Raw genomic sequence first — 529913 nt, 5'->3', positions numbered from 1 at the left:
GGTGACAGACTGAGACTCCATCTCAAAAATAAAATAATAAATTTAATTTTCAAAATTGAGTTGATTTAAAGAAAAGTGTTAAGAAAATGTTATATATGTAAAGATGGTAAAAATTGTTGAGTGAAGGAAGTTTGAGAAACATTGCTAGAAAGCAAATCATTAGTCTGTCTCGGGTGGGTCTTTGATATAGTAATTAGGGGTCTGAGAAAAATGGCGCAGACATGAGGTAACTCCAGACCCCCACGCTAAGGGAGATAAGAAGCAAAGTGGAAGGGCAACTCTGCCTGAGAGTGAAAGGTTGAAACTCTGCACCCTGGCATTCTCTAGTCTCTACTTGTTCCTTCCCCAGTAAATCTGCTTACTGGTATGTTTCACTCACACAAAGCTTGTGTTCACCCCATGTGTCTTCTACTGCTACTCAGTCTTCATTGGAGACCTAATTTTCTCTTAAAACTCTTTATGATTGGCCAGGCGCGGTGGCTCACGCCTGTAATCCCAGCACTTTGGGACACCGAGGTGGGTGGATCACGAGGTCAGGGGTTCGAGACCAGCCTAACCAACATGGTGAAACCCCTTCTCTACTAAAAATACAAAAATTAGCTGAGCATGGTGGCGGGCGCCTTAATCCCAGCTACTCAGGATGCTGAGGCATGAGAATTGCTTGAACCTGGGAGGCGGAGGTTGCAGTGAGCCGAGATCGCGCCACTGCACTCCAGCCTGGGCAACAGAGTGAAACTCCGTCTCAAACAAAACAAAACAAAACAACACTTTATGATCGGCCAGGCGCGGTGGCTCATGCCTGTAATCCCAGCACTTTGGGAGGCTGAGGCAGGCTGATCACGAGGTCATGAGATCAAGACCATCCTGGCTAACGCGTTGAAACCCCATCTCTACTAAAAATACAAAAAAATTAGCCAGGTGGGGTGGTGGGCACCTGTAGTCCCAGCTACTTGGGAGGCTGATGCAGGAGAATGGCATTAACCCAGGAGGAGGAGCTTGCAGTGAGCCGAGATTGCGCCACTGCACTCCAGCCTGGGCGACAGAGTGAGACTCTGTCTCAAAAAAGAAAAAAAAAAAAGAAAAACACTTTATGATCATCTATCTGATAAGGAATTGCTACCCAGAATATATAAAGAACTCTCTACAACTCAACCACACACACACACACGCAAAAAACCCAATTAAAAAATGAGCAAAGGACTTGAATAGACATTTTCCCAAAGAAGATATACAAATGGCCAATAAGCTCATAAAAAGATGCTCAGTGTCACAAGTGAAATGCAAGTCAAAACCACAGTGAGATACCACCTCACACTCATTAGGATGGCTATTATAAAACAAAAACAAAACAGAAAATAACAAGTGTTGGTGAGGATATGGAGAAACTGAAACACTTATGCACTGCTGGTCGGAATATAAAATGGTGCAGCTCCTATGAAAAACGGTTTGGCAGTTCCTCAAAAATTTAAAAATATATTTACCATATGATCCAGCATTTCCACTTCTGGGTATAAACCCAAAAGAAAGCAGTAACCCTAACAGATGTTTGTACACCAATGTTCATAGCAAAGTTATTCACAAAAGCCAAAAGATGGAAGCAACCCAAGTGTCTGTTGATGGATAAATGGATAAACAAATGTGGTATATACATATAATGGAATATTATTCAGCCTTAAAAGAGAAGTAAATTTTTAAATTTTAAAAGAGAATTGCTTGAACACATGCTACAACATGGATGAAACTTGAAGTTATTATTCTAAGTGAAATAATGTCATCATGAAAGGACAAATATTGTATGATTCCACTTATGTGAGGTGCCCACAGTAGTCAAATTCGTAGAGACAGAAAGTAGCATGGTGGTTACCAGGAGTGCAGGGAGAGGGGAGCAGGAAGTTCTTATTTAATGTGTACCGAGTTTCTGTTTGATATGATTTTGAAAGTTTTGGAGGTGGACGATGGTGATAGTTGCACAACAGCATGGATGTACTTAGTGCCACAGAACTGTTCATTTAAAAACTGGTTTTACTGGTAAATTTTATGTTATATATATTCAACCACAATTTAAAAAAAACACTGTTAGGAACTATTATCCATATAACTTAAAATATGATCTGAATTGTAATATAATATGTCTCATGTGAAACAGATAACGAGACATACAGCACAGATGACCTCAAGGTACTAACCAATCCCTGCTCACAAACCACAATATTTAATGTAATTTGCATGGCATGGTTATCTGTTCTTTTATTCACAGATTAAAAATTTAGACAGATAGAACATTGCATTTAGGTCTCCATTTTAGGCTTTTCTTTTGCAACCCTGGTAATATTACAATACAGCAGGCTGGAGCCAAAAAGGAAGCAGTTGGGCTCTGTTGTGCCAGGAAGTTACCCCAAAACAGAAGCACCTGTTATCCAACTAATGTGTGATGCAACCGTGCTTGGCCAGGGAGTTACAGTGCTACAACAACAGTTGTCCAGGACCTACATATTCATATCCTTGGTTTATCCAGATCATTTTGCTGTGCAGACTTTCTTTTACAAAACAGTGCATGTGCTATACAAAACCTTAAGACAATGGTAAGCACTTTTTTAATAGGAAAGGTGATCCATATTTCAAAACATTTTCATAATTTTATCTGTTTTTTACCAAGATACTATAGTCACAGTTTTCTTGTGAGTAAATGGTTGGTTGTTATTTATATATTTATTTTTACTTATTTATTTATTTATTTAATATTTTTTTGAGAGAGAGTCTCACTCTGTTGCCCAGGCTGGAGTGCAGTGGCACGATCTCGGCTCACTTCAACCTCTACCCCCCGGGTTCAAGCGATTCTCCTGCCTCAGCCTCCCGGGTAGCTGGGATTACAGGTGCACACCATCACACCCAGCTAATTTTTGTATTTTTAGTAGAGATGAGGTTTCACCATGTTGGCCAGGCTGTGGTTGTTATTTAATATATAATATTAGAAACTGTATAAACTAGCAACATTTCTCCAAGAAAGAGATAGTTTAGAAATGGAAGCACAGCGGGGCGCGGTGGCTCACGCCTATAATCTCAGCACTTTGGGAGGCCGAGGTGGGTGGATCACCTGAGGTCAGGAGTTCAAGACCAGCCTGCTCAACATGGTGAAACCCCGTCTCTACTAAAAATACAGAAGTTATCCGGGTGTGGTGGCAGATTCCTGTAATCCCAGCTACTTGGGAGGCCGAGGCAGGAGAATCGCTTGAACCTGGGAAGCAGAGGTTGCAGTGAGCCAAGATTGTGCCACTGCACTCCAGCCTGGGTAACAGAGTAAGACTCAAAAAAAAAAAAAAAAAGAAAGAAAGAAAAAGAAATAGGAGCAGCTCTTTAATCTTTTCCTTCTGCGTGTGGGTTCTCTTGCTCCTTACTCATTGCTGTCCTGTATGCTGTTTTTCAGTCCCAAATGCCACCTGTATCTAGGAAGCTTTCATCCTTGACCAAATCCTGGAGCACTATGCAACTTCCCCAGCCCCAGTATAGAAGCAGGAGTATTAATTCTCAGGTCAAACACAAATTAATCCGTGAATACAATGATCTTCTACTTTGGTTTCTTATTCTTGCAATTGTTTTGCCAGTGAATAGTGTCACTAGGTAAGCTACATGTACCTCTTTGTCTTCCAATGGCTTATCATTGCCTCAGAGGCTTCTGTATTATCTTTCAGCGATTTGTCTTTGAAATGAAGCAGAAGGAAAGCCTGCTAGTGGTTTCTTGGGGCCCTTTATTCTCCTAAATTTTAGAGAAATGGTACCTATCTAGAGGTCTTTGGTAAAGCAAAATTTGCTTAATAATAGAGTGTGTTGTAGAATCCTAGAGGTTTCTAATATTTTCTGTAATTGTCTCTTGTTAATGTAGGGTTTCTCTGGACCCTGCAGCTGGCAATCATTACCCCTGTCAACACTCTGTCTTTACAGACTCTAATGCTCCATCAGCTCAACATAGCATCCACGTCCTCAAAACCTCCCATCATAGTAAACATAAGACTCGGTAAGTGTCTTAAGGCTTGAAAGAATACTCTCATAGAAGTCTCACATAAGTGTTTGAGGCTTGAAAGAATACTCTCACAGAAGTCACATCATCCCAAAGTAATAACAATATTTGATTAATTAGGAAATATTGGACATTTATATAAGTGGAATTATCATATTTCCTCAAACACTGCATAAAATTGGGTGCCTAGTAATTCTATGCTACGTTGGATTAAACTGTAGCCTGCATGACTCCATTGATCTATCTTGCAGGAATTCAAATTATGAAGATAGTATCTGAATATGCTTGTTTGAAAGATGTTTGTTTGTTTGTGTTTACCGAGTCTTATGTTTACTATGATGGAAGGTTTTGAGGACGTGGATGCTATGTTGAGCTGATGAAGCATTAGCGTCTGTAAAGAGAGAGTGTTGACGAAATATAATTCCACTCATATAAATGTCCAATATTTCCTAATTAATCAAACTTTGTTATCACTTTGGAATAATGTGACTTCTGTGAGAGTATTCTTTCAAGCCCACCTTTGGCCTGCATTATGAGCCTTTAGGCCACTGCATTAAAAGCATGTAGCAGGGAGCACGCTTGGCACATATAGGCAGGTGCTTGCCCTAGCAGCCCAGCCCCGCAGGGGCATATGACTCCATCGGCAGGGTTCCAAATTCATATTAGTGTTGTCTGCTTGCCAGGTGGTATACAACTGTGCGGTAGTACTGAATTCTTTCCTTTTACAATGCTGTTTTCCATCTGGCTTTGATTCTTTTTTTTTTTTTTTTTTTATCACAAAGTATACTTCCAGAAAAAGGAATATACATTAGCTATATCAAAAAAGACAGGCCATCTTAAATAAACATTTAAAAAACTAGATTTCATTTGCAAAATTCTAAAATAAATTTTGGATGTTTTTCTATATGCAAGTTACTTTCATATTCGAAAGAAGATTGACCCGTTTATATAAGTGAATAAATTTACCTGTGGAACACTACAAATATAAAAGCTCTGTCAAAAGCAGGCTTTCTCCCAATATTTTTTCTCCATTCTTTCTTTGTAGAATCCCTAGTTTTTAGTGGGCCTTTCTCTGTCCAGAAGAAGATTGTATTTCTCCACTTCCTTTGTAACTTGGCGTGGCCATATCTGTCCAACTGGACATAAGCAGGAGTGGTGCATGGAATTTTCAGGAACTATCCTTAAAGGGAAAAAGGTTTTTCTACTTTTCTCCTTTTTTTTTTTTTTTTTTCTTTTTTGGAGACGGAGACTTGCTCTGTCGCCCAGGCTGGAGTGCAGTAGCACTATCTCGGCTCACTGCAAGCTCTGCCTCCCAGGTTCACGCCATTCTCCTGCCTCAGGCTCCCGACTAGCTGGGACTACAGGCGTCAGCCACCACGCCAGGCTAATTTTTTGTATTTTTAGTAGAGACGGGGTTTCACCGTGTTAGCCAGGATGGTCTCAATCTCCTGACCTCATGATCCACCCGCCTTGGCCTCCTAAAGTGCTGGGATGACAGGCGTGAGCCACCGCGCCCGGCCTACTTTTCTCCTTTCTGGCTACAGTGTGAATGTGAGAGCTGGAGCGTGAATACGCACCTTGGACTATGAATGGAAACCATGTGCTAAGGATGATAGAGCCAAAGATAAGAGCCCGGTTTCCTGGCATCGTGGGACGGCGCATCACCTCTAGAGAGACTACTACCTCCCTAGAGAGATTTTTCATGTGAGCTCCATTTGTAGCTAAACTAATTTAAATGGGTAAACCCTCAAATATGGGAAGAAATTATCTCCTTTTGAAAATACACCATACTGGCTGGGCGTGGTGGCTCACATCTGTAATCTCAGCACTTTGGGAAACCAATATGGGTGGATCACCTGAGGTCAGGAGTTCGAGACCAGCCTGGCCAACATGGTGAAACCCCGTCTGTACTAAAAATACAAAAAATTAGCTGGGCGTGGTGGTGGGTGCCTATAATTCCAGCTACTTGGGAGGCTGAGCAGGAGAATCGCTTGAACCTGGGAGGCAGAGGTTGCAGTGAGCTGAGATGGTGCCACTGCATGCCAGCCTGGGCAACAAGAGCAAAATGCCATCTCAAAAAAAAAAAAAAGAAAAGAAAGAAAATACACCATACTGACCATACTGTACTCCAAGTTATTTAGTTTGGCCTAATGGTGGCATCTCCATGAAGTAATTCAAATCTGAATGATGTTTCTATAAAAAAAATAAAATACAACTCACTCCAATTTCTCTTTCTGATGGCGTCAGTACCTTGAATATGATGTTCACTTCCTTTGAATAAATAGCATCTTGAAATGTGGAAATAGAGTATCTAAAGCAAACTCAAACCTGCTTTGAAAAAAAAAGACAAATTCAGTAACATTTTCAATGCTTGTGTCTGACGCAATTGTGAAAAAAAATTAGTGTCATGGGTAATTTATGTCCTGATGAATTCAAAAGATTGGGTGTTGAATTAATGGTGAGTTTTGCACTGAAGAGGATTGCTGCTGAAGTGTTGGCCATGTATTCTTTCTTGACCCGTATGGTAATTGCATATATTTGCTTTTAATTATCAATTAAACTGTGTTTATGTGCTTTTCTGCATTATATCTCATAAAGGATTAAAGAAGTGAATTTTGTGATTTCTTTTTAAAATACACCTTTTACTTTTAAAAGCCGATATTTTGTTTTTGACAAGATTGAAGGTAAATTACAAACTCATATTACCGTGAGTTTCTCAACCAAAAATTTATTGCTTTGCTTAACAAATTGTTTAATCAAATATATGTGATATTTTAGTGGAAGTCATCCAGTAGTTTTAACTAAGGATAATCTCAGAAAGTTATCAGGCTTTCTATGTATAGCATCTCCTTAGCTAAACCCATTAATATATTGGATCTAGTTGAAATATAACCACCTCAAATCTTTTATAGGTGGTTTCTAACCTTTTGAACAAGGTTAGAAAAAAATGGATGGATAAATCAAAGTTTAAAAGTTGCAGGCCAGGCGTGGTGGCTCACGCCTGTAATCTCAGCACTTTGGGAGGCCGAGGCAGGCAGATCACAAGGTCAGGAGATTGAGACCACCCTGGCTAACACGGCAAAACCCCGTCTCTACTAAAAATAGAAAAAAAAATTAGCTGGGCGTGGTGGCGGGCGCCTGTAGTCCCAGCTACTCGGGAGGCTGAGGCAGGAGAATGGGGTGAACCCGGGAGGCTGAGCTTGCAGTGAGCCGAGATCGTGCCACTGCATTCCAGCCTGGGCGACAGAGCGAGACTTCGTCTCAGAAAAAAAAAAAAAAAAAGTGCAGTACCAACTTTTTTGTACTGTTTACCTATATAACAAGTTTACCTATATAATAAAACCTGCACATGTACCCCTGAACCTAAAAAAAAAAGTTAAAAGAAAAAAAAAAGTTGCGGTAAGGTTCTAAGAAACCTTCCATAAGAAATATAACTAATCTAAACTCCTACTCATAGCTTGATTAAATAAATAATGAAAAAAGGCTGGGCGCGGTGGCTCACGCCTACAATCCCAGCACTTTAGGAGGCCAAGGCGGGCGGATCACGAGGGCAGGAGATAGAGACCATCCTGGCTAACACGGTGAAACCCTGTCTCTACTAAAAAAAATACAAAAATATTAGCCAGGCTTGGTGGCGGGCGCCTGTAGTCCCAGCTACTCGGGAGGCTGAGGCAGGAGAATGGCGTGAACCCGGGAGGCGGAAGTTGCAGTGAGCTGATATCGCGCCACTACACTCCAGCCTGGGCGACAGAGCGAGACTCCGTCTCAAAAAAAAAAAAAAAGAAAGAAAGAAAGTTATTAGCTATCACAAAACAATGATCTGAAGAGGTTAGCTGATTTTGGATACTCATTTCATAAATGGCTCATATAAATAACAAAAGTAACTAATGGAAGTGTAAAATTAAAATATATTAACTCTGAATTGAGCCTAAATGAATCCACGATGATTAAGAATTCTTACCCACCCACTTCAAAATGGAAGCATCAGTTTCCAGCAAATACATTTTACTTCTCTTTACATGAGTAGCAGTTGCTAAATCTTTTTTTTGTTTTTTTAATTGAGATGGAGTCTTGCTGTGTCGCCCAGGCTGGAGTGCAGTGGCATGATCTCAGCTCACTGCAACCTCCACCTCCTGGGTTCAAGCTATTCTCCTGCCTCAGCCTCCCGAATAGTTGGGACTACAGGTGTGCGCCACCACACCCAGCTAATTTTTGTATTTTTAGTAGAGACAGGATTTCATCATGTTGGCCAGGATGGTCTCGATCTTTTGACCTCGTGATCTCCCTGCCTCGGCCTCCCAAAGTGCTGGGATTACAGACTTAAGCCACTGAACCCGGCCGTGCTCTTTTAATGTACTCACAGTTCTGCACCATTCTCATCAGCCTAGCTCTCAGTGGAAATATTGAGCAGAGATGCTAGCTGGGCTTCCTGGGTCGTAGGGGCTGAGAAAGCTGTGAAACTCACTCATTTCCTGCATCAGGACTTACTTTGGTCCTGGATGAATGATATTGAAGATATATGCTTAAAATATTCCTAACATCAGAATTTGTGCATGTGTTTTCTTCCCCAAGAAAGCTATAAACAGTGAAAATTTTGCTGTAAGTTTCCCTGTGTCCTCTCTCCCTCTCTCCCTTCCCCCTCCCCTGAAACTAAAAGGAATGTTAAAAAACCCGTTTTTCTGTGACCAGCAGAACTTATCTATGCTCCCAATTCCAATTCCCTGTAAACACAATTTGTAAAGTCTTGTGAGATCCTGTCTCCTTTGCCATGCCGCTGCAAGGTTATAAAGTAGATAAAACTTAAGTTACAATTACGGTTCTCAAGATCTGAGACATGTTAATGGTCTTTGTTTCTCGCCCTGGTAACATCTTCCCACCCCACATATTTCCGGCCTTAAAGAGTTTAAAAGGTGATGAAATATCTAACACTGGCTACCCACTCGGGACCCCTTCCACGCTGTGGAAGCTTTGTACTGTCACTCTGCTCAATAAAGTCTACAGCTCTTTTTCTCTCGGTCCGATCCCTGTCTCTCTCTCTCATCACAGGCTACCACCACACCAATCCTTTGGCATGGCTAAGGCAAGAACCTTTGGCGTTACAATATCAACCTCTAACAAATACCTGCCTTACTCATAAAGGACACCTATTACATCTAGAGACAAAAATTTAAAACTGAATGATACTTAGTCCAATCTCTTCATTTTAGTAAAGAGGAAACTGAAGCACAAGGAATAAATGATTTGTCACAGATAACTCAGCTAGAAACAGGGTTTCTTGATCCCTACCTCATTAAAATACAATTCATTGTCTTAACCATCAGCGAGATTTGTGATTGGAGGCAGTAAGAGGGGACCCTAGAACAGGCCAGACTTAGCAGAAAAGAAAATGCTTGTGCACAGAGCTGCTTCTCAGTAAATCACACCAAAATGATCACCTGCAAGACTACAGAGGCCAAACTATTATAGACTCCAAGAGTTGGACTCACGAAGGCAGTAAGTAGGGAAAGGGATGTGGTGTAGTAAAATGTTACTAAGAAAGGACTTCAGGCAACGATAGACACGTATAAATAAAATCCACCTGGAGGGTGGGCACAGTGGCTCACACCTGTAATCCCAGCACTTGGGGAGGCTGAGGCAAGAGGATCACTTGAAGTCAGGAGTTCGAGACCCGCCTGGCCAACATGGTGAAACCCCGTCTCTACTAAAAATACAAAAATTAGCCGGGCATGGTGGTGGGTGCCTGTAATCCCAGCTACTCGGGAGGCTGAGGCAGGAGAATCGCTTGAACCTGGGAGGCAGAGGCTACAGTGAGCCAAGACTGCGCCACTGGACTCCAGCCTGGGTGACAGAGTGAGACTCCGTCTAAAAAAAAAAAAGAAAATCCACCTGGAATGTGGCCTCAGAATCCCTCCGTCAAAGCCATGCCTTCTTTACTCACTTGTCTCTCAAAACTTCTTTCTCTTCTCCATCTTGTTTCCCCATCAATGCTTCCTTCAGTTCCTTATTTTAGCCAGATTATTCTGCACATAATTTTTTTTTTATATGGCAGGGAGAAAGGTATCAAGTACAGAACACATAGGTAGTGTAATTCTCCTAAGTCCTGAATTCCCTTGACTTAGTCTTAGCTACAATTGTTTAACAATTTCCCCTATATATTTAAGGGTAGTTTAAAAATAAAAGGTTATGTTTCCCTTTAGAAGAACCATGGGATTGCTGCATGATGCACCTAATGGTCCACACTTTTGGAAAACAAACTTGAAGAAAAATAAAGACAGCATTAAACTTATATATTTATGTGACTAGAATACCTCCTGCCTATGAAACTTGTTAGAGGATTAAATACATTTAAAGAAATAATCCAGAAATGCTTCTATGAAATTTACCAAATAGAGTGTTAAGTACCTGAAAAGAAATAAGATTGGGAGGCTGAGGCAGGTGGATCACTTGAGCCTAGGACTTTGAGACCAGCCTGGGCAACACGGCGAAACCCCATCTCTACAAAACAAAAACAAAGTAAAAACTAGCCAGGCGTGGGGGTGCACCCATATTCCCAGCTACTGGAGGGGCTGAGGTGGGAGGATTGTTTGAGCCTGGGAGGCTGAGGCCACAGTGAACTGTAATCACACCACTGTACACCAGACTGGGTGATAGAGTGAGATCCTGTCTCAAAACAAAACGAAACAAAACAAAACATGATGGGTGCAGTGGCTCACGCCTGTAATCCCAGCACTTGGGGAGGCTGAGGTGGGTGGATCACCTGAGGTCGGGAGTTCGAGACCAGCCTGACAAACATGGAGAAATCCTGTCTCTACTAAAAATACAAAATTAGCCAGGTGTGGTGGCACATGCCTGTCACCCCAGCTACTCGGGAGGCTGAGGCAGGAGAATCACTTGAACCTAGGAGGCAGAGGTTGCAGTGAGCTGAGATCACGCCATTGCACTTCAGCCTGGGCAACAAGAGTGAAACTCCCTCTATTAAAAAAAAGAAAAAGAAAGAAAAAGAAATAAGATAGCAGAATCTTACTTTCCAAATCTGCTTTCTTTTTCTAATATGTACTTTAAAAAAATACGCAGTATTTCTCTTGGTGAAGCATCAACTTAGTGATTGGATTGTGCATGGCAGTGGCAGCCAATACATCATTAATCTTAGAGGACTGTTCACTCTCATCAGTTGTCAAAAGGTAATGAAGACTGAGAATTTCTCAGCCCTATTGATAACACATGAGTACAGGCCGATTTGTATTTATTCCATGATCCTATTTTAGTCCCTTGTGGATAATGGAATCCCACTGTGTTATCTGTCTTTTTCCTTCCTTCCTTCCCTCCTTCCCTCCCTCCTTCCTTCCCTCCTTCCTTCTTTCCTTCCCTTCCTCCCTCTCTTTCTCTCTCTCTCCTTCTTCCTTCCTTCCTTTTCTTTCTCTTTCTTCTTTCTTTCTTTTCTTTCTTTTTATTTCTTTCTCTTTCTTTCTTTCTCTCTCTCTCTCTCTCTGTCTCTCTTTCTCTCTCTTTCTCTTTCTTTCTTTCATCAGGATCTCACTCTATTGCCCAGGCTGGAGTGCAGTGATGCAATCATAGCTTACTGCAGCCTCAAACTCCAGGGCTCAAGCGAGCCTCCTATCTCAGCCTCCTGAGTAGCTGGGACTACAGGTGTGCACCACTATACCTAACTATTTTTTAAAAAATGTTTGTAGAGATGGGGGTTTTACTATGTTGCCCAGGATGATCTTGAACTTCTGTCCTCAAGCAATCCACTTGCTTCAGCCTCTCAAAGTGCTGGGATTATAGGCGTAAGCCACCACACCCAGCCCTGATTGGGTTATTTCTTTTTAAAATATCTCTTATACTTTCAAGTAAATTGACGTTTGTGAACTTTCTATTTCTATCATTTATTGTTATAGAAATTATCATCTTAAAGTGTGAACATGTAAACATCCAGCTTCTGGAGATTGTGGTCTACCTAATTCTGAACTCTGGGAGTTTGCATCTAGGGTTGCTTAACCCTATCTGTAAAGCAGGAAAGTTCCAGCTCAGACTGTGGAATAATTCACATCCTCCATATGTGGTGGATAATAAACAAGATCTTCAGCCCAACACTGGGTCATCTGATCCTGTTTCCCCAGTATTTCCAGGAAGTTGATTCCTTATTTAGACTTCTGTGCCTGAGTCCTTGCCTTCCACCTTTGTACATCAGAAACCTGACTGCGGCTTTTCTCCCTATGCCTCACTGACCCCGTTCTCTGCAAATTGGACTCTCCTCTATCTCCCCAATTCCATCTAGCCTAGTGAATGAGTTGCTCCTCTGCACGTCACTTTCTGTGACCAAATTCCAACAGCTACTTTTAAACCTTTCTGGCATTATCTCCCCTTTCTTCTGGAGCTTTTCCAAAGGTCTGACATTTGGACATCTACCAATCACCTGCCTTTGTTGACAAAAATGTGGTAGAGCTAGAATGCAAGACCAGATTTCATCACCTCCAAAGACTGCTTGTCTGCACCAGATCCAACCACTGTTTATATGGACATTTTGAAAAGGTTCCCCAGATGAAGGGCCAAGATAGTGGCTCATGCCTATAATCCCAGCACTTTGGGAGGCTGAGGCAAAAGGATTGCTCGAGGCCAGAAGTTCAAGATCACCCTGGACAACAAAGTGAGACCCTGCCTCTAAAAATAAAAGTAAATAATAAATGTTTACAAATGTTCCCCAAATGAGAGATTTAGCAGAGCAAGTTCTGCAAAGAAGGCCTCTTGCAAACTCTGGCTTCCTAAACAGTCAACTCACTGGGGCAAGAGCCAACTCTCTTAATCTAGTTGATGTCAGCGTAACTGAATGCCTGTTAGTTGAGGTGAGACACTGTCCCCTAGCAGGCCTAGGGCATGGAGGTAAAGATGACCCGTGATAAGGTGGCCTCATTTGGTAGCAAAGGCAAACTGAAGATTTCTTGATCCATAAATCAGTCTATAAAAAATAAGTAAGACTTTGGACTAACAGTCACTAGATTTTGGATACCTGGGGGTTTTTTTGTTTTGTTTTTTGTTTTATTTTGTTTTTGCCTGTTTGCAGGCATCCAACACTCCTCTCGAATCAGTGTCTTGCAGAAGCAGAAGAAAAGTAATACATCTATTGTATTTTGAAATGAAAGCAGGAATTATTTTGCTGCAGAGCTATAGCTTAACATTTTTAGCAAAATGTGGATCCTTCTCAATCTTCATTTAGGATGCTGTGACTACAACCCTCTGTTTAGTTAGTGGAATTGAGAACAAGGCCCAGGTGGATGATTGAGGACTAAACCCCAAACTTGCCTTGGATCACTCCACTGTTTCAGGTAAGATCAGAGGGTAGTTAACTCTAAGTTATACAAATTGTTGTCTGCAGTAGCATGAGAATACACCTTTCAGATCTCCTACTGCAGGAAGCATAATTTATTTCCAGCCCTAGCTGCTGGTGTGCCCGGCATTGAGGCCACACTTCCTGTGGGCTGCTCCCAGTCAATGACTGAGTATAGCAGGGATACCAAGGAGGCCCCTTCCTGGGAGGCAGGGGCTCCTCTAATGGGCAACTTAGGTTCACTGACTCCATTTAGACCTTGCTGAAACTTTTGTAGAACTACAAGGCAGTCTATGGCCTATCTTTCCTCTTTCCTCCCTCCCTCCCTCCCTTCCTTCCTTCCTTCCTTTCTTTCTCCCTCCCTCTTTTTCTCTTTTCCTCTTTCCGTCTCCAGTTTCTTCCTTTCTTCCTTCCTTCCCTTCTCCTCCCTCCTCTCCATTCTCTCTTCCTTCCTCCCTCCCTCACTCCCTTCCTTCCTTCCTTCTTTCCCTCCTTCCCTCTGTCTTTCCAGGGGGCAGACCTGTGTCATGATCTGATGGCTCTCCTATCACCAGTGTCCCAGTGCCTCCCTCCCCAGTGCCCCAATGTTTTTGCCAATTAATCTCTTATCCAGCTAATCCTTTTTTGGCATTTGCTTGTCAGAGAACCTGGACTAAATCATTATTTAACTAATTTGTTTTGCATGTGTAATTTAGGATCAAACATCACTTCTGAGTTCGGGGGCACGTATCATTCTTTAGAAGGGGGAAGACCTAATGCTGAAAAAAAAAAAAAAAAAAAAAACCCAATATGTGCATTCTATGGATCAACTGACTCTGTTGACCTAAACATGTAGAACAGCATTCCAGTTCTTAATACTTTAAAATCTCTAGAGCAAGGCCTTATAGCTTGGAAGAAAACCATTGGAAAGGCAAAAGGAAAGAAGGGGCACCAGCCAGTTCTCCTCATTCTAGGTCCAGGGCAATGAACTTAGGGAGGAGGTTGTACAAACTGGAAACCATAGCCTTGTTTCATGGCTTAACTGGGGGTGGTTAAGGCTCTGAGAGGCAGGTTGTCACCTCATTATCTATCCACCCATGCACACAATGAAGTCCATGGAGAGCTCACTGTATGACCAGCACTGGTGGGCCCTGAAGATAACAGAGTTTATCCTCAAGAAACTCAAGTCTGTGGAGAAGATAGGCTTGGAAACAGACAGACTAATGACATAATACAAGCCCTAAAACTGAGATGTGAACTGACTTGGGAAGTATGATAAGGACACCTCCGACTGCTTGGCAGATGGAAAGGCATTTAAAGTGGAAATTGAAGGACGGAAGAGATGGTCAGACAGTGAAGAGAAGTGACACTAAGGAGCTCCATTCACAGAAAGCAAAATAGATACATCTACAGTCTTTTTCTTCTTTTTCTTTTTTTTCAGCCAGGGTCTCACTCTGTCACCCAGGCTGGAGTGCAGTGGCGTGATCTCAGCTCACTGCTGTCTCAACCTTCTGGGCTCAAGTGATCCTCCCACCTCAGCCTCCCAAGTAGCTGGGACCACAGGTGGATGCCACCATGCCCAGCTAATTTTTATTTTATTTTTGGTAGAGATGAGGTCTCCCTATGTTACCCAGGCTGGTCTCTGACTCCTGGCTCGAAGTGATCCTCATGCCTCAGCCTCCCAAAGTGCTGAGATTACGGGTATGAGTCACTGTGCCTGGATTTTTTTTTTCACACAAAGAGAGAGGAATTAAGTTTCTTCTCTTAAGGGAGGCAGTATCAGAGGATTTGTGGATATATCTTTAAAACCATCACATCGTTTTAAAAGACTACCATTCCGAAACAGACATAATTAGCATAAATGTAGAAAAATGCACAAACTACTTGCTTCAAGTACTTGTCACAAACTACTTCAGTGGATAGACTTCATGCCAAGACTTATCTAGAAGGCAAGGACAGGTTTTTTTGTGTTGTTTTGTTTTGTTTATTTTTTTGAGACGGAGTCTCTGTCGCTCAGGCTGGAGTGCAGTGGCATGATCTCAGCTCACTGCAACCTGTGCCTCCTGGGTTCAAGCCATTCTCCTGCCTCAACCTCCCAAATACCTGGGATTACAGGTGCCCACTACCTCATCTGGCTAATTTTTGTGTTTTTAGTAGATACGGGGTTTCACCATGCTGGCCAGGCTGGTCTCGAACTCCCGAGCTCAAGTGATCCATCCACCTCGGCCTCCCAGAGTGCTAGGATTACAGGTGTGAGCCACCACGCCCAGCTGACAATGGCAGTATTTATCCTTCCATTGTCATTAGTGCTTAGCATTGATCTACTCACACATGGGGTCTTGAAATCTGAATTGCTTTACTACAGAGAATAAAATATTGAATAAAGAGATTGGTATCCATGCAACATATTCTTTAAAAACAAGATTCTATCTTTAATAATTTAAAATAAAAAATAAGTCCCTAAAGGGCTATATTTGAAATTGTAGCCCCACAACATACAGAGCTGGTGACACAATTTGCAACCTACATATTTGCTGAATTGCTTGAGCGTGTATAGAGAGCATTAGAATGTTTATATAGAGCGTGTATAGAGAGATTACAGAGGCTTTTTATTTATTTATGTATTTATTTTAGAGATAGATTCTTGCTCTGTCACCCAGGCTGGAGTGCAGTGACACAATCCTAGCTCACTGCAGCCTCAAACTCCTGGGCTCAAGCGATCCTCCCACCTGAACCTCCCAAGTAGCTGGGACTGCAGGTTCAGGCCACCACATGCCTAGCTAATTTTTAAAATTGTTTGTAGAGATAGAGTCTCGCTGTGTTGCCCAGGCTGGTCTCGAACTCCTGGCCTCAAGTGATTCTCCTGCCTCAGCCTTCCAATGTGTTGAGATTACAGGTTTGAGCCACTGGGCCCTGCCTCCAGAGGCTTCTGTATGGATCCTGCAGTGATCTCTATGCACTAACACCCTGGGCCTCTCAGTCACGGAATGGAATGGGACGGGTTACAGAGCTGGTCAGAGCAGGTGTGGCAGATAATAAGCATCTACCTGTTGTTTTACAATGCCCTCAAAATTCTATGCAAGATCATAATCAAGTAGAGAATGCTCAAAAGAGCATTTTCCACTTCCTCCCAAAGCAATTTGCTAACATATGCACTGTTAATAATTCTCTTAAGTAGCTTAATTTTTCCTGTGTATAATGATAATTTAATTTTTTCCTCTCAGATGTATTCATCTGTTTCTTCCTGCGTTTCTTTTTCCTTTCTGATGAGAGAACGAACCCTCAAACCGTTTCTAATTTAAGCTAACACTGCACAGGCTTTTTTGTAATATTGTATTTGCTTTCCTTCCTCTTCTCTTTCCCCAGAGTGTATTACAGAAGAGTTGTAGCTATTTCTCAATTTTAAACAGCTGCTTTCTGGGGAAACAAACCAGCCGGAGAATAAACTTAAAAAAAAAAAAAAAAAGATCAGCACCTTCTCTCTTGCTTTTTATTTGTTTTATTTGTTATTCGTCATGTCTGTGGTTATGGCTCCTCCAGGAGACCACAGAATTTTATCAAAAGAATTGCACATAAATCACAGCCTATTTTTACCAAAACTGGGATTTCTCTTTTTTTTTGAGATGTAGTCTTGCTCTGTCACCCAGGCTGGAGAGCAGTGGCACGATCTCGGCTCACTGCACCTCCACCTCCCAGGTTCACGCCATTCTCCCACCTCAGCCTCCTGAGTAGCTGGGACTGCAGGTGCCTGCCGCCACACCCGGCTAAATTTTGTATTTTTTTTTTTTTAGTAGAGACGGGGTTTCACCATGTTAGCCAGGATGGTCTCGATTTCCTGACCTCGTGATCCACCCCCCTCAGCCTCCCAGAGTGCTGGGATTACAGGCGTGAGCCACCGTGCCCGGCCTCAAAACTGGGATTTCTGTGTATCAGGGGCTTCCTAGTATTACATACTTTTCTCAGGTCATTTTTCTTTCTTTCTTTTCTTTTTTTTTTTGGGGGGGGGAACTGAGTCTGGCTCTGTCACCCAAGCTGGAGTACAGTGGCATGATCTCGGCTCACTGCAACCTCCACCTCCCAGGTTCAAGCGATTCTCCTGCCTCAGCCTCCTCAGTAGCTGGGATTACAGGCGCCCACCACCATGCCTAGCTAATTTTTGTATTTTTAGTAGAGATGGGGTTTCACTATGTTGGCCAGGCTGGTCTTCAATTCCTAACCTCAAGTGATCCACCTGCCTTGGCCTCCTAAAGTGCTGTGGTTACAGGTGTGAGCCACTGCGCCCAGCCAATTCATTTTTCTTTCAGAATCTCTTCCTTCTCCCTCCCCTTTCCTCTCCCTCCCTCCCTGCGTCCCTCCCTCTCTCTATGGGGCTGAAGGAGTTGACATTCTTCTTTCCATTTCTGGTGGTCACTAGCAGTTCTACCATCAATATTACCTTTACTGCTGAGTAACTGCACAATTTCTCCTCCTCCCTTCCAGTCCTACACAAACATAAGTGCCTATGAGTTCGGAGGTTTTTCCTTTTGTCTTTGTGGGAGGGGTGGGGTAGTTGTAGTTTCATTTCAGTTTGCTCGTGTATTTTCCCACTCCCCTGCTAGTATAGGAGCAAATAGGAGCTAAACTAAGTACCAACAGAATATTTAACATTTACCAGCAATGAGCTGGCACTGAAAGGACCAGGGTTGTTCCCTGACATCGCCTTTTGCTTGGCCGGTGAGAGACTTGTGCTGTGTAACTGACATAGCCCCTTGGACTCCAAGTTCACTTTCCTGTGTATCTAAGTCTTCCATTTTTTAAAGATTGTCATTTTCAAAATGAAAGTCAACAATAATTACCAGTTTAATTACTTATTTTATCACACTAGCTCCTTATTAACAGTCAACAATCAGAAGTCTCTCAAGAAATTATACGATATTGAAGACAGTTTTCTATACATATAAAATTCTGAAAGTGGATGCAATTGTCAGTATAGTAAAGCAAATATGAATATTAAGGTTGGGTCGTCCCAGGAAGCAGACTCTGAGACGGAAACTAGTGGGCAGGATCTTTATTAAGGAGTGTTCCTGACCACTATGGAGAACAGTTTGGAGGTTCCTCAAAAAATTAAAAATAGAGCTACCATATGACTCAGCAATCCCACTGCTGTTATATACCCCAAAGAAAGGAAATTAGTATATTGAAGAGGTATCTGCACTCTCTTGTTTGTTGCAGCACTGCTCACAAAAGCCAGGATTTGAAAGCAACCTAAGTGTCCATAAACATATGAATGGATAAAGAAAACATGGCACATATACACAATGGAGTACTATTCAGCTATAAAAAAGCATGAGATCCTGTCATTTGCAACAACATGGATGGAACTGAAGATCATTATGTTAAGTGAAATAAGCCAGGCACAGAAAGACAAACATGACGTGTTCTCATTCATTTGTGGGATCTAAAAATCAAAACAATTAAACTCATGGACATAGAGAGTAGAAGGATAGTTACTAGAGGCTGGGAAGGTTAGTGAGGGGGCCAGGGGAAGGTGAAGATGTTTAATGAGTTCAAAAAACAGTTAGCAACAATGAATAAGACTTATAATTTGATGGCACAACAGGGTGACTACAGTCAATAACAACTTAACTGTACATTTTAAAATAACTAAAAGAGGCCGGGTGCGGTGGCTCACGCCTGTAATCCCAGCACTTTGGGAGGCCGAGGCGGGCAGATCACAAGGTCAGGAGATCGAGACCATCCTGGCTAACACAGTGAAACCCCGTCTCTACTAAAAAAATACAAAAAAAAAAAAAATTAGCCGGGCACGGTAGCGGGCGCCTATAGTCCCAGCCACTCGGGAGGCTGAGGCAGGAGAATGGCATGAACCTGGAAGGCGGAGCTTGCAGTGAGCCGAGATTGCACCCTGCACTCCAGCCTGGGCTACAGAGCAAGACTCTGTCTCCAAAAAAAAAAAAAAAAAAAAAAAACTAAATGAGTATAACTGTATTGTTTGTAACACAAAGGATAAATACTTGAGGGGATGGATTCCCCATTCTCCATGATATGATTACTATGCATTTCACGCCTGTATCAATACAGCTCATGTACCCCCATAAATATATACACCTGTACACCTGCTATGTACTCATAAAATTTTTTTTTTAATATTTTTTTAAAGGAGTGTTCCTGGGAGCTTACCTTGAGAAGGAAGGAGAGGGGACAGCGAGGATTAGGCAAAGGGAGAAGTTGGGCTCGGATGGAGTTTTGACAAATGCTGTAATCACAGAGAGCTCTGAACCCAGGAAGGCCTTCCAGAGCTGTCGCAGTTGAGTGAGAGGCTGTGTCAATTAGTCACTGGACATGGGGCACCCTGGGAAGGGCAAATGAACTTGGGTAAGGTTTTTCAGCTGAGGCAATTCCGAAAATGACAGCTGTCACCTGGCAGAACCTCCCACAGCTCTGGGACTGAGGCCTTCATTCCTGAAGGTGAACCTGGGTGGTACCGTACAGTGTTCACTACACCCGGCATGCCCTTTTGCAAGAAGAGCAAAATTCCGTGTCTGAAAGTGGAGAACACACATGAACCTGTGGCAAGGTCATCTCTGTGGTGCAGGCAAAGCCTCTCCACCCTGAGACTGGTCCATGGTCACCAGGCAAGCTCTGATCATAGCAGTCAGAGAAAGAAGAGTAGGGAAAGAAGTTTATAATCCCCTGCACCCCCTTTGAGTCTCTTCCATTATTCTAACTTTCCAGTGACAACTCAGCTGGCACTCGACCTCTCACGCTTGAGCAGGGGAAGAGTTGGCTTTCCAGCTGGAACGAAGACCCAGCCGCATGCCTGCATTCACACCTCTTCCAGTCTCTCCCTTTCTTTCTCTCTTTCTTTCTTTCTTCTTTCTTTTTCTTTCTTTCTTTCTCTTTCTTTTTTCTTTCTTTCTTTCTTTCTTCCTTCCTTCCTCTCTTCCTCTCTTCCTCTCTCTTTCTTTCTTTTTTTCTTTCTCTCTCTTTCTTTCTCTCTCTCTCTTTCTTTCTTTCTTTCTGACAGAGTCTTGCTCTGTCACCCAGGCTGCAGTGCAGTGGCATGATCTCAGCTCACTGCAACCTCCACCTCCTGGTTCAAGCAATTCTCTGCCTCAGCCTCCTGAGTAGCTGGGATTACAGGCGTCCGCAACCACGCCCAGCTAATTTTTGTATTTTTAGTAGAGACAGGGTTTCACCATCTTGGCCAGGCTGGTCTTGAACTCCTGACCTCATGATCCACCTGCCTCGGCCTCCCAAAGTGCTGGGATTACAGGCGTGAGCCACCACACCCGGCCCCAGTCTTTTTCTTTTTTAATATATATTTTAAAATATGGGGTCTCACTACATTGCCCAGGCTGGTCCAAAACTCCTGGGCCAAAGCAATCCTCTGGCCTCAGCCTCCCAAGTACCCAGGACTACAGGCGCAGCCACCGCACCCAGTTCTCCCAGTCTTACACCTTTCCTCAGATGTCACCCAAACAAATCTTTCCCCTTTCTCATACTTAAGTCCTACTTACTTTCCTTTTGTGATAACCCAAAAATATGGGCCAATGTGAGGAAGGGGTGACTTTTCTGGAGCTATAATTCCCCCTGGCCTTTCTTTTTTTTTCTCTCCCCCTGTAGCCAATTGACCCTGATAATGGAATACCCTTATCAACACCCTTTTAATGGAATATGGCTGTCAAGAATCCCCACCTACACCATGTTTTTCTAATGTCATTTTGGAGAAGCAATATCAAAAATAGATACCACCTTCTGACATTCTGGAATGATTTGCATTAAACTCACAAAGGTAAATAGAAGAATAAGGCAGAACTACCTAAAAACCGTGATCAATCCTTTATGTCAGGACAAGAGAATGTATTCATATTTCCCTTCGAAGTTTTCTTTCAGAGCTGGGCTTTGTAAACACGCGTACTGGAATATGTTACAGGTTCTGCTACGGAAGCACCAGGGATTCTGTCCAGGTCCTGCTGGTCACACAGAAAGCCAATCACTGACACAGTGAATATTGCCAAGGGAGAAAGGCTTTTTAAAAAATTTTTTATTTATTTATTTATTTATTTATTTTTTGAGATGGAGTCTCGCTCTCTCTCCCAGTCTGGGGTGCAGTGGTGCAATCTCAGCTCACTGCAAGCTCCGCCTCCCGGGTTCACGCCATTCTCCTGCCTCAGCCTCCCCAGTAGCTGGGACCACAGGCGCCCGCCACCACGCCCGGCTAATTTTTTGTATTTTTAGTAGAGACGGGGTTTTAACATGTTAGCCAGATGGTCTCGATCTCCTGACCTCGTGATCTGCTTGCCTCAGCCTCCCAAAGTGCTGGGATTACAGGTGTGAGCCACCGCGCTGGGCTGAGAAAGGCTTTAATCGGGTGCTGCAGTCAAGGTGATGGGAGCTCATTCTCAAATCCATCTCCCTGATGACTAAAAGTAGGGGTTTATATAGCAGAGAGGAAATGTAACAATGTGTAAGAAAACAAGAAGTAGGGAGGGGCTAGGAAACAATCACGACAAATGAGGGGTCCACATGTCATTGGATGTTGTTGTCTGGTGAGTTTAATTTCTTTTTTTTTTTTTTTTTTTTGAGAGGCCTGAAGTTGATTTCTTAAGGAAAGAACTCACATAAAACAAATGTAAGTTTCAACATTTAAGACCAGAAGGGTCAATTTTTGTTTATCCAAAAAAAAAAAAAAAAAAGAAAACAAAAAACCCAAAACTCTCTATGGGATTATTGGGTCAGTTTAGTTCTGTGACTTGTTTGTATTTACAGAAGAATCTTCTAACTTTATATTTTATTTGAAATCTTTGGCTTTGAGCACTGAATAATGACAGATCACTACCAGTCATTTTAGTCTGACTAGAATCAAGTAGGGCTTTCTGTGTATACAGTGGGAAAGTAGTTGGACTGAGTCAGTGAAGAGGAGCCGAATGGGAGTTGAGATTCTTTTCTATTTTCTTAGACAGATAAGAAATTAAGAGGACCTGAAAGACCTTTGATGAGACAAATGATATAATGTTGAAGTCAGAAGGTTTTCTTCTATTTATTTATTTAAGATAGGGCCTCGGCTGGGTGCGGTGGCTCACGCCTGTAATCCCGGCACTTTAGGAGGCCAAGGCAGATAGATCTCGAGGTCAAGAGATCAAGACCACCGTGGCCAACATGGTGAAACTCCGTCTCTACTAAAAATACAAAAATTAGCTGGACATGGTGGCGTACATCTGTAGCCCCAGCTACTCGGGAGGCTGAGGCAGGAGAATCGCTTGAACCCAGGAGGCGGAGGTTGCAGTGAGCCGAGATCACACCACTGCACTCCAGCTTGGTGACAGAGCGAGATTCTGTCTCAAAACAAACAAACAAACAAACAAAAAACTACACAGAGTCTCCCTGCATCACCCAGACTGGAGTGCAGTGGTGCAATCATAGCTCACTGCAGTCTCCACCTCCCAGGCTCAAGTGTTCCTTCCACCTGAGCCTCCTGAGTAGCTGGGTGGACAGGTGTGTGCCACCAGATCTGGGTAATTTAAAACAATTTTTTTTTGTAGAGGCAGGGTCCCTATGTTGCCTAGGCTGGTCTTGAACCCCCAGCCTCAAGTGATGCTTCCGTCTCGCCCTCCCAAAGGGCTGGGATTACAGGCTTGAGCCATCATGTCTGGCCAGTTTTCTTCTATTTTAAAAGGAATTTTAAAGTAATGAGAGAGAAAGGAAAGCATAGAGAGCAAGTACTGCAATGATAGGAAGAAATAAAAATATGCACAAAAAAAATCAGTAAGCCATGTAAAGGGATCTCTCAAAAGAAAAAGATGGAAAAGAAGAAATAATCCTTTGGAGGCATCAGTTCAATCTCTTAACGCTAATTCATAATATTTATGATTTGAATTTCTGTTTTGCTTATGAGATAATACTAATTTTTAAATTTTTGGTTGTCTTGGAGTTCCATCAAGTTTTATACTGGTGACATCGAGTGCTAAAAGCTTATCCATTCTAAAAAGACTGCTGGATACAGCCACAGGCCAAAACTGCTAGTCTTAACATCCTTCCTCTATTTCTTACTTGTCCGTAGAAGAGAAGCAATTAATTGAGGGGGCAATAGACGCTTAATAGATTTTATCTGTCTTTGTCATGTAGCTAATAAGCATTAAAGCCAGTACGTCTTTAATCCAAGTATGGGTTATCCCAAAGTCCATGCTCTTTCCACCACCTTAGCCTCATATCTAATAAAGATTTCTGAGTCAACATCAAGAACCTGTTATTGAAAAGACCTAAAAAAATGCCAGAGTCAGATTTTTATGGGGCGACTGAATTTCAGAGGAATACATCAGGGAAAGTGAACTGAAGACTTTTAGTTGAGGAAAGAATATCTGATTCTTAAAGAAATTACTTAATTTGAAATTCTAAGTATAGTGTAGCTGTGATTTTCCAAGGAAAGTGTTCTTAAATTGAATCAGATTCTGAAATATATCGACAACACAGAAAAATGTGTAATTTATATGCTAAATGATTAGACAAACAAGGCAGAGACAAACGCAAAATAGAAACCAGAGGTTATGCTACCATAAATGAAGTAAAGGAGACAAATTGAAATAAAAATAAGATTAAAAAAAGGAACAGAATAGACAAAAGCAGTTCTTGCTACCTCTTTTTAAAATCTTTTCCCTACTTTTCTTGGCCCAACACTTGTGTTCGCTGCAGAGAAACAAATGCTGGCCTTGAGACTCAAATAACTACAGTTGACCCTTGAAAAACATGGGTTTGAACTGCAAGGTCCACTTATACATGGACTTTTTTCCACCTCTGCCACCCCTGAGACAGCAAGACCAACCCCTCCTCTTCCCTGTCCTCCCTAGCCTACTCAACATGAAGATGACGAGGATGAAGACTTTTATGATGATCCACTTCCATTTAATGAATAGTAACTATGTTTTCTCTTCCTTATGACTTTCTTAATAACATTTATTTTATCTAGCTTACTTTATTGAAAGAATACTGTTTATAATATGCAGAACCAACATACAAAATATATATTAATAATTGCCTGTTTATGTTATTGATAAGACTCCTGGTTAACAGCAGGCTATTAGTAGCTAAGTTTTGGAGGAGTCAAAAGTTATATATGGATTTTCAACTGCATGGGGTTCGGCACCCCTGATATGGTTTAGCTGTGTCCCACCCAAATCTCAATTTGAATTGTAGTTCCCATAATCCCCAGTGTCATGGGAGGGACCTGGTGGGAGGTAATTGAATCATGGGGGCAGGTGCTGTTCTTATGATAGTGAATACGTCTCAGGAGATCTGATGGTTTTATAAGGGCAGTTTCCCTGCACATGCTCTCTTGCCTGTGGCCATGTAAGACAGGCCTTTGCTCTTCCTTTGCCTTCTTCCATGATTGTGAGGCCTCCCTAGCCACGTGGAACTGAATCCATTAAACCTCTTTTTCTTTATAGATTACCTAGTCTCAGGTATCTCTTCACAGCAGTGTGAAAATGAACTAATACAGCCCCTGACAATGGTCAGCTCTAATACCAAGAGGTGCAGAGGGAGCTTGGTCCTTCTTTCTTCTGCTCTTGGTCCTTCTTTCTTTCTTCTGTTAAAGACCTGACGGTGAACCCAAGACATCCTGGTTGATACAACCAGAAAGATCAGGAGAGGATTGTAAAGGGAATAACTTTCTTTTGGTGTGAATCTATGTTATTTGATCCTCATCCAAAAGGTAATTGTGTCTCAACCGTTGGGTAACGCTGCCCCACAGCAACCAGTAGCAAGTAGTTACTGACTCAGTTAATACCCTCAAATTATGTCTTTGATATTAATCTCAAGGATCATAGAAGATACTAGATAATTCTAGAAGACACTAGAAGATGATTCTTGCATAAGGAAACATAATATCTACTCATGTACTAGCATGAAACAATTAGCCCTTAACAACAACAACAACAACACTAACAACAACAAAGTCACTTTGGAAGGCTGAGGAAGGATGATCACTTGAGTTCAGGAGTTTGAGACCAGCCTGGAAAACATAGTGAGACCTCCAAAATTAAAAAGTTTGACTGGGTGCAATAGCTCACACCTGTAATCCCAGCACTTTGGGAGGCCAAGGCAGGAGGATTGCTTGAGCCCAGGAGTTTGAGACCAGCCTTGGTGACATAGTGAGACCTTGTTGCTAAAAAAACAACACACACACACACACACACACACACATAGTTTTTGTTTTTTAAACAGAGCCTCACTGTGTGGCCCAGGCTGGAGTGAAGTGGCATGATCTCGGCTCACTGCAACCTCTGCCTCTCCGGTTCAAGCAATTCTCATGCCTCAGCCTCCCGAGTAGCTGGGATTGCAGGCACCCACCACCACACCTGGTTAATTTTTGTATTTTTTAGTGGAGATGGGGTTTCACCATGTTGGTCAAGCTGGTCCCAATCTCCTGACCTCATGTGATCCGCCCATCTCAGCCTCCAAAGTCCTGGGATTACAGGCGTAAGCCATCGCACCCAGCCAAAAATACATATACCTTTTACATCCAAGAGAAGTTGGTCTTTGCTAATACTCTTCACAAGGCAAACTGGAATTGTCCTTGGAATTGGAGATTGGGTTGGGAGAGGAGGAAAGGCACTTCTACTGTCAGAAGGCGGAAGTGCTGGCACCATGTTTAAGATGAGCCCTGTGTTCAATATCAGCATATATGGCAGAACTGAGCCACAACCAGAGGTGTGTATGATCCTTAGGAATTAAAAATTAGATTCTGACTCAACATAAATAATGTAGAAACCTACATTATTTAAAGCACGTATGTATTTTGGATTTAAGAGAAATTTGGGGTTTCCTGTCATGGTTAATTGTAGGGATATGAATTTTTTAAAAGTGAATTCTTGTCAAAAGAGGTAGCAGAGCAAGTTCTGGATTTTTTCTCTGGTCAACCACTAAATGATTTACTTTTTATCTTGGTTACTTTTTTCCAAGTGTTTTCCCAAGGGTTTTGTAGTACTCTTCTTTCACCTACAGAAAGTTTTGTCTCTCTTTTTTCTTTTCTTTTTCTTCCGTCTCAATCTGTCACCCAGGCCGGAATGCAGTGGCATGATCTCGGCTCATTGCAACCTCTGCCTCCCGGGTTCAAGCAATTCTCCTGCCTCAGCCTCCCAAGTAGCTGAGATTACAGGCAACCACCACCATGCCCAGCTAATTTTTGTATTTTTAGTAGAGACCAAGTTTCACCATGTTGGCCAGGCTGGTCTTGAACTCCTGGGCTCAAGTGATCCATCTGCCTCGCTTCCCAAAGTACTGGGATTATAGATGTGAGCCACCTCACCTGGCTTCTTTTTTGCACAATTTCAAACGTGGCAAAATTAGTTGCAAAGATAGGAGTTAATTTTAGGAGCCGATATTCTAATAAAGCTCAGATTATAGAACTGTACACTTACAATTACTTAATGTTAAATTAATCTAAGACACTCAGGTACACTGATGCATGAACAAGAAATAGGGGTTTCAATTGGTTAGTTAGAATGAGACTAGGTTATGCTGCAATGACAAATAAAATTTCCATGACATATTTACTGGCTCATGCTATACATCCACTGAAGGTTGACAGGGGCTTTGATCCTCAGACCATAAGAGACTCAAGCTGACATTGGCTCACTATCTTGTTACACTACCATCTCAGCACATATCTCAAAGGACACTACAAAGGGCATGGTGTGGAGGACTCACAAACCAAATCCTCCTCACAGCCTGGTGGCCAGACCTAGTCACATGGCTCCAACTTAACGGCAAGAGCTACAAAAAAAGAGGAGTACCAGAGATGGTGATTCTTCTCATCACTACCACACCATGTTATTTGAAAAATAATCTGTGTTATGTGTAGACTGTATGAGTATTGCTATCATTTTAGAAACATGCTTAATGGACTTTTTATTAAAAAGTCATGATGGAGCTGGGCGTGGTTGCTCATGCTTGTAATATCAGCACTTGGGAGGCCAAGGTGGATGGGTCACTTGAGGTCAGGAGTTCGAGACCAACCTGGCCAACATGGTGAAACCCCACCTCTACTAAGAATACAAAAAATTAGCCGGGCATGGTGGCACGTGCCTGTAATCCCAGCTACTTGGGAGGTTAAGTCACAAGAATCGCTAGAACCTGGGATGCAGAAGTCCCAGTGAGCTGAGATTGCACCACGGCACTCCAGCCTGGGTGACACAGCAAGATTTCGTCTTAAAAAAAAAAAAAGTCGTCATGGGAAGAGAGTCGCAGTTTCAACTTACACAGAGTTGAGCTTTGATATAAGAATTCTTGCCTGGTGCAGTGGCTCACACATGTAATCCCAGCACTTTGGGAGGCTGAAGTAGGAGGATTGCTTGAGCTCAGGGATTCGAGGCTGCAGTGAGCTATGAGTGGCACTGTACCCCAGCCCGGGTGACAGAACAAGACCGTGTCTCTAAAAGAAAGCAAATAACTCTTGTAATTACAGAAGTTTGTACATTTTCATAAGTAGTGGAATCATTGGAGAGCTGGTCCCTATCCCTCAAGATTTTAGCATAGTGAGTCTGAGGTGCAGTCCGGGAATTTAAATTTTAACATGCACTTCTGGGGCTTTTCATGCAAGTGGTCTTCAGGGTTTGATAGACACATGAGCACTGGTTTCTGCTTTCTGACAGTGAAGTGTCAAGGCTTCAGCATGTGTGTGCGCATGATATTTTATTTTGACGAGCGGGGTGCTAAGGAGCAGATGGCTGTTTCTTCTAGCACATTGATCTTCACAAGTTGAAAGCCTCAGTGGACATGGATCCCAAGGCTTCAAAAGTGTGTGGACAAAAGCAGCTGAAAGTGAGAGAAAGTAGAAGGCACAGTGCAAGAAGCTGCGGAGGATGCAAAAGCCATGAGCAGGTGCGGAGGAAGAATGGAAATGAGGGTGAAAAACATCCCAGTGGACAAACCATGTTGCTGGAGAGAGGGATTAACTTATCTGGGTCAACATATGGTCTGGTGGAAAGAGAACATGCTGAAAGCATTCCACAATATGGCAAAGGATTTTGTGACGGTTTTATTTAGAACCACTTGACTGAGAAGCAAAGATGGGTCTGAGAAGGGGCAAAGTCCTGCTGAACTCCCTGTCATTGGAAATGTGATCATTTGCTAAAGAACTAATCAGAGATGTACATGAGTATTTACGTTCAAAGTTTTTGCAGCATCTTTGTAATGATGAAAAATTGGAAATCACCTAAGTGTATGCCACTTGGAAATTGGTTAAGAACATTAGGCTTCATCCATGTGATGGGATGTTATGTAATCATTAAAAGGGATGTTGGCTCACGCCTATAGACTCTGTATTTTGGGAGGCTGAGGCGGGAGGATTACTTGAGGTCAGGAGTTCAAGACCAGCCTGGACAACATAGGCAGACCCTGTTTCTCCAAAAAAAAAAAAAAAAAAAAGAAGAAAAAGCCAGGTGTGGTGGTACATTCCTGTAGTCTCAACTATTTGGGAGGATGAGATGGGAGGATCACTTGGGCCCGGGAGGTTGAGGCTTCAGTGAGCTATGATCATGCCACTGCACTCCAGCCTGTGTGACAGAGCAAGAACATGTCTCAAAAAAAATAAATAAATAAAAATAAACAAAACAAAAAAACAACAAATGGTATTGGAACATCCAGTAAAGGCAGTAAAATTAACAGATTTACAAAATTTCCTTCTAACACTGACTGGAATGAAGAAAACAAGATATACCAAAAGAAACATCCTCCAACACTGAATCTAGGAAATTTTCCCAACCTCATACCACAGACTTCAAGACATCTAAATCCAAATACAGGACACCCAATGCATCCAAATAAAAAACAATTAGGTCTGAATTGAAATAAAATTCTGGGAACCAACCCACAACTCCCTTTTTGGAGTGAGCTGCAGCACGTGGTGAGAGAAGGCTGCATTTCTAAAAAATCCCACTAATACTTCTCACTTCGGAGGAACAGGAAATAGGGGCCTGAGCTGGCAAGAGAAAAGATCTGGAATGTTCTGCTTGGGGGCCCTTTTCCCCTGCTGTACAGCTAAACATCAATCCAAGGCCACAGTGGTGGGAAAGAGTACAGAAATAGGCTTCTAGCAGCAATAGTCCCTGAGGGCCAGGCAGCTGCGACATAGCAAGCTGGCGGGAGAAAAGTACTTGTGGCCACAACAGACAAGGCGTTCACACGCTACTGGGCTGGGATCCAGCTTCATATCTGATCCGCCAGAGTGGGGAGACAAACCCAACCCTCCAGACCCACTGCCCAGCTACGGGACAGGGTCTGTCCCTTAGGGACTGGGGACCCTAGTCAAGGGTTTCATCAAAATCAGAAATAAAATGAATGGAAAAATAGGCCAGGCATGGCGGCTCACGCCTGTAATCCCAGCAATTTGGGAGGCCGAGGTGGGCAGATCACTAGATGTCAGGAGTTTGAGACCAGCCTGGCCAACATGATGAAACCTCATCTCTACCAAAAAATACAAAAATTAGCTGGATGTGGTGGAAAACGCCTGTAATCCCAGCTACTCAGGAGGCTGAGGCATGAGAATTGCTTGAACCCGGGAGGCAGATATTGCAGTGAGTTGAGGTTGCACCCTAGCCTGGGCAATAGAGAGAGACTCTGTCAAAAAAAAAAAAAAAAAAAAAGAAATGGAAAAAGAGTTCCCAGCTTTGACTGCACATAGACCCACTTTCCTCCCCACCCTTCTCAGACGGCTTTGGGACCAACAAATAAAAGTGATTTTGATCCAAGCCCCAGTTCATATTCCATAGAGAAGATGCAAATTGCATGCAGGTAAACAGAGAGATAAGCAAAAGAGACCACATCAGTATTATTTAGGGGGAATAGTGGGCCCATGGAGAACTGCCACTATTTCAAAATGACTAAGCAACAAGAAACACAGTGTGGTGTCTGTGCAAGAATTCTGCCTCTCATCTAAAAAAGAAGGAAGACGAAGAAAGGAGCTTAAAACGTGCAAGACAAAGAATTCTCTCTGGAATAAAATTTCAGAAAATTGTTTCTACTCCTAAGCAAATGAAGAAGACACATAAAATCAAAATAACAGAATGTAGAGGACTGCAGATCTCTGAAATACCTGGGACTTAAATATACACAGTAGTTTGAAGAGATGGAAGAGACTCCTCATTGTCTCCCATTAGGAAGGGCTACATACATTTTATGAAGCTGTGACTTTTTTTTTTTTTCCGCTTTAGAGGTAGGGTCTTGCTCTGTCACCCAGGCTGGAGTGCAGTGGTGCAGTCATAGCTCTCTGCAGCCTCCAACTCCTGGGCAGTCCTGTGCTTTATAGGATATTTAGCTCCACCCTGGCCTCTACCCCTAGACATCAGCAGCATTCTTCTCTTCCCACACACAGTTGCGAGAAATAAAAATGTCTCCAGATATTGCCAAATATCCCTGGTTGTTGGGGGGTGGGGGGATCAGGTAAAATCACCCTTAGTTGAGAACCACTGTTTTAGAGATTAAGTAGCTTGCCCAGGTCTCATAAGAGAGAAGGGGTTGGATTGTTCGTTTGTTTGTTTTAGTACTTTATTGTTGCTGTATTTTTTTTCTTTTTTCTCTTTAGAGATGAAGTCTCACTTTGTTACCTGGGATGGAGTGCAGTGACATGATCTTGGGTCATTGCAGCCTCGACCTCCCAGGCTCAAGCAATCCTTCCACGTCAGCCTCCTGAGTAGCTGGGACTACAAGCACGTGCCACCACACCTGGATATTTTTGTATTTTTTGTAGAGATAGGGTTTTGTCTTGTTGCACAGGCTGGTCTCGAACTCCTGATCTCAGGCAATCCTCCCATCTTGTTCTCCCAAAGTGCTGGGATTACAAGCGCAAGCCATCACGCCAGGACTGTATTTTGTATTTCTTTGATAACAAGGTCATTATTTTATTGTAGGCTCATTAATCATTTGAGTTCCTTTTTTTCAGATAATTTTCTTTTTTAATTTTAATTTTAATTTTTATTTTTTTGAGACAGAGTCTCCCTCTGTCCCCAAGGCTGGAGTGCAGTGGCATGATATCAGCTCACTGCAAGCTCCACCTCCTGGGTTCATGCCATTCTCCTGCCTCAGCCTCCCAAGTAGCTGGAACTACAGGCGCCCACCACCATGCCTGGCTAATTTTTTGTATATTTAGTAGAGCTGAGGTTTCACCATGTTAGCCGGGATGGTCTTGATCTCCTGACCTCATGATCTGCCCACCTTGGCCTCCCAAAGTGCTGGGATTACAGGCGTCAGCCACCGCACCTGGCCTCTTTTTGTTTTTTGAGACAGGGTCTCACTCTGTCACCAGACTGGAGTGCAGTGGTTCAATCATAGCTTGGTGTAATCTTGACCCCCTGGGCTCAAGGAATCCTCTTGCCTTGGACTCCTGAGTATCTGGGATTACAGGCATGAGACACCATGCTATGCAAATTTAAAAAATTTTTTTGTGGAGATGGGGGTCTCGCTTTATATGGCCCAGACCATAAAATTATTTTTTTTTTCTTTTAGATTCAGGGGGTGCATACATAGGTTTGTTACATGGATATGTTGTGTGATGCTGGGGTTTGGGCTTCTGTTGAACCCATCACCTGAATAGTGAGCATAGTATCCCATAGGTAGTTATTCAACCCTTGCCTTGCTCTCTTGCCCATTTTGGAGATGCCAGTGTCTATTGTTCCCCATCTTTATGTCCATGTGTACCCAATGTTTATCTCTCTCACTTACAAGAACGTGTGGTATTTGGTTTTCTGTTTCTGTGTTGCTGCAAAGGACATGATTTCATTCTTTTTGATGGTTGCAGGAGTCAGATTTTGAATCCAGGTCTGAATCAAAGCTTATGCCTTTTGACCGGGCACAGTGGCTCATGCCTGTAATCCCAACACTTTGGGAGGCTGAGGCAGGCTGATCACTTGAGACCAGAAGTTCGAGACCAACCTAGGCAACATGGTGAAACCCTGTCTCTACTAAAAATACAAAAATTAGCCAGGCATGGTGGCACATACCTGTAATTCCAGCTGCTTGAGAGGCTGAGGCACGAGGATTGCTTGAACCTGGGAGGCAGAGGTTGCAGTGAGCCCAGATTGTGCCACTGCACTCCAGGCTGGGTGACAGAGCAAGACTCTGTCTCAAAAAAAAAAATTTAAAAAGCTTATGCCTTTTGCCGTCATGCACTGCCCTGTCTTTTCCAACTTCACCTCCTGCACGCCTTCCCCCTGCCTTCAGGTATGCTATACTCTTCCTCCTGCCATGGTTTCTGCCCTAACCTCAGCCTGGAACTTTCTTCCTTTCCCGACCTGACTTGGACAATTCTGATCATTTATCAACAGATAGCCAGAGTTGTCACCTAGGGCAGCCCCAACTCCAAATCCTAAATTCAATGACATCAGCCTCTGACAACAGCCTCTGTGCCCTCCACTGCCTGCCTCTCACTCAGGCTCTGCAGGGTTAAGACTGAATGTGCTTGTGTGCCATGATTTGCCTTGAGCCTAGGGTATAGAAGACCGGCTCTTGTTTGCTGAGTCGAATTAAGTTGAAGCCCGCTACACTTCCTTTTCTATCTCATTGAGATATGTAGGACCTCAACCCTTCTTTTTTTCCCTCAGTTATTCATTGGAAAGTTATTTGCCAAATACTTACCCTTGCCACATAGTCCCCGTCGCAGTCAGTGTTCTCCAGAGAGACAGAACCAACAGGCTTCATATATGAGAGAGGATTTATGAGGAAAATTGGTTCATGTGATTATGGAGACTGAGAAGTCCCCACAACCAACAATCTATAAGCTGGAAACCCTGAGATGCTGGTAGCATGGCTTAGTCCAAGTCTGAAGGCCTCCAAGCCAGGGAAGCCGATGGGTTGTACCTCTCAGTCCAAGGCCAAAGGCTGGAGACCCTGAGGGACTGCTGGTGTTAAGTATTCAGGCCAGGGAGCCTGAAGTTGTCGTCCAAGGACAGGAGAGGAAGAATGTGTCCCAGCTCCAGCAGATAGATGGACATATTGGTCTTTTCTCTGTTTCTATTCTCTCTGGGCCCCTAGCAGATTGGATGGTGACCGTGCTGAGGGCAGATCTTCCCTACCTCGTTTACAAAGACTCAGATGCTATCACCTCTGGAAACACCCTCACAGACACACCAAAAATAATGCTTTACCAGGTTTCTAGGCATTCTTTAATCCAGTCAAGTTGACATCTAAAATTAACTATCACATGAGGCAGGCAGATCACTTGAGGCCAGGAGTTTGAGACCAGCTTGGCCAACATGGTGAAATCTCATCTCTACTAAAAATAAAGAAAATTAGTCGGGTGTGGTGGCATGTGCTCCGCTTGTAATCCCAGCTACTCGGGAGGCTGAGGCACGAGAATCACTTGAACCCCAGAGGTGGATGTTGCAGTGAGCTAAGATCGTGCCGCGGCACTCCAGCCCTGGCGACAGAGGGAGACTCTGTCTCCAAATACAAATAAACAAACAGACCGGGTGTGGTGGCTCATGCCTATAATCCCAGCACTTTGGAGGGCCAAGGCAGGCCAACCACCTGAAGTCAGGAATTCAAGATCAGCCTGGCCAATATGGTGAAACCCTGTCCAAAAAAAAAAGAAAGAAACAAAACAAAAAATAGATAAATAAATACCATAATACCATAAAATAGATTTAACCGTCACAGTCCCCACTCTCAGGAAGCGAGTCAGAGATAGAAAATGCAGATGATTCTTTATATTTTAATGGGAGTGAGTGGCAGAAAATAAATAGGCAGTTATTGCAATTTTATGGGATGCACTATATGGGAGGTGTTTTTTTTTGTTTTTTTTTTTCTATCCAGACTAGACTCCAATTGAATCACTTTCCTCCAAAGGTTCTTGAGTCCCACAACTTCTCTCCTCATCTTACAGTTGCCTTGCAAACCACCAGACTGAGACGAACGTGCGCTAACCTTATTGCTGGATGCTACCAGATTGGTAAACTTCACGTAGCTTCTCAGAAACTCCTCCAAAACTTGACCTCTTTCTTCAAATTTCCCCCACCTCTTGATGGGGAGGGAACTTTGCTTCCAAAAGGCCTGCCCAGAAACCGTCTTTCTTTCTCACCCATGCACTTCCCACCCGTTTCAGAGGCCAAGCTTTCCCTGCACCTGTCTCTCCTGAAACCTTGCTCTCGAATTACCTTCTCTCTCCCTCTGTGTTGTCATCTTCTCATGTCTCTCCATTCATGAAAATCTGTTCAGAACCCTTGGCTTCCGTCAAGCTACTATCTCATCTTTTCTTTCCTTTTCTATAGCCCATTTATTTGAAAACGCCATGTTCACTCATCATCTGCATTTCCTCACCTCAAAAAAGCTAGACTGTCTTTGTTGGTGTCTGTAAGAACCTCCTCAGGCTGGGTACAGTGGCTCACACCTGTAATCCCAGCACTTTGGGAGGCCAAGGCGGGTGGATCACCTGAGGTCAGAAGTTCGAGACCAGCCTGGCCAATATGGCGAAACCCCGTCTCTACTAAAAATACAAAAAATTAGCCAGGCATGGTGGTGGGCGCCTCTAGTCCCAGCTACCTGTAAGGCTGAGGCAGGAGAATGGTGTGAACCTGGGAGGCGGAGCTTGCAGTGAGCAGAGATCAAGCCACTGCACTCCAGCCTGGGTGACAGAGCGAGACTCTGTTTCAAAAAAAAAAAAAATAGAAATTCCTTCTCCTGGCTCAGAAGCTCCCCCACTGAGCACCTTGTGACCCCCCACCCCTGCCAGCAAGAGAAAAACCCGCTTTGACTGTAACTTTCCACTACCCACCCAAATCCTATAAAACTGCCCCACCCCATCTTCCTTGCTGACTCTCTTTTTGGACTCAGCCTGCCTGCACCCAGATGACTAAAAAGCTTTATTGCTCACACAAAGCCTGTTTGGTGGCCTCTTCACACGGATGCACATGATATGAATATATTCTTGCTAGAAAAAAATTGAACAATATGTGTGATGTGAAAAAAAGCTGCCCTATCCTTCAATCTCCCAACTGTAATCCCCGTCTCAGAGGTAGCTATTGTTTTCAATTTGGTGAATATCTTCCCAGATCTTTACCTCTTATATTTACTTACAAAGATGAGTGTATACACAAATACAGCTTTTTATGTATATGTGTGTGGGGTATGTGTATATATGTGTTTATATAAGTAAGTGTCACATTATATGAGTTGTTCCATACCTTGCTTTTAAAAATTTATGTCTTGAGGAATATTTCACTTCAGAACAACATAGATTTAACACATTTTTTAAAACGGGCTGGTTAGTATTCTTCACGGTGGAGACACAATCTTTGATTTAACCCCTCCCCTATTGGCTGAAATTTAGGGTCTTTCCAATTATTTGTATCATAAACAACATAACTCTGAAAATTCTTGTACTTCCCTTTTAATCCACATGGGCAATTATTTCTCTAAGGCAGATGGTGAGAAATAAAAGACGGGGGCTGAATTTTAAGTGCATTTTTGTTTCTTGTGTTTGTACATACTGTCCAAATGCCTCCCCTGAAGTCCTGACCTTTTTTTTTCTTTGAGACCGAGTTTTGCTCCTGTTGCCCAGGTGGGAGTGCAATGTTGCGATCTCGGCTCACTGCAACCTCCGCCTCCCGGGTTCAAGCGATTCTCCTGCCTCAGCCTCCCGAGTAGCTGGGATTACAGGCATGCGCCACCACGCCCGGCTTATTTTGTGTTTTTAGTAGAGACGGGGTTTCTCCATGTTGGTCAGTCTGGTCTCGAACTATCGACCTCAGGTGATCTGCCCTCCTCAGCCTCCCAAAGTGCTGGGATTACAGGCGTGAGCCACTGCGCCTGGCCAGTCCTGACCTTTTCTTGTGTATGTTATCGGCTGCCCTAGAAGACAAGACCATTTTTTTTTTTTTTGAGATGGAGTCTCACTCTGTCTCCCAGGCTGGGGTGCAGTGGTGCCATCTCAGCTTATTGCAGCCTCTGCCTCCCAGGTTCAAGTGATTCTCCTGGCTCAGCCTCCTGAGTAGCTGGATTTAAAGGTGTTTGCCACCACGCCTGGCTAATTTTTTTTTGTATTTTTAGTAGTGATGGGGTTTCACCACATTGGCCAGCTTGGTCTCAAACTCGTGACCTCAGGTGATCCACCATCCTTGGCCTCCCAAAGTGCTAGGATTACAGGTGTGAGCCAAGACAAGGCAATATTTTTAAAGGGGTGACTTTTATTTAAAAATGACAAGCAGAATTTTGCCTCTGGAAGTTGAAACTCTAACTTTGGGGTCCTCTATTTCATTGTAAAGTGGGTGTGAATCTCACCTCACCAGCTCAGATGTGCCAGACATATCACCGTACTCCTAACCATTTCATTTGCACCTGAAATGAAGCCTCAGTCAAATTAGAGGCTATCAGTGAATTCCTGTGCCACTTAGTGTGGGGTTCGTTTGCATCCCCTAGGCCTGGTTGCTTGGTTGTGGCAGAAGACAGAGAGGCACTGGTGAGGAGTGGAGTGAGGATGGGTTTGGTGTCTTTTTTCTCGCTGTTAGCTACTCTCAGAGGCCGCTGCAGGGGTGCATGCTCTCCCATATGGTCCTTGTTGGACTGTGCGTGTCTCAGCTGCATGGACTCACCAGACCTGGCTCTTTCTCTGCTATTTCTCACCTCTTGGAGGCAGAGAAAATGCTTGGCTGTACTTCCTTGACAGGTTGGTATGCAGGGAATTGTATCCGACTCTCTCCATCCCCACTGTGCGGCCGTGCTTTATAGCCACACCGCTGACCCTGAACTGGTGGGGTGGACACTGGGAGCTTTGACACACCCTGGGCTTTACATAAACACAGAGGGACAGGACCTCTTCTCTTAGATTCCCCAAGCAGATCTATGATTTCTAGAAATCCTTGCCTCCACTTGGCCCCAGGCCAGTTGTAGGGAGCATGGAGGGGGACCCATAGGTAGGGTGAAGATACATTAGTGCCGGTCAGCCTGGACCAGTCCTGGCTCATATCTGTGTCCAAGGCAGAGTCATTAACAACACTCTCTTTCACTTTCAGAAGGGTCCTGCTATAGACAGTAAACTGTGTGATCACCCTACTCACACAGAATCTAGTTTATCTGGTTCTTTTTTCATTCTCCCCTCTTCCAACCTTGAGAATCGATATCCCTTTTTGATTTAGAAAACCGAGTTTTTAACAAGCTCCTCATATTCTTTCTAATTGAGTGTTTATGGTATAAGATTCATGCTTTGACTCTTTCAAGGCCAGGCATTTGACACTGAAAACCCAGATGTTTGCAACTCCAAAAGCCATTTCCCCTGATTTCCTGATGTAATAACCCTTTCCTGGGATGTACAATGGACGCCGCACAGTCTACTCTGTCTGGCAAAAGGGCCACGGAGTAGAAATTATCACTAATGAAAAACACATTGCTTAGGATTCTAAAAACGTATCTTACCACATCTCCCTCCTGTAATCCCTCCTGCTTTTACAAAGAAAGTTTACTTCTCATAGAGGTGTCCTCTGCTACCCGACTCCCCAGGAAATGGGATCAGAATCTCGGCTCTAAGCTGGGGGATCTGGAGAGTTTCCATGCAAGATCCGTGTGGTTTGCTGACCTAGGACCATCTGGGGTGACTTTGGCCAATGACAGGCCAGATGCCCATCCTGAACACAAGTACCCCTGAAGGTCAAGGAGTTAGACACAACCTTGGAGAGTCTGAATTGAGTGAAATTACCCTGAATTCACTAAAGTGAAGTTTCTGCCACCCATAGGAATGGGCACACAAAATAGAAACTAAATAAAGTCATGGAAAAATAAAGCAAGTTCCACTTTTTGCTTATCTGAGTTGTGGCCTCAGACTCACCCCAGCTACATGCAGGGACTACTGTGTGACTTATATTAATAATAACAATGATGACAGCAATGATGATGGCTAATATTTATTGACTGCTTGCTCTGTGCCAGGCTGTGTTCTAAGGGCTTTCCGTGTCATTCTATTGTAGCTACTATTATGTGTCCCATTTTACAGAAGAAAACTGAGTCACAGAGAGATGAAATGATTGTCCAAGGTCAGAGTACACATTGGCCCCACAGACTGAAGACAAATCCCAGAATGGTATTGGCAGCAGGTCACTCCAAGACATGAGAACACTGGTGTGCGGAGATGAGGCAAATGTCTTAGAAATTCTTGTTGATTTAGAAATATTAATGGGCTGTGATGAGACTGCACTGGGGAGAAAAAAACCAAAACTATAGTTTCTGAGTATATGCAGGATAGCCAGCAAAACGAAGACATTTAGGGGCAAGGAAATGATAATTTTTTTTTAAGGCGGAGTTTTGCACTGTCGCCCAGGCTGGAGTGCAATGGTGTGATCTCGGCTCACTGCAACCTCCGCCTCCCTACCTCAGCCTCCCGAGTAGCTGGGATACAGGCAAGTGCCACCATGCCCAGCTAGTTTTTTGTATTTTTAGTAGAGACGGGGTTTCACTACGTTGGCCAGGCTGGTCTCGAACTCCTGACCTTGTGATCCGTCCATCTCGGCCTCCCAAAGTGCTGGGATTACAGACATGAGCCACCGTGCCCGGCCGGAAAGGATAATTTAAAGCTCTTCTGTGCCTGGGTGCGGTGGCTCATGCCCATAATCCCAACACTTTGGGAAGTTAAGACGGGTGGAGAGCTTGAGCCCAGGAGTTCAAGACCAGCCTGGACAACACAGTGAGACCTCCGTCTCTCTCTGCAAAAAATACAAAAATTAGCCAGGTCTGGTGGCACATGCCTGTAGTCCCAGCTACTCAGAAGGCTGAGGCGGGAGGATCACTGGAGCCAGGGAGGTCGAGGCTGCAGTGAGCCATGATCACACCACTGTACTCTAGCCTGGGGAACGGAGAGAGACCCTGTCTCAAAAATAAATAAATAAATAAATAAAAATAAAAGCCCTTCTGGGAATTTCAAAGTGAACTAAGATTTGTCCCAGAAGGAGAGAAGCCTTGTAGCTTGTTGCTCCACATCAGCGACCCCAGCCCTGACCACCCAGGTAGAGGGATCCCAGGCTTTAACCTGCCACGAATTCCTTGAGCCACCGCAGAGCTGCTGTGCTTTGGAGGTGCCTCCCAGATTCATGTACAGAGGGAAAATGCACTTATCCTACAGGGGATGAGGTTTTTATTTTGTTTTGTTTCGGAGACAACCTCTAAGAGTTTCCGGAAGAGCAGCTTCCCCTGATTTTGTCAGTGGGAAGTGGAACATTTGACAGTAGACTGGTAGACCGTCATACACATGCTAAAGTGGGTGCGTGGGGCACTGCTGCAAACTGCAAGAGCCTAGGCTAAGCCTGCCCCCTGTTCTCCATCTTGCTAGACAGCCAAGGCCTAGAAGAAACCAGGAGATGAAGAGGCAGGGCTGGGCATGCAGGCTGAGGAATTAACTCGCATCACTTGATCCCCTGAAGGAGAGGCACTTGTAGTTCCACACTCCAAACTGGCTAATAATAACCCCCAGGAAGGTGAGGAGATCGGAGAGAGAGGGGTATGGCTGGGGAGGCGGCAGGTCTTCAGAACCTCCCATGCAGCAGGGCTTGGGAGCAGGAGAGGAGAGACGACCTCAAAGGATGTCTGGGCCTAAGGGCCTGGGGCCACCTTGAGGTCCCTGTGCACCCCATGAGGCACAGGCTGTAGCTGAGCATTTCCTGGTGTGGTTGAGTACAGTGTGGATGCAGCACAGAAAGCCAGAGCTTGGCTAAAGGGAGCTGTAACCAAGCCAGAGGCTGTCTCAGAGGATGTGGGGCCTCAGAGGAGGCCAGTGGGGACAGAAGAGGCCCGAGGGACCAGGCATCTCTTCCCACAGATGTTGCAAGTCCCACACTCTCCATTCCCAGAGTTTAGATGCAGCTCTAGGAAACGAAGAGGGAAAAACAGGAACTGCTGAAAGAAGTTATAAAACTGGCCGAGAATGGCCTGCATTGGCTAAAATTTAATTTTCACTCCAACTTAAGGTTTGGTGGTGAGTGGTGATGACATTTCTTAATATAAATAATTAATTTATTACAAAAAATTAAAGTTCCAATTCTTGTATATCAGACTTTAAGTTCTAAGTAATTCATACCCATGCTGTTTATTTTGGGAAGTTTGCTAGAATAGGCCCTATTGTACTCAAAAAGTAGCATCTGAAATTCTTTTTTTTTTTTTTTTTGGTAGAGGTCTCGCTTTGTTGCTTAGGCTGGTCTTGAACTCCTGGGCTCAAGCAATCCTCCTGCCTCGGCCTCTCAAAGTGCTGGGATTACAGGTGTGAGCCACTATGCTGGCCTTAACACCTGAGATTCTTAAAGAAACCAGGAAATCACCACTAACTCGAAGGCAGATGAAAAGAATTCTGGTTTGTGCATTCCAATGAGAGGTGATTCTCTTGATTTGTGATGTGGGAGGTGGGAGCTGTGGCTCTGTCTGAATGAAGACAATGCCAGTTCCTGTGGAAAGGGGTTTTTGTTCACGTTTTGATTGTTGCTTACAGGCAAGAAACAAAGGAAAGAAATAGAAGTGTCTGTTTTTGAGAGAGACTTTGAGAGACCTGCAGGAACCCATAGATTTGCAGTGGGCTCAGATGATAGTGGGAGGGTGGATCCCCGCACTCTCTGGCGCCGAGGGCATTGTATTAAAGGGCTGTTGGCAGAGACACTGGTGACTTTGTGCCAGGGCAGCAGATACCCTTCTTCGAGCAGCCTCATGGGCAGTAGAGGTCAAACAGGAGGGAGGAGCTGGGCAGGAAGAGGCTGGCAGCAGGATGGCTGGGCCCTGGGAGTCACAGAAGGTAATGCCTGGAAGACTTGGATATAACACAAAGACGCTGAGACTCGGGCATGTGGGTTACATATGATGGGTGTGAAGAGCTCCATAATGATTAGGTGCAAGAATATCACATTTCTTTACTTTTCTGAGCAAAAGCAAATCTGGCACAATGTTCACTGGCCTGGCTAACAGGATATTCCAGTCATTAAAAAAAATTGATAATTTACACCTAATAATTATATATATGTATTGAAGCAATGTGATATTTCAATGCATGTAGACATAGTATAATGATCAAATCAGGGTAATTACTGTATCCATCACTTTAAACATTTATCATTTCTTTGTGGTGACAACATTCCAAACTTTCTAGCTATCGTCAAAGGTACAATACATGGTTATTTGTGATATGTGTAACTGATATGGTTTGGCTGTGTCCCCACCCAAATCTCATCTTGAATTGTAGTTCCCATAATCCCCATGTGTTGTGGGAGGGACCCTATGGGAGGTCATTGAATCATGGGGACTGTTACTTCCATGGTGTTCTCGTGATAGTGAGTTCTCATGAGATCTGATGGTTTTATAAAGGGCGGTTCCCTTGCATACACTCTCTCTTGCCTATCGTCATGTACGACATGCTTTTGTTCCTACTTCACCTTCCGCCATGATTGTGAGGCCTCCCCAGCCATGTGAAACTGTGAGTCCATTAAACTTCTTTTTCTTTATAAATTACCCAGTCTTGGGTATGTCCTTATAGCAGAGTGAGAATGGACTAAAATAGTAATATAACAAAAAAAGTTATTTTTCTTATCTAATTGTAACTTTGTACCCATTGACCAACGTCTCCTGGTCTCTCCCTCTCTCCTTCCCTGTCGTCTCTCCAGCCTCTAGTAGTTACTAATCTACTCTCTACTTCTACAAAATCAATTTTTTTTTTGAGACGGAGTCTCACTCTGTCTCCTGGGCTGGAGTGCTGGGCTGGAGTGCAGTGGTGTGATCTCGGCTCACTGCAAGCTCCGCCTCCCTGGTTTTACGCCATTCTCCTGCGTCAGCCTCCCGAGTAGCTGGGACTACAGGCGTGCACCACCTACGCCTGGCTAATTTTATTTTATTTTATTTTTGTATGTTTAGTAGAGACGGGGTTTCACCGTGTTAGCCAGGATGGCCTCCATCTTCCTGACCTCGTGATCCAACCGCCTCGGCCTCCCAAAGTGCTGGGATTACAGGCGTGAGCCACCATGCCCGGCCTACAAAATCAATTTTTAAAGATTCTACATATGAGTGAGATCATGTGGTCTTCGTCTTCCTGTGCCTGGTTTATTTCGTGCAACATAATGCCTGCCAGGTTCATCCATGTTATTGCAAATGGCAGGATTTTATTGTGTTTTATGGCTGAATAATATTCCATTGTGTGTGTGTGTGTGTGTGTGTGTGTGTGTGTGTGTGTGTGTGTATTTATATCACATTTTCTTTCTTTCTTTTTTGAGACAGAATCTTGCTCTGTTGCCCAGGCTGGAGTGCAGTGGCATGATCTCAGCTCACTGCAATCTCCACCTTTGGGTTCAAGTGATTCTTCTGAGTCAGCCTCCCAAGTAGCTGGGACTACAGGCATGCGCCACCACACCCGGAACTTTTTTATTTTTAGTAGAGAAAGAGTTTCACCATCTTGGCCAGGCTGGTCTTGAACTCCTGACCTCAGGTGATCCACCCGCCTTGACCTCCCAAAGTGCTGGGATTACAGGCATGAGCGGTGGTGTCCAGCCTATATCACATTTTCTTTACTCATTCATCGTTAGATGGGCTACTATCAAAAAGACAAAAAATGACCAGGTGCAGTGACTCATGCCTGTAACCCCAGCACTATGGGAGATTAAGGCAGGAGGATCACTCGAGCCCAGGAGTTCAAGACCAGCCTAGGCAACATAGCAAGACCTTGTCTGTATGAAAACTTTAAAAATTAGCCAGGTGTGATGGCACATGCCTGTAGTTCCAGCTACTTGAGGGGTTGAGGTAGGAGGATCGCTTCAGCCTAGGCTGCTGAAGCTGCAGTGAGCTGTGATTGTGCCACTGCACTCCAGCCTGGGTGACAGAATGAGACCCTGTCTCAAAAAAAAAAAAAAAAAAAAAATGCTAGCATGTATGTGGAGAAAGGGGAATAATTTTTTTTTTTTTTTTTTTTGAGACAGAGTCTCGCTCTGTTGCCCAGGTTGGAGTGCAATGGCGTGATCTTGGCTCACTGCAACCTCCGCCTCCCAGGTTCAAGCGATTCTCCTGCCTCAGCCTCCCAAGTAGCTGAGTTTACAGGCGCCCACCACTACACCTGGCTACGTTTTTTTGTATTTTTAGTAGAGATGGGGTTTCACCATGTTAGTCAGACTGGTCTCGAACTCCTAACCTCAGGTGATCCACCCACCTCGGCCTCCCAAAGTGCTGGGATTACAGGCGTGGGCCACCATGCCCAGCAAGAAAGGGGAACAGTTATACACTATTGGTGGGAATGTCGATTAGCACAGCCATATGGAAAACAGTATAGAGGTTCCTCAAAAAATTAAAAATAGAACTACCATGGGGGCCAGGCACGGTGGTTCATGCCTGTAATCCCAGCACTTTAGGAGGCCAAGGCAGGTGGATCACAAGGTCAGGAGTTCGAGACCAGCCTGACCAACATGGTGAGACCCCTTCTCTACTAAAAATACAAAAATTACCCAGGCTTGGTGGCACGTGCCTGTAATCACAGCTATTGAGGAGGCTGAGGCAGGAGAATGGCTTGAACCCAGGAGGCAGAGCTTGCAGTGAGCAGAGATCGTGCCACTGCACTCCAGCCCAGGTGACAGAGCAAGACTCCGTCTTAAAAAAAAAAAAAAAAGGACTGCCATGGTATTCAGCAATCCCAATACTGGTTATCTATCCAAAGGAAATGAAATCAGTGTGTTGTAGAAACATTTGCATTCCCATGTTTATTACAGCACCATTCACAATAGTTATGATATGGAGTCAATCAGGAAGTCATTTTTGGAAGGCTTTGTCTCCAGATGAAGGTATTTATCCTCTGGGTACCAAAATCTCCCAAACAGAATCTTGGGTAAAGGAGGCCAATGGTTTGGGGTAGGTCAGTGATGGTATATACCATTGCTTCCGTTGCTTGGATTCCCCAGCCAAGTGGACCCTGGCTCCAGGAGAAACAGCAGCACTGGCCAGAAAATATGTTGTGTCCCTATAAGGTATCTCTCCAGCTGGCACAGGAACTGGCTGCCAATAGACCATTCCTCTGTTCTCCTGAGCCACCTGCTTTTGGAGATGGGACACCGTGACAAGATCAGTGAGTCCCATGGGCATTAGCCTCTTGGCTTACTTTGTCTCTGCAAAATGTTTCTTCATCAGAAGTAATATTGTGTGGGAGACTATGACAGGCTACAAGCCATCTAGCACGACCATAGAGAGAGTGCTGGCAGCAGCATGACAACGGCCAAGGAAACCAAATCCAAATCCGGAAAAGTGCCTGTTCCAAAGGGAACAAATCTCTGCCCCCTCCCTGATGGAAGAGGTCCAATGTAATCAACCTGCCACCTGGTAGCTGCCTTCTCCCCCAGCTTCCTCATTCCACTCAATGGCACAGTCAGTCATGCAGCTGAGTGGGCCAAAATCCCAGGAGTTTGCTGTCATTTGTCCTTTTCCCTCACACTCAATATCCAATCTGTCAGCGGGTCCTATTATCTCTACTTTTAAAACAGACCCCAGATCTGATCTCTTCTCAACCACCTCCACCTCTATCACCCTAATCCAAGCCACTGTCATCTCACCCGGAGCACTGCAATAGCCTTCCAGCTGGTCAGCCTGCTTCTACACTACACACCAGCCAGAGTGATGTTTTAAAATTTTAAAAATTGTGATAAAATATATATAGCATAAAATTTACCATCTAAACCATTTTTAAGTAGGCAGTTCAGTAGTGTTAAGAACATTCAGATTATTGTGCAACCAATCTTCAAAACCCTTTTGTGTTGCAAAACTGAGACTCTATACTCATTAAACACTAACTCCCCATTCCTCCTCCCCTAGTTCCTGGCAACCATTATTCTACCTTCTGTGTCTATGAATTTGACTACTCCAGGTATCTCACGTGAATAAGAGGAATCATACAATATTTGTCTTTTGTGACTTGTCTATTTCACTTAGCATAATGCCCTCAAGACTCATCTCTGTTGTAGCATATGTCAGAATTTCCTTCCTTTTGAAAGTGGGATAATTTTCCATTGTATGTAGGTACCATGTTCTGTTTATCCAGAGTGAATTTTAAAGACATGTATTAGGCTCAGTTTACTCCACAAAAAAATGACATAGGAAAGAAGCAAATGGATAAACTGTAATGTGATTATACAGTGATTTGAACAAACCAACTGGAAAAAGATGTATTTGAGACAATGGGGCAATTTGAACCAGAATTTGTTCAAATTTGTTAAGGAGATTTGTTAAGGAAATATTTTAAGAAATAGTCATTTTTTGCTTTTCTGATAAGACTATTGTGGCTAGGTTTTTAAAAAACTTTTTATCTTCTAGGGATACCTACTGAAGTATTAATGAATAAGTCACTACCTGGAATTTAATTACTCTAGAAAAACTACGTGTGTGTAGGGAGAAATCAGGTGAAATAAGATGGGCAAAATGGCAATCATTGTTGAAGCTGGTGATGCATAAATGAGGGTTTATTATATTTTCCTCTCTACTTTTATATATATTTAAAGATGTCTGTTAAAAATTCTTTTTTTTTTTTTTAGATGGAGTTTCGCTCTTGTTGCCCAGGCTGGAGTGCCATGGCATGATCTCGGCTCACTGCAAACTCTGCCTCCCAGGTTCAAGCAATTCTCCTGCCTCAGCCTCCCAAGTAGCTGGGATTACAGGCATGCATCACCACCACGCCCGGATAATTTTGTATTTTTAGTAGAGACGGGGTTTCTCCATGTTGAGGCTGGTCTCGAACTCCTGACCTCAGGTGATCTGCCCGCCTTGGCCTCCCAAAGTGCTGGGATTACAGGCGTGAGCCACTGTGCCCGGCCTAAAAATTCTTAAAGATACTTAGTAGAACTATTCCATTACTCTTCTAAAAATTTTCCAATAACTTTTACCACTCAGAATAAAACACACCAGTATAATATTATAGTATTATTGTAGTGTGATAGCATGATATTCCTGCATAGAATTGTGAGGGTTACATGAATTTACAGATGTAAAGCATTGGGAGGAGTGCCTTGTGCATCTTAAGTGCTATACAACTGTTTGATAGTAGTACTAGTTTAACTTATCAACAATCAAAAGGGGAATTCACTATGCTTAAAATTTAAAAACCCCACTTTTTGAAGACTTTAAAATAGGACTTTTATAAGTCATGTTCCTAGAAAGATAAAAATTATGAATAGTAAATAAAATTAGAAAAATCAGTGGAGGAAGATAGCCTTTTAAAATGGTGCTAGAGTAATTGGACACCCCGAAGCAAAAAATATGACCTGTGACCTAGTTTTATACCACATACAAAATTTAACTCAAAATAGATCATGCACGTAAATGGAAACGTAAAAGTGTAAACGTTTTAGAGAAAAATGTAAGAAAAAATCTTCATGATCTAGGGATAAGCAAATCGTTCTTAAGTCTTGCCACCAGAAGCAAGATTCAAAAAGAGAAATGTTGATAAATTAGACTTCACCAAAATATTTACGTTTTTACTTTGTAAAATACTGTCATGCACCACACAAAGACATTTCAGTCAATGATAGACTACATATACTATGGTGGTGCCATAAGATTATAATACCATGTTTTGTCTGTACCTTTTCTATGTTTAGACATGTTTAGATACACAAATTCTACTGTGTTACAACTGCCTACACTATTTAGTACAGTAACATGCTATACAGCATTGTAGCCTAGGAACAGTAGGCTATATCATGTAGCCCAGGAGTGTCATAGACTATATCATCTAGATTTGTGTAAGTATACTCTATGATGTTTGCACAATGAGTAAATCACCCAACAATGCATTTCTCAGAACAAATTCCCATCATTAAGTGATGCATGAGTGTGCCCAGTTAAAAGGAAGAAAAGAAAGCCACATACTGGAGAAAATATTTGCAAATCACATATCCAGCAAAGGACTAGTATGTAGAATATATAAAGAACTCTCAAAACTCAACAGTAAAATAGCAAACAATCCAATTAAAACATGGGTAAAGGACATGAAGGATATTTCGCACATATATACGTACATGTATACACACACATATACATACATATTGATGGCAAACAAGCACATGAAAAGCTGTTCAACATCATTAGACATTGGAGAAATGCAAATTAAAATCACAATGAGATTTTGGCAGGGTGTAATGGCTCACACCTGTAATCCCAGCACTTTGTGAGACCGAGGTGGGGCAGATCATTTGAGGTCAGGAGTTCCAGATCAGCCTGACCAACATGGTGAAACCTCCTCTCTACCAAAAAATACAAAAATTAGCTGGGCATGGTGGTGCATGCCTGTAATTCCAGCTACTCAGGAGGCTGAGGTGGGAGGATTGCTTGAGCCTGGTGGGCAGAGGTTGCAGTGAGCTGAAATTGCACCACTGCAATCCACCCTAGGTGACAGAGTGAAACCCTGTCTAAAAAAAACCAAAAAACAAACAACAAAACACACACACACACACACACACACACACACACACACACACACACACACACACACACAGAGATTTATATGTCAGCAGATTACAGACTAGGAAACCCCAGACCCTCTACCCCCATGGAGACACCAATTCAACAGCATTACAGGGACCAATTCCTTTGTGAGAAATCTAGAAACTAATTAAGAAGCTTCTGAACCCCAGGTGAGCACAATAACAGCCTCATGGAAGCCAACTGGAAAATATGTGGCAGTTGCTCTCCATAATCCCATCCCTGGCTTAGCATGGCATGATCAGAAGAAAAGTTGGAGCTCCTGGCTTCTGCCTGGGAAGCAACAGAGAAGACTGAAATATATGTCAGTGTTTAGACTTTTCAGGGGTCTGTCCAAACAAATTGTTTCTGTTGTGTCTGAATTTAAGAAGTGATAGGAGCCGGGCGTGGTGGCTCACGCCTTTAATCCCAGCACTTTGCGAGGCCAAGGCGGGGCGGATCACGAGGTCAGGAGATCGAGACCATCCTGGCTAACATGGTGAAACCCCGTCTCTACTAAAAATACAAAAAATTAGCCGGGCGTGATGGCAGGCACCTGTAGTCCCAGCTACTCGGGAGGCTGAGGCAGGAGAATGGCGTGAACCCGGGAGGCGGAGTTTGCAGTGAGCCAGGATCGCGCCACTGCACTCCAGCCTGGGTGACAGCGCAAGACTCTATCTCAAAAAAAAAAAAAAAAAAAAAAAAAAAAGGAAGTGATAGGAAAAGGTACCAGGTTGGGAGCCACTGAGAACAAAGCTAAGGTTTGAACTAGTATGCACTCACTCACTATAGCCCCTCCCCTGGCTCAGTGTAGTGTGATCAGAAGAAAATCTCCAACTCTCAGCTTCTACGTTGGTAGAGAGAGAGAAGAATGGAGTTTGAATTCAACATCCTGGCTTTTCAGGGGGCTGCCCAAGGGACTGGTTTTTGTTTCACGTGTCTTGGAATGCTGATATGACTTTAGGCATACTTTAGGTACCCAGGGGTTACTGAGAACAAAAGAGAGCTAAGTGGTTTGCTGCTGCCCCAGAAGACCTGCAGTGCAGCAGACAGAGACTGATACAGCTCAGTGGCCTCTCTCGGTGAAGGGGGAAGGAATAGGGAGAAGAGTAGAGTATACATCCAACATTCTGGTTTTTGAGGGGGCTGCTTGAGGAACTAGTTTCTGTCTCATTGACTTGACATGCTGATGAGATTCAGCATACTCTAGAAGCCTAGGGCTGCTGAGAACAAAAGAGAGCTGGGCAGCTTAAGGGAGCTCAAGAAAACCTGCAGTGCTACAGAAACACCAGAGAAAGCAAGAGATTACTAGCTTCTGAAAAAAGAAACAGTGAAATCACTCTAACTGGGATTTTACATGCACAAGTCCAGAGAATAGACATCCAGAAAACGTTTGAAAGGCCCACAGGATCTCTAGTTGGGTTGATTTTGTTTTCTCCGTACAAAGTCAGTCTGCAAATACAGAGAGGGGGCTATATTTATTTATTTTTTTCAAATGTGTAGATCTCACCACAGATTACAAGGCACATAAGGAAACAAGGAAATTTGGCAAGTGCAAAGGAGTAAAATAAGTATCCAGAAACCAAACTTAAAGAAACATAGATATATGAACTACCTGAGAAAGAATTCAAAATAACCATCATAAAGAAGTTCAATGAGCTCAGGAAAAGGACGAGAATGTTAACAAAGAGAAAATATAAAAAGAACCAAATAGAAATTTAGAAGCCTAAGAATACAGTAACTGAATTGAAAAATTCACTAGAAGGGTCTAACATTTGCTAAACGGGCTGGGTGCAGTGGCTCACACCTGTAATCCCAGCATTTTGAGAGGCTGAGGCAGGAGGATCACTTGAGCCCAGGACTTCAAAATCAGCCTGGGAAACATAGTGAGATGCCATCTCTACAAAAAAATAAATAAAAAATTAGCCAGACATGGTGGCACATGCCTATAGTCCCGGCTACTTGGGAGGCTGAGGCAGGAGGATCACTTGAGCCCAGAAGCTTGAGGTTGCACTTAGCTAAGATCACACCACTGCACTCCAGCCTGAGCAACAGAGTGTGACTCTGTCCCCCCGCCAAAAAAAAAATCGCTAAAGGGGTTAAGCTTCAGACTTGATCAGTCAGTAAACTCAAAGACAGGACATTTGAAATTATCCAGTCAGAGGGGGGAAAAAAAGATGAATGAAAAAGAATGGGCTGGGCACAGTGGCTCACACCTGTAATCCCAGCACTTTGGGAGACCAAGGTGGGTGGATAACTTGAGGTCAAGAGTTCGAGACCAGCCTGGCCAACATGATTGAAACTCTGTTACCAAATACAAAAATTAGCTGGGTGTGGTGGCACACACCTGTAGTCCCAGCTACTCAGGAGGCTGAGGTGGAAGAATTGCTTGAACCTGGGAGGTAGAGGTAGCAGTGAGCTGAGATCATGTCACTGCACTCCAGCCTGGGTGACAGAGTCAGACCCTGTCTCAAAAAAAAAAAAAAAAGAAAAGAAAAAGAGTGAAGAACGTTTAAGGGATTTACAGGACACTATCAAGCAAGCCTATATATACATTATGGAAGTTGCAGAAGGAGTACAGATAAGGGAGGAGACCACCCCTCATATTGTCTTATGCCCAATTTCTGCCTCCAAAGAAAGAAGTAAAAACTAAAAGGCAGAATTGAAATCCGTAGGCAGACAGCCCGACACCACACCCTGGGCCCAGTAGTTAAAGATAGACCCCTGACCTAATCGATTATGTTATCTGTAGATTACAGACATTGTATAGAAAAGCACTGTGAAAATCCCTGTCCTATTCTGTTCCATTCTAATTACCAGAGCATACAGTCCCCAGTCACGTACCCCCTGCTTGCTCAATTGATCACGACCCTCTCACGTGGACCCCCTTAGAGTTGTGAGCCCTTAAAAGGGACAGGAATTGCTCACGGGGAGCTCGGTTGTTGGAGACGTGAGTCTTGCTGAAGCTCCAGGCCAAATAAAGCTCTTTCTTCTTTAACTTGGTGTCTGAGGGGTTTTGTCTGTGGCTTGTCCTGCTACACAGAGAGAAATGAACAGAAAGCTTATCTGAAAAAAAAAAATGGCTTAAAATTTCTCATATCTGGGGAATGATATGGATAACATTTAAGAACCCCAGGAGACTCCAGCTATGATAAATCCAAAGAAGTCTACACCAAGACACATTACAATTAAATTGTTGAATGTCTAAGACAAAGAGAAAATTGTAAAAGCAGCAAGAAAAAAATGACTTGTATGGACAAGATAGCCCTCATAAGACTGTCGGGGGATTTCTTGGTAGAAACCTTGCAGGCCGGAAGAGAGTGGGATGTTATATTCAAAGTGCTGAAATAAAATGAAATTAAAAAGCCCTGCCACCTAAGTGTTCTGTCTCTGGTAAAACTGCCTTTCATAGATAAAGGAGAAAGACTTTCCCAAATAAACAGCTCAGGAAATTCATTCCCACTAAACCTGCCTTACAAGAAATGCTAAAGAGAGTCCCTTAAGTTAGAACAACAGGATGCTAGACAGCAGCACAAAAGGATATGAAAGTATAAAGTTTACTTGTAGAGGTTAATATATAGAAAAATACAGAATACTGCAATACTGTAACTGTGGTATGTAAGCCACTTACAATTCTGGTGTAGAAGTTGAAAATCAAGTACAAAAAAGAAATATAACTACAAAAATATGTTAATGAAGACACTATATAAAAAGATGTAATTTGTGACAGCAATAACAAAGTGTGGGGAGGAAAGAAGTAAAAAAGTTATTTTGGTATGCGACTGAAGTTGTCAGCTTAAAATAAAGTGTTTCAACTATGAGATGTTTTATTTTATTTTATTTTATTATTATTATTTTTTAGACAGTCTCGCTCTGTCACCCAGGCTGGAGTGCAGTGGTGCAATCTCGGCTCACTGCAACCTCTGTCTCCCAGGTTCAAGCAATTCTCCTGTCTCAGCCTCCTGGGTAGCTGGGATTACAGGCACACACCACCATGCCCAGATAATTTTTGTATTTCTAGTAGAGGCAGGGTTTCACCATGTTAGCCAGGCTTGTCTTGAACTCCTGACCTCAAGTGATCTACCCGCCTCAGCCTCCAAAAGTGCTGGGATTACAGGGATGAGCCACCATGCCCAGCCTACAAGATGTTTTATGTAAGCCTCATTATAACCAAAAAGAAAATACTTATAAGATGACACACAAAAGGAAATGAAAAAGGAATCAAACATGCCACTGCAATAAAAAATAAATAAATAATCAATACAACAAAAAGGCTGATAGCAAGAGAGGAAAAGAGGGATGAAATTCTATAAGAAAGAAAACAATTAACAAAATGGCAATAGTAAATCCTTCCCTTCAGTAATTACTTTAAATGTAAATGGATTAAACTCCTCAATTAAGACAAAGAGTGGATGAACAGATAAAAGAACTAAGATTCAACCATGTGCTGTTGATAAGAGACTCACTTTATTTATTTATTTATTATTTTTGAGATGGAGTCTTGCTCTGTCACCCAGGCTGGAGTGCAGTGCTGCGATCTTGGCTCACTGAAACCTCTGCCTCCCAGGTTCAAGTGATTCTTGTGCCTCAGCCTCCTGAGTAGCTGGGATTACATGCATAAGCCACCACACCCAGCTAATTTTTGTATTTTTTAGTAGAGATGGGGTTTTACCAAGTTGGCCAGGCTGGTTTCGAACTCCTGACCTCTGGTGATCTGCCCACCTCAGCCTCCCAGAGTGCTAGGATTACAGGCGTGAACCACCGTGCATGGCCAAGAGACTCACTTTAGATTAAGGACACACATAGGCTGAATATAAAAGAATGGAAGAAAAAATCCATGCAAATGTTAAAAGGGAGCAAGGGTGGCCATATTTATGTCAGACAAAAGAGACTTTAAGTCAAAAGTTGTCACAAAAGGTAAAGAAGGACATTATATAATGACAAATGGGTCAGTTCACTAGAAACATATAAACTTTAAAAATATATGTGCACTCAGTTTCAGAGCACCCAAATATAAGAAGCAAATATTGACCAAACTGAAGGGGGAAATAGATAGCAACACATTAATAGTAGGAGATTTCAAATGCCACTATCAACAACTGATAGACTATCAAGGCAGAAAATTAATATATAAACAAAAGACTTGAACAACACTGTAGGCAAATAGTTCTAAGAGACATATATGCAATGTTCCATCCAATAGCAGCAAAGTACACATTCTTCTTGAGAATATACAGATCATTCTCCAGGATAGATCACGTGTTAGATGATAAAATAAGTCGTAACAAATTTAAGAAGGTCGAAATAATACCAAGTATCTTGTCTGATGACAATGGGATGAAACTAGAAATAGTAGCAGAAGGAAAACTGAAAAATTCACAAATATGAAGAAATTAAACAACACACTCTCAATCAATGGGTCAAAGAAGAAATCGAAAGGATAATTAGAAAATATCTTTAGACAAATGAAAACAAATATACCCAAACTTATTTGATACTGCAAGAATAGTACTAGGAGGGAAATTTATAGCAGTGAAGGGCTACATTGAAGAAGAGGAAAGATATCAGTAAACAACCTAACTTTAAACCTCAAGGAACTAGAAAAAGCAGAGCAAAGTGAGCACAAACAGCAGAATGAAGAAAATAATAAAAATTATGGAAGAAATATGTGAACTAGAGAAGAGAAAAATAATTGCTGACATTATCTGATAGATAGAAAACCCTAAAGCTTCCACCAAAAAATCTGTTAGAACTAATAAATGAATTCAGCAAAGTTACAGAATACGAAATCAACATACAAAAATTAGTTGTGTTTCTATATGCTAAAAACAAACAATCCAAAATGGAAATGAAGAAAACAGTTCCAGGGCTGGGCACGGTGGCTCATGCTTGTAATCCCAGCACTTTGGGAGGCTGAGGTGGGTAGATCACAAGGTCAGGAGTTCGAGACCAGACTAACCAACATGGTGAAACACCATATCTACTAAAGATACAAAAATTAGCTGGGTGTGGTGACACACACCTGTAATCCCAGCTACTCGGGAGGCTGAGGCAGGAGAATCGCTTGAACCCGGGAGGTGGAGGTTGCAGTGAGCCAAGATTGTGCCACTGCACTCCAGCCTGGGTGACAGAGTGAGACTCTGTCTCAAAAAAAAAAAAAAGAAAGAAAGAAAACAGTTTCATTTACAATAGCATCAAAAATAATAAATATCATATTAAAGAAAACAGTTCCATTTACAATAGCATCAAAAATAATAAATATAATATTGAGGAATAAATATAAGGAGGTGAAAGACTTGTACAGTGGAAACTACAAAACATTGTTGAAAGAAACTTAAGATGATACAAATAAATTGAAATGTTTCATTTTCGTGGATTGAAAGACTTAATATTGCTAAAATGTTCATACTACTCAACATGATCTACAGACTAAATGCAATCCCTGACAAAATCTCAATGGCATTTTTTTTTTTCAGAAATAGAAATGGGATATTGCTATTCAATGGGTTTAGAGTTTCAGTCATGCAAGATGAAAAAATCCTAGAAATCTGTTGTGCAACAATGTGCTTATAGTTAACTATGCTATGCTATGCTATTGTTAACTATAATACTATACTAACTATAATACTATACTAACTATACTAACTATAATCTGTAATAACTATGGTTATTAGAGTTATAACTATATTGGTGCAAAAGTAATTGCGATTTTTGCCATTGATGCTGCAATTACTTTTGCACCAACCTATTAGTTAACTATAATATTATACTATAGTATCTATATACTTAGAAAGTTAAGAGGGTCGATCTCATGTCATGTATTTATTAACACATTAAGAAACACTCATTTGGCCAATCTGTTGGAAAAAAAAGAGAAAACCACAAAGATATATCAACACCTGTGAAAAGAATAAAGTATAGATAAAAAATAAAGATCATCAACACCTGTGAAAAGAAGGAAGAAGAGAAAAAAAGAAAAGAAAAAAGCAGAGACAACACCAAATGCTCTTGAGGATGCAGAACTGGTGGGCCATTCACACATGGTCATAGGATATAAGATTAATAGACAAAAAAATCATTTACTCCCTTATACTAGCAACAAGTATGTATAAACTGAAATTAAAAATAGAATGCTATTTACAATTGCTCAAAAAATGAGGTGATTAGGTATAAATTTAATAAAACATGTATATGCTGAAAACTGTAAAATGATGATGAAATTAACTGAAGATATAAATTAAGTGAAGAGATATATATTGAGTTCATAGAGGAAGGTCTCAGTTCTTTTCCAAATTGATCTATGGGTTTAACCAAATGCCTGTCAAAATTGTAGTAAGAATTTTTGTAAATATAGACGAGTATTCTAAAACTTACATGCAAGGTCAAAGGAACTAGAACAACTAAAATAATTTTGGAAAAGAAGAATAAAGTAGGAGTAATAACTCTAAAACAAAAATAAGCAAAGCCAAAAAAGTTTGTACTGTCCATCAGAGAGCCCAGAGTTTTTGCTTACCCCTCCCTAGCCTACCTTCATTGCAAACTATTGGCCGGTTTATTATTTTTTTTTTTACTGTATTCAGCTTAGTGATATTTTGCGATAGTTATATTTTAAACACAATGAGTGAAATTGTGAACGGAAGTTTTTATTTAACATTTGGAGTGTGGCTAACGCAAATTGAGTCACATCTTTTGAGATCAAGTTCCATTTTCTTGCTATTGCTGCATAAATATTACCTATTTGAACTGACTGAAGAAAGTGTGTACCATCATGCATCTCTTAAGGACAGAGATATGTTCTGAGAAACGCGTCCTTAGGCGATTTCATCATTGTGTGAACATCATAGAGTGTACTTATGCGAACCTAGATGGTAGAGCCTACTACAAACGCAGGCTATGTGGTACAGCCCATTGCTCCTAGGCTGCAAATCTGTACAGCCTGTTGCTTTACTGAATACTGTAGGCAATTGTAACGCAATGGTAAGTATTTTTGTATCTAAATATATCCAAACATAGAAAAGGTACACAAAAATAAGGTATTATAATCCCGAGGGACAATCATCATGTGGTCCATCATTGACTGAAACATTATATGGTGCACGACTGTCTACTTTTTTTTTTTTTTTTTGAGACCAAGTCTTGCCCTGTCAGACAGGCTGGAGTACAGTGGTGTGATCTCCCCTCACTGCAACCTCCGCCTCCCAGGTTCAAGTGATTCTCGTGCCTCAGCCTCCCGAGTAGCTGGGATTACAGATGTGTACCACCATACCCAGCTAATTTTTTTGTATTTTTAGTAGAGACGGGGTTTCACCATGTTGGCCAAGCTGGTCTCGAACTTCCAACCTCAGGTGATCTGCCCGTCTCGGCCTTCCAAAATGCTGGGATTATAGGCATGAGCCACCGTACCTGGCCCCACTTTCAACCTAGAGCACTTTGTGCTTTTGAATTCAAAAAGCTAATTTTCTTACACTGACAGGGCGAGCTATCTAGTATCAAACCACAGTCTTCAAAACAGGTATAAATTTTATTTCTCTATGATATTTCAGTATAGACTAAATATACATCTTCCTGCCCATTTCTGAATTATTCTTTGTGTAAAATGTGAATGTTTTTTAAAAAGCAGATTGTTTTGTTGAATAACTACATGTATACATAATTCTGCCAGAATGGAACTAATTCATTCCATGTTGTAAAATGGGTTGAATACAAATATTTTTTAAATGTTCATTTCCAGATCCTAAATTCTTTGTTTTCATGAATGAGCCTTCCACATTTCTTTGATTTTAAAAAATGGCATATATTCCTCGGTTTTCCAAAGCTGGTAAATACAGCACTCCATACAGTCTGGAAGTCTCTTCCCTGGCTGCACTTGCAGAGAGAACTGATCAAAAGCTCAAAATGAGCCTTCTGGCCATTCTCATCACACTCTGTTCCCTGGAGAGTGAAATCTTTTTTCAGATTAGATTGTTTAAACAGATATTTTTGTGATTCCTTCTGTCTTCTAATCCAATGTGTGATTATTTTATGTTTTAAGCATAATTGCCTCCCAATATAAAACAGATTTTTCTTACTTATTTGCATGTCAAAATTTTCATTATGCAAAACAATTTTAAATATTTAACTGACCACCTTGTTTTGCTAAGTAGAATATAAAGAGAATTATGTAGAATTAGTCTCTGCTTTAGAGATGTCTGTAGTTTAAAACAGACACCCAGACAATGGTACATTGATATCAGAATAAAAATACGATAGGAAGGTGAAATACTACCATTATCCCTTCCCCACTATGATTGGCTTCCAAATTGAGATTGTTTTTCAGAGATAAAATGACTCCATATGTTAAATCGGTCTGTGTCTATTACATCTATCTGGTCCTATTGGGAGGAGAGAGGAAAGATGCTCTCTGATAAAAAGATCTGAAAGGGAAAGGAGGTGAGAATGTTGAAATTGGACAATAAGACAATGAGTGTCCACTATAAAGCATGGACCAAGGGCAGCTTGGGGTAATTGAAAAAGGACCCATTGTTAAAGCAGACAATAAAATTATCCATACTCCAGCTCTGCCATTTCCCTGCTGTGTGGTGTTTGGGAACATGATTTAACCTCTTTGAGTATGTCTTCACATTTAGAGAAGCAGAAAAATCGTGCCCACAGTTTCGGATTGTTGGAAACATTAAATGTTGGGAAGATTAAACACTCATGCAGTTGGGGTGATGAGGGTTCTTTGGGAGCTGGGACCGTGTGCTAGGACAGAAAGGTTGGCCTGTGGTTTGGGGGTATGGATCAAGGGAAATGCCTGCATCATGGGTCAGAGCAGACTGGGAGGCAAAGGAAAGCTAAAGCATCCAGGCCACTGCATGGAATTGGCCTTCTTGCCTCTTTGTACCTTCCTCTTATTTCTTCTTCCTCTTAATCGACATTTATTTATTTATACTTAATTTTTTTGAACCGGAGTCTCCCTCTGTCACCCAGGCTGAGGTATGGTGGTGCAATCTGGGCTTACTGCAACCTCTGCCTCCCGGGTTCAAGTGATTCTCCTGTCTCAGCCTCTCTAGTAGCTGGGATTACTGGTGGGCACCACCACGCCTGGCTAATTTTTGTATTTTTAGTAGAGTCGGGATTTCACCATGTTGGCCAGGCTGGTCTTGAACTCCTGACCTCAAAAGATCCACCTGCCTCAGCCTCCCAAAGTGCTGGGATTACAGGCGTGAGCTACCGTGCCTGGGCAATTGGCTTCTTTTTAAATAGTTAATTTTTTTTCTTGTAAGCATTCTTGCTATAAAATGCATGCTTATTGTGTAAGAAATTTGAAAAATATACAGAATAGTATGCAAAAAAGAAAGATAGAGAATTACTAAATGCTGAGGACACATGACTCTTTCCAGAACATTAAGTATTGGGAGTAGTATCATTGGGTCAAAAGGTCGTAACAATTTTTTTCTTTTTTTTTAGAGACAGGGTCTCGCTTTGTTGCTCAGGCTGCAGTGCAGTGACAGAATCATGGCTCACTGCAGCCTCCAACTCCCGGGTTCAAGTGATCCTCCTGCCTCAGCCTCCCGAGTAGCTGGGACTATGGGCACACACCACCACATTAGGCTAATTTTTAAATTTTTTGTAGAGATAGTGTAGAGATATGCTGCCTATGCTGGTCTTGAGCCCTGGGCTCAACTGATTCTCCTGCCTCAGCCTCCTAAAGTAGTAGGATCACAGGGGGTTTTAACATTTTAATGCCCATGTGCCCACTTACAAATTGCTTCTAGGGTGTTTGCAGCAATTTATGCTCCCATCGGCATGGGCTGGGTGCACTTATGTACAGGGACATTTCTAGGTCTTCATAAGCTGAGACAATCTTTTGGAAGCCTTAGCCCATCTCATATATTAGAGTGAGGTGGTGCTTGCCATTATCTGCACTTGTGTTTTTTTTTTTTCTTACTATGCAGATTTCTGGAGAATCATTGTGCATGCTTGAGAATACTTGCAAAGCAAAAAGATCTATAAAAATTGCATTCAAGATAATGTGATTACTCTGAATCCTAAATTTAACAATTAAGAAATTCGGGGCCAGATGCAGTGGCTCATGCCTGTAATCCCAGCACTTTGGGAGGACGTGGCGGGCGGATCACTTGAGCTCAGGAGTTCGAGACCGGCCTGGCCAACATGGTGAAAGCCCGTCTCTACTAACAACAAAAACAACAAAATACAAAAATTAGATGGGCATGGTGGCACGCACCCGTAGTCCCAGTTATTTGGAGGCTGCGGCAGGAGAAACATTTGAACCCAGGAAGCACAGGTTGCAAGTAGCCGAGATTGCACCACTGCATTCCAGCCTGTGTGACAGACAGACTCCGTTTCAAAAAAGAAAGAAAGAAATTCGGGATGTTATGGTTTTCAACATTTATTAATTTTTAATTTTATTATCATATCTCTAATTTTTTGTCCTATCTCTAACAATAAAGAAATGGGATGTTATGGTTTTCAATATTTATTAATTTTAATTTTATTGTCATATCTTGTAGCCAATATATTTTTTTCAGATTTCAACATATTTGCAGTCTCTGAAAAAAATCTCATCAGCCTTGAACCCTGAATTAGAGTGGCTGATTGACAAAATGTCACCTCCTATGTCATCTTTTCTAATTGACCAGCAAAATGATATCTTTTTCTTTCTTTTTTGTTTTTTCTTGCTTTTGTTTTGTGTTGTTTTGTTTTTTTGAGACAGAGTCTTACTGTCACCCAGGCTGGAGTTCAGTGGCATTATTTCAGCTCACTGCAGCCTCCACCTCCTGGGTTTAAGCGATTCTCTTGCCTCAGTCTCCTGAGTAGCTGGGATTACAGGTGTGCACCGCTGTGCCCAGCTAACTTATGTATTTTTAGTAGAGATGGGGTTTTGCCATGTTGGTTAGGCTGGTCTCGAACTCCTGGCCTCAAGCAATTCTCCTGCCTTGGCCTCCCAAAGTGCTGGGATTACAGGCGTGAGCCATGGTGCCCAGACTTTCTTTTGTATTTTGAACCCTATGATCTATTTCTGGATATTTATTGGGTATTTTTTATGGAAAGTCCTGTACTCAAGGAAACCGAGTCTAGTAAGAGAGAACATATGTCTGATGATGATTACCAGAAACAGGTGTAAAGAATTCAGCTGTGGGAAATCCAGAGAATTCAGAAAGCAGCTATGGGAATTCAGAGAACAAAGAGATTATTTCTGTCTCTAGTTGTCAAAGGCATCTGGATGAGGCATTATTGTTTGAGCTACGTCTCGAGGCAAGGGTAGAATTTTAACAGGGAGAGGGATGGAATGGGTTAACTCGTGATACGCAAGATACATAAATTAAAATATATTTTATCTAGGCTGGGTGCGGTGGCTTGCACCTATAATCCCAGCACTTTGGGAGGCCGAAGCAGGAGAACTGCTTGAAGCCAGGAGTTCAAGACCAGCCTTGGCAACATAGTGAGACCTCATCCCTTAAAAAAAATTGTTTATATTGTAAAATATAAGAAAAATACATGTATATGGCTGGGCACAGTGACTCATGCCTGTAATCTCAGTACTTTGGGAGGCTGAGGCTGATGGATCACTTGAGATCAGGAGTTCAAGACCAGCCTGGCCAACATGGTGAAATCCTGTCTCTACTAAAGAAAAAAAAAATTACCAGGGCATGGTGCTGCGCACCAGTATACCTGTAGTCCCAGCTACTTGGGAGGCTGAGCCAGGAGAATCGCTTGAACCCAGAAGGTAGAGGTTGCAGTGAGCCAAGTTTGCACCACTGCACTCCAGCCTGGGCGACAGAGTGAGACTCTGTCTCAAAAAAAATTAGTCAAGCGTCGGGGTGCATGCCTGTAATCTCAGCTACTCAGGAGGCTGAGGCAGGAGAATTGCATGAACCCAAGTGGCAGAGGTTGCAGCAAGCCAAGATCATGCCACTGCATTCCAGCCTGGGAGACAGAGCAAGACTTCACCTTAGAAAAAAAAAAAAAAAGGAAAGAAAAATACATGTATATGAACCATCCAAGGATCTTGTTAAAATGCAGGTTCTGATGCAGTAGGTTTTGGCCGTGCCGTTTCTAGCAAGCTCTCATGTGATGCTGATATGACTGGTCAGGCATTTCAGGTTGGTGGAACAACAGGAACAAAGGCAGAGGTGGGAAAGCATCAGAGGAGCTGCCATGCGGGGAGAAACAAGAACAGTGCAGTCAACCAGAGTGTGGTTGCTAGATGGGGACGCCGTGGGAATGAACTGCCATGGCAGATCAGATCCAAACTGCAGAATGTTTTGAATGTCAAGTTTCAAAATGTGAACTTTATACCACAAACAATAGGGAAGTATGGAAAACCATTGAGCAGGGGAATGACGTGATCAGAATGTGTGTTAGTGACATTAATCTGGCCATGGTATGCAGAAGCCTGGGAGATCAGTGCGGAAGCTAACTCTAACAGTCCAAGTGGGAGGTGTTAAGGGCTTAAGTTAGAGAGATGCCTGCAAAGTCGGAAAGGAAAAAAAAATATTCTTTTATGTAGCAAATGGATGCTCAAAACTGTAAATCGGATAAATAAATGAATCAGTGAATAAAGTAAAAGGCTTAGCAAAGAAAGAATGAACAGGACATAATGGTCAACAGGTGGCTTTACTTTTTTTTTTTGAGACAGAGTTTCGCTCTTGTTGCCCAGCCTGGAGTGCAATGGTGCGATCTTGGCTCACTACAACCTCCGCCTCCTGGGTTCAAGCGATTCTCCTGCCTCAGCCTCCTGAGTAGCTGGGATTACAGGCATGCGCCACAACGCCTGGCTAATTTTTGTATTTTTAGTAGAGACGGGGTTTCTCCATATTGGTCAGGCTGGTCTTGAACTCCTGACTTCAGGTGATCCGCCCGCCTTGACCTCCCAAAGTCCTGAGATCACAGGCGTGAGACACTGCGCCTGGCTGACTTTACTTTTTATATATGGGAGAATGATGACACCATTAACAGAAAACTGAGGAAGAGCTGCTTGTTTTTTGGCAAAACGTAATAGCAATACTTACTGAATACTCACTGTGTGCTATTTATAGTTTTGAGTGCTTTTAATACCTTGTCTCATTTATTTATTTCATTATTATTATTTTTTGAGACAGAGTTTTGCTCTTGTTGCCCAGGCTGGAGTGCAATGGCGCGATCTCTCCTCACTGCAGCCTTTGCCTCCTGGGTTCAAGCGATTCTCCTGCCTCAGCCTCCCAAGTAGCTGGGACTACTTGGCGTACACCACCATACCCGGCTAAATTTTTTGTATTTTTAGTAGAGACGGGGTTTTGCCATGTTGGCCAGGCTGGTCTTGAACTCCTGGCCCCAGGTGATCTGCCCACTTTGGCCTCCCAAAGTGCTGGGATTACAGGCATGAGCCACCGGCCCCTTGTCTCATTTAATCTTTATCACAATCCTGTGAGAAGTTACCATTTATTTGCCCCATCTTAAGAAAAGAAACTGAAAAACAGAGAGGTTAGGTAACCTGGGCAAGATCACACAGCTAGTAAAGCCTGGAGCCAACACTGGAAGCAGCGAGTGCAGGTCCAGAATGCAACTCTTAATTGCTGACCTAAGTCTCATAATGTATTAGATACATTTTGGGGTAGTTCCCTCACCCATTCTCCTTCTGGGGCAGAGGCCATCTGGATCCCATGCCCCTGGCCACAGCTAAGTAACTAGGGGAGGAGACTTCTCAGGATAGGCCACCCACTGGCTGGCCTGACACCTAAAATCTGGTGCCCTGGTGGGAAAAGTGAATTGGGCCAATCCATTTCCTCTTCTGAAAACCTGGAATGCGAAAACACTGATTTTGGAAGATAAGGGAAGTGAAAAGAAGCCCTTGTCCCTGCCTTGCCTGGGAACTTTTTTTTTTTCTTTTGTGCTCCTGTGATCAGTGGCCTTTCATTAAATCCTACTTTTCCCAAAATACCTTAGTCTCTGTTCTTTGTACCCAAATGATCCTGATTTCAGCTCATTTATTTCCTTATAAGAATTTATCCAGCTTCTAGGCTGGACACAGTGGCTCACACCTGTAATCTTAGCACCTTGGGGGGCCAAGGAAGGAGAATCACTTGAGGCCAGAAGTTCAAGACCAGCCTGAACAACATAGCAAGACCTTGTCTCTTAAAAATAAATAAATAAATAACTAGCCAGGTATGGTGGCGTGCCTGTGGTTTCAGCTACTCAGAAGGCTGAGGCGGAGGGATCACTTGAGCCCTCCAGGAATTCAAGGCTGCAGTAAGCCATGATTGTGCCACTGCACTCCAGCCTGGGTGATAGAGTGAGGCCCTGTCTCTTAAAAATATTTTATGCAGATTCATTGAAAGATGAATAAAATACTTAGGTATTGCTAGGTAAACACTAACCCTCCAGTTTCTCCTCTGTCTGCTAAAAAATATGTAGACATTTGTGAAGTAATGTGCGTTTACAGCATTCACAAGTGAAAGCTTGGAAGTCAAACTTCAGCCTACACTAGCAAGAAAGAATGTTTGGGTGAAAAATGTATTTCTGGCAAGGACTGCCCACCATCCTCCATCTGCAGGTTCTTCTTTCTTTCAAAAAAGCCATTCTCCCTGCTGTAACAGGATTAAGGGCAGAGATATGGGTGAAAGTCTTGCATTGAGAGCTGTAGGCAACTCAATGTGAGACACACACATGCCTTACCACACAACAGGCTTTTTTTTTTTTTTTTTTTTTGAGACAAGGTCTCACTTTGTCACCCAGGTTAGTTGGAGTACAGTGGCAAGATCATGGCTCCCTGTCCCCTCAAACTTCTGGGCTCAAGTGATCTTCCTGCCTTAGCCTCCCAAGTTGCTGGGACTACAAGCATGCACCATCATACCTAGATTTAAAAAAAAAAATTTTTTTGTAGAGGTGGGGTCTTGCTATGTTGCCCAGGCTAGTCTGGAACTCCTGAGCTCAAGTGATCCTCCCTCCTTGGCCTGGCAAAGTATTGGGATTATAGGTGTGAGCGACCACACCGGGGCAAACAACAGGCAGTTTTCACTCTATTCTGGAAGAGACACCTCCTCAACTTTTGTGCTGTTAAGAGTGAAGACAGCTAAAGCCAAAGAAGAATGCTGGATGGAAGGTTGATGTGGCTGCAACACTGATCACCCCATGGATGGCCAGGGTCGATTCTGCCCATCTGGGGAGCATCCTATCTGAGTCACTGCTGCACACGCCTCCTTCCTTGAACGGCCCACTGGCGGAGCAGGCTGCCTTCCCAGAGGAGCACATTTCTTCAGTCCACAGTGCGTAAGTGTCTGTGCCCCTTGCTAGAACGTTCTAGTAAACTCTAGAGGCAACTGTGTGGAAGAGTGTAGTAAGGAAAGCTTCCAAGATTCCAGACAGAACCAAAGCAGATGCAGGAGCAGCCTGCCTGTCAAAAAGATAATTTATGTTCACTCACTACTTAAAACTTGAGCTCTGGAAATTGGCAAGAGAGAGATTAAAGTTGTCTGTAATTAGCTGTTACTACTTTCTACAGAGTATTTATTGAGAGTGGAAAATCCTATGGCCTTGTGGCCTCCTGGAAAACCCCAATTCAGTTTTCAAGCTTAACTCCAATGAGAATCTTCTCTGACCTTCTCAGGCACTTGTTTTTCCTCCCTGGAGCTCCCGCTCAGCCTGGCACATGGTTTAGTAGAACAATTTTCATTCTTCCATGATAATTGAACATTGAGATGTGTTTTTGGATCCCTCAAGGTCTGGCACTGTGTTTTACTTTTGTGCCCATTGCTTGGGAAAGGAGGGAGGAGCGATGACTTAAATTGTAGTTCATAGCTCACTGGACTGCGAAGGTCTCTGTCCAAACCTGAGGATGAGAACTGTGAATCAGAGCAAGGCTCTGGAGTATGAGCTGCAGGCAGTAGAGGAATGGGTGTGTTCTCTGCTGTAGGAAGAAAGCTGCAAACAAGAACAGATGCTCCTCCACTTACAATGGGGCTACATCCCTATAAACCCATTGTGAGTAGAAAACATCGCAAGTTGAAAATGCATTGAATAGAACTAACCTACTGAAATCATAGCTTAGCCTAGCCTACCTTAAACATGCTCAGAGCACTTATGTTTGTCCGCAGTTGGACAAAATCATCTAACGCAAAGCTGATTTTATATGAAAGTGTTAAATATCTTATGTAATTTATTGAGTACTGTACGGAAAATGAACAACAGAATGGCTGTGTGAATACCTGAAGTACTGTTTCTACTGAATTAATGTTGCTTTTGCACCATCATAAAGTCAAAAAATAATTAGTTGAAAAATTATAAGTAAGGACTGTCTGCATTTGGTGCCGAAAGTGTAGAAGGTGGCAGAAATAGAAACAGAAATAGTAATTACCAAAATTCACATTCTCTTCTTCCTGGGCACAGAGTCATATCACATTTCCCAGCCTACCTGGCAATGAGGTATGGCCCGTGGGACTGACTCCTGCCAACAGGATATGGTGGAAGTCCCACGAGGATCTCACGTGGGGATCCTCCAGGCATTTCCCTCTTCTGCTGGCTGGATGCCAGTGTCTAGAGAGACCAAAATCAGAGCTGCTCCCCATCACTTTCCCCACCCAACAGGGAGCACAGGTTTGAACTCTTAAGCAAGTAAGAAATAACCTTGTGCTGTGTGGGGGGTTAATTGTTACAGCCGCTGGCAATCCCTAGCTCATGCAGAGCGTTTGGCTGTTTTTCACCTGAGGCAGTGGTAGCCCAGACTCATCTCTTACCTGAAGCATTCTTGGGGTTCTTCAAGTTATAACGAGAGAGAAGACCCTTGAAGAGGAGAAAAAAATTACTCAACTGGCGAGATGAGGTTTCAGAAAACCTTGATTTGACTATTAAGAGATATTTGATGGCCAGGCACAATGGCTCATGCCTGTAATCCTAGCACTTTGGGAGGCCGAGGTGGATAGATTACTTGAGGTCAGGAGTTCGAGACCAGCCTGGCCAACATAGTGAAACCCTGTCTCTACTAAAAATACAAAAATTAGCTGGGCATAGTGGTGCGCACCTGTTATCCCAACTACTCGGGAGACTGAGGCAGGAGAATCGCTTGAACCCGGGAGGTGGAGGTTGCAGTGAGCCAAGATTGTGCCACTGCCCTCCAGCCTGGGTGACAGAGTGAGAGACTCTGTCTCAACAACAACAAAAAAAAACCAAAAAACCAAAAAACGAGAGATATTTGACTTCATCTTGTACTTGAAGCTGGTGAAATGGGATGTAGCTCAGTTAACATGAGCCTTATGGTTAATATTAAACATTTTATTTCTTCATTTCCTCCACTGATTATTTTAATATTAGAGAAGGTTACTTAATAACATAAGAAAATATTCAAAACAAGCTGTTAAGCTAAAAAGGCTACTAGAAAATAGTAGATTCAGCATAATCCCACTTTTAAAAAGCAAGCCAAGAACCTAAAAATATATTCACATACACATTGACCTAGGAAGGTGACATCAAACTATTAAGTGGTCATTTGTAAGTAGTAATAATAAGTGTGATTTTTTATTTGTCTTTATTCTATTCAATGTTTTTCAGCCTCTTCCCAGTAGACATGCATCACTTAGAGATTAACAACAGCAAAAGCAATAGAAGTTATTTTTAAGGAAAATATAGAGAAAAAGGTTGTCTTGCAATTAAAAAAAAAGATCCAGTCTCTTCACTCATTATTACTGGGGGTTCTCGGTCAAACTCATATCCCAAGCAGAGACTTGGGGATCCACTAGTACTTCAATAATCCTGAAGTGGCAAGCAACAATCCTTGTTTCTGTTGAATGAGCAATCTTGTTTCTTTTTTTTTTTTTGAGACGGAGTCTCGCTGCGTCGCCCAGGCTGGAGTGCAGTGGCACTATCTCGGCTCACTGCAAGTTCTGCCTCCCGGATTCATGCCATTCTCCTGCCTCAGCCTCCCGAGTAGCTGGGACTACAGGCGCCCGCCACCATGCCCGGCTAATTTTTGTATTTTTAGTGGAGACGGAGTTTCACCGTGGTCTCGATCTCCTGAGCTCGTGATCCGCCCGCCTCGGCCTCCCAAAGTGCTGGGATTACAGGCACGAGCCACCGCGCCTGGCCACAATCCTGTTTCTTTTGCTTCTGTTGAATTATGCTGGGTGTTTAATCTAGAACTTGAAAAATAGGAAGATCAGGCTAGGCATAGTGGCTTACACCTGTAATCCCAGCACTTCAGGAGGCTGAGGTGGGGTGGGAGGATCATTTGAACCCAGGAGTTGGAGACCAGCCTGGGCAACATAGTGAGATGGAGATCTCATCTCTACAAAAAGTAAAAATAAGTAAAAATTGGCTGCATGTGGTAGCACGTGCCTGTGGTTCCAGCTACTTGGTAGGCTGAGGTGGGAGGATCACTTGAGCCCGGGAGGTCGAGGCTGCAGTGAGCCGAGATCGTGCCACTGCACTCCAGCCTAGATGACAGAGTGAGACTCTGTCTCAAAAAAAAGCAAGCAAGCAAGCAAGCAAGCAAGCAAGCAAGCAAGAAAGAAAAGTAGGGTAGGGGCCTGGCATACTGGCTCACACCTATAATTCCAAGACTTTGGGAGGCCTAGGAGTTCACTTGAGCTCAGGAGTTCAAGGCCAGCCTGGGCGACGTGGTGAAACCCCTTCTGTACCAAAAATAAAAAAAATATCTGGGCGTGGTGGTACACACCAGTAGTCCCAACTACTTGGGAGGCCGAATTGGGAGAATTGCTTGAGCCTGGGAGTTGGAGGTTGCAGTGAGCTGAGATCGTGCCACTGCGCTCCAGCCTGGATGACAGAGTGAGATCCCATCTCAAGGGAAAAAAAAAAGAAAAAAAAGAGGTAAGAGAAAGTAGGAAGATCTCACAGAGAGTTTTGCATTGTTAAAGTCTCTTAAAGACTTTATTGCTTTCCAGCAAGCATGTCTCTATACTCTTATTAAATTTGGGAAATATATCAGTTTTCTTGGCTAAACTCAGGCAAATCTAGCCGTGGGAGTATTCCAGTGCTGTCAGCATCAGAAGAGTTCTTTTCTTCTGCTTTGATTTACTTGTTTATTTATTTAAGAGACAGAGTCTTGCTCTGTCACCCAGGCTGGACTGCAGTGACACGATCATAGCTAGCAGCCTCCAACTCCTGGGCTCAAGTGATCCTCCCACTTCAGCCTCCAGAGTAGATGGGACTACAGACATGTGCTACCATGCCCAGCTAATTTTTTTTTTAAGAAACAGAGTCTCACTATGTTGTCCAGTCTCGTCTCTCCTGAGCTCAAGTGATCCTCCTGCCTCAGCCTCCCAAAGTGCTGAGATTACCTGCATGAACCAACACATTCGGTCTTTCTTCTGCTTTTATTATCACATCCTAGCTAAGAGTGTGATGAATCTTCATTTCGTGAGATGAACAGAATTCCACCAGCAGGTTAAAAATAACTTCACATTCTAAGGAAATGGAAGGCTGACCAAAGCAAGGGTTTCAGGAACATTAGGCACCACTCAGGCAACTGAGATTTCAGCACCCCTCCCACCTTTTCTTTTGGCTATCTCTGGTCATCCTGTAACATAAATGTTCTTTTTACTGGAACAGAATAAATGTAGTCTTTATATTAGGGAAATCCTCATGTTTGGAAAACTTCACAGCTTGTTGTTTGAACGCTAAACACAAATCAAGGAAAAGGCAATGGAATTAGAGTAACATTTGTATACCAGACTTAATTGCTCTCTAAATTCTAAGCATTTACTATGAAAAGATCCGGATGGAGATGATACAGACATGAGACATATAAATACATGTTTGAAGGAACTGTGGATTATTGGAAAGGATGTAGACTTTGGAGCTTGACAGACACAGGGTCAAGCTCCAGCTCTGTCACTTACAAGTGGCATGGCCTGAAGCTAGTTTTTAACTTCTCCAAATCTGTTCTTTCAGTGGGAATATGAGGATTATAGCACCTATTTGGGGTGTTGTTGGGGGAATTAAGGATAAAAGGTACGAAAAGCACTGCACACAGTACCTGGTACACAGTGGATGCCCATTCATCATGTTGACTTGGGTGCTAAGGCAAAAGAAAACCAGATTGGAGTGAAAATGGGAAAATGTTGAGTGAAAATAAACTTTTTTTTTTTGAGATTGAGTCTCACTCTGTTGCCCAGGCCGGAGTGCAGTGGTGCAATCTCTGCTCACTGCAACCTCTGCCTCTTGGGGTTCAAGCGATTCTCCTGCCTCAGCCTCCCGAGTAGCTGGGATTACAGGCATGTGCCACCACGCCCAGCTAATTTCTGTATTTTTAGTAGAGATGGGGTTTTGTCATGTTACCCAGGCTGGCCTTGAACTCCTGAGCTCAAGCAATCTGCCCACCTCAGCTTCCCAAGGTGCTGGTATTACAGGTGTGAGCCACTGCACCCGGCTGAAAAAATTTTTTTTAAAAAAATTAGCTGTGCGTAGTGGCACATGCCTACAGTCCCAGCTATTTGGGAAGCTGAGGCAGGAGAATCACTTGAGCCGAGGAGTTTGAGGCTGCAATGAGCTATGATCATGCCGCTGCACCCCAGCGTGGGCAATGGAATGAGACCCTCTCTGTACAAAAAATTTAAAAAGTCTTTATATAAGGTATTTATGCTTGTAATGAGTTAAAAATACATATTCTTGCATGTGGTAAAAAGTGAACATGCTTCTCTTTACTTCTTCTCTATCAATCTCTCTCCCCAGGGAAAACCACTTCTTCTGTTTTTTTATTATTATTATTTTTTAAGGAACTGATGTTTATTTTCCATCAACCTTGTTTCCATGTTGCTTAAGAGCCGGTACAAGAACAGCTTAAGACCATTCAGTGGTTGCTCCTACCCATTCAGTAGCCTGAGCAGTGAGAGCTGCAGACCAGTCTTCCATGGCAGGCTGAGCGCTCCAGTCTTCAGTAGGGAACAGCTGAATAGGCACAGAGGGCACCCGCACGCCGTCAGACCAGTCTGCAACCTCAGGCTGAGTAGCAGTCAACTCAGGAGCTGGAGCAGTCTGTTCATCCTGAAATTCCTCCTTGGTCACAGGCTTTTCAGCAGCAGCCTGCTCTTCTTTTTCAATCTCTTCAGGATCCCTGTAGAAGTAGAGATCAGGCATGACCTCCCACGGGTGTTCATGGGAAATGGTACCACACATGTGCAGAACTTCCCAGGGCAGCATCTGCATCAAACCCACTGAGCGAGCTTCCATGTTGTTGCGTGGGATGGCAATATTCACACAGCGCAGAGGAGAATCTGTGTGACACAGAGCAATGGTGGGAAAGTTAACATAAGATGCTTCTGTGAGCGGCTGTTGGTCAACCCTGGGGACAGTAACCACAAGAAGCCGTGGCTCCCGGAAGGCTCCCTGGATCTGGTTAATAAAGGTTCCAGGAGTGAAGTGGCCAGCAATTGCTGTGGCTCCAGTGGCAGCAGCACACTTCAGCACGGTCCTCTGGCCAGTATTCCTGGAGGTTATGACACTGACATCCGCAGGGTTTTCAATGGCAACAATGGTGTGAGCTGCAGCAGAAGCTTCTCCCAGGTCCTTTCAAATTTAGGATGTAGATGCCAATCACTTTTCCTTTTGTAGATGTACAGTTCCATCTGGAAGTCAAGGTTGGTGCCACCTAAGTGGGTTTCTGGTGCAGAACTTAAGCATATCCTTCTCCTTCATTTGCAGGACATCAAGGGCTCTGGACATTGAGAAAATTTCTCTTTAAGTTACGATGGGAATCCAGAACAACGCCATATGGACCCCTCTGTGAGTAGCATGGAAAGCGGAAACCACTTATTTATTTATTTATTTATTTTTAAAGAGTCTCACCTTGTTGCCCAGTCTGGAGTGGAGTGATGGATCTGCAACTTCCATCTCCTGGGTTCAAGTGATTCTCCTGCCTTGGCCTCCCGAGTAGCTGGGATTACAGGCACCCGCCATCATGCCCGGCTAATTTTTGTATTTTTAGTAGAGACAGAGTCTCACCATGTTGGGCAGGCTGGTCTCGAACTCCTGACGTCAAATGATCCACCCGCCTTGGCCTCCCAAAGTGTTGGGATTACAGATGTGAGCCATCATGCCCAGCTGGAAACCACTTCTAATAATGTAACAGGTTATATATTGACACATAGACAGTTTTTATGAGATTATACTATCTCTCTACATTTTTCTCTTTTTATTGAGACGGAGTCTCACTTTGTCACCCTAGCTGGAGTGCAGTGACGTGATTTCGGCTCACTGTAACCTCTGCCTCCCGGGTTCAAGCGATTCTTGTGCCTTAGCCTCCAGAGTAGCTGGGATTACAGGTGCGTGCCACCATGCCCAGCTAATTTTTCTATTTTTAGTAGAGATGGGGTTTCGCTATGTTGGCTAGGCTGGTCTCCAACTCCTGACCTGAAGTGATCTGCCCATCTCAGCCTCCCAAAGTGCTGGGATTACAGGCATGAGCAACTATGCCCGGCCTATCTACACATATTTTTTAAACTGCTTTTTAAATCTTGACATTATACTATGGACATCTTTTCACATAATAAATACAAATTTTCCTCATGTTTCCAACAGTACAGTAAGAGGTGCAGTAGAATCTAGGAATTAAGAGCGTGGACTACTTCAAAAACAAAAAAAGTTATAGACCGGGCACAGTGGCTCACGCTTGTAATCCCAGCACTTTGGGAGGCGGAGGCGGGTGGATCGCCTGAGGTCAGGAGTTCAAGGCCAGCCTGGCCAACATGGTGAAACCCCGTCTCCACTAAAAATACAAAAAAAAAACATTAGCCGGGCATGGTGGCAGGCGCCTGTAATCCCAGTTACTCTGGAGGCTGAGCCAGGAGAATCGGTTGAACCTGGGAGGCGGAGGTTGCAGTTAGCTGAGATCGCGCCATTGCACTCCAGCCTGGGGGACAAAACCAAGACTTTGTCTCAAAAAAAAAAAAAAGAAGCATGGACTACTTGGGTTGGATACTGACTTGTGCCCCTTAGGTTGTGTGTGAACTTGGACAAATGACTTCCCCTCTCTGTGTCTTAATTTCTCTATGTGTAAAATGTGTTCTGATAAAATGCTTGTAGTAGCATCTGAAAAATGCTCAACATCAGTAATCCTCAAATAAATGCAGATTAAAATCACAGTGAGATATCTTATACCAGTCAGATTGGCTAGTATTAAAAAGTAAGAAGATAACAGATGTTGTTGAGGATATAAAGAAAAAGGAATGCTTATACACTGTTGGTGGGAATGTGAATTAGTACAACTTTTATGGAAAACAGTATGGAGATTTCTCAAAGAACTAAAAATAGAACTATCATTTAATCCAGCAACCCCATTACTGGGTATCTACCCAAAGGAAAGAAATCATTATATCAAAAAGATACCTGCATTCGTATGTTTATCACAGCACTATTCAAAATAGCAAAGATATGGAATCAACCTAAGTATCCACCAACGGCTGATTGGATAAAGAAAATGTGGTACATATATACAATAGAATACTATTCAGTCATAAAAAAGAATAAAATGTTTTTTGCAGCAACATGGATGGAAATGGAGGCCATTATCTTAAGGGAAACAACTCAGAAAGTCAAATACCGCATGTTCTCACTTATAAGTGGGAGCTGAGTCATGTGTACACATAGAGATAGAGTGTACAATGGTAAACATGGGGGACTGGGAAAAGTGGGAGGGTGGAGGAGGGTGGGCGATGAGAAGTTACTTGAGTGCAATCCACACTCTTTAGGTGATGGATGCACTAAAAACCCAGACCTCACCACTATGTAATATATCCATGTAATAAAACTACACTCGTACCCCTGAAATTTGTGCAAACAGGCTGGGCGTAGTGGCTCATGCCTGTAATCCCAGCATTTTGGGAGGCCGAGGTGGGCAGATCACCTGAGGTCAGGAGTTCGAGACCAGTCTGGCCAACATGGTGAAACCCTGTCTCTGCTAAAAAATACAAAAAATTTTTATGCACCAGGCGTAGTGGTGCATGCCTGTGGTCCCAGCTACTGGGGAGGCTGAGGCAGGAGAATCGCTTAGAACCTGGGAGGCAAAGGTTGCAGGTGAGCCGAGATCGCCCCACTGCACTCCAGTCTGGGCGACAGAGCAAGACTCTGTCTCAAAAAAAAAAAAAAAAAAAAAAAAAGTATACAAAAAAAGAAAAGGAAAAAAAATGCTTGTTGTGGGGATGAAATAAATTAATGCAGATAAAGCCTCTAGAATAGTACTAGGGCATATAACAAGCCATAGCGACTCTGTCTATCCTTAGTGAAGTTTTAAGTTCTTCTTAAACTTTATTACAAGCAATGCTACAATGAAGGTTTTATCACATCTTTTTGAACACTTTACTAGTGTTTTTACATAACAAAAGTCAGAATGAGGGATCATGTAGGATGTTCACACAAAATTAGAATGGACATTGCCTAATTGCCTTCCAAAGTTGTACCATTTACCCTCCAGCCAAGAGTGTACAAAATGGTTCATATTCTCAGACTTTTGCCCAAACTGGATTTTATCATTTTGAAAAAATTGTGCCCATCAAATAACAACTGATCTTTGACACATTGAATTACAATTTAAAGAGGGCTTTACCCAAATGGCCCACAAGACTACCTAACTGGGCAGAGGCCATACATTACATATTTTAAAATTTCAATAGAAAATTCTTCATTCAACATCGAGGCTTATAAAATTCTTATCTTTTCCTCCATAAAGCTTCCATGTGTCTTTATTCTGAACCGAGGGTATATGAAAATAAATTTTCATTTCCTTGATTTCCTTCCTTTTAAATTCTACAGACGCTCTGAAATACTTAAGTGCTCAGGAGAAGTCATCTTCTGGTTGCTGCAAGCGTGTGATGCCCTGTCATTAAAATAAGAAATAGATTGTTATCCTCCGCCCTCCTCTGTGCATATATATGTATATATATGTATATATATATGTGTGTGTGTATAGATATATATATATATTTTTTCTTTTTTTTGAGACAGAGTCTCACTCTGTCATCCAGGCCGGAGTGCAGTGGTGCGATCATGGCTCACTGCAGCCTCAATCTCCTGGACTCAGGTGATCCTCCCACCTCAGCCCCCCGGTAGCTGGGATTACAGGCACATGCCACCACACCTGGGGTAATAATTTAGAGACTGGGTCTTGCTATGTTGCCCAGGCTGGTCTCGAACTCCTCTGTGCAAGGGATCCTCCCACCTCAGCCTCCCAAAATGCTAAGATTGCAGGCGTGAGCCACCAGGCCCGGCCGGCCCTTTGTGCATTTTCTGAGGCCTATCTTTCCAAAACTGGTGTCTAGGAGATGAGCAGCCAGGTTGTAAAGGATTTAGTCTCTATCATAGACCCAAATCGGAGAGAAACAACTTGGAAACGCCAGGGTTAAATCAAATCAGTGTTCAAGGCCATATTTCCGCTTTTTCATGTTCCTGAGTTGGGAATCCACATTTGGCCGCTGGGCAGTGGGAATTGTTAGGGAAGTTCTCTGGGATGCCCTGTCGGCTCCAGGGGTTTTATTTGCCATCTTGTTCGCCCTCTGCTGGTTTTTCAAGAGAAGAACATGAATGGGAAGAATGGCTTTCTCTGACCCTGGGAGATTTTTTTCTTGCTTATTTTTGTTCTGGGAAATCAAAATTCCAGTTGAATTCCGTAACTATAAAAATGTTACGAGAAGACATGTGGGTTTCAATGGAATAGACTAATTTGAATTACCATAGGTTTTCAGAGATGGGGTATGGGGATAGGAAAAAACTCTGGCTTTACTTCTTTTTATACATGTCTGTTTAGTTCTTCAACTATGCATTTTCTGGTATGTATAACGGTATTACATCATAAATTTAAAGAATAGAATGCATGTGAATCTATATCAATATCTATCTCTATCTACATGAACTATCTACATCTATTCATATAGCTGTGTATATTCTGGAACCTTGCCAATCTGGGGAACTCAGAGCTGAAAGCATCTTAAGAGACTGAAAAAGAACACAGGGGTTGACACCTTCCACTTATAACCAGACCCCTCAATCCAACAAAATATAATCAAATGTTTTCAGAGCCCTAAAAGGCTTTTTTTTTTTTTTTTTTTTTTTTTAAATTTGAGATGGAATCTTGCTCTGTCGTCCAGGCTAGAGTGCAGGGGTGTGCTCTTGGCTCATTGCAACCCTCTGTCTCCCAGGTTCAAGTGATCAAGCAATTCTCATGCCTCAGCCTCCCAAGTAGCTGGGATTACAGGCGCACAACACCATGCCTGGCTAATTTTTGTATTTTTAGCAGAGATAGAGTTTTGCCATGTTGGCCAGGCTGGTCTCGAACTCCTGACCTCAGGGGATCTGCTCTCTTCGGCCTCCCAAGGGATTACAGGCATGAGCCACTGCGCCCAGCCAAAAGGCTTCCTTTAATTTACAAGTTCTGTGTAAGATCTATTCTAGGAAATTCTCAAAGCTTCTAGGCATTATAATGATAACGATTCATTGAAGAGCCCATTATTTCAAGAGTTCTGGTTTACATGCCAAGTGCATGCAAGACAGCAAAGCCCACACAGGGAGGTGACGTCACACAGTGAGGTGAGGGCCCCAGTCAGCAGCCTCCATTCTGAGCAGGTGGTGGTGTTTTTCTTAGTCTGGCATTCTTTACATCCCTCTGGTCAAAATAATTGGCAGATGAGCCAAACCTGGCCACTTCTTTGCTGGGATTTTACGTTAATGCTGGAAGAGAGAAGCTGTCTCTTTTCTCTAGGGTAACACCTCTGGGTTATAAAGGTCTGAACCTGTCTGTGATACTCATCTATTCCCACCGACTTTATGGTGGATACCCAGGAGAACGGACATGCAGAGAAGTAGATACCATTGAAATGTGTTTTGAGGTAGAATCTGCTGGAGGATTGAATTAGAGGCAAGAGACATGCAAAAGGGAAGAGTCAAGAATAACTTCTAGATTTCTAAATGAGGTCCTGGATGAATGTGTTGCCATTTCTTAATATGGGGGAGAACCAGGAGTGGGATTGGAGATGAAGCCAAAGCTTGGCGGTGACAATTGGGAGTTCTGTTTTGGACATATGGACTTTGAGATGCTGTGAGATAGCCGAGTGGAAATGTCAAGTACGTAGTTATATATGTGACTTTTGAGAAAGGGAAAAAGATTTGAGCTGGACGTATTAATTTAGAAGCTGTGACATAAACTGTATGTAAAGATATTGGAGTGGATGAGAATATTTAGGTATAGAAGATATTAAAAAGAGGGCCCAGGACCAAGTTTTGAGGAGAATCAAATTTTGCTGATTGAGTGGAGAAGGAGAACTTAACACAGGAGAGGCTGGTAAGGTGGGGAAAAGTAGAATGGGAATAGGTTGCCACAGAATTGGAGAGAAGAGGGTGTCAAAAAGGGGAGAGTGGTCAACTCAGTCAAAAGCTGATGAGAATTAGAGAAAGTTGAGTTCAGAGACACATTCATTGGGCGTGGCAATATACACAGCATTGGTGAAGTTGACAACAGCATTTTCGGTAGAGTAATGGGCATGAAAAGTAGTTTTGAGGCAGGGAGAATAGGGTCTGGAGGCAGGGAACCCAAGGCGGATTCACGCTGACTTCCTAGAACTAAATCAAAAGGAAAACCCCACCTTTCCACACCCAAGTAACAAAAGGACAGGAGGCTACTTTGTTTGCAACTGCCTGCCCCTTTTTCTGCCTGGCAGATGGATAATTGAAAGTACCTCTGATTGGTTGCTTTCCTCAACCAATAAGACGTTTGCATAGGAGTGTAACTTTGTAACTTCACTTCAGCCTCTAAGCCTCTGATTGGTTGCTTTCTACAACCAATCAGACTGATTGTGGGCCAACTCTTCCTTTGCAGAGAAGTGTAACTTTGTAACTTCACTTTAGCCTCTGATTGGTTGCTTTTCACAGCCAATCAGATGTTTGCATAGGGAGTAACCTTTGTAACTTCACTGCAGCCTCTGTTGGTTGCAGCAGCCAATCAGACTGATTGCAGGCCACTACTTCATTTGCATGGGGGTGTACACCAAGTTGCCAATGGGAAACCTCTAGAGGGTATTTAAACCCCCAGAAAAAATTCTGTAACAGGGCTCTTCAGCCCGTATGCTTGGCCTGATCCCACCCTGTGGAGTGTACTTTCATTTTCAATAGATCTCTGCTTTCGTTGCTTCATTCTTCCCTTGCTTTGTTTGTGTGTTTTGCCCAATTCTTTGTTCAAAATGCCAAGAACCTGGACCCCCTCCACTGGTAACAGCTTGAAGAAGGTTAAAAAGGAATGGTGGTGACCAGCGGTGCAGATGGCATTGTGGGTTCAAGGGAAACTGAGGACCACCCCTGCACACACACACACGCACGCACACACAGAGTACAAACAAGTAGCGCAATCAACAGAGTATTTAAAAAATATTTTAGAGACTGTCATTGTGTCCTCTGGTGTAAAAATTCATTCCATAGGTCTTTGACTCCTAAACCATCAGAGCCCAAAATCATGAAGACTACAACATAAATATTGAGGGGTCCTTAGGTATAAAAGTGGAGGAGCTACTCTCACTTCCACTCCTTGCTTCCCCATTCATATACAGTTTATTCAAATTATTCATGGTAGTTACATTCTATAAAGTTTCTTCTAATGCTGAATTGGCAAATAATGAACTATTGCTCCAAGAGGAAGACTAGGTTGTGTTCCTGTGAGCCTCTGGTCATAAAATTTTTGCCAAACAAAATGCCACCCTTGGCATTATATAGGTTTGTTTGCCAATGTCCTTGTAAAACAAGCCAGTCTCATCAGCATTGAAAGCCTACTCTTGTACATAACCCTTTCCTGTATAACAGTTGGCAGATATTTTAAAAAATTGGTCTGCAGCCTCCTGATCTGCAGAACCTGCCTCACCTGCAAGTTTAATATTTCTCAAGCTCTATTGCCTTTTGAAATGTGTAAGCCAGCCAGCACTAGCTCAGAAGAGTTTCACATTTTCCTACCCCTGAGTGTGATGGTTAATTTTATGTGTCAACTTGACTGGGCCTTGGGGTGCCCAGATATTTGGTTAAGCATTATTTCTGGGAGTGTATGCGAGGGTCTCTCGGGATGAGATTAACATTTGAAACAGTAGACTGAGTAAAGCAGATTGTCCTATCTATCAGTCAAAAGCCTGAATAGAATAAAAAGCTGAGTAAGAAGGAACTGTCTATCTCTGCCTCACTGTCTTCAAGCTTGAACATTGGTAGTCTCTTGCCCTTGGGCTTGGACTAGAATTTAAGCCATTAAATTTTTAAAAAAGAGCTTAGGTCATTGCTAATTCCTTATAATAAATTTCTCTCTCTCCATATATATATTTATATATGTATATATACACTATATATGCTATATATATGCTACATATACTATGTATATGCTACATTATATATATATATATATATAGCAAGGATACATATATATATCTTATTGGTTCTGTTTTTCTAGAGAACCCTAATCCACTGGGTAATGTGTCTATAAATTTATTACTGGAGCAGTCTGACTTATAGGTCAGTGCATTTCTTTCTCCTTTTCCTGGATGTATTGTGTTGTTGGTTCATTCACATTGAACTCACAGCCAACAGCACTATAACTTATGCCTGAATGAAGCTTATCTAACACATACATTTTCTCCATAAGGCACATCAAAGTCTTCCTGTTTTTAGGAATACTAGACAGCACTTCAGCATTATGCTTAGGGGCCATTTCAAACAGCAGAATCACCAACAAAAAGCATAGAAAGTGGGAAATATGGCACAAAATAGACATCGAAAATAATGCTTATTTATAGTATGGGATCTGAAACAAAAAACATTGCCTCGTTCAGCCTGAGCTGGGAACATGCAGAGGGTAACTGACATTTCTTGCCACCTCTGCACATGTCCTCAAATGACCATGAAAGTGCCATTGGTATTGATTTTAGGGTTATAAATAAATTTTAGCAAGTAGGCAAATTTGCAAGCACAGAAGCTATGAATGATGAGGATTGACTATATGTTGGTTTTGGAAAAACCAATACCATATATTGATGATCAGTTCAGAGTCTATACCAAAATTCTATAGCAAGGCTGCAACATGACATGTCTTTCCAGCTGGTGCTAGCATGTTATTTAGACCCATCTTTAATCCAGGTTCAAATTTTTCTCATCAGCTAACAGGATATAATAAACTCCCTGTGAGGCCCTACATGTTTTGAGATTGATTGAAGTAGCAGTGGACAGGAATATCCCTATTGGGAAGATAAGTCACCTGTTTATGCAATTCATTTGTGTCTTCAGGACCTCCTCAGTCCGGATTAGGTGTCTGATGCTTCCACTTGATAATGGACTGCTTCCGGGCATCTCAACTGTATAGAGAAGTGAATCAGAAAACAACCATTTCGTCATGGCCAGCTGAATCACATTGTCCCCTCATGTCCCATAGCCAGGCACTCAGTTTCTACCAGGGTTCAGTAGCAAGCCAAGAGCTGTTTCCCAAAATGGAAATTGTTACTAATGCAATACAGCATAGCCTTGCTTTAAAATCCTATTCTCCAATCAAGGTTAGCTTCAGCCTCCATACAGACTTATCCTGCTCTGGGCCCTACTCAAAGGTGGCAACAGAAAATATTTTAGTTTACTTAGTATATGTGCTGCAGAAAGAGACCTAAAATGTTATCTAGATAGCTTCCAAAATCCACAACGTTCCATCAAGTATTGTGCTTCTTTCTTTTTTAAATTTAAATTTAAATTATTTTGAGACAGGGTCTCACTCTGTTGCCCAGGATGGAGTGCAACAGTGTGATTATAGCTCACTGCAGCCTCAAACTACTGGGCTCAAGTAATCCTCCCCCTTCAGCCTCCCCAGTAGCTAGGACTACAGGCATATTACCACACCCAGCTAATTTTTTAATTTTTTTTGTAGAGATGGGGTCTTGCTATGTTGCCCAGGCTCTCTCAAACTTCTGGCCTCAAGCAATCCTCCTGCCTTGGCCTCCCAAAGCACTGGGACTTCAGCTATGAGCCACCACACCTGGCCTTGTGCTTCTTTTGTAAGGGTAGGAGGTCCATATTTTCATGAGATTTTCTTCCCATACTTTAGCAGGCATATGTCTTGGTTGGGCATCCAAGGAACTTCCTAATTCCAGTCCACCCATAAAAATGTCATCAAAATAGTGAATAACCAGGATGTATAGTTGGTAGGAATATCAAGTTTTCAAAAAATTCCCTTGGATAAAGCAAGGGAGGAAAGGAGACTAATCATGAAGGTGTCCTGCTGTCCTTTCCAGGCAAAAGCACACTGTTTCTGGTTTTCTCTGTTTGTTGATTGGAGAAGGGGAAGCATTTTCTAAATTCATAGCAGCACACACCACATACCTGTGCCTGTGCTGCCTTGCTACCATAAAGAAATCATATCCAGAAAAGCAGCTGTAATTAAAGTCAGTTATTAATTAGGCTTGGATTAATCCACTGTCTTTTTCCAAGACAAGTTTCTCTTCTGCAAAGACTCTACAACTGAGTGTAATGGGGGATATCATAGGTATAACCATGTCTTTATTGTTCAAAACTTTGAAGAAGACACCAATTACTACAATTCTTCAGGAATATGTAATTGCTTTTTGTTTACTCTCTCAGTAAGGAGGAAGAACTCAAAGGGCTTCCACTTGGCCCTTTCCACCATAACTATCCTTTTTCTACAGGTCAGAAGACAATGTGAAGATTTAGCCAGTTGATGAAGGCAAGAAGAAAGGAGATTAGTTATTAGCTGTGTCTGTCTCTTTTATTCAGAAAGCAAAAACTCACCCAGACACTTCACATGAAGTTGTCACTTCATGTCTAATTGACAAAATCTTGCCACTAACTCTAGTGGCGGAGGAAATTAGAAAATTAAGTATGAATTTAACATTTCCAGTCTTGATAGTAGAGAACAAAGGAGAAAGCTTTGGGGAATGATATGTGGGTTTACCACAACTCCTTTTAAGCCAGGGCCTTATCATAGCTTTGATACCCTGACCTTTGCTGTCTCTTATCCCAGAGATCTGTTATTTTCTGGCTGCCACGTGCATTCCAGCTCTATGTGGCACTGCCATCAGAGAGCTTAGGGTTTTGTGGAGAATACAAGCAGTGCTGTAGGGAAAGTTTTTGCTGTTAAATTACATTTTCTGTTCTTTTGCTTTACCATCCCCCAGCCACCAATAAAAAAGCAGCAATGTCTTCCTATGATGCATTGTCCCCAAGGGAAGGGTGGATACAGCCTAGCAAAAAGCAATCATTATTTAGCTTTGAGCTTCAAAATATGATTTCGTTTTTAGAGACAGGGTCTCACTCTGTCAACCAGGCTGGAATACAGTGATGCAATCATAGCTTGCTTCAGCTTCGAACTCCTGGGTTCAAGCAATCCTCCCACTTCAGCCTCCTGAGTAGCTAGGACTATGGGCGTGCACCATCACACATGGTTACAATTTTTTTTTTTTTTTGTAAAGATGAGATCTCACTATGTTGTCCAGACTGATCTTGAATTCCTGGCTTCAAGCGATCCCCTCAAAGTGCTGAGATTACAAGCGTGACCCACTTAGCCCAGCCTCAAAATATGATTTTTAAACTCCTTAGCTACCGTATCAGTCTGAAAGCTGAACACTTTTGATTTTTGATTGAGAGATAATACGCATGCCTTAGAAAAATCAAAGATTCAGAGCCTAGAAGATGGCAACACGGATTTTATTAACAATTAACTCTGTAATGTGGGTAAAAAATAGCAGTTCTTCCTGAGCTGAATGGAATAAACTTGTTGGATTAAACAAGTTGAGAGTAAGTTAGGTGCCCACGAAGCACCCTCCCACCCTCCAGAGAAACGCACCTGGGCTTTGCATTCCAGGAGGTTGGCAAGCCTGTAGGAGAGACCCAGGTGAACCATGGTTCGAGGCATTGTCCAGGTAGATGGACCTGACTGCAGCGCCGTAGAGTCCTGCACCCTGTGCAATGATGTGAAAAAACAGGTCAGAGTTCCCGAGCCTGGGGAGAAACTAGAGGCATAAATGCTCAGAGGAAGGGTATAAGGGTGGGAAGGGAGCAGCTCGGATGAAGGTGAAGAACGAGTGGACCCAGTGATTTCACCAGAGGCCATGTCACGGGCCTTGGATAACAGCAAGTGATGGCAGCCCTCAATACCTAAAACCAGGTGGCATGTCCCTTCCTCTTCAGAGGCCAGAAAGAATTGGAGAAAGACTCATGGTCCAGACACTCCATTCTTTAATGTCAAGATGTTACCAAAGTCACCCAGAAACTTAGATTATGTGCAGAAAGAAGTCAGCTGAAAGGAAAACTGATAGGATCTTAAAATTGCCTGCATATTTACTCAAAAGGGACTATTTCACTCCAGAAGGGATTCCTAGGTGGCCAGAATATGTGTTTTCTGTCATGTATGGCTACGTGGCTCAACAGTTAGTTGAGTTTTACTACAGAAAATAAAGAAAGCTACCTTTCCTACACATCCAATTTGTGGCTATCAATTTCATACCACCTTCACCAGGGAAATTGATAATTATAATGCAATGTGATATGTGGTAAATAAAGGAATCATTTGAAAGCAGTAGGAACTGAGAAAGGAAGCATCTCTCTCTCTCCTCGGGAAAAAAGAAAATAATTCAAATAGGAAATTATATTTGAGATGAGTTTTGAAGGATGAGAAAGTACTTGCTAAACAGACAAGTGAGGGAAAATTGTTCAAGCAAAGAAAACAGCCTGAAGACACAGGGCCACAAAAGGGTAAGTTGTGTTTTGGGAAACGGCAAGAAGTCAGGGTGAGTAGAACTTGAGTTTTGCAGGGCAGAGTAGAGGAGGCCAGGGCCAGGCGTGGGGGCATACACCTGTAGTCCTACCCCCTCGGGAGGCTGAGACAGGAAGATCTCTTGAGCCCAGGAGTTCAGGGCTGCAGTGAGCTATGATCATGCCACTGCACTCCAGACTGGGTGACAGAGCAAGACCCTATACCTACAAAAACTAGACAGGCATGGTGGTGCACGCCTGTAGTCCCAGCTACTTGGGAGGTGGGGGCGAGAGGATCACTTGAGCCCCAAAGTTGGAGGCTGTGGTGAGCTAATGGCACCATTGCACTCCAGCCTGAGCAACAGAGTGAGACCTTGTCTCTACGTAAAAAAAAGAAGCAATAAGAAAAATAATCAAAGTGTACATTGGATTTGGTTACAAGAAGATCATTAGTAACTCTACCAAAAGCATATTTTTAGGAGTGGTGGGGGCAGATGCCAGATTGGAGTGGGCTGAAGAATGAATAGGAGGTGAGAACTGAAGTCAGTAGAAGTAGGCAATTCAAGGAGATTGGCTGTTAAAGGGTAAGATTTCCATTTTGGACATATTGTGCTAGAGATGCCCTTGTGATGTTAAAGTGTAGCCGTCCAGAAAGTCACATATAAAAAACTATAGCTAGGGAGCATGTCTTGTATGCAAAAATAGATTTGGTTTGCAACAATGTATAAGTGGTTGCTAAAACCTGGGATTAGATGAACTCCCCAAGCAACAGTGTGAACAGCAGAAGACAGAATCAAAGGCAGAGCCTGGAAGATAAAAACATTTAAGGGGCGGCCAAAGGTATCAGAGCCCTAAGAAGAGACTGATGACTAATTGTCAGAGATGTGGGAAGAAAACCAGGAGAGCATGTGCTGGAAGCTGAGAAAGAGGAGAGTTTCAAGAAGCGCAAAATGCTACTGATAAATCAGATGAAGATTTAAACCGAATCATTGGTTGGCTTTAACTTTTTTTTTTTTTCTTTGAGACAGGGTCTCACTCTGTTGCCCAGGCTGGAGTACAGTGGTACGATCTCAGCTCACTGCAGACTCTGCCTACCAGGTTTAAGTGATTCTTGTGCCTCAGCCTCCCAAGTAGCTGGGACTACAGGCGCACACCACCACACCTGGCTAATTTTTGTATTTTCAGGAGAGACAGGATTTCCCCATGTTGGCCAGGCTGGTCTAGAACTCCTGACCTCAGGTGATCCACCCACCTCGGCCTCCCAAAGTGCTGGGATTACAGGCATGAGCCACAGTCCCTGGCCTAGCTTTAACTTTTGAAGATCATTTAGGACTTTCATTAGAGAAATTTCAGGAGGGTAGTGGATCAAAAGCCAGATGATAAAGGGTTTATTCAGACATTGAGAAGTTAGGTAAACAAAGTTGATGAATATTGACTCCTATTGAAAGGAGTTTAGCAACATATATAATAAGAATCAATTAATATTCTTTATATTATTATATTAATAATAGATCAATATGATCATATTAGTTAACATAAATTATTATATTAATGTGATATTACTTATGTTAATCCAGATATCATAATTTATAAATTATCAATTTCTATTTATATCAATATATTGTAATTAATATAATCATAATATTGTACATAATTGTTACATAACCCATGCATTATAGATTAGTGATATATACATAACATGCATTATTTTATATACACTGTAATGAATTATATATCAATATAAAAGGCACAATTGATATATTGGTTAATATAAATATATTTACATTATTCTAATTATTCTAATAATTATATTGATTAATATACTTAACACTAACATTACCAAATTAATAAGAAAAAGGAATATAACCCATTAAAAATGGCAAAGGATAAGTGTATGTAGTTCACAGAAAAGGAAGTATAAAAGGCCAATAATTTTGTCAAAACAACATCAAACCTACAGTCAGGAAATGTAAACAAAAGAGATCCCATTTTTCCTCCAGAGATTGACAAAATTTGAGTTTACTAATATAAAGTGTGGTGACATCTAGGAAAAAAATTTAGCTCCATTATTTTCTATAATGCTGTTTTTATCCTAGGAGAACTTCGCTTTTATCTGATAACTGCAGGGGGCTGGTATGGAATAAACTAAAATTAGTCCCATTTGGTAAACTAAATCCTAGCTGATATTTTAAATACTCTCATTAGATAACTCATGATATAATCAGAAGAGATCTGGATTAGGCCAGGCATGGTGGCTCATGCCTGTGATCCCAGCACTTTGGGAGGCCAAGGTTGGCAGATCACCTGAGGTCAGGAGTTTGAGACCAGCCTGGCCAACATGGTGAAACCCCATCTCTACTAAAATACAAAAATTAGCTGGAAGTGGTGGTGTGCGCCTGTAATCCTAGCTACCTGGGAAGCTGAGGCAGGAGAATTGCTTGAACCCAAGAGGCAGAGGTTGCAGTGAGCTGAGATCGCACCACTGCACTTCAGCATGAGCAACAGAGCAAGATTCCATCTCAAAAAAAAAAGAAGAAGAAGAAGAAGAGATCTGGATTACCTAGTTATCCTGTAGAACACAAAATGGATCTGTTACACTGAGGACATATGCTGATTGGACAGGACGAGCAAGAGGTGCTAACAGCAGGAGGCCTTGGCAGGACACATGTGCTCCATAGGGCAGGAGATCATCTTTATGAATATTCATGGAACTGCCACTTAGGTAAAGATTTTGGGTGTCCAGATTAAAAGACAAATTGCTGCATCTTGCATCTCACAAGAAGAAAGTACTAGCCCTGAAGGCCTCTTCCCATTCCATACCTGGGCACACAGCTCCAGTTTACATACTGAGTTATCTGAAAGGCTGGCAGCTTTGAGTGAATCCTGCAGCAAAAAGGGCTCTGCAGTGAGTCCAGGCGGCACTACAGGCAGTCCTGCCACTTGGCCCATTCAATATGGAAGACCTTGAAAAGGTCAGTTCTGGAAAGTTATGTCATGGGAGCTTATGGCAAGCTCCAGAGGAAGAGTGCTTTTGTCTTTCTAGAATAATTCCTGGTGTGCTATGGGCCCCAGTCAAGGCAGCACTTTACCATGGAGCCTTACATGAACCTGAATCTGCTTATTATGAGCTGGGTTCTCCTTTTTTTCTTTGAGATCAAGTCTTGCTCTGTCATCCAGCCTGCGATCTTGGCTCACTGCAATCTCTGCCTCCCAGGTTCAGGTGGTTCTCATGCCTCAACCTCCTGAGTAGCTGGGATTACAGACGCCCGCCACCACGCCCAGCTAAGTTTTATGTTTTTAGTAGAGAAGGGGTTTCACCATGTTGGCGAGGCTGGTCTCAAACTCCTGACCTCAAGTGATCCGCCCTGCTCGGCCTCCCAAAGTGCTGAGATTACAGCCGTGAGCCATCATGCCCAGCCTGAGCTGGGTTCTCTTGAACCCACCAATCATAGAGTCAGGGAGTCCCAGCAGCCGTCTATATGAAGACGGAAATGCAATGTCAGTGACTGAGCCTGAGCAGCACAGTAAGATGCGTGAGAAGCTAGCCCAGACTCCCCTTTTCTTTAGAGCTGTACCAGCATCTCCCCCTCCAACTCACACATTTGGCCATAGAGGGCAAAGGAAGAGATGCTGAAAAAGGAGAAAAAGCCTGAACTCGGTTTATGGATAGATTAGCTTAGATTGTTTTGTGGGTGCAAGTTTAAAATGAATAGCAGATGCATTACAGTCACACTCAGGGGGAACTTTAAAAGACAGTGCTGAGTAATCCCAGCATTTTGGGAGGCTGAGGCTGGAGGATCACTTGACCCTGAGAGTTCAAGGCTGCAGTGAGCTATGACTGCACCGTTGCACTCCAGTGTGGGCAACAGAGTGAGACCGTCTCAAGAAAAACAAACAAAAAATGAAAAAAGTGTTGAGAGAAAAATCTTTCCAATGGGTAGAACTTTGAGTATCACCTGATCATCCACTTTATGCAGAAAGAAAAGTAGCCCAAGGTGAGAATTTACAAGAGCTCACGGGAATGGTGAATAGCCTGGTTGGTTTGCCAGCAGACTGAAACAGAAGGACTGAAAGATTGGAGACATGGAGGTCTAGGTTAGAGGCATGTGAAATGACATTCCCGGTGGGTGTGACAATTTTTGTATGCATCTTTGCTGCTCCTCCTGTCATAGATGAGGGTCTGTCTGCCCAACCCTTAAATCGAGGCTGAGCCATGTGACTTTGGCCAGTGGGGCTACAGACAAAGGATACAAGCATAGGCTTCAAAAGCGGCTGAGCCTTGAGACTTGCCCTTCTTTGCTTCTAAGAATGCTTTGTCAGTATGTGAAGAGCATAGCCTAGCCTCTTGGAGGATGTCAGCAGGTGGAGAGGGCCTCTGCCATCCCGCCTTTCCCAGTGGAAATCTCAGTGCATGAATGAGCCCCACTGGTACAACACGGAACAGAAGCAAGTCTTCCTAGCTATGGCCCATCCCAATCACCGGTCCATAGAATCAAGATCAAATCAGTGGTTGTTCAAAGCCATTATGTTTTGGGGTAGTTTATCACGCAGAAAAAGCAAACTGATAATGTAACTCTCTAGGCTTGGCTCTTAATATATCAATAGGATGTGAAAAAACTCTCTTGACAAAGACAGGCTTCAGAAATTTGCTTCTGATTCAGAAACGTCAGGTGTGAGCTTCTGAATTGATGAGCCTTTCTTCCATCAGACCTGCTCTCCCTTTCCTAGGATATTAAGCCCCATGTATCAGCCTTAGGGATGGAAGTCTGCAAGGAAATACGGTTTAAGGAAGAAATTTGGGGAAAAACACATTTGCTTAACGTTTTTCAAAATATTATTATTCTCATTATTGAAATTGGCAGAAGACCAGGGAAACAGGTACTCTTATACACAGCTGATGGTAGAATAAATCATACAGACATTTTGGAAGACAAATTGGCAGTATCAGCAACAATTGAGCGTGAACCTACTGTTTGTTCAAGTGATTCCATTTCTTTGTATCTGCTTTAGATGTGAAGAAACAACTATATAAAGAGGTCTAGACAGAGGTGTTATTTGCAGCATTTTAATAGCGAAAAGTTGGAAACAGGAAAATAGTAATGTAAATGATGGTATGTCTATATTGTGGAACATTGTGTTGCAATTAAGAGGAATGAGGTACTGGATAGAAAAAATATCCAAGATAAATTCTGAAATGAATATACCGGCTGGGCATGGTGGCTCAAGCCTGTAATCACAGCACTTTGGGCAGGCGGATCACTTGAGATTCAGGAGCTCGAGACCATCCTGGCCAACATGGCAAAACGTTGTCTCTATTAAAAATACAATAATTAGCTGGGCATGGTGGCACACGCCTGTAATCCTAGCTACCTGGGAGACTGAGGCAGGAGAATCGCTTGAACCTGGGAGGCAGAGGTTGCAGTGAGCCGAGATCGCGCCATTGCACTCCAGCCTGGGTGACAGAGGGAGACTCTGTCTCAAAAAAATAAATTAATTAATTAAATGAATACAGTTCCCAGTTAAGGAAATACTAACTTCTATTATAGGTAAACATCAAAATCTCAAGGGCTTAACAATAGAAGTTTATTTTTAACTCATAAGATACAGTCTGCAGTAAAGGAGAGGGTAGGTCCATTCCTTGCAGTCACCCAGGGCCTTAGCCTGTCATCTTCCAGTCACATTTTCTAAGGTCTCCCTGAGCATCTGCCTCTGGCCAGCAGATGGAGAAGAATGGAAGAATTCCTTGAGGGAGATTGTTAAGGGCCAATCCTAGAAGTGGCACTCATCATTTCTGCCTGTATTTCATTGGCCCAAATCAGTCACATGAACATGTCTAATTTCAGGATAGCTGGTAAATGTAGTCGAATTGTAAAGAAGCTGAAAGAGAAATGAATTTGATGAACAGCCACAAACACTGTTAGAACTCATTCCCACACGTATACTGCAGGTTTCCACTGATACATACATGAACACCTCAGAGATATTGCAGATGAGTTTCCCGACCACTCTAATAAAGCAAATATCACAATAAAGTGAATCACATGAATTTTTTGGTTTCTCAGTGCATATAAAAGTTATGTTTACACTATACTGTAGTCAGTAAATGTGCAATAGCATTATGTCTAAAAAAGTACACACTTTAATTAAAAATACTTTATTGCTAAAAAAATGCCAATGATCATCTGAGCCTTCAGTGAGCTGTAATCTTTTTGCTGGTGGAAGGTCTTGCCAGGATGCTGATGGCTTCTGACTGATCAGGGTGGTGGTTGTTGAAAGTTTGGGTGACTGTTTCTTAAAATAAAACAACAATAAAGTTTGTCACATTGATGGACTCTTCCTTTCATGAAAGATTTCTCTGTAGCATGTGATGCTGTTTGATAGCATTTTACCCAGAGTAGAACTTCTTTTAAAATCAGAGTCAAGGCATCACATTACCTGACTTCAAATTAACAAAAACAGCCTGGTACTGGACTAAAAATAGATATATAGAACAATGGAACAGAATAGAGAACCCAGAAATAAAGGCATCTGTCTGTAACCAACTGATCTTCAACAAAGTCAACAAAAATATACGCTAGGGAAATGACACCCTATTGAATAAACAGTGCCAGGAAATTGGATATAGCCACATGCAGAAGAATGAAACTGGACCTCTTCCTCTCACCATATACAAAAATTAACTCAAGATAGGCTAAAGACCTAAATCAAGTTTGTCTAACCCCCAGCCTGTGGGCTTCATGTGGCCCAGGACAGCCTTGAGTGTGGCCCAACACAAATTTGTAAACTTTCTTAAAACATTATAAGACTTTTTTTTTAGATTTTTTTTTTAAACTCATCAACTATCGTTAGTGTTAGTGTATTTTATGTGTAGCCCAAGACAATTCTTCTTCTAACATGACCCAGGGAAACCAAAAGATTGGATACCCCTGACCTACGTGTAAAACCTGAAACTATGAAAATCCTAGAAGAAAACCTAGGAAAGTCTCTCCTGAACACTGACCTGGGCAAAGAGTTTATGACCAAGTCTTCCAAAGGAAATGCAACAAAAACAAAAATAGACAAATGAAACTTAATTAAACTAAAGAGCTTCTGCAAAAGAAACAATCAACAGAGTAAACAGACAACCTATAGAATGGGAGAGAATATCTGCAAACTGTGCATCTGAGAAAGAATCTACAAGAAATTCAGCTCAACAAGAAACAAGTAAATAACTCCATTAAAAAGTGGGCAAAGGACTTGAACAGCCATTTTTCAAAAGACATACAAGAGGCCAATAAATATATGAAAAAATGCTCAGGATAACTAATCATCAGAGAAATGCAAATTAAAAACACAGTGAGATATCATCTTACACTAGTCATAATGGCTATTATTAAAAAAATCTAAGGCCGGGCACTGTGGCTCATGCCTGTAATCCCAGCACTTTGGGAGGCTGAGGCGGGTGGATCACAAGGTCAGAAGATCGAGACCATCCTGGCAAACATGGTGAAACCCCGGCTCTACTAAAAACACACACACACACACACACAAAATTAGCTGGGCATGGTGGCGGGCACCTGTAGTCCCAGCTACTCGGGAGGCTGAGGCAGGAGAATGGCGTGAACCTGGGAGGCGGAGCTTGCAGTGAGCCGAGATTGTGCCACTGCACTCTAGTCTGGGCGACACAGTGAGACTCCGTCTGAAAAAAAAAAAAGTCTAAAAACAAGCCAGGAACAGTGACTCCTGCCTGTAATCCCAGCATTTTGGGAGGCTGAAGCAGCAGGCTTGCTCTTGAGGCCAGGAGTTTGAGACCAGCCTGACCAACATAGCAAGATCCTGTCTCTACAAAAATAAAAAAATTAGCTGGGAGTGATGGTGTACTGGAGAGGCCAAGGCAGGATTGCTTGAGCCCAGGAGTTCAAGGCTGCAGTGAGTTATAATGGCACCATTGCACTCCAGCCTGGGTGATAGAGGAAGACCTTATTTCTTAAAAAAAGATTTAAAAAAAAGGCTAAAAACAACAGATGTTAGTGAGGATATGGAGAAGGGGGAACACTTATACACTGTTGGTGGGAATGTAAATTAGAACGACCACTAAGGAAGACAGCATGGAGATTTCTCAATGTAAAAATGGAACTACTATTTGATCCAGCAATCCCACTTCTGGGTATCTACTCAAAGGAAAAGAAGTTATTGTATAAAAAGACAGCTACACTCATATGTTTATTGCAGTACTGTTCACAATAGCAAAGATATGGAATCAAGGTAAGTGTCCATCAATGGAGGATTGGATAAAGAGAATGTGGTATGCAGACACCATGGAATACTACTCAGTCATAAAAAGGAATAAAATCGTGTCTTTTGCGGAACATGGATGGAATTGAAGGCCATTATCCTAAGTAAAATCACTCAGAAACAGAAAGTCAAATACTGTCTGTCACTTATAAGTGGGGGCTGAACAACGGGTATCCATGGACGTAGAGTGGAAAAATGTACACTGGATACTACAAAGGTGGAAGGATGGGTAGGGAGAGGGCTGGAAAGTACCTATTGGGTACAGTGTTCGCTATTCATGTGATGGGTTCAGTAAGAGCCAGATATGCCTTCCTCACTAAGCTTAATCATTTCTAGTTTTTGGTTTCAAGTGAAGGACATACAACTCTTCCTTTTACTTGCACAAACAGAAGCCATTGCAGGGTTATTAATTGGCATAATTTCAATATTGTTGTGTCTCAGGGAATAGGGAGGCCAAGAGAGGGAGAGAGGATGGGGAGGTACTGGTCAGTGGAGCAGTCAGAACACACACATTTATTGGTTAAGTTTGCCGTCTTATATGGTATTGATTCATGGCCTCTCAAAATAATGAGAATAGTAACATCAAAAATTGCTGATCCTAGACCACCATAACAGATGTAATTATAATTTTAAAAATGTGCAAGATTGTGAGAATTACCAAAATGGGACACAGAGACGCAAAATGAGCACTTGCTGTTTGGAAAAATGGCTCGATAGACTTGCTCAACGCAGGGTTACCACAAATCTGCAGTTTATTGGAAAAGAAAATATCTGTGAAGCACAGTAAAATGCAATAAAATGCAGTATGCCTGTATCGTCAAAAATCTTGTGCATTCTTTCCTTGTTCTTTCTGTCTTCTCCACAGTTAGTGTCTGTATTTGATCTCCAAAGTTGGCTGGGATCTGACTCTAGTTATGGGTCTGGCGGTCTTGAGATGGGGAATGGTGGGTCTCAAGGATAGTGGCATCTCCTTGTATAAAAACTATGTCAGGTCCGGGCGCGGGGGCTCACGCCTGTAATCCTAGCACTTTGGGAGGCCAAGGTGGGCTGATCACTTGAGGTCAGGAGTTTGAGACCAGCCTGGCCAACATGACCAAACCCCATCTCTACTAAAAATACAAAATTAGCTGGCATGGTGGTGGGCACCTGTAATCCCAGCTACTCGGGAAGCTGAGGCAGGAGAATCACTTGAACCCAGGAGGCAGAGGTTGCAGCGAGCTGAGATCGTACTACTGCACTCCAGCCTGGGCGACAAAGCGGGACTCCATCTCAAAAAATAAAAATAAAAACTATGTCAGATGAGGACACTACAAGGGTCTTCAAGCAAGAGGGAGCTTCTCTTCAGACAGAGGAAAGTGAGGTTCCTCCTATCTAATTCACTGTAATCACAAGGATGCCGTACTTTCCGAATCAGTCCCTAACTGTAACATAAAAAGACCTAGAGAAGCAGTGAATTCACCTTAGGTTGTAATTTTGCAACCCCTAGGATCAAACCTTGGATCTGGTTTTTACATGTGCTAGCCTGACAGTCACTAGAGACCAGCTCCTTTAGGGCAGTCATAGATGCTCTCTGGTCCTCTGTCCAGGAAGTCAGCTGACAGTGTCAAGTGCTGAGCTCGCTGTTGCTGTTCTTTTTCTTTTTTCCTTTTTTGAGACAGAGTCTTGCTCTGTCACCCAGGCTAGAGTGCAGTGGCATGATATCAGCTCATTGCAACCTCCGCCTCCCAGGTTCAAGCAATTCTCCTGCCTCAGCGTCACAGGTAGCTGGGATTACAGGCGCGTGCCACTGCACCTGGCTAATTTTTGTATTTTTAGTAGAGATGGGGTTTCACTATCTTGGCCAGGCTGGTCTGGAACTCCTGACCTTGTGATCCACCTGCCTCAGCCTCCCAAAGTGCTGGGATTACAGGTATGAGCCACTGAGCCCAGCCTCCTTTCTTTTATTCTGCAGGGCAATCAAAGCAACCAACCCATGCACCGTGTTTTTAGTCTATCATAACATTATATTGCAGCAGCCACTTGGTCTCTCAAAGCCCTTTAATTTTTTTTTTTGAGACAGAGCCGTGTTCTGTTGCCCAGGCTGGAATGCAGTGGTACGATCTTAGCTCACTCTAACCTCTGCCTCCCAGGTTCAAGCGATTCTCCTGTCTCAGCCTCCCGAGTAGCTGAGACTATGGGTGCCTGCCACCACACCTGGCTAATTTTTGTATGTTAGTAGAGATGGAGTTTCACCATGATGGCCAGGCTGGTCTCGGACTCCTGACCTCAAGTGATCCACCCTCCTCAGCCTCCCAAATTGCTGGGATTATAGGCATGAGCCACCTGGCCCAGCCTTAATTTGTTCTTAATTCCAAGCAACTTCAGGTAATAATGTAAAAAGTGCTTCTACTCCAAGCCATGGACTTGGACATTCTGTTTTCAGCAATAGGAAGGCCATTGCAGCCTGCAAATCTACCCAGATCAAATACCTGATCCTAGATCCCCGTTCTCTGGGGGTCTCCTTTCTGGAACCATTTCTGGAAAAAAATACTCTGGCATTCAGGGTTCAGTCAGGAAAACAGAAATCATTCTGGTTATTCAAACTGGAAAAGTTTTAATTCAGGGGATAAGGGAGCTCACAAAACTGTTGAAAAGACCGGAGAAGCAAAAGTCAGGAAAGGCAGTATTAGCACTTGGCACATCAGAATGTTCAGGAATCACAGGGAATTGCCAGAGATGATCCTAGCCACCTGCAGCACCCAAGTGGTGATTCACAGGAGGGTGCCCCCAAGCCACAGCTGCCATCTACAGAAGGCTGCTAACCTGCCCCTGTTCCTACAGCAGTAATGGCCCCTGCTTCTCTTCTACCTTCCAAATCTCAAGCAAGGTTCTTGCATTAAAGGAAGTAAAATCAGAAGCATGCTGGCGAGGGAGCCTGGTCAGCACTCTTTCCAGACTTCCAGCCCTTGCAATTCAGCGAAGAGCAAAAAAAGGGCTGGGATAGTCCTGAGATAACAACAGTGAACTTGTGAAAAAAATTTTTCGAACAATACACACAGAATGCCATTTATGGGTGAACAACCACCCCTCCCCCCCAACACATCTCCATTATATAGCTGAATAAATATATAGAAAAAGGTCTAGAAGGAAATCCAGACTGATTGATAGCAATTACTGTGTTGCTGGTTGGTGTAAGGGGTAATTAAGGGCAGACCTGAGCTTTCTTCAAAGTTTTTGAAATTTTTAACAATGAGATTTTGTTAAGATAAATGAAATAAATTAGGTGTCAAAAGGATGGAAGAATGTAGGGTTATAATTTGAGAGAGATTGTATTAAGAAAACTTTCCTTAGTCTTTTAAAAAATATTTTATACTTCAGCAGTTGAACATGGATAAGCTTTTTGAAAAATAGACTTTATTGGCCAGGGGCGGTGGCTCACGCTTGTAATCCCAGCATTTTGGGAGGCCGACGCAGGCGGATCACGAGGTCAGGAGATCGAGACCACGGTGAAACCCCATCTCTACTAAAAATACAAAAAATTAGCCAGGTGTGGTGGCGGGCACCTGTAGTCCCAGCTACTTGGGAGGCTGAGGCAGGAGAATGGCGTGAACCTGGGAGGCGGAGCTTGCAGTGAGCTGAGATTGCGCCAACGCACTCCAGCCTGGGCGACAGAGCGAGACTCCGTCTCAAAAAAAAAAAAAAAAAAGGAATTTATTTTTCAGAGCAGTTTTAGGTTCACAGCAAAATTGAGGGGAAGGTCCAGAGATTTTCCATATGCCCACTACCTGCCCCATGGCTATGTGCATAGCCTCCCCCATCATCAATATCCTCTCTCAGAGTGGTACATTTGCTACAATCGACAAACCTACATTGACATGTCATTGTCATGCAGAGTCCATAGTTTATATTAGGGTCTGCTCTTGGTGTTGTACATTCAATGGGATTGCATACATGCATAATGAAATATATCCACCAGTGTAGTATCATACAGAGTAATTTCACTGCCCTAAAAATCCTCCGTGCTCCACCCATTCCTCCTTCCCCTCCAACATAATCCTAGCAACCAACTGGTCTTTTTATTGTCTCCACAGTTTTGCCTTTTCCCGAATGTCATAGAGTTGGAATCACACAGTATATAGTCTTTCAGATTGGCTTCTTTCACTCAGTAATATGCTTCTAGGGTTCCTCCATGTCTTTTCATGGCTTGAGAGCTCTTTTTTTTTTTCTGGAACCAAATAAGATTCCATTTTCTGGATATACCACAGTTCATCCATTCACCCACCAAAGGACATCTTGGTTGCTTCCAAGTTCTGAGAGTTATGAATAAAGCTGCTGTAAACATTTGTGTACAGGTTTTTGTGTGGATATAAGTTTTCAACTCCTTCAGGTAAATACCAAGAAGCACGGTTGCTGGATGTATAGTAACAGCATGTTTAGTTTTGTGAGAAACTGCCAACCTGTCTTCTGAACTGTCTGTCATTTTGCATTCCCAGCAATGCATGAGAGTTCCCGTTGTTCCACATCCTCGCCAGCATTTGATGTTGTCAGCGTTCTAGATTTTGGCCATTCTAATAGGTGTGTTGTAGTAGCTCATTATTGTTTTAATTTGCATTTCCCTGATCATATATGATGTGGAGCATCTTTTCATATGTTTATTTGCAATTTACATATCTTCTTTGGTGAAGTTTCTGTTCAGGTCTTCAGCCCATTTAAAAAATATTTTTTAAACATTTATTTATATTTTACTTATTTTTATTTTTAGAGATAGGTTCTTGCTATGCTGTCCAGGCTGGTCTCAAACTCTTAGCTTCAAGTGATCCTCCTGCTCAGCTTCCTGATTAGCTGAGACTATAGGAGCATGCCACCATGCCTGGCTCTTTGGCCCATTTAAAAAACCTGTTTGTGTTTCTTATTGCTGAGGTTAACAGCTCTTTGTATTTGCATATATTTTCTTCCTATCTATGGCTAGTCTTTTTATCCTCTTGACAGCAGACATTTTCTCTCTCTCTCTCTCTTTTTTTTTTTTTTTTGAGACAGAGTTTTGCTCTTGTTGCCCAGGCTGGAGTGCAATGGCACGATCTCGGCTCACTGCAACCTCTGCCTCCCGAGTTCGAGCAATTCTTCTGCCTCAGCCTTCCAAGTAGCTGGGATTACAGGGATTACAGGCATCCGCCACCATGCTCAGCTAAGTTTTTGTAGTTTTAGTAGAGATGGGGTTTCTCCATGTTGGTCAGGCTGGTTTTGAACTCCCGATCTTAGGTGACCCACCCACCTTGGCCTCCCAAAGTGCTGGGATTATGGGCGTGAGCCACTGTGCCTGGCCCTAGACATTCTCTTTGACAAAAGAGCAAAGGCAATACAATGGAGAAAGATAGTCTTTTAAACAAAGAATGTTGAAACATTCTTTGTCATGCAGAAAATGAATCCAGACACAGACCTTACACCCTTCACAAAAATAACTCAAAAAGAGTCACAGACCTAAATGTAAAACACAAAACTGTAAAGCTCTTAGAAGATAACACAGGATAAAATCTAGATGATTCTAGACATTTTAGATGCAACACCAAAAGGTACAGTCCATGTAAAAAATAATTGATAAGCTAGACCCCATTAACATTAAAATGTTCTACTCTTTATTACTATTTTTTTAGAGATGGGGTGTCACTATGCTGCCCAGGCTGGTCTCAATCTCCTGGGCTCAAGTGATCTTCCCCCCTTGGCCTCTTGAGTAGTTGGGATTACAGGTGAGAAACACTATGCCCAGCCATTTCCTTTTAAAGGCTGCAGTCTAATGCATATTTATAGACTAAGGGAAGGAGCCAAAGATTCTAAAGAAGTTGGACATAAAAAGACTTGAAAATGGTAGAGCAAGATCTTGGAGGAGTCCAGAGAGGATGGGTTCTAGTTCAAGTGGAGATCTCAGCCATGGAGACAGAAGATACAGAGGTGAGAGCAGGTGCCAGTGCAGGTGAACAGGAAAAAAGAGTAAGAAAGAGAAGAGACATGCCAATAATTTCTCAGTAGAGCATAAGGCAAGGCCTCCACATGAGAGTAAGTGAATGGGGAAAGTGGGAGGTGATGACCACTGTGACTATTTGGAGTGGTTGCATCACCTGACCCAGAATCTGCTGAGGTTGCTTAAGGATGCTTCAGGGTGTGCCGATCCCAACTCACTGGGTGGAGTGTTTTAGAGCTGAGAGTTTCTGTCATGGTGTTTCTGAGAATGAGTAACATCTCCCATGACATCATTTAGAGCAGGGTTTCTCAGTCTCGATATTATTAACATTTGGGGCCAGATCATTATTTGGGAAAGGGAGAGGGGGCTGTCCCATGCACCTTAGGATGTTTAGCAGCATCCTTGGCCTCCACCTGCTAGATCCTAGTAGCAACTCCCCTCACACTAGTTATAACACCCCCAAATATCTTCAGACATCTCCAAATATCCCTTGGGGGAAGAAGCAAAATCTTCTCTGGGTGAGAACAACCAATGTATTTATTTATTGATTGAGATGGAGTTTCACTCTGTCACCCAGGCTGGAGTGCAGTAGCGTGATCTCGGCTCACTGCAGCCACCACCTCCCAGGTTCAAGTGATTTTCTTGTCTCAGCCTCCCATGTAGCTGGGATTACAGGCACCTGCGACCACGTCTGGCTAATTTTTCATATTTTCAGTAGAGATGGGGTTTCGCCATGTTGGCCAGACTGGTCTTTAACTCCTGACCTCAGATGATCCGCCTGCCTCAGCCTCCCAGTGTGCTGGGATTACAGGCGTGAGCCACCGCACCCATCCAAGAGCCACCAATTTCAAGCTAGAGTTAGTGACGGCATGCCACAGCTACTTCTCAGGAATGCGCAAGCTGCTCTGATTCCTGGGAATGGTCTGCCCTGCCTGTCTTTGGGAAGGGTGGGAAAGCCTTTGGCATGTGAGCAAGGTATTCACAGAGATGCTTCACCCAGACTCTTAGTGCTGTTTGTATTAAAAGTGCCAACAATGGAGGTGTCTTCATGACTGATCAGCCAATTCTTCTCTTATGTAACTTCTCACTATCACCACCTTGTGGAAGAGGGCACAGTTTCTCCCCCTGGATATGGGACCACTGCAATTCAAAGCCAAATGCCCCCTCTTCTTCTTCAGATTTCTTTCCCAGCATTTTGACTTTTACTATATCAAAATACAAGAATATACCCAGGACTCTCTGAGCATCAACTCCACAGAATTAAATGAAAGGTATGTATCATAATTTTCATCAGATCAAGTCAACGAAACATCCCCCTTTCTCCTCTGGGATCTTCCTGTTCTTTTCTTCTCCTTATTTATGGAGAATTTATTGACATTCACTGCTTTCTAGGCATTATGCCAGGGGCTGGATACTCCAAGATAAAATATGTGTGCTCCCTGCTGTCAAGGAGCTTACATCAAATAAACAAAGTAAACAATGTAATAAAGAGTGCTAAATATTAATAGACCTACACACCCAGTATTTTGAAAGCACAGCAGAAATAGAATGCCTGGAGGAGAGGAGTCGTCACAGGTCAGGGAGGCGTCTCAGGGGCAGGGAGGGATATTTTGGTTAACTCTTAAAGGATGCTCAGGAGTTCAGAGAGCCAGCCCAAGGACAGCATTTCAGGGAGGAGAATGGATTACACAAAGACCACGAGTTGTGCTTGGAAGCCCTTGAAAAAGTAGCTGTGGGCCAGATGCAGTGGCTCATGCCTGTAATCCCAGCAACTTAGGAGCCTGAGGAGGGAGGATCGTTTGAAGCCAGGTGTTCAAGACCAGCCTGGGTGACATAGTGAGACTCTGTTTCAACAAAATAATTTAAAAAATAGCCAGGCATGGTGGCATGTACCTGTAGTCCCAGCTACTCAGGAGGCTGAGGTGGAGGATGGCTTGAGCTTGAGAGTTCCAGGCTGCAGTGAGCTATGACTAAGCCGCTGCTCTCCAGCCTGGGCTACATTAAGACCCTGCCTCTGAAAAGGAAAAGAAAAGAAAACGTAGGTGTGGCTGAAGTGCAGCGAGTGGAGAAAGAAAATAAACTGGGAGCAAATGATGAAGGCCCTCACAAGCTGTTTTTAGGCGTGGAAGTTTTCCAATTACTGGGTCCTGTGCTGACTCTGATCTCTTGGGTGGTGGTTCACCCCCCTTCCTCCTCTCTCTCTCTCTTTTTTTTTTTTTTTTTGAGACGGAGTCTCCCTCTGATGCCCAGGCTGGAGTGCAGTTGTGTGGTATTGACTCACTGCAACTTCCACTTCCCACGTTCAAGCAATTCTCATGCCTCAGCCTCCAGAGTAGCTGGGATTACAGGTATGTGTCAAAAAGCTCAGCTAATTTTATTTTATTTTTTTTTTGGTAGAGATGGAGTTTCGCCATGTTGGCCAGGCTGGTCTTGAACTTGTGACCTCAAGTGATCTGCCTGCCTTGGCCTCCCAAAGTGCCAAGATTACAGGCTAAAGCCACCGCGCCCAGCTCCTCCTCTCTTTTAGTCCAAGATCTAACATTTTGGATTCAGGCAAATATAATCTAGCCATCATCTGAAGTCTTCCCAGAGAAATCACTTCATAATCTTATTTATTCATTCATTCATTAGTTCATTCATTCATTCATTCTTCTGTTTTCTCCTCTGCAAAGCAGACCCCATAATTTCTATCACTTTGTGTCCTAGGCTCTTCCCAACTCTGTTATCTACTACTTTCTGCTTTGCAGAATCCACCGGCTCCCACAACTGCTAGTTTTTACCCAAATTCATTTCCCTTTCCCCATCAAAATAACCAGGAAGACACTCTTGCTCCTACTGGGACATCATATTCAGATGGCATTAAATAGCCGAGCCCAACTTCTGGGCATGAGTCTTTAAGAAGAATTTGCATATCTGACATTTAATAAGATGAATTCTCCTTGCACCAACCACACCGGACATAAAAACATACACAGTAATTTTTTGAGGTGTTTTTCTCGTTGGAGAAGGTAGCTGTCAAGGTGGGTGATGCTCTGGGCAGGAAGCAGTGTCTCTCACTAACGGGTTCTGACGGGTATATGGAAAATCCTGAAAGTACCTCTGAAGAGAGAACAGATTCTTAAGGCTTTACCACGGAGAGTCTTAAGAATTGTTTTATAGCAGTAAGCTGAGAGCAAGATACTGCAGGAGGTGGGCAGGTTTGGAGATGCCAGAGTGCAGAGAGATGGAGACAGAGAGAGAGACAGAGAGAGAGGAGAGAGGGAGGCAGAGACACAGAGAGAAAGAAACAGAGGGAGAGAAAGAAGGAGAGAGACAGAGACAGCGAGAGAAACAGACAGAGGGAGAGAAAAAGGAGAGGGACAGACAGAGACAGAAAGAGACAGACAGAGAGAAAGAGAAACAGAGAGAGGGAGAGAAATAGAAGTAGAGAGAAAGAGAGACAAAGAAAAAGGGAGAGACAGAGAGAGAGAGACAGACAGAGTAAGAGATGAGAGTAAGAGACAGAGAGAGACATCGACAGAAAGAGAGAAAGAAAAAGAGAAGAGAGAAAGAGAAAGAGGAGAGACACACACATCAACAGAGACAGAGACAGTGAGAGAGAAACAGAGAGATAAAGAGAAGGAGAGAAAAAGGAGAGAGAGACAGAGAGAAACAGAGAGAGGGAGAGAAAGAGAGAGAGACAGAGAAAGGGAGAGAGAGACAAACAGAGAAAGAGACAGGGAGAGAGAGACAGAGAGAGAGAGAGAGAGAGAGAGAAAGGAGGCCACGAAGGCCAAATTTCTGCACATCATAATCAGCCCAGACATGGCTGTTTCCCTGAGAGCATGCACGTGTGAGGACTGTGCTTTCAGAGTTCATGTCCACAGCTCATTGCGGGGGCAGTTTCTCTGATCGTGTGGAGCTGGATGCCAGGAGCAGGACACACCGTGTTCTTTCCTGAGCATGAAGCCAGCTCTTGGAGTTGTTTTGTTGCACCTGCCATTAGGCGTTGATGATGTTCTTTCTTTCCTCCAGTAGACTAAGAAGGAGAGGACACAGTCCAAGTTGTTTCCCTTCTTAAAAAACAAACAACAAACAACAAAACAAGAACACTAACGTGGGACCAGGCACAGATCCAAATTCTCATTTTGAACTTTGAACCCTGCCCAGGAAGCCCTTCTCATGCATCTTCAGTATCATATAGATATACCTGGGCCAGGCGCGGTGGCTCACACCTGTAATCCCAACACTTTGGGAGGCCGAGGCAGGTGGATCACTTGAGGTCAGGCGTTCCAGACCAGCCTGGCCAAACAGGGTGAAAATATAGGCCGGGCTCAGTGGCTCATGCCTGTAATCCCAGCACTTTGGAAGGCCAAGGTGGGCAGATCACTTGAGGTCATGAGTTTGAGACCAGCCTGGCCAACATAGCAAAAACCTGTCTCTACTAAAAGTACAAAAAAAAAAAAAAAAAAAAATTAGCTGGGCCTGGTGGTGCACACTTGCAATCCCAGCTACTCAGGAGACTGAGGCACGAGAATCACTTGAACCTGGGAGGCAGAAGTTGTAGTGAGCTGAAATTGAGCCACTGCACTCTAGCTGGGGTGACAAAGCCAAAAAAAAAGAAAGAAAGAAAACATAGAGTTGAGGTTGAAAGCATCACATAATATCCAGAAGTCCAAGAAAAATGATGGCTGTGTTTGTCTGCATAACATCTTTAATATGGAAAAAAACACAGATAAAATTTTAAAATAGGAAAATGAGAAAAAAATCTGCAACAGATATGAGAGACAATGGGTGATTATCTTTTCTATACAAAGAGCATTTACAAAATAATAAGACAGACAAGAGAAACATGGGCAAAAGACATGAATAGGAAATTTACCAGTAAGATATGAGACTACGTTCAATCTCCCTGAAAAGCAAAGAAATGCAAATAAATCAGAAGACCATTTCCCATATCAGATTTGCCATGATAAATACTTTGGATAAAACCCATTGTTGGCAAATATATGGTAAAATGAACAGTACCATAAAATATTGGTGATACTACACATTGTTATGCTTTTATAGGGTAGTTTGGCAATATCTATCAAAATATAATATATGCATATCATTCTCACTTTTAGGAATTTATCCGTAGAAGATAATTCCGCCATTATGCAAAGATGATTGTATAAGAATGTTCAGAGCAGTGTTGCTTGTAGTAACTTTAAAAAGAAAAGCAGTTTTTGCTGGTGCGTGGTTCATGCCTGTAATCCCAGCAATTTGGGAGCCTGAGGCAGGCGGATCACTTGAGGTCAGCAGTTCGAGACCAGCGTAACTAACATGGCAAAACTCCGTCTCTATTAAAAATACAGAAATTAGCCAGGCATCACCGCAGGTGTCTGTAGTCACAGCTACTCGGGAGGCTGAGGCAGGAGAATTGCTTGAACCTGGGAGGTGGAGGTGGCAGTGAGCAGAGCACTCAGCATCGGCGACAGAGCAAGACTCCATCTCAAAAAAAAAAAAAAAAAAAAGGCCGGGCGCGGTGGCTCATGCCTGTAATCTCAGCACTTTGGGAGGCCGAGACGGGTGGATCACGGGGTCAGGAGATCGAGACCATCCTGGCTAACACGGTGAAACCCCGTCTCTACTAAAAATACAAAAAAATTAGCCAGGCGTGGTGGGGGGCGTCTGTAGTCCCAGCTACTCAGGAGGCTGAGGCAGGAGAATGGCGTGAACCCAGGAGGCGGAGCTTGCAGTGAGCCGCGATCACGCCACTGCACTCCAGCCTGGGCTACAGAGTAAGACTCCATCTCAAAAAAAAAAAAAAAAAAAAAAAAAAGCGTATTGTACTTACATTTTAAAAAGAAGCTATTTCAAAGAAAACTTTTTTAATTTTGAAAAATAAAAACAAAACATGTACTGGTTGAGATCAGTTTTCTGGAGAACCGGCCCACTCTCCAGAGGCCAGAGAGCTGCGATGCTTCCATAGCAGAAATGCCCAGTGAGTGACGAGGGCTAGTCTCAGGAAGCACACAGCCTCATCAGAATAAGCTGTATTCACAGGAAATAAAAGGTAAATTGACTGAAGTGTAAAACTATGCAACTGGATTTTACTTTGTTTTTAAGAAGAGCATATTCATTGAGCCCAGCCTGGGTGACAGAGCAGGACCCTGTGTCCAAAAAAAAAAAAAAAAAAAAGCCAGGTATAGTGGCACATGCCTGTTGTCCCAGCTATTCAGGAGGCTGAGATGGGAAGACTGCTTGAGCCCAGGAGTTCAAGGCTGCAGTGAACGATGATTGCACTGTTGCACTCCAGCCTACGTGACACAGTAAGACTCTGTCTAAAAAAAAAAAAAAAAGCATATTCATAGAATGGTAATTGTTTGCACAGTCTTCATAGCGGATCCCCAAAAGTAAATAGCTGGTAGAGTTTAATCTGATATTTTCTGTATTATTTGGGGGTAAGTTAACTGCTATAACAAACGATCTTGAAATATCATGACTAAACACAACAGAATTACTTCCCTCTCACATTGCTGTCCACCGGGAGTGAGGGGTGGGTCCCCACAAACTCATTCAAGGAGCCAGGTTTTCCAAAACTTGTTCCACTATGGGATCTCTGTGTCTCATCAATGGACAGGGAAGAGAGAGAGAGTGAGCCAGTGCAGAGGGCGGGAGTGGGAAGTCCAGGGGCCAGGCCTAGATATGATAGGCATCGCTTTTGCTTCCATCCTATTTGCCAGCACTGGTCACGTGGCTCCACCTAGATGCAAGAACACCAGGAAATGTAGCCTTCCTGTGTGTCCAAGAGGAAGACGAACTGGTTTAGGAAACTGGTTCTGCTGATTGTTCACGGAAGAAAGTTCTTGAATATGGCAGATGCCCATATTTTAGTTACTCTCATATGGCTTAAAAGTAAATCTTTAGTGTCACCATGCCTTGATAAAATATCCCTTCAGAAAATACTATCTCCTGTTGCTCTAAGCAACTTTCTCTTTTCTCTTTTTCTTTCTTTTCTTTCTTTCTTTCTTTTTCTTTCTTTCTTTCTTTTCTTTCTTTCTTTCTTTTCTTTCTCTCTTTCTTCTTTCCTTCTTTCCTTTTTCTTTCTTTCTTGTTCTTTCTTTCTTTCTGTCTCTCTTTCTCTTTCTCTCTCTTTCTTTCTCTTTCTTTCCTTCCTTCCTTCCTTTCTTCCTTCTTTCTTTCTTTTCTTTCTCTCTCTCTCCCTCCCTCCCTGCCTTCCTTCTTTCCTTCCTTCCTTCCTTCCTTCTTTTTTTTTCTTCAAGATCTCACTCTGTCACCCAGGCTGGAGTGCAGTGGCATGATCTTGGCTCACTGCAACCTCTGCCTCTTGGGCTAAGGTGATCCTCCCACCTCACCCTCCACAGTAGCTGGGATCACAGGTGTAAGCCACCACACCTGGCTACTTTTTAAAAAATAATTATTTGTAGAGACAAAGTCTCACTATATTGCCCAGGCTGGTCTCAAGCTCCTGGATTCAAGCAATCCTCCTGCCCTACCTCCCAAAGTGCTGGGATTACAGGTATGAGCCATCACGTCCAGATTTCTAAGCAACTGTTTTTTGTTGTTGTTGTTGTTTGTTTTTTGTTTTAGACAGAGTCTCGCTCTGCAGCCCAGGCTGGAGTGCAGTGACATGATCTCGGCTCACTGCCACCTCTGCCTCCCAGGTTCAAGAGATTTTCCTACTTCAACCTCCAGAGTAGCTGGGATTACAGGCACACACCACTATGCCTGGTTAATGTTTGTATTTTTAGTTGAGATGGAGTTTCACCATGTGGGCCAGGCTGGTCTCAAACTTCTGGCCTCAAGTGACTGCCCACGTTGGCCTCCCAAGGGATTATAGGTGTGAACCACCCTGTCCGGCCCTAAGCAACTTTCTAAAAAATAGTTTAGTGTCCTACGTATCCTGATATCCAGAAGAAGTCGGATGATGCCAGAATCCCAGTGTTTAGAAAATAATTTGTTTCTTCTCTCTCTCTACTGTTTCGGTAAATTCTCTTTCTGTTTTAAATATCTGTGAATTTTGAGTTTGAGTTCACTCTGTAGCGTTTCTGGACCTGGAAGGCTATAGTGGGACCTGAAGCTTGGTGGCCACAAGAACATTCTGTGGTCTCATGAATCCCTTATGTTTCCATCCCTTGGCCTCATCTCACTCAAATTGCAAACTGGAGCATCCAGTGGGGCTGGCTGGAGCACGTGCAGAAGGCAGAAGATCAAGTCCAGAAAATTAATTAAGGCTGGATCAGAACCAAAACCATGAGCCCATAATTTCAAAGCTGGAAAAGAGTCTGAAATGTATTTAATTAAATTAATTAATTATTTATTTATTTTGAGACAGAGTCTTGCTCTGTTTCCCAGGCTAGAGTGCAGTGGCTTGATCTCAGCTCACTGCAACCTCTGCCTCCCGGGTTCAAACGATTCTCCGGCCTCAGCCTCCTGAATAGCTGGGATTACAGGCATGCACCACCATGCCCAGCTAATTTTTGTATTTTTAGTATAGACAGGGTTTTGCCCTATTGGCCAGGCTGGTCTCGAACTCCTGACCTCAGGTGATCCCCCCCACCTCGGCCTCCCAAACTACTGGGATTACAGGCATGAACCACTGCCCCTGGCCCTGAAATGTATTTTAATATCAAAGTAAAGCAGAAATGGGGCTGGATACTTAGGCATCAACCTTTTTCTTTTTCTTTCTTTTTTTTTTTTTCTCCTGGAGACAGGTTCTCATTCTGTTGCCAGGCTGGAGTGCAGCTAAGAGCCCTGGTCTTCAAAGAAAGTTTTTCCTTAAGCAGAAACATGGACTCAGCATCTCCTGGTTAGACTATTAGCAGTCTCTTGGGCAGCAGCCCAATCACAGCTCACTGCACTCACACTCACTCCTGGGATGAAGTGATCCTCCCACTTCAGCCTTTCAAAGCACTGGGATTCCAGGCATGGGCCACTGTGTCAGGCCCATCATTGTCCTTTTAAAGCAGGTGTGCTCATCTGCTAGGACTTACTCTGAGAATGCCGGAAAGCCTGACTTTGCAAAAGAAAGGCAAACTTAGTTCCACCAACTGCTCTAAGAGTGAGGGCTGAGGAGCCAGCAACCTAGGGTGGAGTAGCTGATTTGGTTTGGCTGTGTCTCCACCTGAATCTCATCTTGAATTGTAGTTCCCATAATCCCCACGTGTGGTGGGAGGTACCCGGTGGGAGGTAATTGAATCATGCGGGCGGTTACCCCCGTGCTGTTCTCGTGATAGTGAGTTCTCACCAGATCTGATGATTTGACAAGGGGCTTTCCTCCCCTTTGCTCTACACTTCTCCTTGCTGCAACCATATGAAGAAAGACGTGTTTGCTTCCCCTTTTGCCACGATTGTAAATTTCCTGAGGCCTCCCCAGCCATGCTGAACTGTGAGTCAATTAAACCTCTTTCCTTTATAAATTACCCAGTCTTGGGTATGTCTTTATTAGCAGCGTGAGAATGAACTAATACAGTAGGGAACAGAAAAAGCACCTCTTCCCCTTGTTCTAGGAACTTTCCAGTTCACACCAAGATAAATCTAGCGCTCTTCACCTCTGAATGTGAATTTCTGCCCTCCTGTCATCTTGGGAGGTGTTAGTATTCAGTCTAGGGAAATTAACAAGTTCCGTAAGAATTAGCTCCTCTGCTCACCAAAGTTACTCACATAAAAAGCCCTTAGACTCAGATATTTAACTTCTGTTCACATCAGAACTGAGGCTGCTGGGAAAAAAGCCCAAATCAAGGCCTTTTTTGTTTATTAAATTTTGATCAAGAGCCCTTTAATTCAGGATATGCGGCTTTCTCTTATGGCACATACTGTTGCACTTGAAGTGGTTAATTGAGAAAGCTCTGAGCTGCTGCAGCCCAAGAGAGAGTTAATAGTCTATCCAGGAGGTGCTGAGTCCTCATGACTGCTTAAGGGAACCTCTGCTGAAAACTTCCTCTGAAGACCGAGGCTCTTGCCTGGATTCTTAGATCACTCACAGGCAGAACCTACTTGATAATTTGTGGGACCAAGTGTACTATAAAAATATGGTGCCCTTTGTTCAAAAACTACTAAGACTTTCAAGATGGTGATAGCGGAGCATTAGCTAAGTTGGGGGCCTCTCCTAAGTGTGGGGCCCTGAGTGCCTGCACAAGTCACACACCCACGAAGCCAATCCTGCCCACAAGTTATCTTCAAATTCTACAGACTCAAACTAAATGCCAGTTTTTCCTTCCTTGAGCATATTTTTTTTTCTCCTGTAATTATTACATTTAATGGGCCACTGTCTACCCAGGGAAAAAGCTTGGGATCATCCCAGATTTCTCTCTCCCCTTCACCCCACCATCCAATTAGTGATGATTCCTGTTAATTTCACCTGGAGAACTTTTTTTGTTATTTAACACATTTCTCATCTTAATCCCCATCCTGGTTCTGACTCTCATGATCTGTCAGTGGTATCTGCCTGCCTGAATCCCCCACAATGATCTGTCTAAACCACTCAGCTGACCACATCACTGCCCTGCTTACAAACCTTCCAAGACTCCTTGGAACCTGTGAAATAAAACCCAGATGATTTAGCATGGCGCATGACACCCTCTGCAGCCTGGTTCCTCCCCACTGCCTCATACCTGATGCTCCCACAACTCTAAGCTACACAGGTTCTGGATGCTCTGTACTTATGACACTGTGCCCTCTTATGCTGTTCCTCCTGTCAGAAATGCTGTGCCTGTCTCCCTCACATTACCTCCTGGAAAGGCTGACTCATGGCCCCCCAAAAATCCAGGTTTCAATCTCTGGAATCTGTGAATGTTACCATATATAGCAAAAGAGACTTTGCAACTGTGAAGTGCTTGAAATGGGGAGATGATCCTGGATTACCTGGGTGGACACTAAATACAAGCAGAAGCATACTTATGAGAGGGAGACAGAACTCAGACTCCACAGAAGAGGAGAAGATGATGTGGAGCTGGAACAGAGGGAGATTTGCAGATGCTGGCCTTGGGGATGGAGGAAGGGGCCATGAGCCAAGGAGTGCAGCTCTAGAAGCTGGAAAAGGCAAGAAGTGCATTCTCCCCTAAAGCCTCCAGGGATGCACAGCCTTGCCAACACTTTGGTTTTAGCCAATGGAACCCATTTAGGCTCCTGACTTGCAGAACAGTAAGAAAATAAATGTGTGTTGCTTTAAGCTACCAAGTTTGTGATTCTTTGTATGACACATAGGGAACTAATATACCTCCCTTCCTTTCCTAGCACAACCAGCTACGACCCTTCCTCTGTGCATACATAGCATCAACAGCTTACTTTCGCCATATTGTGCTAATTGCACATTTCTTATTTCCTCATTAGGTCATATGCGCTTGAAGGCAGGGACCATGTCTTGTTCCTTTTTTTTTTTTTTTTTTTTTTTGTGACAGAGTTTTGCTCTTGTTGCCCAGGCTGGAGTGCAATGGTGTGATCTTGGTTCACCGCAACCTCTGCCTCCCAGGTTCAAGCGATTCTCCTGTCTCAGCCTCCCAAGTAGCTGGGATTACAGACATGCGCCACCACACCCGGCTAATTTTGTATTTTTTTTTAGTAGAGACGGGGTTTCTCCATGTTGATCAGGCTGGTCTCGAACCCCTGACCTCAGGTGATCCACCCGTCTTGACCTCCCAAAGTGCTGAGATTACAGGCATGAGCCACTGCGCGCGGCCCTGTTCCTCTTTATCTCCCTGGCACCTAGCCAGATGTAACAAGCACCTCATAAATATTTTTCAAATGAAACTGCCCCACAGTGTGAAAAGCAGGGCAAGAGGCGTGTTGATGGGGAACAATCTACTTTCAGTTCAAGAAGTTACTCTTTCTATGATCATAAAGTTCATTGCTCCAGGATGAGCAAAACCCATGAGAGCAGAACAAGTTGTACAGAGCACAGAGCCGTCAGATTGCAACCGGCCAGTGTGTAGCCCTCTCTGATGGAAAGAACAAACTGTCCCAGAGTAAGAGGACTATTGAAATGCATTTCAGAAAGTCATTTTATAGGGAGCAATATGCTTGGGATAGCACTGGGATATCACTGATACAGTCTATGTCAACTGTGATTTTTGGGAAATTGATAGACACAGGTTGAAATTTTTGTGCAAATAGTAGTTAGGACTTTGATGCAAGGCAGTGACACCTCCATACAGATGCAATAAGGAGCAGGCAGACAAGTATCAGCAGAGCTTGGAAAGAGCAGGGAAAGGATTTTGGATGAGAAGAAAACTGTTCTCTTAGCCATACTCACTAAGGGTTTCCAGCTGCTTTCTAGGCCCCACTGCCTGCTAGCTGTACTTAGATATGTGAGCTTCTGCTTGCTTCCTCTATAGTAAAAACTCTATTAATTGTAATTATGTAATGTGATGTAGTGATCGGTTGTGATCTACTCATCTTTTGTTGCCTTTGCAAACTTCAGCGTTAATGAACACCCTGAGATGTTATTCTAGAAGCATCTGACTTGGAGGATCCTGATTAATGGTTGCCATCAGGAATCTGGTGATCACAGTGAGTAAAATGAAGTAAGGAACTCCACTTCCAGAAAGCTGCTTTGACAAGGCTCCCCTCTACCTGGGTGGGCCACACATCACCGATGTATAACCCAGAAGAGCTGGATAATTCTCATCTGTGACCTGACCCACCTCATCGTTTACTCTGTTCAAAGACAAACATGGAAATGATGGAAAAATTTGGAACCTCCTAAAATTGCCCAGACTGTGAAAACTCTGGTCTTAAAAAAAATGAAAGAAAAAAGCAACATGAATCAGCAAAGCTGATTGCCTTGTCGTGGCAATAAACAGCCCCACAAATCGGTGTCTGTAAAACTGGTGTTGGTTCCTCCTCTCGTCACGTGGCCCAGCCTTGCCTGCCATCCACCACTTCTCTGGTTAACACCAAATCCAAGCGTACCCTCTCCAGGAAGTTTACTCCCATCATGTCAGTTAAGGCCGTAAAAATCAATTGCAGAAGCAAGGCTGAGAGCAATGCCTATTGCTGCACAGATTTTTTTAAAGTAATTATTCAAATAGATGTGGAAAACCAGTGATAAAAACTTTAGCTGAATTAAATTTAAAGGAGTTTAATTGAGCAATGAATGATTTGTGAATCGGGCAGCCCCCAGAATCACAGTAGATTCACAGAGACTCCAGCGCAGCCACATAGTGGAAGAAGATTTATGGATGAAAAAAGGGAAAGGACATATAGAAATCGGCAGTGAGGTACAGAAACAGCTGGATTGGTTACAGGTTGGCATTTGCCTTATTTGAACGCAGTTTGAACACTTAGCAGTGTATGAGTAGTTGAAGTGCGGCCGCTGGGATTGGCCATGACTCAGTTATTGTTAAGGTGCATACGCCTAAGTTAGGTTTTCATTCTTGTCTGATTATTAAGCTAGGTTACAGTTCATCCACAAGGACTCAAATATAGAAGTACAGAGTCCCGGCCAGGTGTGGTGGCTCACACCTGTAATCCCAGCACTTTGGGAGGGCGAGGCGGGTGGATCACCTAAGGTCAGGAGTTCAAGACCAGCCTGACCAACATGGTGAAACCCAGTCTCTACTAAATACAAAAAATTAGCCAGTCATGGTGGCTCATGCTTGTAATCCCATCGGGAGGCTGAGGCAGGAGAATCACTTGAACCCGGGAGACGGAGGTTGCAGTGAGCCAAGATCACGAAATTGCACTCCAGCCTAGGCAACAAGAGCGAAACTGTCTCAAAAAAAAAAAATAAAAATAAAAAAATAGGGAAGTACAGAGTCCTCAGGCCATATTTGGCTTGCTTTAACACCAGGAAGAGAATGATGCTAATCATTTCATTAAGAGTTCGTGTTTCCTCAGACAACCTACAGAATGGGAGAAAATATTCACAAACTACAGGTTCAACCAAGGTCTAGTATCCAGAATCTATAAGGCCCTTCAATAGTTTAACAAGCAAAAAACAACCCCATTAAAAAGTGGGCAGGCCAGGCACAGTAGCTCATGCCTGTAACCCAGCACTTTGGGAGGCTGAGGCAGGATGATTGCTTGACCCAGAAGTTTGAGATCAACCTGGGAAATATAGGGAGACTCCACTCTTACAAAAAAACATTAAAAATTAGCCAGATGTATAGCCACCTATAGTTCCAGCTGCTTAGGAGGCGGAGATGGGAAAATCGCTTGAGCCTGGGAGGTTTAGGCTATGGTGAGCCATGATCGTGCCACTGCACTCCAGCCTGGGCAACAGGGTGAGACCTTGTCTCAAAAAAAAAAAAAAAAAAAAAAAAGTGGGTGAAAGACATGAAAAGACACTCTCAAAATAAGACAAAAAAGCAGCCAACAAACATGAAAAAATATTCAACATCACTAATCAGAGAAATGCAAGTCAAAACCACTATGAAATACCATCTCATACCAGTCAGAATGGCTATCAGAATGGCTATAATAAAAAGTCAAAAAATAACAGATGTTTGTGAGGATACAGAGAAAATGGAACGCATATACACTGTTGGTGGGAATGTAAATTAGTTCAGCTCCTGTGAAAAGCATTTTGGAGATTTCTCAAAGAACTAAGAATAGAACTACCATTCTATCCAGCAATCCCATTACTGGGTATATACTCCTCCCCAAAATAAATTGTCCTACCATAAAGACACATGCATTTGTGCATTCATTGCAGCACTATTCACAACAGCAAAGACAGAATCAACCTAGGTGCCCATTAACGGTGGACTGGATAAAGAAAATGTGGCACATATACACCATGGAATACTATGCAGCCATAAAAAAGAGCGAGACCATGTCCTTTGCAGAAACATGGATACAGCTGGAGGCCATTATCCAAAGTGAATTAATGCAGGAACAGAAAACCAGATACTACACGTTCTCACTTATAAGTGTGAGCTAAACATTGGGTACACATGGACGTAAAGATGGCAATGATAGATACTGAGATCCAATAGAGCAGGAATGGGGAGAAAGGGTACAAAGGCTGAAAAACTACCTATTGTGTATTATGCTTACTACCTGGGTGACTGGATCAATCATACCCCAACTCTCAGCATCACACAATATACCCAGGTAACACATCTGCACATGTACCTCCTGAATCTAAAATAAAAGTTGAAAAAACATTTTTTTTTTTTTTTTTTTTTTTTTGAGACAGCATCTCACTCTGTCGGCCAGGCTGGAGTGCAGTGGTGTGATCTCAGCTCTCTGCAACCTCCGCCTCCCGGATTCAAGCAATTCTCCCAAGTAGCTGGGATTACAGGTGCCCACCACCACGCCTGGCTAATTTTTTGTACTTTTAGTAGAGATGGTGTTTCACTGTGTTAGCCAGAATGGTCTTGATCTCCTGATCTCATGATCTGCCCACCTCGGCCTCCCAAAGTGCTGGGATTACAGGTGTGAGCCACCACGCCCGGCCGAAAGTTCAAATTTTTTAAAAAAGTTCACATTCCCAAATAGGAAACATGACCTGATGAGCCCTCTAAGGTGCCTAACATGACATAGGCACTCAACAAAAATCTAATTAAAATATCAAGACATTGAAGGGAAAATGCAATTTTTTTAGACATAAGAGAACACAGCTGTGTTTGTGGTCTGTTGACTGTCTCAAGTTATTTTGAAAGCATTTTGTTTTGGTAACAAACTTGGCAGGTTCTCTTTCCCCTCGTCTTTATATCCATGTGTATTTAAGGGAGAATTTAATCCATATGTTCCTGATTCAATTATACTTGACTCATCCCAGTATTGCTTTGTGCGAGCGATTTGGATGCCAAGAATCTTGCAAATTTCCTAACAAACTCTGAAGTTTTGTTTTGTTTTCCAAGACTAAGAAATTTGGTTTTGTTCACTGAACATTCTGAGAATTGTTTTAAGGAAGCACGTAGACTTTCACTTATCACTGTGTTAGTATTTAGTTACAACTTGGGATGATGAGTTGTGAAAATGATGACATGAATATAGCTGCATTAAATGTTGATTATTGGCTGGGTGTGGTGGCTCATGCCTGTAATCCCAGCACTTTGGGAGGCCGAGGCAGGTGGATCACCTGAGGCCGGGAGTTTGAGACTAGCCTGGCAAAGAAGATGAAACCCTGTCTCCACGAAAAATTCAAAAAATTAGCCAGGCGTGGTGGCACATGCCTGTAGTCCCAGCTACTCGAGAAGCTGAGGAAGGAGAATCGCTGGAACCTGGGAGGTGGAGGTTGCAGTGAGCCAAGATCGTGCCACTGTACCCCAGAATGTGACAATGTCTCAGAAAAAAAAATGTTGATTATTTAGTATTCCTATTACATAACTGTTCAAAATGAAATTGACCCCGAAATTAGATCATTGTGGGAATTATTAAACTCTTACAAGCTCTCAACTTGGTTCAAATCAATTGAAAATATTGAGCATCAGTCAAGTGCAAGTCACACTGCTCTCATAGCAGACAAATTCTGGAATGTCTGCCTCATTCCCAAATTAAATGCCCTCTGCAACTCCACCTACCCCCCACAATACACAAGGGGGCTTCCGGCATCCTGGTTGATTTTTTTTGACTAAGTGGGCACTTAACTCAAATGAGGCTTGCCAGAATCACCTGTTGATAATTTAAATTGGGAAAATAGAGAAAGAGAGAGGCAGGGAAGGAGAAGTAGTGGAGGAGAAGAAGGAAAAGAAGGAAGAGGAGGAGGAGGAGAAAGTGGAAGATAAAAAGAAAAAGAGATTAGTTTGTTTATGTGACTTGTATCTGTACCATACAAATGTGAGAGCAAAGAGTGGGCATTTTCTGCCATAAAGTGTTTGGCCAGAGTAAGTCATAAGCCAGTACACAAAGACAGAATGAACCAGAAAAATCAATGCATATATTTAATGCATTATTTTTCTCCAAAATCTGTTATAATCAATGCACTTTAGAATATGAGAAATTCAACTGGACGTGGTGGCTCGCGCCTGTAATCCCAGCACTTTGGGAGGTGGAGGTGGGTGGATCACTTGAGGTCAGGAGTTCGAGACCAGCCTGGCCAACATGGTGAAACCCTGTCTCTACTAAAAATACAAAAGTTAGCCAGGCGTGTTGGTGCACACCTATAATCCCAGGTACTTAGGAGGCTGAAACAGAAGAATCACTTGAACCCAGGAGGCAGAGGTTGCAGTGAGCCGAGATCGGGCCACTGCACTCCAGCCTGGGTGACAGAACAAGACTCAAAAACAAAACAAGAAACAAAAAACAACAACAAAAAATCCAACAACCCCCCAAAACAAAAGAAAATGTTGCAAGGTGTTACCAGTATTTAACACTGAGAGTTAAAGTTATAAGTTATTTTTACTTCTATTATTATTATTATTTTGTTAGTAGGCTCCGGGTCTTGCTATGTTGCCCAGGCTGATCTTGGACTCCTGGCCTTAAGCAATCCTCCCACCCCAACCTCCCAAAGTGCTGGGATTACAGGCATGAGCCACTACACCCGGCCTTTTTACTTTCTTATTTAGACTTTTTCTATTCTTGGTGAATTTTTTTACAATTAGAAAATCACTTGAGTTGTTTCCTTCTGAGCAAAGGAAAAGGATCTATAAATGTGAGCATAAAAAATGTGAACAGATGACTTCTGTATGGGTCACAGGGTGAATTAAATAGGGTTTACATTTTCCCAGAAATTAAAAAAAGATTCGTCAGACTATGATTTTTTAATGAAAAATTTTAATATTATATAACTTTCCCTTTACACCAAGTTAAAAAAAAAAGTTATGTTGAACAAGCAAGACTCCTGGGGTGTGATCTGAAAACACTTTTATTCTCCCATCCCCACACCATCTGCTCACGCCCATTCTGTGGGGGTAATTTGTGGGTTCTTCAGAGCCCTCTCTCACCAGCTGTTCTCTAGATTCAAGCAGAATTGCACCTTATGTCTCTGATTCTGGGAGGACAGATTTAGCCTCCCTCTGACAAGATCTCCTGGCCCCAAAGGATTTAAGAAAACCCCAGGTGGGCTCTGCGAGGCCACATCTGGCCCATAGAATACGCTCCCCTTAGATCTGCCACTAGAGGGCGCACAGGCACTTCCCAAACTTACCTCTTCCCCTGCCAAGGATTTTCAGCCACGCTGTTGCCTGTAGATTACTTTTGAAGCACACATCAAGCGCCGTCTGTATGAGACAGTTGTCAAGCTTCCCATGTGGTGGAGAGATGTTCACAGCACATCAGTCATACACTCCAGAGACACCTTGTTTAATCTCTACCTGCAAGTATTTCATCACTTCCAGGTGGGATCTCGGTTAAGGGTAACAAAACTGTTTTTAAATATCTGCTTTACAAGTTCTGACTGCGTGTCCTGGCACCTCACTTTGCAAAGTGGAAGTAGCTAACATCATCATCTTGGGGGCTCTGTAGAAACAGATTGGTAATGTCTGATCTTAACATCCTGGCCAGGTGCCGTGGCTCACGTCTGTAATCCCAGCACTTTGGGAAGTGAAGGCGGGTGGATCACTTGAGGTAAGGAGTTCGAGACCAGCCTAGCCAACATGGTGAAACCCCATCTCTACTAAAAATACACAAAAAATTAGCCGGGCGTGGTAGCTCACACCTGCAATTTTAGGACTTGGGAGGCTGAGGCAGGAGAATCACTTGAACCTGGGAGGCTGAGGTTGAAGTGAGCTGAGATCACTCCACTGCACTCCAGCCTGGGTAACAGAATAAGACTCTATCTCAGGAAACAAACGACGACAAAAATAAATAATAAAACCATCCTGTTATACGAAGGCTCACATACATAGAATCCTATTAGTGTTTTGTCATTTTATTTCTGGAAAGAAGAAGGGGAAGGAAAGATGGAGAACGGATGGAACTTTAAATTTTCCTGAGCATCTATTACTAGAAATTTTCCATCAATTTCTAATTTAACTTTTTTTTTAAACGGAATGTTCTGTTTTCTCAGATGCCTTTTCTGTGTCAATGGAGATTATGACTTTGTTCCTAATCTATTAATAAGGTGGGTTATATTAAGCAATGACAGCTGCTATGCCAGGCTCTTTGAAATATACATATTTGGGATGATATCCTAGAGTTTACAAATGGGAAAACTGAAGCTCATGAAAGTGAAGTGAAGCAGCCATCACAGGGTTAATGAGAATTACTAGCCAGCTCTAGGCAGAATTATAGTGAGGCCTTGGCCAGGGTGTTCTGGTAGACTTCAAACCACCTCCCTGCAGCTGCTGACTATCCGAGAGGCATGTAACATGCTGACCACCTGCTCCCCATTGTCCCCATAGATAGAATCTTTGGCACTGGACCTTTTATTTATTTATTTATATGATTTTAGAGACAAGGTCTCACTCAGTCATCTAGGGTAGAATGCAATCATAGCTCACTGCTGCCTCTAACTCCTGGATTCAAGTGATCCTCCTGCCTCAGTCTCCTGAGTAGCCACTAATACAGGTGTGTGCTACCACGCCCAGCTAATTAATTTTTTTTTTTTTTTTTGTAGAGGTGGCTTCTCCCTACATTGCCCAGGCTGGTCTTGAACTTCTGGCCTTAAGAAGTCCTCCTGCCTTGGCCTCCCTAAGTGCTGGGATTACAGGTGTGATCCACCACTCCTGGCTGCTACTGGACCTTTTTACCTAAGAATTGCTTAAGATATTTTTTCTGATCCTGAATTCCAGCAAAATAGCTGACGCCATCCAGTTTGAAGACCCCCATCAAGAAGCCACCTCAGCACGGGGATGCAGTTTCTTCATCTCCCTGCCCCGTGACTCCATCCGTCACTTCTCAACCAATGAGCAACCACCATGCTTTAGCCCATCACCTGTCTAGACTCCTTACAAACCCCATACCCAAACCTCGTGGGGAGGTGGAATTGAGGTTTGCTCCCATCCTGTCATCCAGCGGGGCTATGATTATTATTATTAAACTCTTTCTCTGCTGTGACCCCTGGAGTCTTGGTATATTGGTTCACTTTGCATTGGGCAACAAACCTATGACAGTCGTACGAGCTTACACAGCTCAGGAGTTATGGGTGGTCCCACTGACTGGAAATGCCATGATTTTTCTACTTTAACTATACTTCCTTTCATGACTATTTCATGATCAATTACTAATCTATGTGGTAAACCATGGCTTTTAAAACAAAATAAATAAAACAATTAACCAGAATATTATTTTTAAAAGATTTCTAAAAGCACACATTTTAAAGAGGAAATGCTAGATGAGCATCAATCCCTTTTTTAGTTCTGTTGTCAGAGGCCTGTATCTAGGCTATTCCTATAAGGCAAAGTTCTTCAAAGACCAACTGTTGCAGAATCACCTATGGCTGGAGGTCCCCAACCTTTTTGGTACTAGGGACCAGTTTTGTGGAAGACAATTTTTCCATGGACTGGAGACTGGGGATGGTTTGGGGGTGATTCAAGCACGTTACATTTATTATGTACTTTATTTCTATTATGATTATATTGTAATATGTAAGAAATAATTATATGACTCACTATAATGTAGAATCAGTGAGAGCGCTGAGCTTACTTTTCAGCAACTAGACGGTCCCATCTCGGGGTGATGAAGGATAGTGACAGATCATCAGGCATTAGATCCTCATAAGGAGTGCACAACCTGGATCGCTAGCACGCGCAGCTCACAATAAGTTTTGTGCTCCTATGAGGATCTAATGCTGCTACCAATGATCTGATAGGAGGTGGAGCTAAGGCGGTAATATGAGCAATGAGGAGCAGCTGTAAATACAGATGAAGCTTCACTTGCTCACTCACCACTCAGCTCCTCCTCTGTGGCCCAGTTCCTGATAGGCCACGGACTGGTACCCATCCATGGCTCAGGGATTGGGGACCCCTGACCTAGGGGGTTTGTTACAAATGCAGATTCTGAACTGACCCCTTTATTAGTTTCCCATTGCTGCTGTAATGAAGAAGGCTTAGTGGCTTAAAACAACAGCAGTTCATTACCTTCCAATTCCAGAAGTCAGAAGTCTAAAATGGGTCAGGGTGTCTGCTTTCCTGATGGTTTGGAGGAGAATCTGTTTCCTTGCCATTCCAGCTCATAGAGGCTGCCAGCATTCCTTTGCTGGAGGTTGCATCTCTCTGTCCTCTGCTTCCATACTCATGCTCACATCTCTTTCTCTGCTCTGATTTTCCTGCCTCCCTCGTTCACCTATAAAGACCCTTGTGATAACATTGGTCCCACCCAGTTAATGCATGTGAATATTTTCATCTCAACATCCCTTTTTTTTTGCCCAGGCTGGAGTGCAATGGCATGATTTCGGCTCACTGCAACCTCCACCTCACGGGTTCAAGTGATTCTCCTGCCTCGGCCTCCCAAGTAGCTGGGACTATAAGCCCCTGCCACTATGCCCGGCTAATTTTTGTATTTTTAGTAGACACAGGGCTTCACCATGTTGGCCAGGCTGGTCTCAAGCTCCTGACCTCAGGTGATCCACCCACCTTGGCCTCCCAAAGTGCTGAGATCACAGGCGTGAGCCACAGTGCCCAGCCTCATCTCAACATCCTTAATGTAATCACATCTGCAAAGTCCCATTTACCATATAAGAAAATATATTCATGCATTTTGAGGATGAACATCTGTGAGGAGCCATTATTGCACCTGATATGATGCCCTAGGGATTTCTTTTCAGAAATTTTGTGTGGGGCCCAGGAATCTTCATATCTGATGAAGCCCCTGCTGGTTGTTGCACTAAAAATTTGGGGATCATTACTATAAATAATTATATGCTTGAAAAAAAAGATGAGCATCCTAGGAGATTTAATAAGTACATCAACAACTTATTATAAATCTAAATTTGTTTTATCAAAATCAATGATTACAAGAATTTAAAGTATGCCTTTTGCTCAAATCCAGTGTTCTAATGTCACAGTATTTAATTGTATTTATTTATTTATTTTTATTTTTATTTTGATACAGAGTCTTGCTCTGTCGCCCAGGCTGGAGTACAGTGGCACAATCTTGGCTCACTGCAACCTCTGCCTCAGGGGTTCAAACAATTCTCCTGCCTCAGCCTCCCAAGTAGCTGGGATCACAGGTGTGCACCACGATGCTTGGCTAATTTTTGTATTTTTCATAGCGATGAGGTTTCACCATGTTGGTCAGGCTGGTCTCGAACTCCTGACCTCAAGTGATCAACCCACCTCTGCCTCCCAAAGTGTTGAGATTACAGACATTAGCCACAGCACCTGGCCATTGATTGTATTTTGAAATGTCTTATTGTGCTTTTGATGTCTTAAGCAGTCTAGGTTTCCAGTATTTATTTTATTTGTTCCTTACCAATATTTTCATAATAAGGGACACCAAAACCCATAATAAGGAATATCAAGCCAGTTCTGAGCATTGAAGGCAGGACCCGTTACTAAGATTTCACAGAATTTAATTATTTATAGTATTGTACTTAAGAGCATCAACTTTATAGCCAAATTGCCTCGGTTCAAATTCCATATCTGCCATTACTAGCTGTATAGCATTGGATAAGTTACACAACCTCTCTGTGTCTAGGGTTCTTCACCTATTAAATGAGGGTGATAACAGTCCCTGTCTCGTAAGATTGTTGTGAGGATTGAAGAAGTTAATACATGGCAAATGCTTAGACTAAGCACCTACTACATGGTATACATGTAATAAACACTGTTGTTAATATTATTATTCTTTTATTTATTTATTTATTTATTTTTAAAACGGAGCTTCTCTCTTGTTGCCCAGGCTGGGGTGCAATGGCACGATCTCAGCTCACTGCAACCTCTGCCTCCCGGGTTGAAGCAATTCTCCTGCCTCAGCCTCCTGAGTAGCTGGGATTACAGGCATGTGCCGCCACACCCCGCTAATTTTGTATTTTTAGTAGCGATGGGGTTTCTCCATGTTGGTCAGGCTGGTCTCAAACTCCTGACCTCAGGTGATCTGCCGACCTTGGCCTCCCAAAGTTCTGGGATTACAGGCGTGAGCCACTGAGCCTGGCATTATTATTCTTTAGTAATGTGGTTCACCATCTTTTCATCTCTTTGTGTAGTAATACACCTCCAAGTGTTTGTCTTCATTCATTGTCATGTAATTGTCAAGGAAAGATCATAAATAGCACATGTAGCCTGTGGGTGTTGAGGGGACTTCTTTAGGTGCTCTGTGGGGCTTTATTTGTGTGACACGGTGCGGTCCTCTGTGGAATGAATTAAGCAGTCCTAAAGACTGGGGAGACAAAGTGTGGTCCTGTCGGGAAGGACTCTCCTGCTGAAAGGAGGAATGGGATGGGGTGAGATGTGAGTTGCTCTCAATTGAAGGTCAGATGTCATTATGTCCCATCAGTGGGAGGGCCAGAAGGATTCTCAAGGAGAGAGTTGTATCTGTCAAGGTCCTAGCAGGAAAGAGATGGCACATTCAAACTGGGACAATTTTTGGAGCATTTTATAAAGGGACAAAGACGGTGAGGAATAGGGAATCCCGGGACCTGTAACAACAGAGGTACATTACTGTCCTTAAGCCTGGAGGGGGGAGGGAGGGTGCAGAACTAGAGACGGCCCCAGAGCAACCTTCAGGGAGGAAGTGGAGGGAATAAAATTACTTTTTAAAAATAATCCTCCCTGGGCTGGGCGCAGTGGCTCACGCCTGTAATCCCAGCACGTTGGGAGGCTGAGACGGGCGGATCACAAGGTCAGGAGATCGAGACCATCCTGGCTAACACGGTGAAACCCCATCTCTACTAAAAATACAAAAAATTAGCCAGGCGTGGTGGCGGGTGCCTGTAGTCCCAGCTACTCGGGAGGCTGAGGCAGGAGAATGGCGTGAACCTGGGAGGCGGAGCTTGCAGTGAGCCGAGATAGCACCACTACACTCCAGCCTGGGAGACAGAGCAAGACTGTGTCTCAAAAAAAAAAAAAAAAAATCCTGTCTTCCCCTCCCCTTTTCTTCCCTTCCTCTCCCTTCCCTTCCCCCTTCCCCTCCCTTCCCTTCCCTTCCCCCTTTCCCTTCCTTCCCCTCTCTTCCCCTTCCCTCCCCTCCCCACCCTTTCTCTCTCTTTCTTCCTTTCTTTCGTTTGTTCTTCTAACAGGGTCTTTCTCTGTCACCCAGGCTGGAGTGCAGTGGTGTAATCATGGGTCACTGCAGCCTCAACTGCAGGATCAAGCCATCCTCCCACCTCAGGCTCCCAAGTAGCTAGGACTACAGGTGCGTGCCATCATGCCCAGTTAATTTATTTTTAATTATTTGTACAGATAGAGTCTCCGTATGTTGCCCAGACTGGTCTTGAACTCCTGGGCTCAAGTGGTCATCCCACCTCAGCCTCCCAAAGTGCTGGGATTACAGGCATGAGCCACTGTGCTCTGATGGGGAATAAGAACTCTGACCTCAGTCTGCTCCCACTGATCTGTTGGGGTCTTCATTGGCCTAACCCAGCCAGATGCTAAAGGACAACTGTGTAGTGCCCAGAGAGAGCCTCCTGCGGACTCAGAGGAGGGCTCATAAGGGTGGCAAATGGGTCTGGAGGGGCAAATGGAAGATCTCCAGGGTGAGAGGCATTTTCACTCATTGAGAAAGGTGTCTCTGCCCTGCACCAAGTGAACTTATGTGTCCTAAATTGGTGGTACAGGAATGTTAATCCTGGAATGTCCAGCCAGGAGCACAAGGCAGCTGAGACATCCCAGCAGCCTAGTAGACCAGGTCAGCACATTGCTTGAGAAGCGCAGAAAAAGAGCCAAGTAAGCCCCGTGGAGATCACTGACAGGGCTTGTGTGAGCTTGCTGAGCTTAAGGGAGAGTCTGTGCCCATCCCTAAGGCAGGGCAGGGTGTGTCCTGAGACTTTTGTCAGGGAGCCACACGCAGTATTTCATCATTGTTGTGGAAAGACCTTTGCTGACAAACTAGAGTGCTTGGAAGTAAAGAAGCATTGAAATGCTCCCTGGAGAGTGTTTTATGGGTCTCCAAGCAGATGTAGGGGCTAGGACAGAATCCTCAGTGCTATGAGCACACCTGGGCCAGGGCTACACTTGGTTATTCCATCCTATCCAGATGTTTAGGATGCCCTGAAGAAAGAAACATTATTCTCAGGAGCTTTAAGATTCTGGAAATGCAGTCAGAGAACAACAACAACAACAAAAAAGCAAGAAAGAAAATTAAAAAAAAATGTAACCTGTAGAAAGGATGGAGCATTTTGGGAATTGAAGTGGAACATGAAATTGTCAATAGCATGATTCTGGAGAACAGAAATGTCAGGAGATAAAAGAATACTCAGTGACAGGAAACACTTTTAACTTTGCCTCCTACCTCTTCAATCTGCTTTCTACCCAGCAGTGAGAGTAGCTTTTCAAAAGGATATAAATCGGAACGTGTTACTCCTCTCCTTAGAATCGCTCAGTAGCTCTCCAGTGAGCTTTGAACAAAACCCGAACTCCTCACTCTGCTGAGAATCCTTGGATGATCTCTCCATGCTAGCTGCTTCTGCCTATGTATCTCCCACATGCTCACCTTAGCTCGCTGCATTCTGTCACTGTTCACTGTCCTTTTCCTAAAGCTGCGTGCTCTTGATAACTTCAGAATTGCTGCACTTGTGTTACCGGAAAGGGGCCATGATCCAGACTCCATGAGGAGGGTTCTTGGATCTCACACAATGAAGAATTGGAGGGGAATCCATGGAGTAAACTGAAAGTAAGTTTATTAAGAAAGTAAAGAAATAAAGAATGGCTACTCCAAAGGCAGAGCAGCGGCTTGGGCTTGATTATATGCTAAACAAGGGGTGGATTATTCATGAGTTTTCTGGGAAAGGGGTGGGCAATTCCCAGAATTGAGGGCTCCTCCCCTTTTTAGACCATATAGAGTAACTTCCTGACATTGTCACGGCATCTATAAACTGTCTTGGCACTGGTGGGAGTGTCTTTTAGCATGTTAATGCATATAATGAGCATGAGGATGACCAGATGTCACTTTCGTTACTGTCTTGGTTTTGGTGGGTTTTGGTCGGCTTCTTTACTACAACCTGTTTTATCAACAAGGTCTTTGTGACCTGTATCTTGTGCCAACCTCCTATCTCTTCCAGTGACTTAGAATGCCTAACTTCTTGGGAATGCAGCCCAGTAGGTCTCAGGATTATTTCACCCAGCCCCTATTCAAAATGGAGTCGCTCTGGTTCAAGCACTTTTGACACTTGTGTTTCTTTCTGCCTAGGCTGCTGAATCATTTCCTTCACCAGTTCCCAATGAGCTGAAGGCCTTCCCGACTACTTTCTCTAAAGCAGACTGTCCTCTATCTCTGCACCCTGTTTGTTTCCTTCATAAGACTCATTTCAATATATAATTTTTATTTGCTTCTGTAAACTAATAATAAAATCCTAAGCCCCCCAACCAACTAAACAGACCCCCCTCTTGGCCAAACGGACCCCAGAGAAACTTGAAAAACTGTTTTCTAGGCCATGATGGGAAGGGAGGTTGGACATGCTTTGTGATACCCACTCCCTTTTGGAGTTTAGGTGAAACTGACCAGCGTTAATGTTAAAATAGGGATTATAAGACTGACAGAGTGGACTCTTTGTGGCAATATGATACCAAGTTATAAACAAGACCTAAGCCCATGCAAGGCAAGGGTTAAGTCATGCCCTACAAACCATAAAATCTCATTAAATGTGTGTTTTTGTTTTCGTTTTTCACATTAGCCTGGTATAATGTGGCTTACTTTCCAGTCTGACTCTGGCATAGCATCACATGACAGGTAGCAGACCTCCTTATCTTGAAATGAATAGAAGGGAATGCTAGGCATTCGTCTAAAGACTTCAAGTCTTTAGACAAAGCTTAACTCTTTCAACCAATTGCCAACTAAAGAATCCCTAAAACTCATCTATAACTTGTAATCCCCTCGCTTTGGGATGTCCTGCCTTTTTAGGCTGAACCAATGTATACCTTCCGTGTACTGATTTATGATTTTACCTGCAATTTCTGTCTCCCTGAAATGTGTAAAATCAAATTGTAATCTGACTGCCTCAGGTGTACTTTCTCAGGACCTCTGGGAGTGTTGTGTTCTCTGGGCTATGGTCACTCATATTAGCTCAGAATAACCCTCTTTAAAATATTTTACAGAGTTTGGTTTTGCAATTAAAGGTTTTTAACTTGTTTATTGCCTGCCTTTTCCACAAGAGTACAAGCTCCATATGGTCACGGTTGAGTTCTGTTTGTTTACTGTTGAATCTGTATTCCCCATACCTGGCATGGGTAGGTGAATGGACGGATAGATGGATAGATGAATGGATGAATGGATGGATGGATGGATGGATGAATAGATGGATAGATGATTGGATGGATGGATGGAAAGATAGGTGGGTAGATGAATATATGGATGGATGGATGGATGGATGGATGGATGGATAGGTAGATGGATGGATGGACAGGTGGATGGATACGTGGATGGATGGATGGATGGATGGATGGGTGGATGGATGGATGGATTGGTGGATGGATGCATAGGTGGATGGATGGAGGGATGGACAGGTGGATGGATGGATGGATGGATGGGTGGATGGATGGATGGATAGATGGATGGATGGCTAAGTTTTCCAAAACCTAGCCTTTGCTTTTTCTGCTAACACTAAAAAACTGTTATTTAACATATAATTTATTTGGATTTTGTTCTGCTAGCCACCACTAAAAATTTCTTGACCCTTTACAACTGGAGAGAATCAAAGCAATATGAGACAAAGCAGGAAGTAATTACACATGGAGGAGAGGTCACATTTATTCATTCCTGAATAATTACTCCAGAAATAACAACTCTTGTTTGCTTTAGAATTGGTAACTTGCCTCACGAAAACTAAAAAGATCAAAAGCCTAACTTCCTTGTAAGAGAGATTATAAGTGGCTTTCTGTGTTTGTGTGAGCACATGAGTGTGTATGTATATGTGTTTGTGTGCATGTATAGCTGCCATGTACCTAAATAAGAGAAGGATTTTAGACTCAGAAATTTTGCCAGTGCTTTTGTATAAACAGAACTGTTCTTCTTTGCAAAAAGCTAAAAAAAATTCCAGGCAAATCTGGAAAATCTGTTTTTGTCTAAAACCTCTTAGAGCACTTTCTCAAGGATTTATGATGTCTGAGAAAGTTTATACTTTGAGACACTGAAAGCCAAGATGGACAAAAATTAAAAGAAGTCGTTGGAAAGAATTCGATCCTTATATACCATTCCATCTCTAAGTTTGTTATTTAATATGGGCCTAGGAAAATATGTAAAGGAGAGAAACTTCTTTTTACCTGACTATAGAATTTACAGCAAGACGGTCTTACGGAGGAGGAAAATACTCTATGACAAAGCCACAGAACAGGAGCATGAAAAGGAACTCAATAGATGTAGGACCAAAGAGAGCCCTGCTGGAAGACTGCATACATTGTGGATAAGATCCTCGGTTTTGGATTTCTAAGCATCTGGGTTCAAGTCCAGGTATTGTCACTCACCAACTATGGTAACTTATTCCTTATTCTCTCTGAATTTCAGTCTTCTGACTTGTAAAATTGAAATGATAATAATACATTTTTTAATACTGCTATTATGATGATTAAACGAAAAACCAATGTGCACAAAACCCTTGGCATAGTATACCCGCTAGGTAACCCTTAGTACACAATTAACCTTAGTCATAATTGTTAAGCACTCAATTAACCTTAGTCATAATTGTTTGTCAAACTCTGTCCTGTGCAATAGAATAATAATGTCAGCCACATATGTAATTTACAAATCTTCTAGCAGCCACATTAAAAAAAAAATTTTAAACAGCCTAGAGTAGTGGCTCAAGTCTGTAATCCTAGCACTTTGGGAGGCTGAGGCGGGTGGATAGCTTGAGCTCAGGAGTTCGACACCAGCCTAGACAACATGGCAAAAACCCCATCTTCACAAAAACAAAAACAAAAACTAGCTGAGCATGGTGGTGTGCACAAGTAGTGCCAGCTACTCGGGAGGCTGAGAAGGGAGGATCACATGAGCCCAGAAGGTTAGGGCTACAGTGAGCTGTGATCGTGCCACTGCACACCAGCCTGGGCAACAGAGCAAGACCCTGTCTTAAAAAAAAATTTAAACAGATGAAATTATTTTTAAATAATATATTTTATTTAATTCAACATATTCCAAATATTACACTTCAATATATAATCAATATAAATAATCAACAAGATATTTTATATATTTTTTAATGCTAAGACTTTGAAATCCACTGAGTGTTTTGTACTTACAGCACATCTCAATTGAGACTGGCCACTTTCCAAATGCATAGTAGCCACCTGTGGCTAGTGGCTACTGTACTGGATAGCACAGGTCTAACATCTGTCTCTGATTCCCACAGAATGACCCCCTAACTGCACAAAGCTCCTTTCTGGCAGTCGCACAGATGGACTCAAGATGGAAAAGCTCTTCATGTCTTACAGCTAATCCTGTTTTACTGAAGAGCTGCAGATGAAACAATGTTGACTATAAGGGTGAAGTAATTTTCTATAGTTTGACTCATATTCCCGTGTCCCACACCCCTTCTCTGGAAACTCTAATGTCAATGCTGTGAGACTAGAACTGGATTTGTTTGTTTTTCGAATTCTCTAAGTCTTAGAGGAATATGGTACCACTCAATAGTGTTAGAGTGTATTGTTGTTTACTTAAGAATCTTTCTAGACAGGGGTGGCAGCTCATGCCTGTAATCCCAGCACTTTGGGAAGCTGAGGCAGGTGGATCACGTGAGGTCAGGAGTTCGAGACCAGCCTGGCCAACATAGTGAAACCCCGTCTCTACTAAAAATACAAAAAAGTAGCTGGGCGTGGTGGTGCGCACCTGTAATCCCAGCTGCTCGGGAAGCTGAGGCAGGAGAATTGCTTGAACCCGGGAAGCGGAGGTTGCAGTGAGTGGAGATAGCGCCACTGCACTCCAGCCTGGGTAACAGAGCGAGACTCCGTATGAAAAAAAAAAGAATCTAGATCTCGGAGGCTGAATTATACTGCCAGGACCAAGAAAAATGGCCTCCACGTTCCCCTTCTTCTTGTTTACCATTGTCTCCTCTGGGAGATTACCTCTAAGAGAGAAAGGAGGAGAAAAAGTCCTGTGTTGGATCCTTTCTTTCCCATGCATATTGATGGCGTACCAGCAGGTGGCAGTGTAACACCTTGCATGATACATTTCAGGCCCATGTATTTGCTGAGAAAAGCAGTGGTCAACGTTTGGTCTTTGCTTGGAGTTTATGAGATAATTATAGGATTGTGGTGAAGACAGCGCAGTTAAGGCTGAGGTGGGTATTCCAGTATAAATCTCTGTCTTCACTTTTAACATATTTCAAACTGTTTTTTGGATTGCTTTTTCACATTTAGTTTTTCAGCTCAAAAGAATCATAGAATTAAAAAAGACGTGAAATAATGTACATTTCCAGTTATTATTAAATGTTCCTTACTTTGCTCCTCTTTCTTCCATGCCATGAGCTTTCTGACAAGCATAAACAAATGTTTAACTTATGTAGTTGAGTGTTACTGAGGAACACTTGGTTTGCAAAATATGAAACTTTTGTTGAGCAACATGTATGTCAGGCAAGGTTTAGAATTTCATGCTATAAGCCTATGGCTTCTTCATTTTCCATAATTAAATAACTTCTGAGAATGTGACTTCTCAGAAGGATGCAAGAGAATTAAAACCAGCAGCTCTCAAAGATCAGATATCCGCAGTTAAGAAAAACCTTTGAAATAAACACTTACATGGGTCAGTTTTTCCTCCTGACAAACATTGGCTTATTTCAACCTAATAGAATAATTAGATAATATCTAGCTTATTATAGGATTGTAATAGATTATTATTTTTGGCAAAATGACATCAGATAATATACACATGCTTCTTTAAGAGTTTTTAAAATAAAAAATTACAGAAATTAGTAAGTAAAAACTAGGCACTTTCAATACGAATGTCAAAAAATGAAGGATTCTGATTTGTGTTTGTTAGAGTCACTCATTAACTTCTCATTTATGTATTCAATACATTAAATATTTGCTGAGTGTCTATTCTGGGATGAGCATCAGGGGACGTTGGTCTTTCTCCTGTCTCTGGACTGCACTTTACACCATCGATTCCCCTTGTTCTCAGGCATTCAGATTCGGTTTGGAAATACACATCGGCTTTCTTGGGTCTTCAGTTTACAAACGGCTGACTTCTTAGCCTCTATAAGATCATGAGCCAATTCCTCATAATAAATCTCCTTCTTTCTGTCTCTGTCTATATCTATATATCTATCTACTATTGGTTCTATTTCTCTGGAGAACCCTAATACAACCAGACACAAAAGGACAAATATTGTATGATTTCTACTTATATGAGGTACTGATAGTAGGCAAATTCATAGAAACAGAAAGTAGACTAAAGGCTAGGCATGGTGGCTCATGCCTGTAATCCCAGCCTTTGGGAGGCTGAGTCCGGCAGATTGCTTGGGCTAATGAGTCCAAGACCAGCCTGGACAACATAGTGAAACCCCATCTCTATGAAAAATACAAAAATGAGCTGGACATGTTGGTGTGCGCCTGTAGTCCCAGCTACTTGGGAGGTTGAGGTGGGAGGATCACTAGAGCCCGGGAGGCAGAGGTTGCAGTGAGCTGAGATCACACCACTGCACTTCAACCTGGGGGACAGAGGAGACCCTGTCTTAAAAAAAAAAAAAAAAAAAAGCCCAGCAGATTAAAGGTTATAGCGGCTGTGGGGAGAGGAAATGGAGAGCTATTGTTTGATGTGTACAGAGTTTCTGTTTGGGATGATGAACGAGTTCTGGAAATGAATATTGTGAAGGTTGGTTGTGTAACGCTGTGAAGGTACTTAATGCCACTGAGTTATATAATTCAAAATGATTAATTTTTCTTTTTTCTTTTTTTCTTTTTGAGAAAGGATCTCACTCTGCCCAGGCTGGAGTGCAGTGGCGTGATCATAGCTCACTGCAGCCTCGGGCTCCTGGGCTCAAGCCATCCTCCCATGTCAGCCTCCTGAGTAGCTAGGACTACAGGTACCACCACCATGCCAGCTAATTTTGTTTTTACTTTAATTTTTATGTATAATAGACACAGGGTCTCGCTATGTTGCCCAGGCTAGTCTCAAACTCCTGGCCTCAAGTAATCCTCCCTCCTTAGCCTCCCAAAGCCCTGGGATTATAGGTGCGAACCACTGAGCTCTGCCTTAAAAATTATTTAAATAGTAAATTATATATTATGTATATTTTACCACAATAAAAAAAAAAGTTTTTTAGGCTAGGCACACTGACTCCTGCCCAGCACTTTGGGAGGCCAAGGCAGGAGGATCACTTGAGCCTAGGAGTTCAAGACCAGCCTGGGCAACATGGTGAGACCCCATCTCTACAAAAAAAAAAAATTAGCTGGGTCTGGTGGCATATGCCACTGTGCTCCCAGCTACTTGGGAGGCTGAGGTGGGAGGATGGCTTGAGCCTGGGAATTTGGAGCTACTTGGGAGGCTGAGGTGGGAGGATGGCTTGAGCCTGGGAATTTGGAGCTACTTGGGAGGCTGAGGTGGGAGGATGGCTTGAGCCTGGGAATTTGGAGCTGCAGTGAACCATGATCACAGCACCACACTCCAGCCTGGGAGACAGAGTGAGACCCTGTCTCCAAAAAAGAGGGTTTTAAAAAAAGGCAGAAATGTTATAAGTGTTCATAGGAGAGTTCTGAGCAAAAGGAACAACATAATCCAAAGCTCAAGGGGCAGGAAAGATTGAGGAGGATATATTTTGGGAGAAACCTTAATCTCTGAAAAGCTCCCAGTTACCTGACGTGCAATTTTGGCAACGCAGGCTGGCAGGGTGATGGGGCAGATCTGGAAGAGAGGTTCTGAGACAGTAGAGCCGGGGCTCAGCACGGGCACTTAAGTAGCTCAAGTCCTGTGATCTCTAGGACCCAGTGTCCTTGGGCATGGGTCAGGTCATTCAGTGAGGTCCAATTCAATGAGCAGAGTCCTGTGCTTCGGAAATTGAGTTGTTAGTCTAATACAGAAGTCAAGAGGGCTGGGAAGGATCCAGCTTGAACCTGGCTAGACTTGTGCAGAACACCAAGCCATCATTTCTGCCAGAAAAACATGAAGAAGAATAGAACACAAAGAGCAGAACGAACCCACAAACTAGGCAGATCGCTCATGTGGAAGAGGGTTGGCGATGCTCTGGAAGGAAGGCTCCCTCCTGACTTCCTCCAGGCTCCCTGGCTCCCTGGCTCCCAGCACTGACTGACAGGGAAGGCTATTGGGCAGGGCTGTGCTCAGGAGCACAGGAGATCTGACCAGCCCAGTGGACTTGGGTCTCTGAGAAGCACAAGCCAATCCAAAACACTCCAGAAGTTGGGCGCAGGCTGCTGATGCACCTCTGTCAGGGCTACCTCGCCACCTGAGGAGCTGCATGGAGCTAGAAGAGACCAAGGCAAAAGAAACGAAATGAAACTGATAGGATCATGGGAAACATACAGGGAAAAAATGGGAGAAAAGGTTGCAGGGAAGGTTAGGGCCAGCTTGCGGACAAATTTAATGCCAGGCTAAAGATCCTGAGTGGAATTCCATGACTAACAGGAAGACAGAAATCTCTTGAATAGAGAAGTGATATAAAGAAAACATTGCCTTTAAAAGATTCATCCAGACTGTGTGCGGTGGCTCACGCCTATAATTCCAGCACTTTGGGAGGCTGAGGCAGGCAGATCACCTGAGGTCAGGAGTTCAAGACCAGTCTGGCCAACATGGCAAAACTCCGCCTCTACTAAAAATACAAAAATTAGCTGGGTGCCGTGGTGCTGCCTGTAGTCCCAGCTACTTGGGAGGCTGAGGCAGGAGAATCGCTTGAAACCGGGAGGCGGAGGTTGCGGTGAGCCGAGATCATGCTACTGCACTCCAGCCTGGGTGACAGAGTGAGACTCTGTTTCAGAAAAAAAAAAAAAAAAAAAAAAAAAAAAAAGATTAATCCAGCGTGTAGGATGGTTATAAATATAAGAGTCTATAAGTAGGTGGGAGAAAATAATAGCCAGAACTAGAATGGCGAAGTTGAATGGAAGATTCAGATGTATAAGTTATTTTTTTGTTGGAGAGAGGGAAGTATGCCACAATTGTATTTCCATATTTCAATTGATTGCAGTCACTTAAAAATAAAATGTAAAATGTATTAATTTATTTTTCATTATACCCATAAAAGGAAATTTGGAAAATCAAAAAAAGTAGAGGGTAAAAAATAAAATTGTTCTCAGTCCTTTTTGCATCAGTATAGCCACTATTGATATCTTGGTATATTTCGTTCTTGTCTTTTTTCTTTACATAATTATTTACATTGGTTTTTGCTTGTGTGTTTTACTAGTTGTGATTATGTTATGTATACAATTTTATATCAGTTTTTTTATTTAACATGGCCTTATGTTATAATAAGAATACAGACGTCGGCTGGGCATGGTGGCTCATGCCTGTAATCTCAGCACTTTGGGAGGCTGAGGCGGGCAGATCACGAGGTCAGGAGATCGAGACCATCCTGACCAAGACGGTGAAACCCCATCTCTACTGAAAATATAAAAAATTAGCCAGGCGTGGTGGCAGGCACCTGTAGTCCCAGCTACTCGGAAGGCTGAGGCAGGAGAATGGCGTGAACCCAGGAGGTGGAGGTTGCAGTGAGCTGAGATTGTGCCACTGCACTCCAGCCTGGGCGACAGAGCAAGGGTCCGTCTCAAAAAGAATACAGACATCTATTAAGAATACAGATGGCAGAACCAGACTGCCTGGGTTCAAATGCCAACACCTGCCGTTACCAGCTGGGTGACAACCTCTCTGTGCCTCAGTTTCCTTACCCATAAAACGGTAGTAATAATAGTAGCAGTCTCATGGAGTTGTGGTGAGAATTAAATGTGTTACTATATGGAAAGCCTTTGGCATCTGGCATATAGTAATTATATGTGTTGGGCATTTTACTAAGTTATTGTAAACGTGTGTTGGAATAGTTTGAAGATTTTCACTCAACATAGAAAGTAGGGAAATTTACAAAGAGTGGTGGTGCCCTTAATATTTACAGAAAAGAAGGAAGGATGGTTTGGAAGGTGGCAGGAATAGATGTAGGTTTAATTGTATCAAATTGAAGTTACAGGCAAAGAGAACAGGTGGAAGTATCTAAGAGGGCTTGAGATACAATACAGAGATTCAAAAGAGAGAAGTTATAACCAGACATCTGGATTTAGGGAACATCTGTCTACAGGTGACAGTTCACATCATAAGAAAAAAATGAGATCACAAAAGTGTTGAGTTCAAAACTTTGGAGAACACCCACATTCAAAGACTTAAAAGACAGAAGTGGAACTAGGAGAGATGGAAGAAGAGGTAAAAAATCAGAAGCGGAAATGAGAAGGATAGGGAGGGTGTGATGAAGTTTGTTCATGGAAGCCAATTGATGTGGCTGAATCTCACAATGTAACACCTTTGAACCCCTGGAGTCCTAAATGAGCAGTGGGCAGGTGCCCCTCCTCTGACCTCTTTGCCTTTTCCAGGGCAGAGCCTGGAAAGGGAGCATTAGAACACAGAACCACCCAGCGCTACGCCTTTCTCTCCTCTTCTCACAGTTCCCCACGCACTGCCCCCTTCTCCTGCTTCCTGGCTTGGTCCCCTGGAGCTCTGCTAAACCTTACACTGCTTAGGGCTTTCTCGCACAATAGAACTTTGTGAGCTGATTCCATAGAGCCTAGCTGATTAAATGCAGGGATGGAGGTGGGCAAGAATAAGGGCTACAGGGGATGACCCACGACTCTCTTTAGAAATTGTTGCCATTCCTTTGATGACAACCATCTTTTCTTCTTTTTGAGACAGGATCTCACTCTGTTGCTCAGGCTGTAGTGCAGTGGCACAATCACGGCTCACTGTAGCCTCTACCTCCTGGCCTTAAGCAATCCTCCCATCTCAGCCTCCCAAGTAGCTGGGACTACAGGCACACATGACCACGACCACGCCCAGCTAATTTTTGTAGTTTTTGTAGAGACAGGGTTTTACCATGTTGCCCCAGGCTGGTCTTGAACTCTTGGGTTCAAGTGATCTGCCCGCTTGGCTTCCCAAAGTGCTGGGATTACAGGCATGAGCCACCACGCCCGGCCTGCTTTGGTGACAATAATTTTAATCTCCTTCCAGGTTTACAGATCCCTCAGGATAACTAAAGCAAGGGTCCATGTACTAAGCAGGGCAAAAATGTGGCATATTAATTTTTACAACAGTGCCTCGTAAAAGAAGCGTATATAATTGGAGGTACAAAGTAGGGTAAAGGCACAGGAAAACAGGCTTGAAAAGAGGAATGACAACTTCTAAATATAGGGAAGACTGAACATACCTCAACATTTTGAAGCAGAGGAGGTCAGTTGAAGGAGCTGCTGTGAGATGACTCGGCGGGAGTGTGGACAGACTTGAAGTGGTAAAGTGCAGGAACCCTGGAGACAGACACCTGGGCTTGAAATTCCAGTTCAGCCAGTTTCTATCTGTGATGCCTTAAGAAATGTCCTTAATTTCTGTATCTCAGTTTCTGTGTATGTTAAAAAAAAAAAAAGTGACATTGACATAACAATATCTACCTCATGGGCTTGTTATAGGGATTAAATGCATTACTATATCTACATGTGAACTATATTTGCTCTAGATAATTAGGTAAAGGTGTGATAGGTTACCTTGGGAAAATGCAAGGGGTGGAGGCAGAAGAAACTCCATCTAGCAATCGTTGACAGCAATTTGGGCAGCCAGAAATTTAGCGCTAGGGAGACTCAGTGCCTGCTTTATTTTTCTCCGGTTGCCTTATCACCAACTGATTATGATTTTTTTTTAACTTTTTTTTTTTTTTGGTGGGGGAGAGAGAAATACATGTATTTTAAAAGTCTTCATTGTTCTGAGAATCTTTTTGAATAAGAATGAGATAGTTCCTTTCATCTTCTAGAATCCAAATAAATTCTCGGAAAATTCTTTCTGATATTATTGCACATCTAGATGGGTTACTTCCCACCACTTTACCCTCTCTCTCTCTCTTCACTGGAAACTATAATTTCAGTAGTTGATTGAAAAGTTGATCAGCAAAGCCACATAAATGAAGAAGGACCTTTGAAATAGCCTCCAAATATTTTTCTGGCTAGGCACTAATGAACACAGTTGACAGCTATGTAGTATTTTCTGCTACAGGAATAACATTCCAACATCAAGTTAAAACTAATGCAACAAAAATATTCAATACTAAGAGAAAGTCACATGGCGGATTGTACCTTTAAAAAAAAATGTGTTTTTAGGCTGGGCGCGTTGGCTCATGCCTGTAATCCCAGCATTTTAGGAGGTCAAGGCAGGCGGATTACTGGAGGTCAGGAGTTCAAGACCAGCCTGGCCAATATGGTGAAACCCTGTCTCTACCAAACAAACAAAAAAAACTAGCCAGGCCCAGCTACTTGGGAGGCTGAGGCAGGAGAATTGCCTGAACCTGGGAGGGGAAGGTTGCAGTAGCTGAGATAGTGCCACTGCACTCCAGCCTGGGTGACAGGGACTCCATTAAAAAAAAAAAAAATTTAAAGTAGCATTTAGCTGAGTTCCAGAATAAAATTTCTCCTGTGTGCAGACAGAACTTGTGTAGTTGTAAGGTCTCAGAAGGGTAAGTGCACCTGAATGGTGAAATGCTAACCATTTGGAAATATATTGATTATGAATTTATGTATTATGCATTATATTATATATTTATGTATTTTATGTATAATGTTTTTACCTATATATTTATATCATAATTATAATTATCAGCCTTCCACAACTAAAATGTAAGTTATCAGACAGCAAGGATTTTGCTCTGTTTTATTCACGATTAACACAATAGTTTAAAAAGTAAATGACTAATAGAATACATTAACTTGTAAGGAAACTTGTTTATAACTGAGCCTGAGTTCCACAAGATGCCAGGGTAGCTTGGGAGGGGTGGATGGGATGGGGTGGCGGTGCAGGAAGGGCTGTGGGGTGAGGTGGGGTCTGTGCTGGGGGAAGAGAGGGTGGATGGAGAAAGGGAGGAAGCCAAGGGTAGGAGTTCAAGCTGCAGAGATGGAAACTGTGTTCTCATTGGAATGTTCATGGGAGGATTTAGTGGGACCCAGGTCAGGGAAATACATTCCTGTTGGTTTTTTTTTTTTTTCCCCAGTTTTGTATCTCTTCTGCTGTTAATTTTTTGAAAATGTGCATTTGTCTATTTTAAAATATAAATTGTCCATAATGGTCTCTTATTTGTCTAATCCAATGATTTTGATTTTTTTCTTACAATTTTTCTTCTTTCATTTATGTTTTTCTCAATGACAATTTCAGAAATTAGACTATGTTGATGGGGGAGTTTTCTTGTTCAAAGAACTCCATTCGAATGTATTTGTTTATTTAAATGATGGCCTGGTTTGTAATTTTTTCATTCATGAATTTCTTCTGATATCTTCAAGATTTTATTCTTTTCTTTTCTTCTTTTCTAGAGTCCTGATTTGAGTGTTTGATAATTTAACAGACAAAATAACTGTGTGGCTCCTGAAATTGGCCTTTTTTGGGGATCTCTTCAGAGGCTTCAGGGGGAGGCAGGGGACCCAGGGAAGAAGAGCAGGTGCTGCTGATTTCCATCTCTTTTGCCTGGATTTTAAAATGGCTTACAATGCCAAATCCTAAACTATAGTCTTTCAAACCTCAACCACCTTGGAATTGCCCCCTTTTGGAATTTTAAAATACGAACTTGCTTTGTTTTCTCTGCCACCTTTCCATGACCTCACCCAAATGCTGTCTCCAGATTTCCCACCTAGGTTTTACAGGCAGAATATATATATATATATATATTTCTTTCTTTTTTTTGAGACAGAGTCTCCCTCTGTGGTCCAGGCTGGAGTGCAGTGGTGCAATCTCGGCTCACTGCAACCTCTGCTTCCCGGGTTCAAGCAATCCTCCTGCCTCAGCCTCCCAAGTAGTTGGGACTACAGGTGTACGCCACCATGCCCGGCTAACTTTTGTAATTTTAGTAGAGATGGAGTCTCGCTATGTTGCCCAGGCTGGTCTCAAACTCCTGGACTCAAGCCATCTGCTGGCTTTGGCTTCCCAAAGTGCTGAGATTATAGGCGTGAGCCACTGCGCCTAGCCTGCAGGCAGAATACTTTATAGTGATAGAAAGTAGCGACCCTGAAGTTACATAATTCCAGGTTCACATCCCAGTTCTGCTACATCCTAGCTGAATGACCTTTCTATGGTTATTTAGCCCAAGCCTCAGTCTCCCCACCTGTCAAATGAGGGTAATGATAGCACCTGCTTCAAATAGCACTTCCGAGCGTGAAAAGAGATGATGTATGTCAAAGACCTATCACAAAAGGAATATTTGCTAGTTTATTAAGCTTTTCTAGGGGCTTTTACATACAGGGTTGTTTCTTGTTTTGTTTTTTGTTTACGACAGGGTCTTGCTCTATTGCTCAGGCTGGAGTATGGTGGCACGATCACAGCTCACTGCAGCCTCAAACTTCTGAGCTCCGGTGATCCTCCTGCCTCAGCCTTACAAGTGGCTAGGGCTACAGGTGTGTACCAGCGCACATGGTGAATTTTAAAAAAAATTTAAGAGACAGAGTCTCACATTGTTGCCCAGTCTGGTCTCAAATTCCTGGCCTCAAGGGATCTTCCCGATTCAGCCCCTCAAGTAGTTGAGATTTCAGGCGTGTGCCACTGTGCCCAGCTCTACTTCAGGTTTTTAAGTGTCGTCTCACTACCCAAGGGATTAGCTATTATTCTCAGTTCATCGTGAGGAAAGATACAAAGATACTAAATGCAATTTCTGCGATTAACGACTAATTAGTGACTAGAATTTGAGATTCCTTATTCCCAGACGTGTGCTCTTTCTAAGGCGGCAAGTTAGCTCTTGGCCAAAACTGAAAATTAGTGATTTTTTTTGCCTGTAGTGCCCAAACACCCCTCTTACATTCTCTAATTCTTTCCCTGGGTCTTTTTCCTCTCTCTCAAATCTTAACAGATAACACTTAGCATGTTCTCCCTCCCAGCAGCATTTGGGCTATTTCTTTAATTTTTTAAAATTTCAACTGTTGTTTTAGATTCGGGGGTACATGTACAGGTTTGTTATCTGGGTATATTGTGTGATGCTGAGGTTTGAGGTACAGTTGATCCCATCACCCATGTAGTGAGCATAGCACACAATAGTTTTTCAACCCTTGCCCCCCTCATTTCTCCTCTCTCTAGTAGTCCCCAGTATCTATTGTTGCCATCTTTATGTCCCCATATACCCAATGTTTAGCTCCCACTTATAGGTGAGAACATGTGGTATTTGGTTTTCTGTTCCTGTATTAATTCACTTAGGATAATGGCCTCCAGCTGTATGCATGTTGTGCAAAGGACATGATCTCATTCTTTTTTATGGCTGCATAGTATTTCATGGTGTATATGCACCACATTTTCTTTATCCAGTCCACCACTGATGGGCATCGTTTGATTCCATATCTTTGCTACCATGAATGGTGCTCCCAACAGCATTTGTGTTTTATCAGTGAATTCTTTAAAAATCAGAAAGCCTTCAAGAGGTGAGGAATGAACATCTAAAACAATTCTTAAGGCCAGGAACAGTATCAAACAAGGGGCCTTCTCAGGGAGTGTACTTTTTTATTATATCTTGTGGTCAGAAGAACAATGCCCCCCAAAGATGTCCACATCCTAATTCTCAGATGCTGCCTTGTCACCGAATGTGACAAAGGGACTTTGTAGATGTAGGATCTTCAAATGGCGAGATTATCCTGGATTTTCCTGGATTATTCAGGCAGACTCGGTGTCATCTCAAGGGTTCTTATAAGAGGGAGGCAGAGGGTCTGAGTCAGAGGAGGCAACCTGATGATGAAAGCAGGTGTGTGTGTGTGTGTGTGTGTGTGTGTGAGACAGAGAGGGAGAGAGAACCCTTTGACGGTGCTACATTGCTGACTTTGAAACTGGAGGAAGGGTCAAGGAGTCCAGGAATCCAGGCAGCTCCTAGAAGTCAGAAAAGGCAGGTACATGAATTGTCCCATTGAGCTTCCAGAAGCAATGCAACTCCTGACACCTTGAATTTGGGACTTCTGACATCCAAAAGTATAAGATAATAAATTTGTGGGTTTTTTTAATGTCTTTTTTTAAAAAATTATTATTATTATACTTTAAGTTTTAGGGTACATGTGCACAATGTGCAGGTTAGTTACATATGTATACATGTGCCATGCTGGTGTGCTGCACCCATTAACTCGCCATTTAGCATTAGGTATATCTCCTAATGCTATCCCTCCCCACTCCCCCCACCCCACAACAGTCCCCAGAGTATGATGTTCCCCTTCTTGTGTCCATGTGTTCTCATTGTTCAATTCCCATCTATGAGTGAGAACATGTGGTGTTTGGTTTTTTGTCCTTGCAGTAGTTTACTGAGAATGATGATTTCCAATTTCATCCATGTCCCTACAAAGGACATGAACTCATCATTTTTGATGGCTGCATAGTATTCCATGGTGTATATGTGCCACATTTTCTTAATCCAATCTATCATTGTTGGACATTTGGGTTGATTCCAAGTCTTTGCTATTGTGAATAGTGCCGCAATAAACATACGTGTGCTTGTGTCTTTATGGCAGCATGATTTATAGTCCTTTGGGTATATACCCAGTAATGGGATGGCTGGGTCAAATGGTATTTCTAGTTCTAGATTGCTGAGGAATCGCCACACTGACTTCCATAATGGTTGAACTAGTTGACAGTCCCACCAACAGTGTAAAAGTGTTCCTGTTTCTCCACATCCTCTCCAGCACCTGTTGTTTCCTGACTTTTTAATGATCGCCATTCTAACTGGTGTGAGATGGTGTCTCATTGTGGTTTTGATTTGCATTTCTCTGATGGCCAGTGATGATGAGCATTTTTTCATGTGTCTTTTGGCTGCATAAATATCTTCTTTTGAGAAGTGTCTGTTCATATCCTTTGCCCACTTTTTGATGGGGTTGTTTGTTTTTTTCTTGTAAATTTGTTTGAGTTCATTGTAGATTCTGGATATTAGCCCTTTGTCAGATGAGTAGGTTGCGAAAATTTTCTCCCATTTTGTAGGTTGCCTGTTCACTCTGATGGTAGTTTCTTTTGCTGTGCAGAAGCTCTTTAGTTTAATTAGATTCCATTTGTCAGTTTTGGCTTTTGTTGCCATTGCTTTTGGTGTTTTAGACATGAAGTCCTTGCCCATGCCTATGTGCTGAATGGTAATGCCTAGGTTTTTTTCTAGGGTTTTTATGGTTTTAGGTCTAACGTTTAAGTCTTTAATTTGTGTTGTTTTAAGTCACTAAGTTTGCATTAATTTTTAACAGCAGCAAAGGGAATCCAATACACATCTTACAGTCCATCTGTGGCCAAACAGATTCAACTTTTCCACCATTCAACTATTTGCGACACCTACCAAATTGTTCAAAGTAGCATGGTGCTGCACACCTGTTGCAAAATGAACTATATGATGAGAATTAACTAAGAGTTCAAACTTGAAACCATTGGCTTGGGGAACGATACGATCAATAGTAGGGGAGATATAACAGTATAGAAAAGATGCTGTTGATTCTAGCCAATGCATGTTGCTGTGCAGTTTGGGCCCAGCTGAGAGTGCCTGACTGTGGGGGCAAATGACAGGTGAAGTCCAGGCCAAGCACCATCTGCCAAGTAGTGCACCCGGTCATGGAGTGGCCTTTGCCTGGAGGTACGAACACCATTTTCTAATTTGCCCAAAGGCACCAGATGGACTAGCAACAGTCCCAGAAGACGTAGCATGGTTCTGCCAAGGACTGAGGGTGTGAATTCAGGATTGTTACCACTTATCACTTTGGATAGAAGCTACAATTAATTAGGTAATTCACTTCTTTGGCATTCAATTTCATTGCTTAAAAGGGAGACTTCAGGTGAAATGAACTCATTGTTACTAACTCTGCTCCAGCCCTGCATGCCTTCTTGCTGTTCCTCAAGCACATACCTCCTACCCCAGGGCCTTTGCACTCACTGTTTCCACTACCCACCACCTGGCTTGCTTGCTTGCTTGCTTCCTTCTTTCTTTCCTTCCTTCCCTCTTTCCTTTCTCTTTCTCTCTTTCTCCCTTCCTTCCATCCTCTCTTTCTCCCTCCCTCTCTCTTTCTCTTTTTTTCTTTGGGCCTTGGTTTGTTGCCCAGAATGGAGTGCAGTGCTGTGATCATAGTTCACTCCAGCCTCAAACTCCTTGGCTCAAGTGATCCTCCCACCTCAGCCTCCTGAGTAGCTGGGACTACAGGTGTGCACCACCATGTCTGGCTAATTTTTTTTTTTTTTTTTTTGAGATGGAGTCTCGCTCTGTCACCCAGGCTGGAGTTTAGTGGCACAATCTCGGCTCACTACAACCTCCACCTCCCAGGTTCAAGCAATGTTCCTGCCTCAGCCTCCCGAGTAGCTGGGACTACAGATGTGCACCACCACATCTGGCTAAATTTTGTATTTTTAGTAGAGACCTCCTGACCTCATGATCCACCTGCCTCGGCCTCCCAAAGTGCTGGGATTACAGGTGTGAGCCACCGCGCCCAGCCCCTGTCTGGCTAATTTTTATTTTTTTTTTTTTATAGAGATGGGGTCTTGCTATGTCACCCAGGCTGGTCTCAAACTCCTGGCCTTACGTGATCCTCCCATCTTGGCCTCCCAAAGTGTTGGGATTACAGGCATGAGGGACTGGGCCCAGCTCTAATAAATATTTCTTGAAGGCATAGACTTTTCTTCTTATGTTAAAACTGACTTCCGCAATAGGATGCTTAGGCGTTTCATGTTTTGTGTATGTGTGTGTAATTTTGCTCCCTGGTGGGGTCTAAATTTACTTTCTGAGGCATAGGGGTGAAGGTAGCAGTGACTAGTATATTGCTTCAGGATGTGTTCTGGCCCCTTCTTATAGTGTCACCATCTTCTAGGATGTGGCCAGAGCATGGTGAGGTATATAACAAAATGAAACATTTTGCTTAAAATCAAATTGGTCAGCAGGGCGCGGTGGCTCACGCCTGTAATCCCAGCACTCTGGGAGGCCAAGGCAGGTGGATCATGAGGTCAGGAGATCAAGACCATCCTGGCCAACATGGTGAAACCCAGTCTCTACTAAAAATACAAAAAAATTAGCTGGGCACGGTGGTGCACACCTGTAGTCCCAGTTACTTACGAGGCTGAGGCAGGAGAATGGCTTGAACCCAGGAGGTGGAGGTTGCAGTGAGCTGAGATTGTGCCACTGCACTCCAGCCTGGTGACAGAGTGAGACTCTGTCTCAAAAAAATAAATAAATAAAATAAATAAATAAATTCAAATTGGTCAAAGTACAATATTTTCTTCCTACTCTGCTCATCTTCACCTGAAAAATCTACAGATTCTTCAGATTGCAAACCCATGCTTACCAAAGATAAATGCTTGCACTTTGCATGAATTTGAAAATTATCTCTTATTTTTCATTCAAGACTCCAACTTGGCCAGACAGGATGACTCATGCCTATAATCCCAGCACTTTGGGAGGCCAAGGCAGGTGGATCACATGAGGTCAGGAGTTCAAGACCAGTCTGGCTAACATGGTGAAACCTCATCTCTACCAAAAATACAAAAATTAGCTGGGTGTGGTGGTGCGTACCTGTAATCCCAGCTACTCAGGAGGCTGAGGCAGGAGAATTGCTTGAATCCAGGAGGCAGAGGTTGCAGGGAGCTGAGATTGTGCCACTGCACTCCAGCCTGGGCTAACGAGCGAGACTCCATCTCAAAAAATAAAAATAAAAAATAAATAAAAATAAAAATAAAAAAAGACTCCAATGCAATATTTGGAAAAAAAAAGCCACTTTTATCCCTGTCTTTGACCCCTTAATCATTTTTCCTTTGCTGGCCCTAGTCCTGTCTCTCTCAACTCTCTGCTGTAATTTCCTGACACTGTGGCCCAGTTCTGGGGAGCTCTTTGGGTGGGGCTGAATGCAGAAGCTCACTCACCACCTCCCTTCTTTTCAAAAGAAGCGAAAGTCTTTCTAGTTCCTTCGGTTTGGGTACTTTCATTAAGTATGTGCCTGAGTAGACAAGTCATCGTATTTCCTGATTCTGCTCACTGAAAGTAGTTTCTACTTGTGTGCAGGAATAGCTTCTTGCTCTGATGCTTAATTCTTTTGACTTAAATATCCCCATATGGTGGGAGGTCTAGAGAGGAATTTATACCACTGAGACTCTCACTATATATATTTTTTCTGTCAGTTACTCTTGTAAGCTGTGAGTCTTTAATGATTACCATATGCCCAGGCCATATGGTCTAAGCCTCCACTCAGCACGTGTTCCTTGATCATAACGTCACAGAGCAGTGTGGCTTTTTCTGTGAGCATTCTGTGCAACATAGCGTGGTGACAGATACCTTATCCGGAGTCACCATTTTATTTTTTCAACGTTGTCAGTGTGTCTTTGGAAACACTAGCCAGCCACTTGTAGACATGTCAAGTACAAATTCATATTTGAAATATCCTGGGTAAATATTTAAACTTTTTCTGTGCCGAGCAAAGTGGCTCATGCCAGTACTTTAGGAGGCTGAGGCGGGAGGATCATTTGAGGCCACGAGTGTGAGACCAGTCTGGGCAATATAGTGAGACCCTGTCTCTACAAAAGTAAAAAAATTAGCCAGGCATGGTGCTGCACCTGTAGTCCCAGCTATTCGGGAAGCTGAGAAGATCACTTGAGCCTGGGAATTGAAGGCTGCAGAGAGCCACGATTGCGTCACTGCACCCCAGCCTTGGCGACAGAGAAAGAGCTGTCTCAAGAAACAAAAAACAAACAAAGTCTCCCTGTAAGTTTGTCTGTCCATGATACGCAGGGAAATTCAGAGAGGAATTTGAGTGTAGCTTTTATCTCTGTGAAACAGTAGCATTCCTTCTTTCTAGCCATACTAAGGACCTGGTCCTTAAATGGCTGGAGCCCACGTTAGTTTGAATTGCTGTATGTGAAGCAAAAGTACAATTTCATTATCTGAACAAAACAACTTGGCCTCATCGTGGGAAGCGCGTTAATTTCAAACGGAAAATAATCAACCCAGAAAAGGATGGGTGGGCTTTTTCTTCCTCTTTTTCCTGTAAACTAGAGGAAAATGGTTTTTGGCTGAAAGATAGCTTGGCAAGAAGCTTGACTCTTCAAAAGGAAGCCCCTGTAGAGAGCAGATAGGCTCTGACGGTGGGGCGCACAGGTCTGTGTCCATTTGTCACAAGATTTTGAAACTGGCAGGGGTGCCCCTGCTGCTTATATCACAAGAGGGTTTCCACAAGGCACATGTTCTCCAGTGAGGGTTCTCAGTAACTCATGAGCCATTTGCGACTCGGTACAAATTCCCAGGGGCCCAATCTCTCCTCTTTTGCCTGCTCCACCTAATTCTAGATTAATGTCATGGGTGGGTGAGAAGAAAAAATTATAAGACTTTCTATCTATTTTTATTTTTATTTTTTATGACACAGGGTCTTGCTCTGTCACCCAGGCTGGAGTGCATTGGTGCAATTACGGCTTACTGCAGCCTCAACCTCCCAGGCTCCAGCTATCCTCCCACCTCAGCCTCCTGAGTAGCTGGAACCACAGGTGTGCACCACTATACCTGGCTAAGTTTTGTATTTTTTGTAGGGATGGGGTCTTACTATGTTGCCCAGGCTGGTTTTGAACTCCTGAGCTCAAGCAATCCACCTGCCCAAGCCTCCCAAAGTGCTGGGATTACAGGTATGAACAGTCACGCCTAGCTTCTAGCTATTTTATTTTAGATTCAGGGGGTGCATGTGCATGTTTGTTACATGGGTGTGTTGCATCCTGGTGGGACTGGACTTCTAGTTTACCCATCATCCAAATAGTGAACGTTGTACCCTTTAGCTTTTTAAATAGCAACAATGAAAGCAAATCTGAAAACCACTGGATTATACACCCCAGTCTATAAAGAGAAGCAAATTATATGTAAACACTGCATACATGTTGGGGATCAGAAAACGATACCCCAAAATATGGTACTTTGACATACTGAAATAAAGCAGCAGCCTCAAGTTCACTCTGACCTTCTCCCCACCTCCAACTCCTGTCTCTTCACCTTCTGTCTCTCCCAAATGCACAAGAAAAGAATGTTCTCTGAAGTTCCCTAATCTACGTAGAAACTGGATCTGCCAAAAAGGAACACAATTGCCTTCAATCTCCTTCCTGAAATTTCATCAATCTGAGAAGATTAAAGCTTGTTTCACAGAGGAGACTGAAAGTTAAACACCACACCTGGAGCCCAGATGAACTTTGTCCCAAACTATCACCTGTTCTCTGACCCCATTCAACTTCCAAAGAGAATCATTTACTTACCATTGTCTAAGCATGGGGCTCATTCATCTCCCCTATAAATCATTCACTACCTCTAAAAATAGCCATATTTCCCTTTTCTCCCATTCCTCTACAAAGAAGGATATAAAAGTATCTGAGCCTCATTGGGTTACTGGGTAATCGTCCTTCTGTGACTCCCCCGTGCTAATGCACATTACATACATTTGTTTGCTGTTTTCTCCTATTAACATGTCCATTCATGTTCAGCACATCCTTCGGAGGGCGGAGGTGAAGCTTTTCCTTGGCCCCTAAATCTGCATAAGCAGCTCACTTTTCAGTTTCCTTCATATGCTGTTTTCATCATTCTTTCTCCTTCTTCCTCCTTTTTTCACTTCTCCTATTTTTCTCAACCTGTTTTATTTTTGTTTTTCTCCTCCAACTCTTTCCTTTTCTGTCTTTCCTCTTCCTTATTATTTTTCCTTCTTTTCTCTGTGAGCCTCTCCTTCCTCTGTAATTTCTGTCTTCCACAGCAGGCAATAGGAGAGCTCTAGATTTCATGTGCCACAACCTGGACTGGAAAAAGATATGAAGCCAGTTCACCTGGTAGCAACAATTAAGTCTTTTAAAACATTTCCAGGGTCCCAAAGAAGTACTTAGGATAAAACCCCTTTATTGTCTCCATATTGTCTTCTTGCATTAGGATTTTTTAAAATTGCACTTTTATAATGTTTGTTTAAAACATAACTTAAGGCTGGGCGCAGTGGCTCACGTCTGTAATCCCAGCACTTTGGGAGGCCGAGGCAGGCAGATCGCCTGAGATCAGGAGTTTGAGACCAGCCTGGCCAACATAGTGAAACCCCATCTCTACTAAAAATAAAAAAATTAGCAGGGCATGGTGGTGTGCACCTGTAGTCCCAGCTACTCAGCGGGCTGAGGCTTGAGAATTGCTTGAGCCTGGGAGGCAGAGGTTACAGTGAGATGAGATTGCACTACTGCACTGCAGCCTGGGCAACAGAGCAAAACTCTGTCTGTAAAAATATATGTATTTTACTATAGATATTATTTGATATATATATATATGTGTAAACTTAAGAATGACTTGTAAATATTTCAGTATTATTTTAAAATCAAGGCTAGGATGTGTGGGAGTTTCATACTTGTAAATGAGTTTAGGTTGTATTATACCTGTTGTGATTTTTTTCATTAGTATCATTTTTTAAAAAATGTTTTTCAAAATAATTTGTGTAATATATCATCATAGCACTTTCTGTTAGAAAAGATTTCTTAATCATAATCATTAAGTTGGCTAATTTTTCTGAGGCAACAATAATAGCTTTTAGGTGATAGGGTTGTGGTAGACTTTTTTTTTTATTTTTATTTTTTTGAGATAGGGTCTTGCTCTGTTGCCCAGGCTGGAGTACAGCGGTGTGATGCTCATAGCTCACTACAGCCTCGAACTCCTGGGCTCAAGAAATCCTCCTGCTTCAGCATCCCCAGTAGCTTCATCCTCCCCAGTAGACTTTTATCTAAAGGCATACACCACTATGCTCAGCCTGTTTTGTTTTAAATTTTTTGTAGAGATAGGGTCTCATTATATTGCCCAGGCTGGTCTTGAACTCCTGACCTCAAGTGATCCTCCTATCTCAGCCTCCCAAAGCACTGGGTTACAGGCATGAGCCACCATGCCTAGCCTGATTGTTCTGTTTTTTAAAACAATTATCCAATGATGTGAAGTCATGAGAAAGAAGTTGACATCACATTGTAGTTTCTCCTCCTCCTCCTCCTCCTTTTTTTTTTTTTTTTTTTTAATGGAGTCTTGTTCTATCACCAGGCTGGAGTGCAGTGGCATGATCTCAGCTCACTGCATCCTCCGTCTCCCAGGTTCAAGCGATTCTCCTGCCTCAGCCTCCCAAGTAGCTGGGACTACAGGCGTGTGCCACCAAGCCCGGCTAATTTTTTGTATTTTAGTAGAGACAGGGTTTCACCATGGGTTTATTCTTCTTCAGAGTATTTATTAATTGTGTTGCAGTGCGCTCTTACATAAATGCTGGGAGAGTCTCCTTTTTGCCCTCTGGAAAGGCTGGTCCTGGTTGCAAGTTTCTCATCTTTCTGCAGTGTTCTCTGAGGGGTCCTTTGCATGTGTGTTATTATAACTCTCCCTATCACAGCCTGGCTGAGGTCACACTCTTCCCCGTTGGTTCAGGGGGCCTAGGCTCGGATCTCACTCATGTAAGACCCACTGTGACTACTGAGCCTGCTTGTGAATTCTGGAATCAAGATTCAGAATCAGATCCAGGGGAGGACTTCTCATTCTATCTTGCAGAATTGTCCTTTGGCTTGAAGTCCATGTTCTGATACATTCCTCTTCTTCATAGAAATGTCTCTAGATGGAGAAAAGTATAAAAATAAAATAACATATGGTGTCATCTTCCAAAGAAAAGGCCTAAATAAGGTGTGGTTTGAAGTTAGCAGATGTTTCCTCAACATAATGCTGACAATAGGCCCTTACCATAATGACTGGATTCCCTTATCTTTATCTTCTCAGGGCATAGCAAGTATCTGGCCATAACAGGCTCTACATTCATTTTGAATGAATACATAACATAAAATACATTAAATAGGTTGTAATAGCATTCTAGAAATTCAATAATATGAAAGAGAAAGAGAGAAGGAGAATAGGCCAAAATATAATAAGATTTCAGTGTCGAAATCAATTATATTAACTAAAGACATTACTACTATATATGAAAAGTGCTCTGAGCTGGTCATGGTGGCTCATGCTTGTAATCTCACCACATTGGAAGGTCAAGGTGAGACAGCTTGAGGCCAAGAATTTGAGACCAGCCTAGGCAATATAGTGAGACACCCCCAGCATGTTTACACAAAAACTAAAAAAATTAGCTGGGTATTGTGGCACACCTGTAGTCCCAGGTACTTAGGAGGCTGAAGCAAGTGGATCATTTGAGCCTAGAGGTTCAAGGCTGCAGTGAGCTATGATTGCACCACAGTACTTCAGCGTGGGCCACAGAGTACATATGTATATACCTTTAAAACCAGAACTGTAACTAAGATAATAAATGTATTCATCACCCTCACAAGATTCTTCTCATCCTCATGTAATCCTTCTCTCCTGTCCCTGTCCATTCATTTCCTGTCCCTAGGCAACCATGATCTGCTTTTTGTCACTGTAGATTTATTTGTATTTCCTAGAATTTTATGGAAGTGGAACTAGATCCACATATAAAATTCTGTATATATAGTGTATGTACTCTTTTTTGACTGGCTTTTTTTCACTCCGCATAATATAATTATGTTGCTGTGTGTATCAATAACCCATTTCTTTTAAATGCCTGACCACTCTTCCATTGTATGGATACACCACAGTTTGTTTATCCACTCACCTGTGTGGTCATTTGTGTGTTCCCAGTTTGGGGCTATGATGAATAAAACACCTGTAAACTTTCACGTATGATGCTTTCCAAAGTAGTTGTCCGTTTTACATTCTTGCCAGCGGTGTATGAGAGTTCCGCTTGCTCCACATCGTCCCCAACACTTGGCATGGTCGGTGTCTTTCATTTTAGCCACTCTACTGGGTATGTAGTGGTATTGCACTGTTTTTTTGTTTTTGTTTTTGTTTTTTTGAGATGGAGTCCCACTTTGTCGACCAGGCTGGAGTGCAGTGGCACAATCTCAGCTCACTGCAACATCCACTTCCTGGGTTCAAGCAATTCTCCTGCCTCAGCCTCCTGAGTAGCTGGGACTACAGGCGCCCGCCACCAGGCCCGGCTAATTTTTTTTGTATTTTTATTAGAGACGGGGTTTCACCATATTAGTCAGGATGGCCTCGATCTCCTGACCTCGTGATTCACCTGCCTTGGCCTCCCAAAGTGCTGGGATTATAGGTGGGAGCCACCACACCTGGCCTGTTTTTTGTTTGTTTGTTTTTTGTTTGTTTTTTGTTTGTTTTTTTTGAGATGGAGTGTTGCTCTGATGCCCAGGCTGGAGTGCAGTGGCTTGATCTCAGCTCACTGCAACCTCCACCTCCTGGATTCAAGCGATTCTCCTGCCTCAGACTCCTAAGTAGCCAAGATTACAGGCGGGTGCCACCATGCCCAGCTAATTTTTGTATTTTTAGTAGAGACAGGGTTTCACCATGTTGGTCATGCTGGTCTCACCATGTTGGTCATGTTGGTCACCTCGTGATCCGCTCACCTTGGCCTCCCAAAGTGCTGGGATTACAGGCATGAGCCAACGCACCTGGCTTCACACTGTGGTTTTAATTTGCATCTTACCAGTGATGAACGATCTTGCGTGTCTTTTCATGTGTTCATTTGCCATCCGTATATCTTCTTTGGTGAAGTGTCTGTTCAACTCTTTTGCCCATTTAAAAAACTGTCTTGCTTATTTTCTTCTTGAGTTTTGAGAGTTCCCTATATATTTTGGATATAAGACTTTTATCAGATATGTGATTTGCAAATATTTTATCCCAGTTTGAGGTTTGTGTTTTCGTTTTGTAAAAATATATTTCAAAGAGCATAAGTTCTTAATTTTGATGAAGACCAATTGATCAGTTTATTGTTTTATGGATCATATGTAAGAAATCTTTGCCCAATCTGAAGTCACAAAGATTTTCTTGTAGAAGTTTTCTTTTAGAAAGATTATAGTTCTATATTTTACATTTAGTTATATGATACATTTTGGAGGGATTTTTGCATATGGCATGAAGTAATAATCAAAGTTCATTTTTGCGGCATACAGTTATTTATTCTGGCACCTTTATTGAAAAAAACTATTTTTTGCACTAAACTAGCCTTGCATTATATTGAAAATCAATTAACCCTGTATATGTGGGTTTATTTTTGGAATCTGCTTGGTTTTCCTAATCTATTTGTCAGATTGTACTCTGCTTTTATTCTTGAGTTTATGAGGTTTTGTTGTTTTTTTTTTTACTTCAGTAAGAAGATAGAATACTTTTTAAAGATATCATCAATCAAACTATCATGATAATTATTATTGCAGAAATGTTTGTTAATACAGATTGATGTTTGGTTTTATTGGGACTTGTTTTTAAACAATCTTAAAGGTGTCTTAAAAAGATTAATGGGGCTTTTTAAAGGAAAAGGCAGAGCAAACTTTGCAATTCTGAAAAGAAAAATACTATACAATACAAAGTAGTATGAACACTGACTCTGTTCTTTCTAACTTGAAGAAGTTATTTTCTTTTATTGCTTCATTAAGGCATAGGTGATTGAATTTACCAACAAAGCAATTTTAGTGTGGGCTGCAAAGATTTAAAATTTTCTTCATTTTGTTTTCATTTTAAATTTGTGTGTTCAGACACATATCACTCCACACATTACCTAATAAATGCTTGAATGCATAATATTAATACATATTCATGTTAATATTTTAATTAATTACTTTCTGCTTTGTTGAAATGGTTGTCCTATTGTGGGATCTCCTTGGCTATTCAGAATAAAGAGGAGAGTGAGTACATTTGGGTCCAAGAGTTAAAAGATATACAACAAAATCTTCCTTGTGTTTGGTTAGTGCTTTATGCTATTTAATTTCTACATATACAATTATTTTATCTAGTTGCTGATCGTTTAAAAAGTACCATTGTGATGCTTATGTGGCACTAAAAGACATTGATTTGAGAAAAAGCAGACCTCATGTGTTTTCCAAATAACGTTTTTACTACAGCACCATATGTTTAAATATAGGAAGTTTATAAAACAGGAATGACTGAATAGAGTCCAAAAATAAGTCCACATATACAGGGTTAATTGACTGTCAAAATAAATTACAAGTTTCATAATTAGTCTGCCTTATGATTGTGGGCAATCCCTGCCTATGTTCTCATCTATAAAATGGGAATAACTCCACTGGTAACACAGAGATATTGCAAGAATACAAGGTCTGTCATGTTACAGGAGAGAGAAGTTATGTGGCAATGCATCGCATTTCCGTAGAGTTTGGCTGTATTTAGAGGGCTTTCACCATTTTCTCACTTGAAATCTCCCAATCACCAACAAGACAGGCAGATGAGCCTCAATATCTCCCTTTCCTGACTTTCAAGGGCAAGAGAAAGATTAGAATAATAAAAATAAAGGTTGAAAAAGAAGTGTCCAGGTGACATACTCAGATTTATTATAATAATATGACATATCTGCCTCTGCTATTTCCTATGTTAGAGTCTATAGGCTCATAAATAATAGCAAAAAATTATTTAAATTATTCATTTAGACCAGATGTGGTGGCTCATGCCTGTACTCCCAGCACTTTGGGAGGCCAAGGCAGGTGGATCACCTGAGGTCAGGAGTTTGAGACCAGCCTGGCCAACATGGTGAAACCCTATCTCTACCAAAAATACAAAAAACAGCTGGGCATTGTGGTGGGTGCCTATAATCCCTCCTCAGGAGGCTGAGGCAGGAGAATTTCTTGAACCTAGGAGGTGGAGCTTGCAGTGAGCCGAGATCTTGCCACTGCACTCCAGCCTGGGCGACAGAGTGAGACTCAGTCTCAAAAAAAAAAAAAAAAAAAAAATTAAAAAAAAATTAAAAAATAAAAAAAAAAATTTATTTAAAAGGTAATGTGAGATAATGTTATAATCATAGTGAGTACATCCTTTCCTTTCCCTTTCTTCTTTTCTTTTGAGACAGAGTGTCACACTGTCCCCTCAGGCTAGAGTGTAGTGGTGCAATCATGACTCAGCGCAGCCTCCAACACCTGGGCTCAAGTGATCCTCCTCCCCCAGACTCCTGAGTAGCTGGGACAACAGATACACACCACCATGCCCAGCTAATTTTTCAATTTATTTTTGTAGAGACAGGGTCTGATTATGTTGTACGGGCTGGTCTTAAACTCCTGGCCTCAAGCGATCCACCTGCCTTGGCTTTATATCCTATTTTTATAAAAGAAAAATAAGCTGCCTATCTGGGGAAGGGATTATTGAAAGAGAGCTCCCATGTATTTAAAGAGGACTGGGGAAGATGACGGGGTGCACCTGTGAGGAATTGAAGATGATATTGGAGCGGGGAAAGGTCTGGAGGCGGGGAGAGGGTGGCAGTGTGTGGAGTGTAGGGACTGGGCACAGGCCTGCCACAGGAAGATGCGAGAAAGAGACACGTCATGGAGGAAATGATGTGGGGAGGACTGCAGAAAGAAAGTGCATTAACAGGCAGTAGACAGGGCTGGAGGGAACAGTACCCATTTGACATCTGCTCCTTTCATTAAGGTTCCGAATGAGTAAAAGGAATTCAACAGATGTTTAAAAAAAAGCTGGAAAATGGGACAAACTGTGGGACCAAAGGACAGTTTGTTGTTTCTAATAAGCTCCCAGGAGATTGGTTGTAGAAATCTTTTCTTCTTCTCTTTTTTTTTTTTTTTTTTTTTTTTGAGGAGGAGTCTAGCTCTGACGTCCAGGCTGGAGTGCAGTGGCACAATCTCAGCTCACTGCAACCTCTGCCTCCTGGATTCAAGCGGTTCTCCTGCCTCAGCCTCCCGAGTAGTTGGGATTACCGGTGCTTGCCACCACGCCCAGCTGATTTTTGTATTTTTAGTAGAGACGGGGCTTCCTGATGTTGGCCAAGCTGGTCTTGAACTCCTGACCTCGAGTGATCTGCCCGCCTGGCCTCCCAAAGTGCTGGGATTATAAGCGTGAGCCACTGTGCCTGGCCTGGTTATAGAAATCTTAATCATAATATCTATGAGATGATTCCAAGAGGCAGTTGAACGAGGCCCACAATGCAGGCACTAAAAGGGAGGAACTGGAGTTGGTCAATTGACAGTCTATTACCTAAAGATCTCTCGGCGAAAAGAGGAATGCTGTTGGGATTTCTGTCCCATCACCGGTGGGCAAGCCAAGGTCAAAGACAGTCCTCTTATTATTACTGAGATGTGAAATGGTGGGAACAATTATGTAGTTGTGTAGTTGAAGTGATACTGCAGAGTTCTCTCAGCTGAGTAAGAGAATGAACAGATACAGGGACAGGGAAGGGAAGGGAAGAGAAGGTGTACTTGAAGAACTGTGCTAGACAGAAATGGGAGTATGTCATTCTTCTGGTCTGCTTTATCTGGAATTTAGAGAGCCCGTAGATATTTTTAAAAATAATATGTTTCCCTGGAGCCAGGCGCGGTGGCTCAAGCCTGTAATCCCAGCACTTTGGGAGACCAAGGCGGGCGGATCACGAGGTCAGGAGATTGAGACCATCCTGGCTAACACAGTGAAACCCCGTCTCTACTAAAAATACAAAAAATTAGCCCGGCGTGGTGGTGGGCGCCTGTAGTCCCAGCTACTCGGGAGGCTGAGGCAGGAGAATGGCGTGAACCCAGGAGGCAGAGCTTGCAGTGAGCCGAGATAGCACCACTGCACTCCAGCCTGGGCAACAGAGCGAGACTCTGTCTCAAAATAAATAAATAAATAATAATAGTAATAATAATACGTCTCCCTAAATACCCATCCTAAGAGCACCAAGTATTAACTCGCTTCATACTAGATCGCTTCCAGGATGGAGAATTGGGCAATTAAAAAAACATTGCTGGGTCCAGTGGCTCACACCTGTAATCCCAGCATTTTGGGAGGCCAAGGCGAGAGGATCACTTGAGCCCAGGAAGTCTAGGCCAATGCCGGCAACATGGCAAAACCCCAACTCTACTAAAAACACAAAAATTAGCCAGGCATAATGTCGCAAGTGTATAGTCCCAGCTACTTGGGAGGCTAAGGGAGATCGCTTGAGCCCGGGAGGCAGAGGTTGCAGTGAGCTGAGATCAAGCCACTGCACTCCAACCTGGGTGACAGAGCAAGACCCTGTCTCAAAATAAAAACAAAAACAACCCCCCCATCCCCCGCAAACCCTTAACCAAAGGAGATAGGTAGCGAGGTCACAAGTATAAGTAGGGAAATAGCTTTGCAGCTGATGAGAGAGAGAGGGGATTACTAAGGGACATTTCATTCAAAAACTGTAAAAAAGGAGTTCACACAATCTAGGGAATAGCATCTCCTTGTTATGTAGTCATGCCAATGATCAGAAACTATCCACTGTCTTCCTCTTCGGCCGAGTCTTCGGAGAGCCCTTCCCTACACTCACTTTGGAAACCAATAAAAACTCTAATCTCAGCCGGGCGCGGTGGCTCACGCCTGTAATCCCAGCACTTTGGGAGGCCAAGGCGGGCGGATCACAAGGTCAGGAGATTGAGACCATCCTGGCTAACAGGGTGAAACCCCGTCTCTACTAAAAAAAAAAAAAAAAAAAAAAATTAGCCGGGCGTGGTGGCCGGCGCCTGTAGTTCCAGCTACTCCAGAGGCTGAGGCAGGAGAATGGCATGAACCCGGGAGGCAGAGCTTGCAGTGAGCCGAGATCACGCCACTGCACTCCAGCCTGGGCGACAGAGCGAGACTCCATCTCAAAACAAACAAACAAACAAACAAACCGTCTAATCTCTCTGAAAGAACAGGTAGACGATACAAGCATAATAACCAGAACATGCCTGGCACATAGGCAGAAGTCAACATGTGTTCTTTTTGTTTCTTTCAGTCTCATTTTTTTTTTTTTTTTTTTTAAGAGATAGGGTCTCACTCTGTCGCTCAGGCTGGAATGCAGTGGTTCAGCCTAAAACTCCTGGGTTCAAGCAATCCTCCTGCCTCAGTCTCCTGATTAGCTGGGACTACAGGTACACACCACCGCACCTGGCTAATTTATTTTTTGTAGAGATGGAGTCTCACTCTGTTTCCCAGGCTGGTCTTGAACTCCTGGATTCAAGTGATCCTGGCACCCCAGCCTCCCCAAATCTTGGGATTACAAGCATAAGCCACCATATCTGGCCCATGGACACAGGTTTAAGATATATTTATGAGACAGATGCAATAGATAGATATCAGTAAGAGTGTTTATTTGGACACAAATGAAACCATTTCTGACTATATTAAACAGAAAAGCGCTTGATTGGAACGTTGTGAGTAGCCCACAGAATTGATGAGGAGGCTCACAATGACGCTTGAAAAATGAGCAGAAACCCAGCTGACTCTTCATTCCTGGGTCACTCTCTCATGGTCATGGGTGTGACTATGAAGAATCACAGGTAACACACCCGTACCCTACTTGTGAGGTAGAACAGATGTCTCCCCACCCTCTCTGATTCTTTTGTTTCTAAAGTGGGAGGTAGAAGTCTATCTCCTCCAAAGACCCATGAAAAGAAAGATTTCCCCAAAGTGAGACCAACATTCAGATACTGAGTAGACAAAAAATCCCAAAAGAGAAATGCTCATGATACAGATAAAATAGATACAGAGATTCACAAGAGGCTGTTGGAAATACAGCTTAATTTAAAAAAGAGGTCCAGCTTGGGCTATAGATCAATTATTGGTATTTAAGTAATATAGATGGTAGCTACCTGGATACATATATAATATATACATATATAATATGTAATATATACATATATAATAAACATAGTCATCCTGCGAAGGATTTCAGTATTTACTATTCAATTACTCCATCCTATAATGTGAAAGCAGAACTGGGTTGAGTCCCTCATCCATCTGACACTATGAAGTCCAGTGTTCCCCAATCCCTGTTCTTGCCTCACATCTCTGGGGAATTCTCAGGAGTCTCACATTTCTACTTTCTGTTTCTACCTCTGATTTCCTGATTCTTTGAAATTCTTGGTCTCTGTTTTGCTTCCATTCTGTTATGTGCTGTCCCTTTTCTGTGTGATGATTTCAAAATTTATTATCCCTGTAGAGATAAAGAATTTAAGGCTGGGCTGGTTGCCATGGCTCACTCCTGTAATCCCAGCCCTTAGGGAGGTCAAAGTGGGTGGATCACCTGAGGTTAGGAGTTTGAGACCAGCTTGGCCAACACGGCCAAACCTTGTCTCTACTAAAAATACAAAAAAAATTAGCCAGGTGTGGTGGCTCATGCCTGCAGTCCCAGCTACTCGGGAGACTGAGGCAGGAGAATCTCTTGAACCCAGGAGGTGGAGGCTACAGTGAACCAAGACTGTGCCACTGCACTCCAGCCTGCATGACAAAGTGAGACTCCATCTTAAAACAACAACAAACAAAAATAATTTAAGGCTGCAAAAGTCTAGACTGCTCACTCATGGCAAGAAGATCTCATTATACTAAGCTCAAGCTTTGGAACTGCTTTGGTGAAAAAGATGTAAGTGAGGACAAAAGCTGGAGCGAGTATGCCCCAGGGCGGGGTTTGAACTGAAGCTCCTCAGTGCTTGCTGAATGCCTGGCAGGGAAAGTGCTGTAGGAATCACTAGTTGGAAAAGTCCTTTTGATGGAGGTGCATACACAGTAAAGCTTTCTAGCCTAGGTCGGCTGCCCTGCCATTCATTCAACACACATTTGCTACGTGACTGCACATGCAGCTTATCTTCTACTGGAGGTAATGAACAAACAAATAAGCGAGGAAATATCCAATGGTTATATGTGCTGTGATGAAAAAAAAATGCAGACGTGGCAGAAGGCTGTGATAGAAAGAGATTTGGGATCATTCTGGATTGAGTCGTCAGGAAAGGCCTCTCCAAAGAGTTAATATTTAAGACCCAAGCTGAATACCAAGAAGGAGCTCAGCAGGTGCCAATAGGGAGGAAGAGAGAGTCAGGCAGAGGGCAGCAGCAAGGCTGAAGACCCTAGGATGGGAAGGACTGGGGAGGGTTCAGGGAACAGAAGGTAGGCAGGTGTGCCTGATGCATAATAAGCCTCACCAGGTAAGTCATGTGTGAGAGGCAAAAAGCTAAGTACATTTCATTCCCTTTTGTACTTGATATGGCTTAGCTGTGTCCCCATCCAAATCTCTTCTTAACTTGTAGCTCCCATAATTCCCATGTGTCATGGGAGGGACCCAGTGGGAGATCATTGAATCGTGGAGGTGGATCTTTCCCATGCTGTTTTCGTGATAGTGAATAAGTCTCTTGAGATCTGATGGTTTTTTAAAGGGGAGTTGCCCTGCACATGCTCTCTCTCTTGCCTGCCACCATGCAAGATGTGACTTTGCTCCTCCTTTGCCTTCCACCATGATTGTGAGGCCTCCCCAGCCATGTGGAACTGTGAGTCCATTAAACCTCTTTCCTTTATAAATTACCCGTCTTAGGTATGTCTTTATTAGCAGTGTGAGAACAGACTAATACAGTACTCTATATTAGATATTTTCCTATGCTTATACATGAATATCAGAAGGTGGGCCTTCTGGATATGGAAGGGATCATAGAAGGAGCTTTGCTAGGACAAGGTCTAATGGCAGAATGGAGACCATGAATGGAGTAGGCTAAGAAAGAAACAGAGAATTGGGTAATCAGAAGAGGGAATAGATGCCCTGCTGGGGAATGTGGTTCAATAATTCAGGAGAAATGGGCCAGCTGCAGTGGCTCATGCCTGTAACCCTAGCACTTTGGGAGGCTGAGGTGAGAGGATCCAGTGGCTCATGCCTGTAACCCTAGCACTTTGGGAGGTTGAGGTGAGAGGATCACTTGAACCCAGGAGTTCAAGACTAGTCTGGGCAACATAGGGAGACCCCATCTCTACAAATATATATTTTTAAAAAATTAGCCAGGCATGGTGGGACATACCTGTGGTCCAGCTACTGGGGAGGCTGAGGCAGGAGGACCACCTGAAGCCAGGAGGTTAAGGCTTCAGTGAGCTGTGATGGCACCACTGTGCTCCAGCCTGGGTGAGAGAGGGAGACCCTGTCAAAAAAAAAAGAAAGAAAAAGAAAAAGAAAGAAAGATGTTTCCCAGAGGAGGCTAACAGATTAACAATACGACATAAAGCATCACATGGAAAGACGGAGAATAAAAAGCCTGCATGATCACAGAGCAACATGCTGTTAGAAGAAATAAAATTGGTCAGCCTCCTTAATACCTCTCTAATTCATATACTTCTCTAATGTCCTCAGATTTTTCTATTTCTTTCTTTTCTTTTCTTTTTTTCAAGAGACAGGGTCTCACTGTGGTGCCCAGGCTGGATTCAAACTCCTGGGCTCACGCAGTCCTCCTGCCTCAGCCGCCTGTGTAGCTGGGACCACAGGTGCAAACCACTGTGTTCAGCTTTTCCACCGTACCCCGCTTCAAGTTTTTCATCTGTAAAGAGAAATGATAATAGTACCCCGCTACACACACACATACACAGTTAGAAGATAATTGACATAATGAACATAAAGCCTTTGGTGTACAGTAGGAACTCAACATGTGTTCCACTGTAAACCTGCAGGGGCTGTTTGGGCTGTTTACTATTGAATCTCCAGTGCTGAGCACAGTGCCTAGCAAGTAATAGGCATTTAAGAAATCTTTACGGAAAGGAGGAATGAACGAATGACTCCTTAGAGCGATCCTCATGGTTCAGATTCTTAGCATTAATTTTAGGTTGTTGCAGCATCCTTCTTCAGGGTCTTCTTGATGCTAATTTTGCCTTTCTCTAATCTATTTTCCAAAATGCCCATAGGGTTTTGGAAAATGCAAATCTGATCATGTAATTTTTTTGGCTAATTCTTAAGAGGTTTTCCATTGCACCCCAGAGAAAACCTAATCATCTTAGCATGGTTTAGGATGTCTTTCAGCTTTGGCCAATGTTCACTTCTCTTTCTCCAGAAAAATCCTTTAAGAGCCTGGGGCTCCTTAACATATGATATTTCTTCCTTCTCAAGGTCTATTGATTGAATTGAATTTTGCTGCCTGTAACACAAACCTAGTTACATAGGCTTAATCAATTTTTTCCCCCTCACTTAACAAGAAATCTGGAGGTGAGCAGTTCCGAGCTTGTTGAGCTGGGTCTTTAAAATTTTTTTATTTATTTTTGTTATTTTTATTTATTTATTTTGAGACCAAGTCTTTCTCTGTCGGCCAGGCTAGAGTGCAGTGGCATGATGTCGGCTCACTGCAACCTCTGCCTGCCAGGTTCAAGCGATTCTCCTGCCTCAGCCTCCAGTGTAGCTGGGACTACAGGTATGCACCACCACCCCCAGCTAATTTTTGTATTTTTTTAAGTAGAGGTGGGGTTTCACCACATTGGCCAGTTCAGGTCTTGAACTCCTGACCTCAAGTGATCCACCTGCCTCAGCCTCCCAAACTGTTGGGATTACAGGCGTGAGCCACCATGCCCACCCTGTTGAGCTGTTAAAGAAGTTTTAATGGACTCAGAGTCTGTCTAGTCTCTTGCTTACTCTTAAAAACTGCAACCAGCTACATCAACAGTATAACTATTAGGATTAAGAGCTGAGAACACCTGTGTCAACTTCTGGAATTAAAAAAAAAGGGGAGAGAGAAAGAGACAGAATTTAAGGCTAAAGACTGAGTATGTAAATACCCAATTCAGCATGGCTTAGTTGTTGGTTCTGGGAAATGCCCAATTCAGCATGGCTTAGTTGTTGGTTCTGGGAAATGCCCAATTCAGCACGGCTTAGTTGTTGCCCCAGGAAAAGACTGTAACCAGTAGGTAACTTCACTGTTTGCTGCAGGAAATTTCTGCACATTGCTATATTTGAAGCAGCAGTCTATTCACCTGGGCAAACAACTCACTTAAAACAACGGTTTGCTTACCAAGACTTACTTCAAGACCCTCACCTTGCTATGTGCACCTCTTCTAAGCTATTATGTCCTGAACTTGGCCTGATCCCAACTGGTTCCCTGTCTCTAAAGATCCACCTTAAACCACTTGAGTCTAAACTCAAAACCCTATGTTCTTCTCTGACCTTCCCCTTTGGAGATACTATGGAGACTGTTGAGGTGGTGTTTTCTCTCTTTTCCTGCAATGAGTTCTGATACATGTAGCTTTGTTTTGTTATAGGTTGTCTGGTGATATTTTGGGGGTTTCAGTACTATCTTTAGATGTGGCTTCTGTCCTGTCTTTGGAGATACGTCTTTATTCCAGGATCAAAGAAATGGTGAAGAGTGAAGGACAAAAGCACATGCCAACTCAATCTTACCTTTTCTTAACAATTGGGATTGTTGAAAAATGTATACTTCAGTACCACTCTGCTGATAAGAAAACCAAAGTAGTTCACTTTTCTGTTCCGTAAAACAATACACAAGGTAGGATGAGTACTTCTATTTTTTAAATCTTAATATTCTATCAGTGCCTATATATACGGTTCAGAAAAAGGTAGCTGAATAACATAGAAAATTTAGTTTGCATGAAATACCTTCAATGCTGAGCTGCTTAATTGGAATTATCATTAATAATTATTGGCCCTCATTTGCAAGAATTGTCAAAAATAGGAATTCTAGGCCAGGCGCAGTGGCTCACACCTGTAATCCCGGCACTTTGGGAGGCCGAGGTGGGCGGATCATGAGGTCAGGAGATCAAGACCATCCTGGCTAACATGGTGAAATGCTGTCTCTACTAAAAATACAAAAAATTAGCCGGGCATGGTGGCGGGCGTCTGTAGTCCCAGCTACTCGGGAGGCTGAGGCAGGAGAAGGCAGGAGAATGGCGTGAACCCAGGAGCCGGAGCTTGCAGTGAGCTGAGGTAGCACCATTGCACTCCAGCCTGGGTGACAGAGCAAGACTCTGTCTCAAAAAAAAAAAAAAAAAAAAGGGATTCTAAGTGATCCTTTCCTAGGATGGCCTCAGCATATTTCTCAGAAATGGAACAACTGAGGGGGCTGGTTCCATAAAACATGGATGCCAGAGAACTCTGAATTCTCAACTGTGGCTTATTGAGCCTCCCATATTTAAAACTTCTTCCAGCTGCAAATGTGACATGTGCTAATGCAAAAATTTATACACTGTAAAATGAAAGCTCCCACTCCCACTGTCAACAGGCCCATCCACCATACCCCCTGCCACCCTAGAGGACTATTAATACTTTGGTTTACAGCCTTTCAGATCACCTTTCCATGCATTTAGGAATCTATGTATATATGAACATAAAAATGTTGTATGTTATATTAATCATATTACATAAAATGTCCCGCAAGTTGGTTTTTCTACTGTTTTTTTTAAGAGAGATTTTTATGTCAGTATCCATAGTTCAAATAATGTATTAAAATCACCAAGTAGTTTCCATTGCAGGAGTGCACTCTAACCTGCCTAACTCAATCCGCTACTTGAGCTATTTCTTCCCCTTCCTCCCCTTTTTCTTCATTTTCTTCTTTCCTTTTTGCTGTTTATTTTATTTTATATTTTTTGAGACAAGGTGTCACTCTATCACCTAGGCTGGAGTGAAGTGACACAATCACGACTCACTGCAACCTTGATCTCCTGGGCTCAGGCGATCCTCCTCCCTCAGCCTCCCAAGTAGCTTGGGACTACAGTTGTATGCCGCCACATCTGCCTAGTTTCTAAATTTTTTTGTAGAGGTGAGATCTTACCATGTTGCCTAGGCTTCTTTTTGCTATTACAAGCAATCCTATAACAAACTTCTTTGTAGCTAAGACAAGTTTCAAATAATTTTCAGTTTTTCAGTGTTGGTCAATGTGGTGGGTGAAATGTGGCATCTTGTTTCTTTCATTTGCGTTTCCTTAATGAGGAAATAGTTTAGTCTATTGGCCACTCATATTTATTTTGTGAATTGCTTAGACCTGTGCTGTCTAATTTGATAATCACCAGCCAAATGTGGACACTGAGCACTTGAAAGGTGGACAGCCTAAATTGGGTTGTGCTGTCAGTGTAAGATACACAGAAATTTCAAAGACTTGGTCTAAACAAAAGATCTCACTAATATTTTTATATTGGTTATCTTAATATGTCATTAATATTCTTATATTGATTACATATCAATATAATAAGAGATACTGCTTTAAATAATTTTAATGTGACTAATAAAAAATTTAAAATTACATATGTAGCTCACATGATATTTCTACTGGACAGAGATGACTTAGATTTTTCTTTTAATTGGGTTGATTATCTTTTTCTTATTGATTTATAAGAGCTCTTGATATTTTGTTAATCCATATTTTTTGACTGCTATATTTATAGCAAATATTTCTTCCCCATCTGTAACTTATTTTTTACCTTGAATTATGGAGCCTCTTGCCATACAAAGGTTGTAATCTGTGCATTGGCCGGGTGTGGTGGCTCACGCCTGTAATCTCAGCACTTTGGGAGGCCAAGGCGGGCCGATCACGAGGTCAAGAAATTGAGACCATCCTGGCCAACTTGGTGAAACCCCGTCTCTACTAAAAATACAAAAATTAGCAGGGCATGGTGACATGCACCTGTACTCCCAGCTACTTGGGAAGCTGAGGCACGAGAATTGCTTGAACTCAGGAGGTGGAGGTTGCAGTGAGCCGAGATTGTGCCACTGCACTCCAGCCTGGCAACAGAGTGAGACTCCATCTCAAAAAAAAAAAAAAAAAAAAAAAAAAGAAAGAATCTGCCCATTATTTTTCTTAACTGCTTCCAGATTTTCATCGTGGTGAAATCTTACACCATGCCAAAATTACAAAAATAACTTCCTGTGTTTTCTTAAAGTCATTTCTTTCTTTAATGTTTACTTCTTTTAGGTACCTGAGTTTTGTTTGTTTGTTTGTTTGTTTGTTTGGTATGAAATAGCAAAAGTTTTAAAATTTCTATTAAATTATAGGGTGGGTAGAGAAAAGAACACACATCAGATATGTACATAGTTGGATTTTCAGTGAGTGATGGTCATTGGATTGCTTATTCCATATGAAAACCAATTCTCCTAACATCATTTTTTGAGCACTCCCTGCTTTTCCAAATGATGTGAATTGGCTCTTTTCACATGCAGTATAACATTTCTGTAACAAATGAAGCATTTTGAACTCTTCCTCTGTCTCATCAGTATACTTGATTATTCCTGCACCAGAATCTCACTATTTTAATTACCAGTGTTTTATAGAATGTTCCTATATCTAGGAGATCAAACCTTTTCACAGATTTATTCATAGGAATGGTCTCTTCCAACAAACTTCAGAATCAGTTTACCAATGTCCAAATTAAATTCTGTTAGAATTTTGATTGAGATTGCACTGACCATATAGATTACTTTGAGGGAGAATTTACATGTTTGCAATATTACTCCTATGCAGGAACATGCTATATCTCTTCATTTATTTATGTCTTTAAAATGTGAATCAATAAAATTTTATATTTATTTTAATATCTGCCTTATGCTTTATGTATTAGGATTTTTCCTAATGATTTTCTTGTTCTCGTTATAAGAAAGAAACATTGATGATGTTGAATTGATTTTTTTAACTCTATGTTTTATAATTATGTTGTATCCAATCAACTTAGTTGAATGTTCTTTTGGTTCTTTAGTTTTTCACTTGATTCTTTTTGATTTTCTGGATACACAATTATGTGATGCCATAGAGCTGGCTTATGCCAGTTTATGAGACTTGATTATTAAGTTTTCAGAAATTTTGTGAGGTGGTTGTTAAACATAGCCATTATTAAGAATTAAATTATGTAAATAAACTAAAAAATACATTAGAGTGCCAATAATAATTTAAAATAAACAAAAAATGTAAAAAAAGAGTTAAATTATGTAAACTTACAATTAAATAGATTATATAAAAGACTAAGGTAATAAATGCTCAAAACTCATCATGTCCTAATTGTTTTCTTACATTTTACTATTATCTATGCTCTTGAGGTTATTTATTTCTTCTGTTTCTATATAATGGAAATTCTTTATGACAGTATGCTATTGTGTCTCTTCCAACTCCACATTCAGTGATGTCCCTCTGGTAGGTTGAAAGCAACCATCACAGGAGTACTGTATTTACACTATAGAAACCAGCAAATGTTACCATTTAGGTCTTGATTTATTGTTTTGTTAACTGTCTAGACTTAATAATGTAATGGAGAAAATGTTAATAATGGAAATTTCTATGGTTTGGGCATGGTTTGTGTTTGTTCCCATCAAAACTCATGGTGAAATTTAATCCGCAATGTGGTGGTGCTGGGGGTCAGGGGATGGGTCCCTCTTAATGTTTTGGTGCCATTCTCACAGTATTGAATGAGTCCTCACTTCAATGAGACTGGATTAGTTCTCGAGGGAACAGAGTAGTTCCCAAGAGAGTGGGTTGTTATAAAGCCAGGATGTCTTTCAGATTTTTGTCTGTCTTCACACATGTCCACTTCCCCTTTGACGTTCTCTACCACGTTATGATGCAGTACAAAAGCCCTTGCCAGAAACCAGGGCCATGCCCTTGAACTTCCCAGCCTGCAGAACTGTGTGAGCTAAATAAACCTCTTTTCTCCTTTCTCTCTCTTTCTCTTCCTTCCTTCCTTTGTTTCTTTCTTTCTTTTTCTTTCTTTCTTTCCTTTCTTTATCTCTCTTTCTTTCTTCTTTTCTCTTTCTTTCTCCTTCCTTCCTTTCTTCATTCCTTCCTCTTTCTTTCTCCCTTTCCTTTCCTTTCCTTTCCTTTCCTTTCCTTTCCTTTCCTTTCCTTTCCTTTCCTTTCCTTTCCTTTCCTTTCCTTTCCTTTTCCTTTTCCTTTTCCTTTTCCTTTTCCTTTCCTTTCTTCTGTTCCCCAGGCTGGAGTGCAGTGGCATGATCTTGGCTCACTGCAACCTCCACCTCCTGGGCTCAAGTGATCCTCCCACCTCAGCCTCCCAAGTAGCTGGAATTGCAGGTGTGTGCCACCACATCCAGCTAATTTTTTGTAGTTTTCTTTTGTAGAGACAGGGTTTCAATATGTTGCCCAGGCTGGTCTTGAACTCTGAGGCTCAGACAATCCACCTGCCTTGGCCTCTCAAAGTGCTGAGACTATAGGTGTGGGTCACCACACCTGGCCAAACCTCTTTTCTTTATAAATTACCCAGTCTCAGATATTTTGTTAGGATGACACAAAACAGACAACACAGAGATTAAACTTGTGAATGTGTCATACCTGTAGTCGTTACATTGTGAAAAACACAAAAAATTGAGGAAATAAATACTCTTGAAGTATTTGAAAACTATTTTTCAATTTAACCAAGAAGTTGCTCATATCATTGACCAACAAGTCAAGTTCAGGCAAGTTGTTTCACTTTAATTTTAAGTTGTTCCATTTTAATTTTAAGTTGTTCATATATAAATAAAACCAGCAACCAACATTCATACTGGGAACTACACTCAGAACCAGTTGTTTATCATATATCATCATACCACTGATTTTACAGCATATAAATAATGAAAGTCTCTCTTTCAAATATTATGTCTTATCTTATTTTTTGCATCTACTGCATCGGCTAGGGCTCTAATACAATGTGGAATAACAGCAGTGTTTCTCGACATTCTTGATGTGATCTTAATTTTAATGTTTCTATTTTGTTATTAAAAATGATGTTGTTCTGGATTTCTGGTAGATATTAGTGAGAGTTCTGGAATTTCATTTGAATACTTTCCTTCCTACATACTAATAGGAAACTTCTGCTGCTGGTTCTAGGAAAATTATTAAAAATAATTCTTCCATTTTCTACAATTCTTTATTTTCCTTCCAAATTGTATGACCATATGGATTCCTGAGTCCTAGCAACACTTGACACAACATCACACTTAAACAAAACACCTCTTGTGGCTCCCTGAAAAAACATGCCTATACTCCTTGTTTCTACTCCCTAGCCCATCATTACTCTTATGTCAATTTATGCCACTCTTATGCCACACGTGCTTTTGTTCCCTGTACCCACCCCACACCACTAGAACTCCTCAAGCTGAAGTTATTAGAGACCTCGATTGTGCCAAGTCCACTTGGTAATTCACTGTCCTCATCTCAGAGCATTAACTATTATTATCCACTTGACCATCTTTCCTTCAATCCCTTTCTCTGCTTGGCATCTGGGGCATCATGCTATTTTGACCTTATTCCTTCTTCATTGGCCACTCCTTTTTAGTTTTCTTTACTTGCTGTGTTCGTCTGTTCTTGTGCTGCTATGAAGAAATACCAGATCCTGGGTGATTTATAAAGAAAAGAGGTTTAATATGCTCATGGTTCTACAGGCTGTGCAGGCATGGTGCCGGCATCTGCTCTGCTTCTGGGGAGGCCTCAGGAAGCATTTACTCATGGTGAAAGGCAAAGCGGGAATAGGCGCATCACATGGCAAGAGTAGGAGCAAGAGAGGGAGTAAGAGAGAGAGAAGAATGAGGTCCTAGACTCTTTTAAACAACCAGATCTTGTGCGAACTGAGTGAGAACCCACTCATCACCAAGGGGATGGTGCTAAGCCACTCATGAAGGATCCACCCTATGACCCAATCACCCCCCACCAGACCCCACCCCCAACATTGGGGATTACATTTCAGCATGAGATTTGGAGGGGACAGACATGCAAACTATATCACTTACTTCTCTTCCTCATTTTTGTCTCTGTATGTGGAAACTCCTGGTGAGCTTGAGCTTAGTCCTCAGCCCTCTTTTCTACCCAGTTCGATGGCTTCAAGTACAATTTATTTGCTGACAACTTCTACATTTATGTTTGCCAAACTTCTTTCTAGAGTATTCAAATACATACTCCTATATCCATTTGGATATCTCAGAGACATCTCAACTTTAATGAAGCCAAAATCATACTCTTAATTCTGAGCCCTTCCTCCAAGTCTACTCCATTTTCATCATTACTTTCCTAGCTAATGACACTATTATTGGCTTATACCACAATCTATAACTCACACAGGATTCTGTTCTTCCTCTCACTTCCACAGTGGGTTTGTATAAACCAAACCCTACAGCCAAGTAATGTGATACACTTAATGAAGGGTTGGTAGCTATAGCCCCTTGGTCAAATCCAGTTTGCTGCCTGTTTTTGTAAATAAAGTTTTATTGAAAAGCACCGTAGAATTCAATTGTATTTTGTCTATAGCTTCTTTTGTGCTATAATGGCAGAGCTGAGTAGTTGAACAGAGATCATATGGAACAGAGATCAAAAAGCTTAAACTATTTACTATCTTGTGTTCGCTATAGAAAATGTTTGCCAACTCTTCTTTTAATTGGCTGGAATACCACTGACCCAACCTGAACTATGGGACTGACAATGTTTACGTTGAAAGTGTTTCAGTTCTCTGCCATGTTATAACAAACTACCACCACATTTTGTGGCTTAAAACAATCATTTGTTGTTGTTCATGATTTGTAGATTGACAGGGGGTGGGAAGATCTTCTGTGTCACATGGTATTGGCTGGAGAGCTAGACTTGGTGGTTGGAAGGTCCAGAATTGCTTCACTCCCATGGCTGACAGTTGGTCTCTACCTGGGTCTTAAATGGGGCTGTCAGCTGAAACTGTCATTTTTCTTTGATGTGGATCTCTCCCATGTGACTGCTTGGACTTCCTCAGAATATGTCAGCTAGGTTCCAAGAATGGACATTCTTAAAGAACAATCACCAATATGCAAATGCTTATGAAGCCTCTGCTTTGCAACATTTAATAATATCAATTTGTGAGGAGGAGGGACTCCTCCTCAACTCATTCTATGAACCAGCATCATCCTGATACCAAAACCTGGCACAACAAAAAACATAACAAAAAACATAAACCTCAGGCCAATATCCTTGATGAACATTGATACAAAAATTCTCAACAAAATGCTAACAAATAGAATCCAGCAGCACACCAGAAAGCTAATCTACCATGATCAAGTAGGATTTATCCCTGGTATGCAAGGCTGGTTCAACATATGCAAATCAATAAACATGATTCATCACATAAACAGAACTAAAGATGAAAACCACATGATTATATTAATAGATGCAGGAAAGGCTTTGGACAAAATTCAACATCCCTTCATGTTAAAAACTCTCAACAAACTAGGTATTGAAGGAACATACCTCAAAATAATAAGAGCCATCTATGACAAACCTACAGCCAAAATCATATTTAGTGGGCAAAAACTGGAAGCATTCCCCTTGAAAACTGGCACAAGGCAAGGATGCCCTCTTTTATCACTCCTATTCAACATAGTGTTAGAAGTCCTGGCTAGAGCAAACAGACGGGAGAAAGAAATAAAGGACATCCAAAAAGAAAGAGAGGGAAGTGAAACTATCCCTCTTTGCAGGCTACATGATTCTATATCTAGAAAACCCCATAGTCTTACCAAAAGCTCCTTGAGCTTTTAAGCAACTTCAACAAAATTTCAGAATACAAAATTAATGTACAAAAATCACTGGCATTCCCATACACCAACAACAGCCAAGCCAAGAGCCTAATCAGGAACCCAATCCCATTCGCAGTTACCACAAAAAGAAGAAAATACCAGGAATGTAGCTAACCAGGAAGGTGAAAGATCTCTACAATGAGAAGTACGAAACACTACTCCAAGAAATCAGAGATGATACAAATGGAAAAACATTTCATGCTTATGGTTAGGAAGAATCAATATTGTTGAAATGATCATACTGCCTGCTGTTCCTATCAAATTACTAATGACATTTTTCACAGAACTGGAAAAAATGATTTTAAAATTCATATGGAACCAAAAAAGAGCCCAAATAGCCAAGTCAATCCTAAGCAAAAGAACAAAGCAGCAGGCATCATGCTACCTGACTTCAAACTATACTACAGGGCTACATTAACCAGAACAGCATGGTTCTGGTACAAAAACAGACACATAGACCAATGGAACAGAATAGAGAGCCCAGGAATAAGACCAAACACATACAACCATCTGATCTTCAACAAAGCTGACAAAATAAGCGATAGGGAAAGAACTCCCTATTCAATAAATGGTGCTGGGATAACTGGCTATCCATATGCAGAAGATTGAAACCAGCCCCCTTCTTTACACCACATACAAACATCAACTCAAGATGGATAAAAGACTTAAATGTAAAACCCCAAACTATAAAAACCCTGGAAGACAACCTAGGCAATACCATTCTGGACATAGGAAAGGGCAAATATTTCATGATGAAGACACCAAAAGCAATGCAAGAAAAGCAAAAATTGACAAATGGGATCTAATTAAACTAAAGATCTTCTGCACTGCAAAACAAACTATCAACAGAGTGAACAGACAACCTACAGAATGGGAGAAAATTTTTGCAGACTATATCTGACAAAGCCCTAATATCCAGCATCCACATGGAACTTAAACAAATTTACAGGAAAAAAACAAATCATCTCATTAAAAAGTGAGCAAAGGCATGAACACTTTTCAAAAGAAGACATACGTGCAGCCAACAAGCATATGAAAGAAAGTCACTGATTATTAGAGAAATACAAATCAAAACCACAACGAGGTACCATCTCACACCAGTCAGAATGGCTGTTATTAAAAGTCAAAAAATGACAGATGCTGGCAAGGTTGTGAGAAAAGGGAACACTTACATACTGTTTTGGGAGCATAAATTCGTTCAATCATTGTGGAAAGCAGTGTGGCAATCCCTAAAAGGGCTGAAGACGGAACTACTATTTGACCCAGCAATCCCATTACTGGGTCTATACCCAAAGGAATATAAATCATTGTATCATAAAGACACATGCAAGCGCATGTTCATTGCAGCAGTATTCACAATAGCAAAGAAATGGAATCAACACAAATGCTCCTCAATGATAGACTGGATAAGAAAATGTGGCACATGTACATCATGGAATACTATGCAGCCATAAAAAACAACAAGATCATATCCTTTGCAGGAATATGGATGGAGCTGCAGGCCATTATCCTTAGCAAACTAACACAGAAACAGAAACAGATAACCACATGTTCTCATTTTTAAGTAGGAGCTAAATGATGAGAACACATGGATACAGCGAGGGAAACAACAGATGTGGGCGCCTACTTGAGGGTGAAGGGTGCGAGGGGGAGCGGATCAGAAAAAATACTTATTGAGTACTAGTCTTAGTACCTGGGTCATGAAATAATTTGTACAACAATCTTTTGTGACATGAGTTTATCTATAAAACAAACCTGTACAATTAACCCTGAACCTAAAATAAAAGTTTTTAAAAAATTAATTTGGCCCAAACTGGTCACGTGGCCAAGTTCAGAGTAAATGTGAGAGAGAAATACACAAAGGTGTGAGTATGGGAGGTATAGTTCATTGGGACCCCCAAAATACAGTGTACCTCATGGTGATTCCCTAAAAACCCAACAGAAGAGTGAATGAGTGCTGGGCAGAGTTTTAAAAAATGTCTACTATGAGCTACTAAAGTTTTAACTTACTTAATTTGAATAAAATGTTGAATTTTATTAAATCCTTCTTTAGCATTTTTGAGTTGGTTATATAATTTTTCTTTTAGTTTATTAATGTTGTTTCACAGTTACATAAATTCATTTAAAAATTAATTCATTTAAAATTTGGACTATTATTTGATTCCTGGATGAACTTTTTAATCATAATATATTATGTACTGTAGGATTCAATTTTCTAATAACTTATTTATGACTTTTGCATTTAAGATTATAAATAAGATTAGGGGATTTCAATTCCTCTGGGAGGCCACTGGTAGTCCTGATACTGCAGCTTCTGTTGCATGGGACCTGCTGTGGCTGCCTGAATCGTAGAAAGGATGCCAGGGCACCAGAAAGCTGGAAATGGACTCAGTAGGCTTTCAGAATGTGGCTGTGAACTTCACCCAGGAGGAGTGGGCTTTGCTGGGACCTTCCTGGAAGAATCTCTACAGAAATGCAATGCTGGAAGCCTTCAGGAATCTGGTGTCTGTAGGAATCAAATGGAAAGACCAGGACATTGAAAATCTGTCCCAAAATCCTGGGAGAAAGCTAAGAAATAATATGGTGGAGAGACTCTGCAGATGTAAAGAAGGAGTCAATGTGGAGAAACCCGCAGCCAGAAAGCAGATTGTCATCTGAACAAGAAAATTCGTACTGGAGTAAAACCGTGCAAAGGCAGTGTGTGTGGAAAAGTCTTTGTACATCATTCATTCCTTCATAGGCACATGAGCTCACTCTGGACACAAACAATTTGAGTGTGGTGGGGAATATGGAGAAAAGCCCCATAAACATAAACAATGTGGGAGAGCCTCTATTTCTCCCAGAAGTGGTCCAAGACTCATGGTAATATGCACTAGAAAGGGATGTTATAAATGCAAGCTATGAGGCAAAGCCCTTAATTTCCCTATTTATTTCACAATGAACTCACACTGGAAAGAGGTTCTATAAATGTAGAGAAATTGCGAAAGCCTTCACTGTTTTCATTTACTTTCAAATACATGAAAACATTCACACTGGAGAAAAATGCTGTGAATGTAAACTGTGGAAAAACATTTGATGATTGTCCCAGTTCCTTTCATTTTAATTTTTAATTAAATTAAATTTATTTTTTGAGGTGGAGCCTCACTCTGTCACCCAAGTTGGAGTGCAGTGGCGCGATCTCAGCTCACTGTAACCTCTGCCTCCTGGGTTCAAGCAATTATCCTGTCTCAGCCTCCCAAGTAGCTGGGATTACAGGCATGCACCACCACATCTGGCTAATTTTTGCATTTTTAATAGAGATGGGGTTTCACCAGGTGAAACCAGGCCAGGCTGGTCTTGAACTCCTGACCTCAGGTGATCCACCTACCTTAGCCTCCCAAAATGCTGGGATTAAAAGGTGTGAGCCAATGCGCCCGGCCCTAGTTCCTTTCAAATACATGTTAGAACTTACACTGGAGAAAACCCTTACCAGTGCAAACACTGTGGTAAAGCATTCATTTCTTCAACTTACCTTTGGACATATGAAATCAGAGCTCATGTTCTCGAGAAATCTCATGAATGTAAGGAATGTCGGAAAAGATGCAATTGTTCCAGTTTCCTTTGAAGACACAAAAAAACACATAGTGCAGGAAACCTTCATGAACGTAAAAAATGTGGTGAAGTCTTTAGATGTCCCACGTCCCTTCGAGCACATGAAAGAACTCATATTGGAGAGAAACCCTATGAATGTAATACATGGGGCAGAACCTTTAATTATCTCAGTTCCTTTTGAAGACATGAAAAAACTCATACTGGAGAAAAATCCTATGAATGTGAAAGATGTGGTAGGACCTTTGGGTGGTGCAGTTCCCTTGGAAGACATGAAAGGACTCACACTAAAGAAAAACCCTATGACTGTAAACAATGTGGGCAAGTCTTCAGTTTTTAAAATTACCTTTGACTACAGGAAAGAACTCATTTTGCCCAGTGCAGCCAGTACTTTGAGAGACTGAGGCAGGAGGATCATCTGAGTCCAGCAGTTTGAGACCAGCCTGGGCAACATAAAAAGACCTTGTATCAAAAAAGAAAAAAGAAAAAAAATATTAACTGGGTGGGGTGGTATGTGCCGGTAGTTTCAAGTACTCAGAAAACTGAGGCAGGAGGATCGCTTGAAGCTGAGAGATGGAGGTGACAGTGAGCAGTGAGCCATGATCACATCACTGCACTCCAGCCTGGCCAACATAGCAAGACTCTGTCTCAAAAAAAAAAAAAAAAAAAAAGAAAGAAAGAACCTCACTTACACAGTAGAGAAATCCTGTGGATGTACAGAATGTAGGAATATATTCAATTTTCCCAGTTTTCTTTAAAGACATGAAAAGACCCACCCTGGAAAACAATTCGAAGAATATAAAAAGTGTAGTAAAGGCTTCAGATGTCCCGGTTCCATTCAAAATCATAAAAGGTCTCACACTGGAGAAAACCCCCCTGAATGTAAAACATATGGTAAAGCATTTAATGCTCTCAGTTGCTTTCTAACATGGGAAAGGGCTCTGGAGAAAAATCCTATGAATATACAAAATGTGGGGATGCTTTCCTTGCTGTCATCTGCATTCAAAGACACACCGCAATGCACGTTGGAGATGGACATTATAAAATAGAAGAATGAATGCTGGGTGGAAACCTTAGTAATATGGAAAATACAGGAAAGTTTTCCATTTTAATAATTACTTTAAAAATCATGAGAAAACTCCCACTGGAAAGAAATCCTACAAATGTAAGTAATTTGGAAAACCTGATGTAAATTAATTATTGTAAAAGGCTCAAAACTCCAACACGAATGAATTATGATACAAAGTTATCAATATATAGTGTTTATCAGTGCCTCATTCTTAAAGAGGATTTCTGGACGATGGATTTCTACTTTTCTTTTTTTTTTTTTGAGAGGGAGTCTTGCTCTATTGCCCAGGCTGGAGTGCAGTAGAGCAATCTTCGCTCATTGCAACCTCCACCTCCCGGGTTCAAGCTATTCTCCTGCCTCGGCCTCCCAAGTAGCTGAGACTACAGGTGCCTGCCACCATGCCTGGCTGATTTTTGTATTGTTAGTAGAGACGGGATTTCGCCAAGTTGGCCAGGCTGATCTCGAACTCCCGACCTCAGGTGATTAGCCTGCCTCGGCCTCTCAAAGGGCTGGGATTACAGGCGTGAGCCACCCTGCTAAGCTGGATTTCTACTTCTCTTGCAAGGAAGCATTGTGTTGAGAATTCTGTATGTACTCTTTAAGTCATGGTACCTGAGGCTTAATAGGAAGTGTTTTTATCCTAATACAGTTAATAAAATTTTCTCTATCCATTTTAAAGTGTGTTGGATCTATAGGTGAATTGAAATTTATTTTTTATGCAGTGTTTAATTGTTCTGTGATTAATGGGCCATTGAAAAATGAGACTTTGTGAATTGAGATTTTCTTATTGGTGTTATGTGGCAAGTTCCAGATATTTCTAACCCAGTGTGTGTATTCTGTTTTCCTTTATTATGGGGAAAACTACTGCTTTGACATGACTCTTTATTCCATTTTCTTTGCTAATGAAGAGCTGGTGTCAATTTGTAAGTACGTCAAGTTTATCATACACCATTGTCTCATGGGAGTCATTTACATTTGTTGTCCTTTATTTTTTGTCACTATTTCTGAGTATTATTTGGATAGTTCATTTTGAATTAAAGACAGACCTGTGATATCACAATATTTTGTATCTAATCTGATGGAGAAAGCATTTAGTCTCATGGTCAAGTATGATGTTAGCTGTGGTTTAAAAATAAATTCCTTAATTGAATTTGAAAAAAAATAAGATTAGTCTGTAATTCCATTATATTTTTCTTTCCTCTTCCCTTCCCTTTCCTTCTCCTCTCTTACCTCTCTCTTCCTTCCTTCCTACCTTCTTCCTTCATGATTTATATAAGATTGTGCTTGTCTTGTTTTGGCTTCAGGGTTAGGTTGATTTGAATCCCAGCACTTTGGGAGGCCGAGGCTGGAGGATCATGAGGTCAGGAGATTGAAACCATCCTGGCCAACATGGTGAAACTCCATCTCTACTAAAATACAAAAAATTAATTAGGCTTTGTGGTGCTGTAGTCCCAGCTACTCAGGAAGCTGAGGCATGGGAATCACTTGAACCCAGGAGGTGGAGGTTGCAGTGAGCCGAGATCATGCCACTGCACTCCAGCCTGGCGACAGAGAGAGCAAGACCTTGTCTTAAAAAAAAAAAAAAAAAAGAAAAATGAATCAGAAAGTTTTGTTACTCTGCTCACTGCAGTAAAACAAAGAATCTCTGCAGGCAGGAACTTCTTTTTGCTTACTGCTGTATCTCCAGCTCCTAAAACATAAAAGGAGTTCAATAAATAGTTACTTAGTAAAATGAATGAATCTTCCTCAAAACATTGGTAGGTTATACCAGATGTGAATGTGGTGCTCTTTCCTGTGAGTTTTTGGTGTGTGTGCATGTGTGTGTGTGTGTGTGTGTGTGTGTGTGGTGTTTTGCTGCTGCTTCAAATACTTCTAGGGTTATGAATTTTTCTTTTTCTTTTTTTTTTCAGACGGAGTCTTGCTCTGTTACCCAGGCTGGAGTACAGTGATGCCATCTCGGCTCACGGCAGCCTCCACCTCCCAGGTTCAAGCAATTCTGCTGCCTCAGCCTCCCGAGTAGCTGGGATTACGGACGTGCACCCCCACAACTTGGTTACTCATATTTTTCTGAAAAGTAATTGATTTCTCCTAGACTTTCAAACGTATTAACATAATGATATACACAGTCTTTCTTTTCATGTTTCTTATTTATTTACTTATTTTAGGGACAGGGTCTTGCTCTGTCACCTAGGTTGGAGTGCAGTGGCACTATCATAGCTCACTGCAGCCTAGAACTCCTGGGCTCAGGAGTTTTTTTTTATTATTTTTATTTTTTTTATTTTTAGTAGAGATGGGGTTTCACTATGTTAGCCAGGATGGTCTCGATCTCCCGACCTCATGATCCTCCCATCTCGGCCTCCTGAGTACCCAGGACTACAGCTGCATGCTGCCACATCCAGCACTTTCTTATAGTTTTAAAATATTATTCCCCTGTCTGGTTTTAGTTTTTATTTGTATCTTTTCTCTTTTGTTCTTGACTAGACTTTTAAAGGTTTGCTAATTTTATTGGCTTTTTAAAAGAAACAGATGTTTCAAAAACTCTGATTTCACATAGAAGCAGAAGTTAATAAGAACTTTCTGGCCAGGCGCGGTAGCTCACGCCTGTAATCCCAGCACTTTGGGAGGCCGAGGCAGGCGGATCACGAGGTCAGGAGATTGAGACCATCCTGGCTAACATAGTGAAACCCCATCTGTACTAAAAATACAAAAAAAAAAAAAAAAAAAAAAAAAGCCGGATGTGGTGGCCTGCGCCTGTAGTCTCAGCTATTTGGGAGGCTGAGGCAGGAGAATGGCATGAACCTGGGAGGCGGAGCTTGCAGTGAGCCGAGATCGCACCACTGCACTCCAGCCTGGGCGAATTTTTTTTTTTTTTTTTTTAATAGACAGGGTCTTGCTCCGTCACCCCAGCTAGAGTGCAGTGGTGTGATCACAGCTCACTGCCTCTTTGAACTCTTGGGCTCAAGAGATCCTCCCACCAGGCCTCCCAAAGCACTGGGAATACAAGTATGAGCCACTGCACCTGGCCAGTAAGTTTTTATAATTACTTCAGTTGAATATTTAGATAATATATTTTTCTATCTTTTAGGTTTTCTAATAATAAATTGAGGCTATTAATTTTCCACCGATAATTATTTTGATTACATCCATAAGTTTTTAGATCCAGGACTCTAATTTTTATTTCTAATATCCTATGATTCCACTTGCTTTCCATCATTCAAAGGATCTTCTGATGGCTACCATTTCCCTTTTACTATGCTGTTTTGGATTTAGCTTTTTGGTAGCCAGACTTCAAGATAGCCCACATCCCTTATGTAGTCATCTCCCACACTGGATCCAAGTTAGTCTGCATGATTAATACAAGATGGCACAAATTATGGCATGTAGCTTCTGAGGCTATGTCATAAAAGACCTGTGGCTTCGCGTGAACCCGGGGGTCGGAGCTTGCAGTGAGCCAAGATCGCGCCACTGCACTCTAGTCTGGGCAACAGAGAGAGACTCTGTCTCAAAAACAAAAACAAAAAAACCTGTGGCTTCTGCCATGTTACCTGTCCATGGGATTACTCCCTCTGGGAGAAACCAGGTGTCACGTCAAGGGGACACCCAAACAGCTCTGTGGAGAGTTTAGTGCCCTGAGGGACTAAGGTCTCCTCCCACAGCAATGCAGCCGTATCGGGAACTTGAGGGTGAATCTCCAAGCACAGTGAAATCTTCAGATGACAGCAGCCCTAGCAGCATCTTGATTGCAGCCTCGTGAGTGATCCTAAAACAGAAACTTTCAGCTAATCTGCCTCCTCACTTCTGACCCACACAAACTGTGAGATTCAAAAACGTGTTGGTTGTGTTAAGCCCCCATGTTTTGGGGTAATTTGTTACACAACAATAGGTAAGTAATATAATTTTAAAATATATTTTATCTCATAATTTTGGAAGGGAGAGAAAGAAAATGTATGGGATGAGTCTGTCTTCCTAAACCAGAATCCCACTCTTTCTTTAGCTTAAAATATTTCCCATCACCAGGGTCTTATCTGTGGAAATAAAACATTGATATTCACAAACAGAAAAAGACTGGGAGAAATAGACGTTCCTAAAGGGAAAGTGTTAATATTTAAATTCCACACAGCATTTTAACCCTTGTAAATTTGTATCTCTACTAAGGCACACAATTATTTATATCAGAACAAATAAACGTCAAGCACATTGACTTGAGTATAAACACAAGAACATTGAGGTCAACAGGTTGCTTGGCAACTGAAGAAAGAAGCAAAACAGTAGCTTCACTCAGACTCTGTAACCATCATCTCATCCTGGATGCAATTGTTGTGGTTAACAGTTGAGTATTTAGTGGTGATAGGGAGTCAACTATCATGTTCTCTCTTGTTTTGTCTAGATCATGTTATTCTTATGTATAATACCTTGAATTAAAATGATTACTCTTATTCTGCTCCTTTAGTTGTTCTAAAACTTTGTTTTAGGAATTTTTCCTCTTTCATTTTCTCCTTCATGTCACCTCCTTGATGACTCGGCCACTATTTTTTTTTTCTTTTTTTAGACAGGGTCTCACTCTGTCACCCAGACTGGAGTGCAGTGGCATGATCTCGGCTCACTGTAACCTCCGCCTCCTGGTTTCAAGCGATTCTCCTGCCTCAGCTTCCCTAGTAGCTGGGACTACAGGTGTGTGACACAATGCCTGGCTAATTTTTTCGTATTTTTTGTTTTAGTAGAGACAAGGTTTCACTATGTTGGCCAGACTGATCTCGAACTCCTGACCTCAAGTGATCCGCCCGCCTTGGCCTCCCAAAGTGCTGGGATTACAGGCATGAGCCACTGCACCCGGCTCCCTTGGCTACTATTATGTCTCCACTGTGCAGCCCATACAAAAATTTCTCCGCCCAAATTTTTCATCTACATCTGGGTTTGGATGTTTGGGAGGAAACCTCTGCTTTTCCTTTGTTTCTAGATAGACTTAAAAACAATTAATTCCACCTACTTTACATGTGTCTCACTGGGAAATGTGGCTACATGTATCTCTTTTCAAATGGAAACTGTTTCCTGCAAAATACTTGAAAAAGTTACATTGTAGAAAATTAGACTGTAATTATCTGTGCTGCCAAATTCACACTAGACTTTAGTTGCAGTATTTCCTGCTTGTCGTAGTTTCACAAATGTACAACGTTGCATAACGGAACATCTGAGACCTACATGTAACCTTTTCCTGTTACTTCTGAGTGATTTACTTCAGCTGAAAATTTATGATGTGTGCCAAACAGGATAGTATAATTGCAGAACTCAAGAATTAGAATAGCGGCCAGGCACAGTGGCTCACGCCTGTAATCCCAACACTTTGGGAGGCTGAGATGGGTGGATCACCTTAGGTCAGGAGTTCGAGTCCAGCCTGGCCAAATGGCAAAACCCTGTCTCTACTAAAAATACAAAAATCAGCTGGGTGTGGTGGCGGGTGCCTGTAATCTCAGCTACTCCAGAGGCCGAGGCAGGGAGAATTACTTGAACCCGGGAGGCGGAGGTTGCAGTAAGCCGAGATCGTGCCATTGCACTCCAGCCTGGGCAACAGAGTGACACTCTCTGTCTTAAAAAAAAAAAAAAAAAAAAAGAATTAGAATAGTGTATTCCAGAATATTGAAATTTTAACACATTGGGTTAAAGTTAAGTAGAATTCTCACAATGCCATAAGCATAGCCTGTGTACCCAGACATGAATGGATTTAAATCTTAGATGTGTGTATCAGCTGTTGGACACTTGACATGGTTTCTTCTGTACAAAGGAAATAGGGCCAGGCACAGTGGCTCATGCCTGTAATCCCAGCACTTTGGGGAGCGGGGGTGGGAGGATTGCTTGAGGTTGGGAGTTTGTGACCAGCTTGGACAACATAGTGAGACTCTGTCTCTATATAAAAATAAAAGAATTAGCCAGGTGTGGTGGCACGTGCCTGTGGTCCAAGCTACTTAGAAGGCTGAGGTGGGAGGATTGCTTGAGCCCAGGAATTCAAGGCTGTAGTGAACTATGACTGTGCCACTGCACTCTAGCCTGGGTAATAGAGTGAGACCCTAACTCAAAAACTGGGGGGCAAATAATAACTTACCTTACAGAGTTGTTTCAGAGTTAAATGTAGTAACATATCGAAGAGTAAGTGCTGCAACTTAAGTGCTCAAAACCTGTTGATTTTATACACATGCACAATACTATGATAAAGTTTTCTAGCTATACTTATTTCTAACAGGTTTATACTATTCATATTCTAATTCATGCCATTGCACTATTTAGATCACAAAATGTGTGTAAACTGCCAACTGTAAAATAATAACTTTAAAACTCTCATGCTTTGAAATTTTTAAATGATATCCTTTCAACTTTAAGTTACATCATAAGTAAGAGGGAAATATAGTTAGGACAGCACTTAGAGAAATAGATGGGAAATGGAAATACTGTACCCAAGATTAGCCACAATTTATTAAACACACACACACAAACACACATACATTTGACAAACTGGCAATTTACGTGTCTCAAACATTATCTAAGTTGCTTAAAACGTGGTGTTAATGAAATGAAGACTTGCAGCTTTTTGTAAGAAAAAAAAACAACTCCAATTTCTTCTGGTGGCTGGGAAAGGAGCTCAAGAACTGTGACTGAAGGAATAACCCACACCAGTACCGCAGCTGAGTAAACAAAGCAAATGCTTGTTCAATTACCAGTGAGTCAGTAGCTTTATATTCTCTTATAGAGGGCAGAAATACAATTTCTAAACGTCTACAACCTGGAATTAGTGCCTGTGACTTCAGCAATACCAAGGAGATGAAATGTAGGAATACAAATTGTTCTCATTTCTATGTAAAGATAATATTTTTTAAGGCCAGGCAAGATGGTTCGTGCTTGTAATCCCCGCACTTTGGGAGGCTGAGGCGGCTGAAACACTTGAGGCCAGGAATTCAAGACCAGCCTGGCCAATATGGTGAAATCCCATCTTTACTAAAAATACAAAAATTAGCTGGGCATGGTGGTGTGCACCTGTAATCCCAGCTACTCGGGAAACTGAAGCACAAGAATCGCTTGAACCCTGGAGGTGGAGCTTGCAGTGAGCCGAGATTATGCCACTGCACTCCAGCCTGGGTGACAGTGAAACTCTGTCTCAAAAATAATAATAATAATTTTTAAAAACCCTACGAACTGAAAATTGCTTTTTAAAAATATCCTCTTTAGCTTGTACTATAACTTTCATCACAGGCTGACTGGGTAAATTATGAGTGAGACCAACAATTAGGGTTAAATATTGTACTATCATATTGCATATGTGGTTTCTTGCCTTATAATTCATATCATAATTCATACTTATAATTACTTAAAATAGTTTCTAAGACCTCCTGCATTTGACATTAGGAACTTACCCTTCTAACTTTCTTGAGGCTCCTCCCCTCAGTGAGGTTAGTGTAGAAAGGAAGAGAAGAAGGAAGTTAATTGAAGGCAGGACTCAGTCAATGAGTAGCCACTGAGATGGGAAGCTGAAGAAAGTCTAAATGGACTCTGAAGACATTTCCCTTTTTTCATTAATTCATCAAATATTTGTTGAGCACCTGCTAGATGCTAGATCCCAAGCTAGGTAAACAGTGAACAAAGTAGATATGACTCTGCCCTCATTTAATTTATATTCTAGTGGGGTAGATGGTAAATAAACAAGTATGACACACATAATTTCAAATTGTCCTCAATGCAACAAAATGAATAGGGTACTGTGTTAAAGAATAACAAGATGGATCAGGACAGGTGCTGTGGCTAACACCTGTAATACCGGCATTTTGGGAGGCTGAGGCAGGAGGATTAATTGAGCCTAGGAGTTTGAGACTAGTCTGGGCAACATAGTGAGACCCTCATCTCTACAAAAAACAATTCTAAAAAATTAACCAGGCATAGTGGTGTGCACCTGTAGTCCCAGCTACTTGGGAGGCTGAGGTGAGAGAATCATTTGAGCCCAGAAGTTCAATTTTACAGTGAGTTATAATTGCACCACTGCACTCCAGCCTGGATGACAGAGCAAGATCCCATCTTAAAAAACAAAAAACAAAAAACAAAAAAAAAGCAACCCCATATTTTATCCTCTGATCCCCCAATAATTCAATAAGACTGTGGCTTTCTTCCTGAGTTCTAGCCACCCCATATTGCATGGGCCAGAGAGTGCTCTTAGAGGAAAAGCCACATAAGTGAAGCTTTTACCCAGTTTCTTCCTGCTTTTTTAAAAAAGTCTAAAAATTAAAAAAAGAAATCTTTTCTGTTTAAAGATGCGATCTTGCTAAGTCGCACAGGTCAGAGGACAGTAGCTATTCACAGGTGTGATCACAGTGCACTATTTGAGCCTATTGTAGACATTTTGGAACTTCTTATCTTCCCAACTCCTGGGCTCAAGCCATCCTTCTCCTTCAGCTTCCCAAGCAGCTGGGATTACAGGTGTGTGCCATTGCACAGTTCAGTTTTGACCTGATTTTAGTCACCCTCCAGTGCCTTCAAATCATTTTCAAAAACTATTTCAGCATTTATAGTTGTTGTTGAAAGGAAGCTCAGCATGATACAAGGTACTCCACTATTACCAACATGAAAACTCTGCAAGTAGTATTCTTGTTAGTGAGTATTGGCAGGTGTGTTTGGTAGATGCTATGTGGTACCTGTTGGGAAGCTATTAACAGCACCTCACCAAATTGTCTCATTTATCCTTATTTCACCTCAAAGTAGGAAGAAAAGGAGAAGTATCACTCTTCGCTGCACAAATGTGAAAACTCACAATAAAGAGAAGGGAGAAAGGTATTTAAGATTAGAGAATTTTAATCAGTGAGCTGGGATTAGACCCCAAGCCTTTATATTTATATTGTTCTTGTTGAACAAGGTTAAAATCTATAAAGCTGTTAAAGCTAATCAGATTTATATAAATGTGCATATCCTCAGTTACTGGAAATCCTCATTTCAGATTCTACATTTTGATCATTTAATTTAAACTACAAATGCGACTCAATTTTGCATTATTCATTAAGGAAAGTTTCTCAGCTGAAAAACTGTTAGAAAAGTATTAGTAAAGTAGTGGTTTTTTTTTTTGAGATGGAGTCTCGCTCTGTCGCCCAGGCTGGAGTGCAGTGGCGCGATCTCTCGGCTCTCTGCAAGCTCTGCCTCCCGGGTTCACACCATTCTCCTGCCTCAGCCTCCTGAGTAGCTGGGACTACAGGAACCCACCACCACGCCCGGCTAATTTTTTTGTATTTTTAGTAGAGACAGGGTTTCACTGTGTTAGCCAGGATGGTATCCATCTCCTGACCTCGTGATCCGCCCACCTCGGCTTCCCAAAGTGCTGGGATTACAGGCATGTAAAGTAGTGGTTTTTAAGGTAACATGTAAAAATCGATACTTTTCCAAGCTCAGAATAGAAAATGAAAATATCAAGTAAGAGAGACAGCATTCCCTCAGTTACAACAACAAACCAGAAACATAAAATCCTTGGGAATTAATAAGGTAATATTCTAGAAATGTTGAATATTTTAATGCTTTAGAGCAAGCAATGTTTTGAAATATTGATACTATCTAAATTAACCAATAAATCAAAAGATATACCAATCAATTGAAGGCAAGGAAGTGGGCAAGGAGACTTGATAGATTAATTTACAGGTCATTAAGAGGTTTGAGAAATAGCCAGGGCAATTTTAGAAATGAATAGAAAATATCAGTACCTTTATAATACATTTTACTATGTAGCACAATAAAAATAAAATGTGTTACAATATACAACAATGGTAAAACTGTGGCAACATAAAAGCTATAATGGTGAAAACAGTGGGGCAATAAAAAGAAAGAGGCATCGTAATGGTATAGTGAGGACAGTATGGAGAAAAGTTTTATATGTAATAAAAGTATTTCAAATCAGTGTCACATGGTATTTCGACAAATAGAAAGACATTAAACAAAGCTGAATTTATACTTTTTATACCAAAATCTGTGCCAGTTATACAGAAAATGTAAATGGTGAAAATATAACTAAAAGGTATTAGAAGAAAACATGAATCAATATAGTTATAATTTTGGTATAATATCTTTCCAGTGTAACAGAAAAGCACATAAGCCTTTCTACTCTATTTGGAATGTAAATAAACTTTTAATAAAAAAAAAAAAGTGCTTGCTAGTTAAGGAAAAGTCTCAAGACAGAAGCACTTTTTTCCTCCCTCAGAACTATGAGTAAGCTCTTGACACCCAGAGAGAAAAAGCTAAGAATTCTACCAGAGCTCATAACTTAAACTTATAAACTTAACTGGGGCTTATAAACTTAAACTCTACTAGGGCTTATTTTACTACAGCTTATTAATCTCATCCTTGCCATATTTAAAATTCTGCCCTACTGAAAAAGAGGGAATACTAGAGTTAATGTTCAATTTCAAGAGATTCGAAATTTAAAAACTATGAAATAGACCTCAAAAAACAGTTATTCTATACTTTTTAAGGCGTGAATTTGAACATTGAACCTTTGCATGTAGGTAAAAGTCAGTTGTAATTAGATTTTATTTTATTTTTTTCTTAAAAAAATCAGAATTAAATCTGACTGAGCTGAGATTTTTTTTATTAGCCAAGCATCAAGACTGTATTATATTAATGAAGCACTAGAAGTGTGAGTCAAATAAGAAAAGCATTCATGGTTGTCAGCACAGAACAACACTGTACATGAGGACAAAAACGTCTTTGCTGATTGGATGGAGACAGAAGCCTGCATCAATTTCAACAACTGAAAGATACAAAAGCATTTTCTTGTTCAACAGGTCAGGGGACTGAGGGAACCCCAAGTCAAATGCCATTTATTTCCTCTTATCTTGTAAGGAGTTATTATCCGAGCTGTTTCTGGTCCACGGAATTCTTCCAATCACCTCTGTTCTGAATGACACAATCAGTGCACATTCACGAATATAGTGTCAGGGCACAATAGCTGCTAGTGTGCTGAGCAGCCAGGCCCTGATTTGGGAATAAAATTTTCACTTGGTTCTTGACTTGAAAATTCATGTTCTAAACATGTCCCTAGATGGTCTCAGCATGATTCACACCCATTGGTTAAAAATAGAAACCTCACTGGAACAATAGGAGCTAGATTAAACAACTTCTGTAAAATAAATAAATAAATAAACTAGAACTCAGATAAATCCATATATTTGGGTCTTTAAAAACTGTTAAATTAAAAAAAAAATCAAAGTTTGTTATTTCTCTCTTTATCCAGCTCTTCCTATTAGTCCACGAATTGAAGAAGTTCTTTATCAAGTTTCTAAGCTGGTTTGCCGGTTTTTCTTTTTATGGTCAGATAAGAAGAAATATAAATTTTTTTTTCCAGCTGCAAATCTTTTTCAATTCTTTTGCTAATGACAGTCCAGTGAATTTGAAAAGAGCTAGGTAGAAGGGGTAATATTTGCATTTTGAATATCTCTTTCCAAAACAGCTTGTCACAGTTAAGACTTTTTTTTTTCTTTTTTCTTTCTTTTTTTTTTTTTTTTACCTCTTTGACAAGTTGAAATCAAAACCTGAGAGGCTCTAAGACTTCCCAGTTCCTAGTTTGGGCTTTGCTGGATGCTGAGCTATTTTTACCCCTGGCTTGGAGCCATCTGGTTTCCCTTTGAAGGTTCACATTGGTGTTTTTCAGTGCAGCTGGTCACATGTGCTTTACTTTCCCAAGTAAATGCTGGTGACCTGGGGAGGAATGTATCCAGACTCTCCTGGCATCTCTGTCCTCACCATATCCTTCCCTGGTCATTGATACCATTCATTGTCATGGCTGAGTCCTGGGCTTAGTGGCCACTAACGCTTCAACTCTTTCTTGCATCTAAGCATTGAAGCTTTTTCTGGTCTATGGGATTTAATAGAATATCAGTGCAGCAGACAGAGCCCGGGAGCTGGGGTTCGCAAACTCTCTGGTGAACCGACTGTCATGTACCCTGGCAATGTGGCCCAGCACTTTCTGCCACTTGGCTTTGCTGTTGAGAGCATTGTGCCAGGTGAATGTTAAGGAACTGAGTGCTTTGTCACAGTAAAACTACGCTGTGGACAGGCAATTTGAAAAATGTATTTTCAAGGCTGACTTAGGGGAAAGAATAAATCATCTTACCATGTGACATTAGCCTTAGCCAGGGCTTGTTCTGCTGATGGCTGTAACTTAGCACTGCCAAGAAAGCCCTTCTAATGATCTGGACTCCCTTGTTTGTCTTTTTCTTTTTAAAATTGAGCCCGGAGCATTGACTGTCACCATTTATAGAAGTGTAAGTTTCTTTGCCTTATCAACACCTTCCTTCAATTAATATTTATAGAGTGCCTGAAGGATAGATGTCGTACCCACACCTCTGACTTCTCACGTTTACAACTGGTAGCAAGGAGGAACAGCAGCTGCCTTCATTTGTAGCAGCCCTTCTCTGCAAGATGAACAGTGGTCTTTTTATTCTGCCACACTGATTGATTTCCTAAAGGTCTTTTGGTGACAGTGCCTCCTGGAAGTACAGAAAAACCCCAATAATTGATATGGGATTATATAAATAAAAATAAGAGTTTTTCACACCTGAAAAACATTTCTCTGCATTATCACGTCTACCCCAAATCTTTGGTGTGCAGCTCCAGAATAGGGTAACCACATACAGAAAGCAGTGAGCTTGTACATGCCTGGAGGTGGAGAAGAATGGGCTATGCCGTGTCCTATAAAGTTAACTTAATTACTGCAGGCCAGATTTTTCTCTTTAAGGATTTTTTTTTTTTTTTTTTTTTTTTTTGAGATGAGGTCTCACTCTGTCACCCTGGCTGGAGTGAAGTGGCACCACCATAGCTCACTGCAGCCTTGAACTCCTGAGCTAAAGCAATCTTCCCACTTCAGGCTGCAGAGTAGCTGGGACTACAGGTGTTCACCACCATGCCTGGGCCAATTTTTAATTTTTTTGTAGAAATGTGGTCTTGCGGCCAGGCGCGGTGGCTCATGCCTGTAATCCCAGCACTTGGGAGGCCAAATCAGGTGGATCATTTGAGGCCAGGAGTTTGAGACCAGTGTGGCCAACATGGGAAAACCCCCTCTCTACTAAAAATACAAAAATTAGCCGGGTATGGTGGTGCATGCCTGTAATCCCAGCTATTCGGGAAGTTGAGGCAGGAGAATCCCTTGGACCGGGGAGACAGAGGTTGCAACGAGCTGAGATCACGCCACTGCACTCCAGCCTGGGCGACAAAGCAGGACTCGGTCTCAAAAAAAGAAAAAAAAGAAAAAGAAATGAAATGGGATATTACTATGTTGCCCTGGTTGGTCTCAAACTCCTGTCCTCAGGTGGTCCTCCTGCCTCTGCCTTCCAAAGTGCTGAGATTATAGGCATGAGCCACCGCACCTGGCCAAAAATGTTCTTAATAACAGTACAAGTTATTCCTTATTCCCTAGATATCTGCTATTACAAATGCTTCTGCTACTTATTACAATACTACTTTCAAATACTAGCTAATGTTATTGACTCTGACCATGAGGCAAGCTCTGTGCTAAGCCACATACTGCATAGTGGTTAAGAACACAGGCAGCTGGCACGGTAGCTCACACCTGTAATCCCAGAAATTTAGGAGGCCAAGGCAGGAGGATCACTTGAGCTCAGGAGTTCAAGACCAGCCTGGGCAATATAGTGGGACCTCCATCCCTACAAACTATATTAAAATTAGCCAGGTAAAGTGGCATGTGTCTGTAGTCCCAGCCACTTGAGAGGCTGAGATGGGAGGATCAGTTCAATCTGGGAGGTCAAGGCTGCAGCGAGCTGTGAACACAGGGTTTGGAACTGTACTATTGGTTCACATCTCAGCTCTATCACTTATAGACTTAGGCAAGTCAACTAACCTCTCCATGTCTCAGTTTTTTCATCTGTTAAAAAGGGGCTAATAACCGATCTCCTAGGATTTATAGTGAGGATTAGATTCACTCTGGGATGTATAAACCAGTGGGTAGAGTTCTGGATACTTGTGAACTTGAATGGGAAAAATTAATTACATCTATGCTCATCAGTTTTTCAAAGTCATGGCATTGTTAAACCTGTCTCCAGTTCTCATTATTAAATGTATTTAAAAAGAAGAATCTTTATTACCATATTACTTTTTATTCTTTTGGCAGCTGTCTCAGTATATTTGGTTATCCTATATGTTCTATTTTATGCATATAGAATTCTTATTCTGAGAAGGGGTGGAGATGCTCCACTAAATTGCCAAAAGGGCGTGTAGTGCAGAAAAATTAAAGACCCCTTGAGTGACAACATGTGCCAAGTACTTAGAACCATTCCTGGTACATAATAATCTTACTATCTGTGTTTGCTATTGTCTTAGTCTGTTTGAGCTTCTATAACAAAACACCATAGCCTGGGTAGCTTCCAGATTACAGAAATTTCTTTCTTGCAGTTATAGAGACTGGGAAGTCCAAGATCAAGGCACTGGCAGATTTGGTGTCTGGGGAGGGCCTGTTGCCTGGTTCATAGACAATGTCTTCTCTCTGTGCCCTCATGTGGCAGAGGGGCCAGGGAGCTTTCTGGGGCCTCTTTCACTACAGTACTAATCCCATTCAGAACCTTCATGACCTAGTCACAGCCCCAAAGACCCTGCCTCCTAATATCATCAACTTGGGGGTTAAGATTTCAACCTATGAATTTTGGCAGTAGACATTCAGACCATCACAGCTATTGTTATTATCTCATTTTAGTCCTCATAATAACTTAAGAGGTGAATATGGCTATTATCATCCCACTAGGATATATGATTATGAAGGCAGATATTTTTTCTGTTTTGTTCATTGTGTATCCCTAGAACCCAAAGTGTGCATGGCGTATAGTAGATATTTAATAATATCTAATGAATGTCCACATCCCAGTTTTGCAAAGAGGACACCACGGCTTGAAGAGGTGGCATATTATACCGTATTCAGTCACCCTGCATCCAAACCATCAAGCTCCATCAATGTGGCTCCAGGACTGGAGACTGAACTTCATTCATTGTCTCCTGGTCATTTCATGACTCTCTCTCTCTCTCTCTCTATTTATTTATTATTTTTTGTGTGTAGCAACAGGGCCTTGTTATGTTGCCCAAGCTGGTCTAGAACTCCTGGCCTCACGCGATCCCTTCACCTAAGCCTCCCCAAGTACTGGGATTACAGGCTTGAGCCACTGTGCCTAGCCCATTTCACAATTCTTAGAGCAGCAATTTTTCCTAAGCTTAGAACTTGCATACTGGGGAAAACAAAGCCCAGTTTTGGCTGGGATTTCTTTCTTTGTTTCTTTCTTTTTTCTGAGATAGAGTCTCACTCTGTTGCCTAGGCTAGAGTACAGTGGTGCGATCTCAGCTCACGTCAGCCTCCAACTCCTAGGCTCAATTGATCCTCCTACCTTAGCCGCCCAAGTAGCTGGGACCACAGGTGTACACCACCATGCCCAGCTGATTTCTTTTTCTTTTTTTCTGAGATGGAGTCTCGCTCTGTCACCCAGGCTGGAGTGCAGTGGCGTGATCTCGGCTCACTGCAAGCTCAGCTTTCCAGGTTCATGCCATTCTCCTGCTTCAGCCTCCTGAGTAGCTGGGACTACAGGCGCCTGCCACCATACCCGGCTAATTTTTTGTATTTTTAGTAGAGACGGGGTTTCACCGTGTTAGCCAGGATGGTCTCGATCTCCTGACCTTGTGATCCACCCGCCTTGGCCTCCCAAAGCGCTGGGATTACAGGCGTGAGCCACTGCGCGCAGCCCCTATTTTTCTCTTTTGTAGAGATGGGTCTTATTATGTTGCCCAGGCTGGTCTTGAACTCCTGGCTCAAGCAATCTGCCTGTCTCGACCTCCCAGAGTGTTAGAACTACAGGGGACTGCTTAATGAAACAATGGAGGCAGAAGGTGACTTTGAGATGATGTACAGAACTGAGCAACCCCAATCTCACCAGGTCTTATCAATAATTTAACACAAATAAAATCATATTAACATGTGGGTGCTCCTAGCTTTCCCCTCGCACAGCTGCTAAAGGAAATTTTGTCTTCTTCAGCTTGGTTCTTGGGCTTCTATGGTGCAGGATCTGGGCTTGGAGAAACTGGAGAAGTGACAGAGTGTGGCTGTGCTCCAGAAAGGACTGAGTTTTACCCCTGGGAAAGGCCAAAGAGTAGAAATCAAAGGAAAGAGACAGTGTCAAAGAGAGACAAAACCCACAAGAGCGGGGTGTCAATGAGAGCCAAAAGTAACAGAGAGAGGTTGGGGCCTGGCTGCCATTTTATGGAGAGTGGGTTTTTCAGATGGGGAGAGAGGGTTTTTCAAAATTTTTTGTGAAAATCTTCTGATCCTTCCAGAGTCATGAGCTTTTTTCTTTTTTTTTTTAGAAAAACAGGAAAAATGTTAATAACTTGAACTTGACAACCTCTGATCTAATGTTTCTTTTAATACTACTTCTTCAGAGCAGGAACCGCAAGACATCCAGCTTTTATATGGATAATAATATCCCATCTGTTTCAGCACCACACCATCTCCACCTGTATTTGAGCTCTTACTTCCACTTCTCCTTACCATGGTCAATTGCCTGCTAAGTTGATTGCAAGTCCTGGAGTGCAGAGCTTCTTATATAAATGGAACGTTTGTCATCTCCCTGGATCTGTGACTCATTTTGTCACATGGCCCTGAAGTGGCACAAAATGCATCTAAGGTCTTTCCAAGTTTCCTCAGAAAAGCAGGTTTTTATCTTCTGTGAGTATCTGTACAGCTAAACACACACACACACACACACACACACACACGTCTACAAAAACAAGTCGTAGCTTACACGTATAATGCAGTCTAAATAAATTCTCTAAAAATTTTCTGGCTAGGCATGGCTCACACCTGTAATCCCAGCCCTTTGGGAAGCCAAGGTGGGTGGATCACCTGAGGCCAGGAGTTAGAGACCAGCCTGGCCAACATGGTGAAACCCCATCTCTACTAAAAAATATAAAAATCAGCCGGGTGTGGTGGCACATGCTTGTAGTCCCAGCTACTCAGGAGGCTGAGGCAGGAGAATTGATTGAACATGGGAGGTGGAGGTTGCAGTGAGCTGAGATCACACCACTGCACTCCAGCCTGGGTGATAAGCAAGACCCTGTCTCAAAAACAAAAACAAAAACAAAAAAATTTCTATTAAAAAATACCCTAATCTGAAGGATTCAGAATGACAGTGAAGGGTTTTGACTTTGACATGAGGCAGACCAGTTTGACTCCCAGCTCTGCCAATTATTCATCATCTAAATTTGGGCAATTAAAATAATTGCTCTAGCCTCAGTTTTTTCACCTATAAAATAGGAATAATAACATCTATCCCATGATGTCGGCTGTGAGGACTGCATAAAATAATCCAGGAAGATGTGTATTGGGTGTTCTCTGTTACTGTTACTTAACATGGAACAATTTAGATGTTTGGAGCAATAACATGAAAAGAGCTTTTCTCATTTGGTGTCTATTTTCATATCTAAAATTAACCTTTTTTGTTTGTTTTCCAGAACAATATGCCCCGAATATATATCCTAGTCTCTATTTTTTTGCAGGAGAGGAAACTACATATATATTTGAGATGTCAGCTTTTCTTTCTGGTTTCTACCAGCCCCATTAAGGTTTCAAACCTTTCAGATCCAAGTGTTGGCCTGAGCTAGGGCTCTGGGAGTGAGGAGCTGCCTATCTCCCCGGTGGGGAGGAAGCTTCTCCAAGCACCGCGCATTGTCAGAGTGGGCATGGAGCCTGAGCATTTCCTGTGCCATGCATAGCTCTGGGGGACACTCTGTCTGCCCCTGAATTGCCTCACTGTTACAGTTAAGAAGATGAACCTCGTCAGGGGCTATTACCAGTGCTATCTTTTGTTCCAAACCACTGCAAAGGAACAAAAAAAAACAAACAAACAAAAAACTGCACTAGTTTTAAAAATTGGAAGTGGCGAAATAGGAGATGTAGGCTTGATGTAGATATTAAGTAATTATTCTAAATTAGTGAAAACTGACAACTGAACATCACTGATTATGAAACAAAGATTTGGGACCGCCCACCCCAAATAATGAAGAGTTATGTCAAGCAAAATTGATATGAAACGATGTGTAGTGATTTCAAGTTGACCCCCCTTCCACTGTTGATAAGTACTCGGTCACTTCAATAGTTTTATTTCTATTTTTTTCTTAAGAAGGCTTATTCTAAAGGTCCTCTTTTCACTATCATTGTAAAAAATAAAATAATAATTTTAATTATTTGACTTGGAAATAGTCTCTCTTTTTTCCCCTATCAGATTAATTGTCCTAAAATACCATTTTCCTGGCAAGCTAAAAAAAAATCTTCAGTAACTTCTATTGATTTTAGGATCTGGTCCAAATTTCCCAGCCCGACAATCTAGGTCATTCCATGGCTGTCCAACCCTTCCCTACAGAAATGTTTTGTTCCAGCTGGCATCCTCACTTTCCTTCAGACATATACAGCTCATTGCTGCCTCAAACCTTTTATTCATGATGCATCCCAAAAGGAATGCTCTCCTCCAGGGTACCTTCTCGGCCCATTTCTCTCCTTAAACTAGTTTCCTTTTCTTCCTGTTGATCTCTCACACGTATCTTCTCCAGAGACACTAACTGACTCCTTTACATAGAGACATTCAGTGTGTGACTGGGGAATATAAGTAATGGGCTTCCCTTGGGAACTTCAATAGAGCAGTTTCCCTCACTGAGTTATAGAGGGCACCGAAAGAATAATTTGGGTGAATAAAATATGTATTTTTTTTTTTTTGAGAGAGAGTCTCTCTCTGTTGCCCTATCTTAGCCCACTGCAACTTCTGCCTCCTGGGCTCAAGCTATCCTCCTGCCTCAGCCTCCTGAGTAGCTGGGACCACAGGCGTGCATCACCACACCTGGCTAATTTTGTGTATTTTAGTAGAGACGGGGTTTCTCCATGTTGCCCAGGCTGGTCTCGAACTCCTGGCCTCAAGTGATCCACCTGCGTTGGCCTCCCAAAGTGCTGGGATTGCAGACATGAGCTACCATGCCTGGCCACAATATGTGTTTTTATAAATGGCAGTGTCAACATTTAAATACCCCCTCAGAATTTATGTCCTGAATTTACTGAACTGTAGCCAAATGTAAGTCATAATACAGTTAGCTGAAAATATATCATCTCCCTCTCTCTCTCTTTTTTTCCCAGACCACCATGCTGGGCTAATTTTTGTATTTTTTTGTAGAGACGGGGTTTTGCCATGTTGCCCAGGCTGATCTTGAACTCCTAGGCTCAAGCAATCCACCTGCTTCAGCCTCCCAAAGTGCTGGGATTACAGATGTGAGTCACCACGCCAGCCTAAAATTCCCATCTAAGATGATAAAACATTGATATGGTTTGGCTCTGTGTGCCTGATCAAATCTCATATTGAAATGTAATCCCCAGTGTTGGTGGAGGAACCTGGTGGGAGATGATTGGATCATGGGGGGGATTTTCCCCTTGCTGTTCTCATGACAGTGAGTGAGTTCTCATGAGAGCTGATTGTTTAAAAGTGTGTAGCACCTACCCCTTCACCCTCTTCCTCCTGCTCTGGCCATGTAAGACATGCCTGCTTCCCCTTCACCCTCTGCCATGATTGTAAGTTTCCTGAGCCATGTAAGTCTCCTCAGCCATGCCTCCTGTATAGCCTGTAGAACTGTGAGCCAATTAAAACTCTTCTTTATATATTACTCAGTCTCAGGTTTTTTTTTATAGCAGTGTAAGAACAGACTAATACAAACATGCAAATATGTTTCACGGAAAAATATGTCTTTGACACAGATTTCTAAAGCATCATATTACATTTACAAATTGGTTCTTTCACAAATAGAAGTTATAAACTGCTTCTTGCAATATAACTTGTGAAGAGAAAACACACACTGCTTGTCTACAGAGGGTGTATGAGATTTGAATTTGGCTTCACTTAAGCAAGGCAAGTAAAAAAACCTTCCATCATCCGACAACTAGAAAGGCAGGGCTATGTATCTAAGAGTACTTTCACAAGAATAATCCTATTGCGTTTCTTTTATTTTTTGATATGGAGTGTCACTCTTGTCACCCAGGCTGGAGTGCAGTGGCATGATCTCAGCTCACTGCAACCTCCACCTCCCAGGTTGAAGCGATTCTCCTGCCTTAGCCTCCTGGGTAGCTGGGATTACAGGCACACGCAACCATGTCCAGCTAATTTTTGTATTTTTAGTAGAGATGGGTTTCACCACGTTGGCCAGGCTGGTCTCAAACTCCTGACTTCAAGTAATTCACCTACCTCGGCCTCCCAAAGTGTTGGGATTACAGGAGTCAGCCACCATGCCTGACCCCTATTGCTTTTCAACAGAGAAGCTTGACTTCTCTGTGCCGTGTTATGTTACACAGAGAAGGAAGAAGAACCAAGCATCAATAGAGACCTCATTATCTGTCAGCCACTGTGCTCAGTGCTTTGAAGTGTCGTCTCATTTAATGATCATAACATCCCTGTTCCATGGGTGTTATTATTTCCTCTGTTATGGTTGAGGAAATTGCAATTATAGATCAGTCCAAGAGTGGGATTCTTTATTTCAGTTCAAGGTAAACAAAATCATAATTTCCCATGGTAGTTGGAATGCCTGCTCTGTTGGGAGAAGTATATACAGTGAGGCATGAAAGTAAGTTTGAGGTTGCCAAGGCTCTAAATAGATGACACATGCTCATAATAGGCGATGGCACCCGGAACAACAGCATATGGTTGTGCAGCTTGTGTACTGCAGTCATGGCGTAAGCACCACACATTTGTATTTTTATTATGACACATTCCTGGCAGATGTCAGTGAAGTGTCTTGCTCTAATCGAAGCAGCATAGCATAAGAATTTTCCAACAAATGGAAGGAAAACATCTTGAGGAAGAGTGCCTTTTCCTAATTAGTGCCAAGGCAGCAACTGCTTGGACCAGGCATGGTGGCCACCCTGAAATCGTGACCTACCCCATGCCTCTCTTAGCTGGTCTGCATTTAACTCACTTTCCTGCCACTGTATCAATGTGGTGAAATTTGCAAGGTTGCTATTACATGTGACTACTTTAGACTTTTCCTTTAATATGGTTTTATTTAAAAATAAAAGGAATTGTGGTTAGAAGTCAGGAGAGTTGACATGACTACTTGGGAGCTAAATCAATCTTTACCGAAAACAATTTTTTACCCTTTATTTTTTGATACAGGGTCTTGTTATGTCATCCAGCCTGGGATGCAATGGTGTGGTCACAGCTCACTGCAGCCTCGAACTCTTGAGCTCAGGCAATCCTCCTGCCTCAGCCTTGCAAGTAGCTGAGGCTACAGGCATGCACCACCACACCCGGCTATTTATTTATTTATTTTTTTGGTAGAGATGGGCTCTTCCTATGTTGCCCAGGTTGGTCTTGGACTCCTGGTCTCTAGGGAACCTCCCATCTTGGCCTCCCAAAGTGCTGGGATTACAGGTGTGAGCCACTGTGTCCAGCCATATAAACAATTTTTATATATTTTGATTTCTTAAAATTTTGTAAATTCTGGGATTAGCATAGAAGCTGTTCTAGCGTGTATAAATGGCAGATGCTAATGACAAGGATGCTCTTTGTTTTGGAATATCTGGCCTTAATTTTTAGGATATTGACTTCATCAGTGAAGCCTTTCCCTTGCATCACCTTCTTGGCATTTCAGAACTTTCTGACTCACAGTTCTTCCCCCTTTTATGAAAATGATCACTTATATACATGCGTGGGTACAGCAGCAGGATTCTCCCACAGAACCCTGACCAGGACTCACAGATCCAGGCTCAGACTCCTCCCCAGGCTGAAGTAATGAGCTTTTCTCTTTGACAAATTTGAAATATGGAACAGAGACACTCAAAGCCTGACAGAGGACAGAGCTGAGTCACGTTAAAGGCGGCGAGCGCCGTACAGGAAAGAGCTGCTGAAAACTTAACTTTTCCTACTCAAGTCTTGAGTGTTCAAATCTTCCACTGATTCCTTGAGACACACCAGTATCCTTCATATGCATGTCTACATACAGCTCCATACATATATATCATCTGTTTAAAATAGACTTTATTTTTTGGAGCAGTTTTAGATTTACAGAAAAATTGAGAAGATAGTACAGAGAGGTCCCATGTGCTCTGCTCCTAGTTCCCCTTACTATAAACATATTGCTGTGGTGCATTTGTTATAATTAATGAATCAGTACTGGTGCATTGTTAGCAACTAAAGTCCATACATTATTCACATTTTCTCAGATAGTTTTTTTTTGTTTTTTTTGTTTTTTTTTAGACAGAGTCTCACTCTGTTGCCCAGGCTGGAGTGCAGTGCAGTGGCATGATCTCAGCTTACTGCAGGTTCTGCCTCCTGGGTTCAAGCGATTCTTCTGCCTCAACCTCCTGAGTAGCTGGGATTACAGGCGTGCCACCACGCCCGGCTAATTTTTGGTAGATATGGGGTTTCACTATGTTGGCCAGGCTGGTCTCGAATGTCTGACCTCAAGTGATCTGCCTGCCTCGTCCTCCCAAAGTGCTGGGATTACAGGCGTGAGCCACCACGTCCGGCCACATTTTCTCAGTTTTTATGTGATATCCTTTTACTGTTTCAGGATCCCATCCAGGGTACCACGTTACATTTACTTGTTATGTCTCTTTAAACTAAGGCAGTCTCTCAACTATGTCCATCTCAGACTTTCTTTGTTTCTGATTACCTTGGCAATTTTGAGGAGTACTGGTCAAGTATATTGTAAAATGCCCTTTGATTGGCATTTGTCTGACGTTTTTCTTGTGACTGGGGATAGGGGTTTAGGGGAGGAAGGCCATGCACACAGGCAACATGACTTCTCATCACTATTGATGTTGACCTTGATCAGCTGGTTGAGATAGTGCTGGTTAGGTTTTTCCACTGTAAATTTACTCTCCCCACCCCACCTTTCTGTGTTATACTCTTGGAAGGAGGTCACTATGGGCAGCCACACTTAAGGGATGGGGAGGTATTCTTCACCTCTCTGAGGATGGAGTATTTACATAAACAATTTAAAATTCTTCTGCATGGGTGATTTGTCTCTTCTCCCAGCAACATACATATTTTTAATTTATATTACCTTGAAACAGTTCCTGTAGCTTTCAACAACTAAAAGAAGCCCTTAAAAACCATCCAGTTCAGGAGATGCAAACTCAAATGTCTGCAGTGGCCAGGAGGCAAGTGAGAGGATGAGTGAAGCCAGTGGGCCGGGTGCGCCAAAGACTGCAAAGCACATGCCAGCTGGAAAAGGGGGCGCAACACTCTGCTTCAGGTAAACACTGCCACATGGAGGTGTGGGTCAACCTTCCCTCCCTCCCTTCCTTCCTTCCTTCTTTCCTCCCTCCTTCCCTTCCTTCCCTCCCTCCCTCCCTCCTTCTTTCCCTCTCTTTCCTTTCTTTTTTCCTTTCTCCCTCTCTCCCTCTCCCCCTCCTCTCTTTTCCCTCCCTCCCTCCCTTCCTCCCTTCTTTCCTTCCTTTCTTCCTTCCCTCCTTCTCTTTGTTTTTCTCTCTCTCTTTCTGTCTTTCTCTCACAGGGTATCCAGGCTGTCACCCAGGCTGGAGTGCAGTTGTGCAATCACAGCTTGCTGCAGCCTTAAACTCCTGGGCTCAAGCAATCTTTCTGTCCCAGCCTCCCGGGTAGCTGGTTCTACAGGTATGTACCACCACACCTGGCTAATTTTTATATTTTTTGTAGATATCGGGTTTTGCTATGTTGCTCAGGGTGGCCTTAAACTCTCAGCCTCAAGTGATTCTCCTGCCTTGGCTTCCCAAAGTGCTGGGATTACAGGTGTGAGCCACTGTGTCCGGCGTTTTTTCTTAAAAATAGAAACTTGTGAGTTGAACTTTTCCAAGAAATCTCCTGATTTTGAAATGTTGGCAACAAATCAAAATTTCTACAAACTTTGTGCTCACCCTGAATAACTTCAGTTTGTAACTTCTTGGGTAGATTAATCACTGCACATAAATTATTAATAAGGAAATGGCCTCAGAACACTAAATGAGATGTCCGAGCTCACACCACTAGCTTTAGTGTCTAAGGTAGAATTGTCGTTTAGCGTTCCAATCTTACTGAACATGCTTCTCCTTTGGAGATTCTTCAACAGTTTGTGATCGTTCTCAAAATCATTTGGACTTCATTCTAGATTCTCTGGCTTTAGTGAACATACGTGGAAGCTAGAACTCCTGCAACACCAGCTCTTTCATCAAGCACACTCCAGGAGGCGGTGCCATTAATCCTATTCAGAAACTATCTGCCTTGTTTTCCTTTGTTTCCTGCTGCATTCTACAGTTCGTTTGCTTGTATAATCCTTACGTTACACTGGAGATGAACAGGGCAAATGCCTGTTTTGACAATGATTGCAAATGCACAAATCAGAATTCTGTGAACTCTGAGAGGCTATGAATTTTGGCCTAAACATGTTTGTATTCTTTCCCACCAATCCAAAACCCAACACAGTACCTGGCACATAGTAGGTGCTCAGTAAATGTTTGTTGAATGAATGACAGTCATTAATGACTTAAGATGAAGTATCATAATGCATAATAATATTGATAGAACCTAAGACAAATCAAATAGTGTGGAAATTAGAAGATTTAGCATTTGCTAACAGGAGCCAGCCATTCTAAACAGCACGGGAGCTCTTAGTTTACAAGGTTATTCAGTGCTAGGCACAGTGGCTCATGCCTGTAATCCCAGCATTTTGGGAGGCCAAGGCAGGAGGACTACTTGAGCCCAGGAGTTCAAGACCAGCCTGGGCAACATGGCAAAACCCTGTCTCTACAAAAAAAAAAAAAAAAAAAAAAAAAAAAATTAGCCAGGTATGGTGGCACACACTTGCAGTCCTAGCTACTTTGGAGGCTGAAGTGGGAAGATCACCAGAATCCAGGAAGTTCAGGCTGCAATGAGCTGAGATTGTGCCACCGTACTCCAACCTGGGGGACAGAGCAGACCCTGTCTCAAAAAAAAGTTATTATTTGGTTGTTTACAGAGCATAATTAGAACCTTAAATTATAAATATCATAAATCGTTCTTCTCTGCGGGGATATTAACCTCTTTAGTCAATTCTTCAGCTATGTTATGTATATCTTACATTCTTAAATTTGTCACTATTTAGGATGTCTCTATCTTTTTGGTTACATTTTTTTTTAATTTTATCTTTCTGAGACAGAGTCTTGCTCTGTCGCCCAGTCTGGAGTGCAGTGGCGTAATCTAGGCTCACTGCAACATCTGCTTCCCAGGTTCAAGAGATTCTCCTGCCTCAGCTTCCTGAGTAGCTGGGATTACAGGTGTGCGTCACCACGCCCAGCTAATTTTTGTATTATTTGTAGAAACAGGGTTTCACCATGTTGATCAGGCTGGTCTCCAACTCCTGACCTCAAGTGATCTTCCTGCCTCGGCCTCCCAAAGTGCTGGGATTACAGGCCTGAGCCATCAGACCCAGCCTGGCTTTATTTTTTTAATGGTAGAATTTGCACTCATATGTATCAGAGAGTTAACTATTAAGTTCCTTTGTTTTCTGCTCATATACCGGGGACAGGGAATTTTTGGATAAAGGTGCTAGTCAGGAGAAAGCTGTGAGTTAAGAAAATAGACACAATTAAGCAAAAGAGTCCCATCTTTTAAAGTAACATCTTTGCTGGAAGTGAAGCCTGGGTCCTGGAAACATCCTCTTTGTGTGCACATCCTCAAACTGCCCCTCCTGCTGTGGGGGTGCTGTTTTCTATGTCGCTATAGCTCATCCTTGCAAGTTTCCTAATCTTCAACGTGGAACAAGGCATTACTTAGTTTTCATGTGGTGAGATAAGGAAGCTTCTGCTTTCCAGGTCAGCACAAATTAATTAATGCTGGCATAGTTTCTAGGATAACATAAGTGTTGCAAGAGTCACTTTGCTTGCGACGCTCCCTTGGGAGATCAACATGGTAAGTACAAAGATGACTGAGCTTAATTAAATCTAAATTCTGAATGACTCATCTCACTATGTATTTTTTTCTCAACGTTTCCATCACTGGCCTTCTTTCTGAATATAAAATGCTTATTCCAATTATACGTGTTACAAAGTGTTCACGTATTTTGTTCTTACTTAATGAGTATGGCTAAAAAGTGACGAGACTGGCTTTTTTGGTACAAGGTAAAAGTGTTCTTAATTTATAATCATGCTGAGAGGTGAAGCCAGCTGGACTTCCTGGGTCAACTTCCTGGGTCAACTTGGAGACCTTTTGTCTTACAGGAGGATTGTAAAACGCACCAATCAGCACCCTGTAGCTAGGATTGTAAAATGCACCAATTAGCGCTCTGTAACTAGCAAGAGGATTGTAAAATGCACGAATCAGTGCTCTGTAAAGCATACCAATCAGCACTCTGTAAAATGCACCAATCAGTGCTCTGTAAAACACAACCAATCAGCAGGAGTCTAAAAGTAGCCAATCGTGGGGAGGACTGAAAAAAGGGCACTCTGATAGGACAGAAACAGAACATGGGAGGGGACAAAAAAGGGAATAAAGGCTGGCCACCCCAGCCAGCAGCAACAACCCGCTCAGGTCCCCTTTCATGCTGGGGAAGCTTTGTTCTTTTGCTCTTCACAATAAATCTTGCTGCTGCTCACTCTTTGTGTCCGTGCCATCTTTAAGAGCTGTTAACACGGACCATCTCCATTCTTGAAGTCAGCGAGACCATAAACCCGCTGGAAGGAATCAATTCTGGACACAATGCCAGAAAAAAATTTGATCTTTTTTAAAAAAAAGCTAAATGCAAGTTAAAAAATTATTTTATAATCCCAACTTCAAACGCTATAGACACCAAGAGTATTTTAAAAGTATCCAAACTGGTTCAACTTAAAGCTTTCTAGACATGGGCAAGAGGGAGGACGGAGCATTATTTGACATGAGAATCTCAGTGTTTGTGTGTGTGTGTGTGTGTATTAACACATCTATGCATTCTATTTAATTTTTTAATTTTTGTAGATATGGGATCTTGCTATGTTGCCCATGTTGGTCTTGAATTCTTGGGTTCAAGCAATCCTCCTACCTCAGCCTTCCAAATTGCTGGGATCACATGTATGAGCCACCATGCTCAGCTATATGTATATTTCAATCAAATGGACATATATATTACAGGACACAACTTGTTTGAATAATCAAAGACTAAATCACAAACAGGCAGAGGCTCCTCAGGTTAGCATACCAGCATTTAAGTAATTATCAGTCTCTCTAATGTGTTTTATTTAAGAAGTTCTTGACTATGTTACTGTAACACATATGGTCACATACTATGCTGGGGACCATATATAAATTGGTTTAGAGGTATTCATGAGGTCGCTAGCAATCCAACTTCACACACCCACACATCATGCTGTCATTCACACCCGTATGCCTCAGAGTTATTAGATCACTCTCAGTTTACATACAGAAGTCCTTGAGTACACAGCCAATTGCAAACCGCATGGAAAATCAATCTTGAAGGGTTGCCAAATAGAAAAAAATAAATATAATGGATCACAGTCACTACTAATACTTTAGATAAATGTTTCTTGCTCAGGTACAACTGGTTGATGAAAACTCTTTCATTTTAAAATGAGTTCCAAATGAGTTAGTTCAGTAAATCTTCACTAGATTCTTGCCATGTCTCCAACCTGTAAGCCACTGGGGATCCCATAGTGAATAAGTCAAACAAAGCCCCTGACATTGTGGGGACAGTTTTATTTATAAGCAAGATCAAACCTGTAATTTTAGCTAAGAGAAAAATATTTTAGGTTGGTGCAAAATTAATTGCGATTTTTGCCATTACTTTTAAATGGCAAAACCCGCAATTGCTTTTGCACCAACCAAATATATTCCCCACACTTATAGACGTAGAATTCTAATGAGTCTATCAGATCAGTGAGGGGTAAAGTGGTTTATAGCTTTTTCCCAAAAATACCTGAGGGTCCTCTACCCTCACTAACAGGATCACTGCTGTAATGACGTAGATCCAGGTGTGTGCATTTGGGGAGAGACTGTTAAGAAGCATTGAGTTAGCATCTCAGTGCTTGTATAATTTGAAAAGGCTCTTCAGGTAATTTTAATACTGTTGCAAATTAATGGTATAAGGAAATTAGTTTTTTCTTATGTTTGAAACTATTAATATGATTGTTCCTGCATATGCACATGTTTATGGTATTTTGAATGGTACATAATTGAAAGTTGCTGGATTGTGGGTGACTCATGATGGTTCCATGGTGGCAACGAGTTCGTGTGACAACGCAACTGGGTGACTCATGATGGTTCCATGGTGGCAACGAGTTTGTGTGACAACGCAACAGAAGGAGATGCAGGCATGAAGACAGAATGTGGGGAAGTGGAGCAGGAACCTGAGCTGGGAAGAACTGGCTGTGTGTTAGGCCATTTTTGCACTACTATAAAGGAATACCTGAGACTGGATCATTTATAAAGAAAAGAGGCCAGGCACAGTGGCTCACACCTGTAATCCCAGCACTTTGGGAGGCCGATGTGGGCTGCTCACCTGAGGTCAGAAGTTCGAGACCAGCCTGGCCAACATGGTGAAACCCCGTCTCTACCAAAAATACAACAATTAGCCGGGTGTGGTGGCAGGCGCCTGTAATCCTAGCTACTTGGGAGGCTGAGGTAGGAGAATTGCTTGAACCCAGGAGGCAGAGGTTGCAGTGAGCCGAGATTGCGCTACTGCACTCCAGCCTGGGTGACAGAGCAAGACTCCGTCAAAAAAAAAAAAAAAAAAAGGTTTAATTGGCATTGGCTCCCAGTTCTGCAGGCTGGATGAGCATGGCGCCAGCATCTGCTCAGTTTCTGGGGCGGCCTCCAGGAGCTTTTATTCATGGCAGAAGGGGAAAGGGGATCAGGCATATCACGTGATGAGAGCTGGAGCCAGGGTGCAGGGAGGGGACATGCCACACACTTTACTCGACCAGATCTCCAAAGAATGCACTCACTGTCAGAAGGATGGCACCAAGCCACGAGGGATCCGCCCCCACGACCCAAACACCTCCCACCAGGCCCCACCTCCAACACTGGGGACCACAATTCAATGTGAGATCTTCAGGGGAAAACATCCAAATGATATCAGGTTGTTAATGATAAAGTTCAACAGCCAAACACCATCAGAGGCAAACCTGCAGTCTAACTTGGTTGGGTTTATGAGCTCATAACAAGGGGGAGTGCTCCAAGGGACCCACAGAGGGTCTCACCAAGGGAAAAAGCAGGGTTCTTGTAGGAATTGGGAGAAGGAATTGGAAGGAAACAGTGTTGTGATAGACTGAAAGCAGAGCAAGGCTGTGAGTAGCATTTTTTTTTTTTTTTTTGAGATGGAGTCTCACTCTGTTGCCCAGGCTGGAGTACAGTGGTGGGATCTTGGCTCACTGCAACCTCCACCTCTCGGGTTCAAGCAATTCTCCTGCCTCAGCCTCCTGAGTAGCTGGGACTACAGGCACCTGCCACCACGTTCAGCTAATTTTTGTATTTTTGGTAAAGATGGGGTTTCATGATGTTGGCTGGGCTGGTCTTGAACTCCTGACCTCAGGTGATGTGAGTAGTATTTTCTTAACATTTAGTAATATTTTTATTAACATGAGTTCTGGTGTGACAGATTCAGAGTTCTGTTTCCTTGGAGACCATAAAGTTAAATGTGGAATGCTGGGTCCCCACATCTCTGAACTGAAGGCTGGAAATAAAGACTGCTTCCTTGGGTCAAGTGATCCTCAGGCTTGAATCATCCAGGCAAGAGTGGGTGTTCCATTCTCATTGATCATCAAATAGTAGTTTCTGACTAGTTTTAGAGTTTTCCAATTTTCTTAGTCCTGTGTCCTTGGTGTTAATTAACAAGAGCAGTTTTTACAGATTCACATCAATATAGAAAAATGTAAAAAGAAACAGGAAGAGACAATAGATGTGAAATTCTTTTTTGTTGTTGTTGTCTTTTTTTTTTTTTTTTTTTTTGAGACAGGGTCTCACTCTGTTGCCCAGGCTGGAGTGCAATGGCGTGATCATAGCTCACTGCAGCCTCAACCTCCTGGGCTTAAACAATCTTCCTGCCTCAGCCGCCTGAATAGATGAGACTACAGGTGTGCACTACCACACCAAGATAATTAATAGGTGTGACATTCTAAAATAAGTTGTCAGAGCTAGAAGCAAATCTTAAAAGGAAATATCCTAGCCCCTTGGTGACTCTTAAAAGTGCCTCACGCAAAATAGGATCATAAAAGGGCAGAGGCAGTGGAGTTCAGGAAAGAATCTATGAAGATGTTTTCTCTGAAGAAAGCAATTCTATAACTCTTACTTCTTTGAGACCTTTCTCCTTAAACTCACTAGAGAGGCAGTGTCAGTAAGACCATGAGGGCAACTTGATTTGTGTCCCCTGGTATTTGGAGACAAATCTCAAGTGGAGAGGCTGAAGATACTGGCTTGAGGCAGCAGTGGGGCAGGGGTGGAGAAAGAGAGGGAACACTGAAGACCAGTCTGCACAGAGCCAGCTGCACTTTTACCACCCATGGGCGTAAAGTATGGATGAATATCTGAAGGACCAGATAACAGCTGTTTGTTAGAGACAGCTGGGCTGAAGGAGTTTAAATCCTGCCTACAAGGATCACCTGGAGAAGACTAGCAACCATTTCCCTCCTTCCCCTGCAACAGGAGACTATAAAGTGACTTGCAGGGAAAGAGAAAGCAAGGGGAAGTGTTAGAGAAAATTGCATTGCTCAGGTCAAGAGAAGTGGAGCTGGATGTTTCAAGTGCAGGTCTCTAAGAACCCAAGAAAGGACCCAAGAAGGAAGCGCACGTCTTAGTCATTGTCCAGGTTTGGAGAGCAACCCCTGCTAGCAATGCATCAGTTAAGCATGAACTTGCTAGTCCTGGACTCTTCCCCCTTCTTTTTGCAATCTGAATTTGAAGGGGATTCTAGGGGGATAGAGAGAAGGATCCTTTCCCCCTTTTTGGAGTTCCATAGCTTGGCTGTATGGGACCCTTTCTGGGGAAGCAGAGGGAAAGTTTAACTGTGAATGAAGCTTGAAGTGCTGATCAATGGCATTTACATTAAAATTAAAGCTGTATATTGTGATTTAAACTGACCAAATGATTTTTATTACCTGTGGGCCATCAGAAAAATTTCGAGATTACCCAAGTTTTCATCCAGGGATGGGGACAGATCTCCTCATACTGAATCCCTGTGGAAGGGATGGTGGCAGATCGAGGTTTGCCATCTGCTTCCCTTCACGCCTCTGTCCTGCTTGTTCTGCAAGCTGGTCTCATCTGAGCCCAGAGCAGCAGGCTAGTTCACTGACACTCACAGGCTTGGGAGGAGCATTTGCTCTTTGAATACATTGAGGTCAGGAGGTACACTTCAGATAGGGAAACAGGAAATTACTAGAAGACCTGAACAAGAATGGCAACTTGAAACTGGAAGACACAAGGGTATTGGGTGTCTGGAAGCCAACTGAAGTAGAAAGATTTTCAGAGAATGTGGGAAATTACCATCCAAGCCTTCGGCCTTGGCCTCTATGTCTCCAGTTTACTATAAACAGCAGGTGAAGACTTTCAGTAACTAGAAATGAAGCCTCATTGACTGGCGATTGAAAATGTCAGGGGTGCAATGAATGCCTGTCTGGTAATCGGCCCAGTGTGTCTTCTCTGGGAAACCTCTGCTCATAAACAGGCGGGGGGCTCTGGCAGCCATACTGGTCCCCTGTAGCCCCCATCATCTATGATTAGGGTTAGGGTTAGGCAGGTGATTTAGTCCTTGTGGGTGCAGCTCTGGAACATCATTTCTCCGACACTGGGACATACGAGCCAGGGGCTGGTTGTCAGAATAGGAGAATAGAGCACAGGTGTAGAGAGAGCACCTGCTATGGAGAAAAAATTTCATTGAGTTCCTCCTGGCTTTTCAGGTCTGGGATCTGAGTCTTCCTGAGGACTAACTTATTTTTGCCTTTGGGTTCTATTATACATCTATCTAATCTATCAATCAACGATCTATTATCTATCTATCAACTATCTATTATCTATCATCTATCTATCTATCTATCTATCTATCTATCTATCTATCTATCTATCATCTATTTTAGAGACAGGGTCTTACTCTGTTGCCCAGGCTGGAACGCAGTGGCAAAATCTCTGTTCACTGCAGCCTAGAACTCCTGGCCTCAAGCAATCCTCCCACCTCAGCCTCCCGAGTAGCTAGGACTACAGCTGCACACCACCATACCTGGCTAATTTTTACATTTTTTGTAAAGATGTCTTGCTATGTTGCTCAGGCTGGTGTTGATTTCCTAGCCTCAAGTAATCCTTCCACCTTGGCCTCCAAAGTTGTTGAGATTATGGGCATGGGCTACTGTATGCAGCCTCTTCTATCTATCTAATGAATTTCTGTCCTCTATTAGGGTGAAGAGATAGATAGCTTTTCAGTGGCTTTGAAGCATTGTGCCAAATATTTCAAAGATCACATTTTTAAATCTACATTTTGATTTATTTAGTTGCTGCAAATTTTGACTTATCTGTCACTAATCAGCTGGATGTACTGAGATACTTTGATATTTCCTAATGTCTGGCACTTTCTCTTTCTGGCCTTCCATAGTGAGGGCTGGCTCTCTTCCCTTATAGGTATCTGCTAATGCTGGAGGCTCAACTGATAAAGACAGCCATCCCAAGAAGCAGGCGGAAAGGCTGGGGCTAATAGAACAGATCTCTACTCCAGGGGCTTCAACTCTGCCCTAGTTCTGGTCAAATAGGATTAATACTGCTCGCCATTACTATCCTAAAAGGACTGTCATGGTTAAAAGTGGGCATTTACTCTTTTCAGTGTCTTTTGTTGCTGGAATAAAGGAGATGATAATATGAAACAAAAATCAGGTTGCTTCTCCTCATATTTTGCTCAGCTCCCAAGCATTCAGAATGTCATTACTAATTAGACAGTTTTTTTCAACATTCTGGGACCATCCAGGCTAGGCAAGCTTGTGATGTGGGGAAAGTTGACTGGTTATACAATGGCTTTGCATTAGATCCCCTGCTCCCTCGCAGGCGCTGAATGCTCTTCTGTTGTTCTCTGGGTCTAGAACCCTGTCCCTTTTCTCTGGGATGGCTCCTACTGATTTTTTAGCTTACTCCTCATTTGCTGCAGGACAGTCTCCTTGGCCCTATAGTACTCTTGATTTCCCCATCACCTGTGCAGTAATAGTTTCTCTATAGATCCACCAGTCTTGTCTTATTCATTGTTATATCCACAGATCTAACCTATTTCTAGTAAACAGTAGGTTCTTCCTAGATCTATTCCTGATGATTGGCTTAATGAATGAATGCTCATTTTACTGGTGACTCTGAAAAAGGAAAAAAAAAAAAAAAAGATTTTACTCCACTATCAGCAACTCGATGTTGCCCGTCAGGAATCCTTGTAACAAAATACAAACTTATCATTGCCTACAAGGTCCTCACCTCCTTCTCCAACCTGTCTAGTAGCACTCTCCTTACGCACCATGATACCCATGCTGGCTTTCTCTCTGTTCCTGCAATACATCACTTTTCTTCCTACTTCAAGGCCTTTGTTCTTGCTATTTTATCTGCCCTGGAGTTTTGCTAAGTTGGTGTTTTCTTATTTAGGTGGTGCCTCAAATCTTAGAGCATTTCTCTTAGATCATTTCTCCTTAAAGCATTTTTCTCCTTTCACAAAATTAAGTGTGTCTCCCATCCCTCTGGTCACTGTTTTCTTCTTTGCCCTGATCCCGGTCTGCAAGTTTATCTTTTTATTGGATCGTTGTCCATCTTCTACTGATAAAAATAGCTGCAAGTCTGTCTTGTTCAAGGCTATACTCTGAGTGCTTAGTAGAAAGCCTCGTTCATTGCAGTATCTAGTATTTGATGATTAATATTGATTACATGTTTGATGAGTAAATGAATAAAAGAATAATCTTAGACATACATTATTTAATCCCAGTGAAAGAATGTTAGTGATGGAATTTCAGGTGTTATTGTAGAAGAAACTTTTGAAGGGTATTCCCTACAGTTTGTTCATACTAGGCTAAGTTCCTCTTCTTTTCCTTACACAATGTAAAAATATTAGATCTCAAAACTATTTGCTCAAAGTACTTACTTTAGGACACGTATTTTTAGACTACAGTTTAGAATTACAGTTATTATTAGAAAGGTTTGGTAAAAACTCTTTTTGTTAGGCAATAAGGTTACTCTGTCCTCCAAAGAGCTTTACTTTATTCTCAGGAAATAAGAGAGAAAAAAAGAATTTCTTGTCTTCTTTGTATCAGGTGTTTTGCCCTTACTTCTCTTTAAGTTTATGTTTACCTTAACATTCCTTTCCTTCCTTAGGTTTGCTTTTTGTCTATCTCCATTTTTCACTATTACGTAATTCACAGAGTTGCTGGGGGGAAGTGCTTAATTTCAAATAGCCTGTTTTAGAACTTTGCGAGAATGACAAGAACAAACAGAATGTTAAGGCAGCTAGAGAGAGTTAAGTGAGAGTGGTCCCTAGGTGAGAAATGCTTCCTGCCTTCTAGGCTGACACCAGTTCTGGGGGATGTGTTCTGAGAGCTCATATTAACTGCAGGTCATTGATCCTTATCTCAATCCCCTTCCTCTCCCTTCAGCTTTCCATTCAAAGTCTTTATCACATCTTGAAGTGTTGTCACATTATTTTTTTTTCTGATAATTCCCTCTATTAGCTGAGCTTTCCAATTTATATTACCTGATTTTTTTTTTTGTCTTCTGCTTTTTACAACCCCTTTTTCTAAAGCTTTATTGATTGTGTACTTTGGATTCTAATTCTTCCTATCAGAGTCTCCCTTTAATTCTGTTTGCAGTGTAGTGCTGTCCACATTATGTGTTGGTTACATGATAGTTAGGAAGGAGTATGGGGGCACCTCGGCCACATCTGTAAAGTTCTTTAAGAGAGCTGAAGGGCGCTGATACCAGTTCATGTTTTTTTGGGTAGCCCTCAGATATTGAGCATGTTTACTGTGTTTTCTTCTATTGTGAAAGAATCAGTTCTCTGGATTTCCTTAGTTTGTCTTTACCATTCTCTGCACCCTACTCATTTTTCTATTTAAGATTTTTTTTTCTAATTATGTAGTACATGTTCAATATGGAACACAAAAAGGTAATAAGAAAAAAAGTCACCTACTGTGTCGCCAAAGGTGAAAACACCTTATGTCTTTTTTCGTGCATAACAATATCCCTCTCAATCTTATGCAGCATTTTTAAACCTAGGAGACTTCTCTGAATCCAAAGGAAGTTAAAGATTACGTTATTCACCAAGTTCATACTGAAATTAGAGAACCGCAGGGGCTTAAGAAAACTCGCATCTGGCGAATGAACCTGCGTATCCGGGGTTCTCTTCAGGGAGGTTGCTCGTCCATGAAACACACCCCAGTCTGCAGCCACCTGGGAGTGGGGAACCAAGGGCGAGCGGACCCGGCGGGCAGGGGCGGAACTTGCGGGGACTGCGGGTAGGAGGAGGAGCTACAGAGCCGTCACCAATTAGAGCCCAGCTTTGTTTTCTCTTGCCGACCAATGAGGGAGTTCTGCTGGAGGGGCTGTCTTCAAGTCTGAGACGCCTACCGCCTTTGCAGCCTATCAGCAGTCCTCTCTTACCCGCGGGCGGTGCAGCCCCGCCCCGCCCCTCCAGCCGCGGTCCCGCCCCTCCGAGGGTGGGGGCCGTGTTGGTTACTAGCCGGGCTGGAGGCGGGGGCCGGGCTCCCACTGGGCTCGTGCATTCTGCGCCCGCCGCGGCGGTGCCGAGCCCGCTGGCTCCCGATTGTCCTCTGCGACGGTGGCGGTCGCTGCCTCCTTGCCTCCGGGCCCGGGGCTGCAGGGGCCAGAGCGAGTGCGCCTCCTGCCCGCGGACCGCGGCTGCCCACAGCAGGTAATGGGGCGCCTCTGGGGAGCGCCTGTCGGAGCCCCGGGCTAGGCGCGGGCGGTGGGGTCGGCCCCCGAAGCTGCTCCCTGCGCCGGTGACCGGGCAGAGCGGGGCCGCGGTCCTCCGGAGCCTCCTGCCGGCCTCTAGGCGCCTCAGCCCGGGAGCCCGCGGCTGGCACCTTGCGGGGAGGTGGGGGAGGGGGCGGGGCCGGGGCAGGGGCGGGGCCGCCTCGGGCGGGACCCTGAGGACCCCTGGAGACCCCTGGTGATACGCGGGACTCCGGGCGGGGGCGGTTGCGGGGCCGACCAAGGGCGGGGAGGACCGGCAGGTGGAGGAAAAACTGCGGAGTTGAGTCAGAGTCCGGCTCCCCGGGGAAAAGAACCGACTGAAAGGGAGCGATAAGCTGACTAGCTTCTTTTTTTTTCTTTCCTTAAGCCAGAAAGGCGTCTTCACTTGGTCGTGTTAATTACATGTTTTCTGAGAACAGGCGTTTGGCCGTGTAATCTACACGATCGCATTATTTATTTACTTATTTGCTATTTAAAAAATTAAAAGCAGCCTTTAGCGTGAATCTATTTGGGGGCTTTTGCTTAAGTGACAGGTAGACTCACCCGAGTAACTCAGCTTTGTCTGGGCTGAAGTGGGGAGCGGTGAGGTAGGAATGAGGGGGAGGAGTGTTCGTGAGGAATGCCTGTGCAGGTTTGAAAGGATTGTGGGGGTGGGACCTTGTTTCTGTCACTGTGCCATGGGTGGGAGTAGAATTGTGATTTTTTTTCTGTTTCTAATTTTTAAAAACAATATTCACATTAAAAAAAGAGGGGGCTCTCTAAAAACAGTCTCTGTACTCGAGGCTTTGGGGATGCACCTGCTAGTCAGGCAGTAATAGTTTGCAGGTAAATCCTGGGCTATTAATTACGTAATTTGATTTACTTATAAAGAAGTATCTTGGATTGTTGCTGCCTTTCCTTTGACTTGCTCAATATATTGCTTGTTTACAAGTGAATTGATGAAGGTCATTGAGTTTTAGCGGTAATGTCACAGCGATGGCCCTTGGAGAGTTTTCTATGCGCAGGTTCACTCTGGTTCTACAAAAACAGTATTTCCATTTAATTGTGAAGCTTATAGCACTCTATCAATGATATAGTATGCCATCTTCCTACTCTTCTGAGGCAGGCTGTGCATAGCATGTCCATTTTACAGGTATGTCAACTGAAAGCCCTAGAAATGAAAGGAATCCTGCCCCACTTTACTCCTACTTTGTTTTATACCTATAATGGATTTAATCCAAAATCTGGGTAAGATTCCCGCCATCAAGCCAACTTCTGCATACCAATTCGATCCCGTATACACAGGTCAGAGGTGGAGATGGTTATTTTCAAGTAAGGAAATATTATCTCTGAGGTTTTCTTTCCATCCAGGTTGCTTAGCTAGTTTGAATTTCAGGTGAAAGGTAATTTTCCACACAGGCAAAACAAACAAAAGTTAGGAATGCTGTGTGAAAATCTCTATTTTAAATTTTGGGAAGCTTTCCAAATTAGAGAACCTTGTTTGTGTTTGCATCTCTAGCTCAGCATTGAATTTCGGTACCGTTTTTTGAATTGAATAGAAATAATTGATATGCAGAAGGAAAATACTGATGAAGTGTAATGCATTTTGATCATGACTTATGACTTTGTTTCGGGAAGTGTTTACTGTAAATTTATAGACGGATCGAAGAATAATTTCTTAATTAGAATAACTTGACCAAACGAGTTTGGGCATTAGTGTGGGACAGGCTGAAATGGGTAGTTGGGAGTAGCCGCTTGTATGATGTTAAGGCTTAGGGAATTCTAGAGAATTGTTAGGTTTTGTTAAATTTACTACTTATCAGGAACATGAAAATGTCTTATGGATTACTGAATGGAACTCTTTTTTTTTTCTTTGTGGTGGAGTCTCACTCTGTTGTCCAGGCTGGAGTGCAGTGGCTCACTGTGATCTCTGCCTGCCAGGTTCAAGCGATTCTCCTTCCTCAGCCTCCTGAGTAGCTGGGACTACAGGCGCATGCCACCACGCCCAGCTATTTTTTTTTTTTTTAATATTTTTGTAGAGATGGGGTTTCACTATGTTGGCCAGGCTGGTCTCAAACTCCTGACCTCAAGTGATCTGCCTGCCTTGGCCTCCCAAAGTGCTGGGATTACAGGCGTGAGCCACTGCACCCAGCCTGAATGTAACTGTTCCAATCATGAAGTTATCTCTTGTTTTGTGGCTAATACCTCTGTTTCACATGTACATTTTAACATATTCATGTAACATATAAGGCAACTCTTACACAAGGCTGTCACTCTAGCCCAGAATTTATTTACTTATTTATGTTTTAGTGGCTTTATTTAACTTTTACTCTCCTGTCAAAATTTCTAGCACCCAAGCAAAAATTTCCATAAAGGAACTTTTATCATCTGTTGATTATACAGAAAAAGAATCATTTATTCTCATAAGCCTGGCCCTCTTGCAGTGTGGGACAGTGGAAAGATATTTTGGCTGTTTGTAAAGTATTTGCCTGTATTCTTACCTGAAGCTTTGACTCCTCCCCCTCCCCCAATGGTTTTCAGAGTTTCTGTGACTTTTTTCTTTAAATTAATTATGACACTACCTGACTTCCACTAGATGGTGCACTGGGGGCTGCTTATTGGAGATTTCAAACAGATTTTTGTTTTTCCTTGTTATAAACATTTCACTGACAAAGATACAAAGGTACTGCAGCTGTTTCTCTCCTAATTGCAATTCAGACAAAATTGTAATGAATGACTTAAGTCTTGAGTTTTGGCCAGGCACGGTGGCTCACGCCTGTAATCCCAGCACTTTGGGAGGTCAAGGCGGGCGGATCACCAGGTCAGGAGATTGAGACCATCCTGGCTAACACGGTGAAACCCTGTCTCTACTAAAAAATAGAAAAAATTAGCCGGGCATGGTGGCGGGCGCCTGTAATCCCAGCTACTCGGGAGGCTGAGGCAGGAGAATGGCCTGAACCCGAGAGGCGGAGCTTGCAGTAAGCCGAGATCGTGCCGTTGCACTCCAGACTGGGCCACAAAGCAAGACTCTGTCTCAAAAAAAAAAAAAAAAAAAAAAAGTCTTGAGTTTTGTTAAATGAGATACATTCGGAAGGAAAGGGTATTCCTTCATTTTGAATTTAAAGTGAAAGAAATTGTTAGTCAGGCTTGCTCTCTGAAGATACTGTGATTTTTACAAACTGAAGGTTCGTTGGCAACCCTGCAAGTCTATTGGTGCTATTTTTCCAATAGTGTATGTTCATTTTGTGTGTCTCTGTCATATTTTGTTAATTCTCACAATATTGCAAACTTTTCATTGTTATTCTGTCTGTTATGGTGATCTCTGGTCAGTGATCTTTGATGTTACGATTCTAATTGTTTTGGGGCTCCATGAACCGCACCTATATAATATGGTGAACTTAATTGATAAACGTTGCATATGTTCTGATATCTCCACCAACTGGCCATTCCCCATCTCTCTTCCTCTTCCCAGGCCTCCCTATTCCCTGAGACCCAACAATATTGAAATTAGGCCAATTAATAGCTCTACATTGGCATCTAAGTATTCAAGTGAATGGAGAGTTGTGTGTCTCCCACTTTAAATCAAAAAGCTACAAATGAGTGAGCTTAGTGAGGAGGTCGTGACAAAAGCTGAAACAGGCCAAAAGCTAGGCCTCTTGCACCAAACAAGTGAGCTCTGAATGCAAAGGAAAGGTTCTTGAAAGAAACTAAATGTGCTACTCCGCTGAACATCCAAATGATAAGAAAGTGAAACAGCCTTATTGCTAATATAGAGAAGGTTTTAGTGGTCTGGATAGAAGATCAAACTAGCCACAACATTCCCTTAAGCCAGCAGAGCAAAACCCTAACTCTCTTCAATTCGATGAAGGCTGAGAGAGGTAAGGAAGCTGCAGAAGAAAAGTTGGAATCTAGAAGAGGTTGGTTCATGAGGTTTAAGGAAAGAAGCTCCTTCCCTAACATAAAAGTGCAAGGTGAAGCAGCAAATGCTGATATAGAAGCTGTAGCAAGTTATCCAGAATATCTAGCTAAGATCATTGATGAAGGTGGCTACACTGAACAACAGATTTTCAGTGTAGATGAAACAGCCTAATATTGGAAGAAGATGCCGTCTTGGACTTTCTTAGCTAGAAAGAAGTCAATGCTTTGCCTCAAAGGCCAGGCTGACTCTTTTGTTTGGAGCTAGTGCAGCTGGTGACTTTAAGTTGAAGCCAGTGCTCATCTACCATTCCAAAAATTGTTAAGCATTATGCAAAATCTACTCTGCCTGTGCTCTATAAATGGAGCGACAAAGCCTGGATGATAGTACATCTGTTTACGGCGTGGTTTACTGAATCTGTTAAGCTCACTGTCGAGACCCACTGCTCAGAAGAAAAGGTACCATTGAACAGTGCTGTTCATTGACAATGCACCTGGTCACCCAAGAGCTCTGATGGAGATGTACAAGGAAATTAATGTTTTCATACCTGCTAACACAACATCCGCTCTGTACCATGGATCTAGGAGTCATTTCAACTTTCAAGAGTTATTATTTAAGAAGCACATCTTGTAAAGTTATAGCTGCCATAGATAGTGATTGTTCTGATGGATCTTGGCTAAGTAAATTGAAAACCTGGAAAGGATTCACAATTCTAGATGCCATTAAGGGCATTTGTGATTCAAAGGAGGAGGTCAAAATATCAACATTAACAGGAGTTTAGAAGAAGTTGATTCCAGCTCTCATGATGACTTTGAGGGGTTTAAGACTTCAGTGGAAGAAGTACCTGCAGATGTGGTGGAAATAGTAAGAGAACTAGAATTAGAAGTAGACCCTGAAAATGTGACTGAATTGCTGCAATCTTATTATCAAACTTGAATGGATGAAGAGTTGCTTCTTCTGAATGAGCAAAGAAAGTGGCTTCTTGAGAGGGAGTCTATTCTTGGTGAAGATGCTGTGAGCATTGTTGAAATGACAATGAAGGATTTAGAATATTCTGTAAACTTAGTTAATTAAGCAGTGGCAGGGTGTGATAGGATTGACTTCAATTGTGAGTGAGGTTCTACTGTGGGTGAAATGCTACCAAAAGAGAGACCTTTTTTGAAAGGCAGAGTCAGTTGATGTGGCAAACTTCTTTTTTTTTTTTTTTTTTTTGAGACGGAGTCTTGCTCTGTTGCCCAGGCTGGAGTGCGATGGCGCGATCTTGGCTCACTGCAACCTCCGCCTCCCAGGTTTAAGAGATTCTCCTGTCTCAGCCTCCTGAGTAGCTGGGATTACAGGTGCACACCGCCACGGCTGGCTAATTTTTTATATTTTAGTAGAGATGGGGTTTCAATGTGTTGACCAGGCTGGTCTTGAACTCCTGAGCTCACGCGATCCACCCGCCTCGGCCTCCCAAAGTGTTAGGATTACAGGCGTGAGCCACAGCGCCCGGCCTCATTGTTTTCTTATTTTAAGAAATTGCCACAGCCATCCATCTTTCAGCAGCCAGCACCTTGTTCAGTCAGCAGCCATCAACATCAAGGCAAAACCCTCCACCAGCAAAAAGATTATGACTCCCTGAAGGCTCGGATGATCACTAGCATTTAAAAAAAAAAATAAAGCATTTTAAAATTAAGACCTAATGCTATTGCCAGCATAATAGACTATAGTATACTGTAAATATAACTTCTACATGCACTTGGAAAGCAGAAAAATTTCTGTTACCTTATTGCAGTGTTAGTTTTACTAAGGTGGTCTGGAATGGAACATGTGATATCTTCAAGGTATGCCTACAATTTCAGAAATAACCTCTCCTATTGAACCCTCTGATTCTCCCTGTGTTCAGAAACCCAGACCAAAGTGTAGATTTATTGGTCTTTATTTATGAGTAGTTGAATTTTTTTTAATGTCTTGTGTTTTGTTTAAATTTTATGTAAACTGCGACTTAGCTCTTTGAGCATAGTCTTATGCTTTGCTTTCTTAGATTACTGAGTCTTTAAAAGAACAGGTAAAGTGCATATGTGTGGAAAGATTATTTGCTACCTACTATGAACAGATACTTAAGTAAAAAAAAACAAAAACAAAAAAACCCAAGATGTTTTTTCCAGGCATATAAACGTTTTTTTCTTGAAGAAGCATTTAGTCTTTCTATTTACTAGAACATTATCAGCTTGCTTTACTTATGAAAGAGAGGAGACCATTCTTTTCTCTGTGAAGTTAGGAGCTATTTGTCAGGCTTGTTTATTACTGATTGGGTTGCTTGTTACTGATTGTTAGAGAAGGGAGATGAAAATACATAGCAGTTGCAATATCCATTTTGGGTATAGAACTGGCAGTGTTAGTGGAGATTGAAGACTAGCTGGTACGACTGCATTTTGCAAGATGTTTTGAAGACAACTTTGGACTTTGAAAATGCAGGATAGGAATCTAAGTGAGAAAGTCTTTTAGTGGTTGGGGTGTGTGTGTGTGTTCATTTCAGTTGCACTGAATTGTGGGTGGCGAGGAGAGCAATGGTAATTTGTTTCTTACCAGAACACTGCTAGTTCTTAGGGGATTTGGTGGAGATTTGGGAGAGAGAAAATAAATAGGATTCAGCCCTTCTAGGAAGGTCGTTCTTGGCAGTGCCTTCAGCCCTTAGGAGAGTGTGGGCATGGAAAAGGTGGGTGGTTGTAAGTAGCCAGGCAGATTAAAAGGCTGCTTCCTAGAGTTCTCTTTACCTTTGATGACCTTAATAAGGTCATTAAGCATTTTAAGACAGGTTTATAGCTCTCCTGTGGTCCAAGCTTGGACTAAGTACTCCTTAATCTTCAATTTCATGTTTTAAATTTTTGGAATAAGTAGAAACCTGAAATTTATAAAATTAATGACTTAAGTATGCAAGTGAATAACTTCATAGAGTTATTTGGCTTATGGTAGATTTCAGATTATGGTAGGTGCTTGAATATACTTATTTCTCATACTCTTTCTTCCATCCCTTTAACAACAAAAAAAGGCCTTATTAGAAATAGGCAAACTTGAATACACATAGAGCTGTACTGCTCAAATTGAGTACTTGAGTTAGGGAGAAAAGACTCCCGGTCTAGATATAGCTTTGAAAAGACAGGGATCAGGTAGGATGCCGTACACGGCAGGTGTATGCAGGGACAGGGATAACGTTAACCCCTTTTGCTGTGAATATTGTCAGAGGGTCTGATGTGTAATTAGACATCCCTTAGCTTCACTCCTGATAAAAACACAGTCTTGGACAGTTTCTCTGTATGTGCACTTAACGCAGTTTGAATCTTGTTAATCAAATATTTCTCGGGGTTGTAACTTCTATTTTGGCATTGGGAAGACTGTTGAAGTCATGTTGTAAAAATTTGGAGTTGAGCCTGGGATCAAAATTTGGAGTTATGACCCAAGATTTATCAAGCTTCTGCTGATATTCAAAATATTGTTTTTTTCTCTTCCTATTATGGCTTCTGATTACTTCTGAAGAGTGAGTTCAGACCTCTGTGCTCTAACGCTCATCAGAGTATCCTTTTTGTACATAGTATAATCAGGATAGAGATTAGGCATTTTGTCAAGTTTGGGAGAAAGAAGTTGAGCAGTGAGGAAATGAACTAACACTATTTTGATTTCTTCGTAGTCATTTTAAATAGGATACAAATTTTGTATTTTAGAAGTTTCAAAATGGTAGTAATTTCACCTTTCACATTATGCTTAGTATGAAAAATTTCTACCAGTGGTTCTCAAACTTTAGCATACCTTGGGATCACATGAGGGCTTGTCAAACCTTAGGCAGCTGCCTTTTAGCCCCAGAATTTCTGATCAGTGGGTCTGGGAGGGGGGATCCTGGCGATTTGCATTTCTAATAAGTTCTAAGGCCATGTGCTACAGCCACTGCAGGGGCCAGCCACTCTAGGGGGAGATGTAAGTAGTAATTAACACTTTGAAAGAGCTGGGTTTGAATCCCTGCTCTGCTGCTTTCTAGTACTTTGACTTTAGGCAAGTTTCTTAACCTCTGTTGTTCCATCTCTAAAGTGGAAATAGTATAGTATTTTGTTGTGAATGTAAGTGAGCTCCAATGTGTAGAAGCTCAGGGAACAGGGCCTTGCAGATTGCAAGCATACAATAAATGTTTTCTTTTATCCACAAAAAACAGTACATATATAAAATAAATAGGATCCTGCATCTTATGCAATTGAAGCAAAGACAGAAAATTTAATACTTAACCTCATTTCCTGGCACTGTGCTGGGGAAAAAATATGAGTGCTCAATTACTTTTTAAGGAGTGAAGGAAAAGTTTGTGGATCCTAGTAATTTTCCAGAAACAATTTTTAGAGACATAGCACATTCATATTGATGCTGCCTCCTCCCTCTTCCCCTTCAAAAAGTTTTCATTCTTTAATCACCGTATGTTGGACTCTCACAATAATCCTTATAGTTTACATTTTATACAACAGGTATTTTAAAGGTTGCTTCTGGGAGCTGAATGACAGGAAGTACCTGAAAGTCATCTTTAGAACACACTGTCACCTGTACTATGACAACTTTGTATTTGATGACCTTGAACGCAGTTCTTTTTGAGACAGAGTCTTGCTCTGTCCCCCAGGCTGGAGTGCAGTGGAGAGATCTCAGCTCATGGCAAACTCCACCTCGCGGCTTCATGCCATTCTCCTGCCTCAGCCTCCAGAGTAGCTGGGACTACAGGCGCCCGGCTAATTTTTTTGTATTTTTAGTAGAGACAGGGTTTCACTGTGTTAGCCAGGATTGTCTCGATCTCCTGATCTCATGATCCGCCCGCCTCAGCCTCCCAAAATGCTGGGATTACAGGTGTGGGCCACCGTGCCTAGCCCTTGAATGCAGTTCTTGGGGATCTCTTCTCTCGGCTTGCTGAGTGCCTGGTTCATTTTCTTTCTGCAGACCTGCGGGATCTCACCTCTGGCGATCCTTTCATTAGTGAAACCCTCTTTCCATTACTCTCTGTCACTATCACTGTCTTACTTGTTAGCTGTTAACACTCTCTTATCATTATCTTATTTGTTTACTTTTTATTGTTTCCTTCACTAGGACATAAACCCTATGAGGGTAAGGGCTTGATCTTTTGCTACTGGGTCGCTAGGATGGGATGCAGTTCCTGGTATGTAGAGACTGAATACCTGCTGGTTGGGTGAAGGGACTTATGATGCGGAGCTGCCCGCTCTGCTCCCTCCCCAGCTCAGGGGCTCAGACTGGAGTTAGCGCTCACTTCATGGCACACTGTCATGATTGGTCCGTGTAGAGTCTCCCACCTTATTTTATTGTATCTTTCTCCTTCATCACCTATCCCCATTCATGTTCTTCCTTGCCCCCAGGGGACCCTCTCTCTGGCATATGCATAATTCCCTTAAGTACCACCAGATTGTTATCTCGTTGACACTTTCACCAGCTGTTGCTCTCTGCATTCTTGCTGGCATGTGGCATTTTCTGACCTTGTAATTCTTTCCAATCTGATGCAACAGATGGAGCAATCCAGCACAAAGTGATATGTTATTGTTCTTGTTTGCAGCTATCTGATTACTAATGCAGTGGAGTATCCTATCGTATACTGTGTGCGTTTTTCCTTGGTTGAGTTCGCCATTTATATATCCTTTGCCTCTTTTTCTGTTAGCTTTTCATATCTTGTTTCCATTTTTCTGCCCTAATTTATAGCAGTTTTCTTCTTTTTTCAGTGTCTCGTTGGATTTTAAATGGTATATGCATCTTTTCTGTTTTTCACCTGTCAGATTTTTTCTTTGAAATCTTTCATTAAACGGAATCTTTAATTTTGTTATGATCCAACCATTTTTTTTTTTTTTCTTAACCTTCTGGGTCTTGTGTAGGAAATATTTCTCCATTCCTAGTTAACAAAGTTATGTTTCTATATTTTCTTCTATGGCAAACCAATTTTCCCAAATCTCATTTACTAAATAACCTAGTGGTTTGTGATGCTACCTGTATCATATGTCAAGATCCACACCCTCGTATATATGCACACAGAGACACAGACACACACATACTCTCTCTCTCACCTTTTTAGGCTCCCTGCTCTGTTCTGATCAATTTGTCTGTTTCTGTTCTAATTTCACAGAGGATTTTGCTTTTATTTTTATTGCTACAACTTGTTTGTATATTTTGATATCTAGAAGAATGAGTCCCTCCTGTGTTATTTTAAAAACATATTTAAACTGGTAGTTTTCAGCCATGGCTTTATATTAGAATTTGCTAGGTAGCTTTAAAAAAAATATATCCCATTGACCATAGATGAACTGAATTATAATCTCTAGAGAGTGGAGTCCAGCAATTGTATTTTTTAAAATCCCGTCCGGTGACACTGATCTATATCCCGAGTGGAAACCACTTATCAGTGGTATTAATGTTTTATTCATTGGAGGTCAAATTTTTTTTTTTCGTAATGATCTCGTCTTCTTTGTTACAGTAATTCCTAGTTCAGCTTTTGTTTCTACTGTGAATGCCATTTTTTCTTCTGTTGTATTTTCTATTGTTTATTTCCCCTGGTTTAGGGGAATCCTACATATATCGACAACTGTGCATCACTTAACAGGGATATGTTCTGAGAAATGTGTCATTAGGTGATTTCGTCATTGTGTGAACATCGCAGACTGCACTTACACAAATGTAGATAACATAGCCTACTACACACCTAGGTTATATGGTATAGCCCGTTGCTCCTAGGCTACAAACCTGTGCAGCAGGTTACTGTCCTGAATACCGTAGGCAACTGGAACATAATGGTATTTGTATATCTAAACATCTGTAAACATAGAAAAAGTACAGTAAAAATATGGTAAAAAAGATTAAACATGGTCCACCTGCATAGGACACGTTACATGTGTCTGAACTGGAAGTTGCTCTGGGTGAGTCAGTGAGTGGGTGGTAAGTGAATGAGAAGGCCTAGGGCATGACTGTACACTCACTACTGTAGACGTTATAAGCACTGTGTCTAGGCTACACCATGTTCATTTAAAAAGTATTTTTTCTTCAATAATAAACAAAGCTTAGCTTAACTTTTTTGCCTGATAAACTTATAAATGGTTTTTAACTTTTGACTGTTTCGTAATAACACAGCTTCAAACACAAGCATATTCTATAGTGGTACAACTATATTTTCTTTTATTAAAAAAATTTTTTTAAAATATAAAACTAAGACACAAACACACACTTTAGCCTAAGCCTACGCAGGGTCAGGATCATCAGTATTACTGTCTTTATTTATTTAATTTTTTTTTGAGACAGTGTCTCTGTCTCTGTCGCCCAGGCTGGAGTGCAGTGGTGCGATCTTTGGCTCACTGCAACTTCTGCCCCACTGGGTTCAAGGGATTCTCGTGCCTCAGACTCCCAGGCAGCTGGGATTACAGGCATGTGCTACCACACCTGGCTAATTTTTGTATTTTTAGTGTAGATGGCGTTTGCCATGTTGTCGAGGCAGGTCTTGATCTCCTGGCCTCAAGTGGTCCACCCGCCTCAGCCTCCCAAAGTGCTGGGATTGCAGGCGTGAGCCACCGTGCCCTGCCAGTATCAGTCTTAATCCCTAGTTAATGTTTCTAGCTGTCATCCTATCCAAAGGAGCTACTTTTCCTGGTCTTGCCAGAGTCAGTGGTTATAGCAGTTGCTGTATTTTGCATTACCTGGGAGTCCATTTTTCTTTACATTATTGCATGTTTGGCATTTGCTAGTACATGTTAGTAGATGTTCACTAAATTTATGTATGTAGCTGTTCATGAGAATATTCTAATATCCTGAAAAATTAGGAACAGCCTAAACTGTGCAGCAGTAGGCATCTATTCTTCTTCTCCATGGAAATTGTTAATATATGGTGGCAAAAGTTTACAAAATCATGTCATCAGGATAATCCTAATTTTGTAACAAGAGAATAAGTTACTTTTCATGTACAACTCTAAATTGTCCATGTACTATTAATTCATATCTGTATGAGTGTGAATGTTCAAATAAAAACAGTTCAATTAATATCAGTAATGGGCATTAAGATTCTAGGTGAGTTACTTCTTTCATGTGTTAGTCTGTTTTCCTAAAATCCTTTTTTTTAATAAGAAAACTGATTGGGGCCGAGTGTGGTGGCTCATGCCTGTAATCCCAGCACTTTGGGAGGCTGAGGTGGGTGGATCACCTGAGGTCAGGCGTTCGAGACCAGCCTGACCAATGTGATGAAACCCCATCTGTACTAAAAATACAAAAGTTAGCCGGTTGTGGTGGCATGCGCCTGTAATCCCAGCTACTCGGGAGGCCAAGACAGGAGAATCGCTTGAACCTGGGAGGCAGAGGTTTCAGTGAGTCGAGATTGTGCCATTGCACTCCAGCCTGCACAACAAAAGCGAAACTCTGTCTCAACAAAACAAAACAAAACAAAACAAAACAAAATAAAAACTGATTAAAAATGACTTTATAATAAGCTGGGATGGGGAGGTGGGGCAGTTGCAGATGAAGTAAGACTGGCCATAAATTGAAGGTAGGTAAGAAGTTCAAGAAGGTTCCTTGTAGTATTATACTCTTTCCTCCAGTTTAGTATATGCTAGAAATACTCCCTATGTTAAAAAAAAAAAAAAAAAAAAAAAAAAGGAAAGTAAAAAGACTAATTCGTGAGTGGGGCCACTTAGTAAAGGATATAGGGCATCAATACAAGGCAGACTTTTATTTTGTTATTGCTCCAAGAGAAACTAATAGAAGATCTTTATGTACCGTGTGTATCAATAGTAGTATAATAGCATTAGAAATCAATGGTTTGGCTGGGCTCAGTGGCGCATGCCTATAATCCCAACACCTTGGGAGGTCGAGGCAGATGGATGGCCTGAGCTCAGAAGTTTGAGACCAACCTGGGCAACATAGTGAAACCCCATCTCTACAAAAAATACAAAAATTAGCTGGGCATGGTGACACACGCCTGTGGTCCCAGCTACTTGAGTGGCTAAGATGGGAGCATTGCTTGAGCCAGGGAGGCGGAGGCTGCAGTGAGCCGAGATTGTGCCACTGTACTCCAGCCTGGGTGACAGCATGAGACTCTGTCTCAAAGAGGAAAAAAAAAATCAACGTTTTGGCCTTTGTGGGAAGAAGTAAATCATTATGTCATGTGGTTTACTGTAGTGACTTCTCTGCTCTTGCCCCTGCCCCTAAAACCTTTTCTCCATTTCACCACCCAAAGCCCAGAGTAGGTTCGGGTGGATCCTGTCACTCATTTGCTCAGAACCTTGCCGTTTCACTCAGATTCAAGGGCAAAGTCTCCATAGTGGCTCACTCACCTTAGACACTGTATTCGTGAGCTCTTGGCCACACATCTCTTAAACACGCAAAAAAATATTGGAGAGCTGAGACTGCACTTCTGGCCCCAGTTCTTAAGATTTAAGTGACTTTTGTGGTAAGTCTGGTCCTGAAGAGTTTACCAGTCTGTTAAAAAGGCAGAGATTTCTGTTGGTTGGGATGGCTGTGTTGATATTTCTTGAGTTAACCAGAGGAGGAAGCGCACGGGAAACAGTTCGTCTCAGCTTCCTTAATCCACTAGTCTGCTAGTCTGGACTGATATGGTTAGCTTTTTTTTTTTTTTTTTTTTTGAGATGGAGTCTGGCTCTGTTGCTCAGGCTACAGTGGCATGGTCTTGGCTCACTGCAACCTCTGCCTCCTGGGTTCAAGCGAGTCTCCTGCCTCAGCCTTCTGAGTAGCTGAGACTACAAGTGTGTGTCACCACACCTGGCTAATTTTTTGTATTTTCGGTAGAGACGAGGTTTCACCATGTTGGCCAGGCTGGTCTCGAACTCCTGACCTCAAATGATCCGCCCACCTCGGCCTCCCAAAGTGCTGGGATTACAGGTGTGAGCCACCATGCCTGGCCTGGTTAGCTATTTTTGAGACCAAAATCTCAAGAAAGAGGTACATGCTGTGCTAAGAAGGAAAAAGTGCTGCTGACTTCCCCCACCCGAGGTCTTCTAACCTCACACCCGAGCCTAATACAAAATATTCTGCTCATAAGGCCCTTTCTCAGGATGGCTGTGGCTGGTGGTTCTTGGTGCTCTAGGCCTGACATTGGGCTCTGCTGAGCTTCCAACTTTTAGCGTTTGTTCAAACAGGAACTCAAAGAATAAGGTAATTCCTGAAGGCTCACTTGAACAAGCACAGCCTTGACCTCAGCTCCATATCCTTGGAGCTGCAGTTTTCAGACTTGTTTCAGTACCGCTTCACGCTTTTAACAATTATTAAGGACCTCAAAGACCTTTTCTTTACATGAGTTATATCTATCAATGTTTACCATATTAGAAATATAAGTGGGAAATTTTAGAGTATTTATGAATTCAATAAAACATAATAACCTGGCTGGGTGTGGTGGCTCATACCTGCAATCCCAGCACTTTGGGAGGCTGAGGCGGGACGATCACTTGAGGCCAGGAGTTTGAGACAAGCCTGGGCAACATAGTGAGACTTTGTCTCTACAAAAAATTTAAAAAATTAACAGGATATGGTAGTGTGCACTTGTGGTCCTAGCTACTTGGGAGGCTGAGGCAGGAGGATTGCTTGAGCCCAAGAGATTAAGGCTGCAGTGTACCATGATCACACCACTGCACTCCAGCCTGAGTGACAGAGCGAAACCCTGTCTCATAAAAACCAAAAATCAAAACATAATAACCCTTTTGTATATGAACACAAATAACACTTCTGTATGAAAAATACCTTTACAAAGAGAGTTTAGGGAAAGAGTGGTGGTGTTTTACATTTTTGTAGTTCTCTATAATGTCTGGTTTTGTAGAAGCAACTAGATTCTCATAACTGCTTCTGCATTCAATCTGTTGTGATTTGTTGTTTGGTTGGAATATGTGAAGAAAATCCAACCCCAGGCACATCTGCAGTTGGAAATGGAGGTGTGTTTTAATAGTCTTTTCAGATAATTGTGGGTATTCCCTTTGATGCTACACCAAACTCTGCAAGTGGCCATTTCTTAAAGCTTATTCGCGGTGTGGAATCTAAAACCATATCAATAAACTTTTCTTACTTTGTTGCATTTAAATCCATTGACCTCTCTTTCATTTTCATTGATCTTTCTTACTCATGTATCATTTGGGAAATATTGATTCATGGAATTAAATGTTAGCACATTTTATAATACCATTAGAAAAAAATTACATTTGTTGAAATCAGCGGTCGTCTCTTGAAAAATCTTCTTCCCCTCCAGCTTTATTGAGATGTAATTGGTATACAAAAACCTGCATATAATCAATGTATAGAATTTGTTGAGTTTGGACAAATGTATACACTCCTGTATTTGGCATTATAAAATGTGCTAACATTTAATTCCATGAGCCAATATTTTCCAAATCATGCATGAATAAGAACGATCCAAAATGAAAGAAAGACCAATGGATTTAAATACAACAAAGTGAGAAACGTTCACTTATATGGCTCCATATTCCACATTGCAAATAAACTTTAATGTATAGTACATTTACCATCTCCACAATCCAGATGATAAACGTGTCCATCACCTCCAAAGTTTCCTTGTGTCCTTGTGTTTTATTTTTATTTTGTGTGTGTTAAAAACACTTGAGATCTACCCTCTACAAATTTTTAAGGACACAATACCATCTTATTAACTGTCTGCATATTGAGAAAGCTGTCACACTCTTGGTGGCAGATACAATTTTTCTAAGTACCTAATTTTTGTTTGAAGGCTTGACTTTTATCATTGGCAACAAATAGGTCAGTTGTTTTTTTTTTTTTTTTTTTTTTTGAAGCAACAGGCTAATTTTGCATTTGAGAAAGTGTGTGCCAAATACCCAACTTTAAATACTAATACTTTCAGTTTTTATTTCATGTAAAAATGATATTCTATAAACAAAAAAAGCTGCTAGTTCAGCTTGCTGATCAAACGGTTGGCATACATTCTTTTCCTTCAGACAACCTCCATACTTCAGTATGCCGCACAGCTCCTTCATGTGAACTCTCCTATTTCAGCACAAAGAATATTAAAAAGGTCAAAAGGGCACATACTCAGGGGTTGAGATTTCATGCAATTGCTAATGTTCACTGTTTCATCAAGGATATTTTTATATGAAACCGTACTTTTTTTTTCCCACTGTGAGTTCACAGTGGTCATGAGGACCTATACTGGTGGTGCCACTGTCTTGATTTGTGCTAAGGGGCCAGCAATTTTATACACCCTTGCTTTGATCATCAGTGCTTCCTGTCAGCCTATGAAAGTTGTGAATGACCTGTTTGCATTATTATAATTATAGTTTTGATGTCATGGACGTCCTGAAAGGTGCCTGAGGACCCCCAGGGTGTCTTGGAGCACTTTGAGAACTGCTGGTGCCAGTTCAGTTGAAAGTGGACTCCTCACAGTGATCTGTCTCCTCTGAGGTTGCTCAACTGCATCCAGCTTCTTCTTTGCTTATTACTCCTAAAGCTGTCGTTTTAGAAGCAGGGACCAGTTACTTCTTGGCTCAGCTGTGCTGTAGTTTTCCAAGTGAAAGGAAGTTTAGAAACGCTAGGAAAGAAATTTTTTTTTGTTTGTTTTTTTGAGATGCAGTCTCGCTCTGTTGCCCAGGCTGGAGTACAGTGGCGTGATCTCGGCTCACTGCAAGCTCTGCCTCCCGGGTTCACGCCATTCTCCTGCCTCAGCCTCCTGAGTAGCTGGGACCACAGGCGACCACCACCACGCCTGGCTAATTTTTTTCTGTATTTTTAGTAGAGATGAGGTTTCACTGTGTTAGCCAAAATGGTCTCGATCTCCTGACCTTGTGATCCGCCCACCTCGGCCTCCCAAAGTGCTGGGATTACAGGCGTCAGCCACCATGCCGGGCGAAAGAAAATATTTTTGAGATAGGCAACTCCTGACCTGTACAAAGTTGTACATTTTGTTGTCTTACACAATAAATAAGCACATCCATAAACATGCTTATACTTGATAGACTTTCCTCATCTTTTAAGATGAAGATAATCACAAAGAGAACATGAAGAAATGTTATGTTCATTTATCAAAAAGTAGTTGTTTGGTTATCATAATTAAATAAAAAACCAGGCTACCACCTGTTGTAACGCTTTTTGTTTAATGAATGGTTTAACGTGTTCTTTTGTTTTTTTAATGCCTGTAAATAGTAATCAGATCTTGATTTGATTCAGTTTCTATTTTTTTGGCAAAACTACTTCGTAGGTGGTGGCCTGTACTTCTCACTCCAGTCAGGTAATATTGGTTGTTTCACTTGTTGTAGTGTTCATGACCATTGATAACCATTGCCTAGATCCATTATCTTATCAGGGGTTTGCAAAATGGTGATATTTTTATTGTTTTCCTGTTTTAGTTATTAGAATATTTTTATGAAGAGAAACTTCCCCTCATCAACTCTTTGAGATCTAGTTAGTACAGAAAAGGTAGGTTGGCTGGGCACAGTGGCTCACACCTGTAATCCTAGCAATTTGGGAGGCTGAGGTGGGCGGATCATCTGAGGTCGGGAGTTCCAGACCAGGCTGACCAACACAGAGAAACCCCGTCTCTACTAAAAATACAAAATTAGCTGGGTGTGGTGGCGTGTTGCCTGTAATCCCAGTTACTCGGGAGGCTGAGGCAGGAGAATCACTTTAACCCAGGAGGTGGAGGTTGCAGTGAGCCAAGATTGCGCTATTGCACTCCAGCCTGGGCAACAAGAGCGAAACTTCATCTCAAAAAAAGAAAAGGTAGGTTAAATGCCTGATTCTTTTTTGTTTTTAACATCAGTTTTCAATATTATGAGCTGGTCTCTTAGATTAGTCACTTAGAACAGGACTGTTCAGGTTGTGTAAATTAAATTGGTCTCTACAGCATTTTTGTTGGAAACATCAAGCTAAATTGCCTGGTTTTTAGAAGCAAATCTAAAGGAAACTATTAACAGAAAAGTCATTTTGTTATATTCTGAAAGTAGCTTAATTCACTTGAAATAAAAAAATAATGGCTGAGACATCTTGGAGCTGTTAAATGGGAATTAAAAAAAATTAAAACACTTGTTCTTGTCTTTAGAATGATGTATTCATTGCATGTCATTATCCTTTTATGTATCTTATATTGTATTCTGAGATCAGATTCAAAAATGTATAAAGCATCCTTCCTTCAAGGTTCATAATAGAGTAAGTGAAAAGTTGACCGCTGTTCTTATTACATTGATTTGTTACAATCATTCCATGGGTGGAATGCAAACAAAAGTTCTATTTACTCCAATGTTCCCCCCTCTTTAAAATTCATAATTTTGAGAAATGTCTGATAGACAATAAGATAAAGTTTTCTTCGGAAAAAATGGAAGCAATCAGTGAAACCTATTATGTAGAGGGGGCAGTCAGATGAGACTGAAGAGGTCCTATTGGAATTAGGGTGAGAGGAGAAAGGAAGGGAAGGCAACTTTCTTCAGTCTTCAGCTGCAGACTTTTCACTGGCTTCTTCCTGCTAATGCTGCCTGTGACTTGAAACAGGTCCTCCTGCTTCAGGCCAGACCTGTTTTTAAGCTGCTCCTCCCTCCCTGAATTCCTTCTCGTGATTTAAGTGATTGCTGAATACACAAGACTTGGTGCCTAGACAGCAAAAGATTATATAAATGTCTGTGTACATTTGTGTACCCCTCATGGGAACTGGTTAACAGCTGTCCTTGATCAGCAGGGATCTTGGTGACACTGGTGTTTCCTGTGTGCTTCCTCTCATGTGCATTTCAGAGCGGTATCCTCAGTAAAGTACTTTACTTAATCATTGGTGTTCATACCGACTATTAATCTCACCACCAAGATCTGTTCAGTTGTTTTCAGTTCAGTGTCTTACACTTAATAAATGATAACTAAAGTGATTTTGACTTGGCTTCTGTTATCCTGGGTGCTTCTAATTTCCAGATGGGTCTGAAACTGGGTATTTAAATTTAGTCTTATTTTTGCACATGGAGCTAAAAGTATCCTTTGGGACAGGCTGTGAATGATATGGCAAGGCTGCTTATCAAAATAGACATTTTGTTGTCTATTAACAATTTTGGACGGAAAAAAAGCTTTGGGGGCTGGGCGTGATGTCTCACGCCTGTAATCCCAGCACTTTGGGAGGCTGAGGTGGGTGAATCACTTGAGGTCAGGAGTTTGAGACCAGCCTCGTCTCTACTAAAAATACAAAAATTAGCCAGGCGTAGTGGCAGGCGCCTGTAATCCCAGCTACTTGGGAGGCTGACGCAGGAGAATTGCTTGAACCCAGGAGGCAGAGGCTGCAGTGAGCTGAGATTGTGCCATTGCACTCCAGCCTGAGTGGAAGAGTGAGACTCTGTCTCAAAAAAAAAAAGAAATAAAAGCTTTGAAACGTTTTAATAGAGTGGTACGAACTTGGTGTTTACAGAGAAGAGCTGTCATTTCTTGGTTCTTTACAGTATGCCAGGTGCTGTGTTATGCAAACCCTCCCTAGATGTCCATGCTTAATTCAGCCCTTTGAGTATTCCATTTACATTTACAAATAGAAAAATGGAGTCAGGGAGAAGTTAGGTAATTTGCCTTTGGGGTCATATACCTAGGAACTGGTAGAGCCAGGATTGAAACCCAGGTTACCCATTCTCCTATACATCAGAGACCAGTGTGTAAGAACTGTAGGATTTGAATTCATATTGGAAATTTCCTCCCCTTTATGGATCTTTAATCTTTCTTTCTTTGGCTCCTTCACATAATTTGGATAAGCACAAGTTTCACCTATTTTGGCCAGTGCCTTAAGTTACTCCACCAACGTGCACCTCTTCCCAGGAGAAGGCTGGGTCACATTGAAAAGTAGCCCACTGCAGGCATGAAATTGTTACGAAATTTTATGTTTCATGTAAAAGATTAAAAGTCACTTTCCACTGTGTGCAATTGATGCACCAGAAAAAGGTATCTTTTTTTAATGCCTACCCCTGTCCACACACCATACCTCAGGTTGAGACACAGGCTATAGAACTTTCCAGTCATGTCATGATCATGTGTGGAGTTCAGTTAATTCACTATGTTGCTGTAGTGGGGGTCAGGTTGAGAGGCGGTCACCGACACACAACAAGCAGGCAATAGCGAGGGGTTGAACTGAGGAGTAACACGGATCTGAACAGTGTACGGGAGAAGATTTGATGACTGGAGATGGGGAGCTTAGTTCCTCCATTTCTGGTTTCTCCTTGGTTTCTGCCACTGTTTTTCTTTACGCTCCTGTCCTTTAATTGTGGGAGTGACTTCGGTCCTTTTCCCACTTACTCACCCCCACCGCCCCAATTGTGCGTTTGCCCATTGTCTTGCTTTCAGCTATCATTTCTGTCTGAGTGGCTTCTAAACTGCCTGTGGCTTTAATGAGCTCCAGTTCAGTAAATCCACCTGAGCCCTAATTTGCTGTAGCAAATTTGCAGTTGCTCAGTGGCTATATCCTGGCTATTTGAATGTCTCAGAGTGAGTACGTTTGATTTTAACCGCTCTTCCTCCAAAGCCAGCTGTAAGCATTTTTAAGTGGTACACAAATTGATAGGAAGAGAACATTCCCAGATTCACTGTAGATGAGGCTCAGGTTCCTATTTTATCAGCCAAGAGTGCTGAACTGCCCTGGAAGTGGGCAGCCACATTTGCTGGAAAAGAGACAGTATACCGAGGTGTACTTTTCTCTGGCCCCTTGGTGCCCTGTGAGGCACACAGCTGTCTGTGATAATGTCAGAGATTACATCACAGTGCCAATGGAACTAACAGGAACCACCTGTGCACTTCCTTTTACAGGAATGTTCCTAAACAGCAGATTCTCCTAGGCTTTGAACGAAATTTAGCTTCAAGGCCAAAAGCCTCATTGTGAAGAGAAAGAAAGGTGGGTGTTCTTCTTAACAATGACTCTGCTTGTAGCCTTCCAGTGTCCTGGAACGTTGGTTTCCACAGCTGTCTTCCTTGCTTAATTGGTGTACACTGCCCTCGGCATGCAACTGAAAACGTTAGGGCCATATGTCCTAATAGTTAAGAATGTGGACCGTAAAACTAAACATGTTGGCTTCTAAATTCCAGCCCTGCTTATTGCTGGTTTTATGAATTTAGACAAGTTATTTATTCTCTCCAAACCTCCGTTTTCTTAACTGAAACAGGCTAATTAAAGTACCTACCCAAAAGTTGGTAGTGAGAATTAAATTCGATAACACATTAGAAGTATTTAGTGCAGTGCCTGGCACATACCAAAGGTCAGTAAATGCTAATTGCTATTATTAACAATATTGTTGGTAAATACCCTAAAAAAGCTGTTTTATTTTATTTTGTCCATCTCTGCTATCTGGTCAATAACCTGATATTGTCATCTCTTCCTACTCATACAATCTCATGTTGTCATTTGTCTCTCTGAGTTACTGCTGCTACCTTCTTTGAGCAGATACTCATTACCTCTTCATTGTGTGTACAGAATGTTGGTACAGAAGTCATCTTCCTTTTTAGAAATGACCTTTAGGCCTTGCGCAGTGGTTCATGCCTGTAATCCCAGGACTTTGGGAGGCCGAGGTGGGTGGATCACTTGAGATCAGGAGTTTGAGACCAGCTTAGCCAATGTGACAAAACTCCATCTCTACTAAAAATACAAAAAATACAAAAATTAGCCAGGTGTAGTGGCATGCGCCTGTAATCCCAGCTACTTGGGGGTCTGAGGCAGGAGAATTGCTTGAACCTGGGAGGCAGAGGTTGCAGTGAGCAGAGATTGTGCCACTGTATTCCAGCCCCGGTGACAGAGTGAGACCCTGTCTCAAAAAAAAAAAAAAAAAAAAAGAAAAAGAAAAAGAAAGAAATGACCATTTATTCTTTGGATCTACTCTACCACACTGAGTCTAAATTACTCAGTTTGCCTTTTAAAGCCTGTCATATTGAGGCCTGTATATGGTATTTTCCATTACTCTTGTTTTTCTTTTACATACCCTCTACTCTAGTCAGACACAGGAATGTGTACAAGGCATGCATTTTTCTTTCTCTTTTTGTCTAAATTGGCACCCTGTATTGCTTTGCCAGGCACATGCCCATTTGTCTCTCATGGGACAGTTTTGACCCTGTTATGTGGAGGTCGCATGTGACCTTTGTCTGGCCTGCGCTTTCCCAGGGTCTGAGATGATCAGGGTCTTGGCTCTTGCACCTCCTCTAGGCTGCGCCCTAGCCTGCCTTTAGGGGTCTAGATTCTGGGAAACTTTATTACTCTGTTGCTATTTATTAATCTGGAGTCAAGAGTACTAGAAATCACACCATTTTTTTTATGCCTACGCCCTGTTAAAAGGAATTCTGTTCCTGAAATTTGGACTGCATATGACATCACTATACCGTCAGGCCCCTGTATGCGTGGGTTCTGCATCAGTGAATTCAACCAACTGCAGATCAAAAATACTAACAAAAAAATGAATGGTTCTTTCTGTACTGAATATGTCCAGACTTTTTTTCTGTCATGATTCCCTAAACAATATAACAACTATTTACATAGCACTTGCATTGTGTTAGGTATTGTAAGTAATCTAGAGATGATTTAAAGTGTGCAGGAGGATATGCACAGGTTATTTGCAAACACTGGGTTATTTTATATCAGGGACTTGAGTCTCAGTAGATTTTGGTATCAGGGGACTATTCTGCCACATATACAGAGGAACGACTGTATACCTTCTTTATATTGTATTGTTCCTAAAACAAATCTAGAGCAGGTACACAGTAATGTTCCCTTTATTTTTGTCCTGTTAGATATAGCAGTCTTGGCAGTTGCTGAACTGAATTGCTGGCTGGTAAGAAATGTAGTCAAATATGAATGAGCATGCATTCCTCCTTGTTCTCTGTAATGGCTCATTGTCCTGGTTTACCAGTGATGGCTTGGGCACATTAGGGAGGCAGAGACCTTCCTAAGTGGTTGCCCCATTCAGATAGCCTCATCTCACACATCAAGTTCTTACCTTGGCTCATGACAGTCATAATAATTCTAAGGGATCATTTAGCCACAGTTTAAACTTGATTTTTCTTGGGTTTGATGGTGGGAACATTTTAAGACTAAGAAATTGAGTGGAAGAAAAATTAATAGACGTGTCTTTGAAGGTAGGAATTTTGTCCTTAAACTACATCCCTGCTGCCTGTGCGTGGAATAAGTGATATTGAAAGAATGCATGGAGTTCTTTTTTTTTTTTTTTTGAGACAGAGTCTCACTGCTCTGTCACCCAGGATGGAGTGCAGTGGCGCAATCTCGGCTCACTGCAACCTCTGCCTCCTGGGTTCAAGTGATTCTACTGCCTCAGCCTCCTGAGTTGCTGGGATTATAGGCATGTGCCACCATGCCCAGCTAATTTTTGTATTTTAGTAGAGATGGGGTTTCGCCGTCCTGACCTCAGGTGATCCACCCGCCTCGGCCTCCCAAAGTGATGGGATTACAGGCGTGAGCCACTGCGCCTGGCCGAAATTCTTAAAGAGCATGCTGTGCATTTCTGTAGTGAGCCAATGACAAAACCAAAAGACCAATCAGAGATTCACCTCTTAGAAGGAAAAAGATCCACTAACCTGCAGAACGTCTCTATCGGTGACTTGAGGAAGGACTTGAAAAGGGAACAGGGAGAATTAAGGGTTGGGAAGGAAGACGTGGATTTATTTGGGAAAACTTTTAGTAGCTTCATCCTTCTGAATCTTCCTCTTTGCTTCCTTAGGAGATACTGAGGCTTGGTGCCCTTGCCTAGTTGCTGCCACTGGAGAACTTGCCCGTAGCTCAGGCCCACCCTGTAGATTCACTCCGGGAGATCAAATCAGCATTTAGATCTGCTAATTATGCCATTTCTATTTCAAGAAATACGTTGAGTCCAAAATAGAAATTGACTGCTTGCTTCACCCTGTTCACCCTGGTGTTATTCAGGCAGAATATGTCAGATATGTTTCGTGTGATATTTTCATTAGTCAAGAGATATGGATCCTTTTCTTTCCTTCTTTTTTTAATTTGGGTAACATTTCAGAAGTAATGAATGGCAAAGAGAACACAATAAATGACCTTTACCTCCATTAACATGTTAACATTTTGGTGGGTTTTTTTTTTTTTCAGATTAAAAAAATGGAATAAATGAAATGTTATGGATAACGTTTGAAATATACTTTGTTCTCCTTTCCAGTTTTATTTCCCTGTCTTCTCAGAAGTAGTTAATATGAATTTATATATATCCTTTTATCTTTTTCTAAATTTACTTTTACTATATATGGATATTTCCTTAAGGACCTATACAGTGTTACATGTTCATTAACATAAATGATACACTGTGTGTTTCATTCTGTTACTTGCTTTTAAAAATCTATCTATTTTGATAATATCTAGCCATGATGATATAGAGACCAGATGACATTTTAGTTTTTTGTGGTGTATGCAGGTGTTTTAAGTACCTGGTTGCTCATGTAAATCTATCAGTACCTCTAACATTTCCTAAAAATCTTTGTTTGTATGCCTTAAATTGATTAGGAATTTAAAAATGGATACCCCCAGTAAGTTGAAAGTCTGATGTTTGGTGGAAACTTCCATATGCAATTTAGCAGGCTGTCTCAATATTTTGTGTTCCAAAAAGATGCTGCGAAGATAATGCAGTGGGTGTGGAATCGTTTGCAAAGGACTTGAGTAGGTGGCAGGGAGTTTTTGACTTGTACTAACATACATAGGAGTGCTGTTGCTAGGGCCACTTTGGGAACTTGTTATTGTGTGGGAAAGTGTTATGCTATTAAAAGTTTTATTTTTCTTTTTTTGGTAACAGTGTTAGTTTTCTATATTAAAACAATATTCTCTTTGGTTTAAGAAATATGCATGGATATAAAATTGTTATTTATAATATTAATCTGGCCCTGTTCTTCTAACCAAGCTTTGGTCTCATTGCCCTGGCAGCCTGTTGGACAATTTCATGTGGATAGCTCTTCATGTCACTCAAAAGATCAAAAATGAAAAAATAGGTCCACTTTTTCATGGACTTCTTTTCTGTTTAGGGTACCATTATTGTTTTTGTATCTAAGATTTGGAACCGTGGACTTACCTTTGAATCCCAATACCTCTTTAATTTTTCACTTTCAGACCTGCTCTTTTCCCCTTTAACATTCTCTTGCACGCTAATCTCTTGTATTCTAATCTCATCACTATCATTCTAGTCTAATTGTGCTCACTTCTGACCTAGATTACTACAGCTGCTGCTTTGCTGAGTGTATGTGCAGCCTTCGGTTTACCCCTTACCCTGTTATTAGGTTTTCAAGCTTTCCTTGCATAACATCATGTTTGCAGAGGACTTCTTTGTGGACTTGTAAAGGCTCTGAGGTTGCTATATTGAAACCCCAGTTCTGCCAACTGTATGACCTTAAATATGTTGTAAATCAAGCCTATCCAACCTGTGGCCCATGGGCTGCATGCAGCCCAGGACGGCTTTGAATGCGGCCCAACACAAATTCCTAAACTTTCTTAAAACATTAGGAGATTGTTTTTGTGATTTTAATTTTTTAAAAAATTTTATTTATTTTTTTCAATTTTTTTTTTTTGCTCATCAGCTATCATTAGTATTAGTGTATTTTATGTGTGGCTAAAGACAATTATTCTTCCAGTGTGGCCCAGGAAAGCCAAAAGATTGGACTCAGTTCCCTCATAAGTAAACTGAGACAGTAGTAATAGTATTTAGATGATAGGGTTGTAGTAGGATTGATTGATTTGTTAATTTGGAGACAGGATCTTGCAGGTAGAAGTACAGTGACACTGTCACGGCTTACTGCAGCCTTGACCTCCCAGGCTCAAGCTATCCTCAGCCTCCTGAGTAGCTGGGAGCACAGATGTGTGTCACCAAACCAGGCTAATGAATTTTTTTTTTTTTTTTTTTTTTTTTGGTAGAGGCAGCATCTCACTATGTTGTCCACACTGGTCTCAAACTCCTGGGCTCAAGTGATCTTCCTGCTTTGGCCTCCCAAACTGCTGGGATTATAGGCAAGAGCCACCACACCTGGCCTGTAGAAGGTTTTAAATCAGAGAATATGTGTCAAGTCCTATAGCTGGCACAGTCAAACGATAGGGCTATTATTCCTAATACTATCAAGTCTTAATCCCTTTACCCAGATCCCATTGTTTTTCACATTGTGCTGTTCTCAAAATATTCAGCTTTAAACTTTTCCAAACATAAACCTGTTCTGTGATCAGATCAGTGACTTTGTCCTTTGATTCCTCTCCCTTCATACCAAACCGATGCGTGCATGACTTGCGCTCCTGAAAACAGACGCACCCATGTGTGATGCCTCCCTAGTTTTTCATCTGTAGTGTCTTCTGTTTTGTTTGCATTCCATTGATCCTTTAGTAATCCAACTCAAAGACTCTTACAGTGATATAGTGTTCTGCTTGTCTTTATGTAATTTCATCTTGTTTGTTTGCTACCTTGTATATGGAAGCTATTTCTCATCTCAGCTGTAAATCCCATCTGGGCTGGACTATTTTAGATTACTTTGGTAGCCTAACCAATGCTAAATATTTATTAATGTCTTCATAACAGCTTGCTACTTGGTAATGTTTATGCTTGTTGTAAAATCATGTGACAAGGCTGGGCATGGTGGCTCACGCCTGTAATCCCAGCACTCTGGGAGGCCGAGGCGGGTGGATCACCTGAGGTCAGGAGTTTGAGACCAGTCTGGCCAATATGGTGAAACCCCGTCTCTACTGAAAATACAAAAATTAGCTGGGTGTGGTGGTGGGCACCTGTAATTCCAGCTACTCGGGAGGCTGAGGCAGGAGAATCGCTTGAACCCGGGAGGTGGAGTTTGCAGTGAGCTGAGATCATGCCACTGCACTCCAGCCTGGGCAACAGAGCAAGACTCCATCTCAAAAAAAAAAAAAAAAAAAAGCATGTGACGGCCTTTTTGGTCAAGAGGATGAGTGAGTATTCGTCTTTATTGCAGACCTACTATGTGCTAGGTTCTCCAAGAGGTATAATGATTATGAGATACCTAAGGTTTCTGCACGGGTATGCATATATCCACAATTTTTTAACTTAAAGATTGCTCTTTAAAATTGCTGTGTAACCAGTAAGTTGGAGACGTATAATAATGGCTCTGTAGTGAGATTGGTTAGGAGGTTGTTCAGGTGTTTGAGAATAAGTGGCTTGGACTGGCATGTTGATGGTAATGCAGATGTAGGGAAGAAGACTGATTCAAGAAATATTAGGAAGGGGTTGGGCATGGTGGCTCAAGCCTGTAATCCCAGCATTTTGGGAGGCCGAGGCAGGTGGATCCCTTGAGGTCAGGAGTTTGAGACCAGCCTGGCCAACACCGTGAAACCCCTTCTTTACTAAAAATATAAAAATTAGCCAGGTGTGGTGGTGCGTGCCTGTAATCCCAGCTACTCGGGAGGCTGAGGCAGGAGAATTGCTTGAGCCCAGGAGGTGGAGGTTGCAGTGAACGGAGAGATTGTGCCATTGCACTCCAGCCTGGGTGACAGAGGGAGACTCTGTATCAAAAAAAAAAAAAAAAAAAAATTAGGAAGGTGACAGGACACAGTGATTATTGGATGTAAGAGGTAAGGGAGAGATAGGATTCAACAGCACGTCTAAGATTTCTGCCTTGGGCATCTAGGTGGAATGCTCATGCCGTTCATGTAGAAGAGGGTATGCCGGCAGAAGAGCAAGTCTTGGGGAGGTAATGGAAAGACATGTTCATTTTCAAACATGTTGTGTTTGAGATGCCTACACATTAAGTGAAGGTGACACTTGGTTATATGGTGGGTCTAGCTTAGGGACAGAGAACTGGAGATGTCAGCTTAAAGGTGATAACTGCAGCCAAATTTCTTGTTCTTTAGTGGTAGCATTTTCAGGTTCAACAGTGCTTTTTACTAAATCTGGACTATGGACATTTAAGCCGATTTCATCAAGATGTATTGAATTCTGATGATAGTATTTGAAGGTACTGTGTTAAGCTCTGGGCAGATACAAAGATGAATACTGTCTAGTTTCCATCTTGAGACCTTAGAATCTAAGGATAAAATTGAACTAAAGCAAATTAAATATGACTAGAAAGTCATATAATGAGAGTAGCTTATTTTTGCTCATTATTTGTGAAATTGATGGCATATAAAAAAAAACTAGGAAGGGATGGTGATGAAGGTAGTTTATTTTCAGAGGTGCTTAGGTTTTTTAACCTTACTGTAGCAGGAAGTAGGGAGGAAGTCATCCAGGCAGTCTCCTATGTAGTCCAGGGTTTGAGCTGTGTTATACTTTAGTCTGTGTAGTGTAGGCACTGTGTAAACACTGGGTGGATGGATATGATTGCCCTATAAATCTTTTTCATTTGTTTTGTTGGTTCTGGGAGCCAAAGAATCTTCTAATTTATTAGAGGGCTATAAGAAAATTGGTAAATTTTATGAAACTATATTATTTATTTTGTTTCGGTGATGTTAATGTTGTGTGAAATTCTTTTGATTGTTGAAGAATATGGGCAGAATTTAGGGAGCTTTGGTAACTATAAATGTAGTATTTAAAAAAATTTTGGCCGGGCGCGGTGGCTCAGGCCTGTAATCCGAGCACTTTGGGAGGCCGAGGCGGGCGGATCACGAGGTCAGGAGCTCGAGACCATCCTGGCTATGGTGAAACCCCGTCTCTACTAAAAATACAAAAAATTAGCCGGGCATGGTGGCTGGCTCCTATAGTCCCAGCTACTCGGGAGGCTGAGGCAGGAGAATGGCATGAACCTGGGAGGCAGAGCTTGCAGTGAGTAGAGATCGCGCCACTGCACTCCAGCCTGGGTGACAGAGCGGGACTCCATCTCAAAAAAAAAAAAAAGGAAAAAATTTTATTTTACAGAGATGGGGTTTCATGATGGTCTCGAAACCCCTGGACTCAAGCAATCTGCCTGCCTTGACCTCCCAAAGTGCTGGGATTATAGGCGTAAGCCACCGTGCCCAGCCTTTGTTTGTTAGTTTGTTTTGTTTTAGAGATGGTATCTATGTTACCCAGGCTGGACTCGAACTCCTGGGCTCAAGCGATCCTTTCAACTCAGTCTCCTGAGTAGCTGGGGCTGCAAGTGTGCACCACCATGCCTGGCTTGTAGTATTTTCTAATCAACATTCTGAGATATATGCAGCTTTGATTATTTATACAGGGATAAGAATAAAAATCTGGGCGGTCTAGTGAATGCAGAACTTGACATTGTTAATGCAGAATAATTGTGTTCTGCAAAGAAGAGGAAATTCTTTCATTGTGTTTGCATTTTGTGATAGCCCTCTTGATGCAATTTGCCTTAAAGTAGCAGAAGACTTAAATTCCTTGCTTTTATAGTCTCTGAATGCTTCTCTTAAGCATGAAGGTAGATATGGGTGAGTGAGCTGGAATGTGAGAGTGGGTAGTATGTTCTCAGTTCATTGAGGTAACTCTTCTGTAGGAGAGGCTACGCCGAGCAATTGCTTATGTCTGTCTCCACTTATCTTGTAACGGCACCAATAAAGAGGACACCTAGGAAATCTTGACAAAATACCTTGATCTGAATGCGTTTAATCTTTTTTAGGCTCTGTTCTTCTTCTAGATAGAATTCTTTCGTAATTGTACCATAAGATATGGAAAAGACTTCCTGGTTAATTTAGGGCAGATTGACTTGTAGTCTCTTTTAGACGATTCCAGATTGCTTTTAAACTGTTAATACTGGCTAATACTGTTTATGGTTTAAAATAACATTTTGGGGCTGGGTGTGGTGGCTCACGCCTGTAATCCCAGAACTTTGGGAGGCCGAGGTGGGTGGATCACTTGAGGTTAGGAGTTCGAGACCAGCCTGGCCAACATGGTGAAACCCCATCTGTACTAAAAATACAAAAAATTAGCCCAGTGTGGTGGTGTGTGCCTGTAATCCCAGCTACTGGGGAGGCTGAGGCAGGAGAATCACTTGAACCCAGGAGTGGAAGTTGCATTGAGCTGAGATAGTGCCACTACACTCCAGCCTGGTTGACAGAGTGAGACTCCATCTCAAAAACAAACAAAAAAAAAAACAAAAAAAAAACACAACTATTTTGGGTTGTTTTACTTGGTCTATAATAAAATCATTATTCTTCATAGGAAGTAGTAACAGGTGAATAAGACTTTTAATAAGTAAGTGTATTAAATTTAAAAAATGACTCCAACATCTCCAGGCATCAGTATACACATATACTTTTCCCCTCCTGTTCCATTTCTTTTTTTTTAAACTAAGAGTTTATATACATTTTTTAAAAAATCAACAGTGTATATAAAATTAAGATCCAAGCAAATCTTTATGAAAACTCAGTTAATGAAAAGGTGACATCTAGTTGACTGAGTCATTAACTATATCTGTTGATTATTCATTAGCAATTGCTACTGGAATGAAATTACTTTCTAGAAGATGTTTCTAGCCTTTAAATGAAAAGCCCCAATGAAAAGCACTTCTTTTCATTATTTGAGGGTCTATCTATACCTTAATGAATTACCTCTATTTATTATTTTATATGCTTATGTCTATAACTATATATGCACACACAATATATGTACAGATATAAGTAAAACTATTAAAAGTAAAATGCATGCCAAAAAGTGCACATTTAAGTGTAGAGCTTGACGAATTTTCACAAATTGGACACACCTGTGTAAATAGCACATTTTGGTATATATTTTACAAATAATTTTCCCTGGTTTTATGTAACAGGAAGAAACTTTGATCTAAGTCACGAATCTAGAAGTGCGTTTTACTTTGGCTGAAGATGGGCGAATAGTCTTACTTCAGGTATTTTTCAGGCTTAGGTGCTCATGGTCAAACTATATGGGCTAGAATGCTGGGTCTTGCTCATTCATTAGTCTGCCTCATTTTCAGAGGAGAATATTGAACCTTGTCTTCTTCAGCTTTTCAGAAGCTGCAGTGAGCTGGCTTTTTATTCAAATATGCATCCTTGTAAGTGCCCCAGAATCTTTTTTTTGTTTGTTTTTTGAGACAGAGTCTCGCTCTGTCACCTGGGCTGGAGTGCCGTGGCATGATCTCGGCTCACTGCAACCTCTGCCCGCCAGGTTCAAGTGATTCTCCTGCCTCAGCCCCCCAAGTAGCTGAGACTCCAGGCACGTGCCACCACGCTTGGTTAATTTTTTGTATTTTTAGTAGAGACAGGGTTTCACTGTGTTAGCCAGGATGGTCTCGATCTCCTGACCTCGTGATCCACCTGCTTCAGCCTCCCAAAGTGCTGGGATTAAGGGCGTGAGCCACTGCCCCAGGCCTCACAGAAGAATCTTAATTGCCCTTAGATTGCATGTTAAGGCAGCTGCATCTGTCTATATATGTATGAATTTCAAATAGGTACTCTCCAGACATTTCCCAGGGAGTACAAACAGGGCTCCCTACCTTTCAAAATTTATGGAAATCTTGCTTGAAAGAAGCAATATTTAGGGAGGAGTGCCTGAAGGATCTGCAGTTCATACATTAGACAAGGTATTTCAAATTATGCTCCTGCATCAAGCCAGATTAGCAAGAGAGCAGTGTCTTTATGTCATATTTGATTGGCATACCAACAAGCTTTTGCTGAATTTTTAGCTGGTGTGATATTAGTGGGTGTTGCGATGGCTAATACTCCAGAAATCCTGTAATGGTGTTATGAATCCTGTGGCCCCACCACTTAATGTTTTTTCTTCTCAAGTAAAACAAATGTTTTTCAGAGCATGTGACTGTTGTCTGACTTTAAATGAAATATTCCTCTGGTTTCTCTGCTCTTTCCAAAAAGATAGGCAGCACATCTGCAAAGATGGAAAGATACATTGCAAATTTTGCCTAACTTCCTTTTGCCTAGAAACCATATTTGGGACCTCTTGTGTTGTTTCGAATTATGCACACAAACCATTTCGATTGATATAATTCTTAAAAAAATTAAAACACACCAGTTGCTGGTCATGACAAGATAAAACAGTTCTGCCTGTAATTATTACGGGTCTAGATCAGTGGACACCACCAGCTACTTATTTAGCTTACTATTGTATTAAAAGTCCAAAAAACAAATGGCTGGGGCAGTCCCACTGAGAGATGCCATCATCATTTAATGTCCCCGGAGGAAAGGCAACATGCGCTATTTCAAAGAACCGTGGTCTTCAGAAAGAGCTCTCAGGCTTCAAGACTCTTCAAAAACAGCAGCCTAAGCATTACAGCCAGAGGCTTCTAATGAACTCTGATTTAATAAGTTCCCCAAAGACATTTTAACATTTTCATGCATTTTTAACAATAAATATTTTGCTTCCATTTCCTACTGCATGTTTAAGAAAACGAGGATAGAGGGCATTGATGTTGAACAGGCGCTGCAGATAGAACTGAAGTAGGCACACATGCCTTTCCCCACCCAGCAGTAGATGTAGATTGTGCCCTCCCCAGCTCCCCTCCTCCCCTGCCCCCCCCCCTTTTTTTTTTTTTTAAAGAGATAGTCTTGTTATGTTGCCCAGGCTGGTCTGGAACTCCTGCGCTCAAGTGATCCTCCTGCCTCTGTCTGCCAAGAAACTGGGAGTACAGGTGGGTGCCACTGCTCTGGCTTCCTCCTACTCCCCTCCAATTAAAACAATAGTTTTAAACATGATTTAAAGCTTCTGAACTGCTGGGCTGCTGTGTATTGTGATTATAACCATGTCAATGTATTAGGCATTAGAGGAGAACCACTGTGATGTTTTGCTGAATGAAGCATAGTCAGCAATTCTCTCTGCTGAGATTTGCCTTGACTTTAGCTTTCGCTTTATGCCTGTGAAAATCTTCCCATTCCGTAAGGACTGTGTCAAACACCTCTTCATCCTTGAAGCTTGTCACTCTTTTGACTCGCCATCTCAGTCTCGTGGCATTTACCAGCCTACAAGTCATTGCATGTGAAGCTGTAATGGGGTCTTGGGAATCATCTGGTTCGGGGACACCCAGAGGCCTAGGGGATTCTGGGACTGGCTGCAGCCATGTTACTGTTTTTAAGAGAACCAGTAAAACCAGATCTAGACTCCACATTCCCTAACTCCAACTCAGATCTCTTTCTGTCCTAATATCCTGTCTTTGCAGAATACCCTGATCTTAAGCACTATCTGTTCATCAAAGTTTGAAGGAAAATGATGTAATCTTATGTACTTTGAAGTACTGCTTATTAATTTTATGTTTAAAATATTGAAACATTGTACTTGGGAGGCTGAGGCAAGAGGATCGCTTGAGGCCAGGAATTAGAGACCAGCCTAGACAACATTGTGAAACCCCATCTCTAAAAAAATTAAAAAAAATTAGCTGGGTGTGGTGGTATGTGCCTCTAGTCCCAGATACTTGGGAGACTGAGTTGGGAGGATCACTTGAGGCCAGGAGTTGGAGGCTGCAGTGAGCTTTGATCATGCCACTGCACTCCAGCCTGGGTGACAGAGCAAGATCTCATCTCTTAAAAAAAAAAAAAAAAGATAAAAACAAATATTCAAACTGTGAAGATGAAGTTCTCCGGCTAATTGAAGATTTAATGTTGGTGGAGATTTACTTTAGAATGACGATGGATTGGCTTCTTTTGTGGTAATAACTGAAGAGTTTGGGGACATAATCACTACCCAATTTATGCTTATGCAAGTTTGGACTAGATTAGAAGAGAATTGAGTTAAAATCGACCTCAGTTTGTTGAGCATTCACTCTTGTCATCACTCTCTGGGCATTGAGGCTATGGCATTGAATGAGCTAATTTGTTCCCCTTTTCTATTCTTTGCTGGAGCAATGGGGTTAGGATAGCAGGGCATGTTCCTCACCTGCCTCTCCCAAAGGTCCTACATCAATCAGATGAGCAGGGTTTTAGAAACGTAAAGTATTTATATCACACTGAATCCATGGCTTTAGTCATAAGTAATCAAAATGTTTAAGGAAGTAGAAATAGATATGGGAAAAGAAAGTCCTTACTTTTGAGTAAAAGGTGTATGTAATTACAGGTGGATTTGCTGTATATATTCATGAATATTCCTGAAGGAAGAGTAGTTTCATGAGTCTATAATATTAGCCCCATTTTCTTTTTCTTTTTTTGTTTTTTTTTGAGACGTAGTCTCGGTCTGTTGCCCAGGCTGGAGTGCAGTGGCGCGATCTCGGCTCACTGCAAGCTCTGCCTCCTGGGTTAATGTCATTCTCCTGCCTCAGCCTCCCGAGTAGCTGGGACTACAGGTGCCTGCCACCACGCTGGATTAGCCCCATTTTCTACAATTGTCTTTTTTTTTTTGAGACAGAGTCTCACTCCGTCATTGAGGCTGGAGTGCAGGTGCCTGCCACCACGCTGGATTAGCCCCATTTTCTACAATTGTCTTTTTTTTTTTTTGAGACAGAGTCTCACTCCGTCATTGAGGCTGGAGTGCAGTGGTGCATTCTTGGCTCACTGCAATCTTCTCTGCCTCTCATGTTCAAATGATTCTTCTGCCTCAGCCTCCTGAGTAGCTGGGATTACAGGTGTGTGCCACCACACCCAGGTAACTTTTGTATTTTTAGTAGAGACGGGGTTTCACCATGTTGACCAGGCTGGTCTCGAACTCCTTACCTCAAGTCATCCGTCTGCCTTGGGCTCCCAAAGTGCTGGGATTACAGGTGTGAGCCACCGCGCCTGGCCCCTAATTGTCTTTATAATAAGAATGGTTTTTAAAAATGTAAAAATTACAGTTCAGATTTAAAGTGGCTTACAACGTACTCTATGATGTAACCCTTGCCTACAGTTCCTTCTTTATCAAAATTTTTTCTGGCTCATTTTGTTCCAGCCACATCTTCTTTAGAACATATTGGGCTCTTTCCTTCTTCCCAGCCTGAATTCTTCTTGTACCTTCTGCTGGATGCCCTTGTCTCTCACATGGCGGTTCCCTGCCCCACAGTGATTCAGGGCTGAGCTTAATTGCACCTGCTTAGAGAAACTTCACCTTCTACCCAATATAGAGTACACCTCCTCTCTACTCACATTTATTATTCTTCATTTATTTAATTTTATTTTAATTTAATTTTTTTTTTGAGACAGGGTCTCTGTCTGTCACCCAGGCTGGAGTACAGTGGTACTTCACTGCTCACTGCAGCCTGAACTTCCCAGGTCCCAGCTATCCTCCCACCTTAGCCTCCCGAATAGCTGGGATTACAGGCATGCACCACCACGCCTGGCTAATTTTTGTATTTTTGGTAGAGATGGAGTTTCACCGTGTTGCCCAGGCTGGTCTCAAACTGCTGACCTCAGGTGATCTACCTGCCACAGCCTCCCAAAGTGCTGGAATTACAGGTGTGAGCCACCGTGCCTGGCTTGTTATTCTTTCAAATAGTATTATCTACTTTTCTTTTACCATGTTTATCACATTTTATACAGGTTGAGTATCCGTTATCTGACATGCTTGGGACCAGAAGTGTTCTGGATTTCATTTTATTTTATTTTTCTTTTGGAATATTTGCATTATACCAGTTGCTCAAGCGTTCCTAATCTGAAAATCCAAAATCTGCAATGCTCTAGTGACCATTTCCTTTGAGCATCATGTTGATAATTTTGGATTCTGGAGCATTTTGGATTTCAGATTTTTGTATTAGAGATGCTCAACCTGTTGGATTTATTGCTTCTTTGTTTATTTATTTGACTACCTGAGTGTGTTGTCTTTTTTGCTTGCTAGATTATAAGCTCTGTGAAGGTCAGGGATGTGCCTGTTTTGTTCACCACACTATACCCAGCATCTAAAGGCAGCAATTGCCTTATAGTAAATATTCTAATATTTGTTAACTTACTGAATGGATCCAACTAATGCAGAGGTTAGCAAATATTTTTTTGTAAAGGCCAGATAGCAATGTACTAAGCTTTGCAGGTCCAGTGGTCTCTGCTTCAAATATTCCACTTTGCCATTGTAACATAAAAGCAGCTGTAGACTATATATAAGTGAATGAACTTGGCTGTGTTTCAATAAAACTTTATTTATAGGAACAGGTGGTGGGCCAACTTGCTGTAGTTTTTAGGCCCCTGAACTAATGCATATGGCAGAACAGATGGCACACGGCATACCTTAGCTCTTTGACATCTGGGACAATGTTGATGGGCCTAGTGACTAAGGTTTTAGAGGCAACCTAAGCAGATAGCACACTTGGATTAAATATTAACCAGAATTAGTTGAAACAAGAAACACGTATTGAGCACTTACTGCGTGCCAGATGCACTGGAAACTAGAGACATAAAGTTAATGATGCTCAAAGGCTTTGGTTCTTGAAGAGTTTACTGACTATTGAGAAACAGACAAGCTAACAATTATAACATGGGGACAGAGTGCTGATTGGGGTATACATATGGTGTTGGAGGGACATAGAAGAGACAGCACCATAGCTTAGGAAGAGCAAGGTTTTAAGAAAGTGACTACAAAAATGAAACAGGAAGGAGATAAGGAAACCAGCATCGATTGAGGACCTTCTCTCTGTTGCGTTATCCATGTATTCACTTTTTTTTTCTTTTTTCTTTTTTTAAAGTCAGGGTCTCACTCTGTCACCCAGGCTGGAGTACAGTGGCACGATCATAGCTCACTGCAGCCTCCAACTCCTGAGTTCAAGAGATCCTTCTGCCTCATGTGTTAACTTTTTCTTTCTAATTCTTCATGGCAAAACTATATGTTATGAGGACCTGAAGTGCAGAAGTTGCGGGAGGTGGCAGAGCTTGATGTTACAATTTGAGGACCGTGAAAGCATTTCTCTTTAGAGTCAGGCTCAAGTTCAGATCCCTGCTCTACTTCTTTACTAACTGGGGTAAATTGTTGAACCTCTAAATTGAAAAGGCCCTTGTGGGCTGGGTGCAGTAGCTCACGTTTGTAATCCCAGCACTTTGGGAAGCTGGGGCGGCGGGGAGGGGTGGATCACTTGAGGTCAGGAGTTCGAGACCAGCCTGACCAACATGGTGAAGACCCATCTCTACTAAAAATACAAAAATTAGCTGGGCGCGGTGGTGGGCGCCTGTAATCCCAGCTACTAGGGAGGCTGAGGCAGGAGAATTGCTTGAACTCGGGAGGCAGAGGTTGCAGTGAGCCTCCTGAGTACTCCAGCCTGGGTGACAGAGTGAGACCCTGTCAACAAAACAAAAAACAAAACAAAACAAAACAAAACAAAACAAAACAGACAGAAGGCCCCTGTGAAGGTCAGATGAGAGAGTCTTGTAAATCCCTTAGCATGTAAGTACTTATGCTTACCTAAGTATTCAAGCGATAATGTAGTTATTTTGCTCTTAAAAATATAATTTAAACCCAGGTCTGGATAATCCTAAAACCCATTCTTTCCCTTTCCTCTGCACTTACTCTGCTTATTGGATTTCATTAAAAGAAAGCACAGTTTGTGCCAAAATTTATTAACTCGATAAAGTTAAAAAAGCTATGATATGTATTTCTTGGTTATTGAACAATGGAACAGACACATTATCAACACTGAATAATTTATAGACATTTTACACTGAGAAACCATTTGTTGGAAAAAGAGATTCAAAGTGGAATTTTTTTAAAGATGTAAAGGCATTTTTTGGGGGTGGGGTGGGGAGACAGGATCTTATGCTGTTGCCCAAGTTGGAATGCAGTGGCACAATCTTGGCTCACTGCGTTCTAGACCCCCTGGACTCAAGCAGTCCTCCCACCTCAGCCTCCCGAGCAGCTGGGACTACAGGCATGTACTACCATGCCTGGCTAATTTTTGCATTTTTTGTAGAGATGGGGTTTCACCAAGTTCCCCAGGCTGGTCTCGAACTCCTGAGCTCAAGCAGTCCCCCCGCCTTGGCCTCCCAAAGTGTTGGGATTACAAGCGTGAGTCACCATGCCCAGCGTAAATGCATTTTGATATGAGCTGAGCTCATAATTCTGTTCTTTTAAACATTCTTTATCAATTACCCCTTCTCATTTTTGTATCTTTAACCTGTTGACTCAGGTCTACCTGTTTTTAAAAATAGCAGCAGCAACAACAGTAAAAGCAATACCTCTGATGGGAACTCAGGGACCTATCTCTTGTCTCTTTTTGTACATAACTTCCTCAGTGGGAGGTGCATCCTGAGTACTGTTCTATCTCTTGAATTGATTCTGCCCTTGTCCTGTCTGTCTACCCTATAATCTCCACTAATGAAACTGGTAGAGAGGATGCCTTCTAATTAGTATTTTTATATTTCTGAATATCAACAGCATTTGGAGATGAGGATTGTGCCTTCTTCCTGAAAGTCTCTCTTCCTTAGCTTCTAAGATGGTACTGGTGAATTAATCTTCCAAGACACCATTCTGAACATGTCCTTTTTACCCACCGCCACCATAAAATCCTGAGGCCAGCATTGGAAATCATTCTTTCATTCCAACACTTACCTTTTATTTTATCCCAACTGTAATAAACAGTTTCCTTCACATGCTCTGTGCTTCCCACTTCCATATGTTTGCTCAAGCTGTTGAGAGATGGTGGAAATTAATGCTTGGGCTCTTCAGTCAGACTTTCTGTCTTTTTCTTTGATCGTTTGAGATTATATTTTATTTAAAAAAAAAAAAAAAAGCTCCCTGAAGCCAGGGCTGGTGTCTGCGTTGCTTATCTCCACTCTAATTTTGTGACCAAGGCAGACACCAGGACAGTTGAATTTAAAGTGCAGCCTCCTCACGTGGTGGGGTTTCTGGTCCACCAGCGCCCCATCCTGAGGGTCTGTGGTCTCAGGGCTGGGCCCTAGATTTCTTGCATTTTTCCTTATTTTTTTGCCAGTCATTCCTGGCTCTGATGCTCCGCTTTGTCCCTGTTGCTGCTCTTTGCCCCTGTTGCTGCTCTTTGCCTCAATTTTTAGCTAAAATGAGACTTAAAAAAAAGAGACAGGGTCTTACTGTGTCACCCAGTCTGTAGTGCAGTGGTGCAATCATAGCTCACTGTAACCTTGAACTCCTGGCCATCCTCCCACCTCAGCCTCCCAAGTAGCTGGGACTGCAGGTGAGTGCCATCCTGCCTGGTTAATTTTCAAAACTTTTTTGTAGAGACAGGGTCTCCCTCTGTTGTCCAGGCTGGTCTCCAACTCTTGGCTTCAAGCGATCATCCTGCCTCAGCCTCCCAAAGTGCTGGGATTGCAGGCATGAGCCGCTGTACCTGGCCTAGAATGGGGCTTTTTATTTGGTTCCTGAAACTGTGCCTATCTCTCAAACTTTCTTTTTTCTGGGGATTGAAGCTCTGCCTCTGGAATTGGGTATGGAGCTAGAACGCTCTCCCTACCTGACTCCCAAGCTGCCAGACTTCCCATTGCTTTCTTCCATCTGTGAGATTTGGATACTATTCCTGTGTCTTGGAAATTCTGGTACCTGCTGTCGTCTGCATCACCACTAAGGTTCCCACATGTGTCGGATGTTTCACCTGGCGCCTTCAGCTGCAGCTCCTCCGTCTGCTTCTGAACTGAGATAGTCCGCTCCTCTCTGCCTCTCCCCTGCCATCCTTTCCTCTCTGCAGATCATGGGCCAGCTCCAAGATCCCTCCCCTTCCTCCTGGCTGGTTGGTCATGCTTCACAGCCAAATCCTGAGAAAGGGAAACACTTCAGTGTTGATTTTAGAAGTCTTCTGTATATGGCTCATGAGCCAATTTAATTTTTCATCACAATCCACATTGATGGGAAAAATGTAGCTCTGTAGTACTTTAAAGAGCCAACTGGCAGTGGTGGATCAAGGCCGGGGGACACTTTTGGGGCTTTATCCCTTCTATAATACCCCACCTCCTTTATTTGACATGAACAGTTTCCGTGTTCTGAATATTTATTTGCAGAACTATGCAAACACAGCTTCAAACCTTGTGACTTTACCCACCCCAGGCCCATCAGGTCACATTCCTCATTTCTTAAATTCAAGATTGGCTGCTACCAGATGGCAGTGGCCCTTTCATTCAGCGTATTTAGATGAAAGCAATTTGAATACACTACCACCAGAGAAATTTGGGTTTTCTTTAAAATATTTTATAATTGCCTCGGATTTATATGTGGTCAGGTACTTAGACAGTAGACTCATTATGTTTCTTTTTAAATGTGAGATTTATTTTTATTTTATTTTATTTTTTTGAAATGGAGTCTTGCCCTGTTGCCCAGGCTGGAGTGCGGTGGTGCGAACTCGGCTCACTGCAGCCTCCGCCTCCTGGGTTCAAGCGATTCTTGTGCTTCAGCCTCCTGAGTAGCTAGGATTATAGGCACGCGCCACCTCTCCTGGCTAATTTTTTTATTTTTAGTAACGATGGGGTTTCACCATATTGGTCAGGCTCATGCCTAACTCCTGACCTCAAATGATCTGCCCACTTCGGCCCCCCAAAGTGCTGGGATTACAGGCGTGAGCCACTGCGTCCGGCTAAATGTGAGATTTAGCATTGTATTAGTCTCCTCAAGCCACTAAAGTAAGAGTTCCTGAGCTGGGTACATGATTGGACTTTAGAGTCTAATGAATGTACAACCTGTTTAGAATAGGTGCAGCTTTTTATGTAACTAGCGAATGTTTCTTAGGAAAGAAAGGATCCATAGTTTTCATCAGATTAAAAAATGTCTGTGGCTCCCAAAGGGCCAAAGGCCATTTATACTAGAGTATTATTTATGACACCTGTGTAGTAACCTAAAATATTTATGACAACTTTTTAAAAGGACTCGCAGTTACTGGCTTAATGCATTGTGCCTCTTTGGGATATACTGTTAGTTTCATTATAAATTACTAGTTCAGTCAAAAATTATATTATTGGCTGGGTGCGGTGGCTCACACCTGTAATCCCAGCACTTTGGGAGGCCGAGGCTGGTGGATCACAAGGTCAGGAGAGTGAGACCATCCTGGCCAACATGGTGAAGAAAAAAAAAATATATATATATATAAAATATTATATATATATATACACACACACACATATTTATTTATTTATTTCCTTTTTCTTTTTTTTTGAGATGGAGTCTTGCTCTGTTGCCCAGGCTGGAGTGCAGTGATGCAATCTCAGCTCACTGCAACCTCCGCCTCCCAAGTTCAAGTGATTCTCCTGCCTCAGCCTCCCGAGTAGCTGGGACTACAGGCGTGCGCCACCACGCCCGGCTAATTTTTTGTATTTTTAGTAGAGATGGGGTTTCACCATGTTGGCCAGGCTGGTCTTGAACTCTTGACCTCAAGCAATCCACCCACCTCGGCCTCCCAAAGTGCTGGGATTACAGGTGTGAGCTACCATGCCCAACCTATTTTTTTCTTTTTTTAAAAACATATGGGGAATGGGGTCTTGTTATGTTACCCAAGCTGGTCTCGAGCTCCTGGGCTCAAGCAATCCTCCTGCCTTGGCCTCTCAAAGTGTTGAGGTTACAGATGTGAGCCATTGGCACCTGGCCAAAAATTATAAATGGAGAGATAGAAAGTGAGATAAACCAGTCTCTCTCTCAGGATAGAGAAGTGTATTTGTGAGTATATTGTATGATCAGACAGTTTCTTGTACTACATTGAAGGGTGTTCTACGTCATTGTCATTGGGGTATGTCTGATACCCACACTCTGTGTACTCTGGAGTCACCTGATGGAGAAGGCTGTGCTGCCTAGGTATGTATTTGGAGGTCAGCAGAAGAGTGGAGGTGTTGCAACCTTGAATAAGTACTGTGGCTTTCTCTGCTGTCCCTCTTATGACCACGTTTAGGCTAGAATGGCAGGGACAGTGGTTTGCCTTGCTTAAATCTTAGTGGAACTACGGTGACTGCGCTGGATCTGGTCTTTGACGCATTTCAATATGAAAAGCACTGGCCCATGGAGTGCAAAGCCACCGTTGTTGGTGGGAAGTATGTTTGTGATAAACACCGTAGAGTTCCACCCCAGTGAATGACTTGGGCAGTCTTTCGTTAAGTCATGGTTCAGTGTTCTGCTCACCTTGCTAGGAAGGAAAGTGTTCACAGTTAATTCTGTGTTTTCTCACCTGTGTGTAGGATCTACTTTTGCTAACAAGCATACATCACTACCAAAGTGGTTAATTCTGGAAAGAGAACTACAGAGGCAAAGTAGATAAAGAGCAGTTTTTCTTAGTTGAAAGATTAAAGATAATTGATTGAATTGGGGACCCATCTGGCTTTGTGATTTGCTGGAGTGACTTAAGAAAACTAATTGCTTTGGTAAAGAACTAGGCTATTAAAGAATAAATTTTATAGTGTAATTTTGTAGGCACCTTACATACTTGGAAAAACCATTTAAATTCTTTCTCTAACAACAATTGGGCAAAAAATAAATCAACTCACACTGAGTTGAAATGCATCATGTAGAAAACAGAGCCTTTTCACTTTCACTTTAAATTGTGCCAGAAGAAACATGCTATTTAAAAAAAAAATTTTTTTTTTGAGATGGAGTCTCACTCTGTTACCCAAGCTGGAGTGCAGCAGCACGATCTTGGCTCACTGCAACCTCCGCCTCCTGGGTTCGAGCGATTCTCCTGTCTCAGCCTCTTGAGTAGGTGGCACTACAGGCATGTGCCACCATGTCTGGCTAATTTTTGTATTTTTAGTAGAGACAGGGTTTTGCCCTGTTGGTCAGGCTGGTCTCACTCCTGACCTCAGGTGATCCACCCACCTTGGCCTCCTAAAGTGCTGGGATTACAGGCATGAGCCACCATGCCTGGCCAGAAACATACTATTTGGTTAGAACGTAGTTAAATAATAGTCTCTGGTATTTTTATATGTTTTAGATTTCTTTATCTTGACAAGTGATTGAAGGAAAGAACGATTTATAGTCTGTAGGTATAAGGAAGATTTGTATAACTGCTTCAGATCATTAACTAATGCATAGATATAGACTAATACATAATATAATACATAGATCATTTCTAGAGAGTCAGGGAGACTGGAATGGATGAATTGCCACTGGAAATGTTTGAATACTTTTTAGATAATTAAGCATGTATTAATTAACAAGTAGAAAGAGGGATGGACTCAAATATGTCGATGATAATAATGCCATAAAATTATTGTAACAGTATTTATAAATAGCTGCTAATATAGTGTTTTCTGTGTTTTTGTTTGTTTTGTTAAATATCAGTGTTTCCTAAGTGTGGACATGCAGGGTTATTTCTGAAGTATTCTAATGAAGAGTTTTTGTTTTAAGCACTATGCTTTTCTTTTTATGGGGGACAGAGTGACAGAGTCTTGCTCTGTCACCCAGGCTGGAGTGCAGTGGCACAATCATGGCTCACTGCAGCCTTGACTTCCTGGACTCAGGTGATCCTCCCACCTCAGCCTCCTGAGTAGTTGGCATTACAGGTGCACACCACCGGGCCTGGCTAATTTTTTGTATTTTTTGTAGAGATGGGATTTTGCCATGTTGCCCACGCTCTGGTCTAGAACTCCTGGGCTCAAGTGATTCTCCCACCTCAGCCTCCCAAAGTACTGGGATTCCAGGCATGAGCCACGGCACCTGCCCATATGCTTTTATTTTCATGCATATTAGAAAACATAACTAACTCATCTCCTGCCTCCCTGCGTCCTTCTCTTCTCTCCCCTCCCCCTCCCCTCATCTTTTTCTTTTTGATGGAGTCTCTGTCTGTCACCCAGGCTGGAGTGCAGTGGTGCAATCTCGGCTCACTGCAGTGGTTCAGTCCCACCTCCTGGGCTCAAGTGATTCTCCCTCCTCAGCCTCCCTAGTAGCTGGGACTACAGGCGTGCACCATGACGCCTGGCTAATTTTTTGTATTTTTATTAGAGACGGGGTTTCACCATATTGCCCAGGCTGGTCTCGAACTCTTGAGCTCAAGCAATCCGCTGGCCTAGACCTCCCAAAGTGGTGAGATTACAGGTGTGAGCGACTGCACCTGGCCTCACTGTAAGTGTTTAAAAAGAGTCTAAAATAGGTATTTAAATAAAATAACTCTAAGAAAATTGTTAAGTAAAAAAGTTTTGTATGTAATGTAAAAATTGTGAGGGTGGCATATGAATGATCAAGTGTGAGAACTACTAATTTAGGTGACTGATAAACAGCTGTTTCTGTTTAACTTCATTAATATATTTTAGAGTTAAAAAAAAAACCTGGTGGAGGATGAATGGTGGTGGGCTGTCTACATTAGAGGTGCAGTTTCACCTGTAAGTTTGAGTCCTGAGCCTTCTCATTCTCTGAGTAAAAGTTCTGTGACATGTTACACAAAGGTTCTTTCTTTTTTCCCGTCAGCAGCTGTTTAGCGCAGTAATAACTTGGTGTTTTCACAGAAATAGGGATTTCTGTTTTTCCACTGTGTGGAGAGCTCTCTCTCCCACTCCACAGGAGTAGAGACAGGAGATACACTGTGATATCTCTGATTCTAGCATAGTGCCTGGTGGTTGCTCAGTAAATGTTCTTTGGATACCTGTAATTGCCATTTAGTAAAACTAATAGGAGTAAAATGTAATATATTTTATTTAAATATATATTTAGGCCAGGCACGGTGGCTCAAGTCTGTAATCCCAGTACTTTGGGAGGCTGAGGTGGGCAGATCATTTGAGGTCAGGAGTTGAAAACCAGCCTGGTGAACATGGTGAAACCCTGTTTCTGCTAAAAATACAAAAATTAGCTGGGCGTGGTGGGGCATGCCTGTAATCCCAGCTACTTGGGAGGCTGAGGCAGGAGAATTGCTTGAATCTGGGAGGCTGAGGTTTCAGAGAGCTGAGATCATGCCACTGCCCTCTAGCCTGGGTGACAGAGTGAGACTCTGTCTCAAAGAAAATGTGTGTGTATATATATATATATAAATAATATTTAATATGTTATTTATATCTTATCAGTCCTAAGTATAATAGGAAATTTACTAGATAGTAGTATATATAGGCAAACTGTAGACTTTTGGTATTAATAGCAGCAATGCCTTTTTTTTTTTTTTTAACGTTTCTTGTCTTTTTGGTGGTCTCACCTTGACTCTACTTGAAAAGGTGACAGGAGTGTGATGAAGTGGAAGGAACATCGGGTTCTAGACTTGTGTCTGTCCCCTTCTTATAGAATCCGGGATGGGAAGGATGGAATGGAGGTGTAATCTACCTTAGAGGGTGTGGGTTAAGTGAAATAATAGCTGCATAAATACTCAGTATTGTCAAGTTCTGCAGACGTATATGTTTTTGTTATTTGTGTACTGTGTCAGCACAGGACTGTAGTAACTTACCTAGAAATGATTATATTTACTCCCCACAGAGTGTCTGCCCTTTTCTCATTGAGAAGCCAAAACAGAGCCCCCATTAAACAAAATTTAATGTTGATGGGGGTTCGTCAGAAATGTGGAGATATCACATTGTATTGATGAGGAATTGCATGTAGCTATTACAGACATAGAACCTGTTATAAAAAAGAGTTACGTTCATGGAAACAAGCTTTATTTTCTATGAAGATATCTGAGAAGGTTTTCTTTGGGAGTTTTATATAAATTCTGTGTGTAATGTCTTCCTTAATATGTTGATTTTCAGTTTCCTTATCATAATTAAAGAATATAAGGAAGACATACTTGATTGGTTTCACCAAGCTCAGGCCTTCCCTCCCAGGCACCAGATAAATGATATTATTTCCAATTCGTGTCATGACATGAGACGCTGAATTGCGCTTGTTGCTTTTTAATACTGTGACATCTCAACTGCTGTCATTGGTTTTAATCTGTGGGTGATCTTGGAAAGGGATAGGTTTGATGTAGGTAGCCTAGAACCTTCTCAGGGATTGTGGAACATGATGAAACTTATGCTGTTTCTGAGAACCATCTTTCTTCTTTCTGTGGGTCAGGCTGACATAACTCAGAGCACTTGTAATCATGACTGTAGCCAACTGTGGTTACCTGCAGAGGCTTAGTTCAAATAGGAATTTGTCTCTTCATTTACTCACTCGGCATACATTGAATGAGCATCTCTGTGCCGGGCATGGGGGAAGATGACTTATTATTTGTCTTGGTTCTTAAGGAATTTATAGTCTAATGGAGGAGAAAGACACACAGATTCTCATATAAATGGATTGCATACAATGATAGATTAAATAGGCTTTGAGACTTACAATGGAACTGTGGGCCATGATTGCCATTTGAATTTTAAAAGATTAATAGAATGTATGATTTTTCTGTTCTTAGTTGTATAAGTAAGACTTGAATAAATACTCGTTGTGAAATAAGAAAAGTAGAAAGATTATAGCCTAAAAACATAGTCCAATTTTATATCCCAACCTCCTCCCTGTGCCACTTTTCATTATTATTATTTTTTAAAACCATTGCCTGATTGATGAACATTTTAGGTCATTACTTTTTTTTCCTAATGATGCGTAGTCAGTTTTTTTGCACACATATATATTTGTATACCTGTGTGAATTATGTCTGCAGTGAAATTCTTAGAAGTAGAATCTTGGCTGGGGTATTTTTCTGGGGGTGCATTTAATCTGTTATTGGAATTCATGTTAATATTAGAATTAATAGGCTTTTTTTTTTTTTCCTGAAAGCAACTAAAAATGTATGGCCATGTGGAGTTGCAGGGCAGTAGTCCTAACGGTTCAGCTGCAGCATCTGCATAGGTCTTTTATATAGAAAGTGTCTGGGTAGTGGTGTTTGACCTTGGTAACTTTTCTCTCTGCCATTTGAGCCGCTGCTGTCTTCATATCCTCCCTATCTAGAAATTCCCTCTCCAAAGTTGTTCCATATTCCAAAACTTCCCTTTTCACACTCCTAGTATGCTGTTGACCTCAGGTAGGCACAGTTGTGATTGTCAGAGCAAAGAAAATTAACCATGTATGTCTTTCCAGATAGTAGAATTTTCAGGGTGTTTCATGAGCTCCAAAGGATGATTTATATGAAGTGTATTTCACTAAGTATAAAGGAAGTAAAACACTCATACTATGGTCTCTTCCCTCTCCTCTTCACCTCCCAGTGCCTCTCTACAAACTTTTTAGGATACCACTAATGACTACTAGAAATATTCAGTTAGTCCATAAATCTGAGAGCGCTCCTGGATCCTGATAGGTATTTCATTGCACTCTGTGATTGGAATTTTGTTTGTTAAAATTGACTAGGAAACTATATTTCAGTAACAAATATGTAGAATTAAGAAAAAGATGGGCTGGGCACAGTGGCTCATGCCTGTAATCCCAGCACTTTGGGAGGCTGAGGCAGGCGGATCAAGAGGTCAGGAGATAGAGACCGTCCTGGCTAACATGTTGAAACCCTGTCTCTACTAAAAATTAGCTAAGCGTGGTGGCACATGCCTGTATTCCCAGCTACTTGCGAGGCTGAGGCAGGAGAATTGCTTGAACCCAGGAGGCGGAGGTTGCAGTGAGCCAAGATCGCGCCATTGCACTCCAACCTGGGTGACAGTGAGACTCAGTTGCAGAAAAAAAAAAAAAAGAAAGAAAAAGGTGGGCCAGGCGGTGGCTCACGCCTGTAATCTCAGCACTTTGGGTAGGCCGAGGAGGGTGGATCATTTGAGGTCAAGAGTTCGAGACCAGCCTAGCCAACATGGTGAAATCCCGTCTCTACTAAAAATACAAAAACTAGTCAGGCGTGGTGGCGGGCACCTGTAATTCCAGCTACTTGGGAGGCTGAGACAGGAGAATCACTTGAACCTGGGAGGCAGAGGTTGCAGTGAGCTGAGATAGCGCCATTACACTCCAGCCTGGGTGACAGAAAAGATGAGTTCCTATCCCTTTTCTATACATTTGTTTTTTCAAAGTATGTTTGCGCTATGTTAGAGTGAGTGCATACATTTAGAGAACAACAGGGGAAAATGCCAGAAATTCAGTAACTTCTAGTTTCCATTTTATAACAAATGTATTTTTATTATTAGCTTCCTACTGGAATCCTCCTCCCCCACCATTATGTCATCATTTTCACATCCACAGTCCATAGTGATTATGTCCATGTGGGGCCTCAATAGTTTTCCCTTTAATTTTGTGCAGATTTCCTTACTGCATAAACTCAACTGCTCTCACTGAGGTCGTCTTTAAGTCCTGTGTGTGTTTGGGCAGGCCGACTTGATTTATAGCCAGCACTCCACTGTGGGTGAGTAAGATGGCAAGTTTCTCCCTGTTTTTCCTCTCAGCCCTTCCTATCTAGAGTACAGATAACATAATTACTCAGTTAAATATCATCTGCCCAGGTTTTCATTTTGAGATAAATCTATATTGTGGTTATCTGCATTATACTTAAAACTTACACTGAAGATAATTCTGTTGGATAGGTTTTAAGTAATTATCTTTAGTATTTCCTTTTCATTTATGATATAAGGTATAGCAAATCTTGGATTCCTTGATATTAAAATAGATAAGATCAAACTATGAACTCAGGATGAGTCAGTACTATTTTAAGAGTTGCATTTGCCATACTTTTGGCAAATTAGTGCTTCATAGCGGGAGCCCAGAGGTTTCAGGTAATCCCAGTCACCAAAATGTTTGTTACAGTATCACATCATTACTTTTCATGTGGGAACCTTCTGTTTTGTTGGGCCCTTTTCTTTCCTCTTTTCTTTTTATAGCCGTTTATAATTCAGGGATTCAGGCAAAGAAATACAGCCCTTCGACCACAAGATAGTTATGTTCAGAAAGATTTTCAGAACTTGTACAGCTATGATTTTTCTCAGTAATCTTGGCTAGTTTGTGAAATTAATGGCTTTAGAAATATTCTCAAATGGTTTAGAGGAGAGTAAAAAGAATCTTTTGAAACATTGTCCCATTTTGTTAATTCAAGGAGATTACAGTGCAATTGAATGTAATTCCCATAAGAATGGATATAGCAAAAGTATGTCTTTTTTTTTTTGTGTGTGTGTGTGTGTGTGTGTGTGTGTGTGTGTGTGTGTGTGTGTGTGTGTGTGTGTGTGTGTGTGTGTGTGTGTGATGGAATCTCTCTCTGTAGCCCAGGCTGGAGTGCAGTGGTGCAATCTCAGCTCACTGCAACCTCTGTCTCCCAGGTTCAAGTGATTCTCCTGCCTCAGCCTCCCTAGTAGCTGGGACTACAGGTGCCCCCCAACCATACCTGGCTAATTTTTGTATTTTTAGTAGAGACAAGGTTTTGCCATGTTGGCCAAGCTGGTCTTGAACTCCTGAGCTCAAGTGATCCGCCCGCCTTGGCCTCCCAAAGTGCTGGGATTACAGGCATGAGCCACCATGCCTGGCCAAAAGTATGTCTTTTTAATAATTGAAAAATGATGTCTTGAGCAGTCAAGTAGGAACAGTTACTTGGTTGTCCTTGTGTAATGTGCAGAAATTAAGGAAGATGATTTTCCACTAATCTACATAGGACCTATCAACTATAAGGAAATATATTAGTAAACACTGTTTCTACATCCTGATGCTTGTAGGTTTCCTTGACGTTGAAATAGTGTTAGCACAGATTTGTTATTTTTCCTCTTTCTGATTAATCCAAACCTGGAGTCTGGCCCTGGTTCTCAGGCTGCAGAGAAGTCAGCCCATCTTTTGTAGGCTCCTTTTCTGTTTTACATTTGTTGGGCTCACCACTTGAGCTTACTCAGCAACCTTTAAAGCTCTAAATCCGGGGTGGGGGGAGAGGGGAAGGGTAGCATTGGGAGATATACCTAATGCTAGATGACGAGTTGGTGGGTGCAGCGCACCAGCATGGCACATGTATACATATGTAACTTACCTACACGTTGCGCACATGTACCGTAGAGCCTAAAGTATAATAATAATAATAGTAATAATAATAAAAAATAAAAAATAAAATAAAAAAAATAAAAAAATTAAAAAAAATAAAAAAAAGAAACTTAAATTATAATTTAAAAAAAAAAAAAAAAAAAAAAAAGCTCTAAATCCTCATTAGTCTTGAACTCCCCAGCTCATATTTGGCCGGCAACTCTACTTGGCATTTCAGTAATTTCCCACTTGCCAGCTCATCTTTTACCAAAAATCAAAAACCATTCTGATCTTTAAAGAAATGCAGATGAGGCCGGGTATCGTGGCTCACGCCTGTAATCCCAGCACTTTGGGAAGCTGAGGAGGGTAGATCACGAGGTCAGGAGTTTGAGACCAGCCTGTCCAACATGGTGAAACCCCATCTCTACTAAAAATACAAAAATTAGTTGGGCATGGTGGTGCGTGCTTATAGTCCCAGCTGCTCAGGAGGCTGAGGCAGGAGAATCGCTTGAACCAGGGAAGCAGAAGTTGCAGTGAGCCGAGATAGCGCCACTGCACGCCAGCCTGGGTGACACAGCGGGACTCCGCCCCCCCCCCCCAAAAAAAAGAAATGCAGATGAGAAAAGACCCTTTCTAGGACACAGAGAATAAACTTGCATCTGTTAAGGAGTGGGAATTTCTGCCACACGCGGATGTCAGAAATGGAAACTTTTATTATCAGGAGAAATATTTGCTGGTTGATGTTACTTAAATAGGTTCAAATTTCAGACAGTTCTAAGAGCAGGTTTCCACTATGAAGAGTTGATTTTGCCAAGATGGAAAAAAAAAATCTTATCTGGTTGCCTTTTAACGCCTCTGTATGATGTTAGATACAGGTGTACTTCTTGCCTTTTCACATATTGAAGAAAACAGTGAGAGGTAGCAGAGTATCTAGAAAACGGGGGACCTAGATGGAGAGACTGAATGCATGAGGGTTAATGCCAGTTTCCTCATATTACAACCCAGGCTTGAGCAATATCTGATTTTTTAATGCCTCACAGAAAGCTAAATAAATGCCTGTGTACTGTGATGGTTCCGTTCTTGTTCAATAGCATCTTGGCTTCCTTTCAGGTAAGGAAGAAATCGAGCAGTGATTGTAGCAGTGATTCCCCTGTGGGGGAATGCCCTACTATGGAATACTTTTGAGTGTGTGACATGTCCCCGTTTACCCAAATCCTTGAAGTTAATGAGTAAAACTGCAGAATACAATGTAGACTCATAGATTCTGAATTTTGGAAGTGAAATTGATCTTAAGATAATGAAATCTACTATATTTATAGTTTGATATTTTCTGTTATACCCCTGACATAGTACTTTGCTAATCACAGGAGTTTGATAAGCATTTGATAACTAAGCAATGTATAAGCTAAGTCACAAAATGAAAAGATTGATTTTGGCAGTAACAGATAATTTGAGGTCTGTTGTCTTGTCTCAAGTGTAGTCACTGCTGATTGTTAGCACCTTTCTGAAACTGCAAAAGAAAAACTAAAAATGGACCAGGGATTAGCGTAGGAAAGTATAGATTAGAAGACCCAAAGTGAAACAAATGGAACAAGTTTTTTTTGTTGTTGTTAAGTATACATATATTAGAGACGGGAGTCATTACTATGTTGCTCAGGCTGGTCTTGAATTCCTGGGCTCAAGTAATCCTCCCACCTCAGCCTCCCAAGTATCTGGGACTACAGATGTGTGCTATCCTGCCTGGCTAAATGGCAAAAGTGAATAAAGAGGTGCCAGGGAATAGAGGCCTCCTGTGTTGGTGTATTGAAGTCAGAATACCTGTGCCTGCATCAGTTCTGTGTTGATACTGTGAGTGAAGTAGTAACTCTGCAATGAAGATACTTTCTTTAAAAACTTCAACACTTTTCTGTTATATTTTACAGTAGATTGATTGGCTCATTGTTGCGTACTTGTATGATTATTTCTTAGGATGTATTCCTACAAGCTATTGTTGGTTCAGAAGGTATAATCACAATTAGAATTTTGATTTTTTTTTTTTTTTTTTTAAGACAGGGTCTTGTTCTGTCACTTAGGCTGGAATGCAATGGTGCGATCTCAGCTCACTGTAACCTCCGCCTCCCGGGTTCAAGCAATTATCCTGCCTCAGCCTCCCGAGTAGCTGGGACTACAGGCATGTACCACACCTGGCTAATTTTTGTATTCTTAGTAGGGATGGGGTTTCACCATGTTGGCCAGGCTGGTCTCGAACTCCTGACCTCAAGTGATCTGCCCACCTCAGCCTCCCAAAGTGCTGGCATTACGGGCTTGAGCCACTGTGCCCGACCAGAATTTTGATGTATTCTTATATGGTTCTTTCTTAAATCAAAAATATGGTATTTATTCAGATTAAGACAATGTTGGGTGTTTATTTTTAGTTTCACATTCCATACTTATTAGAAATATATTTTTTATAGCTTTAACACATCAGCTAAAGCTTGTGAAAGTTGCCTTTGTTAACATGAATTCCATTTTCCTTTTAAAAATTAAATTATGGCACCCTCTACTGAATTTGAAAGGAATTGCTGAATAGTCATATGCAGATTTGAGAAAGAGACCATATGACTTTATAGATTAGACTTTGTTGACACCTATACTTGCTATGATGATCCTTTTTGCTCACAGGCTCCTCATTAGGCAGTGTGGTAACATACATGCAATTAAATCCATATTTTGAAGCAGGCAGAGGAACTAGAGTGATCAAATTCACAGAAGCATGAAATAACGCAGTGTGTTCAGGATTGTAGTTTTATAGAAAACTTGAGAGAGGGTGTTGCTGTGATTTTTGCAAATAAAGCAATAAGAAAGGACCAAGAGCATGTCTCATTTTAAGGAATTTAAACTTTATCATGAAAGTACGGTTGAATCATCAGCTAGTTTATTTAGAGTAGTCAAGTGATCACGTAAGTATCTTTGAAAGATGATGCTGGCAGCATATGTAGGATGGGTTGGAGGTGGGAACAGACCAATTTGAGGATTACTGTGTTTGCCAAGTGGGCTTATTAGGGTTCTCAGAAGGCACATAATTCTGGGATATAAGAGGCTGGGAGATGTGGAAGTTCTTTTTTTCCCCTAAAAAAGTTTTAGCATAAAAATTTCAAGATATATAGAAAAGTAGAAAGAATGGTACAATGAATTACCCATATGTCCACCTTAGATCCAGCAACAGATGACATTTGGCCATATGTTCTCTCTCCCTCTCCTCCGCCTCTCTGCTGAAGTATTTTTGCGTAAATTACAGACACCATTACTTGACACCCCTAAATACTCTATTGAGCATCCCTCCAAAATAAAGGATGTTAGGAGAGAGATATTTAGGGAGATAAAATCAGGAAAGTTAGAATTTGGTGGTATAGATAATGGGTTCTGTTACGTCCAATAGGAGAACCATAAAGGCTTGCTTTTACTGTTATTAATTTGTGGTTATATAATAGTTTCTTTCTACAGTTTTTTTTTTGAGACTTTCAAGAGATGGATGTATAGTAAATGCTATTACATTTTAAATCAAAATGTTGAAAAGGACACCTTTTTCATCAACAAAAATTTCAAATATGCACAAAAGTTGAAGAGGACATCATTCTTGGCTTAAAAAATGGCCCATGCCAGGCTTCTCCATGCGAGAAGAGAAGCGAAGTGGAGCGATTCCAGAGGAGTAGGCTAGGGTCCTCCCAGCAGGGGAAGGTGCAGGCTCTTTTATCATATCAGAAGCCCAGGTCAGCAGAAGTTTGTGTGAGAAAGGCACACAGCCAGCACAAGTGTGACCCAAACCCAGTGAAATGGTGAGAGTGGGCAGCCGGCAAGCTGACTGGCACTAGCAGAGTCTACTTACTCGGGGGAAAGGGAGCAGGAGATGTCAAAGGGGACTGGGCACAGATGACCTTTTTTGGCAGCGTACAAAGTCTCGCTGTGTTGCCCAGGCTGGATTGCAGTGGATCTCAGCTCACTACACCCTCTGCCTCCCAGGTTCAAGTGATTCTCCTGCCTCAGCCTCTCGAATAGCTGGGACTACAAGCCTGTGCCACCATGCCCAGCTAATTTTTGTATTTTTAGTAGAGATGGGGTTTCGCCATGTTGACCAGGCTGGTCTTGAACTCCTGACCTCATGTGATCCTCCCACCTTGGCCGCCCAAAGTGCTGGGATTACAGGCATGAGCCACTGTGCCCGGCCAGATACTGACCTTTTAATATCTAATTTGTTGACAGTTTTCCTACTATACTTTTGGTCTAGTAAATATTTTAGGTTGTGATCAATGAGATTAGCAGTCTTTCTCCTTTGGAGAGGAGAACTAAGAAGAGGACAGGCAGAAACACAAAATACATAATATATATAAAATATATAATATTATCATAGCTAAAATTGGTAGGAATTCCAGTAGTCACTCATTCATTTTTTCATTCATTATTCAATTAATGTTTGGAGCCACCTATTATTATGGCAGGCACTATTCTAAGACACCAGGAATTCAGCAGTGAATAATGCAGACCAAATTCCCTGCCCTCTCATAGTTTCTGTAAGTCATACATTGCTTAACAACAGGGAGACATTCTGAGAAATTTGTTGTTAGGCGACTTGGTCCTTGTGGGAGCATCCTAGAGTGCACTTACACAAACCCAAGTGGCAGAGCCCACTACACACCTAGGCTGCATGGTGCAGCCTGTTGCTTCTAGGCCAGAAACCTGTACAGCAGGTGACTGCACTGAATATTGCAGGCAATTGGAACACAGTGGTAAGTATTTGTGTATCTAAACATATCTAAACATAGAAAGGGAAGAGTAAGAATATGAGACCACTGTCATATATGTGGTGTGTGATTGACAGAAACATCATTATGCCCTGCATCGCACGACTGTATTCTAGTAGGAAAGACAGACACTAGACAGGAAGAGTGAAATACGCATAGCTCATGAAATACGGATAGGCACAGGCAAAGATCATTAAGTGGAATTAGGAAGGTGTGAGGGAGATTTTAGAAAGGGAGGCCAAGGAAGCTGAGAAGATGCCACCTGGGGAAACACCCGGGAAATCTGAACCACTTGAGCCACGTCGGAGTGCACAAAGCCTCCTGCTTGGCGTTTACATCATTTTCCGTTTCTTGTGAGGGCATGTCTCCTCCCGACAGTGTATGAATAGGAAGTGGCTGACAGCTGGCTTCCATATGGTCTTAGCAGGCCCTGTTTTTCCCAGCCAGGTTCCTCTTCTAACCCTCAGATTTCTTGACACTAAATTGATCATGAAGTAAGTTCTCTTAATCAGATTCATTCCAGGGTGTGTTAGTCTAAGACAGTTTGTCTAGCAGTCCACTAACAGGCTGTGCATAGCTCTGCGAAATGCTCTTTTGTGTAACCATTTCCCATGGTTTTTGGACAACGACTGGCATGTTACTTTCCTTAGCAACTTAATTTTTGTTCCGTCTTTACATAACTCTTTGGAAATGTTAACTTTTCCCCTTTTCTGTTCATTTGTTTCACCGTAGAAATGAAAATACTCCTATTCAGAGCTATGACATACAAATTAAAAATTTACAAAGTATACTCAATAGATTCCAGCAGCTAATATTCATGAAGTATAAAAACTGAGGTATTGAAGAAAGTGACATTAAAAGGTATATGAACAATGCAGTGCTCTTAAAGTTTCTCTTGAGTATAGCTGACTTCAAATGTAAGAGTCTTTACTGTTTAATACATAAAGGGCTAATATAGAATAGATTCTCTTCTAGTTCATAAAGGATGCACTGTTCTCTACAATATAACATTAGGATTTTGAATTGTTTGAAGGGCTTATCCTGGTTTGTTCTCAGCACTGGAAATAAAATAGATGAATATGCTAGAAGAATGGAAACATGGGTATAAGCTCATACACAGATAAGTGAGGATTTCCTTTAGGAGTATAAAGATAGACCACCATGGAGAAAAACCTAACTTGATATAAAGTTGTTTGTGTTATATATAATCAATGCTTTTGGATTATATATTTCCTTTTATCACTGTCTATTTAAGATAGCTTCAAAACATACATACATACCTAAATATACATGATTGCAACCATTGTGTGTTACATTTAGTTTAACTTTTTAGTGCTGTCCTTAATTTGAAAATGCATACAATTAACTTTAGTATTATGACATAATTATTTACAAATGAATCAATTTTTAGAAAGTGTATTTTTTGATAGCTCTGATATAGGGCCTAGGAAACTGACAAAACTAGACAATTTACATGAGTCTGTTGTCAGTAAACACATGAAATCATCCTTGTGAATGTCCAGATTTATTACAGATATTTCTAGTAGCCCACATTTTTAGGAACTATTGTGTTGAACCACTTGACATTAATTAGTACTCAGGAAATAACAATGTAAATACTTAGAGTGAATGATTTATGTTATTTTAAAATCATACTGTTGATATTTGTAAATGAGTAGTATATCAGTCATAATGGGCTACGTTGTGTTTCAGTAGCAAATAACCCCAACAACACATTTATTTCTTGCTGTTGCTGTATATCCATCACATGTTGGTGGGGTACTGTGCTCTATGTCAGGGACTTGAGCTGATGGACTTGTCATTATGGGAAACATTAGACAACTTGGGAATGAGAAGATGTATGATATGATTCAATTCTGTGTCCGTACCCAAATCTCATCTTGAATTGTAATCCAAATTGTAATCTCCATATGTCAAGGGAGGGATCTAGTAGGAGGTAATTGGATCATAGTGGTGGTTTCCACCATGCTCTTTTTGTGATAGTGAGTTCTTACCAGATCTGATGCTTTAAAAGTGTTTGGCAGTTTCCCCTATCCTCTGTTTGTCTCGCCTGCCACCACATAAGACGTGCCTTGCTTCCCTTTCACCTTCTGCTATGATTGCCCAGCCTGAAAATCTATAAAAGAATTAAAAGTGATTTGTGCATCATTACAATATTACTGTATCTTATATTTGTTCATATATTCAGCTTTACCAAAGAGCTTTATATTTTCATGTGGTTTCATGTTGCTGTCTAGCGTTCTTTCATTTAGACTTGAAGGACTCCCTTTAGTATGTGTAATACAGGTATAGTGGCAACAAACTCCCTCAGCTTTTGTTTATTTGGGAAGGGATTAATTTATTTTTCATTTTGTGGGACAGTTTTGTCAGATGTAGTCTTCTTGATTGGCAGATTTTTTCTTTCACCACTTTGAATGTATCATCTTACTTCAACCTGCAAAGTTTCTGCTGAGAAATTCACTGATCCTCTGTGGATGCTTCCTTGTACATGATGGGTCACTTTTCTCTTGCTGCTTTCTAGATTCTCTCTGTGACTTTTGACAATTTAATTATAATATGTCTTAGCGTGAGTATCTTTGGATTTATCCAATTCAGAGTTTCTTAAGCTTCTTGAATTTTTATGTCCATTTCTCCCCTCACATTTGGGAAATTTTCAGCCATGTCCCTTTCTCTGTTCTTCTCAGACTCCCATAGTGCGTATATTCATCTGCTTGATGGTGTCCCATTAGGTTCTTCCCTTTTCTTCATTGTTTTTTTGCTTTTGCTCTTCTGAATTGATAGTGTTGTATGATCTATACTCAAGTTCACTGATTTTTTTTTCTGCTTGATCAAGTCTGCTGTTGAGCCCCTCTTGTGAATTTTTCAATTCCATTATGGTATTTGTAAGCTCCAGAGTTTCTAGAAATAGAAACTTTTAATCGTCTCTGTTTTTCTGATTCTGTTGTTATTTTGTTCATGCATCCCTTTCCTGACAGGTTGCTGTGAGCCGAGATCGCACCACTGTACTCCAGCCTGGGCAACAAGAGCGAAACTCTGTCTCGAAAAAAAAAAAAAGTGATGAAAGCGGCCATCTGTTGATTGGCTGCTATATATGGGTTAGATGTTTTACTTTTGTTATTTCATTTAATCTCATTTCATTAAGTAGCTTGGCCAGGATCATGGAGTCAGTAAGGCAGGGCTTGGGTGTGATCTTAGGTCTGTCTGATTTCAAAATCTGTGCTCTCATTGTTAGGCTGTGCTATCTCCCCATAGGTAAAATGATGAGGTGACTCTGACTTGGAAGGGAAAGAGAGCGGATCATTATTCGGTTTTTAGGGACATATGATGATACGGGTTCCATTCTCAAGGAATCTAGTGGGGGACATTGATTGAACAAAAAAATGTAGAATTATATTGATGTACGTTAATTACAAAAAAGGACTGGTTTCTGTGGTAGAGAGGACTTAAGGGAATGCCAGTGGAATGCTGAGATGAATCTGGAATTGAGAATTAGTCAAGGAAAACGTAATCAAGAAGTTGTATCACTCTTCTCTGCCCCCAACAATTAGAGGAAAGAGATACAGAGTAAAAATAGTGGGTCATTGATGGTCAGTGGTGTAATCTTGAAGATTTAGCCAAGACTTTTTAACAGTAAGTGGTAGAATATAAATGCAATGAAAAGGCAGTCATCATCAGAGAAGTACCCTAGAGGAGAAGTGTGGAGGATGTGCCAACACTATAAGTGCTGCCATTTTTGCTTAAGGAGAGTAAAAAGGGAAAATGGGGTCATGGTGCACTCATTGTTGTAGATGGTTCGGGTAGTCTGGAATGAGGTCATTGCTTGCAAGTGCTAGTTCATTCATTACACCTGTGCTTCCAGAGAAGGGGCGGTTGTGTGCCTTCCCAAGAGCCCTCACTAGATGAGTCCCTAAGGGTCTCGTGGTGAATGCTCCTTCCTGGCAGATGGACAAGGGTTCCCGGCAGACTTTCCTAGCAGCCTTAAAGCCTGGGTCTCTTCACCTGGGGACTATAAAGCAGCCATGTTCTCTTGTTTCCTTTCTGAAGTCTTTAAAGGTTTATAGGATTCTTTTAGTGGGATTCTTCTTTTCTATTGCTTCAGCATTTCCCTTTCCATGTGTGGAAAGGACATGTGTTGGTTTTATATTAATATAATCATTGAACCCCACTGGATTTGTAAAATGTGAGACATTTTGATCCTTCATAGTCTTTTTTTCTTGAAAACTAGGAATTTTTGTTTTTGGTTGTTTAAAGCATCTTTTCTTACATACAACATCCTAATACTTGGCCAGTTGTAAGTCTGTTTTTAAATTCTTTATGTATAGCGATGAGTCTGAGATACTTGGGATAACCAAAATTGAAATGCAATTTTGTTTATGATTAAGAACTGAATCTTTAAAAATTTTCAGTTTTGCACAACAAAACAAAATAGATTTTTTAAACTTTCTTTTTTTTTGAATATATAAATAATGACCAGTAAAAATGTTACTAGAAAGCATGCTACTTCTAGATCCTTAAGTCACTAGCAGATAGGATGTAAGGATATAGAATAGTGGTCAGCAAACTTGGCCCTCCTTCATTTCTGGAAATCAAGTTTTATGGGAACACAGTCATACTCATGTACCTATTGTTTAGGTTGAGACCATATGGACCACAAAGCCTGAAATGTTTACTGTCTGGCCCTTTACAGAGAATGTTTGCCAAACCTTGGCATTAGAGAAGCAATTCTCAACATTTTTGGGCCTCAGATCTATACTCTTCAAGATTATTGAAGGCTCTAAAGAGTTTTGATTATGTGGGTTATATTGGTTTAACTAATTTAAAAATAACAATATTAAATTTGCTTCATGTTAACACAAATAACATTTTTATGAAAAATAATTTTACCCTCAAAACAAAAACATGAGTGAATTGCAAATTTCTTTAATTCCTGGCTCAACAGGAGACCGTTATATTTTCATATCTGTGTCTACTTTCATTTTGTTGCTGTATGTTCCTATTGAAGGATATGAAGAAAAACTGAACTTACAGAGATCTGTAGTTGGAAAAGGGAGGAGTATTTTAATAGCCTATTCAGTTAACTGTGGATATTTGCTGTTACACCAAAGATATATGGCAGTTTCTTAAAGATAAGTTTCAGTGTAAAATCTGAAAGTACAGAAATAAAGTTATCATCCCATTACTGGGTATATACCCAAAGGACTATAAATCATGCTGCTATAAAGACACATGCACACGTATGTTTATTGCGGCATTATTCACAATAGCAAAGACTTGGAACCAACCCAAATGTCCAACAATGATAGACTGGATTAAGAAAATGTGGCACATATACACCATGGAATACTATGCAGCCATAAAAAATGATGAGTTCATGTCCTTTGTAGGGACATGGATGAAATTGGAAATCATCATTCTCAGTAAACTATCGCAAGAACAAAAAACCGAACACCACATATTCTCACTCATAGGTGGGAATTGAACAATGAGAACACATGGACACAGGAAGGGGAACATCACACTCTGGGGACTGTTGTGGGGTGGGGGGAGGGGGGAGGGATAGCACTGGGAGATATACCTAATGCTAGATGATGAGTTAGTGGGTGCAGCACACCAGCATGGCACATGTATGCATATGTAACTAACCTGCACATTGCGCACATGTACCCTAAAACCTAAAGTATAATAATAATAAATTAATTAATTAAAAAAAAGAAATAAAGTTATTGTATTGGAACTTTAAATCCATTGATCAATCTTGAGCTTTTAATGGATGTTGTTCATGCATGATTTTCTAATGTGTTAGTAGAAAATGGGAAAATAGTGGTTCACCGAATCATGCAGATCTTCCCAATGTTGATACAAAATGCCAAAAAAATCACATTTGTTAATACCACCATGGGTCTTCTCAGCAAAGCCTTTGGGCATTGGGAAGCTGATAGAACCAGTGCAAAGTGGGGACTTGGTTCCACCATGCGTGTATTTCAGTTAACATAGCACCGTGCAAAATGAGCCTCTAGTGGATGCAAGTTTTATAAAATTCTGATTTTTGCTTGGAAGCTTATTTTTATCATTAGCAACACATATTGTTTTTGGTTTCCCTTGAAAGTATGGACTCTATTTATCTTCAAGAAAATGTTTGCCAAATACTGAAGCTTGAATAACCATAGTTTGTCTTCAGTTGTTCTTTTAAGTTAAAAAAAAAAAAGTTCCATGATCAAAGCAGCCGGTATAGTTCACAACTCAAATCATTGCACAAGTGTTCTTTAGAGACAGTATTTCCTTTGTTTATAGCAGCAGTTACTTTATGTGTGCTTCCCATTATTCACACAGGATGTTAAAAAGAAGAGTACTCAAGAGTCAATTAATATCAATTTTTACTGCTTCATTAAGGGTATTCTATAGTGAACCTTCCCTCTCCCCTCCTCCTCTTCTTGCTTTTCTTCCTTTTCCTCCTCCTCCTCTGAATGAGCATCCTTGGCAGTGAAGAATACAATGTTGAACAGTTTCAATTTGGTGCCATTGTCTTGACTCATGCTCAGGTGCCAGTGGTTTTACCAACCATGACCATTGCTTTTCACCATTGGTGCAAATGCTGGTACAGTGCAAAAGACAAATAACATCTCAGTACTTTCTTCAGTAATTTTATGAAAATAGTTTGACCTCATGGACCCCTCTGAAAGGGTCCTGGAGACCACCAGAGGTCTGTGGACCACGCTTTGAGAATGGCTGGTATAAAAGGTACAAGTGCCATTTTATGTAAGCAGATGTCTGCCACTTAGTATATGTTGCCTCCTTTTATTCTTACAATTATAGTTTATGAGGGTCCAAATAATGTTAACAGATATAAGTCTGCTTCTTGTACTGGCTAATAGAACTAATGAGTCTTTCAGATTGAGCTTTTACAAAAATCTGTGATAGATTTATTTTTAAAAAGTTTACTCTTGTTTGTGTTATTTTATTGCTCTATTAGGTTTTGAAAATGTAACTTTTGAGTATGTGTATCTGGTGAAATAATCTACAGTTGGATTTCTGAGCACACTTATTCTGAAATGATAGATTGCTAACATAATTATTAAAGTAGTTTATGATGACAGTTAATTACAAGTTTTCATATTCTTGAACACTTACCCAAATATAGAGGAAATGTATTTGAAAATTACTTGGTTTCTTGTTCATATATGTTAACTGTGTGTGTGTGTGTATATGTTCTCATTAATAAATGTTGCAGACTATGGAATTTAATTATTTACTGAAAACAAGTTTTAAACACTTGCACTTCTGTAGTTGACCACTAGATGTCATGAGTGCCACGGGAGCATTAAGAGTTACCCGGAAGGGTAGAAATTGAACGTTGTAAGCTCATAGACCTTCACATAGTTCACTGTTTCCACATGATCAGTGCCAGAGGAACCTGATACAGTGTGATATATAGAAGCAAGGTACAACTGGAATAATGAAATTTCAAAAATAAGCCCTTTTAAAGGAGGGTTGTAATCGTTCTATTGGGTATTGTAAATGCTTCAGGTGCACTTGATACTGCTGTTATGTTCCTGGCTTTCGGGTCTTTCTCTTTTTTATGGAAAGATGGATTGAACTTCAATTTAAGAATATTCGGTAATCCCTCTTAGGACATACTGTAACAGCTGGTATTTTTGTGTTGTAGTAAATCGATTCCATACAACAGTCAGTAATAATTATGGCTGCGTTCCGACAAATTCCAAAGCATTTTCAATGAATTTTGCCAAAGAAAATAACATCATTACTACAAAAGTTTAACTCAGTTTGAAAGTTAAACCTAGCAACTTTGCTTCATTCCACAAAATACAAAGTATTACTGGTTAGGATTCTGTCAAACCATTTTTAAAATTCATATACTTGTATATGGTCTGAGAAGGTGATTACTTTGCAGTATATATACTTAAAAGATAATTGGTTTGTAGTAAATGATACAGCTTTGGAAAAATTTAACCTTGAGTGTTCATTATGAAATAAAAAACAAGAAATGTGAGGGCTTTTCCTATATGGCATAGATGAACAGCAGCAATATCAGCTCAAAAGGATATTTTGATTTGGAATGTAAGGTCTTTAGTATTAATGGAATGTGAATGTTTCAAATTGTATGAAATTCTAATTGATGTAAGCATATGTTGTCTTATTATATGGTGTGTATGGTTTATAAATGTGAAACATTGTAAGTTCTTTAAGCTGTGAAGAAAGTGATAGGTTGCATGGTATAGATGGTATAGCATATGTGCAATCTATACCATGTAAATTTAGGCTTTTCTCATGACATAAAGAACTTAAATTACATATATATACACACACGTGTAATAAATACCTACTCACAAACATACGTACATATATATTAGCCTAATGGTACAAATGTGTCTGCAGACATTTTAGAAATTTTAATTGATTTTCATTTTTTTCCATTAGCAAAACAGAAGTCTACTAATTGACTGTATTCTTTAAATTATACAGTCTTTTTTTGACTTTGAATTACTTCATTTCTAGCCTTGCTTTATATAAGGAACATTTTCCTGTAGTTGAATCTTCATACTGATTTTTAGAATAATTTATGAAGGCAAAACAAAGTTGCTTTCAAAATTATTAGAAAAAACAGCTCCATACGTGTGCATTAGTGAAATCTTGCCTCACATTTTTAATTTTTAGCTTAGTCAGCTATATTTTCATTTGGCATTTCAAATAACAATTGTCATATTTTAAATTAGCACTCTTTTCTGTATGGATTTGTATGCATGTTTTAACTATGTCAGCCTTTGCAATAACATAAAGCGAAATTCAAGGTATTGCAGCAGATAGTCTGATCTAAAATAATCCATTTGATGGTGAAGTTTTTAATACTAATTTTCACTATAACAATTAAATAGCAAATTTAGAAGGCTTTAATAGAATCTTACAGTTTGGATTTTTTAAAGTAAAATTTGGCAAGTTCATTTCTCTTTATTCTGTAATTTGAATCAGCAACTTAAAGGCTTTAAGAATTGATGTGAACCAGTTTTCCAGTGTTTCCAATGTTTTCTTGTTGTTGTTAATATATGTTAAAAATATGCTTCTAAATTACTGAATTTGCTTTATAGAGAATTGAGGAAAGTGCATTAAAAATGAACTTAAAACACATTGTGTGGTTCTTCTGATTTCTACAAAAATGTAAATGGAGTACTTTTTCTGTTATTAGCCAGGGGTGATCCAAATTTAAACCAGATGGCCTCCCTCTAGGTGTTAGGCCAATGTAAATTTTAATCTTGCTTTCTTTTTATGTTTTCATTTTATAATCTCATTACCTGAATTAAAAAAAAAAACCCTAACAACCATTGTTTCTTGTTTATTTGCCATGTGTCAGACACTGCATTATATGTCTGAGTATATTTAATTACCAAATAGTTCTAATTTACTGTTGTCTCTATTTGCATATAAGGAAGTTGAGGCTTCAGAAGATGAAATACCTTGTTGAAGATCACAGAACTAGCAGCATTAAAGATTAGGTCAAACTCTAGATCCCTTGTTCTTAGCTACTATGCTATACTGCCTTTACTGCTTATTTGAGGATAAACATTAGTTAAGATAGTTATTGAAAAAAAAGCTAATATTTTTCCAGATAAAACAAAGGTTAGTTTTTACTAAAAGAATTTACTTATGTATGCTAGCTTGGATTGTTAGATTTACTTTGGATTACTAACACTTCTGTAAATCTATAATAACATCTTGCTTCCATTCTAGTAAATATTCCTTCAAGGTTAGTTGCAGACGTCAGTTAGAGAACCATGCATTTGTCATATTAGGATGAGCTATTTAAAAAAATACAATTAGGCTGGGTGCGGTGACTCACACCTGTAATTCCAGCACTTTGAGAGGCCAAGGCGGGCATATGACCTGAGGTCAGGAGTTCAAGACCAGCCTGGCCAACATGGTGAAACCCCCGTCTCTATTTAAAAAAAAAAGAAAATTAGCCAGGCTTGGTGGTGGGCCCCTGTAGTCCCAGCTCCTCAGGAGCCTGGGGCAGGAAGAATTGCTTGAACATAGGAGGCGGAGGTTGCAGTGAGCCCAGATCGCACCACTGCACTCCAGCCTGGGTGACAGAGTGAGACTCCGTATCCAAAAAAAAAAAAAAAAAAAAAAAAAAAAAATTATAAGTTGCTGACAATTTATATAGTCTCTTTTCTACATTGAGAAATATAGCTGAGAATTATTGTAACACAGGGAAGGAAGTTGAGAATGACATTGACTTACAGAAGTTTCTTAAAATTATCCATGTATCCAATCAGTGTTCCGCAACCCAAATGTAAAAATCTTTAAGGAATCCTCTACACATGCATGCAGAACATGCATGTTTTCAATTCAGAGTTGCTCGTCAAGATCAGAAACTCTCACAGTTTGTATTTGCATGTGGTCTGTAGAAAAAATTCTGAAGAGTTGTGATCTCTCCGATTGTGATTGGGATGAGAATTTTGAATTAGTTACAGAATGTTGTGATTTGGTGATGGTCCCTTTTTAAAAAATATACATGTTTCTTTCCTTTCTAGAAACGGCTTACAAAATATACAGATCTTGGTAGACAACGTGGCTGCAGGCTGTTGAATTGGAATTCCCTGTGACTGTCTGAAGGCAGGGTGTCTGGAGAGCAGTGGGCTGACCTGTTCCTACACCTTACATCATGCCAGCTTTGTCAACGGGATCTGGGAGTGACACCGGTATGTGACCCCAAGAGGGGAAGTTCTCATTCCGTCTTTGCTTAAATCTTGTTCACAGTGAAATACAGCATTGCTTTAAGCAAATGCAGGCAGATCATGCTTGTTTTTCTGTCACCAACACTAGGGACATAAGATCAACTCAAGGATGCCCTCCTAGGTAAAAGTTACTGGAGGACATGGACTTATTACCTCTTTCTCCAGGTAGTGATGGTGTGTGCTGATGTTCTCATACTGTCTTGCTTTTAGAATAATTCTGCGCATTTAATTTAAAAAATTAAGTATTTGAAACTTATAGAAAAGTATGGCAAATACTGTGATACCCATATTATCCTTCACTCAGATGTATAACAGGTAGGAACTGTTTGCCACACTTGATTCAGATTTTTCTCTTTTTTTTTCTTTAAGAAATAAAACATTATCCTTACCCCAATTCTCTGTTTTCTGTCTGTCATCAGAGGTAAAACTATCCTGAAATTGATATATACCATTAAGGGATTCAATTAAAACTAACAAACAAACATATTTTATGTTATTATCAGTTATAAGACTTTGAGATACCTAGAATAGATATTTATAAGAAAGGAAAAAAAAAACTCACACACACACACACGTGTACTTAAAATCCTCCCCTTCTGATCTGATTCCGGAAGTAGAGGTGTGGTGGTAGATGCCTCTTTGAGGTCCTATTCTGGACCAGAATCAGCACTTTTTCAAAGTGTAGAATCCTGGATGCCTCTAAGAACTACTAAAACAAAATGTAAATGGGGTTGGGGGCCTATGTCATGCATTTTTAAAGCCCCTTGAAAGAAGTGGTAACATAGTGTGACGAAAAGGAATGTTCTCTGTTTTATATGGGCCATCCTGAATTTGGTTGATATAGCTCTCAAACCAGCTGAGGTGGCTGTCTCAGACTGGACAATTACAATGACTGGTGCTATAGTCTCAAAAACGCCGAAACATAAATTCAGTTTTATCTTGTATTATGTTACACTGGCATTTTCATTTGCACTGTTTGCAAATATAATTCTTTGCTATTTCAAGCATATCCATAGTTATATTTTGGCAAGTTTTGTCTCATCTTTATCCATCAAGAATGATTTTTTTTCCACTGTGATTTACATTGAGGATTCGTTTTTGTCAGGAAGTTTTGATTGTTAAATTACGTAAAGCTTTTCTTTCTCAAGACCTTAACTTGGAAGCCAGACCCTTTGGAAATTTTTTTTCTTCTTTTTAGGTTTTATATAGTCCCACATTGTGTTCTACTTTATAAAAATGAATGATTTAACTTTCCATAGTACTTTGGGAAATTATGGATAAAATTTATGTGAACCGTAAATTTACTACAGTTGTGTAATGAATATGTTTGAAACCTTGCTGTTCACCCAAAATGCCTTAGTTTAATTTAATGCAAAATATTGTTGCTTACATATAACTTGAAGGAGGATTAAAATGGAGTATTTATAGTTTATAAGGCAGTTTAGGTGTCAGTCATGAAAAATAGCATAGGCTATTAAGAATTTAAAAAGGGCTTTTCCACACACAGCCAGCTTGCTTGTGCAAATCTAAAGTGCTGATCTGAATGACACCTTGCTTTATGATGTTTTTTGACCTTATGTCCCCACAAGGTTTGAGCGAAGCACAGAAGACAAGAGTCTCTGCATTTACAGAAGCCGCAAAGTACGGCATATGCATCAGATGTTTGCAACTGGCCAGTCAGGGGTCATTTTTCCCATAAGCAGCGTTGCTTAGCAGTATCGCTGATGTTGTCCCATTATCAGGTTTCCAGGGGAACAGAGTTAAAGTCAGACCCTCGTGCCACAGGAGCAAGGCACCCGACTCACAGCAGCCTAGATGCATGGATTGCTCATTTGGGAAAATACGTTCCGTGTAAAACTTTTACCACTTCTTCTTGCCCTTCTTGCTTATTTCACTAAGAAAAAAAAATGTAATTATACAAGTAATACATAAAAACATGCCGCTTTCCCCCGATCTCATTTTTTTTCTCCGTTTGATAAGTAGCCTGTAAGAGTTTCCTGTGCTTTCAATACTTGCATATATAGGTCATTAATACATTGTTTTTGAGTCTCTTTTCCTTTTCTTTTTAATCACAGATTTTGTTACGCCCTATTTATTATTCTTCAGCTTTTTTTCTACACCAAGCTATACTCTTGGAGAGATATTTCCATGTTAAATATAGAAAAGTGTTTATGTGTTTACGCATGTTTATCTATATCTCTCTATACATCTGTGTATTTATCTCATTCTTTTAAACTAATGTATACTTTTCCATCATATTGCTGTTTAGTGAACCATATTGCTGTTAACGAAAGCCTTGTTTGGCTCCTTTTGTAAATATTTTGGAAGGGAAGATATACACATTTAATGAAGTCAAATTGTCCTCCAGAGTGGCTAAACCACCGAATGATCTACAGTCAGTGTATTAAAGATGCTTTCCCCTATATTCTTGGCTATATTAAATATTGTCAATCTTTATAATTTTTACTGATCTGTTAGGAAAAACATAAAATCTTAAGTGTGAAATGTGCATTACTAGTGATAGCGAGTGTATTTTCATTTGTTTAATGGTCATTCCTCTGTGATTCATCTCTTCATATCTCTTCCCCATTTTTGTACTGGTTTGTCATTTTCTAATTTACTTGCAGAATTTATTTATATTTTGTATATTCATCCTTTGAGCCATTATAGGTTGAACACCATTTCTTCTGGTCAGTCATTTGTCCTTCTTATTCCTTAAATAATAACATTTCTTCTATAATAGTTGAAAACTTTTTTGTAGTCAAATCAATCTTTTCTGTATGGTGCATGCTACTTTTCTTCTGCTTAGGAAGGCCTTTCCTATACCAAGATTATGAAGATATTCTCTAAGATTTTTAATAGTTATTTTAAAGGTTTGTTTTTACACATTTGAAATTGTAATCCAACTATAATCTGTATGTGGAGCGTGGCAGTAGTCTAATCTTACCTGATTTTATTTTTTCATGTGGTGCACCAAGTAGTCCCCGGATCACTTATTTAATAGTCTGTCCTTTCCATGTATATATTTAATATCCCCTCTATCATAATCCAGCATTACATATATGTTCTGAGTTCTCTTTCTTGGCTGTAGTGATCTGTTGATTATATTTAAAATTTTTTAATAGATTATTTTTTAGAGCAATTTTAGAATTATAGGAGAATTACGAAGACAGTACAGAGTTTCAGTATGCCTTGCCTTAGTTTCCCCGTTATTAGCATCTTACATTAGTATGGTAAATTCATTTCAATTGGAGAAATTATATTGATACATGATTATTATTAACTAAAATCTATACTTTATTCAGATTTCCGTCATTTTCCGTTAATGTCATTTTTTTTTTTTGTTCCAGGATCTCATTCGTAATACCATATTACATTTAGTTGTCAGCTCTCATTAAGCTTCTCTTGGCCATAATGGTTTCTAAGACTTTAGAAATCAGGCACAGTGGCTGACACCTTAATCCCAGCACTTTGGGAGGCTGAGGCGGGTGGATCTCTTGAGCCCAGAAGTTTGAGACCAGTCTGGGCAACCTGGTGAAACCACATCTCTACTAAAAATATGAAAAATTAGCTGGGCCATAGTGGCATGTGCCTATAGTTCCAGCTACCTGGAAGGCTGAGGTGGGAGGATCACCTGAGCCTGGGAGGTGCAGGCTGCAGTGAGCAGTGATCACACCACCACACTTCAGCCTGGGCGATGGAGTGAGACCCTGTCTCAAAAAAACAAAACAACAAAACAAAACAAAAAATAACAAAACCCAAAAGACTTTCCTTGATTTTGACAATCTTGAGAGTTTTGAGGAGTTCTGGTTAGGTATATTGTAAGGATTCCCCTCTCCTGGAATTTGTCTGATATTTTTCTTGTGAAAAGATTGGGGTTATGTGTTTGTGGGGTAAGATCAGAGCAGTGAAGGGCCATTGCCATCATATCACACTGAGGGTATATTCTGTCAACTCGATTTATAACTGTTGACATTAATGTTGGTGACCTGCCTAAAGTACTGTGTGTCAGGTTTCTCCACTGTAAGATTACTCTTTTTTTCACCCTTTCCATACTGTAATCTTTAGAAACAGTTTCTCTGTGCAGCCCACACTTAGAGTAGCATGTGTCATTTCTTCTCCTTTAGGGTAAAGGAGCTATCTAAATTATTTGGAATTCTTTGTTTTTTCTCTCCCATTTATTAATTTATTCAATCATTCAGATCAATATGGAGTCATGGATACTTATTTTGTACTTTGGGTTATAAGCCATGACTACTTTATTTTGTTGCTCAGATTGTTCCAGCTTTGGCCCTTGGGAGCTCTTTGAGTTGGCTTCTTTGATAACCCTCATCAACGTGGGCTTATTTGTTTTTAGCAGTTCCTTACTTTTGATACTACAAATATTCTTGGCTTATCTTGTATATTTCCTGCCCCAGTCCTAGAAGTAGACATTTCTCTAAGAAGCTATAGTTCCTTTTGTTGGGGAATGGGCTTAGAAATCAAGATCTGGGCAATAGGTTTGCTCATCGCTACTGGAGTGTTGTTTCTTTTTCGTTTCGTTTCGTTTCATTTCGTTTCTTTTCTCTTTTCTCTCCTCCCTCCTCCTTCCTCTCTCTTCTCTGTTCCCTCTTCTGTCTTCTCTCTTCTTTCCCTCTGCCTCTCCTTTCCTTTCTTTTTCTTTTCAATTCTTTTCTTCTTGGTAGAGATTGGGGTACCCTGTGTTGCCCAGGCTGGTCTCAAACTCCTGAGCTCAAGTGATGCTCCTGCCTCAGCCTCCCAAAGTGCTGGGATTATAGGCATGAGGCACCACACTCAGCCTTGGAGTGTTGTTTCTTTTTTTTTTTGAGACGGAGTCTCGCTCTGTCACCCAGGCTGGAATGCAGTGGCGCTGTCTAGGCTCATTGCAAGCTCCGCCTACCGGGTTCATACCATTCTCCTGCCTCAGCCTCCTGAGTAGCTGGGACTACAGGCGCCCATCACCACGCCCGGCTAATTTTTTGTATTTTTTTTTTTTTTTTAGTAGAGATGGGGTTTCATCATGTTAGCCAGGATGGTCTCGATCTCCTGACCTTGTGATCTGCCCGCCTCGGCCTCCCAAAATGCTGGGATTACAGGCGTGAGCCACCGCGCCCGGCCGGAGTGTTGTTTCTTTAAGGCTCTTTCAGCTGACAAAGCAAAGAAATGTATGTGTGTAAGTTAACCCATGCGTAAACACACATAAACATATATGAACATTTCTATGTGTAATCATCTGTAACTATACTAAACTAAATATGAGTTCTCATTGATGTTTTCAACTCTAATCCTTAGCAAATGGATCATTGTAGCCTCTTCCCCCTCCAACAGTAGAAAACCTGCTACTACCATCCACCATCGATTTACTTAATTGTTCAGTCCCAGTGTACGTGTACCAATATAGCAGTATCAGGATTGTTAAGTTAACCCATGGGAAACAACTTTTATTAGCTAGAGAGTTGATTTTAGTATTATTCCCAGGATAGTGCCATACTAATCTTATGGAATCATTCCTTTCCTGCATAATACCTGTATTAGTTTTAGTTTTATAATTTAATTATGATTTTTACAAGCATCATATAATGTGAAATATAATATAGGTACAAGAATGCACATAACAAACCTTTATAAGTAGAGTTTTAAAAGTGGTTATAAGCCAGCATCCATGTGACCTGGTCATATCCACGTGACCATCATCCACCTAGGTCAAAAATTCGAACACCTTGAAGGCAGCCTGTGTATCTCTTCTCAGTCACAATCTTCCCAACCCCCTTAATGACTCCTACCTCACACTACACATAAGACATAGTTTATGATTTGTATAAGCATTCATAGGCAATATGGTTTAATTTTGCTGGTTGAACTTTATAAATGGAATTACACCATAAGCAGTTTTTAGTTTGAAAGTGAATATTTATTTAGAATAAAAAAAATGAAAACACATTGTAAATTTTCAAAAGTGGCTACATATAACACATATTATAGAATCCAGGGGAAAAGTATTATTTTTAAAAAATTAACTCCCTGACACACCTCCATAAAGCTTTTTCTTCTATATTTTTGGCTGTCTGCTCTTTGCTTGCCTCTTCATGTGTACTATTTTCTTTAGAAGAAGAGAAAAGCAATCCAATCCATCTTACATTACCAATCAATTGTGTGTGTGTGTGTATTTGTGTGTGTGTTTTAAGAGACAGGGTCTCACTCTGTCACCCAGGCTGGAGTGCAGTGGTGCAGTTGTAGCTCACTGCAGTCTCAAACTCCTAGGATCCTCCTGCCTCAGTGTCTCAAGTAGCTAGGACTATAGGCGCATGCCACCGTGACTGGCTAATTTTTTATTTTTTGTAGAGACTTCTGTGAGTCTTCCTGTGTTGACCAGGCTGGTCTCAAACTTCTGGGCTCAAGTGATCGTCCCACCACTGGCCTCCCAAAGTGCTGGGGTTACAGGTGTGAGCTATTGTGCCTGGCCTTACATTGATTTTTGAATGTTAAACCAACTTGCATTCTAGGGATAAACCCAATTTGGTCATAATTTACTATCCTTTTTATATATTTCTGGATTTGGTTTTCTCGTATTTTGTTTAGAATTTTGAGATCTGTGTTGATGAGTGAGTTCAGTTGTAATTTCACTTTTTCATTCTTTACCGAATTTCAAAAAGTCATGCTGGTGTCGTGTAGTGTATTGGGAGGAGCCTTTCCTCTTCTGTGGAAGAGTTTGTGAAAGATTGATATTAACTTTTCCTTGAGTAGAACTTACCTGTTAGGTCACCTGTGCCTGGGAATTTTCTTTTTGATAAGATTTTTGGTAACTAATTCATTTATTTTAAAGGTTAAAAGAATATTCTAGCTTTCTGTTTCTTCTTGAGTCAATTTTGGTGATTTACAGTTTTCCAAGACTGTCCATTTTATCAGAGTTTTCAAGTTTGTTGGGAAAGAATTATTTGTATTATTATTACTTTGTACCTGTAGTTTCTATATTGATGCTTTTTTTTTTTTGGTCCTGATATTGGTAATTTTTGCACTCTCTTTCTCTCTCCTCTTAATTTTGTGAGAGTTTTGTCAATTCTATAAGTCTTTTTAGATATGAAACTTATGGCTTTATTTTCTCTATTGTACATTTGTTTTTATTTCATTAATTTTTACTGTTCTTTTTCTAATTTCTACAACTTTGTTTATAAATATTTAATCTTTCCCTTTTCCTAATGTTCACATTTAGGACTATTTCTCGCTAAGTTTTATTGGCTCTATTTGTGCTATAATTTAAACATATTTTCTAATTTTATTAAGTGTTTGCTTTAGAATTTTTGTAATTGATTATTTAGAATTAAAAAAATATTCACATAAGAGTTTTTTTCATTTTTTTTTTTTTTTACTGATTTTTTACCTTAATTGCTTTGTGATCAGAAAGCTGAATTTGCACCATTTTAGTCCTTTGAAATTTATTTTATGGCTAGACATATGGTTAGTTTCAATAAGTATTCTGAATATGTTTAACAATAGGTATATTCTGTAATTATTGACTGTAGTTTTCTATATGTGTCTATTAGGCCAAACTTATTAAGTCATTCAAATATTCTGTATTCTAATTGATTTTTTGTTGTTGCTGCTTATTCCTTCAGTTACCAAGAGAAGTATTTTTAAAAATCTCCCTCAGCGATTATGGATTTATCTTGTAGTTCTGTCAGTTTTTGTTTAGTTTATTTGTTTATTTATTTGAGATGGATTCTCGCTCTGTCGCCCAGGCTGGAATGCAGTGGCGTGATCTTGGCTCACTGCAACCTCCGCCTCCTGGGTTCAAGCAATTCTCCTGCCTCAGCCTCTGGAGTAGATGGGACTCCAGGCATGCACCATCATGCCAGCTACTTTTTTGTATTTTTTTTGTAGAGACAGGGTTTCACCATGTTGGCCAGGCTGGTCTCGAACTTCTTACCTCAAGTGATCTGCCTGCCTCAGCTTCCCAAAGTGCTGGGATTACAGGTGTGAACCACTGCGCCTGGCCTTCTTTTGTATATTTAAATATGTTATTTTGTTGGTAAATTAAGCCTTTTAAATAAATTTTATATTGAAGTATATACTTTTTTTTTTCCGTTAGCACTGAGTAGTTTATCTTTTTCTATCCTTTTACTTTCAGCTCTTCTGTGTTCCTAATGTATTGATAGAGCTCTTGTGAATTGCTTGTAATTGAAGCTTTTTGGGGTTGTACAAATCTTTGCTTTTAACTAGAGTATTTTCAGTACAGTTAACATAATGACTGACTTTTACAATTTAAAATCTACCATCCCATTTTGTGCTTTCTGTTTGTCCTATTCTTTCTTTTTTTCTATTACTTATATTTTCTTTGGACTGATTAGAATATTTCTATCATTTTCATTTTTCCCCCATGTCTTGATGTTATACATTCTCTTTCTGTTCTTTTGGTAGTTTCCTTCAAAATTACTACTTGAATCCTTTATTGTAAAAATTCAACATTAATCTCTACCTTTATTTTCACCATGGACAAGCTAAGGACCTTACAAGACTTCTACTTCATATGTTCCCAACTTACATGCTACTGTGTCATGTATTTTCATTCTCTTTTTTAAATAAAAAACCCCAGACCTTGAAGATATCATCGTCACGTTCTTTTTTTTTTTTTTTTTTTTTTTGAGACGGAGTCTAGCTCTGTCACCTAGGCTGGAGTGCAGTGGCGCGATCTCAGCTAACTGCAAGCTCCGCCTCCTGGGTTCACGCCATTCTCCTGCCTCAGCCTCTCAAGCAGCTGGGACTACAGGCGCCCGCCACCATGCCCAGCTAATTTTTTGTATTTTTAGTAGAGAAAGGAGTTTCACCGTGTTAGCCAGGATGGTCTCGATCTCCTGACCTCGTGATCTGCCTGCCTTGGCCTCCCAAAGTGCTGGGATTACAGGCATGAGCCACCGCGCCTGGCCCATTGTCACAGTTTTATACTATCAGTATTCATTTAGAGTTCCTCACATATTACCATTTTCTTTGTTTACCTCCAACTCATAACTCAGCATTTTCATCCACCATGGTTTTTCCATCTGCTTACAGTAAAAATCTTTAGAATTTCCTATTTTGAAGGTCTACTGCTATCAAACTGTCTCTGTTATTGCTGAAAATGTTTTTATTTATGCTTATTCTTGGAAGTAGTTTTTACCAAGCACATAACGCTAGGTTAGCAGTTATTATTTTTTCCTCGGAACGCTGAAAGCAAGAGGCAATGAAATTATATATTCAAAGTGGCTATTTAAAAGTCAGTTGTCAGAGTCTCTCTTTGGAAGTAATCTGGCTTCTTTCTCTGGCTGTTTTTATTATTTTCTTTTTTTCTTAGATGTCTGCACTTTCACTATTCTGTGTCTAGGTGGAATTTCATTTTCTATGCCTTATCCAGAATTCATTTGGCTTTTTGAATGCATATAAATCCGTGTATTTCATGAATTCTGGAAAAATTTCAGCTGTTAATCTTTTAAGATGTTACCTGTACTTCATTCTTCCTCTCTCCTATCATTCTAGTGCGCCAGTTAAATATGCCTAAGACATTTCTTCTATCCCTTATCTTTCTTAACCCTCTTATATAGTTCAGTCTTTTTTGGTCTTTCCATCAGCCATCAGCCCTTTGAGTAATTCTCACCTATCTTGTTTGGTTAATTCTTTTTTGAGCTTTATTGCTCTCCTTTACATGCTGGTGTTGAGTTTTTAATTTCAATGATGATGATGATTTTTATAAGAAGCAACTGCTTAGTTCTTTTTCTTTTCTTTTTTTCTGTTTTTTTTTGAGATGGAGTCTCATTCTGTCACCCAGGCTGGAGTGCAGTGGTGTGATCTCAGCTCACTGAAACCTCTGCTTCTTGGGTTCAAGCGATTCTGCCTCAGCCTCCTGAGTAGCTGGGATTACAGGTGTGTGCCACCACACCCGGCTAATTTTTGTATTTTTAGTAGAGACGGGGTTTCACCATGTTGGCCAGGCCAGTCTCAAACTCCTGTCCTCAGGTGATTTGCCCACCTTGGCCTCCCAAAGTGCTGGGATTACAGACGTGAGCCACTGTGCCTGGCCAAGAAGTGCTGCCTAGTTCTTTTAAAAATGTTTGGCCCATGTTCAAGTTGTTTGCACTATAGATCAGTTTGCTTAGGGAAATCTCGTTAACCTCACTTCTGGTACCAAAATCATGATCCTTTATCCTTAAAGTGATAGATTCACATTACTGAAGGTAACGAATATATCACTGAGATTTACCACTCAAGGAATCCAGTTTAAAAAACAAAAGTGGATTTTACTGATATCGTCAGTGTCATGAAATTACTTTGTTCTCATCTTTCGTATTAAAAAAACACCTCATGTTAACATTTTTTTCTTCTTGGTAATTCATATATTTCCTTGTGGAAAAGCAAGGTCTTGAACTTGTTGCTTTTTTCCTCTAACAGTTCCCCCACCCAAAGTATACTTTGCTGATTTGATTTGATCTGATCATATTCATACTTTTCCATTTCCTTGCAGAGCAAATTAAGATTGTTGGGCAAGTAGTTCAGTCAGGATGGCAATTATTAAAAAGTCAAGAAACAACAGATGCTGGTGAGGCTATAGAGAAATAAGGATGCTTTTATCCTGTTGGTGAGAGTGTAAATTAGTTCAACCATTGTGGAAGAAACCAGTGTGGCGATTTTTCAAAGATCTGGAACCAGAAATACCATTTGACCCACTAATCTCATTACTGGGTATATACCCAAAGGAATATAAGTCATTCTGTTATAAAGATAACATGCATGCATGTGTTCATTACAGCATATTCACAGTAGCAAAGACATGGAATCAACTCAAATGTCCATCAATGATAGACTGGATAAAGAAAATGTGGTCCATATACACCATGGAATACTGTGCAGCCATAAAAAGGAACAAAGATCAACCATGTCTTTGCAGGGACATGGTTGGAGCTGGAAACCATTATCGTCAGCAAACTTATGCAGGAACAGAAAGCCGAACACAGCATGTTTTCTCTTGTAAGTGGGAGCTGAACAATGAGAACACATGGACACAAGGAGGGGAACATCACACACTGGAGCCTGTTGGGGGTTGGGGGTGGGGGAAGGGAGAGCATCCGGAAAAATGGCTAATGCATGTAGGGCTTAATACCTAGGTGATGGGTTGATAGGTGCAGCAGACCACCATGGTACACATTTACCTATGTAACAAACCTGCACGTCCTGTACATGTATCCCGGAACTGAAAATAAAAATTAAATTTAAAAAAAGATCGTTATGCATGTAGTTGACCGCAAGCTGTTCTCTGTGAACAAGAAGCAGTGTGTGAGCTGGCATTTGGGAATACCTTCTTTTTGGGAGTAATGTACTTCCTCGTACACAGAGCTTGTATTCTTTAACACTGAATCAGTACACTTACTCTTGTGCTTGTCACTACTCACAAAATATTTAGAACTAAGTGAAAAAGTCCTCTTCAGGTATTATGGGGTTTTCAGTGATAAACTAAAGAAAATCACTGAGTACTCTTTTCTTACAATGTCTCTCCTGCATGCAGAGAGTATGCCTCAATGTTTGTCATATCAGTAGCTTCCTTTAATGGTAAGGTAAAATACCTGCTAGCAAGCATACGTAATAGTGATTAGTTTACTACATTGCATGCCTTTACTGTTAAAAAAGTCCTTTCATATAGGAATTTTACCAGTAATCTTTATCAGTGCATAATATTTGTGTTTCATTTCGTTGCTCATTTTAGAGTCTTTATGGGAATAGTGTGACTTCTGTTTTTGCTATAAGGAGTGCAACCATTAATGATATGTATATAGTTTATTTTTCATTTTTAAGGTTTTCTTATTGAGATAAAATATGTATGATATAAAATTTGCCATTTTTACCATTTTTAAGTGTAAAATTTAGTGTAATTAATTGTATTCAAAATGTTTTATGATCATCACCACTATCTGCTTCCTAAACATTCTTTCCACCCCATACAGAAACTCAGTACTCATTAAGAGTAACTTGACCTGGCTGGGTGTGGTGGGTCACTCCTGTAATCCCAGCACTTTGGGAGGCCAAGGTCGGTGGATCACCTGAGGTCAGAAGTTCAAGACCAGCCTGGGCAACATGGTGAAACCCTGTCTCTACCAAAAATACAAAAATTAGCTGGGCATGGTGGTGCGCCCCCCTAATTCCAGCTGCTCAGGAGGCTGAGGCATGAGAATAGCTTGAACCTGGGAGGCGGAGGTTGCAGTGAGCCGAGATTATACCATTACACTCCAGCCTGGGTGACAGACTGGGGCTCAAAAAAAAAAAAAAAAGAAAAAAAGTAACTTTACCTGTCCCTCTCCCTCCAGCCTATGTCAATCACCATTCTACTTTCTGTCTCTAGAATTTGTCTATTTTAGGTATTTCATATAAGTGGAATCATAGAGTATTTGTCTTTTTTCTTCACTGACTTATTTTACTTAACACAATGTTCTCAAGGTTCATCTGTGGTGTAGCATGTATCAGAAATTAATTTCTTTTTATGGTGGAATAATATTCCATTGTGTGTATATATGGTATTTTGTGTATCCATTTATCAGTTGGTGGACACTTGAGGTGTTTCCGTATTTTGGCTATTGTGTGTAATGCTGCAATGAACATTGCTGTACAGGTATCACTTTGAGTCCTTGATTTAGATGCTTATGTGTATATAATATTGCCTAAAATTAGCCAAGTCACTGGGTTTAAAAAATGTAATATTTATTGTCACAAAAATAAGTATGTCCCTGTGAGTGTAGTTTCCTGGTCATACGATAGTTCTGTGTTTAGCTTTTTAAGGAACCACCAACCTATTTTCCATGGATGCTGCAACATTTTACATTTCTACCAGCAATATGTGAGGGTTCCAATTTCTTTACATCCTCATCAGCATTTGTTATTTCCCATAGTTTTTGATTATAGCCATTGTAGGAAAGTGTGGAGTGATTTCATTGTGATTTTGATTTGCATTTCCCTAATGACTAATGACAGTTTTACGTGTACTTTTTAGCCATTTTTCTTCTTTAGAGAAATGTTTACTGAAGTTTTTTGTCCATTTTTTAATTGGATTGTCTTTGTTGTTGAATTTCCCTGTTCTCTATATATTCTGGATATTAAACACTTACCACATTTATGATCTGCAAATATTTTCTCCTGTTTTGTAGGTTGTCTTTTCACTTTTTTTGATAATGTCCCTTGATGGACAAATGTTTTTAATTTTGATGTTAAATTTATCAATTTTTTCTTATGTTGTTAATGCTTTCGGTGACATATCTAAGAATCTATTATCAAATACAAGGTCATGAAGATTTACTCCTGTGTTTTCTTATAAGAGTTTTATGGTCTTAATTCAAATATTTAGGTTGTTGATCCATTTTGAGCTAATTTTTGTATGTGGTGTGAGGTAAGGGTCGAACTTCATTCTTCTCTATGTGGGAATCCCATTGTCCCAGCACTGTATGTAGTTTTTCATCTCTGCATTTAGTGACTACCAGTTTTTATCCTGGAAAGTGCTAGTTTGTGTTTATTTGCAGAATAAATCACTGTTCTTTATTTAAAAGTTACTAGAGAACTTTGATGGCTTTATACCACTGTTTGACAGAATTTCTCAACTGACAGAGCACTGGGGATAGGGGAGATTGGCTCTCACAATTTTTAAATTTAGAATTAAAAAATTTTTATTTTTATTTTTTAGATAAAATCTGATTCTTATGGTCATGTTTTGGTAGTTTATTTTTTGGTTACCTAAATGCATTTTTAGTTTAACTTCTCCTAACACAGGTAGATTCACGCTGTGTTTTAAGGTTGGAATCCTGTTAACTTTCTCCATTGATGCTTTTGTTATCTAATGGTAATGGATGGAAGAAAAGGGCCATATAAAATTAATCTACGTTAAACGGGGGATGGAAAGAGCATATTAAATAGTAGGAAAAATGATCAGAACTTTATGCAGAAAAGGGAAACAAATTATCATGTTTTTAATTTAATGAAGAACATATTAGGTTATAATTTTAGCTTTGTGCTAATTCATAGAATGTAGAATGGATTCTGCTGAATTTTTCTTTGTTGGCGTAATATTGCTCACAACGTTTTGTGACAGCACTTTGTTTTACTTCCAGAAAGTCAATGAAAAGAGCATTTTAACGAAAAAATTTGAAGTCTTCAGTTTCTCTAGGTTCCTTTTTTTTTTTTTTTAACTTTGATATTCACATTGTTCTCTTTTCAAGTGTAATATGTTGTTAAGCAGGTTAGTTTTTTCTTCCTTAGTTGTTAACTGGGTAAGATTTTCAGAAACTAATTCATCACCAGCATTGCTTACAGTTGAATTTTCTCACTTCTGTGAAATTGTGTATTTATTTATTTATTTATTCTTTTTGAGATGGAGTTTCACTCTATTGCCCAGGCTGGAGTGCAGTGGCATGATCTTGGCTCACTGCAACCTCTGCCTCCTAGGTTCAAGTGATTCTCGTGCCTGAGCCTCCTGAGTAGCTGGGATTACAGGCGTGTACCACCATGCCCAGCTAATTTTTGAATTTTTAGTAGAGATGGGGTTTCACCATGTTGGCCAGGCTGGTCTCGAACTCCTGACCTCAAGTGATCCTCCTGCCTCGGGCCTCCCAAAGTGCTGGGATTGTGTATTTTTGCAATGACGTTTATGGCATCCAAGATAAAGACCAATGACATTAATAGAGTGGGCATGTGTTAGGTGGGAAGAGATGTTGGAATGAAGCCTAATATTATACATTTCAGTTTATAGGTGAATAGCCTTATATTTACTTTCCTTTGTAGCCTTATAACACTTGAGACTCAGATCAGAAATATTCAGAAGATTGGGAGCCTCTATGTTTGCATTACTATTTTTAATTACTACTGTGAACTAATCCTGTCTTTGATCTGTTTTACTCAGTAGAATATATGGCTCAATATAATTGTAATTGTGTAAAGCAGTAATTCTCCAAACACAAATGGCAATAAGCAAATGACAGTGGAAGTTAATTAGAAGAACTCTGACAAACATAATCTCTACAGTACTTGTATAGCCTTATGCAATGATGATGGAACAAGATTTCTGCAAAAATTATAATACGCTGCAAATTTGAGCATAGGTGAACAAAATCTTACTGACTGAAGCAGCTTGTGGACCACTTGAAAGATTATTGGGACCCCCCCATTGTTTGGCAGGCCACACCTTAAGAAACAAGAATTAATCTGGTCTCTTGCACTGTTTGCTCAGAAGATTCGAGCTCAGTGATCAGTGTGGAAAATGCCCATGCTCGCTTCCTAGCAGTTTCTTGCTCAGGAGAAAATGCTATAACAAGTGACTCTTAAATTTAATAGAGCATGTTTCAGTGGTCTTATAAAATATTAATACATTTGAATAGTTATATTGGGAGGCTATTTTTTTTTTTTTTTTGAGACGGAGGCTTGCTCCGTCACCCATGCTGGAGTGCAGTGGTGCGATCCCAGCTCACTGCAACTTCTGCCTACCGGGTTCAAGCGATTCTCCTGCCTCAGCCTCCCGAGTAGCTGGGACTACAGGCACCTGCCACCATGCCTGGCTCATTTTTGTATTTTTTAGCAGAGACAGGGTTTCACCATCTTGACCAAGCTATTTTTATAGCCTAGTTCCCCAGTATGCTTATGTGTATGTAATACTGCCTAAAATTAGCCAAATCACTAGGTTTTTTTTTTTTGAGACAGAGTCTTGCTTGCTGTGTCACCCAGGCTGGAGTGCAGTGGCGCTATCTCGGCTCACTACAAGCTCTGCCTCCTGGGTTCACGCCATTCTCCTGCTTCAGCCTCCCAAGTAGCTGGGACTATAGGCGCCTGCCACCACGCCTGGCTAATTTTTTGTATTTTTAGTGGAGACGGGGTTTCACCATGTTAGCCAGGGTGGTCTCTATCTCCTGACCTCGTGACCGCCCGCCTCGGCCTCCTGAAGTGCTGGGATTACAGGCGTGAACCACTGTGCCCGGCCATCACTAGGTTTTAAAAATTGTAATATTCATTGCCACAAATAAGTTTTGCTTTTTAAATTTTTTATTGTTTTTTAATTTTTAATTGTTTGAGACAGAGTCTCACTCTGTCACCCTGGCTGGAGTGCATTGGCGCAATCAGGGCTCACTGCAGCCTCAACTCCCAGGCTCAAGTGATCCTCCTGCCTCAGCTGGGACTACAGGCACATGCCACAAACCTGGCTGATTTCTTATTTTCGTAGAGATGCAGTCTCACCATATTACCCAGGCTGGTCTCAAACTCCTGAGCTCAAGTGGTCCTCCTGCTTCAGCCTCCCAAAATGCTGAGATTTAGAAGCCTGAGCCACTGTGCCCAGCCACTTTTTTTTTTTTTAAGTCCTAGTACAAATCTTGGGGTTCAGTCCTAAAAAGAGTTCGTGATGGCTTGAGTGACCAAATATATTAAGAATTGTCTTGGTAGATTTCAGATTCCTGTTGATGTAGAATTGTTCAATATTAAAATAGTCTTTTCTGTTTGTGAATATGAACTTTTTTGTCATTCAAACAACATGACTTTTTCCTCTTAGAAGAGAACTTTAGGGATGGATAGTAAGAAGTTCCAATAAAAATGGAGATCAAATCTAGAAGATGATTTCATTCTGTTAAGATGAAATTAAATAGCTAGCGTAGCACTATTGAAAATATTGATAAAAACTTTAAAATATTTTATTTGCCAGCACTCACGTTAAATGTTAAACTTCTCTTTCCGATATAGTGCAGCACTCGAATCACCTAGATTTTAAAAATACTACCCAGGGAGCTCCAGTGAACATGTTTTAAGATAAGGCACAGACTACCTAAAGCATATATATTTTGCTTTATTTCTTCTTGACAAATTTAGGGGTTGTAGAAAAATCACCTCCGTAAGTATCTTGAAGGGATTTTTACTCTAGCAAATGTCTCTTAGACTGAATTTTCATAACATGATTTGGATGTAATGAGATTATTGGGATTTCCTTCATTACGTGGGGATCTAGTTTATTTGATTTCACTTGTTTCTGAAATGGTGAACTAGCAGTTACTGCTCTTGGTAGAATAATTCCTCACCACGTAACTGATTTGAAATGCCACCTTTGTCTTGTATTCAGTTCTTTATGCATCACCAGTCTGTTTCTGGATATTTCATTATGTTGCAGGAAGTTTTGCTGGCTGCTCCTTTGTTCTTTTGGATGGGAAGGATTTAATCCCGATAGTTATGAATTCTGTTGCTAAAAGAAATGTCACCTGTTTAGAGAATACTTGAGTGTGGATTGAAAGGCTGGGAAGCATTTAGCTTGGTAGTTATCAGTAGTGAACCACCAGTTTGTTATTTTTAGCTAAAAAGAAAAAAACATTTACAGCTTAGATTACTTTATTTTTCTAAAATTCATGTGTGGAAGGACCTTAGTTATTATTAGTTGCAAACTCTCTAACCTACAATGTCTTTCCCTATTGAAACAAGGGTTCATCTTTTTGTTAGTGTGAGGTTTCTTAGGAGTTCAGCCACTGCATTATTGTGTAACAGGTTGTTCTTGGAGAATGTTTGCAAAGAAAGCCATTTAAGATAGTTTTATCCCTTGAACCCTGCTAAGAGCATTCCTTTCACTTAAATGCTTTCTAATTCCACTAACAAGCCTCTGAGAGGATATGATAAAGATGACAATAGCAGCTACTGCTTATTAAGGGCCAACCATGTGCTTGATGTTTTTTATGCTTTTGTCCTGTTGCAAAGCTGGGAAGCATTAATTAGATGCTACATACTCATTCTTTATCTCTGTTGATTACGATAACAGCTCTAGGAGAAAAGCCTACCTCTCTTTCTACTACATCATCTCTACAACCAAATAGGCCACTTTCTGCTTCCATGGTTTCTCTTGCCATGACCAGTACTTCCTGATCAAGGTTAGCACCTACTGATGTGTTGATTGCTTACCACTTAATACAATGAATGCTGGCTACAGTAGTGTGATGAGAGGTAAGATGTGGATTGCTACCTTGCAATGTAATGTAAAATCCAGATTTACTGTCCAGTTTGGTCAAACTACATGTTATGCTTGAGATAAGTCCTATCTTACTGTGAATATCATAAAGCCAATACTGCATTTTAGCTTTTATAGCCAATTACTTCAAGTAGGAAAGCCTGTAACTGTTTTAATGTAACGTAAATGTAATCGATTTTTGGAAAGGATGGTTATAGGCCATAATTTATGAGCTTTAGAAGTAATTTTCATTTTTCTATGGCTTTATTTTTTGGGTGAATACTGCTAAAAATCAAACTACCATCATATTTATTTTGGTAGCAGAGAATACTTTGTGCAGAGCTACAGACTATTGACAGTTAATTACAAATTGGAACCTATTTAAAGCTTAGAGATGGCATGTACAAATGAAAGTTAGGTAAAGTTGTATGCATGTTCCCCTGTTAACTCACCCTGAATTTATGGACTTTAAGATAATTGTATAAAGTGTTATCAAGCAAGCTGCAATACTATAATTATTTAGATTGTTTTACATATTTAAAAACTCAGCTGGCCCGATGCTTTAATAAGTTATTTGCAGTTGAGGGAAAGTGTGGAAAACAGATTGCCTCTCTCAGGGTTGTGTTAGTATTTTAGTGTACTATAGGTACTTTTGGAAATAAAACATACTTTAAATGAGAAAAATTGCAGCCTGTTATGAATGGCACCGAATAGTGCTGATTATTTTACCTTTGACAAAGTGGAAAATTTAAAGCTTGGTGTATCCCATTTTATTAATATAATAAAATTTTATAGTGTTGTTCTGGGCGTCGATATATGTTCTTTAGTGTTTATTAGCCCTAGGTTATAGTAAAACGTTTTGGTCCAATGCCTGACCATACTGCACAGAATGCAAATGTGAGAACTAAGACAAAAAACACGTAAATACATATTTGTTTTTCTGTCTCTCAAGTCTTTTTCCATATGACTTCTAGATATTTTGGTTGCTTATATGAGTATGATTGAACCCAGAGAACATCTTTTTTTATCATTTAACATAAGTTTATGGCTTCCCCAGACTTGTACTAATAATGAAGCTATGAGGGATATGACAAGAATGGTGATATTAAATTTCTCTAGACTAACAGTAAATTTTTCCGTTCTGATGTCAGGAATGTTGAGCATCTGGAATCTGCAAGCAGAGTGAATTGTTCGCTGCGGGAACACTTTCATCAAATTCTGAGCCATTTATTCTCTTAGGAACCACTACTGTCTTGTACAGAATATTATATTTTTACAGAAGCAGTTTTCTGGAACTGGAAAAATGTCTTTCCTTCTTGTGCTTCTGTATTTTCTAAATTTTTTCCCATTTTAGATATGTCATTGTTTTGAAATTTAGTGTCACATTTTAACATTGAATTTACTTTTTTAGGTTTAAAAGCAATAAGTTATATTTGTTCAAATGCTGTGAGAAAGCAATAGGAAATAAGTTGTTCTAAACGAAATTCTCTTTATAGTTTGTATAGGTGGATCTATGCTCCGTACTTTGTCATCATTTTCCTTGTATTTTCAGAACATCTATGATATATAGTTAGATCAATAGATCTAGATACTTGTGCCTTGATTGTGGCATAGATGTATTTCTTGAAAAAGTGCTATGGAGGTGGAGGGAAGGAACGTGTGAAATTCTCTAGTTTCTCTAGTTTTGTTTCAAACATTTCTGAAATGAGGAATTGAGATTCTAATCGGCCCTGGGTCGTGCTGGGTATTTAAAATAAGTATCTGTTGGTGTAAGTTACATGTTTGTTTTATTTTTTTTAAAAAATTCTGGTGTTTTTAAATTTTGTTTTGGACAACAGAAACTTCTATTTTATTTAGTAAATTTTTACTTTGAATTAGGCTTTCCTGAATCTTGATTTTCTGTTTTTGGTTCCTTGTGTTTGGAGACTGTGATCACATGGCAGTAGGTATCACTGCCTAGAATATGGGCTGGATGGTTTGATTAGAAAGCCTCCTGTTAGGTCTTACTAGTGTCTTTGTGGCCTGTGACTATCTAACATATGTTTGAAAGTCAGTTATTTACTTTAAGGGAGACATTTCTGCCTCTGTTTAACATTATTTAGCCAGTCTTGTACCTGTCTGTCTCACCTGTTGTTGCTGAGACTAAACATGGAGCTGATAAAGCTGCATTTCTTTCTTCCACACACGATTTTGCTACTCAAGTGTGCAGGATCACAGCTTGCCAAGTGCATACACGGTTTTAGTGTCATATTGATCCTTTAATCTGAAGATTCATTCCTCTACTACTAAATCCCTTTGCTCTGTTTTCTAGTTCTCCCCCAACCACCTCTCTACCACTGCTACCCTACCCCCGACTCCTTTCCAGCGTCTGATTTTATTTATCACACTGCCTCGGTTGAACCATAGCCACTTCTCCATCGGCCTCTTTTGGCCTCCTCCCTACTGATCTGAAGTTAGCTATCATTGCTACTTTCAACTGTTATCTACTCATCACTTTGATCAGGCTCCCCAGTAACTTTCAGTTGCATTACACATCGTTATTTTCATTTAGGCGTAAAGTCTCCATGAGGAGATATGAATCATCAACCCAATATGTGTTAGTAAATCAGAGCTCACATACTTTGCCTAATTCTCTTTAGGCGTTCTGAACCACAAGCATTTGGGTAAGCTGGAGGTTTTATTTTTTGCCTTGCCTTTGATTGCTTTTGATGTAGTCCAGCTGGCGTATGCTTGCTTTATAGTTTTCCTGATGAAAAGACGGTTCTCTATTGTTTGACAAACATGACAACCCTGGTAATTTTCCTCTTTTACAAAGCATGAGGACTTTATTCTCATCTTTTTAGGAAGAAAATATGTTTCCTGGCTTCTTTTTTCTTACTACTTCCTTTTCCCTTCCCCTGCCCCATCTTAATGATTCAGAAGATAATTTCTATAATAAAGGTGGATTTTGTGAAATGGTTCCTGGCAAATGGTAAAGCCTTTTTTTGTGACTTTTTTTGGTAAAAGTTCTTCCCTGATGCAGTTTTTCTTTTCTTTTCTTTTTTCTTTTTCTTTTTCTCTTTTTTTGAGACAGAGTCTCACTCCGTCACCCTGGCTGGAGTGCAGTGGTGCGATCTCGGCTCACTGCAACCTCTACCACCGGGGTTCAAGCAATTCTCGTGCCTCAGCCTCCTGAGTAGCTGGGATTACAGGCACACCAGTACGCCCAGCTAATATTTGTGTTCTTAGTAGAGATAGGGTTTCACCATGTTGCCCAGGCTGGTCTCAAGCTCCTGGGCTCAAGCAATCCACCTGCCTCGGCCTCCCAAAGTTCTGGGATTACAGGCATGAGCCACTGGGCCCAGACTGATGCAGTTTTTCTGACTTCTGAGTATGTTATATCCTTGTCTAAAGGATAGCCTTGTGAGTTGCAAATTCTATCAGCTTTTTCCTATATAATTAATATAGCCTTTGAAATGGAAGATGAAAGTGTATTAAAAACTTTAAAGCACTGAAACTATAAACAGGAACCTGCAAGCAGGCGTTCTCTACATTTTTTTCTGAATATCTGTTACATCTAGAAATTTTAGAAAAATTGCTGGGAGAATTAATGTTAAAAGGCTCCAAATCAAGACTTTGAGTATTAAAAATACTTTTAGATGAATTATATTGCTGACTCTTTTTGCCACCATCTCTGAATGTGATCAGGATTTTCCAAGTTTTCATTCTGCCAAAAAAAAAAATGAGGATAACAATGCTTAATACTGACAACATTGACCCTATATCGAATGAACTGTTTTGTGCTGTCACTTCAAGAGTTAGGGACCCAGAGATCCAGATGGATTGAATAATTTGAATGAACATTCGTTGTCAGCAGGTCTGTTCTGAGTAATAATTGTTTCAGTAAGCCCACATCTGTATACCATAGCTGGTCATCTCCAGTGTGTGTGTTTATTATGTCTAACACTGGTAGTCTGGAGGAAAGTGCAAATTATTTCTAATTACCTCAATAAAGGGATTAATATTATTTTTCCGTATCACTTGAAACATTGTCTAAAATGGGTCTGCAACTGTTTCAGTGTGGTTAGTGTTAATGACAAATGATTGGTTCCCTGGAGTCTCAGTTTGGATTTTGATATAGAATGTGCATTGGCGTACAGTTTACATCAGCTAATATTGTCAGTATATTGTTAATAGATACATACTATTGATATCACCAAAATTATAGTTGTCTCTTGCAAATATATGTTGCATTATCTTTATATTGAAAGTTGTTTTTAAATTTTAATTTTTTGAGACAAGGTCTCACTGTATCACCCAGCCTGGAGTGCAGTGGCACCACCTTGACTCACTGCAGCCTCAAATCCTGGGCTCAGGCAATCCTCCTTTTTTTTTTTTTTTAGAAACGGGGTCTTGCTATGTTGCCCAGGCTGGTCCCATACTCCTGGATTTAAGCAATCCTCCTGCCTCAGCCTCCCAAAGTGTTGGGTTTACTAGGTGTGACCACTGTGCCTGGCCAAAGGTCAGTGGGGGGTAGGGGGGGCGGAAGGTGTGATCACATTTTTAAGTTCTCATCTCTCAGTTCACTCTACCTAATACATGGGGTCTGTTGTTGCCTGTCTTTATTGCCTATTGTGAAAGCTTTCTTTTCCCCTTAATGCATCCAGCAGGATAAACTTGCATTTTGTCATCTGCCTTCTTAATGCTTGGACATACTTAATAAGTTTTAGCATTTAATTTGGAATTATTTTTATTTAAAAGATGCTTACATAAGTTGTTCAGCAAAGCAAGGCATCATTGTAAGCTTTACAAATAACTCATTTAACCCTTATAACAATTCTGTAAGGTTAGCATGACTATACCTGTTTTGCACAATAAAAAATGGATACACAGAGATGTTTACCAATATGCCCAGTTGCAGAGTTGGGATTTGTAATTGTGTCGCATGGCTCTAGAGTCTAAGCATGAGTCTAGAGTCTAAGCATGCTACCCCAGGGCCGTTGTAAGTGTGGTTCTCTTTCTGTTCCTCACTTCAGCACCTCCGAGTTAATGTCTGTGCTCCCCTCAGATCCCAGCATAATTGTCGCTTCCTCGAGAACGCTGTCCCTGAGTTGTTCACATCTCTCTCTCTTATACTTTTCCTGGTGCAACAACTTCCTCTTGTATAGTGCTTTTCAGAGTTGTCACTTTGCATTTATTTTCATGATCACCGATATCTGGCTCCTACCCTACACTAGGGAAAAAACTTGTGTTTGCTTTTATGTTTTTTTTCCTCCCTTCTTTGTAACCACCCAGTGGGTTCCCCTTGCCCACTGCCTAGACAGGACTGATTTATCAAGACAGGGGAATTGCAATGGAGAAAGAGTAATTCACACAGAGCTGGCTGTTCAGGAGACCGTAGTTTTATTATTATTCAAATCAATCTCCTGAGCACTGGGGAGCAGAGTTTTTAGAGATAATTTAAAGAAATTTGGGTAGGGGCTTGGGAAGTGAGAAGTGCTGATTGGTCAGGCTGGAGATGGAATAATAGGGGGTTGAAGTGAGGTTTTCTTGCTGTTTCCTGTTCCTGGGTGAGATGGCAGAACTGGTTGAGCTAGATTACCTGTCTGGGTGGTGTCAGCTGATCCATCGAGTGCAGGGTCCACAAAATATCTCGAGCACTGATCTTAGATTTTTCAATAGTGATGTTATCCCCAGGAGCCATGTGGGGAGGTTCATTCAGACTCTTGGAACCAGAGGCTGCATGACCCCTACACTGTACTTTCTAATCTTGTAGCTAGTTTGTTAGTACTGCAAGGCAGACTGGTCCCAGGCAAGAAGGGGGTCTTTCTGGGAAAGGGCTATTATCAATTTTGCTTCAGAGTCAAACCATGAACTGAATCCCTTCCCAAAGTTAGTTCAGCCTACGCCCAAGAACAAACAAGGACAGCTTAAAGGTTAGAAGCAAGATGGAGTCGGTTAGGTCTGATTTCTTTTGCTGTCATAATTTCCTTGGTTATAATTTTGCAAAGGCGGTTTCATCATCATGGCATCTCCAGCCCTTCATAGTGCCTGGCACATAGATAGTAAGCACTCAGTGTTTGTGGGGTAGGGATGAGAAAGGCTCAAGAGGAGTTTTGAAGTGTGGAGGGGACTTGGGAGCTTGCCAGCTTCTGAAACACGCCTCTTGAAATGTTGGCAAGTGTGTTAAGTTAAACCTGTTAATGAAACTTTGATGTAAGCATGTTACCATGCTTCTTTCATCTTTCAGGTAGTTTCAGGGATCCTGAAGAATGGGAACATGACAGCAGTGGCAGTCATCAGGAAATTAATTATCTGGTGAATTGGTGTAAAGTTTCCTGGATACAGTCGTAATTTTAGGGTACGGCGAATAACAATTCACTGTGGCTGGAATAGAATTTGAGAAGTTGTGAACTATACTGCTGAAAACAAGGTTTACAGCAGATTATTACATACAAATGCAATTTGGAAATTTGTAAAACTGATGTCTATCTTATAAAAGCTCAAGCAGTGTAGAAATATATATGGCAAAAATGAAAGTAATTGTCTCCTGTTCCTTTTGGTTTTTCTTCCAGATTAAACATTGATAACAGTTACATATGGATCCTACTATAGAAGGCTCTCTTGGCCACCTAGAGCTGTAATGAATGAGTGAATAAAGGTGAATTTCAGAATCAAAGAGAATGCAAGCTCTGAAATTTCATATTGCCAACAATGTATACCAATATGACTTCTCTGGATCCTTCATTCCCTCTGGGAAACCCAGAGGGCTCTGACCAACCTTCTCTCTCTCTCTCTCTTTTTTTTTTTGAAACAGAGTCTCACTCTGTCGCCCAGGTTGGAGTGCAATGGCATGATCTGGGCTCACTGCAGCCTCCACCTCCTAGGTTCAAGCAATTCTCCTGCTTCAGCCTCCTGAGTAGCTGGGGTTACAGGCATGTGCCACCATGCCTGGCTAATTTTTTTGTATTTTTAGTAGAGACAGGGTTTCACCATGTTGGCCAGGCTGGTCTTGAACTCCTGACCTCTTGATCTGCCTGCCTTGGCCTCACCAAGTGCTGGGATTGCAGGTGTGAGCCACCGCAGCCGGCCCAACCTTCTCTTTTAAATGCAAACACTTTCTTCCACGTCCTCACTCTAGCATGAAACCCTGTTTCCTAGTTTACTGAAAATAGTGAAACAATCTGCAGGGAATTATCACATGTTCCCTCAACCACATTTGCCCCACATGGGGCATCTGCTGCCTGCCTTCCTCTGTGGGACCATAGAGGAGCTGCCCTCTTGGATTTAATCCACCTGCGTGCTTGACCCTGTTCCTTCACATCTACTGAATGACAGAGCTCTAGCTAAAACTTCTTTACCCCACTTTCCATACAAGGATCAATTCTCTGTTGAACTAAATCTTCAGAAGGCTATGGTGGGAGGATTGCTTGAGTTTAGGAGTTTGAGACCAGCCTGGGGCAACATCGAGACCCTGTCACTACAAAAAAAATTAAAAATTAGTCACATCTATGGGTGCATGCCTGTATTCTCAGCTACTCGGGAGGCTGAGGCAGGAGGATTACGTGAGCCCAGGAGGTCAAGGCTGCACTGAGCTCTGATCATGGCACTGCACTACAGCTTGAGACCCTATCTCTAGGAAAAAACCAAACCCAGCTCCTTCTAAGAGTTGTCTGTATTTGCTGTCTCCTCTGTCTTCCCATTTTTTAGTGCTCCTCATTCAGTCTTCTACATTGTCACTCTGCCAGAGGTAGTCAGTACCCTGCGCATTGCTAAATCCAACACTTAGTTCTCAGTCCTCATTGTACTTGCTTATCAGTGGCGTTTACACAGTGGATGGTTCATTCTTGCTTGACACTCTCTTTCTAGGACGTGAGATTACAGCACTCTGAGTGGCTGCTGGTCCCTCCTCTCTTCTGCATCGCCTAACTTTGGAGATCTTAGGGCGCAGTCCCCTGCCTCCTCTTCTCTTCTGTGTCTACACTCATGCTCCTGAGGATCTCATTTTACCTCATGGCTTTAAGTACAAATCATGTGCCAGTGATTCCCAGGGATTAAGTTTTCAGCCCAGAGCAGTCTGGTGAACTGCTGACCCCATATTCAACTGCCTACCGCATCTCCACTGGTATCCAGTCGACATTCCAAATTTAGGATGTCTAAGGCTGAACTTCCCCATTATAGGTGATGGCAACTTCAAAAACTTTTGGAGTTATGTTTGACTTTTTTCCGCCATGTCCCTCATTCAGTCAGACAGAAATTCATATTTAGTTCTTCCTTGAAAATCCACCTGAACTTGCGTAGTTCTCACAACTTCCCCTGGCTACTGCATGGGTCCAAGCCACCTTCACCTTCTGCCCTGGATTGCTGTGTTTAATCTTCCCATATAGTTGTCTGCCTCGGCCCTTGGCTTCCTGCAATCTGTTTTCAATTCAGCAGCCAGACTGATGCATTCATTCATTCATTTATTTATTTTTTTTTTATGAGACAGGGTCTCATTCTGTTGCCCAGGCCAGAGAGCAGTGGTGCAGTCATGGCTCACTACAGCCTAGATCTCCTGGGCTCACATGATCCTCCTGCCTCAGCCTCCCATAGTGCTGGGATTATAGGTGAGCCACTGCGCCTGGCTGAGTGATGCTTTTGTAATGTAAGTCAGATCTAATCACCCCTTTACACAAAACTCCGCAGTGGCTCTTTCACTCTAAAGTAAAAGTGAAGCTCCTTCCCGTGTTTGCCCTTCCAGGCCCTGTGTGATCTGGGCTCCCATATCCTTCCTTATATCCCCTCATCTTCTTGCTCCCTCTGCTCCTGTCATATGGGACTCCTTGCCCGTCGTCTTCCTCAGTTAAAAGTATTCTGATGTATTCTGGTGGTTTGTATACTCTTAAAAGATAACGCAATCTTATTAATTCAGAATGATGACAGCTTATAATTATCTTCTGATTAATGAATTATAACTTTGGGTGAATTGTTCACTCAACATGAATACATTTCCTTATGGGATAGGTCAGGTTGTCTACCTTCCCCAATCCTTGGTCAACTCACCTGCCTGTTAGTTATGTATATCTTATATAAAGATAATATTCTGATAGAAAACATGACTTTAGTTTTACAGTAATTCTCTCTGTCTCTCTCTCTCTCTCTCTCTCTCTATATATATATGTGGCAAAAAATATACTGCAAGACAACTTGAAGTTGCTCAAAGCATCCAAGTATCTAAAAGTATATGTAAAATACATACCATCTCAGTGTGTTGCCCAGGGCTACTGAAGCCCCGAGAACATACCCTGATTGTAAGTTGTTAGAGGGGAAAAGCACATAGTCCTTTATTTGTAAGGACAAAGATACCAGGTGCAGTGGTGTACTCCTATAGTCCCAGCTACTAGGGAGGCTGAGGTGAGACGGTCCTTTGAGCCCAGGGGTTCAAGGTTACAGTGAGCTGTGACCGTGCCACTGCACTCTAGCCTGGGTGGCAGAGTGAGACCTCATCTAAAAAAAAAGAAAAGACAGTGAGACAGTGACATATGTTTCTCCTGCAGTGTAGCATGGGTTCAGGAAGGTGATCACAGCATATTATTTAGGTCCAATTAAATACCTCAGTGATCTCAAAGCATATAGTGTTTATCTTTAACAAAAAGTAAGTGACACATGTACTTATCGTTTAGTATAGCGTGGATAGGGGGAAGCCAGCTACAGCACATTTAAATCCCATCAAATAAATAAGTCAGTGTAATTAAATTAAGATTATGGTCTTACATATGACCATATGTATTTGGCTCACAGAGTGAGGTATTTATATTGTACTGAAAGCATTCTCATTAGTATATTACTTTTTATAATTTAATACAGCCAAAATTTGCCATATAAAATTCCTCTGGAAAGGGAGAATAGGTTACAACATTTACTTTCCACAGAGCAGGCTTTGGTAACCTGTTTAAAAATCTCAAAACAACTTTATGTGTCTTTGCAATTAGTTCCTTTAATTTTAAGCACCTTTCTTAGCCCCTAAAATTTTTGCCCACTATGTACTTTGTATTGTTTTTCCATGTTTAGGGGTTTTATGTTTTTTTAATGTTGGAAAGCCACAATCTATCTTGACCTTCTCTTATAAGTTTCATACATTTATGAGGAAGTTGAAATTAAGAGAGTGCTCTTTTGATAGAAAAGAGCTGTGTTTGGGTTCTCCAAATAAACAAAACCAATAGGAGATATTATAATATACATCCCCATACACATATGTACACACATGGAAACAGGTATATATTAGGTTGGTGCAAAAGTAATTGCAGTTTTTGACAATGGAAAACCGTGATTACTTTTGTACCAACTGACTATATAGGTGTATGTGTTTATAGGAGATTTATTATGGGAATTCACTCACGTGATTATGGAGGTCAAGAAGTCCGGTGATCTGCCATCTGCAACCTGGAGAACCAGGAAAGCTGGTGGCATAACACAGTCTGAGTCTGAAGGCCTGAGAACCAAGATTATGGGGTGGGAGGGAAAGGGCTGCAGTATAAGTAAGTATCAAAGCACAAAGGCCCAAGAACCAGGAAGCCTGATGTCTGAGGGCAGGAGAAGATGGGTGTCCCAGCTCAGTAAGAGAGAGGGGGAATTTGCCCTTCCTCTGCCTTTTAGATCTATTTGGACTTTCAGTGAGATTGGCTGATGCTGCCCGTGTTGGTGAGAGCAGATCTTCTTTCTTGAGTCTACCATTTCAAAGGATAATCTCTTTCAGAAACATCCGTGCAGACACACCCAGAAATAATGTCTTACCACCTACCTGGATATCTCTTAGCTCAGTCAAATTAACACATAAAATTAACCATCTCAAGACTGTTCATTTGTCATTTGTTGAACTTAGAACTTTGGCCTAGTGCTCCACCTGAGCTGTTGGGGTCAGGCTTAGCATATTGTTAAGACAGGCAAACATTGTCAATACAAGCCTTTGATGTAATAGTATTTCCATTTCAAATGTATATTAGAAAAACCTTTACTTTCACTAATCACTAAATATTTTTCATTGTATCTCCAATGCCAAACAACAGAAAGAACACCGAAAACAAAGCAGAAAGATAATATTCCTCTCCCCCAGAAAGAGACACACACTTAGTTTTTTTTTTTTTTTTTTTTTTTTTTTGAGATAGGATTTCATTCTGTCACTCAGGCTGGAGTGCAGTGGTGCAATCATAGCTCACTGCAGCCTTGAACTCCTGGGCTCAAAGGATCCTCCCTCCTCAGCCTCCCAAGTAGCTGGTACTATAGAGGTGCACACCACCATGCTCAGCTAACATAAAAATTTTTTTTGGTAGTGATGGTTCTTTCTAAGTTGCCCAGGCTTGTCCCAGACTCCTGGCCTCAAGCGATATTCCTGCCTCGGCCTCTGTGTTGGGTCGTTCTTTGCATTGCCCTAGAGGAATACTTGCGACTGGGCAATTTATAAAGAAAAGAAGTGTAATTGGCTCACGGCTCTGCAGGCTGTACAGGAGCATGGAGCTGGCATCGGCTTCTGAGGAGGCCTCAGGAAGCTTACAATAATGGTGGAAGGTGAATGGGGAGCAGGTATATCACATGGTGAAAGTAGGGGCAAAGGAAGTGAGTGGGGGGAGGTGCCACACACTTTTAAACAAACAGATCTCACTACAACTCACTCACAGTCTTGAGGACAGCCCCAAGCCATGAGCGATCCACCCCCATGATCCAGTCACCTTCCACCAGGTCCCAATTTGGGATTACAATTCAACATGAGACTTAGAGAGGACACATACCTAAACTATATCAGCCTCATATGTACATACATAAATCTCTATATAGAAGATTGAGCCAGTTATTTTATTGCCTGTTAGCTCCAAATTCATACTTCATTGTCTGCTCTATGAAGATAGAGCTAGGCCCTTCAAGCATTTCTCTTTTGCTGCTGGCCTGACGTTAAGTTTTGTCAGATGAGGGCACTGGATGGGACAATGCAAGAGGAGGAGGAGGCATCTCTTCCTTGTTCTTGTGTTTTCTTGTTTGCTTTTTCTTCCTCCTTTCATAGGATTTCTAATAGCACTTGTGGGAGTATCCAGTGGTACTTATCCTCTTTGAGTTTTAGTGACACACCCATGGGCAGACTCCCAGTGAGTCTTGTGGGCATCCCAGAGGTCAACTTCCTAGCCTCACCTTGCCTATGTACTGGAGGGGGTGTTTGCTTGACAGTTCCTGTCACTGTTATATACACCCCCAGGATATTTCTGGCTTTTTAGTCCTGCTATGCCAGGACTGAAAATGGTTTCCTGCCTGCCAGCCTCAAACCATCTGTATACTGGAGAAGTGTTTCCTGCTTGCTAGTCCCAGGCACAGTTTCTTGTCCACTTGCATCCTGGGGATGGGTGTTTCTTGCCTGCCCAATGATAATGGAGAAGCTTTGGCCCAAGGAACCCAACCATCTTATGAGCTGCAAACACACTTTCTCCTGTGAGCTCTGAGTCTTAGCCTTGGGGAGAGAGTCCTCTTCCAAGGTTGTTTTCTCCTTGGATAACAGGAAAAAAATCTCCTTCAGTCCTAGGTATTCTTTAGAGTTCTCTCTGACTTTACAGATAAGCCCCTGTTATAGGTAATAATTATTTATATTAAGCTTCACTGTTCAAATTACTGCAGAGCTCCTGTCTCCAGGTTGGACCATGACTGATGCAAACATAAAAGGCAGAAATTAGGGTTTGATTAATCACTAGTGTTTTCTTCAGTTTTATGGAAATTTAGTGCACTTAAAAATCTATAGATTTATGTGATTATAACTGCCTTTCCACCTTGGGTGTTCTCCAACCTAGAATGTACCCTTGCAGGTTCTGTTTTCCTTTTTCAGATCCTAGCTCAAGTCCTGCAAGTTCCAGTATAGCGTTTTCTTTTTCTTTATTTTTTCATATTTTTTTTTCTTTTTGAGATGGGGTCTCACTCTGATGCCCAGGCTGGAGTAAAGTGGTGTGATTATAGTCACCACACCACCGTAGCCTTTATCTCCTGGGCTCAAGTGATTCTCCTGCCTCAGCCTTCTGAGTATCTGGGACTACAGGTGTGCACCACCATGCCCGGCTAATTTCTTACATTTTTTATATAGACAGGGTCTCACTGTGTTGCCCAGGTTGGTCTCTAACTCAAGCAGTCCTTCTGCCTTGGCCTCCCAAAGTGCTGAGAGGAGTGAGCCACTGCGCCCAGCCCCTAATATAACCTTTTCTGACCTTCATTGATTGGTCTCATCTTTAAATTATTACAGTTCTTTTACATATCAATCAACTGACCCTTGACATATTTTGGTTTTGCTGTGGTGCTTTCTTTTTTTTCAGTTATAAAATATGCGAATTAAAAAATATTGCTTTTTATCTACTGGAAAATTTTATGAAATAATTTTATTAAAATGCTTCACCTGCATCTTTGACAGCACATTTGCATGTGCCTAAATGTAAGGTGAGATTTTTTTCCTCCTTAAAATTCTTTCTCAGAGAAGAGAGAGCTGCTTTATATTCAAGTTCTTACAAAATCTCTTATAGGTAACTTTCTGTTATTTCACTTACTCAAAAATATGTTGAATGGAGAAGGCACATTGTTCTCATATAACCTAAATTCAAAATTTTTGGGTATGGTTTTAGAGGCCACCTGACAGAATTGTTTTTTAAAAAAGGACACTATTTGTCAAGACAATGGGAGGAAAAAAAGGTTGCAAAGAAGTTTAAGCCAGATTTAATTATTATTCCTTAGGGAAAGGTTGTGACCTCACATTTGCAAATGTTAAAGATACTTAAAGAGTAGCTTAGTGGTTCTGTTGTAGAGATAAAAACTATACAGTTACAGGACAAATGAAAAACCGATCAGTTTTATGTAGATTTCCCATGACAGCATCTCACGAATAATCAAAAATATGCTGCATCTCAAACAGCTTATAGCTTATTTAGAAATGAAAATGATATATTTTAACTCTGAAATTTAAATTATTTACAAAGTTATTGTAAATAATTTAAATAAAACAATTTCATGAAATATGCAAGTGGGGCCCAAACTTAATATCTAAATTAATATATTTTACCTCGTAGGTAATTTAAGATATATGTTCCTAACTAAACTGCAATGTAAATTTTAGAAGCAGGCACGAGCATTTTATCAACATCTGTAAAAATCAATTAGATGTTTGAATTATTAGACATAAACAGATGTTAATAATTAATTAGGTATGTATTTCATTGTCACACTAAATGTTCATGTATTTATTTGAAATAAAATGTGTTTTGGATCTTTTCTTGGGCAAATAAGAGAGCCTTATATTTAGGATTGCTTTATGTTGGGGCATATTCTGTGTCATCTAAGATGATAAGACCTCTGGGGGCAGAGATAGTCGTATAGTCTATAAATTGTATCTCCAGTGACAAGCATAGTACTCTGAATATAAGAATTCAGTAAATGTTGATTCTTAGGAACTTTGCCTTTAAAGAGGGTCTTAGTCAGTTTTGTACTGCTGTAACAGAATACCACAGACTAGGCAATTTGTAATGAACAGAATTTTATTGGCTCACAGTTCTGGAGGCTGGGAAGTCCAAGATCAAGGAACCAGAATCTGATGAGGGCCTTCTTGCTGTGTCATCCATGGCAGAAAGGCAAAGAGAGGGAAAAGAAGACTGACTCACCTTCATATAATGAACCCATTGCCAAGATAATGAGCCCACTCCTACAATAATGGCATTAATCTATCCATAACCTCTCATTGGCCTCCACCTCCCAACACTCTTGCATTGGGGCTTAAGTTTCTGATACATGCTTTTTAGGGGACACATTCAAACCATAGCAAAGACCTAACTCAAGTGTTTACTTCTTTTCTGAAGACTTTCCTGATGTCTTCTTCCTCCTTTGCAGGAATTGACCACTTCCCTTGCCATTGCCACAGCACTCTAACCTTGTCCTGGACTTACTAATAGACCTGTCTATGCTTGTCTACTGCACTGCAAACTCCTGAGGACAGGAGCCATGACTGATTTTTCTTAGATCTTTAGAGCCTTGAGGAGTGTTTCATTCATAGCTACCATAACTGTTTACTGGAATCAATGAGTTTGAATGACTACAGAGTATAGGGTATCTCATTGTCTCAGTTCTTGCCCAAAGACCAAGTAGATTTAGGTAAATTCTTAAAAAATATCTTCTGCTATCTAAACTCTCATCATTTGCCCTTTGAATCTCCACGACCCAAACCATTTGGATTTCACAAAATTCTTCACCATTAGAACTTTAGGAACTGAATATAGGATTATTTTTAAAAACATGTGAAAACACAGGCCCCATTTTATGCATGGTCAGAGATGGTTTCTAGGGCCCTTATAATTCATTTGAGTGGAAGCAGTTGTCTGTATTATTTACCTTCATGGAGACTGCACACAGCTCTGGCCTGGTAGCTCCTTTAATCATGTCTTTAATTTCTGGTTGGCACTGTGCTGTCTTTTCTTGCTGTGGTCATGGTTACCAGATGTGGTAGTTGAAGGGAAGGTACAGCTCTTGTCACTAGAGTGCCAAACTGCGGTGGGATATTAGTTAGGATTGCATAAAACTAGTAAAAACCAGAGAACTCTGGTTTATGAGCTTCTGCTAACAGAAAAATTATTTTTTATAAAAACTTAAATATAATATGGCTTATTCCCACAAAATGTAAGCAGTACTTGGGTAAAGTTAACACTTTCCATATGTAAAAGACTAGCGTGGTTTTATTTCTGAGTATGGTATTGTATCCAATTGCAATATACAGCTAAGTTATTGTTTGACTTTGAGCCATTGAATTGAAATGACATTTTCATTCTAGAAGAAGACATGTTAAGCAACGGACTGCCTACTCTGTGCCAGCCACAGGGCTAAATGCTGCCATATGCATTGCTCTATAGAATTCTTACAACAACCGTGTTTGCCATAATTTTTTTATATTAGCATTTTATTTTGAGATAATTGTAGATTCATGTTATGATCTCATGTACCCCTCAGTTACTTTCTTCCGATGGTAGCATCTTGCATAATTATAATAGACTCTTGCAACTAGGAAATTGTCATTGGTACAATCCTTTGACCTTTTCAGATTTCACATTTTATATGCACTTATTTGTGTCTGTCTCCGTGTGTTTGCGTATTTAGTGCTATGCAATTTTTTTTTTTTTTTTTTGAGACGGAGTTTCACTCTGTCGCCCAAGCTGGAGTGCAATGGTGTGGTCTCGGCTAACTCCAACCTCCGCCTCCGGGTTTCAAGTGATTCTCCTGCCTCAGCCTCCTGAGTAGCTGAAATTACAGGTGTGTGCCACCACACTGGGCTAATTTTTGTATTTTTAGTAGAGACGGGGTTTCACCATGTTGGCCAGGCTGGTCTTGAACTTCTGACCTTAAGTGATCTGCCCACCTCGGCCTCCCAGAGTGCTGGGATTATAGGCATGAGCCATTATGGCTGGCCATGCTATGCGATTTTACCACACCTGTAGGAAACACATGAGGGAAATAAGGCTCGGTTAAGTTACGTGAAATGCTCTAAGTGTAGACTTTGAGTTTGAATCTAGCTCTGTTTGATCCACACTTTTGCTTTTTCAGTAACGATATGATTAATAACAGTAATAATTATGACAGTGGCTGAAACTTACTGAGTTTCATATGAAATGTATTGAGTACTTTTTATGTGACAGGGACTGTTCTAAGGTATTGAGTCATTTAATCCTCCCGACAACTTTTATCATGTAAATTATGTCACAGTTGAATTAGTCTCCTTAATTAAACTGTAAGTCACGTTACCAAGGAATAGGTAGTTATTTTTACAACTCCCCAAATCAATAATAAAATAATGAAATTTCACCCTTTCTTTACATTTTGTAAATTACATTTTGTATATTTTGTAAATTTACATTTTGTAAATTTTCTTTACATTTTGTAAATTACATTTACAAAATTTCACATTTTGACTTCCGACCTTAACCACTGATCTTGGCCATTGTTGATTACTTTCATATATATAATGAGACCTATATTATTATAGATTGAGTTAGGTTGAGATACCTTACAAATAATTTTACTAAACTGTAAATAAGAGCTGGTGTAGGCAGAATGCCAGGATTTTAAAGGAATAGATGTAAAACACCAAGAATACTTCAGAATGTAATTGAGAGAAGGTTTTTTTTTTTTTTTTTTTTCTTTTTAAGAGTGTTTTAGCTTTTTTTGGCCAAATAAGGCCCCAGAAATGTTTCAATTTGATCAGATCTCCCAAGTTACGTATCTTAACTTTCAATGTGCTACCTAATGCCTTTGGTTGTGAGTTATCACTGATAAGCAGAATTAGCATGCTTCAGGAAGATAATAGATATACGAATCATCAGCCCATAATTTACTATTCTTTGCTAGTTAAATCTCTTGTAAAGCTGTCCCCGTGATGAACAGCAGCACTTATTCAGACCAAAAATAACAACAGTCCCATGTGTTGTAGGTCCCAGGAGGTCTTGGTGTTTTTGTAGACAGCAGACAAGAAATAAAAGGAATTTTGTCCTTTTTACCTCATGTAATCCCACTGGAAAATGAAACATGTGCTATGAGTTGATATTGACTCCTGCCAGGTCACCTCCCTAAAGAGTCTCGGGCAGGCACTGTTGCAACATTTCTTGGACAGGAGTGTGACGGGCTGTGATGGAGATGGATGGTTTATGTAGCACGCTACCGTGGAACACTGCACTACTGTCTGCCCCTAGGAAGTGGCTAGTGAGGACGCCACAAGTAACCCGCATCTGTTACTTTAACTCTTTCAGAGCGTATTACATAAGCTTTACGTCCTCCAATTTTAAACTAAGTTCTACGTAGCTTTTTTTTTTTTAATAGTTGACTATAGTAATGTAGAACCATTTATGATTTCTTTTCCCATACTTTGTAGGACTTTCTTTTGGATGTTAGATAATGCAAGTATTTTTGAAACTATATGTTATTAGAACTATTTGGACACTACAAAACCCTTTTAATGGGCCACCCTATCAATTCTCTGTTCTTCTAAGGAAGTTTTTCCTATTCATGACTCATTTCACTCTTTGGCTCAGATTGAGGGAAATGTAATAATGATTAAGGAAAGGAATGTATGCGTTTTCTTCTTTTTCTGAAAACCTGTACACATTTTCTGTCTCGGATTATGTAAACTTGGAGAGCTGTAGAATGTTGACAACTGTGAGAGGTAAAAACGAGTCTGTTAATACATACCACTGCTTTGGAATTTAAAAGCCAGAAAACTCCCCTTTGGTTCTTCGGAGAAGTGTTTAGCTTGATGGCCCGGAATACAAATCCAGTAAAATTGGCATGTTCCAGCTGTCATTTACACACACCTTAGGTGAAATTAATGAGATCACTCTAAGATTACACTTTGTGTTTTATTTTCATTTTATAGGTCTGTATGAGCTGTTGGCTGCTCTGCCAGCCCAGCTGCAGCCACATGTGGATAGCCAGGAAGACCTGACCTTCCTCTGGGATATGTTTGGTGAAAAAAGCCTGCATTCATTGGTAAAGGTAAACCATGCTGATGTCAGATTCTCTTTGCGAAAAGCATATGGAAAAATATTTGGGGTACCAAGTAAACCAGAGATCAAATTGTTGCTCTCTGAAAACAAAACAGCCTTGTTCCATTCACCGATGGGCGTGGAAGTTGTTAAAGATTCTACCAAAAATACATAGATGATTTCACTTAATGGTGGTGAGCTGGCTCTGTATACTAATGTAGCAACCATGTGGTCACCCCCTTGTTTAGAGAAAGAATATGAAATAGTAGCAGGAAGGTTTAGACTCTTTTACGGTCAACATTCATGAGCTGGAATTTAACTTAAATAAATGTTCACAGCAAAAATTAGAAGGAATCTATTTTCTGAGGTCAAGGATGGCAGCAGTTCAGTAGCCACATTAATTTAAAATAATTTCCTTTAACAAAGTCAACTGAAATTCTAGTAAGCTATTTCTTTTATTGGCAGAACTCCATTGAAGTGGTATTTTGTATATAAATACACTGAAGCCGAATGCGAGTAAAAACAGTTTTTGGAGACAGTTTTAGTAAAGCATCATGCCATGAAAATGATCAGCCAGCAGAAATTGGGTCTGGCCATACGGCAACATTGGGAGTGATCAGAACTCCTAAAATAGTAAAATGAGAACAAGAAGCTTACTGGAAAATATGCCACTTGTGCTTCTGGAAATATGAATTGCATTTTCTGTCATCTTACTCAAGCTGAAAGAAATTTAGAGTCTTTCTGGAGTTTGTGAGGAGGTAGAAACCAGTGCCTCCATGATAACTGGACCTATATTTTTTAATTCAACTAAATTTGTTATGGTTGCCTGTCATGATAAGAGGCTTCTAATCGATATAGAGTATTAGAAAATGAGCAATTTCTGAGTTGCAATTGCTTTTCAGAACAGAATTCGTATATATTTTTTCTTTTCAAATGTACTGAAATTTGTGTACTTCCAGCAGTGACAATTCTTAAGAAATGGAAGTGTTGATATGTGGCATTTCCCTAGCAGTACATTTAAAGACCACGTTTATTTGTTCATTTCTTTGTTTTTTCATAACAATGTAATTTCCAAGACATCCTTGTGCTCTAAATAATAGTTTCCCTCTGGGGATTTATTAGGCATGGTCTTGGGATTATAACTGATGACGTTTATGACTTGGTAATACAATCATAAAAATATTTTTATGTTGACTGTGTGGAAGTTGGATAGCTATGGGTTTATTTAGATTGTGTTGACCTTTTGATAGAAGGAATAAAATATATTTGAGGTGGCATCATCATGCTTTAATCATTAAATAAGCATGCCTCCAAACAATGGATGCATATTCATTTGTATGTATTTACAAATAGCTACTATCTCAGTTTCCTTACCTATAAAATTAAAGTTATAATATCTGTTTACAAGGTTGTTTGTGAGTTTCAAATAAAATAGCGAAGATCTGAGTTTTTTGGTAGTTACATAATGGGGTTAGACAAATTTAAGTAGGCATTATTAAGTATTGAGGAAAAAGTTAATTATCGTAGCACGCTAAGGACCAAAAAGGAACTACAGAGATGGTTGTTATTTCTATTAAAAGAATGAAACTAATGCATAAAACAAATTCTTAGTTACACTGGCTTGAGTTTTAAGCTGAGGCTGTTTTTCAAAGTATATGTCAATACTAAGTGGTTAGAAAGCATAGCGCAGGGTATTGATATCTGATTTCATAAAAACAGTGGAGCGAATAAACTCATGTTGCTAGTATTTAGATAGCACAATAACACATGTACTATTCTAAATGTTTTCCAGTAATTGCTGTAAAATGTATTTTCAAAATTAGTTTTATTACATACCTCTAGTACATTCTCAATGTCTTAATAGTTCCTCCCACCCCCAACTTTTATCAGACACAGACCTCAAATGTGTCCTTTGATTGACCCATTCTATTCGTTTTCAAATATGTAAAGTCTACAGTACTTTCAGGAGGCAGGCTCCTGGGACTGGAGCTTTAAACAGCTGGAACAAACCGCTTAACTGTATTCCAAGCGTGTCTATTTAAGCTTGAAGGATAGAAGCCTTCAGCTTTTGTACGTTAATCTTGGTAGAGCTGAAGGAATTTGTTTGAAAAGATTTGTGGTAAAGTGAATCAAAATTGCTTTGGTTTTATGCTCTTCTGCCTGCAGTCGAAGCTGTTAGAATGTGATTTAGAACTGAGTGAACACAAAACTTGATTTTATTCTAGCACAGAATTTTCATAGTTGTTATCGTGTGATCGTGTTTGTGTGTGTGTGTGTGTGTATGTTTAAATGGGCTGAGTGGCAGTGGTTCACACCTGTAATCCGAGGCCAGGAGTTCAAGACCAGTCTGGGCAGCACAGCAAGACCCTGTCTCAAAAAAATAAAAATAAAAATTGGCCAGGCATAGTGGTGTATGCCTGCAGTCCTAGCCACTCAAGAGGCTGATGTGGGAGGATTGCATGAGCCCGGGAGGTCAAGGCTGCAGTGAGCTGAGATCACACTACTATGCTCCAGTCTGGATGACAGAGACCCTGTCTCTTAAAAAAAAAAAGTTTGGGGGCAGGTTGTAAATCACAACACAATTTTAAATACATAGACCTCTTTGGACTAGGGAAATATAAAGAGGAAGTTTGGGTAATACAGCCTCTGTGACAGGTTCAGCCACCTCGGGGTATCTGGCTACAGTGCAAGTATATGTAGGCTGTGAGCTTGTCACTAAAAAGGAAATATGGTGATCCTCTAGGGTGTTAGCTGAGGATGCTTTTTAAAAGAAAAACTCCTAAATAGAAACGTTGAAGAATAATAAAAACGGTGAGCATGAGACTTTATAGAAGTATCAGAGGGAAGATGATACTGAGAGAATGCCTGAGAAGACTCATATTGATATGGTTTAGCTGTGTCCCCACCAAAATCTCATCTTGAACTGTAGCTCCCTTAATTCATACGTGTTGTGGGAGGGACCCCACAGGAGATAATTGAATCATGGGGGTGGTTTCCCTCATACTCTTCTCATGATAGTGAGTAAGTCTCACAAGAGCTGATGGTTTTATAAAGGGAAACCCCTTATGCTTGGCTCTCATCCTCTCTTGCTTACCACGATGTAAGATGTGCCTTTCACCTCTGCCATGATTGTGATGCTTCCCCAGCCACATGGAACTGTGAGTCCATTAAATCTCTTTTTCTTTATAAATTACCCAGTCTCAGGTATGTGAAAACTGACAAATACCCATATCTGTGGGATGGAAATACATTGTTTATGAGGGTGGAAATAGAAGGATATCAGAATTCACATGAACTAGGGAATGGCATAGACCATCAGCAAGAGTAGAGCTGCATCCAGGACCCATCTCTTGCAAATATCCAGGACCATATATTTTGTATCCCAACCTCATTTCTAGATGTAGTTTCTATTCTTGTGGATTCTTTTTTCCTATTGAGATCTCTTTACTTATTTTACATTTTATTTTTTTTAGTTATGTTTCTGTGTGTTTTTGTAATCTGGTTTAAGTTCATTTTAGAACAAGATATGGCACAAAAACTTGCTTAAATACTATATTTCTTTCTTTCTTTCTTTCTTTTTTTTTAATTCTTTGAGACAGAGTTTTGCTCTGTTGCCCAGGCTGGAGTGTAATGGTGCAATCTCGGCCCACTGCAACCTCTGCCTCCTAGGTTCAAGTGATTCTCATGCCTCAGCCTCCTATGTAGCTGGGACTGCAGCCGCCTGTCACCAGGCCCGGCTAATTTTTGTATTTTTGGTAGAGACAGGGTTTCACCATCTTGGCCAGGCTGGTCTTGAATCCTGACCTAAGGGATCCAACTGCCTCGGCCTCTCAAAGTGTTAGGACTACAGGTGTGAGCCACTGTGCCTGGCCTATATTTCTTTTAAATAAGGCTGTAGTTCTGTTTTCTCCAGAAATCTTTGTTTTTAACTCACAACTATGTTAGATTTCTAGGATAAGAATATGGAATTGTTAGTACCTTTTAAATAGTTGTGTTATGTTTACCCCTACCCTTTAAAGTAATTGTGTGTATATTTGGGAACAGGAGAAAAAAATGTAGCAATCTGAATTTTATTCTTTTTGGTATTTTGAAGTACTTCAACAAACCCAAATTGATATTTTCCAGATAATTTTCCTCATATGATTGAATTATTGTGTGTGTTTCTGTGATTTCAGCCTTATACAAGTAATGATAAATACTCAGACTCCTGTAACATCTGGTTACATTGTTTTAACTTTGCATATTTTTTTAATTTTGGGGGTTACATAGTAGGTATATATTTTTATGGAGTATACAATATTTTGATACCAGCATACAATGTATAATAATCACATCAGGGTAAATGGGGTATCCATTTCCTCAAGCATCTATTTAACTTTGAGTTTTAATGGACTGATTGATACTATTTGTTGAGTATGTACTCTATGCCAGTTACTATATGGACCACTAGGGCTAAGGTGTTCAACTTGGTGGGCACAATCCCTTGCCTGTGGGGTCTCCAGTCTCCCAGAGAGTTTATAAATGAAGGGATGGATGATTACAGTATTCTAAGATAGGCCTCATTTGGAGCTTTTTAGGAGAGACACAAGGTACCTCACTCAACACTGGCCTCAGAGGGGGCGGTTCATGGAGGATTTGGTATCTTAAGTTGGAACCTGCATTCGGTATAGGAGTTGCTCAGGTTAGGCTGGGTGTGGTGGCTCATGCCTGTAATCCCAGCACTTTGGGAGGCCGAGGCAGGTGGATCACTTGAGGTCAGCAGTTCGAGACCAGCCTGGCCAACATGGTAAAACCCTGTCTCTACTAAAAATACAAAAATTAGCCAGGCATGGTGGCAGATGCTTGTAATCCCAGCTACTTGGGAGACTGAGGCACGAGAATTGCTTGAACCTGGGAGGCAGAGGTTGCAGTGAGCTGAGATCGTGCCACTGTACTCCAGCCTGAGTGACAGAGCAAGATTCCATCTCAAAAAAAAAAAAAAAAAAAAAAAAGGAAGTTGCTCAGGTTAGAGTTTATGGGATGGATCAGGGCATGGGAGGTCAGGCAGAAGGAATAATGGATGCGAACACCTGGAGGCAAGAGCGAACAATCCACCTTTAGGATTGAGGTCAACAGATTGTTTTGGCTGATCTGTGACACCAGGAAGGCTGTGGGCAGCCGAGGGTGGCAGGAGAGATGAACAGTGACCTGTTCTTGAATGGCTTTGTAAACGACAGAAGGTGAATTGGCTTTCTTCTAAGACAGTGGGAACCATTGCATGGAAAGGTTTCAAGAAGAGTGAAGATATCAGGTTTTTCTTTTAGAGGTAAACTGTGAAGACTGGATGGGACATGAGATTCCCAGGTCAGAGATGATGGTGGCAAAGTGTTGGAAGAGCCACTGATTTTAGTTTGAGAGAGGGAGGCTGATGTTCAGCCTGCTCTCACCTGCCTGTGGGCTGTTCATTAAAATATGAAACTCTCCTGTTGTAAGCCACCAACTATTGTTTATGCCAGGCCATTGGGGGTTGGAAGAGGGTATCAGGAGACCTGTATAAGCCCTAAGATATCAGGTACCAGTTCTTATATATTTTGACCATCTCCTCAGAGGAGATGAGAGGTAATTTTAGTTTTGGTTATGTTTGATATCTGGGGCATAATCAAATAGAGCTACTTATTGGATATGTGAATCTTTTTTTGTTTTGTTTTGTTTTATTTTATTTTATTTTTGAGATGGAGTCTCGCTGTGTCACCCAGGCTGGAGTGCAGTAGTGTGATCTCGGCTCACTGCAACCTCCGCCTCCCAGGTTCAAGGGAGTCTCCTGCCTCAGCCTCCCGTGTAGCTGGAATTACAGGCACCTGCCCCCACGCCCAGCTAATTTTTGTACTTTTAGTAGAGACGGGTTCCACCATGTTGGCCAGGGTGGTCTTGAACTCCTGACCTTGGGTTATCCACCTGCCTTGGCCTCCCAAAGTGCTGGGATTACAGGCCTGAGCCACTGCGCCTGGCCTGGATATGTGAATATTGAACTGAGGATAATTGTGTTCTGGATTGGACAGAATAGATTTGGGAGTAGGGGTGCCAGATAAAATGCGGGACATCCTCTTACAGTTGAATTTCAGATATGCAATGAATAGTCTTTGTTATAAGTGTGAACCATGCAATATTTGTATTTTCATTACTGAAATCTGGCAACTCTGTTTGGGAGTCATCAACGTTTAGAAGGTAACATTCTTTTGGGAACAGATTTATTGAGATATATAATTCACCTACTGTCAAATCAGCCACTTAAAACATACAATTCAGTGGTTTTTAGTATATTCACAGGATTGTGCAGCCATTGCCAAAATCAATTTTATTTTATTTATTTTGTTCTTTTCCTATCCCCACAATCAATTTTAGAACCTTTTTATCACCTCAAAAAGAAATCCTTCACTCCTAGCCATCATTCTTCCATCCTTGCATTCTCTCTTTCATACCATCCCTAAACAACTGCCAGTCCACTTTCTGTCTCTATGTATTTGCCTATCCTGGAAATTTCATATAACTAGCATCATCTGTGGCTTTTTTGTAACTGGCTTCTGTCACTTAGCTTAATGTTTTCAAGGCTTACCCAAATTATAGCATGTATCAGTACTTAATTACTTTTTATGACTGAATAACATTGTATGGCTATATCACACTTTGTTCATCCTTTCATCCATGGATGGACATTTGGGTTGTTTCTGCCTGTTGGCTGTTATGGTGATGCTACTAAGAACATTTGCGTATAAGTTATTGCATAGATGTATATTTTCACTTCTCCTGGGTATGTATCTAGGAGAGGAATTGCTAGGTTAAATCGTAACTCTAAGTTTTTATGAAGACCTGTTAGACTATTTTCCTAAGTGGCTGAACCATTTTATATTCCCACTAGCAGTGTATAAGGGTTCTGATTTGTCTGTATCTTCACCAACATTTGTTTTTATCTGACTTTTTGATTTTTACTATCCTGGTGGGTGTGAAGTGATACCTCATTGTGATTTTGATTTGCATTTTCTAGATGTCTAAATAATGTTAACCATCTTTTCATGTGCTTATTGGCTATTTGTATGTCTTCTTTGGAGAAATGTCCAATTAGATCCTTTGCCCATTATTTCTCCCATTGGATTCTTTTTAATTAATAAACTTTACTTTGTAGAACTGTTTTGGATTTACAGAAAAATTGAGCAGATGGTACAGATAGCTCCCATATACCCCTTCTCCCCTTCCCAGTTTCTCTTATTATTTACCTCTTGCGTTGGCATGGTACGTTTGTCAATTAACGAACCAATATTGGTTGATACATTATTATTAATTGAACTCCATTATCTACATTAAGGTTTATTCTTTGTGTTGTATACTTCCAGATTTTGACAAATGCATTATGTCTTGCATCTATTATTACATTGTCATGAAGAATAGTTTTACCTTTCCAAATCTCCCATGCTTCACCTGTCCTCCCTCCCCAGCTCAGCAATCACTGATAGTTTTACTGTCTGAATAGTTTTGCCTTTTCCAGAAGGTCATATCGTTGGAATCATACAGTATGTAGCCTTTTCAGATTGGCTTCTTTTACCTAGTAATATGCATTTAGGGCTCCATCAAGTCTTCTCATGGCAACATAGCCCATTTCTTTACTTTTTTTTTTTTTTTTTTAGTGTCTTTTTGTTTTTTTTTGTCTTTTTTTTATTATGATTATTATTATTATTATTATTATACTTTAGGTTTTATGGTACATGTGCGCAATGTGCAGGTAAGTTACATATGTATACATGTGCCATGCTGGTGCGCTGCACCCACCAACTCATCATCTAGCATTAGGTATATCTCCCAATGCTATCCTTCCCCTCTCCCCCCACCCCACAACAGTCCGCGAAGTGTGATGTTCCCCTTTCTGTGTCCATGTGTTCTCATTGTTCAATTCCCACCTATGAGTGAGAATATGCGGTGTTTGGTTTTTTATTCTTGCGATAGTTTACTGAGAATGATGATTTCCAATTTCATCCATGTCCCTACAAAGGACATGAACTCATCATTTTTTATGGCTGCATAGTATTCCATGGTGTATATGTGCCACATTTTCTTAATCCAGTCTATCATTGTTGGACATTTGGGTTGGTTCCAAGTCTTTGCTATTGCGAATAATGCGGCAATAAACATACGTGTGCATGTGTCTTTATAGCAGCATGATTTATAGTCCTTTGGGTATATACCCAGTAATGGGATGGCTGGGTCGAATGGAATTTCTAGTTCTAGATCCCTGAGGAATCGCCACACTGACTTCCACAAGGGCTGAACTAGTTTACAGTCCCACCAACAGTGTAAAAGTGTTCCTATTTCTCCACATCCTCTCCAGCACCTGTTGTTTCCTGACTTTTTAATGATTGCCATTCTAACTGGTGTGAGATGGTATCTCATTGTGGTTTTGATTTGCATTTCTCTGATGGCCAGTGATGGTGAGCATTTTTTCATGTGTTTTTTGGCTGCATAAATGTCTTCTTTTGAGAAGTGTCTGTTCATGTCCTTCGCCCACTTTTTGATGGGGTTGTTTGTTTTTTTCTTGTAAATTTGTTGGAGTTCATTGTAGATTCTGGATATTAGCCCTTTGTCAGATGAGTAGGTTGCGAAAATTTTCTCCCAATTTGTAGGTTGCCTGTTCACTCTGATGGTAGTTTCCTTTGCTGTGCAGAAGCTCTTTAGTTTAATTAGATTCCATTTGTCAATTTTGGCTTTTGTTGCCATTGCTTTTGGTGTTTTAGACATGAAGTCCTTGCCCATGCCTATGTCCTGAATGGTAATGCCTAGGTTTTCTTCTAGGGTTTGTATGGTTTTAGGTCTAACGTTTAAGTCTTTAATCCATCTTGAATTGATTTTTGTATAAGGTGTAAGGAAGGGATCCAGTTTCAGCTTTCTACATATGGCTAGCCAGTTTTCCCAGCACCATTTATTAAATAGGGAATCCTTTCCCCATTTCTTGTTTTTGTCAGGTTTGTCAAAGATCAGATACTTGTAGATATGTGGCATTATTTCTGACGGCTCTGTTCTGTTCCATTGATCTATATCTCTGTTTTGGTACCAGTACCATGCTGTTTTGGTTACTGTAGCCTTGTAGTATAGTTTGAAGTCAGGTAGTGTGATGCCTCCAGCTTTGTTCTTTTGGCTTAGGATTGACTTGGCGATGCGGGCTCTTTTTTGGTTCCATATGAACTTTAAAGTAGTTTTTTCCAATTTTGTGAAGAAAGTCATTGGTAGCTTGATGGGGATGGCATTGAATCTGTAAATTACCTTGGGAAGGATGGCCATTTTCATGATATTGATTCTTCCTACCCATGAGCATGGAATGTTCTTCCATTTGTTTGTATCCTCTTTTATTTCCTTGAGCAGTGGTTTGTAGTTCTCCTTGAAGAGGTCTTTCACATCCCTTGTGAGTTGGATTCCTAGGTATTTTATTCTCTTTGAAGCAATTGTGAATGGGAGTTCACTCATGATTTGGCTCTCTGTTTGTCTGTTATTGATGTATAAGAATGCTTGTGATTTTTGCACATTGATTTTGTATCCTGAGACTTTGCTGAAGGTGCTTATCAGCTTAAGGAGATTTTGGGCTGAGACAATGGGGTTTTCTAGATATACTATCATGTCATCTGCAAACAGGGACAATTTGACTTCCTCTTTTCCTAATTGAATACCCTTGATTTCCTTCTCCTGCCTAATTGCCCTGGCCAGAACTTCCAACACTATGTTGAATAGAAGTGGTGAGAGAGGGCATCCCTGTCTTGTGCCAGTTTTCAAAGGGAATGCTTCCAGTTTTTGCCCATTCAGTATGATATTGGCTGTGGGTTTGTCATAAATAGCTCTTATTATTTTGAGATACGTCCCATCAATTCCTAATTTATTGAGAGTTTTTAGCATGAAGCGTTGTTGAATTTTGTCAAAGGCCTTTTCTGCATCTATTGAGATAATCATGTGGTTTTTGTCTTTGGTTCTGTTTACATGCTGGATTACACTTATTGATTTGCATATATTGAACCAGCCTTGCATCCCAGGGATGAAGCCCACTTGATCATGGTGGATAAGCTTTTTGATGTGCTGCTGGATTCTGTTTGCCAGTATTTTATTGAGGATTTTTGCATCAATGTTCATCAAGGATATTGGTCTAAAATTCTCTTTTTTTGTTGTGTCTCTGCCAGGTTTTGGTATCAGGATGATGCTGGCCTCATAAAATGAGTTAGGGAGGATTCCCTCTTTTTCTATTGATTGGAATAGTTTCAGAAGGAATGGTACCAGCTCCTCCTTGTACCTCTGGTAGAATTCGGCTGTGAACCCATCTGGTCCTGGACTTTTTTTGGTTGGTAAGCTATTGATTATTGCCACAATTTCAGCTCCTGTTATTGGTCTATTCAGAGATTCAACTTCTTCCTGGTTTAGTCTTGGGAGGGTGTATGTGTTGAGGAATTTATCCATTTCTTCTAGATTTTCTAGTTTATTTGCATAGAGGTGTTTATAGTATTCTCTGATGGTAGTTTGTATTTCTGTGGGATCGGTGGTGATATCCCCTTTATCATTGTTTATTGCATCTATTTGATTCTTCTCTCTTTTTTTCTTTATTAATCTTGCTAGCGGTCTATCAATTTTGTTGATCCTTTCAAAAAACCAGCTCCTGGATTCATTTATTTTTTGAAGGGTTTTTTGTGTCTCTATTTCCTTCAGTTCTGCTCTGATTTTAGTTATTTCTTGCCTTCTGCTAGCTTTTGAATGTGTTTGCTCTTGCTTTTCTAGTTCTTTTAATTGTGATGTTAGGGTGTCAATTTTGAATCTTTCCTGCTTTCTCTTGTGGGCATTTAGTGCTATAAATTTCCCTCTACACACTGCTTTGAATGCATCCCAGAGATTCTGGTATGTTGTGTCTTGGTTCTCGTTGGTTTCAAAGAACATCTTTATTTCTGCCTTCATTTCGTTATGTACCCAGTAGTCATTCAGGAGCAGGTTGTTCAGTTTCCACGTAGTTGAGCGGTTTTGAGTGAGATTCTTAATCCTGAGTTCTAGCTTGATTGCACTGTGATCTGAGAGACAGTTTGTTACAATTTCTGTTCTTTTACATTTATTGAGGAGAGCTTTACTTCCAAGTATATGGTCAATTTTGGAATAGGTGTGGTGTGGTGCTGAAAAAAATGTATATTCTGTTGATTTGGGGTGGAGAGTTCTGTAGATGTCTATTAGGTCTGCTTGGTGCAGAGCTGAGTTCAATTCCTGGGTATCCTTGTTGACTTTCTGTCTCGTTGATCTGTCTAATGTTGACAGTGGGGTGTTAAAGTCTCCCATTATTAATGTGTGGGAGTCTAAGTCTCTTTGTAGGTCACTCAGGACTTGCTTTATGAATCTGGGTACTCCTGTATTGGGTGCATATATATTTAGGATAGTTAGCTCTTCTTGTTGAATTAATCCCTTTACCATTATGTAATGGCCTTCTTTGTCTCTTTTGATCTTTGTTGGTTTAAAGTCTGTTTTATCAGAGACTAGGATTGCAACCCCTGCCTTTTTTTGTTTTCCATTTGCTTGGTAGATCTTCCTCCATCCTTTGATTTTGAGCCTATGTGTGTCTCTGCACGTGAGATGGGTTTCCTGAATACAGCACACTGATGGGTCTTGAGTCTTTATCCAATTTGCCAGTCTGTGTCTTTTAATTGGAGCATTTAGTCCATTTACATTTAAAGTTAATATTGTTATGTGTGAATTTGATCCTGTCATTATGATGTTAGCTGGATATTTTGCTCGTTAGTTGATGCAGTCTCTTCCTAGTCTCGATGGTCTTTACATTTTGGTATGATTTTGCAGTGGCTGGTACCAGTTGTGCCTTTCCATGTTTAGCGCTTCCTTCAGGAGCTCTTTTAGGGCAGGCCTGGTGGTGACAAAATCTCTCAGCATTTGCTTGTCTGTAAAGTATTTTATTTCTCCTTCACTTATGAAGCTTAGTTTGGCAGGATATGAAATTCTGGGTTGAAAATTCTTTTCTTTAAGAATGTTGAATATTGGCCCCCACTCTCTTCTGGCTTGTAGGGTTTCTGCCGAGAGATCCGCTGTTAGTCTGATGGGCTTCCCTTTGATGGTAACCCGACCTTTCTCTCTGGCTGCCCTTAACATTTTTTCCTTCATTTCAACTTTGGTGAATCTGACAATTATGTGTCTTGGAGTTGCTCTTCTCGAGGAGTATCTTTGTGGTGTTCTCTGTATTTCCTGAATCTGAATGTTGGCCTGCCTTGCTAGATTGGGGAAGTTCTCCTGGATAATATCCTGCAGAGTGTTTTCCAACTTGTTTCCATTCTCCCCGTCACTTTCAGGTACACCAATCAGACGTAGATTTGGTCTTTTCACATAGTCCCACATTTCTTGGAGGCTTTGCTCGTTTCTTTTTATTCTGTTTTCTCTAAACTTCCCTTCTCGCTTCATTTCATTCATTTCATCTTCCAGGGCTGATACCCTTTCTTCCATTTGATCGCATCGGCTCCTGAGGCTTCTGCATTCTTCACGTAGTTCTCGAGCCTTGGTTTTCAGCTCCATCAGCTCCTTTAAGCACTTCTCTGTATTGGTTATTCTAGTTATACATTCTTCTAAATTTTTTTCAAAGTTTTCAACTTCTTTGCCTTTGGTTTGAATATCCTCCCGTAGCTCGGAGTAATTTGATCGTCTGAAGCCTTCTTCTCTCAGCTCGTCAAAGTCATTCTCCATCCAGCTTTGTTCCGTTGCTGGTGAGGAACTGCGTTCCTTTGGAGGAGGAGAGGTACTCTGGTTTTTAGAGTTTCCAGTTTTTCTGCTCTGTTTTTTCCCCATCTTTGTGGTTTTATCTACTTTTGGTCTTTGATGATGGTGATGTACAGATGGGTTTTTGGTGTGGATGTCCCTTCTGTTAGTTTTCCTTGTAACAGACAGAACCCTCAGCTGCAGGTCTGTTGGAGTACCTGGCCGGCCATGTGAGGTGTCAGTCTGCCCCTGCTGGGGGGTGCCTCCCAGTTAGGCTGCTCGGGGGTCAGGGGTCAGGGACCCACTTGAGGAGGCAGTCAGCCCGTTCTCAGATCTCCAGCTGCGTGCTGGGAGAACCACTGCTCTCCTCACAGCTGTCAGACAGGGACATTTAAGTCTGCAGAGGTTACTGCTGTCTTTTTGTTTGTCTGTGCCCTGCCCCCAGAGGTGGAGCCTACAGAGGCAGGCAGGCCTCCTTGAGCTGTGGTGGGCTCCACCCAGTTCAAGCTTCCTGGCTGCTTTGTTTACCTAAGCGAGCCTGGGCAATGGTGGGCGCCCGTCCCCCAGCCTCGCTGCCGACTTGCTGTTTGATCTCAGACTGCTGTGCTAGCGATCAGCGAGACTCCGTGGGCGTAGGACCCTCTGAGCCAGGTGCGGGCTATACTCTCCTGGGGCACCGTTTCCTAAGCCCGTCGGAAAAGCACAGTATTCGGGTGGGAGTGGCCCGATTTTCCAGGTGCCGGCTGTCACCCCTGGAAGGGGAACTCCCTGACCCCTTGCGCTTCCTGAGTGAGGCAATGCCTCGCCCCTGCTTCGGCTGGCACACGGTGCACTCACCCACTGACCTGCGCCCACTGTCTGGTACTCCCTAGTGAGATGAACATGGTACCTCAGATGGAAATGCAGAAATCACCCGTCTTCTGCGTCGCTCGCGCTGGGAGCTGTAGACCGGAGCTGTTCCTATTCGGCCATCTTGGCTCCTGCCCCCCATTTCTTTACTTTGTATTGCTGAATAGGATTCAGTTGTAGATAAGCACCATAGTTTGTTTCTCCATTAACCTTTTGAAGGGCATGTTCATTGCTTCCAGTTTTGAGCAGTTAAAGGTAAACTTTCTATAAACATTTGTGTGCAGGTTTTTGTGTAGATGTAAGTTTGCAACTCATTTGGATAAATATCACGGAGCACAGTTACTGGATCATGTGGTAAACTATCTTTAGCTTTTTAAGAAACTGCTGGCCGGGTGTGGTGGCTCATGCCTGTAATCCCAGCACTTTGGGAGGCCGAGGCGGGTGGATCACCAGGTCTGGAGTTCGAGACCAGTCTGGCCAACATGGTGAAACCCTGTCTCTACTAGAAACACAAAAAATTAGCCAGGTGTGGTGGCACGCACCTGTAGTCCCAGCTACTTGAGAGGCTGAGGCAGAAGAATCGCTTGAATCCAGGAGGCAGAGGTTGCAGTGAGTTGAGATTGTGTCACTGCACTCCAGCCTGGGCGACAGAGTGAGACTCAGTTTCAAAAACAAACAAACAAAAAGAAACTGCCATATTGTCTTTTAAGGTGACTGTACCATGTTGAATTCCTACCAGCAATGAATGAGAGTCCCTGTAGCTCTATAGCCTTGTCAGCATTTGGTGTGGTCATTTTTTTTTTTTTAATTTTAGCCATTCTAGTTGGTGTATAGTAGTATCTCATTATTGTGTCAATTTGCACATGGTGGGTTAAGCATATCTTCACACATTTATTTTTTATCTATGCATCTTCTTTGCTGAGGTGTCTATTCAGATTTTTTGCTTATTTTTATTTTTATTTTCCTGTTGTTGAGCTTTAGCAATTCTTTGTATTTTCTAGATGCAAGTCTTTTCTCAGGTATCTATTTGCAAATATTTTCTCCCAGTTTGTCTTTTCATTGTCTTAGTGGTGTCTTTCACAAAGCAGAAGTTCCACATTTTACTAAAGTCTAACTTACCGATTTTTTCTTTCATGGATTGTGCTTTTGGAGTTATATCTAAAAACTCATTGTCAGGCCGGTCGCGGTGGCTCATGCCCGTAAACCCAGCACTTTGGGACGCCGAGGTGGGCGGATCAGGAGGTCAGGAGATCGAGACCATCTGGCTAACACGGTGAAACCCCATCTCCACTAAAAATATAAAAAATTAGCCAGGCGTGGTGGCGGGCACCTGTAGTCCCAGCTACTCAGGAGGCTGAGGCAGGAGAATGGTCTGAATCCGAGAGGCGGAGCTTGCAGTGAGCTGGGATCGTGCCATTGCACTCCAGCCTGGGCAACAGAGCGAGACTCCGTCTCAAAAAAAAAAAAAAAAAAAAAAAAACCAACCAAACAAAAAAACCCAAAAAAACTCATTGTCAAACTCAAGGTCACCTAGATATTCTCGTGTTATCTCCTAGAAGTTTTACAGTTTTGTGTTTACATTTAGCTATATTGTCCACCTTGAGTTCTATGTCTAGATGAAAATGTCTGCATATGAATATCCAATTGTTTTAGCATCAATTGTTGAAAAGACCATTCTTTTTCTATTGAATTGCCTTTGCTCCTTTGTCAAAGATTAGCTTTTATTTGTGTGGGTCTATTTTTGGGTTATTGTATTCCATTATCTATTTGTTTATTCTTTCATCAACACATGCTGTCTTGATTACCTTAGCTTTCTAGTTAGTTTTGAAGTAGGGTAGCGTCAGCCCTCAGACTTTGTTCTTCTGTGATATTGTGTCGACTATTCTGAATCTTTTGCCTTGTCATATAAATTTTATAATCAGTTTGTCATATCCACGAAATAATCCGCTGGGATTTTGATTGGGTCTGTGTATTCTGTAGCTCAATTTGTGAAGAGATGACATCTTAGTAATATTATGTATTCCTGACCATGAGCATGGAATATTCCTCAATTTATTGACATCTTTGATTTCTTTTACCAGAGTTTGTGTTTTCCTTATTTAGATCCTCTACACACTATATTTTGTTAGATTTATACCTAAATGTTTTATTATTTTTGGTGCTATGGCTTTGGAGTGGTATTATATTTTTAATTTCAAGTTTCAGCTGTTCAGCACTGGTATACAGGAAAGCAATTGATTTTTGGATATTAAGCTTCTATCCTGCGTCCTTGCTATAATCGTTTGCTTGTGGCCAAAGGTCTTTTGCTGTTGTTGATTCTTTGGGATTTTCTACAGAGATACTTATCTGTAAACAAAGACAGTTTTGTTTGTTTGCTCTCAATCTGTATATATCTTTTTTTGTCTTATAGCATTAGCTAGGAATTCTCATATAGTGTTGAATAGCTGTGGTGAAAACGGACATCTTTTCTTTATACTGATCTTAGGGAAAAGAATTAGTTTCTCATCATTAAGTATGAGTTTAGCTGTAGGTATTTTATACATGTTCTTCATCAAGTTGAGAAAGTTCTTTCTATTTCCAGTTTGCTCAGAGTTTTTATTGTGAATGGGTACTGATTTTTTTTTTTTTTAAGACAGAGTCTTACTTTGTCACCCAGGCTGCCTCTGGGGTTCAAGCGATTCTCGTGCCTCAGCCTCTCAAGTAGCTGAGATTACAGGTGTGTGTCACCATGCCTGGCTAATTTTTGTATTTTTAGTAGAGATGAGGTTTCATCATGTTGATCAGGCTGGTCTTGAACTCCTGATCGCAAGTGATCCACCTGCCTTGGCTTCCCAAAGTGCTGGGATTATAGGCGTGAACCACTGCACCCAGCCTTAAAAATATTTTTGCTTCTATTGATATGATCATACGATTTTCTTGTTTAGCATATTGATGTGATAGATTACATTAATTTACTTATGAATGTTTAACTAGATTTTGCAGACCTGGAATGAGTCTTACTTGGTCGTGGTATTGGTTGAGGATTCCTTATCCAAAAGGCTTGTGATCTGAAAGAAGTGTTTTAGATTTTAGATTGTTTTGAATTTTGGGATATTTGCAGATTCTTAACTAGTTAAGCATCCCTGATTTGAAAGTCCAGAATCTCAAAGTGCTCCAGTGAGCATTTCTTTGAGCATCATGTCTATGTCAGCACTCAAAAAGTAGCAGATTTTGGAGCATTTCAGATTTCAGAGCATTTTGGATTTCAGGTTTTTGGATTTGGGATGCTCAATCTGTATATAATTAATTTGATCTATTGCTGGGTTCAACTTATTAATATTTTGTTGAGTTTTTTTGCATCTCTGTTTATAAGTACGGTTAGTCTGTAATTCTTCTTTCTTGTCATGTCTTTATCTGGTTTTGATAATAAGATAATGCTGGCCTCATAGAGTGAGGTAGGAAGTATACTCTGCTTGCTATTTTCCTTTTCTTTCTGGAAGAGATTGCAGAGAATTGGTATAATTTCTCCCTTAAGTGTTTTGTAGAATTCACCAGTGAAGCCATCTGGACCTGGTGCTTGCTGTTTTGTAAGTTAACTAGTTATTGATTCAATTTATTTCATAAATATTGGCTTATTCAGATTTGTGTTTCTCCTCTTGTGAGTTTTTGTCACTATTGTCTTTCAAGGAATTGTGTATATCATCTAACTTATCAAATTTGAGGGCATAGAATTGTTCATCACAATTCTTTATTGTCCTTGGCATCAGTACTGTTGACTCCTCTTTCATTTCTGATATTCGTAATTTGTATCTTATCTCTTTTTTCCCTGGCTATAGATTTATCAATTTTATTAATCATTTAAAAGAACTTGCTTTTGATTTTGTTGATTTTTCTCTGTTTTCTTGTTCCAGTTTCGTTGATTTTTGCTCTTATTGTCTGATTTCTTTTCTTCTACTTGCTCTTCTTTTTCTGGTTTCCAAAGGTTGGAAAGTTAGATTATCAATTTTAGATTTTTATTTCTTTTGAATGTATTCTTTCAGTGGTATAAATTCTAACCACTGTTTTTGCAGCATCTCACAAGTTTTAGTAAGTTGTATTTTCGTTTCCACTTAATTTAAAATATTCTTGAGAATTCTTCTTTGACCCATGTGTTATTTAAAATGCTGTCTAATTTCCAAATATTTAGAGATTTTCCTGCTGTCTTTCTGTTACTGATTTCTAGTTTAATTCCATGTGGTCTGAAAGCACATGCTGTATGGTTTTTGTTCCTTTAGATTTAAGTTGTGTTTAATGGCCCAGGATGTGGTCTATCTTGCTGAATGGTCTATGTGAGCTTGAGAAGAATGTGTATACTGCCATAATTGGATAAAGTATTCCATAAATGTCGGTTAGATTTAGTTGGTAGATGGTGCTGCTCAGTTCAACTATATCCTTACAGATTTTTTTTTGCCTGCCGGATCTGTTAATTACTGACTGATAGCGGGTGTTGAAGTTCCAAGTATAATAGTGACTTTATGCATTTCTCTGCAGTTTTATCAGTTTTGCTTTATGTCTTTTGATGCTTTCTTGTTAGGTGCATACACATTTAGGATTGTTATGTCTTCTTGGGTAATTGATGCCCTTTTCATTATGTAATACCTTTATCTCTGATAATTTTTCTAGTTCTGCCAATTTGCCATGTTGGAAATTGACATATGTACTCCATCTTTTTTGGGTTAATGTTAGTGTATCTTTCTCTATTTTTTTCTTTTCATTTGTCTGTATCTTTATATTCAATGTGAGTTTTTTATAGACAACATATAGTTGGGAGTTGGGTCTTTCTTTTTCTCCATTCTGACAGTCTCTGTTTTTTAATTGGTGTATTTAGATCATTCATATTTGAAGTGTCTATTGATATAGTTGGTTAATATTTACCATGTTTACAACTGATTTTTGTTCACTGCACTTGTTAGTTTTTAAGATTTTAATTATCCTGTCTTTTCCTTCCTTCTCTGCTTTTAGTTGACCATTTTATATTATTCCATTTACTCTCTTCTTTTATCAAATCAATTATACTTAATTTTTTTCTTTTTGTGCTTGCCCTACAGTTAGCAACACACATTTACAACAAATACAGGTTTTTTTTTGAGACAGGGTCTTGCTCTGTCTCCCTGGCTGGAGTGCAGTGGTGTTATCTCGGCTCATCGCAGCCCTGATTTCCCGGGCTCAAGTGTTTCTCCCACCTCTCAACCTCCCAAGTAGCTGGAAGTACAGGCATGTGCCACCACGCCCAGCTAACTTTTTTTTTGTATTTTTTTGTAGAGACAGGGTTTTGCTGTGTTGCTTAGGCTGGTCTCAAACTCCTGGGCTCAAGTGATCCTCCCACCTTAGCCTCCCAAAGTGCTGGGATTACAGGCATAAGCTACCATGCCTGACCTAGGTCTATTTTCAGATAACACTGTCATTTCACAGGTAGTACAGATACCTTATAACAGAGTATTCTCAATTCCCTTTTTCCTATCTCTTATAACATTGCTGTCATTCATTTTACTTATCTCTATGCTAATGTAATGCCCCAGTACATTGCTAATATTATTACTCTGAACAGTTATCTATTAGATCAATTAAAAATAAAACAAAATATTTTGCTTTATATTTATTTATTTTTTCTCTGATGTCCTTCCTTTTTTGTGTGTAGGTCCGAGGGTCTGACCTACATCATTTTCTTTCTCTCTGACAAACTTCCTTTTTAACACTTCTTGCAAGGCAAGTCTACTGGTGGCAAATTCCTTGAGTTTTTGTTTGTCTGAAAAAGTTTTTATTTCTCCTTCACTTTTGAAGTGTAATTCCATTAGATACAGAAGTCCAGACTGGCATTTTTTTTTCCGTCAACACTTAAAATATTTCAGTCCACTCTCTTTTTGCTTGCGTGGTTTCTGATGAGAAGCCTGAAGTAATTCTTATCCTTCTCCTCTAGAAGTAAAGTATTTTTTCCCTCAAGCTTCTTTCAAGATGTTTGCTCTCTAGCAGTAGTCTTTAATGGGCTTTACTTCTGAACTTGAAAACTTTATAAATTCAACTAAGGTAAACTTTGCTTACTATTTTGGTCCTTTTCACTAAAAGACATGCAAGCCTCATCAGAGGCCTCCATATTCCTCAGTAGATGATCTCATGATAATGTTATGATTAATCTTTTTTCTTTTCTCCTACAAATGGAAAAATCATTTGTCTATTAGCCTATTATAAGCACAGGAGTACATATCATGCGACTTGGAAGTGCCATGATAATCTCTTAATTGTCTACCCCTTTACCTTAATAAAGATGAACACTTTTTTCAGGTAAGACAAATTCCTAGTTTTATTAGTCATAATTTAAAAGGAATGCCCACTATTTAATATCAAGAGTAATTTTTAATTCAAAATATACAATTTATCTTCTTAAAAATGCCCTAAAGTCTTGTTTTTAATGAAACTTTTGAAGTCGTGGGCATATTAGTCACCTAGTAGAAGTGAAGTATGAGAGATGACACTTGATGGGAGTTTATTTTGAATCTCCATATTAATATGAATTTGTAAAGTTAAATTAATGCTCATGAATTTAGGTTGAATTCTCAAAGGGAAAATCTTCTTAATCTTGAGTCTAAATAAATCCTGAACAGAGACTCCTAGAGCAACCTGTGAACAAGAATATACTTTTGAAATTTTATTTCTCCAACCTGGAAATTTCAGAAAGTGAAAAACCAGTTTGAAGGTAATTCTTGATCTTCATCTTTCAGCATCTCAGATTTTCTTACTAAAATTAGCACTATGAGATTTGCATAGAAAGTAGTTATTTCCAGGATAATCGATCCAGTCAAGCTATTTTAAAAAGAGGGATAATTTTATTGAGGAATGGTTTTATAAACTCTTTTCGGTTCAAGCACTTTTAAGTTCCTCTCCTTTTAATGTAGAAGCAACAAAAAGCATCATACTTGCGGGGAAAAGGTGATATTTACATGGTAGTGAATCAGATTCAAGGCTGAAGAACTATTAATATTTTATAAGATACTCATGGTATAGGCCCTTTTAGAAACAAATAGTGCTGTTTGGGGAAGGGAGAGGTAGTATTAAGTTTAGAGAGTAAACCCATTGGGGAGGTTATATTACTTGCCTCTGACGTGTCATTTGCTTTGGGTGAGAGGAAAAACAAAAAGACAGCCAGACATTGCGAATGATCCATGGCCACCTGGTCTGACAGAGTGGAGACTTGGGTAGCAGCAGCTGGTAACGCTCCTTGGTCAATCAAAGGTAATTGTCAGGCCAGCTCTGTTGGAAAAGCCAGATGAAGTTATTTCTTACGTTATAGTTTACATTTTTTCAGGCACAGAAACATGTAAAGTCTGCTGAAGAATTCCTGAGACCCTGAGTAAACTGTTGCCTTTGTAATTCATACTCTAAAAACGGTGGCCATATGTTGCCCTTTTCAGAGATTTACTTGAGAGTAAGGATGAGAAAATAGGAGCCAGATTTGTGAATATTTAGTGTGGCTGTGCCCTCCTGCGTGGTCTGCATTTATGTAATGTAACAGTCAAGTTATTGTGAGATTTACATGGTGATTCAAATATACTTAGCTTCAGAACAACCATCTTATATTTATTCATAATTTCATAATAGGAAGTCTATATGCTCTACCAGAATGAATGTGGGGAATTTCTTACCTAGAAATCTCTGACTTAAGAACAGTTCATTCATTAGAATGTGTGGAATCAGGAAATTTGTAACACTTATTTCCCTTTTCGGGCAATTCCTGCTGTTCTCTAATTCCAGAGGATAGGAATTCCAGTAGGGAAACATCTAGCTTCTTTAGGTATTATACCTAACAGTGGAGTCTCTGGGCTACAGAGATGAGCGTTTCCCACTGCAGTAAGTCTTAACCAAATTGCTCTGCTAAGTGAATTGACTGGCTCAGTGAAATGTATATTTACAATTCTAGGACCTTGGGTCATCGCCCTTTATCACCTCCATTTCTGGATTGTGCTGTTTTTGGATATCTGGCTTTAATGCCATGACTGGTGGCACTTCACATCCTATTGCCACAAAGGTGTTGGGCAGTGCAGTGTGGTCCGGACATTCCCAGTTGGTTCTCAAAGTCCATTTCCCACAGCAAATTGCAGAACCATTGGCAGCAAATAAATCTCCAATGTTTGTTTCCGTCTATAGTAAAATGATTTTAAAATGTCACAGTTCTTGCCATCTACAACTTCCTTGGAGGCCATCCTTGTTTTATTTGATGTAAATTATTTTTAAAATATAGAAGTGAATTATAATAATTTCAACATAGGCTGTTTTCTTTCTCTCTCTCTCTTTCTTTCTCTTTTTTTTTCTGAGATGGCGTCTTGCTCTGTCACCCAGGCTGGAGTGCAGTAGTGCAATTTCGACCCACTGCAACCTCCACCTTCTGGGTTCAAGCGATTCTCCTGCCTCAGCCTCCTGAGTAGCTGGGACTACAGGCGCCTGCCACCATGGCCAGCTAATATTTGTATTTTTAGTAGAGACAGGGCTTCACCATTTTGGCCAGGCTGGTCTCAAACTCCTGGCCTAAGTAATCTGCGTGCCTCAGCCTCCCAAAGTGCTGAGATTATAGGCGTGAGTCACCACTCCCGGCCAATACAGTATGCTTCTGATGGAAGTCAGCACAAAAATGACTATCAGAGCTTTGGAAATGACAGGAAGAATAACTCAAATTGAAGAAGGGAGTGCTATGGCATCTGCTGTGTCAAGGCTGTGTGGAGGCCAGTTCACACTTCTTGTGGTTGTGTAAAAAAGTATACAGGAATACACATTCTGCATAAAGAAAACTTAGTGTCAGCATGGAATTTCACATGATAGATTTAAACATGTTTTTATGGGCTGGCTTGGAGGCTTAGCCACCACCATATTTAATTATATTTCTAGAGCATGTGTTTGAAGATCTAAGAAAAAAAATTAGAATTATGAGCACACTTTTTGTGTAAACTCTGCTTGATTTGGAGTGGAGGGACTGGATAATATTCACTGAAGTGTAGTTTGGAACTGTAGGCCTTTGGTTAATCATCATGAAGTGATTGGAAGTGTGAGTGTAATGTATGGCTGAAGGAGACAGGTAATTTCTAGAGAGAGGACAACGACTTCCATGATTCCTTCACATCAAGTTGGGACCTTTTGCTGCCTCCATCCTGTTTTCTTTTGAGTCTAGTGATCATTTGCTTCTCGTTGAGTCTGTCTATTCACCCTTTTGTGTTGTCTCAGTTATGGACGGTCAGGTATATTGAGTACTTTTCTGTGCTTCCAGAAACTCATGTCCCACCCTTTTGCAAAGAGGCAACTGTAGTCAGAATTCAGAGCTGGCATTATGAGCCACATTGCTTGGACTCAGGTTCTGGCTGTGCCAAGAATAAGATAATAACTTATTTTATTATCATAATAATGTAATAATATATAATTATATTTATCTTAATATATCGTATTATACTATATTATATCATATAACAATATAATAATTTATAACTTATTTTCATCATAATATAATATTACATTATTAAAAAATATATAATATAGGCTGGTCTCGAACTCCTGACCTTAAGTGATCCACCTGCCTCAACCTCCCAAAGTGCTGGGATTACACGCATGAGTCACTGTACCTGGCCAATGACATATTTATGATTATAAATACTATATATAATATAATAATTACATATTAATATATCAATTAGTAAATAATATATTAAGATAAATATAACATTATATTGTTACATTATGATAATATAACCATATAATAACTTATAATTTGAAAGAACTTATTTTTTCATAATATATTACATTATAAAAAATATTATAAAAATCATAATATATTAAGCTAAAATAAATAGGTATGTTTACCTTAATATATTAATATATGATATTAATATAGATTAAGATAATATATATAAATATTAATGATATATATTAATTATATTACTATATATTAGGATAATATCTTTTTATTTTGGAAACAGAGTCTCACTCTGTCACCCAGGCTGGAGTGCAGTGGCGCAATCTCAGCTCACTGCAACCTCTGCCTCCCAGGTTCCAGCGATTCTCACGTGTCAGCCTACCGAGGAGCTGGGATTTCAGATGCCCCCACAACACCCAGATAATTTCTGTATTTTTAGTAGGGACAGAGTTGCACTATGTTGGCCAGCCTGGTCTCAAACTCCTGACCTCAAGTGATCTGCCCACCTTGGCCTCTCAAAGTGCTGGGATTACAGGCATGAGCCACCATGCCTGACCAAGATAATATCTTAATATATTAATATTGTAATATATTAATAATATCTTGTGATATATATCATAATATATTTAAATAGATATATTTAATATATAAAGATATTTTTAATATATAAATATATTTTTATAAAAGACATATCTTAACATATTAATAGACTGTATCTAATATATATTTTATAATATGTTAAGATAAAGGTATATTTAACATATATAAAGATATATATTTTAATATATAAAGACATATATCAATATATGCCAAGATAATATATCTATATGTAAGATATATATCTTAATATATTATCTTTATATATATAAATATCTTATTATTTTACTTCACAGCGCCTCACTTTCCTTATATATTAGTATAAAATGAGGATAATAGTAGTACCTACTTTGTGTGCTTGTTATAAGGATCAAAAGAATTGATAGATGAAATGTGCTTTAAGTATTGTCTGGAACATATTAAGTCACCATCGTTAACATCATCCTCACTCCCAGTTTCTTTCTTTCTGTTAGCTGTGTTCCATGCTATATGCCAGAATTTGCACCATTTTCAGTATCCCTTTGGCTACATTGCTGCTTTTTCAGGATGATAGTTTCCTGTCTTAACAAACTTCTTTTTTTTTTTTGACATAGATTCTTGCTCTGTTATCCAGCCTGGAGTGCTGTGGAGCGATTGAATATAGGCCACTGCAGCCTCAACCTTTTGGGCTCAATGATCCCCCCGCCTCAGCCTTCCAAGTAGCTAGGACTACAAGTGCACACCACTGTGCCTGGCTAATTCTTTATTTTTTGCTGAGATGAGGTCTTGCTATGTTGCCCAAGCTGCTCCTGAACTCCTGGGCTCAAGCAGCCCTCCTGCCTCAGCTTCCCAAAGTGTTGGGATTACAGCCGTGAGCCACCACACCTGGCCTCTTAATAAACTTTTCTTCTGGCTTTTTTATTTCTTTGCTCTCACTCTTTTAAAATTACAGTGAAAATTAATAGTCTGTGATTAGAAATCTTTAAAAAGTTCTTGAGTTGGCTAAGTGTGTTTCCTAACTTTTCTTTCACCTTAAAATATTATGAGCATTAAAAATGAGAACAATATACTGAACACCCATGTGTTCCAACACACAGCTTAAGAGAAAAAATGTTACAGATCCAGTTGAAGTCTGAACATCCCTCCTGTTCCCATTCTTTTCCTTTTCCTGCCAGTGATGACCTTCATCTTGAGTTTGTATTCACAATGTGAGATATTATTTCATCTGTTTTAAAACTCTTAGAATCATATTTACATGACACATTCCTCTTTCCTCAACTTGCTCTTTTTTTGTTTGTTTGTTTGAGATGGGGTTTTGCTCTTGTTGCCCAGGCTGGAGTGCAATGGCGCAATCTTGGCTCACCGTAACCTCCACCTCCCAGGTTCAAGCGATTCTCCTGCCTCAGCCTCTTGAATAGCTGGGATTACAGGCATGCGCCATCACACCCGGCTAATTTTTGTAATTTTAGTAGAGATGGGGTTTCTCCATGTTGGTCAGGATGGTCTCGAACTCCTGACCTCAGGTGATCCTCCCGCCTCGGCCTCCCAAAATGGTGGGATTACAGGTGTGAGCCACCGCGCCCGGCTCAATTTGCTCTTTTGCTTAACATTTTGTTAATGAAATTTATTATATTGTGATACAAATAGGTCTAATTCATTTGTTTACATTACTATCTATGGCATTATGTGACTAGATAACAAATAATCTATTCTCCTGTTGATGAATATTTGTATTGAAAGTTGGCTTGTGAGTACAAGAGTCATATGTCTGGAAATCATCTTTATCTCCATGTCACTATTGGGAACAGTATAGGAGATAACTTTTGTGTGGATTCTCCTTGTACACACATGCAGTCCCTTCTGTAAGTAACATGCCTAAGAATGGAGTTGCTGGGCCATAAATATATGCATTTTACACTTTAGTAGATATTGCCAAATTACTTTTCTAATGGATTGTATCATATTAATGCAAGAGTTCCAATTACTTCACATTTATTTCAGCATTTTGAATTGTTAGACTTTAATTTTTGCCAACTTCCAATCCAGACCATTAATTAAAATACTTACCAACAGGATCAATTTGAAATACCATAATATCTCCTTGTTTTAGTTTATATTTATTTGAATATTAGGGGTTGAACATATGTTTGAGTCATTCCAGTTTCCTTTTTATATCCTTTGCCTGCTATTTTTTTCCTTTGGTTATTTGTCTTTTTCTAGTTGATTCGTAGGAATTATTTTGTACATTCTGATGCTGGATCTTTGTTTATATATATTGTAAATTATCTCCTGGTCTGGTCTCACTCCACTCTTTCCGATAACTTATCATAAGTGTTAAAACATACATCCATGCAGAAAGTCTTCTCTCTGCCTTAAATGCAGAAGCAAAGGCATCTTTACAGACTCACCATTTAACACAAAATCCTTATTAGCTCACTGGGTCTTACTGAAAGCATGTATGCGTCGGAGGTGTATGTTCCTCCTGGCCAAGTCTGAGGTCTGGTTTATTTTTATGGGCTGGCTCTAGCGGGGTCCTCTGGGACTGTTTGAACTGATCTAATATTCTCATTTGGTTGTAAACATCTATAGAATGTATTTTTAGCACCTAGTCTAATTATGGGTATAGTTGTTCATTGAGTAAAGTTCTTTTCAGGCAGAATCTGTGTATAGTGTTTTTTTTTTTTTGTTTATTCTGCGATACCTCAAAGCGTAGTAGGTGTTCAAGGGAGATTGCCTGATTAAAGGAGACTGAATAACTTGCCCTTCCAGGCTCTGTCTTGCCCAGTTTGTTTTCCATTCATTTCACTAATACTTGAGTGCCCATCGTGGGGCACAATAATAGATGCTCACATCTCATTGGATTCGTTTATTGAAGTATTATGGTTATTCACAAATAATTGATGAATGTAGTTTGATTTTTCAGTCAGCTCAAGTTGTGGCATAAGTTGCATCATCTTTATTACAGACAGATGATAGTTAATAAAGAAAGATATTTTTATCCATCTGGTTTAAAATGAAGTTTATTGTTGATATTTCTGCATGTCAATAAAATAGGAATTAGGAATGTTTTATGATGATCATGGTTTAACAATAATAGACTATCAAAGGAAATTACTGAATTAGATTGGTTTTATCATTCTTTCTATTTTCACGTAAAATACTTCAAATCTTTAACATTTTCAAATTGAGTATTTTTAAATGTTTCAAAATGTTATTTAAAATACTTTATTATAATTCTATAAGACATTAATATAAATCTAGTTTATTATAAAGAACCTAAAAGTAAGATTAATAAACTTTTGTATATGTAAAATTAGTTACAGATGATCCATTCTAAATCAAAAAAGTATTTTATATTTATCTACCCACCCATGAATCCGTCCGTCCGTCCATCCATCCATCCATCCATCCATATATCCTGCAGTAGTGCTGTTTACAGGTACATGTAAGATTGCACTTCTCCACCTCTTGATTTAGTTATGGCCACATGACTTGTGTAGTCAATAGAATGTGAGTGGGAGTGAAGTGTGTCACCGCTGGGCAGAAGCCTTTAGCAGCCAGTGCACTCTGTGTCTCTTCTCCCTACCCTCCAGCCCCCATTGCTGACTGCTGATGTTCCAGGTGGTGGGAGTTCTGCCCACCTGGGTCTGAGCACGTGGGCTTGTGGAGCAGAGTTCCCAGAGGAAATGCAGTAGACAGAGAGTGTCTGGGGGAATATAAACTTTCGTTGTTATACGCTGCTAAGGTTTAGGCATTGCTTATATTACCACAATATTATTTGTAACTGAATTTTAACAAGTATTTTCACTATATTACATTTCAAATCTATTTTTAAAATATGGCTTAGTGATGTAGAAATTAAAATAAATAGTTATTAACATTGCATGAGGCTAGTTACTTTTAGGTAGTTGCTATTGATCTAACAGTTGCGCTGTAGAAAGTTCATATTCATTTTCTAGTCAAAACTTGGTAATTTTTACTTTTTCTTCTTTGATAGACATGCATCTCCCCTCTGCAACCACTGTGGCAAGGCTTGAGAAAGGGTGATATGTCTTGTAAGATGTCCCTGTTTTACTTGATTATTCCAGTTTAATATTAATATATTAACCCAGGAGTGTGCTATCCTGGATATTTTGATTTGTGTTTCCTTTCATCACTAATAAAACTAGAAGACAAATGTATCTACATTGTTCTTAGAGTCCCCTGTTTCGTTACTACATTTCACAGTTATTTTTGCTTAGCAAGCGAGGGCTATCAATATCAAAGTATAATACACCCCCTCGCTTCTGATAAGGAACTTTCCTATTTTTTTTGAAAGGCTTGAGTGTATCAAATGGTGTATTTTCATATGCAATTAGTGTTTTAATTGTACCTTTATTTTCTTTCTCACTTTGGAAGCATAGCATCTAGAATTGCTTTTTTCCTCATTGTTTTCATTTCTGTGTTCAGTTAAAAGCTAAATGAAAGGATGTTAACTGCCAACTTTAAAAATACATTTTATTTGTGAATTTCATTTGTTTAAATTGGAATGTTATAAATTATACAGATGGTAAAAATTTGATTTTCATTACTTGACAAAGTTGGCATGCATCTTTGTCTTTTAATTTGAATAAATATTTGGCTAGCCACTATTGTGTGCCTAGTAAATTTAGGTAGTGTTTCAAGCCACTTTTTAATATTATGTGCTTCCACTAGGTGGTGCTCATGCCTTCGGGACATCTGAGACCTAGCTTAAGGAACTTAGTTCTGTCACTGATGGGTTAAAGATAAAAGAAGCAAATTCAGGCCAAAGCAGTACGAAAAACTTGTGAAATTTTTTTATTTCATGTAAAGAGTTGTGAAACTCTGTAGTAGAGGTATTTATTATTAATAATGTATGATATTTCCAAGAAATCAGTAATTTTATTATATGGCTCATTTATATAAAATGTATTTAAATAGTTATTATAGATTGTGTTAGGTGATGGGGATGCAATGGTGAAAAACAGACATGGTGGTCTTAAACCATATGACTCTTGGAATCAACACTCAAGTAATCACTTGAGTAAGTCTGTAATTATTACTGAGATACGGACAGGTTTTTGGTGCTTTGAGTGTATAAGGGGCAGAGAAGGGGGTATTTTCCAAGATTCTGGGAAGTTTTATTGAAGAACTGATCACTGATCTAGTTAAATAAGATCTGAAAGTTGCTGAAGAATTAACCAGGTGTGAGTGTGTTGGAGGAGAAATTTCACAGTGATGAGGTTAGTGTGGGGTTGCAAGGAGTTCTTTATCTGCACCCCAGTTGTTGTAATGGTTGGATCCAATGGACCTTTTCAGTCCTGGAGACATCTGTTCTTCAGCTTTAATTTCTTGATAATTTCCTTCCCTCAGCTCTTCTCCTCTTCCATCTTTTTAGAAGTTCTTTCAGGTGAATATTGGCCTTTCTGGATTTTACCTTTGCTTTTTAAGAGATTTCTTCAACTTTTACTACATTTCTCTTTAAAATCTTAAAAATTCGCTGTCGCTATTTTAATTCCAATACATTTGAGAAGAATGTCTCTGTTTCTTTTTTGTAACATCTTAGTCTCATTCCATGGATACACTATAGAATCTTTCTGAGGATAATTAAACAAAACAGAAGCCCCCTTTTTATTGATTCTGTGTTCCATGAACTTTTCAAAGTTCTAAGTACCTTGTTTCTCTCTTCCAGCAACCCTTTAGATAGATATTAATCTTTACCCCATTGTAAGGATTAGAAGAACAAGGCACCACTTTGATTACACAGCCAGTTAGGTGGTAGAGCTGGTCTTGAACCCAGGTGGTGTGACTCAAATTCTACATTTTTACTATCATGCTACTCTGCTTGATGAGTATTCAGTAGAATGGTTTTGGTTTCATTTTCAATTCTCCTCATTTTGTTCACAGTTTTTGTTTACTCTGGGACTTTTTTTTTTTCCTGTTTTGCCTGCTTGGTGTTTATCCTGTGGGGGCTTTCCTCAAATGTCTGCTTATTCTTGGTCGTCTGCCTGTGTTTAATAGTGAGTTGTTAAAAGAGCTGATTGGAAGATCTATGTGTTGGAGCAGGGCCTGGTGACAGGTGGAATCTCTGTAGAACAGTGGTTTTCAACTGGGTCGGATTCCTTCTCCCCTTTCCTGGTCATTTGGCAACATCTGGAGACATCTTTGATTGTGATGACTTGAGGAGGGGCTACTGCTGGCATCTAGGAGTACAGCTCAGGGATGCTGCTGAACATCCTACGATAGACAGGAAAGCCCCTCACAACAAAGAACTATTCAGCCTAAAATGTCAGTAGTGCCAGAATTTAAAAACTCTGCTTCAGAGGGAAAGGATGAAAAATCAGCTACTGTTGGTTACAGGAGGAGAGATTGCAAATCCCAGAATAAAGAGCCATTTTTTCTCCATGGCTTTTCAGTTTTTTCATCAGAGAGACCTGGAATCTGCTGCCTGGGCCTTAGGTGGCTGGCTGCTTGGCATTCTGGATCAGCCAAGGGAAAGGAGCCCCTCACAGTATTTAGGGGTTCAGCACCTGCAGGCCTGGCATCCCTGATCCGCCAGCATGACAGTGTTCCCTGGGTCAAATTGTCTCTTTTCAACAATTCCCCACTTTGTCTGGTTCTATGCAGTGGCTTCCTTTTTCTAAAAGTTTGTTGAACTCTCTAGTCTTCTGACGGCCTCATTTCTGTTATTTTTAATTTGAAAAATCATCTTAGTGCAACTTAGGATAGAGAAGAGATCCGTATCTTTAATCACTAAACTTATCATAATTTTTAGTAGCATTATTATAATCCATCAACCGCTTATGCTATGGTTTATTTAATCATTTTCTTATCATTGTACAGAACAATTTTTCCTTATCAATTCTTAGGTTACTTTGAAATACAGCTTATATAGGAACAATTAATCTACTAATTTTCACAATGTTGTTTTGGTGCCCTTGCACCCTCCAAAGTGAATCAGTAAGAACTCTTTTTTTTTTTTTTTGAGACAGAGTCTTGCTGTGTTGCCCAGGCTGGAGTGCAGTGGCGCGATCTTGGCTCACCACAACCTCTGCCTCCCCAGTTCAAGTGATTCTCCTGCCTCAGCCGCGCCACCATGCCTGGCTAATTTTTTTTTTTTTTTTTTTTTTGCATTTTTAGTAGAGTCGGGGTTTCACTATGTTGGCCAGGCTGGTCTCGAACTCATGACCTCATGATCTGCCTGCTTGGCTTCCTAAAGTGCTGGGATTACAGGCGTGAGCCACTGCACCCGGCCAGAACTCTTTTTAGTATCGGTATGAATACAAAGATTTTTGTATATTTGATGGGTTTTAGTTCACTGCAATTATTATTCTTCTTTCTTTCTTTCTTTTTTTTTAAAATTATACTTTAAGTTCTAGGGTACATGTGCACAATGTGCAGGTTTGTTACATATGTATACATGTGCCATGTTGGTGTGCTGCACCCATTAACTCATCATTTACATTAGATATATCTCCTAATGTTATCCCTCCCCCACCCCTCCACCCCACGACAGGCCCCAGTGTGTGATGTTCCCCTTCCTGTGTCCATGTGTTCTCATTGTTCAATTCCCATCTATGAGTGAGAACATGTGGTGTTTGGTTTTCTGTCCTGATAGTTTGCTCAGAATGATGGTTTCTTTTTTTTTTTTTTTAGACAGTCTTGCTCTGTTGCCCAGGCTGGAGTGCAGTTGCACAATCTCAGCTCACTGTAACCTTTGCCTCCTGAGTTCCAGCAATTCTCCTGCCTCAGCCTCCCTAGTAGCTGGGATTACAGGCATGTGCCATGACACCTGGCTAATTTTTTATTTTTATTTTTGGTAGAGATGGGTTTCACCATGTGTCAGGCTGGTCTCAAACTCCTGGCCTTGTGATCCACCCACCTCAGCCTCCCAAAGTGCTGGGGATACAGGCGTGAGCCACCATGCCCAGCCAGGGCAATTATTATTCTTTTTGATGCTAAAATGACCCCAGCTTTGGCCAGTGGGAGTGCCTTCAAGTTGACTCCTGTGTTTTGTTTTGTTTTGTTTTGTTTTTGACCCAACTGCACTGGGCTTTGATTGCTTCTTTGCTTTTTGGCCTGACAGGGTCTCTCAGGCTTATTTTACACATTTCCTGCCCCTGTATATTTTAAGGTAGACTTCTAGAATTGAAGTTTGCCTCTTGTTAAATACTGTATTCGTTCCTAACAGTGACCAATAGAAATTCCTTTACCCTCCTCTTCCCAACTTCTAATTTAAACTACTATATACTTTTTTAAAACTCCCAATTAAAGGTAATCAATGAACTTATTTACTTTGCATATATTATTTCCCTTCTCTACCTAATTTTTGGTAGTTGTATTTGACCTGCATTGCTAGTTCCTAAAAAAGCTGCATTCTACTTTTTACTCTGCCCCATTATTTAACTTTAGTAAAATACAGTATATTGATTGGTAACTATCATTTCTTATCCAAAAGCTTCTCTGATTATTTCAGAAATTCATCCTCTAGTTGCTCTCCCATGGAGAGGGCTCAGGGAACAATTTTCCCTGAGCTCTTACAAGTTTTTCTTATGGTCTTTACATTAATAGTTGAAGATCAGTTTGTCTGAAGTTAAAATCCTGGGTTCATAGTTTCTTGTTTTGAATATCTTAAGTGTCATACTTCTTCAGCTTCTGGTATAAAGTGTTCCTAAGTATGATGTCAATATAACTTTCTTTCCTCTATGAGTGTTTTTGTCTTGATGTTTAAAGAATGTTTTTAAAAATTTCAGATCCTTAAAAAATATTTCTCAGTGTTGACTGTTTAGTATCAGTTTTCCCAGATATTCAGCATGTTCTTTTAATCATGTATGTTCACATGCTTTTATTTCATGGCATTTAAAAAAATTCCTGCAGAACCCCAAAATGTACCCTCCTCTCCCCCATCTTCTTGCTCCTTTACTTCAAACTCTCCTTCCTAAGTAAATCACTCGGCTCACTTTAAAGTTTATGGGTGATTTGCCTGTTCTTGGAAGTTTCTTTTTTTCCTTTTTTTTTTTGAGACGACATCTCACTCTGTCACCCAGGCTGGAGTGCAATGATGCAATCTCAGCTCACTGCACCCTCTGCCCGCTGGGTTCAAGTGATTCTCATGCCTCAGACTCTCAGGTAGCTGGGACTATAGGTGCACACCACCATGCCCAGCAAATTTATGTATTTTTAGCAGAGACGGAGTTTTCCACGTAAACCAGGCTGGTCTCAAACTCCTGACCTCAAGTGATCCGCTCACCTCGGCCTCCCAAAGTGCTGGGATGGCATGAGCCACCGCGCTCAGCCATGTTCTTGGAAGTTTCTTTAAATGGAACTATGCAGGATGTATTTTGTTTGTGTCTTTCTTCTCTTATTCAAATTATATGATTCATTTATGTTGTTACTAGATTAATTCATTTTTGTTACCAAACAGTATTCTATTCTGTAAGCATAGAATAATTTATCTATTCAACTGTCGATGGACATTTTTACCATTTCTGATTTTTGACCACTTTGGATAATGCAGCTGCTGTTAGCAGTCCTGTACAGGTCTTTGCCTGAATGTGTATGTGTTTCTGTTGGGTATATAATAAGGAATGGAAATGTTGGGAAATAGGATTTTCATTCAACTCTTTGTATACATATTTTCTTAAGGTATGATATAAGAATGGAGTTGTGGGGTGTCTTTGTTTTGTGTTGCTACAAAGGAATAGTTGAGGATGAGTAATTTATAAAGAAAAAATTATTTGGCTCACAGTTCTGCAGACCGTACAAGAAGCATGGTGCCCAACATCTGCTCTTGATGAGGGTCTCAGGATGCTTCCACTTAGAGTGGAAGGCAAAGCGGAGCTGGCACCTAGAAATGCCTCATGTTATTGTAGTATAGTGCACTTAGAACATTTATTCCTTTATCTGTAGATTCTTTTGTTTGTTAATAATGCCAGTTTTATTTCTTCCATGACAATTCTTTATCCATCTATTTATGTTTGCCTTATTGTTCAGTCTGGGACCTCTAAGTACATTGTTGAGTGGGTAAGATCCATGATAATGGATAATCCATAAAAATGGTAGATCCGTAATAATGGATCTGCTTGTCTCTTTTCCTTTGAATTCTTTTTGTCTCTTTTTTTTCATCACTACTCACCTATTGAGTCTGAGCCTTCTCTCCCCTGTGCTTTAGTATTCCCGCCCTGCTCACCCTGGTTCTCCTTTCAGCAGTTCCCTTCCTGTCTGGGGAACCGCTCCTTTTGGAAAGCATGTTCTGCCACCGTTGTTCCTCCCCTGGCTTATATTTTATTTAAAAGTTGATCAAACATTTTATTTTGTGTCCACTAAACTTGTGATATCTATAGGGTGAAAGTCTTGGTATTCATAGGATGGTTGAATAGATTAAAGGGGTCAGTCCACATGAAGCACCTGGAACAGTCCGGCCATAGTAAGCACTCACTGTTGATGTTGTAATTATTAGTAATAATTAGAAAATGCCATATTCTTTCATTCATTCAGCAAAATAACCATTTAAATAAATAGTATTAAAGTTGGTAGTGACTGAAAGAAAAACGTAAAGAATAAGACTAATTTATTGCTTGTCTGACTCACTTTTTGGCAAACGTGTAATTAGATACACGAGAAGCAATCATTAGTGTAATTGGTGTAATTTCTATAGCTCGGTGTAATTTCTATAGCTCAGAAAGTCTTTTTTTGGATGTCGAGTTCTTTCATGCTTTATTAGATTTATCTTTCTTCTTTGGAACTTGATGAAAAACGTTATTTTGTCCTAGCTGGAAAATCAACTTTCTGCTGCCGCTCATTGTCAAATATTTCTTACACCCACAGTCTGAGTTGGTGTAGTAGAGTCTTGATATTTCCACAGTAACTGCCTTCGGGAGTAGAAATACAATACATGTATGTTTAGGGTAGAGCAAATATCTAGAATGAAATAAGACTTCTGCGTGTGCCACGTGGAGCTGTTTAACCTTCCTACATAAAGCAGCAGTGGGAGAGGATTGAATAGTGTCTGACTGTTTTTGAGATTTGTTCATACCATTCCAACAGTACCTATTTCTAAATCACAAATTTTACTTAACAATGTATTTGTTTGTGCTGAATTTTAAAAATTTGTAGTATGTTGAAGTCCTACCTGGCATTTTAGTAAAATATCCTCTTGAAATTAATAGGACAATTAGATTTGGTATCTTGCAACTTCATGAAAATGTGTTGCCAAAGTTCATGACATCGTCCTTCTCTGTAGGCCAATGAAAGTACATTGCATCATCCTAGACCTGGCAGTTTGTGAGATTTGCAAAGACGTTAGCACAGGCTCCTGTGCTGCTGGGATAGTGATGACTGCTGCTTTGGCAACATTATTCAGTGTATCCAGGGAAAGACTATGAGGACCTGGGGGATAGTGGAGCTGCTTAGATGGAAAGAGGCTTGGCTTTTGAATAACTGCATGAAACCAAGAGCCCATCCATCCTCCCCTCTTCTCTTTGGAACATGGCACGAGCAAAAAGTAAAGACATAACAAAACTACAGAAAGTCTGCTGTGTAGAAAGACTATACAAAGTAATTCTATGTTCAATAAAGAGACTATGGCTGACAATTCACTGATAAAATCAATAAAATATAAAATTTATAGAAAAAAAAAAACAAACAAAGAATGAACAAAACTAGAGAAGTGCAGGCGTTTGATACCATAATCCACATTTACACAGAGGGTGTGCTTGTGTTATCCTTGATTTGTTTATCTGAGGATTCTGCAATATACTAGATCTGCCTGCCAAGTTTCAAATATGGTACACTTAAAAAGTTTGGTCGCAAGCATAAACTTTTACCAACATACCCGTGAAAGAGGTTCAGTAAATGTGTAGAGAAGACTCAGCGAAATTATAGTTTCTCTTTCCAGTGAGTTTAGCATACTTTCACTTTTTAAAATCTCTGGGCTCATTTGAAATGTTGTTGACCCCACGGTATGGCGTCCCTCCCATATTGGCAACCAAGACTAACTGGCAGCTATTAAAATAGAAAACTGTAGGGAAAATAGACTTTTCCCACAGCATAGAATTCTGAGGTTAAAAATAAAAAGGAAGTAAAGGTGGCAGAGAGAAAAATTTTCTTTACTTTCCCGCTTCTGGTTTTCATTAATTTTCATTTTCTTTTGCTCACAGAACATCTGTTTGTTTTCTTTTTTGAGAAAATTGGCTAAAAAGCAAGTTAAAACAATGTAATTAGTTGTTTAATGTCAATGCCTCCACAAAGTATACTATAAACTTTAAGAAGATAGGGACTGAAGGTGTGTCTGTCCTTTCTGTACCCTCGATGCTGACAGGGCACATTACTCGTCACCTAATAGACACTTATTAATTTGTGTTTTTGGATGTAATGTGACATTTTGAGAATTTTTATAATTAAACTTACCTTTTGGAACCATTTGTGGAATGCTGAAGTTGTATAAAGCTATTCCTCAGAGCGTGTAGGATTTTATATAACTATTATATGATATACTGATATGGTTATTCTATCACTGTTATCTTGTGGTGTGAGAGGATACTTTTCTATAATTGTAACCTAAGTCTGAGGCTAAAAGGGAAGAAATGAATGAAGACATATGAGTTGCTGTTGCAGAGATGAGCTATGAATGAACATTGAATGGGCATTGGGAAGAAACCGACAGATTCAGTGGCGAATGGAACTTCTAAAAATCTAATTGTGGAAATAAAAAACTCAGTGGATCAAATGGCTTCAATTGCGAATTAGATACAGCTGAAAAGAATTAGTGACCTCAAAAATGTATCTGAAGAACAAGAAAGTAGACAGATATAATAATGATACATGTGTAATTATATATTATAAATATTATAATTATGTAATAATAAAGAGTGATAGAGAATACAAAAGAAATTCCCAGTGGTATGAAAGTTAGAATGAGAGAGTCTAATGTGTGCTCAACTGGGGAGCCAGGGAGTGATGATAAATAGAGGAAGTTGGATGCAGTGGTTCACCCCTGTAATCTTAGCACTTTGGGAGGCTGAGGTGGGACAATTACTTGAGCCCAGGAGTTCGAGAACAGCCTGGGCAACATAGCAAGACCCCATCTCTATACAAAAAAATTTAAAAAAAGAGAAAATAGAGGAAAGGTGATATTTGTGGGATCATGACTACATGCTTTCCAGAACTGGAGAAGACCCATGACACCACAGATTCAGGAATCACAAAATACCCCAAACAGAACATATATATAAACAGAACATATACATAAATAGAAACATATATATGTATATGTGTATACATAAAGGCAGAACTAGAATATTTTGAGCACCCTCATTTTTTAATTAAAAGAAGAAAAATACTCTTAGATAATAGGATGGGAGGAAAAGGAGGAAACTTATGGATATCTACTGAAATCTATAGTAATTATTATGCTTAATGGGGAAAAATGAAAAGCATTCCTTTAAAAATAAGAAACAAATAAAAAATACTTTCTATCACCACTTAAAAAAAATCTTGGAATAGAGATCCTAGTCACCGTTACAAGATAAGGGAGAGTGAGGATAAGGGTTAGAAAGAAAGAAACAAAACTGTCATACACAGGTGATAGGATTATCTCTGTATGGAAAACCCAACAGGAATCTACATACTAGTTAATAGAGTGGTCAGTGCTGGGTGGCTGACTGCAAGGTCAGTATATGAAAGTCAGCTGTGTTTCTAACGCCAGCAACCAACAGGAAATAAAATAAACAAGCAAAAAAAACCCCCTACTTACAACAGCAGCAGAAACCATGAGTTAGCTAGGTAAAATTTAACAAAAAATGTTCAAGACTTACATGCAGGAAATTATGACACTCTACTGAGGCACAGTGGAGAGTGATACTTGTTCACAAATAGGGAGACTCAGTATTGTAAAGATGGCAATTATCTAACGTGTATTAATTACTTTTTTTTAAAGAGATGGAGTCTTGCTTTGTTGCCCAGGCTGGAATACAATGGTACAATCATAGCTCAGTGCAGCCTTGAACTCCTGTGCTCAAGAGAACCTCCCACATCAGCCTGACTCCTGGGTTCAAGATATCCTCCCATATCAGCCTTTGTTTTAATTAGCTGGGGACCTCACTTGGCTAGTTTAATTTTTTTTTTTTTTTTTTTTTTTAGAGACAGGGTCTCATCAGGCTGGTCCTGAATTCCTGGGCTCAAGCAGTCCCTCCACCTCAGCCTACCAAGTAGTGAGGATTACAGGCTCGGACCACTATGCCTGGCGTCTAATGTATTTTAGAGCTTCAGATTATATATACCAGCAAAGTGCCACTACAAGCCAACCCACACCTGATGGTATAGGTGGTGCTCTTCCCACTAGATATCAAGATTTATCATAGAGTCTCACTAGTGAAGATGGCATGGTATTGGCATGGGAGTAGACAAGTGGAACAAAGGAACAAAAGAACTCCTTGTTACAGACTTGCAAGTCTATGGAACTAGAACAGTACTGTAGAAAAAGAAGGAAGCTAAAAGAAATAGTTTATACATATAAAAAAGGATGAATTTGGATCCCTAACTCACATCATAAACAAAAATCAATTTTAGATGGGTTATAAATATAAATTTGAAAAGCAAAACCTGAAAACTCTTAGAAGGTGAGATAAAAGAGGCTGGGCACGGTGGCTCACACCCGTAATCCCAGCACTTTGGGAGGCCCAGGTGGGTGGCTTACAAAGTCAGGAGATGGAGACCATTCTGACTGACATGGTGAAACCCCGTGTCTACTAAAAATACAAAAAATTAACCAAGCATGGTGGCGGGCGCCTGTAGTCCCAGCTACTCTGGAGGCTGAGGCAGGAGAATTGTGTGAACCCGGGAGGTGGAGCTTGCAGTGAGCTGAGATCACGCCACTGCACTCCAGCCTGGGCGACAGAGTGAGACTCTGTTTCAAAAAAAAAAAAAAAAAAGGTGAGATAAAAGAATATCTTTCTACTCACCATAAAAAATGGTGTGAAAATTTTACCACATTAAAGCTAAGAACTTCAGTTCATCAAGGTGTCCCATAAATAAGTGAAAAAACAAGCCGTAATTTGAGAGAAGATAATTGTAATACATATAATTGACAAAGGTTTAGCTTCCTGAAAATAGAAAGCACATCTACAAAAGAGTGAAAAAAACAATTTAAGAGAAAATGGGTAGAAAACATCAGAAATATGTAGGGGCCAGTAGATATAGAAAATATAATCTTTTTTAAGACAGGGTCTCACTCTGTCACCCAGGCTGGAGTGCAGTGGCGTGATCTAGGCTCACTGCAGCCTCCACCTACTGGGTTCAAGCAATTTGAGCCTCAGCCTCCGGAGTAGCTGGGACTACAGGCATGCGCCACCACGCCCGACTAAATTTTGTATTTTTAGCAGAAACGGGGTTTCACCATGTTGTCCAGGCTAGTCTCAAAGTTTTGACCTCAAATGATCTGCCCACCTTGGCCTCCCAAAGTGCTAGGATTACAGGCGTGAGCTGCCATGCCTGGCCTAGAAAATATAACCTAACCAGTAAGCATGAGTTGCAAATTAGTGCCACAGTGAGCTAGCTATTCATTTAGGTCCTCTAGATTGGCAAAATATAAGAGATCTGTAAATCTCAAGTATTGGTGAGTATGTGGAACAACTTTTATGTTATTCTGGTGGGGTGCAAATAGATAACACCATTTTAGAAAACATTTGATGTTAACGTAAAAATATTTATATCCTGTGACCCAGCAATTCTTCTCATGAGAATTTATCTGAGGAAGCCATTTACATATATATACCAGCAAACTTTTACAAGAATGTTTTTTAGCAGCTAAGTACTTAATTATTTTTTAAATTTTAGATCAGGAGGTACATGTGCAGGTTTGTTACATGGATATGGTGTGTGATGTTGAGGCTTGGACTTCTGTTGAGCCAGTCACCCAAATGGTGAACATAGTATCCAATAGGCCTTTTCAAACACTGTTCCCTTGCTTTCCTTCCCCCTTATGGAGGCCCCAGTATCTATTGCTCCCGTCTTTATGTCCTGTATACCCAGTGGTTAGTTCCCACTTATAAGTGAGAACATGAAGTTTGGCTTTCTGTTTCAGTAGCAGAGTTCTTTTGCGTGTTTTTTTTTTTTTTTTTTTTTTTGAGACAGAGTCTCACTCTGTTGCCCAGGCTGGAGTGCAGTGGTGCCATCTCGGCTCACTGCAACCTCCACCTCCTGGGTTCAAGTGATTATTGTGCCTCAGCCTCCCGAGTAGCTGGGATTACAGGTGCGTGCCACCATGCCTGGCTAATTTTTGTATTTTTGCTAGAGACGGGGTTTTGCCATGTTGGCCAGGCTGGTCTTGAACTCCTGAGCTCAAGTAATCCGCCCTCCTTGGCCTCCTAAAGTGCTGTGATTACAGGCATGAGCTACCATGCCCGGCCCCACTAGCAGAGTTCTTAATAGCAGAAAAGCTATATCAATTGGGATATCTATTGATAGCAAAATAGGTAAATAATTTGTGGTTTTTGTGTAGAACAAAGTATTATGCAGCAGTGAAAAATAAATGATCTATAGGATATGGAACAAAATGAGTGATCTCTAAAACCATAATGTTGAAGGGGGAAAAAAGCAAGTGTTAGAAAAGTTCTTACAGCTTGATACCATTTTTATAAAGCTCAAAAACAAGCAAAACAGAACAATATATTGTTGAAACACTCACACAAGAGTTGTAAGACCAGATTTTTTTTTTAAAAATTAAAAGATAAACCTGGGTGTGGTGGCTCATGCCTGTAATCCCAGCACTTCGGGAGGCCAAGATGGGTGGATCACCTGAGGTCGGGAGTTCGAGACCAGCCTGACCAACATGGAGAAACCCCATCTCTACTAAAAATACAAAATTAGCTGGATGTGATGGCGCATGCCTGTAATCCCAGCTACTCGACAGGCTGAGGCAGGAGAATCACTTGAACTCGGGAGGCGGAGGTTGTGGTGAGCCGAGATCGCACCATTGCACTCCAGCCTGAGCAACAAGACCAGAACTCTGTCTCAAAAAAAAAAAAAAAAAAAAAAAAAAAAAAAAAAAAAAAATTAAAAGATAAAAAATAATCTGGGTAATGGTTACTTCTTGGAGGATGGAGGGGTTTGGAGGGGGAGGGGGCATACAGGGGTTAGATATAAAATATTTGTACTATTCTGGTGGTTGGTTTGTTGGTAGGTTCTTAGATATTCCTAGTAAATTATGACTTATTAATATGCAAAATGCTTACATGTTCTTTTATGTACTGAATGGTATAAAGAATAAAAGAATAGGAAAAAAAGCTCTGACTACATTTATTAAGGATGTTATGTAGTTAAGGTACATTAGGATTTAAATTTCATTTGTTGGTTTGCCTGGAAGGTAAGCACCTTCAGGATGTGGGATACTAAATTCTTTTTTTTTTTTTTTGAGATGGAGTCTTGCTCTATTGCCCAGGCTGGAATGCAGTGGCACGATCTCGGCTCACTGCAACCTCCACCTCCCGGATTCAAGTGATTCTTCTGCCTCAGCCTCCTAAGTAGCTGAGACTACAGGCATACGCCACCATGCCCAGCTAATTTTTGCATTTTTAGTAGAGATGGGGTTTTACCATGTTGGCCAGGCTGGTCTCGAACTCCTGACCTCAGGTGATCTGCCTGCCTCGGCCTCCCAAGGTGCTGGGATTTCAGGCATGAGCCACCACACCCGGCCGGGACACTAAATTCTAAATTTTACTTTTATTCTAATCGTCCTGACAGGAGTCAGTACTTATCAAAATGATTTTTGGAAGATGTCATGCCCATGTTTTTTCATGTTTGATGTGATGAACTTATCGTGGCTGCCTTTAAAATATTTGAGGCTAAAGTCATCTGGTCCATACAGCAGAGAATGAGGCTTCTTTCATTTTTTTTTTTTTTTTCATTTTTTTAGAGACAAGGTCTCACTCTATAGCCCAGGCCGGAGGGCAGTGGTGCAGTCATGGCTCATTGCAGCCTTGAATTCCTGGGCTTAAGCAATCCTCCCACCTGAGATTCCTGAGAATTTGGGATTATAGATGGGCACCACTATGCCTGGCTAACTTTTAAAAATGTCTTTATAGAGATAGGATTCTCACTCTGTTACCCAGGCTGATATCAAACTGGCCTCAACTGATCCTCTTGCCTTGACTTCCCAAGCTCTGGGAGTATAAGAGTGAGCCACAGTGGCCAATCAATATCTTTATTTTAAAGAGACATCTGCAAAGTCCCTTTACCATGTGAGGTAACATAGTCACAGGCTTGCGCAATTTGGATGCAGACATCTTTGGGGGCCATTACCCAGACACCACATGCTCTATAATTGTTGCTGCAGCTGGGAATGGTGGGATCTCTGTGTTCATTTGGAGCCATAGGTATTAGTGAGGAGAAGAGAATCACCAGATTGGCCAGGGGCATTCAAAATGCCATTATTGTGTTGAGCCATTCATTAACTCATGTTCCCCCATGTTTCTGTTTTGGTTTAGATTTAGGGGATACAAATGCAGTTTTATTACATGGATATATGTGTAGTGGTGAAGTCTGGGCTTTTAGTGTAAACATCACCCAAACAGTAATATACATTTTACCCATTAAGTAATTTCTTATTCTTCATCCCTCAGCCCTCCCCCACTTCTGAGTCTCCAGTGTCTCTTACAGAGATGTCCAATCTTTTGGCTTCCCTGGGCCACACTGGAAGAAGAAGAATTTTCTTGGGCCACATTGGAAGAAGAATTGTCTTGGGCCCCACATAAAAAACACTAACACTAGTGATAGCTGATGAGCTGAAACAAAAAAATCTCATCATGTTTGAAAAAGTTTACAAATTTGTGTCAGGCTGCATGTGGCCCATGGGCCACAGGTTGGACACTCTTGGTCCATTATTCCACACTGTCCATGTGTACACATTATTCATAAGTGAGCGCTTACCCACATCTTTTTAATGGAAGCTTCTATCAGGTGGCTACCTGCCTTCTCTACCTACCTGTGTTTGGAGTCCCCTGTTGCAGCCCTCCACTTAGCTACCAAGTAGTTCTCACCAAGAAAAGCCTAAGAGCGGATAGTTAGCTATACAGTGTGAAGAGGTGCTAGTTCAGTTCTGGAACACCTTCGTTTTACCTCATGATGAGCTCACCATTAAAAAGTGCTTTCCCAGAACTCTGAGATGCCGGCATCTGCAGGGTCTCCTACCCCTCTCCCTCCCCTCTTGGGAGGTCTCCTGGGCCTTTCCTCTGCCCTGCTTCCCTTCTCAAACTGCAGACAGTCTCCCTGGGTGATTTCCTTCTCTTCAGTTCATTTCAGTTACCATTTACATCCCCTGACTCTTCCAGTCTTTGTCTTCAGTCTTGATCTTTCTTTTTAAAGCCAGGCCTATGTTGTCACCTGCCTGTCCCACTTCTCTACGTGGGTGTCTCACAAGGCTTTATGCTCAGTGTATCTCCTCTACATTTGATCTTTGCTTCTTCAGACTTCTGTGTTTTGGGAAATGGCAGCATCGTTCCTCTGGTTTTTATAGAAATATAGTACGCATTCTTTTTTTTTTTTTGAGACGGAGCTTTGGAGTTTTGTCACCCAGGCTGGAGTGCAGTGGTGCGGCCTCAGCTCACTGCGATCTCCACTTCCTGAGTTCAAGCCATTCTCCTGTCTCAGCCTCCTGAGTAGCTGGGACTACAGGCGCCCGCCACCATGCCTGGCTAATTTTTGTATTTTTAGTAGAGACGGGGTTTCACCATGTTGGCTAGGCTGGTCTTAAACTCCTGACCTCAGGTGATCCGCCCGCCTCGGTCTCCCAAAGTGCTGGGATTACAGGGGTGAGCCATTGTGCCTGGCCAAAATATAGTACTCATTCTAGATACTTCTTTCTTCCACTACAGGCAGTCAAATTCCAAGTACTTTTTTTTTAACCTGATTTATTTATTTGAAAATATTTGAATATGTACTAAGTCTCTTGCCTATCCTAGTCCCTGGGTGTATAGGTGTGAACATGATAAATGAGGGCGGCCCTCTTTTCTGAGAGAACTTATGTTAAATAAATAAAAAGTGAGCAAGACAACTTCTATGGTACTGTGCTGTGAAAGCAATAGTAAGGGTGAATAGGTAAGATAGTCAGACAGGATCACAGAGACCTCTCTGAAGAGGTGACATTTTAATTGAGATCTAATGTCAAGGAGTCAGCCTTAAAGATCGGGAGACAGAAGGAACAGCAAGTACAAAGTCCCTAAGTTGGGAAAGGCTCTGGATCTAGATTCAAGACACTGCGAAGTGCAAGGTGGCCAGAGTGTCATGAATGGAGGGAGAGGGAGGGATGTGTTCAGACAGGAAAGAGAGGCCAGATCACAGGGAGGATTGGAGGTGCTGTGTGCTGGGTGGATTCATGCCTTCCTCCACCCCTGCACTACCCTCAAGACGGCTTTCTCCCTGGACCCTATGACTGTGTCACCTTACATGGCAAAAGGGACTTTGCAGATGTGATGGCGTTAAGGACCTTGAGATAGGAAGATTATCCTGGACTATTCAGGTGGGTCCAGCCAATGTAATCACAAGCTCTGTGTAATAGGGAAGTAGGAGGGTCATACGAAGGAGATTCAAAAATGGAAGCAGAGATATGAGAGAGAGAGAGAGAGAGAGAGACAGAGAGAGAGAGACAGAGAAAGAATATGGAGGGGTTATAGGCATGTACCTGCAAGACAGAAGTCACGGTGTTCTATAACTTGATCTCAGGAGGGACCTCCCATCACTTTTGTCTGAATATTTCAATTCATTAGAATCAAGTCAGTAGGTTCAACCCCCAACAAGGAGAAAAGATGACACCAGGAAGAACGTCCTGAGAAGGAGAATCTTTGAGAGCCATTTTAGAGGCCACCTGCTGCACACCTAGTAGATGACTATTGAACAACGAATTAATATCCTGCTCCCCACTGTTTTTCTGAACCTCTGCTACTCTGAACTTGGAGTTCTTTGGTCCTTTGGTGGCCATACTTGTCCACTTTCTTTCCTAAGCAGGTCTCTCTTTCCCAGTAAATATAGAAGAATATGATGATTCAGATAGACTTTTCATAGTATTTTTATCTTTGTATTTTTTAGAAATGTTTCAGAGTCTCCTGACCTGTGGGTGGCATTTTTCTCTGCTATTACCATGCATTAAAAAAAAATTTGTACTGTATATTATTTGGTTATTTCAGTGGGATTCTGAGTAGGGTGTGTGATCAATTCATGGGCTCAGTTCACCATCTGAAACTGCAAAGCCTTGTTCTGTGCTTTCAAGGTAATTCTTCTCTCCTTTAGTGGAATTGTTGATATTTCCACAAGTAAAATATTAACTTGATGGAAAACAGTGTTTCCTTTGCTTCTTCAGAGAGTTGCCTTTGCATCCCTGAAGTCCAAAGCTTCATTTAGGTTTTATTATTAAGCAGTGCTTTGTTATAGCTGATCTGAGAGGAAACTTCAGCCGGATTTCAGAGTGGTAGGATTTGACAGATTCGAATTCAATTGCTTTCTGAATTATGACTTGGATTTTCTGGGTGTGTAAACTATATCAATAAGAATGTTTTAACCATCTGCCGTTTGAAAGTAATCAGATTTTACCTATCTGTTGGAATGAACCAAGAGATTGTTTAAAAGCTAGAAGAAAGGCATAACAATTTTTACAATTTCCTTTCTGTAAATAAGTTTTAACATATATCCATATGATTCTAAGGGCTTAGAATCTATTTGAATTAGAATTTTCTATTGAGTGAAAAGTTGGGGAAATAATTTTCTTAGAAAATAAAGGTTTTATTTTTCGTTAAAAATAAATTGCAAATATTTTCACTTAGACTTCAGAAATTGAGGATGTTTAGCTTTGAGGTGGTAGGAAATGTTGTTTAGGAATAGGAATGAAATGTTTAGCTTCGGTCTAAATTTCCTCTCTCCACCTAGGGACCGTATTCTTACATGCAAAATGATTACAAGTTTTTGTTTCTTACTGACCAAGGGGTATATTTGATTATTCATGCCTGCAAAGCTTCTTGTATAATAGCAGCTTTCATGTTCTATTAAAAAAAGAATTCATAGCAAAAAATGTTTTTCATAGGAAGAAAAACATTTTAGGTAACTCTGCCAGGAATAAGAAGGGAATGGAAGCTGTGTATTTTATAAAACCTGCGATGGGTGGGAGGGAGTGGGGAATGCTGTTTTTTGGACATGCTACAATATATATTTGAGTGCATTAAAATATCCCAGCTGTGATGGTAGCAGTGTAAGCAAATTACATTTTATGTTATTATACAAAGCAGAAATATAGAATAGCATTTTAGAACATAAATGTGTATGAAAGTAAATGAAAAATGTATGTAAGTATGTGAAAGGACGATTTTGAAATAGTGCCATAAATAAAAGAAGATGATAATAGCAGCACTGGGCCAATGCCAGAGCTTCTTAGTCTGGGACCATGTTATAAATCGCTGAGGTTTAAATGCGCTAACGGTGGCAGCAATCAGCCAGCATGAAAAGCATGAAAGGCAGAACTTTGGAAAAAATGTGAATAATGAAACATTAAGGGATTGAGCAAACTTCAGTTTCATGAAATGCTAAAACCTGTTCTGTGTCTCTTTTTAAGTGAACTCTTTAAAAATATACTAGTTTTTTCCTTAAAGCTACTTTTCAGACCTCAAAATCATGGTTTTGTAGAAAAGTAACACCTGGTTCTGAGAGTCACACACATCACAAGCCTGGACCAGTGGTTTCAGGTAAATTGCCAGATTCAAAAGAACGTGTTTGTAAGGGAAAAAGTATTAATATTCCTATACCAAAGTCATATAATTCGACATGAGTTCTGCAGCCACAAAGAAATGTTAGATTTCCTTTTATTTGTTACATTCCTGTATTCAGAGGTAGTAGGTAGTCGTGGTTCTCAAGGTGTGGCTTGTGGACCCCTGGGGATCCCTGAGACTATTTTGTGGGGAGGCTCTTCAAGGTCCAAACTATTTTCCTGATAATATTATGATTTTGTTTGCTTTTTTCACTGAGTTGGCATCTGCACTGATGGTTAAAAATACTGATGGGTAAAACTGCTCGTGCTGTCACACAAACCAAGGCCATGGCACCAAGTGGTACTAGTTAGTGAGTTGTCATGTTCTTCACCAATGCACACTCACAATCGAGAATAGTTGGCTGCGTTAAATCTTAACCGTGGTACACATCTCTTTACTGTCAAGTGTTTTTAACCTAGAAGAAAGAGGGGAGTACTCAGAAAGCACTTGGCTGCAAACCAGAGTTCTGGTTAGCAGAGGACGAGTAGCTGTAGGATTGTGAGACTGTGAACTAAACTAGTTTCTTTTTCTCATAGGAAACCATTAAAAACTGTGTCTACGCAGATTGTGGTGTTTGGAAGACTTTTTTTTTTTTTTTTTTTTCTAATGATCAAAGTTTGCCTGTCATTAAAAAACCAACAACAAACTGTATTGTTGCCAATGAATAAAATTCAAGCTTTTGAGCAAGTATTAGAATTTTGAAAAACTTGTCTCTGCCACTCTGAGATTGCCGGCTTTCTAGTACTTAAAAGCTTTTTTTGATGAGATTGGTGGTGATATTAATGTGTGACTTTTTGTTGTTGTATCATGAAATGTGTAAATGTTTGGAAAATATGCATAACTCAGTGAAGCAGTATTTTCCAAATGATCAATGCATAATATCATGAAACTACGCATGAGTAAGCGCCATGTAGAATGCAAGAGAAAACAAGGATTGTAATGTAAAGGCATATGGAAAGCCCAGTGATGCAGCTGCAGGGTCCACATTGCATCTCACCTCTAAGGAAGTATCAGCTGCAGAGTTTCGGTGTAGTATCAGTGAGTATCTACAATTAGCTAAAAAGGCTCTGAACATATTCCTCTCTCTTCCAACTGCAAGTCTGTGGGAGGCATGATTTGCTTCATGAACGTCAACCAAAGCAGCATATCCCAGTAGATAGGATTCAGGAGCTGAAAGGAGAATTCAGCTGTTTCCTTTGTAGCCAGAAATGAAAGATATTTACAAATTTGTCAAACAATGCCACTCTTCAAAAACTTTTATTTTGGAAAATATATTGATTTTTCATAAGATGTCATTTTAACACATTTATTGTTATTTCAAGTGAATACATTTTAAAAAATTCTTAGTTTTATTTTCAGTATTACAAATTATCAGTAGATATAAGCACATAGACCTCTTTAAGATACTCAGTGAATTTTAAGAAACTAAAAGGAGTTCTGAGACCAAAAAAGTTGAGAACTATTGGGCTATACTGTTCTAGACAACAAATCAAACAGTGCTCAAAGAGGGAGTTTTAATTTTCTCCAATCACTGCATCAAAATATGTTACATCGAAGCTAACTTTTCTATCTCTTTTAACAAAATTTCTGGCAGTCTGTAGCTTCCAAGACACTTTCAATTATTAAAAGCTCAATTTAGTATTCCTTTGTGGTCATCTCTGATCTAAGTCTCACTCCTCCAGTCCCTAGTGTCAGCCAGGGGTAGGGGAGTTGGCTTGGGGATGGGGGATAGTGTGTTCTTCCTTTACCCCTACTCCCCCAATACCCTTTGCAAGATGGACCGGTTTGCTTTTGAAAGGAGAGCCAGTTCTTCTATTGTGTTGGGGCAGGGAGACAGAAGTTGGCCACATTATTGCCTCTTCTCAGGCCAGCACTGACCAGCATTCTTACTCTTTGTGGAAGTGCTCGAATGTTGCATTTCTCCTGCAGTGCACGGCTTGTGTAACCCAAAACCTCCTGTAGTGCTGTAGGCTGGATTATCTGCAGGGTGGCTCCAGCCCAACTACCTTCAATGGGGTCCATGTGACCTGTAGGTAACTCATGCATCATTTGTAGGCCAAGCAACTGTCGGCCTCTACTGTTGCCTCTCTCTGTTCTGCCATCCTGCCTCATTTCCCTTGTCACCTTGATTAGAGAAACACAAAAGGGAAATCAGCTAGTCTGCTGCTCGCATAGGAGCTAGAGTGTGTCCTCTGTCGTCTTCTCTGTACCCCCGGTCTCTATGAGGGATTGTCTCGGAGACTTACCTCCATTATTCTACTCTTCACTAGGCTGTGGATCCCCCTGCTGTCCCTTCTTTTCCTATTTCCGTAAGACAATTTCCATTCTGTAGTCATATGTATGTATGTATATATGAAATTTATATTTCGTATATAAATTTCACACACACCTGTTAATAAACATTCTGGGAAGTGGCAGATAGAAGATAGTTGATGGTTACATTTCACCCATCTCTTTGGCTCTAGAGAAGTGTATGTTTCAGCTGTTGGGAATTTTTCTTAGAACACGGGACTTAACACTTCTTTTTCCTCAGCTTTGGGGACTAGTCATCAGTTTTGGGGCAAGAAGAAAATCATTGCATTTATCATCCTCTTCCACTGTGATCCCAGGGTGTTAACAACTGTGCAGGATTAGAGGATTTATATATCCACTTATCACTAACTAATAATAACGTTTTAACATCTATTTTATGTGAGGCGTTGGGCTATGAGCAAGGGATCTGGTGGTGGACTCTAGGGACATTGTCCTTGATCTATGAATTTCATTACCGATGGGGGTGTAAACAGATAAATATAATAAATCTATAAATACAAAGTCTGATAAGGATAGTGAACAAAAAGAATAGGAAGCCATCAGACCTAATAATGAAGGAGAACTGGTTTTGATTGGTTAAGACTGTTGGGAAAAGCTGTGTGTAAGTGACATTTTAGCTAAGACTCAAAGATGAATGTGGGTACCCCCAAGACTCAGGAACATTGCAGGCAGAGAGGTTGCCTTGAGGTAGGAGAGACTCTGGGTGCTTGAGGATCTAACATAAGGTCCCTGTGGGTGGAATCTGATGGAGAATGGCTTGAGATGGAAGTCTGCAGGGTCCAGGGCATGCAGAGCCCCAGAGCAGGCTTGAGTTTCAAGTGCATTGGCAGGCATGCCCTTCATCTCAAGAGCAATGGCAAGCCACCAAAGGGCTTAAATAAGGAAGTGACAACCAATTTATGGTTGCTGGGTATTTCCATTGTGAATAAAGTCTGATTCCTGTCCAATAGTCATTTTCCATATAGTCACATTGGAATACACTCCACATTCCCTAACCAGATCCTAGCTCATCTCAAAATTATGTGAGCTTCCTTATTAATTTCAACAGAATTTGGGCTTGTGGGCGGAGGGTCTTTGGATTCCCAAATGATAGGCACATGAGAGCTGACAACAGTGATAGCTAGCCCTGTATGGTCTTTGAAGTGATTCTGATGGTTAGTCTTTTTCTTTTCCTTTTCATTTTCTTTCCTTTCCTTTCTGAGACCAAGTCTCGCCCTGCCACCCAGGCTGAAGTGCAATGGCGCGATCTCGGCTCACTGCAACCTCTGCCTCTCAGGTTCAGGTGATTCTCCTGTCTCAGCCTCCCGAGTAGCTGGGATTACAGGCACACTGCACCACACCTGGCTAATTTTAGTATTTTTGGTAGAGACGGGGTTTCACCATGTTGACCAGGCTGGTCTCGAACTCCTGACCTCAGGTGAGCCTCCTGCCTTGGCCTCCCAAAGTGCTGGGATTACAGGTGTGAGCCACCATGCCTGGCCGATTACTCTTTTTCTAAGAATCTTTCCACCTCACTGTTACACTTTTTCTTGTGTGAGGGTTTCATTCTGTCTTCTCACCAAAGATAGAACTTTCTTCTTTGGGAACAGGGCAGCTAGAGCTGTGGGTGCTTCCGGACAGATCCTTTTTGAACCTGTTAATACACATGTAGATCTAGATTTTTCATCACACCCCTCATTCCGCCAGGAAATCTCCTTATGATATTCTCAGCTTGGTCTTGCACCCTTTCCATCATTTGCCACTTGCAATGATCACAGTTAGTGTCTGCCTTTCCTGTGTCTGTTTCTGGTGGTCACAGTTACTGTCTGCCTTTCCCGTGTCCATCCGGACTTCCGTTAGCCCTTTGTTCAGGTCCTCTTCTCTTTTAACTTGGGCGGTTTTTCAAGAAATGTCAATAGAGATGGCATTTGGTTGCGTGACCTCGGAAATTCTTTTCTTGAATATAGGTGATACTAATTAATCTTTGATGTTGATCGTTAGGTCTTGATTGTATCATATGTATATGCAACATGGTGTAGTCAAAGGGAGACGAATATCTCCTCTTACTAGGAACACCAGTGGAAGCGAGCAGGGGAATTGGAAATAAATACTATTTATTAGGTGTTTTCTATTTTCCAGGACTTGCATGAAACTCTTTTAATGGTGACTTTCATTCTCACAGTAACCCTAGTTAATAGGTACGATTATTATCCTGTTTTAAATATGAGAAAACTAAGGCATAGAAAGTTAAATAAGTTGCTTAAGGGTAATTAAGGGGCCAAATTGGGATTTAAACTCATGTGTTTGACTTCAAGACTCTCAGTAAATTATGTTGATACTTCATTTTTTAAAACTGTGAAAATACTGTACGTTATTATTTTTTTAGTCCTTTTCCTTTTCTCTATGGAGATAGCAGTTAAATCTCTAAAATACAATGGGCCTATATGTTTATCTTGGGGGCAGCAAGGAAAACAATAGCTGGAAGAGTACATCTGATTTCACAACAGATTTAGGGATAGAGGCAGTGTGGTGGCTGATGAGAGGAGATGGAACTGCTTAAGTCCATTGTGTTTGCAAAGAAAGGGAAGCCTGAGGAACCTCAAAGTCATCTGCACTGAGCAGTGACCAGTTTTTTTTTTTTTTTTTTTTTTTAATTTCTTACCACTAGAACAATATCCTCCTAACAGGTTTTCTGTTCCTCGTCTTACCTGCTACCTCCCTTCCTCCCCAAATCTGTCCGAGGAAAATGGAGTGAAGCACAAATTGTCCCAAGGGTCTCCTATTCTTTAATGGCTTTTTCTTTTTCTTTCTTTTTTTTTTTTTTGGAGACAGGGTCTGGCTCTGTCGCCCAGGCTGGAGTGCGGTGGCACAATCTGAGCTCACTGCAACCTCTGCTTCCTAGGCTCAGTCAGTCAATCAGTCTGCCCACTTCAGCCTCCCGAGTAGCTGGGACTACAGGTGTACACTACCATGCCTGGCCAATTTCTGTATTTTTTGTAGAGTTGGGGTTTCACCATGTTACCCAGGCTGGTGTTGAACTCCTGGGCTCAAGCAATCTGCCTGCCTTGGCCTCCCAAAGTGCTGGGCTTACCGGTGTGAGCCACCGCACTTGGCCTTTAATGGCTATTTATTTATTTACTGAATAAAGTCTTAAGTTCTTTAGCATAAATCACCGATCTGTATTTGGGATTATATTCCTAGAAAATGCATGCAAACAAATTGTATATACTTTTCAGGAGTTCATGAATCAACTGAGAGTCACCCATGAACTCTCCTAGCCATAGATCCCAGACTCGCCACGTTTTAAGACGGTTCATTCCATCTTTTGTTATAAAACTAGTTTTAAGCTGTAATTACAGTTTTAATATTTGTTAAAATGTAAACTGCAAACAAGTATACAAGGTAATTGATTGCTACTTGTATGTTGAAACCTGTCTGAGTTCCATGACATCATCTGCAGTAACATCCATCTGATCAAAAATTTAACAGTTCCCACTTCATCAACAATTACTGAAATACAGATTTTTGAAGAATGGCAGCTCTGATAATTGTAATATGTGGGGAGTGAAAAATAAATGTATGTAGAAATTTGGGGTTGTTTCAAAATGGGACGGATTATATATCTCTGGATTGGAGAATTCAAGTTTTTTTTCTCCCCCCCGCAACTAACTCAGATTTTCCAAAGAAATGTTTAATGCCCTGGCTACTTTCTCTAGAATATTGTTCTGGGAACTAAGGGAATTTGATCTGTAGAAAATGTTTTGAGAAGCGGTTTCAAATAGTATCCCTACATTTTCAACCAAAATGAAAATGTTGATGGTTTGTTGCTTTTGAATAATTTAAGCCTAAAAACTGTTTTTGGTGCTTTGTATTTTGTAGACTTTAAAGACATGTTCCTTATAAGAATTATGCATCTGTGTAGAGATGTTGCAAACACCCTGGCCGGAATTGAAGGCAAAGTACCAGTTGCTTCCAGTGATTCCTATGGGAAGGCTTTATTTGTTTACATTTTTACTTCTGACTGTGTAGCTTGAGCAAAGGTACAGCCTCCAAGATTTTATATATATATATATATTTTAATTATTTTATTTTATTTTTTTATTATTATGCTTTAAGTTTTAGGGTACATGTGCACAATGTGCAGGTTAGTTACATATGTATACATGTGCCATGCTGGTGTGCTGTACCCATTAACTCACCATTTAGCATTAGGTATATCTCCTAATGCTATCCCTCCCCGCTCCCCCCACCCCACAACAGTCCCCGGAGTGTGATTTTCCCCTTCCTGTGTCCATGTGTTCTCATTGTTCAATTCCCATCTATGAGTGAGAACATGCGGTGTTTGGTCTTTTGTCCTTGTGATAGTTTACTGAGAATGATGATTTCCAATTTCATCCATGTCCCTACAAAGGACATGAACTCATTATTTTTGATGGCTGCATAGTATTCCATGGTGTATATGTGCCACATTTTCTTAATCCAATCTATCATTGTTGGACATTTGGGTTGGTTCCAAGTCTTTGCTATTGTGAATAGTGCTGCAATAAACATACGCGTGCATGTGTCTTTATAGCAGCATGATCTATAGTCCTTTGGGTATATACCCAGTAATGGGATGGCTGGGTCAAATGGTATTTCTAGTTCTAGATCCCTGAGGAATCGCCACACTGACTTCCACAATGGTTGAACTAGTTTACAGTCCCACCAACAGTGTAAAAGTGTTCCTATTTCTCCACATCCTCTCCAGCACCTGTTGTTTCCTGACTTTTTAATGATCACCATTCTAACTGGTGTGAGATGGTATCTCATTGTGGTTTTGATTTGCATTTCTCTGATGGCCAGTGATGATGAGCATTTTTTCATGTGTCTTTTGGCTGCATAAATGTCTTCTTTTGAGAAGTGTCTGTTCATATCCTTCGCCCACTTTTTGATGGGGTTGTTTGTTTTTTTCTTGTAAATTTGTTGGAGTTCATTGTAGATTCTGGATATTAGCCCTTTGTCAGATGAGTAGGTTGTGAAAATTTTCTCCCATTTTGTAGGTTGCCTGTTCACTCTGATGGTAGTTTCTTTTGCTGTGCAGAAGCTCTTTAGTTTAATTAGATCCCATTTGTCAATTTTGGCTTTTGTTACCATTGCTTTTGGTGTTTTAGACATGAAGTCCTTGCCCATGCCTATGTCCTGAATGGTAATATACGCACACAGAATAGCTACTTTTCTAGGGCTACTTTGTTAGTGAGTGGGAAGATGAGAAAACTTTCAGCTACTAGGGAGACAACAAAGAAGCTGGTCAGGCCCTTCCTGGGATTAGGTAGGAACAAAAGAAAGTCTGCTTTAAGAGTTCATAACCATCCATGGACTGGTTGGTCCATGGCTTAGGATTTGAGAGTTTTATCCACCAAGTCCTACATTGTAAAGTTAGCAAAGTGGCTGGTGATATTTCAAGGTCACGCATCAGAAATAAATACATATTTCTGAAAGGATTGTGTCCCATGGATTTTCTTTTTTAGTATCCAGAATCTTCTCCCCACCCCCAGTATTTTAAATATGGAGGTAGTTAGGTGTATGCATGCGTGTGCTAATTCTAGATCCAGTACCATTAATTAACATGCTGAAGAGTCAAACTACTGAGCAGTAATTTTCAGTGCTTTTTTGTACTCATAATAGAAGCCAATAAAAGGATTACAGTTTTAGTTTACTTAATGTAATATAATTCAGATAGCCATGCTGGAGTCTGTACATCATTGACAGGTATAAAACACATGACTGCCTGCGAGGGGGGTACTTTATTCGTAGTTTAATTACTGAAGCTTTATTTTTAAAAGTTCTACTGTATGAGTAAGTAAAACAGATTTCCTCACTAAAATTAAACATTTATTTTTAGGAAGTATGTAAATGAAGGTAACTACGGCTTCCTTATGAGAACTGCTTACGTATTAAAATGATTTTTATTTTTACTGACGTTTTCTGATTACAAATGTAATTATAGAAAAAAAAACCCTTATGGACATATACATAGAGCATAATGTATATAGATTTTGAAATGTCCTTTTTTCTTAATAGTGCATTTAATATATTTTAGCATGTCCTGACTTTTAGGATCTTGTTTTTGAATAACTGTTATTTAAAATTAATTTAACCAGATTTCTCCTTTTCTCCAGACTTCTTTACTCCTAACTCCTTTCCTCCCTCATCTCCTTCTCTGCTTTCTCCTCTTCCAGTTGCTCAGGGGAGAAAAATGAAGTATACTTTTTTTTTTTTTTTTTTTTTTTTGAGATGGAGTCTCGCTCTGTAGCCCAGGCTGGAGTGCAGTGGTGAGATCTCGGCTCACTGCAACCTCCACCTTCCGGGTTCAAGCCATTCTTCTGCCTCAGCCTCCCGAGTAGCTGGGACTATAGGTATGCGCCATCATGGCCGGGTAATTTTCGTATTTTTAGTAGAGATGAGGTTTCATCATGTTGGCCAGGCTGGTCTCGTGCTCCTGACCTCAAGTGATCTGCCCACCTTGGCCTCCCAAAGTGCTGGGATTATAGGCATGAGCCACCACACTTGGTCTGAAGTATACTTTTATTATGTCATTGAATCTGCAAAGGGAAATGTTTAGTTGAAATAAATGAGGTTTTGCAGGTTTGGCTACACCTGATACTTAATAATTGATGCTAGATTGCTCATTGATGATGAAGCCACATCTTTGGTTATATATTTGTCTACTAGATCCCAAAATGTTCCCACTTAGGGAAATTTGTCACCCTGTATCGGAGTAAATTTTTCTGGGATGTAAAGAGAAATTATAGACTGCATAAAGTTGTGTCATGTTCTCCAAGAAGAAAGCTACTGGCGCCATGGTGGGTATTTAAATGTAAAGTAAATAAAATTAAATAAAATTAAAAATTCAATTCCTCAAGTCAAGCCACAGTTCAAGTGCTCAAAAGCCACATGTGGCCAGTGGCTAACCATATTGGACAAACGGCTATAAAACATTTTCACCATCACAGGCAGTTCTGTTGGATAGCCTTGGGGTGAAGTCTATATGTGTTGCCTGTTTATTAGAATTTAAAAATCATTTTTTTCTTTTGGTTATCATAAATAGTAATAAAAAGCAGAATTTCTGTCAATATTTTTGGAAACAGTGAACAGCTCAAAATTATTTAGAGTAAATTTTTACTCCCCTACCAACTTAATTTTTAAAATGATGCAGGAAAGTAAAACACATATGCAACACAGGGTTACCAGCACTTTGAAATTCTAGAACATTTAAGAAATGTTTGATATGGTACAAAATCCAGGAGTGGACAGGCTAGGGGTGGGATACTCTATCAACTGGGTCAGGATCTGGAGAAGATGATGGAAGAGAAACTGACTATTTGTAAAAGACGCTCAGAAGAAGCAAATGAAGTGGAGAAATAATGTGTTTATTTGAGGCACATAATTTTATGTTATAATTAGAGTATTCATAGAAATTAACCTGGGAAAATTGGAAGCCATCAGAAAGAAAACACAAGGGATAAAGAGGAACCACCAATGAGAAAGAAAATACAAGGGATGGAGAGGAACCACCGATGATCCTCTAGTCAGTGGAAGCAATCACTGTGATTTGTTATATATCTTTTCCAGCCTTCGTTTCTATGCTCTACAAACAGGCCATACTCATAGGCAGCCAAGGATGGCAGTGAAGAACACAGATGAGATGTCAGTCTGAGAGGAAAAGTGGGTGATTAGGAGCTCCAACACTGAGCCAGATGGCTTGAGCTTGAAATCTCAGCTCTGCCTCTTACTGTCTGCAAGAACATAGCAACTTGTTTAACTCCTATTTATCTGTAAAATGAAATGGTCCTGCTGTCTACCTCTTTATTTTCTTGTGAAAATTGAGGAATTAAAATTTTAAACTCATTAAAGACTATGTCACTAGTATTACTGACCTATTAGGTGGGTAGTACAGGCACGTGGTAAGTTCTTAATAAGTCTCTATGTTTATTATAGTGGGGAAGCAGACATTTAAACAAATAACTGCAGTCAGGTTAGATGAGTTTTGTGATAGGGTAAGTTAAGTATTCTGTGATAGTATATGTTGAGATGTCTTAATTCTCGATAATTATTTAAACAAAGTGAATTTAGCTCAGTATGATTGGTTTTTGTTTTAAATTATACGTTCATAGTTTCTCAAATCAAATCTAACTCTTTTTATAGCTTGCAGTCTTTAAAGTTTGTTTATTACCTTGTTATGATACATCCTTAAAATTTCCAAGATATTAAGTAAAAATGTGGCTCTGATCACTCTGGTAATATTGTTAAGTGTCAAAATTCTTTCCCTGAAGCTTTACATTGTGTACTGGGTTGCCAAAAAGGTAATAGAATCCTCTCTTAGCAATAGCATCTGGCTAATCAGAATAAAATTTATCTTCCAGACTTTTACAATGGAGTTTGGTTAGCTTTGAGTATAATTAGTGTATTACTTGATACCTATTAAAGACAGGAAATTGTGAGGTGCAACTGTTTTTTGTATATGGTGGGGGACATTTTTCTTCAACTATAAATAAAAAGAGACTAAAGTGAGTTTTCAAGTATAAAATATGAAAGGACACCTACACAAGAGCTGAAATAGCTGAAACTTAAATGCTGACAGTTATGTGTTTGTCAACACGTCTTTTGTTTCTCAACTTTCTGCTAGATTTTTTAAGGAACTCAGTTTGTCTTACATGGGATTTATGTAGATTCTTTCCTTTGTGTTTCTTGGGTTACAATAATGGGAAATGAAGGGCTAAATGTTTTAAAATTTATTATTATAATTATTTTACAATATGAAAAATGATCTCATTTATGCTAAATTATAAGAAATGCCACTAGTTATGAAAAATCCCTTCATTCCTTAGAAACTTGAAGTTGAGGGGGAAAGTTGGCAATTTCAAAAAAAAAGAATGAATAAGTATAATAAAAGGAACAGTGTGCTTGGGCAGATATTCCTGGATGTGGCACCCAGGCACAAATAGTGCCAGCTTCTTCCCTCTTGACAGTGATTCCATACCAACCTGCCAAAATGTGGCTGGCAGTTTATTGCTTTGCTTTAATCATAATTTACATTTTTAGCAGGAATATAAACTGCAACTGATACTTGAAATATTGCAGCAATAGATTTTAGATATAATAGACATCACAAAACTTACATGTTTATTGAGGGAAAGACAAAGGCTTAGTTTTCAAGTGGGTTCTGTTAGATTAAGACTGTTTTTTCCATCTGACTCCATGTTGCAAACACTGGGCCATAGTAATAGGTGAATTAGGCACACATACATGTCACCTATGGGTTTATATTAGCATGTACAAACATGTTACATGTGTGTAATATGTCATAAACATGTAACTTTAGGATATTCAAGGATTCAGATTCTCTTTTCAAGTAAAAAAATGTGCAGCTATCTGAGATTGTTTGCTAGCAGGTGAACTTATACGCATTTGATTTTCTTCCAGATTCATGAAAAACTACACTACTATGAGAAGCAGAGTCCGGTGCCCATTCTCCATGGTGCGGCGGCCTTGGCCGATGATGTAAGTGTGACTCTCCGAGCTCACCGGGACGTGTCTGCTGCAGACCTGGCCCAGGCAGAACCTGTCCTAGTGCAGACAGATGCGTGTGATCCTATGAGTGAAAAGCAGAAGAGAGGTTACAAATGTTTCCAAAAGTCCTGTCATCACTGAGCTTATGTTAATATTATGTTGATTTTCATTCACTTTTCTGTTCTAAAAATTTTGCATGTAGCTACTCTCTTGTTCTGCTTTCGTAACTACGTAATAGACATTTTCGGCTTTAAACTCATGGAGAGAGAGAAGCTGTCGGCTGTTGGTGTTCTGAGAAAGTCACAGACAAGAGGAATGCTTTGGAGAAATAAAGACAAATGAGATAGCTCTATTGCTGACAGTACTAAAAAATGACAGATACTAGGATACGAACGAGGCATATGAAATACATAAAAAGACAGGATTGTTTTTATAATGGATTATAAAACATAGTAATGATTTATAGATATTAGACTTTTCCAAATTACCTTCATAACCAAAAAATAAATTTTAGAAGCAGTTGGCATTGATGGAGTAGTTAATTTCCTGTAGCTATAATTTTATTTTAAACTTGGGGGAAGGGAACTAACTTGCTGATTCTTACTGTTAACTTTCGGACTCGGATGAATTGAGAACACACCTGGATAAACTATAAAGGATGTGAAGCTGGAAGAGAAATATGTTTAGTGCGAAGGCTGGTTTTAGTGATAACCCGTAGCTTATTTGTTGCTTTTAATATTTTTTTCCTTTATTTTTGATAAGACAAGCTATAATTCAGTGCGGTAAAATATCCAGGCCATAATATAATTAAAAAATTGGCCATCTTGAGAAGTTGATTTTATTTGAACTACTTTGCGTTCTAATTTAGAAAATACACATGTGTAATAAATATGCAAGTTGCGTGCTATTTGTTTAGTTCCCATTTTTCTTTCTGTTTTTATCTGCAAAGATTACAAGTATGCTTCAGTATGTATTTAATGAGGAAGCTTACTTCTGCATTATTGAAGCAAAACTTTTTAAATGAAGGCGAATAAAGATGTAGATACAGTTGCTCAAGTAAGGCACAGTTGCCACCCCAGAAAGCCTTAAAAAAATCAGTTTTAAAACATTTACTATTCAGAGTTTTGGGAAACATTTGTTTATAAACCAGTGTTGCTGTGGCCCAATCATATTGCAACAATATTCCTTTATAAAAAGTTAGAGACTGCTATATGAATATGATAAACCATAGTATCTTACAATTTGTCAGAGCAGTATATTTAAATGTTAAAACATATGTTTTAAGTGACTAAAGTGTGCAAATGAACTTTATGTCTTTTTGTAAGTTAAAAATGCTGTAGAAATATTACCTCAAAAAAGTAAAAGCAATGTTTGAAAGGTAATTAATGACTGTATAATTTTCTATGATTTTATTTTTTGTGTACAATTTATATTATGCCCTTCTTTTAGAGAAAAGTCCTTTTCCAGAGATAAGAGCAATTATTTTTAGCTTGTTAGAAAAAGTAGGGGCAAATGGAAATTTCATGCAAGGTTTTAAGATGGGTTTTTAAATAAAAATGCATCTATGCATATACCACATATTTCATAATTCTAATCTTTTTTCCTGTTTGAATCTTGCTTTTTTAAAGAAAATTATGAGATCTTTCCTATAGCGTAAAATTGAATTGGAATTTTGATAGGAATATCTTTTAATGGAAGATATGGGGCAGGTTTGAAGTTGTAACACTTTCTTTATGTAGAACCCAAATGGGAATTCTTGGTTATTATAGTAGAGTACAGTCAGCATTTTTGGTACCAGGGTAGCTGTCAACCCATTATAGCTCATTTTACGATTGGTACTGTGGTTGGTATTTAACAGATTTCTTCATCTGTATAGGTAAACATAATAAAAGTTTCAGGTCATTTGCTCTATTAGGGGCATTCTAATTATTTTTACCCTAGCTCTAAACAGCACAGCTACTGTGGGTTTTTGGAATCCCCATGGGTTTTTGGAAACCCTGTGGATTTCACCACCTCATTCAGAAGCTCTGTTTTTGTGGGGGTTGGGGGAGGTTACAGTGTCAAAGCTTTATCCAGTTCTTCTTACAAGTGGTCCTTTGTCTAGGTGCAAAAGACCATTCACATGGACGAAGTGCTGGGGTTTGCCCTCCTTGCAATAAATCAGAAGGTGATCTGGCTGATATGATTACTTGATTTGTACTCAGCTGAGAGCCTGGGCTCAGATCTGGACTACCGAAGGTCTAAAAAGAAGAGCAATGATTGATGATCTGTTTTCTTTTATGCTGACCTCTCCTTAAACATTGGAAAGTAATAACCTTGAGCAAGTCAGATTCTCAGTTGTCACACACCCAATCCCACAGTGCTCTTACTAAATGTTCTTTACGTCAATGTAATCTCCCTTGCAGCTGGCCGAAGAGCTTCAGAACAAGCCATTAAACAGTGAGATCAGAGAGCTGTTGAAACTACTGTCAAAACCCAACGTGAAGGTGAGGACATGTTATGCCAGTAATAAATACCTTCAAACAGGGCCACTTTCTGAGCCTTCAGATGAATTTTGTTTCAAGCATCAATTCTCAAGTAAATGTATTTCGAACAGGGCACAGTATTTTAATAGCCTAAATCCTATTAATGAGAAAGAGGCCAGCTTTTGATTATAATGTGATGAGAAACTGCAAAATACTCTTATTGGGAAGCTCAGAATTTAAGTTCTGACAATTGTAGCTTCAAGGTCATTTTTGTTTTAAATAAAGTTAAGAGTACACTATACAGAACCTACTAGTAATTTTGTTTAGGTACATTTTACTTGGGTAGTTAATGGGATTCCAATATGTTTGACAAACATACCTATTTTTCTGTAGGGTCATTTCAGCATTCTTCTTTCTTTCCCCTTTCACCTCCCCATTTCCTGTCCCTTTACTAATTTACGTTTCAAAATGTCATTCCATTTTACAGAGAAGAGCACTTTTCCAGTGTAAAATACCCGTAAAATATTGGCAGACAGATTTCAATTCTCCCTTTCCATTGCCTCCTAAGTTTATCACTTATTTTTCCTCCAAATGTGATCAGTTTACAGCAGGCATTTCAGAATTTTCCTGCATTATTCTGAGGTCATTACTGCACTAAATCCTGCACTGTATACATTTTGGACTTGACACTGGGGCAATTATGTGTCAGATATTGTTCTGTGAGTCAGAATTACATATGGGTTACATAATTACATAATTAAAATGATGATTTAGCTTGTGATGATTACTGGTGAGCATATGTAGAGTGTTGAATGAAAATTTCTTCGTAGATATAAAAACGAGTTTCTACTTTTTTTGAGAAATAGCTTTCGGAATTTAAAACTTGGCTTTAAATTTATTTTTATAAAAAGAGAGGTGGTATTAAATAAAAGATGAGGTTAAAAACATGTGGCGGGCGCCTGTAGTCCCAGCTACTCAGGAGGCTGAGGCGGGAGAATGGCATGAACCCTGGAGGCAGAGCTTGCAGTGAGCTGAGATCGTGCCACTGCATTCCAGACTGGGCGACAGAGCGAGACTCCATCTCAAAAAGAAAACAAAAAACAAAAAACAAAAAAACATGTGTGGACTATAAACCCTAATCCCTATAAGTAAATGTAAGTACATGAATGTATTGCTGTAAAAGCTAAACAGGCTATGATTAATGATGTGAGGGTAATTGATTTGTAGTGGTTTAGGAAGTTTATTAAATTTTTGTTCTAAAAGAACAAGGATCAGATTAGAGCAGAAAAGTTCCTTGATGTTAAATACAAAGCGTGTAAAAACGTTAAGGAGATTTTTAGCCACAGAACGTTCTGAAGATTTCTTCATTTGGTCTTAGACTGCACCTGAGAAGTTAGTATCACCCAGGGGAGGGTGAGGTTAGCTATGAGTATCTTGTTAAACTCCTTTTTGAGATTATTGTTTTGGTTCAAGGGTATTAGAAATGAAAGCAACATGTTTCAGACAAAAAAAATTCCCTATTATGGTATTTCGTTCAAGAGTGTTTCAAATGGAATAGCTAATTATGCAGTATTATACTGGATGAGAACTGGTATTTGGCTCAAGAGGGAGGTATGACTTTAGACATTATTAAGAAGGGCCATTTGATAAAATTTTATAATAATTAGTTAAATTTTATTATGTAGAAAATATTTTAGGTGGATAATTTGGTTATTTTTCATTTTATCTAGCAGTGTGACTACAGAATTATGTAAAGTTAGCATGAAAGACATATATTCATATGTGTAGAAAATAGGTAATATTCCAGGATACATGATGTTTTGTTTGGCAATGTCAGTTTGTAGTTAGCTAGTCTTGGGAAGAAAGTATCTTTTTTCCTTTTTTGATCTAACATTTAACATTGCTTTTCTTGAAGTCATTCTTATTATCTACCATCACTTTGACCTCATTTCCATATTACTTTAACAAGTTAAGCCCCCAAATAAATTTTAGACTATTTCAGGATATAATCAGTTAATCTATTTTTGTCCTGGGAGTAAACTAAAATCTTTTTTTGTTTGTTTTCCTTTTAAACAGAAGCAAAGTATGTAGGTTGTTAGTTGAATTGACAGTTAAAATATGAAAAATGTAACTCTAGTGTGTTAATTTGAATATTTAATTTCTAGTGTATTAGGGAAGTTACTTACTTTTTAAAGATTTGCTATTTCATTTTAAATACTTAATTCATTGGACTGAAAAGGAAGTTGAAGTATATCTTCAAAGTAATAGAACTTTAAAAAGACACAGATACGGCCAGGCATGGTGGCTTAAGCCTGTAATCCCAGCACTTTGGGAGGCCGAGGTGGGCAGATCACGAGGTCAGAAGTTTGAGACCAGCCTGGCCAACATAGTGAAACCCCATCTCTGCTTAAAATACAAAAAATTAGCCAGGTGTGGTGGTGTGCGCCTGTAATCCCAGCTACTCGGGAGGGTGAGGCAGGAGAATTGTGTGAACCCAGGAGGCGTGCCAATTCTTTCTGAAAATTGTTATAACTTTCTTTGGCAGTTTATAAATGTCACCAGCAACGGATCTTCATTCATTCATTTATTCTTAGATTTTTTTTCTTCTAATGCCTAGTGTGTGCCAGGCCTTATGGATGCAGATTATGGAGGATATATGTACACTAGTGAAGGTGATAGGAGAAATACTGGATTTAAAAGAGGGAGTGTATGGAAATGATATGGAATACATAGGAATGGCGCTAAACCCAAACTTGGGCAGGGGGAGAATATTGAAGAAAACTTTACAGAGGAAGTGGCATATAAGTTGAGACCTTACGGTGCAGTTTGAGGGAATCAGCAAGGGGACAAAGGAGTGGGAGATGGGTTGGGGGTGGGATGTGAAAAAGAAATGATTTAGGTACAGGGAAGAGCATGTAAAGTCCCATAAAGGAAAACTTTAAGTTTGAAGATGTAAAAATGCAAAAGCAGCCTTAGAACGGGCGAACAGTGGCTTGTGAAGGAAGAAGGGGTGAGAGTTTGGAGCTGGGGAGTCGACCTTTTGAGTAGGGTTTGCCCAGGATAGTTGGCTTCATGCCTGCAGTTCCAGCATTATTAGTAATAGCCTTTCTCCCACTTTCAATTGTTTCCCTGTTTGGGGGATAAATTATATGGCCACACCTGAAATCGTGAGCTTATAAAAAAGTGGAAAGCCATTGAAAGGATTTGAAGCAGGAAGTGGCATGTCACTCCCTATGTAGTCTACAGACCAAGCTTTTGAGGCACTGGGTGGTGTAGAATGGGAGAAATGCGATACTGAATGGAGGAAGGCCAGTGGGAGCCTATAGGAATAATTCACATAGAACACTAGCACTTTGGGAGGCCGAGGTGGGCTGATCACCGGAGGTCAGGAGTTCGAGACCAGCCCGGCCAACATGGTGAAACCCCATCTCTACTAAAGATACAAAAATCTCGGGTATGGTGGCGGTGGCAGGTGCCTGTAATCCCAGCTACTTGGGAGGCTGAGGCAGGAGAATCACTTGAACCTGGGAGATGGAGGTTGCAGTGAGCCAAGGTCACGCCGCTTCACTCTAGCCTGGGTGAAAGAGTGAAACTCAGTCTCACACACACACACACACACACACACACACACACACACAGCACACGATTGAGGTCCTAATGAAAGAGTGTGGGATGGGTAGAAGGAAGCACGGGGGATGGGCAGCTTGAGGGACAATTTTAATACGTGGTCTTGGAATAACAAATAGTTTGGGGAAAAAATAAGAAAAGTAGCTACTAGAGTAAACTCCAAATAGATTACAAATTTAAGTGTAAAAAGTTGAACCATAAGAATATTTTTAATTGAAAAAATATGTATTAGAAGAAAATTTGCAAGTTATGTTATCATGGAATAGGAAAGCATTTGATACACAAAGACAGGAATACACACATACAGACACAAATATGCACCCATAAAGGAAAGAATATTTTAAAATCCATAAGTGAGATTAGAAGGAATCATTTATTAATATACATGATTTATGATATCTGTCCTTAATAAGATGTGATAATTTATTATGTTCACTTTTACTTTTTGCAAAGTGACTTGATAAAGACTTGAAACAGAAATATTCTTTTTTGATAATACATAATTGTATTTTTCATTCAAATTATAAAGGAAGTAGAAGCCCCTATCGTCATTGCTTTATTAGTGAGGATGCATATCTTTTCCTATGCTTATATGTTTTTATTTCTTCTGTGAATTGCATGTTCATATACCTCTAGGGATAACTGCTCTTGGCTGGCTGCATTACCTTTCAACCCTTTCTGTATATATAAATATTAAATGTTTTTTCCCAGTATATTCTGCGGGATCATAGAATGCACTACTTACTTGATTTTTTTTTTTTTGCTTTTAGTATTTTTGGCATTTTGTAGCCTTCTCTTTGTGTCAACAAAATTACCTATTTTAACTTACAGACGAACCTTTGTTATTTCTGCTTTTCTGCTATTTAAATAACACTATGATGCACATCTTTTGTATATTAGAGGATTTTATGGAATATTTTGTCAAAATATACCTTAATTAGGACAGTAAATTATTGGGGCATACATAATGTTTGTACATTTTACAGTTTTGATTATTGTTTCCAGCTTGTTGTTAAGACAGACCTTCTTGAGCACCTGCAGTATAGTGCATGAGAAGGCCTGTTTCCCTATGCAGTTGCAATTTATATGCAATTAATTACATAAGCTCTTTTTGACTAATATTCTTTCTTTTTTTTTGAGACAGAGTCTCGCTCTGTCACCCAGGTTGGCGTGCAGTGGCACAATCTCAGCTTACTGTAACCTCCACCTCCCAAGTTTAAGCGATTCTCCTGCCTCAGCTTCCTAACTAGCTGGGACTACAGGTGCGCGCCACCACACCTGGCTAATTTTTGTATTTTTTTGTAGAGTCGGGGTTTTGACATGTTGGCCAGGCTGGTCTTGAACTCCTGGCCTCAAGTGATCCACTCACCTAGTCCTCCCAAAGTGCTAGGATTACAGGCGTGAGCCACCACGCACAGCCTCAACTAATATTCTTTCTTTTTTTTTGAGACAGAGTCTTGCTCTGTCACCCAGGTTGGCATGCAGTGGCACAATCTCAGCTTACTGTAACCTCCACCTCCCAAGTTTAAGCGATTCTCCTGCCTCAGCTTCCTAACTAGCTGAGACTACAGGTGCGCGCCACCACACCTGGCTAATTTTTGTATTTTTTTGTAGAGTCGGGGTTTTGACATGTTGGCCAGGCTGGTCTTGAACTCCTGGCTTTGCTAGTTGAGCACCATTAGAATATAAGCCACAAGAGAATAGGGAATAAAAATTGCAGATGTATAGCAAGCTTTCAGTGAGTACTGTATGATTAAATAATGGTTAGTAAAAATTTTGTGTTTTTCCTAATGTCTTGTGAGTGATATAAGAATATAAAAGCATTATTATAGATTTCTCCTTATTTTTCTTTAATCTTACATGCATTTTCTAAGACTGGGTAGAAATATGTACTTTTATGTAGTAGAATTTGGCATTCGTTTTCTTTATGACTTCTGGGCACTGAGTTAGCTTAGAAAGGACTTGTATTCTTCATGACGAGTTTATGAAAATTGTCTTTCCTATTTTCTTTTGGCTTTTTAAAAATGTGATTTTTTGAAGTTTGAAATTATTAATCCGTATGAAAATTTGGTGTATGGTATAAGATGTGGTTCTAGTTTTTTTTTTATTCAAGTGGATGATAATTTTCTCAGAGTTTGATTTATCTTTATTATATATCTGAATCTGTTTTGAACTCTTGGTTTCATTGCCGTTAATTTGGTTATCTTATTGTTTTAGTAATTGTGGCATGATACCTTCTAAGGCCAAATTCCTATCATTATTCTTGCAAATGTATTTTCTCAGAAGAAATTTGGAATTCTCTTTTATGTCGTTAAAAAAAACCATTGGGATGCAATTAAATTTTCCAAAGAACATGGCAATTTATTTATTTAGATCAAATTGTTTCTTATATAACCCTGGAATATTTCCTGCTAAGTCTATTCCCAGGCCTGATGTGTACGCGTGTGTGCAGGCATGCATATATTTATATGTATACATACATATACACATACATGTAAATTAATTTTCCCCCATGGTATACTATTTGTTGAATATTTTCTAACAAGTATGTTGTTTCTATACAGTAAACATGTTAATTTCCATAATACTTATTTTATACCACCTTACCGAAGTATCTCATTTAATTTTCAATGTTATTGACAAGATTTTTTAAAAATCTTTTCCTGTTTAGTAATTATAGATAATTTCCCCCCTTACCTTATTGCCTCGATATGACTTGCAGGAAAAAATGCTCAAAACTTGTAGTAAAAACAGGATATGCTTTTGTTTTTCTGTACTTTTATGGGGATACTTCTGTGCTTCCTGTTATTAATAAGTATGATGTTTGTGGCTGGTTTCTGATAGAATATTTTACAAAGTTTTGTTGTCTCATTTAAAAAAAAATAAATCAGAATTATGTTAAATTTTGTCAGGTGCCTTTATGGTGATCCCAAAGTGATCATAGAAACTTTTTTAGTTAGCATAAATAACTGCAGATATTTATATGATAAAACATTAAATTCTTGGGATTAAACCTTTTTGATAAAAGAAGATTTTTATGTCTAATTTTGTAATATTTTACTTTGGTATTTAAAAAAAATCATCCTGAGACCAAAGTTGTGCTGTCATCTTTTTATACTTTCTGGTTAGGTTTTGCATTTGGGTTGTTAAACCTTTGAAAAAGAAATGTTACATTTTACTATGTGTTGGAATTCTGTAAATAACACAGAACACTTTAATACAACCCTTCATTTGGTTCCAGTGCCATCTCTGGGGAAAGTTTTTTGATAGTGCTTTTAACTTCTTCTGTAGTTATTGATTTAATCCAGCTTTCAAGCTCTTCCAGAATTACTTCATTATTTATTTTTTCCTAGGAAACTTAACATTTTATTAAGATTTCAAGCATGTTGGAATGGTGTTCAATTTATCCTGTTGATTTGTATCCACAGTTCTGTCCCATTTCTCAGTGCTATTAATATGCATATTTTTTCTCTAGTTTCTTGCTCTGCATACCAGAAATGACTAATTATCTAATCTCTCAAAAGAACTGGCTCATTATTATCAATTCTATTTTTCTTTTTTGAAACTAAGTCTCACTCTGTCACCCAGGCTGACGTGCAGTGGCGCGATCTCAGCTCCCTGCAACCTCAGCTTCTCAGGTTCAAGCAATTCTCCTGCCTCAGCCTCCCAAGTAGCTGGGATTACAGGCACATACCACCCACCTGGCTAATTTTTGTATTGTTAGTAGAGATGGGATTTCACCATTTTGGCCAGGCTGGTCTCGAACTTCTGACCTCTGGTGATCTGCCTGCCCCAGCTTCCCAAAGTGTTGGGATTATAGGCAGTAGCCACCACACTTGGTCTAATTTTTTTCTTTATATCTATCTTTGATTAGATAGTGGAATACTTAGCTGTCATGCTTGTTTAATTACAAACACATTTAAGAGTATGTGGCTTTCTCTTAAATTTGGTCACCTTCCATGGACATTGTGTATGTCATATTGGCATTGATATTAATTTCTTGATTGTCTATAATACATTTTGATAATTTCAATATCCTGACTTATTTAAATTTGTGAGGTTGTTTGGGTTTTGTTTTTTATATTTACAGATGTTAATTTCTAGTTTGATCCATTTTTTATCACAATATACAACCTGTTAACCTTTTTAATGTAAAATTTGTTAAAAATGTTTGCTTGCTAGTTTGGCCAACTTTTGCAAATATTTGAAGGAAAAAAATAGCTATATGGAAAGGATTTTTTAAAAATTTATATATGGTCCTTTACAGGTTTATAGACAAGGTTAAATATACAATGTGACTGTTCCTGAAATAAGATAGTCATTAAATTAATTGTAATAGCTAATAAACCAATAATACGAAGTCTTTACTATGGAGCAGCCTTTTTGCCGTGCATTTTCATGTATTATCTCTTTAATCATTGTGAAGCCCTATGAAGTAGGTACTAATATTAACTCTTTTAAAGATTAAGAAAATTAAAGCTCAAAAACTCGTATCCAGAAATGAAACTGGACCTTTAACAGATGTTTGTGTGTGTGTTCGTGTGTATGTATGTGTGTTTCAGGGATTTTCTGTGTTCTGTACCTAATAAAGAACAAAAGTATATCTTTCTTATTTGTTGGAGGCCGAAAGTGTGAGGGTCGTGATCAGCTCAGTATACCACTGGAGGCTATATGAGTAAACAGCAAACTGTTCTCATAAATGCAGGATGTGGGCAAGCTGACAACTGTGTCCGCTGCCCAGAAGGAATGCTGAGGGCATTCATGCGCCAAGCGCAAGTGTTTCTGGTAATTAGGCATAATTGAAGCCTGTTAGCAATGATGTGAACCTGTGATCAGTTAAGCAGCTGACCAATCATTACCTCCTCCTCCATGCTGTTTCTACCCAATAAATACAAAGGGTGGTAGAAGCTCAGGGGCTGCCTTTGCTCACTAGAAGCAGGGAGCTCTCTTCTTCTTCCCCTGGCCCTTTCCATAAAATAGTTTCTTTTGTTTTTTGTTATCATTTCTATGTTCGTCCCTTCATTCAGTCTCATAATGAGGGTCTCAAGCACTAACAGTAGTAACTGCTGTAATGAGGGTCTCAGGCAGTAACAGTAGTAACTGCTGTAATGACGGTCTCAAGTAGTAACAGTGGCAGTCTGCCACACTTCATGATACACAGGATGGTCTTCTTATCTTTGTTTTTAGCACGTAGCACTGTGCTTGCAACATTGGGATTCCCAGTAAATGGAATTCAATGTGAATTATTAAATGTTTGGTGGAATTTTTATTCCATTATAGCCTTCTTTGTCTCTACATATAAGATAGTTCTGTACATTTATATGACATTCAAACTTTTCTTTCATAGTCTTTAATTCATAATAGTATAAGATTGTGATTTTGTTCATTTTACTCTTTAGGAATCTCATGCTATGTTCAGAAGAATGCCAACACTTTTCTTGTATAACCTGTTACCCTCAAGTCTTTGATAGTTAGGAAATGACTTGTCATTCTGTAACAATAGTGTCACTGGAGAACTGTCAAAAATTGAAAGATTATACCCAGAATGAATTGATCAGTCAATTGCCATATTAAAAAATAGATTATTCTTATTAGTCAATAATGTCTACAAAATCCAGTTCAGGAAAATAAATGCAGTATAAAAGAAACAATAGATGTCTGAAAATGTAAAAGTAAGTAGCCAAAGGCCTAACTAGATTAATTGAATGTGAATACTTCCTGCAGTGATGAAATAGGCAAAATCAATAACGTTGGTAGCATTTAGGGGCATTGATGGAGGGCTATTGTTCTATATAGAGACTTTGTTTCTAGGGAAAGTAAAGATAGTCATTAATAAATCAGAACCACTTCTAACCATCAAATTGCCACATTAAAGGCAAATTAACCTGTATGAGTCATCATTCCGGGGGCTCGCTTTTGATAAAACAGTGAAGTGACATCATCTCTAGAATATGGCATTATAATTTAGGAAGTCATGGAAAATTTGGTAGATTTTTTAAAAGGCAATAAAATAAGAAGATTTGTTGTAATTTTTAGCTTCCAAACATTCACTTAAGAGAAATTACTCACTGCCTGAGCATGCAAGATGGATGAAGCTTCATTAAAGCAAGCTGAAGGAAAAAGTTAAGCTCCTTCTGGAGGGATAAATCAATGTTGCTCATCCTTATAAGCTAGACACTTAATTCTGTGAACCTGACAGATACTTACAACATAAAGTTGACTCCAGGGGGTCCAGTGCAGTGAGTGCTTGTGAGTCTGATGAGTTACAAGGCCTAATGTTCAATTTCCTGCAGATTCTTCTGAGCAACAGGTAAACCCATCAGTTGTGATTGGTGGCTCTGGCATATGGAAACACAATTTCCATTTAAGTGTTGCCTTTTGAAAGGCAAGTCTGTATATTAAAGAATAAAATCACCTCAGTTGAAACAGGATAATGAAATGCAAAATTTGTTTTAGTTGTCCAAAATTAAAAATGTTGCTATCTAACAATATTTGTAAAACAAAGTTATTAAAAATTACAAACTTAATGCCTATGAAATTATTTTGGAATGCAGACATGGAACAAAGCTAAGGAGAAAAAATATTTAGCTGATGTTCTTAATATTGCCTGTTAATTATCATAATTGTTTCATTTAAAAACATTTTATTCAGCTATCTCTATTTTACTATGTGCAAGATATGCCATAGATACACAGATAGTAGATATTCCCAGTGTTCTTTATTCCTCTGTATGGACCCACATTTCCATCTGCCAACATTTTCCTCCTGTCTGAAAGACTTCCTGTAACATTTCTTGCAATGCAAGTCTTCTGGTGGTGAATTCTTTTAGCTTTTGTATGTTTTTCAAAACTTTTCAATATCCCTTCGTTTCTAAAAGAAATTTTTGCTGGGTATAGAATTCTAAGTTAACAGTATTTTTCTTTGAGTATTTTAAAGATGTTGCTCCGCTGTTTTGTGGCCCACATTGTTTCTGATGAGAAGTGTGCTATCGTTTTTAATCCTTATTCTTTTATATATAATGTTTTTTTTTTCCTTTGGATGATTTTAATATTTTCTTCGTGGTTTTAAGCATTTTAGTGGTGTTTTATGTTTTCTTTGTGCTTGGGTACATTGAGCTTCTTGAACATGGGGGTTTATACTTTTTTCGTCATATTTGGACTATTTTCTGCCATGTTTCCTTAAATAGTTTCCAGCAACTGCCTCCTTTCTTTGGAGATGCCAGTTAACATATATATTAGGCCACTTAAAGAAGTTCCCCAGATCACTAAGTCCTGTTCATAATTTCTCAGTGTATTTTCTCCTTGTGTTTCATTGTGGACAGCTTATGTTGCTTATTCTACAGGATTACTTTTCCTTCTGCAGTATCTATATTAATCTCATTCAGTATACTTTTTTCTTATTTCATACTTTCCATATCTAGAAGTTTGATTTGACTAATTTTTATATATTCCATATCTCATGTTCAGTCTTTAACTTTTTAGAGCATTTGAAATACAGTTACATAATAACTTTTAATTTTCTTGTCTGCTATCTGTGTAATTTTAGGGTTTGGTTTTATCCAGTTTTATCATCTGTGTAATTTCAGTATTTGGTTTCAGTGTTTCATTTTTTCTTCATTATGAGCAGTACTTTCTGCTCTTTTTGCATACCTAGTAATTTTGAGTCATTGTGAGTTTTATCTTGATTGAGTACCAGTTACTGTGCGTTTTATCTTGTTGGATGCTGGGTATTTTTGTGTTTCTGTGGATCAACCTTCTCCAGCCATTTTGGTACCAGTGATTGGCTTCATGGAAGACAAGTTTTTCCACAGATGGGGGTTTGGGGAGTGATTTCAGTGTGATTCAAGTGTATTACATTTGTTGTGTACTTTATTTCTATTATTATTACATAATCACCATAATGTAGGATCAGTGGGAACCTTGAGCTTATTTTCCTGCAACTAGATGATCCCATGTAGTGGTGATGGGAGACGGTGACAGATCATCAAGCATTAGATTCTCATAAGAAGCATGCAACCTAGATCCTCACATACTCAGTTCACAATAGGGTTCACGCTCCTATGTGAATCTAATGCTGCTGCTGATCTGACAGGAGGCAGAGTTCAGGTGGTAATGCAAGCAATGGGGAACAGCTATAAATATAGATGAAGCTTTGCTCATTCTCTACTACTCATCTCCTACTGTGCGGCCTGGTTCCTAACAGGTCATAAGCGGGTACTGGTCTGTGGCCTGGGGTTGAAGACCCCTGCTATAGATAGTATTCTTGAGCTTTATTTTGTTATACAGTTAAATTACTTGGAAACATTTTGATCTTTCAGAGGCTTATTTTTAGCTTTTTTTTTAGGTGAGATCATAGCAGCATTAAATCTTGGGCTTATTTTTTCTACTATTGAGACAATACCCATCCCATAACTCTTCTCAGTGCCTATGAATTACGAGGTTTTTCCTGCTAACTGATGAGAACAAGAACTATTTCTGCCCTATGCAGACTTCAGGGATTATTCCTTGTAATGCAGTTTCTCAACCTTAGAATTATTGACATTTATGGGCTGGATAATTGTTTCTGGAGTTTAGGGGACTGTCCTGTGTACGAACAAATGTTTAGGAGCATCCCTGGCCTCAATACAGTAGATGGCAGTAACATCCTTTAAATTAAGACAATCAAAAATTGTCTCCAGATATTGCCAATGGCTCCAAGGGAGTACAATTACCCTCAGTTAAGAGCCACTGCTCTAATTCTTTCTGGTAGTTTTCTGATATGCATGCCATGGCTAAGGACTTTGCTCAGGACTCAAGGGAGACCTCCCACAGATCTCCTGAATTCTGTGTCTGCCACCTTTTCCTCTTCTATAGGCTTCCCTGAGAACCTAGTCAGTTGACGTCTCTGGATTCCCAGCTGTGTTTTCCCAACTCAAGGAGACCACTGAGTTTTGCCTGTGTTTCTTTTTCCCCATCACAGCCTGGAAACTCTAGGCTGCAATGCTGGGGCAATCGTAGGCTCACATTGTTTCCTGTCTCTCAGTGATCTCTGTCCTTTGTTGCTTGATGCCCAGCATCTTTGAAAACTATGGTTTCATTATCCTTTATTTTTATTTATTTTTAGTTTCTAGTTTTTTCAGGTGGATTCCTGCTAACCTTATCTTGGTCCTCATCCTTATTCTTGAAAGATACTTTTGCTGGGTACACAATTCTGGACTGGCTATTATTTTTTCTAAGCACTTTGAAGGTATTTGAACTGTCTTCTGGTGTCTACTGCTGCTGTTAATCAGCTATCAATCAATTTTCTTCTTTCCTTTCTCATGATCTGTCTTTTTTTGCTCTGAGTACTTTTAAGATCTTCTCTTTGCCTTTGCCATTTTGCATTTCTGCTGTGATGTATTAAGCATAGGTTTCTTTTTATCTTTCCTTGTTCCTAAAGGATATATCGGGCTTCCTGAACCTTTAGAGTCTTTCTCTCATCGGTTCTTAAAAATTTGCAGCCATTATCTTCCCAGTTATTTTATCATCTTGATGTTGTTTATTTCTTCCCCTTTAAAACTCTTGTTGGATACAAAAAGCATGAACCACAAAGGAAAAAAACATTTATTGAGTTCATTAAAATTAGAATCCTTTATTGAGCAAAAATCACCAAGAAGAAGAGTGAAAGGGCAAGCTACCAAAAGGGAGACTGTATTTCTAGCACATGTAACTGATAAAGACTGCGTCCAGCATATTATAAATAGTTCTTACAAATTAATAAGAAAAAGATGCAATAAAAAAACATGCAAATATCTTGAGGAGGCATCTCACCAAGAGACACACATGCCCAGTAAACACAAGTGGGTTTCATTCTCATTCATTTTAAGAAAAATGAACATTTCAGCCACAGGAGATAACACTATATACTTGGAATGGCCAAATTTAGACTAATAATGTAAAATGTTTGGGATCATGTTAGAAAGCTAGAACTCACATTTTTAGTAGAAGTATAATTGAAAAACACTACTAATGTTGAATGGGCTTACTGTATATCCATGACCCAGACATTCTACTCTTAAATATACTTAAATAACATCATATATATGTATGCATCAAAAGATATGAAACATTTATGGCAGCATTATTTATACTAGCCAAGAACTGAAAACAACCTGGATGCCCCTCAAAGGCATAATGGGTAAAGAAATTGTAACATGTTTATATGCTGGAAAACTATATAACAATGAAAAATGAATTCCTTCTACCATAAGTAACAGCATGGGTGAATTTCACTAACTTGATATTAGGGAAAAATGAATACTCATTTGTAATTCTAATTAAATAATTTTCAAATAAAGGGAAAGATTGCCACTTTGGGGGGTATAGAGGGCATGATGACTAGGAATGAGCATAAGTGGGGGCTACTGGAGTTTGGTTAATGTTGTATTTCTTGTTTTGGGGGTGTTTATTTGGGCATATTCATTTTTGAAATTTTATACTATACACTTATGATTTGTACTTTTTGTATATATGTTATAGTCAATTCAAAAGTTTGATTTAAAACAGACACTATTTATTTGCCATTTTAGAGCTTCTGTTTCAATAGACAGCAAATATTAACCATATAAACATAAAAATGCACATATGATTATAAATTATGGACATGTATGAAGGCAAAGAACAAGGTGCTATGGGATTGAGTCACCAGGGGATCTGCTTTTATGTAATGTTTTGGCCAGACCTCTATGAGAAAGAGTTATTCAAGTTGAGTGAGGAGGAGGGCAGTGTAAGATAAGGTTGGAGAGGCATTCAGGACTTTTAGGACATCCTGGAGAGTTTGGTCATCCCAATTGATGGGCAACTTTAGAAGGGCTATTAAGGGGTAGTTACGTGATTTAAGTTTTTAAAATAATCACTCTGGCTACACTGTGAATTGTGGACTTGAAAATGGGCCAGAGTTGAATGCTGCTGAACCATTTAAAGACTACTGGAGTGCTCCAGGCAAAAAATGAGGGCATCCATGATCTAGACCAGAGACCTGACAGCTTTTTATGTAAAAAGTGTGTGTTCCACCTGCTAAACTTTGCCACTGTAGCATGACAGTGGCCATAGACAATGGATAAATGAACGAGCATGGGCTGTGTTCCAGTAAAACTTGATTTACAGAAACAGATGTTGTAGTTTACCAATCTCTGATCTAAAGTGGAGAAAAGAAAACCTTTAGGTATATTTTGGAAGTAGATTTAATAGGATATGCACTAGGTGCCGTGGCTCATGCCTGTAATCTCAGCACTTTAGGAGTCCGATGCAGGTGGACCACGAGGTCAGGAGTTCAAGACCAGCCTGGGCAAAATGGTGAAACCCCATCTCTACTAAAAATACAAAAAACTAGCCAGGCGTGGTGGTGGGCACCTGTAATCCCAGCTACTCGGGAGGCTGAGGCAGAGAATTGCTTGAACCTTGGAGGTGGAGGTTGCGGTAAGCCGAGATTGCACCACTGCACTACAGCCTGGGCGACAGAGCGAGACTCTGTCTAAAAAAAAAAAAAAAAAAAAAAAATTAAAAAAATAGCCGGGCATTGGGGCATTTGTAATCCTGGCTACTCAGGAGGCTGGGGAATTAGGATCGCTTGAGCCTAGGCGTTGATGTTGTAGTGAGCTATGATCCCACTGCTGAACTTCAGCCTGCATAACAGAGCAAGACCTTGTATCTAAAAAAAGTTTTTAAAAAATAGAATATATATTGGTTATTGAGAATGTCAGTAAGAGGAGAGGATTCAAGGATGGCTTGAGTAATTTATGAATAGTGGTGTTGCTTATTAGGGGTCAAGTGTGTTGAAAGTCCAAAACCCGCTCATCTAAAATAGTGAATTGTGGCATGTCAAAGTTCTGGTGTTCTTTTCATCTTTGGTGTAGAATTACATTTATTCTTTTATACACATAGTAGTCACCAATTACACACACAATTAAAGTGAGGAAAAAGACAAAAGAATCTGTCATATTGATCATCATTGTATTTTCTGCTAATAGGAGAAAAAATAGTAGGAAAGAACAAAATATAGAATATTCTCAGACTCTATTTGACATTGCATCTTTAGCCCTCATGTTCTCCCTTCCTCCAGAAGTAACATCCCCCGCACTCTTGCCCCAAATTGCTACCTTTTTAAGGATAAACCAGAGAATGTACAACTTAGAGGAGATTATTTGTTGATTCTTTACATACATCAGTGACACTGGGGACAGAGGTGGCTGCTAAGTAGGGCTGCCATCTGCTCTGTGGACAAGCACTGTTTCCCATTCCATTTGTAAGAGTCACCTGTTCAAGTAACTGTCTTATTACCGCTACTATGTCAAAACCATAACACTGTTTTGATTTTCCTTATAGTTTGATGTGTTTGAAATTTTATATATATTACATATAATATATAAGTATGTATATTTACTTATTTAAATCAACCTTTGAATATTACAGGCTTTGCTCTCTGTACATGATACTGTGGCTCAGAAGAATTACGACCCAGTGTTGCCTCCTATGCCTGAAAATATTGACGATGAGGAAGACTCAGTAAAAATAATCCGTCTGGTCAAAAATAGAGAACCACTGGTAAGTTTTGGTGCTCAGATATGAGTAGATATCATGATAGGGCCAAATCTGATGGTGCATACCATGTATAACTCTCTTTAAAATATGCTTCCTCTATGTTTTCAAACTTTAAAAGAAATGGAACATTGATGTCTAAAGAACATGCTTTTGAAAAATGAAAATGAAGCTTAATAGACATTTTATTGGCTGCATTTAAATAGCAATGATTTTGAAAATGTAACCTGTTGACATTTATGAAAGAAGGCGTAACATGTACCAAGCATGGCTGATTTGAGATTAAATGGTACAACTTAAAAAAATTGCTATTGTCTATGGGAACGCAACTTTAAGTTATTTTATATACTTAATTCAATTGCTTTTTAAATTTAAACCAATTTACAGCAGGTCCAACAAAACTTTTGAGAAGTCTCAGTGAAGTAAACATCTAATTTATTTGATAAACATCTTTTGAAGATCTTATTTGGTCAGGAGGCATGGAACTTAAATTTGTTTAATTTAATTTTATTTTATGTCCAAGTAGCTCTATTTTTAAAAATAAAAAAAGCTTAATATAGAAAAATAGAACCTCTAATGGCAATGAAGAAATTTCCAAAATTATTTGTTAGCTATTTCTTAAATAAAGTATTAAGATTTAAAATGTCATTTTAAATATTAGAATATGAAATCAAATGAATAGAATTACTTGTCTTGAAATTTTTCTCATTCAAATATATAATTAGTGTATTATCTTTGCAATTATTTTTAAGGTAAAGTAAGATTATTGTGTGAACAAATTTAAAGTTTAAAAAATACACTACCCAGAAAAATAGAAAATACTTTCAACAAATTTGTTATTTAACATCAGTCAAATGACATTTGTTAGTTCGGGGAATTGTTGGAGAAGCCACAAGACTGTCAAAGTGCAATGAAAAACACACAGAGAGAAGATTAAGAGTCAAAGACATCTTTAGGAGATGAGCCCCAATCATGAGAATCAGAAGTAGGCAAAGTGCTGGAAGCTAAGCTGAAATAGAATTCTAGCAAGTGGATGGTCAGGAAATACTTGGCAAGTGATTCATGAGGAAAGGCTGTAACATTTGGCAACCAAGGGGTAGGTTACCAGTGTTATCTAAAAATGCAATTTTGTTTATTGGGATCCATAATGTGGTGACATGAACACTGAGCTTGCCCTAGGTGACCAAAGTGGGAGTTGGGATTCTGTCACTTTGCCCTGTATCCTATCGAGCAAACCACTCACCATCTCAGCCTCAGGTTCCTTATCAGAAAATCAGGAAATGTACCTCTTTGCAAGTGTTTTTGAACATCAGCTAAGATATAATGTGTTTGGAATGGTTTATGAGTTCTGAAGCATTATGCAAACATTATGTAAATATTAGAATATATTCTAATATTTAAAAGATATTAGAATATATTCCATCTAATATTTAAAAGATATTAGAATTTATATTCTAGTTAATATTTAAAAGATAAAAGCTAGGTTGCATCTGCTCAAGGAGAGAATGGTTACCTCAGAGAACAGGCTGTGAAGACAGGTCATGTGGGTATTAGATAATGGATAGGAAAAGGGGTGATTACTTGAGGGGCAAGATCCCTTGAAAATGAAATTCTGTTTGTTGGTGAGTAGATTTCAATCCTAAATTCTCAGTGTTACTTGCATGGGCTGTCCTCTTGCTTCGTTGAGAACAGTGGTTCTCAGATTTTGGTATTGGAAGAATGACCTGAGATGCTTACTTACAATGCAGATTTCTGAGCTGAATCCCAAGGGATTTATATCAGGAGGGTTTTTTTGGTGCCTGGGAATCTTGATTTTAAAAAGTGTCTCAGATGTTCTTGGTGCAAGTTTTTGGTAGATCACACTTCAAAAACACTTGTTTCAAAGGCTTAATCTGAAATTCACTGTGCCACCTACTTGAGGAGACCTTGCAATATTGGCAGTTTATAGGAAATAAATAAAGTAATTTTTTTTTTTTTTTTTTTTTTTTGAGACGAAGTCTCACCCTGTAGCCCAGGCTGGAGTGCAGTGGCGCGATCTCAGCTCACTGCAACCTCCGCTTCCTGGGTTCAAGCAATTCTATAGGAGATAAATTTTTTGTTTAAGGAAATCATGATAACCCAGTAAGCAGTCCCCTTTTATAAACCATTTTACAGAATTAATAATTAAGAAAAATCTAACCGGAATTTCTTTTTTCAATCTAACTTGAAATTCTCCATACTCTATTTTTAAAACAAAATCACATAGAATAAATTCAAAATAATTATGTAGGAAAGTAAGTAATTTTTAAAATATTAGATCCAATTTTAATTTATCTTGTGTTGGCAGACTATGCCATAGGATTGATGACTTTTGTACAGTATCACATGTAATGTGCTCTGTCTTTTTGAGATTTGATCTTATTTTCATGCAAATATATTGCACTGGGAATACATCAAACAATTGTGGTAAGAGAGGTTTGGAAAGCAATATGGAAATAGAAGTCTTCAAGAATGAAAGGTTCAAAGTGAAGATTGATTCAAGTGGTAGTATCATCTAGAAAGTTAGAGATTGTTCTTCAAGTCTGTAGTTTACCCTCCAAGCAAAGTAGAATCAGGGGGATAGCAAGAAGATTCTATCAGGGCACTTATCTCTGTCTATAATGAGACCCTTATGCGTTGGAGTGCTTTGCATTATCTACACATTCCAAAAGTGATTTTATCCTGCCCATGGCTTTAAAAAGCATCTATGTGCCAGAGACTCCCAAGGTTATTTCTCTTCCAGTCTTTTCTTCTAATCTTTAAATTCGTATATCCATCTATCCGTTATCTCCATTTGGAGGTCTAATAGACATCTCAGTTTTCACATATCCAAAAAAAAACTGCTGATCTTTGTCCCCAAATCTGTTCCACCCTTGTCTTAACCCCTTTTAGTTGATGGCAATTCCATCCTTCCAGCTGCTCAGCCAAAAGACGTTGAGCCTATCTTTAATCCCTCTCTTTCTTTTGCATTCCATAGGCAATCTATTGGGAAATCCTTTAGACTCCACCAATAATATATCCAGATCCCCTTTCATCACCTCTACTCCTGCCAGTCAGATCCATGCCACCATCATCTTTCCCTTGAATTATTGTGCAGAGTGAGCATCCCAAATCTGAAGATCTGAAATCCAAAATGTGCCAAAATCTGAAACATTTTGAGTGCAGACATGAGCTCCAAGGAAATGGTCACTGGAGCCTTTTAGATTTCATATTCTTGGATTTGGGATGCTCAACCAATAAGAATGCAAATGTCCCCAAATCTGAAAAGAAAATCTGGAATCTGAAACACTTCTGGTCTAAGCATTTCAGACAAGGGATCCCCAACCTGTATTAACCTCTCATTAATTTCATTGCTTTAGCCTTTGCCATCCTTCACTCTTAACACAGTGGGTGGAGTGGTCCTCCTAGGTTGTGCCCCTCCTGCTGTTCACAACCTTGCATGTTCCCTCTTTCATTCAGAGTAAAGCCCAGTGTCCTCACAGTGACTCATAAAGCACATAAGCTGACTCCCTTCTGCCTTTGACCTCATCTCCTCTTCTACTGGGCTCCAGCCACACTGGCTGCCTTGCTCACTCTTGAGCATTTTATTCACAGCCTCCCCCTTGGCACATTTGCACTGGCTTTGTCTTCTGTTCCTTCCCATTGGCTAACTTCTTCACCTCCATCCAGTCTTTATTCACTCAGACATTATCTTCTCAGTGAGTCCTGTGTCTTCACATTGTCTTTCCTCCACCTGCCCTGGCATCCTGGTCTTCTATTTCCTACCCTACATCTGCTCACACCCCCACAGTATTTACCACCTGATAGGGTTTGGCTCTGTGTCCTCACCCAAACCTCATCTTGTAGCTCCCATAATAACCACGTGTCATGGGAGGGGCCTGGTGGGAGATAATTGAATCACAGGTCAGGTCTTTCCCATGCTGTTCTTGTGATAGTGAATAAGTCTCACGAGATCTGATGGTTTTAAAAACGGGAGTTTCCCTGCACAAGCTCTCTGTTTGCCTGCTGCCATCCATGTAAAATGTGAGTTGCTCCTCCTTGCCTTCCACCATGATTGTGAGGCCTCCCCAGCCACATGGAACTGTAAGTCCATTAAACTTTTCTTTCATAAATTGCCCAGTCTCAGGCATGTCTTTATCAGCAGTGTGAAAACAGACTAACCCTCTAACATAGTGTATAATGTATGTAATTATTCCATCTCTTGTTTATTGTCTTGTCTCCCCCATTAGGATGAGACTCAAGCAGACAATTTTTTCTTTTTCATCAGTTTATTATAAGCCCTTAGAACAGTGCCTTGCACAGAGTAAGTTCTCAATAAACATTGGTCAACTTCATTGAATACAGAATAAGTCAAAGGAACTAGCATTAAGTACAACAAACAGGTTAGATAGCCCTATACTGAAAAACTGTATAGTCCATAGTACAGAGAGAGATTGGTTCCACTTAACTAATTCTATGTTATAAACCACGGCTGTATGTTGTAGCTAAAACAATATTATTTTGGGGGTTGATGAGCTCAGCTGGGAGGTTCTCACTTGGAGTTCCTCATACATACAGTCAGATGGTGGTGGCTGGAGTCAACTGAGGGCTCCTTCATTTACACAACTGTTACCTGGGCTTGGAGCTGGAAGGTTGGGGGCTGGCCAAGTATCTCTTTCTCTAAGTGTTACCTTTACTTGGCTAGCTTGGGATTCCTCAGAGCATAGCAGCGGTCATGATTTCTTACATGGCAGTGAGATTCGCATATAGAGCAAGTGTTTCAAGAGGCCCGAGTGGCAGCTACAGATCTTCTTATAGCCTTTGAAGCCTCAAAACCATTTTTACCACTTAATGTGGGAATATGGCATGCACATACAAGGAGGGAAGGAATTGGTGATCCCCCTTTTAGAGACAGTCTCCCCCAAGAGTAATGAACTCATGGACAGAATGAACTTATGAACAAAAGCTTATGGGAAGATAGAGGTTAAGCAGTATTGGATGATGATTGAGATGAATCATTGTGTCTCTGGTCAGATTACCTTAAACAAGTCCCGATTTTTCCATATACTAGTTATCTGATCTTAGACAAATTACGACCATTTAATATTCACTTTATCATCCAGAAACTATGGATAAGTAAACTTAGATTACTAGGCTTTTCTGCCGTTGGGCATATTTGGTGGGAAAATTTGAGACATGTCATTAAGGAAAATGAAAATTGATTTAATCAAATGAATTAGTTATATTGAGAATATTACATTTCCAGTCACTTTGGAAACAAGTTAGAAATGGAAATAAAAGCAGAAAATACCAGTAATTGGTGAGTCTAAGCTTTATGACCATGGAGAGATGCTCATTCAAGTCTCTGGCCTTGAATACATGCATACGTGATGAAAAATGCCGTAAAATGCCTATCACTTAATTCTTTGATTTTTTTACTATTATTGGCTATGTATCTGATAGTTATAGATAAAGGATACTTATTACAGATGGACTCTTACTTTGTTTACATATCTGTTCTTTAATGATATAAATGTGTTTACTGACAAACTCGAGAAAAATTTCACTTCTTTTGGATGAATTCTGCTGCCACTGAAAAGCATACCTTTTTAGCAGTATTATGCAATGTTGGATGGCTTTGCAAAACCAATGCCAGATTCTTAAAAGGAAAGTCATGGAAAGTCTTTCAAAGTAACCACTTGTGCCTGTTGTTCTTACAAAGCAGCAGTTAATTTGCTTCTGAGTATCTGTAAGTGAAGAATTTTTGGCTTCTTTTTGAGACTGTTTCCTAATCTTATGCCAATACTTAGTTCTATTTGTACTAGGTACAATCCTAGTTCACTAAAACCATGGAGTAAGAGCTCTTTCTTCTAATCATTTGTCTTAGACTTAGGCAACAAATATAACTAATTTCTGGGTTTTAACTTTTTTCTTTTTCTTTATAATTATCACCCAAGTTTTTTTAAAATTTTTAAATTTTTATTTTTTTACTATGATAACTGAGGGTGATAGAAGGATCACTGAACTAACTAAAAGTCAAATGATCTGGGTTTTAGTTTTCTAACATATAGAATCTTTTGTCTATTAGTGTAATTGTCACTATTCCACTTTCTTGATGCAGTACTATAAGGATGAAATGAATGAAGAATTGCTTTAAAAGGATAAAAACCAAACAGCATTCAAATACAAGGTATTTTTATAATGGAAAGAAGATATGTTTATTTTACACAGTTTTGAAGAGGTTGAAGATTTCAAAAATCCTTAAATTGGGCTGAAACCCTTTGATGCTGTGTAGATAGAATTTCCTCTATCTAGTCATGAGAATAGACATTGTAAGACAAATGGCATGATGTCTATTTTTCCTGCCTCATTTCTTTTTTTTTGTTTTTGTAGTGTTTTCTCTTTTTTCAGATCAATGTCCTTATTTCCTCCCTTTTTCTAACACATAGTACACACATTTACCCACAAATGCTTTTTGTTTTTGTCTTAAAAGGGAGCTACCATTAAGAAGGATGAGCAGACCGGGGCAATCATTGTGGCCAGAATCATGAGAGGAGGAGCTGCAGATAGAAGTGGTGAGACTTTAAATGTTAACCAAGTACAGACTAATCACGTGTTTCGTGTGTAGCATTTCCAATAGATAACTAAGAGGATAACCATCTTTGGATGTAATACAGCAGAACAAGTAATAAGGTATTTTTCTCTGTGTTGAAATGTGAGAGCCTATTTAAATAAATGATAGATAAACATTACTCTATGGTCTTCTTGTACACAAGCATCCAAAGCTATCTTAAAACTTGTGGGCCGGGCGTGGTGGCTCACGCCTGTAATCCCAGCACTTTGGGAGGCCAAGGCGGGTGGATCATGAGGTCAGGAGATCAATACCATCCTGGCTAACACGGTGAAACCCTGTCTCTACTAAAAATACAAAAAAAAAAAAAAAAAAAAAATTAGGCATGGTGGCGGGCACCTGTAGTCTCAGCTACTTGCAAGGCTGAGGCAGGAGAATTGCCTGAACCCGGGAGACGGAGGTTACAGTGAGCCGAGATTGTGCCACTGCACTCCAGCCTGGGTGACAGAGCGAGACTCTGTCTCAAAAAAAAAAAAAAAAAAAAAAAATCTTGTTTCTGTGTTTCTCAATCGAAAAGTACTACTAAGAGCATGCAGCCTTTAAGATAAATAAAAATTATTTTATTAGTATATTAGTATAAGATATCAGTAATGTACATTTCTAGACAAAGACCAAGCTGCTGTTACTATTTCTTGGCCAGCATTACTGTGTTGTGGTCTTTGAGTCACTGCTAAGGAGAGGCATAGAGCCTGAAACCTGAGACGTGTGAAGGTCTCCTTTCCAATCGTTAAGTGTATTAAGGGAACCTAACAATGCTTTACTTATGGAAACAGCTGCAAATTACAGTTTCGTTTGTGGGTAACACTGCTAATTTACCAAATCTCCTATTTCTCAGGTCTTATTCACGTTGGTGATGAACTTAGGGAAGTCAATGGGATACCAGTGGAGGATAAAAGGCCTGAGGAAATAATACAGATTTTGGTAAGCTGTAAATTTCTTTTAAAGGTACAATAAAAATTAAATTGAATCACTGTATGTCAGACTTTTAGACTTGGTTTGATATAGACAGGATTTGTATTAAGCAGTGCAGGGTTAGAACCCCCGCTCTATCACTTAATCCCCGTGTGTCCTCGGAAAATACCTTAATCTATTCATGCCTCAGTGTTTTCATTTACAAAATGAGAATAAGAGGTAACTATCCATCTAGAGTATTTTGAGGATTAAATGAGATAGTATATATAAAGAGTTTTAGGGCTGAGTGTGGTGGCTTATATCTGTAATCCCAGCACTTTGGCAGGCTGAGACAGGTGGATCACCTGAGGTCAGGAGCTTAAGACAAGCCTGGCTAACATGGTGAAACCCGTCTCTACTAAAAATACAAAACAAAATTAGCTGCACATGGTGGCAGGCACCTGTAGTCCCAGCTACTTGGGAGGCTGAGGCAGGAGAATCGCTTGAACCCAGGAGATGGAGGTTGCAGTGAGTTGAGATCACACCACTGCACTCCAGCCTGGGCGACATAGCAAGACTTTGTCTCAAAAAAAAAAGAGTTTAGTACCTGTCTCTGTCCCAAGTCTATACTTAGCAGATGGCATCTACACTGTGGCTGGGGATGCATTTATCTTTGTCTTCCTCCCATTGACACAGTCATATTCCGTGCTATAGATCATAGCAATACAAATTAGTCAAACTAATTTAGATGTCTTTTGAAATCTGACACTTGAATAAAATTATTTTATGCCTTGGAAATATTAATTCTAAAGTTCATTTGTAAGATAAAAGGAAGGAAAACTCTCTCTTTTATATATGAAAACATACTGGAAACTTATACCAACTAGAAGAGGTTTGAGTGTGTCTCAGAAACAGATCTCTGTATATATGAAAATTTAGTATATGGTTAAGGTGGCATTTTAAATCAGTGGGAAAACAATGGAATATTTCATAGATGGTATCAGGTTAATGACTCAGAAAAAATAAGGCCAATGCTTGTTTTACACAATACATAAAAATAAATTCCCAACAAATTAAATAAGTGCAAAAAAATCACAAAAATTGCACAATAAAATGTAATATACAATTTTTATAATTATAAGGTAGGAAAAGACTTTTTAACCTTGATATGAAAGTCAAATAGAAAAATAACAGATGTGTCTACTAGAATTCAAAACTTTGTTTATAGAAAAAAGGTGCCATAAAGAAACATCAAAGGCAAATGAGATTGTACGAAAAATATTTCTATATATATAATAAAAGGCTAATATTTCAAAATATATAGAGATGATGAAAATCATAAGAAAAACATTTACAGAAAAATCAGCAATGCATATGGACAAATACTTTACAAAAGAAAACATAGATATCTGGAAACACGAAGGTGATGCCAACCCCAGGGCAGGCTTGATCCCCTCAAAGCATTTTCAGGATATGAGACTGGAAAGCTTGATGATGCCTAGAGTTGGTCAGGGTGTAGGAAAATAGGTATATTTTATGATTTGGGGATGGGATAAATTATTAGTAGAACTTTTTGAGATCTGAAACTATCAAAATTTTAAATGTGCATACCCTTTAGTTGGAAATTAATCCTCAAGCAATAATTTGGTAAATGTGTATAAACAAAATATTTCAAAAATATTCGGAAACTGCCAAGAAAGTTGCATTGATCAAATAATCATTCATCCGTATGCTGGATTATTGTGAGGCAATCACAATGAGAGATAGACCTATATGGCTCAGCAGTAATAGTAATAACAATTGAGTCCTTAATAAATGACACTGTTGTAAGGACCATAGATCCATTTAAAAAAAAAAAAACACAGACACAAACTAGAAAAATAAGAGGAGGTTATAGAGAAGACTTTTGTTTTCTCTCTACCAATGCAATTCAGTATTACAGTATGAGAATTCTTTATAAGATTTGTGAGTGCCTTCTACAATAAGCAATGATATTACCATTTTGAAATAAATCAACCCTTTATAAAATTCTATTATTTAAACTATCAGAATCCCATTTTACTTAACTTGCTGTGTTGCACTAGAACTGCCTTCTTAAGGCTCACCAGAGCTGACTCTATGATGGATGCACCATTTCCCACCTCAGTTTTCAGCAACTTCATGCTGGTGAATTGAAATTGACTATAGTGAAAGTATTTATACCATGGAAATTGACAGACAGTACACATCAGAGCCTTTTTTTTTTTTTTAAAATAAATGGAGTCCTGGTTTATCAGTGCACCACAGATAGTGAGACTCAGAGAGATATGTCTTGCCCTACCCCCCTTCCTTTCATATCTTTCAAATGTGCCAAGTATTTAGTGCTTTTATGGAGCTTACAAATTAGCAGGAGTAACATATCTTATGAAATAATGGCATAAATAATTAAATATGGCTACAATACATGCTAAAAAGAGAGAGACAGCGAATGACATGAGAGTATATTTAAAGAGAGATCCTATCTGAGATAACAAAAATTTGTGGGTGCTGGTACTGATTTTAATGAAGTTAGAATAGATACTCAGTCTTTTCATCTTTCAATTAATCTATTACATTTGATATTTTACTCACTAACCAGAATACAATAGATATGAATGTTCTTTTTTTTTTTTTTTCTGATGGGCATTGCCGCTAATTGAATCATGTGTTTATAACTGCACTACTGACATTATAGGTGTTTTGTCCCCCAAAACATGGATGCTGATACTTAAATGTAACTGTCTGAACCTTGTACATTATTCTTAAAAAAAAGAAAAAAAAAGCATCTTGCTCTGTCACCTAGACTCGAGTGCAGTGGTGCGATCACAGCTCACTGCAGCCTTAAACTCCTGGGCTCAAGAGGCCTTAGCCTCATCACCACGCTTGGCTAATTTTTAAAATTTTTTTTGTAGAGACAGGGGTTTTGCTATATTGCTGGTCTTGAACTCCTGGGCTTAGGTGATCCTGCCACCTTGCCTCCCAAAACACTGGAATTACAGACACGAGCCACTGCACCCAGACCTTTATGCATTATCTATTCTAGTCATTAAATACTGTGTTTATTTAAGGCGTTGTGCATATTTTGTGTGTTTCTATTTCGAAGAAACTTGGATGGGAATGTATTTACTTGACAGCTTAAAAGTACACAGGAAGTAAAAGTGGATTTAGGAGTTAATGTTTTTAAACGTATTCTACAAACTTCAGAGCTTTCTTTCTCACATTACAGGAATTTCTACAAAAATAGTTTCCTCCATTTAGTCTATCTAAGAGTAGAAGCCCCAAGCTTGTAAATTTTCAGATGCATTTCACTTTCTACCTATTTTACCTTATTCTTCCTTGGGTCTGGTTTTCTTATAACTCCTTCCTTCATCTGATACCAGGGTCAGTCTCAGGGAGCAATTACATTTAAGATTATACCCGGCATCAAAGAGGAGACACCATCGAAAGAAGGCAAGGTAATTATTGCTTAAAAACATTTTTTCATGCGTGGGAGGGAAGTCATGTTTTTCCATCCAACACATATCCACTTTGTCACAACACATTTCTTTCAATATGCCAGTTTTAAAATTATTATGTTTGGAGTCGGAGTTAGGAGAATATAGGCCATTTCACGTTTATTTTTTATGTTTATTCATCTTTAATGAAACTTTTCTTCCAGATGTTTATCAAAGCCCTCTTTGACTATAATCCTAATGAGGATAAGGCAATTCCATGTAAGGAAGCTGGGCTTTCTTTCAAAAAGGGAGATATTCTTCAGATTATGAGCCAGGATGATGCAACTTGGTGGCAAGCGAAACACGAAGGTGATGCCAACCCCAGGGCAGGCTTGATCCCCTCAAAGCATTTCCAGGAAAGGTGAGCTGCTGGTACATAATAATGGCTTTTCTCCAGCTGACCTTTTGTTCTCTGCAAAATATCATTCTAGCATTGATGTGATAAAATATGCTATAAAACCTTGCCTTAGAATTTTTTATCCCGTGGGTTTGGATTTCTGTTTTGTCTAACTAAGTATGATGAATGACCAAAAATAATATGACAGTACTAGGTCATATTAGATTTTTGTTATGAAGCAAATGGAAAATAGCACATTAATATCTTGAAACCATGTTGATATGAAAGGTGGAAAAAAGACCATTGGTTTTGGAGGGAGGGAAGATAATTTACAAAAATTTGAAAGGGGGTGATTGTTTCTTAATTTGAATCTATTGCATTACATTCATGTTTTTCTCTAACCTTTAAGTTTTTTCTTAAGACTAAGTATTTTGATGTTGTATTCACCTCGGACCTGTGCTGAAAATTGATAGGTATGTTGACCTTCTTTCTCCCAGGAGATTGGCTTTGAGACGACCAGAAATATTGGTTCAGCCCCTGAAAGTTTCCAACAGGAAATCATGTAAGTTTGTTAATAAGAATGCAGAGTAACCAAACCCTGATGTTTATTTTTGACTATTAAAGCAGGTGCTCATGGCAGAACAAAGGGTCCTATTACCCTAGCAATAACTTTGGGATCATCACTTCTCAGGGACAAACAAATATGAGATGCATATTTGGAATATTAAAATGAATCTTTTGAGGAAAGGGGTGGTTGAGGTTGAGGTTGTTAATAATAAATTCATGACTCACTCTTTAAGAAAGTAACTGCTACTACTACTGTCTTTGATTTCCAAATATAGATATTTTATTAAATGTCACCTAAAATACAGCTCTTACTTCTTCAAAGCCAGGAAGTTTGGGTTAGGTATTTCTTGGTAAAGATTAGGGAGAAAAAAAATCTACCATTTTCTTGGGTACAAAAGCAATTGTGCTCAAGACCGATTGTTCTTAATTCCTTTCTTATCCCCAGATCATAATACTTCTGACCTTTAGCCTATCCCTTTGGAGTTATCACCAGACTAGATTAAAAGAAAATGAGAGAAAGACAAAGGATGGCTACTGTATGACTACTGAAAAACATAGTGTGCATTTAAGTACTTTTTTTCTCTTTCAGCCTAACCTTCTGTCAGCTTTTCTTTATTTCCCACCACCCACCTCTTCAAGTCCGTATCCCATAAATTCCCTGTTCCACCTAGCCTAGATGTTTCATGGTTCTAGGTATTTTAAGAGGAAAAAACCAACCCTTTGTTTTCAGCATAGAAACTGTACATTAAACAGCAAAATGACCAAATAAATGGCCCTGGAATTTTACACCAACATCTGTTTTTAGTATTGTTGCATTTTTCACATCTCCTGTGATTTCTGTCAGTTTGCAGAAGCATATAGCCCAGGAATCACATTAGAAGGGAGCCAAACTGTAGTCGAGTATAAATCTCACAAGCAGGCAAATGCTTAAAGTGGAGTACTGATTCAAAAGCCTGCTTGTCCTTGCTGCATTAAGTCTAGGCACAAGGAAAAAAACTCTTGTCACAGAATGCTACAAGTCTTCTGACATCAGAAAACTTAAAGCTTTCATGAGAATATTGCACTGTTCTTAAGCGTGATGACTTTTCACTGGCTAACTCACTAACAGAAAGGAGCTTTGAGGCTCCTTGCCTGACTTGCTCTCAAAGGGATTTTTAAATAGGAGGCTTACACATTTCTAATATATTTGGTATATGTGGGATAAGATATGTGTCACTTAAAGATGAAATAAATGTAATTATACTCGAATCTGGATCCATACTCAACTCTTTTTCAGTCCTAGGCAACTTAGAAATTTACAGTTTGATATTATTATATATTTTCATTGATTGAAAATTTTTGATAAGTGTATATGTATTTCTTTAAAAGAACTATACAAAAGGAATATATTGCTTTTTAATAGCTCTTTCAAACTGGTTTCTATATAGATGCATATGAAGGTGAGGTGTGTGTGGGGGTATGTGTGTTTGTGTGTGTGTGTATGTAGAAGTGTTAATTGTAACGGAGTCCTTTTGTCTGTTGATTTGCATAATTTCTTTTTTATGTTAATACTTCAGTATTTGGATCTGATAAATATTTATTCTAGCATTTATCTTTACTGAAATGTCCTCATTTGACTAATTTTTTTTTTTTTTTTTGCCTTTTCTGCCTCTTGAATACCATTCAGAAATGTTTGCTGGTCCTCCTCTCTTCTCTCTCTCTTTTTTATTAAACTAGAGTTTGATTCACTGAGAGATGCATTATTTGTTTTTATATATGTTATTTATTTTCAAATAAATCTGGTCAAAATTATCCTTATTAAATCATAAACGTATAACAGATATGGCCTTGTTCAGAGAGACAATATATTTCTGTGACAATTAAATAGGCAGCTAATGTCTTTATTCTCAAAGAATTGAAATTCTACTTGAAATTTCCTTGAATATTGTCTTACATAAAGTTAAAAGTTATGCATAAATCATTGTATTGATTCTGAATATTTTAAATGGCATTTAAAAACATTTAGCCTATGTTTTGATGATGATTCTTTACATAACTAAAACTTGTAAAGGCCATCTGATCCACTACTTTCTGGATTTCAATATTTGGTACTTAGGGTTTTGGAATAGGAAACTTACGTTATCATTCCCTTTGCTGAATTATAGGAAAATGCTATGAAGAAAATCAGCAAGTTGGTATAAAATCTTTTGTTTTTATGATTTTGAATATTAATAGAATAGGGTTTTAAAAAAGTTTGTGATTTAATTTAAAATTTATAAAGGAAGAATAATTCTATCATGTCAATGTTTATAAATTTATTTTTAAAATACAGTGATAAAAACTTTATCCACTAATTTTTACAAGTGTACTTAACATCTAGGAGGAAATTGCAAATATCGGATTTGAAATAATGAATTTAGTCACGTAATACCATTTATCAAATTAGCCAGTTAACTTTTTTCACGAAGCGATTGCTCGTTATTGCTCTTTTTTTAATCTTTATTTTGCTCTTTATTTCATTTGTAGTGTATCACCATAACTTGAGTTTGCATGGAGGAAAAGTTCATGGAAGATGGTTCTGGAACTATAGGGTTTCAGTTAATATCAACATAGAAATAAATAAGGAAGGGCACATCCCAATCTTATTATCTTTGCATCTTTGCACTTATATTTGTTGTAGAGCTCTAGTTCTTGGCTCCAAGGTAAGTAAAATCAGGAGCCATGATAATAACAACCTCTTTAGGCTTTAAAACTAGCCTCCTTCTGCAAAATTCACAAGTGCAAGTCATATTCATCTTTGTTGCTTGGTTATGTCCTCCCCTAAAGAATCTTTGTGTATCTAATACAAACCCAGAAGAATAAAAAGGCTTTTCAAACAAAAAAATAATTTACCTCTTAAAAAATTCCTGAAAACTAAAACATGACCTCTTAAACCTAAAATATTTCTGAGTCTTAAGTAGCTGGATATAAGGACTTGTCTCCTCCTCCTATTTTTTGGAAGAATTGCTTACCGAACAAAGATATTTGTAATGGAAATTTGTTTCCCTCCCTCTCCATCATCTAATGATACGTTCCTGCATAATGGATTTATATATGTAATGCAGACAGAAAAGCAGGCCTCAAAGTCTGATAGATTTTCTTTTATATGACCAGCTTTTAGATTATTATATAAAAGATGTAGCTTAAGTGTTCTGGAAATGAGTAAAAGTGAATCTTATGTCTCAGATAGCATGTAGGAGTACTTTTGCATGACAGAAACTTGGCAGCTTGCATTTCTTATGTCAATATAATTTAAAGTACTCTAATTTTCTGCCTAAAACTTATTTTTATAGTTTGGTTGCATGTACTACCTAACCTTTAAGAAAGAAATATGAATTTATTTGTGGTATTGTTTGTTGCTTTTCTATTGAAATCTAAATATGAGTTAAGAGTTGTCTTCCTAATGACATAAAATTAATTTAACTTTAACTTCAGTAGGATGTGATTTATATTAAATATTTAAATCCAGTATATATTGTCTTCAGAAAGGAGTAAGAAAAAGCTGTTATCCAGGTAATATATTTTACAACAGAATATTCAAGTGTGAGTTTTTATAGTGTTGCTTCCTTTTCTTAGTTATCAAAGTATGAGAACCTAAAAGTTTCTAATATTGCTGACTGAATAACCTTAATTCAAAATTTTTGTTTTACACAATAACTCTTAAAAAATTCTTGCAGTCAAAGAAACAAGAATGTACAATTTTTCAACCTTTTAAAGATTAGAAAGCAAAACACAAAAATATTTTATTGTAGAATTTGTTTTAACCAATCATGATTGTTATTATGCAGGTAAAAAGAAAACATTTAACTGAAGCCGAAGGGTATCCATTTAAGCAAGGTGTAACTTATTCATTCAAAGACAAACGTTTGTCAGTTGATAATCATCACAATAGGCAAAAAGAATTTAAACATTGAGTAAAATAACTAGTTCACTGCACACGGTACCAATATTTTGGAAGGTCTAACACTTAGGAATAATATATCACAGGACGCTACAAGTCATTGTAATATAGCTTTTCAAGTTGAGTAAGCTTGTTCTTCCTGGATTCTTAAGTAATTTTATTTGTTGTTTTCATACATAAAGTTAATTCAGAAACAAATACTTTGCTTATGTCTTTACATGAAGTTTGTATGTCTAAAACATTGTCAAACATTTTCTTAATGTTGGTGGGGTCTTGTACAAACAGAAACACATGGGGTTTTAAAAAATACCTAACATTGACTGGGCACAGTGGCTCACACCTGTAATCACAGTACTTTAGGAGGCCGAGGCAGGCAGATCAGAAGGTCAGGAGTTCGAAACCAGCCTGACCAACATAGTGAAACCCCGTCTCTACTAAAAATACAAAAAAATTAGCCAGGTGTGGTGGCACATGCCTGTAATCCCAGCTACTTGGGAGGCTGAGGCAGGAGAATCACTTGAACCTGGGAGGCAGAGGTTGCAGTGAGCTGAGATCATGCCATTGCACTCCAGCCTGGGCAATAAGAGTGAAACTCCATCTCAAAAAAAAAAAAAAAAAAAAGTAACGTATTTTTTCCCTAATACTGATACTATCTGGAAGATGCCAGAGTTCCGAGTTTGGGTAGAAAGAGGTGTAGATGAACTAAGTTGTAAATTTCATATCTGATCACTTAAATTGCAAGATGGTTGAGGTGAAGAACCTTCTAACTGTTACTGCTCACTCTCAATCTCCTGGGATTCCCCAAGATGTTGCTTCTCAAACGCTATCAGAGTAGATGCTTCTAGTCTTTCCATTGGAAGCGTTCTCAGCCCTATTGTCTCTTGTATTTTGTCCTGGGGACCCAATGCCATGCAGGTTAGAAAGCGCTGGTTAACTCTTAGGGGTCTGATCTGTGGTTGCGGATTATTGCAGACTTTTAGGAGGGATGGCAGTAGGGGGTGGGGAATTTAGGAAAGTGGTTTCTATTATGGGGATTTAACCTTGCCCATGTGAATAATAGCACACTAATATAGACACACTTTCTCCACTTGTCAGGAGTGTCACACATGTCCCTTGCAGAGTGACATCCAGCAGAATGGGACGTTTACTGCTGCCCAGTGTGCAGGACTCATCACGTGCCTTTCACAAGAACCTTTCTAGTCCATTCTCTTAAGACAGCACATTTATCTTTCTCTTAAAAAAAAAAAAGTTCTTCTTTTTTTGAGACAGGCTCTCACTCTGTCACCCAGGCTTGAGTGCAGTGGCACCATGATAGCTCACTGCAGCTTTGAACTCCTGGGCTCAAGTGATCCTCTTGTCTCAGACTCCTGAGTAGCTGGGACTACAGGCGTGCGCCACCACCCCCAGCTAATTTTTAAAATTTTCTGTAGAGATGGGATCTCACTATGTGGTTCGCACTGATCTCAAGCTCCTGGCTTCAAGTGATCCTCCTTCTTGGCCTCCCAAAGGCTGGGATTATAGGCATGAGCCACTGTGCTCAGCCACATTCGTCTTTTTGAGACCTTCTTGGCCTCCCCTTTGTGAGTTTTCTAACTTTCCTCTCCTGCTCTAATGTAGTTGAAGATAGCAGATGGTGGACTCTTGATAACACTGGAGAGAGGAGCTGGCCCTCCCTGGCCACTCCTGGCAGGAGGGTCTCCCTTGGAATACCGAAGCTTTGGGGAGGTATGGTGGGGCCGTGGGAGGTCATGCTAAGTCGATAGGAAACTTGTAAGAAACGTTATGTCCCTCGACCTCTCTCCTGCCCATTTCTAGTCTGAGACTTCAGTAATCAAAACATGATTTTGTCATGATTAGCATAGCATTGAATTAAAAACTCAGACTGGAGCCAAATGGCATGGGTCCAAATCCCAGTTTTAACATGGACAAGTGTGTTGTATTTTTTTTTTTCTTCCTAATTAGTTCTTGAGCTCTCTCTAGAGAGTGGCTATAAACTCTAGCCCTGCCCTGATGCAGAGGAGGTGGTCGTGGCTGTCTGCAGTGTGCCTTTCATGGGATACTTCTTTCTGGTGGAAGGCCTAATGCCTAAGTGTCCACCTGTGACCAGATGTCCTCTCTCACAAGGACTTGATTATATTGACAGACACTCTTGGGGCTCTTGTCTGACCTGTTTCCAGTTTATTCCTACCAAGATAGCCATTCTCTAGGAATGCCCTGACCAGGAAAAATTGTAGATTCAGGTGTGTTGGGCAGGTGAGACACAGAGGAGGCAACGAGAAATAGCAGGGGTGCATGAAATAGCAGAGGCAGTGTATTACTCACAGATCCTAGAGAGGAGAGCAGTATACCTCACAGGGCCAACAGGAAGAGGGGAGTTGTCTGGGACGCAGACTCAACCAGTGTGTGGGGAGCAAGAGAGATGGGGGGACCAAAGCCTTCACTGGAGTCCAGGGCATTACCCAAGCAAGCTTTCCTTCTGGGAGTTCTAAATAGTGGGTGTAAAGATAGCAGGCATGAGTTCCGTGGAGTTACGCTGTGACTGAGAGGTGATCACTGCAGCATAATTGCACGGTCCACGTGGGGTGTAGGGGTCACGGAGTGAGTCAGATAGGCTGTATCTGTATGTCCCATAGTGAGGTGGTCACCAGCAGGCAGTTGTATAAGGCAGGTTTCTGGATGGGCTGCCCTGAGGAAGTGGGAGGAGGCAGAGAGCTTGAAGCTATGTCAAGGGCGACTAAGCCCTGTTTCTGATATGAGAAAGTTAAGCCTGGATTCACAATGGATGCCAAAGCAACATAAAATTATGAGAATTCACTATAGGGTTCTTATCTGAAAAAAATGGAGATTATAGTACTGGACTCATAGATTGTTGGGGAATTAAATAAGTTTGTGTATTGTAGTGTACACAGAACCGTGCCTTCCACATAGTAATAATCATGCGACTATCCCAACTCTCTTCTGAGATCAATGTTTTATATATTTTTTCCTCTTTGTTCAAACTTGCTAAGTCTAAGAAATTCTGTTCCTTTCCTTTTCTTACTGGATGTTCATTAAGCATGATACTTGCTACTGAATATATGTGTGTGGTTATATCAGTAATATAAAAATATCATTTTCTCTCTACTTAAAAATTTTATGGAGAAACATTCTTTTGCAAATTTATACAGCATATTCATGACATTTTGTTAGAATGTGAAATACATACTATATGTGATATAAATGACAGATTTTTTTGTGGATTGGCATTGGTGTTTTAATTTTTTGTTGGTTTTTGTGGCATGGCTTTTATCATTTGATTTCCATGGCGCTAAGTCTTTAATCGAGGGTGTAGTATTTAATCTATCCCATTGGTCCTATAAAAAAATAGACTCTATGTTTAACAACCCACTTTATAATGGAGTACCTGAGATTTCAAAGTGACCCATCTGATGTCCATCATGCCTAGCTGTTTGCCTAAGCCACATCATATTGTTTATTTCTTGTTTTCTAACAATTTGCTTTAGGTGCACATGACAGGTCAGAGTTACTAAGACATGTGCTTAAATAAAGTCACAACTTGGGTGATTCAAAGCACGAGCCTGAATAATAATAATGATTTGCTTGTGATATTTGCTAATACTGGTCAAACCAAGCCAACATAGTTTAAGGATCCATAGGTATTTGAAAAATAAAAATACAGTGGTATACACCTTCCTGGAAGTGTTTTCTTTGGCCACTATTCTGTAGCTTGGATGGATGAGGGGAGAACTGTTGTGATCACTCCTATTTGCTCTGAGGTCATTGTAGTGAAATGCTTTGTACCTTGACTCATAGTTAGATTTGCCTCTGTAATATTGCCAGTATTTTTTCCACCCTTAACTGAAAGCGAGTCTCTGAAGTCATATTTAACTTTTAAATTGCTATCCTATTAGTAATTTAGGAACTGTTTAGGATTACTTTCTAAAATACCTTTCATCAGATAATATAGACAGAATAAAAATAAATGATTCTGCATAACTCATTTGATATGTGTATTACATTGATAATTGTCAGGTTATTGTTAAATTTACAGGATATTTAGATATGTTAAGGACAAAATTTGTTGTTTCTAATATCCTTTTTCCTTTCCACTATTTTTATCGAGAAATTTCTTTTAAGTGTTGAACAGATTGATTTACAAACAAAACTGTTCTATGAAAATAAATATAATCCCCTTGTTAAAGACATTATTTTGAAAAAAATGCTGAAGGTTTTTGTTCTGGTTATTTTTCCTATTTGATTATTTAATAAGCTATGTAACGACTATGTTTTGACAACTTAAGTGTATGCATTCTTTTTAAAACAAGGCTGCAGTGCAGCCTAAAATGTAGTTTTTCATAAATTCTATTTATTTGTTGACTGATAATTTTGAAACATTTAAAATACATTTGTTTTTTCCTTTGGCTTTGCTAAGATGAGGAAACAGTTGAGTGTGGTAGGTGGATTTTTTTTTTTCCTTTGGGTGCAACATCTTCCTATTCTAATTGTATTTTCTGCACATTTAATCATTTCCTTTCTCATTTTCTTTGTGCTTCTCAGAGGAAATTAAAGGTACATGTATAATAAGTTACCCTGCATAGTCTAGTCATTTTATTTAGCGCACATATATGTAGGATTAAATTGAATATAACAATCAACTTACAAATGTACTGTGTTGTACATCCAAACTTCCATCTTGATGTTACAATACCAAAAATTGTGGTTGGACTTTGTTTTAGAAAGAAATATACATTTTTTTTTGCTTTATGCAGCAGAAATATAGAATGTAATGTGAAATAATACATTATATTTTTATTCTGTCAGTAGTCTTGAATGTGAATGAAATAAACGGTATCATTCAAATGCATTGACAGACGTATTTTGATGTAGGATCTAGGGGAACCTTCTCAATTATTTGATTTCTGTGCAGTCTATGCTGCTAGTTCCACAAGAAAGAGGCCTAAAATATTAAGTACCCCACTACTTAAATAAAGTTTTTAAGATATGTATAGCCTAGTATTCATGTGACTTCAAAATACTAGCACATTGCTTACTTTACAAATGTTTTTATCAGTTCTTTAAGAGAAATAGCAATATTTCATTCCCCTGTTACTCCCAACATGAAATCTCTTCTTATCAATAGAAAGAACATATTTTCATCTTAACCTTTCTGTCTAATCCAATGAGCCAAAATAAGTGCTGTATTTTTACCTATTATCTAAGAGCCTGATTTACAAAAATAAATGTACTTTGGGGGATCAGGTGGCATCATTTTCTTAACTTTAAAAATATAGGTCGGGTGCGGTGGCTCACGCCTGTAATCCCAGCACTTTGGGAGGCCAAGGTGGGCGATCACCTGAGGTCAGGAGTTTGAGACCAGCATGGCCAACATGGCAAAACCTTGTCTCTACTAAAAGTACAAAAATTAGCCGGGTGTGGTGGCGCATGCCTGTAATCCCAGCTACTCAGGAGGCTGAGGCAGGAGAATTGCTTGAACTCAGGAGGCAGAGGTTGCAGTGAGCCGAGATCGCACCACTGCACTCCATCCTGGGCAAAAGGTGAGACTCCGTCTCAAAAAAAAAAAAAGAAGAAAATATAAACCTCTCAGACAAGTCTCATATAATTTTCTTGGAATTGCATCAAGAAACCACCGAAGAAAGCTGGGGGAATTAAAACCCTGCATGATGTTTCAAAATATCACTTTAAACTTAAATATAAAACAAATTGTTTTATGTTTAAGAGTGGCATTGCAAGGGCTGTTCTATGCTGTGCTTTACCTAATTGTTTTACGTGGTTTATTTTTTTGCATCTGCGGCTGGCCTTCTAACTGTTCTGCTTTATTTCTTGGCTTTTGTTCTGTATGCTTTTACACTCCATCCAGAAGATGCTGACTATGCTGGTAACAACAGTGGAACCTATATAGGTGAGCACTTGGCCACGGAGGAGGATCTCTTTCTTTCTGTTGCTTTCCTCGAAGTCATTACCTCGTTTTATCTGAAATGAGTGCATTTGCACTCGCATGCTCTGAGATTTGGTGGGGGTGGCATCACCTTCACGTTATACAGGCTCAATGGGCTGGACACGAAGGGTTTCCTGGTGTGCTTTGGTTATTATATTCCAGAAACATTCCCAGATGCCCTATCTTTATATTAATCTAACTTATATTTTTGATATAAGATACAAATAATTGTATGATTTTTGATAGAGGATGGAAAAGCATCCTATTGGCACTAAGCAATTTTACACAATTAATGGCATCTGGACTTTTCTGATTACCTAGTTAATTGTGAATTAATCAACACTTCTAAATAACCTTTTTCTTCCCGACAACTTTCTGCTTATTTGTTGTTGTTGCTGTTGTTTTTGAGATGGAGTCTCACTCTGTTGTCCAGGTTGGAGTGCAGTGGCACAGTCTCGACTCACTGCAACCTCTGCCTCCTGGGTTCAAGTGATTCTCCTGCCTCAGCCTCCTGAGTAGCTGGGATTACAGGCACCCACCACCATACCTGGCTTATTTTTGTATTTTTAGTAGAGACGGGGTTTCGCCATATTGGCCAGGCTGGTCTCAAACTCTTGACCTCAAGCAATCTGCCTGCCTTGGCCTCCCAAAATGCTGGGATTACAGGTGTGAGCCACCGCGACTGGCCACTTTTTGCTTATGCTTTTTTATGACTTCTTATTCCCACAGCCCCCTCCTAAGTAAACATTGACTGAACAGCCCCAAATATAATTAAGCCTTATGACCAACTTTCTAATCTGTACTGGCAGGAAAAAATTCTAGTTTGGAGATGCCGAGGGTTGTTATACACGAAAATATTTAGAAATTGCTCAATGCATTAAAATGATCTTCCCCAACGTTTTACCTTCAAATTTTCCCACTCTTGCCATATCCAGACATCATGACAAACTCTCTGCTTTTAGTAGTGAGAGGGAATGAATGGTGTAGAGACACACTTTATTTTTTTATTATTATTATTATTATTATTTGAGACAGGGTCTGGCTCTGTCACCCAGTATGGAGTGCAGTGGCATGATCTCGGCTCTCTGCAACCTCTGCCTCCCAGGCTCAAACCATCCTCCCACCTCAGCCTCCCAAGTAGCTGGGAATATAGGCCTGCACCACCACGGCCAGCTAATTTTTTTGTATTTTTGGTAGAGATGGGGTTTCACCATGTTGTCCAGGCTGGTCTCAAACTCCTGCGCTCTAGTGATCCACCCGCCTCGGTCTCCCAAAATGCTGAGATTATAGGCATGAGCCACTGTGCCCAGCCAGAAACACATTTAGAGATCAGCTGCTTCAGCTCTCTTATTTTAAGATTAATAATTATGTATGATGATAATATCTCCTGGTTATTGAAGAAATGCACCAGAGCCTGTATTTGGTATTTACTGTGTATTATCTCTAATACTGTGAGGTTAGTGCTATTGTATTTATTTCAAGAAAAGGAAACAAAGGTCTAGAAAGTTTACAGCAGTTACCCGAGGACTCAAAGATGGTAAATGGAGCCTCCTGAAGTCACATCCCCATCTGCAGAGACAGAATATTTGTACTGTGTCTTTTACAATTGCTGCCTTTTGATTTTTCATTTTACAAAACAAACTAGAAAACCCTTTGCAGACATATGGAATATTTCAATTTCTAGGCTAGAGAAAATCTACTAAGTAAGAATTGGATGATGAGAGAGATTTTATTAAAATTGTATTCTTTACTCATTTCAGAATAATACAGTGTGCCAGATACCCAGTACATCCATTAATACCTCCCCCTACATCACCAGAAACTGTAATGGCTTAAAACAGCAAGCATTTATTCTCATGATACTGTGGTCAGCAGTGTGGTTCTTCTGGCCTGGGTCAGCTTGGTGGATCTGTTCAGTCTGGGGTCTTGGCTGGGGTCTGGTTGGTTTGGGGGTGCTCAGGTGGGTGAACTTGTTTCTGTTTCATGGAGTCTTTCACCTTTTGCAAAGCTAGCCCATGCAGTGGTCTCAGAGTTCCAGAGAACAGCAAAAGAAAACAGTTTCGAGGATGTAAATGCTCGGGAAGCCTCTGCTTGCATCAGATCTGCTAATATCTCATTGGATGAAACAAGTCTTATGGCCAAGCCAGGGTTACTGTGGAAGGAGACCCCCTGAGAGCTTGGGTGCAGGGAGGTGTGAAGACATGGACGGCCATCACTGCATGCTTCTACTTCTCTCAAAAACAGAAAGAGTGGTACCTGCTCCCTAACTTTAAGGACCTATACTCAGTCAATCAGATGGTAGGGATTATAGAAAACTGTGGCATAAAGCACTATCTGATGACTGTCACATAAAATGCTGTGATTCAGAGAAGGTGGTGATCATCTTAGCCTGAAGCAACCAGGGATGCAGTCCCACAAGAGAGGCCATTAGAGCTGGGCACCAAGGGTTAGCTGTAATTCCAGGTAGCGTGGGGGATAAAGATAGAAGAAAATAGCATGGAAAGAGCACTGGACATATTTAAGTTCGATGATATGTAGATGGTGGGCCTGGAAATTTAGTTTGGTACTGGATAATGTGAGATCATAAGTTTTAGGTTAAGTAATTGACACATTTATTAAAGTTTTGCCAGATTTTGGCACTCAGTGTTATTCTTTGTATAAAATTTCATCCAAAGAACAAAATATGGGAGAGGAGGAGCCAAGATGGCCGAATAGGAACAGCTCTGGTCTACAGCTCCCAGCGCGAGCGACGCAGAAGACGGGTGATTTCTGCATTTCCATCTGAGGTACCGTGTTCATCTCACTAGGGAGTGCCAGACAGTGGGCGCAGGTCAGTGGGTGAGCGCACCGTGCGCCAGCCGAAGCAGGGGCGAGGCATTGCCTCACTCGGGAAGCACAAGGGGTCAGGGAGTTCCCTTTCCAGGGGTGACAGACAGCACCTGGAAAATCGGGCCACTCTCACCCGAATACTGTGCTTTTCCGACGGGCTTAGGAAACGGTGCCCCAGGAGAGTATAGCCCGCACCTGGCTCAGGGGGTCCTACGCCCACGGAGTCTCGCTGATTGCTAGCACAGCAGTCTGAGATCAAACAGCAAGTCGGCAGCGAGGCTGGGGGAGGGGCGCCCGCCATTGCCCAGACTCGCTTAGGTAAACAAAGCAGCCTGGAAGCTTGAACTGGGTGGAGCCCACCACAGCTCAAGGAGGCCTGCCTGCCTCTGTAGGCTCCACCTCTGGGGGCAGGGCACAGACAAACAAAAAGACAGCAGTAACCTCTGCAGACTTAAATGTCCCTGTCTGACAGCTGTGAGGAGAGCAGTGGTTCTCCCAGCACGCAGCTGGAGATCTGAGAATGGGCTGACTGCCTCCTCAAGTGGGTCCCTGACCCCTGACCCCCGAGCAGCCTAACTGGGAGGCACCCCCCAGCAGGGGCAGACTGACACCTCACACGGCCGGCCAGGTACTCCAACAGACCTGCAGCTGAGGGTTCTGTCTGTTAGAAGGAAAACTAACAGAAAGGACATCCACACCAAAAACCCATCTGTACATCACCATCATCAAAGACCAAAAGTAGATAAAACCACAAAGATGGGGAAAAAACAGAGCAGAAAAACTGGAAATTCTAAAAACCAGAGTACCTCTCCTCCTCCAAAGGAACGCAGTTCCTCACCAGCAACGGAACAAAGCTGGACGGAGAATGACTTTGACAAGCTGAGAGAAGAAGGCTTCAGACGATCAAATTACTCCGAGCTACGGGAGGATATTCAATCCAAAGGCAAAGAAGTTGAAAACTTTGAAAAAAATTTAGAAGAATGTATAACTAGAATAACCAATACAGAGAAGTGCTTAAAGGAGCTGATGGAGCTGAAAACCAAGGCTCGAGAACTACGTGAAGAATGCAGAAGCCTCAGGAGCCGATGCGATCAAATGGAAGAAAGGGTATCAGCCCTGGAAGATGAAATGAATGAAATGAAGCGAGAAGGGAAGTTTAGAGAAAAAAGAATAAAAAGAAACGAGCAAAGCCTCCAAGAAATGTGGGACTATGTGAAAAGACCAAATCTACGTCTGATTGGTGTACCTGAAAGTGACGGGGAGAATGGAAACAAGTTGGAAAACACTCTGCAGGATATTATCCAGGAGAACTTCCCCAATCTAGCAAGGCAGGCCAACATTCAGATTCAGGAAATACAGAGAACGCCACAAAGATACTCTTCGAGAAGAGCAACTCCAAGACACATAATTGTCAGATTCACCAAAGTTGAAATGAAGGAAAAAATGTTAAGGGCAGCCAGAGAGAAAGGACGGGTTACCATCAAAGGGAAGCCCATCAGACTAACAGCGGATCTCTCAGCAGAAACCCTACAAGCCAGAAGAGAGTGGGGGCCAATATTCAACATTCTTAAAGAAAAGAATTTTCAACCCAGAATTTCATATCCTGCCAAACTAAGCTTCATAAGTGAAGGAGAAATAAAATACTTTACAGACAAGCAAATGCTGAGAGATTTTGTCACCACCAGGCCTGCCCTAAAAGAGCTCTTGAAGGAAGCGCTAAACATGGAAAGGCACAACCGGTACCAGCCACTGCAAAATCATACCGAAATGTAAAGACCATTGAGACTAGGAAGAGACTGCATCAACTAACGAGCAAAACATCGAGCTAACATCATAATGACAGGATCAAATTCACACATAACAATATTAACTTTAAATGTAAATGGACTAAATGGTCCAATTAAAAGACACAGACTGGCAAATTGGATAAAGACTCAAGACCCATCAGTGTGCTGTATTCAGGAAACCCATCTCACGTGCAGAGACACACATAGGCTCAAAATAAAAGGATGGAGGAAGATCTACCAAGCAAATGGAAAACAAAAAAAAGCAGGGGTTGCAATCCTAGTCTCTGATAAAACAGACTTTAAACCAACAAAGATCAAAAGAGACAAAGAAGGCCATTACATAATGGTAAAGGGATTAATTCAACAAGAAGAGCTAACTATCCTAAATATATATGCACCCAATACAGGAGCACCCAGATTCATAAAGCAAGTCCTGAGTGACCTACAAAGAGACTTAGACTCCCACACATTAATAATGGGAGACTTTAACACCCCACTGTCAACATTAGACAGATCAACGAGACAGAAAGTCAACAAGGATACCCAGGAATTGAACTCAGCTCTGCACCAAGCGGACCTAATAGACATCTACAGAACTCTCCACCCCAAATCAAGAGAATATACATTTTTTTCAGCACCACACCACACCTATTCCAAAATTGACCATATCCTTGGAAGTAAAGCTCTCCTCAATAAATGTAAAAGAACAGAAATTGTAACAAACTGTCTCTCAGATCACAGTGCAATCAAGCTAGAACTCAGGATTAAGAATCTCACTCAAAACCGCTCAACTACGTGGAAACTGAACAACCTGCTCCTGAATGACTACTGGGTACATAACGAAATGAAGGCAGAAATAAAGATGTTCTTTGAAACCAACGAGAACCAAGACACAACATACCAGAATCTCTGGGATGCATTCAAAGCAGTGTGTAGAGGGAAATTTATAGCACTAAATGCCCACAAGAGAAAGCAGGAAAGATTCAAAATTGACACCCTAACATCACAATTAAAAGAACTAGAAAAGCAAGAGCAAACACATTCAAAAGCTAGCAGAAGGCAAGAAATAACTAAAATCAGAGCAGAACTGAAGGAAATAGAGACACAAAAAACCCTTCAAAAAATAAATGAATCCAGGAGCTGGTTTTTTGAAAGGATCAACAAAATTGATAGACCACTAGCAAGATTAATAAAGAAAAAAAGAGAGAAGAATCAAATAGATGCAATAAAAAATGATAAAGGGGATATCACCACCGATCCCACAGAAATACAAACTACCATCAGAGAATATTACAAACACCTCTATGCAAATAAACTAGAAAATCTAGAAGAAATGGATAAATTCCTCAACACATACACCCTCCCAAGACTAAACCAAGAAGAAGTTCAATCTCTGAATAGACCAATAACAGGAGCTGAAATTATGGCAATAATCAATAGCTTACCAACCAAAAAAAGTCCAGGACCAGATGGGTTCACAGCCGAATTCTACCAGAGGTACAAGGAGGAGCTGGTACCATTCCTTCTGAAACTATTCCAATCAATAGAAAAAGAGGGAATCCTCCCTAACTCATTTTATGAGGCCAGCATCATCCTGATACCAAAGCCTGGCAGAGACACAACAAAAAAAGAGAATTTTAGACCAATATCCTTGATGAACATTGATGCAAAAATCCTCAATAAGATACTGGCAAACAGAATCCAGCAGCACATCAAAAAGCTTATCCACCATGATCAAGTGGGCTTCATCCCTGGGATGCAAGGCTGGTTCAATATACGCAAATCAATAAATGTAATCCAGCATATAAACAGAACCAAAGACAAAAACCACATGATTATCTCAATAGATGCAGAAAAGGCCTTTGACAAAATTCAACAACCCTTCATGCTAAAAACTCTCAATAAATTAGGAATTGATGGGACGTATCTCAAAATAATAAGCGCTATTTATGACAAACCCACAGCCAATATCATACTGAATGGGCAAAAATTGAAAGCATTCCCTTTGAAAACTGGCACAAGACAGGGATGCCCTCTCTCACCACTTCTATTCAACATAGTGTTGGAAGTTCTGGCCAGGGCAATTAGGCAGGAGAAGGAAATCAAGGGTATTCAATTAGGAAAAGAGGAAGTCAAATTGTCCCTGTTTGCAGATGACATGATAGTATATCTAGAAAACCCCATTGTCTCAGCCCAAAATCTCCTTAAGCTGATAAGCAACTTCAGCAAAGTCTCAGGATACAAAATCAATGTGCAAAAATCACAGGCATTCTTATACATCAATAACAGACAAACAGAGAGCCAAATCATGAGTGAACTCCCATTCACAATTGCTTCAAAGAGAATAAAATACCTAGGAATCCAACTTACAAGGGATGTGAAAGACCTCTTCAAGGAGAACTACAAACCACTGCTCAAGGAAATAAAAGAGGATACAAACAAATGGAAGAACATTCCATGCTCATGGGTAGGAAGAATCAATATCATGAAAATGGCCATCCTTCCCAAGGTAATTTACAGATTCAATGCCATCCCCATCAAGCTACCAATGACTTTCTTCACAGAATTGGAAAAAACTACTTTAAAGTTCATATGGAACCAAAAAAGAGCCCGCATCGCCAAGTCAATCCTAAGCCAAAAGAACAAAGCTGGAGGCATCACGCTACCTGACTTCAAACTATACTACAAGGCTACAGTAACCAAAACAGCATGGTACTGGTACCAAAACAGAGATATAGATCAATGGAACAGAACAGAGCCCTCAGAAATAATGCCACATATCTACAACCATCTGATCTTTGACAAACCTGAGAAAAACAAGAAATGGGGAAAGGATTCCCTATTTAATAAATGGTGCTGGGAAAACTGGCTAGCCATATGTAGAAAGCTGAAACTGGATCCTTTCCTTACACCTTATACAAAAATCAATTCAAGATGGATTAAAGACTTAAATGTTAGACCTAAAACCATAAAAACCCTAGAAGAAAACCTAGGCAATACCATTCAGGACATAGGCATGGGCAAGGACTTCATGTCTAAAACACCAAAAGCAATGGCAACAAAAGCCAAAATTGACAAATGGGATCTAATTAAACTAAAGAGCTTCTGCACAGCAAAGGAAACTACCATCAGAGTGAACAGGCAACCTACAAAATGGGAGAAAATTTTCGCAACCTACTCATCTGACAAAGGGCTAATATCCAGAATCTACAATGAACTCCAACAAATTTACAAGAAAAAAACAAACAACCCCATCAAAAAGTGGGCGAAGGACATGAACAGACACTTCTCAAAAGAAGACATTTATGCAGCCAAAAGACACATGAAAAAATGCTCACCATCACTGGCCATCAGAGAAATGCAAATCAAAACCACAATGAGATACCATCTCACACCAGTTAGAATGGCGATCATTAAAAAGTCAGGAAACAACAGGTGCTGGAGAGGATGTGGAGAAATAGGAACACTTTTACACTGTTGGTGGGACTGTAAACTAGTTCAACCCTTGTGGAAGTCAGTGTGGCGATTCCTCAGGGATCTAGAACTAGAAATTCCATTCGACCCAGCCATCCCATTACTGGGTATATACCCAAAGGACTATAAATCATGCTGCTATAAAGACACATGCACACGTATGTTTATTGCGGCATTATTCACAATAGCAAAGACTTGGAACCAACCCAAATGTCCAACAATGATAGACTGGATTAAGAAAATGTGGCACATCTACACCATGGAATACTATGCAGCCATAAGAAATGATGAGTTCATGTCCTTTGTAGGGACATGGATGAAATTGGAAATCATCATTCTCAGTAAACTATCGCAAGAACAAAAAACCAAACACCGCATATTCTCACTCATAGGTGGGAATTGAACAATGAGAACACATGGACACAGGAAGGGGAACATCACACTTCAGGGACTGTTGTGGGTTGGGGGGAGGGGGAAGGGATAACATTGGGAGATATACCTAATGCTAGATGACGAGTTGGTGGGTGCAGTGCACCAGCATGGCACATGTATACATATGTAACTTACCTGCACATTGGGCACATGTACCATAAAACCTAAAGTATAATAATAATAATAATAATAATAATAATAAAAAAAAATCAGTAAAAAAAAAAAAAAAAAAAAAAAAAAAAAAAAAAAAACAAAGAACAAAATATGGATTTTAAATCTGTGTCTTTCTTCCAGCATTTAGGAGTTTTGTAAAATGAGTATTTAATCAGTAGACGTATTATATTATACATTGATGTGCAAAAGCAAGGGGTGATCAGAAATATGGGTTTCTTTAGAGCACGTAAAGAAAATGAGTTCTGACAAAATGCCATTGAATTTGGCAACGCGGAATCACTGATAACATCTGAGAAACATTTTCACCGGAAGCCAAATTGCAAGGTGTCAAGGAGTGACAGAGTTGACAGCAGAGGAAGGATCGCAGTTGAGTCTGAGGCAGTTTTTATAGTTGAGGATAGGAGTGCTCCAGTGGGAGAGAGGATAATATGATCATTTTTATAGGCAGAGATGACCGAGCCAATGGTAAAGAATTGAATATCTGAAAAAGGAAATAATTGTGGTTAATTGTAAATGATTCAAAGCTTCTAAATAACTTTTTCTTTCAAATATCTTTTTGATTATATTTCCTTATGACTTCTTATTCCCATAACCCCTCTAAATAACCGTTGGCTAAACAGCCCCCAATATAATCAACTTATGATTAACTTTCTGAGGAAATCTCCAGTTTGGAGATGCCAAGGGATGTTATTAATATAAACGAAAGCAGGACTACCTAGAAATTGTTACAGGCATCAAACTTATCTTCACCCACACTTCTCTTCTGACTTTCTCCCCACTGCTGTAGATAGGTATTCTGATAAGTTCTCTGCTTTTAGTAGTGAGAGGTAATAGTCTAGAAGCACAGTTTTAGCAATCAATTCCATTAGAGAAAAAAGTCCTATTACTAGATTGGGTGGAATTAAGACTATGGGAGGGTTTAGATAAAGTAATTTGGCACTAGCAGGTGGAGTTAAGCATACAGATATCCCATGGCCCAGCAAAATTATTTCTTTGCAAAAGGTGGTGAGCTTTGTGCTTCCAAGAGACCATTCTACATCACCCAATTATAGAAGAAAATAGGGGACCATCTGAGTAGAATAAGAATAGCATGAATCATGTAATAATTCATATCAAACTAGTGGCTCACAGACACTCTGAAGGCTCACAGACACTCTGCAGACTGTGTTGGGACAAAGATCCATATTTTTTGTTAGACCTACAAATTGAGAAATTTCATATGAAAATTTCTGGCTCCTTTGGCAGAACAAAAGGTTTATGCAAAATAGGCCTTCATTTCCTGATGTTAATAATTAGCTGAGGCGGAGCGCAGTGGCTCATGCCTGTAATCCCAGCACTTGCACTTTGGGAAGCCAAGGCCAGTGGATCACCTGAGGTCAGGAGTTCAAGGCCAGCCTGACCAATGTGACGAAACCCCTTTTCTACTGAAAATACAAAAATTAGCTGGGCATGGTGGCGCACGCCTGTAATCCAAGTTACTCAGGAGGTTGAGGCAGGAGGATTGCTCGAATTTAGGAGGCAGAGATTGCAGTGAACTGAGATCGCGCCATTGCATTCCAGCCTGGGTGACAGAGCCAGACTCTGTCTCAAAATAATAATAATTAGCTGAGCTGCATTATAACTGATTCTTCAATGGAGAGATTAAGAGCACTCCGTTCATCGCAGTCCACACCATTCCTCATTACTTGCCAATTCCGAGACAGGTTGTCAGTTACCATTCTCCTAACAGTTGTACTGGTGCTTGTGCTGTAATAGCAAAGTATTTCTTTGTATCCATATTTTCAACCATGGGGAAGTAAAGGTAACCCAAGAGTATTTCTAGAAAAATGAGACAACATGTTTCTTCAGGGGCTGATGTTGTGCAAAATGTATTCCTATTGGCAGATGGATAACTTAAGGTCTTTCTGCCTACCTGGCTTTGACACGGTTTTGTTTGTTTGTTTGTTTGTTTTGTTTTGTTTCGTTTTGAGATGGAGTCTCACTCTGTCACCAGGCTAGAGTGCAGTGGCGTGATCTCGGCTCACTGCAATCTCTGACTCTCTGGTTTAAGCGACTCTCCTGCCTCAGCCTCCCGAGTAGCTGGGATTATAGAGTACAGCTATTCACTCCATTCAACTCTTGGTCTTAGAAAAAATAGTTTCATTTCCATCCTTGAGTGTGGCAAAGGGAGAAATGTGGCCAACGTGTTTTAGTATATGTGCACCATGACAACATTTCTTTATGTCCTCCTGGTCTAAATACTTATTCTAGTGTGTGCAAGAGACAACCACAAGGTTTGTGCACCTGGAAATTCCTTGAGATACCACCAAGATGAGGAAACCTAGGAGGATACCTGAGAAGAGAGTCATACGATATAAAAAGACTTTTAAAAAGAATACATCCTTCCACAGTGAAATAATAGAACAGATAAATGAATAGTGTTGCTGATAAAAGTGTCTTCTTTTATGGAAGCACTTCAACTAATGACCAAAGATTTGACATTAGTTCTTTTGTAGAATAAGCAAGTTTGATCATAGTCTCTCATTTAAAAAAGAATATACTGCTAAAAAGTTACTTTGTTACAAATAGCTTGAGAAAATTATCTTGTGGAATTCTGTTTTTCCCCCAAAAGCCAAATCCTAAAAATGCCTACAGGTCTTATGTGTTTTTAAAACAAGGCTTATAAGCAACATGCTAACATAAATGGCAAAACTATTTTATGGTAAACAGACGTATTTAAAAAACGTGTTAAAATGTTCTGTGACTTATTGTCATTGTGGGACTTTTTAGTAGTTTTGCTCCCCCTCCCACTTTTTTTTCCCTCTTAACCATTTCTTTGCCCCCTTTTCTTGTTGGGTTATTCATCAGTCTTCTGTTAATTTGATGAGCTCTTCTTATATTATGAATATTCATCCCTTCTCTGTTGCCCACGTTTTCTTCTGGTCTTCTGGTTGTGTTTTAACTTTTTCTTTGCTAAATTTTAGAGCATGTGAGTATTTTTATTTTCACCTAGCCAAATCTGTGAATCACTTCCCTTTTGTCTTCTCTTTTCTTTTTGTATTCCTCATACCAAAATTACTTAAAATAATTTAAAATTGTATGTTTTCTCCAAAGTACTATATGCATTTGGTTGAAGCAGATGAAATTGCTATTTTGTCAGTCAAAAACCAATACAATGCCAGCAGTTTCACATGGTTCCATTTAATAAATTGTTTGAAAAGTCAAATAGTATTGCAAGTCCAGCAACCCAAAGCAGGAGTCTCCTTTCCTCCTCTTCCTCCCCATTCCTATGGCTTTCCTCGAGAGAGAACCACCTTAGCTCTGGTTGGCATTTTCTTCTGGTATTTATAGCATATAACTTTCTTATAATGCTATTTCTGGATTTTATAAAACAATATTTTTGAGTGCCTTTTACATTCTGGATGCTGTTCTGGGCACTGGAGTTTCAACAGAAATCAGAACAAACATCCTCCTTTTCTAGCACTTTTGTGTTGGGAGTAGGAGTGGAGACAAATTGCTGAATAATTCATTAGATGGTAATAAGTGCTAAGAAGAAAAGTAAGGTGGAAATGGAGATGGGGTGATGAGGGAGCTGGGGAAATGGGCATTTCAAATTTAAATATGGTGGTCAAAGAAGGCCTCCTTGGGAAGGCCACGTTTGAGCAAAAGCCTGAAGTGAGCTTGTTGGGAATAAGCATTCCAAGCAGTGGTACAAGCATGTGCAAAGGCCCTGAGACAGGATGCATGTGTTCAGGCCCGCGACAGCGTGTGCAAAGGCCCCGAGACAGGATGCATGTGTACAGGCCCCCAACAGCGTGTGCAAAGGCCCCGAGACAGGATGCGTGTGTACAGGCCCCTGACAGCGTGTGCAAAGGCCCTGAGACAGGATGCATGTGCACAGGCCCCTGACAGCATGTGCAAAGGCCCTGAGACAGGATGCATGTGCACAGGCCCCAGACAGCGTGTGCAAAGGCACCGAGACAGGATGCATGTGCACAGGCTCCAGACAGCATGTGCAAAGGCCCCGAGACAGGATGCATGTGCACAGACCCCCCAACAGCGTGTGCAAAGGCCCTGAGACAGGATGCATTGTGCACAAGTGTGTGCAAAGGCCCTAAAGATGGGTCAAGAGACCAGAGTGACCAGAGCAGAGGGAATGGGGAGAGTGATAGGAATTGAGGTTGTCAAGAAAGCAGAATGTTTGTGGGAGGAGGAACTTTGGCTCTTATACTCCAGATCATTGAAGGGCTCTAAGCAGAGTGGTAACATGAACTGCCTTCTATGTGTAAGGGTCACGCTGGCTGATCTGTTGGGAATGGATTGTAAGGGAGAAAGAGCAGAAGCAGGGAGCTCCTGTAGTCATTCAGGGAGACGATGATGGTGGCTAGAAGCAGATACTATCTGTGGAGGTGGTGAGAAGATGTCCCATTCTGGATATATTTTGATGGTAGAGCTGAGGAGATTTCCTGACAAAGTGGCAAACCAAGGATGGGTGTATGGTTTTTGGATTTAGTAACTACAAAGATGGAGTTACTATTTACTGAGATAGGAAAGACTGCGGAGGAGTAGGTTGGGCTGAGGAAAAGTTCAGGGATTCCATTTGAGGCGTACTGAGTTGACATAGAAATAGAGATCTATGACACTCCAAGATTTAAATGCCAATTTTTATGAGAATTATACTTTAAAACTGTATTTAATAAGCTATCACTGATGTGAAAGTACACTATGTGGTATGATTCTTACTGACCTGTAACATACCTCATTTCTTAGAGGTTAGCATGTTTATTAATGAAAGAGGTTTGGCTGTTATTATTAAAAGAAAGGAAAAAGCTCACTGGGCAATGTAAATTGTATGTAGTTTGCATAAAATTTTGTAATAATCCGAGCGCAGTGGTGCACACCTGTAATCCCAACTACTCCGGAGGTTGAGGGGAGAGGATCACTTGAGGCCAGGAGTTCAAAGCTGCAGTGACCTATAATGATGCCACTCCAGCATCGGTGACAGAGCGAGACCTTATCTCTTAAAAATAAATTAAATTGTAATAATAACATGAAGGTGAATTGCTAGTATGCTGTAAACATGAATTGCAGAAATTTACACCATTTAAAGTTGAATCTCCGCAAGTCAAGGGCTGCCTGTATATAAAGATTGTCAAATCATATATGTTTATGTGTGTATATGCTTGCATATATATGAATTATTAGGAAAAATTCACTTCTTCCTATAGGCTTTTGAAAATTTTGCTTAGCTTTGGTGGATGGCATAGAAGTTAGTTTATTTTTGGTCTTTCAGAACAGTGTGTTTGCTTCCAAAGTATAATTGCTTCTCGATGGTCGAACCGTCAGCATTAAAAATTCTCCTTTTTCCTACTGCAGTACAAAATAATCCATATGAGGAGTAATTTCTTTTGTAACACTGGTCAGATATACAGACTGTTTTCCTTTGGTTAATTCATTATAGAAAACTTGTTCTAATCAATTCACAAAGCATGACTTATCGTGCATCTCTTTTCTAACATACTTTCTTACAAATAATTTCCTGAAAAGTCACTTTGTCTCTACTTTTGCCGTTGCTCTGGAGTACTTCATACATTCTTTTAAAACAAGATCAGTTTGGGGACTTAATGTAAGTTAAGAGGGGTTTGCCATAAAGTTAAATAAAAATGAAACTGTCCATTTGTTGTTATTTCTTTCAAATGTTATTATTTACCCACATCTACTCCTAGGTGTTTTTTCCTAATCCTGTTTCTTATTTCTGTCTGTCCTCCTATGTTGAAGCAACACTGATCTTCAGCAAGTTATCTGCATGTTTTATAAATCCAGTAAAAATTCCCATTTATTCAATATTCAATCATTTTATTAAAGAATGTCATGCAAATTAAGTACAGCTATGTCTAAATATACTGCCTTAATATTTTTCCTAAACATAATATTTATGCATAGAGAACACTTAGAAGCATTCTTTCAAAAGTGACACAGGTTCTTTCTTGAATACGAAAGAACACTGCATAATCTCAGCATGTCTGGAATACTACTTGGAAATATTTTTTCTGACAGAAAGAAACCATTTCTGCTTGGAGAATTTTAAGTTGCACGGACTCAACTGAAAAAAACATATTAAAATTTCAAATCAATTTTTCTCTCTGTTCAGAACTATATTTTTATATACAATTTTACATATGCATAACTGTATTTTCTCATAATTTTGAAGGTATAAGTAAGAGCTTATTTCTTTATTAGCTAGCTTACAAAAAATTAAATTCTCATATGGTTTCTTCTCTCTCTTCTTTTATGGTGATGTTCTGTGCTGTACTTTAAAAACAAATTATCAGTGGTATCAGGAAAAGTTGTAAAGACCTAAGTAATATTTTTCTTTGAAAATTGCAAATTGATATCTTTTACTAACTTTTGTGGTTTCATTAGGTACTTTGAGTTTCTATTTTTATTTTTAGCCTGAGATGAGCTGAAAGACTCCAGGGTATTTATGGCATGTGAACATCTCTTTACATTTTACTGAGAGCAACTTTGAACCTGCAACATTGCAGAGATGAATTTTCTAATAGTGTGTTTGAAAGCCTTTTTCCCCTTTATCTACAAAATTAGCATATGTATAATTGGCTAATATAATCCATGAAAATGTTCATTTTTCTTTGGTGATTTTTTTCTGACATTGTTTTGTAAGATCAATATGGAAGCTGACAAACCTAGCCTCTTTAGACTTCAGTAAATCTAGATTTAGCATTTCTTCTCAGTTTAAACCTCCTCCCAAGATTTTTACTTGTTTGTTACTGCAAGGTGTTCTTAATTATCCTTCATAGTCTTTGGGATAATTTTATGATTGGCATATAATGAGAGCATCATTTCGATAATAATTTTCTATTAAGATCATGTTACTATGTTGGTTATGATTTGCACTATTATAACAGCATTGGCATTATATTCAAAATGTTTATATTAGTAGAAATGTTCAATGTTTGGTTGTCAGAAACCTAATATCATATAATAATTTCCAGCTGCTTAGTTTTTATTAATGTCTACATGGTTTTTTTTTTTAATCTGCTTAAGATGTTCACTTATAGTAAATTTTTTTTTTCCTTGTAGTTAAGGTACCTATTGAATCAGTTAAATATTTTCTTGGTCAAATGAATCTGATTTTTAAGATGCAAAAAATAACTTTCGTACAATGATTTAAAAAAGTCTTCTGATTAAAAAAATCTGCATTTTAGTAATTTTAAGGTGAGAAAAAAAGAATTTAAATGTTTTTTTTTCTCCGTTGAAAAAATTAAGCAGTTTTCTAGACTGTGTTTGCATCAAACAAATGTATTCCTTAAAACCTTAGGAACTTTAGAGTGGCTCCTTCTCTAATCCTCTGTTATGAGTCAAGACTATTTCACTAGGACCTCTTTTCCCATGCTATAAACATGTATAAAATTTAAACATATTAAAAGCTTATTTTTAACATTAGAAATGCATACTGTCTGATGTTATTAGACCAGGTTGGTTATGTAAAAGAAATGTAATCAGAGATCTAAACCGTCCCATTTGAAAAATTGCAGGTGGTAACGTAATAGTATTGATTTTCTTTGAGTTAACAGAAAGCCAAGTCCCACTTCCCCCTCATTCACATGTGCGATTTTTGGAGGCTGTTAGTGTGGGTGGTGAGTTATCTTGACTTTGCTTGAGGGCCTTTTATGTTAATGGCCATGTTTGTAACTAAAATGATCGTGTATTTTTAATAAAATGCCATCTTAAAGGTCAACATTTTATTAAAAAGTGAGATCATTAAAATTACAAATATAGGTACATTATAAGTTTACATTGAAATTACGTGTTTGTGAGAGCCAAAGAATATAATAATTTGTGATTTTAGAAACGATTTTTTATCCATTTTATTAGTTTGGTTGTAAGTTTCAAAACCATAAGTACTTCTCTTTTTTTCATCATTACTACTTAGGTGAGACTTCTGGTTCTCTCTCTTCCTTGCCCTTAATCTTAACTTTTTATATTATATTCTCATTTTTTATACTTTTCCATGGATTTCTGCTTTTGTTGCTTGCTTTATACTTGAATTTATGTGGCTATTCCTAACTATTGTTAATATACAAATTTGGTCTATTACCGTAATCACTGAAAAATATAGATGATTAGAACTTGCCTCTGAGACATAACCAATATGTATTTTGTGTTACATGCTGATATAACCACACAACTACATCTGCCAATATGGATTTCATTTGTTTGTTCATATATTGTGAACTTTGTCTTTTTGTGTTTTCTTTTAAAAATTATAAATTTGAAATTATGTGATTCTATGTAATTATATAATATAGTAATTTTGAAACATATATAATATTATAGTAAGTTTGAAAAATAGAACAAATAATTGTCCACAGCCCTCTCTCTACCTAACACAACCATTGTCTTTTTAAAAAATATATTTTCTTCTATATTTCTGTATCCATAACAGTCTTTATATTACTAAAAAAAGTAAAACTCATTGTGTAAGTATGATTATTGTATCCTGTTTTTTTTCCATTTATTGTATGAAATGCATTTCTATGGTACTATGTAGTTTTATAATTTTAATAGTTGCAACTTCATTTCTTTGAGGAGGTGTTTTATAATTTAATTGATCATTTCCATACTTCTGCATATCTTGGTTACTTCCAAGTTTTTTAATTGTTAAAAAATATTGCTAACATTTGAAATTATAGTATAGGTAGTTATAATATTTATCTATAATATGAAACTTATTTTAATAACAAATGATTCTTAATTTATGTATGTAAGCATTAAGATTAATACTCTATTGATGAATAATGTTTTACAAATGCAATGTCGAGAAATAGCTCTGGAAGTGAGCAAACTGCAACCGTCCAAGTTTTAAAATTTTTTACTGAAGAGAAATTGGAGTGACTGGAATACTTGCAAAAAGTCTTATTTTCTAGTCATGGTGCTGCATTGTGAAAACACCTTAAATTACAAGCATTTGAGAATAAGTTTTGTGTCCCCTAGTGGTTGGGAGCCAATGACACTGTCTTACATATTTTTGTATTTCGAATACAGGGGCGTGTTAAAATGTGTTTCCTTATATTTGGAAAACGTCTTCTCTCAGGAAAAAAAATATGTTTTTAATCCCTAAGTTAAACCATTGGTCCTCTTTGTTAATTTTTTCTATTAAATTATTTCATACCTAACATAATGTAATAGAAATGAGCTAAATTCATTTTTTTCTATTATGCATCTACGTGTATAGGGTAATGTTTCAAACTTTCTTCTTGACTTCATTTTATCATTTAATACTTGAACCAAAGCTTTGGCCATCTTTGTTTATTACACTGAAGAGTGTACTTAAACACATGGATTGTTATACCCACCTCATAGGGTTGCTGTGAGAATTAAATAAATTCGTCACACATAAAGCGCTTTGAGTAGTGCCGGTCATCTAGTATGTGTCCGACAAATATCAACCACTGCCACTACTTATACTGTTGTTTTGGTGTTGATATTATTAAAAAGAGAATGAAAGGTGAGGTATGGTGGCTCATGCCTGTAAACCTAGTAGTTTGGGAGGCCGAAGTGGGGCCAGGAGTTTGAGGTTAGCCTGTGCAACCTAGTGAGACCCCATCTCTACAAAATACAGTTTTTGAAAAGTAACTGGGTGTGGTGGCATGTGCCTGTATGCCCAGCTGCTTGGGAGGCTGAGGTGGGAGGACTGCTGGAGCCCAGGGGTTTGAGGCTACACTGAGCCATGATCACACCACTTTACTTCAGCGTGGATGACAGAAAGAGACTTTTTCTCAAAATAATAAATAAATAAAAATAAAAAGAGAAGCTAAATTTAGATGAAGAATCACCTTTTTCTGTCACGGCATAATAATGTACCATCTGGTATTTCAGTACAACGTATGTGTCAACATAAAGTAGTAAAAGGATTGTTCAGTATTTCTGGGACCGTTGGTTAATTATTTAGAAAAATATAAAGTTACAGCCACACTTCCCAGGCCTGATTTCATCATGATTACATGTCGGTAATTCCAGATGGAATTAAAAAATTAAGTGTAAAGCCATGCAACCCACTTTTTAACACATCAGAAAATATTGGTGAATATTTATCAGAACTAAGATGGAAAAGGTATAGAAACAATGGAAGGAATCACAAAGGAAAGATATTTATAAATTCAAACACATAAACAGTTTAAATTTCTTTATGATAACAGTTAAAAGGAAAATTGAAAACCTTATATCTTTTTAATAAATAGAAAAAAGGGCTCATGACCTTATTGAAAGATACCTATGTATATGTATTTGAAGACTCTAATCCAAAAGTGATCAAAATGTATAAACCAACAATTTACAGAATTGCAAGTGAGTAATAAACATGAAAAAAATACCCTCAACTCCACTAACAGTTAAAATAACAGTGATGTACAGTTTTCACTTGTCAAATCACTAAAGATTTTAAAAAAGAGATTAGAAGTCCTTTGATGAGAGAATGGTGAACTGGGCCACTGTACATACTGCTGGTGGGAATGGATATTGATATTAATCAATCCGAGAAGCATTTGGACAGGATCTGTCTAGTTTCTAGCAATTTGCCCTAATGAAGTCATCAGTGACATGGGATAAAGGGATGTTTATTGCAGTCTTATTGAACTAAGAAGCAAATAACAAGCAACTCAGATCTCTCCCTTTACAGTTAAATTTTTAACTTTAACCAAAGCTATAAATTAAATGATAAATGAACAAGTCATCATAAATTTTCTGCTGGAAAATATTAGATAAGCGGTGTCTGTGATTAGGGACTGACCTGCAGCTGCAATCTTAACTCTGAAGTCACTTTCCTATTGTAATAAACTAAACGTGCCGTTCCTTTCAAAAACACAAATCTCTAGCAGCTGTGGGTAAGCTCCCTGGAAAAAGCCTGTCCATAAAAATGTTGAGCCAATTATAAATTGCGAAAACATGAAATGTAAGGAAAAATATTTTTTATGTAAAACTGTTCCCTTACTCTAAATTCCTTGTTAATGTACCCCTTTCCCTTCCGTCTTTTTAAAAGCCAGCTCTTGCTAAGACTTGCACTGAAAGTGAACTGAAATCAAACAGGTTCACATTTATCTAAAAGAATCCTCTGTGTACTTTCACTTTAAGGTCACATTTTTTGATCTTCCTTTTAAGAAGAGAAGTAAGATCTGAAGGCAAGAAACGATTAACTCCCTTTTCCTGACACAGAATTACTCTCCCTTAAGCTTAGACTTAACTAAGGTGTACTGACACATCGCTCATTATTTTACTGAAATTGGAAAATTACAGCCTCTGTACTGCCTTGAAGGACATGTTAAGTGTGCTATCACCTCTGACTACCCATGGGGGACAGAATCTAGAAAAACTGCCCTTAGGAGTATGGGGCAGGCTGAAAAATCATCACAAATAAATACTCTGAATTTCATAACTGTTGCTATATCTTTTGTTCTGGCTATGTTATTGGTTGTCTGGGCTGGCAATTTTTCCTTCTTCTCACCCTGTCTGTGTATGTGTATACATATATATGTATGTACCTGTATATATGTTTCCATATATATATATGCATATGTGTGTATGTATATCAGATGTGTGTGTATGTAAATATGAGCATTAATATGTATTTGTGAATCAGCGGAGTAAGTAAAAAGTAAGACCAAAGGAAAGGATACTTTGTTTCAATGTAAATATGGTAACAAATAACTATATCCCTAGAAAGAGTATCTATGAAGACAAATGAAAAAATAGTTAATACATACTAAACCTTTCTGTTGTATTTTTTAAACTTACTTATTTATTTATTTATTTAGAGACAAGGTCTTGCTGTGTTGCCCAGGCTGGAGTGCAGTGGCGGAATGTTGGCTCACTGCACCCTCCACCTCCTGGATTCACGTGATTCTCGTGCCTCAGCCTCCCAAATAGCTGGGATTATAGGCATGTGCCACCACACCTGGCTATTTCTGTTGTATTTAAAATGTCTTAATACTTAATAAGGTACTTTAGGCATCTACACTATTTAGCATATTTAAATCTGGCTTTAATTTTAACATTTTGTCTGTTTTATACTATTAGTCAATTTGAAACTAATTAGTGAGCCTCTTAACTTCCCCTCCTCACCCCGCTTTTTTTTATTTTTGCTAGACACCGTGCTATGGGACTACAGGGGATACATGCTCCTGCCTTCAAGGTTCTTTTAAGTAGTTGGAGGCATTGTAGCATGAATCTGTAGCTAACATGTAAAGCACTTACCATATGCCACAGATGGGACTGAAAGCTTTACATGAATTATTTAATCCTTAACCACCTTGTGAGGCAGATACTACTATAATCTGTATTTTAAAGTAGAGGAAATGAGCCTTGTAGAGAACTAAGTCAGCAGAGCCTAGGTACTGGTCTGGATTCTTTGCCAGCCTCTGCTTGGTAACAATCAGTGACCAGCTGCTCTGATGGAACCTCTGTGGCGACCTCACTGCCTTTGCTCGTTTGCATTGTAAAATATCGTTCAAGGCACTAAAGCTTCATAACCTGTGTGAATTCCTGTGCATTAAGGCACTGAAGCTTCATAACCTGTGTGAATTGATTGGTGTTGCTACTGAAAAACTGATGTGAACAAGTGCAGTGTATGGCAGCACCGTCTGTACCCGGCGGGGAGCAGACTCAGATGACCTCCAGAGTTTCTTCCAGCTCTAAGGCTTTCTTGTTTGCAGAGCATTAGCTTTTGACGCCTTTTAGAATTTTAACTCTTAGAAAATGCCTAATGTGTCACGCTTTCTTTGTTGAAATTTACATGAAGCAGATGAAACAGGAATGATAATAGGGTTTTTGTTGCTGCCTTTTAAAATTACTTCCATTCAGTAAACGTTTATCAAGCAACTGTTCTGTAGCAAGCCTTGCACAACTGACATCACCCAACTATCTATACAACATGGTCCCCATCTTTGACACTCGTGCAACATCGCCTTAAGAGATCTGATTACCTTCTCTTTTCCTCACCAACTCTTCATTGTTTATGATGAAAGTAAAAACTTGGCTGGGTGTGGTGGCTCATGCCTGTAATCCCAGCACTTTGGGAGGCCAAGGCGGGTGGATCTCCTGAGGTCAGGAGTTCGAGACCAGCCTGGCCAACATGGAGAAACCCCGTCTCTACTAAAAATACAAAAATTAGCTGGGTGTGGTGGCAGGCGTCTGTGGTCCCAGCTACTCAGGAGGCTGAGGCATGAGAATCGCTTGAACCTGGGAGGCGGAGGCTGCAGTGAGCTGAGATTGCACCACTGCACTCCAGCCTGAGCCGAAGTGAGACCCTGTCTCAAGAAAAAAAAAAAAAAAAAAAAAGGAAAGTAAAAACTTAAGTGAATTTTAAAGGCTCAGTTAGGTAAGCACATTGAAATTCAAGATTTAGCTGTGATTTGCTCATCAGAAATTTGTCAGGTTTTTACTTTTGGATGTTATTTCCTGTGGATGAAGCATTTATGTTCTTGTTATATCCATTCCTGTGCCAAAAGTTTGTAGTGACTTGACAGCAAGCCTCCCTCCATACAGGGAATAATTATAAAGGAATTTATAGTTCTACCTGCTTATCCTGTAATTGCCTCTCACGAGGCAAGAGCTGTGGAAACATGAAATTAGAATGCTGTGAAATATCAGCATTCTAACTTTTGTTCTTAGAGTAGCTCATGTATCATCTTTGTGCTAAATCAGAAGCCGTGCTAATACTGGGCTACAGTCTGGGCCAGCACTCGTCAGTGACAGAGTAGGTGCTGGGGGTGGTTTGGGATAACTAAATTCTGCAATTAGGAAGAGACCCTTGTCTGAGAATCACTGTGCTCAAGCATGAGGGGTAGTTGTAAGGACCTTGGCTACTTCTGGTGTAGTGTGTGATGTCTGTGATAGGAAGGTGGCTGGGTTCGGTGTCTCATGCCTGTAATCCCAGCACTTTTGGAGGCTGAGGTGGACGGATCATTTTTGCTCAGGGCTTCAAGACCAACCTGGGCAACATGGCGAAACCTTATCTCTTCAAAAAAAAAAAAAAAATTGAGCTAGGTGTGGTGGCACATGCCTGTGGTCCCAGCTACTCAGGGGGCTGAGGTGAGAACATGGCTTGAGCCTGGGAGGCAGAGGTTTCAGAGAGCCGAGATCCTGCCACTGCACTCCAGCCTGGGCAACAGAGCCAGTCCCTGTCTCAAAAAAAAAGAAAGGTCCCTTTTCTGGGTTCTATGAAGCTTTCCCTACAACCTAGAAAACAAGATGAACAAAGAGTAATAGACAACTTTTTCTCTGGTTCTTTACATAGAAGTTTGAATCCTCTCTGCACGTGTGATTTTAGAATCCCACCTCTTTTTCTCATCCTAGGGCCAGAGGGATGTATTTACCTTCTAGCTTTCCTCAGATGTCATCTCTTGTCTTATAAGACACCCATGTGTTTACAACTTGTCTTGTTCTCTTCTCCTCTTTACCTTTGTAAAGGAGCTTTAGAACAACTGTCTTCCTTGTTTTAGATCCTTATGAATAACCTTTTCTCTCAACTCAAATATCTTCTCAAAATCAGAGTGACTCTTAGAGGACTACAGAAACATGTTATCAGATAAACTTTAGTCACTCTGTCCTTAATATCTTGATCAATTTTTTGTCAAACTCTGAATCCATAAGGTGAGTCACATAAAGCCATTGTTAGTCATTGGTAATTGTTTCACATTTCCTTTATTTTGAATCCCGTTAATTTCTTAAACCCAATGGTAACAATTATTCATTTCCTTTATGCAGTCATCCTATGATATCCATGGGAGATTGGTTCCAAGACCCCCTTGGATACCAAAATCTGCAGATGCTCAAGCCCCTGATATAAAATGTGTGCTTGCATGTAATCTATGCACATCCTTCTGTATACTTTAAATCATGTCTAGATTACTTGTAATACCTAATACAATGTAAGTGCTATGTAAATTGTTACAGTCTATTGTTTAGGGAATAATGGCAAAGGACAAAAGTCTCAATACAGATGAAATAACACTCAATACATGTTCAATAGAGATGCAGTTAAAAAAATTTCAGTCCATAATTGGTTAAATCCACATGGATGGAACCCACAGATTCAGACAGCTGACTATATTCCCTAAAATCCACACAAATTAGTTATTACATTTTTTCATTTTGTTACAAAATACCTCTGTTTATAAAAAAGATATCTATGGCTGGGCATGGTGGCTCACGCCTGTAATCCCAGCACTTTGGGAGGCTGAGAAGGGCGGATTACCTGAGGTCAGAAGTTTGAGATGAGCCTGGCCAATGTGATGAAACCCCGTATCTACGAAAAATACAAAAGTTAGCTGGGCATGGTGGCATGCACCTGTAATCCCAGCTACTCGGGAAGCTGAGTCAGGAGAATCACTTCAACCCAGGAGGCAGAGGTTGCAGCGAGCCGAGATCACGCCATTGCACTCCAGCCTGGACGACAAGAGCAAAACTCCATCTCAAAAAAAAAAAAAAAAAAGTTATCTATTTATCAAAGTTGATGAATATTCTTTTTGAAGAGAATGTATTTTTATACCTTTAAAATGTACTTGCATTTTATTTTGAACTTTGCAGCTGGTATAAAATATATATAAGGGTTTTTTGTTTTGTTTTGTTTTTGAGATGGAGTCTTACTCTGTCACCTAGGCTAGAGTGCAATGATGCGATCTCGGCTCACTGCAACCTCTGTCTCCTGAGTTCAAGTGATTCTCCTGTCTCAACCTCCCAAGTAGCTGAGATTACACGTGTGCACCACCACGCTTAGCTAATTTTTTTGTATTTTTAGTAGAGATAGGGTTTCTCCATGTTGCCCTAGCTGGTCTTAAACTCTTGGGCTCAAGCGATCTGCCCTCCTTGGCTTCCCAAAATGTTGAGATTACAGGCATGAGCCACTGTGCCTGGCTCTATTTCTTAATTTCATGTGTGTCACATTATGAAAGCATAGAATTTCCATTAGAGAAAAGAACCTGAGGCTTGATCATTTATTCTATCCCCTGGAGTCCAGTTAAAGTTAACTGACTTGCTGAAGACCGACTAATTGTTGACTGGGTGAGCCTTGTTCTGTCAGCCTGACTGACGTATAAGCACATGCTACACTACGCACTCCCTAATTTAGTTTTCTTTTTGTTTAACAATAGATGCTGCCTGTGCCATGGGTACGTTGTGAGGTTATGCTTAGGATGTAATAGAAACTTTGTTAATGTTTCATGAATGAGATAACTTGTTGTTTACATTTAAAATGCTTTTACAGTGTTTTTCACTTTTTCATATCAAATGTGTTTACCAATCAGTTCTTGATAAATTATGATTTCTGACTTACTTTTGCTTTATCATACAGTTATTTTACTCAATGATTTTTCAACAGAGCTCTTTATTGTTTAAACCAAATAAAATTTACATTATTATAACTACATAAATAAATATTAATTCTATCATAAGTTATTGTTTGTATAAAATTGTGTACTATTATTTTTTTCTTACTGAATGCATTTCTAACAATATTATGATGAATAGGCCAGGCACAGTGGCTCATGCCTGTAATCCCAACACTTTGGGAAGCTAAAGTGGGGCGATTGCTTGAGGCCAGGAGTTCAAACCAGCCTGGGCAACATAGCAAGACCTTGTCTCTACAAAATATTTTAAAAATTAACCAGGCATGGTGATGTGTGCCTGTAATCCCAGCTGCCTGGGAGCCTGCGGTGGGAGGATTGCTTGAGCCCACGAGTTCAACACTGCAGTAAGCTGTGATGGCGCCACTGCTCTCCAGATTGGGCAACAGAGTGAGACCCTGTCTCTAAAACGTTAGGGTTTTAACTTTAAAAAACCAATATTATGGTAAATAAAATCCAACCCAGCTCTGAGGGGTTTTTTTTTTTTTTGAGGGTTTCTTTTTTGGTTGATGTTACTAAAAATATATTTATTTTAATATTTGCAGCTGGTTTTAGAAGAAGTTTTCGTCTTAGTAGAAAAGATAAGAAAACAAATAAATCCATGTATGAATGCAAGAAGAGTGATCAGTACGACACAGCTGACGTACCCACATACGAAGAAGTGACACCGTATCGGCGACAAACTAATGAGAAATACAGACTCGTTGTCTTGGTTGGTAAGTGCTTGTTTCTGTGAGTAATTCTGAGGAAATAAGTGAGCTAGTAAGAATTTCTCTTCAAAGTGAATCATACTTGAAGTTTTCAAGCTAAAAATCTCCTCCCCCTTGAACACCTTTTGTCTTGTCTCTGAAACAAAATCTTTAGTTTAGTTTTTTGTGCTTAATTGACTTGCAGAGACTTAAGACATTTCTGAAGAATGGTACTGTCGTTTTAGTGGAACCTTTGTCAAGTGGGGTTAGCAAACACTGTTGTAATATATGAAGCATACATCAGGGCAATTAAATAATAGAAGTGAATATTTTTGAACACAAGGCAAGTTCATTTCAAAGCATTTTGAGGCAGCAGCATGGTACAAGCTTCAGATGGCATTTAGACCTTCAGTGAAATAAAGTATTACAGCAGAGTTCTAGGATATTTCAAGCTAGAGAGTCAGCAAAGTCGCTTTAAAGTTGATAATTGGCTGGGTGCAGTGGCTCACACCTTTAATCCCAGCACTTTGGGAGGCCAGGGTGGGAGGATCACTTGAGGTCAGGAGTTTGAGACCAGCCTGGCCATCATGGTGAAGCCCCATCTCTACAGTGAAGTCCCATCTCTACAAAAATACAAAAATTAGCCAGGCATGGTGGCACAGTCCTGTAGTCCCAGCTACTCAGGAGGCTGAGGCAGAAGAATCCCTTGAACCTGGGAGGTGGAGGTTGCAGTGAGCCAAGATTGCACCACTGCACTCCAGCCTGGGTGACAGAGCAAGACTCCATCTCAAAATAAAAAGGCAGTTAATAAAGGAATGTGGGTATTTTCACAAACATCGATTGCCTTCACTCAGATTTGCATCCTAGCATCTATCTTGTGCACCCTTCACAGATGTGAGTAGCCACAAGCTCCATGTATCTTCACTTCATCCTCAATGCATTTCTTTAAAAATGTAGTGAGAGATATTTAAACTTCCAGGATCAAAGCCAATGATTTTAGAAAAGTTTTGGAGTAGAAGAGCATGGTATCTCTTTGTATTAGTACATTCTCACACTGCTATAATTACCTGAGACTGGGTAATTTATGAAGAAAAGAGGTTTAATTGACTCACAGTTCCACAGGCTATATAGGAAGCATGACTGGGAGCCCTCAGGAAACTTAACAAGCATGGCAGAAGGTGAAGGGGAAACAGGAGCGGGCTTCACAGGGCAGCAGGGGAGAGAGAGTGAGAGCGACAGGGGACGTGCCACATACTTTTAAACCATCAGATCTCGTGAGAACTCATTATCATGGGAATAGCATGGGAGAAATCTACCTCTGTGATCTGGCTACCTCCCAACGGGTCCCTCCCCCAGCATTGAGAATTACAGTTCAACATGAGATTTGGGTGGGGACACAGAGCCAAACCATATCACTCTTGTTAATTGTTCTTTTATAAACTCGTGATGATACTTATGGAAATGAGAATCAGTGGAGAAGCTGAGAATTATCCCGTCTTAGTAAGATGGAGTCCTTTGAAAGGTTACAACCCATGCTGTTCATTGAGAGATGGTGGGTGACTCATGGGAAATGATGCTGTTTCTCACATCTGTAGGTCCTGGAAGTGAACACTAGCATCATTACATATTAAGATTGTTCGTATTATTTTGAAACACATATTCACATACTTCAAAAGAAATTCAAAATTTCCTTTATTAATAATGTCCACGTCTCCTAATTCATTTATACTGAGCCTCTTCAAGGAGGAGGAGGAAGAATTTATTTATAGCTTACAGTGCCCTGCTTCTCATCCTTACAGAGGTGTGCTGAGAGAACATGCATTTCCCAGCTCAATGGGGCTACCTGAGACCTCCTGCTCCTCTCCCACCTCACTGTCCCTTCTGTGCCGCCTCCTTCACCAGCACAGATCACAGCAACATCTCTTCTGTTCCTGTTGCCTCTTCTCAGCCAAGGGGAGAGACGTAATAAAATGGCAGTGAGGCTGGGCGCAGTGGCTCATGCCTGTAATCCCAGCGCTTTGGGAGGCTAAGCCAGGAGGATCACTTGAGGTCAGGAGTTCAAGACCAGCCTGCCCAACATGGCAAGACCCTGTCTCTACTAATAATATAAAAATTAGTCAGGTGTAGTGGCAGGCACCTATAGTCCCAGATACTTGGGAAACTGAGGCACAAGAATTGCTTGAACCTGGGGAGGCGGAGGTTGCAGTGAGCTGACATTGCACCACTGTACTCCAGCCTGGGCAACAGAGCAAGATTCTCTAATTAAAAAAAAAAAAAAAAAGACATGTGTTAGTCTGTTGTGTGTTGCTATAAAGGAATACTTGAGATTGGGTAATTCATAAAAAAAAAAAAAGATTTGTTTGGCTCACACTTCTAATAGCTGGAAGTTTGGGCATCTGGCGAGGGCCTCATGCTGCTTTGACTTGTGGTAGAAGGCGAAGGGAAGCCTGTGTGTGCAGAGATCACATGGAGAGATAGGAAGCAGGAGTGGTGGGATGTCAGGCTCTTTTTAACAACCAGCTTTCTTGGGGGACAAATAGAGTGAAAACTCACTCACTGCCTCACCCCAGGGAGGGCATTAATCTATTCATGAGGGATCTACTCTTATGACCCAAACACCTCTCCTTGGGCACCACTTCCAATGCTGGGATCAAATTTCAATACGCAGTTTGGGGGGACAAACATCGAAACTATAGCAAGAGGGAAAAATAAAATGGGAAACTTCATTATCTTGGAGGCCACCTCTCCAGATTTGACTCCATCTACACTCTGCCTGGTTTTGTTTGCCTTTCAGAGTCCCCAGGTTGTTGTCTTTTGTGCACTGTCCAGAGGTTTGGGCTGTATTCAGCGGGGGATAGGCTCTGGTGGGCTTTCCCCGATATAGTGGATCTGGAACTCTCTGAAGCTTTAAACTCCTCTGACATAACTTGGCCTTTCTTCATGGGTGTGCCTTAATCAGCCTCCTCAAAACTGTGTAATGGAACCCCAGCCCTACTGGTCAGCAGTTGAAAGGGTCATCAGGACAAAAGAACATCACAGCATCATTCCAGCTACCTTTTGAGGCAAAATAATGCTCCCAGAATTATATATCACCACATTCCATTGTCAGCCAAAAATCATAGAATGACCTGATGTATTTTCGCTTCTCCTGTCTTTGAATGCTAATTGTCCAGATCCGTGATCATTGATTGCACTAAAATTCATCTGGCCAAAATCATCAGTAAAGAGATTAATTGTACGCACTTCAGTTGTCCTGTTTCCCCTTTGGCCTTTGGGTTCCTGGTACCTGAATTCTGAATTGAATGTGGACTCTGTTTTGGGGCCAAGTGCTTTGCTTTTTTTCTTTTATTGTTTTCTCTTCTTTCTTTCTTTACTTTACTTTAAATTCTGCGATACATGTACAGGAGGTGCAGGTTTGTTACATAGGTATACATGTGCCATATGGTGGTTTGCTGCACCCATCAACTCATCATCTAGGTTTTAAGCCCTGCATGCATTAGGTATTTGTCCTAATGCTCTCCCTCCCCCTGCTCCCACCCTGCAGGCCCTGGTGTGTGATGTTCCCCTCTTTGTGTCCATGTGTTCTCATTGTTCAACTCCCACTTATAAGTGAGAACATGCAATGTTTGGTTTTCTGTTCCTGTGTTAGTTTGCTGAGAATGATGGTTTCCAGATTCATCCATGTCTCTGCAAAGGACATGAACTCATCTTTTTTTATGGCTGCATAGTATTCCATGGTGTATATGTGCCACATTATCTTTATCCAGTGTATTATTGATGGGTATTTGGGTTGGTCCCCTCCTTTTTCTCACTTTATTTTTTCATTCCCAGCAGAATCCTAAAGCCTTTTTTTTTTAGCCCTGTGATATCAATCCTATTGCAATGACTGCTGTTTCTGTCTCCTGTTTGAAATTCCTTAAGTTTGATTCCTGATTCTCAGAGATTTCCCCTTTGTCTTCCAACAGGCGTATTCCCTCGACATAGTCCTAAACTGGAGATGCTAAATGCTGATGCTCCCAAGTGGCATAGTCAGTGAACATTTATATTTCCTTTGATATGTGCTTCTGCCAATGAGTGTTTCCTTATTCTCTAGAGATTTCCAGGCCTTAAGTAAATAATTAATTGCATTGCTTCAATGACAACCAAAATATCTGTTTGAACTTCTTAGGTTTCTCTGCTACTAATTAGGACAAATGGATCTAACTGGATCCAACTGTCATGTTTCATTACCCTCTGCTGTTCCCAACTCCTTTCAAACAGTCTCAAGCAAGTTTTTAAATTTTAACTTGTTTTTAAGAGGGTCCTGTCCTTCCTCCATGCTATGTAATAACAGTAACTAAGGGCTATGAGTGTATTATTTCCTTCAGTCCTCATCATGACTACATGGGAAATACTTTTATTATTCCCCGTTTTACAGATGAAGAAACTAAAGCACAGAGAGAAGTAGGTAACTTGTCTAAGATCCTGAAGCATTAAGTTACAGAACTGATTCAGACCCCAGCAGGTGGATAAGAACCCTACTTCTTATCTTACTGTGGACTATGGCTTCCAATCTTAAAATTAGGGCAGTACTTGACACTCTGTGCTGGATCTAAATATCTTACTTTTTAAAAAATCTCCTTGGTTAAAGGACTGTTCATTCATTTTCCTGACAGATACCTCCTTGCTTTGTGAAAGTTTAGATGTGAGTCTAGTGAAAGCGTTTATGTTCACTTGAATCCTGCCCATGTCTACAACTTGAGCTTCCAATGTAGGTCTCCCTAGGGTCAGTTCAACACACTTGGTGGGCTCACCTCTCTCTTCCCTACACGCTAATTCTGCACACTGTCTAGGCAGGGTTTCTTACTGCACCTGTCATTACTATTTCACTGCCCTGCTCCTTAAAATTTTTCAATAAATTCCTAAAGTGCTGATTTTCCTGGTCTTTCCCTCTCAAATTTGTTCACATTTCCCATGGTCAACCTGGGATTCTTCCACTTACCAGGAAAGGTTATATTCATAATCTGTCTACTGCCTTCAGAGTTCAGAGATCGTCTCTCAATAGTTTTTTGATTGCCATAGATAGAGGTAGTCTTGGAGAATATACAGAGGGAGGAGCTCCTGCCCTTCTCCTCTGACTTCTAGACCCTATTCCAGGGCTTGTCAGATTTAACATGCATTCTGGTCACCTGGGGGTCTTGTTAAGATGCAGTTTCTGATCTGGTAGCCTGGGGTGGGGTCAGAGAGTCTGCATTTCTAACGAGCTCCCAGATGATGCTGTTGCTGCTGGCCTGATTAATTAGGGTACATTTTGCTTTTCCCCTATTGCTGCTGGTTCAGATGCAGATGCTGTGAGGTCTGGTGCTGCGCACACAGGGAAAACCCTTGTTGCTCTGTTTGAATGGGTGCAGTTGCCATTGCCTTCTTTGGTTAGTGATTGTGAATTGGCTGCCATTTATTTTGATTTTCTACTTCTCTTGGCATTGTATTTCAGTTTTGTGCTTTCTCGTGTATGCCTTATAATGATGGCTTAGAAACTTTTGGTTTCCTCTTAATCTTTCTGCTGTTCAGGATTTGCTCAGCAATATTTCAGGTTTTGGCTTGTCTGTTTTGATCAACAGATTTGTTATGATTATTAGCCTTTAGTCTGAAATTCCTCTAGGAAAATTAACTTTATCTGAAACTCTTTAGCTCCAAACATGTTCTTTTCCTATTTTGGAGCAATTGCTGGTATAAGGCAGTATTTCTTAAATCTGTAACAATTGGATTATAACAGAACAGACTTAATGGAGAATATTCATTTTATTCTTTTTGTCATGTTAGATCACATTTTCTCTTCAGGCGAATGGTATTTCCTGTGTCTCTATATGAAAAATAGAGGAAGGGCCTGGTGCGGTGGCTGATGCCTGTAATCCCAGCACTCTGGGAGGCCGAGGCAGGCAGATCACTTGAGGTCAGGAGTTTGAGACCAGCCTGGCCAACGTGTCTCTACTAAAAATACAAAAATTAGCCAGGTGTGGTGTTGGGTGCCTGTAATCCCAGCTACTCGGGAGGCTGAGGTAGGAGACTCACTTGAACCTGGGAGGCAGAGGTTGCAGTGAGCTGAGATTATGCCAGTGCATTCCAGCTTGGGGAACAAGAGTGAAGCTCCATCTCAAAAAAAAAAAAAAAGGAAGAAAATCATGGTATATTAATGCAAACTTCTTAGTAATAGTTCTACTAAAGAAAAGATCTAGAAACTTTACAGAATCGAGAATGCCTGTACAGCTGGAGGCTTGGAAATTTCAGCCCCCTGGTGACATTAACAGAACATTCCACCTCTACCCCATTGTGGCCTGTGTACAGCACAACACTGCACAGTGGGATCTGGTGATGGCCAGCGCGGTTTTATGTAACTATCCTTCAGAAGTATTCCCGGTTATTTGCCTTCTTCTTTGTATTCCTTGCTCAGAAACCCTTTCAGCTATTGTGTATGGCACATTGGAAGTATCAGAAGCTTAGAGCCTGTTACGTGGAGAAATCCCCATCTCTTTATATTCTGTGAGGCAGGAGGCAGGACAATGTAGAAGATGAGAGATGGGCTTCTGGGACAAGATGGCTGCCTTCCAGTCCTGTGACGCCCTTCGGTAGTCACATGACAAGGCAACAATTCAGATTTTCTCTGGGCTTCAGTTATTCATCTGAAAATTTGAGATAATAAAAACACCTACTTTCTAGGTTTGTTTTGAGGGTTAAACAAAATAATCTATGCAAAGATGTAGGCCAATTCCTGGCACCTAGTATGGTTTTAATAAGAAATATTTATTGCCCAGCATAGTGGGCATGCCTGTGGTCTCGGCTGCTCAGGAGACTGAGGCAGGAGGATCACTTGAGCCCAGGAGTTCAAGACCAGCTAGACACAGTGAAACCTCGTCTCTAAAAATAAAAAAAGAGACTGGGCGCAGTGGCTCACACCTGAATTCCCAGTGCTGAGGGAGGCTGAGGCAGGAGGAGTGCTGGAGGCCAGGAGTTCAAGACCAGTCTGGGCAACATAGTGAGACTCCATCTTTACAAAAAATAAAATAAAATAAAATAAAATTAGCCAGGCAAGGTGGTGTGTGCCTGTAGTCCCAGCTACTTGGGAAGCTGAGATGGGAGGATTGCTTGAGTCTGTGAATTAGAGATTACAGTGAGCTATGGTTATACCACTGCACATTCTGGGCTGGGCAATAGAGTCTAAAAGAAGGAGGAGGAGGAGGAGGAAGGATAAGGAAGGAGGAGGAAGGAAGAAGGAGGAGAAGGAGGAGGAGGAGGAAAAGGAGAAGGAGAAGAAGAAGCTTGAAGAGGAGGAGGAGGACTTACATATTAACTAAACATAATAAGATAAACATGAAATGTTCAAATATCAGTAGGTTTCTACTGGTTTTGAACCTCAGTGTTCAAAACACTTATTAGATTATCTAGAAGTTTATCATCTAAAATAGGTAATGAAGCCGTGGGCACAAATTTTGGAAATTCTGGGTTATTCCTGAATTAACTGTTTACTGTTTAGTTTGTGATTATAAAAATGTTGTATACATAGGAATTTATTTCCTTGGCTCCTACAATGTGTATATGTATAGGAAGATGGAAAGAGTATAAGTATCATAGTCCTCCTTGGAAATAATTTTTGGCTGGGTGCAGTGGCTCATGCCTGTAATCCCAGCACTTTTCGGGAGGCTGAGGCAGGTGGATCACCTGAGGTCAGGAATTCAAGACCAGCCTGGCCAACATGGTGAAACCCCATCTCTACTAAAAATACAAAAACTAGCCAGATGTGTTGGCAGGCACCTGTAGTCCCAGGTACTTAGGAGTCTGAGGCAGGAGAATCACTTGAACCTGGGAGTTGGAGGTTGCACTGAGCCGAGATTGTGCCACTGAGTGACAGAGCAAGACTCTGTCTCAAAAAAAAAAAAAAGATAATAATTTTTTACCCAGTGTTTTCAAAGCCATTGGGAAAAGTGACACTTGCTTTGAAACTGTTTCATAAACATTGTTGAGAAAATACAAAATATTATTTTTCTATATTATCATAATGCTATATGGTTTTTATTCTTTTTTTTTTTTTATTTTTTTATTTTATTATTATTATTATTATTATTATTATTATTATACTTTAGGTTTTATGGTACATGTGCGCAATGTGCAGGTAAGTTACATATGTATACATGTGCCATGCTGGTGCGCTGCACCCACCAACTCGTCATCTAGCATTAGGTATATCTTCCAATGCTATCCCTCCCCCCTCCCCCCACCCCACAACAGTCCCCAGAGTGTGATGTTCCCCTTCCTGTGTCCATGTGTTCTCATTGTTCAATTCCCACCTATGAGTGAGAATATGCGGTGTTTGGTTTTTTGTTCTTGCGATAGTTTACTGAGAATGATGATTTCCAATTTCATCCATGTCCCTACAAAGGACGTGAACTCATCATTTTTTATGGCTGCATAGTATTCCATGGTGTATATGTGCCACATTTTCTTAATCCAGTCTATCATTGTTGGACATTTGGGTTGGTTCCAAGTCTTTGCTATTGTGAATAATGCCGCAATAAACATACGTGTGCATGTGTCTTTATAGCAGCATGATTTATAGTCCTTTGGGTATATACCCAGTAATGGGATGGCTGGGTCGAATGGAATTTCTAGTTCTAGATCCCTGAGGAATCGCCACACTGACTTCCACAAGGGCTGAACTAGTTTACAGTCCCACCAACAGTGTAAAAGTGTTCCTATTTCTCCACATCCTCTCCAGCACCTGTTGTTTCCTGACTTTTTAATGATTGCCATTCTAACTGGTGTGAGATGGTATCTCATTGTGGTTTTGATTTGCATTTCTCTGATGGCCAGTGATGGTGAGCATTTTTTCATGTGTTTTTTGGCTGCATAAATGTCTTCTTTTGAGAAGTGTCTGTTCATGTCCTTCACCCACTTTTTGATGGGGTTGTTTGTTTTTTTCTTGTAAATTTGTTGGAGTTCATTGTAGATTCTGGATATTAGCCCTTTGTCAGATGAGTAGGTTGCGAAAATTTTCTCCCATTTTGTAGGTTGCCTGTTCACTCTGATGGTAGTTTCTTTTGCTGTGCAGAAGCTCTTGAGTTTAATTAGATCCCATTTGTCAATTTTGGCTTTTGTTGCCATTGCTTTTGGTGTTTTAGACATGAAGTCCTTGCCCATGCCTATGTCCTGAATGGTAATGCCTAGGTTTTCTTCTAGGGTTTTTATGGTTTTAGGTCTAACATTTAAGTCTTTAATCCATCTTGAATTGATTTTTGTATAAGGTGTAAGGAAGGGATCCAGTTTCAGCTTTCTACATATGGCTAGCCAGTTTTCCCAGCACCATTTATTAAATAGGGAATCCTTTCCCCATTTCTTGTTTTTGTCAGGTTTGTCAAAGATCAGATACTTGTAGATATGTGGCATTATTTCTGACGGCTCTGTTCTGTTCCATTGATCTATATCTCTGTTTTGGTACCAGTACCATGCTGTTTTGGTTACTGTAGCCTTGTAGTATAGTTTGAAGTCAGGTAGTGTGATGCCTCCAGCTTTGTTCTTTTGGCTGAGGATTGACTTGGCGATGCGGGCTTTTTTTTGGTTCCATATGAACTTTAAAGTAGTTTTTTCCAATTCTGTGAAGAAAGTCATTGGTAACTTGATGGGGATGGCATTGAATCTGTAAATTACCTTGGGAAGGATGGCCATTTTCATGATGTTGATTCTTCCTACCCATGAGCATGGAATGTTCTTCCATTTGTTTGTATCCTCTTTTATTTCCTTGAGCAGTGGTTTGTAGTTCTCCTTGAAGAGGTCTTTCACATCCCTTGTAAGTTGGATTCCTAGGTATTTTATTCTCTTTGAAGCAATTGTGAATGGGAGTTCACTCATGATTTGGCTCTCTGTTTGTCTGTTATTGATGTATAAGAATGCTTGTGATTTTTGCACATTGATTTTGTATCCTGAGACTTTGCTGAAGTTGCTTATCAGCTTAAGGAGATTTTGGGCTGAGACAATGGGGTTTTCTAGATATACTATCATGTCATCTGCAAACAGGGACAATTTGACTTCCTCTTTTCCTAATTGAATACCCTTGATTTCCTTCTCCTGCCTAATTGCCCTGGCCAGAACTTCCAACACTATGTTGAATAGAAGTGGTGAGAGAGGGCATCCCTGTCTTGTGCCAGTTTTCAAAGGGAATGCTTCCAGTTTTTGCCCATTCAGTATGATATTGGCTGTGGGTTTGTCATAAATAGCTCTTATTATTTTGAGATACGTCCCATCAATTCCTAATTTATTGAGAGTTTTTAGCATGAAGGGTTGTTGAATTTTGTCAAAGGCCTTTTCTGCATCTATTGAGATAATCATGTGGTTTTTGTCTTTGGTTCTGTTTATATGCTGGATTACATTTATTGATTTGCGTATATTGAACCAGCCTTGCATCCCAGGGATGAAGCCCACTTGATCATGGTGGATAAGCTTTTTGATGTGTTGCTGGATTCTGTTTGCCAGTATTTTATTGAGGATTTTTGCATCAATGTTCATCAAGGATATTGGTCTAAAATTCTCTTTTTTTGTTGTGTCTCTGCCAGGCTTTGGTATCAGGATGATGCTGGCCTCATAAAATGAGTTAGGGAGGATTCCCTCTTTTTCTATTGATTGGAATAGTTTCAGAAGGAATGGTACCAGCTCCTCCTTGTACCTCTGGTAGAATTCGGCTGTGAATCCATCTGGACCTGGACTTTTTTTGGTTGGTAAGCTATTGATTATTGCCACAATTTCAGCTCCTGTTATTGGTCTATTCAGAGATTCAACTTCTTCCTGGTTTAGTCTTGGGAGGGTGTATGTGTTGAGGAATTTATCCATTTCTTCTAGATTTTCTAGTTTATTTGCATAGAGGTGTTTGTAATATTCTCTGATGGTAATTTGTATTTCTGTGGGATCGGTGGTGATTTCCCCTTTATCATTTTTTATTGCATCTATTTGATTCTTCTCTCTTTTTTTCTTTATTAATCTTGCTAGCGGTCTATCAATTTTGTTGATCCTTTCAAAAAACCAGCTCCTGGATTCATTTATTTTTTGAAGGGTTTTTTGTGTCTCTATTTCCTTCAGTTCTGCTCTGATTTTAGTTATTTCTTGCCTTCTGCTAGCTTTTGAATGTGTTTGCTCTTGCTTTTCTAGTTCTTTTAATTGTGATGTTAGGGTGTCAATTTTGGATCTTTCCTGCTTTCTCTTGTGGGCATTTAGTGCTATAAATTTCCCTCTACACACTGCTTTGAATGCATCCCAGAGATTCTGGTATGTTGTGTCTTGGTTCTCGTTGGTTTCAAAGAACATCTTTATTTCTGCCTTCATTTCGTTATGTACCCAGTAGTCGTTCAGGAGCAGGTTGTTCAGTTTCCACGTAGTTGAGCGGTTTTGAGTGAGATTCTTAATCCTGAGTTCTAGCTTGATTGCACTGTGATCTGAGAGACAGTTTGTTACAATTTCTGTTCTTTTACATTTATTGAGGAGAGCTTTACTTCCAAGTATATGGTCAATTTTGGAATAGGTGTGGTGTGGTGCTGAAAAAAATGTATATTCTGTTGATTTGGGGTGGAGAGTTCTGTAGATGTCTACTAGGTCCGCTTGGTGCAGAGCTAAGTTCAATTCCTGGGTATCCTTGTTGACTTTCTGTCTCGTTGATCTGTCTAATGTTGATAGTGGGGTGTTAAAGTCTCCCATTATTAATGTGTGGGAGTCTAAGTCTCTTTGTAGGTCACTCAGGACTTGCTTTATGAATCTGGGTGCTCCTGTATTGGGTGCATATATATTTAGGATAGTTAGCTCTTCTTGTTGAATTAATCCCTTTACCATTATGTAATGGCCTTCTTTGTCTCTTTTGATCTTTGTTGGTTTAAAGTCTGTTTTATCAGAGACTAGGATTGCAACCCCTGCCTTTTTGTGTTTTCCATTTGCTTGGTAGATCTTCCTCCATCCTTTTATTTTGAGCCTATGTGTGTCTCTGCACGTGAGATGGGTTTCCTGAATACAGCACACTGATGGGTCTTGAGTCTTAATCCAGTTTGCCAGTCTGTGTCTTTTAATTGGAGCATTTAGTCCATTTACATTTAAAGTTAATATTGTTATGTGTGAATTTGATCCTGTCATTATGATGTTAGCTGGATATTTTGCTCGTTAGTTGATGCAGTCTCTTCCTAGTCTCGATGTTCTTTACATTTCGGTATGATTTTGCAGTGGCTGGTACCGGTTGTGCCTTTCCATGTTTAGCGCTTCCTTCAGGAGCTCTTTTAGGGCAGGCCTGGTGGTGACAAAATCTCTCAGCATTTGCTTGTCTGTAAAGTATTTTATTTCTCCTTCACTTATGAAGCTTAGTTTGGCAGGATATGAAATTCTGGGTTGAAAATTCTTTTCTTTAAGAATGTTGAATATTGGCCCCCACTCTCTTCTGGCTTGTAGGGTTTCTGCCGAGAGATCCGCTGTGAGTCTGATGGGCTTCCCTTTGATGGTAACCCGACCTTTCTCTCTGGCTGCCCTTAACATTTTTTCCTTCATTTCAACTTTGGTGAATCTGACAATTATGTGTCTTGGAGTTGCTCTTCTCGAGGAGTATCTTTGTGGCGTTCTCTGTATTTCCTGAATCTGAATGTTGGCCTGCCTTGCTAGATTGGGGAAGTTCTCCTGGATAATATCCTGCAGAGTGTTTTCCAACTTGGTTCCATTCTCCCCGTCACTTTCAGGTACACCAATCAGACGTAGATTTGGTCTTTTCACATAGTCCCACATTTCTTGGAGGCTTTGCTCGTTTCTTTTTATTCTTTTTTCTCTAAACTTCCCTTCTCGCTTCATTTCATTCATTTCATCTTCCAGGGCTGATACCCTTTCTTCCATTTGATCGCATCGGCTCCTGAGGCTTCTGCATTCTTCACGTAGTTCTCGAGCCTTGGTTTTCAGCTCCATCAGCTCCTTTAAGCACTTCTCTGTATTGGTTATTCTAGTTATACATTCTTCTAAATTTTTTTCAAAGTTTTCAACTTCTTTGCCTTTGGTTTGAATATCCTCCCGTAGCTCGGAGTAATTTGATCGTCTGAAGCCTTCTTCTCTCAGCTCGTCAAAGTCATTCTCCGTCCAGCTTTGTTCCGTTGCTGGTGAGGAACTGCGTTCCTTTGGAGGAGGAGAGGTACTCTGGTTTTTAGAGTTTCCAGTTTTTCTGCTCTGTTTTTTCCCCATCTTTGTGGTTTTATCTACTTTTGGTCTTTGATGATGGTGATGTACAGATGGGTTTTTGGTGTGGATGTCCTTTCTGTTAGTTTTCCTTCTAACAGACAGAACCCTCAGCTGCAGGTCTGTTGGAGTACCTGGCCGGCCGTGTGAGGTGTCAGTCTGCCCCTGCTGGGGGGTGCCTCCCAGTTAGGCTGCTCGGGGGTCAGGGGTCAGGGACCCACTTGAGGAGGCAGTCAGCCCGTTCTCAGATCTCCAGCTGCGTGCTGGGAGAACCACTGCTCTCCTCACAGCTGTCAGACAGGGACATTTAAGTCTGCAGAGGTTACTGCTGTCTTTTTGTTTGTCTGTGTCCTGCCCCCAGAGGTGGAGCCTACAGAGGCAGGCAGGCCTCCTTGAGCTGTGGTGGGCTCCACCCAGTTCAAGCTTCCAGGCTGCTTTGTTTACCTAAGCGAGCCTGGGCAATGGCGGGCGCCCCTCCCCCAGCCTCGCTGCCGACTTGCTGTTTGATCTCAGACTGCTGTGCTAGCAATCAGCGAGACTCCGTGGGCGTAGGACCCTCTGAGCCAGGTGCGGGCTATACTCTCCTGGGGCACCGTTTCCTAAGCCCGTCGGAAAAGCACAGTATTCGGGTGGGAGTGGCCCGATTTTCCAGGTGCCGTCTGTCACCCCTGGAAGGGGAACTCCCTGACCCCTTGTGCTTCCCGAGTGAGGCAATGCCTCGCCCCTGCTTCGGCTGGCGCACGGTGCGCTCACCCACTGACCTGCGCCCACTGTCTGGCACTCCCTAGTGAGATGAACACGGTACCTCAGATGGAAATGCAGAAATCACCCGTCTTCTGCGTCGCTCGCGCTGGGAGCTGTAGACCGGAGCTGTTCCTATTCGGCCATCTTCGGTTTTTATTCTTTTATTTAATGATCAAGAAATAATAATAGACCAAGTTGTTACCATGGCAAAAATACAACAATGGAGGACTTTGAGCTGTGATCAGAAGTATTATAATTTTCTCTTCATTTTGAAAATGTATTATTCTTAAGCCTCATTTTAGCCACCAAAACATCTCAATGACAGTTTCTGTTAAATTTCCTTCTGCATTTAAAAGTATTTTCTAGAAAGTATGTTGAAACCAAATGTCAGGCTTTTAGTACATTTTTCTACATGACAAGTCTTATCTTCAGTGAAACCCAGCCTTTTGAAAAGTAAAGTAATAAAGTCAAATAATGTGTTTGTGGGTGAGGGAGGGAGCAGGGAGAAGACTTGGGTGTTAAAAAGCAACTAAAACACTTTTCATGGATTAAGCCAAAACAAGAGCAGAAATTCATCTTGTGGATATTCAGACAATTTGCGACTTGTTCTGTCTGGTTAGGAGGTACAAGAGAAACTAATAATAAATCTTTCTGTATATTTCACATTTTTAGCTTGAGCATGTCAGTACTATTCTGCTCTCCTTTGTGCTGAATCTTATGTGCTGCCCAAAGACTGCTTGTAGAGGTAATTTGAATAAATAGGCATTTATTATAAGACTGTCACTATTTTTCCATAAAACTGTGGCACAACACAAAGCCTCCCACATAAAGCAGAGTGAAAAGTAAGTGCTCGAAACTAAATGTGAGTGTTAGTGTGTTTATTAGAATTCTCATATCTTTTGTTGCACTTTGATGGAAGGCTTGTAGGAATTAGAGTTGGCTCTGGAGGATTTTATATAGATAACTGTAAAACCGAAAGTCATAATGAAATTCATGAGAATATGATGGATTTAAAATTATAACTCTTGTATGTAAAAGGTAAATGTGATCTTTATTGGAATCACAGTTGGCTTTTTATGCCGTTGGTCATCTTAAATATTTCTTTTCAGACTTCATTTCTGGGCGTAAACCACAAATCTGTTCATTCAACTGAGTTTTACGGTGTACCAGCTATGCCAGGCACTGTTCTGAGCACACAAACATTTTTGCCCTTGTGCCATTTATGTTCTAATGAGAGAAGATGGGCCAAAACCATATTTATAATAAATTAGTAATAAATAATAAAATCACTTGTATAGTTGTTAGAGGGCGATAAGTCTATGGAAGAAAGTAAGGTGGAATGGGATAAGGGGAATGGAGAGTTGGGGACGTGGACAGGATAGATTTTGAATTGGGAGCTTGGTGGCCCCATTCTGAGCAAACTCTGAAGTAAGGCAGTTTCTCATGCCCCCGTCTACTTAGCCACGGAACACTCAGGGATGATTTTATTTTGACCTCTTAATTTTATTGCATTCTTGTCATAGTTTTGAAGTAGAGTGAGATTAGTATTTTAGTCAGTCTATATAAGCGTAGCTGCGTGGAAAAAATGGTGCTCTTTCAATAAGCTTGCCACTCGTTTTTACTTTTCTTTTGTTTTCCTTCCTGCCTTCTTTTCTTTTCTCTTCTTTCTTTTCTTTTTCTTTTCTTTCCTTTTCCCCTCCCCTCTCCCTCCCTTCCCCTCCCCTTCCCCTCCCCCTCCCAATCTTGGCTCACTGCAACCTCTGCCTCCTGGGTTTGAGCCATTCTCCCACTGGGATTATAGGCACCCCCCACCATACCTGGCTAATTTTTAAATTTTTAGTAGAGATATGGAATTTCACCGTGTTGGCCAGGCTGGTCTGGAACTCCTGACCTCAGGTGATGCGCCTGCCTCGGCCTCTCTGAGTGATAGGATTACGCCCATCCATATGCTTATTCTTTATGACTGTCATTTAAAATACACACATATACCACATTTCATTGATTTCAGTAATTATTTTCACAATAGTAATACATATTGCTGTTCAAGTAAATGTTTATTCATTCGCTCAGAATGTGCACTAACATGTAAATAAGTATAGAATTGAAGGTTCAGAACACAATGCCTGAGACCATGGCCATTAACAGGTTTTGTTTTTTTTTTTTGTCAGTATAAGAACATCATACCTGGTATTTCAAATCATTCTTTTAGTGCATGTATGGTTTTGGGTGCGCTTCTAGGCACTGATGTTATGGCCTCAAATCTTTTTCTACTCATTTAGCTTTGTTTTATTTTTTGTTTGTTTTTGTTACGTTTTTTAGAGAGGATCTTGCTGTGTTGCCCAGGCTGGACTCAAACTCCTGGTCTCGGGTGATCTTCCTGTCTCAGCTTCCCAAGTAACTGGGATTACAGGTGCAAACTGCTGTACCTGGCTTGTTTCTTTCCTTTTTTTTTTTTTTTTTTTTTGGTGGTATATGTCTGTATCAGATTAAAAAAAGTCGATTATTTGGGGGGACCATATTTACAGAATGAAAAACTTGTATGCATCAACTATGAATTAATTTTGAAAGTATACTGTGTTAGCATTCTAATCAAAATATACTTTTTGTTTTTTATACATAAACATTTGTTACAAATCATAAACACCTAAACATATTTGGGGAATAAAAAGAAAATCCGAAACAGAACAGTGAAACTACCCTACATCTCATAATTACATTACATGAAATGAGGCAATAATGTCAACCAATTTCAAGATTATTTGGGGAAAAGGTGTCGTGTATGTCTACCTTCTTCTATGTAAATTAAAGCTGAGAATTTGCTATAGATTTTTAACCTTTTTAAGATAAACATTAAAGAATCTTTGCCTGTAGTTAACAGTGACTGTTTTCTCAAATTTAAAATCTTAAATAGAAATTGTATTAACATTTTATCGACACCTTAAATGGGCTACGTTACTTTGGTTGAGATGAATGAAACTTTTTATAAAACCATGCAACACATTTGCTTACTTTCAATAAGGAGTTACTAATTAAATGCATAAAAAGGAATTTAAAATAGTATTATGCTTTTCTAATTATCTTAATTATCCAGTTGACACACATTTTTCCCAAGACCTTCACGTAATATAAATTGATACGCACAGCTTTATTCTTCCTTTCCAACATGGTTTTATAAATTCTTATGAAATATTTTTTAGATGAAGCAGATAAATACTTACTAACATTTCTGGTTTGGCTATAAACATTCTTTTCTTTGCAAAGCTAAGAGACACACCAACTTTAGTTCACTGCCTGAATTCCAGATTAATAAGCTCCAAAATCATTTTTAATGTGCCTTTTTGGCTTTTACTTACATATATCATCTTTGTGTTTGATTTTCCTCAGTCCTGAATTGAGAATCCTAACACATATGCCCAGAGTCTGTGGCCCAGGCCTGGTCTGCACATCATCCTCATTCAGTTTATATTAGATTTCTCAGAGATTCTGCACAGAGTGAGCTTTGAGATCACCAGATATGACTTCTGCCACTTTTTGTAGCCTGCGTCTCTGCCTATTCCAGGAGCATAATTAGTCATCATGAAGTATGGACTGCATGGACTGGGGATGAGAGAGTCCGTGAAGTTCCAATTCACAGCCATAAACAGACAGCAGAGCAACAGCTACCCGAGTTCATGTTTTATCGGCATATTCTTTTCATAAGATCATAGGTAGAGTGGAAAGAATGCAGACTTTTGAGTTAGACAGACAGGCTTTTGAGCACCAGCTAAGCCACATGCCAGATGTGTGACCTTTGGGAAATTACCTCACCTTTCATTGTCTCAGTGTTCTCATCTGTAAAATGAGGATAATGATACCTTTCTTGCAGGGATGTTTTGAGGATGAGTAACAGTGTATGTGAACCATGTCATATATGCCTGTCATGTAAAAAGAACTCACTATGTCATCATCATAATTATGCCACAGCCTATTGTCTATGATTTAAAGATGGGCTGTTTAGATTCTGTTCTCTTCTTCACTTTATCATTAGCAAGCTCAGCTGAAAACGAACTACAGAGTAATCTACTTATATATGTCCGTGTAAGTGTATTTCACCAATTGTGATAAAAATTTCTTTATCGAAGGGGTAAATGAAGCTATCCTATTGCAGAGGCATATGAATAAACTTAACTCAGTTTGCATCCCTAAATTGTTTGGAATGTAAATAGAATTTGTATTCCAAATACAAACCAGACAACTAAAAATGTTGTCAACTTAGGCCTAACCCTAGAAAGAGGATATGGGACAGGATGGTGCATCTGAGCTGTGGTCTTTTAAAGTCAAGGGGAGACTCTAGAACTTCTCCAGTGGGGATGGCAGAATTGATCCAAGGGCCTGACTGGGAAAATGCTGTTTGTAGGCCCACTGGACAATTTTGCAGTGAGAATGATTGAAATTATGTCTCTATTTTTAACCTTTCTTGGGAGGATACTTCTACCTTTGAAGATTCAGATGACCTAGAATAACCTAATTTAGGGAAAATTTTCCAAATAAAGCTATTTGCCTCTGAATGTTCTTGGCACCCTACATGGGTGTATACTTCACAAGTGTGGAATGAAGTGAGCTTGCTTGTAAGGGTTAGATTATAAAGTTATCATATCACCTAGGCCCAAAATCGAATATGGTCAAAATTTAAGGATATCACATTAGAGATGGCATATTTTTTCCCACTAATTCAAATATGCCTAGTTTTTTTTCCCCTAGAGAGTTAGTTTTTTTTTGTTTTTTTGTAGTTAGGAGAGATTTTTAAGAATAAGAAAGGAAACGCTAGACTCTCACTTGGCAAAGTATCTCACACTCTAGCAGTCACTCCGGAGCTGAGACCTTCTAAGGAAATGGTGAATTTACATCCCTTCCTGTAGTTCTAGTTGTCTTGAGGGGCAAGGCAGGCTGGGACACTCTATTTGCATTTTTTTTTTTCAGACGGAGTCTTACTCTGTCACCCAGGCTAGATTGCAATGACGCCATCTCAGCTCAGTGTAACCTCTGCCTCCCAGGTTCAAGCAATTCTCCTGCCTCAGCCTCCCAAATAGCTGGGATTACAGGCGTGTGCCACCACGCCCAGCTAATTTTTGTATTGTTAGTAGAGATGGGGTTTTACCGTGTTGACCAGGCTGGTCTCAAACTCCTGACCTCAGGTGATCCGCCTGTCTTTGCCTCCCAAAGTACTGGGATTACAGGCATGAGCCACCGGGCCTGGCCTCTATTTGCATTTTATAATAGTGTTTTGCTGTGTTTGCTTCTGTGTGTGTGTGTGTGTGTGTGTGTGTGAGCATATATAATTGGGTTTGTGTTATTTGTACTTAGAAGGTACCTTCATTGCGATACCACTTGTTTTCCTTGTGTTTTCTCTATTTATTTGAAAAAGTGAGTTTTAGAACTTACTCTGAATACTTTTTGAACCTTTAAAGTAGGTAAATATGTAAGCCCCTACATGGTGCCTGGCATATTATAGACAACCAATAAGCACTTATGTCTTTCGCCCTTTCCCTCAGAAGTCTCACCTGTCAGTGCAGTCTCAGGTTTTACCTCGATGTGAATACATTCACAATGGAACCCTAGCCCTGTCCTCTCTGTTACATGGCAGCTCTTGTCTGTTTTGGGAGCAAGATTTTCTTTCCGTAAACTCACTGTACCTAGAGTGAATCCATCACCTCCCCTTTTATCTTAAGATAAAGAGCCAAGTTCAAATGTGAATTCCAGCAACTTCTATTGGTTAACTTGAGCACATTATCTAATCTTCATATCCACACGTTCTAGGGGCAAATACTTTTTAACTTTCTCTCACACTCCTTTGGTTCATTCAACAAAGTTTCACCTGCATAATAGCATCATTATTGAGTATAATTTAAATAAATAATCTAACTAGGACCTTCAATTTGCCAGCTAGGGAAGCCGTTGTTGAACAAGGCAGAAGGCGTTCCTGTTTTCACAGAACTCATGGTCTGTTAGACAATCAAGACAAGGAAGCAGGCAAGTACAATGCAGTGTGATAATTCCTTGGAAGTGGGAGTACAGGAAACACGTGAACTCAGGAACCTAACCCAAATGTAAAGTGTCAGAGAATATTTCCTTAAGGTGCATCTGAGCTGAATCTTAAACAACAAGCGAGAATTAGTCAGGTGAGGAGACAGGAGTGTGCATAAAAGAGCAAGTAGCACGTGATGAAGACCCAACACAAGGAGAAGTGGCCACGTTTCAGGAAGCAGGAGAAATTTCATGCAGCTGCAGCGTACAGTGCAAGGAAGGAGTGGCAAGAAGTAAGAGGAGAGATTATAGTAACTTGCATCATGCAATCTATATAAACCTGTAAAAGAATTTACGCTTGACTGTGGACACAGGATAAGACAAGTGGGAGGTGCTGGTGAGAAGTTTCTGGGCCATAAACCAGGATGGTGGAGAGAAGAGTGAACTACCGTGTGGATTTTCTGCACTCTGTGGTTCAGGGGTGGGTATGGAGGGGGCCAATGGGTTGATCTTAGATGGGATATTTCCTTGGCACGTGATAGGGTTTGGCTCTGTGTCCCCACCCAAATTTCATGTTGAAATGTAATCCCCAATGTTGGAGGTGCGGCCTGGTGGGAAGTGATTAGATATGGGGGCGGATTTTGCCCTTGGTACTGTATCGTGATAGTGAGTTCTCACAAGATCTGTTTGTTTAAATGTGTGTGGCACTCCCCTCTACCCCTTCCTCCTGCTCCCGCCGTATGAGACACCTCACTCCCCTTTCGCCTTCCGCCATGACTGTAAGTTTCGTAAGGCCTCCTCAGAAGCCAAGCAGAGGATAGAATCATGCTTCACATGCAGCCTGCGGAACTGTGGGCCAATTAAACCTCCTTTCCTTATAAATAACCCAGTCTCAGGTATTCTTTATAGCAGTGTGAGAACAGACTAATGTGTGATAAAAGGACAGTGTGTAAAAGAGTTGAAGAATTAGCAAAAGAGTGGAAGACACCATGGCCCGTGAAAGTGGAGACATGAAGGGCTGTTGAATTAAGGGCTGGAGAAGAATTTAGAGTTAAGGGAAATGTGGAGCTTTTATTGTTGTTCTTGTTGTATTAAGGTAAGAGAGCTTTTATCAGTTTTAAGTGCTGATAGAAAGGAGCTAGAAGCAAGAGAAGTGAAGATTCAGGGAGAGCAATCTCTAAGAGAAGGTGTGAGAGTATATGGCTGGAAGGAAGGATAAAGGCTGCTTTAGAATGGGCATTGTGGTTCACGCCTGTAATCCCAGCGCTTTGGGAAGCCAAGGTGGGTGGATCACTTGAGGCCAGGAGTTTGAGACGAGCTGGCCAATGTTGTGAAACCCTGTCTCTACTAAAAATACAAAAATTAGCCAGGTATGGTGGTGCACACCTGTAATCCCAGCTACTCGAGAGCCTGAGGCATGAGAATCGCTTGAACCCAGGAAGCGGAGGTTGCAGTGAGCCACGATCATGCCATTGTACTCCAGCCTGGGAAGCAGAGTGAGACTGTCTCAAAAATAAAAATAAGCAAGTTAAAAAAAAAAAAAAAGTTGCTCTAGGTGGATCTAGATGCATCACTTTGTAGGAAGGACTTTGAAAACATTTCCATGTGTTGGCCTCTATGTTTTCTGAAGTAGTTGAGGTCTTCTGCTGAGCATGAGGTGGTGATAACAACACTAAATGTTTTATTTGTTCATTCAGCAGATGTTTATTAAGGATTTATTTGGTGGGGATGGTAAACAATATAATACTCCTGCCCTCGTGGTGCCTCTATCTGGTGGGTGATACAGCCATTAAACAGTATTTTGGCTAGTTGTCTAATTATGATTTTTAAGTATTATGAAGGAGATGTACAGGATGCTGTGGAACATGAAAGTGGGAACCCTGATCCTCCAGGATCAGGGGTGGCTTTCTGGACGAAGCGCTGTTTGAGCCAAGCTCTGAAGGATAGATCAGGATTCCTCTCGGCTTCAACTAAAGGAGAGAGTTGCAGGCGGACAGGGCAGGGTTCAGATCACACAGACCCTTGTAGACTAGGTAAAAAAAAAAATCCTTTTTTTTTTTCCCCTTGAGATGCAGTCTCACTCTGTCACGAGGCTGGAGTGCAGTGATGCAATCTTGGCCCACTGCAACCTCTGCCTCTCAGATTCAAGCGATTCTCTTGCCTCAGCCCCCCAAGTAGCTGGGACTACAGGCACCCACCACCATGCCCAGCTAATTTTCGTATTTTTAATAGAGACAGGGTTTTGGCATGTTGGCCAGGCCGGTCTTGAACTCCTGATATCAAATGATCCACCTGCCTTGGCCTCCCAAAGTGCTGGGATTACAGGTGTGAGGCACTTTTTTCAGCTCCATGTAAAGATTTTAATCTTTTTTGGAAGACCAACTGGAAACTACATATCCAAGAATGTCAAGCACGGATGCAACAGGACCAGAATAACTCCTGAAAAGACCTTTCTGGCTGCCAGTTGATGCTAGATAATGTGGAAGGACAGCAGATGTAAGGCAGATAAAAGGCTTTTTCAGGACAGGAGGCAAAACGGGTATTGTGGCAGCAGTGGCAATATCAGATCTGATAGATCTGAAGAATGTTTAGGAGGTGAAATTGGCAGCCTTTGTTGGTTGTTTCCAGGGATATAAAAGAGAGAAGTGACCAGGAGGCTCCCAGGTGTGGGTAGTGAGGAGCCTGGAGAAAAATTGAAATTGCCATCATGGGGATCTAAGAAATCCAGCTGATAAGGAAAACATAAAATGGTTGCTGGAGCACACGAAGGTCCTGGTTTATGCATGGAGACCAGGAATGCATGATGTTACTGCTGTCCAGGGGCTGCATGGGTTTTCTGCACTCAGTAGCTCAGCAGTGGGTATGGAGAGAGGCCGTTGGGTTGGTCTTAGATGGGAGGTTTCATTGGCAAGTGTGATAAAGGACAAATGTAAGAGAGATGAAGACATTAACAAAATCGTAGAAGTGAAATGTCCTTATATGACCATAGGTGTGGGAAGAATAACTGAGTGAGTGATCCAAGAAGATCAGAGAATGATACCATACTGGGGAATTTGGGTTTAATATTTTCATAGTGAATCAGCTCCTAGCGATGGCAAAGGCCAGGCGTGCCATGTCATGGTTGAAGTGAAGTAGAGAGGGAGGTCACCAGAGATCAGGAAGTCCGAGGCTGCATTTGGAAGTGATTTCTACATGGATATTGATGTCACCCAAGACGATGGCAGGATTTGGGGTGCAGGGAATGACAAGGGTCAGGTGCTAAAGTCATAGAGAGTGGTTTCCACAGGGGCAGGACTGCCCACTGGGGGGCGTTATGGACATTGTTAGGGAACTTTTTTTGATGTCAAAATGGCTGATGGGTAGAGGGATGTAGACTTGACCCTTCTATAGAACAAAGATCTGACTGCATCCCACATGACTTCACATGCTATGCTAGACATTCAAGGACTGAGTAGATGATGCAGCATGTGGTGGGGTTTCTAGAAAAGCAAACTGTCTGGCGCACTGAAGCACTGTCTCATCCCACATACTATTCTTTATTTTATTTTATTTTATTTTTGAGACAGAGTCTCGCTCTGTCGCCCAAGCTGGAGTGCAGTGGTGCAATCTTGGCTTACTGCAACCTCCGCCTCCCTGGTTCAAGCAATTCTGCTGCCTCAGCCTCCCGAGTAGCTGGGACTACAGGTGCCTGCCACCATGCCTGGCTAATTTTTGTATTTTTAGTAGAGACAAGGTTTTACCATGTTGGCCAGGTTGGTCTCAAACTCCTGACCTCAAGTGCTCTACCTACCTCGGCCTCCCAAAGTGTTGGGATTATATGTATGAGCCACCGTGCCAGACCCCATGTACTACTCTTGGGTAAGCTCAGGTCATTTGTATTGTTTTCTTCACTTCGATAGCCTTGACATGCTATCCTTAGTTGTTTCCTTCTTTCCTTATCATATTCAAGGAAGTCTGATCTGTGGTTTCTTTCCAAATGCTAGGTCTTATTCCTGGGTTTACGTGTACCACTGGGCTTTTGTTTTCCTGTTCTTTCTTGTGCAGAATAGCTCCTGATCTTTTAAATCCAAACTTATTTATTATTAAGTAGGGGCAAACATCTGACTTGGTTAGGTTTTCTGCTCTAGTCATGCCAAGAATTTACATATTGAAATACATATTGCTTTATTATAAATTATTTTTTCTCCTTTCATATATTATTTTTAGTTAGATCAATGTATTAATTTGGAAGGGAGAATTATGTTGATAAGTTATATTAGCAATTAATTCCATTTCAGGATATAAATGGGGTATTATGGCATATTTATTATAAGAGGGAGAATTGAGAGTTGCTGTCTTACAGAAAAGGGAAAGTTGCCAGAGAATTGATACTGGACAGCAGTGTGGAGAAAGGTTGAAGTTGGTAGTGAATGACCACCTGGGGACAGGTGTTTTTATACAAGGGTCAGGGACCTAGAAATGGCATTAGAGCAAGAACAGCGCAGTCCCCAACTTCCCCCTCTTCGTCTTTGCTCATCCTTTTTCCTCCACCTGGGATGCCGACCCTACTTCTCTTTACACCTGCATGTTCTCCATTGTATGGTGTAAAACCTTATTCTTTCAAAGCCACCTGTGACCTCCTCAGGGTGGAAGAAGACATAGGCAAGGCAGTGAACAGTCAAGTACCTGGACACTGTGCTAGGCACTGTGCACGCGTTCTCAGTTCTCATTCATTCTACCCAAGAAGGAGAGGGAACAGGCACACTTTTAGAATTAAAATGAAATCTAATTACGCCCCTGGCTTTCCCTTCCAGTATCACCAGGTGAGGGCATAGCAGATGGGAAGAGACGTGACTCTACCTGACGGCAGTGTGGTCCTGTAGCTTTTGTCACCCGCTGAACCACACCATCCTTAAATGGACCCTGATGGCAGCATTGTGAGAAGCTTTTAGGTGGAAAGCAATGCTGGAAAGGGGGGACTTAGCCTGTCTAACTTTTTATTTCAGACTCATATTTGAAACTGCTCTTTGTGTTTTGTTTTTCTGGCCCCAGCCTCATGATTAACCAGTGACTTTCTTTAAGATCAAAGTCAATTTGTCATCTTTTGTTGTCCACAGAGTCTACTGTATGCCTTGCTCTTTATAGGTGTCCAGTGTGTATACATTGATTGAGTAAAGTGTGTAAGGTCTATGCAAGTTTTCAAATGCTTAAGGAAGTCTATAGTGCAGGAAAAGGTCTTAGCACATGTAAATGTGGCTGATTGTTTAGCAGACGTAAAATGCATAACTGAATTTGCATCCCAAATAAAGTCAGGGTGAAAGGTTTTGTTTTATTAACACTTAAAAACATTTAAAATTGACATTTTCACTATCTGCATTATGCAATTGAATTTTCTTAGGCAGACATTTTTTTAGGCTCTTGTGGGTGGCTTATTATTTGGTAATACTTAAATACTCTTTTTTTTTGTTTGTTTTTGTTTTGAGAGGGAGTCTCACTCTGTCGCCCAGGCTGGAGTGCAGTGGGGCGATCTTGGCTCACTGCAAGCTCCGCCTCCCGGGTTCACGCCATTCTCCTGCCTCAGCCGCCCGAGTAGCTGGGACTACAGGCACCCGCCACCACGCCTTGCAATTTTTTTTGTATTTTTAGTAGAGATGGGGTTTCACCGTGTTAGCCAGGATGGTCTCGATCTCCTGACCTCGTGATCTGCCCACCTCGGCCTCCCAAAGTGCTGGGATTACAGGCATGAGCCACTGCACCCAGCCTAAATACTCTAGAATATGTCTCATTTAAACATAAATCTTTCTATCCTTTTTGAGGAAAAGGTGAGGATTTCAATTGAAAAAGTAAAAAAGCAACAAAAGAAATCTAGCATTTTCTTAAGTTCAAGTTAACAGAAAATAATCTCTTTACTTAGGATGCAAAGCTGGATCCATGTTTTCAGTCTGTCTTAGAGACTCATGTCAGTTACAGAAATGTTTATGTGGTGTTTTGTCCGATAATGAATTTCTGTTACCCTGTTTTTCAGGTCCTGTGGGAGTAGGGCTGAATGAACTGAAACGAAAGCTGCTGATCAGTGACACCCAGCACTATGGCGTGACAGTGCCCCGTGAGTTCTGCGCTATTCAGTGTTCCTATGACTACATTTGTAATAATTTTAAATTTTTTTTAATTATTTACAAAAATTTTTAACTTGTTTTTAAAATTTTTTGGGTACATGGTAGGTATATATATTTATGGGGTACGTGAGTTTTTTTTTTTTTTGAGACGGAGTCTCACTCTGTTGCCAGGCTGGAGTGCAGTGGCGCAATCTCAGCTCACTGCAACCTCTGCCTCTTGGGTTCAAGCGATTCTCCTGCCACAGCCTCCCAAGTAGCTGGGAGTACAGGCACGTGCCACCACACCCAGCTTATTTTTTGTACTTTTAGTAGAGACAGGGTTTCACTACGTTGGCCAGGATGGTCTTGATCTCTTGACCTCGTGATGCACCTGCCTCGGCCTCCCAAAGTGCTGGGATTACAGGCATGAACCACCACACCTGGCTGAGGTATTTTGATACAGGCATGAAATGCTGAAATAAGCACATCATGGAGAATGCGGTATCCATTCCCTCAAGCATTTATCCTTTAAGTTACAAACAATCCAATTACACTCATTGTTTTAAAATATACAATTAAGTTGTTATTGACTATAGTGACCCTGTTGTGCTATCAAATAGATCTTCTTCATTCTTTGTGACTATTTTCTTTTTGTACTCATTAATAATAATTGCTTAGTACTTACCAAGCACATATGGTGTCAAGCACTGTTCTGAGCACTCACTCATCTAGACCTCCCAGCTGCCCCAAGAAGTATATAGTGACATTATTGCCATGTTGCAGAGGAGGAAACCAAGGCAAAAGTGGTTAAAGGATTTGCCCTAAATTACACAGATTTTTGGCAGAATATTTGTTAATCACAGCTTCCCTACTCTTAGGTTTTTATGGTGAATTTTAGTACACATATGACATCAAATTATTACTTACAAATTTTCTTCTAAATAAATGTCTAACAATTCTGTTTCCTAAAATAAGTGCTAATGTTTTCCAGAGTTTTTCACCAGCTTTAAGATTAGAAGAATCAAATCACAGAGAGCTGAAGGAGACTTATTATAATATAAACCGTTCTTAATTACTTTTTATATGTAGTAATTGGCAGATGGTGTTAAATGGGCTTTTCGTGGCTATATAGTTTAAATATGGTAAGCTTCTTTTCAGTACACAGAATTAGATTTATTTTTATAAAAGTGGTTTTCATAGGCATTCTTACAAATAAAATGTGATGCTTGAAACATTTTTATCTGCAGAATAAAGGCCATTTGACTACTTAATATGTTGATATTAGAAAGCTGTCTAAAAGGCTAAATTGAAATGTTGGCTTTTTCAAGAGGTTTTAGTACTGTTTTAAAAAATTTACTTGTATATTGCCCTTAGCCATCGATGTTCTCTAGTTTTGGAAGAGTTCAACTTTATTTTAAAATTATAGTTTTCTGTGACCTCCAGTTCCTTCTTTTTACTACATTTTTCCAAATTATTGTTTGTAATCATTTTCAGTCACAAGTTATAGGACTGCTGCTTTCTACCAACAGAGATGAAAGTTAATGAAAATGTGGAACTAGACAGTTTTTTTGCCTGTAATTATTCACCTCTCTTACAAAAGCTGAATTGCAATATATAAGTTGTTAGAAAATTTTACAAAATAACTTTTAAGCTTACAGGTGAGCAATTATAGAAGAGACCTAGAAGATGCAAAAACAGATTACAAAGAAAAAAAAAACAAATTTTTAAACTTCCTACTGTGTATTCATCTCCTTTGATTGTCTTAATTTTTGTAGCCTTCCCAGTCAAGTATAAGATGGTTGATATTATCTCTATTTCACAGAGAAGGAGATAGGGATAGAAAGGATATGCTGACTTGAGTTCCATAGATGATAGGTGCACTTGGATTCGAAACCAGGTTTTTTTTTGATACCAGTTCTCATGTTCTTCCTCCTATATTAGCACTAGCAGTCCTTTAAAACTACAGACTATCTTTGTTGTACTCTAGTAAGTAGTCAAAACTGACTTCTTTTGAAGATGAGAAATATCCATAAGCCAATCTATCCCACGTAACTCCCTATCAGAGATGTGATATTATGGAAAGACCTAGGGGAGCAAACACACTTTAGCCTCAATTTACCCAGCTGTTTAAATGTTTGCCTCTGAAGTTGTTATAGAAGTTGACAATATTACAGAGAGGTTGTGGGACTGGGACTCTCCAAAGAAATCCCCAAAGTAGTTTTTTTTCATTCTGATTTACTTCTAGACAGACGTTGATGTCAAAATATCTTCATATAGTAATGTTTCACTGGCTTGCCTGATGATAAGAATCTCATGGAGTTCTATAAAAAGATATGCCCAAGTATCTGTATTTATAGGATGTTTGGAAAATACTGCATCAAACCAGGGTGATTTAATTAATTAAAGAAGAATATATTTTAAGAGTAATTTTAGAATTTCAGATAGTTTTGCTTTGTGAAATATTTTGGGCAGAGTCTTGAATATTGGAGAAAAATGATTGCTTTGCTTATACCACCAGTATTTTTTGATGTTTATTTCTGTAATTCTCTTTTTGAAAGCATGTCTTACATATCCACCAGAAAAAGTTATGGAGCAAAGGAACTCCTGCACACTGCTGGTGGGAATGTAAATTAACACAATCATTTTGGAAAACTAAGTAGCAGTATCCACTAAAGCTGAGCAAACACATACCCTTGACCCAGCACCGCTCCTACTGCACACCCGATGGAAATGCATAAGTACGTTCACCAAAAGACACTGAGCTATTCTTAGTCATTATTCGTAAGAGCTCAGAACTGAAAACTACTCAAATGCTTATCATTTGAATGAATAAGTAAAATGGAGAAGTAAAGTATAGTATATGCATACAATGGAATGCTGTAAAGCAATGAGAATGAACAATCTGCAACTACATGCAACAATAAGAATGAATCCCGCAAATGTGTTGAACAAAAGGAGGCAGACACAAGAGAATGAATGAGGCAGTGTGATTTCATTTTTATAATTGCAATAAAGGCAACATTCATGTGTGCTGTTAGAAATCTCAAGGATTTGGGTTAGAACAGGAACTCAAGAGGTGATTCTGGAGTGCTAGCAATTTTCTGCTTCTTGTTAGAGTGCTGGCTACATGGGGGTGTTAAACCTGTGAAAAGTAAGGAAGATATATACACTTTTATGTGTATATATCAGTTATTGTATCATACTCAGGCTTTAAATGTTAAAAAGAAATAATAGTTTAACTGTAGTTTGCTGATTTTCTGGTTTTCCTAAAGTGCTATAGTTATGTAAATATTTCAAGAGGAAGCTGAGTGATTTTACATGGGACCTCTATGTACTATTTTTGTAACTACTTGTGAATTTGTAATTACTTTAATTTAAAAACATTATTTAAATGGATGCTAAATCAGGTACTGAGCTAAAATGGCTGAATGAGCTATATGAAATGTTTAAAAATTATCCATGTAATAATATTAAACATTCAAAGTTGCTTTTCAAGAGAGTGGTGGCTGAAACCCTTGCTTTCTGTCTTTTGCTCCTCTGTGAGAAGTTTCTTATTGATTGATTGATTGTAGAGATGAAGTCTCACTATGTTGCCCAGACTAATCTCAAACTCCTGGCCTCAGGTGATCCTCCTGCCTCAGCCCCCCAAAGTGCTGAGATTACAGGTGTGAGCCAACATGCCCAGCCTGTGGGAAATTTGCTCCTTGAAAAGCAACATAAACATTGTTTTAAGGCTATATAGGTTATCATCAATAAATCTGAATGACTATTAATACAACCAGTCAAAAGGGTCTCTTGTACATTAAATTAAAATAAAATAGGTAACAAAAAGTATTATGGTAGACATCAAATACTTGATGGATTCCAAAATCTGTGTAGTCTAGAATTTGGGCATTCTTAGTCAACCACATCTGTTAATCACTTTCTGTGGTTCTCAGAAAGATATATATTGCAGTTTTTGTGTTTTTGTAAGTTTTAAAGCATCCATATTCTAGACAACTTCTTTGTCCATACGATACTTCACTTGAATTTTCTTTAAAAAAAAAAAGGCGTTATAACTAGGGTACCAGTTAAATTTTTTTTCCCTATCTTCCCAGGACAGCTATTTTGGGATATTTTGGGGAAGTGGGAAGAGTGCTCCTATTTTGTTTTCTATTTTGCCTTAACTGGTATACACAGTGGGTACTCAGTGAGCTGTGATGGAGTCGTGCCTGCCTTGTGGGTAATATGCACATCTTTCCCTTGGAATCTCCTTCTCATAAGAATTTCAGATCTCTTATTCAGTATTCCTTGTTGTGAATGAGTTCATGAGGTTCCTGTGGAACTCATTACAATTAGGCACTGACATTCTTTGTCAGTAAAATAACATCAGACCTAGGTAATTCAGGTTGATTATGATAAGCAAACAATTTGGTTGTAGACGCATTACCTTTTAAATGCATGTGGCAATGTAATAAATGTCTTGTTCAATTACCCCTTGATGTGGTTCTAAAAATATTTTAACCCTGCTGTGGGATGCCGTGTGTCAGGGAAGTGATCTTTCAACCATGTGTTGCAGATTTTCAACCAAAGTGTCCTGCCTTCATAATTAAAGACAATCTTTTCTCTGTAAGAAAGAAATCAATGCACAGAAAATTCTCAATTTGATTTTCAACAATACTTTTTACTTAGGCTTACTATTTGCTGAAGGAACACTAGCAAATAGCAACAACACAACTGATTAATGAATGAATGAATATTAAGCCTAAACTCCAAAGCAGGGCATTATACTAATTTTAATATATCTCATGTTCTTGGATATTAATTGTGTTATATACACTCAGTAGGGTATTTTTCTGCTGCAAAACTTTAGTCTTTGTGATAGAATACAATGTACCAGTTTAGAATACAGTGCACCAGTACTTCATGCTGTTCCTGTAAAGAGTGTGACATTTCATTTTAAAGACTAGCACTACCTTTCATACCTGCAGAACAGGTATGAAAAACTGTTTCAAGAGATCTGAGCATTGTATTAAAATATTCTTGCTAACTAAATAAAAGGGAATTAAACTTTGGGATATAACTTAAATTAGTTGGCTTTTATAAATTCATTACTTTTTCTATTAAGTTACATTTCCCCTACTTCTCAGATTCTTTTTTGTAACATCAAGATGTAATTTGAATAAACTTCACATATTTAAAATGTACTATTACATCAGTTTTAGCATCTGCGTACACATGTGAAAACATCAGCACAGTCAACATAATGAATGTTTCCATCTCAAAAAATTTCCTTGTGCCCTTGGTAATCCAGCCTTCCACCCTGTTCCCAGGCAACCACTGATCTGCATTCTGTCACAATAGATTATTTGGAATGATTTAGTATGTTATCTAAATAGGATTATACAGTATGCATCCACTTTTTTCTTTGCCAGACTTTTCCCACTCAGCATAATGAATGTAAGATTCACCCATGTTGTTTCCTACATCAATAATTCATTCTTTTTCATCCCTTTTCATGCTGAATAGCATTCCATTGTATAGAAATACTACAATTTGTCTATCCATGCACCCGTTGATGAGTATTTAGGGGTTTCTTCCTCTACCCCCATTTTTGGCTATTATAAATAAAGTTATTACAAGGTTTTTGTACAAGTCTTTTGACAAATATGTTTTTGTTTCTCTTGGCCAAATAAGTAGGAGTGGGATGGTGAGGCCATATAGTTTAATTTTTTGAGAAACTACTAAACTGATGTCCAAAGTGGTTATACCATCTTACAGACCTCTAGTAGCGTATGTGAGCTCCAGGTGCTTCACATCCTTGCCAACACTTGGTGTAGTCAGTCTTCTAAATTTTTGTCAATGTAGTAAGTACGTAGTGGTATCTCATACTGCAGTTTGCATTAACTAATGACTAGCATAATTTTATGCAGCAGTCCCCAAACTTTTTGGCATCAGGGACCAGTTTCACAAAATCACGGAAGACAATTTTTCCACAGACAGGGCAGGAGGGGATGGTGTCAGGATGAAACTGTTCTACCTCAGATCATCAGGCATTAGATTCTCATAAGGAGTACCTAATCTAGATCTCTCACACGTGCAGTCCACAATTTCGGTTCCTGCTCCTAATGCCGCTGCTGATCTGACAGGAGGAGGAGCTCAGGTGGTAATGCTCCTTTGCCTGCCCGTCGCTCACCTTCTGTGTGGCCTGGTTCCTAACAGGCCGCAGACTGGTGTGGCCTGGGGATTGAGGACCCCCGATCTTCTTTGGTAAAGTGTGTGTTCAAATCTTTTGACTTTTTTTTTTTTTTGGAGACAGAGTCTTGCTCTGTCACCCAGGCTGAAGTGCAGTGGTATGATCTTGGCTCACTCCAACCTCCACCTCCTGGGTTCAAGTGATTATCCCACCTCAGCCTCCCAAGTAGCTGGGATTACAGGTGTGTGTGCAACCATGCCTGGCTAATTTTTATATTTATAGTAGAGGTGGGGTTTCACCATATTGGCCAGGCTGGTTTCGAGCTCCCGGCCTCAAGTGATCCACCTGCCTCAGCCTCCCAAAGTGTGGGATTACAGGTGTGAGGCACTGTGCCTGGCCCATTTTTTAAAAGTGGACTATTTGTCTCGTTACTGAGTTTTGAGAGTTCTTTACATACTGTTGGATACATGTCCTTCATCTGATAAATGTGTTACACATATTTTCTTCCGGTCTGTGGTTGACCTTTTCATTTTTTTTAATGGTGTCTTGTAAAAAGCAAAAGTGTTTAATTTTGATGAAATCTAATTTATCATTCTTTCTTTTATGTTTTCTGTTCTGTGTAAAAGTTCTTTGCTATCTCAAGGTTGCAAAGACATTCTCCTGTTTTCTTCTGGAAGTTTTACAGTTTTAGGTTTTACATTTAAGTCTTGACCCATTTCGAGTTATTTTTCGTGTTGTTACTTAGCAAACTTGCCTTGCTCCTGATCTCAGGGGAAAACAGCTCCATCTTTTACCATTAATATAACGTTGGCTTTATCAATTTAAGGACATTCCTGTTACTCCTAGTTTGCTGAGACTGTTGTGAATGGTGTCGAAGTTTTTAAAAAATGCTTTTTCTGCATACGTTGAGATGATTGTTTTGTCTGCCATTATTCTCTTAATGTTGTGAATTCTACTGCTTTTCTAATGTTAAGCCAACCTTTGGTGTGTGTGTGTGTGTGTGTGTGTGTATTTACTAAATTATGGAAATGATTGAATTTAAGCTACTATTTTATTATTTGTTTTCTGTTTGTCTCTTCTGTATTTTATTGTATTTTTCTGTCTTCTTTTGGATTATTTTAGTGTTTTTTAATTTCCATTTTAATCTACCTATTGACTCTCTGGTGGTATCTCTGGATTAGTTTTTTACTGGTTGCTCTGAATATTAAAGTATGCATATCTAACCATTCATGACCTGCTTGCAGTTTAACTTGGTGTCATTTCACATAAAATACAGAAACCTGGCAGCCATTTAAGACCCTTTCCCCCAGCCTAATCTTTTTGTTTTAGGTGTCAAATGTATTACATTTGCATACATTGAAAACTATCAGACAATATTATAACTTTTCTTTAAAATAGTCATATATATCTTAGTGAACTTAAGAGGAAAAAAGTAGACTTTTACATTTACACAATTATTTGTTCTTTCCTCATTCCTGAATATAGAAGTTTCCTTCTTATCATTTCTCTTCAGCCTAAAAAACTTCCTTGAATATTTCTTTTAGAACAGTTGGCTGTGAATTCTATTAGTTTCTCTTCTTCTGAGGAGGTCTTTGTTTTGCCTTTATTCTTGAAACACATTTTGATTAAGTATTTTCCTTTAGTGCTTTAAAGATATTATTTCATTGATTTCTTATTTTTATGATTTATAATAAGAAATCTGTAACAGTTTAAATCATTATTCACTTATGTGTTCTGTGTTTTTTCCTAGCTGCTTTGAGATTTTTTATTTATCTTTGGCTTTTAATAGTTTGATTATAATGTGTCTAGGCATAATTTTTCCCTTCTGAGTGTATCCTGTTTGGGATTTGCTGAGCTGCTGAAATTGGTAAGTTTATGTATTTCACCAAATTATAGAAGTTTGGGGCCTTTATTTCTTCAAACATATTTTTCTGCTCCAATCTCTTTTTTCCTCTCCTTCTAGTACTCCTATGACATATATGTTTTCTCATAGGTCCCTGGAGTTCTGTCTACATTTTTAAAATCTTGTTGTTGTTGTTGTTTAGATTATATAATTTTGTTGCTCTGTCTTCAAGTTCACTGGCTTTTTTTTCTGTCATTCTGTTATTGGGCCCATCTAGTGATTTGTTTCTATTGGATATTTTTATTTTTCAGTTCTACAATTTCTATTTGTTTTTTCCTTTATAGTTTCTGTTCCTCTGCTAAGAATTTTATATTTTTGTTCAATTCAAGTATATTTTCCCTTACCTTTTCAAGCTTAGTTATGGTACCTGTTTGAAAGACTTTGTCTAATCTAACTTCCAGGTCATTCAGGGTTGCCATCTGTTATCTTTCCCCTTGAAAATTGTTGTTTTTTTTTTTTGGTTCTTTCATGTTGAATAATTTCAGATTGCATTTTGGACATTGTGAATATAATGTTGTATTAACACTAGGTCTTGTTACCATATTCTGGAGAATGTTGGTGTTTTTATTTTAGCTGCCAGCTTCTTTTATCTCACTTACCTTTGTTATATTGATTTGGGTCTGTTAGGGTGCATGGATTAGTCTAAGACCTGTGTGCATGGCTCAGATCTCAGCTCAGTTCTTTAAGCCTTTTCTTCGTTGGCTTAGATACGTTTTGTGATACTCTTATTCAGGGATTAGGCTGAAATCTGTACATTCCACTCTCAGTTCATAAGGCCTTTGCCATGCTGGTTTGAGTTTGAACTACATGTATGTAGCACAGAGAGGATTCTTAGACTATTGTTGACTCATACACATAATTGAAGTGTTTTCTTCTCCAGCTTTCTTCTCTCCTGGATTCCCTCCACACTTTTCAACCCACACACAGAATTGAAGTATTTTCTTCTCCAGCTTTCTTCTCTCCTGGATTTCCTCCACACTTTTCAACCCACAAGGACTTTTTCTACCCCTCGTCCCAAGTTCTTTGCACCAGAACGTTAGGGCTTCTATTGGCATTTAGCTGCAGATTCTACCATGCTGCTCTGTGAAGGATTCCCACCACTGGGGCAAAGCTAAGAGGAAAATAAAGTTAAACTCCTCCCCATGCAGTTTGACTCCCCTTTACAGTCTACCTGCTTTACTTGTTTTCAAAGTGTTCAGGTAGTTTCTTGACATCCGTAGTTTTTAGTTGGGATCTGCAGGAAGGATGGCCTGTAGTGGGTTTACATTTGCCAAGTCAGCACTGGAGTGCCTTGGGCTATGTTCTTGTTGTCGTTTTAATGAATCCTATATTTTCTGCTCCATTTTAATTCATTAATAAATAATTAGGCAAGATTACTGAAAGGTTAGAAGTTCAATAGTATTCTAAGATGATGATATTTATAACTTTGCAAAGGAGGAATGAGTAGCACACAGAAGTATTTGGCTTCATTTGGCTGGTAAAACAAAACCTTGATGGCAGGCCGGGCGCGGTGGCTCACGCCTGTAATCCCAGCACTTTGGGAGGCCGAGGCGGGCGGATCACGAGGTCAAGAGATCGAGACCATCCTGGCTAACACGGTGAAACCCCGTCTCTACTAAAAATACAAAAAATTAGCCTGGCGAGGTGGCGGGCGCCTGTAGTCCCAGCTACTCGGGAGGCTGAGGCAGGAGAATGGCGTGAACCCAGGGGGCGGAGCCTGCAGTGAGCTGAGATCGCGCCACTGCACTCCAGCCTGGGCGATAGCGAGCCTCCGTCTCAAAAAAAAAAAAAAAAAAAAAAAAAAAAAACCTTGATGGCATACCCACTATGTCCCATGAGAAGAAGAGAGTCAAACAATTTCAGAGTTTACCTAACAACTTAGTGGTTAATAGATTGGCTTTAATGAATAAAGATCAATAAAGATAATAAGCATATTATTTGCAAAAAAAAAAAGGTTTCTTTTCCTCAGGAGTTTAAATAGCACCTGATACAAGTGCTATTTAAACTTGTATCAGGTTAGAGAGCCTTCAAAATAGCGAATAATAGCAGAGACATACAATGCAATTAACTTCTTAACCCATCTTCAAATCAATATAATTTTAATAACAGTGGAAAATCTGGATTTATAACAGCTTAGTATATTTTATTAGCTAATTTGCTTTTTAAATACTTTTTAAATCCTGTTGAAAAAACGAATTAAATACCCTTGATTTCTTTTTTAGTATTTTCTTCAAGGTGGCTGATGTGGGCTTTTCTAAACTCCTTTTCATTAAATTGTAGATACCACCAGAGCAAGAAGAAGCCAGGAGAGTGATGGTGTTGAATACATTTTCATTTCCAAGCATTTGTTTGAGACAGATGTACAAAATAACAAGTATGTGGACATTTTTGAGAATTTTCGTGTGACTGTTTTTTATAAGCACATGCCTGTCCAGTTTTAGACAACTGAGAGTTCTCCATTTGAAGTGTATTTTAGTTATCATAATAATATTTGAAACAGATGAAAAGGTAATAATTTGGTTGGTAATTATTGTTAATCTTCACCTCTAATTTTTTAGTAACCTGGATTTGCTTCATTTCTATAAAATGTGTAGACACTGTTTTGCAGAATGAGGGAAGGTTGCAAGTGTCTTATTCTGACCTCCTTCCAGCCCACTAATTGAATCTTAACATGTAATTTGGATAGAATTTTACTTCAAAAACCAACAACTATGTAGTATATCACTAGTTCCAGCATCTGCTTCACACACCAGCATCTCATTCTCTCATTGGCTCCTCAAAAAATTGAAATGATGATAATTAACTTGCTGGTACCATCTTCTCTAGCTAGCTCCAAGCCCACCCCAATGCCCCCTGCCCAGGTTTTCCATCTGCTGAGGCACGAATATTTTAGGCTATCAGAAGCAATATGTGTTTTAATGCAGGATTGTGGGATTTTATTGAAACATCGAAATGCTTTTTTCGCGTTTGGCGCAGTGATTGTGTTTTTATAGCACATGATCGGCTGCCCTGGCTCCATTAGCCACCACCCAGCGCCTCTAATTCTGAAGCCGGGCTGGGTTACTCTGTAGTGTGCAATGAAATTCCAGTAGTTTCTATTGTTTGGCTTATTCACCATTTTATTGCATTGCATTAGTTCTGAAAAAAAAGGGGGTGATGGAAAACATTAGAGCCCTACTAGACTAAAGTACCTTTTTTCTGCTTAAGTGTAATTTAAGCAAGTGTTACTGATTTGAAAATGTAAAATAAAAGATTTTTTAAAAACTGACATTTTGAAATACTTGGCTCTGTTTGTATTATTAAACACAGTTTAAAAAAATTACGTGTTCAGCAGAAATGTCTTTTACCTATGAATTTTATCTTGCCACCTATAATTGTTTTAAATTCACAAATGATTCTGATTCATTTAATTTTTTACAGGTTTATTGAATATGGAGAATATAAAAACAACTACTACGGCACAAGTATAGACTCAGTTCGGTCTGTCCTTGCTAAAAACAAAGTTTGTTTGTTGGATGTTCAGCCTCATGTAAGTAAACAATGAGCTATTCAATACCCTTCTGACCCATGTCATCTACAGCATCTCATGTGAGCATTTCAGTATGAAATAACTATGAAGTCAACTCACTTTTGGCATATATGTGGCTTTTCTGAGATGACAAAAGCATTTAAATATAATTTGAGACATCTTTGGTGGAGAAAAAGAAAAGCCCATAATATTATTAGAAAGAGAAGTGGAGGAAGCTCCAAGACCTGTGTTTGTAACTCTTATTTATATTCAATTTTTGTCAAGTAAAGCAACTCTTAGATGTTTCTATATATTCTGTATTTTTAAAAAATACATCACATTGTTACATGCATAATGCATTCTTATGTGTTATGTATTAGTGTCTATAATTTTTAACAATTGACATTTTGGTTCCAAGTCTTTGACTTTGGTTCTGTATATATCCTAGCAAATAACCCCCCACTAGAACTGAAGGGCATTTTGCAGCAAATGTACTGAATGAAAGCCCCATTGCAACTGCCATGTCTGCACCTGTCATCCTGGAAACTCCATTATGAACATTGTGAACTGAGAACTTCAGTGGATGAGGCCATTCAATTCCCTATCAAACCATACATCTTCCAGCAGATCCCCAGCCCACAGCATTTTCCTCATCCCCCAGGGACCATGGTTTCTCCTTCCACTGATGGCTGTACCCTGGGGTGCAAAACCTCCAAATGCTAGAATGACCTGCGGAAGCCCTTTGCACCTCTAAAGGAAGATGAATCTGGAGTAAAAGGTTTCAAGAATCAGGAAAGCTGCCTCCTGACTTGGGCACTGTGTTAGTCCCTTGTTGCACTGCTATGAAGAAATACCTGAGACTGGGTAATTTATTTAAAAAAAAAAAAAGAGGTTTAATTGGCTCACGGCTCTGCAGACTGTACAGGAAGCATGATGCTGGCATCTGCTCAGCTCTGGGAAGCCTCAGGAAACTTAAAATCATGGCGGAAAGCAAAGGAGGGTTGAGCACTTCACATGGCCAGAGCAGGAGGAAGAGAGAGGAGAGGAGCAAGGTGCCACACACTTTTAAACAACAAGGTCTCATAAGAACTGACTATTGTGATGACAGCACCGAGGGGGATGCTGTTAAACCGTGGGAAACTGCCTCTGTGATCCAGTCACCTCCCGCCAGGCTGCACCTCCAGCAGTGGGGATTACATTACAACATGAGATTTGGGTGTGGACACAGATCCAAACCATATCAGGCACCAACAGTGAATGGGACAGTCCTGCTTATGCAGAGCCTCTCTGCTGGTGTCCCAGGTCCAGTTGCTCTCAGACTCCCACAGTGTAGTATCAGCTCATGAATAATAACTTTCAGCTCTCACCCTTTATAGATAGGTCCCCAGAAGTATAGAGTATAGAACATCAACGATTTGATGAAGGAATCTGGACAGGCATCATGGAGAGCAGGAGGCTGCCCTTGTAGGGCACTCTGAAGGATAGGGTGAAAGAGGAGAACTCCTGCCTGAAATCAAGAAGGGGCTTAAAAGGGATGGTTGGAAGACATTTGTGGACAGAAGGTTATTTAACTCATCACACCTTTGGGGTATTTGATCTAAAAACCAGTTTTGTGATATTTTTAGTCACTTCTGTTCAATGTTAATTATGATGTATTTCAGAACATTTTAAAATGCCAAGTTACATTCCCCAGCTTTTTTTCAGAAGTGTTTGTTACATTTAATTTTCAACAGTTAATTGAATAATAATATATTGAAATGACTACTGACCTTAATTAAAGAATAATTTTGAGGAATTTTCTCCTAGAAAGAAAATTCAGTAATTCATGATGCTATGGAGAAATGTGAGAAAACTTTCTTTTCTTCCTTGTAGACAGTGAAGCATTTAAGGACACTAGAATTTAAGCCCTATGTGATATTTATAAAGCCTCCATCAATAGAGCGTTTGAGAGAAACAAGAAAAAATGCAAAGATTATTTCAAGCAGAGATGACCAAGGTGCTGCAAAGCCCTTCACAGTAAGTATAATAATGCTTGGGGGCCAGGTGTGGTGGCTCACACCTGTAATCCCAGCACTTTGGGAGGCCGAAGCAGGAGGATCATTTGAGTCCAGGAGTTCAAGACCAGCCTGGCCAACATGGTGAAACCCCATCTCTACAAAAAATATAAAAATTAGCCAGGCATGATGTTTGCACACCTGTAGTCCCAGCTACTTGGGAGGCGGAGGTGGGAAGATCACAAGACTCGAGGAGACTGAGAGTGCAGTGAGCTGAGATCACACCACTACACTCCAGCCTGGGCGACAGAGTGAGACCCTGTCTCAACAACAACCACAAAAAGCTTGGAGATAAGATATAAGCAGTAGATAAGATGTAAGATATAGTTGTATATATGAAAACATATATACAGCTGCATGTACTCGGGAAGAGTGTAATAGATACAAAAATCAGTGAAAGAATTGTATTTAGGTACATACCTTTTAAACAGTTACACTTTTTGTGCTTTGGTGAATGGATCTTCATATTCAATTGACTCAAAACTATTTTGTATGCTATTATGCAAACATTTCATACTATTGTAGGCTGAACATTTGTATAAAATCTAGACCAATTAATTTTCAGAGCAGCCTTATTTTTAAAGCTAAAAATACCATCAGTTACTGTTACTCATTAAGAGTCCAAATGAAAAATTTAATAATTTGCCTTGCTTGTCTCCTTGTGTCAACAATTATATTTAGCACAGCAAAAGAAAATCACTATTTTGGGTATAGGATAAGTAGACCAATATTATTCAGCAATAATATTTGTATATTCTATGAGTATTATTGGAAATGATGATTGTGGTATATTCATGACTATAATGGCTTCTGGCAAGACCTTTTATTGTTTTTCTTCTTAATCTTAATATTTTCTACCTTTGGACCAAAAATCAAAAGCAAAGAAATTAAATGTCAAGAGCTTATTTTTTTCTTGCCCCTCTTAATTAGCTCATCATTAACTTTAGTCTATATTAATTTATGAACTGTTCATTGTGGTTACAAAATACAGATCACATTTCTGATTCCCAGTATATTTGATAAATACCTTTTTTTACATGCCAACAGTACATATCCGTTCTGAGTAGGTACTGTCATACGATGTTAGTTACTCAGGCTCTTGATCAACACTAAAATTAAATTTTCTGTTATTGTGAAATCTTATGTGACAATGAAATGCAGACTCAAATTATTTCAGCATGTTGCAACATAAAGATTTATTGTACTATTTAGACATTTTAAAGGTTTCTCAACGAAGATAAGAAAGGATAACATATTCTTAGGATTTGGCTCTCTTACATTTATGTTATATAGCCAACTAAAATACTTCCTGGCTTTAAAAATGTGAGACACGAAGGCTCCCAAAACACTTTTAATGAGACATCGAAGGAACGTGGTAATCAGCCGGGCACGGTGGCTCACGCCTGTAATCCCAGCACTTTGGGAGGCCGAGACAGGTGGATCACTTGAGGTCAGGAGTTCCCGACCAGCATGGTGAACATGGAGAAAATGCATCTCTACTAAAAATACAAAAATTAGCCAGGTGTGGCAGCACGCTCCTGTAATTCCAGCTACTCGGGAGGCTGAGGCAGGAGAATTGCTTGAACCCCGGAGGCAGAGGTTGCAGTGAGCCAGGATTGCACCACTGCACCCCAACCTGGGCAACAGAGTGAGACTCTGTCTCAAAACAAAAAACAGAAAACATAGTAATCATCCTTTTACAAATTTGTCCAACTCTGAAAAAGGCATTTATATTATAAATTCCTTCCTATGAATAAGCATAAATAATGCAGCCAAAACATCAGAGTAAACAATTCTTTTCTCCAATAGCTATTTTAATACTGACATTTCCCCGTAATGATGACTTAGTGACTCATTATCCTGCAATTCAGTTAAGGCAGGAGTTTTGACTCTTGCCAGAGTAGTTTTTTGTTACAAGCAAATCATAGAAATAGTATTAGAAATTATGGCTTCTGAAGCACTTGTGGTTAAAGAGGATGACTTTTATTTCTGGCTGAGGGGAAAGACTGAACACAGAACAGCATTAGGTAAACCAATTGTCGAATGTTTGCATTGATGTGAAGTGAGGTAATGGCCTGGTTAACCAATTATTTTTTTAATACTTCCTTTTGTAGGAAGAAGATTTTCAAGAAATGATTAAATCTGCACAGATAATGGAAAGTCAATATGGTCATCTTTTTGACAAAATTATAATAAATGATGACCTCACCGTGGCATTCAATGAGCTCAAAACAACTTTTGACAAATTAGAGACAGAGACCCATTGGGTGCCAGTGAGCTGGTTACATTCATAACTAAGAGAAATTTCCATAATTGTCTTTTTCTATAGAGCGCATGATGAAATCAGTTACTGTTTTGGTAGTAGGGTTTTTAAATCTATATCACTGTCATAGATGTACAATCTTGGTTCAAGTTGAATGCTGGTTTTGTTTGTATCTTTTTACGGCCTTATTTCAAACACCATGTATTAGCATAAGATCCGAAATCAAAATATGCACAGTACTGTATTCTAAGCAAAACCTCAAACCTTCTCGTTGTCTTTAATACAGCTGTAACTCCAAGATGAGGCTGAAATTTTCAGAGAGACTTAGCTAGAGGCTTAGTATGTATTGGAGTTCAGCGCTTCTGCTGGTCTCAGGTGTGGCTGCTGCTGTCGAGTTTGAATGTTAGCTGTTGAAGGTATCAATTCAGCAGCCATGAGCAGCTCCAGACAGACAGGTCAGCTTTGCTGTTTCTGGGTGGATCATCACAGATTTAGCCGGGCAGGCAGTAAGGTGTCCTCTTACTATTCAAAAAGTGTAGACTTTTTCTTACATATTCGCGATACGTTCACAGTGTGTGCATTTTAAAATAATTCTTAAAGGAGTAACTGAAATTGTACCTTGAGTGAATGGCCTTCATAATATAGCTTGAGAAGTCCTTTTGAGTACCTGTCAGTGACTCAACAACATTTAATAAGGGAAAGTAGACTTTTAACAGTTATTATATATGTAACTAAAAGCCTTTCCTTTGGGATTAATATTAGTAAGAATGGTAGTCTTGTGGTAAGAAATGATTACAAAGAATATTTTTATTTGTAAATCCTCTGAAGACAATTTATGAAGTCACCCAAAATGTTATTTTAGCTGGTTTTGGATTTTTCCAATAAATTAGAAGAAAGATTTCTATTCCAAAACATGTAAAACGTTTTACATATTACTGATACAATTAAAGATTATTTTTCATCTATGTGCAATAGATCACCCCTCTTTAAATTGCTCTAAGATATATTTTAGAAAACTTCTCATGTAATGTTATTTCTTTGTCATCAAAATGATTGTTAACACTGTCCAGACACCATCCTAACCTTGCCATTGTTAAAGAAGTTTGAGAAAGACTCTTATATAGTAAATATTTAGATGGGATCTCTCACTTTTCTTTGATACTACTGATTTTCAGCAAGTGAATTATATCATTAAAAATGCTAGAAATGTCTATACGTTCTATAAGAGAGCATATCCTGCCATTCTTGCATGCAGTGAAGCCCTGCCAGTCGAAAATCATTGCATCTGTGACTTTCAAAGTGGAAAAAAAAATGTTATTTTTTTGTTGATTTGTAAAGACAGTTTGTCATGTGAAAAAAAAATAGAATGTAGTAAAATTTTATATATTTATGAAATATTTGAAAGGCATATTTTTTTAAATATCAAATGGGGCTATTCATAAAACAAATTGATTGTATGTCAAGATGTCCTAATTTAAAAGAGTAGTTTTATAAATCATGGTCAACATTCCATGTAAATATTTGAGCTTTACACAGATAGATCCAAGTGCGCGATCTGTGCACTGCACATTTGATAGCATTATTCACTGCTTTTCCTTCATACTTGTCAAGTTCATATTAGAAACAGAGACAAAAACCACTCCAATGGCTTTGACACATAGTCACACCAAAATAGGTCATCAGACTAAGTATTATATAACAACATGATCCAGACAGTGAGTTCTAAGTATATTAATTAAATAGCAAGAAATTTTGTTTTTAAAAAATGAAAGAGGGAGGGCTGCCAATCTGAAGTCTTAAGTAGATTGTTTGGGTAGCATATTTCCTTCTTTGAACATTGTCTGAAATTTTCTATAAATCAAGACTTCTTGTACAAAGAATGATGGGAAATATGTAATAATTCAGGCAATCACCTGAGTAATTTAGGCAGTCCAAATTCTTTACCCTGAAATACCCACATTTAAAAAAAATTGCAGATAATTGCTTCAGTTATTTACTTTGGGGACAGAGATATAGTGTAAAGTGGGAGAAACTGAGTCCTTTTTTGGTGGTGGTAATAATAAGATGTTATAAAAATATAACGTTTTAAAAAAGAAAGGTCCAGACCTTAAGGGCAGAGCTAGAACAATATTTTTTAAATAATGGGGGAAAAAGGGGGCACTTTGGCAATTTTAGAAATCAGGTAGTATACTTTTTTTTTTCTTTTTTTTGAGACAGGGTCTTGCCATGTTGATCAGGCTGGTCTTGAACTCCTGGGCTCAAGCAATCCTCCTGCCTTGGCCTCCCAAAGTGCTGGGATTACAGGCATGATCCACCGTGCCCAGCCAGTAGACATGGTCTTAAAAACAGTGTTTACATGGCCATCTTGATGCTTAGAAATATATTTGATTAAAATTTAATAAGGCAGGGCCAACTCCAAGAGTTCATTGACAACGGCAGCAAAAAGGCCCTGAATTCTGTACTTTCTTCCCCCAGCCTCCTTCTCCAGCAAGGAGAACAGCACTCCCCGCTCCAGAAGCCAGCTCCCTAAGTTGGAGCCACTACGTAAGAGAAGAGCAATGTTCACTTTTTGAAATTCATATATTTAAAATTCAAGACCAAAAACTAAATTCTCTACTCCTATTATTGACTATAGTCAATTAAACATAAAAAGGTGAAATTAAAACTTAATTTTTTACCCTTATTTTACTGACCAATATGGAAGTTCTTGGTATCTTTAAGGCTGACCTTCCTGGTATTGTGTAATGATTGAATGTATCTAAACTGTAATAATTTGAAATTGACAAACATAACCTTCTCAGGCTTACAAAACTATGTTCTTTCTAAAGATACAGATTTTTATTATTTATTTTATTTTGACTAGGAAGGATTTATAAATAAATGTAATGAAAAATCTTTGATCTTAATAAAGTACCTTCAAACAATGTGTGTACTTACTTGAAAATTGGTTTTGCACTTGGATATTCTATTTTATTATACTACTATTCTGATCTATTCCATTATACTATTTCCCATGGTAGAACAAATTCTATTTTCTACTGTGATATGAAGTGATATAATTGAACTCGCCATGTCTAAAATTAAATTTCATATTTTTTTCAATCAAACACTGCTTTCATCAAGGCTGTTGGAGAGATGGAATTCACTAGTGTTGTTCTTACCCATACATTCCAGCAATTTGAAAATGTGGAGAACCGCAGTGGGAAGGAAGAATTAGGACCATCAATGATGGGAAAACACCTCCCCCACTCCCCACCTCCTCTCCCTCCTCCCCACTAGGAATCAGTGTCACACACATCCTCTTCCTGAGCTCCAGTTAGGCGAAACTCAACTTTTTCAACTGTGCATATAGGAACAGATTGTCATCTGCTATGCAAACTAGCTGGCATTGGCCTTGCTTCAGTCCTCAAGCCAGTTAGCCCCAGCTGTGCATCCACAGAAAGGTTGCTCTTAAGAGCATTTAAAGCATTTAAGAGCATGGGATCTGGAGTCAGAATTCTTCAGTTCACATTCTGATTTTGCCTGTTTCCAGCTCTGCAGCCTTGGGAAAAACATTGAACCTCTCTGTTTTTCATTTTCTCATCAGAAAAAAATAAGGATAAGAACAGTGATTACCTCATGGGATTGGTGTGGGCATGAAATGAAAGAATCCATGTATACTTAGAACAAAACCTGATCATATTCTTTCACCCATAAGACTAACTCCACTTCCATTGCTAATCCTACTAAAACACTTACCGACAGAAGTGTTCAATAATTGTGAGCTCCCATTGTATAATGGTCATTATCATCACATCACACAATTTAAAAATAGCTGTGTAAGTATTCTCAATCACTCTACATAAACAGTTTCCCTATTAATAAGCCCACTGGAAGTTTACAATAAGTTATTAGAAGTTTTATTATTTATTTATTTTTTTTTTTGAGATGGAGTTTCACTCTGTTGCCCAGGCTGGAGTGCAGTGGCGCGATCTCGGCTCACTGCAAGCTCCGCCTCCCGGGTTAACGCCATTTTCCTGCCTCAGCCTCCTGAGTAGCTGGGACTACAGGCACCCGCCACCATGCCTGGCTAATTTTTTGTATTTTTAGTAGAGACGGGGTTTCACCATGCTAGCCAGGATGGTCTCGATTTCCTGACCTCGTGATCTGCCTGCCTCAGCCTCCCAAAGTGCTGGGATTACAGGCATGAGCCACCGTGCCTGGCCAGAAGCTTTATCATTTTTTAAAAAGTTTCATAGCTTCCTACCAAGTGACACATCAGGAACTAATTAGGTAATCCCCAATAGGAAGTGAACCAATTTTTATTTTTAACCACTGGGTATGCAGTGTAACTAATAACAATTAGAAAGAAATGTCCCTTAGTTGTATTAATGCCATTTCTTCTACTGCCACCCTTTTATCCCCAAATACGTGTTCAGTTACACTTAAGCTTCTGGAGGACAGAAAATATTTTACCTTTGTAACAGCTATCTTATACACATACACAGGGCTAATCACTGCCTGGCCAAATTGTACTTAATAATCATATAACATCTTTATAATTTCCATACATGATCTCATTTAATCCCACAACTATCTTACATGGAATATATTATTTTCATATTTTACAGTGGAGCAAACTGAGCAGCAGGGCTGGAGTAACTTGCACAGGGTGACATTGGTGATGAGCAGTGGAATCAGGGTTGGAATGTTGTCTGGCATCTTCCAGCTCCACGCTGTTTCCACTGCATTGTGCTTTATCGTGTTTCTGTAACTTGAGGTAAAGCTGGGAACAGGTTAAGATTTGGGCAATTAGAGGAATGATTGTTCACGCTTATGCACATGCAGTTGGCAAAGAATTTTCTCAAAACACTGTTGCTTTAGTCAGATACAACTTGATGTATCCATGCCTGTACAAGTGGGTTCATCTTCAAACAATGGCTATTATCAGAAATGTATAAAAACCTTAGATAGCATACTATGAAATTTTCTGTTAAGTCTGCCTGAGTTCCAGTCCCTACTCAAGACTGGCCTCAGTCAATCATGATAATCTCCTTTTTGTAGTGACTTATCTGGGCCAGTCATGCTACCAGTTCGAGGTCGTGTCTGTTGGAGGAGCTAGGAGAAAGACACATTTCCCTGATTTAAACAAACAACTGCATGAAATGAAAATCCTTTATGGTCCTGCCTTCATCTTTCTGCTTGAGATGCTCAGTTGTGATGCTTGTCAATATGACAGCCATAATCCTAACCCTACATCAGAGGATGATAAACGCCAATGTACTACGGATGACTGAGTGAAAAAGATCCTAAATCCATAATATTGAACTGCTGAACCAATCCTGGGACTTCCTTCCTCTAACTGTTAAATTAAAAAAAAAAATGTTCTGATGGTGTAAGTCATTGCTTCCTTGCTGCTGAAAGCACTCCTAATTTGAAACAGTATTCATGAGCAACTCAGGCCATTCTCAATATCTACTTTTCACTTAGCAAAAGTTGTCCTTTTGCTCAGTGGTCACACACCCTGCAATGATACAATTACTGAGTGTTAATACACTCTATAGAATGGTCCAATGCAAGACGTTCCATTTAAATTTTATTTTTCTCAGATTTCATTTCTTTTTCCTGCTCAATATGGATAAGAATTTAACCTTAAAATTCAAGTTCAGAAAAAAGTTGTTCTTCCTTAATGTTTTTGGATTTACAGATTTATGATGGTCGTGTTCTATTAGTCACTCAAAATATGTTATAAATTAAAAGGCTGACTAAACACTGCAGAGTCTACCATTTCAAACAAAGTAATGCTTGTTTAATTGTTTAATTTGACTCGGGCAAGAATTATACCAAAAGGTTCCATTCGCTAAGCCCTTGCTCTGTGCCAGGCATTGCTGCTTAGTAGTAGATAAGCTGTTTGTGATCATCAGTTTCACTTAAACACAGAAAAGTTCTAAATAGAAATATATTTGAATAACTACAAAATATAGCTACAAAACATCTATTGCTGTAAATGTTAAAGGGATGCAATGTAGCATAAAGTAAAAACTTATGAAAATATATTACTATTAGGAATCTAGACGATATCACAATAATGGAGGATGGAAGAAGGAAGGAAGCAATATAAATGTACGTAAATATCAGTTAAGTAATTATTTTTTAAGAATTTGACCGGCCTGGGCAACATGGTGAAACCCTGTTATCTACAAAGAAAAAAGAAAAAAAAAGAGCCGGGAATGGTGGTGAGCACTGGTAGTCCCAGCTACTCAGGAAGCTGAGGTGGGAGGATCATTTGAGCCTGGGAAGTCACCGCTGTGAGCTCTGATCACGCCTCTGCACTCTCAAAAAACAACAAAACAAAAAAATTGAAAGCAATTTCCAGTGGGACTATAATTAAATACAAAGAATCAAAACGAGAATCCATAAAATGAGATGACAGAAGCAAGACCAACTGTATCTCTAACAAGTGATTTAAATGGCATAAATTCATGTATTGAGACAACGTTTCAACTACATTGAAAAATGAAACCAACTGTATGCTTCCAGATGAGAAAGATTTTAAGTGAGAAGATTAACTACAGTATGCCAGGCAGATGCAAACAAAGCAGAGAGCACAAAAAAACAAAACAAAACAAAAAACCAGAGTTGAAGTCAATGCTTATTAACTGGGTCAAAAAGTTGTTCTTTAGTAATTAATGCTATGAGGCACTACAAGAAGAGCATGGAAGGCCTAAAACAAAACATGAGAAACATAATCAACAAAACCACACTACTTGATAATCTGTAAAACACATCTCTTAGACCGTGAAGAAAAATGGTTATAGAGGGTCTGAATATCCTAATTCTTCAGGCTGATATCATAGCATTTTATGGATTCTCTTTTAGATTCTTTGTATTTAATTTTAGTCCCACAGGGAATTATTTTCATAGCTATGTCATAGCTATGGAAAGAGCATTTTGTCCTGAAAATGAGATTACATCTCATTGAGCATTTATAAAACAAAATTCTAAAGTAGGCCACTGAAAAGCCTCATTAAACTCTAAAATATTTAAATACCTCAAATTACATTTTATGACCGTAGTCCAATAGAACTAGAAGCAAATAGCAAATATAAACTGAAAAAGGACCTAGAAATAAAAAGTTTAGAGTATTCTGATCAAGGAAATAAAAACAAAATTGCAGATTATCCAGAAAATAACACTGAAATCAGAATCTATGGAATCTGAGTAAAACTGAGCTCAAGAAAATTTGTCCCTTTAAAAACTTTTCTAAGAAAAAAATAAAAATAAACATTGGCTCAAGCAACTCGGGAAAGAATAACATGAGTGGTACTGTATTTTGGCTAGGTTATTATATACACTGAATTTTCCAGGAATGCACTACCATGTAAATCAAAGGGAGATTGTACTTCATTTTTTTTTTCAGAATACTAAGAGTTTTTTACCATTTTGGAACATCATGTCACCACTGACCCGTCTCATTTGTCCACACCTTTGCTGTGGCATGCACAGTAACGACACCATTCGATTTCTGTTTTCTTCTACAGAAGTGCTGCTTGAGCCTTTATGTATGAAAATATGTCATATTTTCAATGGTTTTCCTTTTATTTATCTCTTCCATTACAATAGGGTTTGTTGTTGATTATGTAGATTATTTCAGTGAACTTCATTTCAGGACAGCAAAAGGAATGTTACAACATTTCTCTTACAGAAAGGGACCCCTGTGTAGGCTAGGTGGAGTCTCGCTGTTTCAGATATATGGCCATTTAAATCCCATCTGTTTTTCCCCTTTGAGGTTCACTGGCTCATCCTGTTTTAGTATTTTAAGGTGATTAATATGTAATAGCATAAATTAGTATCCTCGGACATACTACTGCTATGAACAGACTGCTAAAGATAAAAATAACTATAAAGTTAAAATATTTTCAAAAAATATCTAATACGATTGAAAAAAATAATTGAAAAATAATATATATATATTATTTATATTATATATTATATATAATATATGTATAATATATTATATATTATATATATAATATATTATATATTATATATATAATATATGTATAATATATTATATATTATATATTATATATAATATATATGTATAATATATATTATATATAATATATATGTATAATATATATTATATATAATATATATTATAATATATATTATATATAATATATATTATAATATATATTATATATAATATATATTATAATATATATTATATATAATGTATAATATATATTATATAATATATATGTATAATATATATTATATATAATATATATGTATAATATATTATATATAATATATATGTATAATATATATGTATTATATATTATATATAATATATATGTATAATATATTATATAATATATATGTATAATATATTATATAATATATATGTATAATATATTATATATTATATAATATATATGTATAATATATTATATATTATATATTATATATGTATAATATATTATATATTATATATTATATATGTATAATATATTATATATTATATATTATATATGTATAATATATTATATATTATATATTATATATGTATAATATATTATATATTATATATTATATATGTATAATATATTATATATTTTATATATTATATATGTATAATATATTATATATTATATAATATATATGTATAATATATTATATATTATATAATATATATGTATAATATATTATATATTATATATAATATATATGTATAATATATTATATATTATGTATAATATATTATATATTATATATAATATATATGTATAATATATTATATATATAAGTGTATATATATATACACTTATAGAGGTGGGGAGAGGGAGGAGAGAGAGGAGAGAGAAATGTTACTTATAAAGAAATACAAAATCTACTAGGCCTCAAACATCTCATCTGCAATAGGATAGTAGATGACAAAACCCGTATCATATACTGTGGGGAAAATAAGTCTAAGCCTAGAGTTCTGTAACCATTCAGACTATCATTAGGAGCAACAGTAAATAAGCTCAGATGTTTTTACCACCCCTATATTCTTCCTGGAAGAAAAGGCTCAAAGATCCACTTCAGCATTGAAAATAAATTCATGAATGAAGAAGGCATGAATAAAAGCAAAATAAGTAAAAGAATCAGGAAAACTTAGGACAATACTAAATAAGAAGGATTTATGTTCAAATCATTGCTATACCACTTCCTAGCTATTACATAATACAAACTACTTAACCTTCTTGAACCTTCATTTCCTAATCTATAAAACAGAAGTAATAATAAGACTGATACAATAGGGCTCACTAAAATACTCTAACTAAAGCCCTTAGGACAGTGTTTGGCATCGGGTAAATGTTCAGTAGATATTAGCTATTATTATAATCAATGATGGGCTTCAAATTGCTAAAGAATTTTTGGAAGCCAATTTTGCAGTTCCATCAAATGTTATTATACTCATGCCATGCCCCTGAACCAAACAGCTTCCATGCACACTCATATTTGTGTAGCAATGTTAATCGCAGTAGAATTTATTGTGGGAAAAATTTAAATCAATCTCTTGTTAGTGAGGGAATAATAAACAATGGTATAATATAGTTTTGACTACTATATCACTGTTTTAAAATATGAGGTGGTTTTTTTGCATTATATTATTAATGCAAAAAGGTATATATATAATGCACAAGGTATATAATGCAAAAAGCTATACAATATTGTATATTATAATACAATATATAATATTACTTATAAGTAATATATCAAAAATATATGTATTATATATTATTATACACAATATGTACACTATATGTAATGTATTATATATAATATGTTAATATTACTATATATTTATATATTAATATTATATAATATATATTATAATGTACATAAAAATCATGGAAGGATGTTACATTCTCATGTGTAAAGATACATATTAAATGGTATGGAAAGGTACAAACTAATTGTTAATGGTGTATATACACCTGGGAGTGTGGAGGTGCTAATGAGAATGTACTTTTCTGTTATTTGAGTTGGTTTCTATTTAGCATTGTGTTTTGCATGGCTATAAAGAAATACCCAACACTAGGTAATTTATAATATAAAGAAAAGAGGTTCTGCAGGCTGTACAAGAAGCATGGTGCCAGCATCTGCTTCTGGTGAGGGCTTCAGGGAGCTTTACTCATGGTGGAAGAGGCTGAGGCAAGAGGATGGCTTGAGCACAGGAGTTCAAGGTTGCAGTGAGCTGTGATTGTGCCACCGTACTCCAGCCTGGGTGACAGAGCAAGACCTTGTTTCTAAAAATATAAAAAAAGAAATCTGATTCACTTGGAAATGAAGATCCAGAGTTCAAGAAAAATTTAAAATAATATGTATATATATATATATAGAGAGAGAGATAGATAGATAGATAGATAGACAGACAGATAGATAGATAGATAGACATAGTAGAGACAGGGTCTCACTATGTTGCCCAGGCTTTTCTCAAACTTCTGGCCTCAGGCAATCTCCCTGCCTTGGCTTCCCAAAGTGCTGGGATTACAGGTGTGAGCCACCATACCCAGCCCCTAGATTTTCTTTCTGTTGATTAACTCTCACATGGAAAAATGGCCACTGGTACCTGTCAGTTTTGTACCAGAGATGTATCTTCTTCACCCGCTGCCACTAACTCATCATCTCTTGCTGGACTTATTCCAATATACTCTAACTGGCTCCTCTTCTGCAGTTTTGCCCTGGTGCCATTTATCTTCAATATTTCCTGCTGGAGTGATTTTTCTAAAACATAAATTTGATTATGATACTCTCTTGCTTAAATTTCTTCAGTGTCTTACAGCTCAATAAACAAATGGGCCAATGATTTGAATATATATATATATAAAACTGTCCAATAAGCATATCTAGAAAGATGCTCAACCTCATTAGTCAACAGGGAAATGCAAATTGAAATCACGAGACACCATTATTCACCTATCAGGTTGATTACAATTAAAAAGACTGATCATGGCAAGTGCTGTAGGGAAGGTGGACTTTGGGAAGGTGCACTGTAGGGATGATGCAGCCACTTTGGAAAACAATTTGCAGTTTCTGAAATTAAATAAACTACTATGTAATGCAACTATTTAATTCCTAGACATTTACTAAAGAGAAACGGAAGCACACATTCACATAAAGACTTGTACATGAATGTCCATACCAGCATTATTTGCAATTGCCTCAAACTGGAAACAAACTAAATATCTATCAACAGGCTAAAGAGTAAACAAATCATGGCCTATCCATACAATGAAATGGCACTCCACAATACAAAGGAGTACACTAATGAAACATGCAATCAATACTGATGAATCTCAAAATCATTATGCTGAAGGAAACAGCCAGACAAAAAGAGAGAGAGAGAGAGAGAGCACATACTGTATGGTTCCATTTATAGAAAATTTTGGAAAATTTAAAGCAATCTAAAATAATAAAACATAGATTAGTGATTGCCAGGATATGTGGGAGGGGATGGGAAGAAAAAGAGGGATTAACAAGGGGTACAAGTTAACATTTGAGAATAATGAATATGTTTATTATTTTAATTGTGTCAATTATTTCTCAGATGTATACACTTGTCAAAACTGATCAGATTATACACTTTAAATATTTTGAAGTTTCTTGTACTCAAAACTTACCTTAATGAAGTTTTTTTAAATGAGATAAAAATTCTGAAAAAAAAAAAAAAAAAAAGAAAAGAAAAAACAATGTAGAGGTTTGGCTTCCAGACATCTATAAAACAAGATAAGACAACCCAAACCTGATATTTTAAAAAATATTTTATAGTCCATTCTCTGGTAGGATTTTGAGCCTCATCTTTGTCCTTGGACAGAGATTTATATCTCCATTAGCTTCAGGTCACATTGCATCTAATTATTTGCCCTTAACTTTATCTTCCTTGCCTCCCTATGCCTGCAAGATGAATGCAGAAAATGTTTCGTTATATTGGTTTCCTCTCTCCCGCCTGCAATACCTGGGATTGGATAATTCATGGAAACATGGGAGGAATCATGGAAATGTATTCAACTAGACAATGCAGGACCATTCAGTAGTCTCTGGAAGTGCTGCTGCTGCTGTGTGACCTTAGTATTTTGGACTTATGGGTAGGTTTGAGGAAGAAGGAAAATCACCTTGTAACTTTTCAAGTTGAGGTCTTCTGTGGATGGAAATATGCAAGGCCATTATCCAGCTGGCTGCCATTTCCTGCCATGAGGTAGAAATACCAACTGTAATGAAGACTTGGGGTCAGGTTCTCTCTCTCTCTTTTTTTTTTTTTTAGATGGAGTCTCGCTCTGTCATCCAAGCTGGAGTGCAGTGGTGCGATCTCAGTTCACTGCAACCTCCGCCTCCCGGGTTCAAGCAATTCTCCTGCCTCAGCCTCCCAAGTAGCTGGGATTACAGGCATGTGCCACCACGCTTGGCTAATTTTGTATTTTTAGTAGAGATGGGGTTTCTCCATGTTGGCCAGGATGGTCTCAGACTCCCAACCTCAGGTAATCTGCCCCCTTCGGCCTCCCAAACTGCTGTTATTACAGGCATGAGCCACCGCACCCGGCCTAGGTTCTCTTAAGAATTAGGGAATAAAAATCTGACCCCCAATTTTCAGGCACATTTTACAACCCATTATGAGTTCAAGGATATTCCTGAGAACTTTTAGATAGCTGAGCTGAGCAAATATTTTTATAAAGTATACCTGTTTTAGCCCCATATCCCTAAAGATCACTTCCCTTTAACAATTTATTTTTTTCCACCAATAACTTTATATTCCTGAAAATAATACTTTTGGAGCTCAGCCCTTACAAAGTAGGCTGCCAAGAGGCACTTCTTATATACAAAAATTACTCAGTTAATATTTTTTTCTCTGTAGCTCTGTATTTCACGAATCTAAATTTTAACTCACCTTCCCACCAAAACTCTTCCACTTCCTGTATTCTCAAGCTTTGCTAAGGGCTCCATTGTCCCTCCAATGTGTCCAGCTAGAACACTCACAGTCTAACTTAAGCATTACCTATCCTTTACCTTGGTTGCAAAATTCTGAGATCACCTCCAGGATCCTCCTCCCGTGATGTACACACACCTTCTCCCAGTTCTTTAACCAAGCGCTAATCTAGATACTGCTAGGAAGAAATTTTACATCTGCAATTAAGGTTCCAAGTTCGTCTACCTTAAGCAAGGGAGATTATCCTGGCCTAATCAGGTGAGACCTTAAAAGAGGTCAGGCTTTTCCTAAAGAAAGACATTGGAAGCATGAGAGAGAGTTGACATTAGGGAGATTCTCTGTTGCTGGCTTCGAAGATGGAGGAAGTCGCATGCAAGAAGTGCAAGTGGCCTCTAGGAGCTGAGACCCCCCTGCCCCTTATCCTCCCACTTGCTAGCATTCAGCAAGAATGCTAGGATCTCAGTCCCACAGCTACAAGAAACCGAATTCTGCCAATGTCCACATGAGCTTGGAGAAAGACCCTGAGCTCCAAATGAGATGAGCAGTAAGCCCTGCTCATACCGTGACTTAAGCTTTGTGAGACCCTGAGCAGGGAACTCAGTCATGTCATGCCTAGACTTCTGACCTGCAGAACTGTGGGCTAAAAATGAATGTTGTTCTGAACTGATAAGTTTGTGGTCACGTGTTACACAGCAGTAGAAAACCAGTACACTCACTCACTGCAAACATTCAGCCACTAAGTTCTATTAGAAGTCTTTTAGTTCCATCCTCTCCTCTCCACCTTCTCTGCTGCTGCCTTTGTGCAAAAGTTCATCATTTCTTTCCTCAACCAGTGCAGTGAGCTTAATGTTCCTTTTGAGCATCTCAAACTTCTGTTCATCCTAAACACCACCACTATTAATCTCACCTTCCACCTCCTCCTTGCTGTCTTACCATTTGGGACCTATCTCTGTGTCTTTGCCTGTTTGCACTATGAACAGTTTTCCATTTTTTTTTAAGTTTCCTTTTTTTAAAAATTATACTTTAAGTTTTAGGGTACATGTGCACAACGTGCAGGTTTGTTATCTATGTATACATGTGCCATGTTGGTGTGCTGCACCCATTAACTCGTCATTTAACATTACTTATATCTCCTAATGCTATCCCTCCCACCCCACCACCCGACAACAGGCCCCAGTGTGTGATGTTCCCCTTCCTGTGTCCATGTGTTCTCATTGTTCAATTCCCACCTATGAGTGAGAACATGCGGTGTTTGGTTTTTTGTCCTTGAGATAGTTTGCTGAGAATGATGGTTTCCAGCTTCATCCATGTCCCTACAAAGGACATGAACTCATCATTTTTTATGGCTGCATAGTATTCCATGGTGTATATGTGCCACATTTTCTTAATCCAGTCTATCATTGTTGGACATTTGGATTGGTTCCAAGTCTTTGCTATTGTAGCAAAGAAGCAGCTAACAAGGATCGATAGAGCAAAGTATGCACACTTCATTTACGGAAGAAACATTTATTGAGCTATACATTCAGCCTGTGCCATGATTAGTGAGCTGACTAGCAGACAGTCCCTGATTCAAGGTGCTCATGTTGTAACGGGAGAAATAGGCACCCAGATTGGAAAGAATGAGACTGAGTGGTAAGAGCACTAATGGAGATAGGCATGTGGAAGCTCCAAAGAGGATCTTACCCACTGAATAAAGGGATAAGAGTGTCAATTTTGGATCTTTCCTGCTTTCTCTTGTGGGCATTTAGTGCTATAAATTTCTCTCTACACACTGCTTTGAATGTGTCCCAGAGATTCTGGTACGTTGTGTCTTTGTTCTCGTTGGTTTCAAAGAACATCTTTATTTCTGCCTTCATTTCGTTATGTACCCAGTAGTCATTTGGGAGCAGGTTGTTCGGTTTCCATGTAGTTATGTGGTTTTGAGTGAGTTTCTTAATCCTGAGTTCTAGTTTGATTGCACTGTGGTCTGAGAGATAGTTTGTTATAATTTCTGTTCTTTTACATCTGCTGAGGAGAGCTTTACTTCCAACTATGTGGTCAATTTTGGAATAGGTGTGGTATGGTGCTGAAAAAAATGTATATTCTGTTGATTTGGGGTGGAGAGTTCTGTAGATGTCTATTAGGTCCGCTTGGTGCAGAGCTGAGTTTAATTCCTGGGTATCCTTGTTAACTTTCTGTCTCGTTGATCTGTCTAATGTTGACAGTGGGGTGTTGAAGTCTCCCATTATTATTGTGTGGGAGTCTAAGTCTCTTTGTAGGTCACTCAGGACTTGCTTTATGAATCTGGGTGCTCCTGTATTGGGTGCATATATATTTAGGATAGTTAGCTCTTCTTGTCGAATTGATCCCTTTACCATTATGTAATGGCCTTCTTTGTCTCTTTTGATCTTTGTTGGTTTAAAGTCTGTTTTATCAGAGACTAGGATTGCAACCCCTGCCTTTTTTTGTTTTCCATTTGCTTGGTAGATCTTCCTCCATCCTTTTATTTTGAGCCTATGTGTGTCTCTGCACGTGAGATGGGTCTCCTGAATACAGCACACTGATGGGTCTTGACTCTTTATCCACTTTGCCAGTCTGTGTCTTTTAATTGGAGCATTTAGTCCATTTACATTTAAAGTTAATATTGTTATGTGTGAATTTGATCCTGTCATTATGATATTAGCTGGTTCTTTTGCTTGTTAGTTGACGCAGTTTCTTCCTAGTCTTGATGGTCTTTACATTTTGGCATGATTTTGCAGCGGCTGGTACCGGTTGTTCTTTTCCATGTTTAGTGCTTCCTTCAGGAGCTCTTTTAGGGCAGGCCTGGTGGTGACAACATCTCTCAGCGTTTGCTTGTCTGTAAAGTATTTTATTTCTCCTTCACTTATGAAGCTTAGTTTGGCTGGATATGAAATTCTGGGTTGAAAATTCTTTTCTTTAAGAATGTTGAATATTGGCCCCCACTCTCTTCTGGCTTGTAGAGTTTCTGCTGAGAGATCAGCTGTTAGTCTGATGGGCTTCCCTTTGTGGGTAACCTGACCTTTCTCTTTGGCTTCCCTTAACATTTTTTCCTTCATTTCAACTTTGGTGAATCTGACAATTATGTGTCTTGGAGTTGCTCTTCTCGAGGAGTATCTTTGTGGTGTTCTCTCTATTTCCTGAATCCGAATGTTGGCCTGCCTTGCTAGATTGGGGAAGTTCTGGATAATATCCTGCAGAGTATTTTCCAACTTGGTTCCATTCTCCCCGTCACTTTCAGGTACACCAATCAGACGTAGATTTGGTCTTTTCACATAGTCCCACATTTCTTGGAGGCTTTCTTCATTTCTTTTTATTCTTTTTTCTCTAAACTTCCCTTCTCGCTTCATTTCATTCATTTCATCTTCCATTACTGATACCCTTTCTTCCAGTTGGTCGCATCGGCTCCTGAGGCTTCTGCATTCTTCACGTAGTTCTCGAGCCTTGGCTTTCAGCTCCGTCAGCTCCTTTAAGCACTTCTCTGTATTGGTTATTCTAGTTATACATTCATCTAAAGTTTTTTCAAAGTTTTCAACTTTTTTGCCTTTGGTTTGAATTTCCTCCTGTAGCTTGGAGTAGTTTGATCGTCTGAAGCCTTCTTCTCTCAACTCATCAAAGTCATTCTCGGTCCAGCTTTGTTCTGTTGCTGGTGAGGAGCTGCATTCCTTTGGAGGAGGAGAGGTGCTCTGCTTTTTAGAGTTTCCAGTTTTTCTGCTCTGTTTTTTCCCCATCTTTGTGGTTTTATCTACTTTTGGTCTTTGATGATGGTGATATACAGATGTGTTTTTGGTGTGGATGTCCTTTCTGTTTGTTAGTTTTCCTTCTAACAGACAGGACCCTCAGCTGCAGGTCTGTTGGAGTTTGCTAGAGGTCCATTCCAGACCCTGTTTCCTGCCCAAGGTAATATATAGATTCAATGCCATCCCCATCAAGCTACCAATGACTTTCTTCACAGAATTGGAAAAAACTACCTTAAAGTTCATATGGAACCAAAAAAGAGCCCGCATCACCAAGTCAATCCTAAGCCAAAAGAACAAAGCTAGAGGCATCACACTACCTGACTTCAAACTATACTACAAGGCTACAGTAACCAAAACAGCATGGTACTGGTACCAAAACAGAGATATAGATCAATGGAACCAAACAGAGCCCTCAGAAATAATGCCGCATATCTACAACTATCTGATCTTTGACAAATCTGAGAAAAACAAGCAATGGGGAAAGGATTCCCTATTTAATAAATGGTGCTGGGAAAACTGGCTAGCCATATGTAGAAAGCTGAAACTGGATCCCTTTCTTACACCTTATACAAAAATTATTTCAAGATGGATTAAAGACTTAAACATTAGACTTAAACCATAAAAACCCTAGAAGAAAACCTAGGCATTACCATTCAGGACATAGGCATGGGCAAGGACTTCATGTCTAAAACACCAAAAGCAATGACAACAAAAGCCAAAATTGACAAATGGGATCTAATTAAACTAAAGAGCTTCTGCACAGCAAAAGAAACTGCCATCAGAGTGAACAGGCAACCTACAAAATGGGAGAAAGTTTTCGCAACCTACTCATCTGACAAAGGGCTAATATCCAGAATCTACAAATGAACTCCAACAAATTTACAAGAAAAAAACAACCCCATCAAAAAGTGGGCAAAGGGTATGAACAGACACTTCTCAGAAGAAGACATTTATGCAGCCAAAAGACACATGAAAAAATGCTCATCATCACTGGCCATCAGAGAAATGCAAATCAAAACCACAATGAGATACCATCTCACACCACTTAGAATGGCAATCATTAAAAAGTCAGGAAACAACAGGTGCTGGAGAGGATGTGGAGAAATAGGAACACTTTTACAGCGTTGGTGAGACTGTAAACTAGTTCAACCATTGTGGAAGTCAGTGTGGTGATTCCTCAGGGATCTAGAACTAGAAATACCATTTGACCCAGCCATCCCATTACTGGGTATATACCCAAAGGACTATAGATCATGCTGCTATAAAGACACATGCACGCGTATGTTTATTGCGGCACTATTCACAATAGCAAAGACTTGGAACTAACCCAAATGTCCAACAATGATAGACTGAATTAAGAAAATGTGGCACATATACACCATGGAATACTATGCAGCCATAAAAAACGATGGGTTCATGTCCTTTGTAGGGACATGGATGAAATTGGAAATCATCATTCTCAGTAAACTATCACAAGGACAAAAAACCAAACACCTCATGTTCTCACTCATAGATGGGAATTGAACAATGAGAACACATGGACACAGGAAGGGGAACATCACACTCTGGGGACTGATGTGGGGTGGGGGGAGTGGGGAGGGATAGCATTAGGAGATATACCTAATGCTAAATGGCGAGTTAATGGGTGCAGCACACCAGCATGGCACATGTATACAGATGTAACTAACCTGCCCATTGTGCACTTGTACCCTAAAACTTAAAGTATAATAATAATTTTTTAAAAAAAGGGATAAGAGGTGGGAGAGAAGAGGGGTGGGAGGGTAGAAAATTAAGGATTGTTGTAAGAGAGGAGATGTGAGCTGAATGTCATTGGATAAATAGGAGTTTACCAGGCAAAGGGAGGGTGGGGGTGAAAGGCAGGAACCAGGGTGTATTTCACGTAGAGGCATGAGCAAAGTCATGGAAGTGAGATGCACTTAGTGTAGTAAAATGCAGGCATTTAAGATTACCAAAGTCTGGAACGAAAGTCAGGGACTAGTAAGAAGAAAAATAAGATTGGACTGGGTGCAGCGGCTCAGTCCTGGAATCCCAGCACTTTGGGAGGTGAAGACAGCAAGATTGCTCGAGTCTAGGAGTTTGAGATGAGCCTGCGCAATGTAGTGAGATTCCCATCTCTACCAAATAATAATAATAACAATAATAAATTAGCCAGGTGGTGCTTGCCTGTGGTTCCAGCTACTCGGGAGGCTGAGGTCGGAGGATTGCTTGAGCCCAGGAGGTTGAGGCTGCAGTAAGTCATGATTGCACCACTACACTTCAGCCTAAGCAACAGCACGAGGAACTCTCTCAAACAAACAAACAAACCAAAGGGAGATTGGAGAGGCAAGAGCCAAGATCAGGAGGGTCTGCTGTATACAGAGTGTCCAAAACTTTAACACGTGCCTCACTGAGGTATGTATGGGAAAGTCAGATTTCTAGGAAAGCTGGAGTTCATGATTTGGTCAGATCATGATTTGGTAAGACTGGTGTAAGGTTCAGAAATCAGCTTTGTCACAAAATCTTAGGTGAGCCTGATGCAGATGTTCTCTGGTTGATAATTTGAGAAACACTGTAGTTAGCAATGGGGAGACAATGAAGGAATCTGAACGTAGTGGGAAGTGGTGGGATTGTTTTTTGCTATGTTTACATATTATGCCTTCTGGAGGCTTATAAGGGGCTTGATTTGAAAAGGAGGAGAAAGATCTAATCCATGGGAAAGGAACAATGATCCAAACTAGTGCTGGAGATGGACAAGAGAAGTCAGAGTCTGGAACTCTTTGGTAGGCAAAATCAGTAGGATATATGCTTGATTAGACAGGTGAAAGAGGGAAGAGACAAGTTTCTAACATGAGTGATTGGATGCTGTTGCCAATTGAACAAGAAAATATAAAAGGAAGATCTGGTGGAGATGGGAGGATTATTAGGTCAGTTGTAGATATATTGAACATGAAATGCATATAGAACAGCAGTGTGATGTTCAGGAGGCAGTTGGATGCATGAGCCTGAAGCTTAGGGGAAGATCTGGCATGGGTATCCAGATTCTGAAGTCCATGGAACACTGGTCCTTGTGGAGGCATGAGAGTGGTTGAGATCATCCATGAAGAGAGTGTAAGAGGAAAGGAACAACCTGCTAAAGACAGGGTCCCAGGTAGCACTGACTTTTACGAGGTACCCAGCGGAGAAGAGGTAAAAGGAGGCAGTCAAGGAAAAGCTAGAAGGGTGAAGAGAAAGGGAGTGAACCACAGAAGCCACAGGAGTAGAAGACATCAAGAAAAAAGGAATGACTGATGATGTCAAGTACAACAGAGAACTTAAGGAAAGTAAGGATGAATAGCGTCCCTTGGATTCAGCATGGGTGCGCATTGGCAACTCTAATGAGAACATTTTCAGATAAATGGTGAAGGGAGAAGTCAGACTAAAGTGCATTGGGAGGTGGGGCAATGAAAATGGTAAATGTACACCACTTGCCACAAGGTTTGAACAAGAATGGCAGTAGATAGAGGCTGGACATACTCCAAGAAAGCTGAGTGTCAGGGGGAGGGATGTTTTAGGACAGCAGATTTGAACATATTTACAGATTGAAGGTAAGGAGAGTGTAGAGAGGGAGAGGCTGAGGATACATGGGATAATAGAGTGGGAGACTATGAGGCGTGGGAATGTGGGAGGTTGAGGGCACAGCAGAGCCGCTTCCGCATCTGAGGGTGGAGAGGGGAAGGAGGGTATTGATGAGAGCATTCAAGTGACCTTAATTTTCTTCATAAATTAGAAGGCAGAATTTTCTGCTCAAACAGAGTTCTCAGAGTTCATTTAGTGGTTTAAAAATATCGTCATCCTCACTGCCTAGAATAGCATGTGTTTTTGTAACTGGATAGCCAGGGCAGAACTGGCTTGAGGTGGGGCTTGATGTCAGGACTCCAGCAACATCATGAAGACCTGGTTCTCTCTGCATGGAGGGGCAGGGCTGGGCTCAGTTCACCAGGTTTTCTGCCACCTGCTGGCTTCATTCTTAGACAGGTTCTCTGTTTGGGGTTACAAGTCAGCTGTATTAGGAACTGACTCCAAGACAGCTGGAAGAACAGGAGTCTTCTGGGAGCTTCTGACAACGTCCTGACATTTACTCTAATTACACAAGCATATGTCCCATGCTGCACCCTGATTGGGGGCACCTGAAATTAGGGAAGGGAAGCAGTTCTTTATGGTAGCAGCCTCAGAATTACTTAGAAAGCCTGCTAAAACACAGATTCTGAGCCCACTCTAGAGTGTCTGGCTCAGTAGATCTGGGATGAGGCCTGAGAACTCGCATCTCTAATAAGTCCCCAGTTGAGGATGAGGCTTCCAGTTCTGGGAGCTCACTGTGGGAATCACTTATCTAGAGGAGGATGGGGTACAACTACCGAAGAAGGGGTACATCCAGTCTCTGCTCTCCAGAGCCTATCTTTGGGTATATATTTGGCTTGTCCTGTGAAAGGAGCTATGGAAACATCAGTTCTTCCACACAGAATGAAAGGCCTGCTGAGCCAGTTAGAAATAAGTCAATGAACAGTGTGGTGATTTCTCAAAGAGCTAAAAGTACAATTACCATTTCTAGCAATCCCATGACTAGGTACCTACCCAGAGAAAAAGAAGTCATTATATGAAAAAGATACTTGCACATGCATATTTATAACAGCACAATTTGCAATTGCAAAAACACGGAACCAGCCTAAATGCCCATCAGTCAACGAGTGGATAAAGAAATGGTGGCTCACGCCTGTAATCCCAGCACTTTGGGAGGCTGAGGTGGGTGGATCACCTGAGGTCAGGAGTTCGAGACAAGCCTGGCCAACATGGCAAAACCATGTCACTACTGAAAATACAAAAATTAGCCTGGTGTAGTGGCAGGTGCCTGTAGTCCCAGTTACTCGGGAGGCTGAGGCAGGAGAATCGCTTGAACCCAGGAGGCAGAGGTTGCAGTGAGCCCAGATTGCACCACTGCACTCCAGCCTGGGTGACAGAGTGAGACCCCATGAAAAAAAAAAGAAAAAGAAAGAAAGGAAGGAAGGAAGGAAAGAAGGAAGGAAGGAAGGAGAAAGAAAGAGAAAGAAAAAAAAAGAAAGAAAAAGAAAGAAAGGGAAAGAAGAAAGAAAGAGAAAGAAAAAGAAAGAAAGAGAAAGAAAAGAAAGAAAGAAACTGGGATATGATGGAATACTACTCAGCCACAAAAAGAATGAATTAATGGCATTCACAGCAACCTGCATTTTATTGGAGACTATTATTCTAAGTAAAATAACTCAGGAATGGAAAACCAAACATTGTATGTTCTCACTCATAAGTGGGAGGTAGGCTATGAGAATGCAAAGGCATAAGAATGATACAATGGGCTTTGGAGATTCGGGGAAAAGGGTGGGAAGGGGGTGAGGGATAAAAGACTACAAACTGGGTTCAGTGTATACTCCTCGGGTGATGGGTGCACCAAAATCTCACGAATCACCACTAAAGAACTTACTCATGTAACCAAACACCACCTGTTCCCCCAAAACCTATGGAAATAAAAAAATTATAAATAAAAAAAGAAGTCAATGAGAAGTGCCAAAGCACAAAGCACAGCTCCCTGACTCAAATGACATGACAGTGGCTTTCTTCGCAGCTGTAGTTTTTGAAGATTTCTTCCAAGCTGCTTCCTGGCAGCACAAGGAAAAAAAGATTCTTGTTGTTGAAATCCAGATGTGTGGATTTCTGCTCTTTAAGTCAGTTTAAAAAGTCTCCTGTTTAGATTATAAATGTTGACATTCCTATACATGATATATACTATTCATGTCTTCTTATATTTCACCAACCTCATATTTTAAGTTAATGTAACAGTCTAAAATAAAATATATTGGTTGGCTAATAACTTCCAGAAGTTTATGTCTTATCTATGGGCATTTTCAAGCCCTCCTTTCTATACACACACACACACACACACACACACACACACACACACACTAGATGAACTAATACAAATTTAACTTCAGATTTTCTACTCATATTTGAATGGATTTTCTTCCATCCTCATACTATTATTTAATCCCTAATTTTCAAATAAAATCCAAGTTACTGTCATCTCCATAGTGAAATCATCACCATTGGGTGCTAAATGAAGGATAAGGCAGCTCCCAGCGGACCGGTAGCCAGAGATACTTCTGTAGGGTTGGGGTCCATTTCTGACTAAGGCAGAGTTCTCCAGTCAGGCACGCAGCAGGAGCATGAAGGCGTGGATAGAAGGGGAGAGCTGGGCATGCACAGATAACCATTCCATGTGCAAGACCTGAGTTTGAATGTTGGTTCTAGTAATGAGTACAAATCTGGACATGGAATCTGTGGTTTAATTTTGATTATTGTGATGGTGGAGGTCCAGCTCCTTGTGGACATCTAGGAGGTTTACATGCCCTAGATTTTCAAATCAAAAGCCAAGTGCCTGGAACGATGTAGTTCCCAGTTAGTTCTCTGATTGGCTCCTTCTGCCCTTAGACGTGGGGCCCTGGTCCCTTTACTGATCCTGTTAATTTTTCGTTTTTACATTGACCATACATCTGAAGTCTCTTTTCCATTTTCTACCAATGAACCTTAGGCATAGCCACCCCAGTCCACCTGAATAGATGCTGATGACATTTTATTTTAAGGAATAGGGTCTGAATTCCTTCCATTGGGGTTTTTATAATTTACTCCCATCAGGTTTTTAGTCCTATAAAACAACCACTTCTCCACCCCAATTAAGGTCACTTCACAGAGATCTTTGTATAATAACATGGCACATAATCCAGATGTGTGGAGTAAGGGAAGGTTTCCTGGAGGAAGGTAGTCTGACTCAAGATCTGAATATGGTCAGCAGAGGTAACCAGAGGGTAAGGACAACTGGTTGAAGGTTCAGGAGCCAGAAGCTGGACTTCTCATAGCATGACTGGATCACAGATTTTACAGGATTTTGTGTTTTGCAGCACAAGATGAAACCAAAGAAATAAGCCAGGGTCATATCATGCTAGGCTTCATAAACTCAATGGAGATTAACATGCTCTTTAAAAATGAAGAGAAAAGAAATAATGCAGATAAGAAATGATGGTGACCTAAACTAGGGTGGCAGCCATGGAAATGGAACAAAGTCAATAGATACTGGAAAATCTTGGCTAGAATCAACAGATCATGGTGTTTTGGAGGTGTAGTTGGTGGGAGAGAAGGCAGTTATTACCATGGGTGCCTGGATGATGGTGAAACAGGTTAAAGTGGGTAGGGAGAGATGAGTTCAAGTTTAAATATAGTGAAGTTTCAGGGGTCTGTGTAGGAACCAGGTGACACTTGGATATATGGATCTGAAGCCCTGGAGAAATAACAAGATCTATAACTCTTTGGAGTTGTACATGTGGGAGTCATCAGCATGAAAATGGAAATGTAAGGATAGAGAATCACCCAGATAATGTGTAGAATGAGAAGAAAGATAAGCCCCGGATGGACTTCTGAGAGTTGTTTTAATTTAAGGGACAGACAGAAGAGTAAGTGTGGCAAAGGAGACACAGGGAGGTCAGCAACAAGCATAGGAGAGCTAGGAGAGTATAGTATTATTCAAGCTCCTGAAGTGAACGTTTAAAGGATGAGGTGGCCAACAATGCCAAATGCTGATAAAAGGTCAAATTTTAAAACCATTCATTGCATCTGGCAGCAAGAAGCTTGTTAGTGATCTTGAGAGTTTAAATGAGGTGCTGAGCAAAAAATGTAAGGTTATAGATGCTTAAGAAGTGAGTGGAAGCTCAGAAGGTAGAAGCTGTAAGCATAAAACCTCTTAGGAATTAAGTGTCAGCCTTTCAGAAATTTAAGGTCTAAGTAGAGGAGAGAGAGAAAGGTAAACTAAATGGAAAAATGGGGATAAAAGACTTTATTTTAAGAAGAAAGACTTAAGCATGTAAAAATACTCAGGGTAAAGACTCCTTAGAGAGAAGTTGAAGATATAGGAGAGAAAGAGGAGATATTAAAGATAGACACTGATAAGGTGAAATATAATTAAATAATTAATGCTTGAGGAACACTTTTCTAATAAGAGGCATTTGAGCCAAGCCGTGAAGGAAGTGAAGGAGTGAGCCATGTGGACACTGGCGGCAAAGTGTGTCAAGCAAAGAAAACAGCAAGTACAAACACCCTGAGGTAGGAGCATACATATTGATCATGAAATAGCAAGAAGACCAACATAGCTAGAATAAGTGTGGGTGCTATGGTTTGAACATTTGTAGCCTCTAAAACACCTGTTGAATCTTATTCTCCAATGTAGCATTATGGAAAGCCTAGACGTTGGATTTACTAGATTAAAAACTTTAAGTCAATTATTATGAATAAGTTCAAAGAACTAAAGAATACTATATCTAAAGAAGTAAAGTATAGAACAACATCTTATGAAGTAGAGAATATCAATAAAGACATAGAAATTATAAGGGATAACCCAATAGAAATTCAGAAAGTATCAAAATGTACAATAACTGAAATGAAAAATTTATTACAGGATCTCAACAGCAGGTTTGAACTATCGAAAGAAGGAATAGGCAAACTTGAAGGTCACTTGAAATTTTCCAGTTTGAGAGCTAGATTTTTAAAAAAGAATGAAGAAAAAGGAACAGAGCTTCAGAGACCTGTGGAATATTAACACATACATAATGAAAGTACATTGATGAGAAGAGCAACAGAAAGGAGCAGAAAAAGTTCCAAATTTGATTAAAAAAAATTAATATGCACATCTGAAAAGCTCAACAAACTCCAAGTAGGATAATCTCAGAGATCCACATTTAGACAAATTATAATCAAACTGTCAAATTAAAAAGAGAGAACCTGAAAAGTTAGAAGAGGCCGAGGACCCATTACATAAAGAAGAAGCCTCAATAAGATTCACAGCTCACTTAGAAATCATAGAGGCCAGAAGCAGCAGGATAACTTACTCAAAGTGCTCAAAGAAAAAGAATGTTAACCAATAATTCCATAAATAGTAAAACTATACTTCAGAAAAAAGGAAGAAACCAAGATATTCCTAGATAAACGAAACTGGAGATAATTTTATATTAGCAGAACTGCTCTACAAGAAAAAGAAAAGGAAATCCTTCAGACTGAAATTAAAGTACACTAAGCAATAACTTGAATCCACATGAAAAAATAAAAGAGCACTGATAAAAGTAATTGCATAAGGAAATATAAAAGATGCTATGAATATACTTTTGTTTTAACATTTTTCTTCTCCTATCTAATTTAAAAGAAAATTGTGGAGACTTCTGCTTCTTGAAACATGGAGATGTATTTTACCCTGTTCCTCTACGTACAACTAAAAACCTTAAATGTTACATACATAACAAACATTACAATACTCTAAAAGTTGGAAAGAAGACAGACTGGCAAGGGACCTTAGGACTTGAGAAATGACATAGTTGTGAGAACCCTGGATTTTCTTTTTGTCTCATATATCCCAGAATTGGAAATGAGGAAGCTAGCAACCCAGAAACTCCAATGGATGCAGACAACAACAACAACAACAACAAAAAACCTTAACAAAGGCTGGCTCTCACTTGCCAGAAGAACAGAATAGGGGCAGCCTAGCAAGACAAAAAAAAAAAAAATGTCAAGACAATGATTGCTTTATTCCAGCCAAAGATCTTAGAAAAAAAACTGTGGCTCCACACCCATCCATGCTAGAACCTAGACTTATAACCCTCCCGAAACTAAAGTGAAGTATCCCACACCCATGCTGGGGAGGTATCAAAGAAGGCCAACGAAGGATGCAGGACTCTCATTCCCACTGCCCGGTGATGAGTCCCTGGTGATATCAGTGGGGATCATGAGGGAAGCCTAGACTTTCACTCCTATGGCAGATACCCCTTCTCCTCCCTGCTCAGGGACCTAATGGAAAGTCAACATCATTGCTAAGGAGTAAGGCCGTGCCACCTTCATCCCCTGCTGGAGTGATGTCAGAGAAGCCAGGTAACACAGAAGTTTTTAAAAATAGATCCAGAGTCTTATAAAAGAATATAAAATGTCCATGTTTTAATTTTAAAAAATCTTTTATCATACCAAGAAAGAGTAGTCTCAAACTGAATGGAAAAATCTGATCAATGAATAACAACACCAAGATGACAGTGATGTTAGAATTAACTGTCAGGAATTTTAAAGCAACCATAATTTTTAAAAGCTTCAATAGCAAATACAAACATTCTGGAAACAAATGAAAATACAAAGTCTCAAAAAGGAAATAGAAGGTCTCGGTAAACTGATAGAACATATAAGGAAGAACCTAAAGGAAATTTTAGAAGTGAAAAATGCAATAACCCAGGTAGAAAGCTAAGTTGATGGGCTCTATTGCAGAATGGAGAGACAGATAATAGAATCAGTAAACTAGAGAATAGAACAATAAAAATGAATTAATCTAGATTATAGAGATAAAGTAGAGTTAAAAAAAAAAAAAGAACTTTTAGGGACCCGTGTGATAGCAAAAGAGTTAACATGTATTTCATCAGAGTCTCAAAGGAGGGGAGAAAAAAGGTGGAGTTGAAAAAATACTCAAAGATAGAATGCCTGAAAACTTCCTAAATATGGCAAGAGATGTAATTCAAAAGTAAGCAAATGACAAACAGAATATACCAAAGAAATTCATGCCAATACACATCAAGATTAAAGTTCTGAAAACTAAAAGGCAAAGAAAAAAAATCCTGAAAGCAGCCAGAGACAAACAAAACCTTGCTTACAGGGAACAAACAAAGCAACAACAGTTTTCTCATCAAAACCGTCAGGCCAAAAGTGACAAAATATTTTCCAAGTAATAAAAAAAAGTACTGTCAGTCCAAATATTATACCCAGTAAAAATATCCAGGAATAAAGGGAAAATCAAGACATTCTGAAATGATGGAAACCTAAGAGAAGTCACTGGCAGACCTACTCTAAAACAATGGCTGAAGAAAGTTCTCTGAACAGAAAAAAAAAAACAAAGAAAGAAACTTGAACTTTAAAAAGAAAGAGAGGCCACAGTAAGCAAAAATATGAGTAAATAAATAGACTTTCCTTATTCTTTTGAATTTTCTAAATTATGTTTGATGATGAAAGAAAAATTATCTTTAGAATGGGTAAAAAGTGATAGCATTTACTGAATTGTAATTGCTATTAAAATTCAAAAAGCTGAACACATTCTTTTAACCATAAACCAGTCTTAGTTAAATCAGGACTGCCCAACAAAAATATTCTGTAAGTCGTTCATGATCTGAATTCTGGTGTAGGATATCTATTAAATTGTGGTACACATTAAAAAGTCATGAGACATTTCTGTTTTGAAATAAGGCAGTAGCCAATTATTACTCAGTAGCTATCAGGTCTGCCCTTTCTGCTTCATCTTAATGCCAGCAAAGATCATTTTAGTAAAGTTCAACTGTTCACAGAGATCTTAAAACCTATTGGAGATTGGTTTTATATTTATATATATCTAACTGGTTATATGAATACATTTAAATACTGGAGAAATTCCTTCACTGTCTTAGAACCAAGCAAGATTCACCTGTGTTTTGTGTTCATTTGCCTCTCTTAAAGGCAAGGGCTGAAAATAAGGTAGCAATATCAACTTTACATTTTTGGCCTTATGCTAATCTAATTAGAATTCTGTGTATCTAAAATGGTTCCTTTTACTTATTGAAAGGCATTTCTGTGGTTTATGAGTAATATCAAAGATTATTTAACATTTCAAAAAATTATAACACTCTCTGATGTGGTCCTAAATGTATACAGAAAAAATATTTTTAAGATAATGAAATTATCTGAAAGGTAAAGGGGTTAAAAGAAAGGTAAAAATTTCTATACTTCACTAAAACTGATAAATTTCACTAAAATTGGTAAATTGATGACACTCATAGACTGTGAGAAGTTATGTATAAGTTATGTAACATACACAGCTACTGCTGAAACTGCTATGCAAAGAAATATACTCAAAAACCTTATAGATAAAATGGAATTCTAAAACATATTCAAGTAACTCATAGGAAGTGAGATAAAGAAGACAGAGAAATAAAAAACATAAAAAGTAAAATCATAGGTCTACAAACATATCAATAATTATATTACATGAAAATGATCTAAATGCTCCAATCAAAAGACAGGTTAACAGAGATGATTGAAAAATATGATCTAACAATATGCTGTCTACAAACAACTTACTTCAATATTATGATACAGACACAGTGAAAGTGAAAGAGTAGAAAAATTATATTAAACACATATTAATTAAAGGACAGCAGAGTGGCTTAACAGAAGATCGAATGAACTTCAGAGCAAAGAAAATTATCGGGAAGAGAGACAGGAATGGTATAATGATGAAAGAATCAATCCACCAAGAAAATCTAGCAATCATAAGTGTGCATGAAACAAAAAAATAGGATTCCAATTATATGAAACTAAAACAGATGTAAGAAGTAAACAACTCCACAATTATAGTTGAAACCTTCAAAACCTCTGTCTCAACAATTGATAGAACAAAACCTCTGTCTCAACAACTGATAGAACAACTAGACACAAGATATGCCATTATGGAATTGAAAAACCAGCAATCAACAGGGTGGAATCCATATTTAGAGAATGCTCCACCCAATAACATCAGAATACACATTCTTTTTAAGCAGCTGTGGAATATACATGCCAAGATATGTCACATGCTGAGCTATCAAAAAAACAAAACAAAACAAAAAACCTCAACAAGTTGAACAGAATTGACATCATAGGGCTGTGTTCTCTGAACACAATGGAATCAAACTATAAATCAGTAACAGACATTATTTTAAGAACTCCAAAAACTTGAAACTAAATGATGTCCTTCTAAATAAGCCATGGATCAAACATGAAGTCTCAAGAGAAATAAAAAGGGAAATATATATATATAAAGTTATAACTATATATAACTTATATATATATAAAGTTATAACTATATATAACTAATATATATAACTATATTTAAGTTTAACTATATATAACATATATATAACTATATATAGTTATAGAGAACAGAACTTGGTTCACTGTTAATATATAGTTCTTTATATATTAACTGTTTTTTATAACTATATACAGTTACGACTATATATAGTTCTTTGTAACTATATATTTCTCTATTAATATATATTATTGATTATATATTATTACTTTATATAGTATTAATTATATGATATATGATAGATTAATCACGTATTTTATATTGTATAATATTCATTAATTATATAATATAATTATTTTAATGTATTTATATATAATTAATTGTATATTATATTATACAATTTAAAATATACTATATATAGTCATATATAGTTATACCTATATATAGTTAAAAAGAACAGAAATTTATTTCTCATAATTTTGGAGGCTGAGAAGTCCAAGATCAAGGCACTGGCTGTATCCTCACATGGTTGATGGTGGAAGGAGGTGAAACTACTCCCACAAGCCCTTCATGGTGGAATTAATTCATTCATGAGGGCAGAGCCCTTATGGCCTAAACACCTCCAATTAGGCCCCACCTCTCAACATTGTTGCATTGGGGATTAGGTTTCCAACACATGAATTTGGAGAGATACATTCGGACAATAGCAAGAACACACCCTGTAAATAAAGGCTTAGAACATTACAATTTCCAGAGGCCCTTTCTATCCCTCTAGTTACTTACTCATGCCCACAGTGAGCACAAGCCTGATTTGTAAGAGTGAAGTTTACTTTTGCTTCTTCTTAACCTTATTTTTGAAATGTTTTCCTTTTTTAAAATAAATTTTTAATTATTATGGGCACATAACAATTGAATATATTGATGAGGTACATGTGATATTTTGATACAGGCCTACAATGTGTAATAATCAAATTAGAGTAATCTGGGTATCTATCGTCTCAAGCATTTATCTTTTTTTTGTTAGGAATACTCCAATGCTACTATTTCAGTAATGTAAAAACGTACAATAAATTATTGTTGACTATACTCACTCTTGTGCTTTCAAATACTATATCTTATTCGTTCTATCTACCTACGTTTTTGTAATCATTAATCATTCCCAACTTAACCTCCTTCTCCCTGCTACCCTTTCCATCACTCTATTCTCTATTTCCATGAGATCAGTTGTTTTTTTTTAAGCTCCCACATATGAGTGAAAACATGTGAAATTTGTCTTTCTGTGCTCGTTATTTCATTTAACATAATGTCTTCCAGTTTCATCTATGTTGTTGCAAATGACAGGATTTCATTCTTTTGTATGGCTGAATAATATTCTATCATGTATGTATACCGTACTTTCTTTATCCATTCATTTATTGATGGACACAGGTTGATTCCAAATCTTTGCTATTGTAATAGTGATGTAATAAACATGGGAGTGGAGATATCTCTCAATATGCTGATATCCTTTCTTTAGAATATATACCTAGCAGTGGAATTGCTGGATCGTATGGTAGTTTTATTTAGTTTTTTCAGAAACCTCGTATTGTTCTCCATAGTGGCTGTACTAATTTACGTTCCCGCCAACAGTGTAGGAGGGTTCCCCTTTTTCCACATCCTTGCCATCATTTGTTATTGCCAGTCTTTTAGATAGAAGCCGTTTTAACTAGAGTGAGATGTTATCTCATTGTGATTTTGATTTGCATTTCTTTGATGGTCAATGATATTGAGCAAATTTTCATATGCTGTTAGCCATTTGTAGGCCTTCTTTTGAGAAACGTCAATTCAGATCTTTTGCCTATTATTTTTCTCTTGGAGGAAACACAAAAATATTAATTATAACCAAATTCGGGTGGTGAAATTATTCAGAGATGATCTTTTCTCTTCTTTCTAGTCTGTATCTTCTCTCTTTTTTTCAGACTGAAAACAACAAAAAATTATAGAGTAAAAAAATGAATTCAACTTTTCCGAAGCACAAGAATGATACCAAATGCTTGTTTTAGAATTCATGAGACATGGTCTCAGAAAAAGGCCATTGTGAATGTTAGAGAACAGAAGTTTTACTTTTACTTAGAAAATGAGAGTTATTACAAATTCTACACTTGTAATTACTGTTCTAATACCTTATGTGTACAAAAATAATTTTTTAAGCTTAACTATATTATGTAAGTTTTTAAAAATTTTTCTACTTTTATTTTAGATTTGAGGGTATATGTGCAGGTTTGTTACATGGGTTTATTGCATGAAGCCAAGGTTTGATCCTATCACCTATCACCATGAATGATCTCATCACTTATCACCCAAGTAGTGAGCGTAATACCCGACAGGTAGTTTTTCAGCTCCTGGTGCCCTTCCTCTCTCCCACTTCTGGTAGTCACCGGGGTCTATTGTTCCCATCTTTATGTTCTTGTGTACCCAATGTTTAGCTCCCACTTATAAGAGAGAACACACAGTATTTGGTTTTCTGTTCTTGTGTTAATTCTTTTAGGATAATGGCCTCCAGTTGCATCCCATCCATGTTGATGTAAAGGGCATGATTTCATTCTTTTTTATGGTTGCATAGTATTCCATGTTGTATATGTATTCCATTTTCTTTATCCAATCCACCACTGATGGACACCTAGATTGATTCCATGACTTTGCTATTGTGACTAGTGCTGCAGTGAACATACGAATGTATGTGTCATTTTTGTAGAATGATTTATGATTCTAGAAACTAGACTGATGGTCTAGTTTCATTTCTCTGTATATGGATATCCAGTTTTTCCAGCACCATTTATTGAAAAGACTGTCCATTCCCCCAGTGTATGTTCTTGGGACCTTTGTTGAAAATGAGTTCATTGTAGATGTGTGGATTCATTTCCGTGTTCTCTATTCTGTTCCATTGGTGTATATGTTCATTTTTATGCCAGTACCATGCTGTTTTTGTTCCTATAGCTGTACTATAATTTGAAGTTAAGTAATGCAATTATTCTAGTTTTGTTCTTTTTGCTCAGGATAGCTTTGGCTATTCTGGGTCTTTTGTCATTCCATATAAATTTTATGATTACTTTTTCTGTTTCTGTGAAGAATGTGATTGATATTTTGATAGGGATTGCATTAAATGTGTAGATTGCTTTAGGTAGTAAGGACATTTTAACAATATTGATTCTTTCAATCCATGGACATGTAATATCTTTCAATTTTTGGTGTCTTCTTCAATTTCTTAAAAAGTATATTAAACTGGATGAAAATACAGCATAACAAAACGTGTGGAATGCAACTAAAGACAGTACAGAGAGGGCAATATATAGCACTTAATGCATACAGTAGAAAAAAAGGAAAGGTTTGAAATTAATAATCTAAATTCTCACTTTAAGAACTAAGAAAAGAAGAGCAAAATAATCCCAAATCAAGCACAAGGAAGGAACTAATAAAATTAAGAGCAGAAATCAACGAAATTAAAAACAGAAAAAAGAAAGAAAAATCAATGAAACAAAGAGCTGGTTCTTTAAAAAAATCAACAAGATTGATAAACCTCTAACAAGACTGACAAAGATAAAAAGACTGAAGACCATCATGCAGAAGGAAATAGTGGGCTATCACTAGAAACCATGCAAATTTTACAAGATAATGAAGGAATATTCCAAATAACTCTAAATATATACATTTGACAACTTAGATGAAATGGACTAATTCTTTGAAAAATAAAAATGAGCACAAGTCTTATGAATTATAAGATGGATAATTAGAGTGGCCTTTTAACTATTAAGGAAACTGAATTCAAATATAAAAACTCCCAGGAAAGAAATTTCCGTATCCAGATCATTTCACTAGAGAATACTATAAAACATTAAAATGAATTCTACGCAATGTCTTCCGAAAAACAGAAGGGAGGGAACCCTTGTCAATTTATTTTATTAAGCCATTATTCTACTGACACCAAAACTAAAGATAGTTTTTTTTTAAAAAAAGAATACTATGGACCAATATTTCTTATAAATATAGACACAGACATTTTAACAAAATATTAGCAGATAGAATTCAGTAACACATAAAAAGAACATACACATGAGCAAGTGAGGTTTATTTCCAAGAAGCAAGATTGGTTTAATATTAAAACCTCCACCCAGCAGAGCCAAGGAGGTGGGACCACCAACTCAGTAGGTCCAGAAAGTGACAAAAAGGCAAAGAGGATTAGTCTCACACCTTAAGGCAGTTTGCCTTGCTAGGTGTGGGACTTGCTTGGGACTTATCACCTCTTTCTTTCTCCTTTGGAATGGAAATGTTTATGTTATAGCTGTCCTACCATTTATGTTTGGAAGCACATACTTGTCTGATTTCACACAGGTTCACCAATGGGGAGAAATTTTGCCTCAGGATGATTTGTATCTTGAGTGTTACCCATGTCTGATTTAGATATTTTGGTAGATTTTGTACTTTTGGAGTTGATGGTGGAATGAGTTAAGATCTTTGGAGATGTTGGGATGGAATTTTGCTTGTGAGAGGAGCATGACGTTTGAGGGGCCAGGTGCCGAAAGCTATGGGCTTCATGAATTGTGTCCCCCTAAATTCAGATGTTGAAGTCCTGACCCCCAGTGTGATGATCTTTGGAGATGGGCCTTTGGGAGGCAATTAGAGTCAGATGAATCACGAAGGTGGGACCCTCATAATGAGATTAGTGGCTTTATAAGAAGAGGAAGAGAAAGAGATTGTTCTTGCTCCACCATGTGAGGACACAGTGAGAAGATAGCTGTCTGCAAACCAGAGAGAGGGCCCATGGTTATTTTTGTTATAGCAGCCCAAACACAAAACACTGGTATGGATGCAGAGAAAATGAGTTACCATACATTGTTGATGGAATTGTAAAATGGCAAAATTATTCTGGAAAACAGTTTGGCAGTTTTCAAAGTAAACATGCAAGAGCCATACTACTGAGAAACTGCATTCTTGGCCATTTATCTCAGAAAAAAATTGAGTTATGTCCACAGAAAAACCTATATATGACTGTTTATAGTAAAGTTTTCCTTGTAATAGCCAAAAGCTACAGGCAACCCTAATGTCCTTAAGTGGGTACATAGTTAAACAAACTGAAGTACATCTATACCATTGGATATTACTCTGCATCATTAAAAAGGAGTAATCTGTCAATATACACAACAGTCTGGATGAATCTCCAGAGACTTCTGCTGAGTGAAACAAGCCAATTCTAAATGGTTTCATAACATAAAATTTTATTTATATAAAATTATTGAAATAACAAAATTGTATAAACAGAGAACAAATTAATGGTTGCCAGAAGTTAAGGGGAAGATAGAAATTGGAAGGAAGTGCATGTGGCTATACATGGACAATAAGAAGGATCTTCACGGAGATGGAGTATTCTGTATCTTGACACTGTCAATGTCAATATCTTGATTGTGATATTACACCACAGTTTTGAAGGTGGGTAGTGGGAAAAAGCTGGGTAACAGGTACATGAGAAAAGCTGGGTAACAGGTACATGAGAAAAGCTGGGAAAAGCTGGGTAACAGGTACATGAGAAAAGCTGGGAAAAGCTGGGTAACCAGTACATGAGACCTCTATTATTATTTCTTACAACTGCATGGGAATCTATGCTTATCTCAAAACTAAAGAAAAAAAAAAAAGAAAAACACGTAATGCAATAGTAAAACTGTGTTGATGGGTTTATCATGTATAAAAATGTAATTCATATAGTAATAATGGCACAAAGAGGAAGGTCACAGAAGTATATTAGAACAAGCTTTTAAGATATTATCAAAATTAAATTGGTATTAATCTGAGCGAGATCATTTTAAATTAAATGTTAATTGCAAACCCTAAGGCAATCAAGAGGAAAATAAGTAGAAAAATATACTAAAAGAGGCAACAAGGAAATTAAAATGGCTAGAAAATATTTATTTTACACAAAAGAAGGCAGCACTGAAGAACAGAGAAACAAAGACAGACAATGAAAGAAAACAAGTAGCAAGATGGCAGATGTAAATTCGACTTTAGTTAATCAGCATATTTCTAGTCGTGTGCCACTGATTAGTTTGGCCATGGGCATGTGACTCAGGTTGATTTAATGTGAGGTTAGCCAATTAGCCCATTCAGTGATTGGGGAGCTCAGTCTCCTACTGGACAAGAAAAAGGAAGACTTGGTTGATGCTGCCATCCCTCTGGCAAACATGAGTGGAGCCAGTTTACGGAGGTAGTTCCCTATGGATGTAGCTGACATAAGGAAAAGCAGAACAGATAGGTGAAAATAAACTGATTCTTGGCTGACATTGTTGAGCTCAAGGCTCCCACTGTTAGCATAAGTCACTTTCGGATGCATTAACTGAGTAAATGATCTTGTGGGAGCGTGGCTTTGTGATTAGAGGCTCCTTGATGTAATTAAAAGGGTACCCTGTTTTCTGGGTTGGATGCAGCCCCAAGCTTAGATTCAGCTTCCACTTGACCTCTTGCCCAGGCACCTCTGTACAGGACATAATCTATGTAAGCAAACACTGGATCTCTGAGCCTTGAAACCTGCCCTCCTCTGGAGTTTTTACACGAGCTAATATATTTATTGATTAAGTCAGATCTTTTATATTACTTGCAATCAAAAGTAGCATAATCATAGGGAATTTGCTATTAGAAAATAGGATGTTACAAATAATAGATCCTAAAATGTGTACTTATCTGAACTGGTAAGGTAGGCTGCAAGGTAATGAGAATGATTTTATCTACTCCAAGCAGGGAATTTGGTGACCTTTGTATGTTGCAACAAAAGAGCTGCTTAAAATCTTTTCTATCATACTTTGGAATGCTGACCACATTTCTACCAGGAGTATAGCATAAAGACATCTGGAAGAGGAAAAAAAATCGGAATTTGGAGATTTTGAATACAATTTTTGGCTTTGAGTTAGGTCTTATACAAGCAATACAAGTTTAGACTACAAGTGCCTCTTCTGAAAGCAGAAAGGAACCTAATTTAATAGTTACTTTCTTAACCAATCTCTGTTGAACTGACTTGCTTGGCCACTTAATATGCTCCACACTTCTATAAAATATCCTGACTATATCCCATGGTCCTCAGATGTTCTTGGCTATGGGTACCACCTTTAACCTACCAAGCACATCTGTTCCCACAAACTGAGTTTTATGACTAGCTACTTTATTTGTCTTTGTTTCCAAACTTATTTATGCCAATTATGTTTATTATAATTATATAATTTAATACAATATTACAAAAACCAAGGAACTATGATTATGAAAATAGGAGGTTTCTTCCTATGAAAGCTAAATTAAATGCTCTGGAAAGACTTGATAAAGGTCAATTGCTTAAAAATTGCTCTCAAATTATAAAAATTGGGAAGAAATTATGAAAATGTAAAAAGATTCTACTCTCATGTATTTCACAAGGGTCTTTAAATTCTCACTCCACATTAAAAAAAGAAACTGAAACTAGAAACCTTAGATACTTTGATGCATTGTGGCTAAGGTTTATGTGAAAAAGACCCACGCTCAAAGAAAAGGCCTTGGTCCCATACCAAAATACTAGTGAATAGGAGATGAGTTAAAATAAAATGTTTACTCATTTATGCTTCCCTTTGAACTTAAATAGACCAACAGGTAGTTCTACCACTTTGGGTAGGAGGTTTCTACTTTCTGGCTTCACTAAGAGGTACTTTTTATGGAGCTGGCCATCCATAGCATCTGCGGATCCAGTAATCTGAAGGCTTTCAAGGTTGGAAAAGCTTAATTCTCCTTCACAAACTAAGGTTGGTCCTAGAGAAAGCAGAAAGGTGGGAATTATCTGTAATAACAAATAACTTTGGCCAGATACCCATGCCTCCATGTCCCGCATTCATTTCAAAATCCTTAGGTTATGCATTAGTAACCATATGAATGGCAGACGGAGGAAATTGCTAAATTTCTAAAGAAGTGTTATTTCCAAAGGAATTCCAAGTCTGGCCGATAAATATTGGTGATCTTCAAGGTACAGTGTTGAGGAAAGAGACATTCTCTCTCTCCTCCTGGGCTTGCTGTTGGCAGCCATCCTACAACCACGAAGCCAACAATGAAGAAGGCAGAACTTTGGTGACATCATTGGGGTGTGGATTAAGACCAGCCTGAAGTTAACCCAGATGCTTGCTTTTTAAATTACCTGAGCCAACATATTTCCTTCACTGTTTGGATTTGGTTGTTTGTTTCCAAACAGTTACAAAGAGCAGTCTTTTGGCTTGGGGCATGGTGGGGAGAAAGTGTCTTAAAGTGGATTGAAAAGTCCAACCAGATAAAGTGCATATCTCCCTTAGAGGAATTTTAAGAAATGCAAATTTGTTTGTTTGTTGCCAGCTAGAAACATTTCCAGAAATGTTTTATGCACCATAGAGCTCTCAGTGCCCTTCATAGGTTAATACCATGGACAACTGCCCAGCTGGACTTCCACTTATCCTGTCTCTGATGTTGTTAATAAAGTTTGCTCTGCCCAAAGGCCAGTGGATGAATTGTAGCAGGACACCCAGACTATCAGCCTGATGGACCCTTTAAAAAATGTGCATGGACAAAATGAAATATTACTTTAAGCAATGCAGCAGACCAATGCTGTCAAGATCACAAGGAGAAGTCGGGTTGAATCTACTTACTTTGAGCAAAGGCGTTGTGCATCAGGAGGGCGTCCTGTGGTCATCCTGGTATGATGCAAGCTCTCCCAGGGGAATGTCCTCACCAGAACGTAGAGTTGTGCCTCTGCTCATGCAGACAGTATTTGTCCTGGTCCCAGGCCTGTTTGCCTTTGGATCCATTCCTCACCCATCCTCTTGCACAAGGAAAGAACACTGCAGACTATTTTCCAGGATGAGAATGGCCCAGGTAGACACGAGAGGCAGATGGGGGAGGAGGCTGGAGAGAGAAGCCAGGGTTTTTCTCCTACTCCCTATCTGTTTCTGGCAACATCTGATGCAATAGTTGAGTCTCTTCTAGCCCCCATCTAAGGACCTTAGTCTCTGCCTCCTCACTCTGGCCCAGAGGAGGTTGTAGTTTTCTGGGATTGTTTACCTCTAGGTTCTCTCCCTGTTTGCTGCTAAGCATTTCAGCTCTTCCTTTTCCTGGGTGATCAGTTTCCTGCACCAGACCCCTCTGTTTTAAATACTCAAGGGTTTATCTTTCTTGAGAGGACCCTGACTAATAAGTAGATAATGCAAAGCCTTAGTACAAAGCTTCAGAAGGATGGGTCCAAAATATATCGTCCTGTCGCTATTCTAAATCTGAAGGTTTTCAGTCTGTTTGTTTCCGATTTCATAAGTGCTCATGTTATAATTTTCCCCCTTGCATTCTCAATATTTCTTTTATTTACGACTTGAAGTTGCACTTCAGCTTATAAACGGACTTTCTTGTTTTCTAGTTATTACATCTTGGCGTAATAGTTTCCAAACACTGTTTTATTATGTAACACACTTAAAAAGCCACCTGGATATTCTCCCTTTCTAGTCTTTTTGTTAAACTATCTTTAAGCCTCCTTGCGTGTTTTTGTAATGTGGAACGCAGACTTCGTTACGACAGAACAGTTTCAAAAGACTTGTGCAGCTGGGAAGTTTTTGATGATTTCATTTTATAAGTCCTTTGGAATGAACGTGGGCATTAAGAGGCACAATGAATACAATATCAGTTTAACAAGATTTGAGTGGCCTTATTTTTTACAGAGAAGTTAACATTTTTAGACATGGTGATTCCACCAGTGGCTTTCTCCATAATGTTTAAAAAATGGAATTTAGCAGACGTATAAAAATGGAAAAAAACCCAGAAAAGTTGTCATAAATCTTTTATACTAAAGTGTTTTGTGATTGCTTAAGAAAGAAACAAGATGAGAAAGTCCAGGTGCTATTTGTTAAAGTAGAGGGTTGATGTTTCACCATCTCAAAGGGATAGAATGAAAGAAACCGAAGAACACAGGTCACATGTTTTACGGTAACTCACCAGAGAAATCAAGCCCATCTGGCCTCTGCACAAAACAGGAATGTCCAAGGCCCGCCAAAGAAATGAAAGTGCACATCGTGGCAGAACTCATCAGACCCTTTCTCTGGGGGCAGGCCTCAATCTGCTCCCATGCTGGCCATGGTGCCTCTCTGTGAGTCCCCATAGGGCAGCCAGAGAGCAGTCTGCAGGTGTGGGATCTCCTCACCTTTGTGACTACACATCAGCCACTTGTACCACCAATGCTATTTATTGTCCCCAAGGGAGACCACGTGCTCACACTGCTTGGGCCAAAAAGGCTAGGAGACCCCTCAAGCCTTGCTCTTCTCTTCAGTCTGTATATTGTTCAGCACCAAAAGACCTCCTTATTGACTTGTGCCTTTGGGCCAGCTGTATTCCTCCACAGACCATTTTTTTCTCTAGTGTCTTTGATTTAGTAGATAGTTTGCTCTTCACCCTCTAAAAACTGCTTGAAGATTCGCCAGTGGCTCACACCTGTAATCCCAGTGCTTTGGGAAGTCAAGGTGGGAGGATCACTTGAGGCTAGGAGTTCTAGACCAGCCTGAGCAACATAGCAAGTCCCTGTCTCTACAAAAAATTTTTTTTTTAATTTGCTGGGCATGGTGGCATGCACTTGCAGTCCCAGCTACTTGGGAGGCTGTGACAGGAGGATTTCTTGAGCCTAGGAGATCAAGGCTTCGGTGAGCCATGATCCCACCAATGCACCCCAGCCTGGGTGACACAGTGAGACCCTGTCTCTAAATTAATTAATTAATTAATTAATTAATTAATTAAAAAATTAAAAATATTTTAAGATTGTTAATCTTGACTTTATATATATGTATCTATATATATGTGTGTATGATTTCTGTCACTTTTTAAAATAGCTGTGTAGGCCAGGTGCAGTGGTTCATGCCTGTAATCCCAGCACTTTGGGAGGCCAAGGTGGGAGGATCATGAGGTCAGGAGTTCGAGACCAGCATGACCAACATGGAGAAACCCTGTCTCTACTAAAAATACAAAATTAGCCAGGCATGGTGGTGCATGCCTATAATCCCAGCTACTCAGGAGGCTGAGGCAGGAGAATTGCTTGAACCCGGGAGGTGGAGGTTGCAGTGAGCTGAGATCACACCACTGTACTCCAGTCTGGGTAACAGAGTGAGACTCTATCTCAAAAAAAAAAAAAATAAAAATGGCTGTGTAATAGTTTTTCACCTGGATATAAAGTATTTGTTTAAATTCATGGCATATTGGTGAACACTTAGGATTTTTCTCATTTTTTACTTTTATATACATGGTTGCAGTAAATATCTATGAACATTTTTCTTCAGTGAATTTTCTTGACTACTTCTATGAGATGAAATTCTAGCAGTGGAATTTCAGGGTCAAAGGGTATAAACATTTTACATTTTGATAGATATTGTGCAGTGTATTCGTGGCATATTAGGCCATTTTATACTCACACAAACATAGTATGTTTGTAAAAATTATTATTTCTTTTTAGTTTTTAAAGTTGTGTAGCTTGGTTATTTAAAATCAGTTTTAAAGGAGAGGAGTTCCTGGAAATTGCAGAATCCTTTTGTTTTCTGAGTGCCTTATAAGATTGGTTTGGCAAGCAAGCTTTAATTTTTTAATTTTTTTTTAATTTTATTTTTTGAGATAGAGTCTCGCTGTGTCACCCAGGCTGGAGTGCAGGAGTGCAATCTTGGCTCACTGCAACCTCCGCCTCCTGGGCTTAAGCAATTCTCCTGCTTCAGCCTCCCAAGTAGCTGGGACTACAGGCATGTGCCACCATGCCCAGCTAATTTTTTTTTTTTTTTTTGTATTTTAGTAGAGATGGGGTTTCACCATGTTGGCCAGGCTGGTCTCGGACTCCTGACCTCAAATAATCAACCTGTCTCGGCCTCCCAAAGTGCTGGGATTACAGGTGTGAGTCAGTGCACCTGGCCGATAAGCAAGTTTAGAGGCAGGAACTAAGGCACAGTTAAATCTTCTTGAATAATTTCAGGGGAGAGAAACCCAAAGAGAGAGGTGGAATTCTGGAAGTCAAAGACTGGAGTAAGATCTGGACCTGTGGTGATGTGGTGCTTAAAGGAAGGAAGAAAGAATGGTTTTCGTGGCACTACAGCACAGAAGGGATTCTGGGAAAAAGGCTGTCAAAGGGGCTTTCAAATTCTCTGATGTGGGACATCTCTTCTGTCCCACAAGAAGATAATGTTAAATATCTCTTCTCCCTTACCAAATTGTCAACAAACTGCATGTTCATCATTAACTTATTTTTTCAGTAAATTCTTTTGAGAGAGCTCAGCCAAAAAAGACAAAGGAGCAGTAGGCATCAGCATTACAGTAGTTTGACTACATTGCATTTCATTTGGAAAATCAAGACAAAGGCAAGCAAAACAGCCATGGTCCTATAACCCGAACATAGCCATGACTACAATTTTACTGGGTTCCTGGCCATCCTTTTATTTTCCTATACATTTTTACGCAGTTGTAATCATAGTCTATATGCAATTTTGCATCCTTTTTTGTAAATTTGTTGTTAAGGTGTGTGTGTGTACTTATAAAACAAAATTACAAGATAGAGAAACAAACCTTTTATATTCTTATTTTTCACTTTTATTTATAGGTTTTATTATGGCCAGAAGTAATTACAGACATATGTATATAGTGAATGTTTGGGATTCTGTTCTCAGGGTTGAAAGTTCAGTGCATATGTTACACAGCCTTGTTTGGAGATAAAAAATGTGACAATAAGTAAGTTGCTGAGGGCTGTTGATGTCACTTTTCAGTTCTAAATATAGAAAGTGGTATTGACTGAAACATCTACTCCTTCAACTTTTGCAGATATAACGTTTGCAGCTACACTAACAAAAGTTAGTATTTTGGTTCTTGATCAGATTGAATTAATTTTCTTTTCGAGAGCTAGAGTCTTGCCCTGTTACACAGGTTGGAGTGCAGTGATGAAATCATAGCTCACTGTAACCTCTAACCCCTGGGACTGAGTGATCCTCCCACCTCAGCCTCCTGAGTAGCTGGGACTACAGGTACGTGCTGCCCCCATACCCAGCTCATTTAAAACATGTTTTTGTAGAGATGGGCCCTTGTTTATGTTGGTTAGGTTCACCTCAAACTCCTGGGCTTAAGTAATCTCCCTGCCTTGGCCTCCCAAAGCACTGGGATTACAGGCATGAGCCATTGTGACTGACCTTATTTGTATTATTTTTTACTGTTTTTAAAAGATATTTTCAATCTATAGTTGGTTGATCCACAGTTGGTTGAATCTGCAGAACCCACAGATATGACTGTCATACAAATTTTCTAAAATAGTAAAATATTAATTAGTAAAACTTCAAATTTCAACAATGCTGTTAACTCCCACCTGCACAGTTTTTAAATATAAATGTAACTGCCCTAGATAAATGAAGAAGATGGAAATAGCTGGCGAAAATTGGTTATATGTTAAGCCCTTGAAATTAAAAAAAAAATCTCTTTGAAAATAAGTATTCATCTAGTAAAACAGAAACCTGATTAGAAATATCTCTCTAATTATGATTATTAGTACACAAATCTCCAACACTTTAAAAAGACTGAAGAAGTAATTAGATTGAATTTTTCTCAACAATAAGATATACAATCACTACTAGCTTGTAGGCTTTTTTGCCTCAACTAGAAGATCCACACATTTCAAGTAAAGCACTCATTTTAGGTAATGACCAAAACAGGAATTTTTAAAATATCAATTCCAAAAGTAGTCACAAAAAGCACTGTTGTATAACTTGAGAAGAATAGCAAAGAACTAATGGAGGAAATTATTATAATGTGCACCATTTAAGACAATTATACAATGCTTATCTTTGCATTAAAACATTATCTATTATGAAAAATCTTCAATTCTAATTTATACTAGCTCATATTTATATTTTAAAAGTTATCCCTCAGTAAAATGTTTAAAAGAAAGATATTATAATTCTTAAGTTTAAAGTTCAAATTAGTGAGAAAATAGTCCAGAAAAAAAATTATAAAAATGGGCAGTGAATGAGCAGCACATCCACAGAAGATAAGCAAATGGTCTATGGATATATGCAAATATGTTCAGCCTCATTGTTAGTAAGACATTAGCAGATTAAAACAATAAGATTCTCATCGGATCAGCAAAATTTAAAGATTGATGACATCCAGTGCTTTCAAGGACATGGTTATATATTGGTGGGCTGTAAAAAGATAGTCTTTTTGAAAAATTGTGTGTAATTAAATTTTTTAATGCACATTCTCTTTGCCATAGCACTCCCACTTTTAGGAATGTTTATACTGACATATATGTGTGTATGTTTCTATAAGAAGAAATGCACATTTGAAGTGATGTCTGTTTTTATAGCAAAAATTTAGAAATGACTTAAAAGTCCATCAACTGTTGAAGAGTTAAATCAATTACAATATATCTTTATTATAGAATTCTATGCAGCCAAAAACATGAGCAGACAAATTTACTTGCAATGACAAGCATTTCGTGATATATTGTTAAGTGAAAAATTGCAGACCACATACATAAAATGACACAGTTGTTTAAAGTGGTCCTAAATATGTAGTGGCTCCAAGTGTTTGGCAGAAGCAAATGCCAATCCTGTTTAGAGGCAGCTTATTTTTCCCAGTTCTTAAGGAATTTCCTTGAAAAATAAATTTCCAAGTAAATGAACAGCTTACAGTCAAAAAAGCTTTCAAAATATAGGCAAACAAGGTACAAAGAGTAAGAAGCAGCAAGAATACAAATAACAGAAACAAACAAAAATACTTCAGATATTGTATAATGAGATGTAGGTGATAAAATAATTGTTTAGTGTGTTTAAATAAATAAACTTTAAAAATCCTTATAGAGAATAATAAACTGTATAGAATGATCAATCACATTTGAGAAAGAACCAAATAGAGCACCTAGAAATGAAAAATATATTAACTAAAATGAACAAAAATCTCAATGGATGGACTTGACAGCAGATCAGATGTAGCTGAAGAAAGAATTAGTGATCTTGAAGACAAAGAGGTGTGAAGAAGTTATCCAAAATGTTGCACAGAAATGAGATGCAAAATGTTGGTGGGGGGATGGGGGAGCTAAGAAAAATGGTGGATAGAGTGGAAATGTGCCTAATTGAAATTTTAGATGGAAAAGAGAGAGAAAAGGGGGACAGAGGTAATATTTGAGAAAAGCTGACTGAATTTTCCAGAATGGATCAAAAATATATTCTTCCAGATTTAAGAACACAGCAAAAATCAGACAGAATAAATATAAAGAAATGCAAAAGCTACATAAATCATAGTGAAACTGGAAAGCCACGAAGACGAAGAGGTCTTAAAGGAGATATGTTACCTTCAAAGGAGCAACAAACTGACAGCTCATTTCTTGACCACAACAAGGAAAGCCTCTAAGAGACAGTGGAAAAACATATTCAATGCGCAAAGGAAAAACTGTCTTCAATCCAAAGCTCCATACTTAGAAAACTTTCTTTTTCTACATAGAGCCAAACTGATGACATTCTAAATCCATCAAAAACTTAGGAGAGTTTGCCATTAGCAGATCTTTGCTAAAGGAAAATCTAAAGAGTGTACTAGAGATACAAAGAAAGTGATCTCATATTCAAAGTCTGAGATACAAACAATGATGGAGAGGGACCTTCACTAATAGCCAAGATGGAGTAACAGGATTTGGCTTTAGGCTTCTGCCTGAAACACCACCACTACCAACAATAGAGTGCAGTGGCAGAAGTGAAGGATTAAAAAACGACCTAAGAAATCTTTTGGAGGTGAGGATATGATCATTCTCTTGATTGTAGCAATTGTTTCACATATGTCAAAACTTATGAAATTATGCAATTTAAATATGTGCAGTTTATTGTATGTCATTCATGCCTCAACAATTCTATTTTTTAAAAAAATAGAAGGCCAGAGAATTTGGAGAATATATGGATAAATACAAACAATATAATGATTGTATAAAACAGAAATCTTTGTGTTTCTAGTAAAAACAAAAAAGGATTTAAATGTATGACCACAATGGCATCTTATTTCAGAGGGAGACATAATTCTAATAGGGATGAAGGCAATGTTCTGTAGGTAGGTATTGATTAACTTGAATCTTTGATAAATTAATAATGCATGTTATTTTGGCGGTAAACACTAAAAGAACAGTATCAGAGTGCATGACTTCCAAATAGTAGCAGACAAAATAAAATTTAGAAAAAAATAGTAAATCTAAACAGAAGGCAACAGATGAGAGAAAAGGAATCAAACAAAAGGTAGGACAAATAGCACATAACAAGATGGCACTTAGTGCAAATAAATTAACGCCAACATTAAACACTAAGATTGTCAAGCCAGATTTTTTTTAAAAAGCACCTATATTCTGTTACAATAAACATGTCTAAAATATAAGTTTCTGGAGGAGTTAAAAGTAAAAGATGGGAAAAGGCATACCTGGAAAACACCAAAAAGAAAGCTGGTGTACCTCTATTAAAATCAGAAAAATTAGACTTTCAGGCAAAAATCATTACTAGAGAAAAATAGGGTCACTTTATATTGATAAGAGGATCAATCCCAGGAAAATATAAAAAATTTAAATTTCTGTGTACCTATTATACAGTGTCAAGACTGGGCAACATAGTGAGACCCTGTCTCTATGGGGTGGCTCAAGCCTGTAGTCCTAGCTAGTGGGGAGGCTGAGGCAGGAGGATTGCTTGAGCTCAGGAGGTTGAGGCTGCATTATTGCCTCATTCTACTCCAGTCTGGATGACAGAGTGATATCCTCCCTCAAAAAAAAAAAAAAAAAAAAAAAAAAAAAAAGACATAGCTTCAAAATATTGAAAATATAAAAAACAAAAACATTTTGTATGATTCATTTTGGCCAAAGAGATACAAATAGAATTGTGGTGTGGTAATTTCCAGAAAGAAAGTCAGTTTGGGACTTTTGCTCCTTCTCTTGAGGCTTCCCTCCTCTTGGTTGGTTAGAATGTAGTCATGATGGCTGGAGACAAAGCACATCTTGGAAACTTGGGTCTTGCGCAGTGGAGGAGGAGCTTAGGTCCCTTGTGACTCTGCAGAGTCGAGCCACTGCTGCAGACCATAACTGTTAACTCCAGACGATTGTTGTAAGTAATCAATTTCTGTCTTCTGTAAGGCTCTGTTTTTAGAGTCTGTTTCTCACACCGGAACCTAATCTTAATTAATACAGAGTGAGTTTACAGAAGCCAAGGAAGTAGACACTTTTGCAAAGGAAGGAAAAAAAATCATCATTGCTTTCCTAATCCCAAAGTACTCCCGAGACATTATTATAACACTTAGGTAATCAATATGACAGAAGAAAAATAGTTCCCTCAAATGACAACTGGCAATATATTGCATATGGTTATTACTCTATGCTCTGCCCCCTACTTTCAGCTGATTTACCAGTTAAGAAGGAAATAGAAAATTAGAAGATTAGTTTGGTTCATTTAGACTTCCATTTTTTTTTCTTTCTTCTTCAAGCACTTAATATCCATGGAAATTGCCAAATGGTCCATTTGTGCTTAATATCCTCTATAGGAAATTTAATTGATTAAGAGAAATATCCCTCAGAGAATGCACACATTCGAATTTCTGTTCTATAATATCGGATTACAATCTGTTTGTGTTCCTTAAAAACTCGTTTTGCCCCTGCTGCTGTTGCTGCTGCTGTTTTTCAATCCAGTGACAAGACCCAGAGAAGAATTGTTCAAGCGCAAACTCTTGCCAGGTAATAAAGAGATGTGAAAATTAACCACAGGGTAAGTCAAAGGAAGATTTCAATATAGAAAACTAAAAGCCAGTGACCTCACTAAATGCATTTCATGATGCTAGCTCTGAGAGCTAATAGGTTCTGGTACATTTTGATTGGTGCAAATCTATAATGGAGTGTGTAGGAGGAAATGACTTAAGACCTCGAAGGGCATAGAAATACGGGAACTCTATCAATGAACTAAATAAGTGGCCTCCAAACTGAGGTACACATGAATTTTTTTCAAAGGGTATGTGGGTATAAGATGGCTTATGGGAAATCAATTTCCAGATTCCAGTTCTTTCAAAAATTTTTTTCTGATAATGTTCCTGTGTGCAAAGCATCATCCCGGTTTTCTTGTTCTACCTTCCTTTTTACAATCATCCTCCTTCCACTGTACAAGACTTTGAACTGTATTCCAGTCAGTGAAATAAACAAATCATCTCACCATAAACCCTGATTTACTTATGTTCTTATGAATAAATCACATTGGATGGTAAAACTGATTTTCACTGCAAATAGTTTATTCATCATTTCATTATTTGAAAAGGATAATGCCCTTGGCTTTCTCTTTAATAATATTACAAAGTTGAAGTGCAAAATACTACTTATCACCCAAATAATGCATCCCTTCTCAAAATAAGAAACATTCTCCCTTAGCCATGTTCTCATTTGGTATGGACACATGATTTACTAGGCATCTGGAAGCCATTCTTTTAAGATGTCTTCAGTGTTTCCTTTGGTGTTATTGGGAGACATCACCCGGATATTATTAATCCTCAGTTTGTTTTTCCAAAATATCAAGTCTCACATTAAATCCTTTATCCTCCATGAGGTTTTCTGGAGTAATCACTTCTTGGCCACACTGCACATTTTCTATATCAAATAACTTTCCCTACATTCCAAGATATTTTGCTGTGTGTTTCGACTTTTAAAAAAATCCAGAACAAGTGCCACTTGACATAAAACGCATTCAAACATTTTTAAAGAGTAAAATATATTCCTATTTATTCTTTAGATAAAAGAGAGAGCTTAGAATAAAGCAGTGTTTAAATACAATGATTTATAACAATATTAAATAATATTTTAATAACTGCATAAAAAAGAAGCAAATTTGTACACTTAGTCATTAATTCTGCTATTCATCCTAGATATTCCTGCTAAGTGGATAGAATAGGATAAAGTGACCAAACCACCATGGTAATATAATGGAAATGATGACCAAGATCAGAACATATTTGATAAATGATGAATGATATGATGAAGAAGGGTGTTTGGCAGATTGAATTGTTGGTCTCAATGATTTCTTCACTCTCTCATAGTAATGTCATGTCTCTACACTCTTGCCGTGGCTTCATGGTTGGCAAATAATAGTTCCTTACACTTTGACTTTGGGCTTGACATATGACTTGATTTGGTCAATGGGATGTCAGTGGATATGATGCAATCAGAGATTTGGAATGTCCACGGAAGTGATCCACCATGACAAGAACATGTCACCGGTAGTCACTGCCTCTGAATCTGGGTTCCAGAATGAGAGCTGTGGAGCAAATTCACAACCTGCAACCAAGCCCAGAAGAAATATAGCCTGAAGCAGAGCCTCTGAGTCAGGCCCAGCCTAGATCAGCCAAACTGCAATTGAAACTCCAAATGGCTTATAGATTCTGGAGTGTGAGCATAAATACATACATGCCACTGAGTTTTGGGGCAGTCTGTTATGCAACATTGTTGTAGCTGTCGTTGACTCTCACAGAAGCTTCAGCTCCTTTGACAGTCTGTGTTCATCAGGACTGAATCTATTTAAGCCTTTGTGATGATTAGCCCAGCCTGGATAGTGGAGAGCAAGCCTTCTACAAAGTGGTTGATGCTGGTTCTTCTTGAGAAGTTGATTTGCTCCTGATTGTTCTTTTCTTCAAAGTCATAGTGATGGGCAACAACTCTTACCATTGTCTTCAGCATTGTTCAAACATTTCTACATTTCCAAATTACATGCTTAAACTGCTATTGTTTTCTTTATTTTATTTTGTTTAATTTTAATTTCTTTTTAAGAGACAAGATTTTGCTCTGTTGCCAAGGCTGGAGTGCAGTGGTGCAATCATAGCTCACTGCAGCCTTGAACTCCTGGTCTCAAGCAATCCTCTTGCCTCAGCCTCCTTAAGTGCTGGGATTACAGGAATGTCCCCTTGTATCCAGCCCTGATTTTTCTTTTTAAGAGATTATCATTGACTTCTTATGCTGGAAGAAGAGGGTATAATTCTGTTCCATCACTCCTTCCCCACTCTACCCACACCTTGCCCTATTCCAAGACCTTCATATTTGATTGAAAAGACTCTTAGGTGTGAGCACTTATAGATCTTTGCTTTCAGGCTGGTCAGTCTCAGATCTGCCTGCTGATGTATACTGGGTTTCTAGTGCGAGGAAGGTGACCAGCAGAAGGGGTTGAGGGGGCCCTCAGCATTCAGCATGCCCATTGTTTTAGTACAGTGTTCATGGCTGTGCCTGGTGCCCTGGGTTATAAACCTGTCTGTTGAGAAAAAGCATACGGGCAGATTTCTGCTACCTTTTGAACAAGACTTTCAAGCAGTTTTCCTGTTTTCAGCCCACCTCTATCCTGGCCTTAAGAGATGATTCCCAAAAGTGTGAACAGAAAATTTACAGAAGACAAAATACTAAAATTAAAAGTATGTAGAAATGCTACAAATTACCAGTAATACAACCAAATAAATTCAAATTGGAGCAAGAATGAGCTATGAAATTCAGAAGACTACTTCAGTGCTGGGTGGTTCACGGTGAGAAAAAAAAATATCCAACACTGAAGATAGAGAACAAATTGATGAAAACTCTGAGAAGCAATCTGGTGAAATTCGTTAAAAACTTTAGAAGTATTTATGTCCCTTGACCCAATTCAACTTCTAGGATCATATACTTCCAAATAATAATAAATATTTGAGAATAAATATACTCATTTCTGGGTTATTGCTAATAAAAATCAACTAAACTCAATGTCTAGCAATATGAAATTATGACATTTGTATGAAAGAATCTTTGTAAATATCAAAATTGTTTATGTCAAACTTGATGATTTGGCAAAGAAAATTTAATTTGCAGTTAACTGGAAAAAGAAAAAGATGCCTGGAAATTCTGAGTCTTCCCGGAGTCTGATTCGCAAATATATTTTTGTTGGCTTTTACCCCTTGGAGCATTTAGGTTTCATCTCTCTCTGATCTGCTAAGCTAGTTTAATACCTTTGCTTTCCATTGTTCACATTTTGTTGGCATGCTTTGTTTATTTCTTCTTTCCTCCCATTCTCTTTCCCCACTGTCATTTTAGTGGGCTTTTGGGATGTGCCCAATAACTGTATTTGACTGGAAGTTTCGTAATGTTGCACATGGGTTTAAAACACCATTGAGCCCATGACCACTTTCATCATTTCTAGAGGTGTTGACCAAACTGCGTAGAGAATATACTCTCCTGGATTTATTTCCTTTTTTTTTAATAGAGTACTGAAGCTCATAACATCCTTACCCTGTCCCCCAAAATTCAATTTGAGATTACAGTCATTTTGATCATTTTCTTGCCCAAGTTTTCTAGTCAGAAGGCAAGCCAACTGCATTACATGTAAATACTACATAAGGATTGGAGAGAACACCTTTTCTTCATGAAGTTTCTTCAAGCCAAAATGTTTAAGGAAATTCTACAGCTTTATTTCAGAACCAAAATCATTTTGTTTGATATATATGAAATAACCTATTATACTTGGATATTTGATATATGGCCTAATTTTAATTATATATAAAATTTAAATTTACTCATAGGTTCTACGTTCATTGTCTCTTATACCATCCTAATTTTTGTTACTACAGGAACACAGGCTCATTGTAACATGTTAAAAGATAAAGAGGAAAATAAATTTAAAAATTAACAGTTCTTCCCCATCCATTCACTTCCTAAGGCAATATATATACACATTATTGATCTGTTGTGTAACCATCCACAGTTTGTACGTATACCTAAGAAATAGGATGTTAGAATTGTTTCACTAGTTCAAGATACAATAGACAATTCATTCCACAGTGGGGTACAAGGCTAAGATACAAAACTGTAAAAGCTATAACTGGAAAGTCAATTACCTGACTCACTCACACTGAAGTTATAGAAGGGAAATGAGTGGATTTCCAGGGAGGAGCTCTTTGGAGAGTCATTCAAGGCATTGCCTCTCTACTCGCTGCCCTCTTGGCCCCCAACATCAATTCAGAGGGGAAGGGAGACAAGGGACTTCAAGGGACTACTCAGAGAGCAAAATGTATGTCCTGTGTGGTTGGGCGTTGGGGAGGACAGAGTGGACAAGTGTCTGACTCCCAGCTGAGAATTCTTGGGGTTAAGAGACAGGCTGGGTCTGGTGGCTTTGATGGAAAAGAGGAAGAGAGCTTCTATAGTGATGGTATCGACCTGCACTGCTAGAATTTGCTGGGCAAATAATGTGTGAGTACTTCCCATGGATCAGATTTAGGCTGTTGGGGTGGGGGGAGGGAAATTCACTGGTTGGGGGAGATGGAGGTAGGATGGCAGCTATAGGACCTCGGCAGACAATAAACTGCCAGATTCCCAAGACTACAGCCAGAATAGAGAAACTTGTTCTGGGTTGGAGCAAAACACAAGGGAAAGGACACCAACCAGGCAAGGTTTCTGAAGAGCCGAGAAAAATACCCACAAGAGGGACAGCCAGCCTAGGCTTTGTTCAGAGAATGCAAAGCTAGCTTACGGTAGGACCAGACAATTAAACAGGTTCCTTGCTGCTTTTTTTTTTCCTTCCCTGTTCTTTTTCCCCCGAAGGATTAGAGTGAACCCCCAGGTAGGAAATGGTGAAGACGAGCTAGAAAGAAGAAAGTGATCACACATTATAAATGTCCTTTGCCCTCAGGCTGACACTTTTTGTCTGGTCTGGGATGCTTGCCTGATGGGATGACCCAGATCTCTGTTTCTGAGGGGTCTGAGCCCTTAGCTGCCTTGCCTTGATCAGGCTGCGGTTACTGCAAGCCATGGAGGGGCAATGAAGTGAATTCTCAGGGTCCCTGGGTTGTAAACATCGTCTTTCCTGCTGGTAGCACCCTAGCTCCCATGCAATCATGGCCAATCATAACCTAACGGGTGTAATAACTCCCCCATTCCCCCCTTTTTTTTTGGCCTGCTGGTTTACTTGCATGAGGAGCCCAACGTAGCCAGGCGGTAGTAACAGCCTCAAGTTCAATGGAACCCTTACTCTATTCCCTGATGGGTGGAGTCTCCCCATGGCAAGTAGAGCTTCTAGTCTGGCAGAGCCCAAGGTGAGTGATAATTGAAAGCTCAAATTCCATAAGTAGGTAGGTCACTGAGAGCTCTGGTGAGAAGATTCACTCCTTGTTTTGCACACCTGGAATTCTAACAGTGAAGGAAAACAGCACTGCGTATCACACATCCACTGTTAATTCCGAGCATATGCCACATCTTGGAGGATGGAGACCCAGCCCTAAAAAGAGTTCTGCCACACTAGCACCTTACCTGAGCCCTCAATGTGTCATTCTTCTGTGCTCTCAGGCTGTCTGTCTCTAGGTGATATGGTCCAAGGTAAGACTGGTGGCTCTCACAGTCACAAGCCTATTGTTGTATCTTTTTTGTTTGTTTGTTTTATTTTAGATTCAGAGGGTACATGTAAGAGTTTGGTACATGGATACATTGCATGATGCTGAGATTTGGGCTTCTAATAATCCCATTGCCCAAGTAGTAAACATAGTACCTGATAGGTAGTTTTTTAACCCTTTCCCTGTCCCTCTCCATTTTTGAATTGCCAGTGTTTATTGTTCTCATGTTTGTGTCTGTGGTGCCCAATATTTAGCTCTCATTTATAAGTGAGAACACGTGCTATATGGTTTTCTGTTTATGCAATAATTCACTTAGAATAATGGTCTGCAATTGCAAAGAACGTGATTTCATTCTTCTTTTTGGCTGTGTAGTATCCCATGTTGTATATATGTACCACATTTTGTATAAATGTACCACATTTTCTTTATCCAATCCAACCATCTTTATCCAACTCAGATAGGCATCTGGGTTGATTCCATGTCTTTCATTGTTGCATCTTTGCTGCTCTCAGATGAGTCTCTTTTTCCGAGGTATACATTGTTGTGTTGAATCTGAGGTAATCATGAATCATGTGGGTGAATCAGGCTTTTTTTTTTTTTCCAAGACAGGGTCTTGCTCTGTTGCCCAGGCTAGAGTGTGGTGGTGCAATCACATCTCCCTGTAGCCTTGAACTCCTGGGCTCAAGCAGTCTTCTGCATAGCTAGGACTACAGACATGTGCCACCATGCCCAGCTACTTAAACAATGTTTTGTAGAGAAGGGGTCGCACTATGTGTCCCAGGATTGTCTCAAACTCCTGACTTCAAGCGATCCTCCCATGATGCAGACATTTTGATGGTGGTGCTGGTGGAGGCACTGTGTACAGAGAAGGCAAACTCACATTTGGAAGACCTGTCAGCCCTGGTAGGGAGGAAGCTTTTTGCCACCTCCAAGGTAGAAGGGGTATGATGTAATTGACCTGCTACCAGGGCCCAGTTGGTCTCTCCAGGAATGGTGCCATATTAAAGGTCAGTTTCTGCTGTTGGTGGACTGGAAACTATCAGTGGCATTGGTCAGACTGGTGTCAGCAAGAAGGGCCCATGCATAGCCTCCATCCCTGTCGCCTTCTACATCTCTTCTTATGTTTGTTCATCTGGTCTCAACACTTTCAGTGAAGGGGCACTTAGGTCTACTCCAAAGTAGTAGATCTTCACAGTTTCTACTGTTGGCTACTGCCCTAATAGAGCCATGGAGCCTTTTAGGAGGCGTGACTGAAATGCAAGCTTGGTAGTGGGGCCCCATGAGGGTGGGGTGCCATCCTACAGGCTGCAGTATGTGCCCTAAATCAACAGCCATTCTATGGGGCTGTGACTCCTAAGGGTAAATTGCACGGGTTCCAGAACCAACAGATGGAATAAGTGGCCAAGTTTACCCATCATGTGGGAAAATT

At 39.9% G+C, this 529913-nt stretch overlaps 1 protein-coding gene, 1 long non-coding RNA gene, 1 other non-coding gene and 1 pseudogene across 9 annotated transcripts; all 4 read left to right on the top strand.

Annotated features, from left to right (window-relative positions):
* Positions 1–13245: 13245 nt before the first annotated feature.
* Positions 13246–73576, top strand: LOC129006573 (uncharacterized). Its single transcript, XR_008492026.1, has 3 exons — positions 13246–13338; positions 70374–70454; positions 73479–73576. It is a non-coding gene; the product is annotated as an uncharacterized LOC129006573 (long non-coding RNA).
* A 26898-nt stretch (positions 73577–100474) lies between these two features.
* On the top strand, positions 100475–100687 carry LOC129007051 (small nucleolar RNA U3). Its single transcript, XR_008492220.1, has one exon. It is a non-coding gene; the product is annotated as a small nucleolar RNA U3 (small nucleolar RNA).
* Positions 100688–169286: 68599 nt separating this feature from the next.
* LOC134740209 (zinc finger protein 101-like) lies at positions 169287–171024 on the top strand (annotated as a pseudogene).
* Positions 171025–207225: 36201 nt separating this feature from the next.
* On the top strand, positions 207226–478448 carry MPP7 (MAGUK p55 scaffold protein 7). Of its 7 annotated transcripts, XM_054435740.2 has the most exons (19): positions 228122–228247; positions 230128–230168; positions 255189–255291; positions 272221–272388; positions 308769–308887; positions 367264–367341; positions 369756–369836; positions 385871–386002; positions 392487–392568; positions 393460–393545; positions 396914–396988; positions 397192–397388; positions 397862–397926; positions 433445–433615; positions 459552–459632; positions 469980–470073; positions 471120–471228; positions 473080–473223; positions 475376–478448. In XM_054435740.2, the coding sequence occupies exons 4-19, from the start codon at positions 272352–272354 to the stop codon at positions 475553–475555; spliced, it is 1731 nt and encodes a 576-aa protein (XP_054291715.1). In that variant the 5' UTR covers positions 228122–228247; positions 230128–230168; positions 255189–255291; positions 272221–272351; the 3' UTR covers positions 475556–478448. The 7 variants fall into 7 exon arrangements, with proteins under 7 accessions (XP_054291714.1, XP_054291706.1, XP_054291710.1 ...); XM_054435731.2 differs by lacking the exons at positions 228122–228247; positions 230128–230168; positions 255189–255291 and adding exons at positions 207238–207441; positions 453467–453553; XM_054435735.2 differs by lacking the exons at positions 230128–230168; positions 255189–255291 and adding an exon at positions 227463–227517 and having other exon boundaries at positions 228163–228247.
* The last annotated feature ends 51465 nt before the right edge of the window (positions 478449–529913 follow it).

Source organism: Pongo pygmaeus, chromosome 8 (assembly GCF_028885625.2).
Source record: "Pongo pygmaeus isolate AG05252 chromosome 8, NHGRI_mPonPyg2-v2.0_pri, whole genome shotgun sequence".
Classification (NCBI taxonomy): domain Eukaryota; kingdom Metazoa; phylum Chordata; class Mammalia; order Primates; family Hominidae; genus Pongo; species Pongo pygmaeus.
The sequence above is the reverse complement of the archived record's forward strand: the minus strand, read 5'-3'. Positions and strand labels throughout refer to the sequence as shown.

Bases quoted from the DNA above. Each gene is read 5' to 3' on its own strand.
- MPP7 (XM_054435731.2), top strand. From the start codon at position 272,352: ATGCCAGCTTTGTCAACGGGATCTGGGAGTGACACCG. The intron at 308,888-367,263 runs GTAAACCATGCT...ATTTTCTTCCAG, and splicing joins GCCTGCATTCATTGGTAAAG to ATTCATGAAAAACTACACTA. The intron at 471,229-473,079 runs GTAAGTAAACAA...TCTTCCTTGTAG, and splicing joins TGTTGGATGTTCAGCCTCAT to ACAGTGAAGCATTTAAGGAC.